Genomic DNA, 576,716 nt, shown 5'->3' on the forward strand with positions numbered 1-576,716 from the left:
CTCCCATAGTCATCAATGGCTTTTCTCAGTAAGTGCAGGGCAGACTACAGAAATGGACTGGAGCCAAAAGGTTTACATCCAGAGAGATGTATTTCCCTGAGTGAGGATTTAGTTGTTCACCAATCCTTAATGGAAAATGGCAATTTATCCTGACATTTATACTCTGTACTCTGCTCAATCACAACTGCCTGGGTAACTACTATGCAGAGGAAAAATTTGATATGCTTAGTTTTCAGTTAAAAAAATCACATAAAGGTGGAAAACTTCTTGAATAGAAAAGAAAACCCTGTATGTGTGATAGCTCTTGATAAAATAGGAAAAGTTTTACACAGATAAAATGATGACCCACATGAGAGAATCGTTACAGGTGATGAAAAACCATAACAGTCTTTCCAAGTTACTTCTCTGACAGATATTACAAGCCTGTCTCCTACACTGCAAGCATGGAAATTTAAAGGTGCTTATTATTACACCTTTTTCCTGACCATAATATATATATCTGTTGCATATATAGGTATAAATGTGTGCATGTGCTTTTATGCTCACAAGCAAATACACTAAAAAGTTCCCCTAACATGGAGAGCCTTGGACACACCTTATCACCAGGGAGCTGCCTGTGAAGAACACCATAAGAATCCATAAAAATCATTACACACTGGTAGACACTAAAATGCCCTCTAAAGGTTGACTACTGAAGATTTGTTTCTCTGCTGTTATTAGCAGTGCCTTTTGCAAAGCTTATTGAGGCAATGCAACTTCAAGAACAGTCTAATGCCTCTTGGTTCCTTGTGGCTATTCTGACTTTCATATGAAAGTAAATACATTCAAGAAATCAAACTAAGACTGCCGGTATTAATAACTAAAAAAAATCTATTCTTTTATTTAACATTCTGCTACTGAATATTTAAGCTTAAACCCTTTATTCAGGAACAGGCTGTATGACATTTTTTCTTGGAGGTGTAAGACTGGACTCTCAGATCTCTTTCCAAGTCTTACTCCCATAAAATTCACAGAAGACAAATATTAAATCTTTGTACTTAGTTTCTTAAATTTGAAGTTTACATTGTTCCTGAATCTTTTCAAACAGTCACCTGATGTGTTAACACTATGTTCGAGATTAACATTTACAGCAAGAATAAATTAAGCATTTAGAGTTTTGTAGCTTCCAATTAATTTGGAGCCAATTCACCTTAAATATAATCTTTAAAAGCTGTTGAAAGTATGAGCATCTTTATTTACAATGCACTAGCTGAAAACAGGGTCTGTTTTCCCACTGATATGTTAATTGTAAGTAGCGTTATACACTGAAGTCCCCATGTTTTCATGAAAGAATTATTAATTATTTTGCTTTGCATAATTCTGCATTAATTGCTAATTTCAAAAATAAAACTTGGTTCAATGTGAATTTGTTGTAAAAGATGTTCCCAACAGATTTCCAGTGTGGTGTATGAAGAATGAAGAAGGTCATTTGAATTATCCTGTTCAAACGTAGTTTCTGTCCCCAGAAATTCCCAAATCCCTTGGAGCTAGTCAGAAAGGTTCCCCTAAGGAAGGAGCATTCACAAACTGTTCACTGAATGCCACAACTCAGAGGAAAACTAGGGAGGGGGAAATCTCTTTCACTGGTAAGACCAAGGGGCAAATTTGAGGCTGAGGGAATGAAAATTTGGTTTCATATCTGATGAAAGGACCTTGGACTTCTGGCACCAATTTTCTGGTTGAGAGTTGAGTTTCTTACTTTGACTTTAATGTTTTCCAATCAGAGACCTTCTCAGACTCATAATTCAGAAATGTATTTTGAGAGCACCTGAGGCAGGTGAAGGGGGTTACCACAGGAACTGATGGTGCATCCTGGTGGAGTTTGCTTTGCTGTTGGCAGGACGTGCCCTGCTTTCCATGGATCCAAAGGCTGCAGCCAGCCTGAGGAAAACTCTCCTTCATTTGTGGAATGTCTTTAAGCCTGGTCTTTTAATTGGTTCAGCAGCCATACTTAGGTGTTTAAGCATTGTGCAGGCTTCAAAAACACCTCTGACCTTAGCAAGATCTTTGATACTGTTTTCTTTCTTAATGGAAAATATGATGAAAATAAAATCCTATGCTGAGATATTTAATCAGATATAATATTTTATTCTTTTTTTTAGATTTTAGACATACGAAGGTATTAATCCTTGCTACCTTTCCTCCTCATCAGTTATCTGGTGTTTTTCTGATTCAGCTATGTTTGAGGTAAGTATCTCCTGCAGCCTGCTTACCGTGATGCCAGTTGTGATACTTTGAGAGTGTTTGAAATATTTCACCTAAATCAAGAAGGAAACACTAAGGAAGCTGATATTTTAGAACAGGTATTCATTAACCCTCTCATAAACTAAGAAGGCATTTTAAGTCACTATCAGATAATTTCTTTTAAGACAAGAACAACTAAATACCTTATCTGAATACTCTAGTCAACACGTATGGCAAACATAAGAGAAGGGCATCCATCTGTTGATCTGAGTACCCATTTTCAGCACAGTGGCCTTGTTTATTGAGAGTGTAGCAGTAACTGAAATAAATTTTCCTGCTTTGTAAACCTCTTTGGGGTTTTGTGCTAATTATTTTAAGCAGTTATGCCCTTTTTCATGGGAACATACATTAAAAAATAGAAGAAAAGATGCTCCATGTTGTCACTCTAATTAAAAATGAAATTACCTAAAAGACTATAGATCAAAGAAAACCCACGTTCAGTAAGGCTGATGACAGGAAAACAGAACAAGAACAGCAATGGGGTGGAGGTTCTGGTGGGAGCCCTTGGCGTGGTGCTGCAGAGTGCCTGGAACTCCTGTCCCAGCCTGAGGAGGTGCTGGGATGGTGCTGCTGGCACAATTCACTCCTGCAGCAGTAGATGGAGCTCATTAACTGCTCTTCATCATCGAACCAGCAAACGTAAATGGCAAATGCTAGTTAAGGAGGACTCCAGGGAAAAGCTATTACAAGCTGACATTTGTACCGTGGTAACTAGGTCATGTTTGTAGTGACAGATTAATTAAAGTCTGGCAGGACAGCACTGTCAGGTGGACTATTTTTCACATTGAAGTTCTCTTCTCAGGCTTCTCAAACCCTGATTGCTGTTTCCACCATTTTAGCCACTGAAACAGAGCATAATCTGCCAGCCCACAAAGTAACTTCATAACTGCAATATCTATCTTTTAAGCATGAATTTTCTACCCTTTTGTCAAGGTTTTCTCCCGCAGGTTATGTTTCAAATCAAAGCATTACAGCACCTCAATATTTCAAGGCAGGCAAAACAGTGGCTCTAATAACTGTTTCTCTATAAGGATTTGTGAATCCTAAATAAATGTTCCCAGGTAATTCACTGGCATACTGCCAATAGTTGTCACAAAGATCAAGATAATTTTAAAATCCAGTTTCAATCAAGAAAATTTCCCTTGAAAGAGGGCTGGGTGATAAGGTGGGAAGATGAGCTGTGAGAGTCTTCTGGGCAGATTAACAGGTCACTGCAAGAACAAGCCATCTCAGCCTGAGAGCTGAAAACTGGAGTGGATTCTCCTTGAACAGCCATAGGTGCTTGACAGTGCTTAAAGCAACTAAGCTGGACATAATTTCAGACTCTGTAATGGACTTGCCATCACTTGTTCTCTAACTTTATAATTAAAACCAGAGGTCCACTTTAATAATATTGCCAAATTCAGCTTTTCATCATTTTCCATCTGGAGACATCTTTCGTCTCTAGTCCCATCTGACTGTCGAACTTTCCAGCCTCACAAAGAGAAGCATAAGAGGGTATTTGGGGGCATTTCAGTCTCATGATGTGAGTTTGCTCATATAATTTGGGTTCTGGGTTCTTTTCCAAATTGGAATGGACCCTATTTTCCTATTTCAGATCAAACACAGACAAAACTTCAGAAGACAAGAAACCCCAGAAGATTTTAGCATCATCACATGTGTGCACAAACCATGACCCTGATTCATTTTGAAATTCTGCTCTGAACTTTAATCCAGATTTAACCACTGGATAACTTCATCTGTAGAAACACAAAAATATCTCCACTACTGTTGCTTTCCTTGCTGTAGCAGGTAATTTTGGAACCTAGACAGTGAAAGGGTTTGATGCCAGGTTTATTTGATTTCTCCTAAGGGCAAGGAATTTAATCTTTCTGCTTTAAAATCATATCAGTAATGGATTTAGAATAGCAGCTCTGGGTTCTAGTCGGGGCTTGGTCACTTTGGAAGCAGAACAAGCTGACAAAATTAGAAAGAAAATAATATGAGAGTATCAAATGGAGTTCAAACCTGAATTACATACTGACATGCTCAGCTTGCCAGTGCCCCTGGTCCTCATGTTATTGATGTTGCATCTCAGAAACAGTAACAAACACTGAGATTGGTCACCATGGGCAAAGCTGGCATTGCATGGACTCATATATTCTTGGAAAAGAGAGAAGAAGGGATTGTCTGCTCCTTCTCTCTGTCCCAGTTTTGTTAGAAGCCAGTTCATTTTGTTGCATTTCCAGTCCTGGTTTATGGAGCACCTGCCCTGGATGAGTGCCAGGCACAAGGTGACCAGGAGCACTGCACCAGTCTCTTCTGCAGGAACCATCTGTTCATCACATGCATTTGAATGCTGATCCATTAGACTCAAAGGCTGGACTGTGCTGTGCATGTTGCTAGGTCAGTCCTAATCAAAGTGCTTCCCACTCACGGCAATATATTTTGGATGATACCTAACAAATACAACTGTAATTTTTGTGGAGGTTTATTCTTTGGTGGTATTTTCCATGCTTGTGAAAAAAAGATCTATAGGAAAAGCTTCTGCCCTATGCTCAATATATGAGTTGGCTGTAGGGATCCAGTTCAATCCTTGCTTAATTTGATAACCCTTAAGTGCATTTTGGAGAACAGAACTGACAGTGTTGACCTCAAAATAATAATATAGCAGATTAAGCCTGAAGGCATTTTTTAACTGGGTAAATATAAATCCAACCTTGCTCTCTGCTTCTTTACCAGGAAGATAAGATACTGAGCATTACTTTATCTTTCCCCCTTATCATCTTTGTGTAAGTATTGTGCTCAAGTATCATTACTTTTTGAGGTTCTTTCATAATGAAAGATTTTGATAGCCTTGTAATTTTTTTCATTAAAAGAAAGTGAGATGTGCAAATAACTAGAAACTTTGAAGTCTGAGGCTTCCTATGCCCCAGGATAATTTTAATTCTACTAAACAACCTTTTCATGTAGTGCTGGTCCACATTTTGTGAAGCCTGATAATAAGAACTGATAACTCTGGAGACTTCCATAATTTCCATACAGGACCCCTTAGGGATGCCAGCTACGTGGCTGACCCTGCACCATTTCAGACCCACATATTCTTACATATGCTACTGTTCTTATTTCAGGTGTTACAGATGGCCAGCCTCAAAAATTCAAATTCCTCATTCTGTTACTGTCCTTACCAGCTCATTCCTGCTGCTGGGTAATGGTAAAGGTTTTCTTTGGTTGATCATTCCTACTGTGCAGCTCCAACTGAATATTCTATCATCTTTAAGGCCTCCTTCATAAAAAACTGTTCTATGACTCTGTAAAAAGCCAAAAGGAAGGAGAGCCCAGTTCCTCTAATTCTACACTAATAACCTGAATTCACAGTTTCTAAATTACCACTCCTGGGCAAATAACTCAAAGTTGCATTTGCCTTGGCTTGCCACACATTACTTTTTCAGGAGATTTGGACAGTGCCTGACCATTTGTTTCCACAGCCCAGCTGTAGGTTAGTGTTTCTGTAAGCAAGTGCACACAATGGCCTGAGCTGGATTTCATTCCTGTCAGACACCTGGAATTACAACACAGCTCTTTGCCAGCAGGATTCAAAGCTGTTCCTGGGTGTTTTGCATCTCTGTATATGCCTTTCTTCCAGCTCCAGCATTTCCCTTCCCAGAAGGCTCCACATTGTTCTGTGATAATGTCAGGTCTCCAGATGCACTGCCATGCTGTACTAAAGATGACAGACGAACAAGCCAAAATCATCAATTTTAATGATATTTCAGCATCATCCTGGTTCTGTGTCATTCCTGTGTATACTTCAGCCATCAATCTATGTTTGTCTAAAGCGGTTCATGCCAGAACCTCAAATGTGGAGAAAGCTGAAGAGGCCAATTTATTGCATTTTGACAAGGACAAGCCTCATCTGGCAGTCCAGTGAGGCTGAGTGCATCTGGTTAATAGTGCATCCACTTTCTCAGATCCAAATTGCTGTGTTACTTTTCATGACCCTCCTATCTCTGTGCTGTCTCTATCCACCCCAGATTCCTTATCACATAATAGGATTGTGCCTGCATCTCCCAGTTTCATTTCCATTGGTTTCCAATCTGTGCCTGCTGTGTGTGTATGCTGCTCCTGCTGAGAGAGGGGATCACTCTCCCCAAAATGCCTCCTATGCACCACGGGAGGCTTGGCAGGGCTGATCACTCCCTTTGCCTCTCTGGGCTTCACTTCTCCTTTGAATCACTCCCTACACCAAGGGGAACCACTCCCCACACCTCTGCCTATCAAGGGCTCTCTAGTGGAAATCTTCAGAGAATTAATTAGAAGTTAGAGGTTTCAATATGTATCTGCCCACTGGTCCATGCTATCTAATTTTTTGAACCCATTGTTTTTTTATGAAATCTGATAAAAGAACAGAAATCTCAGTGACAGGATGTTCCTACAAGATTTATTTAAATAGATGTCCAGGTAAGAGGGACATTTGAGAGGTACCCACTGAGAAAAATATTACAGCATGAGCTGAAGTATTTTTAAATCCCAGAGAATATACACTGAAGAGGGCACATCAAAATGTCTCAAATGCAGAAGCTTCAGTCACAATTTACATCTTCCAGATATGAGAGTCAATCAACACTGAACCAAAAATCTGGAGAAAATCAAGCTTCATCAGCTCTAATATTCATGAGTTATTTCTCTTCTCCAGTCCTCAGAGACTGAAAGTGAGGTACAAGGTCAGAGGCACTGCTCTATTTAGACTTCTTTTCCTCTGAATTACAGTAGGATTTAAAATTTACGTCTCCAGCTTGGTCTCTTTGACAATACCATAAAAACAATGCTGGTATGGTTATAGAAAAAATATTTATATTATATAAATAATTATTTATATTTATACTCTTGCTCCTATTCCCCCATCCTCTGGTCCTTCTTTTATCTTTGTATATCTTTGGAAACACACTCTTTTAGAATCAGATTTTTTCTTTTACCCGAATTTAAATCTCTCTTGGCGGCATGAATTAAACAAAAAATCAGCCTCTCCTTTGCACCTCTGGCCCTGGGTGGCGTCATGGAAATCAAACTGGTACATACAATGGGGAAGAGTTACTGGAAGAACTGGCTTCATGTTTGCACAATAATAAAAAAAATGAACAGTTAAAGTGAAAATATTCATTTGTAACTGAAACAAATTTGTTATATTCATCTCTCAAGCAGATTATGTATTTGTGCAGGCCATTGGAATTTTACAACATGTGCAGAAGGTGTTTTACCTAGAACTTGAAGAACAAAAGAATGATCAGAAGAGGGTGCTCTCAGCTCATGTTCTTTTGGTTTTGTTTTGAACATTTGGTGGAATTCTGCAGAATTTTCTTCTCTCTTTGTAGAGATTAATAAAAGGTCTCTTTGTGATATATTTTCTGGGATATTTCACTAAACAGATCACTTTTCTTACTGCACCATGTGCAAAATACAGGCTCCAGTTTTTGATTCCAGATTTTTCTGTATGCTTCAGAAAGCTTTCTGTAATATTAGCTCAAGTCATTTCACAATGAACTTTGTGTCTGGGCTCCCACTATTTTATATGTTATGTTTTTGTTCTCATGCAGTCATACTCTGCTGAGATTAGCATTTACAGAACTGATTTCCCAGCACCCATGACTGAGTGCTGTGGAAAACTTTAAAAACAGCAATTAATTCCAATATCAGTTACATTTTTAACCCAGCATGAAAAAGAAACAATAATATATAACTTCAGTGATCAATTTCCAATGATTGAAACATCCTGCATATCTAAGTATTTACAAAAATTTTGATTAGTTGATCTTTAGAGAAGAATTTAATAAAAAATTTAGTGGTGCCAATGAGATTTTTAGCAAAGCATTTGATCACAGAGTTCACTTCAGGGAGCATGATATATCAGAAAATACCTGACATTTGTTAAGTTTTATTAAAGCAGTGCTGATGTCATGGATAAAAATAAGTTTAAAAGTTAGTTGATATATGGGTGCAGTTTTTCCATTTTTTGGATCACCAGTCTTTTAAGGTGATGAAACTGTGCTGAGCACACAGCCCTAGAACACAAGAATAAGTGATGGCTATAATCCTAGCTGTTTGCAGGCTCTCTTTCCTTGTCTGAAGTGGTGAAGCACAGGGTAAATTCAGGCAGAAGGAGGGCACTGTCTTTTAGTTGGTGCAATGCAGCATTTACCTCTGGTCCAGCCTGCTCATGGAAGAAATCTTTCTGACTCTGATTCCCCAGTTTTGCACTTTTTCTAGCAGTACCAGTACTTAAATAAAGTACTGTGTAGCCATCTTTTATAGGCACATACCAAAACTGCCTGGAGGGGGAGAGTCGTGCTTCTTGTATTGCACAGCAGTGATTGGAATGGATTGCAAAAGGATTCTCACTCTTTGTGCCTGGGTACATATATTTATCTATGTCTAGTGTGCCTGTGGACAGATATCTATATATGTCTATAAATCTCTACAAATGTGTCTTGAAAAGGCAGGGTTTTATTAATGGATTCTTTCTGCACTTTAGACACTGCTTTTCAATTATGTGCATCAATGGTCAGGTCAGACATCAAACCAAGTAATAAACAGGGCTCCTGCAAGTCCACGTGCATAGAGGGGCTCCTCATCAGAGTGGCCTTTTGGAAAAAATTAAGAAAGTGAGCAGAGGGAAAAACAGCATCCCTGCCTCACCAGGTCTGTTTACATTTGGGGGGAAATGTCTGATGTTTGTCTGATTAAGGAAAACCTGTCTTCCAGCATTTCAGACATAAGTTTACACTTCCATTTTCTTACAGAAGAAAGGGAAGAAATCAAAGTTAGAAAACACACACAAAAGATCAGTTTTCTCATGTACAGTTTATCTGAAAGCATCATATTACAAAGAGGTAAGCTGTCACTGCTATTCTAGCAATTTCCATCCAGGTCCCTGCTGTCCCTGCACTCCTCAGCATGACAGGTAAAAAATGAAGGAACCCTGTAGCTGGGCAGCACTGTCCCAGCTGGCAGGAGAGAAGCTCATTTCTGGCCTGGAATGGTTCAGTTACAAAGTGGGAACCAAAGGCATATCAGAGAATAAAACATGAATTATTTGATATCCACAACGTGCTGAAGAAGGGGAGTCAGAGACCACAGGTCACCCTTGCAGCTGCCTAGGCTGGGAGAGTGTCTGGAGGGTCAGCAATGAGTGTAAGGAGTCATAGGAAAAAGCAGGAACAGAGCCATCAGGTCAGCAATGAGCCAGCACAGACAGAAAGGCCACACACACCCTCTAATCACACTGATTGTGAAAGAGACACTAAAATGTGGAAAGAAATTGCAGAGGGATGTTCACAAAATCACAGCTGACCTCCCTGAGACTCGGACAGGGAGCACAGATATAAATGATCTGCAGTGCAGCTAAAACACTGCATTGCAGACAGGAGAACAGAGTTTTGCTCTTAAGATCTAGCAAGAATTGCAGATACAAATGTGTGTGTAGCATGACCTGAGAGCTGGTAACATGCTGCTTCCTTTGCTGCCTGGCATATTCAGTCAGATTTGGCTGAGGGAAAAAATGATGTGAGCAACAATCATTCTGTTTCTGAATGCCTGGAAGAAAAAGGGCAGAAGTGTAATGGGAGCCCCACAAAATGTCACTTTGGAAGGTATCAATCTATTTCACCTGTTTCCAAGAGAACTTTCTACCCAAAATGGGGCTACTCTAGTAAGAAAGGGGATAGACAATCCCATCCCAGAACACCACAATTTTCTTGTCTGATTGCCTTTGCATTTGTTGAGGTGTAAGCTGAATAAAAGAGGAGTCTGAAGGTTTGATTTTCAAAAGATTCTACTTCCCACTGACAAATCAGCATAAGGAGCACTGTAGTGTCACAGAGCCCTGGCTTGAGGTTTTGTGAGACTTTAGTGATAGTCCCAGCCCTATTGGTGTCATTTATAGCTGGAAACTTCTCTCTTACTAACATTTCACATGAAAGTGCTCTGTCCAACAAACCAAACTATTGTCAGCACTTACATATTACTCTTAAATAAAGAGAGCAGATTTTGAGCAGGACTTTGGGCATCCTACTCTTCTGGACTATGGAAAATGGAGGAGCGCTGGATTTTGGGATATCTTTTGGTTCTCATTTCTTTGCCTCTATGATGACCTTTATTGTCAGGGCAAGGGCAGGCACAAAGATGTGATAAGTCATATGGTGAAGAAAATTGCTTGGATTTGAAATCTTTCTTAATAAAAACCAGTGTTAATCAAAAGCAGACAGTTTATCCTTATGAGCTCTGAATCAGTTTTCTGGATGTGTAGGGCTAACAAATATGAGTATATAATACAAAAAACAATTACATGCAAACTATTTTGCAATGAAGAACTACCTTGTTTTTAAGGCAAATTTAAATAGAATGTTCCAAAAAACTCTAGTTTTTCTACTTCAGTGGAAAAACTGATTGCTTTTCACAAGAAGTCATCTTAGCATTTTCTCTGTTTGATGCCTCAGCTGTCAAAGAGGGATCTGAATTATTCCACTACTGAAAATATCAACAAACAAGGGGCTAGTTTTTTTTACACAACAACACAGAATTTATATTCAATATTTCTGCCTTGGTTTGTCTTTAACTTCACCAGCACATTCAGACCCAGGAAATGGACTGTGAATTTTTGCTCCTCTAGCTCCACTATCTGAGGGAGCAACAAGCTGTAAAGTGCTATGGATGTGCATATTTTTGAATAGTCTCTTTTTTTCTGTTTGTATTCTTATTTTGGCTGTCCCTGGAAACCTGACCTGATTACAGGTACAGTGTAGATCTTTTTTTGTTGGCAATTGCTATTCAGCTAATGACTTAACCTCCTGAAATTTTTCAATAGCTTTTATTGTTTACTGCTAAATATTTTTACAATTCATAAAGGCTCTGAAAGCTGTGGCTAAGCCAACTTGCCTCCACTGATTTGCAATGATTTGACATTAAAAAATGACCACTGGTGTATTTATTTCCTGGATTCTAGTTTTTGACCAATTCTTAATCACCTGCTTTTGAGTGACTACCACTTTACTGCAAGTGGGGTATCAACACAACAGCTAAAATGTCTCCTGCTTCTTTGGACAGCCAGCAGGAGGGCTTACCAGGGCAATTTTGGACCTCCGAGGAAAATGCAAGCAAGGAAAATACAGAAATCCTTGAATAGACTTGAGACTATCATGTATGTTAAAGAAAAAGATTAGGATGGATTTCTGCAATAAAACCAAAGCTGAGGATATATGGCTGGTTATGCACCCTTTACCCCTTGTTGGTAAAGCCTGTGGGGATTCATCTCAGATTTATTAAATTAGGGAAAACAAAACTAAAACCAGCAGCAGTCGGGTCTTGAGTTAAAACAGGCATTTGTAAAAGCTGATTTTCTTTTTCCAATGACAACAAAACAATGCAACGCATGTTTTACAGTTAAAGTTCATTTATGTATGAGGAACCACAAAGTTATTTCCTCGTTGCAATGACTGTAATTGTATTGCTTCAGATAACCCACAGACATTTCTGTAGGACAGAGAACTATTCAGTACCATGTGAATTCAATCCTTTTCGGAATTATCACAGCTGGAGGATAGGAAATAAATGACTGAATGAAGGTTTGCAAAATACTGCCCTACACTGACACAGAGATTTCAACTGTTCATGGGATTATTTGGGGGACCTCTTCATCAGTAAGTTATTTTGTCTATAAAACTTTCCAACAGTCCTGTACTTAACAATACATACATCCTTCTTTTTTTCACATTTGAGATCTGTTTAAGGTCTGTATCTTTAACACTGACTTCCCAAAGACTTAAAACCTTCTATGTGATGCACTTTGGGAAATTTTGTCTTAGTAGAAGGCTGATTCCTGTGCTTAGATGCTTTATTTGAAGATGAACAGTAATGTGAGTTTAAAATGTACTTTCTACCCACATGCAAATACTTCTCCTGAAATCCTTCCAGTGAGAAAACCGAGTCCGAGTCTATTGCCAGGTGAAAGAAGTAAAGTGCTACCTTGCTGATTTAATTTGCTAGTAAAACCAGTCTCTAATACTGATAATACCTCTGGAAGTACAAAGTTAAAATTTAAAGAGTTTGGAAAGAAGCAATTCAGCTGTTATAACTATTCAAAACCCTACAGAATTAAGATTATTGAGCTTTACTTAATCTTTGCACAAATGGCAAAGAGGTTTTTCCTTACATCTGTGTATTGGCTACCAACCTACAGTTCCTTCCTCTCCCTTTCTTCAGCACTGGTATATGAGTTGGATGTGAGTTAGATGCTTTGGAAAATGAACCATTAAAATAAAGGATTATTTTTTTACATTTTTATTTTTATCAAGGGAAAGAATTTCTGTAATCATTTGTGAAGCAGGACCTGAAACCTTCTAGCTAACATTTGAGAAAAGGCCTTTGGAAAGATATTGCAAGGATACTTGTGGTCTGTGACTGAATTGCATACTCCCTTTCTTTCCTTGCTTTTCCTAGCTGCAAAGTAAAGAAGCAGGGGGATGACACAAAATAAAGATGATTAGGAAATATTGAGCCAAGATATATATATATATATGTATCTGTGTTTGTACATATATGTATATACATACATATATGAGCAGTATTTTAGAAAGAAGAAAAACATATCTGAGCTTTTAGGTGGAATAACTGTATTTTGTTTATTTGTGTGGGAGCATTTGTACTTCTCTGGAACACATCTCACAATGGCAAGTCTTGGGAAAAGGCTGACAGAAAGATGATGCTGTGGGGATTTCAGTCTTACTGATTTATAATTTTGGTTATGCTGCTTGGTTAGTGGATCATGTATTATTTTATCCAAATGACAAGATGCAGAAGCAGGTGATATTTTTCTCTGAATTTCAATATTGATTCAGAATGCACGATGGTTTAATATTTTTTGTTGTTAATGATTTGACAGTATTAAAACATAAATAAACCCCCATCAACAGCAAAAAACTATGGATTGTATGCAATTGATCCCTTTTGGTAGGTTCCAGTTTGGAGATGGATGCATGTTGCAATGCAGCTGACTAATTGGTCAGGGAGAGAGCTGCACTAGACAACAAGCCCAGACATCCAGGACAGATGTTTCCCAAGAATGCTTCCTCTGCCTCTCTCTGTGCTGGTGTCCAGACTGCAAACAGCTCTGACAACCAGTGGTGTATTCCTCTTTGCTATGCAAGGTTTTCTTATGCAGACAAGCACAAGTTAAATTTTGCTCCTCTTGGGAAAGAAAGTAGTGTTGTTTTGCATTATACTTATGAATAACTTTATCTTCTTCTTCTGGGTATTTCTTGTTTCTCAGGATGGTATTATAGGCTCAGTTGTCCCTTAAACCTGAGCTCAGGCTGGCACTGCAGGGTGGGTAAGGATTGTATTGGCAGGGCTGTTTAAAGGACGTGTGGAGCACAGATTTGTTGAGGTAAACCTCAGATATCCACTCCTCTTCCCTCAGCCCTCCTGTGCCATTCATGGCTCAGGACATGATTCCACCAATACTTCATGAATGAAGTTTCTGAATACCAATACCAATGAGCTATTAAACATTAGAATTTAATTCTTTTTGTTGTGTTACTGCATGCAGGAGTTGTCTGGTTTTTTTGGGTGGAGGCAAAGGATAAAGCACCTGGCAGGGTACACAAGGAGCTGAGGAGGAGAAAGGATAGATTTGCAGCAGTATTTGCTTAAGGAAGAGTTTGGATCATTGATCTATGTCACTGTTCTTATTTGCTTCCGTGTATGTATTTGGTGTATCCTAAGACAGGCTCTTAAATCTTTGCATCCCATTTTGGTGTTGAGGACCTTTTCTATGGGGTGTTCACTGCATTCTACCTAAATAATCCCCTAATGTGGGTGACTCAGTGTATTTACTGAGCTAGTATAGATTATACTCTTAATTGAAAACCACTGAACTCAATAACATTCCAGAAAAAATGTCAATAGTCTGGCCTATTATATCATAACCTTTTCAAATATTGTTCTCAAGTAATTTAAAATTTAGTCACAGGACATGGTAAATAGCAATTTGAAGAAAAATATGATTGATTATGTCTAGATCCATGTTATTTGCAGACCAAGCACCTGATTAATTTTCCAGTGGAGGTAATGAAAAATTTTTGTTTGACTTCAATTGAAGTTTTGTCAGTCTCTCAAGCATCCAGGCATATTAACCAGTGTGGAAGGAGTGCGTTGATGTGAATGAGCAAACTCTTGCCTAAACTTTCTAAGATCTGAAATGTCTGCTACAAACAGATGTTACTAAATATGTCTAATAGACTGATCAGAATTTACTTGTTTTCCAGATGGATAACAGTGATTTGAGAAGATAAATCTGAACATCCTTCAGTACAAAGGGAGATATTTTTTCCACTATTTGTAATTTGCTTATTGAGTTACAAATTATGGCAATCAGGAGTGAGAATAGCAAAAGATTTTCCTGAGCTAAAACCTATTTACATAGTAACTAGGTTTGTAAAACAAGACTAGGCATGTGAGGATTACTTACTAATGGCATCTAAACACAACTGAGGAAGATGGGCTTAGCACTGTTTTTGCCCATGTGCAGAGACTGCCATGAGGTCAGCCACTGTAAACTATAAATCATTCTGCATTCCCTGAAGACTTCCATGCATGTCTTGCTCTGAATTTATTCCCCTGCACCACTGAAAGTGAAATGTTCTTAACAGAAAGCTTCATAGACCTTGGTTTATCACTTTTTAATTGCAGCACACAAATCTGTTGACACTGAGAGTGAGTGCTACACATCCCACTGGTTCTGAAACTCTTCTATCTCTTACCCAATTTTATTAGTAGTCGTTGAAATACTACTTACCATTCTTATGTACTCAGGTTCTGCAATTCTTTCCTTTGTGCCAAAAGAAATAGCTGGTTTTTGTCTCAATAGTGTGTTCCACTGCTAAATGTCTCCAAATGCTAATTAACTCACTGAGGAAATCAAACCTGTGAGGCATTTTTTCAATTTTGATAGACACTGAGAAGTAGCATTTGGGCAACTCTGCTATGTATAACTGAATATAAAGCAAAAGCTTTATAATTGAGCATCTAGAGGAGATGTGTATTCTTGCCTGCTTGAGCTTGAAACATATGAAATCTTTCCATTTCTTGGATCTGCTTAGGCTGGCAGAAATATCATTAAGGCAATGTTTCACATCAATTCCTTGGATTTAGCCTTGGGAACTTGCAAAGGATGAGCAATAATGCAGTGATGTTTGCTGATGGATTGGAAAATCCAGGTAGCCTTGCATCAAAAGATGAAGGGGCATGAGTTCAGGCACCCCTTCCAGAGTCTGCACATCCATAGGTTTAACACATTTTCTCTTCTGCAATTAGACATGAGCATCTAATTATAACATGTTTCATAGATATATGGACCTCATGAAATAATTCAGAGACTACCCAAATATTTGTTTTAGTATCTTGACATAATCAAAACTAAGGACACGAAAGTTCAGCAGAATTGACTAACTTCTGGTTTTCCTAAATGATCAGAATTTTGATGCCTTTAGGTGGTGTGGGTATTAATAATGTTTGTGATGCCTTTTAGTTTAATGGGACCCCATTGGTGTGTGGGTTTTCACATGGCACCACTGTTCAGCTTTCCTGCAAAGGAGCCCCCAATGGCTGCTCTGCGAGCAACACAAGATCACTGCTTACAAAGGCTTGAAGGAATTTAGCCCAAAGTTCCTCTTCAAGTAATTCACTGTTGTGTGAGTATAAGAAGGACTCAATGTACTATGTCACTTCTCCTTTAGCTGGACTATTTCAGCTGGAAACAAGATGTGGACCAAAAATACTCTTTGTAGTGTGCTTAAAGACCAGTTTGCAGGCTGTGGGTTCTCTTCAAGAGCAGGTACAGCTGGTTCACACTGAAAAGTGAGATTCTAGCTTATAAGGCTCATGATGAACTCATTACAGAATAATTGCAGACACGTTCTTTCCTTTTTGCTTTACTGAATCCCTAGCATGTTTGGTCATAAACTTTACTGAGAAGACACCAGAATCTTCTAAAGGTTTTCCCATTTTCAAGAAAGGCTATGATAGCACATCACAGGATGTCCCTGGGCTTCAGTGAGTAAATTCAGAATCCCTAAAATGATTACTTTTATCTCTACTTTAAAGGACAGAGTAAAAGTAAACTATGAAATCTCTTTTCTATTTACATAAACAACAGATTTTCATACATAGGAATATTCATACCAGTGCAGCCTAATGAATTTACAGAGCCACTTTGTTTTTAGGTATACCACTGATAAATTTCAAAGTTAAGGTTGATTTCAAGGACTTGTATAAATTTGTTTTAATTCTGAGATGTGACTTTAAATCCATAAATCTGGACAATTTTACCCAGCATTTGGTAACTATAATTTTCTACAAATCAGCTTACACAGGAGTATAGTTAATATGGGTGGAAAAAAGACCTCTCTGCTTCCTTGGTTTGCATTGCTTGATAGTGTTTTTTTGTCTTGTTATTTTTTTAACTCATAAAATATTCAGTAAAGGTTTGTCTTGCAAGTGTTCTGAGCCCAGGTATTTTCATGGAGCTCTTTTGGCCTGAGCATCCCCATGCTCAGTGTACATCACAGAGTCCCTGCTGAGAAGTGACTCATGCTATTTAGTTTAGCCTCAGCAGACTTTATTATGGTTTTACTTGCCTTGTTCACATACAAGTAGGTCTTTCCTCTGAATTACTATTACTACTCTTCACACTTTTATAGGTCCAATGTGGCCTGGGTACCTTGCACTACAGGTTAAGGGCAGATAGTAAAACCCCACAGCATAAAACTACCTTTATAGTCAGTGTAATAAGGATTTCCACAAAAATTCCCATCCCTAAAGAAAATAGAGACTAATTCTGATCAGAGTGCAGCAAAATGGGAAGTTAATGCATACAAAACTTCAAACAGATCTGAGCGGCCTAATTAAGATATTTATTGTTCATTTGCTCAGTCAATTATGGGAAATCTTGCAAAACAAATCTGCAATAAATCTGTTTTGTGAATTATGCTGATAAGGAATAAGAGCATGAGGGATAGGACAAAAATGGTATGTGCTTCACAGATGGAAGGCCAGAAAGCCACTTAAAAGTCCCTTGCTGGATTAAGTTTCCAATGGCTAACGTTTTTATATCTGGAGCCAGATTATCGAGTGAGATCTTAGCCCTGGGAGAGTTTCTGCCCACAAAGCCCACCCACTCACATGAGCTACTTCATATGCAGAAGTCAGCTGAAGTCTCTGTTGCTGGTCCACAGAGCAACCTGTAGGTCTTGCTGTCATCTGGGATTTTAATCTGCAATGCAAGATCAACCTCCCAGCTGAACCCGCACCCGGAGCATCGCTCAGTCCGAGTTAGAGCAGAAATTAAACAAGCCCCCAGGGTATTCCACTGCTCTCTCCATCTAGAAATAACAGAACATTATTTTGTTTTAAGTACAGAAACAGTACCCTGGACTTCATATTTACAATAAAATCAGAAATACGTTTCTGGAAAGAGCTTGAACAGAGTTTAACTTTAAGAGATTATAGGACAGCTCTGTTCTTCTTCAAAAGAAGACAGAATAATAAACAGACATAACTCCTCTTTCACAAACACACTCACTATAATTTCTAAGCTCTGTTGCTGGAACAATTCCTATTCTATTTCCAGCATCCCAAAGAGCAATGACACACAGCACTCACTACAATGCTCCTTACATCAGAAATAAAAGGAAAAAAAGCAAAATGAAAGTGAACATGGACAGACTTTCCATTACTCCCATTTTCTAAAGTAAACCATTTTTCTCTCTTATGATCTGCCCCTGCACATAGCTGGTAGATGAATGCTTCCCCTTACTTTAGATTAACCATCTGTGTCAGTAAGGCTTGCAAGAGGGAGCTCTCCTCAGCAACTAAAAACTACTGCTGGCTAAAAAATAGTATAGGCTTTTTACAAACTATTGTTTAAAAAAATTCTTTATTTTCATTATATTTTGGAGCCTTATATATTTTACTCCATACACTGTAAAAATTATTTTAAATCTTGTCAGCTCCAACAGTTATTGAAGTTGAATTGTCAAACATCTAGCTTTGAACAATGTGTTAGAGCGTCAACATTTTTGAATTTCCTGTACTCTGCAGGGGTCCTGGAAGAATTAGAAATTTTATGTTGGAATTCTAACTTTTCTGGTTTGGCCTAGGCATCACTGTTTTTTATACTACATGATTTCACTGTATCAGATCATTTGCTACGTTTTAATGTGCGTAGTTTTTTCAGAAGAATTTCAGACCCAAGCACTAAACTGATAATTAGATTGTTCCTTTTAGTGCACTAAACACATCTTCCTCTGGCATGCTTTACAGTCAGTCCACTATGTATGATATTGTCTCAGTACAAGACTCACCCTGTCTTGTCTTCCTGATTAATTAGAAACAGATTGTAGCCAGAGCTTTGACTGGTGGAAAGCGATTGTTACACAGCCAGGGACAAATTATTTTCCCACAGAGCCACTCCAGTATTCTAAAGCCAAGTTTAAAAATATCACAACATTTTAATATTTACATTCATTGCTCAAAAAATAACGAACACATGGAAGAATCTGTAAGATATGGTATTACAACTGTCATTGTTCATTTTATGGCACAGTACAGAAGTTGATCTAATTCTTCAGTTGTTACAACTGGCAAAAAATCTGGTTTTGGGGCCAAATTCTTGCAGCATCTGTGTATAACCATCCGGTACAAAATTGGCAGTGAAATGCAGTTATACAGGCAGGAAATGCTTATTCTCTGTTATTTTCTGTACTGTTTCCTATACCATGCTTGGGATCATATCTTGAGAAGATCCTTTCTGAGCCACAATGAGGGGAGTGTGAAAAATCCAGCATGCCCATTTCTGTCTCATGTTGTTTGTACACTCAGTGCCTTCCCAGAGGAAGAAAAGTTTGTAAGAGTGTTTCATTTTGGTTTTACTTCCTCATGTTGTTATTTTTTCTGTTTATGTTTATTTGTACTACAGAAGCAGACGCAAAAGAAATGTTCCAACCTGTCTCTGTTCTGTCCTTCCTTCCTGGGAGCAATTTTTATCCTGCAGCCCAGAGCAGCTCCTTTCCTGGTTTTTCTTCCCTGGAGAAGATTAAAATCTGAGCTTCAATGTACTGTGTTGCATGAAAGCAGAGGAGTGAAGCTGTGTATTAAATCTTTCTTCCTAGTTAATATCTAGATATTTCCTTCCAATAACTAAAGGAGGTTTCTAAGAAAGATGGGGACAGTATGTTTTAGTAGGGCCTGTTGAAATAGGACAAAGGATAATGGCTTTAAACTAAAAGAGATCCAGACTAGATAAAAGGAAGTCTTTTTTTTTTTTTTTTTTTTTTTTTTTTAATGAGAAGAGTGGTGAAACACTGGTAAAAGTTGCTCAGAGAGGTGGTGGATGCTCCATCCTTGGAAACAGTCAAGGCTGGCCTGGATGGTGCTCTGCACTGGACTCCTTTCCTTGCCTGGGAGTTCAAGCAGGGCATGCAGAGAGCAAAGCACACAGTGGGAGCATCACTGCACTAAAACAGAGACAAAGCAGCATGCAAAGGAAGAAAGTGCAATGGGATCATAAAGGTTACACACACCTATAGGGATCCTTGTTTACTTTTCCTCCACAAGAAAAAACACAGAAAAATTTTCCATCAGCTTCTTCAAACTAAACTCAAATAGGTGTCCTGGCTCCTGGGCAGAATGGGAATGGATCTTATGGTATAGATGTTCAGGGCAAATTTCTCCTTATTTGCTTAAACCAAAACAAACGTTGTCTATAGCTGAAGTTAGGTCTCTTAATTGCTAAGGTATGTTTTATTTAAAATATCGTTTATATGCTTATTGTGAATAGAATTCAGAATATAAGTCATATGAGAATCAGCACCATTTTTTGCTGCAGCTTCTTGCATTGAGTTTTTTTTGAACATCACTTCAGTTTCTGCCTGTCACCCAGATTACACATTTTATAGCAAAGGATAGAACTCTTCAGAGTCCTATAAAGAGATAATTTATTAAATGAATCTATAGTTGTCTCCTTTTTAACTCATTGTGTAACATCTATTTAGCAGAATGCTGAGGTGCAGACACTTTCTCATTCTGCTGCTGAGCAGCTCCCAAAGCCCTGACACCCACGGATCCTGTGACTCTGGGAACTGTGTATGGCTGTGTCTTCCGTGGATCAGTCACAAACCAGGCAGCACCACACAAACAGAACAGTGATATTTTGTACAGCAAGACATGAAATCCCGAATTTTCTTATACATGTCCAAAATATCAAGTGCAGTATTTCTGGGGCAGCACTGTTGGGGTTTTTTTTGGTGTTTATTTAAAGTAATGTTTTCCAGCGCAACTGAGAAATTTATTTCTACATATAAAAATAATTCAAAATGTGTGTATGGGGTACTAAACAGAGGTATGTTTTGTTCTCTGTGTGCTTTAAAACTGCTTTGTTTAAATATGTTACAGTGGTCTGGAGTGGATTCTCGTCAGCTGAATTAAACTTATTTTGTAGCTGGCACTCGTGTGCTACAGACAAGCAGCTACAAAGAATATTATGTTTGCATAGCAAATGCTTAAAGTATTTGGGAAAGGCTGTACCTTTCTCCATCAGGTGACAGAAATGTCAAGTGAATTTGGAAAAAGAAAGCCATGAAAGAAGGCGTATAAGGATATGTTTCTATGGTTAACACTTTTGTCAGGTTTTGGACCAAGTCCCTCAGCTGCACTCACGGTGCAAATTGTATCCTTTTATGTGATTTTCAGATCTCCAGTGCAGATGTGCCATTCCTTAGAAACATCACAAGTTGTTTTCTCAAAGAGAGAATCGAATCTCTGTGAATTCATTAAGCCAAGCACAGAACTGTAAGTATGTCTGATGAGCCATATGTTTGTCTAAAGAAATTCTGAATCAAATGAATGAATGTTTACACAAACAAATAGATATATACACAAGTGACATATCAGATATCATTAAGAGACATTACACATCCTTTCTTGAATCTAATCCTTTTCTTTAGTCATAAGCTGGGGACCTAAATTAATTAAACTCTAATAAGTTACTTTCCTCTGTGAAAATTATTTTTGAATTCTTCCTTCTGCTACAGCCACAGGTTTCCACAAAATGAGCACTGAACTGTCACATAACCCTTCGGTTAGGAAAAGTAAATACACATACCCACTGAAGCTAAAACAGACTTAGTTTTTTTATAAGCTTTTATAGTGTCATGTGAAATACAGAAGCAACAGCTGGGATTTTTAACATACATCCCACTCACAGCAGAAGCCTTCCACCCATCTGCAGAACAGCTATAATCATGTTCATTAGCTTCCGTGAGATTAAATTTATATTTATGTAACTCTTTGATATTCTCAGTTATAAATTTAGAGGAAGGTAACAGGTTTGAATTGCTTCATCCTCTCTCACAGGTAACTTTCCATCTCATTAAGGTATTTTCTCTCTGTTCTGATTAGGATTTGAAATAAAAAAGGTTGAGTTCCAGCACCTGCTCATCAGATACACTCTCAATTTTCATATTGTGATAGATATTACAAATCTATCACAAATCTGTCTTTCAGCTCATTAAGCTGAAAATACATCCAATTTTACTCTAAAAGAGCAGATGTTTAAGACTCGGGGCTTTCCAAGCTCCATCTGGCACTAGCCCAACAGTAAATTCCTTTTCTACAACTATGAAAGCATCATGTTCCTAGAAGAAGTTAGAGGACAATGGAAGTCTGTGGAAGCAAGCCTGGGATGGAAAGATGCAAAAATCTGCAAGAAAATCACATGTGTTTGCAAACTCTAAGTAACTATAACCACCACTTAGAGTCCCACAAAAACACACTTCTGGTTATACCTGCTGGTAGGACTTGCAGTCATATTTTGTACAACTGCCTGTGTTTTAGAAACTGGTGGGCCTTATTTTCAGGTTGTCACTGAATCCATGGACATGAGAGCCGTGGCATTAGGTCAGATCCGAGTTCCACAGTTGTCTCACACTGCCCAGGGAAAGCAGATGCCTAGAAAACCATGGCAAGCACACAGGATATCTCCCTCTAAGGATCTCCAGCTGCTTGCAGCTCAGGGCCTTTCTGAAGCAGGCATTGGGTCTGTTTAGAAATCCTCGATGGACTTCACAGCTTTCCCCCATTTTCTCTTTCATTAACTTGTGCAGTCCCTTTCAACCCAAATAAAATATTTCCTTCTACATCAGAGGCTGCAGAAAACAAAATACTGTCCCACGCTACCAATGGAACCCTGCATTACTTTGGTAGTAGAGAGAGGCTTTAAATTACTCTAGGAAAGCAATTATGTCTGTTTCTATATCAAAGGCCATAAAATAATTACCTCTTTGCATAATTTACTGATGTTAACAGGAAATGTGCAAATAGATTTACAGTGGGTTTTCATCCTTAGAATAGATGTTATTTTGATTAGTAGCCTCTGTCTTCTGTGTGAAATAGTGTATGCATGGAGGTATTACCATAACAGCAATGGATCATGTCAGCAATGTGCACATATTACATGAAGTAACGAAAGTGGCATGTCTTTAAAATTTGTCCATCAGTTATGCACCATCCCTGTGGACTGAAATTCCATACTGACAGACAAAAAGTATAATAGCAGTACTATATGACCCAGCTGGGAATGGTGACAAGGCAGCACATCTGCTGGAGATGTGGGAAGGGTGGCAAGGATTAATGAATGCAGGCATCTCATGTGGGCATAAAATAAATAAGTAGGAGGGAAAAAGACGTAAATTAATATTTTTGCATTGGTGCTTAGAAAAAAAGGAGCTTGAGGAAGTTCTGAATGCAGGAGTATTATGTGTGAGGAGCTAACAAATCCCAGTGTCCATAGGACTGCTTTGAGAAGAAAATGACAAGAGGAGTAGTAATAAATACTGACCTTCAGGGAGGCCTGATAAAATTGTCTGGCAGAAGACCCAAAATGGACAAAAGAGACTCTGTTTCTCATAACATGTGATTTAACTTTGGAACTCATTATAGCTGCACTTAGTAATTGCAAAATTTTTAATAGGTTCATAAGGTAATTAATACAGTGATGGAAGAAAACGCATTAAAGCTGTAAAACACAATGATAGTGATGCAACCTCAAACTCAGGAAGTCTCTAAACCATAGATAATGAAAGTTGAGAGTATGTATTGCAAGAATAATAACTGAAAAGTGGCACCATTTCCAAAGTATCTGTAGTGACCATGACCAAAGACATGACTGAGTGCTAGGTGATTCTTTAGAGTTTTGACCCATCTCAGCTGCTCTTGTGTTCCAGGCACTCCAGTTAGTGGAAGATATGTCCAGATTTGCAAAAATGATGGTGCCAAGTACTTTGTTAAAAAGCAAAAAAAGCTTTTTATACTTTTAAGTACAAGAAAAATCATTGGAAGTAAGATTCTTCACGCAATTAATAATAGAGGATGTACATTTTTACTCTGGTGGGCTTTCAGAGTGTCATCACCACTTTTAAAAATAAAGAATGTACTCTATGTATAGAAAGAAAAAGACAATTAAGAAGGAGATTATTTCTCTTTGTACAGTAGTTAAAAATTGCTGTACAAATATTATTTGTGCTCTTCACTCATACTGTGTTGGGAAGATACAGCTGTTTCAACAAACCAGACAAATATGTAGTGAAATAGAAAACAGACTTGCTGAGGAAAATGGTAAAAAATATATAGTATGTGAACTGTATGCTCTGAGGAGACAAACTTCTTTCTTCATTCTGCACTCTGTTTCACTCAACAGCTTTCTTCAGTATCTGCAGGAAAAGATGACTTTTCTGTGTGTTCCAGTATGGAAGATGCACAAATATTTGGCTGCTGTATATGAATACAGGAGATGAGAATTAATTCTGTGTTAATGTGCAGAATATTGAAATGTTTCTACTGAGACTTTGAAGGCAGAATTCAATTGTTGACAGGGTTTTCTCACATGTAGTTTGACAGAAAACACTGATTTAATTTTAACTCCTAAAAAGCAAAGATAGTTTGATTAAACTGACTTTTTGCTCAGCAGCAATGAACAAGAATAGGACAGAAAACCTGTAGATTCCTGGATTCCCCTTCTCTCTCTTCTCGAATGAGTGACATCTCCCTTTATCCCATCACCAGGGATCTCCCTGACTGCCACAAGCTATCAAAGATGACAGAAAGCCACTCTGTGACAATGAGAACCAGCTCCCTCAGCACCTTGGATGTGTCCTACCAGCTTCACAGACCTGTGTTCTGTTCAGTCGGATCCACAACTCAAGTTTTATTTTCTGTAGGAACTCTGCTGCAAGCCACTTAGGGCTGGAGGGTGCAAGAGACACAGAAGGTACTGAGCAGTTCAGGTTCTGCTGAAGTTTTCCTCAGCCTTCCTCTTGTTCCAGTGACTGTGCATGAGCCTTCCTTGCTGCCCTCCACATTCCTCACCAGTTTTGCTCCAGGTGGATATTTGGCATGCCTAGTTCTTGCCAAAGAACCAGGCACACCAAATTTTCTGTACTTCTGGGTAGCCTGTCTCCATGTTTGCTCCTTGTATGTTCCTGTTGTGCTGAAGCCTTTTCAGGAGATCCTCACCTTCCTTACCACACCCCCTTGGCTTCCTGCCTGTCTGCTCTAAAGAGATTGTTAAGATCAGTCAGATCTCCTGGGCCCTCTGCCCTTCAGGGTACCCTCCTGAGAGATCTTGTCTGCCAGTTCTGAGCGAATCCTAATTTCATCTTGCTTTAGGTTTTAGATATAAGGCTGTGTCTTTCCCTTACAGTACCATATCCCTCTGCTTTCAGCAATGCTGAGCTCTGTGGCCATGCACAGATTTCTAACCCCTGTTTGTCTCCCACACTGTGGGCATGCGTGTACTGGCGCTTCAAAATGAAATCAAACCCTAAAGTTCAAAGCCTCACTCATTAGGTTAAGTAATCCTCTTAGAAAAAATGGTCTTGCCCTGCTTTGCCAGATGGGTTTCAAATAATATATTTTCTTGTTTCAAGATGAATAAGTAAAAGTAGGAAAAGCAAAGAAAAAAAGAACAACTTTTCTTGCTCCCCTAAACCTGATCTTCAATTTTTCCATTTCAACCTCAGCCTGTCCATTTTATTCTCGATCCTTGCATCTATGATCTATGTTAAAAAAACCTGTGGTTTTGCCCTCTCTTTTTCAGTAACTCTGCAGTATATTGGTCAAACAGCCAGAAGTACATATTTGTTTTAGAATTGCTCATCTTGATATGTAGTCTACACTTTCCATAGCCTGTCGCAACCTGTTTAATTCTTCTCACATCCTTTTTCCTTTTCAAACACGACATGGATCCAAACAAATGGTTATTTAATCTTAAATGTTATACTTCACTATTCAAAATGTATCTCACTATTGAAGGTGGCCTTTTCATTTTCTGCTGGAGGGAAATATATTTACATAGTATTAATGTCATACTAGTGCTGTGGGTTTTATTTAAAAATTACTTAGGTTGGGTGAGGAAAAATTCTCTCTCAAAATAACCATAACACTTTTGTTTATTGTTAGAATCTGCCATTTACCACGAGGTTATCACTTTTTCCATCCTCCTGGGCATACATCATGGTACAAGTAAATTGCTGCAGCACATTGATTTTAAACTGCTGAATTACTGGTGTCTATCACAGTATTCAAACGGGTTTGAAGAAAAACATCTTTCCCGTTGCTGAGGGCTGTAAAGTAAAAGTGAATTAATAATTTATGTTTCAGACTTGCTTGTAGCACAGTCAGTGGCAAACCCCTCATTGCCTGCAGACAGCAGTGTCCTGCTTCCTACACAGACTTTGGGGAGATTCTGGTGTGGACACAGCTGAATGAATTAAAAGTTCCCATCAATATAACAATCCATGTGTGACAGCATTGTGAAGAATGCACTCCTTTATTCACTGGATGACAGTAACCAGACTTGTTCAGCTGAGAACATGTAACAAGAATGCAATTGGACAGATCTTCCGTCATTCTGACCATGGCTAAATTTAAGCAGAAGCACCAGAAAATATAGGTCACTGATTAATTCACTGAGATTCTGCATTCTTGCTCTGCAATAATCACTTAATGACAAGTTAAAGCAAATACTTCAATGTGATAATTAATTCTAGTTACACATTATTAAGGTCAGAGGAGCTAACAGATTCACTAATGATTTCTATTTTAGAACATGGGACATTTCAATCAAGTATGTATAAAATAGTAAATGTAAGGGAATTTAACAGTATTTACTGGCTTAATACATGATTAAACATTGACCACTGCTCAGCATGTAGAGGCATTAAATGCTGCCATTCTATCAGAGGGGAGATCCAATACTTTTGCTAAGATAAGCACTTTCAAAACTTTTATTAAATTGAGTTGTAACTTAACAAAAAATCCTGAACATAGTTAATATAGTGAATGACAGAAAAATAATTTTGGTCTCTCATACATCGGAATAATCTACACATGGAGAGACAAAAAAGTCTTTTATGGGATACATGAAGGTTCCAAATTCACTTAGGAAAGCCCTTTTCTCAGCTCCTCACACCCTCCTTGTTTGGCACCGGGGTGGACAGGGCTGTATTGCCAAGGCTAACTGAGGTACCTACCATACAAGGAGCTCCAGAGAAACCTGTATTCACACATCAAACCTCTGGGGAACTAACAGATCTTTATACATTATTAAACATCTTTTTTCCTCCCTAGGATTTACAGCAAACCTATCTGATTCTTTCTGGCTCTTGCTCTTCCTTATTAAAATATGCAGACATCACAGAGAAGGGTTTTCATAGATCCAGGAGAAACAAGAACACACTTCATTTCTTGAGTACCCCTTTCCTACAGATTTAGACATTCAGTAAGTAGGAGAAGGGAAACCTACATCTTCTTTGTACTTTATTCACTTCTTCCTTTATATTTACTGAAGATATTGGTAGCTTTTCTAAGCCAAAAGCTTAAACAACAGCCCCAAAAAACAACCATTTATTATGCATGTATTAGTACTACTACACCAATAGGTTGTCTATCTAATTAATCATAGCCTAGAGTGAAAAACTAGCATTAGTCCCATCTACATCTGTCACACTTAACTCTAAATGACAATATGAAATGTTTATTAGTCTCACTGAACTGCTTATCCATCTCACTGACACCACTTTCAAACCATATATTCTTATTTATCATCCTGATGCCAACGAGCTGAGCTCTCTCAATTTGGGGATATTCATGGGTGGTTGAAAACACTCCTAGCTTAGCATTCCCTCTCTCCTGCAGGTCCAGAATGAAGTTCAGAAACTTCATTCACTAATGATAGATGGAACAATGAGTTTCCAAAGAATATCCCTTTGGAATATTCTTTGCAAGGTTTTGACTACTTGCAACTCACCCCAGGAGAGTTGTCACAGGGAGGAAGAATTGAATTCTGGATCCTTTCTTTCATTTTTTTTTAGTTTTGTTTCTGGATAGGATGATGCCTTAGGTACTCCTTCTGTCTGTTTTTCTAAAAAACTTTTCAATGTGTTGTCTGATTTCAAACATGTTTATGGTACAAAGAAAATGTTCAGACATAAAAAAGTTTCGGTGAGTTTTGTGAAAACTGAATAGTCCCTGCATTAAAAGGACACTTGAGTTTGTACCTTCACATTGGAAAAGCATATAGTACAAGGCTCAGCACCATTCTGTTCTTTCTGGCACACACCAGTGAGGCAAAAATCTGGCTGATGACTCAGAAACAGCTGCAGCAGAAATTGCTGCTCGAGCACACAGGAGTCAAACAGAGAGCTGGGCACTCCCAGAGGGGTGGTGGACATTGGAGAGGGTGATGCAGAAGCAGAAATGAGAATGCAAGCTAGAGTTATTGGAAAGGTCTGGAAGTGTAAAACTAAAGGACAGAGAGTCCTAAGGAAGATGAGGTGCACTAAATTTACTACTTACAAAAAATCCTGGTAAAATCAAGACATTGTTGTGAATATTCATGGTCCTTAACCTCATCCTCATTCCTTGTCTGATCTTCTGGGCTGCATTCTGGTATTTGCAGGTTTGAGAGACTAAACACCTTTGGTTAAGACCCAAAAGAGCTTAAATCACTTAGGCAGCGATAATATAATTATAATTCACATAACTAAGGGTACTTTAGACAGTTCAAATAACAGGGCATTAAAAAAGAGCAAACTTTTTTTTGTTACTGGCTGGCAGAAAAACAATTTATTAAAATTCTGCATTCCTAAAGTTTGGCTTTCAAAATCTTGTATTAGCTAGAAGTTTTTGAATCCTATAGTCTTACCCTCTTCTCCATTTGCAATCTGGTGGGTTTGTATTACTAAATAAGTTACACAAATTGCCTGGTGTATAGTCTGCTCTGATGTTTAATCAGAAGGTAAGCTCAGATTTGTATGTGATCAATTAACTTTAAAAGGCAATAGAGAAAATATCACTTAAAGAGCTGTTTGGAAGTATCAGACTTTGCAGGTGTTTGGAAAGATCTGCCTTTCTTGCTGAATCCCACATAAACATCATGCTTCACCACCTTCCTCCCCTCTGACATCTGGTAACAAGATTTCATACGCGATGACTTATGCATGACCTGTTTTCAAGACTCATAGAAGATGTTAATGTGACCCCTTTTGTGGCTCACTTTTGAAAGCATTGGATCTGCTTGTGCTAAAGGATTGCTTAACTCTATGCCTGTACTCAGGAAGGACACAAGGACTGAGGCTAGGCTGGTATCTCTGCTTGCAGGTTATTGGGACTTTTTTTCCTTCAGCTTGTTGCCACTCGGTATAGTCATAAATATTTACTATCAGAGGCAAATGTGTCTCAGTTAATAAACCTCCATCTCTGCCATTCTCATTTAATGATTCATAAAATCCTCTCATTTCCTATGAGTGCATTATGCTACCTTTTGCTGCTAAAAATTTGATTTCAAAAGAGAAAGAACTGAGAAAAGGAGTTATCAACTAAAGTCTCATTAGGGAAATGAAGGCATCTTGGACATCCAGGCTGAAAGCTGCATTTGTGTCCTAACAACCAAATGAGCCTTGTAACTTATTGTTAAGTGAAAAAAGGAACTGCAAAGTTCCCCAGTGAGGGATAGGTACTAGACACAGCATCTTACCTGACAATTTACTTTTTCTCTGTTCTTCCTATTTCTGAGGAAGTGACATTTTAGCATTACTACATCTGTGCCATAGGTCCCTTAAAAATGAAGCGGTGGATGTTTAACATATAGACACAAGTTTCATACATCACCATGCAAGACCTCCAGAACATGCAGAGTAGGTATGTGCTGAGATTTATTACATTTTATCTCAATAACAGAAATCTAATCTGTGTTGATTAGGGGTAAACCCCATATATTTTTTTTTCAAGAGTATTGAAGACTGTATAAGGCAACAGACCATTTCTTGCGCTGTATAAGTTTTTATGTTCTTGATCACTCCATCTTTTAAGTCCTAGGGTAATCAGAACTAATCCAACTCGTGATTATGAGTCAACAATAGGTGTAGTCTAAGGTTATGATATTTTAACATATGTTTCACTATTTAATTTCATGATCCCAGTATCTAACTCAATCTTATCCCAGCACTGTCATTGTCCACAATGTCAAACATCTCTGTTCAGCTCAGGACTAGGCACTGGTCTGAGCAGAGACTCTCATGAGTTCACAGGACACCAGAGACCAAGCTCTCAAACAAAATTCCATACAATTACACAACAGTTAAACCACAGCTCGGAACTCTTGCAAAACATATTGTGCTGTATGGCTATTTTGGCATTCTCCTATATGAGATCCTGTCTTCAGACTTATTTTCATGCACAGAAGGGCATCCACAGTCTCTGTCATTTGGAAGTTTTTCCTCCGTAAATGTAAAATGGCTTTTGCCCTTCGTGAGGCATAGCCTTTTCTGACAGCATTTTAGGTGGGACTGTAAGAGCCCTGATATTTTGCAAATCAGTGATGATTCAAATTCATTAGAATTAATTTTACCCCTTGCTGTATCTAATTGCTTTGTTCATTTATGGAGATTGATTTTTCTCTTAAAACCTGGCAGTTTCCAAACATAAAGGGTACCCAGGCTATGTGTATGCAGGGAAAGCTTAGCTGTATCTAAAGGGATCCTGCTGCACCAGGGCTGTGCTGTGTTCAAGGCAAGCATTTCTTTCACACTCTGACAGAAAGCAACACCTAAGTTCATTTTCCAGCTGTCACTTCTCTGGTAACATGAAAAAGATTGTGGATAAATTATAGGAATAATCAGTAAATTCTTTACTCTGTCAAGTGTTTTTGCTACTTTTTCTTGAGAACCCACTTTTTTTTAAAATTTTTGCTCAACACAAAATTAGTGTTTGTGCTCAAAATTCCTATCTCTGTTACATGTTTCACATGGACATTACTGCTGGAAAAGGCTCCAAGGGCTGGTTGGAGGCTCTTTATCAGAGAGCAGGGACACAAGTGGCCTCTGCAAGCCTCTTTGCTATCAACACCCTTCCAGCCTCTCACTTGCTAATGGTGAGAATCTTATTAGAAGTTTCTCACTGAGTTTAGAAAAATGTCAGCAAATCACAGCATTAAAGTAATAAACTGTGTATGTCAGAGAGGGGTAAACACCACTTCCTGGACATAAAGACACAATTCCCTTGAGAATACTGCATAATTTCAGAAATCTTCCAAGAATGTCTCTTCATATATGACTTAGCTCTTACTTTTTTCTTTCTCTGCATTACATTCAGCTATGTTTAGTAGTATTACAAGCAGCTGGAGAGCTGGTACAGAGATCTCTCTCTGATGTAGAACAGCACCAGATGTCACGGGCACATCAATCATGTAACAAGTTTTGGACAAAGAAATTCATAATAAAACTACAGATGAAATGTTGGCATTCTTTAGAAAAACACTGAAATAACAGAAACTTAAAAGCCAAGTTTTGAAGTTTTAATTTTTTTTTTTTGAGCCACTGCACTTGGTCAATAATTCCATCAATCATATGCTGTGCCTTTTAAATGCAAAACTCAGAGGAAGGAAACATCCATTTTGTGTTCAGTTTATTACTCAGGCTGAGCCCTGCTCTCAAACTTCCTCTTCTGAATTTCAATCTGAAAAGTAAACTTCCAAGTGAAAAAGTAGCTAACAATCTACCCAGAAATAAAATATCTCTGTTAACAGAGGGCACCCTCAGAGAGGCTTCCCTAAGATGTACTATCCAATGTTTAATTTAAAGGCCATCCTCTGGAATTAATGAATTATCTTGGTCATAATCTGTAACAGAATTAACCCAAACCATGTCAAAAATAGCAGAGGTTATGAAAGCAGAAAGAGTATTAAACTAAAAGTTCTAATGTTTTGTGCACATTCCAGAAAGTGAAATCACTTTTCTTTAGAAGTTGATTCAGTCTGATAGAAGAACACATGGGTGAATTTCAGACATGAATCAACAGTCAAATAAGGAAGAATTAGTAATCATAAAAAACATCTTGGTTTGTCAACTCAAAAAATCCATTCACAGAAGCCTTGTAACAACACATGGGACCAGGGGACAAGCTGTCAGCTCTGATGCCATTTGGGTCACTGTCATTGTGTAGAGCTGAGAGTTCAGGATTAAAACATGACTTTTGAACACCACAGTGTCATAAATGTCAAACTAATGAAACCATTTAAGTCAGTGAGTGATGCAGGGAGCCAGCCTCCATTGCAGAAATGAACATGAGCCAGTAAACACCATCAATGATAAATCATTTGGTGTTTTCTTCAAAATATCCTCTTCTGCTCCATGCATCCTTTTTTTATTAGTTGTTTTTTTTTCTTCTCTGTAGCCACTTTCTTTTTCTCCTACAGTCATCAGAAAAACTTAGCTGCTTTAGCACAAATGAGTTGGGGTTCTGGGTAGGTGAATCATACAGAGCAAGAAATTTACTTCTCTATCTGATCATTAATAGAGCACAGACTCAAACCAAAACCAAAAAACAAAATACAACCACCTTCTGAACACAAGTAATTAATTTTGATCTGAAGAATCTCTCATATCTAAAAAATTATAAGAGTTTTTTAATCTCAGTCATTCATGTTCTGATAGAGTAATCATGAAAACCTTATTTCAAGTGATTAAAAGGAACAAGATTACTTCTGTACTGCTGGAAACATGAAGAAAGATTTACTTTATTGTTATCTGCAGCTTTGTTTTTTAGGTACCTACAGTTAATCATAAAATCAAAAGAAACAGAATAAGCAACTTGGGTAACCAAATTTTTTCATTTATGAATTTTTCAGAATTTGTTTAAAATAAAATTTTCATGGTAGAGGTATATAGTGTAATTCCTGAAATTCCATTCCTTATAGACTCCCAAAAAGTTAGGAGAACGTGTAAAAGCTGAGACATAAAAATTACATAGCAGAGAAAAAGCATTAACAAATGTGCTAAATGATAAACTTTCCTACTTGGAGGGCAAGGGTAAATATTTGTTCTTAAATTATTAAACCATTATATCAAGCTGAAAATTTATCCCTTATGACTTCACATCTTTTGAAGGTGGCTATAAACCTATTAGCAGTAATGAAGCACAAGATAAGTGATTGATTTTGTCAATCACTGGGACCTTGTGTTATGTAACAGGGATTGGGGGTCATCTGTAAACGCCATTAATCATATACAACCCATTCATTCACAAGAGAAATGATGAATTACTGTCTGTGGAATCCTAACATTAGCCTCAGTAATTCCATGGAAGTGCAGGATATATTGTAAGCTTTTTTTCCCCCCCATAAACATGTTGGAGACTGTAATCTGTAATCCTGAATGACATTTTAATCCATGTAAGCAGATATTTATTTCCCATGGAGCCACACTGATTTTAGTGGCTGATGCCTGCTTGTCTCTAATTACAATATAGTTTTCCTACTGTTCCTATGATGATAAAATTCTGTATACAGAGTAAGAAAAAGAGATTAGGGACTTCATTTCACCCAACCTCAGCCAACTAAAATTGGACCAATAAACAAACCACAAAAAGTGAAGGGAAGATACTTTGGATTATTATATATAGGCAACTAAACTGCTATAGAAGTCATGTTATATAAAATGGATTGAATGCAATCTTAAAAAGAATTAGTTCAGGCTCCAACAAAACTTCTTTTGGGAAGTTTTTGGGAAGTATTCCAGAATTTTTCTTCACTCATGGCTAGAGACCATCAATGTTGCAACTATTTATTTCTAACATTGTCTAGTATTGTAAAACTCTCCCCTCTCCTCGAGCATTTACCCACAATATATTGCAATTATAACCCCCCACATTTTCTTAGGCAAAACAAAAATCTAAATCTTTTAATCTGTTCTCATGAAATGGGATCTTTTCCCCTTGATTATCCTCAGGATAATCTTCAACACTGGTGACAAGAAACTTTTGCAAGTTCCAGAGGAGGTCTCACAAGAGGTAAATGCATCTCCATTTGTTCCCTGAAGTACGATAGGTGACAAGTCATTTGCTGCTTGTCTCTTGTCTTAAAAAAATGGGTACTTGAAAATAATTATGCTGGTGATGTCCTGAGACAAACACCTTGCAGTGCTGAGTTGTCTTGTCATCCTTGCATTTTATGTCTTTCTGCTTCACTGCCTTTAAATTTTTTCTTGATGCTTTTTCTTTCTACCTAAGATTGTTGCTGTTTTGCTAAAGATTTTTGTGTGTGTTTTGTACAATGATGAGCACAAAATGGTTATGGCTACTCAGCCCTAGAGTGATAGTTATGGTAATAATGACAGCAATCTGAACATATGCATGTTAATTCTCTCAAGATATGCTAGAGCATTATCAACTTTTTTTCTTCATCTAATGGCACTGTGCAGTTATCACCAGTAATAGCTGTGAGTCATTACAATTACATGCTCTCTGTGGTACTTAATACACACTTTAAAGGACATTTCATTTTCCATTCATCCCTAGATAACTAATGTAGCACAGCCTATGTCTGCAAAAATGTCTGCATTCTGAAACACAAGCACTTCCTTTTTTACTGAATTAAAGATCAGTGTGATTTCACTGGCATGTGCTGTAGGGTCATTTCTTGATGAGAACAAACCCAGCCTCACTGCAAGGACTGGAAAAGAGATTTCTCTTTGCTCTTCTGAAATGTACACACGTGCTGAGACCATTTGTTTCCCCGTGTAAATAAAAGAGAGCCCTGTATCCAGACCTACACGTGTAAGTATTAGCTTTATCTTATCACCACAACCATTTTTAGATTGATGGTGAAAGGCATTGCCTCCAGTGAGAGCTCATGCAGTAGAATGCACACTATATTGCCAACTGACATTTAGCAGCACCTAATATGCATTCAGCCACTGCTGGAAAATTTTTATGTAACACTTTCTAGATTTTGCTTTAATGTACCGATTGCAGAGGAGATATGCAGTGTTCTGAGCAGTAATCTCCACAGCACTTTGGAAAGGAAATGCTGACATCTGCTTACATTTCTTGAGCAGCAGAAATGATGGTAGCTAAGATAACAGCTGGACCTACAATGCTGTGAGTGTGTGTGAGTGTGTAAGAGTGTGTGTGTAAATGAATAACCGGCTGTTCGCAACTTATTTTTCTGAACGTGAGGTACTCTAAACAAAAATAGTCTTGCACACTGCAACTGCTTGAGTGCACATCATTGCTTCTCAGTTTAGTCTTGTTTTCAATACTAAATCTGATTTCCTTCCTCTCCCCCACCCACCCATTCACATTCCTTTCTACTTCAGTTCTGGAATGTGTGGTCTGTGGCCAGCTGACAACTCTTTTTTTAAAAAATAAATTAGAGGATATTTAAACAAGACATTTTAAAGATCTATGGGTCATGAGCAGGGAGAGTTGCTGGAATGAGCAGAAAGTAGTTTGAATGTTTGAATGGTTCCTCTTTCCCATCCTGCTTTTCCCACCTGTGTCTTTGTTATGAAAGTGACTGTTACTGACACTTCCAAGGGCTTTAGCCACGTCTGCAGTGCCACCAATGACTGTCAGGAGATACCTGCCCATCCTAGGACTCTAACAGCTCCAATAATTTAATTCTAGTCTAGATTATTTTTTTCAGATATTTTACATCTGCATCTCCAGGTTTTGTCCTTCTACTGCTTAACCAAAGAAAAACCAAACTAGTTTAGAGGCAGGATTTATTTCTTGGAAAGGTGTGGGGTTTGTCGCTGAGAAGCAGGACAGACCAACTGTGCCATACCACAGAAGGGAGCTGTGCTCCAGGCAGACACTGCCAATAAGGGAGGTGGGATTTTCACTGGAGTGTTATGCAAACACTGAAACAAAATTAAGTAATGTGTTGCCATTTTTGCAGTACAGGACAAGCTGTAGTTTGTACAACAAGTCTTGTAATCAATTACCAAGGATAGAATAAAATATCACTGCCTGCTTCTGATATTAGTTGATACACTTTAAAATAAATTTGGCTCAGCTGGCAGACAACATAAATATTAGTTCTCAGAATGCTAAAGGAGAGTGGGTTAAGTAGTTGCTGTCTCTACAGGTGGTTGACACTGGATAGGTACAAGTAAAACTGTGGATCTTCTATTCCAGTAGAGCAATGGGCTTAAAAAGAAAACAAACCACCATCAAAATGAATCCACCCCTCTGCTCCATCTGCTAGCCTCAATCTTACAACTCATGCAGTAAGAACCATTGACAAATATCCACCTGGCCTACCTCAGCTGTTCATTTTACCTGGTGTCAGAAACTTTTTTACCTGGGTGTCAGAAAAATCCTTAGCTTTCCAAAATTGTTACCAGAAGCCTTGATCCTGCTGCTGCTGTGATCAATGAGAACTTCATATGCAAACTGAAAGAAGGATTAGCATTAAAATCATGAAGTATGTAATGGAATTAACTATTTTATATATTTTCTCTAGTAGATTTCAAAGTGACTAATAGGAATTTGATCTCTAAGAGAACTGAGTAATAGATACAGAAGGCTCCGTGGCAAGGTTTCCTAGCAAGCCTGGGATAGGTTGCAGCTCTTTCAAGTCCTGTTGAAGTTCTTTAGTACATTTATCTATAAAACATCTGAATGTGCACCCCCCAAAGTGATTCCTGCAAAGAATTAACAAAGCAAAGCAATTTTATTTTTCATCCTTCATTTATTTAATTCCCTTAACCTATTTTGAGAATGGTTTACTGTAGAAGTTCACATGTCTAAATTGACTAGTTGTTTCTTGGTGAGTATTTTCATGATAATATCCTAAACATATGATACCATCTGTAATATCATATATAATATATAATAATAATATATATAATAATAATATAGTATTGTCTCTCTGAAGCTAGTGAATTTACAGAGTGTTATAATTCCTGGGTTTATGAAGTTTTATGTGCTAGTGTTATAATCTGGCCTGGAGAATGGACAGAGGTGTGATACATCCTCTGAGTGCTATGGAAAGTTAGGGGGCAAGTTGGAGAAAACAGCTTTGTTTGACCATTTGGATTTTCCAGTGATTCTGCAACTGCATAAACTCCAGTCCTAAATTTCTTTTGGAAAAAAATTAATAATTTGTTTTCTTACGCTAACAGTTCACTATTTTCAGCTGGTACCACAAAGCTTTCTCTTTTCATATCCTTCTCATATCCTATTTATTCACACAGATTCAAGGAAGCCTAGTGCTAGTAGATATGATAGTGAAGGGTAATGTGAACAGAAATTACAGTGGTGGGATTTTGGTCTTGCTGTTTTTCAAAAAATCTTGATTTGAGTTTCTTTAAAGGGTTGCCCTATTAAGAGAAAAATGGAAATTTGGATCCTCCAGAATAACTCTTTTTACTGTAACCTAATCTAAAAAGATGATCTCTGTGTAGCTAGTGGGTTTATGAAGCTATTTACCAGTAGAGTGAAAAAAGGGCAAGTTGTCTAATGTTGTTTGCATTCATGAATAAATGGGCTGGGGACAGGAATCTATCTTATCCTACCTGTCACAGCACTGATGAAGTCTCTGGATACTAGCAAGGGAGACCATGTGTGTCATAGTTACAGTGCATTTGTGATTTATATGTTTAAATATTCACTAATCCCACTTTATTATAAACACCCCATGTATTACATGTATTATAAATATTTTCGTTCTTCAGACCAATTTAGATACTCAGAAATCTTTCATTTTGGTGAGATGGAGCAAATAAGTATAAAGACAGGCAAAGGACAAGCTTTTCTTGCTGATTTACTTCCAGACTTTAAGTCCTTGTTTTAAGTGGAGTGACAAGGAGCATTTATTTTAATTCCCATTGAAGGCCCTGTGAGCACTGACTTCCATTTGCTTCTCTGGCTTCCACAATGTAGGTTTGTTTTTCTTCCCCTCTCTGAAAGAAATTTCTGGTAACCAGCAGAAATCCAGGCTGCCTTGAGACATTTCACAGACAGGGACTTCACACAGTTGCTGCCTCAATCTTAAACATGCCAGGGCTGCTTGGGCCTCTCTGAGCTGTTCCTGGGTAATCCTGGGAAGAAATTCTGACAAACAACAGCATCAGATGTCTCCAACTTGCATAATCAGCCTGCAGAATTTTGATAATTGACAGCAAAGCCTCCACTAGGCAGTTGTAAGCATTTGTTTGGTACACACATGTTGTACACAAGGCCACTATTTTAAAACAACATAAACCCAAATGTATTACAATCATATCAGTTAAAGTAAAACCTGATTGTTCAGGTTATGTAATTTAAAGCTTTTATTCTTCTGTGGACCCTGTCTATCAAATGATCACAAAAAACATAAAGGGGAGAAGAAAGGCTTAATTACTATCCTTGATGGTTTTAGTCTCCCTTTTGTAACTACTTCAAGAACACTGAGGAAAAATATGCAAGTTTTAAAACTTATTCCTCCCATTTTATTTCACTTAGTTCTAAATTTAGTGCCACATGAATTTTAAATTTTGCTCTTCAATTCTTAAGTGGGGAAATACACCTATGAACTTCTGTAAAAGTTTATTAAATTGCAAAAGTCTCTTGGTAGACCTAAGGAAAATTCTTGCATATACTTCATGTTGGGGAATAGGCTGAACAACCTAGGAGGAGAACCTTGTGCTGCCTTGTGCTCTGCATTTCAGGGCAACCCTGCTGAAGCACAGGGTGCCCAACACAGACCTTTGCCAGCCCAGGCCTTGCCCTTCTTTGAGGACATTTCTCAGGCTATTGGTATATCAATATATCAATCACCAATCATCAATCATCAATCTCAGGCTATTGGTATATCAGTCACCACTGACTTGATTTTCAGTACTTCAGAGAAGAAATAATACATTGAAGTTGTCCCCTTTAAAAGAGATAGTTTCTTTTTGGTTTTTTTAGAATGAAAATAAACCCAAGATATTTGGTTTCAAAACACATTACTAATGCTGAAACCATTCTCTGAAACATACAAGTACTTAGGCTGAGCGGGAAACGGACATGAGATGAAGAGATTATTAAAAAATGTATGATTGTTTAAGGTCAGCTGTTATTGTAGCAGAACTTACCCATACAACCATCAAAAAGTTTTATCAGCTATGACAATATTTGAACTTATTCATGATCAGTATTCACAGCCAACCATTAGTTTACTTAGGTATCCAATAATTATAAATGTCAAACAAAACTGTTTTCTAGCATGGCCTGATAAGGAAGTGCTCTTTACTGACTCCATTCGAATAAGTTTAGGTCACTTCACTTATTTTAAATCACACTTTACTGTACTGGACTGAAAGCCTGGACAGGAGAATAAACCACTGGGTGAGATTTGGTCCGAGTATTGATGGCAGTAAGATGCCTTTGAAGATGTGTTTGAAATGTGAAAGGTTAGACCTTTGCAAGCTGAGGAATGCAGAGAGGGTGTAATGCTGTGACTCAGTCGGGCACGTCCAGCTGAGGTGAGCTCATCTGACACCCCTGAAGTGGCAATGTGCTTGTTCCTGAAGCTGAGACTGTGAGGAAGCTGCTCTCTTGACTGACATGTTCCTGTATAATGACATTTTCAAACGTTCTATGAAGCTTGCAGATCAGGTCTCAGCTAAGCAATGTTGTCTTAATTTATTTTTCTGGCATCTGACTTACTGCAAATGATAATGCTGATTTTTTAATAGTTTGTGTTGTGTATTGTGGTATTTGTGGGTAAGGTTTGTTTGTGGTTTGCTGTTGGTTTTGTGTGGGGGAGTTGTATTTATTTTTTTTCTAGTTTTGTTTAAGAATGCTGCACATTTCCACAACTCCCATAAGCCTTGTTTTTCCATGTGCATGGATGGAGCTCACCAACATCCATGGCATTTATACAGTGGTACCCTTTGGAATGACCTAGTAAGAGGGTTTCTAAAAACCATCTGACACCATGTGCACAGCCTGTGCTGAAAAAGCAAGCAAGTGGGTGACCCCTCTAGTGAGCCCTAATACAGCTGTGCTTCTTCAGAAAAAGGTAGCTAGGAGGTTTTTTCCTGCAGTACAAGAAAACATTGACTACTACTATTATTTTGTTTTGCTTAAAGTGAGGGATTAGATCAATTTGGCAGCCATGCTAAGGATTTTCTGTGTGTTGTGGTAACAACTTAAAAAATTCAGGCTGTAAAATATCATTAAAATTTGGATTAATCAGGATTAACACACATTGGGGGGTGGGGAATGCATTATTAAGTCTCCTTGTCACCTTCACAGATTTCAGGGATTTGTTTCACGTGAAAATAAATACCTCATGGATTCCTGTAAGTTTCAATAAATACATTATTATTGATCCAATATAGACATCCTTTTTACAAAAACAACATTGAAAATAAATTTATATTTACCAAAGCAGTACATCCTTGGGTTATTTTGGGTTTGTTTTTAATTTGCTTGTCCCCTGACCCTCTTGCTTATTTCCTCTGGCAATAGCTATTCCTAGACTATAAATTGCTTCGAACACAGAGGAATTCTGCTGTTAACTATGATTTCAGAAGTGTAAATCTATGATAATAAATAGCCTAAAGTCAAGAAAGAATAGATGTTAAGCTTTTTTTTCTCATGGCCAGCAGTAATAGCAGTTTGATATAATATATACAAACTAGAGGAATATTTTTTGGTAAATATTCTTTTTTGATTTTCCTGTTTCCTAGTGACACAGTTGGAAGCAGGAAACTCTTTCTGAGTTTTGAGCTGCAGTAGTCCAAAGGATATCCTTGTCTCTCTCCACCTCTATAAATAAAGTGGGAGAACTTTTGCCCTGCCTCTAAAAATCACTATGTGTAGCTTTTAGGCTGTTTACAAGGAGAGTCAGAGCTGTTCATAACTAATTGATTTATTTGCAGCTAATGAGAATTGAAGTATTAAACCTCCAATGTTATTTTCTGAGGCATCTCACAAATATTAGGTCCCTCCCCAAACACACAAAAACAGAGTCTGGACATCTAATTCTTAACTTCATTTATGTAATTCTAAGTGCAGTGGAAGCATCATCTATTCTAATTTGGACACAATTCAGGAGACTCTTAGGGTTTCTCTTATGCAGAAGACCAGGTTGTCAGAACATCAGTGATGTCCTTGATTACTAATAAGTAATTGTTATGGCTGATTATTAATTTTGGCAAGATTTAGTGGGTGAAAGCCTGGCTATGCAAGTTCAGTGGAAATACTGTCACTAATTTAAATAATACCATAACTTAGAAATATTTTATTTGCCTGGGTGATTTAAATACTCAGTAGTAATTCTGGGTTATGAATTGGGACTGTAAATCATGATGGTATAGTCAGGAGATAAAAGCAGAGCTTTACTCCTCTGTGAGCAGGGAATCAGGAGGCTGCACTGAGCCTTGCTGGTTTACCAGCTGTGCATGATCCAGAACATCCCTTCAGTGCATTTGGGACAGGGAGTGTGGACAGTGGCATCAGCAGATGAAGATGCCTGGTTTTTGCAGTTTCTCTGGAAATCAAAAGCTTTTCTGTTACCTCATCATAGCAGCAGTTCCCAAGCACAGTGGAACTGAGCTTACCACAGGCTGGAAATTCCTGCAGTCAGATTTTCCACCACTCTTCCCTTTGAGGTGGGACTGTGACTTTCAGTCAGCATGGACAGGTCTCTGGGTCCATCAGCACAGTGCAGCTGCTGTGCCTGGGGGGATGAGGCTCACACTGGTAATTTGGCTGAACAGCAGGAGGTACAGGGGAACCTGTTCCTCCAGGATGGAGGAACACACCTCTGAATCACAGACCTCTCATTCAGGCCATGGGCTTTGAGTTTCCTACCTGCAAGGAAGGTTGATTTTACTTCTGTCCTCAAGATACAGCTGGAGACAGAGCAGGGATCAGAAATTTCACTTGCAGCCTGTTGAATGAAGGGACCTAACGCAGAGAGCAGCAAAGGATCAAAGAAATAAATAATTATATTCACAAGGAATTTGTGTTCACAGACCAGTAATCATCCTAACCAAACAAAAACTGGGCAAAGAAAGAACGTATAATCACTGTGTTTTTAACTGTTCCTTCCCTGTTTTCCACCTGTTTCCCAGACAGGCCAGGAGCAATGCAAAAACTTTCATTCATTACTTCTCTGGACACCTCCACTGCCCCAGACAGACACATACGCTCACTAATCCTTCTTTTCTACCAAGGCCTGGGAATATTTTTATGACCTGTTTGTCTGGGAAGAATAAGATTAATCTTTACAGAGAAAATAGATTTTAGTAGCCTCTTTTTATCAGAAATATACTGATTCACCATCTGACAGGATGTCCCTAAATATCCTTGTTGTATGTCTGTTTTTCCTTCACCTGGTACTTTTAGCTATGGAGACATTTTACCTTGTCATGACAATGAAAGGCAGGAGAAGGAAGAGCTGGGAACCCTCACAGGAACAGAGGATGAGGGTTACCTACATCCTTTGTCCTTTTAAAAGTTTTTTTCTTTCCCCAAAGGGTGAGAGAGCTCTTTGTTGTCATTTGTTTTCAGTTTCTGAGCATGTTCTGTTATGTGATGCTGCTCCTATTCTGCTGGGCAAAAACTGCTATCAACCCTTTTTGGGGTCCCTTGTGCCAGGCACACCTACTAAGAATGGTTTTGCCTAAGGAGATTTGATTTCAAACAAATCAAATGGAAAAAAGGAAAACTGTGACACATAGTCCCTTTTCAAACCAGGAAACTGATTCAGCTGAATCAGTTCTTGAATCAGTTTCTCTCAGACATTGGTCATTGCTGTTGACTGAGAAAGGAGAACACCCCAGAAAAAGAGGTATATCAGGTACCATAAAAAGAACTTAACTTCTGGTTTGTACACCTAGAATTGCAGATAATCCTGCAGGAGGGTTAGAAGCACCTTTACTACCTAGTGTGTTTCTATCCTTTTCCCAGCATCTCACCTAAGAGACTGAGGCTCTGCAATGCTGGTAAAGAGATGGACTCCGTGCAGTAAAATCCATGATGCTAGGAAGGTTCCCTGAACATGGCTTTCTACCCCCAAGACAGAAAAGATTGATCTGTGTAATGGAGCAGAAAAGCCAGCTGATCAGAAGGACTGGAAAAAGCTGTGGTTTAACTTTTCTCTGGTATTTTGTACCCCTTTGCACTAGGTCTGTGATGAAATGCTTAACACTGTGCAAAAAACCCCAAAACCCAAACAAACAAAACTGCAAATGGCAAAAAGCAAACAAACTCAAAAAGCTTGAAGTTGTTAAAGCAATTAATTTTCGATGCAGAAGGCTTTTCATATGCCTGTGGAAACAAAACCCCAGCTCTCAGTGAAGAGTCCAGCTATGTGCTTCCATGGGAAATGAAGATGGCCTCTCGCACTGAGCTGTGCTGCTGGGAAGAAAGAGCTCAGTCTGGCTGAGCTAAAGGCAGGAGAGAAGCTCAGTTCTCATTTCTGCACCTTCAGGTGAAGGCAGAGCCTGGGAATGGGGAGATTTATCTTAAAGAGGGCTGGGAGATGGCACTTGCTTTGTTTCCAGACTGTTGAATATATAACTACTCTGATAATATGTATACAACTTCCTTCTAGTCCTCTTTCTTGTTGCAGCAGAAGCAGCTATATCCCAAGCAAAAACAATGTTTCATCCTGTCAGATTTGGGTGGAAAGGGGAGGGGAGGATAAAACATGAAAACAATTAAAATGTTTATTTTTAATAGTGTCTGGCAGTAGTCAGAGGTTTTAAAACTATAAATAAACAAAGGTCACAGTTAACGATGAGAAACATATGTCATACACATGTTTTTTAAAATGTAGATAAAGAAAATAGATAATGAATATTATTATGTATTATGTAGATGACTCTTCACCAGAGTCACATCAAAACCGCCATTGCAACATAGAAGAATGTAAACTTCAGGTGTCTGTCCCTTGAGTTACCTCTGTTCTGAGGATTTATTGTCACCTTCCCCCTTTGTTTTGAACTGGGGAAGGGCTTGCTGTGCCTGGAGAAGACGTGTACCTGGTGGGGCCAGGTCTTTGCACCAACCTAAGCTGCTTTTAAAACAATTGCAGGATCTAAAAACCCACTTGTGTGTGGGCAGTGGGAAATTACACTGGGTGACAAATGCTGAAGCTCTGGCCCAGAGGACATCCCAGAGGTTCTGGTATTTGGTGGAAGATGAGGGCAGCCTGAGCACCAGCCCAGCCCAGGTGGCTAATCCAGCCATGGTGTGTGGTCAGCAGCCCTGCTCATAGCAGGATTGAGTGCAGGAATACGGCTCCAATTATCAGAGCTATTTATGTGCACTTGCTTTTGGCAGTTCTGCTTTGGAATGTTGCTTGTAAAAGGTTTCATACTTTTCTCTTAAGCTTCTTAAAGGGCCATTATGCATTCACAAAAATCCATATCCATCTGGTAAGGAATGTCTCCCAACTCAATTAACACGGCACACACACCAATTGCTGCCATTCCAGTGTGATTCAGTGTTCCAATTGTGCTTCCATACCAAGAGAGAGGTTAGGAAAGACTGGGAAAGCAGCACATATTACAAGAAAAGCATAAAGAATAGTAGTTTTAAAAGGATTTTTAAAATAATTGTTTTCACAATAGGCTTTTTGGACATTGGCATTTCCAAATTTTAAGGAAGCAGGAATATTCTCTGCTTTCAGGCCTGATACCATAAGAGTCAGAAGTAGGTGGGGCCCTTTAAAAGCACTAATATATCCTTGAATCATTTCTGCTACACTTAACAACAATTAAGATTTGCAAATACATATAATTTTTATTTTGTGTTCCTGTAATTCTACTGTTTTTAAATGATCTCTTTATTGACATTTGCTGCTGTTGCTGTACATGGAACTTTTAGTTACACAGCACTTCAATTTAACACTGAAGGTTTTTCTTTCCAAAGAAAGAACCCAGCCAGATGGCATAAACGGGCATGATATCTTAGAAAACATGATGGCCACTAGGAATGCATAGGAAGTATAAAAGCAAAGTCCAGAATTACGGGTAAATCTAAAGACAGAAACAGAGGGAAGAAGGCATCCACCTGGCAGAAGAGAAGGTCAGTTTCTAAAGCACTTTTGAGGAAGATATGAGCTCTCCAAAGGATATTTAAGGAAACAATACATAATGGTGAATGACACAATTTCAAGTGGTTTGAAGTGGGAAAAGAAATTAAAGTGGGAATAAAGGGACAGAAAATAATTGATGCAACTTTCTGCTTGTAAGGCAACAGGGACAGAAATTTGTTTTTACAGATAATAATCCTTCTACTGCAGGATTATTGACATTAGCAGAATGTTGCACAGCTGTTAGTGATAATTGAATTTGTTGGCTGTTCATGTCAGTATTTCCACCAATGGACTTTCTATCTTGCCCACAAAATATGACTTCACTTAAATCCTCTACAAAATTTGTTCAAGCCACAGTATAGTTTATTTTTTAAATCAGTGTTCATGTATGAAAAAACTCTCATTTAGTATTTGGATTTTTTTCCCCTGTCTTTTCAATTGGCCATTTAAATACAAGTTAGTAAGTAATTAGAATCACTAGCTATTCATGGAACCTTCTCTATCAGGCTACTGTTGGCATTCTGACTGGATTCCACATAAGTGAGTGATAGAAACGGAAAAGGCCATGCAACATTTGTCTACTTTAAGCATTTATTGTATAATGAGATTCTTATTTTAATCATTGTCTTTCAGATTATAAATCTCTATTTTTCTTTCTCTGCTACAAGAGAACAAACTCCAAGCAATGAAATATGGGTTAGGTTAATGTGTCCTTTTAATTCACGGCACGAATGATGGCACATAACCTGTCAGCTCGCTGGAAATCCTCACCATTAAGTTGATTAATAAGAGAAATAATGAAGCAATAACTACTTTTATTTTGCACCATTCATATATTGTCACAAGATGGTAGAGGCAGGCAGAAAAATATATTGATGAACTGGTTTTACCTCGTTGGAGCATCAGTAAGGTTGCTGGGGGCTGCAGCACCTGACTTGTAAAGGAGAGAGCAGGGTTTGTTCTGCCTGGAGAAGAGGAGGAAAAGGGAGGATCTTAATGCTGTCTTCAATTATCATCATCTGTTCTTCAATGGGTAGCTGAAGAGCAGATGGCAAAGATAAACTTTTTTTTCAGAGGTACACAGCAAAAGAAGAAGAGGGAATAGATACAATCTGCAGCAAGAGAAATATATTCTAAGAGTAAAGGAAAAAACAGTCTTTGCAGCAAGGATGGCCAAACTAAAGGGACTGCACTCTTCAGTGCAGTGATTCAAAATATCACTGGACAAGCCCTGGGCAACCAAATGTAGTTTTAAAGCTGCTTTATTTGGAACTTGGACCAAGTGATGTCCAGAGCTATTGTCAGACAGAAATCATCCTGGCATTATCTGACCACTTTACAAACCTAAGCTCCATTAATGACTACTTTAAAGTGTATTTAAAGTCCATTAATAAAGTAACAGAATCATACAATCATAGAAGGGCTAAAGTTGGAAGAGAGTTTAAAGATAATTTAGTTCTGACCCCTCTGTCATGGGCACAAGTACGTGTTGCTTTTGCTGTTTATATCTGACTTTTGCCTAAAGTCTTCTGACTTTAGAATGTCCACCCCCATATTGTCCCTTCTGCAGTGAAGAGAGTGGCTCATCTGACACCATAGAAGCATAAAGGAGGGTATTAAAAGATCTTCATTATTCAGGAAGGTGTGGAAAATACTCATTTGACCTTCTTAATGCAGGGAGATGACAGAGAGAAAAAATACTTTTCTATGATAGGAAAATAAAACTTGACATATCTCTCTACCTGAAAAAAATAGTCTGCTTTCAGGGTGCTACATTTTTCTTTTTTTCACCCTTTTTCTCTGATGCAAGGCATGCTGGTAAATCAGTCAGAATTTTCATGTGTCTTAGGAATGAAAAATATTGAGGAGCACTGGCATGTGCAGATCAACATCCAAAAATATGTCCTCCAAAAATATGTCCTATCTTGGAACCACGTGTGAGAGCGAGGGTGGCTCTCCCGAAAGCCCTGCATTCCTGCAGGAATAGATGCCTGGATCTGTGGGACAGAAGGCAGCTGCCATCCCTTCTGCACTTTCTGCTCTGACTCCTGCAGGACGGCGTTTCAGCTTTCAGCACGGTTTTGCAGTCTGAACCTTGCCCCTTGTAAGACCTCAGAAGGTACAAAGTTAAACAAAAAAGCTGCTTTTCCTTTGGCTGACCATTCAAAAGTGTTGTTATTCTGTTACTGCACAAGTAAATAAAACAGCATGAAGAGATGAAGGCTAGAACCTTAGAATACATGTGCCATCAACAGTATTCCTGAAGAATTTCAGTATGTTCTCTGACACAGCTGAGGGTCTCGGCAACAGCTGGAGTTGTATTTGGTGGCCATCAAAAATTTACACTGATGTACACTCCCTTGTAGGTATGACTTTTCTGTGGGAAGGGGACTTTGTATTATTTGACAATAACCCTGAAGTATTCATTGGAGGAAAACTTGGCTTTGTATTGAGAAATATTCAACACTTGAGTTTTTCCCCTTCAAATATCGTTTATTTCTCTGTTGATATTTTTGTGAAAATTATTCCACTCCCCACTGATAGCTAATTACTGTTTGTTTATGATTTCAGAGCAATAGTCTTCGTTTTGATCAGAATTTTACATTGGTCTCTGCTAAAGCAAATAAAGCCACGTTTTTTTAATGAGGTCTCTAACTTCAAGGACTTCCTTATTTCAATGATAGTTCAATGCAACATTTTGGAAACCTGGTGCCCTGTGAGGACTCAGTGCTCCCTTTTGATTTCAGATATTATATGAAAATGTGAATATGCTGGAGTAATATAAGCAGTAGGGAAGCAATGCAATGATATTTGAAGGTTTCTTATATTATAATTTGTTAATATAAAACCAGTACAGAGGTGTTTCTGACTGTGCTGATGCAGATTAGCAGATATGGAAATCCTGTTTTGTCAGTTCTTTCTAATACAGCATTGTTCCCCCATAGGATTCCCTGCTCTAATTACTCCAGCCCTGAATGACTCAGTTTCCACACTTCCTTAAAAGATTACTCAGTCTGTTAAATAACATCAGGATGGTTTTGCTGAGTCTGTTTCTGCACCCAGTTTTATCCAGTTATCCCAGTGGTTGGTAGCAAACCTGAACAACTTTGCTTCTGTTGTTTTATTCTCCGTGTTTTGATATCACCAGTGCCTTACCTGAGCCTGTTTATGGACCAGGATTATCTCACCTCTAATACTGATATATTATTAGTTAATTATGTGTGAAGGGAAAAATTCTTGGGTTCTTTCTACATGAATGTTTTACTGCATATTTTTATCCATTCTTCTTTCTTTCTTCTATCACCTTTTAAATAATATCTTTTTATAGGATTCCAAGCATCCCAGTGGAAACATGCTCTTTTCTGTCAGTTACTTTACCTATCTTTTTTCTGCATCAAATAATTTCTTGGTTTGTTTTTTTAATCATTCTATTGCAAAGGCTTACAGACATTTGTGCTATGCTGGTGTGATGAGTAGCACGAGATACAGTCATGGTGGAATAAAAGTGCTGGGACACTGAGGTGATGGAGGAAATGGAGTAAATGATGCATTGTTTCACTACTTTTAAAGAGACAATATTCAAGGAATTAGAGGGCTGATAGAATGCCAACTTCTGGATAAGAAATGAAATAAAAGCCAAGACCAAAACCTGTTTGTGGTTATTCAAGTTTCCATGGCTTTGGTCCAATACTAACATGCAATTTTGAAATCCTGACAAAATACAAATTCTCTTATTTACATTCTGCCTCCCCATATTTCCTATTATTGTATAACACATTCTTGTTACTTAATTGCTGTGCAATGTCCTGTGATGCTGAGCAGGTGCTGCTGCTGTTTTGTGCTTGGGAACATGATCTAAATGAAATGTAAACCTGTAGTTCAGTGAATCACCTGTATCTTGAACCTTTGATTCCTTCTTACGTTGTTCACATTCATTCCAGCTATTATTATTTTAGCAATATGTTCTGAAATTAATTTACATTCCCTTTAAAAAGTTACACTTCTAGCAGCAGGATAAAATTTGTCTCAAATACTGTAATATAACTGTATATAAATGTTAAAATTAGATTTTTTTTCATGTTTCAAGTGAATCTCTGGACTTGTTTCTGTCAGCCAGGATCTTCATGTAATCAGAACTTGGCATTTTAGGACTTCTCAAGTGTTTCTTAAGATCCTGTGTTTGGCTTTGTGTGAAAAAGTAGACCAGCACATATCACATTTTGATTTCAGACCAAACCAAGACGGAAAACTTTAAGGAGAGATATCCTAAAGTGTGTCCTTTCAATATACGTGGGCAATAACTTTGAGCTAGATTTAGAAAGATTTGGGGAAAATTGAAGGGTATAAGTTCAAATATGAATTAGAAAAATTTCTCAGTTCTATTTAACAGCACAGACACTGAAAATCTCCAAGTATCTCTGACTTGACAATAAACTTGTAATTCTCTCTGTGCACACACCAGCCCCCAGATAAGGAGCTCATGACCTATCCCATGCTGTCTGCTGTGTGAGTGTCCAAAGGTTCCAGAGCTGTGGGCACACAGCTTGTCTAAAACTGGCACTTTGGAACCCAAGCACACTGCAATGTTGGCTGCTTTTCAAATCAAAGTGCCACAAGTTTCTTTCTACCCTTCTTACAAAGGAGTCTGGGGTTGTAATGCTGCCCTAGGATATGAGAAATTGAGTTGTTTGTATAACAGGAGTGGGTGGAAGTTGTATCTTTCACAGCCTGTGAAAACAACTAGCTGCTGCCAGCAGTAAATGTTCTGAGCTGGTGACAACTGAAGCAGCTCTGAGCTCTCTAGGTGCTCAGGTCCTTTTTTAATTGACTGGGCAATTGTTTAGACTGTGAGATCTCGGGCCAGAAACCATCATCTGTGCTTTTAAATCATAATAAAAGTTTGACCTTCTTGATATTTGTAGATGTCAGTGAGGAAAAGTGAAGATGGCTGAACCTTTTGTCTTTATGTGTAACAAAGCAAGAAAAAAGATACATTAGGAAGTGGAGGGGAGTTTCCTCTTATTTTTTGGCTCTAATACTTTGAATAATTCCTTTTCTGCCTTTACCCTAGAATTTGATGGCAGGCTTCAATGTGACTGCAAACTTTCTTATTCCCTAATGGAATACTATTTAAAAAAAACTTTCAGCATCTGTGAGGTAGAAAAAACGTTAAAATTCTGCCAGCATATGTTTAAGGGCTGAGTTTACTGAAAACTTCCATTTCTTCTCTGCAAGGTTAACACTGAACAAAATCTATGCTACCATCTTAATAAATGCGTATTCTTCACTTGCACTTTCAAAAACAGTGTGGATGAGACAGAATTTTTCAAAGCTAAAAGAACATTTTCAAAATTAAATACATTGGGTTTCTTTATGATAAATAACATCATAGAAATGTTGAGTGGTCTCATGAAATACAATCCATTTTGCTGCCTGCCAGTAAGCCTTACACAACTTCGCTTTTAAAAATAAAAGAGCAGAGGTTGAAATATTTATGATTCTTTAAATCAACAACTGTGCAGAAAAAGATTGTTCCTGAAAAAATTCCTATTAGCCTTGAATTTCACAAGGGCACTACCCCTTCTATCTCTTATTAATACTATAGTGCCTAAAGGCTCCAATTAGATATTAGAACACAGCAGTAACAGGCACTGTAAATGGGCAAGACAAATCTTCCCTAAGGGGGTATAATACAATATTATTTTATAAACCCCAAGTAATTTCTTAAAATAGCTTTATAGTTAAGGCAGACTAATACTAACTTTGGCCTAGATCCTGCAATGAAAATGTGCATTGTGAGTCTCCGTCCAGGAAGTGAAGGCAAGGAACCTGCTCTTTTAGTAAAAGGCCATTAAAAATGGAAGTCGCTGTTACAATTCCACAACGTGGAATTTTTTTGTTCACTTCCAGCAAAAGAACCCCAACAGGATAGCTTGCAGTTGATGCTGAAAATCTACCCTAGAAGTTACTAGTCAGATCACAAAATAGTACTGAGAATGCTCCAAAGCCACTGAGTGCCATTAATGACAGAGAAGTACAAGTAGAAAAGAAACGTGCTCGTCGTCCTGGACGGTGAAGTGTCTTTGACTGCCCATCGAACCTTTGCTCTAGGTTATTTTCACAGCATTATCTGAGGTGTCCGAAGTCAGCTAACACGGACCCTTCCTGGTGGCAGTGGCTGGACCGTCCCTTCTCTTGGTCTACACTGACCTTTGCCCGTATCCTCAAGCCCCTTTCCCATAGCCATAGGTGCGAGCAGCACTTAGCACACACGCTTCTCAAGAGCGCTACCAAAGGTGGCTGTTCTCAAAACTACACCCCGGACCCACACAGCGTTTCCAGCTCCCGATTTCCTGCCCTGTGCCCGGGCTGGCCGCGCCTCTCCGTTCGGCGGCGCGTCCTTGGCGCATCCGTGCGGGCTCCCCGGGAGCGCGGAGCCCCAGCGGGCTCAGGGAGCGGGCACGGGCGCAGGGCACAGACCGGGGACAGCGGGCAGCGGGCAGCGGGCACGGGCGCAGGGCAGCGGGCACGGGGCAGCGGGCACCGGGAACGGGCGCAGGGCACGGAGCACAGGGCAGCGGGCACGGGGCAGCGGGGCAGCGGGCACAGGCAGCGGGCCAGGGGGCAGCGGGCACAGGGCAGCGGCGCTGCGGGGCTGCGGTGCCGGAGCGGGGGGCGCGCCCGGTGAGCGCGGCGGGAGGGGGGCCCTGAGCGCCGCGGGGTCCGCCCAGCGCCGCGGCCGCACGGGCTGCGGCAGGAAAGGAGCGGCGGCTCCTCGGAGAAAGGAGGAGGAGGAAGGGGGGGGTCCCTCGGAGCGGAGCCGGCCGCAGCGAGAGAGGCGGGGCGGGGTGGGGTGGGCGCAGGAGGCGTGGAGGGGCCCGCGGAGCGGCGCGGACGGGCGCGGGCCATGCGTGGCGCGGCAGCCGGCGGCTCCCGCTCGCTGGCTCAGCATGCGCGGGCTGTGCCCCCGCCTCTGCCTGCTGGCCGCCGCGCTGGGGCTCTGCGGGGGCAGCAGGAACTGCCCCGACCTCATCGTGGACCGCTGCCTGTGCGCCGCCGAGCGCGCCAAGGGGCCCGGCCGCCCGGCCCTGCGCATCAAAGTGGTCTGCACCGGCGGAGACTTGGTGGAAACTTTGCAGCCCGCCGTGCTGCCCAACCGCACCGTGTCCCTGTGAGTACGGCCCGCGGGCAGCGCGCACCTGGCGCGGGCAGGGGGTGCCGGGGGGACGCGCGGCTCCAGGGGACCCCGCGCCCGCCGCGCCGTGCACAGCCCTGACCCGGCTGGTAAAAAGTCCGGCTTGTTTTCCTTCTTTTTTTTTTCTTTTTTTTTCTTTTTTCGTGCTCAGTTGGGAAACTCCTCCTGGCGTTTGGGTCCGAGTGGGGGAGCTGGGCTTTCCCCGGTGTGAATTGCACGCTGCTGCGGTTTGGGAAATGTCAGTGGTGGCAGGAGTGATGGAGCTCTCGTGTATCCTCCAGCGACGGGACGGGCTCACACCGTCCGGGCAAGAAATGAATGGTATCGGTAGTGCTGAGCTGCCCTCTGGAGTGCCGTGTCATTAACTGAGTTCCCTTTCTCTCTCGTCTCCCCTAAATAAAGTTTGGAATTTGATGTGTCCTTTTTTAAAATGAGTTTCTGTACAGCCATATGACACTCCCAGATCTCCAATATCGTTCACAGATCTTCATTATCGTTGTCCGGTAATTTAAAGTGACTTCAGGGTATAGTGTTCAGTTTCGTTGTTGTTGTTTTTATCTAGGAATTAGGTTATGATACTTTGTTGCCTGTTGCATATAGCTAAACTTGAATAAATAGTATGTTGTAAGTAAGGTAGTGGAACTTTCTGTGGTTGTACTTTCAGCTCAAGTACAGCTGAAAGTAATGTCCCTGTAATGTACCCAAGCAGTAACAGCTCTGTGACATTTACCCTTTAGATCATACACGTATCAACAGATCTTTTACTGTTGAATTTAGTTCTGTTGACAATTCCTGCTATGAACATCTCCACTGTTCAGTGCATTTCCTTTAAGTCAACACTTTCAGGAGGCAACTGGTAAAGATAGTAATTTATAACATCTGGGGAGCTTGTGCTTGTAAATGTACAGATGTGCTGTGCATGCTCCAGTTCAGTTTTAGCTATAACTATAGCTATAACTGTTGAGTGACTTGATGTTGATTATCTGTATGCTGATTATTTATTTAGGAAACTTCTGCTTCTATACAAGATAGAATAATTGCACTTCCTCCTAAATTTTAATGGGCTGGTTTAGAGTGTTACATTACTTACCAATGTGAGTTTTAACCTCAGTGATAAATTCACTGTTCTATAGTTTGTACAACTGGCTATGTAGTTAGAGGCGGTACTCACCAGAATTATAAAATGTTGGTGTCTTGGGGAGGCAGGAACTATTTTTTCCTCTTGGTTAAAGAGCTGTAGAAACTCTCACACTCAGCATGTCTGCAAAGGTTTTTCCTCTTAAACATTGATTCGCAGAGTCTTATTTAGGTTTTTAAGAAACTTTTGCTGAGGTAAGTACCAGTCAATGAATCCAGCTGACCATGGGATCAACAGAAGTATGTATTCACTGCAGTGAAAAGAAATTGAATTGGAAACAGAAGTGAGGAAAGATGAACAGTGGAGGTGGTGTGTTTGAAGTGGTAGGTGGGAGGATTTGCTTGCTTATACATATGATTTAAGGCACAGTAGCAAACTTGATCCTATCACCCTAAACACATTCATTTCAGGTAACACTTGCTCAAAACTCATTAGAAAGGTACTGTGCTGGGTTTTTTAAACTTAATGGCAAATACCTCTTGACCTGAGAGCTGATTAATTTGCCCTAGTTGATATAAAAGATACAGTTTGTGTGTTTTTTGTGTATTTCACATGGACAAGTACAGTACCATGTATCATGTAAACTTATCCCTTTTCCTCTTACAGTCTCTCTCCTCATTTTTGAGAAGCGTTTGATGTTGGGTTGGGGTTTTTTTAAATTTTTTTCCCCTTTTTTTTCTTTCCCAGAAGTAAATTTAAGGCTAAATATTGTAGGAAAAAAATAAAATCTTTTTTCATAATTTTCAGTAGCTGGAACATACAGGTGACAATTTGATTGAATGTGTCAAAGATTTTCCAGGCGAAACTGGATTTTATGAATTAAGTTACACTGGTGGGATTTGCCAGCTGTAGAAAATAATGATAATGAGCTCAAGTATTAGGGCTCTTACATTTGTTTTTGTAGCTGCACAGGAGACGCAGGCAAAAGAGAATATTCTAGTAGATGCTGCCTGCTTCCATTCAGTTTTATGGGCCCACAGAGAGAAAGAGATCTTTAACATATGGAGCATAACCTTTTGGATTGCTTTAACAATTAAGAAATATAGAAGTGAATAAAAGAATATACTTTCAGATGCAGTAGCACTGTAATGAAACAACGTAATAAACGTTTTAGGGAGTTTGGGGCAGATTATTCATTATATAGGGTTGCTGGTTCCTTAGTGCTATGGTATTTTGGAAGGCAGGATCGAAGCCAAACTCTGGTAACTGCTCTGCGGAGATGGAAGGGAATTACCTCTGCTTTATCTCTTAAGCTATTAAGAGACAAAGCTGTAGATGTGTAACTTCTCACTTACATGCTCAGTAATGTTACCTATCAGCAAATTTGGAAGTTATGATTTGGTAGCTTGACTGAGGCTTGAGTTTGGTAGCTCAGGTTCTTTCACCTGAGTGACCGTGGGCCTTGTCTGAGCTTGATGGTTTGGGCTCCTTGCTGTAGATGTACTGAACTGACACGATCACACACAGTGACTACAAACTAGTGTGAAGTCATAGAAGAAATGCTTATTCCTGACATGTTTGGACCAATTATTTCCAGCTTATGAGGTGGGGAAGTCTGCAGAGTTTCTTTGAAATCATATGAACACTAGAGCTATTCAGTACGGTCTGAATGCTCCCGATGATAAACAATCACACTAGAAATAAAATAAAAGCTGATAAAGCACCTATTCTCTCCTTTTTATTTTATATTAAACCCCAAAACAAACAAAACCCCTCTTGTTCTGGACCCTGTTTCACTGTCTTTATTTAGTATTTTACTGCTTTGGAAACAGGATCCACGTGCTTGATGTGGATCAAAAGAAAAAACTTAGCTGTAACTTCACGAAGTATTTGCACATATCTTGTTAAAAGGGATTCTAGTCCTTATGGATTTGCAACATGCATCTCTTGCTTTATATTTGGGGATGGGGTAGAGAAAGGGAATTACTTTTTTTTTTTTAATGAAGAATACAGCTGTTGAATCACTAATTCATGGGATCTACTCTCATCATTTCACTCTCAGTAGGCATTGAAGTGTAGACCCAACAAGGACGAGTCATGTCACTTCAGGATAATGTAGTTTTCTCATTTTAGATTCTGTGGTTGAATACTTGGGAATTCTTGTATGAAACCAATATTTTACTTTTTTTTTCCATCGGTGTGATTGGGTTGTTAAAGTGTAACTTCAGGGAATAAGACGATTTGCAATCATTTGTTTCCTCTGTGTTGACAGAAAAATTAGTTATAAACTTTTTGACTGAGTTGCTGAAATTTGGGCCACGTGGAGAAGTTATTTTGCTACTTTTTACAATGTAAACTTATACAGTTTGAAATTTCAGGAATTAGCAGATTGGATTCTCTACTGGACAGTATATTGGTAGGTTACTTATGTACTTTGTTCTTTCATGTCAAGTGGTGTTAAAAACTTTATGCTTTTTATCCTGGAAGTTCTCAGTTCAATATGTCTCTTGGTATCCCTGGGCAGAATATACTTTGAAGTTATAAATGCCATCAGTTTCTGATAGTAGCATCGCTTCTTTTTTTTCCTCCATCAATTCAAAGGAAAGTCCAAGATGTACACTGATGATTGACATTTTTTACAAATTTTACCCACAGATACACCAGTTGAAAGGTAATTTTAAACTGTCGTAATAGAAATGAAGAAAATTTATGGTAGTGTGTAGCTTGTATCAATTCTTTATCATATAGGATTCTTCATACTTTTTATGTCTAAGCCTTTCTTCTGACTTTGAACTGGAGGTAGTTTCAAATTCCTCAGATTCTCAGTTTCAGGGTAAGGCTACATGACTCCAGTGGTGATCCATAGCCATAATACATATGAAGGGTGTTCATCTTCAAAGGACTTCACAAACATTAAATAGTCCCCTGAAAGCAGCATTGCCCCACTTTTCTCTGTCCCAAAATTACTTCTGTGTCACATTCATTTATATCATGTCCACTGGAATTTCTTCAGAGTTATTATATTACTGTGGTTTTTTTCACGTCCAGTCTGGTCTTTTTCATGCCTATATTCAGTTTAGGATATATCAATATTGTTTATTTGATGTAAGAGTCTTGTTTTAAAAACAGATCACAAAAATCTTATGTCCCAAAGAGTTTGGCATTTAAGCTAGCCAAATCAAACAAAGAGTTGAAGAAAGACTGAACAAAAGATATTTTTCAGTAGCTTTATTTCCATGTCTTAAAACTCACATATTCTTTATTGATTTGACATCTAACATAGCATTGCTAATTTGTAAATAAGAGCATTATTCAAGAAGGTAGGGTGATTCTTGTTATAAAGGTTTTTGGAAACCCTTTCGCCTTGGTTAGCTTACTGTGTTCACTCAAAGTGGCAGGAAAAAAAGAATAAGAAACAGGTTTCCTGCTCCATTATTTATATGTATATACATATTTATACATGCTTTCTCTGAAACTCTTAAATAAAGAAAAAGGAAAAAATAGTTAGTGGAAGAAACTCCTTAAGGGGAAGCCTACATAAAATGCACCAAAGGCTTGGAAGGTCTGGGACAGATGGCTGGGGAGAGCAAAGTATGGAGAAGATAAATGTTCTAGCAATGAAAAGTCTTCAAATATTTCTCAAATATTAGTCTAATTGTCCATGATAATACATGTTATATATTCATCTAGAGTGGCCATAACATTTTTTTTTGTTCCAAATGATAACTTCTTTGGATGAAACTGATGCATTGGCATAACTGGAAATTGTAACCCAAGAGGAGGGTGAAAAAAACCTGCTATGGAAAATAGAACTCTCATAGCAAATAATGTTCAAAATACAATAAATGCTACTTTAATAGTTACCATATACCATAACTTTTTAAAGGTATATGAGTAATCCTGAAGTTTCTTTCTCTATTATTATTAAGCTGGAAAGGCCATGAGTTAAAACAGTCCCATATATTGTCCTGATGCTTTTACATCCTCGAGTATAACTTCTTTTGAGGAAAGCAGTTTGTGTAAGAGAATGGGATAAGAATATCTGGAAACAGATAAAATTATTTCACAGTGTTGAACAGTTAATTAATTTGGTAATTTAATGTAGAAGTCAAGTCCTATTTTTGTTGCATACTAGGAAATTTGCATGTTTGTGATCTTTCACTTAGTTCCATTCCAGAGGTAAAAGTGAACTGGTGAGGATAGCCAGGGGGAGGGTGATGTATGTGAGAGTTTTATCATATATGTCTATATGATCTGATACCCATTGAGAAGTCCTAAATGAAGCTGGGGTTTTATAATACGATATAAATTTGTCAGTTATCTGGCTACTGCCTTTGTTTGCCTTAAACAGGAATAGATTTAATATATCTTGTTTGCTCTCTTACCTTTTTTTTTTTGGTACTTTGGCCTGATATTCATAAAATCTATTTAATTTTATCCATCTAAAGATACGTGCAACAGAAATTTGTTTCTGAAGTGTATGTATTTCCATCTCTTGCAGTGAGTTGGTGCCAGGGAGAAGGTGATTTATGTGTATGGAATCTGCCTTTGTATGAAGCTGCTGGCCCTTGGGACCAAAGTACAGTCATCCCTTAAAATGGATTGTTCTTAAAAGATTTGAAAATGTGATGCTTTTTTGGTTTTTTTAGTTTTTTTCTTAATGCATTCTGGAACATTTCTCAAAGGATATTTTTCTTTCCTTGTCGCCTTCTAAATATCGTGGCAGTATAATAAAATATGAGGTGAGGTGAAGAGTAGGGAGTGGTGGAGTGGTTAGGAGAGAGGTGAAGGGAGAGGACCAGAAAGAAGGGGTCCAAACAGTGTTATTAAAAGGAAACTCCAAAAGTTTTATACATGTTGTGCTTTTTCTCATTGTTTTAAAATCACAAATATTTAAATGTTAGGTGCTTTATAACAACAGAATCACATTAACCCCTGTGATGCTAGAAGCCCATTTATTACATTGCTGTTAAAACAGACCTAGAAACTTTCTGGGCAGAAATAGCCAAAGAAAATGCACATGTTTATGTGCCAAGTTTCTCCCTGTTTGAGACCCTCTGTCATCACAAATTTCGCCACTATTGGATTCAGCCATGTTCCAGCTTATCCATCCCTACTTTCCTCACTGATGTCTTTTACCTTGATTTTATAATACAGACTTGACATATGTCTGAGAGTTAAAGGGCAGAGTACCTTTACCAAGGCAGAACTTCTGCTCTAGCAGCCAACAGGAAATGCACATTTCTATATCTGCACCTTACACCCTTTGTTCATGCAAATCTGAGAGCCAGGGCTTTTGCCAGCTTGGTTTTCACTACTCAGTTGTATTCATGCATATTTTCAAGAATTGCTATTTATGACATTTGACTTAGATTTTTGTAGAAAAATAGCCTACTGATTCTAAACTTCCTCCCTTTCCATGTTTCTAATGGAATATCCAAACCCTCACAGCAATAAAAGCAAAGAAACCATGAAAAGGTTGGGGATGTACTTACCAGTCAACTCTGATTATTTTCTATCAGTTACAAGTTTGCTGTCTAGTTCTAGACTTGTCAAATATAATTTGGCTAAAACCTCTGTGTTATCTATAATATTAACATTTTTTCATCTACTTTAGCATTATGTAATACAGTGAACAGAGTTTAGGCTTTTTTCTTATTCTCGTGGCAACGTGCCATTCTTCACCCTTGTCTTAAAATCAGTTCCAACTGTGCTTTCATGTCTGGCACTGATTTGAGACTCTTCTGAAGGTATGGTTTGTCATGAAAGCTCTTCTTTTGCTATTTCTGTTACAGTCTTGCAGAGCTGTTGGCAGTTTCTTTTCTGTACTTAGTTGGATATCATCTTATCTGAACAGCAGTTTGTCAAATGCATAAACAGTTGTGCCACTAACACAGCACACAGGGGTTTATGGCTGTTATGCTCACAGACCTGTAAGTCTTTGCAAAAACCTGAGATTGATTCCTAGATCATAAGGAATCTGGATTTGCTGATAGGTGTGCATAAGTAAGCAAATTCTTTTAAACTTGTATTTTAAGCTTGCCTTTGCTGAGTGGCTATTCGTCAAAACTCGTGAGGATGGAAGGACACTGGGCAGTGTTTTCAGCATTTCTACTCTAGGCTTGGTACAACACACAATGAGGTTTAATGGATTTTCTATGTTATTAAGGTATCATTATGGCTATCAAGTAACCTGGTAAGTCAAGGTCTCTAAATTGTGAACATTTGTGATTCTCCTTGTTTATTGAAGAATTAATAGGAAGAGAGATGATCTCTCTTCATTAAACTTTTCTCTTTGTGTTATGAGATTGCCTGTCCCAGAGAACTCATGTTTTATAATCAAAAGTATTAATTGTGAGGGTAAAGTTTTTATGTGTACTGTGACTTGAGAAAAGAACAACCACCATCATAGAATGGAAAATAAGAAACTAGTAACAATAAAATAAAACTAGTACTAACAAAATCAAGCCTGGAAAATGTGAAGAAAAATGTAGTGGAAAAATTGAATTATTATATATTTGTAATTTCCTGGCAGCATTTATTTTTATATTTGCATTAGAAATTAATGTGCATGGTACCAGTTACTTTGAGAGAGGAAGAATGAAAGGAGATCATAATCTGTGTTCAACTTTATTACCAGATTAGGTTTTATAGAATTTTCACAGGAAGTATACTGAAATGTTAAGAAAGCTTTCTCTAATGGGGTGTGCTGGCACAATCTGGGACAACAGGAAACCTACAAGCATTTAAGAGAGAGGGAGAAGCAAAATAAAAGTATTATCAAATTTGAGGAATAAAATTTGCCAGCACTCCCAACTCCTGTAAACTCCTAACTCATGAATTTTTATACATTTACATGTGTTCTATCTGGGGAATTTTGCACTTTTAAGAAAAAGGCTTAGTTCTTTGTCTTCCATGGACCGTCCTCTTTACTTTGTCCCATCTGTCGCATTCCCAGAATCTTTCAATTCTACACTTTCCTTTTTAACTCCTACTATTGTTGATACTCCTGCCTGTTTTTCCTTTTCATCTGCATCTTGTTTTTGTTCACTGATGATATGAATTGCAGACTGCCAGTGCACTTCTAAAAAAGTAAAGAACCCTTCTCCCTCCCCACTTTCACTGCGGTGTGCTGCAGGTTCTGCTTTCAGCTCACAGTCTCCACCACTTCCTTAGTCTTGCATGACTTGCCAGTTTCTTTTGCTTTTCTGAAACCCTTATTGCATCTTCCCTCATCACCTTTGATCCTTGACTCATTTTCCCTTCTCTTCTGAACTTGCTGAGTGAAACTGAAATAAGCGAGAGGACACGGGTCCTTAGAGAGATCTGAATTAAGTCCTGGAGTTCAGCCGTGCCTGGAATTGGGGCCAGGCAGATGGAGTTGATCCTATTACACAACTTAGAAGCAAGAAAAATCGTTTGAATCTCTAACTCTCCCTCCTTAGAGCTTGTCATTAAACCTGCAGCTTGTGGAGTGGAGAGGTCTGAATGTGGTTGTGTCAAGCAGTGATTTTATATTGACCCACCAGACATGCCACTGATGATCAGAGGGAACAGACACAATGATCAAAGTTGTTTTCCATCCTCAGCATTGTGTGTTGTTTAGAAGGGAAAAGTCTAATTTCCAATTTTCTCTACACCTTTGTGGCAAGATTCAAACAGTATTGCAATTGCCCATGGAAAACTGTGAAATATGTGTAATGCAAATAATTACAGTGGTAAAAATGAAATCTTAATGTTTGCTGTTACTCTCCATGCAGTTCTTGAGCCATAAAACTAAGGTTTACATTAGCAAATCTAAGATTAAGGGGCTGTATCCATTTCTTCTGTGACACAGCTAGTATTAATCACATAATTATCATAAATCTTTAGCATAAATCAGATCAGGTTAATGAAATGTTCTCTGCTATGGCTGAGAAATATGGCTATTTGTCAACTGAGGTAACAGTTGACAAATATGTGCTAATTTTGGAAAAGAGACATTTTTCTATCCATACTACACAGGGGATACAGGAGAGGAAGCAGTCAAAATGCATAAATGGAAACCTGCTCCCAACTGGAAGAAAACAACGTGCTGATCTCTCAGTAATTGATGTCATCATTATAAAGCTTTTTAATTGGGAAAGCATTAAAGAATTCCTTTGTACCAACATTTTCATCATTAGAGTTTTGCTTTACTGGAGTCCCGGGTGCAGTCACACAGCATCTCACCTATGGCAAGGTGGTAAAGAGAGAACAGCAAAATTTGGTCACATTATGCTTCAAGCAACTCTTCAGAGTATGATATTACAACTTTTAAAGGAATTTGGATTACATGGTGCATGGAAAACAGAGCCAAGCTGTGGGAGGTAGGACAGCAGATACTCAGGTCGCTGTGAAACTGCTGGTGAGTGTGAGAATATCTGTGGATTGTTTCTTTATCCCTCCATGTCCGGTAAACAACAGGCTCTTGGAAAGTTCATCTGCTCTTCGCCTGGGCTGTATCATGTAAGGGTCTTGTGGAGGGAAGTTCAGTAATTCTTTCCTCTAATGTTGGGAGACTGGTAAGAATATTTAAAGTCTGTCCAGTGGGAGCAGTAAGACATCAGTTGTGGGTTATGTCAAAAGACAAAGAACCCATAAAATCTCTTGATTTTGTGAATCATGCTTTCCTTTGCTTTCCTTTCCTTCCTTTAGCACCAGTGCTGGTGGGGTCACATAAAGGTTTCTACAGTTTGAGGACCTGTTTGTTTGTGGACTCTGAGTATACCTGAGGAAGAGCAGAAGGGGACAATATTTGAGACATGAACACCAGAAAATGACTTGATGTCAATCGTAGATGTTTGGTATTTATTTTTATGACCTAATGTATACAAAATGAATGCCAACTGCTGTTCTTGTTAAATTGAAAGTTACCTAGCATATTCATATACTTTCTAGTCCTTATGGAACTCTAGCAGATATTCTGGTTCTGATGTCTTTGTTTCTTTTTCTGTTTAAAATAATGAGATTTTAAGCAGAAAAAGAGAAAGTAAATTTTCTAACACTTTTCTTTGTCTTTCCCTTCCGTAATAACAGGATGAAAAAGGAAATTTCTAAGATTTAAAATGTGAGGAAAAAAAATTAACAATCATTTTTTGCTGTACTGTTCATAATTCTCTTCCCTTTCTGTACAATTAAAAGTTATAAATAACAATATAAAGAGTCAGCAGTATAGACTGATGAAGCAAAACAATAACCCTGAGCTAAATAAATGTAATAAATTATAATATTCTGCATTTAGAGTAAATGAAGTTACTGCTGTAAAGTACTTCATGATTATTGATTATCATTATAAATTTGTTTCTAATAAACTATTATTTTTGAAACAATTCTAATTAATTCATTTGTGCCTATATTTAATAACAAGTCCATTAGTGAATTGATGTATGAAATGACTTTCATAACAACTTTACATAGTTGAACAGTACCTTGTTGACTAGGACAACATGTCTTTTTTAAATAAGAAATACAGCAGTATTGCTAATTGGATGAAATTATTTCATATGAAAATACCCTCCATATATTTTCATATATTTTTAATAAGACTCAGGGAGTCTGTTGCCTGACTCTCTGTATAATTAAATGCTGTTTGAGTTTTTGTTTTCTGTAGTTACCTTTGAAGAACTCAGGTCAACTATTTTGGTGTTGTTATTGTGACTACTTTACAAATGGAATACTTGGTTACTAAGCTATTTGGTAATGAAGAGGGATTAGATGCCAAGCTTCAGTTTGGAAAAGATTAGAGCAAATAATTTTTTAATGCTAGCTTTCCAAAGTACTTTAGCTGAAGCAGAGTGATTGTTTTAAACAAATAAAATCCCTCAAGTAATAATTTATTTAATAGCAGTAAAGTCACGTTGGTTTGGTTTTTTCCTCTAAAAGTTTCTGTCTATTTGGTGGTGCTGAATTACATGTTGGGCCAGTCATTCCATACAATTAGTTAGTCTATTAGTCTTTTTGGATGTCTGGCGTTTCCTTTTTGAAAGAGGAATAGGTAATAAAGCTTTGGAAGAAGCTTTAGGGGGAAGAACTGTGCCAGCTGGGTTTCCTGGATGTTTTTACTTGATGCTTTGCTCTTCCGTGTGAATTTTCATTTAATAAGACTGCTTGGGAGTGAGTGAAGATAAATGGACTTTCAAAATGTTTGTGGCTACACAGCTTTTCATTTTCTGCAGTCTGGACCATTAATGAAAATACATGTGACTGTCCTGGACCAGGCCAAAGAGCTGTGGAATATCCCAGTATCTTATCTTATCCAGAATAAAAATTTTTAAAGCAGGTGCCTACAGTAGAGTAACACTGTGATGTTTTCCACAAGGATCTTCTAGGTTGCATTGCAGCTCAGACTTGTAGTTCCTGTGCATTTGATTTACCACAATGGATTTGTTTTCCACAGCCTGATCCAGCTCCACTGCAGATCCCCTCTGGAGCATCCCATGGCAAGAAGTACCACAGCTCAACTGTCTGCTGGCAAGGAACCATCCTGCTTTTGTTTATTTCTGAATTCCAGTTTGTTTCAGTCAGAGCTGACCTGGTTCTCAAATTTGGGAGAATGGATCAGGTTTGGTCTTCAGTAAGGGGCTCTGTATCTCTCTGCTTTTCTCTTACTATCTGTTAGTCACTCTCAGTAAGCTGAAAGGTAAGGGGGTGATGAAATATCAGGAATTAAAAGTTTTTTTTTTTCTACTAGTAGTATGCTTTCTTCTGTTTTCAACACTGTGAAGGGAGAACAGTGATAAAACTTCTTTTCATAACAAAATCATTATATTTAACTCAATCCATGGGAAAATACTTTGGTATTCTAGGAAAAATAAAAGAAGCTCTATTCCTGCTTTTAACATTTTGGATTAATGAAAAATGAATAAAAGTTCAAAGTCAGCTTTCTCATTGGTTGGCCTAGTTTTCTTGTGTCAGATTGATAGATTTTCCTGTTTCCCTCTGTATTCCTGAACAATAAGAGCATCTTCAATTTTCCTTGTGTGTTGAGGCCAGTATTTTGTGCTTTGTTTAGTTGTTGGCACTGCAGAAAGCAGAAGGGGAGATGGTCTGACCAAGAAAAGAACTTGCTAAATTGCAATAACAGCATGCCAGTGAAAAATGGTTTTGGAGGAGGTAAATGGCTTCAGAAGGTATAGAGTGCTGGTCATTGGTCCTTTCTAATTTCATTTTTCAGCTGTTAAAAATAAATTTCATTGGTTATTGAGGCTGGCACTGTATTTTTTCAGAAACACTGCAGTATAACTCTGCTGATTGATAACACTGAGTTTCACTTCACTTTTGTCTTCCACTGTATTCTGTAGTTATTATATGCTGAAAGAAGTTGAGTAGATTTTGTTACTTACTGGATATGAGCCACAACACTATTTATCTGAGACTGGAAAAAATGAATTAAACTGGAAGTAGAAAAATTCTGACTTTGAGCCTGAATTTTGTGACTGGGGGGAAACAATGGGAGAAAAATTACCGATTTTATTTTATACAGGGTTGTACTTCTTAGCCAGTTGAGAAGTCTCTCTAGTGCTCCCTCCTTGGTAATAGTCTCTCCCCATTACTTCAGTGGGACATGCATGAGGCTGATCTTCACTGAACATCTGGCCACAAAACCTGTGATTCATCCCTGTCTCTGGGCTTTTACCTTTTATTTTTTACTTTGTTCTGCACAATTTTCTTGATTATGTGCTGCACTGCTGACTGGCTTGGGTATGCTTTTTTGGAGAGAGGGTATTTCAGTTTTGTTTTGTAACTTGTAAATTATGGGAGCCACCTTCCAGTAACGGAGGAGTAGGAGACTCCTCTCCCTGAAGCTTCAGCAGGAAAGCCTTTGCCAGTTTTGACCATTCAGGGTGCCATTGTCTGCCACATTAACCCTGAAAGAGAAGATGTTTAGGGATAGACTTGTCACATGCTTACACTCCATCAATTGGGTGCTTTTTATAGCAGGGCAAAATGCTTAAAATTTAGATTATTTCCTCCATGTATCCATCTTCCTGCATGATTTGGAGATTTACAGACTGCACAGAGTCCTGCCCAGTCATCAGAGACAGACCTGCTCTGCCAAGGTCTTTGTAGGGGTCTGGAGAAATCTGCCTGTTGTGGACAGTGAGTCAGAGTTGAAGGCTGTCCTGCAGCAGTGGGGGATGCTCTGGGGTCCTGATGGGTTCCCCAGCCCCGAGTGGTTATAGGGGATTGTGTGCTCACTTTGATCTTGCAAGTGTTGTGTAAAAGTAGGTTTTTTTCTTTTTCTGTTTTTGTGTTGTATTTAATAGCAGTTACTCTGCAGAAGAAGGCATATAGATCACTGAACAAGTAATATTTTATTAAGGTTAGTTTGCTAACGTTTAAAGGAACGAGGGTGAAAATATTAGTTGATGTCTTGAACATATGAATATTCCGTTAACTGTCCAAGTCTTCTCCTCCTCTGCTTTTCTGTGATTTTCTGTAAATTTAAGTGATCTGGAGGAAGAGTTCTATAAAATCCAGATTAAATTCAGCACTGATAAATGCCAAGTGAAAAGGAGTGTGTGGAACATTTTAACTTTGCTTACACATTGATTGGCTGTGAACAAGGCACTTGTTACCTGCAGGAGTGATGCTTTGGAATCAGCATACACCCTGTGAAAAGGAAAACTCAGAGCAGTCAACATGCATGACAGAATAAAACATCTTATTCCTGCTGTGTAAGCTCACAGTGGTGCACCTGCATCTTGGACAGTGATTCTGACACAGCTCTGATTCTTCCATGTCAGAATGGCATAACAGGACAAGGAAAGGTATGGAAATATGCAGCCTTGTCAGAAAGCTTGTGTGTGAGGAATGATGAATAGCTGAGGGGCTTTTACCCTGAAAACCTCTGAAGTGTGTTAAAAGTACATAGGGAACATTATTCACTGTTTTCCATGTTACAGGACTGAGGAGGCAACGAATTATTGACGTTTCATAAGAAATTAAAAGTAGGTTAGCTGCAGAGCTACCTGTGGTTTTGTACTCATGTATCTTCTCTCGACCACTGTTGGAGACAGGACAGAGTTGCAGGGATTCCTGTCTGACCTGCTCCTGATGGCTTGTTGCTGTATTTATGCACGATCCAGATGGAACACACCAAGTTCTCAGAAGACAGCCAGGTGAAATGATTACAGCTGGGGATTGCTCTGTACAGGGATCACTTGGCGAGCTGGACTCGATAGATCAGCATTCATTTTTGCGTGGCCAAGAATGTTGTCATACATCCAGAATAAAGAAAATAGTTTGCACTTGTGTATTCCAGGAAAGAGTTCCAAAATTGTGTCACTGAAAAGCAGTTAATTATAACAGTGCATAATCAGTTACACATCTGTTCCTGGAGTGATATTACTAAAAGTGCAGTGATAATATCATCTTGGATCCAAAAGTGAGGAATAAAAAGCAGAATTAAGGAGTGTTACTTTTGTTTGCTGCTACTGAGAAAAAGATGACCAGAAAAAGGTGTTACAGTTTAGTCTGAGGCATGATTTAAGAACTACAAAATCTGTGCGGTATCCTTGAATGTCTTCTCATAAATCTGTTTTACTTGTTTGAGGTTAGGAGGTTATTTGATCATGTCTCAGAAAAAAGAGATGTCTGATGTCGAAGATATTTTAATTTGGGAAATAATAAGATACAGCTATTGAGAACTCAAAACGAATTCAGAATAAGAATGCCAATGAAAATCTAAGTGAGAGTAATTAAGCTTTGGAAGACATAGGAACTGTAATGGAAACCTTTTACCTTCTTAAATTAAGACTGAATATTGTAAAACTTCAACAAGTTAGTGGCTTGACATGTTTATAACTGGGAGGGTTTCTTAACTTTGTGATCACATTGTCTCTTCTGGGCATAAAAATAAATGACCTGGTGAAAATCTACTTTCAGTATGTATTCACATGTACTTACATGAATACTTCCAAACCCTTGATTTCAGTGGTTTTGGGTATGGACATAGAAATACCAGGACAATCTATGCAATGTTTCTGTCTGTATGGCAGTAGCTGCCAGTCTAGTATAGCACTTGTAAACATGTGAGGCATTGTTTTTAATACAGAAGTAGAATCCTGCTAGTATCAAAACAGTGTTGTTGACTGTACAGTAGTACACTGTGTATTTGGAAGTACTCAACACTGGATAGTTTCCAAGTGTCTTTTGGCTTGACACTGGCAAACGTGTTCACCAGGTGTACTTCATCTGTGAATAGCTCTGCTTTGGATTCTGCCAAATACTCTGGCTCTAATTTAACTCTTAAGATGTCAAACCCAGTGATTTTAATGGTGTTTGTTTATTGTTTGATGGTGCACAACTAATTCAGTTTCTCCATCAAATTTAATCCTTGCCACTTTACCTAAAACATACTGACCACAAAAAAGGTATTAGCATAAGGAGTTGCAGTTTAAAGATAATCACTGTGTCTACGTTCTTCTGTAATGAACTGTATTTCTGCTCTCCCTGTCTATTGTTGCCATTAGTTTTTTTTATTGAGTGGTGGGTGTTGGTAAAGGGGATGCTACTAAAACCCAGTATAGCTCTAAGTCAGTGTATAGGAGCTTTATTGCAGAGATGAAAGTCATGAAGAGCTTTGTGATTTGAATGTTACCATCCTTTGATCTTTAGGTTACTCGTTAAGTTTAATGTTTCAGGAGCTACTGTTTTGAAGGTCTTCTTCTGTACCTTGTATTTTAAATTAAAAAAAAAATAGTTATTTCTGTTATTTGGCACTGTTTCTTTCCTGTACTAGGAAGTGCGACCTTTTAGCCATATTAAAGAGATTTCCTCTAGACTTTCTTAGTACTTTCAAAAATAATTTATGCAACAATGAAACTAGTATGTTATAATTTATAAACACAGGCTGAACAAGTTAAATGTCTGCTTTTTTATATCACTTTCAGTCAAGCTTATAGTTAGTTGGAGAATCTACAGCTACATCATGTGTGTGCAAAATTAGTGTATTTTACTTACTGAAATGACAACTGTTTAAAAGAACATATAAATCACCCTGAAGATTCACTGGTAAATTCTGATAAATTCTTAAGTAATCTAGGATTATTTCTGTATTATTGATGGATGATCTCTTGTGTAACAGGTATGAGTATATACATTATATTATAGCAAAATTCTAATGCCACAGGAGTAATCCAAGGTATTAGAGAAAAGGAGAAATCTTAATGCTGGCAGTTTTTTAATCGCAAATACTTTCTCTAGACAATTAAATTACTGCTGTTTGAATTTGTAAAGTAAAAATATAGGGAGAGAGTTTCATAATGCAGCTAGTCTTCAGTTTCCTGCTGTGTAAAACAGCCACCAATAATTTGGAATTAAACTGAGATAGGATGCATATGCTGGGGGAAAGGTTATATTTTAAAATGAAAAAAAATACTCCCCCAAACATTTATAACACTTGAAGCCAGCAAGCTTTTTTCTCCTTGGTAACTTAAAACTGGCTTTCTAAGACAATGTGCAAACCATTATAAAAGTATTCAAGAACAAAGTCCTTTGCCAGGATTCGGTAGCAGGATCTTGAAATGTTTTTATGGCGTCCATGCTGCAGGCATTAAAGGAAGCTGCTGTTCCCTTCCAGTATTCAGAGCTCTTCTCCTCATGTGTAGTCTCTCCGGATGCTATCCTGATTCTCTGGTGTTGGTAAAAATTATTGCTGCTGCCCATTTCTGCAAACAGGTACCATCCTCACAGGACAAACTTTTAAAAGTCCCATCAGTTTAATGGCACCATTAATGAGGTCTGTACAGAAAGTGCTTATGGTACAGCATGTGTGATCAAAGATGGCAAAACTTACTTAATACAGTATGTATTTGTACAGCATTTTGATGGAGTATGTGTCCAAATGTTATTCTCAATAAATCTTGACAATAGCCAAGCTGAGAAAATACAAACTGACAATAGGAGCTGTCACGTGAGTAGCAAAAGTTATACTTTGGCATTTTAATAAAATAAAAGGATATTGAATGACTTAAAACAAGCTTTTTCTGAGTTTAATTCTTCCCAGGACAGATCAATTGTATATTTAAGTACTTACATTATGAGCCTGGTGAGAGTGATAGTTGCAGTTTCTGGGATTTTTGTCAAGAACAGAGAATGCAGAACATGTTCTCTGTTCTTTCAAGGTGACTAAGATCTTACTTTAATGACTATAGAATGGGGAAACTTGCTCATACCACTCTGACAGAAGTACATCAATAGTTCCTTTTGTGCAAGATGATAGCATGGTACTTGATTCATTTTAATCATGTTTGTGAGAGAGATGAATTCCCATTTTCTATAGTGAGAAATCAGCTCTTTGTAATTGGTTCAGCATTCTGTGTCAGGATCCATTTCATAAGAGAATGTTCCTTGCTTTGCTTTTTTAAAGATCTGCAAAATACAATATTTAGGTTTACCATAAGAAATGTATAGTCTGTGACAGAAATGCAATATTACAGTATTTGCTTTCTGGTTTGAGTATTCTACACAATGTGCACATTGACTTGATTTTAGCATTTACCAAAATCTGTAGTTTTGTCTAAAGCTAAATTTATCTGTATCTTTTATCTGTAGTATTTGTCGTTCAAAAAGTGTAGTTGAAAGCAAGTGAAACTTTTGTTTTATTTATGATATGAATGATACATGTTGTACTTTGATAGCTAACTCTGATATTTTTGATTCTGTTAAGACACATGTTGATGGTGTTCATAAATGACATTCAGTATTTAGGAACAGTTAAAAATACTCACAAAACAAAGCACCTTAGGGAGTCAGACTGTTGGGCCTCTAGAAAAATATGTCTCTGAATTCTGTCATTTGAAAAGTATGAATTTAGGTTGCAGGATTATTATTTTTGAGATGATAGGAAGAAAACAAAAATTAGAGGGAGCAGTGGTGATGCATAGCTTGTAGGAATGCAGTAAACTGGTAAATAGGTACGTGTTGGTCAGCGGGAGGGCTGATGGTGAGCAGGTGCCTGGCTGACCAGGGCATTTGTTCAGGGCTCCAACACAGAGCCCTGTGGGTCTGTGGGGCGAAGGAGCTGGTGATGAGGAGTGGGTGTCCATCCCAAAGAGGTTTCTGGAGTATTAAATGCTGCTGTAGAACTCCTTTTAACATACTTAGGGGATGAAGGGGAATGTGTGTTTGTATTTAATTTCAGACTAGCTCTCGTCTGGTCTTGCAGACTGTGTGATCCTCTCCTTCTGAAAGGCATTAGATGCATTCCTGGAGCAGAGCTTGAACTTGATTTCACCCACAAGAAATCCCATCAACATGCTTGGAGACAGTGTTGTGCCACAAACTGAAGCACAGGAGGGGAAATGAACAGGTTTCCATTCAAAGCATGCTCATGTCCTGAACTCAATGACACTGGCATGGGCATTATGTGGTGGTGCCAAAAGACCAGAGGTGGTGGTGGAGGTTTTGATACAAATGAAACACCATGAATTTTCAAAAACCAATTGTCAAACAACAAGAAATACATCCATAAAATTCTCCCTCTAACTGTGTGAAAGCAAGGACATGGGGAGGTCTGGGTTAAGTCCTTCTTGCTCCTGGTTTGTCTTCCACAGTAGGAAGACTTTGGGTTCTGTCTGGAAGCAAAGGGCTAGACACATCTTCATAGCTCTGGCCAACTCACAGCCCTGTTTACATGTACTTAAAAATTACTCAACATATTTTTATATATTAGTTCAGAAATTGAGGGGGATTGTGTGTTACCTCTGTGTACAACACTCCTCAGTGTTCCTGTGTATTGGGTCTGGCTGAGATGGAGTTCATTTTCCCACGGCAGCCCTCCTAGTGCTGTGCTTCACATTGATATCTGGAAAGGTGTTGAGAACACCTTGGTGCTTTGGCAGGGCTGGCACATCATTGGTGCTCTCCTCCTGACATTCCCCCCATCATGGGGGTGGGAAGGATCCTGGGAGGGGACACAACTGGGACAGCTGACCCAAATTAACCAAAGGAATATTCTATACTATCTGACACCAGCACAGATATAAAATCTAAGGAAAGGATGAGAAAGGGGAGCATTTGTTATTGCATTATTTGCTTTGTGGAGCAACTGCTACCCTTGCTGAAGCCCTGCTTCCCAGGAAGTGGCTGAACATCTCTTGGTGGTGGGAAGTAGGGAATGAACTTTTTTCCCCCTCCTCTTTGCTTCTGCATGTACAGACTTTCACTTTTGCTTGAGTAAAGTGCCTTATCTCAACCCATGAGTTGTTTTCCCTCTTATTTTCTCTCCCCTGTCCAGCTGGAAAGAGGAGGGGTCAAGCACCTTGGTGAGCACCTGGTGTCCAGACAAGGTCAATGCACCACATCTTGTAGGCCTGTGCCCGTGTGTGCAGTATTTTTGTCTGTCTATGTCACAGCTGAGCTTGTGAAGGTGAACTAATTCTACATGGTGTAGTGCCAGGGTGGAATGAGTTTTCTAATTACTGGGATCACCTGTGAAACAGTCACTGAAAGTTTTCTTGAATATAATATGAAATAGAAGCAGTGAGAGGCATTCAGAAGTGTTAAAAAAAAAAACCAGCAAAGTAATTTTTGTTTGCCAGTATTATGAATAGTGCATTTTGAAGTCATTAAGGTATTTGATAAGGGAGGAAGAGGTTCTATTTTCAAATTGCTTTACTTTGTATCTTGCAATATTATTTCCTATTACTTCAGCTGATCATGAGTGTAGGAGAAGGGAATACAGGTGACCTCAGCCCTGATAAGTAACAGCTGTGTTAATTACCCAATACAGCCTTGCCCCGATGAGTCACAGCTACATCCAATAAAGATCAGTGTGATAAAAGAGGGTGGGTTAGCTGATGAGGGGTATCATTAACGAGGAGGAACCTTGAGAAGAGGGAACGAGAGGATTATGAGGAAGAGGGGTCCTGGAGAGAGAGAATGACTCCTGTGAGGTCAGACTGGGTCTGCAGTCAGAGCCTGTTGTTGGAACCTTCAGTCACAGTCTAGCTGGGTAAAGCCTGCAGTCACAGTCTGCAAACTGATACCTGCAGTCATAGTTTAGCAGGAAATAACCAGCAGGAGCTTGCTGCAGCCAGAGTCAGTGAATGGTTGGAGTCAGGATGGCTGAGGTGTAAAGAGGAATAAACCAGGACCTTTTCTAATGCCATGGTGAACAAGAAGTCTGTGTCTTGGCTCACTTCTACCCTCTAACAAGAGAGCTGCTGCAGCAGACTAGGACATGAATTAAAAAGCTCTGTGGGTAAAAAGGAACAGCAAAACAAGAAACAACTTTATCACAGCTGTTATTAAAGCCTTTGAAAACTTCTGACTTTGATTCTTAGGACAGATTAATTCACATTAGCTTGATTTACTACAGTGACTTTTAACATCATGTTATGTCTGATACAAGATATGTAATGCTTTTGAACTGAAAATACAGGTTAAAAATCTTTCTATTAAAAAAGAAATGATTGTGAGTAACATTATGTCATCAGATAATCCAGATAATGTTGTATTGCTCCAGGTCAGAATTCAGGGGATTTGATTTATCCTTGTTTGCTTAAGCCATGGGAACATGGGTCTCAGACTTGAGTTTCAAAAGTGAACTATTGCCTTTCAACAAGCCCTGTGGGGCTTGTTGAGGTAGGCCCTTTACCTTTAGGGTTAAACACTCTGAATGGATGAACTTTAAATAAAAATGTTAATTTTTACGTTATCACAGCTGCCTTCCTTGCAAGGTTTCCTTAGCTTGGAAGAAGAGCTAATGTATTTGTTTCTAGAAGAGTTATATTTCATGGAAGATGGTAGGAAAGGAAATTTTTCCTGTGTTTTTTGCTTTTCTGTAGGAGTGGTTTTAGCTGTAATCTATGTAACCCTTCTAGATGGATTTCTGGCTGTAGCTAGCACCAGCCACAGTAAGTCTGGCCTACTACTCACAACAAGGCAAGACTAAAAGTTAATCAGGCAGCCACAGGAGTGCTTAGTAATTGTACCTTTGAATATGTGTAACACACTTACGAAAAATACTTGTGCACTGCTTTGCTTTTCGGTAGTTTTTACCCAGTTCATGTGCTTGCTAGCTAGTGGTTCTCATCTTCTAAAGAACCTGGGATCACATCCCATTTCAGTAAGGTTTTGGGACCTTCTTATTCTGCTTTGATGTCCATTCCTGCCTGTCAGAATCCAGGCTGGAAGAAGTGGCTTCCTTCTCTGCACCAAAATGTTGATCTGGAGACAGAGGCTCTGATGAGGAAAATAAGCATAATGGAAATTACAGTGGTGTCTTCAGATGGTGAGTTATGAATTAACAATCACAGGTGCAGTCCTCAATGTCAGTTAAGGATAAGAATGTGATGGATGTGAACAAATATGCTCTGGTGATTCAACTGTTTCTGCATGAAAAGTTGTCATTATTGTTTATTTATGAAGTACCGTGAAGATGTGCTAGGTCTCATAAATGATCTGAGAAGTAGATGAGGAGGCCAAAGATGCTAAAATTATCAAGGATTTTTAAGTGCTGCTTCAGTTCTGCAGTTCTTACAGGAGAAATAAAATCATAACTTTTTAAGGTGGATTTGTATGTGATAGCTGGTGGATTGCTCTATTGGATCAACATGGTCTGAGTTTGCCTGTGTCATTTTATTCCGTGAATAAGTTGATTGGTACAAGGTATTCAGTAGACTCTGAAAGCAATGCAGTAATAGTAAGTCTTCAAATACATGTTAATTACAGTAATAATATTTTGCAAGTCTGGAGACCAGAAAAAATGATTCCCGAAGGAAACAAATAGTTCCAATGAACTAACCTTCAAAGAGAGATTCCGAGTATAAAGAAATAAGAAACCTCTTTGATGCTGATATATCAAAATTATCTTGAGTTTTATTTTCATGCAGTTGTAAGAACATGGATTTTAACTGTGTATGTTAGGAGAGAAGATAATTAAATGACAAACATATTTTGAAATAGTTTAGTGGCAGGGTGGTTTTTTTACACATAAGTAATTATATATTTTTTAATATTTTTATTAGATACTTATACATTGAACCCTGAAAAAGTAAAATTTTTACTTTATTTCTCAGGAGAGAAAGGGTAGGGCCAAATGTTATCCTTGGCACGCATAAAGATTGTCAAAGTTTAGTCCACACTTGGTATTTGCAAACTGTTCGCATTTTGCTTGTATCTACTGAGTTCTGATGAAAAGTCACTATTTGCCTGTTGGGTGCTCCTGGAATTAAAACCACAATTTTTACTTTCATTTCTTTTAGTACGCACATTTTGTAATGTGGCAATATTTCGCACTGTAAAAACAACAAAAACCATTTAAATATTTTTACTAAATCAGTTAATTAGGAAAGACCAAACTTCTGTTTTTTCTTTTCTGTGCTGCAATAATATATGAGTTTGAAGAAAAGAAGGTAATCTGTTAATTCTTACACTTGGACTGCTGAATGACTACTTATAGCCCTTCTTACCTGTATTTGATCCAAATGAACCTAGAAAAACTTAATATTCTGAACTTTAGTGACAGAATATAGATATCATCCCCAGTAAGCAAAGAGGGAGTAATTGGATAAATCGACATAAAGAGCAAAGAAATGCATTGACAGGGTATAATGAGCAGTAAACTTAGGAGGGGGTTTTTAGTGAAATTGGAACTCAGTTGAAGTAAAGGAAGTGAAATTTAAATGTGGCACAAATATAACATATGAAAGATATTATTTTTAAAAATGTTTACCACTGCAGTATAATAAACAAAACCAAGTTTTATACGCTGAGACAAAGTTTTTTGATTGAACTAGAAATGCCTAGATGAAGCAGTAAGTTTAGTTGATAGGAAAGACAAATTGGTGTACTTATATAAACTATATCTGAATGCAGGGAGTGACATGTCAGAGTAGGTGATATAATACTTTAAAAGGAAATTTGGGAAAAGAAATGTACAATGAGAAAATGTGTTTACACTGGAGTAGATTAAAAGGGCTGCAGGTACATTAATTAATGCTTTGGAGTAACAAGTTTACTGAGGACAGACTTCAGGCAATGTGGGGCTTTTTTAATGTCTTTAAAGTCTGCAGTTCTTCACGTGGTAGAAACAGATTGTACAATATTATCATTAATATTAACAATATAAATATTATCATTAAGATAATTCCTATATTTCTGCATTGTTTACTAGCAAAAGCAATCAGAAATGAATTTGAAATGTAGGGAAAATGCCTGAGAACCCTTATGAATCCTGATAGAATAGCTTATGCTTCTGGTTTTGTTTTGATAATTTGCTAAGTATAGACATATTAAACAAAGTTCATACCCTTTTTATTTATTGGTGCCTGCCAGCTGCTGTTTATAATGCAACATGTGCTTGGGACAATATATGCAGGGTAATACTTATTTTGATTTTTTTGGCACGTTCAGGTCAGCTGCACATTTTGTTATTTTACTTTTTCCTTCCCTCCACTTCCTTTAAGTCAGGAACCATAGCTTCCTGTAATGTGGCTTTCAGATATTCTCTAAGGAAATTGAATTTCTGGATTCAAAAGTTGCCCCTCACAAGTTCAAGAGCTCTTCTTTCTTCATGAAAACATATTTATGAAACAATATAGCTTAGGAAAATTTTAATCAGCCTTATGAAAGTTCTTTCTCTTTTAACATAGTAGGAAATCTGAAAGAATTTAAAGATAAAGGCACATTGTTGAAGTTAGCAAACTGTCTTAAAGGTTCATAATAACACTGCAGGATTTAGGAATTCAAATTCCTTTTATTATAGAATCAAAACCACCTGTAAATATATAAAATACTTCGCCTAGTTTACAGACTTAACATTCCAAAGCAGTATGGCCAAGAGTTCCACCTTTATTTTGAGCTTATGGAACTATTAGGAGCTTGATAGCCTTCTCTGGGAACAGAGGGCATGTTGAAAAGAACCAAGTCCACTTGGAATGCAAACTTAGTGGGATGGGTATTTTATGTGTGTGTGTGTGGGGGTTGTGGTGGTGTTTGCTTTTTTTTTTTCAAGTTATGCTGCATGTTAAAAAGTAAGATACTGGAATTTTCACTTCTATAAGTGATAATGCATTTGGGAATGAATGAGGGTAGTTGTGGTTTGTAGTTATTTTTGCTACTCTTTCTTCTCGAACTATGCAGCTGCAGAATTACGGAATATAAACTATGTGGCCAGAAATTTTACTTGTCTCATGAATGTTACATGCCTTGGGCTAATACAGCTTATAAAATCTGGTGGCAAACTTAAAGAAATATAAATAAACTAGTGTTACATGTACTGTATAATCTTGTTGATACTATGTCATGTAAGTTATATTCAAGCTAAATAAGAAATGTATTAATTTTATTCCTGCATCCCTCTTAAAGCCACAATAATTTTGTAAATATTTTTTTCAAAATTGTGAAATAAATTGCTACCTAAAGCATGTAACTGCTGATTATTCAGTGGTTAGCTGATGATTTACAGATGGGAGTGAGATGATCCAGATTGCAGGCCAAGAAGCTTTTTATAGTTCTGGTATATCATTTGGATGAAATTGCAGCCATGGATGCTTTAGAATAAGGGTGATCAAGTAATTAAATTGAGGTACCTCTTGTTAGGTTGCTACATCTGTTCTTTATTTGACTGTGGTGAGTATGGTGAAACTTGCTGGGACATTCATTAAAACATCTGTCTCTTGGGCATCTCTGCATGGAGTACCTAAATCTAAAAAGTGTGAGAAAGTGATAAAAAGTAAATTCACTTTTGTAATTTCAGTCTCATCCTGTTATTTGCCCAGTGCCTCTGTCCCTTGCCCTCTTCTGCCTGTAGTCCAGGACGTTGCTTCCACATTTCACATCTCTCTAGATGGTGAGAGACCTCCCTCAGGTGCTGAGCTCAGCTTATCCTGATGGTGGTTTCCAAAGCTTATATGTAGGTATTCTGTACTGGTAAAATGGGTACTCTGAGAACATTATGTCTCTTAGCAAAGGGTTTATTGTGATGAGCAGTTGCCTGGAAATGTGTAAAGAGATTTCTAAACTGATCTAGATTTCAGTGAGACTCTAGTATTGGATCAGTGTAATTGAACATGATTGAAAGTGTCAGGCTCAGATATGAAGAGAGGCTTATAGTTTTAAAACCTCTTTTAAAAGTACTCCTTTCAGTCTGCAAATGTATAAAAACATAAATAATACCTAATGTAAAAGAGGTGTCTCAAAAAAAAGTACAATGTACACAGCAGCCCTATGCTAGTTGCTCTATAGTCACATGCAAAAGAATGTTGTGGCTTGCTTTAACAATGTCACAAGCTTTGTAAACCTGTAAAATAGAGATAAATTGAAGAAAAAATAACTCCAGGTTTGGCATTCTGAAAAGCACTAATTTTTTTATAGAGAGAGTCAGTATTTGTAATGAAACATATCAAATGCTGAAGACATTTGTGTTCCTGGGTCAGGTGGTTTTAACTGCATCCTCAATGGTTTTTATATTCTGCTGACATTCTCCAAATGAGGTTGGTAGTTGACTCCTTTATTCAGTTCAGCTCCAAGTCATTTCAGGAAGTTGTTATGCATTAACTTTGCTATTTTATTAATATTAATCTCCTCCTCTCCTCTTTCTTCTCAGCTGAACTTAAACAGATGCTATAGCTGTGCAAGTATCCGATTTCAGGCTCTAGGGCCAGCAGTATGTCTTTAAAATTCTGAAATCGGCTCTAGAAATAGCCTTTAAAAGGTTTACAAGAGTAACCATCTTATTTTGTAGTACAAGCCATAACTGGAAATGTGATTTCATCTACTTGAAGATAAATTTGCAGTCACACAAACTGTAGTAACAGTGATTTATCACAGCTGTAAAAGATTGGTTCAAGCTCAAAAACTTACCCAACAATGAATGTTTTCATGAGACTTATTGCTGAGGCAGGTATAGGGGAGGTTTTGTTTTTAATATCTCAGATGATTTAGTTGATCAGAGTGAGAGCAGAGTGGCAATTTATAATTGACAGACTAAGTTAAGTCTTTCTGTCAGGCAGCATTAGGTGTGGAGGAACGGTCAATGAATGCCACCACAGTTTTTCATTGCCCTTGGAGCCAAGTATCTACATGAAAGTCAATGTCAGAATTTCACCAAGTGACAACTGATTTAACCCTTCCTTCACCAGTTTTGGATGCAGCTCTGTCACTGCTGTGAGCTGTGACACTTGTTAAATGGAATGGCTGGGTTCAGTTGTCATCTTAATCTACAAGAATGGCTGTAAATTTTCAAAACTTCTGCCCTTCGAATATGTATGGAGATTATACGTAAAGACATTTTGACAGTCGAAATCTTTCTTTCAAGCCCAGGTACTTGGAGCACTCTGTAAAGGTGCCAAGGAGTCCAGCAATCTTTTTGATTTATTCTTTACACTGTAGAGGGAGCTGAGCATACAGCAGACATCTGACATCTTGATGGAGTTCTGGAGATGTGTTCTGAGGCAGGAGTTGTTTGCTGATACCTTTAAGTTTATGATGAACTCTGTGGATGAGTAGCCAGACTTTCTTGTACTGTATTTTAAGTCTTGGTACACTGCATGTGTTAAATGCAAGTGATTTCAGGCTTCAAAGCTTGACTTTGCAAAGTCAATATTCTCTGTGCCATATTCTCATTCTTTTAATCTTGTCTGATCAAAACTTGCCAGGTTGTCCTTGAATTTCTGTCAAACCATACTGGTTACAAGTAGGATTGCCCCTTAAAGGCTTAATGTAATATTCCTTAGGATTTGGCAACATAAAGAAGATAGTGGTTTTCCAAAGAGACCTGCAAACCCCTTGTTCTCAGGCATTGACAGTGTTGTTCTCGGGGGTGTATCCTCTGAGAAAATTCCTAAGTGTATCTCACAAAGATGAGGGGTTATTTTCATGTTCAGTGGTGGCATGCAGTGAAAATGAACTCAGACTTTGCTTGGGGGTTTTCTGTCTCTGCTCAGAAGATCCCTTCCTGTCCATGCCTTGGGCACTGGGAGGAACCACTGCTTGCACTGCCCTTCTGCTCAGGTGGGTTTTGTAGCTGAACTTGGTGTTTTGCCTGTTTCACATTAACAGGAGAAGCACCCAGAGAGGTGAGGTAGTTGTGCTTCACTGAAACCCGGTTGCTTTAATGGAATTTGTAAAATGAATGTATGTTTGTGTGTTGGTTTTCAGACTCAGAGATTTAATAAGAAGCTCAGTCTTAAGGGTGAAATTAGCTTTGCCTGAACAATGCAGCTGGAGTTTTTTCTTAAGCTGTCTGAAGTTGACTCACGTATCTCAGCTAAATCTTGCTCACAGTTTTTGTTCTCCTGGTATTTCTCAGCAATGCAGTTCGTACTCATCCCAGTGCTCAGGTTGAAATCGGTGAAGTGGGAGGGAGAGTTGGAGCCTGAAACGCCGGAAATTTGATTTTGTTGCCAACTCACCCAGAAGTCCAAGGCCACATGAATAATTCTCTTTCTGGTACTTCAGTTCACTTTCTGTGGAATAATAATACTTGGAGAAATGGGCGTAATTTTAAGGGTAGAGAATACTCAGATGTGCTTTATAAAACACGGAACATTAGAGCTTTCAGTGGTAGGGATCTAATGAAGTTCATCTCATTTTTGCTTCTGCTAGATCACCCTGGATTTTGTCTTTGATCATAAAGCCTGTGTGAAAGTTTAAATATTTTTTTTCCATTATTCCTTTGCTTTTGCTCTAACTGTTCTCGATCCCTATTTTATTTTTCACTGGAAGCAAAGGAAGCTTGAAATTCTGTGTTTATTCATGTTCTGTGCTATTATCAAGAAAGATTATTGCAAAATAAATACAGTCCTGGTTCCATTCTGCTACAACCAGTGAGAGAAGGCTTAACAATGAAAAATAACCTTTGAAACTTAGCATAATTCATAAAATAGTTTGCCATTTCAAATATCTGAAGATCTGTTCCCTTAAAAAAGGTTAAGAAAATTCCGTTGGGCAAGGAAAATACCTTTCAGAGTAAGAAAGAGTATCTTTATATATCCTCTAGTATGTGTATTGTAGTCATAAAAAAGGACACAGAAGATACTGCCTTTTGCTTTTCTGCAGTTCCCTTTTGGTCATGGCTACATGAAACTGGTCTAGGTAGTTACTTTAGCATTTAAAGTTTTTTTTTCAGTACATACAGCATAATAATGATCTTCAGATGCACATGTATCACAGAAGATAGCTGTTGTGTCATTCATTGCTGTAGATGTAAGACACAAAAACAATTTAAAATCCCACTTAATCTTGGCTCTGCTGAGTCCTAAAATAATGTCTGAGTATCTAAACAGTAGTGTCTGAAAGGTAACACGTCCCCTCTCTAGGACTGGTTAGTCTGATGAAGGAAACATGTCTGAGTGGTAGATCTTCAGCATCCATAACTCTGAAATGAGGTAAATATATGGATAGAGTCTTTGTAGATAGAAATGTGAAAGTAACATCTAGAGAACAGATTCTCCTCTTTATTTGGTATAGGATTCTTAAGGCATACTTGAGTTGAGTATCAGATTATTCAGCAGCAACAACGTAGCTTTTAGTTAAGAGGTGCTTCCGGGCTGACAGCCTGAATATTCTGCTCTGAAAAGAGCCCTCAGGGAGCCATGGACACTCAAAATGAATCTGCTTGGTGAGATTCCCAGATTTTACTCTTCTTCTGACTCACTGGTACCTGGAAGGAGCTCTGGGGGAGCTGGAATGTCCTGTGGATGTGGGCTCAGTCATCAGCAGCCTTTCCCCAGTCCTGTGTGCTCGGGGGCTGTGCCGGGTCCTGCTGTGCCATATGGGGAGCATTGCACAAGTCATGACTCAAGGCTGGGGTTTTTTGGGGAAAAAAAAGTCTGTTTTTTTTTTTTGTTTTTTTTTTTTAAGGATTTCTCTAGTGTACCTGGATGGATACCCTTGGGTCAGATTTTTTCTTCATTTGTTGTTGGTTTTTGTGTCCACAGTGTCTGGAAACTTCTTGTTTTAAAGAAGGTTGATAACCAGACTTCTCAGATATGGAGACTTTAAAAAGTGGCAAATCCTTCAAAAACTAGTTCCAGAGTTGTCATCTTGTAATAAGATGCATTTTATAGGTATAAAACCATTTTTGAGATGAATGGAAAAGCAAATCAGAGCATGACACATTATATAATATTGCTGTAGGTAGACAACTGATGTGGATGTGTTAAGCTTCACTTCAGGTGCATTGTTCTTATGGGAGTGTGTGCTTATCTTGCCATGAAATGCTTTAAGGTAATCTATTATTCTGCATAAATATTCAAATTGGTTAAACCAGAATCATACATAATTAAGACATAGCGCCATTCTTATTAATATTTTCCCTAATGTATGCTGAGTATAATTGATTTTGCACAGGAGCAATCAGTTCAGATTGCTTGGCTTATGTGAAGGACTTGGAATGAAAATGTCTCTGTTTAGTCTAAAAGTACCTAATACAAAGATTACAGTGAAGAGATATATTTAAAGTATGTATTGGCGTTTGTGTTACCATCTTGAAATAGTTTATTTTTGCAAATAAAATTCCTGCTTTTACCCAATATTTAATACACAAAGCTTTCAAAGAACTTGGAAAAGGACTTCTGATACCTTCTAACTATTCTGTGGCATTTACTGGGGTTAATTTGTGGCATCAGTGTCTATATTTCTATGAGTGCCTTGCTAATATTCTATAAGAACTTGGAGTCTGGTGGAGGGTAAGTAAACAAATTTTAGTGAAAGGGACTTAACAAGCAAGGGATACCAAAATTAACTTCATTCAATACCAGAAACACAGCAGAAATAGATATTTTAAAAGTTTGAAGGAAAATTATATTTACTCTTTGTTTGGTCTTTGTAATAACATAATGTAAGGATGAAACTGATCAAAACACCATTGAAATATTCATGTTTAATGTTAGAAATCTTATTTGATAATCCAGAGAGTGTATGTTACAATATTTGTTTTCCAGTACAGGCTAAATTGGTTTTTTTTGGTTTTCTTTTGTTATCATCTGGCTGGCACTTGGTCTTCTTTAAGATATGTTACATGGTTTCATCCAGAATTCAGTAACAGTGTGAAATATTTGTACTAGCAACTTGCTGCCTTAAATTCTATACATTAATCATCTCCTATGTCAACTCAGTGAGCACAGAGTAATAGGTGTATGAGCAGCAAAGAAATAATAACTACGTGTATTGCATGCAGTGCAGTTATAAATGGGAAAGTGGCATTTCAATAGAAGAGAGATGGATGGGTGCTCATGCTGATTTTGGCTGTTACAAGAATTGTCTTGTGCTTTTTTGTGCTTTCTTGTCTTTAAAGGATGATGAATCTTCCACATTGGTACACCCAACTGCCCGTTACTCTAACAGGGGCTTGCCCAAAAATGAATGTCTAAGGCATTTATTTTGGGAATTATTTAAGGACAGAATCTTTTTTTGTCATTCTTCTTCAAGCAGGTTGTGCTGATTTCCTAAAGAACAAAAGTTCAGTATTGCTTTAATAAATAGCTTGTTAATTATATGTGTACCAGAAAAGACAATCTTTATCTTACTTTTCTTTACTTGTTTTTCTTCATTAGTACTCATAGCTATACTCTCCTCCCTAACCCAGCTTTTATTTCTTCAGTGCCTTTTATTTCTTCAGTTCTTTCTGAAGACAGTCTCTGTTTTTTAAAAAATAAGTGCAACTGGTCTTACTTATATTTTCATGTCATTTCAGGCACCCCTGAAAGTGCTATCACTCTCATTATTTATTCAAGGATCTGAAGACTTCTGAAAAAAAAGAATAAATTATTCTTCCATCATTAGTTTAGGAAAACTTTTAAAACCTCTGAAAGAGATGAATTGGGAAACCATTAGGAATAACTGAGCTTCATTTAACATAGCTGTGATCATTTCAGGGTGTGCTTCCCCCAAAGGCTTTGGAATTCCTTGAGGACATTGCTGCCAGAGTTTATTATTTTAAAAGCAATGCATTCAGCTATAGTTATACTAAATGTTTTAGGAGCCCTTTGGCAGAAATGCACTCTGTGAGGTAAAGCTGAACATTTGCAATCGAGTATCAAACAAAAGGTGGTTGAGTGAGCTGAACATTGAGTGATGTGAAAGAGGCAGGTACAAAGCAAGGTAGGAAGAGGTTGTGTAATGCAAGTTGAATCAAATGATAGGTGTCTTTGCATTATTTATACCAGTGTTTTGAACAGTTGAAAGCTTTATTTCAGAGATTGCTACTATAGCTAAAATGGAAAGAACATCAAATATTGAACAACACAGCCTTAGGAAGATAATTTTAAGTACCTGAGCTGATAGATGTAGCATTTGAGAATGAGATTAAAAAAAGACAAATCACAACTGAGACCGTCATTGACCACTTTAGCTTGGAAGCTGGGAAGTAGATAGACTCAGATAATTGCTGTTACATTCATCACATGGGGTGGAAACTGCCTTCCCAAATGGCCTAGGAGAATTTTCTTAAAGCCCATTTTCTTAAGGTAACCACATTTCCCTTCACCAGTGCAAAATCTGGGTGATAAGACACGAGGATATTGCTTAGGCTTAAAATTAGTACTTTTAACCAAGTAAGTGGAGTGTTCTGCTTACAGTAATTAATTATTAATTGTCTAGTTATGGACCCATGTTGGGAAAAGCAGAAGGAGATGTTGAAAAAGTTGAAGGTCTGTATCCTCATGTTTGGAGTTCCTCAGTCTGACATTTACTGTGACAATTCTCTTGCATAAATGTCTGGTCTGTGCAGTAAGTTTACAGCAGGTGACTTCTGTGCTGTCTAAATTTCAGATCTTTAGGTATTGTTCAGTCTATTGTAGTCCACTTTATAAATAGTGCCTGAGGCCAAAATAACCCACAACAGCAATTGTGGATTACCCAAAATTGTGTTATGGATCACACAATTACACAGAAGTGTCACTGTTTTACCACTCTGAGCAGTGCCCTGATGTGCCTGGGTCTGCTTGAGGCAGGAGATGGGCCTGGATAACCCCTGGAGGTCCCTTCCAATCCAGATGATTGGGACAATAAATTATCTGTCATCCTCCATTTTCTCCCTCAAACGGACACTAACCCAAATCTGTTTTTTAAACCATTTTGCAGACTTGAAGAACCTCCAAAAAGAACTATAAGCTTGTATGATGGACTGTATGCATTGTTTTGTGTTCACTTGTCCTTTGAATTAAGTAAGAATAATCACTAGCTGTTTAAAACTTTGGGCTGTCACTCTGGTAGAGTGTGTATCAGTAGCTGTCTGAAGTGCATTAGGAAAACTTTTGTCACTCCTTATTGGCAGCTAAAACTCTGTTCCTCTCAGTCTGACACCAAATGGAAGGCTGAGGAGCATCCTGATGTTCAGTCTTACTGGTTGAAGCAAAATAGAAAAAACAATTTAAACTTCCTAACCTACCTCTTTAAATACATCCTTATGAGAAGATTTTCTTTTCAAATTCAGCTAGGAATTATTTAATGATGCCAGACCAGATTTTTTTCAGGCTTTCAGTTTTCATATATATTACCCAAAGGATGCACGAGTTCTTTATTTCATTGAATTATTAGAAGGTGTGCATTGTCATTTAAAAAAAATATTACTGCAGATAGCTCTTTTGCAGGATACAATTACAGTCCCAGCAGAACTTGTAAGTTAAGCTGTAAACATAAAAACAACAAACCAATTTGGGGGAAAAACAAAATAAATTACTACAATGGAAACTTTTCAGTATTTTTCTGGATTTATAGTCAGCAATTGTTACTGCTGAAGTGTTTTAGTAACCAGGAGACATGAGCATTTTGAAGACAATTCTGAGCATAGTTTTCAGAAATAATGTGGAAACTTTATAATGCTCTTTTAGAAATACATAAAAGATTAGCAAAACTGGGGAAAGCTAAATGTTTCAGGGTTTAAAAGAAGAGCAGTGAGCTGAATAAGAAGTGCTGAAAAGATCTTACAAAGGAAACAAAAGGCAATATAAAAAGTGCCTTTTTATATAAAAATATAAAAAGGAATGGTGACTCAGAAAATTTTACTCTTTTTACAAAGTGACTTAGAAGTAAGTTGCAGTAAAACCGAATTAGCAAAGGTGAATTCTTTCTTATAAAATTTTAAATTAAATGTTAATCATTTATTTAGTAGCCTTGTTAAAGTACTTGAACTTAAAAATTCAAAATTTATTTGTAGAACAAAGCCTCCGGACTGTGTTTTATGTAGTGTGAAAACCAGGTTTGGCTCACCTGTGTAGCTGTAAGGCTTTTTGGCATGTTGGTGATCATTTGGCTGAGCTGTGGAGTGTAAGCCCCAGAGAGAGGAATGGTTATGCTGCCCTTGCTGTGAATCACCATGGTAAATCACTTGCAGAAACCATTTTGAAGTGGGGAACCTTAATGAACTTCTTATTGCCACTGCATTGAGTGTAAAAATTGATGTCCTGTAGGACAAAGATGTTTCTCAGCTCTTTCTGTCTCGTTGGTGCTGAGCACGCTGAAATGCTCAGTCTGCACATTTCTCCAGTGCATTGTTCCCTCAGCTGCTCTGCAGCTCCTGGTGGTGTTTGCACCATTGCTGGTGGTGAATTGTATAAAAGTGTGAATGAGAAAAACAAACATTAGAATGTAATCTTCCCACAATGTCAACTGACTTGAATGAAAAGTGTGTCAAAAGCTAATCCTCCTGTAAACAATCACTTCATTAAATCCATTTGCATATTGCACAGGCTTACTCAAGGGAGAACTTTGAATTTTTTTATTACTCGGTAGGAATCTCATTTTCCTGCTAAAAATGGATTTTAAATACATATTGATAGAAGGGTGTGCAGTGAGTCAAAGACAAAACCAAGAACACCATTGCATGGAGACCCATGCTGTCACCAGTTGGCTACATTTACTTTTAGAAATAGTGTTTTATTGCAAGTTCGGACATAAGGATTTCCTTTTCATTGTAGAGAGAGCTTTCAGCTATTCCTCTCTTTCTCCAAAGAAAACATTGGCAATAGAATCTTTGATCTTCAAAACCTAATGCACGTGACAAATTTAATTCATGTAAATAATTCTGCTAGATTCAGTAAGACCCATCACATGGAGTTAAACACGCATAACTCTCAGGTGAAGGCCATGCACTTCACGTGGTAGGTATAGTGTTATAGTGCGAAAGTTCACTTAGATGAAGTTCTCTCTTGAAAAGATGTAATGAAAATGCTGTCTTATCAAAAGATCGTGTGGGTTTTTTAACTAACATTTGGAAACATGACATGCACTCAAGTTCAAATCTTGTAAAAGCAAGATTTATCTAGACAGCTGAATGGTATTGTGTCCATGTTGTAGTAAAATAGTAATGATTTATCACATTTTTATATCCTAGTATATTATATTCAGTTCAATATTATGTGATTTTAGGAAATATCACTGCATAATTACAGTTTACTCTTCCAGTGCTGTATTGCTATTGTCAAACCTTTTTCTGCAATCATCCTCTCATGATGTAAGTTTTCCAGGTGCTGACTTTCTTGAATACAATTGATTTAAACTTAGAGCACAGGATCCTGTATGACCCTTTGGGTGTTCAGAGATCTTTAGAAATAACCTTTAGACCTCAAGTTCTTGTAGGGAAATAAGAGTTTTACTTAATAGGATCATCTAGTTTGGAATTTCTCTAGTGCTTGACAAAAGTCATAAAACAGACAAGCACATTTCTTTTCAGAAGTACTTGCAGTCCTATTAGTAATGCTTTGATTCCTACTGCTTCGTGTCCTGTTCAGTTAATGAATATCATTCTGTAGTAGATGGGCTTGTTGAAAAGCTGAAAACTCTTTAACTCCCCCACTGTTAGAAAGTCATATTAAAATTTCTATTTCAGAGTGACCTTGCTGCTTCCTTTTGTTGATACATTAATACCACTAAACCAGTAAAAGGGAGAGAATGAGTTGTGTGTCCTGCTAGTGATGATAATATTTTGTTTTACTGTTTGACTTGTGATGTTGCTTACAAAAAATTGCTCTTGAATATGATTTTACCTAATTAAATCAGTTGATATCGTAATTAATACGAGAACTCTCTGGGTTTGGTATTTTGAATGTGACCTAGCAGTCCCTTATATCATCCAAGAGGACTCTTGATGAAAAGCCACCAGTATGAAAACCAAAGACAAAAAAAAAGAGTTTTTCCTTCTACTTTAAATTACTGAAAATGGGGCTATTGAACAGTGGTTTTCCACAAAAACAATATTCTGTTTCCATACTACAGTTTTCCCGACATTCAGTTAAATTTATGACAGACTATTGTCATTAATTTGCACTTTTGTAAGGACTTTCATTTCAATAACTAATTACCTAAAGGGAAATTTCTTGATGCTTATGCTTTCTTTTGCTGTCATCAAACAGTGTCAAGATCTGGAAAGTGCCAAGTACTGCTGGTACTGTACAAACCAGAATGCCAATTAGCACACTGTTACTGCCTCTTTGGCTATAGCTGTTTGGGGCTTATTTCTGCCATAGGAACATGCTATGCACAGTAAAAGGCAGTTTTTGAGTATTTTTCTGCTTTCACTAATGCTTGGTATTGCTGCAAGTGAATGGGTTTAACAAAAGCTGGTATGTGTGAAAGATGATAAAACCAGCTGGAATTGGAGGTGCTGAGGTTTTATTGCTGTCTACAGGATTTTGGTATGATTATTTTTAAGAATGCTGACCACACGCTTTGTTTAGTTTGAAAAGACAATACAATGGGCCACAATCCCCTTCAGGAAGAGAGGTGTCCCTTTAGGCCATTATATGCATCTTTACTTTTCTGTTAATTTAGCTTTATGCTCTTTTAAGTTTCCATGTTCTCAGAGTCAGGAGGAGAGGCAGATACTATGAATTACTGTACACAGATACTGATATAAAATAAGTTAATAAATACTCCCGGTATCTACAATTTTTCCTTCCTTGTGTTTGGGTATCAGACTGTGTAGATGTCCACCACACCCCATTCATCTCATGAGCTGTCAGTAGTGTTTTCAGCCCTTTTTCTCTTTTCACTTGTTCAATCAGTTTTGTTATTGTTCTGTGACTTCCCTCTTAGTCTGTCTGTGAAGTTCTAACTTTATCTGTTGAAGTCCTAGGTAGTAGCTCAGCTGCGGTTTTCAGTTTGGAAACATGAAGAAAAAAGTGCAGTTAGTACCTGTGTTTTATGATAGCTCTATGTATCTCTCCATGTGTGGCACAAAAAGCAGGTATCCTTTTCTAAATTTATTTTCTGTTTCTGCCATGTTTGTGGGCAAACTCTTTAATTTGTTTCTCTGGTGCATCTCTGAATGAATTATGGATGTTGTGGGGAATAAGCAGTAGTCTTGTTTACCAAGAAGGATTTTAAAACATTAAAAAAAGTTTAGAAAAACTTAGTTTTTCATTTTACACTGTAGAATTTCAATACAAATTATTTCAGTCTTATTCTGATACTATAAAGAAACCAAATTCGTTTTTCCATACCAGCATTTCAGGGAATTTCACAGGATGTCTGCTCACACACCCTTTGTATCTAACCACATACTGCATGTAAAGAGAACAAACATCTTAAACTGCAATGTGCCAGCTGTTATCAGGTTTCCACAAAAAAAGATTAGCTACTATTTGTACTTAAATTATTATTTTGAAATAAAAGATACTTTGAGTTGCTTGATGTAAGTTAGTATGTAAGAGAAACTGCAAAACTCTAAGCACAGTTTCTGAACCCTAGCACAGTCATTCCAGATGTGCAATCTCAGTGGACCAGGTTTTCTGTCTTTTTTCAAATTCTCATGGTTTAGCACACCTTTCTGCTTGAGAAGTGGAAAACTGAACAGGGATTTAAGAGGAAGTGCACAGCAGGGGCAGGTGTGGTTGGAGGTCTGGTTGGTGTTTCCTGTAGCACTTGAGTGTCCCTTCAGTGAGTGGGACTTAAAGGAGGGATTCTGGAGATTTCAGTGTTCTGGACATGGTCTATCAGCCTAGGCACAGGCCTGGGCTTGAGTCTGATCTGTACCAGCTCCTGGGCTGCTCAGCAGAAAATCAGGTGAAAGTTGACATTTTACTAATTTTTCATGAAGTTTGGGTGGGAATTCTTTGCTTGTGGTTTTTGTGTATTTTCCCCTGTGAGCGTTATCAGAGGAAATACATATTTTCATTAATGGGTCACACTTCCTTCTGTGTTCACTGTGCATTTGGGAATAGCAGTTTTCATCTAAATGCCTTGTACTCCATGGATTTGGTTATCTGAGCTGTGCTCTCTCTGTGGATGCACTGCTGTGTGAGCTCACAGGCTTTACTGGGTGGGATGCAGCACCATCCCACTGAAGAAGCCTCAGCTGTGGAATTTGTTTACTCTGTAATGTCATTGACTTTGGAGGCTTACTGAAAAGATTCCTTCTCTCTGAGGGGTTATAGGAAGTTGAAGTTTGTTTGCATTTTAATTGAGAGCTCTTAATTTGATACCTTTTAAATACTACAGTGAGTTTTCTTATGCTGGGCATGTTTTATACTGGTTGTACAGGGGCACATCATGCTGTACTTTTAATGGTTTCAAAAAACCCAAAAGTCACAGCATCATTTTAAGCAAGCTGTGATTTGTGGCTTTTTAATTCAAATGGAGGAATCAGAAGGAAAATCAGAGGAATTACTTTTATCCATTAGAACAATTTATTCTTTTAGGTATGTCTGTACTGTAAAGGAAGGGCGTTCAGGAGAGTGGAAGCAGTGGCTCATTGACTGTCTGTGCTTCTCCACTGTTAGCATGTGCTTGGGATCATTTTGGTCCTGGTGTATGAGCGAGGTTGGTTAGTTGTTTTTTTTCCAGTGCAGGGTGAATGAAATCGTGTTCAGCCTGTGCTGCAGCCCACCAGGGAAGTACATCTGTGCCGTGACACCACGTGCGTGGATTAAACCTTTAGGATGTCAGTGCAAGTCAAGAGAGGGTGTTTGAATGATATCCCTTCAGAGCTGGAGCAGTGCTGGAGCGCTCCAGAGGGCCAGGAGAGAGCAGACCTGGTGCTGATATCTCCTGAACAGCCTCCCTGGGGTAAACTGTCCCCCAGAGTGCCTTGGGACAAGAAGAGACATGAGATTTCAGAGGGTCAGCTGCAGTAACCAGATGGTTTGTAACATGTCTGATCAGCAGAGTGGTACTGACAAGTAAAGTGCTCCCCTGCAGTATTTTAGTTGTATCCTGTCAGAGCTGGGACTTAAAGTACCTTGATTTGAATTTTCAGTTTCTTGGGCTTGAATCATTAATATATTGCACAAAGCTTGCAAACTGAACTTTAAAATAAATACTTATTAGCAGGCTTCTCTGGGAAAATTCTTCCTTAACAAACCAAAAAAAATAAACAAAGGAAAGAAAACCACTGCCACCACCAAAAAAACCAAACCCCAAACTGACCAAATCAACCAACCCCAAAACCCAAACCTAAAAACCCCAAAAAACCCAACAAAACCCCCCTACTTTAAGTGAATTTTGGTGGAAAACTGTTTTGATGGATTTTGGAAAATACATTCATTGAAAGAAAGTGTGCTCGTTTTCATAATGTTTCTTCTGCTGGAATAAAATATTTAAAATGTGAGATTTTTAGCACATGACTAGAAACTGATAATTATTTAAAACAGCTGCCTAGTTGCAGTGTATAGTGAGATTCATCACTGTGATTCACTAGCACATCAGAAAAAAACATCACAAAAAGCAACCAAGTGAAAATGCTGTGGATAGATAAAATGTGAGAAGTACTTATTCACAGTGGGTGCATGGTGCTGGTTTATTTTTAAAAAATGCAACCTCTATTTGAAGTTTGATTAGAATGAGTGAGTCAGTTTCTGTTGAATCTGACAGTTATAATTTTGTTATTAGTTTTCCAAAATAAAATACATGAATAACACTTTTTTTCATGTACTTATTCACTAAACCATTGCATCTCTAAGTACAAGAAAAGGATGCTCATGACTGTAAAATTTCTGCAGGTATTTAATTAGAACCATTTCCCTTTAAGCAGACAACTGTATTTGAGAGAAAAGAGAAACTTACCTATTTTGGCCATACTTAACACATTTCATGTCCATTCTGTGTACTCGTCTAAAGAAATAATGTACGAAAATTATTCAGTGTAATTTCAGCATCAAGAGTAAGAGCCACAATTTTTCCTGCCATTGATTATTTTAAAAGATTTTTTGTTGTCTGTAGTTAAGCCTCATTACTCTGTTAGGATTTCGAATGTTGTAACAGAAACTTTCCTCCCTTCCATTCTTATCCCCACAGCAAATATTCTCAGAAGGGAAGGATGCTATGAGTTGCATCAAAAGTTCAGTAAGTGATTCATTACTGTATGAAAAATAGTGAAGTTGTTCATTTTATTCACAGAATTCATCTTCAAACCAATTCCTTCTTGATAACAGCCTGTTGCAAGTTCTTGTACATCACTAAAATTACAAAATTAATTAAAAACAGGTGGATTCTTCCCATGTAGCAGTACCACTCAGCTGAATGAAAATACTTGGATGAATTGTTAGAGAGGATGTTGTTTTCCTTAGGGATCATAGTGGAATGTTAGGATTCTCTAAAGCTGCCTTTGTGAACAGAAAAAGAATCATACTTTAACTATGATACCCATATTACTTTGTTTATAAAACCTGAATTTAAGTTGGCACTCTAAAGAAGAGGAAACCCTGAAGGAAACTTAATTTTTGAAACCTGATCTCTGTGTGAAAGTCTCTGTGAAACTCTGGTATAAAGAGTTGAAGGGTTTCATTTAGAAACTCAAATCTACATAGCTGAGGTTTGTTAGTTTGCTGTTTGTTTGTTTTTGTATTTTGTGGTGTCACATTTTTCAAGACTCAGCTTATCTTTCACAAAAATGAATGAGATAGCAGTGTTGAAGAGTCATGAGCTATGTTTACTGAGTATTCAACTTATGAACTAAATTATCTGCTTAATTCTGTGATTTATTACTGGTTTGATAGCTCTCTTTAATTAATAGGAGTTTGTTTTTTGTAGGTTAATGATGGTGGTGTCAATCCAGGTGTGTAGGGCTGTAGAGAACGGGACATGGAGGAGGAGCTGGAGACCACCTGACTTGTGCTGCATTTTCATGGAGTGCCAGCAAAGTCCAGACTGCCCTCGTTTTCTGGAAAGAATGAACAGAAACCTGGAAAAACAAATTGGCACAATGAAATTGTTTTAAAGACAGAAGTACTTGTATCCAAGCCAGCTGTGAAATTTGTGCACGTATCTTTGCAAATCAGACTGTGCAGAGTGGTCCAAATATTATCTTTGTAGCTAATATAATTGTAACAGACCTCAAAGATGGTCCCTCTGTAATGCAGCATATTAAAAAAATGACCCAATATGAAGTGGAGTTTGTTAGTCTTTCCAAGCCTAGCCAATTTTAATTTTGGGTCTTCATTTTTTCTTGACTGACTCAAGTTCTGTGCAGCCTTAGAAGACAAGCTGAATAAAAGAATAAAGTAATGGGACATTATTGAAAATAAAACACTAGAGCATTTAATGTATTTACATTTTCTAGTTTAGATGTTTTGAATTTTAAACAAGTCTTTCATCATGTCACTGCTGAAATGTATTCCTAAAATGGTGAAGAAGAATTGCTAAATTAGATAAATCTTTATTGTCATACATACAATTTTTAATCTGAGAAGTATGAGGAGAAACTTGTGAGATGTGGAGTTTCTTAATTGATGGAAACAGGCTGTGTATATTGGAGGATATTTAATTTCTGTTGCAGACTAGGCTTCTGTTTGCTTTCAGAAGCGTGGGTGTATGGATCATGATTGATCCCAAATTGCCACGTGTGGGTGACCCTGCCTGGTTCTGGGTGGGGAGTGGTGCTGCTGCACAAGTGCATTGACAAGCAGCCAAGTGCAGTAAAGTATAGGTCAGGTCTCAGCACCTCTGTTCTCCTCTGATGGCCCAGAGTGGGCCAGAAACTCACATCAAAATACGCATTTATTTGTTAATTTTAGATCTGCAGAAATCTCTGGATCTTACTAACATGGCAATATTTTTACCTTGCTACATTAATAGTTATTTTTTGTTTTCCTGTGGGTCAGTGCTGTTACATTTGCACCTAGACTTGAGATTTTACGTGGTTGGTGTGTGTTGGGGCAAAAACATACTTTTCATATACAATGGCAAATGCTAAGAGCAAGATTATCTTGTCTTGTGTAACAGATTGTTCAAAAAGTCACAAAAATAAAAAATGGATCAAATAATCTCAAGTTTGCCAGTTAAGATATAAAATTTATTTTGAAATTTTTTGGTCTACTTTCTATCTTATTGCAAGCTGCATGACCTATTTACAAATGTATTTTGTGCACTACAGAAGTATAATTTATTGTAGATGTTGCATTAAAAGACTTTTCTGAGGCAGTTGGAATTAGACTTTTTCAGAGACAAATGTCTCTTATGCACATTGCATAATCATTAGATTGAAAACACAATTTCTCCAGCTTCTAAAACAAACCATTTCTTTTGCATATTGAAAAGCTTTTAAAAGGGAGCATCTTCAGAACAAGTGCATGTTCATAGTGTATTGCTTCTGAAATAGGTGGGAACATACAGTAATGGAAAATCACCAAACTAGAAAGGATCACTTGTGAAATGCCCAGTACATTAACATAAAGAGGAAGGATAAACAACTTTTTCAATGACCTGTGTGCAGGGCTAGTTTGCAAATGTGTGATGGTGGTGGTGCTTGATGGGTCACATAACTTATTTACTGAACTTCTGCTATGCAGGGGTTGCAATAGGAAAACATTTTTGGACTTGTCTGTTTTTGTTTGTCTCTCTTATAGAAAATTCAATACTTTGTCTGTATGTGTGAGCTATCCATGGTATGATGGCTTGTACCTCCCTGCTACAGCAGCCACTGCAAAGTGATTTTATTGTCCTCTAATCTACTGGAACAGTTTTTAACATGTCTTTTGTTTTACCAGCCTTTTTGCAGACTGGGAAGCCCAGCAAGTATCTTAGTGGTAATTTAGAATCTACTAGTCAAGTGTGGGCATTTAGCAGCATTAGATTTTCAAGCTGGAGTCAAAATTCATTTCTTGACATATTTCTTGACTGTGCTTTTATTTAATAAAGAAGAAACTATGCACTTCAGGAAATGGTAATCTTTATTTATGGCTATGATGGGAAAATGCAAATGAAGCAGTGAATTTTGTGATTAGTATTTTACTGAGCAGTCACTTACTATAATTACATGTTTTAGACCAGTGGAATTATCATGTTCTATTAACCAGACTATTTCCTGACTTCTTGTAGGATTCTGAGTAACAACAAGATCTTGTGGTTGAAGAATGGCTCCTTCTTCGGGCTGAGGTCCCTGGAGAGACTGTGAGTAACTGATCAGCCTTGCTCCACCCTCAATTAAAAGTCTTTGTGCTTTAAATAGAGAGACAAACATCTGATAACGAAGCTGAGATGTTCTGAACTGTATTGCACAGTAGAGTTTCTAGGCAGTCATCAGGTTTAGAAACAGCATAAAAATGAGTGCATGGGGATGGACGTGGAACATGCAGGAAAGCACTGCCATCAATTTGGAACTAAAATAAACATCCAGTCAAAGCCTTGTACTACACTATGTACACTATCACAGCAAAGACTGCTGTAAGTAATGGTAACACTAATATACCTGACATGTGGTTTGGGTTATTTAACTCGTTGGTCTCCAATACTTCCACTTAGATCTATACTAATTTTAATTTTTTTCTATATTTTAGTTATAATGTGAACAAATTGGACAGCATTTATCACAGGAGCAAACAATGACTTTGATAAAGCTCCATGGCTATGCATTTCTAGCCAGTATTTGAAAGGGGGAAGAGGAGCTCAGGAGCAGCTAATGAGTTAGGAAGAAAATATTTGGAAACTTCAGTGGAAATAAATAAGAAGTAACAGCTGTACTATAATAACATGACTTTCTGTATATATAGGTCAGCCATTTGAGAATAATTATGAACAGGCCTAAAAGGCTCTTTTCTGTATCTCTAGACAACTTATGGTACCAGTACATCTAAAATGAGTTATGTCATGCCTATCTTACAATATCTCCTGCATCTTAAGCTAAATTACTTTCATACTCTTTGTAAGAGTAGCTTTACTATGTAGAACTATTGATACAAAACTGTTGCTACATTCATGAATGCATGACTGTATTCTGTGTGGTGTGAATATTTCCATATGCAAAGAAATTATGTATTAAAATCAACTTTGGCTAATATTTTTACTATAAATGTGTGAGATATGTATGCTGTTTGTGGAATAAAGTGGGTAAGTATACCATGCTTAGATGTTTGAGTATCCTAAATGTGGTTTAAAAATAAACAGCTGATTTCAAGGTCTAAAGAAATCCCTTGAAGGATTTGGATAAAGTGACTGTCAGAACATTTATGCTAAGTAACATTAGGTTTTTCTCTGCATATAGTTATAGTTGTATCAAATACTTTCTTTAATGTTAAATATTAATGTATTAAATGCTATGGAATATTAAGTAGTATGGAATGGAGAGTGATGTATTATTTACTAACTGGTTTAATATTAGGATTAACAGTGATATGAGGTTTGTGAAGAAGTCTACAAACATTTTAGACAAAATTTAGAACACAGAAACAAATTTATTGCAAGAAGGGTAATTAGTAAATTAAATTCTCATGTAATGTAAGTAAATGTAAGTAATGTAGTGTTTGAAACTAAAGGAAAATATTTCCTCTGAGGTTGGTTTTAAGATTTAATTTGCATTAGGGAATTATACTGAGCATTTGCTTTCAAGAATTTTATTAGTGGGAGAAATACTTCAACCTGAAAAGATATTATGAACAAAACTAAGAACAGTGAGAAAACAGAAAAAGTGCCTTAGGTGTGTAGCCTCAAGTACCATCGAAGTCTAAACCATTTCATTTTCCTGTGCTGATTTTTCACAACAGTACAGATAAAACAAGTATCATCTCTTCTGTTTATAAATCTGTTTGGCTGTGGAGTTAACACAAAATCCATGAGTGGTCCATCAGTCGAAGGCTGGAATTCAAGTGATGACATTCTCCTGGTTCATTGTTCATTGCCCTGTTTCTGTTTCATTTGGGGCCACTCTGGCCCCATATGCTTCTTATCAATATCTGTGAAATCCCAGTTTCAGCTGGGGGGGTGAGAACAGCTGGAGCAGTCTGCGGAGGTGAGTGTGAATGAGTTACAGCTGGACAGTGCTCCTGGCTCTTGGACAAAGGCTTCCCCAGCTTTGCCTTTTTAACAGAATCTAATTCAGAGCAGTACTTCAGGTGCTCAAAATGGAGAATTATGGCAACATAGTTGATATTTGTGACTTATCAAAATGGACAAAACTTTGATTCCTTACCTGAAATGAAGTACTGTAGCAGGAAAATCCAGCTTCCTTTAAAATGATGGTAAGTTTACAAGGTTAGGTGCTTAGGAAAATGGGTGTGCTGGAGTTAAGAATTATTCTTTTAATTTGGCTTTGCACTCCTTGTGGTCCTGTTCAGATGAAAAAGTAATTTGAATGCTACAGAGGAAAGAACCATGTAAGTCAGTGATTTCTTTTTTTATGGTTACCATGAGATCATGAGCTAGAAGAGTGTGAGCTTACATGGAAAATTAAATCATTCAAACTGGATAAATCAGTCAAACTGGATAAAATTAGAGAAGTAAAATTTCATATAAAAGTTTTCAAAAACTTTTGTATTCTGGAGTGCTTAAACCCTCTTTTTGGGTAAAGAATGGTTTGAAGCCCTACTCCAATAAGTGAGTGACAACTTTCCCCCTATTATTATGTTTTTCAATGCATATCACAACAGGAATTAGATTACACAAGTGTCAGCCTTCTCAAGTTCTGGTGATTTCTCAAGAATTACACAAGTGAGGACCCTCACTGAGCAGTTGTCTCAATGTGGGACTCTCATTCTGTCAAGTAAATCAAGAAAAGTTATTTACCCTTTAACTGTCCATTTTAAGAGTAAGACAAAATTGATTTCTCTAAAACGAAGACTATTTTAGAATTCTAATATTTTACGTGATTTTTTTTTCAAAATGCTTTTCAGAAAATTGCAATTTTCTTCAACCATAACATAAGAATAACAAGGTTACCATTTCAGATTCTCTCAAACTGTGTTGCTGCTATAGGAAACTTGGTGCTAGGTTTTCAGGGGATAAAGCCAACAAACCAGGGAAAAACATGTTTGGGGATACAGTTACTTCTGTTTAGTAATTTAAAGATGATACTGTATTTAATAATAATCCATTAATATTAAAAAATGAAATGTAATAATGTTTAGTGAAAATAGTGATCAAAAGACATGTGAAATACTAATATTTTTACTGGCCATTTTGTAAAAGTGCTTTGAAAAACCCTGCCTCACAGAGGTGCACTTTCAGTTTTGTGTGTGTGTATGAACAGTGATTCATGAGTGGTCTGCAGAGGTGGCAGTCCCTCTCCACAGTTAAAGAATTGCTGCCATGTGCTGGTTTGGAAAGGTTGGCTCCCAAATGTGATGTGGCATCTGGATCAGGATGTGCCACTGAGCTTATGCTGTGGTACTAACAAGAGGCATTAGAGAGTGAAGATCATAACCTAAGTACTGTGAGAGAATAAAAGTTTTATGTAAACTTAGATATTATATCTTGTCCACTTATATGGTCCTTGATTTGGAATAAAATCAGTAGTGTAGGTAAGAATATCAATAAGCTTTTTTTGAAGCAAGTGTGGTAAATGCACTGTTTGTTAAAATATGAAGAGCTGTGTGGAATTTAACCAGACTGGCTGTAAATTCTGTAAATGAGAATGCACACCTTGAACCCATTTCTGTGATACACCCTGTGGAGATGGCTGGCTTCACATTCAGGAGGCTGAGAACTCAGTTTGGATCTGAAGCTCAGGGCAGACTTGACAGCTTGTAATGATTTCAGTTTCAGTGCCTTCCCTGTCTGCAGTCAGTGTTCTGCCTTCTCAGAACAGCAGGAGTTATCACAGACATTTCAATAAGTTTTTCCTATGCTCTGGGTACCATAAAAGAAAGGCACGCTGGGCTTTCCAAACCGTGAAAGGGTGAGGTAGCCCTTTCAAGTAAGTCTCAGCAATCAGAAAACTCTCATTTAGTAAAATATCTGGAGGGATCTGAACTGTAATTTGGTGGTGTAATTATTGTATAAATCAGAACCATGTATCACATAGATAAATCTGTGACAGATTCCTTCTTTAAGAATTATTTTTATTTATTTATTTTCATTTTCTGGGCACGGGGTTAAGCATGCTATTACCCAAAGTATCACAGGCTAGTGCAGGTTGCCAAGTTACTTGCAGATGCCTTGCCATGGCAGTATGTGGTGTGGATGCTGCCACGAAGCACTGCCACCCCCCTCAGTGTGCAGCAAAGTGACAGTGTCAGTGCCAGCTGTGGCAAGGCTTTTTGTGCCTGAGGATATTTGGGATGCTCCTGGGAACAAAGTCCGAGGCGACTGCGCCAGGTGCTCCAGCTGTGCTGGACCTAAAGCCAAGATCCAGACTAGGAAAAGAAACCTTTTGCCCTCATCCTGGTGCCAGCTGGCACAAAACAATATGTACTTGAGCTACAATCCACAGTTAATTTTCTTTGCAGAGCAGCCCCTGCCCTGAGCTTTCTCCCCATGTTACCCCTCCCTGGGGCAGCCTGTCCTGCTGTGGGATTGATCCTGTGCTTGGGGTTTGCAGAAGTGGCTGTATGAAGTCTCTCTCTCTGTCTTTCATAAGCAAATGCACTTTTTTGTTAGGTTTATAGGAGCATTATACCTCTGAGACTGTTGCTCCTTTGTCCCAGTGACTGAACCTCTAACGGGTTCAGAAGCTATTGGGAGGGAACCAGCAAATAAAAATAAAGAAACATACACAAACAGACCATGGTTGCATAAGCATTTTCCTTGGGAAATGAGGATGAAAGATCACTTAGCAAGATTACACATATTTTTCCCAGCTGAGCCAGAAGAAAAAGCATGCCAGGCACTAATAAGCAGCAGTGACTGTTTTAAAGAAACTTGCTTTGTTACATTTTCAAGAAAAAAAAAAAAAAAAAAAGAAAAAAAAGAAAAAAAAAAAGGTACTGAAGTATCTCAAAGAATTTAGCATTGAATTTAATTGTTTTATGTTTTTTTTTATTGCTGTAGGTGAGTCTTACTCAACCAGGCCTCACTTAGATTGTTTGTAGTTTTATTACGTGCTGCTGTGGCATCAAGATCCAGTCATGTGTCAGTGCTGCACAGCCACATGTTGTCCTCACTTATTATCAGACAAAACTGCCTAAAAGCTACTTCTGATAGATTTCAGTGGGACATTGTGCAACTGTATGTTGTGGTGTGCAATGGAAGTAGTAACACACTGAGCTGAGGGATGAAAAGGGCTGGAAAGACAAGTATAAAAAAATTAGACCGTAGGAAAATCATGCTGCTGTGCAGTTGTTACAAAAATACGATATTTAGAATTTCTTTAGCAGATTCAAGTGGTGAAAGTGTAAAATAGAAAGGTTTTACATTTTTAACATGCAGTTTACATTTTTTAAATTACTGTCCTCTTCATTTTTTCCCTGCCTGTACATTTGGAATGTGCATGTGCACACACACAAAGAAACAGATGTTCATCCTAGGTACTGTGAAGGATTGGAAATATGCTCAAAGAAACTGTTATCAATTTACTTTCAACACATTGCATATAACATCTTTAAAGTTAGACATTTCTTAGCTTAAATTTAGAATATGTGTTCTTTTTTTGGTTTTTTATAAAAATAGAAAAATGCTGGTTGTTATGAACTCATAATATTTCAGACTGACATCCAGGATCCAGCTGTGCAGTGTTTTTGGCTTTTTTTTTTTGCCTTTTTTTTTTTTCCCAATGAAGATCTTGCAGCTGAGGAGTGTGTGCCTAACTTTGTGCAAGCACTTTTAACATAAAATAAATTGGTAAGCTCGGAGACCTCAAATGCCACTGAGCTGTGTGTTTAGAGAAATGCTTTGATGGTACTCAAGGAAAGGGCAATCTAAAAATCTGTTTCTTAGGGCTGTTTGTTGTATAAATAGTCATAGTATGAATAAAACTATTCTGTTTTATCTAGATTTTGTAATTGGAGAAATATGGAGGAAGAAAACTCTCAAGCATCTGAAGTTTTCTTGCAACTGTTTCTTGCATTTGAAATTCTGCATGGATTTAGTAAATTCAGTAGGTCCAGCTGATAATGATAGCAAACAAGTTATTTCTTTATTCTCAAAGAACAAAGGTACAGGTCCTGCAACCATTATTTTTCTTCTTTAGTGATATGTCTAGGACACCTGAGGAAATCCAAGCTGTTCTCCATGTAAAATTTCTTACTGTCTTGGATTGTAATGTTTTCCAACAGCTCATTGTGCTGCATTACTGTTTGAAGGGATTGATGATGTTCTGGTAGATGCAGAAGGATGGGAATAGTCATGGGGAAGGGTTTTTCTCCAGGAGCAAGGCTGTGCTTTGTGCCTGTACTCTAAAGGAGACTGAGGACGATTCACGTTCCTCTTGGCACTCATTGAACTTTGAGTTGCCCTTTTGGTTTCAGTGTCAGATGAAGAGTTTCTCTTTTTAATTGTGATGATGCCAGGGTTTGCATGAGGCAGGAGGGGGTTCCCTGTGTCAGTTTTGAATGCAGCCAATGTAGCTGGCAGGTTCATATTAAGTGATAAGTGTTTTTTCTTGCAATATGATCTGTACAGAGACGCTTGCAAATACTGAGCTTAAAAAACAAAGTTCTGAAAATTAATGAATTATTTAAATTAAGGTACCTGTTGATTCAGAGACATGTCTATTGCAGATAATTGGTTTGGAGTGTTGGAGATACTCAGGAGATAAAGAGCTTTACAAATACTGGAAGGGAAAGCAAACCCAGTGACTGTAGGCAATGGGCAGATCAGAAAGAGGAAAGAAAATAGTTACACATATAATAATCATTTATCACCTAAAATTAGAATAGTTTTTTGTGAATTGAATGGTTTTTAAGGCTTATCCTGGAGCATGGAGAAAAGCAATTTCTACCAAGAAAATGCATGTTAAGCCAGTAAATGGGACTGTGTTCTTTAGAGCTTAGTACACACACCTCCTTAGCTGTCTCATTTTTTCATTGGTAATTAATGCCATGGTCAGCTGCTGTCAGATTTTTTTTTTTTAAATGAGGTTTTTATCATATCCCTGGGTTAGAACCAGATTCCTTACCCATCCTGGGACTCCTCCTGCATTTCCTCACTCCAGTCTGTCTTTGTGGTGGCTGCAGCCCAGGAATTTTGCCTCTCTTTGGTGCTTGGTTCTCTGTCATTGTGGTAACTTTGGTCATGTTACTCAATAATGCCAATGTCAGATATATTCTGGTACAGACAGAAGATAGAGATGATCACTTAAATGAATGTGCTCTTTAAATATCTGACTTCATGTACCTGTCAATTAAAATTGTAATGCGTTATTGAATTACTGAAAAAAAATAAATGCATGTCAAAAAAGGTATTTTTTCTATAAAATAATTTAGTTCTACGAAATACATTTTCTATAAAATCATTTTAATATTTAGTGGCATGGATTAGTGAGACTGGTATGAGCCTGATATGAGATTGAAAGGAGATATGAAAATGATCCTGGTAGCACTAGAGTACCCTCAGTTCTTCACTGCCAGGGTTTTTTTTTTTAGCATCAAATAAGAGTTCCTCATTAACATTTACAATATTTGAATTATATCTGTGAATCATGCAAACCCATAAATTTAGTAATTGCAAATAAAATTTAATGTTACAATGAGAAATCTCCCCTATCACTTAATTAGCTAGAATTATCTAATTATTTCTAACTGTTTAAGTTGAAGAAAGTTTTCACCCGACTGTATTTATTTATTGACAGATTTCTTTTGTCGTTATCTGATTCTGGAAGATGTTATATTTTAGGCATTGCATTCAATTAAAATATAGCTTTTTAGCTGTCATGTCATTAACTTGAAAGCAATCCTTCTTAATGATAAAGGACTTTGTCTAAATAGGGAATTTCATGCATGCTGTAGCAAATGCATAGTGGTTAGGTAATACAATATTTATATGTTGATGTTAACCAAGAGAGTCTTTTGAAAGAAGAAAATCTGTGAAAGAAAAGGCTTTTGAGACAAATGATTGGAAGTCAAGGACTGTCTTATTTTAGAGCTTTTCTTTAAATTTTCATTCAATTTTTGTCTCATGACTTGATCTCTCTCTATGATTCTGTTTTTTATCTGTATTGTTTATTTAATAATCTCCAAATTTAGTAATAGTGGGGGATCTCAGCTTATCAGGAGAGAAGAAACAAGAAAAAGAATGTTGATGTTTGTGTAATGCCAATTATTTTACATTTGTGCCTTATGTGGAGTCATTTATGTGCATTCCTGCCCTGACTGGGAATAAACCTTAATGGGCACAAACGCACAAGTGCAGGTAGAGGATACTGATGCTTGTTGAAAATACCTGCCTGGTTACATAAGCAGCAAGAAGCAATAGCAGACCTAGGGAACTTTGGAAAATACCACAGATCTGGGATTGGAAAAGGCCCTGTTGCTCCTCACTGTTGGTAGAGGAGCACAGGGTGAATTGCTTTTCAAAGTAAGGATCACTTTGCTGCAGGCAGTGCTTTAATGAATTGTACAAGAGGAGGGTATCCAGTTTGCTATCATTGCACAGAAACGTTGAGAAACCAGAGAAGGAGAAACAGAGGCAGGATCAATGTCTCAAGTCAAACTTGGCAAACTTAATTAAAAATTGCCTTTTCATTTTAATTTTGTGGTCCTTAATGGATTTTTTTGTTCTTTCCTGTGACTAAAAGTAAGTTACTCATTTAGTAGTGCAAAAGCTGAGTATTTTTTTTGACACTGCCCTCTCTAAAAGCAAAAAAAAACCCAACCAACCATAAAAAACCTCCCCAAATTCTCTGAATGCCCCAATCCATTATGTTCTAGTGTGCAGTAGCAAAGAGATTCAGCCTTCTATCAGGAATTGATAAAACTTTTGCTGTTCTTTATATGACTGTCAGAAACAGAGGAGTTAGAAATTAAAAGTAAAATTACATTACCCTTTTTCTAACACGCTGTATGTTCTGTAAGTCTTACAGCCATGAAGCATCTATCAAAGCACTTGTAATGCAGTGTGACAGAAAGGTAATGCATTTTTTTCCTCTATTCATTTGTTATTTACCAATACAAAGTCACAGTACAGACCATTAGACATCACATACATTATAGTTTAGAGGATGAGACAAGAGGAGAATACCCTGTATGTCTATTGCTGTAGAGTTGCTATGCTGTAATGTGGAAAAAAAAAAAAAAGGCAGTAATTCTAGAAAAAGAGGATGTTTCCTTTGGGATAATACAGTGCTGTTTAAAAATAGCAGTAATTAACTCTGAAAAACAGGTTAATAAACCAATCCCATGGTTCTAGAGCAAGGGTCCAGAACCAGGCGTGATTCCCATCTTTTCTTTATACCTTAAGCCTGGTTTTTGTTTGCCTCCTAAACTACCACATTCATCTGTCTGGTTCTGGGGTGTACTTGTTTCCCCCTGGAGGCAGCGTGGTCTTTGCTCTTAATCCCAGGGTTTACAGTGAGATCTCAGTGCTGCCTTCCCTCTGGGTGTGACAGGTGTTTGTCACTGCACTGCTGAGTGATGCCCCTCTGGCTCTGACACCAAGCTGTGGTTCCAGCCCGGGCACAGCATTGCCAGCTGCTGGCACAGCCAGGATGTAGCACCAGTGTTGGGGATGGCAGTGGTTTGCCAACCTCGATGGACTTCTGAGTGTGGCTATTTGCAAAACAGGTTTCCTTTGGAAATGTTAGCAAGGCAAAATAAAAGTGTTCAGTAGGGGACACAGCAGTTTCACAGGACCATCGTTATCATAGATACCAGTGTTTTATTTAACTGCTTTTAGACACAAAATATAGAATATTTTTTGATTGACAAAGCTGAACTAATACCACTAAGGTCTGATGCAAGCTGTGTTTCTATAAAGAAACGCAGGCTGGTTGAAACAGTGGGAAAAACTGGTTTAATGTGGTTTAATGCAGTTTGTATGAAGTCAGAGAGAAGCATGCTGGGAAGCCAAGCTGATAAAAATTAGTGTAAGTTCATCAGCAGCTGAGCTGATCTTGTGAAGGGAACTGTGAGGTGAATTGGTGTCTGAATCCTTTTATTCAGTTTGTGGTTTTGATTCCTCAGCTGCAGGCTATTGGTGGAATAACTCTCTCAAACTCCAGAAAATACATATTAGTTGTAGAAAATATAGATTAGATTATTAGAAAATATATATTAGTTGTATTCAGATGCAATGTGGTTTTTAACATGTTTACTGTCGAGAAGACTGAAAAGTTGCCTGACCTGGTAGTGTTGATACATAAAATGTGAGAGACGTCAAGTTCTGACTAGGGACATCTCAACATCATAGTGGTGTTGGGTAAAAGTGAGTATCCAAAGAGAAACTCCAAACTCAATCCTGCCCTCCCAGAGAGTTTTCTGGGCCCTACTGATCATTTTTCTTTCTGTGTCTCCACCTCTCACTTGATATCAATTGAGACATTTCTCAATTGCTTACTTATAAGGACAAACCCCCCTATGTATGTAAGTTATTGTCTGCCAAAAGTGCATGTCAGTAGACAAGGCTGGGAGATCTCTGATGAAAACGTGCTATTTCTCATTCATATCATGCTAGTCTGCAAATGCTCCAAGGGTACCAATGACCCTGGGAGCTTGCTGCCCTCAAAACTTCTGGGGATGCCTGCAGAAAGCACAGCTTGTTCTCTTGATGCTTGAGCTTCGCCAATAATCTCTGAGAAGGCAAAAAAAAAAAAAAAAGAATAGAATTGAAAAGGAATGGAAAGAAGGCCTATGGTTTATGCCAGTTTAGTTTAAAGAAAAAAAAAGTCCCCGAAATGAGATGTCTGAAGTAGTTAGGAAAGCTGATGTAATATAACAGCTGTGGGCAGTTTTTCTCCCCACTTCTTAATATAGACAGAATTGATTAGTTGGGTGTAGTACAGTGCTGCGTGTGTCAAGTAGGTACAAAATGGTTGTTCTCACGAGAAAATTGCATGCAGACTTAGCACATGATAAGCTGTCTTGTGTTAACACAAATTGCCTCGTTCTTGAAATGGAAAGTGACTGGGAGAGCTATAGAGGATGTTTGTGTAGTCTGAGCTATGCACATATTCTGTGGAAAAAAAAAGAATTACAAAATTCCTCTATGTGCTGCTTTAGAAAACGTTTTGCTGAGGAGAATACAGAGAGAAACATTGTGCTGAAATAAAATGCATGCTTTTATTTGCTTGTTAACATGAAAAATGAAATAAAATTGGTATATGCAATGGTAGTGAGATTCATCTGATTAAAAAAAAAGTGGTTTAAGTTAAAAATAAGCCACTTGAGTTAGCATAATGCAAGAAACTTCTTGAAGCATAAGTAAAATGTTTTTCTCATGCCTTTATAACCCAGGAAACTGCCAAAGGGGCAACTTGAACCTCTTAAAGTCAATTAATCTCTGTCTATGAAAAAATATGAAACATTCTAAATCAGGAAAAATATGTTAGCTATAGGTGCCTGTAAAAGCCAAATTTATTAAAAAGCATATCTTCAGCCATAACTGTAACACTTCAGCCACAATGCTGTAATTAATGGCTAATGAAAGAAAGTTTTACAGCTAATGTATGTATCAGACACATGGTACATTTATTACTTTCACCAAGTGTGTTTTACCTTTTTTTTACATTCAGTATTCCCATTTGTTTGTTCATGCAAAGTTAATACTTTTTTAAAGACCTTAAAGACATGCTTTTCAGCTGAAAGGGCACTTTAAAGTACATTGTGTTCAGAACAAAACAGTATTTTATGTACTATGTCAGCAGCTAAATTGAGAATTTGATGCTTTTTTCCCCTTTGTATCATTAATTGCTTTTAGGTATTGCTGAGAAGTGCAAGTGCCTCACCAGGGACAATTCTCCCATTTGAGTGGCATTTAAATACTGTATTAAGCTTTCCTACTGTACAGAGTTATGTGAATTTACAAAAATATTTGGGAATGTAAGACCAGAATGGGATGCAGCCAGCCTGAATTCCAGGGATAAAAAGAAAATCTGTTCAGCTCTCCCTCTCATCATATACACCCCAAATGAACCAGTCCATTAACAGCTTCCCAGCACTCCATTAAGAACACTGGAATTTTGGTTCAGTATCATGGCTCTAAAACTTTTAATGTGTCACCAACGAAGAAATTGCAATGTGCCAAAGGTTGGGTTTCTTAATTTTTTTTTACGTGTCTTTGCCACTGTAACCAGTAAATCCTTACCAGCCCTTCTGACAGTTTCTTTAGCCATGACTGTGGCAGAGAGGTCTGAAAAATCAGACAGGCACTGATTTTTCAGTACTGGACTAGTGCAGGTTACCAGTGTAAACTGTCCAATACACCCTCTCTTAGCCTTTTTTTTTTTTTTTTTTTTTGTGGAATGAGAGGAGCAGGGGAAACTCCTGAAGCCATGTTCTGCATATAACAAGAAATAAATAAATGTTGCTGGTCTTGGAAGATGCCTGGGGAGGAGCCAGCTCTGGATATGCAAAAATTCCTGTCACAAGCTGCAATTTCTAATTCTAGGAATCCATATTCATGCATAAACAGTATCAAACTGAACACATAATTTGATGGCTGTCACAAATCTTTATTTCTGCTTTTTCTTATCTATGATCTAATTGTACTCATAGCCTATTTTTATCCATGTGATTTTATGGTACTGTTATCCTTTAACTTAAACTCATCTTTTTTCTCTTTGTAGGGTTCACCATTCATAAACAGTGGTGTAATACTCACTTTCCTCATCTAAGCGAGCCAAAAATATGATAATCTCTTAATGACATCATGAAAATAACCATTAATTGTACATATCCTTAAAAAAATTATGGAGACAATGCCTGAAGTGTATCTAAAAGCAAGATTATTATCTGCAAAGATTTATTGTATACATAATGGCAATGCACTCTCTTTATGGTCTAAAAAATTGATTTTAATCCAGTTAATTGAATACTCAGATAAATACAATTTCAGCTTAGTTTCGCATTCAGAAGTGATGTTCATGTTGTGAAACTGATGCAGTTAAATATAGGGAAGACCCTCTGGACCTGCAGTAAATAAATATCCTTGGGAAATTCACCGTGACTTTGGGGCTTAGGAGGTCTGTACAAAGCTGCTTTCTCTGGTCTTGCATTACAAGCCAGTGCTGACCAAATGGTTACTTAAAGCAGCCCAGTGGAAATTGAAAGCTTCCTGCTGAGGACATTGAATCGATTCTTACTTTCCATCCTATTTTTATTTTTGTTGCCCCTATTTTCAGGTTGAGTGCTGGATAGGGTGGGGGGGGTGTTCCTTTTCTTTTTGCCCTCTGGAGAACTGAGAATTGAATTGAATTGAATATAAATTGAATATATATTTTTTCTTTTTTTCTAAGCTCAGTCATCTGCACAGAGGGTAAAATACAGACTTTTTGTTGCAGGTCTCCTCTCCTGACTGCCTTCCATTCAGGTGTTTGAGTAGCAGACTGTGATGATTACTTTGTAGTTTATTTGTGTAAGTCAAATTAAATATCTTTCACTCAGAACAGCAATGAGACATTTCACTCATTTTTTCCCTGTTGACTATGTTACTGCACAACAGCTGCTCCCTGTTTTCATAGAGCTATCTACTCATGTATTCAGACTCTATTACTAAGATGAGAAAATTCATCTTAGCTAATAGCTCTGACATAACTTCTCCTTCATTCATTCATTTCCTACCTTTCTACTTGCCTTGCTCAAATCTATGATAAGCAGTGACAATGAAAGGAAAAACATGGAACAAAAGTAGAAAAATGGTATTATAAAATAATAAGTATTGGCACAGAGGTGGAGGATCAAGTATTTGTAAGGGGTCACCAGTAGCATGTTGGATGGAAATGGTCTTTATGCAGAACTTCTTCTGTTGTTCATCCTTATATAAGGAAATTTCTGGTCTTCCCACCTCTGTCCTGAGTTACTGTGCTAATGGGTGCATGTCATAAAGTCTTGTTTTCTCATACCTTTTCCCTTTGAAAAGTCCTAGAAGTTCTCTATTTTTACATGAATTGCATCATAAAAATATATCTATATTTGTCCTCTGTTCTCGTATGTGTGCTCTTTCATTATTCTGTCTGCTTATTCTTATTCTTATTGTGTTGGAGTACCATACTACAACAACACAGGCACTTTGCTATTATGTCTAGCATTCTGTACCTAAATAATCATTTAAGTCGTTCCATAAGTGTGCATGAAGTCCTGTTTTCTTACTTACTTTTGGTCCATTTCCCCCACAGATCTGTAAAAGCTTTTTTCATATGACAATTCTCAATAAAGAACCAGGCTTTAATACTCACAAAGGTGAGCAAAGCCAAGTTTCATTTCTTCAGCCCAACTAATGCCTCTCAGGAGCACTTGTGGCTCTTCTGTGTCCCCATGTTGTTCTAGAGGTGCTGTTCCCCAATGCTCAACTCTTTTTCACAGGAGCCCAATGTTTCTTGAGAAAATACAGCATGCCACTGAGCAGCATTTTAGGAAAAAAATAGGTGCAGGCTGGGAAATGAAACTCTGCCTGAGACCTATGAAGAATGTAGAGCCATAATTTCTGAGGGCTGTGTGCAGGACACAGAGCTGAGCATGTGCCAGCAATGAGTGTGAACTCTGGGGCCCTGGGCTGGTGCCAACTTACACAAGAGCTGGTACAGATACGTCATTGTTGCTGCAGCTCATGGAGCCTGGGGTGTGCCAGGCTTTCTTTTGCTAAATGAATTCATTTCTTTAAATACTTGATGTTTCACTGTGAGGTTCAGACTCAGCTGGCTAAAACTCTAGCATTTTTAATGAACTGTAGAGCATTAGCTGTGTGGTTTCTATTTATTTATTTAAATGCTTACATGTTTTGGAGTTTTCGCATATGTTGCTGTAGTGTGCTATTTAAGCTGCTGGTGGTACACTGTGAAGTCCCATTGATTGCCCCATTTTCTTGCTATGTTGCATCTAAAAGCAGATGTGGATACTGTTTTCATTAACTGGGTTTAAGGAAAACTTACTATTTACAAAATTGCTGGGAAGTGTAAACAACATTTACACTATTTTGTGATCCATAGTCAGACTTCCATGAAATGCACATTTTCTGAAGCCAAAACTTTTCTAATGACCTATTAAGTCATTGTGTAGTTCAACATTTAAAAGATGATATATGAAAAGCAAACCCTAATGAAGTGTGGTGAGCCAGCAAAAAGCAGATGGGATCATGCACGGTATTACCAGTCTTGCAGAATGACTGAAAGAACCTTTTATACTGGTTACAGATTTTACTGTCAAACTTTAGTAACGGGCTAATGTTAAAAAAGTAAACTGTGAGAGCAGCTGCTGCTCACTTTCCTACTTCAGTCAGGCTGAAGTGAAACTGGAAATGGCACTTCTCTTGTTCCAATATTGAGATAGTAGTGGATTTCTAACTTAGAGCTACATGAGTGCACTGATTGTATCAGTTGCTAGGATAAATTCACTTAATTGTGAACTGATAGATGAGAACAATACTGACAGTTTGGCAATATTGGTTCTAGGTGCAATTACCTTTCATTTCACATTGAGTTTTCAAGCTCCCGTGTGAGACAGTGAGTATGGGTTCAAAGAAATTAAAAAAGAGAGTGTGTGTGCATGTATGTATAACACCAGTGCCAATATGCCAGCAGTGAGCCTGGAGGAAGGCAGCCTCCCTGCTCCACCACTCACCCAGAAAGTCAGCAAACACTCAATCAGCCAATTACCCAGCAAGCTATCTACATCCTCCAGTGCCAACAGGCAAAGCAGTTGGGTTTTGTTCTTTACTGACATTTCTCTTTTGCATGTCAGCTATTTTGTGTATTTTTGTATGTTAAATTTGGGTTTGCATAAGCTTCGTTTTCTGGCTTATTTGCTTGTTTCTTCCTAATCATATATTTATTTCAATTTATTCTATTGCTGAAAGCAAAAGATTTCTAGATGTTAGTACTATTATACTTAAGCGTACCAATTTAGTTTTATCCTACCTAACTTTATAGAAGACTTTATGCAATTAAGTTGAATGTGACTGCCTTCCTTCTTTCTTTTTCATCCTAATCACATCACAGAAAGGACTTCAGGGAACAGTGTAAGAAAGGACTGATAGGAACAGAACATGAGGCACTGCTGCAGGTCTTTATCCTCTGTCCCCTCTTTGCTCTCTGCTCTCAGAGATGGAGGCAGGGGAGGCGATTTGAGCTTTCCATGCCTTGCACAGGGAGGTTCCAGTTCTGCTAAGAAAAATATTCCTACACATACATATCTCACCCCCTGATGATTTGGGCTGCCTCTTTCCAGGTTATTTGCAGGTAACCTTTAATTAGTAATTGTCATAATGAAATTTATCAACTATTACTAGACCCAAAGAATTATCATTTATATTATCCCAAAGAAACTTCTCTGGAGTCGAGTCTATTGTTGATATAACACTATTTTTATCAGCAACAAATATATCAGGAATCATTTGAACTGCATGATTTTTGCTTGAAATAATGCCCAGCAGTTCAGTTTCTACACCTCTCCCATACTTTTGTACTTTTGGATTACTTTTCTTTCTTTTCTTTCTTTTTTTTAGATAATTTGAACGATTATAAATTTGAGTACCCACTTTTGGTTTTCTTGGTTGAAAGATTAGTACAGGTTATAAATTTGTTTTGAGAAAAAAAGATTTAATTTGCTGCACCATAGAACTCTTTCTAAATATGTTTTATGTCCTATTTTTATGGCTGTTAGATAGAATTGTATATTGTATTTACCTAGAATGGAATAGATATTGTCGTTAAAACAGTGTTGCCACTTCAGGCAAATATAGCATTATACAGATTATTTGTACAAAATTTTTCTTTAAAATCTTCTAAAATGTGGACTTATTTCTCTAATGAAACACTTAAAAGGTTGAAAGTTTAATTTTGAGATTTTTTTTTTCTCTTGCCAAAAGCAGCAGTCTCTTCTTAGAGCTTAGTACAGATTTGTTCTAATTCTGTATTTTTAATCTCTGGTGTGAATAGTTTCATCAGATCTTTTGGTTATTGTGTGGTTCATTTTAGGTTAAGCCAGGGGTTAACTTCTTACAGAGTTTTGTTAAAAAGCAGATGGGTTCTTTCTGAGGACAAATGTGCTTTGGCCAAGATTTAAAGAAATCACGCAAAATTGGGATTTGCATCCATTCCCCTCTCCTCCCTCAACACTTACGTTAAGATTTGAAATATTCAGACTTGAAATCTGGCAGAAATTTGTCCCTGTGTTTCAGATGGGGTCTTGCACAGTTTGGTAATCCATTTCCATTTGGCTGAGATGCAAGATTTTAAACAATATAAATCACATTTGTGCAAAGGTTATATTAAACAGTGAAATCAGTGATCTAACAAAGTGCCCTTGGTACATTGTTTGTGTGTGTATCAAATATAAATTCTGAAAATTCCCACTAAAAGTCACATTGCTTAAAAATAACATGCTTCAGGTACAAATTGCAGGGCACTGTTGGGGGAAACTGGCAGAGTGAATGGTCCGTGTTGGATTGGAAAAAATTACTTAAGGAGTGTCTTGGGGGCAAAAAACCAAGCTAAAAACTGTGATTCCTCTCCAGGACAATGCTTACACAATTTGCTGCTTCATTGCAAAACATTTCTTTTGCACAGCTATGCCAGAAGTATGTATTAAATACTGGTATGTGTAACTCAGTCCTCCCTCAGTGTGATACCAGCTTGGATGCTTTGCTGAGGGCTTGCTGATGGCTGCCTGGCTTCTGTATAAAATCTGTGATGTTGCCAGGCAAAGGGAGAAATATAGGAACCCCTGGAAAGTCAAATGGGTCTTTCTGACCTCAGAAGGAAATGGAAAGAGCAGCAAAAAGCTGTTCGCCTTTCTAGTGAAAATAAAGTAATAGAATGGGAGATGCCAATATCACCCAGTTTCTGAGACATCCACATTATGCCTGCTCTTAAAGAGATGTCTCCACCTTGGAAATATAACAGCCTCTAGCAGATCTGGAATATAACCTGCACCAGAAAAGCTGATCATAAAGGAAAAAATCAATTAATTCTTAAACAGTGAGTAGATCCTGCTGAAGTTGTGAGATCCTGGGCTGACCTACAGAAGTCCAAAGCTGAGTCTTCCGTGTCCAAGCCTTCAACTTAATACAGAGAGGGCTCTTCTTTCCCTTCCCTAATCTTTTTTTCAGTGTTTTTGCCTTATTATCCTTTGCAGCTAAGGAGCCATTCAAGGTGCTCCTCATTGACATCTTGCTGATTGTAAAAAAGGGACATGATTTCATCCCTTTTTGGGGCAAGAAAATGCAGAAATTCAGAATTAGGAAAAGGGCAGTGGAATATGGATTGCAACAGAAATATTGATTTGGTTTTCATTTGTTCAGACCTTTCTTAGAATGACAGGCTTTTGCAGTAACTGTGCTTTGGTGTTTAAAAAGGAGGTTTCTATCTCCCTTGAAAAGAAAGCCAGTTAAAAAACCAAAGTATTTTCTTTCCCTTTTTTTGTGTCCTTTTTTTGTTTGTTCCTTTTTAGGAGTTCTGCTATTAAAATGTAACACTGGCCACATGTGCATTAAAACTATAAAGTTCTTATGAATCTTTAATGAGGAAATGTTCATGTGTGTACAAAGTAGATGGTTTTAACAGAGGCACCTCAGTCACTTTTGATTTTGCTCCCTCACCATCCCCCAAATACCTCAAGGGCTCCGTTCTGCATTCCTTACACATTTTGCTTGATGTGGAAAGACTCGCATTAACTGAAAGACCATCACCTCCTTCTTCCTCCAAAAACCCACATAACCAAACCAAAACTCTGTTGCAAAATCATTTTGATCTCAGAAAAGAGGATGATTTTTTTTCCTTGATTGTTTTCAGAAGTTTTTAATATGGGCTGGGGAACAGAATTATTATGACTGCAAAGAGGGAAACCTTTTGGAAGTGCTCAGGTGCTGTGGTGGATCTGGTCAGTAATGTTATGTTCTGTTAGAGTTGCTGCTGTAATTAGGGCAGGGGGGAAGTGAGGCCAGTGTCAGAGCAGGCAGGAGGAGCTGGTTGGTCTCACCCTCAGGACTTGGTGGTGTGGCCGACGAGGATCCTCCACGTGGGACCCCATGCAGCAGCCACCTGGTTTTGTTGGACATAATAAAGGTCAGTGCCATTAAAAATGGTGTATGAGAAAAATGCTTATCTAGCAGGAGAATCTCAAGACCTACTTGTGAGTTTAGTAAAATATTGTTGAAGGATTTATCCTTTCAGAAGTGTCAGCAGTCAACAACACTAGGACTGTATAAAATCCCACCCTTTCTATTAATTTGCTTTCTCAGGAAGGTTGTCCTTGCTTCCTTGTCTACATTTTGAGAAGTTATTCACTTCAAAATATGTTTCTGCTTTTAAGAAAAGAAATCTGAATAGAGAAATTAATGTTTTGAAATGGAACAAGAAACATGTTTTAGTTTGTGGGTTTTTTTGTCCTAAATAAGGCTTCACAGTAATAAACCTAGTAGTGTTTGTGAAGATGGAGATATAATACAATAGAATGGGGAAAAAAAACAAACAACACTTAAGCTTTCTTTTGTCCAGAGAGGACAAGAAATGGTTATTTCACAAGTAAGTTGTTTGTTAGAGTACAACTGTGAATTATTCCCAGTGTCTCAAAACAAGGCTTGACAAAGAAATTTCTCCTCTACCACTGTTTTAGAAATCAGATCCTGAAATTTGAGGCCAGCTGTATACAATTTCAAACTTAAGTGTTTTAGGAGGAAATACAATACTAGGAGCAATACAGCTTATGAACACACTGGGTTTACAGGTCTCCCATTTCTGGCAGAGCAGATACTGATGATAATGGGGGAATGATAATGGGGGAAGCAGGCCAGTTTTGCTACTGACCAAGGGATGAGGAGATCTGCAGCCAGACCCCCTCTGCAGGGACCCACCTCAGCAGCCAGGACACCAGGGGTGGGTTCCTTGTGCCTGTGGGAGGTAAGCTGGGCACCCTGGCTTTAAAAGGGTGGGCACTGACAAAGTAACAAAATAACCTTTGTTATTTTTTATATATGCTCGCCTCTGATCATACTGTATTCTCTTTGGTATCCTGCAAATGCATGGTTGAGTAACAGTTAGAATGCAGGACACAGGGAGGCTGGATATGGGCAGGATTGTATGGCTTTGTGGATTTATGATTAGGTGGCATCTAAAATTTGCTCTCAGGAGGCTACCCTGAGTTTCTACTGATCTTCCAGGGATCATTTCAATTCTTGCTGCAATCTGAAAGCCAGGAAATATAGACTTGACACTTCATTTGCCCCCAAGGTGCCATTTAGCTGCATCTTTGGACCATCTTTTCTCCAAGTCTTGTCATGTACAGTACCACAGTATGAAGAGATGGGAGAATTTAATGGGTTTATTTTGATGAAATTTATGTAAAACTAGAATTGATAAGGCCTGGATTGACTGTGACTTAAAGAAATCAGTACTTAGCAGGAAGTTCCAGGATTTAAAAGAGGATAAACATGGAGCTCAGCATGTCACAACACTGACCATGGATAAGCAGCATGACTCCACAAAGTAATGTATCGTGCCAGCTGGAAGTGCTGGCAGATAACTTAATTCAGTCATCAAATTGTAACTGAGGCTAATCGTGGAAAAACCACCAGGCCATGCAGCTGCTGCTGTCTGTGGAAATTTGTCATATGTCAGTAGGTTGCCTTTTAACTGTTTTGAAATGCCAGAGTTTGGCATGTCACAAACTCTCTCAACTGTGTGTTGTGCCAGTTTGTATGCAGTGTTTTACAGCGTGTTGGAATATAACTCAGAATTCAGGAAAGATTTAATATTCCACATAGTCCTCCACAAAGGTCTGAGAAAGTTTCTTTTTTTATATAAATTCATTTTCTTTTGCTGGTGCATACTTGGCCACCCAGAAGATAGTCCTCCTGTATAAGTAATAAAAGTAGCTTCACTTACAATTTTAAGGGCTTTTGAGGAAAATATTTATTTTTGTTGCTATGCTAGACAGAAGGTTTTTGCTCAGACAGTGTCTTGTTTTTTCCCACATCATCAAATGTTTAATGTATGGAGCTGCCTGCAATAAGAGTATAAAGCTTGTGAAATCCTTCATTATAGCATGCTAAGGTTGTAATTCTGTATATTTCCAGCTTAATGGGTGGCTTTATATCCAAATTGGGTTTTTTGTTACTTATGGGCTATGTTGGTATTAACTGGCATGATATTGAACACTTTTGCATTGCCTCTGCAAAAAGGTATTTGAACAGTTAAGTGACCAAGAGCGTTTCTCATCTCATCATATGGTCTATTACAGTGCATTTTTATAAGGTGAAAATTTTAAAAAATACCCTGTCTTAACTAATTAGCTTTGGATTTTTTTTCTTTTAAAGTGTCGTGATGGTGCTCTGAATTCAAAACAACAAAATCAGGAATTTGTGAAGCACTGTAACAGGAAGTTACATGTTTTTCCATTCAAGCAGCTGTTTAACTGTTCAAAACATTGCAATCAAACACATCTTTAAAAGTTAATTGTGTAAGTTTTGATTATATGACCACTAAAACAGCCTGGCTGCAGCTTTCAGGTACACAAGTAGTAAAGTAATACAAAATTATTAATAGCATGCCTTGTATAAATAATAGAGAATGTAATATATAAAACACAACATGTTAATATTGTCTAACAATGTCTGTAAATACCTATGAGGATATGGTTTTATAGATAAAATACACCAGCCCACCATTTCCCTTTCCCTGCTTTCCCAACAGAAGCAAGATTTCCATTGACAAAGTCTGCTGTTCCTTATTAAACTTGCAAATACAATTCCCAGAAATACATACACTCAAAATGTTATAATTGGGCTATTTTTTTTCAGTTGAGCATTTTCTCACAAGTAAATTCACTAATCATAATGCAATAAAACTCCCTTTATTGGCACTCATGGGTAAATTTATAGCAGACATTAGGAGAGATGTTCCCTTACAAGCAAAACCAACCTCCTGCAAAATATTCCGAATGACAGAAGCAGCTGTGTACAGCTCAGGCAGGAATGCATTGTTGAAGTGGGGAATTTTAAATTAGTCCTGGCCAGCTATATGTACAGACCCACAAAAGAATGTAACTGGAGAAGCATATGGGAAGAGAGGGTGTGGCCAAGTGTGTACCACCTTTGTGCCCCAGCCACCCTCTTTTATCTCTTGCTGCATCCATGTTCTAATTGAAGGCCCAGGGGAGAAAAAGTCAAAGGTTTTGCAGCCTGAAAATGAGGAAAATCTGCTGGTATTACTTCACATAATAGCAAAATTACCACTTTGGATAGATTTTGCACTGCACAGTCTTTTGTTATGTTGTTTTACTGGTCAAATTTAATTTGGAAGTAATGGAAGAGATTCTGTCCTAAATTACGAGAGGAAAAGAAGGGAAAGTCTCTTGGCAGAACCTCAGAACTGAATCCGAGTGTGGCTGTTTTCCTGTAGTTGTCAATGGGGTGATGAATGTAACGCAGATTCAGTTTTAAAGTTAGTTGAAAGATCTGCTACTCCAGCCATACTCAAACCACAGGAAATCATTATTTACTGAAGCAATGTATATCATCTGTTCTTTGGCTGATTCTTTTTTGTTGCAGCCAACTCTCCTAGCATCAGGTATTCCGAATCAGATGTATACTTGCTATGTTAACAATTAAAAATTTGTCCTTTACTCTTCTTCTGCTTGATCTTTAAAGAAAACTAAACTTCTGGCATTAATAAGGGCTACTGTAATGCCAGCTTTATTCTAACTATTTTATTTTGCATTGCTGCTAAATATAGGTATTCCTTATTAATTCCCTTGGGGAATGTTCCTCTATTGATGCACTAAAGAACATTTTGGTATTCACATTAGTTTTCATTGGTATTAATGATGTCAATCTTAAAGAATACTTCCCACATATAATTGGGAAGTTTATTGAGATAGTCCTGGTTATGTAAGTTAGTATATCATTAATAGTATTTTATATGGGAGAACAGATTGAATTTTATGCTCATTTCCTCAATTTATGAGATCTGTCATGTTGTCTTGCAACTGGAGGGGGAACCTCCCACCTCCTGTTCTCTAAAGAAATAACTCTTCTGTGTCAGTGTACTTACATCCCTTGAGAAAGTTGTATGTTAAAAAAAACAAAGTAATTTTAGGGAAAAGGATTTGTGTTTTCAAAGGCCTACATAGAAAAAAAAAGCACCAAGTATTGCTTTAAGGTAGATTCTCCACTTCTATAAGGAAACAGTGTAACAATCACCCTGTTCACTGGGATGGTGTCTTATCTATAATGGAAATTCCTACTTTTAACATAGAAGATGTATTCTGCTTCCCATATTCCCAGAAAATACTACTTCAAATGCATACTACGAATGTTTAAGTAAATGAGAAAATAGTTGCTCCTGTCTTTCAGCCTTTTCTGTTTTCAGTATTTTTGTGAGACTTTTGTCAACTGAACTCTTTTTTCTTTCTTTGGGGCTCCTGTAGGGTTTGTTGATTCCTGAAAATGCTTCTCCCTTTGAATATGGACTTTGTTTATCTGTGACTAGAGAATCTGAGTTGCAGGTTTTTTCTGCAGTACCCAGTAGCTTGATCAGAGCAGTGTTCATGTGTGTGGCTTTGACAGCTGTGAAATCAGAAGCAGCATCAGTTTTGTGTGACACAATGCTGGAGTTCAAAATGTGTGCCGGGCCTACCTGTGCTTGACCTGGGAGCACTCAGAAATGTGAGACAATAAATATTTGGGTGAGTCACAACGAAGTAAATGCACGCAGGGATGGGTACAATACTGCACATAGGCTCCTCTGAAAACCTGTGTCCTGGGAAGGACAGTACAAGGACAATCCAATCTGTCTTGATGGAATTGGATTTCTTTGTATGAACTACACATTATCTCACTTATTAACCAAAATTTCCCATCACGTAGGCTCTGCTGTCCCCTTTGCCCTGGATTAGAGACTGCACTGGATTTGATGAGCCAAGGAGGTCAGATGGATATTTACAGGAGAGGGCCTGGGATGTGGCAGCCTATTCAAACTCATCCTTTCTTAGAGATGACTTTGCTTGATAGCAAGTCTTTCTGTTCTAGTGAATGTTTGCCCAGGAAATCTTCCAGTGAGGCCAAGCTGCAGTTTACTTTTAAAATATTTCACACATTCTGTTTTTCATGTGGCAGGGAATTTCTGGTGTTTTCCAAAAATGTATGTAAGGTTTTGCATATTTTACAGCCCATGAGTTGATACACAGTTTAGGATTGTAAGTATAAAAAATACAGGAGTATCCTGTATTTCCTGAAGTATTTCAGCTGATGAAAGTGATGTCATAGTTAGTATTCAGTACTCATAATGGCTTCAAATAGATTTTTTTCTCAGTTGACCCAAATGGAAGAAGAGCAAGTAGGTTATTAGTTAAGGTACAGGGTTGTTTTCTCTGTGGTGTGCATGCACAGTAGTAAAGCAGTGGAAATGCATGTTTAAGTAGTCCCTTAAAAAGCTTGTGTTGAAACATGCTCTTGAGAACAGTTGACAAGATTGCCTTAAAAAGAAGTAGTTGCATTCATATATAATTAGTATTTTAAAACTCTAGAAGTAGAGGAAGACAATGCAATGGTCAGATTATATGGTCTATTTTATGGTCATTATTGCTTTTACAAGTTAAAACAATGTCAACATAAAAAATAAAGATGTAATTTGTGGCTTTCCCCCCCAAATATGTAAAATTCAGCCAGTATTTTGTTTCATGCAAATTGATATATAGATAGTATAGTTGTATTGTATTTAGCATAACTTTATCCATTTTTATCTCCAATACCACTGCCACAGATGCCATAACTGGGGGTTGGGCAGCTGTATGGAAAACTTTAGAAGTGACCAAAGCCTTAGTGAGCACTTTGGAAAAGATGCACTACCAGGGCAACATTGCATGGTTCTGTCATTTTTTTCTGGTAGGGAGAAATCTGGATCCCTGGACTAGATGTGCTTTGGTTTTGGTCTGTGCCTGTGCAGTGGTTGCAGGTTCCTGCCACAGACTGAGCTCTGTGGCAGCCAAGCACGGCGGGGCTCAGCGTGTCCCTGCAGGATCAGCTCCCCCGGTGCACTCCAAGCACTGGAACCCTTGTGACAAAATAATATTATAGACAGTGACATGGTCAGGCTAAAATAATTGATGTGTTTCTTCTCCGCCTTCTGTTTTTCTCTTCTCTCATCTTTATGAAATTTCCAACAATTGTTTGTATTCCCTGATTAGCCAGGAAAAAGAAATTATAGAAGTAGACCTTAAATACAGTACTCAGTGTGGCAATCTGCTTCATCTTACATGCATTGAGAGCAGCTGTCATTGAGCCTAAAACAGAGCTATAAATTATGCTGGAGCTAAACTGTAAGAGATTGAAACATTTTATTTTTTTTACCATTCACTAGCTCTAATCTTATTGAGGTGTTGTAGATGCCAGGTTTTCCATTGTGTCAGGAAATCGTGTATACTTGGGTTGTTAAAGTAAAGAAGAAAATCTGTGTGGGAAATAATTCTTGATAGTGTGTAATATGGAAAGTATTACAAAAGTGCTCTTAGACTGATTTGTGCTTCCTGACCTTTATACAACTTTGTATCCCATTTCCTGCTAGTGACAGATATGAATTCATTGTGCTCTATGCTAATATAGAATATTTCAGGCTTTTGAATTTTCGTCTTTTGACTGTGGTTCAGACTTATTGTAACTCACTGATTTAACTCATTTAAAAGTGACAGCCTGATGCTAGCTGGGTAATGCTTATTTACCTTCTCCTTTTAAACCATTTTCTACTTAGAAAACTCTTCCTTTACTTCCAGTTCTACTCCTCTTTTGGGAAATTTGGATTCACCTCCTTTCACTTTAGATAATAATTTTATGCCTGCACATTTTCAGACAAACTGAAGGGCAGCTGCTACTTTCCCTATATGGATGCAGCCTTTCAATTGAGATTGTTTGTTTTCTGTGTCTTGGCTTTAATAACCTTCAGCACGCTGGTTTTCAGATAATGTGAGGAACTGCACAGCCCAGCCGTTCGTGCAACGTGCTTTGTGTTTCTTCCTTTTTAAAAACTTGACTAAACAGCAGTTTCCCTACCACTGTGATTTTTATCTGTACTTTCGATTTAAAATTTGCCTTCTATTTTTCTGAAGTAAAAAACTATTTATAATTGAATTTTTTTTCTCTTGTAAATACAGCAGAGATATAAAAGGTCAAGGGCAGTGTTGTTTTTTGCACTGAATGCCATGGGTATTGTGGCTTGTCTAAGTCATGTTCAGCCACATCTGAATGGGATGTGGCTAAACACTTTACCAGTGTTTTATTTTGATTAATAATAGTTATATTAGTTACAGTACAATCCTGGATGTCTCAACACTGTGCATGGTGGCTATTAAGAATGCCAGTGAAATATTAATTTTCTACTATGTAAAATTATAGTTTTCAGTGAGAAAATGGTGTACAAAAATCATTCTACTATGTAAGTGTACAAATTTAGAAACATAAATTCTAATAGAAACATAAATAAACAAAACCTTAAATTAAGTCCAAAAAAAAGCTGAGAAACACCATGGTGTTAGGAAATAGCAGTAACATCTGTAAATATCTGTGAATGAGAAGATAGATCTGTCACAATATCTGTGACAACAGCAGACATTGCACTAGATGTGTCATATATCACTCTGTTGCCTATTAGGTTTTGCATTTAACTTTGTACTGATTTAAGTGTGCTTATTAAAATTCTTTAGCGTAAGTGCTTTATAAATTATTAATTATTATTTATTAATTTTATTAATAAATGAATATTTTGATACAGATGATTGGATCACGTTGAAAAAGAAAGAGAAGCGAAACTGTGTTTCACAACAGGCCTGTGACTGAAAGTAATGCCTAAAGGTAGCAATTAATTTGGAACCCAGCTAATGTGATTAAGGCATGAAAATACTTTCTCTCAAATTATCTTTTCTGCTAAGTAATAGGCATGGCCTGATTAAATAAAAAGAAGTGAGAACATCTGTAAAAATTTCAGAGGTCTGCAGGGTGTAACCTTCTCTTTATGGGAGCCTACAAAAATGCCTGGAACCACAATACTTTAAATACTTTTGGTACTTAGTAGTGTAAGTGTGAGAACATTCACTAACCAGTCAACAGATACATGTCAAGCTTGCTATGCAAATTTTCAGCTTTCCATTGTAGAATAGCCTGGTTGGCTCCTTCAAATTAAGTAAAATTAAGAAGATGTGCATCATGTGCTGTTCTATTTGATAGTGTAGACTTTTGTTTTAGACTGTTGGTTCTTGAAAATGTTATGCAGCACTTAGATGTACTGCACTATTGTGTATCACTCTAGCAAAGAGATCCAAGCCTTAAATTGTGCCTCCCTAGGCAGAGCCACTACAGGGACCAGCTGTGTAAGTCACTTTCTGGACCTGATACGGTTCCAGTCTGCAGCTTGCTAAGGTTTTGGACACAGCAGAATTACTATTTATACGTGCATGACTTCAGATTGCTCAGCTCATAGAGATGAGGTGATGTCAATGAAAACATTTCAATTTAATAGCGTCTTGTCAGTCAGTATTTAACCTTTAGTCTCTCCTAACTAGCCTAAATTCTGAATCTGTTTTGATGTTACTGATCTTTGGGCAGAACAATTCTACTACTTTCACTATTTGCACAAAACTCAGAGGTGCATAAGGGTGTATCTGGTTTGTGCTCGTGGTGGTGAGGTCTGAGTGCAAGGGGCACAGAAAAGGCAATCACAGCTCTGTGTGCTGACACAAAAAGTGCTGGATTTCTTTTGGTCTCTGGCTGAGAAAAGTGTAGAAGGCTCTGCAGAGGGCAGCGTCAGTAAGGAGCACAGAGGATGCCATCTAAAGAGATTATTGATTAAAGTAGAAATAGCTCCCTTTCTCTCATGGCTGGCTGGAAAGAAGCAATGAATGTTGCCATTTATGCCAGTAGGTTTATTTTAATAGGATCAATTTTATCAATGTGAAATTGAATTCAGTTGATGATGACAGTCTCTTGCTCTCAGCTGAAAGCCCATAAATGGCTATGAAAGACAGCAATATAAAATTTAGATAATTTCTGCTGCTCTTCTATTATGATAAAGTATGCATAATTGATCATATTTTATATACTTGTATATAAATAGATTATTATTCAGTCTTTAGAAAAATAATTTTAAGTACTTGGAAAATAAAAGGTCATGTTGTCCCTTCATAGCTGTTTAATTAATTGGCCTCTAGCAGTTTATTCCCTAGACACTGCTGCTGCATGACTGAGGCACGGAAGCCTACTCCTTCCAATAAAACATCTGAATTAAACAAAGTTCATTTGCTGCCCTTCAATTACTGTGATGAACCTATTTACTTGTTTTTCTCTGTCACAGTGATAATTGTTACAGGTCTGTTGTATAAATACTTCATATTACAGATTTTTAAAATAGAGGCACAAGTCTCTGTACAAAAATAATGAACAGTGGTTTTAAGAACAAGGAGGAAATTTAAGTTCAAGGGAAACCATGAAGGCAGAGTTGCTGTGCTGGGGTCTCTGGTTGCTTTTGTTTCCTTATAATGTATTATATTAGGTAAAGGTTACATTTCCCAAGCCATGTACAAATTTGATGTGTACAAGCATCAACATCAAGATGTTAATTCAAAGAATTTCCTATCCTACCAATGTGTCTGTCTGAGATACAAAAACTTTTTGATTTTGTGAGATTTGTTTGAGCAGATGAATTTAAAGAGGTTCTTAGTGGAGGAAGGAAAAATAAAGAAATTGAAACCCTTGTTATCATCATGTGTTTATAGCTCCTGTGCCTGTGTGCCAAAATACTGTATTTTTGACTGTATTTTATATTGCATAAATATGCAGCTTATTTGAGAGTATCCATGAAATGTTTGCAATAATGTATTAACTGATGGATAACACCTATTATCTCCTTGCTGAGTTAGACTGGTTAGCTGTTTTGCATATTGAGAAAGTATCCATTTTTATAATTACATTTAGATGTAGATATGGTTAGATTTAATTTATAATTACATATATATGTGTGTGTACATATATATATACACACTGATTGTGTTTCCTTATTCATGCTGGATATGGGGGTATAGTTTGGATATATCTATCAACTTCTTGCTTATATTTTCAATTTTGTATTAACCACCAAAATGGAGCTAATCTGAATGCTAGTTTCAACTTTCTGCAATGAAATCTTTTCAGCTTACAAAAAAACCCACAAAAAACAAAACCCACCAAATTAAAAATTCTAATAACTTCCTTTAAAGACTGAAAATGAAAGCCTGGAAAAGAGAAGGCTCTGGGGAGTTCTTAGAAGATCTTTCAGTACCTAAAGGGGCATGCAAGAAAGCTGGAGAGGGAATTCTTACGAGGGCATGTAGTGATAGAACATAGGAAAATAGCTTTAAACTTAAAAGAGGGTAGGTTATATAAAAGTAGGAAATTATTCTTTATGTAGCTGGTGAGGCACTGGCATAGGTTGCCCAGAGAAGTTGTGGATGCCCCATCCCTGAAAGCGTTCAAGACCAGGTTGGATGGGGCTTTGAGCAACCTGGTCTAGTGATGGATGTCCCTGCTTGTGGTAGGGTGGTTGGAATGGGATAATCTTTAGGTCCCTTCCAACCCAACCCATTCTATGAAATATAGATTTATATTAATGAAATACAGAGCTGTTCAGCCAGTTGGAGGAGAATCTGCTATAAGATAAATGTGCATGTCAAGTACTTTGCAATACTGTAAAGCAGTTAAATATTAAAAATTATTTCTGAGCTTTTTTCTGATTTTAGAGATACTCTTTTGCACAATAGACGCAATTTATAACCTTAGGACTTCAGTTCGTACAAGTCAGGAAATGCTTTGAATACATCACAAATATAGGTGTCACTAATTAATTTTTAATTTGATGAAGAGTCGCTTAATTCTGGAGTGGATAACTTCAATGTCAGGGATTTAGGAAGTCCATAAGGAGGATAACAAATATCTGGCTGAGGAGAATATTTGGAAGAGTGGTGACAATTGAGCTCTTACATATCGGAAATAGGTGTCAGTTTCCTAAATGAGGATGAGAGTGCATCACTGTCTCCATCTTTCCTTTGGAAAAAGCTGTGCATTAAAGGCTACAAATGGAGGAAGTACCTTTCCTGTACAAAGGGAGAGTGTCATAATCGTAAATGGAATTATTTCTAAATAATCAAACTATTGTACTCTGTGCAAGCAGACTTTGGAAGAATCTTGTACAGATTGTGGGTACCAGCTAATTTGGATATTTCCTCCCTTTTCCCTGTGGTTGAAATCCAGATGTGATTGTCACCCAGATATGTCAACACCTGGATTTGATTTGCTAGTGTCAAACTACTGGATCAAATTTAGGTCAGTGTTTTTGGTAGCCCTTGCCAGTAGGTTGCAAAAAGTGCCTTCTTGAAAACTGATGAAGCCTCTCTTATCTGTGAGCCTGGTACCTGAGAGCTGGAGAAGCTCCTTTGGCAGTGCCATGCTTATGGGAGCTCTGAGGTGCTGCTGGCCATTGTGGTGGGGCTGTGTAGCTGCTGCCACATTTCCTACTCCCAGGACTCCTGACAAAAGTCAGAGCAGCCCTGCCCTGGCCCAGCCTGCTCCGTTCCACTGTGTCAGCATTCTGGCTGTGTGATGCCTGTGTCAGGCCACGCTGCTGTCTCCTCCCAGGGATTACACGATGACGAAACACCCGCGGCGCGTCCAGCTGGTGGGAGAACATCAGGGAGCTGTCACACTGTTCCTCATAAGCATTTATTACCAATTTCCACTACTGGCCACTCTTGGCTACAGGACTCTTGGCTGGATGGACTTTTAGTCTGGTGTGGTAGTTCTTGTGCTTCTGATGTGTAGGAAGCCAAAGAGCTCACTCGAGACTCTGGCTGCAGCCAGGCTTTTAAAGCCTCAGCTTTTGCCTTCGTAGATCAAACCCACAAGGTCCTGAAAAAGCAGCAGGACTCTTGCTGGCAAAGCTAATAATATCTTTCAGAAAACTGTGTCCAGCATGCCAAACGCTATAAATACGCTGTAAATACGAGGTTCCAACTCCTCTGTCCTTTTCTTTTGGTTTTTCAAATGTCACTGTTGCTCATGAAGAGAATGAAAATGAATGAGAGCACAATGAAACAAATTGCAGCTCTAGAGGAACACACTCATCTGGGACCAGCAGGCGGAATTTGCAAAATAGAAATACAGACAACTGATCTCTAATGAAAAATTGATGCAAAAATAATACTGTCACTTCAGAATTTTCTGTTTTTTGTGAGGAGTTGTATTTTTTAATATATATACTTTCTATTTTTTTTTTTAATGTGGAATGCCCAATTCTCGTATTTTGTTCAGTGTTTTAAATGCAGTTGACAATTTATGCCTGGCCCAGTTCATAGAAAACTCATGCATCAATAATGCGAGATTTTCATGCACTTGGAAGAATGCATTCTCTGCGCTTCCAACAGAAAGTAGCCTCTTTAGTATGTACAATATGTTCATTAAATACCTCTCCCTGTTTATACAAGTGCTCATGTCTCCATTATTCATTCAAGCAGAAACTAATACAAAATGTGGCACATCTGTTGTAGCACGTAAAAGTAACTCTAGAAAAGAAAAAGAAAAGACTTTTACTTGGGAGGAGGTAATTCTGCTCACTTAAGAGGAATTCTGCTGCAAGTTTTTTTCCATAGCTGGAATGTCATCTAATTTCTGATGGATATCAGGTGACATTAGAGTCCTACATTTGTTTTAAAAACAGGGGGAGGGGTATGTTCTCTAATTCAAAGCTGAAAATTTTTGTGTTAATGCATTGGTGATGCTTTCAGTGGGAGGGGTTGCTGGAACTCAGGGGCCTTCTGGGGCTCAGTGCTGTACCCTCCCTAAGGTACTTGGCAGTGTTTTCTGTTGGGCAAGGTAGTTTATTTTAGTTTTTTTTATACTTGAAAAAAAAAAAACAGTTTTGAGAATTAAAACTGACCAAGGTATTTGCCTAAATTCAAATGTTTGCTCCATATTGTGCAACAGTGGCTGTTCCCTGTCGCAAGACATCTGCTTGCTGGGCTCTCAGCTGCTCTCCATCTCTCCTATTTCCTTCAAAACCACTAAGAAACGGATTTCTTTTATTAGTGTTGAATGAAAAAAATAATATCAAGTATCCAGTTTTCATGAAACTGAAATGTTTTCTGGCCCTTCCTGTTATTACAATATTGGTTATCACCACTGAGAAGAGTTTCCCTAACACTGTGTCCACCCAGATACGCTCTGTATTAAAGTAGTAACATCTGGTTTCATACTCACAGAAACACTGGAGTATAATTTTGCAGATACTCTTTTAAGGTTTGAGAATGGGGACTTTGATCTTGCTGCATACTTAGAAAGATGGCTGCATTTCAGAGGAATACTTCTCCATCCTGGTTTTATGAAGTGGCATCTTGGTTTCTGTGTGCTGGAGAGATTTGAAAAGATCTGAGTGATTTGGAAATTGATGCTGGCTCCTTGACACTGGGGAAAGTGTTAAAATTCCCAGGGAGTTAATTTGGGAGGGCACTGGATACCAAAGGATGCAGGGATCATGTACAAGTAAGTGTATGTCCAACCTCTCAGCCAAAAGGCTCCTGTGCTTTTTAAAGAATATTTGCTGCAGGTATAGAGCAGAGAAAGAGCCTTCTTGCTGGAGTAGGCAGTTCTTTGCATTAACTCTTGCTGCAGCAGTTGCTATAGGGATTTAGATAAACCAGTGAAGTCTTGCAGAATCTTTGAGCCATGATTTTATTCTTTTCTTTTTGGGGGTTATAATTGGGTAAATTGAGAAACTCATTGTGTAAATGCAGCTTTAAAATAACACTTTGCTTTGCCATTCCATTATGTATATCTGCTGTCAACAGTTTATTTTTTTAATGGGAGTTTCTGAAAAGTTTGGAAGTTTTCTAAATCCTGATACTTTAATGGAGACTGTAGATGAAATATAATCTTCATCTATTCATAACCAGTCAAAAATAAACAATTTTTTCAAGCCATTAGAGCATACAGAAGAAAAGTTCATGAACCAATCATTTGGGGCTTTTGGCAGACCATACGGAACTTTTCTAACAGCTATTTATAAGGTCCTAATGTGTTTATTTTCACAATAAATCTGACTTATTGCTGAATGTGTTGGTTTCATAGTAAAATAAACACTGAAGATTACAAACACATCCTTTTGTGAAGTCTTCTGAAAGTCCCAGGCTTAATTTAATAAATGTGATATTCTCTAAATTGGCTGGGAAATGAGTGTCGACTCAGGAAAAAAAAAGGAGAGGAAAAAAGTACAGCCTAACCCTTTGCTTTAAATTACAAAATCAATTGTCATCAAGTTTACATTATAGCTGAGCCATTTGACATGTAAAAAGTATTGATAATTAACTAAGAATGAGCAAAAGAGGGAAGTGTTGTGCTTCAGTGCTGTTGTTGAAAGGTTGAATGGAAAAATACTGTCTAAATACACAAACTTAATTTACAGATTGTTTAAATTTGCTTAGCTTAATTCTCTAAATTAGTAACAAAGTTACATGAGTTAGGATGCTTTAAAGTGCTCTGAAAGTGTTTGTATTGTGGCTTTTCCTGGTTTAATTAAAAGAATTTGTCATCTTTCTTTAAATCAAAGTATTTGTGCAATTTTTCCAATATTCTGTCCCTTGCCTGTATCTGAGGTGAGCATCCTACTCTACTAAAGTTAGTGGCTCTGTTACCCATGTTGTTGAGTCATATTTTAGCTCAGATATGTAGTAAAATTATCAAATCTTCAGAAAAGAATAATCAGTCATCAGAAACTTCTTTTTTCTGAAAGCGTGTCTTCAGAAACGCTGCCGGATGTATATGTGAATATCCTCGTGAGGCATATAATTCCTAATTCTTTTAGTGAATCTTACTAAGCTCTTGACCTTAGTGATACGTTGCAGTAATGAGACTGTAGGTTAATTGCATATTGTGTTAGAGGACTTCCTTCTGACAGCTTTAAATGTATTGCCTTTGTACTTCATTAGATATTCCCATGTTCTCGTAAGATGAAAATGTATCCCTGCCAAACCATCAAGCAGACTTTTGTGTTGGTTTCATTATTTCTTTGTCGCTAAATGAACTTTATCTTTTCTTCGTGGTAAAGTTCCTTCAGACTTCAACCAAATGCTTTAGGTTCCACATAATGCAAAGCTGCTTTGTGTTAGTTTTGTTGTGCTTCATCCATGTCCAGTTGCAAGGGTGGGAATTGAACTTGGCCGTGGTTTGGTGTAATGCTGAGCATCCAGTGTCAGACCACTTTATGTAACATAGCATTGTTTCAATATATCATTTATTTTCAAAAGAACTTGAATCATGGCCACAGAATGTGCTTTATGTGCATGCTTTGTTCTCAGATAGAAGCCTGCAGGATCTCAAACAATTAAAAAGAAGTTGTCATTCCAGTTGCTGAAACGCTAATGCTTTGGGGAAAGTTTGGGAGCAGCTCCAAGGGACATGCCTGGGAGGGTGGACCTGGATAGCAGATTGTTTTTAAGAAAACATCCTTCTTCTGAGTGATTTTATGCAAAAGAAGAAAGAGACCATTGAAATCCATTAAAAATACTTTGTATTTTTTGAAATGTTTTTTAAACCTTAGAAAAAAATGGACCAGCTGGACTAAGGATCTTAATACACTGCACAGTAGTTATCTGTTTTCTGGGTGACACAGGGGACATTTATAAATGCCAGAAATGTTGGCCTATGCCAGGTTTTGGGTTGTTGAGGTTTTATTTTGGTGGGATTTTTTCAGCAATGGGACAGCCTTTTTCTGCTTCTCAGAAAGCTTCAGATTTCTGATATTTCAGTCAGGAATTACTGTCCTGTCGAGCTTTTATGAATGTTGTGTCTTCCTAGTGAATAATTTAAGCTGTGTTTGATTCGTTCAAAAGAGAAAAAGGCTATAACAATAAACATGGTCATCACATTCCACATTTTTCTGAAAGTAATCAAGACTCTGCTGGTGTGAGTTCACACTGTGGTAGCCTATAAATCTTGTGCAGATCCTTAGCACTGGTGTCACATATTTATTAGTTAAGTCAGAATGAACAGATTAGTTGGGAAGGAGGTTTTTGGTATAATCACTATCATAAAGAGACTGTGCCCAGAGAAATGCTCACAGTTTATAGAATTAGCTTAAAGTGAACTCCAACATCGGGGCAATCTGGGACACTTTCATTTATGTAAATCATGTTTCATCTAAGTTTTGTTTTAGCTTCTGCTTTGTATTTCTGTTGTGCTTGAAGTACTTGTAAGACAGGAATTTCTTTGACTTCATTCTGGTCTCTCAGAGATCAGTGACAAAACCTGGATGAATTTTTTTCTGGTCTCTTTAGGGCAGGGAGCATCTGTGGCTGATTCTGCAAATGACTGTATATGGGTGACCTTATGACCTGCCATTCTGTAAATATCCAGAGCAGGAAAAAGTGTATTTGCATGGCACAAAAGAGCTCCAGCCTTGACTGGGGCCTTCTGGAGTTTTCTGTGTTTTCTTTTGTTGTTGTCAATCCTGGAAACAAGTCATTCAGCCAAAAATATACAAAAGTACAAGAATACTTTTAGTTCTAGTTGATGCAACCCTGGATATCAGCTTTTGTATTTTATTTAACATGTGAACAGCCAGATTTATCACCTTAGTGCAATGTAGCAATGCTTGGTCATGGCTAGTGGTTCTAGAACCCTGTGGTTCTAGATAGTTAACATGTACAAGACTGTCCTACCCCAGCCTGTTAGTGAATCAAGAGTAACAACTTCTTCCAAATGTTGACCAAATTTCCAGATGAATTGCAGTACTAAAACTTGTGACAAACTCCAACACTGAAGATACAATCAAATTGCAAAAGTGGCAAATTAATCACAGATACAAATGTTTGAATTCTAATATCTTGCCATGAAACAGTTCAAATCCCCTACTGAAATGGATGCACAGTTCAGTACATAGTCTCACAGAATCTACTGGTATATGAAAATTACTTTTTTCAATTACCTAATTCTCTTTTGTTCTTTGCACTTCCAGGTACTGTGTCAGGAAAGAATTTTAATTGATGCCACCTATATAATGAGGCTTTGGATCAGACACCCACACATTGCATAGAGTCAGAGTGACAATATTTAGTTCAACTCTACACAAGAGGAGCTGTCATTCAAAACAAAGCCAAAAAACCCTACCTGTCAACTGTCAACATTTCCAACACTCACAATTTTTAATAGCAGCATTCGCCAAGCCAACACTTAAAACCAATAAAATTCATGGTTAAAAACACAATAAATTTTCTATTTCATACATAAACGTGTTGTCATCATCACTTTTGGAGAAATGCAAACACGATTGCAACTAAAACTTCTAAATTTGTCTAATGATGATGGGTTTTGCTGGATTTTTAACTTGTCGATTTTGACTTTATCTGTAAAATATTTTTGAAGCCTGCATAAAAAAAATCCATTATCACTTTCTTTGTTGACTATACATGTTTTGATAAATAATTTACATTTCAATTTCTTGAAAACCATATAGTATATTGTAAGTTATCAGGAGAGTGTCAATATAATGTTAAAATAATATTGAGCTTGTACTTGAGACTATTTTTATTAACACATGTTTGTAAATCTACTTGTATTAAAATTTTTCAGGATATATGGAGAATGTATTTTTTGAGGCTTGCAGTTAGGGAAATAAGTTTCTGATTTTGTGGTCCTCTCTACAATAGGTGGCTGCATATGCTTTTTTTTTCTTTAGTATGCTGACAATTTCAAAATCAGGAGATTTTTAACATACTTTTCTTGAGCTGAAAAACTTATTTTCAAATAAGTGAAAGAGTCTTAACTGCTCTCTAATCTTTTGATTATTGTATGAGTTCTATTTTTCTTGAGTTTAGGATGACTGAAATACTGTGTAATGTTTATCTTATTTCATACACTACTTGGCAGGAATGTGTTGGTGTAGCTACTTTCACAAAGTCAAAATCAGCCTCTTACCTTCTTTCCCTCGTGCCTGAACGTGCTCAAAACAGAGACAAGCGAGTGATGAAATTCAGGCCTATGTGCTTGCCTTAATATAGGTCTTTTCAAATCAAAAAACTGCTGAAAAAATTCACAGCAAGACTGTTTTCCTTTTAGGACAGTCCTCTTGTTAATGAGTCTGTGTCCAAACAATGGCAACATTTCTTTTCTTTGTGTTCTTAATTGCGTTGCTTAGGTAAGAGCTTAATTACTTGAGCATTGTGTTTGATTTTCACACAGCTTTTCGTAATTGACATTTTAAATTATCTTTAGTTTCTCAATGTGAAAAATACTATATATTGATGGACGAGCATGTAATCTGTGTGAAAAATGTTTTGTTAAATCATTAACACTAGGTTGTTTGTCTGTTGAATCAACGGCCTTTTGATGGCAACAGAGATTTCACTGTAATAGTTTTTAATATTCTTCTTTTCCCATTAGGGCAAGGAGCACCAGTTTTAAAGCAGCCTCTCTTTCACTTTGATATGAATAGATAAATTGTCAAAGCTGCCAACAAGAATGCTTCCTACTACAGGGTATGTTGTAAGCAACACTGCATACAGTGTTCTTGGTGGTAAACACAAACTGTGCACAGTTAGTGGTGCAGCTTCGTTCTCATCCTTCAGTTGAATTTAATGAGCTGAACACTGATGAGATTTTTGAGAATTGGGTTAGTGTGTGCTGAGTGGGAGACAGATATGGGATGACATTTTTTCTGAGTTGCCCTTTCCCACCACTTATCAGCAGAGAGGAAGGGATAAGAGTGGAATATGTCCATAGTGTATATTGTTCCAGAGGAAAACGCTGTTCTTCAGGATTAACCCTTTTAAAAATGCCCTGTATGGAAAAGAAATGCAAAATCATATTTAGCCTTACGTCCCATGTCTTTATGAAATTGTAAATTGTTTTTTGAAGTGTTGCCTGCAGTGTTTCTTATGGGTATTGCACTGTGCCATTACTTAGAACTCGGAGTTGCAGTCCCAAACAGGTACCTCAGCTCTCTGCGTTGGAAGGGAGCAAGTGTCACATTAATTATGCTCTCTGCTCGGCTTTCCCACTCCTGTCTTGCTTGGGTTTTCTTGATGGATTGAAGAGAAGGTAGATTCTTGTCTTGGCCTATTTCAAAGCCATCTGAAAACAGCTAAAAACAAACTAAACCCCAGCCAAATGGATAGTAAATAATACATACAGCCCTTAAACAGAAAACTTAGCAGCTTGCTAGATGAGGAACTTGCTAAGACTCCCATCAGCAACCAGATATAGTAGATTTAGTGCTTCTCACCACTGTCGTGTGTAGAACAGATACTTGGCTTTCAAAATTTAACTCTCAGCTATTCTTTGGAGGCCTGAGCTCTGTATACAGTGAACAAGGAGAACAAGTTCTGTAAGAAGAGAATCCAAACCTGCCATCATGGCTGAGGGACTGAACAGGCTTTGAGCATTTCAGAGGTGCTGAAGCCTGACATGTTTTTTTTTCCTGGGACTGGGATTTGGAACCTAATACTTCTACTGAAACCATTCCTCTTTATTGGTGTAACTGACTCCCTATTTTATTTGAATTGTGGTCATCAAAGAAAGTAACTGTTTTCTGTACTGGCCTGCTGGCTGGAGTATCTGCTTTGGAAGAGGAGGACTCAGGTTCAGCCTGAGCACATCACACATTCTCTTGCCTCTGTGGGAAAGGCCTTAACCAAGATGTAGATCTTATTGATGTGGAGCTGTGCCAATATGTATTCAAGGGTTCAAGATGTATGGGGCCAGAAAGAAAAGAACAGAAGCAGACAAGTGCCAAGGGTATTTCTTCAACAAGGAGATAATGGGTTTTGCTGTAAACAATTGTTAGATAAAATATAAAAATACTGTATTAGGGAACAGAGACCCCAGCCAGTTTGTTTAGCTCCTGTGTATTTCAAATGTAATTATCTATCCCTCTGGGGACAAGATGGTACCAAAACAGTGTCTTCTATTTGTCCAGCTGTAATTAGTTCTTGTAGGAATGATGGAAGGCAGTATTTCGCTGTTCCCTTGGATGCTGGGCTGTGCTTTGCTTTTGTGGCTCTGCTGATGGCATCCTCCTAGCCTGCCTGGCCCTGCAGAGAGCCTTGGTGTCTGCAGGTCCTGCCTGAGAATCCCAAAAGGGCTTCCGTGTGTCCCCAAGCTCTGAAGTTTGGGGAGTTGAGAAGTGGAGGCTGAAGTAGCCTCAGCCATTGGAACACGTAGGAGCTGAAGCAGGGGCTGGGAATTGCACTCTTAGTACCAATGCTGCACTCAGGTTTTACTTGAGCTGGTCTAAGTGCTTTTTTGGACTCAGGCCAACACTTTCCCTGCCGTGCTCCGGGTGGCCAGTGTATATTGTTGTGGCTCTGCCAGGCATTAAGTTCTTTCTGAGTTTGATATGCTTTGAGTACTTGAAAGTGTTGAAAATAATTTGTGCCATTCAGGGCAATTGATTTGAGGAAGAGATTACCCAGTCCTGCTTTTTGTTTCAGAAATGTTTGTGTGCCAGTTTGTGAATGCTTTACACGACCTGGCTGGCTGTGCCCCAGCGTTCTTTACAGATACTGCTTGTATAAATATAACAAGTATTTCATGTCTCCATATTGGCTAAGTGAAAATAACCTAGAAAAGGAAGAATCTCTAAATAACATGTACGGATCTCTGTGCCAACTGTTGCTAACCTGTTGAGGTGATTTATAGTAACAATTTTCTGGAAAAGGATGAATTCAAAATTTCAGAATAGAAATTAAATTCAAAATAGAGAAGTCAGAGTGACCTGCTCCCCAGCAATCCAGTTTTATATCAGGCCATCTCTTATGGAAATTTGCTGTAATCTTTTAATAAAACATTTGGATTCTGCTAATGTACAAATAGTTATAGAGGACTTAAATTCACAATTACCTAGAATTGAAATCAGCATCACAGAGCTAGTGTTCAGCTGAAAAGGTTTGAGATTACTTGAAAGAAATGACAGTTTAGAAAGAAACAGCATTGTTTCCCAACTGATAAATGTCTCCTAAAAGGAGAAATATTTTAGTGGTTTTGAATAAGAAGGAGACATGGCAGGGTCCCAGGATCAAGTTTAATTTTCTTGAAGTAAAATAGCCACAAGGAGAGATGCTTTTGCAGAAGAGCAGTTGAGAGGTTTATGTACCACAACACAAACTGCATACTGAGCAGTAAATATTGTTTCAAATAAAAGAACATAGTTTTGTTATTAGATCAACAGAGAGGAATAAAAGCTACAGTGCTTTGTAATTTTTCCATTGATGGATGTTGTTCTGTTGGCCATGCTATCAAAAACTTGGGAAGAATAGGAAAAGTGTAGCCCTACTGATGTTCAGTAATATAAAGCTTAGTTTATGGAGGACTAGTGAAGCCTCATCTGTGCAAGTTTCCCATGAAGAGATGCAAGAGATATTTGAAATATAAGATCTAATTTAACTTTATCATTATTTATTGTTTACATATTTACTACTACTACTACTATTATTATTGTGTCAAATCATTAAAATTGTATGTATTATGTAATTTAAATATTTTGAAGAGTTCTCTGTATTATTGTATCATGCTGGTACAATGGCCGTTATCTTTGTGCTCTATATGTCTCATATAATCAAGATATTTTTGCCTTTTTAAATATGATTTAATATATTATGACTTTAATAATAATATATATCTTTATATATCACATTAATTATCCTAATGTCTAAAAGTTTTGTAAGATGACTATATAAGAATTAAGATAATTACATTTTTTAGTAAGAATGGAGTTTGCAAGTGGTTGTCATAAATCATAATTCAGTAATTCATTTACTGGACAAAAAAGTTAAGCAGCTGTTTCTAATTTTTGTCTAAAAACATTTAGATCCCAGTCCAGTGCTGTGAAGCATTTTGTGAGTAGGTACTGGATCCATCACCTTTTAAAAGGGCAAAACACTGCATGTTTCTTTTCATGTGTAAAAGATTAAAATGTTTCAAAATGGGAGGAATGACTATAAAATACGTATTTTTGTTAAATATAATCCCAGGCAAACTATTTAGTGGAAATACATCTTGAAAATTATTACAGTGGTTGCATGAGCAGAAAAGAGTCAGAACATGACAAAAGCCAGGAATTTCTTCTTGAAATTGAGAGGATAGGAATGTAAGCAAAGGGAACGAAATGCAGGGGAAATTACTGGTGGTTAAAAGTGAGAGAATTGATTAAAAACAGAATGAAAGAAAGTTGTGTTAGACAACTGCAGGCTGGAATGAAAGGTTATAATTTGCAGATCACTTTTGCTGTCAATTTAGAATTAAAAGCATCTTTCCTGTTGTAAGTGCAAAGCACTTGTACAATTAAATAAAATGCCAGCTCCTCAGGGTCAACTGTAGCTGCATTCCTGACCCAGAGCAGTCTAATCCTCTCCTGGTTTAGATACATTTGTTTGATGTAAGAGTTGTTATTCCAAGGAATTATTTTTATATACCTCTTAAAATACAGGTATGTAAGACTACTGGCAGTGTTTCTTAGGAGTTTTGCTTGAACTCTTGTTGTTGGGTCATAGTTTCCTTGCAGTATAAATTTTGACTTTACAAAACAGTTGATTAGACACTAAAATTGTTCTTACCTTAGCACAAACTTTGAGTTTTATCAGGGCATTGTATATTAGAAAAAAATCAAAGATATTCTATATAAAAAATAAATAGTGATAAAGCACAGGTATATAAAATAAACTCACTTGTAAAGCTAGTTTATAGAGCAGCTTAAATCATGAATGATTTATTTTCCTTGGAATTTACGTAACATAGTTTATCTATATTTCAGCACATCACTGAACTGAATTTATGAATATCTAGGCTTCTGTTTCCCATTAGGACCACAAATAGTTCTCTTAGTCTGATGTGCAGTCAGCCAAGGTCAGCCCACAACAATGATATATTCATTCATGACGTTTTATACAGTGATGTCATTAAGAGAACGCATGATTTGTGTCAGATGCTGTCATCCTTTAAGAGGATGTAGCAAGTGCAGATTTATAAACCCATGTGTTAAAGGAGCCACCACAAAGTCCCCTTAGGACTGCCACCAGATTCTTGCTCAGTCATGTGGCTCTCCCAGAGCTGCAGCAGGGCTGTTCATACCTGACCACCACTGCTGTGTGCCCGCATGCCTGGAGGAGGCTTTGATGAGTAAACAGAATTATCCGTGGGAGAGAATAGCTGGATCCCAGGCCTGACCTAGGAGAACTGTGGAAATAAAGAACTATTTCTGAGGGCCTGAGGGAGAGGCAATGTGATGAAAGTGAAGAGATGCCATGAAATAAGGTGTGAGTAAATAAGCTGGGAAAAGTTCTGTTACTCTGTATGGTGAGAAGGATTGATAAGGAAGGGATGCGTAGCTGAACAAAACATGCCAACAGCTTTCAGCAATAATGTCTCCAACAATAACACACTCCTTCCTTCCCTGCATCCTTTTTTTGTGTTTCCTTTCCTGTTTCCTCCATCTTTTTTGTATTCTTTCCAGCTGTGAAGACCTGTGGGTGTTCCTGTGCCCCAGCTACTATTGTGTCTTGTTAAGTCTGTGCTGATTTTTAAGTTTTTCAATAATCTTTGCATATCCTAAGGCTGAATTACTGAAACTTTTATATAAGCAAAAGAAAATGTATTTTAAAGCCCTATAATTTTGCCTGAAACACTAGTGATGAAACAAGGCAGGAAAATAATTGAAAAAGAGCATTTCAAGTGGGACCAACAGCGACAGGTTGTTAAGTATGTGTCAGCCTGTTATTATTTATAATAGAATACATTTTTGCTTGAAATTAATATTGGCAGTTCTGAGATAGAAGAAATAAGATTTTTTTAGTTTCTTTAAAATAACTTTTACTTGAAAATCTCAACAAACACACCATATAAAGTATATGGCAATGAGTTGAAAGAATGGGTAGAAAGTACACATTAACATAGAACTTTTGGTCTAATTTTTCAGCCTTGTAGTTTGCTCATCTGTATGTTGCATTAAGTCTTAGCAAAAAGTACTTTAAACTTTCTGACATTTACCTGCAGGAAGGTGCGAATTTATAAACTATGCACTGAAAATACTCGAGGAGGTCCTGCAGAGGTGCTGCAAGGGGCTCACATTAACCCTCATTTCTGCAGAAGTTAATTCTGCATGCCTTCTTGTTAGCACACGTGGTTGGTATTTGAAAAACTAAAATTTGTCTAAGTTGTTACCAAAGACCCAATTTATATAAAATAGGGCCTTCTGGGGAAGGATTCTCAGACCAGTCTTCCAGCAAGATTTAATTCCTCTGAGTTAAACTGCTTATAGGCAATTTCCCCCCTGTTATCCTTAAACTCCTTACTGGCAGTTTAAATTGACAGGATTTCTATGCAATTAATGTTGCCTCTAACACTGACTGAATTAGGTGTTCAAATTCTCTATATTTGTTTCTTCCATCCTTTTCTGGACAGGACTTCCTTCTCTATATGGTGCTGGAATGTATCTGGGCATTGCCATATTCCCAGGTAAATAGGAAGAACAGCTTGGAGTATGATGGCTCCTGGAGAAGGGTGGAGATTACTGCAGTGTCCAGCTCCCATCTTGAGCTGGGAAATTCCTGCAGGTCCTTGGACTCAGGGTCTGTGTCAGTGTCTTGTTCTTTGTGATATTGTTAATTAAGATTCTTACTCTTTTAATGAAACTCTGTAGAAATAGTAAGCAGGAAGAAAGATGGAGTTGCTCCTTGACATTTTTTTTTAATTGATTCACCTTGGGTTTAGAAGTGTTCTACTTCTCTATTATGGAAACAGTACAGTGAAATACATGTTGTAGCAAAGATGATTCCTATTTTCTTCATCCACTCTGAGTAATAAACTATCTTGGTTTTGGCTCAAAAGTACTCCTAGGTCAATCTGTGTGCCATCTACAGGTTCTTATCTTTCCTTCATGCCTCAGGCTACCATTCATTCCTCTTTTCTTTGGATGTTTCAAGTCATGAAAGCTCAAATTGAAATTCAATAAGGAATCACTTGTGGTTTTCCAACTTGATCTTGATACAGTAACAGAAAAAGAATCAAATATTGCCTTAAAAAAAGCCCCACCCAAAACTCCATGATATGATGGATGTATATTTTAAGATTCTCATATCTAACAAAACACATTTTCATTATGCTGATACCTCTGATAATTTGGTATAAAAATTAAAATCTCCATATTTTATTTTTAAAGATGAATTCAGATGCACTTTTGAAAATTCTGGATGAATTTCCAGTATTTCATGTTATTTTTGTCCTATGATTCCAGAGTTTGAAATTTAACTTATGAATGTTGAATACACATTGCTGGAAATCTGTAACAGCCAAAGCAGTGCAGTCTTAGAATGTGCAATAACAACTCCTACAACTGGAGCTGAAATCTTTCTCAGTAGAAAGTATATTCTACCCACTGTCTACGTGTCTGTTTTACATTTTATTTGGTCTGTGTGTTTCGTTTAAGAGTTAAAAAGAAAAAAAAATTGAGGATGCTTTTCCCCCTACTTTTTCATTTTTTTACAGTTTTCTCACAGGCTGGAGTTAATCTCTGAACTCATTTCTTTTTCTTTTTCTTTTTTCCTTTCTGCCCCCACCGATTAGCCTTTTTTCAAGAGGAGAGGGGCAGTGTCAAGAAACATAACCCTTGCTGAACTGCCTTCCAGGCATGAATGCAGAGAGAAGTCCCAGTAGGTGCAGAGTTTAAGGAGGCCTCTGGCTCTTTGCAGCTACCAAAGGTTTCTGTGCTGCTCGTGTCTCTCCATAGCTGTGGTAGGCACAACCTCTGCCATTGTGATAAAAATAATGCCAGATCTGTCACTGTACACCAAGGCCTTGTTGCCAGCAGGGAGGCGTTTTCTGCTGGCACTGCAGGCCTGGGGACACTGAAACCCACTTTATCTGCCCTCAGCATTTATTTCTTTTGACCTTTCAGTCTTGTTTTAGCCCCATCCAGCTGATCCAGGGGACCCCTCCTTGGGGGCTGGGTGGCACAGCCACTCTGTCTTCAGTCCCCAGGTTACAAGTGCCAACCATCTGCCTCTCTGCCTAATGTGTCCTTACCACATACGTCTGGGTTTGTGGCACAGAAAAGAAAAGATATATAGGAACAGTTGCATATGTTTGGAATGCTGAATTTTTATTTCTTAAAAACATACCAAAGTGGAAGAATCTAGAAAATGATGAATAGATGAATTTTCTTTATTTGAAAACGCATTTAATTTTGAGCTATCAATAACAAAATACTGAAAGCAGAGGCTGCTGCCAAACATCTTTGCACCTGTATTCTGCTTGGTCAATGATATATTTAGAATGAAACTGCATTAATTAATATTTTAAAATGTTATTTTCTATCATATACGTTCATAAAAATATATCAGCAAATTTGTACTGCAAGTCTGTCTTGTTTTACCAAGCTTTTCAGTCATTTTTTTTCTTACTTGACATGCTGCTCCTTCAGTGAAAATACCCCGAGTCTTACATTTTTGCTCCATGACTATTACTGTGAAAATGAAATAACTTAAAACATTCTATGGCAATCTTTGAGCAAGCAAACTACCATAAGCCTCTCTCTGTTTTGTTCCATCTGCCATTATTAGTACTTTGTTTTACACTTTTAGACATGTTCCTAAATAATGAATAACTGCGAAATTACCACAGCACATTTGATGTGAATGAGTCATCAGCCTTAAATTAAAAACCAAAGTGCGATGACCTTTCTGTTGTTCTGCATGTCATAATTGCCATCAAGTGATGGGTCTGAAACCTCCAATCATTCATTAACACCTTGAGCAGACAGCAGTCATTTTTTGTCTAGTTCTTAGGGTCTATTGTTTTAGGGAATCCAACCAGTAATGGCTTGGATTAAAAAGAGGAAATTATAGGAAAATACATCATCAACATGCTAAGCAAACAAAAGACCTATAGCCTCTGTGTCTGGAAAAGCAGACCATTATTAGACAATTACTGTCCATATTTATGTGCATGCTTATGTTTATTATCTGATGTTTCTCACTGAAAACAGTTTTGTCTTTATCTCTTGGAACTTAACTGAGATGTGACTATAACTTTTCTGATTCTGGAAAGCAGGTTCAGTATCCACTCTCACTGTTAAAAAAAAAAAGAAAAAAAAAAAAAAGACAACAAATGAGTTCTGGAGTTCCATTGGAGCACTTTAGTTAATTCAGTTAATGATGATGGTACCAGGTAATTGATCTTACTTAACCTGCCTGTTTCATAAAATATGCTTGGCCAACAATGGAGATGAAAATAAGTTTTCATTATATCTATGCCACCAAAGTACAGCAGGTTACTGGCTCCTGTACAGATGGGTACCTTTGAAATATCTTCAAAACAAGTTTTACCAATGTCAGCTTAATTCCTGTTGAATTCAGGAGTGCCAGCCCTGACTGTCACTGTCATGATGGCAGAATAGGTGCTAACTCTTCTCTTTCATCACTGGCTATGCCTCTTTGCTACTGCTTCGACCATAATCTTTTCTTCAAACATCTCTAGTCTGCATTCATTTCTTGGGCAAAGGGGACATTTGGTTTAGCTGTAATATTTCACATGAGAAAGAAGTGGAAGATGTGACCTTAATTTTTTTTGGCTGTTGTTGTTGTTTCATAGTAGTATGCAAAATGTGGAAAGTCAGTCATGTTTCATTGGTATTTGGCATCTGCTCAACAACTGATTGCTCTTCTCAGAGCTTTTTTGGAAAGTTTGCAGCACCATAATGACAGCTTTCTAAACACAGATGTCCTCTTGGTACAACCTATAATTTTTTATGAAAGATGTATCGATGTCAGGAATTTGAACAAAGTGCTGGAATTAGTTGAATATTCTTGTTATGAATATGTATTCAAAATATCTACAGGGCTTATATTGTAAGTTGGAGGAAGAATATGCAATGTCTGAAGGCAAAGCTGTTGGTACAAAACAACAGAATATAGTTTAAGATAAATTGATTCTTTTATAATGGACTGTCTAGTGAACTATTCCCCAGTATGTATAAGGGCATACTGTGACCTTGAAGCATCAAGAATCTCAGGAATACATTTAGATAATCGGGGATTTGGCCACAGAAGGTGTCTAATAGCTGAGAGGCCTGGAGTAGTTATTAAATGTTCTTGTGAAGTCCCATTAGTAGCCTGTTCCTCTTGTTTCATTTACCTCTCAGCTAAGCCATCAGGAAGTGAATACTTCAAACACAAATTCTCCCTCCTCAAGTCAGCAATTTTTCTTAAGGTTTCTCTTAGATGTTTTCGGTCAGTTGAAAGCTTAATGTGTAAGATGATAAACTTCTAGCAGCTTGTAGTTCTTAGTAAAGGAATCCTTGATTGTATTTACCTGTGGGCCTGTTATTTGCAAATACCTGCAAATAAGAAGACAGCGCTTAATGGTTATTGTATGTAATTTATGTAAGTTCAGACTTGCAGGTGAAAAGGAAAGTCTCCTCTGTAACCATTTGAGATTGCTTTTTAATGAAAACACAGTTCATTCTATATTGTTCTTGTACCTATTTAGTTCAAGTTAAGATCAGAGTACCATGCAGGAAGTTTATCCAGCAACTCTAATGATATTAGGGGAAATCTGGTTCAAGAAATATTGTCCCATTTTGGTTTTGTGCAGCTCCACAGCCTGGATGTAAGTGCTGCAGTTTTTATGACTATAGCTGTAAAATGTAGATGTAGATTCTCTCTATCTGTACTTGTACATGGCACTTGGTTTTGATTTATTTTCAGGTCTGTACTCCCACACCACTAATGACACGTCATTCAGGTTCAGAATAGATACTTTAAGTTAGAATGCTGCATCAGAAATGATGGAAAACCATAAGTGTTAGTTAGAAAATGCTTTCTTTTTGGACTTCAACTGGGTCACACTGTGGTCATTCAATATTATGATGCTGGGGTTCTTTCCCTTCTCTCTTGCTTCTGGTTGATGATAAAATCACTTGTCTGGGATATGTGCATGTGTGTGGCCCAGCCTGGGCTGCAGTTTGGCTTGTCTTGGATCACAACCTTTTGCCAAACCTCAGCAGTAGCTCTTGGGAAAAAATGTAAATATACAACCAAATTTACCCTGGCTTCTTTATTTAGCTCAGTGCAAGTTAATTCTAGTTGCTATAAGGCTTCCATATGACAAGCTTTTTCCTAAATCAGAAAATGGGAAAAGCTAATTTAATATTTGAATTATAGTAATTTAGTCAAAAATATAAGCGTGTGGGAAGCAAATGGGATCTCCTAATGCAGCCGTAAGAATTGTAAGTGTTTAACAGTTTTGATAATTTTATTTATTAATTTTAATCACATTAAAAGATGTGTTCAAGGATGACAAGGAAGAAAACACCTATTTTATTAGGCCAGAATTATATGGAAAGATTATGCAATAATACAAATTACTAAGAAAGTGCCAGAATTGTGGTCGGTGTAATCATCTACAATTTTCTGAGAATATCCTTACTAAAATGACCTACCTAATTTAAGTGTAATTTCCAAAATAAGGAGACCAGATGTCTTGTTTGTGACAGTGTAAGTGATGGACACTTTTCCATGTAATGGCCTACCTTCTACTAACATTAAATGACCTTTTTTCTTCCTGTAGGTGATAGCTGAGGATTATGCTGGTTTTTCCTATGTGGTTACAAGTTATGGGGAAACAGGGCAGAGTTTCCATTACTAGAACATAGAAGATTTCAGTAAATGGAAGGCCTTTTGTCTGCCTGGTTATTTTGACTGTCATTAAAACTCACCTGTCAACAGTTTGCCACTTACCCTATTTTATGTGTGTTCTGAGCTGTTAGCACTGCTGGCTACAAGAGCTGATCACTTTGCCTGATTGCAGCTTGCAGAACATTTAGATGAGTTGTCAGTTAACACAGAATGTGTGTAATTTATACAAAAATTAATTATTAAAACTGGCAGTTTCCCCTGCCTAAAATGTGCATATTTGCATATTAACTATGCCTCTTAAGTTGTTTACAAATGTGCCCCAGTGTAAAGCTTGAGATAGGTTTTTACTTTGTCTTTTGAGTTATAAGAATACAGCTGTTCCATGATGAAAACAGTATTCTTCCAGGCTTTTTTATATGGATTGACTTCTGCAAGCCAAAGAACCTTGGCCTGGGTAGTTACATATTCAACATACTGTACAGGCAAAAGGAGTGGACACAAATGTTTAGTACTGAATATTTGAATGTTAATAAAAATGAGGCTTTGACTCACCCACACAGCAAAAATCCTAAATCATTAAAGAAGTAAACACCCGTGTAGATTAACTTTTGCCAGCAAAAGACTTGTCCTTGCAAGTTGACTCTTGAGAAGAGGGTGCAGAACTTTGATTTAAACGGTTTTATTTGTGATAAGGTGTGGAAAACTCACAGTTAAAGAAATGGTCAGAACTTCTTGAGCAAATGAAGACAAAGATAAATCTAGCAGCTGCTGTTGGTTCCAGGAAACTAAGATGAAAATGTTAGCTACAACGTATTTTAAAAAAACTCTGAAGCTTCTTCCAATTCTTTAAGACTTCTTAAAGACTGTTAGTGTTGCAGGCTGAAAGCTGAACTTGACTGCTAGAGTCCGACTCAGATCTCAGTTAGGGACAAATCACTCATCAACATCATTGTTACAATGAGAAGGGTGTGAGACACAAGTTTTTGAAACTGTATTCTGGAGATCTACAAGAGTGACTGGGAAAGGGTAGAAATACTTGTTTATGATACTGACTTTGAAAATAAAATATATTGTTCTGTGAAATAAACATGATGAAATCTTGCCCTATTCAGGCCAATCACAGGTAGTGGACTGAAGCTTTCAGCCAGTGTGCATTTTATCTGCGTTAAAATAAAAAGTCGTAAATAAGATTATTCCTGTGGCTGTTGATCCATCCATGCTTTGGCAGAGTCAAGCAGTGTTATGTGCTGGAATTTCTGGAAATGACCAGCCTAGAAACAGCACTGAAATTAGTGAGCACCAGTTGCTCCCTATGAATTGCAAATTATCAGAAGATGAACACTGCCCACAAGAATTTACAGCATTTGTCTCCTAGGCCTGCTTATCTAGTTGTACTGAAGGCACTTCCTCAGGGTTCACATCACAGAAGTCTTTGAGACAGTTCAGCAGTAAATCTCTGTGGGACTGAGCTGAGAGCAGTGTCATGGCCCCAAGCTCTGTGTCAAGAGCAGACGAGATTACTAATGCCAGTGAAATATTCTTTATCTGTGAAACCACCAATCCTCTGGATTGTCAGCAAGTGCAAAATGAAGCACTGCTCTGCCAAATATGAGGAACTGCCTGTATTTCAGAGCAAAAACCTGACCTGTCTGTCTCACTGCTTTGCCTGCATTAGGTGGAAACGAGAAATTTATTAAGTGTAAAGTGCATGGTACAATGAATAAGCAAGCTAAAAGGCACTAGCTTTGCTGACTAATTATTTCATTCACTCTTTGATTAAAACATTTTGTTCCTCGGGCGAGAATGGCTGGTAAGCTTCTTTTGAAAGGTATAAATAGGAAAAGAAGAATTAAAACAAGCAGATTTATTTAAACATCTCATCTTAACCATCTCACTTGGAAAAATATGTTTTTATAAACTGCAGATGATGTACTGTTTTGATGCTACTATTTAAAAGAAATTCTTAGTTTTAGCTAAGATAGATAAAGGTTGGAATTGCATTGAATTTCATACTCCACATGTATAACAGTGGTAAAGTAGGTAAAATGATAATTAACTGCTCCTCCTATTATGTCTCTCTAGAGATCTGAAGAATAATTTGATCAGCACAATTGAGCCAGGGGCCTTCTATGGGCTTTCAGAACTGAAGCGCCTGTAAGTATTGATTCCATTTGAATTATTCTGAAAATTGTGTTTGTATCGACGTTTCTATCCTTGGGCAACTCAAATATGCCACCAAGCAATAATCAAATAAGGGCACTGGGTGTAAAATAGAAAATCACACACTCTGCTTTTTACATTTACCATGCCTTTTTCCTCTCCTTTCCCTGCTTCCATTTCCTTTTCTTTTTTACCTTTTCCCATTTAAAATCATCAGTTTGCTCTCCAGTAAATGTCCTAACAAGTACACCTGCAAAGATAAAAACCATGCCTAATTAATGACTAAGCAGATGATATCACTATACACATTCATCAGAAATAACACTAAAGAGTTCAGATGTGTGTGAACAATGGTTTGTGCTACACTGGGGTGGGGTTTTTTGTTTGTTTTTTACTTTTATCATAAATCAGCCCTATAAAATGCATTATTAGAAAGGAAACTTTGCAGTTCTGTAGAATTTGTCATCTTCCATGCCATCAACCTTGACTTTGCTCAATTTTTTTTTTATTTCATCATGGTTTTCTAAGGAAACAGGATCTTACACAGTATATTCCCTGTCCATCATTCTTGCAATTCTGTCTTGGAAAAGGTTCTCATAGTACTTTCAGAAGCACTGGTTGATTTTTAAACTATATTTTAGAGGGTAAAAATACCTAAGTTACTAGAATTCTACAGCTGGGCATTTTTCTTTTATTAACAAAGACTAGAGACCCTTCTTAGTTGTACTCAGCCTAAGGAAAAGTGAGATGAACCCTTTCTTAATTATAATTTTCCGAATGACAGCTTCCAAATGTCCATACACTGCCTAACTAGGCCATCAGCACATGCAAGGCATTTTCCTAGCCATCATGTATGCTGTCTTATGAGAAAACCTATGAGAAAACAGGGATTATTTTAGTGGGATGGGAAGATTTAGATGAGAAGGAGAAGGAATGCAAATTCGCAGAAAAAGAATTTTACAGATCCTGTGCTTTTCTGCTGTGTGGTAGTCCTGAACTGCTGTGTGCTGGGAGCTCTGCACAGGGTTTCTCTCTGTACTGTGGCTGTGTTTTCTATCACCAGCCTCTCAGTTCTGGTGTGTTTGGGGAGAAAGCCAGTTGCATGATAATGATGAATTCAGAGCAGCATCTACGTCTTTAATACAAATAAGAGTATTAGGTTTGGAGCTTTCTTGCTGCCTCTGTGTTCAGGGATAACAGCAGAGTACAATAATAAAAATGAGCGCTAATTGTTGTTTTGGCCATGCACTCTAATGACACAACCCTGACCTCTTGTGGGAAAAGCAGGAAACCTGTGCAAGGCATGGGCTGCACATGCACAGCCTGCACAGGTGCAGCCCTGAGGTCAGCCAGGAGAAGGGAGGCACGGGAGGGGAACTCATCAGGCTTTGGAAAAGAGAAGAAAAGACTCTTCAGCACGGTAGAATTGGCAATGTTGAGTTTTGTCATGCCAGATCTCAAAAGACCCCATTGCTTATGTGAACAAGTAACACTGGGAGCAATCTAGAGACAGGGAATCATTTACTTGCTGGACTGCCACATTTGATACAAACCTGTGCAGTTCCATGGTAAAGAAGAAAATATCTTCCCACCTTCAGTGTGCAACTGTTGGGAAGGAGACACTAGAGCACAGGGAGTAAATAGTGTCAACTCCTGTACTGAATACAGTAATTAGTTTAAGACTATACATTCACATCCTTTTATTTCCTTTGTAAAATATAAATGGTGCTGAGAAAAGCAGAAGCTGATGTAATGTGGACAACTGCAAGAGCAAGGACTATGGCAAGTCAGACAGACAAGCCACAGGCTCAGCATGTTTTTGGTGAATGATTTGGAGAGTCGTTATAATTGGTATATGAATGACAGACCAAATTATTTCCAGGGTTTACTCTAAAAGGTACACACAAATTAATGGAAATTGATAATTTATGAATCGCTGAAATTATAGCATTTGTTTATTCAACACAGAAGAGTTTCTTGCTCTAACATCAACTTTGTAAATCAGCATTAGTAAGTTAAATGTTTTACTCATGAAAAGGAGCATCAGCTTTGTATGTTATGAACTGAATTCTGTTTTATGTAACAGATATTAATCTGGGGGAAAGTGTGGCAAGTTGCCTTTTCTTTTTGCTAATTTTTTTTTTAAAAACATGTTTTAAAATACAGAAATTTCAGCCATATAGCTTTTCTTAGGAGAACGTAAAGAATAATGTAATATGAAATTATTGTGCTGTATTGTAGCCTCAGTATTGTCTCAGCTGTTCCCTACTTAATATGCTTGACAAGCGTTTAAAAAATATTTTTTTTCTAATATGATTTTTCATCATATACTTGCACAACAATATATTCTTTGTCTGATAGAAGATGACTTCGTAGTGAACTCTAAAGAGATTGCCTTCATTTTCCAGCTAATTGGATGTGTTCCCATGAAAGCAGTAACTGGATTTGTCAAACTGCAACCTTTCGTCTTCCATTTGATTACTTTAGTGTTCTCATGTATCAGTAGAAAAACATGGAATCTGCACAAAGGAATCAGAAAACAAATTCTAAAACAAAAAATACATCCAGATCAATTTTAACATTTTTCTTGGCTGCATGATCACTTAAAATCCTTACCTAACTGCAATTATTTTAAAGTACGCACTCGGTGAGAAGGAATATTTGGGTCAAGGTTGAAAACCAAATACATAAAAATCAAACTCTCATTCAGAATCTACCAAGGGGCTTTATTCATGTTTTTACCACAATATAATTACTTCTACCTGTCTTCATTTTCTTCCTGTAAGCATCCTGTACACTGTGTTGCATGTATGGCTTAAACAGAAAACATTTCTTTGCTTTCTGCAGGCAAAAGTTCTGGAATGTGATGCCTTTTAACATTTGTACTCTCAGAAAGCCACAGTATTGCTCTTAAGAGAGCTTGCCAAATGCTTATCAAAACTGACCTCACTAGCTCAAAAATTAATTGCCTTCTGGCTTCTGTGATTTCAGCAAGAAAGGCTGTTTTTAATGAGATGAAACATGAGTAAACAGTAAAAAAAAGTCAATTTTGGCTTTTGCATGGAATATTGCTTGGAACAAAATGCATAGTATTCTTCCTAAGTAAAAAACCACAGGTGCTAATAACTCAGATCAATAAAATTCTGTATATTTGTAATATTATTTTGCTTTTATTTGCTACATATATATAAATCCCATTTTAATGCAATTAGAAATCACAGTATGATTTGTGGAATATTGCTCAATAATGTTAATATAAAAGTTATTTAATCTATTTAATTCAGTTATGTTACATTATGGGAAAGGTTTTATTTCTCATTTTTCTCTAACTCGTTAAGTACTAAAGATATAATAAATATAGATGCTTTGTGTGATTACATAGGGGTGTATATAAATAAGACAGAGTCAATGTTTCATGGAATTTTTGTTTGTTTCAGGGATCTTTCAAATAACAGAATCGGTTGCCTAACACCAGAAATGTTTGTTGGACTCAACAATCTTCACAAACTGTGAGTTTAACACCAGTTTTGTTTTAAACAGAAGAAATCTAAACTGTCACATGACTGACCTGAGTATAGTTGGCAAGAAAATTGCATTATAAGAAATTTGTAGATTTTGTACTAAAAGGCCCCTCTCCTCAGCCTTTGTGATGAGTTGGTATTTTAAATATGTTTTCTCTATTTCAATTCTAAAATCTATCAGAACTGCAAAGAATTAAATTTCATTTCTACATTAAAAAGAGGCTAAACATGAAATTTCTGTTTGCATGTTTAAGAAACAATTAAAGTAAGTTGGCTGTAAATTTCCTAGCTGGGAAAGAGACAATTCACAGGAAGAATACTGGGTTAAATGGACATTTGGCTGGGCCCAGGAGGGCTCTGGATCTTTATTCAGATCTGTCTTCATTGCTGAATGAGAAATAAATTCCTATACTGCATCAGAGTGTCTGACAAATCTTATACTTTGTTGTCATCCTCTCCAGCCAGTTATGGCATTTCCTTGGACAAACAGGGAAATCTTTCTAGGAAGATATGCCATGAGGTGAGGATAACACCAGGTAAAGGGCTGAAATCTGGCACACTTACAGATCCCTTAATGAGAGTAACTATGCCAAGTGTTCTCTGATGAAAACAAATGAGAACAGATGATGGGAAGAGGTTTGATAGCATGTGATGAACAGGTGCAAACCACCCCTCTTTTTATCATCTCAAATGATGTGCCAAATCAGGCAAACCCAACTCACCTCTTGAGGGTTTCTGTGTCTGCTTTTGTTGTGCACAGTGAACGTGACTGTGACTATAAAGCCAGATTACCTTGGAAGATAAATTTATTTCAAAATGGCGACATCATATTATTAAATGGAATGTGTTTCTAGATGCTAGGAGCAGACTCAGTAAAAACTGTTCAAATCCATGCTCTCTCAGAAAGATCTGAAATTTCCATTCACAAATCTGTAAGACCCCATCTTATGAATGGATTAGAAGTTCAGTACAGAACATCAGTCTCTTGGTGGGAAGGAGCAGGAATCCATTCCCAGAGAGTGCCCGGCAGCTGGTCTGTGACAGTGCTTGGCTGTACTGTCCCTTTTCTCTGAAGCCCAGGAAGGAATGTGGCAGTGGCTCTCCACACCCTTCACCAATGCTGGGAAAAGGCACAATGTGCAGGCTCAATGCCAATGGTTACTGGGCTGATCAAACCACACCACTACAGTTCCTTTTTGAACAGATTTGTACATCTCTGCTATTCCTGGTAGCCTGAGTATCTGTCCCATCATTGGCAAATTTTTTCTGAGCTGTAAGGATCAGAGAAAGACTCACCAGTTCCCTCTACGCAGTCAATTAACACTGTATTTTCTTTAATCCAGTCTTGTGAGTTTAACTTTCATTTTGAAATGGCTGTATATCCAGAGCTTGCTGTATTGGCTTCCTTCTGAGGCCCCTGTTTACAGCAGAAATTTGAATAAGACATTTATTAAGTGTAGCTCCCAAGTCTAGTAACACTTTTCACTTTGAATAATGTTATTTAATGAATTACAAGTCCTTTTATATTTAAGAAGGTTCATCTCTTTGTTCCTTTAACATTGATCAAACCCTAGTTTTATCATCACCAGATTTCGTGTTCATATTCTCTTAATTTTGTCAGAGTCGTTGTTGAAAGCTCTAAATGCAAGCACTCAAGACCATTTCTGCAGAGCATCAGGAATGTCTTACTCCTCTCCCTTCCATCTTGTCCTTTATCTTGCCTTGTTGTACAGTAAATGCACCTAACACCAAGTTCTTCAAGCTTTTGTGGATATGATGTCCATGCATCAGCGAAAAAATTATGATTCTGGTAACTGAAGACCTCTTAGTCTGGCCTCTTTATAGTTTATAAGCGAGTTTTGAAAGAAAGAAAAATGGGAAAAAAGTTGGCAAATCAGAAATTTGTAAAAATTAATATGAGGCTATAGATGGTATATCATGTATAAAGAGATGTTCACTTTTCTAGACAAGATAAATTATTTCTTTGTTTTCTAGCATGATGTATAAGGAGATGTAAGAGGAGATGATCATTAAAATTTATACTGGTGTTTTCACATGAGTGGAATTAACCTATTTGCCTGGCTATTCTTTCAATTTTAACTAACTCTGCATATCAGAAGTCATACTGGGGTTGGTCTTGGGAAATACAATTTCCAGGATTCAGTGGTATTCATGGGCTTCTCCCATGAATACTCATCAGCCAAATGACTGGCCTGACTGAACAGAAGAGAAAATCATATTAATATGACATGTTTAGGCTGTATATAATAACTACTCTTTATTAATCTCTTAGTTGTAATAGAGTAGTATTTTTGAAGTATCTTTTACACTATGTCTTAGCATACTTTCCAAATTTTAACTTAAGTTCTTCCTGTCACTTTGCTAAGTTTTTGCTGTTATCTTCTCTCTAGTTATTTGATCTTTTAAAATTTTGAATTATTGTTTTCAAGATTTAAGACTTGTCGGTTAATCTATTTAGTCTATCCTCCATTTTTCTTACGTGGGTTTTAAATTGCTTTTCTACCACTGACCTAATGAATGGGTCCATCCTGCATTGTAGTCTCTGTGGCCTAGTGCTGTATTAATTACTTTATTTGTTTTATTAGTAGTAGTATTTCAAAAGGCTGTGTTTTGGAAGTCAGAGGCTTAGTAACAGTTTAGTGGACCTTATGCATTCATCTGAAGTGAATCAGTTCATAACTGCAGTGTCAAAAGCTGCCTTGCAGGGATTGTCCTCCTTACCAAACCAGAGAGTGCCACCACTCTTGTTGGGTCACTGATTATTTTGTGAAGAAATACAGCCACAGTCCCAACCAAGAGGGACTGTTCCCTTCCACCCAGAGTATCACATGTTCCCGATCTCAGGAATCTCCTGTAATGTCCTAATGCTGATGGTAATTATCTGAACTGGGATCTCAATTTGCCTGTGGTGTAAGAGGTGGTCGTTGTTAGTGGACTGCAAGCTGATGCTGCCTGGTACTTTTCTAACACTCTGCAGCTTTTTTTCCCTTGGAAGTTTATTAATAACCATACTTTTTAAACATGTTTAAGAAGTGACAGTAGGTCACCTTTCTGTTGCCACTGATATCTCTGAACTGCCATTTGAGGGGTAGGAGAAAGCTGTTCTCTGGAAAGGTTATGGAGAAGCATTTACTCAGTGCAGCATCAGTGCTTGTAACACGGAAAAGATGACAAGTTCTTATACATGGAACTGGTTACATAGCCATTTACTGAAGGAGAAATATAAAGATGTTTACGTATGTGTTGATTTATGTAGTTGTTGATGTGGTAATTAGAGCTCTCCTGTGTTATGTTAGCAGAGATGAAGTACAGAAGCATCTTTGCAGACTGTTGTCAAAACCAGTAGGGAGAGCCATGAGTCCACTGGAAGGAGCAAAGGACATAAATCTTTTCATGTGGTGTCTGTGAAGTACAAATACAGAATTTTCTTGTACTGTTTACAAGCACAAATGACAGGTGAAACAAAATAACACAGTGTGTTTCATTCAATCTTGTAAATCTTATTCAATTTGATAATAAAGGTGGAGCTAGAGCTGAAAAATCAGCTCTGGGCATCAACTAACTCAGCGTGGTTTAGCCCAATGGTGTGATGAATAAATCTAAAGTGAGTACAGTAAAGGTGTGTTTAAATACTCCATTAAAAGGATGAGGATTGCCTGGGCTTTCCAGGATAATGCAGACACTCTTCAGAGGGCTCGGTGGTTTTGTGCAGTCTAGTTTAGAACAGGACAACCTACAGAATTCTTAATTAAAGAAAAAATGGATTAGTAGTATCATCTTTTTTAAACTTGCAGACACACAGAAACCACAAGAAATGATCAGCCTCTTGATAATGTAGAGAAGACTTTTATTCCATTGTAATCAGGATGTGTATGTCAGGGACCAGAAATTGAATTTGAAGTTACTAATGGAACCTAAAATTTCATGCAGGCCCTGAAATTACTGCAGCCATTGACTTCTGATAATGTTCCTTGAGATTGATCTAATTTTTACACCCTCTTGAATTTGATGATTTTTACTCTGCAAAATGGTTTCAAAATGCTTTCACGTCATGACATATGTAGCTGGCAGTGCCTCAGTATGAGAGTAGATTTATTACATCTCCTAAGATACTAGTTTAACTCTTTTGGCTAATATATTACCTTTTGGCTGTGTTTATGCTGTGATGAGGTGCATGTATTCTAAATAGGAGTGACATAATTGAATGCAACAAATCTTCCAAATCTCCTCTGGACCCAGTGTTTCAGTGCTTTGTTCCAGAATTATGTATGCAAATATATTTCTGCTTGGTAATGGAGATGCTATCTACATTAATTCTGTTTATATTTAATCTAAGTATGAAGAGCAGTGGAATACTGGGATGATGCCACTGTGCTGATATACCAGACTTCATTTATTTATTATAGTCCCTCATAATTCATCTTTTCAGGTTTCAAAATGTTGCAGCCTGAAATCTGTTTCAACAAGTAGCTACTGCTGGATCTTCCCTTTGGAGGTTCAAACCCAAACTTTATCATTGTTTGATTAAATTGTATCTGATTTACTCTTCATCCTGCCTCTGAATCATCACCAGCAGTTAGCTTTGTGATAATATTATACTGCAAATTCTTGTGTGACTTTCTTGATGTCATTGCAACAACTAATCACTTTGTATGGTGCCAGAAATCAAATAAAAGCCACTAGCACAGTTAATCAGACCCCATTTCAGCAAATAAGGAAATGCACAATGTAACCTGCCCTCTCTGTATTTTTATTGACATTTTTGATACCCCCTGTCCCACTTTTCTTTTTTTTTTTTTTTTTTTTTGCACAGCTCAATCTGTTACCATTGCATTCAACTTTTGCTTTTTAATGGTTCTCTTAAGATGGAAGTATTCTTTATATACATATACTTCTGCTTCTATCTGTATCCTGCCTCAGATGGTACTTTGGCACATGCAACTCTTTTTGACTGTTTTGTGCAATTTGTCGTTTATATTAAAAGTTTTGGCAAAAGTGCTTTACTAATTTCTGTAAAAGCACAAGTATATGAAAAAACAAATGTAAGGCTTGCTAAGTAAGAATGAAATGTTTTACCTCTGATAAAACTGAAAGCACATCTTTGGATTAATGGAGTGAGTTAATGGCATAGTAAGTGCTATCAGCTTTGGAGTGCACTAATTTGTTGTGTTTGAAATGTTTGCAAACTAGGTGTTACAGACTTTTTAGAACAAATGCCCTTTTAAATCAAGCTAGAGTGGAGTTTTAAGATATCTGAAATGGAGGAATTTTACAACATTATACATTTGACAATATTTTTATATATAGTGTAAACTATGTGCACTGAAGGACCAGGTATTTACAGAATGTTGCATCAGCTCAGAAATGCATGAGATATTTGGGTGATTTGAGATTTCTGAAATTTTTGTTAAACAATGAGCTATTTCCACTGTTGGATATCCAAATATTGTAGTTATATTTCTTGGACATAGAAATGTGTTGCTTTTAGACTTACACAGCCCTGTGAACATGATCCTAGTCTGCTAATTATTAGTAGTAATATGGAAGCTTCAAACCAGGTCATTGCCAGAAGACTATGAAAAGTGGAATAGCTGCCTTTTTGCTGATGTCACTATCAGGAACTCAATTATTCCAGTACTTGGTAAAAAGGAATTCTATAGGAATTACAATCATCTGTAAATGGAACACAGGTCAAGAATTTTCAGGTTACTGCATTGCAGGTCAGTTCTGGATCGATGTCTTGGTGAATTTGGTAGCACCTAAAAGCTCATGGATTCAGTCCACACAAAATGAGCACCTCTGGCTGGTGCTTCTGATTTATTTCAGTGTAAATGTCAGGGTTATCAGTTTCTGATTTAGTCCTTTTACTGTGTCAGTTCACTGAGCTGCTGTAGCATATGTCTTGTCAGGCCTAATATCCAAAATACACTTAGGTAGGTCCATATAATTTTAAGTAAAGAGGTTAAAAGAGTCTGTAAAATGCTCAATATTTTTAGCTTCCTGTTGACAAATCCAAAATATTAAAGGTAGAGAAATATCTATCTACAAGCAGAGATGCATTTCCACCTTCAGACATATCCACACTTGAAGAGGTATTTGAACGTTCATCCAAGAGCTTTGCCAACTTTATAAAGGTGCACTGTCTAATAAAATCTTAAAAATTAGTTCAGTTATATTAACATATCTCATTGTCACTCAAAAATTTCACTTTATGTTACTGAGCCAGTTTATTTTTACAGTCAATTACCAGAATTTTGTTTTAAACTGCTAAGAAATTTTGAAGTGTTCAGTTGTATACAAAAATGATATTTGTTACTGCTTCAAGAGTGTCCTAAACTAATATATAAATTAGCACTATTTTCTCTTCTTGCTTGAATTCATTGATGCATAGATTTCTGGACAGGTTTTAGTAGAAGGAAGGGTTGTTGAGTTTCAGTCTTCCTTTGGTTCTTTACCTGGTTCAGATCCCTTGCAGCTTGATGGATTCCTCACTGTGAGCACATCTGGATGTGATCTGGATGTCACTCTTCAGTTTAGCTTACGTTCTTTATTTGTAGACAAAAGAGAAGTAAAATCAATAATCATAACAACATCCTTTTTAAAGAAAAAGTAATAAAACCTTTTTCTTTGCCAGTCTACTTTTTTTTTTTTTTGCTATATCTGCAACATATCTCCAGTGAAGAGCTCTGAAATTTTCCTGATAACTGAATTTTTGTAACCAACCTTGAATTCAAATGTGTGGTGTTCGGGCACTGAACAGAAAGGAACATATTATCAATATTTCATAAGTAGGTAATTCATATGCTCTGAAATGTTAATCTTGGATATGCACTAATTTTTAAGTTTATGGGTATAGAAAAAGACATTATTACTTGACAATTAAGCATTTAATTTTCCTACTGCTAAGACACTGGCAGAGCAATACTGTTAAGCTGTGTAAAAGTGAATTGCCTCTGTTTGCACATATTCAGCCTGAGCCATTCAGCCATCAAGACAAGAAAGAGTAGAGCAGTAATTAAAATGGAAATGTCCTAATTTAAGGATGGGAAAAATTGGTGTGTTTAAAGTCCTTTGTAATACTGTTTGTGTAGTCACTTTGAAAACTCATTACTGTTCTAAGGAATTGCTTGAATTCTTTGGAACATTACTAAATTAAGACACTGCTTTTGTTTCTTTAACTTGAAGTGGCATTCTGTGTATACAATAAAAATACAATATAAGTCTCCCTGACTAATTATTTTATTAATATTGTCACTCAAATTCTAGAATATTCTCTTCTCAAATTCTGTTCTTTTAAATATGTAGAAGTGTTCCTCTTTATGAAACCAAGTAAATTGTATGTATTTCTGCTGGGAAAATAAAACAAGTGAGAGTGTGTGGATTGATTGAAATATTACTGTCAAATGTAACAAAAAGCAATGTACCAAATTTAAATGTATTTTTACTGTTGTCAAGAAAGCAAAACTTCTTAATTAGCATTGGGAAAATGATATTCTATAACAATTTTCTTTTCTCCTTGTATTTGTTATAACCAACAGTAATTTGCTTTTTTTTTCCTTAGGAATTTGTCAGGGAATATTTTTTCAAGTCTCATGAATGGACTTTTTTCTGAGCTGCTAGCTCTGAAAGCCCTGTGAGTATCATTCCTTTTGTCTGTAAATCTGAAATAATTCAGGAAGGCATTAGAATTAACATAGCAGAGGTGAATGTGAATTCAAACAGGATTGTTTCTAGAGATGCATTCCAAAAATGAAATCTGCATTGTTATCCATGTCTGACTCACTGTTGATGAGCTGCCATCTTTACCATTCCTGGCTAGCCCAGTCTAGTCCTCCTGACTAGCATCCCCTTTTTTTTTCTTTATACTTTATAATCTTATACTTTCCCATGGTTTCATGCATTACATCGTATTAGGCTCTAATTGCCAAAACCAGTAATGTTAAATATTTTTCCTGGAATTATACTAAAAGTGCCCAGTTATTGATATTACCTGCCTAAGATTTAAAAGTGTATACTGAATGTTTCTGCTTACAGGGGTTTTCAGTAAATGAAAGTATGTTATAGTATGATTCTCTGCAGTAACACAGACTCAAAATTATTTCAGTAGTCAGTGATGCTGTTCTGGAACCAAACCCAGAATTTTTGCATAAAGTTATGAAAGTAATTAACAGTGGGATGTGTATTGGTTGTCTCAGATAGATTAATACTATCTTTGTATTAATGTATTCATAATTATGCATTTATCTAGAAGTCTCTTTGGAATTAGATAATTTGAATCTAGCAGAAGAAAGTACGTTCATGGAAACTTCATGTGTACCAATTGTGGTCATTCTTTGCCTTTGTAGACATTTCAACACTGATTCACTGATTTGTGACTGTAACCTAAAGTGGGTCTTGCAGTGGGCCAGGAATGCTTCAGTCCGAATAGCAGAGGAAACAGTTTGTGCTTACCCCAGTGCTTTGCATGGACTGTCCCTTTACAACCTGAAGGAAAACCAGCTGATATGTGGTGAGTTGTACTCTGATTTAGCATTACAAATTGAACTGGAATCCAGAGAAAATATCAAAAAAACAGAAATGGTGCAGAAAACCAAAAAAATAAATAATAAAACTGACAGGTATGTGGCACAGAACATATACCTATGAATGAAGGAGAACAGAAAAAAATACAAATTTCTTATTTAATATCTCAAGAACACCACTGTTCTGCAATGCATTCAGTAATATGCGATTATGACATAAAACATTTAGCCATGTTGCTAGTTCTACATTGTATTCTTTATGAAACTGAGGATTCCTACAGGAGTTTATATAATGTCTCTTTCAACTTACACGTCTGACAATGTGATATTAATGTCAAATTTAATTCTTGTGTTTTTTGTTTTTATCAACCTGTAACTGTGCGTTTTAGCACTGCTTCCTGGGGGTGAATAGAATTCTTACAGTGAGCTTCACTTAGGTGAATTCTGTATTCCAAGATCTAGAAGTGAAATATTTTATGGATATTCTCCATCATAACGAGCATGGCAGATACTGTGCAAGGGAGAAAGCAAAAGAACATTAATAAGTCAAGAAAACTCATTTCACACTGGGCGTTGTCTAGCAATGAGCAGATGAAACCAGAGATTTTTAAAAGTATCACACTGCAGAGAAAAGATCACTGCCTGAGATGATGCCAGTGGCTTCCAGAATCAAGTTTAATTTCACACATAGTTGATTAATTTCAGAATCTTTCAATCTTTGACATGCTTGAATGACAGAAAATTGCTGAGACTGTGGCTTTGCTAATGTCTTCTGCAAACAAAGGGAGAGTTACACATTTCTCCTAATAACCAGAAGAATGAGGTGTGTTGCTAACAAACCTAACAGAAGGGAGATCAGAAGCTGACTGGAATGATATATAGAGAATTGGTTTTAACTACAAATACATATGTTTATAAATTGAGAAGAGATGTTTATATATAAGAGATGTGAATGGATGTGAATGTTACCTAGAGATGATCCCTCAGGTGAATTGTAAAGGAAACACAGACAGGTGTCTGGAGGAAAACATGGAATGAGCTCTTGTGAGCGAGAGACAGAGGCATTTCCAGTAGCCTGTGGTACCAAATATTTGAAATTCTGCAATTCACTTCAAATATCAAGCTCCCATTTTATAAGAGCCATCACGGGCATCTTCATAGAGAAAGTACTTCTTCTAAAAGTGCTGGAATGATCAGAAGAGTGATTAAAGACTGTTAATTGGTATTTCCGGGTAACAAGTGAATATAAATCTCTGAATTCTATAGAGGAAATGAAAGCAATTTTTCAGAATTTCATAATTTAATTCTTAATGGGACTCCCTATCAGACCTTGGATACAGAATTTATGATGCCCATCTAGTTCTCTCTCCTATTTACGATCTCCTCTTGACAAGGGTTGTAATGACTGCCAGTAGCTTGACATTGCATCCAATATCCACAGAGAGTTTTACAGTGCTTGTAATTGCTGAGCCTTCCCTCAGCTCTGCCATGGTGCTCAGAGTATCTGCTGGGTAGCTCACAGTGCCCAGAACATTTAGCAATTTCATTTTCAGTAAGTTAATTTGAGCTTGGGCATAATAGAAGGCTGTCTGGCACCAAAATAACAATAGCTACTGAGAATGATTTATAAATAATATGTGTTGAAATATGCACAGAGCTGCTCAAATTAAGCATATCTTAAAGAAAATATTGAGTGACTTAAAAATTAAAACCTTCTTCATGTGAACATTATCCATACTGTCAGACATTTTAATTTATAGTCACTGATCTTCCTTCTACATGCTAAGAGATGTTGTATCACAATCCCAAGATGAGCAAAAAATAGAAGAATGAAAGGGAAAAAAATGTGAGAGAAATGGGCAAAGAGTTTTGCAGGAGAGTTAGGCAATGAACCAAAAAGTCAAAATATGTGGATTCTGAATAGCTACAGGGAGCAGTTTGCCATCAGCTTTGTAGATTTATTTTATGTGTTGAGGTGTTGAGGTGAAAATCTTTCTCATGCATCTACTTACTCATGATAGCCAAAGTAGTAAGTTGCCTGTTGGAAACAGTCAAAAACCTGCTTTAGGGGTTTTTGAGAGCTAAGTAACTGCACAGTTTTAGAATTCCCAGGGTTCTGCTTGCATATTTCACTAACAGCTTTTAAGAGCTACTTAAATCTTCTTTAACAAAATTCTCCAACTGTCAGAAATGTTTGATTATAAAACAATTCTTCACAGTGTTGGAAATAAGGCTGAAAAGCTAGTTTGATGACAAAGCTTGGTTTTGCCCTTTTCTTGTGCCTTAATGATGAGGGACTGTGATGAATTCATAATGATATGGACTGAGGATCTTTCTGAAAAATGGCTGTGAAATTGGCCCCATGCAGTGCCTTGTTACTCTTTCTCCATGACCCCCAATACAACTTACTCAATTTCCAGGAGAAAAATTACATTTTCCTGAACACAAGTGCTATAAATTCCACCTGAGGTCTGATAGGGGTCCGTGATTTTCCCTGGCTCACATCATCAGCAAGGATGGATTCACTAGGCCAAATTCTTCACTCAAGAGAAACTCATATGAGTTTTTGTCTTATGGGGATTATGAAAGATTGCTCTTAAATCTGGGGTTTGATTATTTATACTGATGAATGAAGTATTAGAATTTAGTTTCTGAGTCTCAAAACTGTGTTAATGTTACTGAACAGCATGAAAAAGTAAAATTCCAGTTGTTCTGCAAATTACAATTGACATATAACCGAGATGGAGTGCTTTTCTGTTAGAAAACGTTGACTCATCAAAACAGATGTTTGGAAAAGTGCTGACTTTCTTTTTTCCTCCAATTAGATTTTATTTAAAAGTTAGAAAGTAGTTGACATAATATCAATAATATTTAGATAAATGTTTTAACTAAAATGCTGAAAATATTTACTAAATAATACCAAAAAATACTGCAAAGGTCAAAGTATAAAAATAATTTTATTTTGCTTTAAGATATTTATTTATTTATTTATTTATTTATTTATTTCTACCACAAAGAAAATTATCTAATTCTCCTGAGACAGAATGCTATCCCTCATATGAATTAAAATTTTGGGGTTTGAGTATACATATGCTCTATTGATGTTTATAAATAAGTAATTGAGAACATATGATTCCCTTCTGTTAATTAAAAAAGAAATTGCCTGAAAGAAAATGTAAAAGGATATTGAGAGATCCGAGTTTTTTGCTTAGAGTTTATTGCATTAATACATAATGAATTACATTTTTATTCCTTATCATTATGTATTTTTTCATGCAGTTAGTAAATAAGTTTTGTTCTTTTTTGGTGTCACTAGCTTCTCAGGTTTCTGTGGTCTGTTGTTGTAATTTTGGTCACGGTATGGTTGCATGGACCTATAAGGCAGACAGGTTCAAAGAACTAGAGGTAGGGTCTTGTTGGTTCTCAGGAAATCTAAATGCAGACTAGAGTCTACAGGGTTTTGAGGTGATTTTGCTCTACTCAGCCAGATGGTTTGCTGTACATACATCCACATCCCTGCATCCCAGCACTTGGAGCAGGCTCCTTCTGCTGCATGACCCCTTTCCTGTGCCTGTCCTTGCCTTTCCGAGCTGTGCTTTGGGACAGTCTGCCAGAAAGCCCCATAAAGCAGTCTTGCCCCATAAAGCAGTCTTGCCCCATAAAGCAGTCTTGCCCCATAACGCAGTCTTGCCCCATAAAACATTCTTAAACAGGCCTGGGTGGCTCTCAGGTCTCTTTGCATCTGACCCCATATGAGATGCTGGCTAAAGGTAATCCCCAAAACCTGCGTTTGCCCCTTTTTCTGTGTTGACGCAAAGCTATGCACAGGTCTTTTCCTTGGAAGAAACAAATTGATTGCTTCTCTTTTTATGATGCTTCTGTATTGAATGTTTGTTTCCCACTTCCTTATTATCTGTGTTGAATTGAAAGGGAGGAAATATTTTTGTGTGTTGAGCTGCTTGAACACAGGACTGTGGGACAAGAGTGACAAGAAGTTCTAAGATAGAACATTATTTCTTCACCTGTACTCTGCACATCTCTGAAAAACCCATGCTGTTGCAATAATTATAACCAGAAAATGGAGACTATTAGCAAAGCTGGTATTAATAAATGTTCTCCATATGCCATCCTCAGCACAGAAAGCTGAAAGGTAAAGGAAATACTTACAAGCACAAATGTTAGATACATTCATTGAAGACACAGTCTCAGGGGAAAATGTGGTAGAAATAGAATTTGCAAAGCACAGAGTAACAGCAAATTACAAGACAAGTATCTCAGCTGAGTCATTTTCCTTTCTTCTGTTAACATGGGTGAGATAGCATCTGGTTTTAGGTACCACCTCATCTCCCATAAATGCTCCCCGAGTCACAGGAGCCTGTTTTTCAGAGGTGGAGTACCCAGAGCTTCAATACCCAGAAGCTTGGTTTGAATTCTTGTGTTGCTCTGTGTGCTTCACATTCATGGAAATCAGCTGTAGGGTGTTTCACAGAGGGGTTATTACAGTAAATTATTTTGAAAGTACGTAATATCCCAGAATGTGTGTTCTGTTCATGAGTGGTGCACCTGTTGGTTGTGATCCATAGAATTGTAAGTATTTACATCAGAATTCTGGTGAGAAATTCTTTGGGTTGGTTCATAATTTACTAAAAGCTTTCATAGTCGATTTGGACTTTCACCAGGGATGGCAAGGAGTGAGCACTCAGAACTGGAGTTGTGTCTGTGTAGGATCTGTATGGGGAGGCTTCTGCTGTGCCTTAGGGGTCTACTGAGAAAAGAGTTAACACTGCAGTAGGATAAAAATCCACCCTACTGAAAACAGAGATGAGAAAAGAAAGTAATAGCTACACGTTGAGAGTGTCCAACAGTGTTTGAATTATTACTCAGTCTCTGGATTCTGTAAACTACCTTAGTTTAAAGTGTTAACTCATGAGTGAAATTAGCAAGTTCTGACTCATAAAATATTATTGAAATGTGGGGTTTGGGGTATGATCCACTCCCTACTTAAGAGGGACACTTCAAAGGGAGGAATAAAAATCAAAGAGATAAATCCTTTTCTGACTTCTGTATTCTGCAATAAAATTCTTTAAATGTTTCATGGAAAATGTAAATAATTTATTGGAAGGGAGGAGATAAAGTTGTTAGGGAATTGTTTGTACTTAACCAGCACCTTGTCTTTTGTAGTTTGCCTCACTTCACTGAGAATCAGAGTATCTGTTCCCCCAGAGGAGCAGAGTCAGGCTGAAATGTAGGGGCTTTTTACTCTGATGCTCTGTACCTGTTCAATTTGTGCAATGCTTAAAAAAAGAAAACACATTTATATTCTTTATGCATTCATTCTACTTGTGTTCTTAGAGATTTCTTGTCCATTTTAAGATTCAATTTCTTACAAAGGTAGGAAGTACTTTCATCGTTACTATTTACTGTCACATTTTCTAACCTGCATTTCTCATGCTTAAATATCAGGAGAACATTAGGGTATCTTTCTCTCAGGCCACATGCCACTCCCTAGTCTATTTTTATAAGTAATTTTTTTCTTTTTTTACAGTCTTACCTAAAATACAAAAAAAATTCAAAACATTCAGGATATTTTAAATCAGTTAGAGTAATTCCATTGGGAAAAAATAAATATTTCTTTTCTATACTTCCTCTATAAAGTACTTCCATTTTTTTTGAAGCCACTTTTTTTTTTTTTTTTTTGACATAGGTCCTTAAAACATAGTGGCTTTAAATTCTTTCTCAGCAATGATGAGTGTTGTTTTAGATGTTGTATTTTTAGACATTTCTTTATCATTTTACCTAATGTAATTGCACATTGTTTCCCATCATTCCTAGCAGAGTAAGTTAGTATCCACTGTCCAATAGTAAGAGCTCTGAGAGAAATACATACTTTTAAAATGCTGAAAAAGGAAAAAAATAGATACCGGGAAATTTTGTCTTTGAAAGAACTTTTTCAACATTTAAATTTAAGCTGAAATCAACTGAATGCATTCAGCCTCAATCTGTGTCAGTTTTTTACAATACTGTCAACTGTCCTCTGTTAGGGATATTGGTTAAGAAGTGAGACTTGAAAATCCTTTTTCCATGTGGTGCCAAAATTTAAGTATCTACATTGCCATTCACGTCTTAAAATTACAAGTATATATATTTGCACATAGATTGTTCTTAAAAGTTTCCTTTTCTGTCTAAAATATATAGCAAGAAAATACAATGGCTTAAAATTAACAAGGAGTATTTTTTCTTCATTTATATTTCTCAGTGTACACAAAGCATATTTTTGGTCTCATTTGTTACTTAAACTTAAGGGGACAGGTTTGAGATTATTGTTTCAACCATTTCTTTCTTAATTTACAAGTCATTCTTACTGCATTAGGGCAGTGTAAATATTGAACTGTCGGGGGCTTTCAGTATGTACTAACAGACTAAACTCAAAACCTCAAACAGGAGGAATGATGGATTAATTATCCAGATTTAGATTTCAGTCCTGCAGTTTCTTGGCAGTCCACAGGTTGCTCGCTGCATTCATGTGGAGCATCATTGTCTTCCAGAATATGCAGGATCAAGACTTCAGCTCTAATTCTGCAGGGAGTGCCTAATCACATGAGTAGGTCTAATTATGTTAAAATAGGAATATTCACACTAATAACCTTTCACAGGATTAGGTTTCGCAAGACATGGATACTGATAAAGTTAGCAGTATTTTAATCCTCTTCTAATTACTTTTGTTTTACAATGTTAGCGATTGAGGATTTTCTTTAATAAGAAAACATGCATAATAACAGAATTTATATAAATCAGATAATATAACTGTATATAGTGGCTCTTTCAAAGATAGATGGCGTAAATTCATTTTATGTCAGAGCTAAGTGGCCATTTTTATATCAAAGTTGGTTTCCATACTATCACTTGGTAGTATGAAATGAACAATGCTTTAACCTTTTATCTCCAAACTATACATTTCTTATCTAATAAGATCAGTCTCAAAATGGGGGGGAAAGGACTGTGATGCCCTAAATTTAATATTAAACATTATTATGCAATTTCTTTAGTGGCAGTTGAGAATACTTCTGCAAGGCTGGGGGCATAAAAGTAGTAACAGTTAAATCCTATATGTGAAATAGCAGAAATATTAAAACGTTCATTTGAGGATGAAATTTTACTACAACATATTTTCTTGCATCTGTGCCCATACATGAAAATCCAGTTCAACAGAAATTTTCATCCCTGAAATCTTGCTGATTTAGATGCTGGAAATGCACCCACTTGGGTTTTTTTTCTCCATAGCTTACTCTTCTATACTGCATTAGAGGTTTTTAATGTATACTTGTATCTTATTTTCTACATTATCTTTGACTACTGTTCCAAAAATCATGCAAAGTAGCTGAAGGAAAATTTAACCAAGGTGGAGTGAGAATAGAGATGAAATGAGGCCATTTTAATCTTCAAACTTCTGGCCTTGAACACTTAGCTGGCAATATTCAAAAGCTCATGAACAGCACAGTGTTAAAACAGACAGCTCTGACTATGAACCATTGAGTATCTCTGAATATATATTCCTTATTTATTATGGTAACATGAACATTAAAACACTAGGGTTAAATTTTATACTGGTGATTTCTGGATAAAATTATATTAGCTTTTTAACAAACCTGGATTAATATTGTCCAATAACAACGCTTATTAAAATTTGCTGTACTTCATCCTAATTGTTGTCATAGGGAAATTCCCTACAAAGCTTCCATTCTAACAGTCTCTCTTTTAATTAAGTGGAGTATACCACTGTGGCATTTCACATTTTTATAGCACATTTCAACATACAGCACTTCTTTAATGTTTTTATAAAAATGGCTGTTGAGAGCTCCTGACACTGTCAGCTGGGCTGAAAGGAGTTTGGAATGGAAAAATTTAATACTTCAACAGAACTGTCACTTGTTCAGCACTTCTTTTATGAACTTTTTTTTTTTACATTCTGGCATAGATGAGAATTCCTGCAGCCTACTGGACTCTGGGCAATTAGGGACAATCACTGACACTCTTGGGACCTTCCTGCCAGCATCTTTCCATGATCTGAGTGCACAGTTATGATTTGAAAATAGAATGGTGTAAGGTTTGGAAAGATGAGTGCTGCCACTTCACTTCCCAGTTAGAGAAAGCTAGTCAGAATATTTGATTATACCTGTGGCATCCACTGGAGTGGGTCCAGAGGAGAGCCACAAAAATGATTTGAGACATGGAACATCTTTCCTGTGAGGAAAGGCTGAGGGAGTCGTGGTTGCTCAGCTGCAGAGGTGAAGGCTCCAAGACCTCAGCGCATCCTTTCAGTACCTGGAGAGGGTTTATAAGAAAAATGGGGACAGACCTTTTAGTAGAGCCTGTAGCAATAGAATTAGGAGTCATCCAAAGCTATGACTGTAGCTAATCTTGGCATATTTGCACTGAATTTTAGCTTTTAGTTTTGTCTGTGAAATACCTCTATGAGATTAGCTAACCAAGGTAACTGCACCAGCAGCAATGGACTGTGACAGCCTGGGCTCACTATCCTTCTAACTCATGATAAATCCTGTTTACTTATCCTGCCGATCTCCTTGGATGGCTTTACAGAAGTTTGCAGGAGTAAAAACGCAATAAAGGACTTGTAGCTTTTCGTAAAACAGCCTGCAATGTCAGAAATCTTGCTCTTTATTTAGTGGCTACCATTCCAGTGTAGCACTTAGCATTACAAAAGAAACATAACTCCATAATTTAACTATAAGACGCTGGGAAGAAAAAACCAGCAACAACAACAACAAACTAACCAAAGCAAAAGCACTGCTCACTATTCCTATTTGAAAGCATGTATGAGAGTGAAAGGAACTGCTAAAATGAGGTGGAATATCTCTTGCCTTGCCAGCATTATGAAGCTGGTGGAAATAAGAAGCTATTACACGAACAAAAGCTCTGCTTTTTCTCCAGTGAGTGGTAAATGAATGTGATACAATGCTTTCTTGTCCCAAGCCCAAGAGACTTACCTTATTCTGCTGTGTTTAATACATGTTGGCATCTGTATTTTCTTGATATTATGTTGAAATTGGAGCCAGGCACAGCTTTGATTAAAACTGAAGCTTGGCCTCAGTTCTGTATTCATTCTTGACTTCCTTGGCACATAGCATGGTCTGTGACCTTCTACACCAAACGTTTTGTTACTGCCAGCAAATTTTGCAACACAGATACTGGCGCTGGTGTGCTGGCACCTCCCTTTTTGGCAGAGCTGGCTGTTGGAGCAGTTAAGATCACGCTCTTTTTTCCAGTTCCATTTGGTAAATATCATCAGATACAATTTGCACTGTCAGCAATTCAGATTTTTAACTAATGTTTTTCAATTTGTTTTTCCTCATTTTCATCTGTCCTTTTTCTTGGATTGGTTCCTTTGCTTTGTCCTCACTTCCAGCTTTCCCCCACTGTGCTTTCCATGCACATTTCTTTCCCGCTGAGACTGTATACAAATATTAGAGCTCTAACTCACACTTTTGTCAGCAGGATGTGCCGCACTCTGTAGGCACGCTCAGCTCAAATAAAAAGCCCATTGGCAAAGACAATAAATCAAGTGATTAACAAGAAGCAAAATGCCAACCTTTGCCTTTTTTTCTGTCCCAGACGCTTGTGGCACACTGCAGCAAACTGAATTTCCTACCAATAAACTGAAGTCAAAGGTGTATCCTGAGATGTGGGCACGGTAATGCTGAGCTGATGTGTGGGCAGGCTGGGGAAGCCTGTGGACTTTCCTGTTTCTGGTTGTGTGGAAACTGTTGATAACAAACAAAGCCATTTAATGAGGACCAGAAAAAGTACAGCAGAAAACTGTTTCTGGTAGACTGAACAGCAGAAGGTGCTGGTGTGGTGCAGGTTTATGGTCTTGGTAGCTGCTGAGCTGCCCAGATTAAAGGTTATGCAGCAGGAAATGCAACAAAGGTGGCTGCAGGTAGGACAGTTTCCAGTACCTTGTGCTGGTCGTGTTGGTTTATGACTAGCCAACTTTCTGTGTGGTGTTCAGACAAATCTTGCATGGGCCAGCTTTTGTGCTTACAGGTTTGCTTTTGGTCATTCCCCCAGAAGACAGTAGTGTGCACTCACTGGAAGTGGATATTATCTAAAGATAGTAATATGGTACTTAAAAATGTAACTAAAATGTGAGTAAAAATGTACTTTTATGTTATCTTTTTTACAAGCATTTTTGTTCCATGTATGTCAAGAAACAGCAGTATTTCCTTCGTACTCTTCTCCTTTCCAATTTTTTAAACAAAATAGAAGGCCAAAATTAGATGGGAAATTGAAATACTTTTGAAATCTCAAGAACTGAATTGTAAGGAGAAAATAGGAAATACATGATGTGTGTACGTGTGTGAGACAAATTCTTTTATAAAAATACTAAGGGCAGTTGCATTGGAACATTTCTGTAGAGCTTCAGTGCACTTTGCTGTTTTTCTGTTTTTGGTAATTGTTTTTAAAATAATTTCAATTTTTTTTTTCATCATCTTGGGACACTGCATGCATTAAAGTATGCAGAGGTATACTCCATTTGAAAAGTACACAAGTGATAATCTTAATTCAGTGGCTTTTGTGTAACCTGATTCCTTCTCTGTATGTCCTCAGTATTCTAGTCTAGCTCTAATCTGAAATACAAGACTGGATGGCATAGAGAGTCTGGCCTTCAGTCAACAAAACCCTTTTCTGCTGAGAAGTGAAAGATAACAAAAAAGATGTAATTACTGTAATGATGGGTTAGACCTTTAGATTCATGCTGCAATCAGTGATTCCTGTGGTGCCCTGCTGCAATCATGGTTTAGTGCTGACTGGAGAGACAAGACAGGTAAAGACTGTAAAACACTCCTTCAGCTCTTGATCTGAATGCCTTGAGAGGAGTCACAACTCTCATTTGCAGATAGGGGTGCTGGCTCCAAGCTCGAGGGCAGCACAGTGGATTGTCTTGGAAGGAGCATCTTGGAATATTTTTCAAGTGTGTAAAAAAGTGAATAAAATCCCTGGAAATTACTCCCTCGCTTCTCAATGCACAGTAGTAAACATTTTAATTTTATGAGGCTGTTGTGTCTGCCATACATGCACACACACACATAAATATGACCATCAGAGATTATATATATTTAGTAATTCCAGTGTAGTCTTTACTGCTCACATAATCAAAGAAAAAAAATCAGTTGTATAGGGCTATGCTTGCCAGAGCTGTTATATTTAAAGTTCTGTCAAATTAATGCCAAAATCATTCCAACTACTTTCAGAATTTCTTACTTCTTACTTTATTCTCAATGTCAAGCTTGGAAATGTGTGTACAGCATTAATAAGTACTTTTATTTTTGTTCTGAATTTTGAAAGATTGTTGGAGTATGGATTTAAAATAAGTATTTCCAGCTGATGTGACTCTACAATAATTTTATAGCCATTTGGGATAAAGGGTATTGGTCCTAATTCTGAACCTCTTATTGGTGCCATTAATCGTCATAACTGTGAGCTTTGTCACAGAAGTCAGCTGGAACTTCTGCATGAGTAATGGTTGCAGAACCAGCCTCAGATATTTAAGTCATTACTATCCCTGGAAAACAACTGAAGTTTAGCTCTGGTGTTAATATTTTTATGTGGATGTCACAGAGATTAAAAGCAGATGTTTTCCAGGAGTACTGATGTTTAGCTCCCATGGTCTGCAAATGTCATAAACCATAGAAATTTTATTATTTTTAATTTGAAAATTACTTTTCAACATTATTTGGCAATTTGGCCAAACCAAATAGGTACATTCTCAAAGTTGGTCAGGAGGATATCCTAGCATAATGGTATGTTTAATTCCGGGTGTATTTTTAGTTCATTTTGCACTTCATCTTAATTCATTGGCACTGAAAAGGATTTGAAAGAAAAAGAATTAATACACTGTTGATAGGACTGATCAGTCTTTGACATGCTTAAGTAAAGTTAAGTTTTCATTCATTTTGGATCATTAATTGACAAAACCTGTAGAGAACACCTCATTTCCATTGCATTTCTGGGTTTGGTGATTCCCAAGGCTGGACAACAGAAGGGGTTATGGGAGGGCCTCAGGTACCAATGCTCAAGACAGAGATAAATTCAGAGTGGTAGTGTTACACTTCATCCCTATGCTCAGCAAGTTATTTAACTTGACTTAAAGATTTTGGTGCTCTAGTACTGAAAGATATTGAGACTCTAGATACTTCTCCTACTTCATAGCCTCATGACACGACGTGTCACTCACTGCACATAACCATTTGACCAGATACAGCATCCTCAGTTAAAAACTACTATATCCACGAGAAATATTATATTTCTGTATTATCTATTGCTGTTGTACCTGTCACAGTATGCTTAATTTTTCTACATTTTGGTAGTCACTTCATAAATCTATGGCTAAATTAGCATTCCATATATTTCCTTATATTCCATAATTGACTTCATAATGCAACACAAAAATCACAACTTTTTTGAAGAGTCTCTGCATCTGCTAGTGAAAAACATTTAATATAAATGATTTAGACCAAACTGCAGCTATTAGGAATGAGGAATTAATCTGGTTTACCTTCTCTTGTCTTAATTAGAAGCCAAAGGTCATATAAAAATACTGTGTATGTTTCAAGGAATTTTTAAGAGTGCATCAATGTCTCCATATAACAGGAGCAATCAAAAGGTAAATTACAGGATGGGTAAGGAGGTCTTTCTGAAGGCTGCACCTTATGGTCAAAGCAGATTTAAAATATTCCAGTAGAAAGCAGCTAGTCCCTTAATCCTCTGTGTGCTTCTCCCCAACAGCAGTAGCACATCTTCACTTGTACCAATCTTGCATGCTGTGCTGGCCAGCATTCTTTTTTTGTATAAAAGTAGAAGTAATCCCTCTCACTGTTTACTTAAAACAGGTAATGAATGTACTATTTAACACTTAAATACTCAAATAGTAACAAGGCCCCAAGACTGGGTTTGTAAGTGCAACTTCTCACAATTTAAGGGTTCCAAAGACAGCACCTGAACGACCTACAGAAGGGTGTTAGGGTGGAATGCTGAGTAAGAGCAAATTCTAGCAGTTGTAGAACCAGTGATTATGGCTTGCAACCTGGATAGGCATGGCTAAGCTTATCTGTATTTGTTAGGGGCAATGGAAGATTTTGAGGAGCAAGTTTAAGGAAGATAAAGTGGCAAGCAGTGAAATGGAAAAAAAAAGGTACTTGTCAGAAAAATAGATGTTTGAGATAGTTACTAGTGGTGCAAATGGTGGAAGGGTGACCTTTCAGCTGACAACTCTGTAGAATGGATTGATATTAATGATGAGAGCCTTTAAATGAAAACAGAAAAAAAAGAAGGGATAAGATCTAGCCTCAATATTCTCTTTCCTCATCAAGGTAGAATGATAACCAAGGTGCAAGACTGTAGGCCTTTTGTCTGATGTGAGATTGCAGAGTGAGGTTAAAGAGTGGCCCAGGCTCAGTGAATTATTTTGGTGTTGAAGCCTGAGGAGGAAAGGCTGTATTGTAGGAACTGTTGTGCAGAATGTTGATGGTAATCTGCTTGTTAGTCATGTTTGTGAGTCTTTAGTATTTTCATTACCATTAGAATTTGTGCAATGATAACAAAGTATCAGTGGTAGTCATTTTCTTGTGCTTAAGAAGAGTTATATCAGAGAAAAGAAATGAAAGTTCTCCTTTATTTCTTATTATCCCAAAGATTATCATCTTTAGATGCAGAGCTTCTGTTTTTTCCTAAAATTCTCCCTTTCAATTTTCTGTTATGAATTTAAAGAAATAGCATTATTCTCATAACATAGAGAAAGTGTTTTGCAGAAGTTGTCTTAAGGTAGTTTTGAGATAAAAAGAGAAGAAAACAAATACTATCTACAGATGCAGTCTCTAGGGAGACTTTAGGATTGAGGAAAATAACCTTCAATCACTCCCAAATCTATGAAATAGCAGACTTCTATCGGGACAAAAAATGCACATACCTTCCAAATTTACAATTTAAAAAAAAAATTGGTTTAGGCATTTGGGTTTCTGATAGTTTGTTTTTTGTAATAGCCTGCTTAGAATGTGCTGTATTCTCATTATTGGGGTGTTTCTGGGAGAGAACTTTGATAGATAAAGTTCATTTAAAAATATGGTAAAGAATGTTCATCCTTAAATAGATAAGAAGAGCTACTTAGATAAATATTTAATGTTAAGTAATTATCTAGAGAGCAGAGATGACTTGTGGAATAGGCAGAAGGAATGGAAAATGAAAAGTCATGGGGACAGTTGAACTTACGGGAAAGTTTAACTATTATTAGTCTTGTTATTATCCAGATCCCTGGCACATGAAGTAGTTTAGGCTCTCTAGACAGTAAGTTTTGTTCTGGAGCACAATGGGCATTTCCTCTACTGACAATGAAGTGGTTTTATAAATATTAATTGAACCCATATATAAATACATCTATAAATACATCTATACCTACATAAATATATAAACATAATAATATAAATGCATATATAAATATAGCTGTTATAGCTGTATTTTTTCTCTAACTGGAAGACTTACTAATTTATTCTGTACACTCATATAGTAAAGCTTCCTGCCTTGAGACGGAGGCTGGGTTGGAGCATCTCAAAAGATCCCTTCCAGCCTCAACCATTCTGTGACCTGTTTTACAAAACTCATTTTCTCTTGATATTCTGGTAATCCTTTATTTATCTGGGCTCCCACCAGTGAGAAAAATGTGATCTCTAGAACTCACAACATGAGCAGACTGCAGTGGGGAGTTAGTGGTCCTATCTTTTATGCTAACGCTTTCATGAGAAGCTGGAATTGTATGCAATTAGCTCACTTTACCATATTCATACGAGAGGAATTAATTGTGACTTGGTTCTCCCGTTTTTGTTTCGTTTTCCCCGCAGCTGGGCCTCTGGAACTCCCTCTCTTCGAGCTGATCCCATCACAGAGACAGGTGGTTTTCCACGGGGACCGCTTGCCTTTCCAGTGCACCGCCACCTACGTGGACAACACCACGCAGGTGCAGTGGCTCCACGCGGGGCGCGCGGTGGAGACCGACGAGGAGCGCGGTGTCTTCGTGGAGGACAGCATCATCCACGACTGCTGCCTCATCACACGGTAACACACGCCTCTTGGGACAGCCAGGCTGGCAGGCCAGGGGGGCACACTCCACACTTGCAACAAACCCCGCTAAAACGTGCATCAGGAGTTGGTTGATTTGAAGCAATTCAATTGCACGCTTGAATCTGGGCACAGAGGTAGAGATTTTTCATGGCCATGGTTGGCCGTGGTCACAAATTGTACTTTTTCTGTCTAAGTATCCAGATTTGATCAGATATGGGTTTGAAACAGATAAACCAGTTTCTTATACCTCTTATGTCTCTTATAACCATGAGAAGAAACATGAAAAAACAAGAAAAGCTTCAGTTAGCATATGACAGTGACTTACAGCCAAACTGCTTCTTCATGACACTGTCTAGAAGTCTGAGTGGTGGGCCTATGAAGAACTATTAATTGAAAAGGCTTGGATTAGTTTTTGTAGGTTCCAATATACTAGATCCTGTATTTTTTGGTTAAGTAATCTCATTTTTGTTTCTCATTAAGTATTTCTCAATTTTCTGTGACTTTTACCATCTCTGTCCGTGTGTGCTTGAGAGATGAAGAGATCTACAGATGCATTTGCTGATGTGAAAAGTGCAGGAGGAATGAAGTAGAGTAGACTTATATAAAAGAAGCAAAACCTAATATTTGGCAGTGACTATAATGTTCCAGTTTTGCTTCAGTTTTCCTGTTAAACATTATTTAATAAATTATAAATTTCAGTGTTTATTTTTGGGTTTCATCATTGAGTATTGGCTTGTCACTAAAAGCTGCTAAGTTGTTGCACACATCCTTTTGTCCTCTGCCAGTTTCCATCATTGATCAAAAAGAGAGTCTGATTCTGTGTGCATGTTCTGCCTTTCTCTTTGTAGAAGATGGAGTGAAAATAGCTATGCTAATTAGCTCTGGATAATCATTAACATCTTTTCACTCAAACAGTTTCTATTAATATAATTGACCTGAAATGCTTCTTGAACTATCAAATAGACGTTATGAAGGGAGTCAAATTAAATCCTGTCCACTGAGGACTTTTGGCTTTATTAATTTCATCTACCCACTGGTTATTTGACCCCTTTTGGAGTCCTGTAGATCTGACCTATTCTCACAGCTACTGCCTTTCTTCTAATATCAATGAAAAGAACTATTAGACCAATTAGTACAGTAATGCCAAGTGCATGAGCTATTATATAACTGCCGAGTCACTTAAATTAAAATGTGTTCTTCCTATTTCCATTACACCAAAATTAAAAGACATGCTGTTAATCACCTCATTATGTTTTTCAACTGAATTATATTTTGTACTGTAAAAGCAATTTGTAAAGCATAATAATAAACTAAAATAAGTAGTCTCAAACTGTTTTCAAAATAGCTATCCCTCTTAAAAAGCTGTAAGTAGCTTGACTGATTTTTACCTTACATTACTTCTTTTTTGCCAGACTGTAAAATAAAAACCATTGTCTACCACAGCATTTTTAATAAGGATGGTTGATCTCCTGCCTACCTCGTTACTGTGCCATTCAGTAGGTGACCTTGATGCTGATGGTGCAGTATGCACTGGAATGTGCAGTATGCACATTCAGAAAAAATAGTCTTTAAATACATCATCATGTTTGCTGTTATAGACTGGAAAAATACTCTGACTTGCCCAAGTTGTGTGGTACAGACTGTTAAGATAAGAGAAAATATTTTTGAATAGAACTCCAAGTCCTTAAACAGCTTTTTAAAAGCATGCAACATTTTAATTCCTCATTTATTTGCACTATATATGGCACTTCATAAGATAGAAGGGCATCAACACTGCATTTACCATAGAGCATAGTCCCTATCCAGCCAAAAATGCTAATACTTGAGCAGCTGCGCCTCTGCCTTGATTTAGGTGCTGATCAGAATTAACTTATCGAAGGCATACTTTTAAACCTACTTTTAAACACTGTACTGTTTTGAAGTCAATGTTTTTTAAACATAAAGACATGCATTGTTGAAAATAAGAAAAGATTGGCCATGTCGTGACTGTTAAAATTATCTTCAGCATTTCTTAATTTTAATCCCATCTTTATGACCATATATACTATAGCCTAATTTATATAATTATTATCATAACAAATTAAAATAATATGTAATAGCATGCTTGTTACATGTTGCAACAGTATGTATGTTATGCTTGTTACATGCTGTTACACAGTGTGATAGTTCTTAAGGCTAAATCATGGTTGTACAAGGCACTGAAACATCAGAAAGACTGTGCCTCCCTGAGGCTATCAAATGTTAAGTATGTGATTTGGACTAAAAATAAAGGTAACTTGAAATTGGTTCTTACAGTATCGTATTTTGCCTTTGCATACCTAGTCTTTACAGCAAATGTCCACTCTCTGTGGCTTTCTGTAATTGCACTAAGGGACAGACTTTGGCCTCTGCTACTTAGCAATTTAAAGATTTCTATAGCTGGTTTTGAACAAAGAGGTGTAGTCATGTTCCAAAAGCTGCTTATTCAAACATTTTTAGGTGGTTATTTTATTGGGTCGTTCCAGATATTTCTGGACATGGATTTACAACACAAATATCATGCTAAACCCTTCTGTTTTATTAACTGTCACAGTAGAAGGATAAAATATCCAAATGTGTATTTTTTGTCTCCTATGATAAAGCAGAATAAACTAAAATAAATATTTTTGTTACAATAATTAAACTAAAGTTTTGAACTGTATTCCGGTCTGTGACATTTTTCTTGGCAAGGAGTATTCCCATACAGGAGATCTTGAAAAGGTGTTTTCAATTCTGCTGCAAGCTTGCATTTATCATTTCTTGCCAATGATAATAATATTTGATTTTGCTGGTGTTTAATTTTCTGTCATTATGCCTATGTATAAATGTCATAGTCATATATGAAAATATACATATGATGTGGGACTAATTTCCTATCATTTGTGAATGGATCTAGCTGAATTTGTTAATGGTACTTCCATGAAGACAGCCTAATTTCTTTAGCCTGGAATATTATATCAGTTTGATAATAAGCAGCAATTCTAACTCAACACATTCTGATTCTCTGATATCCCTGAAGCCACACAGAAGGAAGGTCATGTAGGATTCCCTGCAGCACAGCATCTTTCCCAGCTTCCCCACTGTTCCCTTTCAGTGTTTGGAGAAGCTAGCAGGACAGTTATTAGAATATTGAACTAGAAAAGGAAATTATTTTAGTTCTGTGAACCAAGAAACTCCACAGTGGCAGAGATACTTTAATTTTCAAGAAGTTTCATATTTACCACAAAGAATAAAATGACAATTTTGAATTCTTTTTTATTTCTACTCTGTAAATACTTGTGTAGAGTGTTTAACAGTGCTTATGCCCCGACAGCTGTAATAGCTGCTCTGGGACCATTACAGTTCACAAGTGCTCATTCTGAAAACATTAAACTGTGAAGAAAGTTAAGAACCCATAAAAAGGAGAGCTACAGCTGGAGAAACCAACATGCTCTCAAACTAAACCTAGGCTAACAGGTGCTAGGATCCAAAGTTTATTTCAAGTGTAATTTTTATTGTGATAGATTTGCCACAGACTCCTAGCACTGAATTTTGATCCCCCGAAAATTTTGTTTTAGCAGTCTGTCCTAACTATCTCAGTCTTCTGAAAACAGTTGACAAAGCCACTTTATTTTGTGGAGGTTTTTAATATTAAAAAAAAAAAAGCTTAAGAATCTAGGTTTTTTTAATCTTCTAAGTGCTTTACATGGTGAGAGTAGCCACTTCCAAATATGTAATGAAATAAATGATAATGTTCGAGATGAGAGGTGAAGATCTCAAAACTGTGCAAAAGAAAGGAAAAACTTCAAATCGTGATCCACTTGTAATACTGAAGGTACAAAAAAAAATCAAATTAAGTGGTGTGGTTTAAAACTTTTAATCGTAATTTATGTTATCTGAACAGGACGTTGAGTTCAATTAATACTTTTTTACTGTTTGAAATTATCACTGCAGATACCAGCAAAGAATTAGGATTTTGATTGAGACAGTTTCACTAGAAGAATAAAGGTTGTTTGAGATGTGATTAGAGAAAGGAAATTGATTCCAGGAGCAGACAGGTGGTGTCATGGCAAGTTTGAGATCCAGGTAACCCGTCCTATAAAAAAGAACAAAATGCTTCCAGAACTTCTGAGAGAAAAGCAGAAATTCAAGGCATGAAATGATCCAGGTGATCCCTAAACTTTGTTAATAGTTCAGGCAGGAATACATCTGGAAAAGACATGAAGCAAGCAATAGTGGTTTGAGCTGTTCCTAGGTAGAAAAACAGTCTGAAAACCCCTGATAAGGATGTTGGTAGGTTGGATTCTTGACTGAAAGTTTAGATCTGTACCAAATCATGGCAGAATATTGGAGATTGCACAAGATTAACAGGATTAGAGCAGATCCAAGTAACTTGATTCAGAAATGCAGGTATTGTATAATCACTCTGTGTTCTGCTGTCATGAGTATTTTGGAGATGAGCAGCTGTGGGTCATACTGAGAAATCCAGAGAGATAAGCAGAAATTGTTCAGTGCTGATATTTTTGGTTTACCTAACTGACCCTGTTTGACCTTTAGCTGTCAAGGAGTGAACCAAATGAAGCAAAATAACAGTTTAAATTGTAAATCAATATTTCTGTATTATTTTGAGGTCACTTTAAGCCCTGTAGGCAATGGTCTACAACTCATTTCAGGCACTGAAGTCAGAAAAGGGCCACTGACAGATGCTACTTCACCAGCAGTGTTCTCATATATCAGATAGGAAGATAATATTTTAAATTATTGCAGAATATTATGAAATGCCGAGGGTAAGGGTTTCATTATGTGAGATTAAGAGTACCTTCATGTGAATTAATTTGGAAGATTAATTAAACTTAGGTCTTTTATCTAAAAGAATTTCAATTACCTGAATAAAAGTCAATGACAGTTTTACTACTAATCAGTGTGGGGAATATTTTAAAATATAACCTGTGAAGAGACTAATACAATGAAAAGCAAAAGCAGCAACCACGACAGCCTCTGTCATTAAAGTAATAGACCATTACCTAAGAGTTGTGCTGTGCCACAAAACTGTAGGCTTGATTTGGGTAAGTGCTTATTTGAACATGATTGAAAAATAGGTATTTTCACCAAAAAGTATATATAAATATTTTGGCTGATAGAATTAAAATACCCTAAAAAAATAGTAAGTCAGAACTGTAAAAACATTTTGATGGAGTGCTTGAAGAATGTTACAAAAATCTTCTTTGGTGTTGAGACCAGATTAAGAAGATGCCTTGCACTAAATTTTGACCTCTCACTTCCATCTCTGCTTATATCCAGCAGCTATATATGGGTGAATTCAGCCACAGCAATGAAATGTTCAGTAGTAAGAACAAAAATTGATGCTTTAGCCCCCACAAGGGAGAATCAGAGGGTTTTGCTTTGACTTTTTAAGGCCAGAATGATTTTAATGTGGCCCTTCAAACAGCTGCAGCTACAGCTGAGGACATGCTGCACTGTAGCAGCAATTTGGAGTCAACATCTCAGGGCTGGCTTTTTCTAAAGTACTTTTCCTGTCAGCATCAATGTTAAGTATAATTCTACATTTTCTCTGGGTCCAGGCAGTAGTTTGTAAATCTGTGAACCAAATGTGAGCGTATCAGAGCATTTATGACATACATCCAGAATCTGGTGCCAGGTAAACCCCCCTAAATACTGGTGAAGCAAACCATTTCTACACTTGTTAGAAATATTGAAACAACAACTGAATTACTTTTGAATTTTCATGTATTTCAATCTTTTCAACACTGAGAATGTATTGTAGGGCATATTCCCATTGACATGCTGGAATTCCATGAAAATAGGTCCTTTCCCCTCTTCCTTCTCCCTGCAGGATTGAACACTCCCTATATTTAATTGTTTATGGTATTGTGATTGGGTGGCTCCTGGCCATTACAAAATAAATTTTACACTGCAGGAGATACACCAAATACTGAGAAAGAGATTGTTCCTGAAGTTCTTACATAGGGAAGTGCTATGTATTAACTTCTTTTTAGATCTTCCAAAATTTTGTGCAAGTGGGCAAATAAAATAGGTCAGTATTCTAACTCTAATATATCAACCAGCCCATAAAGTATTCATTAGATAATTAATTTCTGCATTTATATCATGTCAAAGTAATATATATTTGACAAATAATTTGAAATTGTAAAATTAATTTATTAGGGTTTTTGGTTTGTTTCCTTTTGTGTGTTGTTTGGGGGTTTTGTGATGATTGCTTGGGTTTTTTTTGCTCATCCCAGTGGCATGTAATCAAATAACCAAGAATTGTCATAAGCAGATTAACACTTCTGAGTCATCTGAGTAAATATTTAACTTTAAAAGCTTTTCACACAATTTTGGCTATTGGTGGCTTTTTTTTTTCTAAGAATCTCTGATAGTGTACAGATCATAGGAGTTATGCTAATGAAATAAAGCTCCCTCTGAATGTAACATTGCAGCATACAGAGTACCTCAGGGCAGCTGAAGGCATCCAGCAGGTGTAGCACCATTTCCCCAGAAGGCTGCAGTTGTATCCATCCTGCAATCCTTCAGCTTGCTGGTAGAACAAAACTAATAACAATAAACACACCTGAGCATCCCTAAACCTTTCACCGACTGACAGAGAGCTCAGTGACAGACAACTGATTCATGAAGTACTTTAAATGAGCCCTGGCCCAGGTGTGCTCTCTTCAGATGGCTTTGTGGCACTGTGCACCACAGACCTGCCAGCTGGCTGAGGGTTTATCCAGCAGGAGAGTGTTTTGGTCTCCAGAGCTGTTGGTCCTTTTCTTTTTCTCTCCCCACTTATATTCTCAGCTGGCTAGACTGGCATGTATTGACTCCAGGACTGTGGGAGTTTGAAGATAAATACAAAAATCTTTATGTACACCCTTCAGTGCACAACAGTTGCTGATTGTCTCTCCCTGACAAGCTCAGTGAGTGAGAACGAGCTCATACAACAAACCAAAGATGTGATATGATGTAGGGATGTTTAGGTTTCTGATGTAGTTTCTGAAGATGGTTTGGTAGAGTCACTCTAGTATTAATAGTGTTTATTTTCTCAATTTTATGAAAGAAATTAATGGCATATATGTAGGTCACAGGTACTTCAATATCCACCTATAGCAAATACATCTCACTGCTGACTGTTGGGCAGCAAATGGATATTAGCCTGTGACAGTATTTTTGAACATTTGCATTTCAATTGAAGTAATTTGAGGAGTACAAAGGAAATAAAATGAGATGGTTTTACTAACTGACATGCAGCTCTTTTCTCCTATTTTGGAAGTAGGTCTTTGGTTTGGTGTGGATTTTTTTTTTCAATATATTGTTATTAAATCTGGGTCCTTCCCAATTCTTGTCATAACTCTAGCATGTGAACAAATTAGCAGATAGATAAATTATAGAAAAAAAAATAGCGTGTGGCATCTCTTGGGTACCTACAGATGGTATTAAATTGTAAGTTAAGCTTTGTTTTTGTATGCAATCAAAAGAAAAAAAAAATGTGTATTGCATTACCTCTGTGTATGAGAAATTGATTACACCTGAAAATACTTGCTAGACATCTCACATAAAATGAGTACCAACTTTCATCTTCCTTTTTTCTTGCTGTTGCCTGGACACAAGTTTACTTCAAAGGCCATCAGCCTTCTAAAGCTGTTTCTTTCAAGGGTAAATAACTAATTTTGTCAGAGAGATCAGACTAGCAATTTGAGTTCAGACAAGTGCCTTGATTTACAGATTCTCTCTTCATTTTCCATATTTTAACCTTATGTCCCCTGTGAAAGGCTGTATTCCGAGCAGCAGGGTACTCTGGAGACCAACACTCATTTTTTAAATTGCATGTTAGTATTAATAATTTAAGGTGGTATGAGTTGGAGGCATGTTATGCAGACCTTCTGCCTGAACTGTGGGAACACAACAGCTATTTATCTGTCTGAGGAAGAGTATGAGAAATCCTAAATGTCTCCTGTGTTTAAGTAATTAATTTTTATTTTCCTGCCGGAAGACCAATTGGTTCTTCCTAAATCTTACAGAGACTCAAGTCAGACTTCTAAAGTATTTCTTGTGGAAAGCCAATCAAAATACGGTGTTAAAGTCTCTTCTTTATTTGTTACTTTGTTTCCTGGCATGCAAATGACTGCTGGGGCGTACAGTAAATGTCGCTGTAGTACTTCTTCAGGACATGGTTGAGTAACTTTGCATAATGAGACCTACTTCTGATTGTCTAATTAGTTATGCATAGCTGTAGCAATGCAAAACTATGCCTCAAATAGAACCCTATTGTCATAGGTTACTTGATTACATGACTGTGGCTTCCGCTGGTGTTATGGTTCCTTTCTTTATAATGGCAAATGCCACGGGCTTCTGTTGAATATTATAAGAACCTTTTCATGCAGTTGCATCAGCTGTACATTTTAATTAATTTTTCAATATGTCAGTCATTGCATTTGTAAAAAGGAATTCTACCATGCATGAAATTTCCCAGTACAAAAAAGAATGATGTATATTCTCTTTCTTCCTTTCAATGTTTTTACTGAGAAGGTCACTATAATCTCAAAGGGAAACTTGAGAAGAGCCTGCTAGTCATCCTTTTCTCATCAGGCAGCAATCTTCATGTTCAGTTAGCCTTGATACCATCTCATGAATGTCTGACTTCATTTTATCATCATAGAATATCACAGAGTTGTTAAGGTTTGAGAAAACCTCTAAGATCATCCAGTCCAAGTGTTCACCACTGAACCATATCCCCAAGTGCCACATCAATGTGGATTTTGAACACTTCTTGGAGGCAATTCCACAATTCCTGGACAGCCTGTCCCACTGCCGGACCACCCTTTTTGTAATATCTAATCCAAACCTTCCCTCTGCTGCCACTTGAAGCCATTTCTTCTCATCCTGGAAGTCAAAATTTCCATGAAAAGTGGCAACTGTCACACTGCTGAGGAGTAGGATGTGATTGCTAATGCAGAGGGCGTGGGAATGCGTGTTGACTCATACTCCATCCTTAGGAAAGCTCCATGGTAGGGGCAAGATTGCTGCATTTGTGGCCTGATGTTCATTAGCTCCTGTGAGATAGGATAGGCAAGAAAGGAACAAAGCCAAAGGAGGCATCCTCTCTTAATTATTTTGTCTTTTTTTGTCAAGCTCCTAAATCAGAGTCCTGCTGTGTTCTCAAGTTATGGGAGAGTTCTTGCCTTTACCCAAGACTTGTTGCCATTGCCAGGAGAGATCAAGAATGCCTTTCGACTACGAGTGAGAATCTCTGGGCGTGCTTATGTAACCATGCCAGGACTTAAAATATGTAATGACCTACTAGAAAACTTAGTGAAATAAAGTTTTAAAATTCCATACACAGGAAAGGCCCACTCTTTCCTTCTAGTCTGCCAGGACTGTGAAGTCAAAGTCTTCCAGGATTATAAGATGAGAAAATGCTAAAGGATCAAGTTGACTGCTTTTTTGGAGTGTTAAGACTTTTTTTTAAATTCAGTTCCCCAAATTCTCCAGAGGTATAAGATCAATTTATCATTTGTCATATCCAGATGGTAAGTAAATGAACAGTTTCACCATTGGGCTTGCTATCAAAATATTCCAAGAGGAATATAAATGAATGCATCATTTACAGTGGCCAGATGGCAATTCAGAAGACAATTTCATGATCTAGTCATTATATTGCATAAACCTATTCTGGCTTGTTTTTTATCACCATCTGAAGAAAGGGCAATAGAAGATTAAAAGTGTGAATATGAGGAGTTACTCATCTTTTGAGATCATTTGAACCAGTGCTCAAGTATTGCATTTCTATCAGAAACAAGGCTGATGTATCAGTAAATATTTGTCTCTGAGTCTGGGAATCTTCATCTACTGACAGGAGACCTGTTAAGCAGCAGATAAATTTACAACAGAACACATTGCAGCAGTTTAAATAAATGGAAAATGTACCCTTTATATTTATTTATCTGCATACTGATTATTTGTAAAATTTATAATAAGCTGAAATATGGTATTTACCTAACATCACCATGGTTTCCAATTTTATTAAATTTATATTGTTAACAGTGAATTTGGATATTTTCTAGAAAATATATCAAAATATCAGCACAACTATCATACATTCTGTTCATTTGTGAAGTCTCAATATCTTGATGCTACAGGTGAATATATCTGCTGCCTTTTCTTTCAGTGAAGAAGTTTTATGCATAATTATTTTATAAATTCTATGATCTTTCTATGAATATGATCTTTCTTAACTGTCTATAAAGATGATGTGAGATTGTTGTGACATATGAAATGTAACATTTAATTAAAACCTTGTTAAACTGGGTAATTTCACTGAAGTACTTCTACCTGAATGCAAAAAGATGTATTAAGAATTAGCTGAGAGGCTGCTGTTACTGGGCTATTCACCTGAGACTTCTTAAGAGAACAATTGCTTCTTTTGACATTGAAATACTAAGCTACTCTCTGAGAATGGCTATTAATGCTTTTTCTATATTTTTTACTATAAAAATGTGTTAGAATCCACTGTAAAAATGAAACAGGGGGTTACAAGGCACTTGGAGTTCAAAGCCATCATAAATAGGACTAATGTGAATTTTTTTAAGTTACTATTTAATAATAATTTTCACTGAATAGCTGGAGAACTATGCAAAAACTTGGAAACAACTAACTTAAAGACTATTTACTGTTGTTTACTTGTTTTCTAAGGACACAGGTAACAGTCCTGTAGTAGGTACTTGTGAAAATCATCTTTCAAAATGTCAGACTCTACCTAAAGCTGCTGAAGGTTACAAGTACAATTTTCAAGACTTTATTTTAAATACAGATTTGAAGTAAATTTATTAACTTTTAATTTAGTCCTTCAGGTTTTATAATGTACATTCTCTTTGTTTCCAACCCTACTGTGTTTCTTCCCACATAATTTCTAATTGTCTAAACCACAAGGCTTGTCAAAGACAAGCCATTTCTGTAAAGCAAAGTAAATATTTCAGATAAATGCTTCTTCTTTTCCTTTCCCAACTACTTTCAAAAGCTGTAATTTGTTTAAAACTGTACTAAAATTTATTTCTAGCCCAATGGCAGATTTAAGATATAATGTGTTACCTTCTGAAACTGTAGTAGCTATCATTATTTTTGGTTTACGTCAACTGTAGAGTTGTAGTAATTGAATAACGTTCTGCCCCTGATAGCAGAGTGCCAACTCTGCTGTTGAAATGCCACAGGAGCTGCAATCACAGCTGAAGGCAAACCCATTCCCTGTGGGTTGATTGTGTGGTCAACTTGAAATGCATTTCTGTGTTTGGTTAGGTAACAAACCAAACATTCTGTAATACCTGTAGAAAGGAGAATGGGCTTTGACAAATAGTTGATATTCTTTTGTGATGATTTGTGATTTTGTTATAGCCTGTTAGAAGCTGAGTAGTCAATACAAATTGGTGCTGCTAAGAGCTTACTACCACTGACATACTATCTGTCCCTCTGATATCATAGACCAAACCCCATTTTGATATGTTTATAAAAAACTCTGAAAATAAGTTAATATCAGAAAACCAATGACTTGATATCTGTATAATTAAGTGTATACAATGATGAATCTTTTACTTTTTAGTGAGCTTATCCTATCCAGTATTGACACTGATGCAACTGGAGAATGGGAGTGTCTAGTCAAGAATTCCTATGGAAATAGCTCTAAACAAGTAGAAATCGTGGTACTTGAAACAGCTGCACCCTACTGCCCTGCAGAAAGAATCATTAACAACAAGGGAGATTTCAGGTATGACTTTGAGGGTTTGGAGTGTGTTCCATGTATTAATGTAGCTACAGACCATATTCATGCTTTCATGATATTTCAGTTTTTGTTGAGCTGAGATTAGAAGTAACAAATTACATAAGACGGTTAATAGAATATTTCACTGAGGAGGATCAAAATAGAAAGTAAAACTATTTAGTAAAACAAATATATTACATGAGGTGAGCTTAAGGACACACAGTTCTACCAGTATATCACATGCTTACAAAATACACCTGTCTTGCTATCTGAATCTTAGGAATCTGCAAAATTTTGTAGATTAAATGTAGTTCTCTCTCCATCATTAATTTTATCTACAAAAGCTGGTGGAAATTTTAAAAATTTTAATCAGAAGAAAAGGTTTCTGTGGAATTTGTTGTTGTTTTCAGTCAGCTCTAAAATACAATGGTGATGTGCACAAAGCTCTTAAACAAAACCTGCTTGACAATAAGGCTGATGTATGATGGCAATCCCATTGAGAAATCAAGAAAGTAATTTGTTATCAAATGAATTATAATGAGAATTCAGCTTGAATAGTTAATGAAAGGAAAATAGATGAGGAAGGAAGCTTCTCCTGAATAGCAGAACTTTCTGCAAATATTTCTGACCTGAAAGCTTCTATTTATTTTTAGGTTACCTTTAAAACTTTCCCAAAGGTGCTTTGTACTATTTGTTGTGTTTGAATGAAAGTAAATGATTGTATTAGAAAGAAGTGGAAATAAAAACCTACTCAAATAATCTGTTTTCTCTTTACTACAAAGCGATTTTATTATGTGTTAACCTCAGTAGCAGTGAGTTTGCCTCTTTCACTGAGGCAAAATTGCTGAGGCAATACATATATATGGATTAAAATTCATTAGAGACCTTTGACAATCTTAGGTATAGATTTGTCATCACAAAAACTGGAATCGTGTCTTTTCATGGTGGATATACTTAAGTTTTAATTGGATCTTCAAGAAATGTATACATCCTATCAGAAAACTCATACTGAATCGTTTAGATGACAACTCCATGAAGTTCATGTTCTTGCCCTAAAATGACACCCTTTTCTCCATAAATAAATATATATAAATCTTCAAGCTGCACAAACTAACACCAGGGGCATTTTTGTCATTTTATATCAATCAAAAGAACAGGAATGGACATTTCTCAATCTATTGATCATCTTCCTAGAAATCCATATAAATTTATTTTTAAAATGTACATCAAAAGGATGCTGAGTCCATAGGTTCTTTTGGCATTTGAGTGAATGAACTGAAAATTGTAGAGAATTTATCAGGTTCAAATTCAGCATTAGTGCTTGAAATTGCTCCAAAGGTTTATCCTCAGAGATGAGGTATCACACCAGCAAGTGTTCTTACAAAGGTCTTTGAAATTTTGGTAACATAACACATATGGAAGTAGAAAGAATTGAGCCACAAAGGCAAAACTAGAAAGAGCAGTTCTTTTATTGGGCAAAAGAAAGGAAAGAAAGCATCAACTGTTAGGGGAATGTGGCTGTTTCAGTTGTCCAGCCTAGGTGGTATTTATAATTGCATAACTGCAGCAAGAATTAGGCACTGAGTGTCAGAATGAACTGGCCTTTTGTACTAAGAGGTTTTCTCTATTATGGCCATGTTCTACTGTTTTTTCCGTTGTTTTATAGAATTCTGTAAACTTATTCTGAAAAGCAAATTATAATGTTCTTACAGGCTATCATTCTTAGTCATAAAGGCCAGATTGTGCTCACTGTGAGAATGCTAGGTTCAGAATTCTCTTTAGTTTACTTGTGAAGTAACTTGCCAATAAGTGTGGCCCAGTTGCATTAATGCCAGTGTTTTACTAAAACCAATATTTCATAGAGGCAAAAGGCCTCTATGGTACTATATGCTCTTTATAATACTGTATATAATTTTTTTTCTTTGCTTCATGGACTTACTGCTCTGCTTTTTGCGGTCTGCAAACATTAATGTAGTAAAAGCACCAACCGTATCTTTTCCCTTAACACTAAACACCTTCCTGGAATTAAGGCAGAATGAGTGTGTGACCAGCCTGTCTGAACCTGTATAGTTCTGACATTTTCCAAGGAAACAAAGTAATTCATTATAAAACACTGTGAAGCACAAGTTAAAATAGCTTTCTTTCCTTGTATATCACGTTATGTTGTTGTGTATGGTTATATATCGTTACATGTATCTCTGTTGTAAGTTGGCTTTTGCATTTTGATTTTTGCTGTCATGCTGTTCATAGGTGGCCCAAGACTTTGGCTGGGATAACTGCTTACCACCCCTGTCTCCAGTACTCTTTTAACCCTGTTACATTTCACAAGGGCGCAGAAGAGGCCAAGGCGTGGCGTAAATGTAACCGGACCGGACGCTGGGATGAAGAAAACTACTCTGAATGCCCTTACTCACAAGAAATAACTCAGGTTCTTCATGCCTTTAGTCAGGTAATAATATTTTGAAAGCCAAGGCTCCCCTTTTCTAGAACTGGTCTGGTTGAGTAGCTTGCAAGAAATGTTGGTTCGGCCGCAGGTTTGGGATAGATGGACTTTAAAAAAATGCTTTACTTGAAAGACAACCTTTTGTTTCCTTGGTAATTGGAAGTTGTAGTAGGAACAAGTGCACAGCATTTATTACCTTTATCTTGATATTTCTTTCCATTATGTGCTCAGAGTCTCGATGATTATTAGTAATGCTGACAGGGTGATCAGGGCTTGACTTTCCTTCCCCTCATGGGTTTTTCCAGAAAGATGTTAATTTCTCCTAGAGTCCCATATCAGAGTTTTGTCAGCTGAAGTGCTTTTCCTCTTTAGAACGCCTTCTTGATGTCTTCAAGAAAAGCAGTACTTACATGGTTTCTTATGGATAAGTAAAAAGTAGATGGATAGAAATTAATGAGGAAAAAAAAAGCATAACAAGAAACACTGTGGATGATGGCCCAGATGTGTAACTGCCATACTAAATTTACAACTTTCAGTTTCCTTGACCCTTTCTTCCCTGCTGGTATCAGCAGTGGTAGATAAGACCACAGAAAGTTTGTTTTCAAAGAGGTTCATAAATAAGAGTAATTAGACTATTAAGAGAGCCATTGCAATTACAGGGTAATAAAATAATTGGGAGGTTGTCTAGAATCCAGTCTATTCTCCTGTAAGCAATGAGGTAAGGTTGAGTTTCTCAGGACTCAGGACTTTATAACCCCTGAGGATGGAGGCTGTACAATTTCTTGGGGTTAACCTGTTCAAATGCCTGACTACTCTTATAACAGGAAAGATTTTCTTCACAACCAGTCTGAAGTTCTCTTGTTCTCCTGCCTTGTTCCACTGTGTATAGGAACTCTTGCTGATGCTCTTGTTTTCATGATGGTCTAGAGACAAAGGCAAGGCAAGGTTAGCAGCTTGGTATATTTTATGAGGCCAGATAGTTATAGTCTAGAAAAAAGTAGTCAAAAATCTTAAAAATTTGTTGGTCTGTTGTGGTGGTGTCTTCAGGTAACAGCAATGAAATCCAAGACCTAAGGCTGAAGATACATTCAAATGCCCCTGAAATGTATATCCATGGCATATTGATGCACATAAATCCATGTGAAATTATGACAGGCATTATACCAATGGATGTGATCTCCAGATTTTACAGATAATGAAGCTAGCTGATTTATGAAGCCTAACAATTCTAATGTATTTTCAGATGCACATCAATTTGACAACCGTGCTCGAGTTCTCGCGCCAGCTGACAGCCTACACCAGAGGTGCTTCCCTCTTTGCGGATAAAATGGATGTAATATATTTGGCTTATATAATGGAAAAGTTAATTGTCTTCGTGGATGAAGTTGAAGATGTAAGATATCTTGTCTATGCTGAAAAAAGTTTCACTCAGAAGTGAAGTCCTCAGATATGGGCCTGTTCTTAATGTATGCGGGCAGACACCGAAGAGTAGCTTGTAAAACTGATTGCTGATTGCAAATGTTCTGCATAAACTGTGATGTGTCTCTTTGTGCCAAAAAGGAAACTCAGTCTTCTTCTCTGATGACAAGGGCATTGCTGCTTAGGAATAAAACCTGTTTTTTAATGAGCCACCTATTTAATTTTCTTTTTAAATTTGATTTCTACCCTGTCTGTTAGAATGGACTCTGTCTGGCCACTGGAGCTACACGTGCTTCTTTGTTTTCTTCCTTTCATCAGAAGGTTTTCCCTGAATTTTGAAAGGAGTTGTTACTTCTTGTAAAGAGAAGATATGTCTTTATGTGCCACTTCATACAGAAACTTTTAGCATTATGTATGCCATTTTTGCAGGAAAATCTAATCAGAATTATGCAAACCCTATGGGAAAAATAGGTTTTTACAGAGAACAGAAACAATCATAATTTTTTTTTACTGTTAATTTTCAGAGTAACTGCTTGCATTAAGATTTCATAAACTGTAATTTTTGACCACATGATGTTTTCTTTTGGTTTGGCAGTGTTCATTCCATTCTGGCTCTGGAAATTGTAACAGATAACATTTTAGTGCCAATTTGAGGATGTCTCCAACATCAATATCACCATTATACATTAGATCCAAAGTATATTATTAAGTGCTCTCCAAGAATCACGTTCAAAGCTGCAACTTTTTTTCAGCTCAGAATCCTGATAAGGTCTTATTGCTTTCTGGCAAAACAAAAATTTGACATTCAAAAGAAACAGCTGGATTTGCCATAAACCCCCTATTTTCTTAGCAGCTGATGCATTTTCCATTAAACTGAGCACCATCTCTAATCTTTTGACTTCTTCCTTTCAAACAGATTTTAGTTTCTGCTTCTTTTTCTGTATCAAAACATCTTTATCTCCATCACTTATTTCTACATCTCTGATTAAGTAATCCTTTATTTTCTTAATTTATACAATTTCTCCTAATTTTTCTCTCTTTTCCTTTCTCTCTCTCTCAAGTTTGCTAAATAGAGTCCTCATTCATTGAGCTCTCTAGTGGCACCCATTTCTTAACTCTTACAAGGTACAAAAACACCTATGAAATTTAAGTGTCAATAGCTTCACACATGAGGCTGCACTTGTAATTATAAATAGGACTGAGCTTTATTTAATATAAGGCAGTTAGTTTGGAATTGACTAGCAGCTGAAACTGCAATTACATAAATCCATCAGAAATCAATCAAAATGCAATTTTTCAAAAAATTTTCAAAAACATTCTTGCTAAACTAGAACAGTTTCTGTACTTCTTCTCTGGGATGTGCATCCCATTCCACATGGGATTGTTCATTTTTATACAAGGTAAAGATGCTTTGTCCCATCTGGTGGTTCACCTCTCAAACAAGAGGGATTCAACAGCTGCACAAGGGACATATTTGCAACACACCACAATTTTTGCCAGGAACACTCATAATAGCCTAAATTTTTGTAAATAACATGCTTTTACTCTTTATTAATGCATTTAATTATAGTATAAATTACTTCCTTTTCTTATTTATCTCCTTTTGTATATTTATAAACTATTGTTCTGTCCTCAGTAAGTTACTGCCAGCTGATTGGTGTTTGCTTTTATAATTTCTCATAAATCACTCTTAATGTGATTCATTATTATTCATTTTATCAATAACTATGTCACATTGTCAAAAGCCATCTAGAATTATCTAGTAATTATGTTCTCAAAAATAGATTAAATATTTCAGGAACAGTCACATAAAATTTCACATGTAGTCTCATTATTTGTTTTCTTTGCAAAGCACGTGAAATTTATGTATTTTTTAATTGAAAATGCAGAACTAGCTTTATAACCTCAGACATCCTTTAAATCTTTTTCACCATTGCTGATTTTCTATTTTCCTTTCCAGTGAATTATCTGTGTATTTGCTTTATTTTTCTGTTTCAATTACTGTCATTTTTTTGACTTCTTGAACTTTTCTTAAACAATATTTTTCAGTTGTTTTTCTCTTCTATATATCTTTTTATTCAGGTTTATTTGTGACAGCTTGGTATATCTTTTCCCTATCTTTGCCTTCAAGAACATTGGTAACGTGGTCATGTTAATTTCGAAATTTTACTCAAATTAAGGTTTTGAATTTCAAAAAGCAAACATTTTTATTCCAGCTTGAAATAATTACAAAAAATATTCACAGAGATATTTATTCTTTCTAAATGTAACTACTAATAAAATTTCAAACACACAGTTACCAGAATCTGTAAAATATCACCTGGTGCAACAAAGATCTGTTATTTTGGCTTAGGCACAAGCATGAATTAAAACTACGAAAGCTATGGCTAATTTGATAATCTAAATTTGTATCAGCAGCTGAGCTATATCTCAAATTTACTCCACTATGTCTGTAACAAAGATATCTTTCAAATATATTTTTCCTCTTTTTTTTCCTTCCCCCAACTCTCCCCTCAAGGTCCTTTGATTGAACATGAAGCAGTTCTTTAGAAGGACAGGGCCAATTTAATGAGTTTAGGAAAGAGGGTGATAATTCTGGGATTCTGTTTATTGAAAGGAGATCACTCAATTTGTCTGGTTTATCTAGAAGATAAGCTTTAAAGTTGTGAATTAGAAAGCTCTTCCTTGATATGAATTGCACTTGTCCTTTCTTGGTTTTTCTTTTCAGTCCATTTAAATTTTTTATAAAATCAAAGTTGTCTTTCAGTTATGGTTACCAAGAGAAATAAGGTGCCTGCCTTCATTTGTACTCTTATCTGTTCTTTTATTATTTTTTGAGTTTTACAGACAATACCTTTTTTTGTTTTATTTTTTCTTCTCTTCCAGATTGGGGATGCTCTCATTGAGATTGCCAGCAATATCATGTTGGCGGATGACCACGTGTTGTGGATGGCTCAGAAGGAGGACAAGGCCTGCACCAGGATTGTACGGTGTGTGGAACAAATTGCAAGTCGAGTACTGACCAGCAAGACTCAGGTTATATCAAAGGTATTTCAGAAAATTACAGAATGTTTTGTAAGATTTTTTTTCTCTTGAATTCTGTTTGCAAGACCAAAAAAAATTTTAAATATCACCAATGGTATTAAAAAGTGGTAGAGATGGTATTCTTTGATCAGTTGTATTTATTGTGACAATATAGTGTTCACAACAATATCTTCCTGATGTTTTTAATATTAATTCAGTTCCTATTTTAAAGCCACTATAGTATATGGTTTTATTTTGAACGGTCCAAGCTGAGTGAGTGTCTGACAGCAACATGTCAGACAATAAAAGACACCAAGATCCCTTGTAGCTGGAAGATTTTATGACACCTTACCAGGAGGCTTCTGGACAATTATTGATTAAAGTATTTAGAAGATTTTCAGCAAAGGTCTATCATGTCCTAAATGTTACTGATTTGGGATTAATTTTAGTTTTTTTAGAAGCAAGCTGTACCTGTTAGAAATCATTTCTTTACTCCTTGTCCTCCACCTACACAAGTGTGTCACTTGGATATGAGAGGTTGTCATTTCGAGACTGAGGTATTGTCTTCTTGTCAGCTTCAACATCTAAATAGCAGAAATACATCTAAATCAGAAACTTGAAAGTTATCCTTTTAGAGGTTTAGATAAATACTTCAAAGCCTTGCTGTTCCTTGGTTTAGTTTCCTTGCTTGCTTGCTTTTAAACAACCTTTATTCTTTTCTCAATTGTCCACTGCATTTTCAAAAAAAATACTATTTAAATCTGAGTTCAAGTACAGAGTCAATCATAGGAATAATGTATAAAAATAAAAGCAACAAAAAAAAAATTATAGACTGAGGTGAATTATAGAGGAAGCCAGATAGTATAATAGCCTTAGTTTGTTCACTGTATGTTTTTAGAAAAGCTGGCTTTCAACAGAGACAAAAATATATTGGACTGTTCTTAAAGGAAGTTTTTTATTTGATTCTCATTTGTGTGAAAGAATCAAATTTGCTAAAAGTCTTTATATAAAATTCGTAGTGACAATAAGATAACTTTTAGAAGTATTTTGCAATGTGACAGCTAGGAGGGCTCTGTTGTTTATATTTGCCGTTCTTTTAAATGTCAAGTGACAAAGGTTGAGTTCTTTCCCTGTCACTGCTTCAGGAATATGTTGACATTACTGAAAAGAGTAATTCTATGTACTCAGACTTAATATGTGGCACTAACTGTATTGCCATGCTTTATCTTTTAGCTTCTTGTGGCTTCCTGTAGGAGAAGTAGTTTACTGTTGAGTGCAATTTGTAAATAAACAAAAGCTGTGGAGTATTTCTGGTGTCATCTTATGCCATACCAAACATGTCTGTTCCTTTGGGAGGCCAGCCAGGAAAGTGCCTCACAGAAGTTGCATCTGTTGCATCTTTATTTCTGAAAACAGCAAATAAAACACCCACACCTTAGGTAGCCAATAGTTTCAATTCTGAAGTAAAAAAAAAGGAAAAATTCCATAAATTGTGTCAGCCATATAACACTGAATCATAGAATAATTTAGGTGGTCAAAGATCTTTAAGGTCATTGAGTCTAAGCAGTGATCCAGCACTGCCAGGTTTAGCTCACTAAACAATCTGTGCCTGGAGGCAGAAACCACATATTCCTATCAGTGTGGTGCCAGTCCAAGTCCACCTGTTACAACACGAGCTGTTTGTCTCATGCACAGGCCTGTGATGAAATGGCAATGCTGCTTTAAGGGTGGAGATGCATCTCTGCACTCTGCTGCAGTCTCCATCTCCCTACACTTCACGTTGCTGAAGGGTAGGTCACAGATGGACCTGTACCATGGTGTTGCACTGAACCATTTAGTCATGTTCAATGTTCTCATGGAACAAGATCTGAGAAAAGACTCAGCCACTTGAAATATTTCTTGAAATATTTACTATGACAAAAGGATGACTTTCTGAACAATAAATAGCTGAGAAGGTTCCTGTTTCATTTCTTAGGTACAAAGCACAGCCTTATTCATTTTTTAAATAGTTCTTAAGCCTGGCGTTGCTAGTTCACTTTATAACTCTGTTGCTTTAATTCCTGATTCCATTGAAGCTGATAATGATGGAATTGCAAAGCTGATATAATAATAACTAATGTAACTGATAGAAATAGATCTATCTATATCATCTATATCTATAACATCTCTATCTCTATATCTATATCTCAGAAAGAAAGATGGAAGCAAACCCACTATGGTGTTGTAGAATCCTGTATCGTATTTTTATAAAGTTCTGTTTTCTTTCTCACCCCAAGAATATATATATGTGTGTGTGTGTGTGCATACATGCACAACCCTTCACTGAGTATATGCAGTAAGTCCACAATGCACATACAATATTGCAAGAGTGGTTAATGAATTTGTGACCTAACTGTTCTCAATGCTTTCACAGGTATCTCGTAATATTGCTCTGGAGGCCTTTATGATCAAGCCCTCCAGTTTCACAGGAATGACTTGCACTGCCTACCAGAAAATATCTGCAAACTCAGACAAGTCAGTGACTCCTGACTTGGGAAGATGGGAAGCAAATCACAATCCTGATCTATATTTGAATTTCAAGTGCAACACTGGCAATCTGGATGGTTCTTTGGTGAATTCTTCTACAAGGGTAAGTCAAAACGATTATGAATGTAAGTTATCTGTTTTATTTATTTAGTGTTTTCAGTAGCATCTTTAGGCAGAATACTGATTTTTAAAATGCATATTTTATGTGTTGTTAGCACTGTAAACTTGTTAATAATTTCAGCATGTAAGTGGGCTTAAACTGGTGTATTTGGTGTAGCATATTTGGTTGTGCTAATGAATATTCCATTAATATAATCAGGCAGAATGCAGGATGTGAATAGAGATGAGTGGATGTCTTGTTCTTTCTGAGCCCAGTTCTGCAGACTTTTCTATGTGTAAACAATCTCTTTAAATTAATTTGGAAATACTGGCTTTAGTGAGGTACTCCTACAGGGTTTAACACTGCAGAGACGTATTTTTTTAGGGGAATTACCTTTACTTTCGTAAATAATATGGTGCTATTTCTGAACTTTATGCTGTGAGAGAGAGTCTATTGCTGGATTTTTGAGTAGTAGTGGAAGAAAATAGTAAATAAGCCTTTTAATAGACTACACTGTTGTTATCAAATAATGAAGTGTAACAATTAAATTTTGATTTAGCAGAAAATGGAATTTTGTATTTGGCTGAGCATGTTATTAAGTTTAAGTATTAGTGTTGAGTTTTTATTATCCTTCAACTGAATTTCAGCTTAATAAGCTTATTTCTTGAAATATTTACTATGACAAAAGGATGCTTTTCTGGACAATATTACTGGTTTATTGAACTTGAAAGTATTTTGATTGGATTTTGATGCATTTTCATCTGTATGGACTGTGCAGTCAGTTATATGGTACTTTGTGCTCCCAGGATCTTCTGCTAAAAGCAGTCATCTTAAAAAATGGAAGAATAGGTTAAATTTGTTCCTTTAATGGAGTTCAATTTTTTCTCTGAACAATTTTAACATGTCTGTCTATATGAAAAAGAAAGGTATCTCTGAAAAGAAATGAGTTTGCCATCCATAAGGTGAAAACCAAATGTCAGAGATCTAAAAGAAATAAGATTTCTTCAAGAAGAAACCCACCAACGTATTTTCTACTTCTTTAGAAACTGAGTACCAATGTTTTTAGTAAATGAATCTCTTTATTGTTGAATGGTCAAACACGGGTGTATGTCTCCTTTTATAAAAATCCTATCGTAACTGCAAATTTCTCATCTCTTCTATCAGCAAGTATTTGTCAAATATGTAGAGTAAGATAGACCAGTTATTTGAAGCCCTTTCCTGAAATGTTGTCAGAAAGTCTCTGTAATGATCTCAGTAAAACCTTTCCTGTTTTACTGTGAACCTACCTGACTTTACACAATATAGATAAGGGAAATTCTACTGATGATACAAAGAACCAGGAGAAAGTGAGCTTATTCCTATGCAAGCCATTTGATGTATGTCATATATATTCTGATGGAAGTGACTTTATTAGGTGGATCTCTAATTATCACCTGTTTTATGAATTTTTAAAGATTGTAAGAGCACGATACAGGAGATTATAGACTCAGCTAAATATTAGTTACATGGCTTTAGGTTTTAACATGAAGGTGTACTCAGGCTTTAAATGTGGTAGGGGAATAAGCAGACTTGATCTCTTCCTTTCACTTAATCCTGAAAACAGGAAGTTTTCATTCACTGCTCTCTGGAAGTTTTAGGCTAATCACTCCATTCCTTCAGAAATTGGTTACATTTGCTCACTGTTGAAGAGAATGATATATAGAATTGTAACTGATAACAGACAATGGGATTCTTTATCATCATCCACTAGCAAAATTATTTCTATATTTGCTCGTTGGAGGTAAAACTACTTGATTGTGCTATGCAAAGTTTAGGAAAACAGAGAATTTGTGATAGAGGTCAGAATTGCTTCTTTTATTATATCTGACCTTTAGAACTTCATCTTAGATGCTGAGATTACTCTTACAGTCTTCCTGTATTTAGCATAGGATTAATAATGAAGAAGAAAAAAACATCTAATTAAAATCACCCAGTAGACGTGGCAATCACAAATTTGATTAACTTCTAATAAAAATGTGAAAATATGCTTAGGAAGTGTATTGAAAGAGAATATTCATATGTTTTTGTGCTAGAAAGTGTAGCCTTCTTCAAATTTATAGTATTGTAAATCATCTCCTCACTAAGCAAAATAATTGTTTATGTTTTCTGTTGTTAAGAAATTGTGCTAATCAATTTAAAAAGTAAACCCTCACAAAGCAAAGTGTGGGCAGTAGAGGGAAGAACGCTGATATAGGTGAGCTCAAGCTTTCATGTGAATATCATCAAAGCTTTTGTACCTGTCCACAGTGATATTTCCTGGCAGTGGGAGGAAATTGATACATATTTAGACAGTGCTTTTCTGTTCATAAATTAGCCTGATCTGGTTATTATGGGATAGAATGTCCCAAAAAGGTTAAGAAATATCAAAATTTAAATAAATAAGTAAAAAAATAGTTTTAAAAGAATAGACTTTGAGAATTCAATAATTTAAAGGACACTGAAAGAAGTCCAACATTCAGAGAATTTTGGGAGACAGCTATTGAAATATATCTGTATCCACTTATGGTTCAAGTATATTTACATACCAACTTGCAGTGTTTTCAGATATCCTAAATTAAAATATTATTGCAGTTTGATACACAAATTTTCATCTTTAAATCTAGTTGTGACTCTGTAGCCAGCTGTAAGTTTGAAAAGAATCATTTGTCACTGTCGGAGAAGTTTTGTCAGGTAGGACTTAGACTCAAATGCCCTCCCTTAGATCCCATTTTTGCCATTAGTAGGGGGCTTCTGCTGCCTGACTGAACTCTAGGGTGGGAAGAAAAAAGGCTCAAATATATATTCTGATTTTTTGTTACAGTATTTTGACACACAGAGGTTGTTTTCCTCTCTAAGAAATTTTAATGGGATCCTCCCACCCTGGGTCTCCAGACTGGGATCCTCCCACAGGAATTCTCCTGAGGCACAATTCTGTCCCATGAACTGCCTGTGGTCTAAGGACATCACCATAATGATGTGATGGTCGTGCACCAACCAGGCTGCTGTAACACTTGAACTCAGATGATGCAAGAACAGTTTATGAAATTTTAGTGCCACTTAGTCTGAATCTGGTGTCTGGGTCTCGTTTGATACCACACCTGAACCATGCTTGGAACCTAATCTCTGTTCCAGCCTGGTTCTGGAAAATATCTCCAGTGTGCAAGGATAATCACTTGGACAGTTAACCCACGCTCTGACTCAGTAAAATTCCTTCAGTATAGAATGAACCTTTAAACTTCTGTACTGTGGTAACCAAATGTGCAGTTTGTGGTGGGCTGTAAGCTTGGTATTTGTGCTTTGACTTTAAAGAAAGTATTTTCTTAACACAATTTATAGTTTCAGCTTCATTGAAAATGCTTGTAAAACGAGAAATCCTTTTCTATCTTTAATTATTCTCCTGACACACAAATGAATTGGAAGAGAGGTTTTGAAATTTCAGCAATGTGTATTTTACATGTAATCCCTGACTTCTGAATTCTTCATGATAGTCTCCATGCAGTCCATTCAACTTTTCAGTTCTGTTTATTTCTTGTATGCCCTGAGCCAGACTGACCTTTGGGTTTGTCAGGTTGTATTACAGGTAGTGTCCATGTGATGAAATGGTAAAAGTTAAATTGGTACCAGACATGCTAACCACAAAAACTAATTCTAAAGTGCATTGGCAAACCCCTATGATTCCTTGCATGTACCATGCTGAGATATTATAATTTTAGAAATATTCTTGTCTCAGATACCTACTGGAAAATATACTGTCTATGTAAGAAAAGGTTTTATCTTGCATAAAATAAATTTTGACTCTCAGACCATAGATGTAATGTATACGTAATGGTAAATTCATAGGTAAAAGTTACCAGGAATGGAGAAAAGAACTTCAAGATTTCCACCAGGTGACAAGAGAGTAGGGTAAAGCACAGAATGAGAAAATCCAAAGAGGAAATGTGAAAAATTATTGTTGCTGATATCATGAGATTGCTCATCCATTTTAGGATACTTTTCCCAGTTTCAGAATGCATGTGTACAGAATTTTTTTGATGCATAAAGATCAGCTCAGGAAATTCAGAGTTCAAATAATGTATAGAATTTGTGAAAAATGTAATACAAAATGAATATATTTCCTGTAACTTGCACAGAAGATAGACTGAACCAGAAAAACCAATACTACCTATCAGACTAAATGTTCCCCACTCCAGATCTTCTTTCATTCCATGCTACATTAAAAACAAAAACTTTTCAGTCTTCTGTTGAGAACATTCACGTTGAAATATTCAATAACCACATGCATCATATTAAGAAAATACCATCCAACAAACATAGTCAACAAAAGAAAGTTATCCTACAGAATGTAGTATATTGTTAGGATAATTTTGGTTTTATTTTTGGGGTTTTTTTTCTAGCATGTAGTAACTAGTAGGTTGATAGACATAAATGTAGCATGAATTATGTTGACATCATTATTTCTGTTGTGATGGCCTCTAATTTCTAAGGACACATTGGTCTTTCGAGATTATTGCAGCACCTTCCTCATCAAATATGATGAACTTTGAGTATGTCTGTATCATGCATGTTAGTACAAGATTATAATTTTTCTTTTTTCCTCATTCTGTAGTTTTACAATTGCAGAAAACATATAATAAAGAAGAAATTGCCAAGTAAGCAGGACACTAGAAAACAAAAATTAGTTTCTCAGTTTTATATGTATGGCATGTTACAGAGAAACACTGGGCTGAATGCTGAAATACATAATATCAAAGTCTATTTTGTTTCAGAATATTTTACAAACATGTCAAAATTAAACATCCAGATTAAGGCATATTATGTTATACATCATGAATTTGTTCTCTTTCCTTCCCTTTGGGAAAAAGTTTTGCCCATTTTTTTCTTTTCTCAATTTTCTTTCCATGTCTTAGTGCCCAAAACATTTTGCTCTTCCCCTCTTGGATAATGATATTATTTGAAATTTTTTCCTAGTAACTTACAAGGGAATTTGCTTGGGTGTAAATTTATAAATTGATTTTACAGTAACTAATCTGGGACTGTTTCTCCTTTCTCTGTGAGTAGGTGGGTACTGTCACAAAGGTGTAGCTTAATGTGCTGTAAGCATTTTAAAGTTTGTTATATTTTACCTGCTTCCTTTTACATTTATTTTACATTTATCCTTTTACATTTATGCTACTTTTTAAAAAAATCTTTTATATTAGTTTTAATTTAATAGTTTTAGTTTAATCCTCTAGTGGTTTTAATAGTGATTTATAATATCTCCAGACATATAATATCTATTAATTCAATATTCTAAATAATCACCTTCATTCTAGTTTTTGTATTCAAAAAAGGCTTTTTTTATGTTCATCCTTATTCTTAGACATAATGTCTAAGAGGCATCGAAAAATAGCGGTTGGTATCTCATTACAGCCATGGAATCCTTGTTTTAAAATAAAATTAAAACTAAGTAAAAACATTTAGAAGTATGGTATATAAACTGGTATTTGCTGTGGAAGCATTAATTTCCTTGCAGGTGGGTTCAGATTAGACACTGAGTACTAGCTATGGAAAAAAGTTGAAATGTCTGTCATTCAGGTAATTAGAGTGTTTAATTTCAAAATCAAAACCAGACAAGACAAACTGCACCTCTCTTTCTCTTTCCAGTATGCTCAAATCACATTTTTTATATTGATACCATTTACTACTAGTCCTTCTCAAGTAAGGACTTAATATATTTATGCCTACTATGACACCTGCAACATCTGCAGTTTGGTGTTCTGTGCTCAATATACCTTTTTTCTTTTCTCTGTGCATGCTTCTGTAGCCTTGTATAATGTGGATGGTCATCCTGCACTTACAAATCTTTCTAAAGTTTGAGAAAAATGGAACAGTGCCCAAATGTTATTAATGCATGTGTGAAAAATGTCGATTATCTTAGGTATACAGAGGTATTTCTACAATTCTTGTATTGGTTTATTGTTATAAACCAATAAACCAATTGGTTATATGTTTCAACATACAAAAATTAGTGTACATTATGTTTTTGAAAGTGAGAAAAATTTATCATTTTTTCCCATTTCATGGGTGTTTAGAAGGAACAATGATATCTATAATGACAAACTCATGCCCTTTTGGTTAGGTTTTTTTTTTTTTCCTTTAGCACTTCTCTTTTAGCAGATAAAAAGCTTATTCTGCAAATACCACCAGCCATCTGTGTGTTTTCTGAATTTCATTGATGTTTCAGAAACTTGTCTTTTGTTTAAAACTTAAATTTATCTTAATGCTATGTACAGTTTGGAGTCCAAACTTGTTTGTCTGAAGAACTGAAAAGAAATATGCATAGCTTGAAGTGAATAAATACAAGGACAAAGACACTGGGAGAATTAGCAACTTGTATTTGATGTAAAATTGTATTTGGACTCATATTTGCTTTCTTTTGAAAGAAACTTTTCTTCCTGAGCACATGAATATTACTGATTTTATATACGCTCTCAATATATACCTGAGAGATGTGCTGCCACTCTCTAATCCACAATGGCTGAGTAAAAAAGTCTTCTGATTTTCAGCACCATTGCTCTTGTTACAGAAAAGTTCTCTTTGGGATTTCCCAAAGGGCATTATAAGATTAGTTTCCTTGTTATAAACCATCAGACTCCTTCATGTGCATTCTACTGTTAAATAGTAGTTTGTACACTAATTAAGATAAACCACTTCACAAAACCCCATTGACACCATAACAATTAATAACACAGAACATCAGTTGTTGGAACATATTTTACATTAACTCGATGGTACAAAGGTAATAATGACCACGTACAATACTGAGTGCAAGTGCAAATCCCAATTCTGTATTGACTTTTGGGGACTTTACCCCCAATTTTCTCATTATATAAAATAAAATGTCCATAATTCTCTTATAGTAAAATTTTATGGTCAATAGACTTTAAACGTTTTTATAGAACTCCCTCTGTAGGTATTTTCAACTATTCTTTTATAAACCCTTCTTTTTAATGTTTATTTTATTTTCTCAGAGAATGATTGATGCTACATAATAGAGCGTGCATCAGTATCCAATAAATAATTACTTTTTTTTCTCAAAATCTTTTTCACTGCACGGTTACTTAGGTAATTGATTGTTGCCTATTTTAGAGAATACATTTCCAGTTTCTAAACTGATAATTTTAGTAACTGTGGAAGTGCATTTAGAAGCTTTTTCTTTCTTCTTGTGTTGTTTTTTTTGTTGTTGTTGTTGTTTTTTGGGGGGGGGGGTGGTTTGTATCCTTTTTTTCTTTTCAGTGTTGGTTTGTTGGCTTACTTTGGACCACAAGTAAACTGAGTTCAGTCTATTCAGTTCAATCTGAAATAGATTGATTATTAGGAGGTGATATGGCTGGATATTTTTTCTGAATCTGGATTATTTTCCTCGAAATTCTTGATTGTTTCCTGACTTTTTTGTCTCCAACTGTACGCGATAACCTGAGCAAATGGTCAACAGCACACAGGTGAGGAGGCTGCTTTGGAAGAGTCAAACCTGTAGGTGGTATAAAGGTGCTCATGCAAGGGTAGAGCCTTTCTCATTCCAAAAGTGACCATAAGGCTGGAACTTCTCTTCAGGAAAATGCAGCAGGGTATGAGGCCATGTATCAAAGATTTTTGAGTGGGTTTTGTTTTTGTGTACACAGAGGAATTAATCTGTGTGATTTTCTGTGTAGTAGTTAGAGCACTGTAATTGCCATGTTGTAGGAACTTTCCAAAGGATATGAATAGATGTATCTCCAGACAGCTGCTCATTACTGAGTATGTAGTGGAAGTCAGCAGTGGAATGCAGGTTTTCCAGGAGGTGGATATGTCACCTCTATGTTTTATGCACAGTTTAGGCCTAGGGGTGCAATTGGATACAATACCTCTTGTAAAGTGATTTATGAAGAGATGACTGTACCAGCGAGTTGATTCATGGAAGGACCAGAATGGTTCAGAACTGTCTTTGCGACACAGGAACTGAAATTTCAGTTAAAATATTTCTGCCAATATTGCCTTGTTGTTTGCTGGAGAAATTATTTAATTGGGTGGTATTTCTGTGGTTTTGGTGGGAGAAAGGATTCACCCGTGATTTCTTTGTTCCAGAAAAAAAACACATTCTAGTAGAAATCTGTAACATTTCTTTTTTGGGTTGAAGGATTTAATGTTTCCTTACTTAATTGACTGTTACCACTTTGTAGAACTTGTGAGATGTGTTCTGTGTCACAGTGAATTCAGAAGTACTTTGCATAGTCTGACTTGTCTCTAAAAATAGACATAAAATTCTCTGAAGTAAAAAATCTTGCAGTAGTTGTTGTTGATATATTAAAGTGGTGTTCAGTAAAGATGTGCAGATTATTTCATCTATAAGAACTAATTTTTTTATACTATTTTAAAAACCAATGTAAAATTCTGCCATTTTCTACTGTATGAAAAGAATGATGAACTTGTAGTCATCTATGAGCATCCATGCACATACACAGATGTTTATAAAAAATGACCTGAAGGAATGGCCTGAAGTGTCAGGGGAGGTTTAGATTGGACATCAGGAAAGGGCTCTTCACCCAGGGGATGGTTGGGCACTGGAACAGCTCCCCAGGGAAGTGGCCACAGCCCCAAGCCTGACAGAGCTTAAGAGTTTAGAGAACTCTCCCAGGCACACGGTGTGACTCCTGGGGTGTCCTGTAAAGGGCTCGGATGATTCTTGTGGGTCCCTTCAAGCTCAGCATATTTTGTGAGTCTGGGAAATATCTTTATTATGGACTCATATCTGGCTGGTGTCAGAAGCAGTGCAGGCAGCAGGAGCAGAGCAGGAGTTGTCCTGTTGTGCTTGCCCTGGTGAGGCTCAGTGTGCAGCTCTGGGCCCCTGGACACAAAAAGACACCAAGGGGCTGGGCAAGTCCAGAGAAGGGCAAGGGGACTGCTGCAGGGTCAGGAGCACAAATCCTCTGAGGAGCAGCTGAGGAAGCTGGGGGTGCTGGGGGTGCTTACCCTGGAGAAAAGGAGGCTTGTGAGGACCTTACTGCTTTCCAGCACCTGAAAGAAGATTGCAGTAAGATTGTAGAAGGCTCAGCCTTCCTCTCAGGTAACGAGTGACAGAACAAGAGTAAACGGCCTCTTACACCAGGGGAGGTTTATATAAACATTAGGAAAATATTCTTCATGAAGAGGGTTATTAGGCATTGGAACAGGCTGCCCAGGGAAGTGGTGAAGTCACTCAAGTGACTCAAAAAGTGTGTTCAAGACATTCAAAAAAGTTCAAAAAACATGTGGACATCTTATTGAGGAAGTGGTTTAGCAGTGATCATGGCAGTGCTGGGTTAACTGTAGGGCTTGGTGATTTTCGAGGCCTTTTCCAAACTTGAAATTCCATGTTTCTGTGTTTGATGGTTTTGAGGACTGGAATCCTGCTTTCTGTGTGTATGGGGTTAGTTCTAGAAGGTTAGTGCACATGGACAGGTAATAATACATGTTAAAGGTGCCTGGTAGGTATTTGAGTTTAATCATTTTCTATTTTTGAAAATGCTTCATAAAAATAATACGGAGGGAAAATTAAGTAGAAGAGAATGAGGCAAGGAGGGGGGCAGGGGAGGGGGCAGAAACAGTGAACTTACTGGAATTAATTTCCTGATTTACAGTTCTCATGTGATCATTCTCTGCTATAACTGCTAGTGTTGGAGTGTGTGGGAAGAGGGAGAGATTTTCATGGTGAGGGAGGAGGAGAAAGTTGTTTACTTGGTTTTTTTTAACAAAAAAAGACTTTGACAGGACTTGTGATACTAGGAGAGTTGACTGTGTCTGTAATGATTCATTCTTGTCTGTCATTTTAGACTGAATATCATGTGCTACACTTTGAAAATAGGATGTAAAAGTGCATGACTACTGTCCCAGTGTGCATCTCACAAAGTTGTGCATAGTGTTTCTTGAGCCCATCTCAATGAAAAATTTATTTTTTAGCTAAATTAATATTGATATGCTGATTCATGTTTATGCTGTGAGCTCTTTCTGCATTATTGATTTATGTATATTTGGCATAATATATATCAAATACATCAAGGAAAGCTTGTAAATTTGTTGAACTGTAATTGAATATAGTACAGATGGGATCATACCATTATTTCCTGACAGTGAGTTATATGAACCCCATTTTTAAACTTCCATAGTTCTACATAAGAGATAGCTCGTTATTCTAAATTATTGTTATTGTGCTCCCATAATGTCCTAGAAAGTGAAGGAACTTGCAGGTTTTAAATGAGTTTCCAAATCATCAGTGAAGGAACTTACTGTTTTTAATGCCAGGTTAGTTTGTAATGAAGCATGTAAGCTCTGCTTTACAGAAAAAGGAATTCTAGACAGATATTCGTTGTTTGACTTGAGACATGGAAAGCCATTCTTTGTGAACTTAATTGGCTTCATAATCTTGTTTTAGTGAATGAAACTCATACACAGCTTTCTTTAGTTTCTGAGAAGACTTCATGATAAAATAAAAAGGGATTTCCTTAATGAATTAGATTTAAAAAAGGGTTTAAATGACTCTTCATCAAGGCGTTTTACTGCTTTCTTCTCTTGACATCAATGAGTAACTAAATCATAATTTAAAACAATACTAACCAAAAGTTACAATTGTACTTAAAATACCTAGAAATATTCAGTAATTCAGTAAGAATCTTGAATCTAATGTTTCAAGTGCTAGTAAAAAATGTTGAATTTAGGGATGTAAGAAAAGCTGCAAAGGGTCAATCCAAAATTCCATTTTGACTTGTTTCTTACCTCTGGTAGGAGTCTAGTAGGTTGGAGACTTTGGGAGAGAAGTATATGTAGAAATGGAAATGCAGTGGTACATCTCTCTCATGTGAACCTTGTATGCCTCATGGATTTCCTCACCAGCAGACTGTGTCCACAAGATGGTCAATACAGGAAATTGGTTCCTTTTTTTGGAAAAAAAAATCTCAATACATCTTAATGGTTTAGGTCTTATAGTACCACACTTGGATTTATGTTTTCACTGAGATATATTATGTTTGTTATTCTATGCAGAAATAGCTCTTTTTCTTAATGTGCCAAGAAGGCAAATATTCCAGCCTGAGAACAGGAGTGATGATTGCTAAATAGTCCACATCCTCTTTGTGTGCATGGGAATACATATTTATACAATATCCCACCACAGTCCTGGAGTTTTTCTGCCATTAATCCTTGTACTGATTTTTTTAATACACCCTGCATTGCTGCTAAGAGGAAAACAAGAGGAAAAAGAAACTGTCCAATTGTTTTAGCTCAAAACAGGCTGTGGGCTATGAATTTGGATAGACAAGATAACAATGAATTGCATTCTTCTCCTAAATGTAGGTTAAAGCCCTTCAGACTAGAACTCTGGTGAACCAGAATTGAAAACCACAGTGGCTAATTCGATATGTGCAGGTCATACAGGGGATGTAGCAGCTGTGTAGTGTATGCCTCACTGACCAGCATATGCTGCTGTTTTAAAGGAAAAGAGTAATCTTTGGGCTTGACACTTGAAGAAAAGAAATTGCAATTCTGCGACACTTTATTGCAGAAAGCCTCCTTCATAAGCTCTGTTTGATCAGTACTGTGTAAAGTGCCTTAACAGATTCAAAACTCTTACTAAATATAGTCTAGCAAAGTTGCATGTAATTATCAGAGTCATTGAACTGGAGAGTTATTTACAGCTATGTTGTGTTTCTTCAGCCTTTATCAGTGCACTTCTATCTTCAGCCACTTCACTGCACTATCTGATGATAGCAGCCATCTACAGAAATGCCACAGAATATCAAACATACTATTTAAGTGGTACTGATCATTTAAATATGTAAATTCCTAATTGCCACATAGAATTCCAAACTATGGAATATGTATTCCAAACTATTGTAATAGCTCCTTTTCACCAGAGCTATGGTTTTCACTCTTGTGCACTTTCAGGGTATTTGACTGTTTTGGTTGACTAAAATATGGATATATTTTAATCCTTACTTTTCAGAAATTTCATGTCTGATTTTAGTGAAGTCTGTAGTAAATAAATGTCTAACGTGTGTATATGTCAGAATGTATGTAGTGTATTTAAATAAGGTGCATCTTACCCTTAGAGCTTAGTTTAATTCTGTCAGATCAAATCAGATTGCAGCATCAAGCTTCAGCAATAGGTTTTCCTCCACGGTGTAACTGCAAGAATTTCTGTAAGGAAGGAACTTTCAAAGAGAATCAGACTCACTGGGTACCTTTTGCTACAGTGCTTTTCAGTGTCTTGGTTCTTGGGAATTCATTATTGTGTGGAAAATCACTCTAGACAGAGTTGAAAACTGGCAGTGAATGTTAAAATCTATTGATAACTGTCTGTAATAAATACTCAGAAAGCCTACTGCTCTACTATTTGGGCCTGATTTACCATTGTATAATCCCAATGAAATCACTGCACTGAAGTTTTTATTTATTTTGGCTAACAATATGTGTATTCCTGAAAATACCTTATCCAGTTTGTTAGCACTTAAACAAAACCAAACAGGCAAACATAAAGTGACTAGGGCACTATTTTCTATTCTCATTTAAAAAACTTTAATAGGTTATCTTTTTCATTTAGCATTAAACTCAGGGGATACTCTAATATAAATCAAACTTAAACCATCAGCAAAAGTAAGACAATTCAGACAATATAAGCATGAACTGGTAACCAGTTGCTTTTTGTAGTTATCTGCTAATCCTTCATATATGGTAATATATTTGTTCAGGTTTATGCCAGTACCAGTTGCTCTACCTAGTATATATCCTCTGGCAATTCTGTTTCTCCTAAAATACTATTGCCACTAGGAAGAGTAAGATACAGAGATGATGCTGATTTTCTTTCCAGTATGCTTTCTGTTTTCAGGACATTTGCACAGTCAATAAGAGCTACCATGTATTTGCTGATTTCTCAGTATCCTTGAAAGTGGTGCAACAGTAAATCTGGGTAGCCTTATATTTCAGTCCAATGGAAAATGGAAGTTTTTAATAATTGTTAGGATCTGAGAATAAGCTTCCTTTAAAATGAAATGGGTCTTCTGCAGCTGGGAAATGGGTAGGAGAATCAAAAATGAAATATACCTTCTGTAGGCAAAATGTGCAGACGTGTCATGTGAACTCGTTATATAACCTGAAGAGTCAGGGAGGAGATGTTTATTCAGCTCAGTGAGCAAGTACTGGAGTGAGGTTCAAAACTTTAGGACACTAAATTAAACATCATCAGTGCCAGAAAGGAACAGGCTACAGCTTTCACATACAGCTGGTGATGTCTTCATGCAACTATGAAGAAGAAAAAAGTGTAGGAAAATTCTTCCAGGACTAAAACTCTTTTTCTCCTGCTGTCATTAGCTTTGCTGGTAGGTTCTTTTGTGCTGCTGTGAAACCATACCATGCTAATTTGCAAAGAAGAACTAATGATACAAACTCCATTTTACTTAGCAGTTGAAAGGGTTTGAAAGAGCACAAGCCTCTCTCCTCTGTAGGTGTCAACATGTAGATATTGAAATAATGGCAAATAAGTGTTTAAAAGTAGTAAATTCTGAGCTGCTGAAGATATTATCTTCGAAATATCTATTTCGAGTGGCAGTCCATGTGTGATTTCTTCAGTTTCCTTTGTAATCAGTTTAGGGATTTTGCCTATGTGCAGACACAGAAAAAAATTAACCTGAATGCATTTTGAAAGTGTTTAAGTGAAACTCTAAGTAGGCACCCTTATCCAGAATCAAAGTAGTTTTTGACTCAGTTGAGCTGAATTGAATTAATTTAGAAATGAATTCAGCTAAATTGAATTAAGGCCATTAATTATGGAGAAAGGTGTCAACAGGAATGTCTAAGTACAGTTTATTAGCTTTAAGACTTTTAATAACTTGTTCTAACTTTTCTTGATCATCACTTACATATATTCTTAACACAGGTACACACTCTAGATTTTCCAAAAGATCTTCCTGTGGAGTGTCAGACACTCATTCTATAATAATTCTGCAATGTAGAACAACTTTGTCTTTCTTTGCTTAATCACTCTTGAAAAGATATTTTTGCTTTCCCTCTTTCTCCTTCTCATCTTGTTATTTCATTCTAGTCATGTTATTCCTCTTAATCCATGCAGGAAGGACTGACTGACCTGTCATTGTCCCAGTAAGAAATTAGTATGTAGTCAGTTTTCACTGTGGAACTTCATACTGAGAAGTGCTGTGTGCTTTTTCTCCCATGCCATCACTATAGCACAAAAAGCTCTGTAGCAACCTGAAGTGGACATTTGCAAAATGCAGTGTTCAGAAATTACTAGTGAGGCTTCAGAGCCTAAACACAAGCTCAGGGTGCTTTGCTTGACAGTAACATCTGAGGTGTCATTATCAACACTTTCATGCTGTTATGTAATAGTAGCTGTGTTAGCAGCTGATTTATAGTCCCTTGTTCCCTTATATTAACATTAATTTAAAGAAATACCATGAAAGGATAAAAGAAATTGTTCCAGGGTTGATGTTTTATGAGCTATGAATGGCAACAAAATGAACATGCAGTAAATTTAAATTTACTGCAGTTAGGTTACATAACAGGGTCATGCAGGCAACCCAGGCAAAGCACAATCTAAAATTTAGTAAATATACATATTAATTCCTCAGATTTGATCTCCATAAAGTAAACAAGCATGCAACTCTTGAATGAAGCTGATTGAAGGAAAACTTCTCTGTGAAGAACCTCAGGTACATAAGGTTTTCACAAGTCTGCTGACAGAGCATGTCAAGACAGCCAGCTGCTTTTGTCATCTTATATCTGTTTATATTTTCCTATAGGATTGACTCCTGAGCACTTATTTTGTAGTACAAGCACATTACAACCCTTAAGCAGCAAGATAAATGCTTAGAGCTGATTCAGTTAGACTATTGGAATAAATCCTGCTCCTTCCTGCCTCATCACAGGAAGCTTTGCAGGCTCTGTGACTCTTTTGTAACAAGGACTCACAAATCTCATACTCTTTGAAAGAAGTGTCTGCATTTTCGGGTTCGTAACACCTTAGTGTGCTCAGAAAAACTTGGAGTTTCTTTATTCTAATAGGTTGTGAGGCTTGTAGAATAGGAGGAGTTGGAGTAGTGGATCAATCATAGCTGTGCCTGTTACCAATCCATGGCACTACAGCAGTAAATCCTGCCCCAGTGATTATTGACATGACAGGTCCATTTCTTTCTGATTGACTTCCCAGAGTGTTAGATACACACAAATCCCTACTAAAAGGGTTCTCTGTGAAGGAGTTACACTTTAAGATCAGCTACTCTACAAATTTCATGTGCTCTAACATGGTCACAATGCCATCCTCTTTCTTTTCTATATGCTACATCTTTGAAAAATTAGGTTTTTAAGAAAATAATCAATGGCTTCTTTTTTTTTTTTTTTTTTTTTTTTTTTTTTTTTTTTTTTTTACGTCCTTGCCTTCTTAGAACTTAAGTCAGACCTTTTGAAGCCTTGGCCATGAGGAATTTGCTTATTCATTGAGCAAGTCTTGAGTAATCACTACAAATCAAGACAATCTGACCTATTTCTCATCCACTAATTTTTCAGTTTCTTCTGTGACATTTTTATTTCCCTTTCTTTTTACTATGGTGTTCTTCATGTCCTTTTTTTTTTTAGGATTTAGTTTTTCCATTGATTCAGATTCCTCTAGAGGAAGGCAGTACATGAGAAACTAATCAGGTAATTTGTTTCATTTTCCGATAATGTACTAATGCACTGCTTATCACTTCAGCTGGTATTTAGCTCTTTTGGGCTATTTTTGATTTTTTTTCCTCTGTCTTCTCTTGGCAAAAGGAGCTGTCAGACACATCTTGCCCTTTGGCTGCTTGTGATGCTTCTGCTCAGGCTCTGCAGATGAGGTGACTGCCATTCTGTAACAGGCAGAAAAACTCACTCGAGAGGAGGTCTGGGTAGGGACTGAATGCACAGGTCCACTTCTGCAGTGCAGAAATTTTCAAGAAATTGGTGGTTTATCATCATATAAAGGCAGAATGTCATTTATTAAGTGATATGCTCTCCCTTAGGTGGAGAAGGGTTTGAAAGCTCTGCTACTGGGGCTTTTTTTGGATATTTTTGGTAATCCTAACTGAATGTTTGATAGAGTAATTTTATTTTCAGTAACTGTAAAAATTAGTGTTATGATTGCCTGAAGTTAAAATTATTTTGAATGCTAGAGTCTTCAATTAAAATCTAAAAAAAAAAAAATCCACTGGGAATTTTGGACATGATAAATAATAAAACTTTTACTGAATTGTTCCAGTAAGCTTTAATTGTTTGAATAATCTTCCCATGATTCTCTGAGCAAAATATAATATAAATATAATATTGTATATCGTGATTGCATTTGATAAATTTAAAAATATGTCTGTCTGCTGGAGAAAAAGAAGGCAATTTAAGGTTTTTGTTTGCTTGTTTTTGTTTGTTACTTTGGGGGTTTTTTTGGGGGGGGAGATGGGGTTGGATATTTACTTAGCACATAATCAAAATAAAAAAGATACTACTGAGAAAATTTTGGTACTTAGACACAGTGGTTTGATATGGTCTCTGCTCTTGCAGCTGCTCTCCAATGCAGTGTAGCTCAGAAAAACTTTGTTAATGGTGATAAGTGACAGATGTGACTTCTCTCTGGGACTCTTCATCCAGATATACCTATAATTTCAAACTTTTATGGATATTGATGGTGATGCACACATACCTCGCTTTAGATAAGATTTCTTACAACTACTCCAAATTACATTTTTCACAGCAATAATCATGCCACTCTATGCACTTGCTTGATGAAATTATAAGCAAAGCAGTTGAGGAAAGCTTTTTAGGCAGATTTATTGGCTAAACATTTCCATGTTTTTCTTTTACTTCAAAGAAGCCAACAGAAGTTTTTCAGGTGGCAGAATATGTGGCACTGTCTCTGTTCTCAGTTTTCAAAGAACAGGAATTAGGGAAGCATATACTTAATGTTGATACTATTATTCTTTTCTTTTTTTGTAAATACAGTGAAAAACTAGGGACATTGCTAGGGACAAATTCTTGTCACGAGTTCCATTACAAAGGTAGCCCAATAGAAGACACTGACAAAGGTCATATAACATTGAAAATGGTACTAAAATGTTGAAAGTGGACAGGGTCAGGTATTACAATAAATGACCAGCAGCTTTGAAAAATAATGAATATTAGCTCTAAACACAACAATATCTTTATTAGCATTCTACTCACAAATATATGTATGCTTTTAAAATTGTACATGCACTGCATAATGCATGCAAAATAGAGAAAAGTGGTTTTGTCAAGTGAAATGAAAACAGATTAAAACTGAAATAAACATTACTTGAAGGACACAAGGGAAGTATTCTGCCTCAAGGGGATGGGTCCATTTTTACCCTGGTAAATCTCATGTAAGCTTGGAGTAATGGAGATGCAACTTAGTGGTTTCTTTACAAGTAACACAAAACATTGTGACAAAGGGAGGGGTATTTTATGGGGGGTATTCTGTCAAAAAGTTACTCATTGTTTGACAAGGTCTGTGAAAATACAGTCTTAGGTTAAAAGCTGGCTCCTAATGAAAGGCAAGAGTTCTCACAATTTTCAGGGGGGTAGGATGTCATTCTGATTTTAGAAGTTTGGGAAAAGAATAGTACAATTTCCTAGCAAAATAGTTAAGAATGTAACCTACTAACACCGCTCTAGAAATTTTATACAAATACTACAAATACTGACTTGTGGCCCCAGTATTATGAGAAATTATAATTCACAATATGTATGTGTAGCATAATGGAAAAGAATGATTGTGGGTGTTTACCAGAAATGCATCTTACCAGGAATTCATGGGAAGGATTTCAAGAGATAGAAAGTATTATTTCCACATGCTCAGAGAATCTGAGAGGTAAGAGCCATATGCATAGTAGTTTTGATAATAATAATTCAAAAAATAAAAACAGTTTGCTTTTGGGAAGGTTTTATTAACTTACATTTTTCTATGACCTTCTAATAGTTCAGCCGAGATAACAACGTGGAGATAAGACCTTCAGACTTTGCAGGTCTAGAAAATTCTTCATCTATTGAAATTTTTGCAGCAAACTGGAAAACCAGTCAAAATGTTACTCCTGTGTTATGTACAACATTAACCAAGCAGCCTTCAATTCGTGTATTTAGTATTCACCTGTTTGCCTTTACATCACTGATGTTTTTGTTGTGAAAGCACTAATTATTTTACTTCAAATTAAAGAAATTCAATGAATGATCATTAGGGAAACTCCTTGGAGACCATCCCTGTAACAGCTAGACAGATAATTAGAAAACAACTAAATTAGGTAATTGGAAAAAAGAGATACATAGTGCACATTGAGCTAGATGTTCTTTATATTGTTGATTTGCAATAGAATCTTTTTCCTTGGTAAAGTTTTTCTGTTATTTAAATATGTGCAGTAGAAACCACATAAAAATAGTTCAGCAATGACTCCATGAACTTTTATAAATACCTAAATTTAAATATTGACTACTACTGACATAGGTTTAGAGAAGTTGGATAAAACCTTACATGTTATATTTCAGTTTTTGATAACATGTTTCGGTCCTAAATATACAAATTGATCAAACTAAATGTGTGATTGTAATAAAACAGGATAATAGATGTGCACTTTCACAGTGCAGTCATTTTACTTGGCTTACTAGAAAATAATCCTAAAAGCAGTGCAGTCACTAACAAGAGCTGATCATCCATGCACAAAGAGTCACATACTGCACACCTATTGAAAAGTACCTGTTCAGTCATTCTGACAGTCCTGTCTTACAGAGTTGTATGTTTAAACAATAGAAGAGTTCTTCATTATTATGAGGTTTTAGTTTAATAGTCCTTCTGTGGGATCTATGATTATTTGCAATGATTCAGTCGAATTGTGGTAAACTATATTAATCAGCATTTGCATGGTTTTTCACTTTTCTTTAACAAAAGTTAGTTCATATCAGGTTAATAACTTCCAATTGTTAGACAGTCATGTGAGTCAGCCAAAGAGAAACTTTTATTTTCCCGATTACTGAGAGTGGTAGTATGTGGGGGGAAATGACTCATGTCGCCAGGATTATAGACCACAGACCCTTCCTGCAAAGGGCTGTGATTAGGGAAGGTGTGCCCACCTTTGCACTGTGGATTTTGGCATGAAGAGCAAGCAGTGACTCAGTGCAATTGCTTTCTGCTTTTCTTCTGCAGATTGTAGAAAATAGAGGTCTGCTGTGTCATTATTCTTGTTAGATGTAATCTTAGTTTGTTTTTTTTTTCTGAAATGTTTACTAGACTAAATTTAAATGGGGAGGCTGAAATAAATAATTATTTACTTGGTGTGACTTATGTATTTCATGTTGACCTTATGGGCATCAAAGAGATTTACTATGAGTAAGGCCAAGTGATGCACAAAATCATAAAGTCAAATAAAATTGTATTTTAATATTACCAATTCTTTTCAATATTACCAATTCTTATGAGAGAAATAAATCGATGCTTTTCTACATAAGAAGTGAGATATTTATTACTGCTGTCTGTCTCTAGAAATAGCTACCTTTCCATATTAAAAATTGATGGACTCGGGTGTGAACAGGTCTGTCACTGTGAAATCATTTATTTCTGCACTTGGCCTAGACCAGTCTGATGTCAGATGGCTGTTTTCAAGCCTACTTACAGAAAATTAGTCTACAATAACAGAAAATAGTTCAAACTTCAAAATATGCTTGCAATTGTTAGCCTGTAAATGATGCATCAAAAGTGTTAGTTTTGGAAGGTGTGAGTAATTAAAATGCAAATAAAATTGAAGTCTGTTTCCAGAAAAAAAGCATTACTATTTATCTTACATTTTATATAAATAATTTCTTTTCTGTCATAGTTGGCATAGGTTTGAGGTACAAGGTTTATATAATACTAATAAAAATATGCCCTAACTTCTTTCACATGGTGAGCAGCTAGAAGGTCAGAGAAGGAAATTTTACTGTTACTCTTTCTTCCACATGTGTAGATTAATTCCATGGCTTTTTCAAAAGCTTGAATTTTAATGCTTCAGCATTTGCCATAATCTATAAAGAACTTTTGAGAACGATACTGAGATAAGAGAAGAAGGAACCAGCAATTATTTTCTGTCTGAATATATAAAGTTTTGACCTAAAGAGAGACCTCTAAAGACTGATGTGGCAATTCAGTTTTCATATCCTTTTCATCTTTGTTCTTTTTTTTCTATCAAGAGGGACAGTATGGTTTCCAGATCCAGTTGTGGTACTGTATTATATTTGTGTGTACAAATGAACAGTAAGAACTAAATAAAAGCATGTAAATAATGCTGAGTAGAATGTTGATTGAAAGGCTGGGTAATTAAGATGTTTGACTACTACTTTTAAATCTAGATCCAGTCTGGTACTATAAACATGAGAATTCCTGAATAATTACATTTCTAGCAGACAAAGATGGAAAGAAATTCTTTTCTCTTGTGAAAGCCACAAAGGCTAAAGAGTTTGGGGTAATTAATTCCTGTGCTTGTCCTTCACTGTATCTACAGAACATAATGAAAAATGCACTGCACCTAATTTAGATCTTCAATCTTTCAATCTTTTTACTTGGCTTTCTGATCACTTATTACTTAAAGTTATTTATCAAACAATTTAAAGTTACAAGTCCCACCAGAGAGGGAGAAAACTTTCTTTCTGATTTGAAAATTGCCTCCTTGCCCATGGCAAAGGGGTTGGAATTTGATGATCTTTAAGGTGCAAGCTGCTTCCAGTCAAGACTAAATGAGAGATACTCAAGCAGAGAGGATGTTACACCTCCCCTTTTCCCTTCCCTCCTCAGTCTGTGGTACTAAGGTAAAGATCAAGGTGTTTGTTTGTTTGTTTTTTATTTCCTGCTTTGTAAATTTGAAGACATTTTAAACATGATCACATGTCATAGAAATACAAGATATATACAACAGAAATGTAAAATTCCTTCTAACCCAAACCATTCTACTATTCTAAATGTAAGTGTTGATGTCAGTTCTTAGGAGATAATTAATTTCAGTGATCTGAATTTGACCACTGAGTTACCCAATCTGAACCTTCTGGAGTGCGAGGGTTGAAAAATCTTTTAGAAGAAGAGTCTTCAGGAACACTGTTTATTTTTAGCTTTTCTTTAGAAAAATTATCTTCTCAAGTTTTTCTTCAGAAATCAGACCCTTCAAAACACTTCAGAATATCTTTAGTTTCTGACTGTTGACTCTTGTTTCCCAATTTATCTGTCTATAGTGAATTCCCTAAAGGCTGAGACCATCTGGTCCTTCAGTTTATTTAACTGTTTCTCAGTTTTTGTGGGCTTTGAATTAAAACTGTCAGGCTCAAGGTTTATAACCATAATGATTTTTCAGACGTCATTAATTTTAATGTTACCAGGATCTGTTCCATTTTTGCTCTTACACTTATCACCCATGGGAGTAAGAGGTTCCTTTTTTGTAGAATGTGCTTCAAAAGGGGATTAAAATGAAATAAGTAGGGAGAATCACTGACTTGCAATCCCAGTCTTTATTAGAGTTACTTCAAATTCTCATGAAATAGGTGCTTATGCATTTGCTTGGTTTCACATAACCTTCCACTAAAGATAGAAATAAATCTATTTTTCCAGTGGAAAAACCTCCTTTAATGTGTGTGATGATTATATATGTAAAGTGAACACATAATAGTAGATAAATTATTAATACATTCTATAAGGGTTATTCACCTATTCTCAAAATATGTATTTAAGTATTTAAAGAAATATTATTTATCCTTGGGGTTTTTTTAATTGACAAGATGTACTGACACTGATTCATAAACACTGATGTTACCTTTCACATCTTTTCTACAGGGATTGAATATTTTGTATACATTCAGTTAAACTTACACATCCTTTACTCTAATGATAGAACTAGTTACCATTTACTATCCCAGTGAAAGAGAGAGAAATCTTAAATATGTTTTTATGGATCTTTTGTGATATATATGTCAGTCTTCTTATTGATTTTTAAAAAGTATCTTAATAGTTCACTAAAAAATAATACTTTGGGGATCATTATCACTGCATAAAACCAGAAGTTTAATATTGATATAGACACAAAAGATAAAAACATATATTATATTGATCATGACTTTATTGCGGTTTTTTTAAATGCCCAGAGCAAGAACTTAAACAGTGTAGTAGATAAATCACAGAAATGTCTAGGGATCACTGCTGTGCTTGTGATCTTGTTTTATAGTACAGGAACCTTCAATATTATCCTCTTAAAAAGTGGGATTTTACCACAAGAGAAAGTAATTAAGAAAAATGCTACCACAGAATGTGAATCTTGGGTCACATCATTTACTCTTCAAGTCTGTATTTTTCCATTGCTGCCACCACAGCTCCTTTGATTACTTTTGCTGTGACCTGAATCACATTAATTCAAAGAATGATCAAGATTCCAAATGAAGAAGGTTTTACTAGATCTTAATAAGGGCTGCTTCAGTAAGCATAGCTGTATTTTTCCACATGATAGACTTGCAGTTTTTTGGTGGCTCTCCCATCTCAGGAGTCCCAGGGGCCTTGAGGAAAGGTGTAATGTTTTGGTTCAAACTTAGAAACTCATCTAAACTAGGACAAGAGTATTTTACTTTTAAAACTCAGTTCAACAGAACTTCACACTTTAATATTAATGGTTTTAGAAGCGATTTGCCTGGAGGAGAACAGCAAACACAATTGTAAAGATGTTATTATGTATGTAAGAGAGGAGAGAGTTTTTTTACTTGTTTTAAGACAGTCTCTCTTTGGTTTTTTTTTCCCTTTTTTTACTCAGATGAAGTACTGTTAGAATTTTAGCAGCCCATACTGTGTAGTAGTTGGTGCTGTCATTAGCTAGTCTCACTGCTTAGGAAATAAGGGAGGTGTTCTCCTTCTTTAGTTTGTCTTCTGTACATAAAGTTATACTTAAACCCAGTTAAAGAAGTCAAAGTTGAGATATCTGTTATAAAATGTTTCATATCCTGGAGCTGGATCAGCTTGGCACATCTTTGCTTAGATTTTTCTTACTAGTGCATTTAATCTAAAAGCCTAAGATATTCTTGGGAATAATGGCTAATTTTCCCTTCTTTAGCAGCATCACTAATTTTCAAGAACTACATTCTTCAGACTGTATATTGCTTTGCACTGTTGTAGCAATTGCTTCTTAGTTCCATGTGAAGCCTTTTGTGTGACCTTCCCACAAGCACCTGTTGTCTTTGTTGTGCTGTCCAAGAATAATTAATGGCACTGTCCTAGTGGCAAGTGTGGAATGATAATTTGTCATAGAAAGCTTGATAGAAGGGTTTTGCACTCCTTGTACTTTAACTGAGAGCCACTGTAGCAGTACATTTATGTTTAGAAGATACAGTTATTAATATTTCATCTTTAACATCCACTAAACAACATCCCCGATGGGTAAGACAGTGTAGACTCCTGCTTTGTCAGTTAGAAATTACCAGAACAGTAATATTTAACATTAATACTGTTGTACAGTTATCATGAAAATATATGAAAATGCTTGTCCTAGTGATGTTTAAATTAATACTTTTCATGTGAAGAGAATTTCCAGTGTAAGATATAGGTTCATTGTAGATTTTTAGAATCAAAACTCCAACCTGCATATCCTCGTATTAATCAGTTTATACCAGTGGTGGTCCTGTTGGCAAAGTATAAAACTGCCATCTCTGTGTTTATGCTGAATATTAAATTGAGATTTATTCTGAATTTGTTTCCTAATTCAAACAGTTTCCATTTCAGTCTCAAAAAGCTTTAACTGTAGCTTTCAATGCAGTGTAGTCCAGCTTTAAAACTCTGTGGGTGTGTGCTAAGGGCTGTGGTCCAGCTCACCTCTGTTGGGAGTTTCAAGCAGAGCCACGGCTGTTTGCAGTTACCTCAGTAAGTTGGCTTTGCTCATTCCTGTGCTTTGAAACAAAGAAAAAGTACAGGAATTCTCCTAACTGTTCCCAGAAAGGAACAAAAAGCATTCCCAGCTTTTCCAAATTCCAGCATCTGTGTTCTTTCAGATGAAGTGGCCAAAGACCAGGAAGATTGAGAGGATTGACAACAGGCTAAGCTGTGACCAGCCACCCTCTGATGGAGTCATTGTTTGGATGTCCCTTTAGTTAGGAATTTTCCTCTCTTTTCTACCTTGAATATTCACCCTTGGACAAAACCTAGGTCTCAGGTTTACTACAGTTCTTCTGCCACTTCACACATTGTCAAATGATTTGGGTACTAAAATAAAAATCTCAGTAGAGTTTTAAATTAAGGATAGAACATAGCTGTAAATTAACAGGAATGTGATTATCTGCAGCTATGCAGAGACAGTAAAAATTAATACTGATTGCTAAGAATGACTGGATAGGTATTTCTCTGTTTGCAGTTATTAACCAAATGCTGCTTGGTGGATATTTTCTCTGGTTTTCATTTACAGGTGATAAATTTTCCCTGGAATATATAATAGGCTTTGCCTTTTTCAGTATTAGGATATATTTAGTTCAATGCCATTGAATGCCACTGAAGGATATTTTACCACAAGAGGAGCAAATTTGACTATGTCTATCAGAAAAAGACATCCAAATGCAAATCTACAAATCTTAGGCTGCTGGAATGTTTGTATAACAAAATGCATTATAGCAGAGAAGATTGACAGAGTTAACTTGATTTGCCTGTGTTGAGCCTTATTAAGCACTCTATCTCAATATTACAGACTTAATTAGCTGGAATCATAGTTACATCACCTTCAATAGGGAGGATAATTGATGTCAGTTGAAGCAAGTCTAATAGGCTTGACCTTCAGTCACATATTTGAATGGTTAGGAACTTAAATGCATACTGTATTTACCTGGAGGTTCAGACTGATCAAGGCTTCAAAAGAACCTGCAGAAGTCAATGCTGAGAAAGTTAAGTGCAGGCACACACACTTGAAATGTAGCTAGAAGCTGGACTTTTTCCTGAACTTTAAGCACCTGTGTAAAAATACTTCTGAATGGAGCATGTGGTTCTATGTCTAGGGAAGGAAATTGCAATCAAAGCAGTAACAGGTTGTCAGTAAGAACAAAAGAAGAAAAGTAAGAGTTTCATGTTTAATGCCATAGTCTAAATATACCAACATTAGTTTTCTTCCAAAAAATTAAATCTACCTGCTATCTTCTTTGCAATTTTTACATATGGTTTCCATATCAATGTTTTGCTCAGAAATTATTTAACAGATAGGGTTTTTATATCTACATCCTTCCTCAAATGCAGTCCAGAGCACAATAATGATGTCTGTAAACTGGAAACGTGTCTGAATGTCACAGCCATGGTCTGGGCATGTTTCTCTTCACCGGACAGGGCTGACAGTGAAACCAGAACAGCCTGAAGGGAAAACAGCCTCAATGCCTTCACAACACAATAATCCTCCTGAATGCTGTGAAGACCATAACTTGTACATGTGCTGTGGGAGCAGATAGATCTTTGAAGTGTCCTGTTCTCATTTTTCCCTGTAGGTTTTAGCCCATGAATTTCCAAGGCCTCTGTAAAGATACTGTTGAAGTGTTTCAACTGAATAAATCTCATCCTTAACTAAGTGATGCTGAACCTAGGACACATCAGTGAAGGATGAAGAACATAGAGACTAAAGACTAATCAATTTGTGGTGTAGTCTTTGGCACTGGCCAAAAGCAGGGGCTTTGGAAAGGATGTTTGAACAGGGCAGGCGTGAAGAGAAAGTGTCCCAGAATGTTCCTCCACCCAGCAGCTCTGGATTTTCTTGTGCAGGCTTAACTAGAGGAACACCTTATAATGAGTTGTTATTAGGGACTTGCTTAAAGAAAAAGGCAGAATTGTAACTTAAACAAAACTTTAAACTGTGAATTTGATCTGTGACTGCCAGGCACACCATTGTACTTTTTTGTACTACTAACATCTCAACTAGAAAATATAGTAGAACACTGGACTTCTGTGAAATTCAGATGTCAAATGTGCTTTAGTACATGACAGCTGAGAAACTTTCCCTGAATAGACAATTAGGAGATTTCTAAGAGTCTTACTGTTGCTAATGAAAATTACAGCACTTTCAATATGGTATAGTGCATATTCTGCCAAAATAGTATACTTAAGATCTGATATTCACCATCTTTTGTGATACTTGACTGAAAGGCATGGTATGCATTGCCTTAGTTCTATCATGACTATTTACAAGCATGTCAAAGGAGCTGCCTGTCATATATATTTTGGTTTTCCTTATTTTAGGAATTACAGAAAGCTTATAGCGATCCTGTGTGAGAAATTAATCTTAAAATATCAGTAAAATATTAAATCGTAAATAACTGTGTAATGCTTGTTGGCTCCTGGAAATGAGTACTTAACATGAGTAGCTAAAAATAGTCTTTCAAATACTGCAAATAGCTGCACTAGATTTGAAGTTGCTACGCTTGCTCTCTGATACAGTATATGGTAAAGATTCCATGATACACGGTTTCATGAGTTCTGTAGAAATCATCTTGCTTTTGTGTAGCAGTCTCCAAGTTTTATTAAAGATCTTTTAAAATGTGTATATATATGTTTGTGTGTATATATATATATATGCATAAAACCCAGATATATACACACTTAAAAATCTATATATGTAAGCATGATGATAGGAAAAGTATAAAAATTTATGCTTGGTCTTAGCTATTGTTGAATATCTTCCTGAATAGCTTCATGGTTTAAGGAACGTTGCTGTCATGGTCTATTGTAAGTAAGAGTTATTGCTTACTCCACTGATATTTCATTATGATTTGTTTGCAGCTGAGGTCCTACTCTTTTGTATAATCTATGTGATTTTATTTGGGTAGCATGTTAGAGATACTTTTAGCATGCATTACAGCTCTCCTTCGACAGATCAGAAAATGAAAAACATAGGCTAACTTATTTACATTACTAGTCGTTAATTCAGAAATTAATTTTAATGTAATTTAATGTAGAAGCACCAATATACAATCCTGTGTGATCCTTCAGGTTCAAGTCAAAGTAGTAACAGTAGTAACCTGAACTGACTGTTCAGCTGTTCTTGCTCCTGGGACATTCGTATAGTTTCACTGGGGATAGAGACCAAATTAGAAACTTTCATTGATCACATTCAGCATCTATGATTAGGTTTTTCTTAACACTTTTTTATCGACCTCTTGAAATTAGTCCACAAATTCTCAGGATTCTAGAGTCCATGTGTTGAAATCTGTTGACTAAGTAGTGTTGACATAATTCATCAGTTAGCCAGGTGATGAAACTTAGGTTATTGGCTTTTTACTTGAGTAGCAGTCCCAGAGGGAAGAGACAAAATGAGATCTCTTCATATTTTATTTCTCTTGACTGGCAGCGCTAATATTGCTTTTGTAAAGGTGGAGGGCTTTTAGTTCTCTAGCTTGCCTTTTATGAAGGTGATACATTTTGTATCAAATACATGGTTGCTTCAACATTTTGTAAAACACAATTGCTATTCTATATAAATGGACTGAGTTTTTCTTTATACCCTGTGACAAATTCATTTTACAAGCAACTACAAAATACTGCATTTCACTCTGGTAGGCCATAAGTTGTGTATATGTGGTTAGAATACCCTGACAGAGGTCTTTTGTATCCAGGAAAAGTGTCCCAGTAAACAATATCTAAAACTCTTACCTAGAAATTCTTACTAGAAATTATGCTTCGTGTAGCAGTAGAGCCTTAATGTTCTCCAGTGGTCATCTGCTGAATCTTCTAAATTGTATCTAAAAGGAAAAAAGAAAATCACAATTGCTTCATTCTATAGCAATAATTATTTAATAACAGATACTTCAGTTATCTGAGTAAAATGTAGATTTTGATACTGGAAGACTGTACTTACTGACCATGTTGTCTTCCACCCTGTAATACTGACAAATTCTAAACCTCAAGTGTCCCATGCAGAGAAGACTGCTAACAAAAGGCATCCATTTGTTGTAAATAAAAATTCCCCTGATACTATTGGTGTTTATCTCATTTGCTTGAGAAGATAGCATAATCATTTCACAGAAAAAGGGAAAAATAAAAACACTGCAATGACCTCTGTGTTGACTTCTGTGTAGGCAGGTATTTCCTTCATGGTATTTTATTATGACAGGTAAATTTTTATCTCCATCTAGTTCATTCTAAATAGAAATGCCAAAGAAATAATTACTGTAGATTATTCACTGTATCTCACTGTTACATTTTACTTTCACATAATTAATGCAGTAAATAAAAATACTCTATTTAGAAATAATATTATTTCAGGCAAAATTCCCATATTTTCTCATAGTATGAGCCAATAAGCCATATTTTAATGAACAGATTGGCGAGATGGACTGTTTCTATCTTCTCTCACTTGGTCTCAAATCCATTCCCTTCCATCTGAGGCCACTAAACTGGTCAGAATGCTTTTTGTCTGCATGGCATGGGTGGGAGGGGACATTTATAAAGGACATTCCTGGATGTTTGCCAAAAAAGAGAGAAATCAGTGCTTTTTTTTTCAGCAGCCTGAATGTACCCCTCTTCAGAAAGATTTGTTGGAAAGGTTGAAAAGTTCAGATTCCCCTAATGTAATGTTAGTGTTTATGCAACAGTTTTGTTCCATTTAATCTTTCCCACAGAATCAAATACGGCTTAGGGAACTAAGGTTGTGCCACCACTGTACTTGATGATTTTGTGTTGTTTTTTTAATGGTGTTGCTAAATCCCCTTCTTTTTTTTTTCTGTTCCAAGAACTCTCATTTGGAGAGGATTTAATTTAGCTGTTGCATCTTCATTTCCCTGCCCTGTAATGGAAAATAACCAGACTTCATTTTTCATGTGGGCTTCAGAATATTTTCACAGTCTTTAGGGCAAGTGCAGGGAGAAGAGAGAAGGCTGACGAAGTCAGAAATTTTGGCATGTTTATACATTGATTTAAGTTAATACATACAATCCTTTCTAACTCTGTTACTTTGAAAGCTTTTTGACATCTGTTGGCACTGCTGGTGAATTTCCAGCTATGAGACCCATATGGCATGATGGGAACATCGTTTGAGTTCAAGATTTGTTAAAATGTACCCCAACTGCTAAATTGTGTGGATGTTGCAGAGTTTCTTCTCAATTATCTTTCCCTTACTTGTTATCTCAAGTTAAGGAACTTTTATTTCTGTATTCTGTTGCCTTTTTTGGTAATGTGAATTTCAGTCTGTCCAATGGATCTCTCCTAATCCCATAGACTTGTTTGCCAGCTGGAACAGAGACACGACGTTTTAGCAAGGTCTAGGTCTTGTGCTGCATTTTTCACAGGGATCTGTACCTTCAGAAGAATTTTTTGCTGCTTCTCTCTTATAGATATTAAACATAGATATGCAAACACAGTTTTCATTTAAATATATAAATAAAAATTGAATGAAGTTAGCACCAAAACTAAAAATGGTGTTACAAGGAGCCAGGGAATAAATATGGAGGTTTTTTCAGTTGAAAAAAATTTCTAATCTCAATCCAGTGAGGCAAGGACATGTCTTTGAACAACTCAGGATGCCTATAGGATGATTCCTATCAGAAATGTAATCAAAGAGCCAAGCAGCACTTTATAATGGTTAAGAACTGAAAATGTAGCTAGTGCACAGCTAATCCTATAAAGATATTCTCAAGAATTGACAAAGATCCTTTTTTAAAATTCCACATGTTAAATATAGCTACTTCCTTGAATTAAAACAATGTAAACGTATATGTTATCCTCTTGAAGGCTAGTATTTTAGCTTTTGATAAATATGGGGTTTGCAATAAAGGAATTATAAAGCTTCTGAAATAAAGTGTATTTACTAACTATTCAGAAATGATTGATTGGGGATAATGAGGGATAATGTTCCTCTCCCTGTTACCTCTTTCTTGAGCAGTGTGTACTCAGAAAGTGAAGTACAGACTAATTTGGGCTAAGTAACCATCTGAAAGATAGACCTGTAAGATTATAAAATGCAGCCAGGAAATACATAAAGTTGATGTGAATAAAAGGTCTTTATTAGAATTGTCTGTTTTGAAAGTAGTCCATTTTTTTGGCAAAGCAGTGATGTTGTATGAATCATTTTTCCATGTTCAGGCTATGCAACATTATGTGGAACACACCTCTTAAAACACTAAAATATTCTTTGGAGCTGTAACTAATTTATCATAATATTGAAACAAAATATGTAATATATATAAAATCTTTGCTTCTGATTCTGTTAGTTTTTTTGTTCTAGAGCAGACTTGTGCACAAGCTGCCATGAATTTGTAAACACACTGCAACTGGGATAAATTGAGCTTCTTTTTTTGAGCGGATGAATACTTTATGGTGAGAATACAGATAGTTTGTTCATGCAATAGAGGGATGGCTATAAAATGGTAGGTGTGTTTATGTTCGAAATTGGAGATCATTTTCTAAAATTAACAGAATAATGCTAAACACTTTTAATGAAGACCTGTGAGAGCTTTGGGTGAAGATGCTGAGATCTCTTGAGGTCATCAGATTATCTAATAAGCCTAAATACAATTAAAGACTTTTTAATGTTTGTCTGATACAGCCCCTCTGCAATTTCTTAAACAAAGACCTTCAAATATTTTAACACCAGTTACGCTTCTTTAAATTTTAGACATATGCTTTATTCAAAATTGTTCAATTTTCTGTCTCTGTTGAATTAACCACTTTAACACATCTCACTTTCATGTTTGAATGTTTTCTTTTAAACTCTGAAAGTGTTTCCTTTCCTGAAATATTTCACTAGTTGTTCCAGAACTTATCAAAATAATTTTGTATGTTTTTAGAATAAGCTACTCTTAATGATTTAAAATATCAATGTCTTTTATATCTTATTCATGACAATATGTAGTGATGACTGACCCAAACAAGCCTTCTGGAATACAAACAGAAATCTTCTCTGCTGTGATCTTCAGTCTAAAGCTGCTTTTTGCATTCCTTATTTTGAGCCCATGTGAGCCCATCTTTTAGCACGTTCAGCAAAATTGTATTTCTCTTATGTGTTTAGGGTAAGATAGATTGCAAATATTTCTTCATTCTTATCCAGTAGTCTAATTACTCTGACCAAAAAAAATTAAATTAGGATGGTTTAATATGATTTCTTCTTGGCACATCTGTGTTGTCTGTTTATTATCATGTTATCCCCAGGTGCTTGGAAATTGATTTTTGAATAATTTGTTTTTTAGTAAATTCTCAGATATCCTAGTTTATTCAACTATTCTGTGAATCCCAACATACATATTAAAAAGAGGGGGAAAAAGTGTAAATACTGTTTTTGCTGCCTTAATTCTGTCTCTCCTTCTTTTCCACATGTTGTTAGGCCCAACAGTTAAAATCTTGTTTCAGTTGATGACAACTCTATTAGATTGCTAAGACCTGCTGAAATGCAAATCTAAATATGGTTTTATTCTTTCCCTTCCACTCTTTTATTTCTCTACTCTGATGTTCATTTTATTAAAATTATCCACCGTGCTTGGTCACAAGTAGTTGCTTTCTGAAGCCAAAAGAAAAAATTTCCAAATTGTTTCAGACTTCTCTGAACTTCTCTGATTCCACTTTGTGCTAATCAAAGACTTTTGTGCTCCTTTTGTTTGCAACTTTTAGTATTTTCTTGATTTGCTTAATGTACCTGACTTGTCATTATTTATCATCTCCCTAAGGAATTGATAAAATTCCTTTATAGGTGACATTGTTCACACTCTTGGTACTATTCCTTTTTTAAATGTTAATCAGTCAAGAGGTCTCAATTTAGACTCTTAAGTCTCTTCACGCACTTTCTATCTTCCTGTTTGGAATGAGTTATTTTTCTGCCTCCAGAACTAAGTTTAAGTTTTGAGGGTTTTTTGAGTAGCAAAACCAAACCTTGGTTGTTAGCCCAGGAGATTCTATAGTTTGTTTCTTAAATTTGTTAAAGTCTGGTTTTGGAATATCATTGTTCTTAACGCACTGTGGCAATTCCTTCCTTTTGTACTATTTGAGAACTCTGTTTGAAACCAACTTCCACTCAAACTCTTGAGTCTTGACCAAGTTCTCTGTACAAGTAGGAACTGAAACAGCTGATCAGTACTTACCCACTTGTTCAGCTGTCTGAGGCTGGTTCCAGAAGAACTTCTCAGACAATCCACATCTTCCATTGCTTTCATATACAGCACTGGGGCAAGCTGGTTTGCCATCACCCTAGGAAGGAAGGCCTCATCCTCAGCTGGGTTTCCCAGCCTTTGACTGCCTTTGTTAATTGCTCTGGACGAGTCATTCACCTGCAGACTGCACTGGATGTATCACTGATCCCTACTGTGGCACTGGTTCATTTTTTCTTTGGTTTTATCCTTACCCAAGGGTAGTGGTCTCTGTTAGGTTTTAACTCTCACCTGCTCTAGAACAGCAGAAAAATATATTCATCACAGCTGCATCTCTGCCTCCATTTTTTACTTGTATGTCCTTTCTTAAGTAGTGTTTTATTGCTTGAGAAGAGGACACTCTATCACAGTACTATACATAATGGTAGATTGATAGTACCTTTTATTTAAAAGAATAAAATCTGAGCTCATAAACTAAACCTGGTGACTGGAGTGAACTGTGCTAAATGACTGGGAAGTATGTCATGATCGATGTATTGAGTACAGCGTTTATGACAGGAGGAAGAAAAAGTATAGAAGCCTGAATAAGAAAAAAGAACATTATTCTTCTAAGGGCATGCCCAGTACTGATAAAAGGGTGGCAACTGAAAATTTACCAAGATACTGCTTAGAAATTACAAGTTCAGCTAGAAAAAGTCTAAGTTTTTGAGTATGGGGTGTGAAATTATTGAAAACTCTTGGAATGAATAATTGAAAAATAAGATTGAAATCTGAAAGAGAACTGCTTTGTTGACAGAAATTTTGAATAGAATTGAGTATGAAGTGCTTGTGCAGATTAGCAATAAGATTAGTTAAATATTCCATTTATCAAGAGCACATTTCAAATACATGGCCAGAATATAGGAAAAAAAAGTATGTAGATATCAAAAACTACTTTCACTGATACAGAAAAATAAAGGGAAAATGAAGATGATAAGGACTAAAGATACTGCTTAAAAGGCAAATTTCCTCTGTGTGCACATGACAATATATGCAGAATTTTTTTTTACTAAGGAAAATGCCATTGCTTACATACAAGGAATTCTGCATTTCTTGTCCGCAAGAAATTTCTTCTTCTAAGTGTTCCCTCCCCCTGCCCCATGACAGCAAGGAGAAGGAGTTTATGAGTTCAGGGGGGAGGGAAGATGCCCATGACATCTTTGATGCCAGGAATCTCCTGTCCAAGGTGCCTATTCAGGGTAGTGTGTAACAGCTGTGGCTGCTCCTGCCCATGGACCACAGTAATGACTGCAGAATGCCCTGGAGCTGGGCAGCCTAGGGGAGGAACTTGCTCTCTGTTTTATTCTGCAGTATATAGAGCTGATTTACTTTGCATTGCAAGGTTATTGCAAGGTAGAGTTTACTTCCAAATGCTTACTTGAAAATGAATTTCTCAACAGAAAATTAACTCAAAACTTCTATGTGGTCATGTACATATCATACATTTGTTGTAGCCATTCAAAATTATTTATTTGGTTATATCAGTGGTAGTTTCTTTCCAGAAATGGTCTGTGGAGTGTAAACATCTGTTTTATAAGGTCATAAATGGGGTGGTTTTTTATAGTTTCTATATGGTTTTATTTAATCTCTCCGAAACCAATATGTAAGATTTTACTGTGGTGTAGAGACTGACTTTTTACTGCCTTCATAACTTTTTTTGTGAAGTGTCTCCGAAGAATTACCGGTCTCTGTAGCAACGAGAGTTTGGGGGGTTGTTACATAATAACAGGTGTGCTACTTTATATTGTTACTTAGTCTCTGAAAATCTCTCAACACAAAATGTATTATTCAAGAATAAAACCATATATGCTGCATCACATAATAAATATCTAGTGCATCTCATCAGATAAGAAACTATCTAGATTTTTTTTGTTACTGTTCTTTCTTTAGATAGTAAAAATAAAGCACACACTTCAATTTTATAGAGAACTTGAATGTCCTGAGTGCTACCATTCTCCACTTCCTTGGTTTTACATCTACAGGGACTTACTAAAAGTAATTTTCAGTCATGGGGAATTTTATGTTGTTTTGTTTGCATTAGAGGCTATCCTGCCATTACAAATCTGTACCACCTTCAGTAGGAGTCTTTATATTTATTTCTACATTAAAAAAGGTAGTTGTTGAATCAAAACACGGACTTCAACATCAGATATTTAGATAAATTCTGCCTTCCTTTGGACATTTTAGAGCCTTTTGGGGGAAAATGTCATATAATACAAATAATTATGAAAATGTATGTCAGAATTAACAAAATATCTGTGTATTAAAAATACCAAGTAAATATTTAGGTATTTTTCCATCTCATATGTTATGACGTCTTTTAGTTGTGCAGCTGTCATTTCATAACATTTTAACATTCTTGTTTAAGCAACACTAACCAATAGCCGTGAACTGGACAGCAAAGGGATAAGAGGGTATATGTTCCCAAACTTCCAGAACTGAGTGGAAGCTTGTAAAAGTATGCACATAATCATGCGTTTTTCTTCAGATATGCATGCATATTTGATAGTCCTTGCAGGTTCATTCCAAGCTGCCAGAGTATGGGGACTGAAGGTGGTCTTTGATCTGCGTTCATGTAGAAGATCAATGACAGAAATATCACTGAATCGCACTATGACAACTTAATTAAGAGAGTAGGAGTTTGCAGCCTTTCAAATAGAAACAGTCTTGAGGCCCATTCCCTGCTGTTCTGTGAAGAAGGTGTGATGTTTAGTGCTTGAATACTAGTGTTATTTTGTAACATTTTTTGCATTTGTCTTTAAAATTTTCCATTTTCTGGTCATCCATCTCCGTGAAGAGTCTTGTAGAAGCACGTTGTGTGCTCATCGCTCCAGGACTGGGATCATGGGCTGTGTGAGAGACCATGAATGCCTCAGGCTGGTCCTGCAGGCTGTCTGCCTCCCACAGCTACCCAGACCTGGTGGGAACACGGCTGGAATGCTGCTCCCAGGTGTGGCTCTCCAGGGCAGGGACAACAGGGACACTGCAAGTCAGCAAAGGGCCACCAAGGTGGGTCAGAGCCTGGATGTAGAGGAGATACAGAGCAACAGCACAGCAGTTCTGATGGGCCCTGTAGAGAGCTCTGTGGGTAGGTGGTTTTGGGGACCTCAGATGTTTAGTTAAGGCACAATATAAATACAAATGCGATCTTTTGCATAATGCTTGGGACTTGGACACAGGTGAGCCGGGTTTTATTTTTGCTTGCACACCATTTTCTGCATGATGATTCTTACTTAAATAATCTGATTTCTGTGACACTCAGTTCTACAACCTGAGCAATTAAGAGATAATCAGTATCTTTTATGTTTATGTAAAATGTTAATGAAGTGCTTTCAAATATTTGAATAGAAATGCTATAGGGGTTAGTGTTCTCTTATTAACAATAAATTTTTCTTTTGCTGAAGTTTACTACAATATTTAGTCCTTGCTGCATTTGATTCTAAATTAATTCATTGGGAAATGGAACAAATCCATGAATTCATGACAGATAAATATTTCTATAAAGCAATTTACATGGTCATGCTTGCTAATCTGGCAAAATTTTGTAAAACTATGTAAATAATTTAACTTCATTATATGTAATACAAACTTTCTGATTGTTGCTGTAAGAACAACTACAGTAATTAAAATAATTACATAAAGTTATGCTCTTTGACAAGTGCAAGATTTCAAGGGAAACCATTGTATTAAGCACGTAGAAATTCTGTAACATAAATTTTGCATTCCTATTTGATCACTTTTTATGTCAGGTGAGGAAGTGTTTTCTGTCTCTATTTATGCTACTCTTGTTTCCAGAGTATACAAACTACATTAAATTTAGTTTGTCCTGAACCAAATTTGTATGATTTTTTTTTTCTTTTGCTTAGATGCTGTTGCTAGTGGTTTTCTTTAGATAACATTGTATAGGGGTGTGCATTAGGTTGCCTGACTTTAGTTAAATCAGAGATTGGAAGTTGCAAATTCTCTCCAGTCAAAAGTGTGAATTGAAAGAGTATAAGCCTCACTCAGCAAAGTATAAACATTATTATTCTATAGTCATTCTGGAATTTTCTTTGCACATTCATGCATTAGAGTACCTACATCATTCTCAGTCTGAATCCCACAAAGAGCTTGTGATCTTCATTGACCTTTAGGATTATTTTTTTTCTAAACCTATGGGTTTGTGTCTTGAATACCAGGACCTATTTTGAGGATATTTCTGCTTGAAGTATCAATGGAATTCTGGTATTAAGTTCAAACCTCCTTATCCTGTGTTTTGTAAAAGCCGTGTTATTCTAACTGTGTCTGCTTTGACTGCCAGAGCCAGAATTAGTCTGTGACATTACTCTTGGAATGTAAGCAAAAAGACAGTCGGAATATTGTGAGGCAGGTAGGCACATTGCCTGGCCAAATGCCCAGGAGCTTGTCTGAGTCTCCCTATAATGCTTGCCTCAAAAATGCTCTAATGAATAAATGGTGTAGACAAACTGTGAATTCATTCTGAAATCCAACCTCATGACTACTTTTGCACAGTACTGTAGATGTGGCATCTTGAAATCACATTTAAGCTACACTTACCTTGAGTAAGTGTCATACCTTGTAAATGGGTCTTAAATTCCATTAAGGTCCCCTGGAAATCAATTGCATAAACTGTTCCTCTCACATTAAAATGTATACACTGCTAGTCCCCATTAAAGCACTATATCATGTCCTTGGGGAAAAAATGGTGGTGTTAATTTTCCTTATTTATGTATAGAAGTTGGAGGGGTTCTAATTAACTAATTTGGTTACTCTGAGCCTTCTACATTAAGTCATTTTTTTTTCTCAGCATTCTAATTTCATAATAGTTGTTCTACCTTTGAACAATAAAAATTAGGGGGGTTTAAGAGTTGCTAGGAGATTGAAGAAAAATTATTAATTTCCTGCCCCCAGGAAGGGTTGGACACTTTGTTCCCTTGTAGCTGTGACATGATATGACACAATGATGTAAATTCTGAAGTTTGGCTTTTGTCTTCTCCCTCTGTGCTTTCGGAATTGTTTGGGAGATTTCATCATGAAGTGCCTCATGTATTTCTTGAACAGCTACTCCATGAGAGCATTAAGGATCAGGAGCGGGATTAAAACTGCCACCACAAAGATCCATTTGTAGATTGGCTTTCTGGCCCTTCACAAACATATCATTTCTGTTGACTCCACATTTGAACTGTGCATTTGTTCCCACTTGAGCAGCCATTTCATCATAGCTTTTTCTGCATCTTGTCCTGAATCTTTTTTCTCTTTATACAATTTGTAGCTGCTCTGTCTACTGTTTAGTTTGGGTAATCCCTAAAAAAGGAAGAAAACATGACTCCTATGACAGAATTTTTGAAATGCCAAAATACCCAGTGAGCAGAACTTCCAAAATTTATCTGGCTTTGTTTTCCTGCTAGTAAAGAGAGCATGGCAAAATTGACAGCTTAAAATTGTTGCTCTGGTCCCTGACTTTCCCTTTGTCAACAGGCAAAGACCAGCATTGCTGGCCAAGCACATCACTTAGTTTCACCTGTCATTTCTCTTCTCTATTAACATTTTAAAAGAGCATAATTCCACAATTGTGACATTATCTGTAGTGTATGAATGCAGCTGCTTCTAATAAGATTAATTACTAGAGATGTTTTTGTTGTTTCTGTGGGAGTAATTAGGTACATCAACCTAACCATGCAAAAACTCGGCATAATATGCAAACAAATTGGCAAAACCATATTCTTTGCCATAAAACACACGAGCTTACAAAATATGAGATTTGGCATGTTCCCAGAGTGTGCTGTTGTCCTCCCAGCTTGAGGACTCGTCTGCAGAAAAACAATTTGTGTTTTTATGAAGCAGCAAGGAATTCCTATATCCATGTATCTGGACCCTCAGCTATGCCTTTTCACCTTTTGTTGATTTTCAGGAGGTTACTGAGTTTGACTGCATTGTTGAGAATAGTCTGGTAAATCAGCATGAAACTCATTGTTCTTCCATAAATATCATGTCTTTTCCAAAACTATATCATGTATGCATCTAAGCTAGTTTGCAGTTCTGAGTTAAAATCCAGTTCAAAGCATTGTTTAAGTGTATGTATATGAATATATATATGGAAAAAATGCTCCTACTAAGTCTTTCCTTCATTCCTTGTGTTATTGCATGGTGGTTCAAATTGGTTATGTGATTGATTTGTGGTTTTTTATTGGTAACATGGTTCTTTTTTTCAATCATACACCTATTCTTAAGGTATTTGAGTATTTTTATATATCTGATACCATATGATCCCAGTCATAAAAGCTGTTATTCACCATTATGCCCAACAAAATAATGATTTGACCATACTAATTAATAGAATACTTCTCATTCATAAAATCTGAAAAAAGCCCCAAGTAAGGCTTATTTTCCTTTTATTCAATATTTGTGTTCATTAGTGAATATCATAATGATCCAAATAGCAGGTGAAAAATATCTGCAGTAAGTTTGCATAAATTACAGCTCATCACTTGACTAAAACAGTGTGAGAAATGCTACTGGAGTATGTTGAAAGCCACAGTAATTTATATAGTATGCTTTTTCACAAAACCATACTGCATGAAGAGAAAGACCTGTCATTGTGTTCAATTAGGATCTTATCTGCCAGTCAGATATGAAGCAAAAAGGTTGTTTTAACACTAATGCCTCTGGATGCAGCTGGCTGTTACCAGTAGCTAAGAAACCAAGATCAGAAATTCCAATTATTGGTACTGTGCAGAGTGGAAAATTACTTTTTAAAACATCTATGTTTGCTGAATTTGTTTATCACAGCTAACGTTTGGTGAATGATGGCTGAATATTGATAATTAGGTTTGTAATGAAACATTCTCTAATTTGGTTATAAATTTATTATGTAAACTTAAAGTATTTATTCCTCAAAATGACATCTGATGTACAAACAGGGAAGTAACAATTATATTAATAATTTAAATATACCATAAGCAAATAAGATACTCTCTTGCTTGATGGAAGTGTGCTAGTGATGTTTTGAGGCACTTGTAATGCAACACATATTTATTCAACAAACACCACTATTATTATCAGGTCTATGCACTGAAATCCATTTTAAATACATACATTTTGACTGCTCAGGAATGAAAATAATTAGATTTTATATGCTTCAAGGCAGGTTTGGGTACTGATGATTTAACTATCTACAAAATCCAGTTCATCTTCAATTCCTCCTGATCCATAGCTTGCACACAGTGGATGTTGGAGTAGGTCTTTGCTTAACAAATGCTGACTGAAGTCGGTGGCACGTTTTTGCAGGAAATAAGCTAAAATAATTTTTATTAAATCAGTTGTTGGTCTTTTAAGGGAATATGTATGTGGGATATGAATTTTTTCAAAGTATGAAAGCCTTCATCTTTGCTTAAACCTGGGAAAGTTTGAGATTGCTGTTTATCCTGCACAACTTTTAAGGCCTCCAGCTCGCTTTTGCCTGCAGAAGTGCTGACAGTGTTGAACACCCGAGCTGTGCCCTGTACCTGGTATGGAGATTCAGTCACAAACCAGATCCTCTCTTCTGAGGTGGGCATAGGCAGAGGGTAACTGGTCAAGCACACAGCAGACTATCTGCTCTCCTGCCTGGTTAAAATATGATGTATGTGCCATATGCTGTTGTCTCTTAGACAATTGGGGTTGCTTTAGTTATGCTGCTTCATGAAAAGCACAAAGTATGCATAGATTTTGTGCTTTTATATGTGCAAGTACCAGTTCAAATAGGTACATATATGGAAACTATAACAAAAACTTAAAAAATCATATAACTAACAGCAGAAGTGACAGAAGCAAAAATGCTTGATGGCATCCAGTTTTCATATTAAAATTGCAAAAAAAGCCAGTTTTGAAAAGAATACCACATACAGGAAGACCTAAGACACATAGATGATGCTTTCTGACCCAGGCGTTGTAAATTTAGTACCCTTAAAAAGCACCAATTCTCAACACAACTTGCTGCTTATTTCATACAGCCTATTGGATAAATTCAAATCATAGCATAAATATAGGTTTAAATCTGCATCTGCAGAGCTTTGAATCCAGTCTGTGCCCATTAATTTGGCAGGTGTAAATGTGATGGGCAAACTTATGCAAAGTCAAACTGCATCTCATGTAGGCCTTAAATAGAATTTGGTTTAATAGAGCTTTGTATTTTTAAGCACCAGATATCTGGGTGGGTGTCAATTTAGATGTTCTTGAAAAAGAGTATACAGCTGCAGCTCAGAGTTTTGGTTTTGTCCAAAATTTTCCAGTTGAAATTCAAGCAATTGAACTTTTATGGATACCCATTCTATGCTTCAGTACAATTAAGAACTCTTGGATACCAAGTACTCACCAGATGTGTAGTAGAAAATATTTCTCTTAGTGATGGTTTGAGTCCCCTTTACAATTTCTCTTTAAAAATGCCATATTTATTTTATGGGCCTAATTACTAGATTTGATGGAAGGTTTGAGCATGATTTTTCACACTGTATTGTTTTCCTTGTCTCTCCTTGCTGTGTGTTTCATAAAATGCTTTTTAATTCTTCATAAATTCTAGAAAGGAAACACTTAAGCTGTTCATTTAATAAGAAAATTTTCAGTTGTACTGATAGGATAATTTTCCCCAATGCACAATATACTCATTTGGAGGTTCCAAAAAAATCTGCTTTGTCATGTGTATATCAGACCTAAAACCCCTATGTAGTCTGGAATAAATAGTGCAAGAGACTGAAACATTGTTGAGGTGCATATAGCTCAAGTTTACTATCAGCCTTAAAATATAAACAGAAGCATTCAGACATTTTCAGAAAAAATAAAGTCATTATTTTATGTGCACAGAAATAATTTTCCAGTACTTTCATATCAACTCATCATGGTACACAACAAAGATGTTTTGAGACAAGAATAATGTGTTTTGAACTCACATTAGAACAAAACTAACTATGAAATATCATTTTTAAACCTTGAGAAAAACGGATTAAATACTAGTCTTGGTGAAGTCAAAGTAAAATTCATGTGCACTTCAGTGTAGTCAGGATTTCTTCTTCTATGTTTCTTTTAATAACATCTGTCAAAATGTAAATTCATTAGACCTTAGATGCACCACACAAATACAAGAAAGGGTAAAAGCTGTAATGTTTGGTGTGCCGAAGTAGCATTATCCCAAAGCTGCAGACCTGTAAAAATATCTGCTGTAGCTAAAAAGAAAGAGAATAATGTAGTTAATATTTAAGGTAAAATTTAGTCATGCTAAATTTTGGATTTGAGATTTAAGATAATTGTGCACACTGTAATCAGCATCTTTACTGGGGGCTATAAAAGCATTATGCATTATCAGTTATAGAACACAGCACTGAATGCAGCAGACAGATAGAAGAGATATGGGGACAAGACCAAAATTAATGCAGCCAAAGAATGTAATTGAATACACTTGGTCTATTCTCAGCTCTTATTTTCTCTATGAATTTGCCTAGTCCAACTTCTGTCTGCTGGGTGAACTTTTTCCAGTTCTGTTGTTTTTAACTCATCCCAATTTTCAGGTATGTTACCTACTCCTTATAAAAATAGGGACAAGTTAACATGGTCTTGTGCAGCATTTTGAATCTATACCAATGAAAACAAGATTTTCTTCTGAATTAAGCCCTTACCAGTTATGATGTACTTTAAAGTATGAGTTTGTATGTTTAAATCAAGACCTAGTTTTTTTAGCAGCACAGATTAGACCACTTCTGACACTGCTGTCTTCAATGGGTTTGTTGTAGTTTGGACTGACTGGACACTGCTGTACAAGTCTGGTGATGCACAAGTAAAAGCAGAAGCCAGTTTGCTCTGTTTCTTGCTGTGTTACATCTGGGCTGAAGAAAATAAAAAAATCAGAAATAATGGTATCAAACAAAGAAATTGTATTATGAATAAACATGATTAAGGTTAGAGTTATCAATTAAAACAATGGCATTTTTAGCATAGCCCATTTTGGTTTGGGGTTTCTTGAATGTAATTTAATTTCAAAGATTCATGATTCAACTTAGCTGGTCAGTTACTAAGACTGTACTAGATTTGTGAAATTAATCTGTGAAAAATTATGCTATATCCCTTTAATTCTAGTTCTTGAAACAGTGTAGTGAAGGAACTTCAAGGACTTTCTGCACTGCAAGGCCAAAACAATTAAAGGTTTAATCACATCTCTGGTGGTTAAGGCTGGTAAAATCTCTCAGGCAGTATGTGTGAACCATTTTATGGTTTTTGGTTATGTAGGCACTAGTTCAAATAATTATATTACCGGACTGCCTTGTAACATTTGGATAGCTCATTTCTGTGCTATCCATTACTGATGATGTAGACCACACTGTTTCCATAGAGATGATCTCTCTCTTTTATCTCTTGTCATATAATTCTTGATGCAACACATTAAATACTTAAACAGAGCAGAGGGGAAAATTTTTCTCTGACATCTACCCCGTTGCTTTGAACTTCAGTATTGTTTATTCCTATGACAATGTTGATCCTTTTGATTCATGTTTTCAAAAAAGCAGAGAAGTATGAGACAACATATAAATATAGAATCAGTTTCCCTTTTTAACTGGTCCATTGTTAAATGGTGAACTGTAGTTTGCTGTTAGGATCACAGATTTTAAGAAAGGACTGAAAAATTGTGGGTTTGAACTTTCAATTTAAATTCAGAGTATGGGGGGGGAGTGTTGGGGATTAGGTTTCTTTTGTTTTGTTTCTTCTTACCTTTAGAATTTTTCCCATAAGTTGCTAAGAAACACTGACTACTGGGCACTTAGGAGTACTTAAGAAAACAAAGAGGTGGCCAAGCTCAGGAGGAAGAAGGGCATTTGATTGCGTTTCTCTCATTCTGGGGAGTTTCTCTCTCCTTTGCTGCTTGGGGAAAGGAATTCTCTGCCACTGCCATACCCAGCCCAGAACTTCTGCTTCTTCTGTCAGTGAGCCTCTGCTCGTGAGAGCAGCCACTGAAATGAGACCTCAGTCACATTTTCCTGCTTAGAGGGGGACCTTTCACCATCTGTTCGAGTGCCCGGGATCCTGGGCTGGTTTTTCTTTCCTGCCCTGCTGGAGCCAGGCCGCCGCTGTCCCTCCCCGGGCTGCCCTGGGTCTGTGCTGCGCTGTGGCAGCCCGGCATCCCTGCCCATCCCTGCCCATTCCTGCCCATTCCTGCCCATTCCTGCCCTCCCAGCCACCACCACAGAGCTTCTGGTGCATCCATCCCATCCACCAGCCCGGTATCCCTGCCCATCCCTGCCCTTCCAGTACCGCCACAGTGCTTCTGATGCATCCATCCCACCCACCAGCCCGGTATCCCTGCCCATCCCTGCCCATTCCTGCCCATTCCTGCCCTCCCAGCCACCACCATAGAGCTTCTGGTGTATCCATCCCATCCACCAGCCCGGTATCCCTGCCCATTCCTGCCCATTCCTGCCCTCCCAGCCACCACCACAGAGCTTCTGGTGCATCCATCCCACCCACCAGCCCGGTATCCCTGCCCATCCCTGCCCATTCCTGCCCATCCCTGCCCATCCCTCTTGGTGCTCCTCAGAGTCCTGCAGGCTCCGGGGTCAGGCTGCCCGGGGTTTGTGAGGCAAAACCTCTCCTCCATCCCGGCCCAGAAGGAGGTGGTTCCTGGTTCTGTTTGTTGTAAATGCTGTTGTTGTTGTTGTTTGTTTGCCTTATTTCACATACTGGTAAAGAACTGTTATTCCTATCCCTGTAACTTTGCCTGAGAGCCCCTTTAATTTTAAAATTACAGTAATTCGGAGGGAAGGGGTTTACGTTCTCCATTCCAAGGGAGGCTCCTGCCTTCCCCCCTAGCAGGAGCCTGTCTTTCAAATCAAGACAGGGTTTCTTGACGAACTGCAGTTGTTGGACCTGTGGAGCTAAAGGGAGGTGAGATTAGGAATTTACGGAAGGGGCTGAACCTCTGTCACACTGGACATAGGCTGGTGTGATCTGCAGTGAGTGGATGTAATGCCAGTGCGGAGGTTTGCAGAGTTAATGTTTATATCAAATACGACAGAGTGTAATTACATGAAAATGACCCTTTCAGATCAGTGGAAAAGCAATTTAAAAGGCAAGTTATATCGTATTAGAGACATTTTGTACCCGGTGCAGAAATGAAAGGAAGCCTGCACTCCTGATTTCTTTCAGCTTCTCATGGTGTGCCTCTGATTCCTGGTAGACACAAATAGCTGCACAAAACTGGGATGTTTTGGATGTCTGCCCTTACCTTGCCATGTTTATGAGGTTATTTACTGCTGAACAGAGACAAGAAAATCAATTGGTCATTTACCATGTGAGCTAAAGGATACATACTGGAGGTTCTTCTGGTTTGAAACAAATATAATAAATCTGTTCTCTAGCCTGTTGTGCTTTAGAGGATGTAGACATCCTCTCCATCACTGTTTTTTCAAAGTGAAGAAATCTGGTTTTCGGCAATAAATGATTCTATTTTAGACAACTTTGGCCTACACTCAGTGTGTTTCTGCCTCTCTCAATACCGATGTTAAGTTTTTCATTGATTAGCCAGGAAAGACCTTCAATGTTTAGGATAAGCAATCCTGCTTGTTGCTGAAAATTACAAGTGCAAACACAGAGTCTGGATTTGAAATCATGCAATATTTTTACTAACTCCCATATGTTCACTGAGATGCAGAGAAAAGACTGCAGCACGCCCTGAACTGCTGTAAATTAGCACAGCAGTTGAGTGGCTGGTGATCTGCTACATTCTGTCTTGAACTGTTGATATTATTTAGGTGCCATTTATCAATATCTCCTGCATGAAGAGTACATACTCTCTTTTTTTAGAAAAACAGGCAGATAGTGACTTGCACTCCTTCTGTTTGTTTTGTTATATGGGTTTGTTTCTGCAAGGTACATACAGCAAGTGATAATTAATGTTCACGGTGTGAAATTGCAAACTCTCCTACACATCCAAGAAAAAGGATGTGTGCTATACATCAAACTGCAAAATTAAAGGGTTTTTTTTTTGAAGTGGACTCTGCCAGGGCAAATCCAACTATATTATTGGACTAAGACTTATGATACATTTTCAGCAGGATATCTGGTTACTGCAAAATGCATATTGCACATGCAATTATATTTACAGCATCTTTCAAATTCTGGTATCTTTTCTTAAAATCATGAATGAAAAATGGATATAGAAGCCTAAGCAGTGAAAAAAAGAAATCACACACTCTTTGAAACCCCTGGTACCCTTATAACATTCTGTTTTAAACCATCTGTGAAATTCTCAAATATAATTAATTCAAAAGTTTTGCTTTAGATATTCAAATTGGTACATATAACAACTGTTACCTGCAGACTCAATTTTACTGTCTACTTCTCCCCACCTTACATAAGTATGGACTTCTCCCAGGAACTCTCAGTTCATTATGTACTCACCTATCTAAAACACAACCTTTCAATTGGCTTAATTGCTTCAGTCAGCCACATCTTAAAAATATCCTATTTGATTATATCCATAACAGAAAAATCTTATTTTCACTGTAAGACTGGAAATGCCAATCAAAATTGTATAAATTCCTTTATGTATATCTGAAAAGAGGTTAACTGCTCAGAAGAAAATAATCATTTTATTTTTTCAGTTCATTGATTCAATCCACTAACTAGTCAGACATCAAAATGTCTTTCAAAATGTTCATTTTTAAATTACTGCCTTTCCCTTGCTTCAGAGAAAAATATATTTCAGGATTAGATTAAAATGTGAACAAATACATACTTTGAAACATTAAAAAGGTTGGTGTTTCTAAGGAATATGGGAGTGATTGTAAAATTGAGTTGCTCTGTCTACCATCAGCAGTTAATCAGCAATGGGAATAGCAACATATTTGTTAGAATATTTATATTCAAAGAGGAAATACCAGCCTCTTGATAAAAAGTGTAATCCAAATCTCTGCTTGCCAAAACTGCTATAAAAATAGTGGTGGAAATAGAGTTATGACAAAAACTCAAGTCACCACAAATCTCTTCAGCTTTTGGGTTTAAAAAGGGTTGCTGAGGTGCCCTTAGGTCTCAGAAACAAATCCTAGGACTTTCCTACAAGGTGAGAAAATACTGGCATGCCAGGCATTAGGTTTCCTGTCCTTATCAACCAAATAAATTAATGGTGTTTCCTTCTTGTTGAGCTGTGTATTCTTGCTTTTTTCAGACCTGATTCAGGAGTTACAGGGGGAAGCTCCTTTTTCTGTTTTACTCCAGCTTTTAGCCTGGCCTTTTCAAATACTGTCCTGCAGATACCTTAGAGCCAGACCACGATGTTATTTCTGGAGAGTGGCAAGCTTGTTTTCCCTTCCCCATTTGAGTTCTTCCACATATGGATAAATGTAGCACATTTCAGTTCCCCAAAAATGGGAGCAGTTTTCTTAAACGAGCTGGTGTTGCATTAGTCACCTGAATATGTAAGGTGCAAGATTTTGTGCCAGTATGCCATTATTCTAATGAAATCATTTGCAAGGTCAGATCAGCTGTCCTTATAATGATCTGGGGGACCACAGGTTCCTTGTTTCCTGCTGCTCCCTGTTTCTTTCTCCTATCTTTTTCATTAGGTTTTAATTGCCTGATTGACATCTGTTTCAAGGGGATTTACTGATAAGTAATTAACATCTGAAGATGAAGATTCTCATCTCAGTTTAGGTTTGTGGACTGCCTTTAATTTGAAAAAGCCTTTCCATTCTGGTTCAGCTGGCTGTTGTTTGATGAGACAATGGGTGAGGTTGCCTGTTGTAAGCTGCAAAGATTAGACCACAGTCCAGTTGCTGTATGGGCAGGCTGAAATGATTGCAGCTATTGCAGAGCTATCCACTTTTATAAAGAAGGAGAAAAAGTGGGTTAGAGTGTAGGGAAGAGCTCCATTTTCGTTGTTTTTGAGGCTTAGGAATAGACAAATAAAAGCCACTCTTAAGAGGAAGAGAACCAGGAGAAGCCTGAGCCACAGAAGGGAGGAAGGAATTTGTGAGAAGTGAGAACGGTTTAGTCCCACTTTAACAGGCAATGCAATGCAATAGGTCCAAATCTGTGGAGCATAACTGAGAATTCAACAGCAATATCATGTATTTGAAGTTGTTTCAGATTAGGTCTTGTCCACTCCCGTGTAATTCATTGGTTACATTTTGTGACTGTTTCATTGGAATGGAATCCACCTTGTGCACTGTGAGGGAGAGGCTTTGTGGAATCCTGGCAGTGGAGATCTCATCAGAAGACTGGAAAATTGGCATTCAGATTTGAATGTAATAGAACGAAAAATAGTATCAGAATATCAGAGCAGTTTTCCCAATCTAAACTATAATTTTAATACAGACACACCCATAAATCAACTGTATTCAAGAAGCATATCTGACAAGTTTATTCAAAAATTTTGGTGAGACATATTTTAGAGGAATGCAGTTGTGAAACTGAATAATTTTTCCTGTTTTTTAAATTGCTATCTGAAAGATCTTTTGCCTGAGTTTATAATATAGAAACCTTTTTTTTTTAACTGTGATGTAAATACTTTTTTGAAAAATAACAAGAAAATATCCATTAATGTTAGGAATGCTACTTGAACCCTATTAAGGCATCTTTGACACAAGGGTATAGATGCGGCTTCGGGGCAGAATGATTCACATCTGCCTATATTATCATCTTGATTTACTTTTAATTTGTATTTTATTTTATGATATTACACTACAACTTAATCTAGGAGTTAATGGGTTATTACAAATATGTTGAAATTCAATAACAATTCAGTAAATTGTTTTCCTTCTGTCATTTACCTTTGCCTGTGCAGCCTTTTTGCTGGCAAAAAAATAATTGTTCCTGTCTGAGTTTGTGGATTTGGAGCCCCAGGTTACATTTTATTCCTTCTCTCGCTTTCCACCTCTTTTCTCCCTTGAAGTCTTCTGTTTTAGCATTTAAACTTTATGTGCTCCCATTGTTGAAGATCGAAGTGCTATATAGAAAATCCATTTCTTTTTCTTTCTTGCATGTAGTGTTCCTGTCAGTTCAGTTTAGTGTAACCTCAAAGAAGGGTTTGATTTCAGTGTGTGCTTGATTTCACATTGCCTGTCACTGATAACTAATGTGTCCACAGTGATCCAGAGCTGAATGAATTTCTGTGCTATTTCCTTCCTCAATCTCTTAGATATTAATCTATGATTATAGTTATTTTTCTGACTTTGTCCTCTGACCAGCATTCTCCCATAAATGAAATTAAAAACTGAAAACATTATATTAAAACTAAAACTTTTTATTGGGTGTATTTTCCTGAAGTTTAGGATTCAAAAATCATCAACCACAGATTAAAAATGTTTTTCATAACATCAGATTCCTCATAGCCTCTGAATGCATTACACTTATTTGATCACTTTTCTTTCCTGATGTGTTTGTAAGGTCTGTAATGCAACAAGTGCTATACCATATACCAAATGGGAAATCTGCAGTAATGTTTAGTTGTGGCACTTCCTCCCAGAAAAATGACTGAGTGTAGAATGTATCATTAATATGTGCCTCGTTCAGTGTGCAATATTTACAGTATCTTTAGTAAATACAGACCCTATTTGTTCTGCCTTCGATTTTTTTTATTTGCTTACATAAAGAGTAGTGTTATTAATTTGTTACCTTTAGTTTGACTATATGTTACATTTTTAATGTCTGTCCCCCCTGTCAGTGTACAAATGGACAATTGATATGTGTGTTTTATGTTGTTTTGGAGATCCTTGTTTTCTCTCAGAGCTATACATCCTGCTGTTCTGAAACAGATCTGTTCATCATTGCCATTGTTTATCCAATGATAATCATGGAAATATAGAATAATTAAGATTGGTTAAGAGCTCAAAAATCATTGAGTCGACCCATTAAGTAAGCACTGCCAATTCCATTACTAAACCACATCTTTAATTGCCACACCTAACATGTCTCTCAAGTACCTCCAGGGATGGTGACTCCACCACTTCCCTGGGCAGCCTGTTCCAGTGCTTGACAGCCCTTTCTGTGATGACATTTTTTCATATCCAATTTAAACCTCTCCTGATTGAGGCCATTTTGCCTTATCCTTGAACTTACTGCTTGGGGGAAGAGACCAACCCTCTTCAACCAAGCACCTGTCAGGTAGCTGCAGAAAGCAGTAAGGTCTCCCCAGAGCCTCCTTTTCTCCAGGCTAAACAACCACAGTCAGATCTGACCATTTACTGCAAGAACGCTTGGCAAACAAAAGGATCCGGAGTAGCCAGGTGGCCCCTTCATGCTGATGACCAGACAAGCAACTGCATGAGGTTGTACCAGACATTTGTAAATATGATGTATTCCTCTTACTTAGTGTTGCTTGGCTGTTTCAAAAGCAACCAAGGCTTCTCTTTCCATGTAAAATGATTATTGAAAATAAAAGCAAAACCAAACAACCAAACAACCAAAACCCAGCAAATCCAATAGTTTACTAAAAAAGGAATATATTTTAGAATTCCCCAGCACAGAAATGGTAGTCCAAGTTTCAGGTTGTTTTCACAGTGGAGAATTGCTGGTTGATCCTTTTGATGAACATGGGTTAAGCTTTCTTTTCTAGTAAGAATCTGTGAAGCGAGTGTGCACTGACGATGTTAGTGGTACTGCCCAAGGTAATCAACAGCGTCATTGAAATGTAAATTTTAGAAAATGATTAAATAAATATTCAAATGCATTTTCTTCACAAGCTCTTCTATGAATGTTACAGTGTCTCTTCTCCATATGCTTCCTGCATGTTCAGGGGATTAGGAATTTTAGTGGTCCTCAACTTTATATTGAGCAGAAGATTACTATTCACCTTTAATTTCTAAGAAAAGTCACTGCAGATCTCTGAAAATCTCCCAAGTCCTCCTTGGATTTAATGTAGTGAGCTAAGTAATATTATGAAACTGAAAATATTTATTTGTTCTTAAACCAGATTTTTACCTTAGGGTAATGCTGTATTTGTTGACTTAAATCATTGTTAGAAATGGTCTGCACAAATTCAAACTGATGCTGTATGTGGGAGACAGCTGGTTGTCATGGTAACTGTAGTGCAGTTTTTAATTCCACTTGGTGAGTAATGCTAACACAATGTTGCTGAATAGACCCCGGCTTAGCAAGTACAAGTGTCTTGAATTCTCCATGTCGGTGTTACAGACTAAGAAAATGCTTTGTTCAGGTATATATACTGCATCATTTTTGCCTTATTGGTTTTCAACAAAGACATTGAAAAAGTGTATCTAAAAAGCTAGAGGATATCAAAACTATGTGGAGAATATGCTTTTGGTGTGGTCCTCAAAGAGCCCCAACAAGATGATAAAATTGAGAGACAGACAGTAAGACATCTATGACCATTGAATATGATTTTGTTTTCATATGACTGTCACTGCATTTTTAATCTGCATTTATTGAAGAAATGCTGGAATACAAAAATTTAGGATAGCAAAAGAGCACAAAATAGCCAATCAATTTTTATTTTTATGTTTATCTGTGGAAGAAAGTAAGACATTAACTGAATTTATTTCATTTTGTTAAGGCTGAGACATTCATTTAATGCTTAAGAGAGGAGCTTTGTTTTTCAGGTGTGTCCTACATGAAAAGAACAAAAGACAATAACTCTAGGTGTAGTTGGGGAAATAGGACCAAAATCGATTTTTTAGTTTGCTAATTATTCTTTTCTAGACCCCCATAATTACTATAAAACCACTTTTTCTTTATGTTAGATACTAGAGAAGAATGAGAATACAGTAGAGTCTGTGCCCTTGGCAGCAGTGTTTTCATATCATTGTGGATATGCAGTTTGCAGGACTCAGAACTCCTGCTGATAATAGTATTTCTCATTGCTGAGATAGACAATTTGGGACTCTGCCAGTTTTTAAAAAATACACTGTCTTTCAGCTAATAATATTAGTTATTAATTTTGTACATGATGTTAGTCCTTGGCATGAGACTCAGCTTTTTTCTGTATCGATTTTTTTTTTCCCTTCCTTTTCCTACTTGAGCACATTTCTTTCAGATCCTCATTTTAAATAATTAATTCCTACTCTCAGGTACTCATGTCAGCATCTGGTATAGCAGTTGAGAAAGTCCAGAAGTGGATGTGTAGGATTCACCAAAGTACTCCCATCCAATTTAATGCAGAAAGTAAAACTGGGAAGTCCAGAAGGAAAAGCTGGTGAAATGGTGAACATATTAAGTTTTTATGTTAGAAAATGAACATTGCTACTGTCCAAAATAAAGGCATATCAGTTTAATAGGAGACTGGAAGTGATTCAGCAAGAATGATAACACACTTTAAAAAAAAAATCCATCAAATGTGGCAGTTGAAGTCCTTGAGAATCTCTGAATTATACACAGAGTGGATGTGCTTGACTGGTAAAATAAAGTCCTCTAAAATAAAGGCCTCTGGTACAAATTTTTGAACATATTAAATATACTGATGCCAGAGGAATTGACCTTTATGGAAAAAGATTAGAAAATCAGTAGAGCAAGAGGGAAAGACCAAGAATATTCAAACCATTGTGAATACTTGCAATATAACAATGTAAACCAATTCATTTTCCTACTGATTAAATTGCAAATTTGCTGCTTATATAATTAATTTACAAGACTTTAAAAGTGAACACTTCATGGAATATACACCATTACTTTTAATGAATATGTTGCTGTTGCTTTTTCAATATGCAGGCCCTGCAGCACTAATACTTGAAAACTTCTATTAATTCAAAAGCCATGAGCAAGACAAAAAGGCTGTTTTCCCATCCAGTCCTGTAATGCACTGAAAACTGAAAGCAGCTTTATATTTAGAAGAATTAAGATAGTTGTTTTTCTCTTTTGTTTGATCAAAGAAATGGGGAGAGAAGACTGAGCTGAGTTCTTAGTTATTACCATACAAGTCTCATCCCATGTAATTCTAGCTAAGTTAGCACCTATCTGAGTATTTGAAGGAATCTCTTATATCACAAATCCCTTGCATTATATGAGGAATCCTCATTCTCAACAGTCACTGAATGGGAATGAGGGGATTCTCCTCCAGGGCTTAGTTCAGACCTCACCTGGATTCAGGCACTGTGTAAGAAGCATCAAGTGACCTTTGGTGTCTGAAATCCAAGGGACTCGCTTGACTGAGAGGGGTAGAGTGCATACTGCCCCAAAATGTTACACCATCCTCACCCAACTTAAACTGGGTGTTTTCAAGTGATGAGAGGTGACAAGTACTGATAATGTGTGCAGTATTTTAAAGTCTTAATCAGGGGAGCATCATCAGTATTTCACAAGCAGTTGATCTACAAAACTTGATTTGACTAGCAGATTAAGATTTTAATTCAGTCAGCTTTTAGAACTAAAATTACAAAGACCATGTCAAGTGATTATTTCTGTGGTAACACAAAAGGAAATACAGATACCTAGGTGCTTTGTTAGCATCTGTAGAACATTAATAAATAAGAGGTAAGTTTCTTCCAGCCTTAAACTAACAGGGGTTTATAAAGTGATCAGTAGGTTGGTGGAGATCTGGTCTGATGGAGGGTTCACTCAGCCTTCACTTCCATTGTGATTGGATTTGGATTTTACTGTGGATAATGCTAGAAAATATTTTTGATTTTCCCATAATTGTGTGACAAAACTCTTAGAAAAACGTAGTAGAATCAATCAAGGTAGATAGTCCCTAAACTCTTATTAGAACAGAAGTGTGTCCAGATAAACAGTGGTCGGTGATGAGAACAATGAGAGTACACATGGTTCTCTTTGGCTCTGAATGTTTTCTGGCTGAACTGAGGACGGACACCACAGATTTTCAAATGAACTACAGACACAGTGTGCCTGTGGATTTATCAGCATGCATGGTATTGGGCCACAACTGAATTTCACAGGTGAAATTTTGACTAACATTTCATTGTCATTCTGAGCTCAATATTTTCTATATTGTGTCCACAAAATGTCTTGTATTTTGTGTGTCAGAGTCCTGAAGATGTGTGTGACACAGAGCAGGTACAGGATTCTGCATGGGAGCTTTGGGGAGTGGCAGCTACTGATAACTTCAGGCACTGGCAGTACTGGAGTGTGTCTTCTCCTTCATATTCTACATCTCAGTTACACAAATTCTCTGAAAATGTCACTTGCCATCACTGATACACATCCACTTTAGCTCCGTGCAGCTCAAGGCCCTTGAGTACTTTCATCCAAATGCAAATCCATCTGTGACACAGAGCCTCTCTCTTGCTGATGTAACTGCACTCACTCCACTTCTTTTTTTTTACATTTCTTTTTACGACACGTCCTTTCTGACTGTACTGATAAATTGACTACATGGCTGAAACTCAGAAAGCAAATTATTGTTTTGGCAAGCTGGAAATAAAAATATATCCGTTTTTCAAAATGAAAAAATTCCTTTTGGGACAGGAGGGAAGAAATCATATTTGCTCCTCTTGAGGAGGTGTAATTCCTTACTGCTGTGAGGACAGTGAACTTGTATCCTGCAGCAGAGGGAAGGGAGGGGTGACTGTGTATAAAAAGAACTGAAGGAAAAGGCATCTTCTGCTTTCTTTTTCACATACTTAACTGTCTCTGAAGCAAAGCAGAGGAATGTAGTGATCTTGCATCTGCTTCTAGAAATGTGTGCCTTGCCCAAGTTACAGCTTGTGAGAGTAATGCTGGGTCTGAATTGTTTAATTGCCTAATTAACAAGCAACAGAGATCATTCTGGAGGATAATATCTAAATGATTCAAAATCTGGATATTGAGTAATTTCATGGTCTGAAAATTTTAAATTCACTTCCTAAAGGATCAGAAATCCTCAAATTATTTTCAGCAGTTTCAGCTTTCCTCCAGTATCAGAGAGGGACAATGTTTCATTCAAGTCTTCAAGCAGCAATGTCAGCATTTCATTGCAGTCATCTTTATGAAAAGGCAGCTTCAGAAAAACACTTGGACTTCTGTACATCATAGGCAGTGTAGAAGCTCACTTTGCTCAGGAAAATTATATGAATATAACTTATTAATTTTTTTTTTAAAAAAGAAAGTTTTAAAAAAACTTTTTCACTACATTCCCACTTATGTTACTAGATGAATTTTATATTTATCTTAGTTAAGTGTTAATATCATATTAGTGAAATCAGCAGTCCTATCATCTTGTTTGATTAAATAATTGCAATGTTTAGTCATTGAATTCTGTTTTGAATTACTGTATTACCTAAAGGCTGCATCACTCTCTACTCCTAAAGGTATCTGTACAAATTGTCTATGTCTTTAGAAAAATTGTGATGTCTGTAATGGTATGTGCACTCTACTAAAATGTGTATGAATTTTGTTTAGTGCCAGGTAAATTTTCTCATGCACAGAAGCCACCAAGTAGCCCATCTCCTTTTAATCAAAATGTGCTTCTCCAACTTTAGAAATAACTTTATGTCTGACTGTTGGGAAATATTCTCTTTATTCTCATTCATAATATTTTGTTATAAATGATAATTACTAAGCTATGCTGAAATAGTGTTATGAGGCCTACATTAACACAATTCACCTAGTTAAAAAATAAATTAAAAGTTACCATGGCAAAAAACCTTATGTGTGCCAATTAAGTCAGAATTCATGATTCCTTTTTCTAAACTGGAAATATTTATGTGTAATTGAATCTGGAGGTCAATGAGCTGTAGAAGATATTTTGGTTAGTTAGGTATTGTGTATAATTATGATGTAGCTCCTAAGATCCATGGACATAGCTTTGCAATTATGTAGCTGAAAGTTCCAAATAGCTCATGAAATTTTTTTATCGTCCTTATATTTTAAAACTCTAACAGTTTAGAAGTCTATCCCATCCTCTGAGTGCATCTACAACTAAAACCACAGTACCAATGTAATAAACTTGAATATTCTTATGATCTTTCCAGAAAAAAATCATACATTTAATGCCTGAAGATTAATTTGGCTTCCAAATAAAAAGGAAAAATACTCCTTCATCACAGGCTGTTTGGAGCAAAATGCAGCATTTCTAGAAGCCAATGCACCCCTGAAAGGCCCAGTGAACCAAACTCCTGACAGGATGAGTTTTCCTGCAGAGTGCACTGCCAGAAGCCATCCTTTTTAAAAATGTAGCTGCAGTGAGTCTCTGTAGATCCACAGCTCATAGTGTGACTGTTGGAGTGCATCTAAAATCCTTTAAGACTTCAGTGATCTTCCCCCAAACCCCAATAAATTCCAGCTGAAAACTCAGAGGCCACCCTTCAGAACTCTTAAATTCCCAGGAAGGTGAATTTTCTGCATTCTGTGGCATAACTTTTTGCAATATGGTAAATCAGATGTGGACCCTGAATTGAAGCAGTCATGTAGTTCTGCCTGAAAAAGTTTGTTGCCTGCAGCTCTTACATGTGTCAAATATGTTTTCAAAAAACTTGTTTCTCAAAAAAAAAATAATATAATTTTCACTCTTTTTTATCACACTTTTTTCCTAGCATGTCTATATAGTGTTTTTAATTCTTTTTCTTCTTAGGTGAGATTTTTATGAACTCTATTAGCTATATATTGGAGATGTAAGTAGAAAGTTCAAAAATTCTTTTAATCAGGAAATTCATGAGTTCTCAGAAGGAATTTTAAACACTTCTTGTAAAACACAGAAATAAATCAAGCCTTTCTAACTTAATTTTGCAATTCTCTTGTAGGCTTTCAAACATTTCAAGAGTAGATCATTTTCTGTGTCCATAATGCCTGAGAAGTATCCCACCCTCTCAGTTATAAAGGCTAGAAAGTATTTGCATATTTTAAGGCTGCATTTTTGCTCTTGGCTAATGTCCTATTTGTCCTTGTGCTCATGCTGGACGTTTGCTTACATGACTTCCATTTTGCCAGGCTAACAAAGCTAAGCTCCTTTATTTTTCACTTGTGAAAGAAATTACTCATTCTGAGGGTGAGCCTAATAACCATCCTCTACATCCATTCTATTCTGGACTGACTTTACCTCCGCCTAGTTGATCAAAATTGTGTATTATATTTCTGATTAGGCCTTTAAAATCAGAATATTTGTATGGAAATGAGTCATCTTGTATGTTCTGGATTGCATTTGTTGTCTTTTTTTAATTGTTAAATCATAGTGGCTCTGAGTCATCCTGTGATCAACCAGTGCTTTCACATCCTTGTCCTTATCTTTTGCTTTCCAAAGTGGCCTGTTTCATCAGCTTATAATAGACAATCTCATTATAAATATGTAAAACATGATTTAGAACATTGTCTTAGATGACATTCCTCTTTGTTTCAAGGTCATCAAATAAAAATTGAAAGTCTTTAAGCTGATTTTCATGCAAACTCTGGATATATTCACTCCAGCCTGTCTTCTCCTTTCAAAGTAAATAATTGTATTATCAATTGTAGCTTGTTCCTTATTCACCTGAAACTAATTGCTACTAGTTCTTAATGTCTCAAAAGAAATCAGTTGAATTGTATTGCTCTGTCTGGAAAAATAGTTATTGAGAATTATCATTTGGGTCTGGCATTATTTAAATGTGGTAAACGTGCTTTGTCTCCCTTCATATTCTTTTTCTTTAATTTTTTTGGTCACTTTTCCTTCACAATAGCTCATTAACATGTCAGTTGTTGCTTGTAGATTTGCACATATTTTTGCTTTCTTAGATAGTTTGCAAGATGTTCAAATATGAAATATAAAATCCTAATGTGGAGACTTTTGGTTTTTACTTTTATTGGAAAAGGGCTACTGACAATCAGATTTCCAGGTTACTTTACATTATCAGCTTTTCTAAAATTTCTGTGCTGTTTGCTAAATCTATTTCTATAGGGTGACTCTAGAAAACTTTTTATTATTAATTAGAGACAACTTCAAAAATTAAGATTTTTTTGTATCTTTTGATGAAATTTGCATATATTTCTTATTGATGGCACATTTTCACTGTGCTTCAAACCACCTTTTATGCCTGGCTAGAACAAACATGTCTTGGACTCCGTGCTTAGTTTTCCAGATATTGAGATGGATGTGCACTGCAGAATTACTACATAATGACTCTATCACATAATAATCCCAACACGCTCAGCAATGTTGTCTCAGTAGCCAGGTGATTTTATGTTGCATTTTTGGAAGTGCTGCTTCATTTCGTCCTGGGAATCTGTATCAACTTTGCTTCTCACCTGCTAGTCATCCCTGAGCCTTTCCAGACTTGTGTTTGAACAGCACTCCAGAAAGTGCAGTAAATTATGACAAATTAGTAGCAAGGTGATGTAGGAAAGTTGGCCTGGCTGGGGAACTCCTGCTTTCCTTGCTTGGTATCATCCCATTAAAAAATAAAAAATACAATCCTGTTTCTCTAGCACCTGGCAAGTTTCTTGTCTTGTATAAGCATTTTCAAACTGGCATTGTTTTCATTATATTTACAAAACCTTTATTTGGTATTTTCCCATCTGGTCTAAATTTTGGGGGTCTTTTGTTGATACTTTTCATACCAGAAAAAGAGATCAGAACTCAAGCACAGACTGCCTAGAGCCTCACAGCACTGAGACAAATGCCTGTCCTTATCTCATATATTTTGTGCTTAAATAATTCCAAAGGAGTGTTGTTTAAATACCTGCCAGGAGAGACAGCTGAAAAAACCAATTGTGCCTCTTTTTTATTTGTTAACAACTAAACTTTTAACACAAACCACAAACTGAAGTCTTCCATTGCTTCTAAGGATCTGCTGTCTTATTTGAGGGACTAAACAAAATCTATTATACATTTATAAATACTTCATTAGCTTGATTTTATTATGATGCTCACACTGTTGACTCAGTGTGTACTTAATAATACAGCTATTACCTATAGAGCTTTGGTGGGTTTTTTACAGTAACTTTATATAGCTTGTGCTTATTTTGGCAGCACCCTCGTATCTTTAATAATTTAATGTATGGTGTCTTGCATCTGATTTCTACAACACCTTATCAGATTCTTTCAAACCTGGAGACAGTGAAGCTGCTTTCCTAGTTCTCCTCCAGGTTTTAGGTGAATTCATTTACTTTTTTTTTTTTTTTCCCTCCAGACTGCCTCTGACCTGTTGTTAAGGTGCTGGTTTTTAAGTTAAGGAAATTGCTGACTCGAAAAATATACCTTATGACTGTTCTTAAGAGTAAGAATTGGATTATTTCCTATGAAATATATTTTATCTTAAACACAAATACTGTGCCTGAACTCAAAAATCAATCTACTACCAAGGCATGCACAAGGAAGAGTTACTGAAAATAGTTTGATTTCTGTCGTTCCACAGTGGTTATCAAGGAGGGTTCTTGATAATGATTGTTTGATAATGAGTATGGTCTCTCAGTATTATGCTAAATTTTAGACAAGTGGAACACTGTAATGAGAAAGCAAAGCTTCAAGAGTAAATGGGAGCAGATCTCTTAAAGGAATTATGAAAGTAGAAGGGCCAACATATCACAGTCACCTAAGGCAAGAGGCTGTCTTTCCTAAACACTTAAAAACTCCTTGTAAATGCTAGCACTGATTATAAGGAATGAACTGCTACCAGAATAAAACTGCCTAGGGAACAACTTCACTTTAAATCTTTCATTTTTCCCTTAAAACATTTTTAATAAGGGTCACACATGCATGAGTTGCGAGAATGCCAAGCATCTGTAGCTCTCAATATCCTGAGGACCATTTCTGCTTTAGAATGAGATTTTCATTCAAGTTTAAAACTTTTAGAATGCAGTTGGATTTATTGGTTCTGTTTCTGTTTTGGTGCCTCAGATATTTTGAAAAATTGCACACACTTACATACACACACGCACACACACAAAAAAATAGGTCTAAAATGGAAACAAACCCCAAAACTTCAAAAGTACTTATAAAACTGTACCATTCAATTTATGGTTCAGAGTGTTTAAAACAACCTTTCATTCTGCTTTTTGGAAATTTGACCAGGTTCCAAGAAGTCCTAGGAGCCAGGAGTCCTAGGAGGCCTCCCAGAAAATCCTAAGAGCTGGTTTAGAGCTGATAAGCCCTCTTTCCCTGGCTGCAGGTCACACAGCAGATTTTCAGATATCTGAGCAGACGACATGGAAGATACTTCAGAGGGTTTGAAATTTGCATCGTTTCTGTCATATTTATGTGCAAATGGGTGAATGTCTGTGAATAGCTTTCATTTTAAAATACGGGCATTTTCCAGAAGAAAAATGCTCCTTAGAAGAATCTGCACTCTGTTCAGGATTTCCTTTTTCTAATCAATGCCAGTACAATCCAGTTAATAGGACTAAAAGTGAAATGGAGTCATGATGGGATTATTGGCATTCTGTTTTGAAAACACTCACAGAATGTCGAAATCCTGACTGGTGAATTGCTGACACAAACTGTAAGCTTTTCCAGGAAAATATGAGATGCCAGTGCTGACCTGTCATTGCAAAGCTGCGTCTCCCATGGTGGGTCTGTATTATTCTTTTTCTCTTCTCAGAGGTGCAGGCAGCTTTTTGCCGCTAGCATGCTCAGAAATTTTAGTTCATATGTGAAGTCGTGATATGGTGCCCAAATAAAAAAATATAAACGAGATTATTTATGATTTTTGAAGCATAATAATTCCCTCAGTACTTCATGTTGCTTTCATTGGTTTTGATAATACGTGTTCCCATATTGTATTTCATCTCTGAACTCTGGAGCATCTTACAGAGCAAAATAAAGGCCATTATTTTATCTCACATAAGTGAGTAGGGAACTGGCTTAGATTTCACCTCACACAAGATTAGCAGAATACAAGACTGAACCTTTAGTCAGGTTCCCTCCATCCTCTACCACAATAATAGGAACTACCTCAGTGCTCAGATCATCCCTCTTATGTGAATGATGAGTAATACTATTGAAAATTCTCACACCTCTTAGATGAAAATAATGTATTTATTCATAGCTTTAAACAGCATTGTGAATGTGTGGGCCTTCTCACTATGTGCATCTTTCATTAATATCCTACCACAGGATCTTGTTGGCAGGAGTGCTGCTGTAGCAGACAGTTGGATGTTTAATTTTGAGGAATTTCTAAGTAAATATTTGATGTGCAGCAAGGAGTTTGACTTTGTGTGTACATTTGTCCAGTTAAGGAATACCCTGTCCCTTTGCCCTTCACGCCACCAGACTGCCTGCACTCAAAAAAATTGAAGTGATAGCTAGTGTAAGTGGGCAGTATTCACAATAAAATTGTACTCCAGGAAGTGACTGTTGGCGATTATTTAGTGAAGTTTATTAAATAGTTTGTGTTGTGGGTATTCATATTCGTTTTGAGCAGATAGCAAGGGCAAAACGCTCTCCTGAAGTCTGATCAGGAAAACATTTTCTGTAAATGTGTCTTTTTGTCAAGTAAATAATTTGATGTTGCTGCACGTTTGGGATTTGCTCAGTCAGCCCGAGCGGTGCAGCCAGTCCACACTAATTCCATTTGTGGGCTGTGTGCAACTCTTCTTCCCTGCGTCCGACCTTGCCCTGTGATGTGAAGGTGTAATCTGTGGGAGAGGCTGGGGTACCGTGGTCCTGCCCTCCCTGCTGTGCTGCAGGGTCTGTGCAGGATGGGCTGGTGCAGCCTGGTCCTGCCTGAGCTTCCCTGGAGCAGCTTCTGCTCCGCACCTCCCCAGTCCCACGGGCCAGCTCTGTCTACACCATTACTTCTTCCTATTAATATCAGTAAATCCCAATGGAGAAGCAATTGGAGAACCACAATAAATTAGATGATTTCTCCTCTTAGCAAAAGTGCAATAAACCTGTTGTTTTCTCTGGTTTGTGTAGGGCTGCTTTTGTCAAGTCATAGCACATTGCTGCTTAACCCAGTGCCTTTAGCTGTTGGTTTCATTATCATAAGCTTATTCATATGCTTCTAGCTTTCTCTTTTTGTGTATAATGAGTAATTAGTGTAATTTAATATGTCATCATTGTTGCTTTTTCCAGCACAGAATAATAATAAAAATCCAGTGTAAATGTAAAGTTAATCACGCTGTAACCTCTCTTACACTTCTATATGTCTTCACAAAAGTCCTCAACAGTGATCTGGGGTTTGATAAATGACACTTCTAAGAAACTCTGTGCATAATTTTTGATAGTACTTTTAAGGCCAAAATGGTATCATCAGAGGTTCAGCATATGTAGATATCATAGAGTAAAATATGTCTTTTTCAGAAGCATGAGATAAAGCCAATTATAACAGCTTTAGTAAATTAGACAGTGGGAACAATCTCAGGATGAGTGCTGGATGTTTAGCTCAGTTAATACCGATTAAAGCCTTCATAATAATTTAAAATTCTAATGTAGAAATGTTTTGTTGCTCTTTGCTCTTTTTTTTCCTGAGAGCTTTTAATGAGCAGTGTTGCCTAGATTGAATACTTACTTTAAAAAGGATTTTTTTTGCCTTTTTACTGTTAAAATCTGAAAACCTTCCTAAAATATACATGGTATAAGGAAAATGGTATACAGAAGTCTTTATCTCTTTATTTAGGCATCCAGATGACATCACAGACTACCTGTGCCTTTCTCCCATATTTATTACGTGGTCATTAGATGCTTCTCATACTCATTTTAGTTTGCTGATCTCTGTTACACCTTCTGTCTCTCACATGTGTATTTCTCCTAGCACATGGATGGATATTAATGTCATGTTTGTTTATATGGTTGTGAGGATCATTGTTTTACTTCTGAAATAGGTAGTGCACATGTGCTATGAGCAAACTGTGGTAATCTATGTAAATTATGTGCACAGAGCCACTCTGCCCTTAGGGGAAATGCAAATTAGATCATTTTGTAGTTTGTTTGTTTTTAAATACATACACTTTTCACATCAAGGCTCAGGACAGACTCCCTGTTTATTTTCCCATTGCTCATCATTTGTTATTCCTTGTAAATATCTCAGTCTTTAATAATTAGTTTGCCACTTTGGCAGAAAAAAAATGCTTGATGAGTGAAGTCCTCAGAATACAATGTTTGGTGTATTTTATAGCTCTGCTGTAAGGGATTTATCTGCTTGTAAAAGGGTGTAGAACACACGACTCAAAGCCATTACAGTGATCTGACAGTCTTCATTCATTTTCTCCCAGTGTTGTCTTGTTTTCTTCTTTTACATTAGCGTTTGTAATATTTTTTAATCCTGCGTGACTAAAACATAGTTAACTGCTTTTCCTTATATGAAGCAAGGAAAAACATATTCCTAAACTGTGTTGTTTACTGCACTTGCAGTTCTCTGCAGATGTAATTTGTTTTAATAATAAAATTATTTTTATACTCTTTAAGTACCCTTTCGGAGAAATGTTTTAATGCAAGTTGTCTGATTCTATTTTAAGTGAAGGAGAAAACCTGGTAGAGGTTGTCTCTTTAAATCAGATCTGCAGTGTTGATGGACCCTCTAGCAGGCACGGTAAGAACCATTCTCACCTCTGCAGCAGGGAGCTTGACCATATAGACTCTCACATTCAATCAAAACGTTTTCCCTTTTAATATGCACTGTACCAATCCTATTCCCATGGTTACAGCCCGTGCTTCTTTGGTTGCTTCCAGTCTGTTGGAAAAGGAAGGCAGCATACATTTCTTGTACAGGAGTTTAAAACATCATGAAAGCAACCCTGTTGTGATTTGCATTTTAAATGTTTCTTTTTTTTTCTCATTGTACAGAATGCTGTAGCAGTAGCTTCAGTTCATTTGCCACAGTCTGTCTTCTCTCAGCCTTCAGCCTGGCAATCTGTTGATAACTCCACTTGCAAGCTACAGTTTATTGTCTTTCGGAATGGAAAACTCTTTCCTAGCACAGGAAACTCATCAAATCTCGCAGATGATGGGAAACGTAGGACGGTTGCCACACCAGCTGTTTTTGCTAAAATAGGTGAGAAGCTGTTATGCCTTATTTTCTTTAATCTAAAAGCTGCGGTATCCTTGCTTGTGTAGAGAATAGAGGGGCAGAGTATGCAGTGTGCTGAGAGGCTGGAAACAGTCTCTGTCCTTAGAACAATGTTTGCAATTGTTCCTGTCTGCACGATTTTATTCAGATTGTCCTGCAAATAAAGAAATGCCCTTGCACTACTATTAGAATGCAAATTCTGGGCTACTGTTTGTTGACTGTGTTGTTACAGATGCTTGCTTCTTAAAGCTGTCGGACAGAACCTTGTTTTACTCCTTACAATTGCAATGTTAATGTCCTAGACACTAGTAAAAATAAGGCTTTTGGAGTGGGAGTAGTGCCCTGTTGCATGTATCAATACTCAGCAGGATACTTTCAGATACGATGGATGTAAAGCAGGTGTTGTTAAAGACTTTTGTCTACATAACGTACATTGTATGTGCTAGTGAGTCACTATTTTGAATTAATGCTCAGCCGTGCAATTTTACTAATTTTGTCCGATCCTCAATAGTGCTCTCATTGCTATTAGCATTTTTAAATGTTTGAATGTGACTTTCAAAGTGCAGAATTGTCTCGGCTATTAATCATGCCATGAAACGGAGCCGTTTCTGCAGTTACATGGGCAATAGTGTAATACTGGTCGTAACTGGAGAATCTGAAACAATAAAAAAGGTCTCTTTTGTGAGGAGTGATCTAATCATTTTGACACAATATGTGATTGAAATGTTCAGATCTATTTATGCCATTGCAAACTTCTCTGATGTGAGCACTGCCTTTGATTTTGATCATTAAGATTTTATGTCCACTGGCTTTTTTCCCCGTAGTTTAGTGTATCTGATCTCTTCACGGAGCATTCATCACTAAAGCGTTTTCCACTCCGTCTCTCTGATTCAGTTTGTTCCTTTTGCAGATGAGTGCAGTTTTGGAAACCTCACCAGCCCTCTTACTATAGGATTGAGGCACTTTGCACGGGGTGTAGACCCCATTGCAGCCTTCTGGGATTTTGACCTTCTAGATGGACATGGAGGCTGGTGGGGAGAAGGGTGCCACATAATTAATTCTGCAGGCAATATTACCACCATTCAGAGTACACACTTCAGTAACTTTGCAGTGCTAATGGTAAGTATATGACTTAGCAAATATACCTCTGTTTTTCTCTCTCTCTCTTTTGCGATACATTTATGTTCTTTTTATGTGCATCTGTTTCATTCTGACTTGTCAGTAGCTGACCTTCTGGGTTTTTATAATGTTTAGTATAAAACAGTCTAAAAGAAAGTAAGTTACTTAACTGTTAGTAAGTGAATGAACCTGGTGGTCAGTTTTAATATCCCGAGACAGGCCTAATCAGAAATGACATTAACTTCAGTCTTATGAATGAAAGTCCCATCAAGGAATGATTAGTACATAATGGTTATAAATTATAGGGCAGGGTTTAAAAATGTATACTCCTGTGTGCTTTTACATCAGCACATCTCAGAGGCTGGTCTGCTTTTGTTCCTGCCCTGCACTGTGTTGATCATACTAATTAGTTGCAGGCATACCGCAATGTTGAATCATTTAATAAATGGAGAGGAGTAACATCTTCTGCTCTTTTAAGTATGGCCAGAGCTGTCCTTGCTGATTCTGTAGGAGTTTTGGTTTGTATGCCAATGCTAATAGCCTACTTAGGAAATTGCTGTTTGTGAAGAAAAATATTCCTGTGCAGTGCTAACACATCAGCTGCTTTGCTCTGTTCTCAGTCACACTTACAGTTCCCATTGCAGTTATTTAACTAACCTGCTTAACAGAAAGTTACCTTTGTGAAAGCAGAAATATTATGCATACAGTAATGAACTGTTATTATCAGGGACTAAAGGAAAGTGAACAAGAAACAGAAAGGTTTCTATGCTTTAGAAAATGTTTGCACCCTTAAAAATATCTATTATAAACCAGTTGTAAAAAGATTAGACCTGTGTCCTATTAATACTAGATTGTTCTTGAATGCTGATGCATGATTGCATTGTAGATGCTGCTTGTGTACATTACAGAAATGTTTATAGTTGAGTAAATAATGTATTGTGTGTGTGTGTAAGGGACAGCAAACACAGGCGACAGGAATTGCGAGGACGTGTGCAGAGAATACCAATCTGCTGCTGTCAGATGGAGCCCAGATGGCAGCCAATCATAGCACAAAGCTGTGGTGCCCACGAGTTAAATGCAGATATTATCGTCCACTTCCCAAGAACTGATTTCCCTGAGACTTAGTTGAACATTTTTTCACCCATTAGAGAATTGTTCAGAATTTAAGAGCTGTTCCTCAGATTAGGTGACATCAAATATACCTCGTTTTCTATAGCCTCTGTGAGTTCCCTTTTCCCACAGCCTCTTGTTTCCCAGAATGTGAATCATAATTTTGCTTTGAGGATGTTTTTCTAAATTAATTAAAGAAAGCACCTGTTGACTTTGCAGGTGCCACACCCAAAATGGCTTCCTCCTTCTTCAACTGCTTGAGTTCAGCCTGTTGTTCTTGAACTTTGAGAAGTTACTAAATGTTAATTAACTGTTTGCAAGCAGTTAATTAACTGCTTGCAATTCCATAATTTGTTTTTGATTGGGAAGTTGAATACTGGCACAAGGGCTGCAGTTAATTTTTGGTTTGTTGTAGTAGTTTTAAAAGCCCATTTATCTGATAAGATGTCGGAGATGGGTTTTTCTACAGCTGTAAAGGCAACTGAGGCACTTTTTACTGGACCTTTTGTAACTGATATGTAATTCTGCTTTAGGCCTTGAGTTTGGTTATGAGAATTTGATTTTGCTTTAATTCATGAGTGCATCTTCCAATTTTATTGGTGCAAGACAAGAAAGTAGACTCACCCTTGCTTGGCCATTTCTGTAGTAGCAAACAATGGGATATGTTTCTTAGTTCATGTCTCACAGTAACTTCTAAGGAAAAGGACGAAAAGTAATTTTAAAACATACAAATATGGACACACCCAAATTAGTTTTCCAACCATTATTTTTCCAAACAGATAGTGGAAAATTTTTGTAGCTTCATTATGTCCAAGCATTTTCATTCAAGTATTATTTCTTAGTCACTGTTTTGTGACAAAGTCAAGGATTATTTTATCTGATAGAAACTGCTCCTCTGGGCAGTTCAATTTTCGTACCATAATGACAAATACTTCATTGTTCTGCATCGTTACTATTTTATAAAATGAACAGTATAAAGTTCCTATTAGGATGCCTATGTGCATCTTAATAATTCACATCTAAATGCCCAATATATTTTAAAATGCCAACAAACGCTCAGCAAATTCAAAATACCTGGCATATGGTGTGTAGCTAATGAAATTAGCTACAATGTCATGATACATGTCATTAATCTGTAATTCTCTAATCTGTGAAACAACAAAATTTCATAATTGACTATTATGGCTTGGGGTAATTGCAGAAAACGAAAGTAGTATCTGTAAACTAAAAAAGCAGCACTAAAGCTTTACATTACCATCAGAATTGTGTACATTCTGCTGTAGATTGAGCTGAAACAGAAGCCTCAGTCAATCCTTCTGTCCATTTTGTAGTTAGTACAGCACATATTCTGATTTGTCACCTTTTTAAATAGTAAGACAAAGTTCCCTAAGGTGATTTCATAGAAGTTGTTTATATAACGTAAAAGGGTTAAAGTAAAGGTTCTCTAGAGTCCTTTTTTTAGAAAGGCAGCAATCAAGGATTTATCAACTACGATTGATAATTAATAAGCATGAGCATACTTCAAGTGAGAGGAGTCATGTAGAGCCATTTGATTTCTCTCTGTGACAGTTGTTCAAGTGATGTCAGGGAGAGAGAAAGTATAGTTTAGAGGTTGGGTTGCAGAGGAGGTAAAAGCTCCTTCCCTCACGTGGCCTCACACTTTCACTTTGCTCGGAGTTGGGCTGGCAAATAAAAGTAAAATAATAGAGTCAGACATAATAGGGCATTGTTTTTCTGATCGTGTTTTCAGTAGTATGTCTTAGACATGAGAGTAAAATACTGTGAACTACTTCAAACATCATATTCCTGCATTTTACTTCATGCACTGCGTGTTTAGACCAGTTCTCTATTTTGTCTTTTCTTGTGTTATCTATAGGAAGAAGAGAGTTGGTTATACTCTAGTTTCTTTTGGAGATGTCCAAAGCCTTCTAGGGTCCTGAACTCTGCAGTATGATTTTCTATTTTAAAGTAAAATAATGAATTTATATACTTTGAAGCTTTGTTATATCTAATGATAAGTATTTGCTTCTCAAATACTGTGTATTTATGCTCTTGTGTAAACAGAGTTATATATCAGTATTTTAATTTTTCAGGATGACGTGTGTGTATGTTATGACCAATCCAGAGACCTCTGTATCTGAGTAATAACTCTTCAGGAGATGACAAAATATCCAATAGCAACAATGAATTTCAAAATTTGCTAAATATGTTTTGGCATATATTGTCCTCTGTTCTTCCTTTCATTTTTCTTAGAACACAATAAGAACTCAGTAGTAATGGATATTACTGTAATTGTACACAGCATTTCCTTTCCCCTTTAGACTGCTTTGTCAATAGTAATTTCCTCAAATCTGCCAAATAAAATTCTTAAATCTAAGTATCATACTTCCCAATTAACATAAAATGGATTAATAAATATTCTTAGCACTTCTAATTGTAATCCTAAAAGTAGGTTAAATCAACATAAAATCATAAGCAGCTTCTTTTCTGTTTTGTCACAACTTGTTGTATTATTACAACCAACACAGGTGTGTGTTTTGTTGAATTTTTGGGTTTAGTTTATGTGTATAAAGAATAATTATTTTCAAAAGTAGCATACATTCAGCAGATGCTTATATAAGATAATTAGGGCTGAGGAGACTGAGCTGATAAAACCAGAACATATTTGAAACTGTTCTGGAAGCAAACCTTGGCAAACCACGTGAATGAGAAACTGAGAAGAGGTAGGATACTAGGAATGGATCACAGTAAGAGTTTAGGGCATTCTTCTCTTGTTGTTTTCCAAGCATTCCCCCAATCTTTGAAGTCTTTCCAATACGGTACGAAAAAAGCTACTTTTTCAACATTTTCATTGTTACTTGAGACGGCTGCAAGATTTCTTAAGCCTGTACATGAAGTTCAGTTCTGAAAACAGAATTCTAAACTTCCATCTTTCAGGTCTCCTCCAAATTAAGCAGCCTGTCTAAGCCTTTTGAGAAATTAATTCATGAGTCGGGGAAGTATTACAGAGATGTCATTTAGAAGGTTGGCATAATTACAGTATTTGACACTTTCCCCATAGAGAACACAGGGTTTTCTCATAACAGGCTGTGGAAACATTGTTCTGTACTTTGAAAAATCAGACTGCCTATAACAAGAGGTTCAAGAACGAACATTTCAAGTCTTTTTTCATGTCTAAACCAAGTTTAAACACCTACAGGATAGACCTTAGCTGAGTTTATGCACCAAAGATGGTGGAAGGGATCCAAAAAGTTTACTTGCTATATGTAAAATTAACTTTTGTTGTAGTGGGAACTGCAAAATTCCCTGGAATTAGATTCCTCTGCACTTGTGTAGATGTTTCCCAGTGTTAAGAGCCTGCAAGGATGCACATGCTCTTCCCTTCAGTCCTCAGCTGGCATGAGCTCCTCACTGCTCATGTGATGCTCATTCTCACCAGAGAATGCTTAGCCCATATGGACAGTATTGAGTCCAGCCCACAGAAAAGGCTGCTTTTTATAGAATATTCCTGTCATTCTTTTGCACAAAGCCTTGGAGTTAGAGTACTCTTAAGAGCAAGATCTGCTTTTTATTTCTTTTTCCTTCCATGTACATTTTATTAAATTGCATTTAATAATGTGTATTATTTGCTCTGTAAAAAGCATAAACTGGCTTGGTACTCGGCTGAAAAATCCAGGCTTGTCTCTTCCAAAAGGCTATGATTTTATCACAAATCAGGTCCTGGCTCAAGCTCTTTCTTTCTGTTTGTTTTCCTTTCTGTTGGCTTAATGGATCTTGCATTCATCATAGTACAGCTTCAGCCAGCAGGTAAATAGATTCAGATTGGAAAGCTCAGTAAAATATGCCAACTCTTGGAAGATAGATGGAAATTAAAGGCCTGGAATCCAGGCCTTGGGACATTTTATTGTCTTGGTGTCTTCTACTGGGCTCCTTTAAATTCAGCAATGTCGTTCTTGTACTGAAGTGCCCAAAACTGGACACCACAGTTGAGATTTGGGCTCATAAGTGGTGAATAGGAGGAAATAATAATTTCCCTCCCTCTGCTGTGTGCAGTCTTGGTAGTATGGCCCAATATGGGATTTACCTCACGTGCCACAAGTGCTCACCACTGTCCTGGTTTGTTTCACATCATCTTAAAATGTTGAATGTATGACAGTTCCTCATTAGACAACAACTAACAGGCCTTGTAGTTGTAGACACCAGTTTGTAATGGTCAAAGTCTTGTAAGTATTCATTTTCCTGGGCTAATTCCTGTGATTTTTCAATATCATCTTGATTTGAATCCCCTCTAGGAAATAAAATCAAACTTAACTTTTTAAAATGTAACATACAGTGCTGCTTTCCATACAGCATTTTAAAAAATGCTTTTTTTCTGCATATTGTCTTCCCCAGAAGATTACTCAAGGGAAGTTGATGGATCAATAAGGTTTAATTATCATCAGAGAGCAGACAAGATACATCTGTTATATACCTATAATGAAATCAGTTTTCAATATACAAAACTATTAAAAAGGATTTTCTAGTCTGGCATTAATGCGTTTTGTACTCAAAATTTTACAATTTATTTACTGTAAAAGACTAGATAAGAGATAAAACTTGTATTTAAAAATGGAATTAGCTTTAAGACGCCTATTGTTGTTCATTCTTCTGCAGGCAAAATGGTTGTATTCCTGTGGGACACATGGCATTTGCTTTTATACTGATGATCAAACATAGGGAGAGGTTGAACCTTGCATTTACACTACTAAAATCTAGTTCTTTAGTACACTGTGATGGTACTCAAGTAAAATTGCTTTCATTTTTTGCTACATAAATGTGTAGCTTCAGTGTGCTTGCATTTTCACAACTTTTAATTTTTCACAGTGATATCCAACTTATTTCTTAAAATAACTGTACTGTTACTACTGTATAGTTACAGTAACACATTTCTGAATGTAGAGAATTTAAATGTGTACCTAAAATTATGCCAAAGTGTACTATTAGTATATGAAAATATAATTACTTCAGTAAGAGCTAGAAGTAAGTGTTTTATCATTTTCATCAGAGTATTTCTGTTTAAATTGTCCGGTTGTTTGAATTGCTACTCATAATATAAGCTAAAATTTTACTGAACATCCCTGGTAAATACATATTCATCTACCCCAAGAGACTTACTCTATAAAAGAATTAATGGGGAAACCATGCAAATAAAAACATGTGAGAAAAAGATGATCAGGGTGAAAAAGGGTGTTTGAGTGGACATTCAGAGACAGTTGTGAACCAACTGACTTTTAAAGAATTATTTGATTGTTATGAAGTCAAGATATCCTGAGTGTTTATTCATGCACACTGAAAGAAAACAGAAATGAGAAGGCCTTTAGAACCCAGGTCTGTCAGGTTAAAAACCAGCACATCAAAAGACAGAGTTCTTTTCCTCCTTTTTCCCATTTGTGTTTGAGGGACGAGTAGCAAGAACTGACACCTCCAGATGAGACAGCTTAAGCTGAGTTCCTCCATGAGGGGTGACTCCACCTCTCACTCTGGGTCTTGGTGAGCTGGGCAGGGCAGAGAGAAAACTTGTGTGAGGGACAGGAGTGACAGTGCAGGTTTAACTGAGGTTTGATGTGCAAGCTGAGGAAGTACCCGAAGAGAAATAGGATGTGATAACATATAGTTGGCATTGTGTTCATAAGTTATTTTTTCATTTTAATGGTCCTTTTTATATATATGTAGTGAACTGCTCTGTTTAGAACTGATATTCATATGCACCTAGAGAAACTGGTACCATCAATCTTACAAACTTTAAAGCTAATGATGAAGGAAAATAATAACTACGAGGGCATCAGTTACTTGTGAGGATCATTTTAGAAGGCAAACTAAATTCTCCCAATTTAGTAATTGCATATACTCATGAACATTATCTGCTTGTACGTGGACAAGTTCATATTCATAAATAATGGTGCTAGAAATCAGCTCTCTGCATGCAAATGCAATTAAACAGAGGTATTAGCATTACAGTCCTAGTTTCCTAAGGGGAGATTTCACCTCTGGAAAATAACACATTGAATCTTCTTCTAAGGGAACCTAAAACTGACAAATAAGAAAAAACTCTTTTAAATGTTCCCCAATATTTTAAATGTTAGAGTTTTCTGGATTGTCATATTTGGTACTATTTCAGTTTTTAGCTTTTTCTGCTGGGATATATATTCATTTTTATGTGCAGAGTTAGTCTCACTGCACATGGGAACTGGCATGTAGATGACACTGTGTTTTCACACAGGTGACAGGTTTTGTGTATAATTTTTAGTACCTGTGTGCAGAAATGTAGTGCCACAAGCAAATGTGGCTTAATGCATTACAGGAAATGTAATGTTTGCTTTAATTCAGACAGTCTGAAGACATTCTGTTTTATGTAATGGCCTCCTTTTGCTTTCCATCTATCACACCTCCAGATTTAGCTCTCCTAAATGTGGAATTTATAATGGGAATTTGATAAGGGAAATTTTACAAAGTTATTGATAGTTCTTCATTAGTTTTTCTTCATTATGTTTTTTATGACGAATTGTGTCACTAAGATGTCCAAAAGGAACACATGGATCTTTACTCTGCTGTTAATGTAGCTGTCCAAGTTACTTTTGAATTACTATAGGGAGCAGATTATTTCCAACTAAGTGTGAAGGTCACTGGGTTACAGGATTTTTTATCACTGGTAATTATATTTCAGTCAGTTAATAATTTGGGTGTATTCTCATGTTTTTTTTTTCTTTGAGTAGTTCTTCTGCAGCCATATATATGCCATTTAGAGGCCTTTATGGTGATTTGAAATTTTCTGCTTAATATGTTAGTTAAATACACTCATAAAGTTCATGTTATCAGAAGGACCAGATATTGCTAATGCTGGAAAAATGTAATATTCTGTGTATTTTTTTAATTAGGATATGTCTGCTTGCACAAAAAGGTTAATTTCTGTCTAGCAAACTGTATGCAGATGAGGAAGGAGCAGTCTGTTATTGCAAATTCATGAACTGTAGCTACATTAAAAGTTTATCTTCTTTTTTTCCTGCCCTTGAAAGGGAACAGCTAGAAATGACAGGACATATTGGAATGAAGTCTCAGTTTCACACATGCCTAAAAATGTTAAATCATTTTGCTCTTTCCACAGGATTTTAAGACAGTGCTGTCTTTCCCCCAGTACCCAGGGGAGTTCCTGCACCCTGTGGTTTATGCATGTACTGCAGTTATGTTGCTGTGCCTCTTTGCTTCCATTATCACCTACATTGTCCATCACAGGTAAGAATTCCGTTTTAAGCATGTATTAAATGGTCAGCATGACACTGAGGCACTTGAAGTTTTATAACCCTTACTGTAAAGATAAATTAAAAATATTTGATTTACTGCTGGGTAATAATGGCAGCAATGTGATTTGCACCAGAGAAAATCAAAACAAAGTTTGTCAACCTTTCTGAAGCTGTTCCTGGGCTTTCCTGACACATATGTTTAAATTTTCTGCACACTTTTGCTGAGATTTCTAACTCAACAATTGAATATAAAACAATGAACATGATCAAATTACTTTCTGGCAAATTCCAGTTGAGCAGCACTTTGGTCAGCTACGCTTGCCATATTGGCTTTTAAGATCAAGTTTAGTTGTAAGACTGGTAACTATCACTGGATAGAAGAAAATTTCTTGGTCTTCTATATTCTAGGTTTAGAAAACTTGTGTTTTCTTTGATATGAAAAATTTATATAAATGCCATTTTAACTACATACTTGTGGTTAAAGACCATTAGCAATTTAAAAGAGTAGGAATGTATTGTACTGTAGAAACTGCTAAATATTAATTACGTGAAGTTAATGCAATGTCTTCTGATCTTCAGCTTCCATTTAATCCTTTAGAGAGGTCTTGTTAAGGTTCTGCATACATGAAGCTATTCAATAAACTTTTTGCTTTGAATACTCTACTTTAAATGCTTGATTTGGTGAAGGAAACTTTAAATCAGTAGACTTTTATTATTTTTACCATTTATTCTACCTTTTAAAATTTATTTCAATGTTATATAGGTCAGACTCTGTCCTATGGGTAGATTGTTACCTAGGTATTCAAGAATCTGAGAATCTTATTCCATCAAATGCAGTGTTTTTCCCAAATAGTAATTTTCATAATAAATATGTTGGGGTCCTAATTTTAAAATGTGATATTTTTTTTTGACAGCACAATCCGAATAAGCAGAAAAGGATGGCACATGCTTCTCAACTTTTGTTTCCATACTGCTCTCACATTTGCTGTTTTTGCTGGTGGAATCAATCGCATTAAATATCCAATTATATGTCAAGCTGTAAGTATCTGTCTTAGTAATTCTTACTAATAGAATTGAAACTTGCAAATGAGTTTTTAACATAATATTGGTGGTTCTCCTTCTTTTCTTATATTGTTCCTGGATCCTAAGTTTTTCAAAATGAACTACTGTAAGTGTATTTTTAAAGGCCAGCACTAGGAATGTGCAGTGTTTGGTTGTCACATAAGTTTCTCTAAGAGGGTGATTGTGGAATTGCATTTTATTGAAATGGTATGTGATCAGTGTATTAACTTCTCTGAGGCTCAGATTGCCTCATTCTTGTTGTTTTGTTTTTTAAAGAAAAGTCTTGAAAATCTTGATATTTCTCTGCTGTACAGGATAGATGCTGTACAGGAAAACTATATATCCAGAATACTTCTGTCCTTCCTGTACTTTGGATTGAATGTGTGGGACTAAAATTACTGCTTTGCTTTTGTAACACATACCTGTTTGCCTGAGGGTGGCCCTTGCTTCTCTGGATGATCCCTAAAGAGACACAACAGACCAGCATACTTGTGATTTATGGACCCTTGGTTGCACTGCTGGACAGTTTCACATCTGTTGCCACAGCATTTTTGGAGCAGTAGTGTGGCGAGATGCACAGACAGGGCTGGATTCAGCTGCTCTGAATATTAAGGCTGAGTCTGTCCAATGTTTAAAGAGAATAATTTCAGTCATCTTCTGTAATGTCTGATGAGGGCTTGTTGCAATTTGTTTGCTTTGAGTATTTCTTCCTCTCAGATTTTGTAGAAGTGCACCAGGTCTCATGAATGTTTTTGGTATTTTCCTGTAGTAAAGCACTTTGGCCAATGTTCTCCTGGATTTTTTGCCTGACGCTAATCCAGTTCTTCTGATTGGCTTGAATGGGTGTAAATAGCAAGAGTCAGGAGCCAAGAGCAGAGTCACTGCAAAGCTTGCATAATTAGTGTAAGAGTTATCACTCTAGTATTCAGTGAAGCGCTTGGGAAGCCTTTTGTGGATCCTTGTGCATGACCATGAGACCAACAGCACATGTGGGTCTGTAAGCACATTCTACATGACAAGTCTACCTAAGTGTATTACATGATACTCATTTAAATAACACAGTTTTCTGCCAGATCATTTTGAGAGAAATATCTCGCAATATCTAGTGTATTGTGTCATAATTAATTTGTAAGTTCTAGCAAACTGAAGTATCACTTGCCATTGTCTTTGCAGTTTGCAAGGGATAGTGGCAGATTAGTTTGTAGGGCAGCCATGGCCATGTAATTACATGGTCACAAATGACCATCTGTTGTTTCAGTCATTGTCTGATTATTTACTTTGCAGCTTGCATGGTAGCAACGTGGTATTAGCAGCTATAATGAAAAATTGATTGAGATAAATGTGTTATTAATAGCCTTTTATAAGGCTATTAATAAAGCTTACATAAACTACAGGGGTATCTTAATAAAATGCATTATCAGTGGCATCTGTCTCTTGCTATGGGATAGGGCCAGATCCTGAGCTGCTGAGAAACATGCACACTTGGAGAAACTGAATTGAACCATCCCATATGTCTGCAAAGCAGTTTCATAAAGTTATTTATTTACCTGATAATATGCTACATCAACAGACAATATCATCAGTAGTTACAATATAGGAAAGATACAAGTGACACAAGGCAAAGACTGTCCTCTGTTTCCTGATGTAATTAGACAGGGCTAATGGATGAAATAGTCCAAACAATTTAAGACAAGGCTCCAATAGCTGGTAATAGAGGCTGAAAAACTGTTCACTTTGAGGACATCGAACCCAGCCACAGATCCTTTCTTGCTTTCTGACACCAAGGTTTTCCAAATTCTGAGTCCCAGTGCCTGTGTCCTGTGATAACCCTGAGACGATTACTCTGTGATTTAATATCCAACATGCCAAAGCCCTGATATTGGGGCTTAAAATATATTTGTGAAAATTTTACTGCTTCAAGCAGTAAAATATTAGTTACACCACAAGTGTAACACTATCAGTTGCCATTCCACAGATATCCTTCATTCTGCTAAAATTCAAAGCCCAAAGCTTGTGCTAAATTTGCTAAAATTCAACCTGCTGCAATGCAATTTTCACTTCTTATTTCCCAAGTGCATAGGGAAAGACTCCAAGTGCAAGTATTTTTTGTCCTAATCACTGAAATGTTGTAGAAAAGCCAGTCAACCACCACCTTTCCTATTGTAATTATTCCTAAAACTTCCATGAAAAATTTACTGCAGCATAGGTATCAATGTGAAATAATAGACTAAGTTAACTTTTATTGTTCAAATTTAACTAAAAAGGATGATTCTAAATTAGCTTCATTTGGATCACCTTCTGTCTCTAAATGAGTAGTTACAGGTTAGTTTTAAATGTCAGGAACTAATGCTATGGAAATGGGCCCATTTTCTGTGATAGCTGGAAGAACCTTCAAATCCCCTTCAAGGCGTAACAGTCACACAAAAAAGTCTTTTCAGAAATGGTCAGACATTTATTTTTATGTGTAATCTAAAAACCTAAAATTCCCTTTTAAACCTGTATATCAATTTCAGAGAGGATTTTGTATAGACCTTTCACTTGTATATGTGCTCTGCAGTCTTTATGATTTACAAAAAACCCTTGTAAGAGTGCTAGTCTAGAAGAGCTGATTGCACCTTCGCACATTTCCTGAGTGAATGAATCTACAGATTCTTTAGATTACCTTTGAATCTTACTCTGGGTGTCACTGAATGTTGACTGTTGTAGAATCCAGACTCTTGAGTTTACTGGCAAAATCTTTCAAGCAAGTCAGAGGTTGTTTTAGGAGCAGCAGGGATAAATCAGAGGCAGTGCACTACCAGGAAGGTTCTTGAGCCAGCCAGCGAGCCCTCCCATCTCCCAGCTAGGGCCTCAGATTAGTTTTCTTCAAAAGGCAGAAAGAAGCTCACTCCTTTCATGTAAAGAATGAGAGAGGAGACACAGCTGCAGCTGGATCACTCCCCGTGTGTGGGAGGCATCAATTCTGTACTCTCAAAGATTTCTGTTTTGTGGCTCCTACTCCAGAGGAAAGCATGGTAGCCATGAGGGATGCTAGGGGATGAAGTCTTCAGTTAAACATGTTGAAGCATGAAGAATGGATTTATGGGCACAAGATTCAGGATGTAGAAAAGTTATGGAGAGAGACAGAATTTATTCTTTTATTGCATGATCACTCCAATCACATTCCAAGAACCTCTACATGGTTTATTTAAAAAAAGCTTCCATGTACACTTTGGCAAGGCTCAGATCTTCCTTCTCCTTGATGAATGTCATATGTGAAACAGCTTGTGAATTTATTTCTGTGAGGCAGTAAATCTTCAGCAAGAGAGACAAAGCCCTTTCCATACTAGCCAGCAGCCTACAAGTTCAACTCAGAAAGTTCAACTTCTTGCTCTAAATTTTCTACCTGTGAAGGGAGCATGGGGTTTTGCTAATGCTAAATGTTTAAACGTCATGAAATATTCACATCCAGTGGTGTTACAGACTGCAAAGAAATTCCTGAATCCCTTAATCTCACAGAAAAGAATTATTTTCATTGTAGGATTAATAGTTTAATCAGAATGTCCATGCATATCTGTGTCCTTTAAATAGAACTGAATTAAGAAGTACAATCTTATCTGAAATATGAATACAATTAGGAAAAAATTAATAATTTGGGGAAAACAAAGAAAAACACGTGCAACCTAAAGCTGATCGAGAAACCTTTTTGTGCCAAAGTGCTTTGCATAAATGTGTATTCTGGTCATTACCATGGTAACTGCATCATGTGGAACTTAACTTATCTCTAGGGTACTGAAATTTATTGAAGGAGCACAAACAGACAGCATCTTCTTACTGAAGAAAAGTATAATCTTCTATTCAAAAGACTAGTGCTTATTCCCAAAGATAAGAGTTCTAAGAACACAGGACATGTAAAAATTTAGGTACAATGCTGTTTTCAATGCATATATCCTGACAGTTTTTTCTGTACCATTTGGCCTGTGAGTGGAAAATTTACTTAAAAATAGAGGTCATGACTTCAATATTTCCAATCATAATGCTTTATTCTGTGTGGAAAACTCAACCCTTTTCATACAATTTTATGTGAAATACAAAATTTCTGCTAGTAATGAAAATAGTTTGAATTTATCACTTTGGTATTCAATTTATATATCGTTTTTGGCTTCTGAAGCTTTACAGAGGTAGAAATCCAGTAACAAGATACACACAGGTAAATTTGTGCCCTGGGCCCTTCATGCATAGCCTCAAGTTTGTATTTGCTAAGAGAGTCAAGAATGAATTTACTGAACAAAGCTACCTTAGGCTTTCTGTGGAGCCTCCTCCTTCCCTCCCATGGCAGGAGCTGCTCTCTCATGTACTCCTGCCATAGGGCCCAGGTGTCCTCCTAGCTTGAGAGGGTTAGAACGAGGTGATCCCACTGCAGGGGACAGAAGAACTTGCAGTCACAGTCCCTAAGCACAACAGTGAGGAGGATGCATCTCTGTGACATAACTGATGTCAGTGGGGAGACAAGAGCAAAACCCAGCACTCTGAAACACTCAATTTTCAATGTGAAGTGCAACCAGCATTTCTTTACTAATGATGAGTGGATGGATAATATCAAAAATTCTAGAATTTTCTGTAACAGCTCAGTGCACCCTTCCAGATTCCACACTTCGGCTGTGTCATGTCAAGTCTGTTGGTCATAAGGAGGTCCTGTATCTTCAGGATAAATCCTTTTTTCCTTCAATTGAGATATGCAGATGTTTGGGGGTTTGGGTGGTTTGGTTTGGTTGGTTTGTTTGTTGGTTTTGTTGGGGTTTTTATTTTGAGTGAGAAATGCAGATCATTAAAGAGTTAGTACAGAGGATGATAACATTTTTGCCTCCTCCATGTTTAGTTGGTTTCTCTACATATCAGAAGTAACTCAGTTGCTGAGACATGAGTACACTGTGAAAACAGCAATGTGATGCAGGTGTGGCATAGCCATGATGTTTTCAGTCAGTTCAGTTGCCTCCTTGAAAGTTCAGTAGAATTCTTTGTCTTCCATTCATTTGAGTGGCTGATGATTTCTGTCTATATGGTCATATATGTTTTCAAAATTTCACATGTAGGTGCCTTTTGACATGGAATTAATTTCAGCTGTTCCTATTATTGCACGTACTTGTGTGGGGAACAGACTATATAGCAGCAGCGCTGTGCTGAAACGAGAAAGAGGCTAGGAGCTAAATATCTAGATTTTTTTCCAGTTCTTTCTCATTATTTCTGCCTCCTTTTTCTTCCCCCTTTCTCACCCTCCTTCCCCCCTCCCTGCTCATGGTCCTGCTCAGAGCATCCCTACAGAAACTCTGCAAGCTGCCTGTGAACCAGGTCCAGACAGCACCAGTGCCTGAGCTGGCAGCGTCTGCCAGCTCATAATACACATTTGTCTCATTCTCTTATTTCTGCTTCTCTTACCTCAAGCAACAGCAGTGATGAAGGCTTTATCCTCCCTTGCACAATGTGACAGACAAGTACCAGAGGAAAAGAGGGTTTTCTGTTGCTGATATTTGCTGCTATCTTCAAGTTTTGAGCTATAATACTAAATATAAACAAAACACATGGAATTTTTCTTTTTCTTTACTCATCAATTATTTTGTTTTAAGTGGAGCAAAAATGAACACTGGTTCAAATAAATCATTATAATAGATTTATGTTAGTTTATTCGGCAATTCTCTGTATTCCTTTAACATTTATGTTCTTTCCAATTATAGCAATATTTTACTTGTCACTGCAAAATGTCAGGTTATTGCTTCAAAGGTAACCTCATTTTATATAATCAGATGCAGACTTAGCTGATGTAATAAAGCACTGGAGATTGGATAAAATTCCAATTACTGCTTCCATAGTAATGAATAACAATTACTAAAATAACAAAGATGTTAGCATTTTAGAGGTGTTTGTACTTTGTTTTCCTTTCAGTGATAAACACACCAGTTTCTTGCAGACAAAGTGATAATAACACTATTAGAGTTTATGATTCTTTTTAAAGAGGGGTGCCAAGAGTTGTCATTTATTTTTAAAATTCTATAGCCAAGTTTATAATTTTCTTAAAATATGTCTGAAAATAATCGGGGTTTGCTCTCTGCAGAGAGCACTGATGCCATTGCCAGGGGTCAGCCTTGCCTGTGTATAGCAGAGAGGGAACTACAGCAGGATATTCCTGAAGAGTTAAAGGAAGTAGCATAACAACAAGCAAAAATGCTCTCATTAAATTTTAAATTGCATTCTCATAATAGGCTAACAAAGAGTGCAACACAAACTAAGAGTCACATGACTTTAAATCCAGGTATAAAATGTTTTCAATAAACAGGTTCTTAGAAAACAAATATTTTTACGTCTCTGTCTCCTAACATAGCTTCTGGTATTACAGATAATAAATGTTATCTATGGTAGATTAAATAACTGGTTTTAAGTGCAACTGTTAGAGGCATTTATAAATTTAATTTAAAAAATCTGTTTGCTTGTGCCATTATGAAATAAGATTCTTGTAAAAGTTTGTTTTGCTGCTCCATTTATTGGGTTGTTTAATTGTTCACTCCTTTTTTTAGGTTGGCATAGTACTGCATTATTCTACACTCTCTACTATGCTATGGATTGGGGTAACTGCCAGGAATATTTATAAGCAAGTCACAAAGAAACCTCAGCCATGCCAAAACAGTGACCAACCTTCTTATCCAAAGCAGCCACTGCTCAGGTATGGAATATTAATTTTTCTAACATTTTCTAATGTCTTCCTAGAACATATCAGTTATAAACTCTCACTCTCGTTTCTGTATTGTTTACTTTTTGTAGACTATAAATAGCATCCATAAAGAATTGAGCAACTCAGGTGTGTATAAAAACCTGAGTATTTATTGTATGCTGATAGTCAACCCTACTCAGGAAATGGAAATATGCAGAGCTGGTATTGGCTAAGTTCAGATATCTTTATCTGGACAGGAAGAATTGAATGTTTCTGTTGGTTTCCTATGGAGGGAAAAAGATCCCCAAAACCAGAAACCAGCTTGGTCCTGAGCCTTATTTAATCATCAGAAACTGTGCTATGATGACCCTTTATCTCTTCTGCTGTACTTCTTGCCCACACTTGTATTGAAAGCCTGATAAGCTGATAGCAGCCTTCCTCCTTCCCCACCAGAGATGTAATGCAGTTACAGGAGCCACTGGAAGTCTGCACTCCCTGTCAGCTCTGGCTGAGCAGACTCACAAATGAGTCTCTGATGGCATCGCAGGTGTAAGACAGTAGGAGTTCTTGCCAGATGCCTCTGAGATGCTGAGACTCCAAGTCAAAATAGTCAGTCTGCATAAGAAAAATAAAATTAAACCCTAGCAAAACCTTACCACAAAACCAGAGGCTTGAGATTAATTCATCTTTTTTTGAGCTTAGCTATCAAAAAATTACATATTAGCCAGAGTTATACATATTGTCCCTATACAGATTTTGAAGGGAGATAGAAAGAGAACTTTCAGAGAGCAATTCCTCCTATCCATCTTGGGTGTTTGTGTGAGGACAGGATGAATTGCCTTATGGAGGTTGCTCTCTTTTCCCACAGGTCATGGACAAGTCTGAAAGGTCAATTTAGCCTAAAGACCTCAGTTTTATAGTGAAGGTCAGGAAATATGAATTCTACTTTTTATGTCTTTTCAGTGAAAAATCCACAGTGTATTCTTTGAAACAGATGCAGATTATTTTATTTTAAACACAATATTTTTAACAAGTAACATTTATAGATGCTTGTGTGCTGTCACAACTTGTTAAAAGTCTGTAGCAAGACGAATTGGGGTTTTCTGTCTGATCCTGCAGAGTCAAATTTTTATTAACATGATTTTAGTTAGAAAACTAGCTGGTTTTCTTCATTTTAAAATGTTTTCTTTCTAGAGATGAAACTGATTAAAGTTGACATAAAATGTGTATTGTGATGAGGAGTGCCATATTGATCCTTAGCTGTGTTAGGTGTTAGCTAGAGGATAGTCTCTCACGGAGAGTGCCTGACTTTGCTAATCCATGATTTACTATTCCATTCTTCAGAGATGAGAATTTCACTCCTTCAGTTACCAGCTCATGGCAAAATGAATAATTGCCAATTTTCAAATGCTGCAGTGTGACTATTAAGGTAGAAAATTGTTACAAGTTACATAGACCCAGCATAGTGTATGTTCTTCAAATTCAAATCTTGTTTGAGTTGGAAAACAATAGACAGGTTACAGGAAAGATTACTCTAATTAGAATCTTTGTTGTACCAGTCATGTTGAGGTTCCCAGACAGTAAAAATAAATAGTAGCTATTTTAAGTTTAGCAATAGAAATGATAAACCACCTTCTAGCTGTTAGAGAACATGGGTATAATTGTTTAATAGCTAAGTAAAAATATTCTAAGCTATTTTTCTCACAAAGTGCACCATGTATCTTTGAGACACAGGCACTGAAATGTCTAATACAATTTCAAAATGGTTAGCACTAGATTCAAAATAGTAAGAATCAGTTTCACTTCATGTAGAAAACAGGCATAGTATATGTAAATTAAGAATCACTTTAAGCAAGAAAATGCTAAACTCATAATTAGCAGTTGTTCATTCTTTTAGAATTTAGAATTTTAGATTCTTTAGAATTATAATGATAATTTTTGGGACCATTTTACCTTTCCTGATTTTAATAAAAGTAAAGTCTGAATCATTTGTTGTCATAATATTTCCATAAAATCCATTTAGGATGCTTACATTTCAATGCAGTCATTTGTAAGAAATGTTTTAACTAGTCAGTGTTCTTGTGTCTGTAAGCCAATGCCAGCCTTTTTACATATTGTTCCTCAGGGAAAACATCTGAGTTTGGGTGAGGGGGTGTTAATTTGTCTCCATTTGACATCCATCAGTAGATAGCTAAATATTATAAAGTTTATTCAAATGGAGATGGAGTTAGGCTTTTTTCTATGTCAGGACTGCCCGTGATAGGAAGCAAATGATACAGTCTGTGAGACACTTTTAAACAAGATGTAGTTTCTCAGTGATCTTTCTCTATAGTTTTGTTGAATACAAATATATGAATGTGTTTGGCAAGAACTCTACTCTTGGCTGTTGTCCTTCAGTCTTCTTTGGTAATGGTTGTATTTGATAGATGGTGTTTCCAGTTCACATGTGAGTGTTTTTGTGTTGCTTTTATATGCACTTGCTGTATGAGACATGAGCGTATCTTTTGTGAGTCAGTAAGGGGATGTAATGCCAAAAATCAGTACATAAATCTATCACGTGGAATTTACCAAGAAATCATAAAAACTGTCTCTCCACATTTGTTCCACAAAGCTTATTCCATTCTAAAAAATAGCTGAAATAATGAAAATAAATACCAGAATATCTAAAAGGAGACCTTATCTGTTAGTAGGAAAGGATGCAGGCTTGTAAGGGTTGTTTCTCTGCTTTCTGTTTGCATATTCATTTGCAGAAGCAAGACAAATGAGGTGCCCTTGATCTTTTTCTCCTACTTTTCTTTGAGCTGCAGCAGTAAGTACCCTGTTATGTAAAGCTGTGGTTCTTTATAAGTTTTCCCTCTTCTAGATAGAGTAATCAAATTTGAAACATTTTTGCAGTCCAATTTTACTTCATGGCAATGTGACTTTAAATATTACCTCTTTTTATATGTTAATCATGTATTATGAGATACATTATGTACACTGTACATTATCAAGTGTATATATTTTATTATATATATTATTCATGAAATATATATTATCTGTTAATTACTGAGTGAAAGCCCTGAGGGCCTATCACTTTGATGACTGGAACCAACTGTAACAATTTTGGCATTTTTCTCTAAATGTGCCTGGATGCTAATGAGGTGGATCAAATTAATGCATCATTGAGTTTTGTGTATTGAAATTCTGAACCTTAGCACTTCAACAGATAATGAAATTACTTCCTGTAAAATATACTCTCTGGTGTTCTTAATAGAAATAAATAATTCTCTCTGTTCATCCTCTGTGGACATTTGTTAAACCTGGCAGAGTTTAGCTTCTGACTCATCTGAAGGCAGATTTTGCCAGCAAAGGCAAAGGGGCATGCAAGATTCAGCTATTACTGCAATGTACAAAACTTCTTATCAGCCCTAAGCTGAGGCACAGGTAATGTTAGTTTTTGTGCCTGCTCTGTGCATGCATTTTTCATGCGATGCTCTGCACGCATACAGATTAAACAGAAGCACAGACCAGCAGAAAACACTTCTGAAAGATATTCTGTTAAAATCATTTTTCTAGAGTGACAGAAAAAAAAATCAGATTACTTTCATTTTTAATAAGATAACTAGCGAGCACAATTGCATTCTAAACATTTAAAATAAAAAATAAATAAGCTGCCAGCTGGGCCAGAGATTGGTGATAAGGAGACGGATAATTAAGTTTTATCTCAAGGTTAGGTACAAATATATCTCCTGATGTTCTCCCACCTCTTTCAGTCAATGAATGTCTTGCAAGATAACTAATATGGCAGTCTTCAGATTACAGAGTCCAATATCCCATATCTGTCATGAAAAAATATCAATGTGCATAAATAAGGTTGCAGAAGCAACAGCAAAATGGATAACAGTTGATGTCACTGTCTCTGTTGAACTTCATCTTATTTTTATGTAACATATTTTGATAAGCTTTTTAAAATGTTCATTCTAAAATTCTGGGACTGTTAGGAAATGTACCTCATGCAGTGCTTTAGAAAAACTGTATATCTAGCTGTAGAATGGATTGTGCCCTTTGCTTTGTATTCAAAGTAGTAGCTTTAGTGCTATGGCTAAAAAATCATAACTGAGACAAATTGAAACAGTTTTCAGCAGCACACACTACCTACCAGTTAATACCACTGGCTTTAATTCCCTTCTCTTACTTTATTATTCAACCTTAAATAATTTTAAGAGTTACGAATGAGTTTTAGAATGAGAAAGCTGCTTGCCTATTTCACATATTTTGAAGTGCCTTAACTGTCCTTTGAACCTGCACACAGAGCAGACCCAGAAGCGCAGCAGCTGAGAGTGAGAGTTTGGTGAAGCAGCACTAATCTGCTAATGGATGTTTACATGCCGGTGTGTGTTTGGGCACGTTTCTGTACATCATACATACACTTCCAGACTACAGAGCAATGTCTTGAAAGCAGCAATGAAAAGGGTCTTCCTAGTGAGCTGTGTTTGTAGTAGAGGTGACTGACAACCTTACACCCTGAGCTCCTGCAGGATGTGTGAGTGCTGCACTTGCATCCTCCCCCTCTCCTCGGGAATGTGGCAGCAGCTCTTCACCTTCATTCCCAAGCACATTATTCCTCTCAGGTACCTAAACATTAATCAGTAGCACCCAGCTAAACAGTAGCTAAGTATCTTTGAGACACTGAATTATGCTAAATCCTTTCACTGCAAAAAGGAGAAACCACACTAAACTTTCAAATACAAGAAAATCCTCTCCTTCTGTGATTGCAGACTAGTCCTGTGATGAGGCTCTTGCCTTGCAGTGAGGGGATTTTACAGACTTGCATGATACCACAGGGGTCATGGCATCCACTCAGTGCTTTGTTCACAGTGTTAACCCTGCTTGTCTCAGGATGAACATTTAGCTGCTTGATCTGAGTTCTGACAAGCTGGAAACCAACACATGGGCACAAATGGATCTATTGCTGCGTTTGCCTAACTGCTGCTCCTGGGAGAGCCTGGCAGGAAATGTTGTGACTTCCATCACAAATGGATTTTATGGAAATTTTTACTGAATAAGTTACCAATAAAGCAGGCTGTGTCTTGAATGTGAGTTGCAGACAGCAATATTCATTCTGTCATTAGAAAGTGTCACATGATATTTTTGCACCATAATGGAAATACTGAAAACATTCCAGTTATGAAGACCAAAGACTTCTTATATTTAGTTTTTAAAGAATGATTATGTCCAGAAAAAAAAACTTAGAATAAAAAAGCTAATGCTTTCTAATATTCCTGAGGCTGAAAGGGTCTTAAGAAAATGATCTTTGCTAATGTCCCCTATCATTTATAACAAGTTGGCTACAATTTATTGCAGCATGATAGCAGTGTAATGGAGGATCAACATTTGGCTAGGATAAGAAATACTTTATTAAACATCAAGTTTGGCAAATATGCTATTTTTTTGTCCATGCCCTTTTCTGAATCTTCAGACTGAATCATATGAAGCGACTTAATTTATATTCTGACAGACAGAGACATTACTTGTCCCCTTGACACCAGCAGCTCTGAAATGCAGTTAAGTTCTAGTGCATTTTTCATTAATGCTGGCTCTCATGAATTCATGTCTTCTAGTATGAAACAGTGATTGAGAGAGGGAGAGAGAAAGAGGTCAGATGAAAAATACCGCTTGCGATCCATTGTTTTCTTCTTGGTGATATGCTCTTAAATATTAACTCACAGAATTTTGATCCATGAAAGCCCATCCTTCCTTCCCACAGAGAACATATCAAACTTCCTCTATAAAGTATAAATTTAAACCTGATTATCCCAAGGGATCACCTGTCTTTTTCTTAAAAATTCTCTATGGTTTGGGTATGTTGAATTAACTGGGAAGTGCCACAGGGCAGAAATCTCAGGAGCCTTGAGGAGATCTCTGTAGTTCACTCTTTACTGTTCGCACAGACCCAATTGTGTCATTGCAGAGTGAGTGAAAATTATGTCTCCCTGCAAGCAAGGCATTCACCAGCTGGATGAACCATGGCATGGTGAGGCAAGAGTCTTTCTGGAAATCTGCTCCAGGAAGTTGGCTATAATTTAAGTACTTGATTGTATCCTTTGCTTAGAGGACAGAATATTTTGATGTGCGCAGGGTCAGTCATCAGGAAGCTTATCTCACATTTCTGGTATTATAATCAACATTTCTTATTTTACATATGGGAAGTTAAGACTAGAAATGTACATTATTAGATAATTTTAAAATTGTACTGTAATTTTTTGCAATCCTCATGTGTTCTCAAGGCTGCTTATTGCCTCCATACTGTAAGTTCCTAAAAAGAACAAAGTGTGTAACAGCTGTTTTTATCAAATGGCTTGGGTTGGGAAAGACCTTACAGATAATCTAGTGATATTTCTTAAATATTATCTGCAAAACACTATTCCCATGTTTCTTGTTTCAATATTTGTCATATTTCTCAGGAAGGAGAAAGGTCATGTTGCTGAAATAGCTTTTCTAAATTTTTTTGTGTTTGATAAAAACTGAATGTAAGAAAAGCCATGTTTCCCTTCCAGCTATTGTGTTCATTTTATTCACCAAAGTAAGGCTTATACATCACATTCACAACATCAAAATAAGTTATTATATTGGATATTAAAATAATCTAAGGATAACGGCCTTTTCAAGTTTTAGTTTGATTTAATTATGGAGCTAATATTTTGAACAATGCTGTGTTGCTTCTGAAGACAATTTTAATAACTGTCATTCAAAGATGATACAACATAGGTAATACAACAGTACCACCAGAACTGCTGATCACTGTAGACAGATTCTGCTTTATCTTATTAGGCAAGTTCTCAACAAAAAAAATCCCAAACCAACCAAACAATATCAACCAAAAACCCCACTCAAACAAAAAGAATTAAAATCCTGGAAGGAACCTTAGCCAGAACAAACAGAACAGTTCTGCATCTTGAGGTATAAAAGCTAAATAAAAGCTTAAAAACAAAACAGGAAGTTTAAGTCTGTATATCACAAATAAAAGAGAAAGACAGGATTGCAGAACCCCAGAAACTTGGAATTTGGTGTGATACTTCAAGGACATACTGATAATATGTGCTGTGTAACATGATGCCTCTTAAATAATGATACATGTTCAGATGGAGTCAAGGATGTAACTGAAAGGTCTGCAGTGGAAAAAGGGTATAAAACTGTGATAAGGGAAACATTTTCATTAATTCTTTTTACTCAATTTCAACTTGAAGCTAATTTTATTTCCATCAGATGGGGATAAAATTATCTTTGGTCAAACACAACATTTAGTTCAGGTTTGGATTCATTGTTCTACACAAGAAAATTTCCAGTAAAATGAAACTATTAAAATATTATGGAGGTCCACAGTAGCAATATCATTGGTATCCTGAGAAATGTTGCATTTTGCATAGGCCATGAAAACAAATATTCATTGCTGACAGCATTGGATTGCCAGGGTATAGTGTCATAGCATGGAGGTATTTTCTTAATCTAACAGGAGGAGTGATTAGGACTTTTCTTCTCCACCTTCAGTGTGAGCAATTGAATTGTGGAGTCACTAACAGGAAGGTGGTAACAGAGCCACCTGCTTTGCTTGTAGTTCCACTTCATCTGGCTTGTGACTCAAAATTCCAAAAGTTCATTTTCATGGAATAGTTGGCAATACTATTGTTCAAATCTGACCTGAATGCACTACCAAATACTTGAAGTGAATGATCCCCAGAGGATAGGGTCCTTCTTGATGTGAACTTACTGCAAGAGCATGTCAAAATCAAAGTAGAAAAAGAATTTTGTTGCTGTCATAATTTCATTAGCTAAAGTAAGGGTGAGGTACACACAATATTGACACTTTTTCGGACTAGAAATACAATATCAAATCTTTAAGAGATGTTGAGGTAGAAGGTGAAGTTTTATTCTCTTTCTTTAAAGAACAGTGTCTGAACTACTTAGTATAGGTGAAAGGAAATGGATTATGATTATTGCTAAAGAAACATATGTCATATACTACCTGTAAACAAGATATTAAACAGCATAGCAAGTCACTTAGATCCATTTAACTGAAACTCTCTCCAATGCTACAGCTATTGACAAACAGCCAAAACAAGAAAATGGCCACACCTGAGTGATGTCTGGGCATTTAATGAGGAAATGATGGGCTTGGGATAGAAATTTTAACTACATGAGTTACAGCATTTGCAAGCTTTCAAAACTGTGAGCTTCCTGAAGACTTAAAATGAATTCTATTGAAAGGCTTGAACTGCAACATGCTGATCTGCAGAACTGTGTATTAGATTGAATTTTCAGTTGCTTTTGTCGTGAGTTCACATCTAGGTATTTCCTGGAAATTCAGAATTCTTGTCACACTATCTTTTGCCTCAGTAGCTTCCAGCATTTGAGCTACTCATACACATAATTGTAGAGAGTAAGTTAGAGGGTGGGTAAGCTTGATAAAATGCTCTGTGCTTTGATATGCTGCTCCAGGCAAAATGTAAAATGCTGATTGGAAATTTTACAAGTTCAAGGATTTTTAGAAGATAATATATTCACACTCCAATGGGGGTTCTGTAGAAAACTTTATCAGATTTGAAAGAACTAAATATTTTCTCAGATGATTCTCTAGTGTCACATAGATTAAACTTGATTATGCAAAAATGCTATAAAGATAAATGCATAAGATCTTTTCAAGTGTGCTTATTGTAATTGTATGGACAAAGAACTAAGCATTCCCATCTGCATGAAATTATATTCACCACAATTACTGAAAAGAATATCTGACTTTTAATGGTAGATGATTGTACTCATTAATTAATGAGAAAAATTAGTCACATTAGATAAAAAAAATCTTTCTTACTAAAATTATTCTGTGAGAAAGATAGACCTTACAATTTGTTACAGACACCTGTCTGGAGCAGGCATCTATGTACATCCAGCTTAACTGTAATGAAAACCCTGATGCTGCAAGAAAACGTAAGTCATGGAGAATTATGAAGCATGTTGTGCAGACTGATAAACTGCAGTGTCACAGGGCTGAGAACGCTGCAGGCAGCCAACAAGTGTAGTATAGGATTGAGCAATATTCTGATAATAACTGCAGTACAGTACAGTCACTGTGCATTTAAATTATAGCGTGGCAGAGGACATTTGGACATACAGTAGATGTTGCATTTACCAATACATTGCCATTGCTTCATTCCATAAAGTAATTTTGGTTAAAAGATGTTATTAGATTTCAATAGTAAATGCTAAACAAAAAAAGTACATGGTTCATCTTAAACTAGCAAAAAAATGCAAATATATATATTTTGTGCACATATGTGTGTATATTAGCAGTGATAGTTTTAAATACATAATTTTAATGTTTCAGAATATTTTTCTTTATTAATCAGTAGTAAAATTCAAGGAAATTACATATATTCCTTGGACAAACAAAATTGATGAAATGCACAGATATGCATATTACATTAAATATGTTGGAGCATATTTATGTGTAACTGTTGCAAATTCAGTTTCAGATCTGGCTTATTCTATGCATACTTCCTGTCAAGTATGTGTGATAATCTCTGGTTTATGCCCGTTTGGAAGGAGGGTTTAAAAGTCTTGGGAGGAAAAGCGGCATTAGATTAATTCACTTGGTCTTGAGTTGAGACACCATGGAAAATGAAACATAAACTTCCACTGATCTCCCTGACATCTTAAGTAGTTGAAACCCATCACTGGAAATGTGGTTGATTCTTTTCAAGTTAGGGTTGTTTAAAAATTTCAAATGGGAGGGCATTAAAAAGAAAATCATACAGCAAACAGTAAGCTTAAATTGCAGCAAGGGGTTCATATTAGGAAAATATTTCAACCTATGAAAATATTTGGCAACTAAAACAAGTTACCTGGAAGGCTGTGGGAACTCTGTCCCAAGCAATTTGTCACTGTAAATTAGATAAGGCCAAGCCAGTCATGACAGGTGTTTAATGTGACCCTGCTCAGAGCTTTTGAGTGGACTAGATGATCTCCTGATGTTCATTCCTGCCCTACAATTCTGTTACGAGTAAACCAAGGATTTTTCCTAACAGGATTTTCATTTTTCAACTCGTATTTGCTGCTGAATTTCTACAGCCTCACTGGTCTCATAAGAAACTCTTGTGTTTCATTATGCAAGTGAATTCTGACAGAAGAGACTTTGAAACTAATGTGTTCCAAATATGCCTTCAGTGTTTGGAAATGTTATGAGTCTTGTGGAAACTGGCTGCTGATCCTGCAGGTATTTTTATTCAGGTACCACCTTACTATATAAAACAACAAAAAATTAGGCCACCTTCTGCTTTGAAACACATGCACTCACATTGGGTTTTCAGTGGGAGTTACACATATTTAATCACAAGATTTTGGTTCATAGATTGAATAGACTGCTGATTGCTACTTAAAAAATAAATTTTGGTGAATCTCATGTCATTTTTATGATGCAGATTAAAATAATTTCAGTATATAATACCTAATATACCTTAGTAAAATAGAGTGTCCAGATTAAAGTGTATTGCTGGTATTGATTGAGCACTCATTCAAAGGGGTAATGCCATTATTATTGAATTACACTTCATACTCAGAGAATCACTCAGGCTTTTAAGTTTATCAGAAAGTGAACCTTGGTGCGGTTTTCTGTGAACAAAAACTTGAGCACACAAGATACCTGACTTATTTATTTATTGATAATGAGAGATACCTAGTATTGTTTTAGCTATTGATTTTGAGGTAAGATAACTACAATTACAGAAGACCATTTGTGTTTACTTTTCAATATTTGTGAGTAATGTCAAGAAAAAGTCATGAGCGGTCAGTCACACGATCCTACTGCTTCTTCATATTGGACAAAATTGTAGACATCTCCAGAAAAAAATAAGTACCTCTACAGGGAGGGTTCATTCCCAAGAAATAGCATACCACTTTGGAATTTTATATCTGGAATTACTGATGCCTCTAAAATTCTTTCTCATGAATCCAAAAGATAAGGAGCAGGAATTGTGGGCAAATCACAGCCTCTGTTATTTGCAGAGTAGTTACTCCATGCTGGCTATTATTTATAGGTAAGGCTTTTTGGACTGTTTAATGTGAATTATCATAGTCATGTTACTGTCTTACATAAGAATGGCATTAAACTTCTCTACTTGTGTATCTCAGTATTCCTTTAGAGGTGTTGAAGAAGCAGCCAATTATCCATTTTTGCTCTTCGTGCTTTAAGAGAGTGTTTTCCAGCTAGAGACCATTTCCTTCTGAGGTTCTGGCATTGCTAAATCCAATAACAATTACTGTACCTAGGAAAGCTAGGCAGCCTTTTGACCTGGAAAGCTGAGCAATGAGATGCTCTTGCAGTTTTGTGAAGATGGCTGTTTATTCCTTTTCAAATCTCTTTTTTCCATGTTCATAACTTTCTGGAAATGACATACCATTTCTAGCTTTTAATTCATATTTTTCAATTAACATTTATAAAAATAACTCTGTCTCTGCTTTTCCTTTTCTTTCAAAGTTTTGTGATCATTTCTGGTTGAGTGCTTAAAAAAACCCTATGATTTTTTTTAAACTTACCTTTTGAGCTTTTTATAAATGATAGAAAACCTTTCTTTCTGTTTCTGGTTAAAGTCTGGGATAAGGGTCACCAGAAATAGATTTCTGTGTATGTCAGCTTTTAAACAATAGGAAAAAACAAATGTTCATGCCATCATCATACATAAAAGATTTTCCATAGCTCAGCTTAATAATACAAAGACTGACAACAGCAAAACCCCTCAACATTAAAGTTAAAAATCAGGGTTGACATTCATGAACTCATGCAATTGTACCTTTGTTTCTTACTTTTCAATAGGGTGACTTAAGGACAAAATGTCAACCTGTATTTTTGTCAATAAATCTAAATCTCCATGGCTTTGTGGAGTCAAGTCATTAATTGAACAGTACTTTCTATGGGTTAATAATCCATAATAATTTTTTCTGATATAACATTAAAAAAGAATACTATTTGCTGCCTCTAGATAAGCCGATTGAATTACATCCTATGGACTGTGAAAGAGAAAGTGTTCCAGAAAGTGGCCAAAAGTCTTAAAACCATCTAAAAAAATAAGTTATTTTCAGCATGTTTTATTGCTTCCCTGCTGCTTGTTACTTTAATAAAACCTTCTTGCTAAGTGTTAACTTCTTGGCTACCTGCATATCTGTCAAGATGAAAAATTTGAAGTTGTAGAAATGGATAGCATTGCATAAATCCTAATGTAATATTTTCGCCACAAAAAAACCCCCAAAAATAATCAGCTTTTTCCTTTTAGCAAATTTTAGGGATGAAACTTCACTAAGGTTCTTTACAGGGTAGATTAGGTTCTGAAAAAGAATAATGCAGGTCTGCATCTCACATGGAGTTTGATCAAAGCAAGTGGGGATAAGGCGCTTAGATAAGTAATGAGTGCACAACCTATTAAACACAACAATGGGGTTTATACATAACATTAATTTCTCCTTGGTTTCGACTGTTCTTGGCTGGCAAGATGAGGCAGGCATTGCTGATGAGATGTGAAGCAGGGTCTCTTTCTGAGTTTGTTTGTGTCTTATCTTGGTTGCATTTTGCTAATGCATTGTACTGCTCTAAAGAACTCAGACTTCAGAGACATTCATTTGAAAGTTTATATTGGAAGTATATTTGAGATATGAAAATATTTGAAATATATTTATATTGAGAAATATTCAGAATGAATTTGAAAATTTAGGAAGTTTCAAGCTATGCTCAATCACCTGTGAATCAGTCCACTCTGAGTAGTGCATCTCTTTCAATTTACATATTAATATGTACTAGAAGAGCAGTGGTTTAAAGAAGCCTTCTCTCAGCATTGACAGCTGGTATGGATGGACCCTCATAAGACTGAAAAGATAACAATGAATAATAAGTTAATCATAGTGTCATGAAAATAATGAGATTGGCAGAAACATCTGAAGTCATCTAGTTTAACTCTCCATTCCAAGCAGATCCAACTTAAAAGTGAGCTCAGGTTCTCACCTAGTCCAGTTCTGAAAATCTGCAAGGACTTTTTCCCCTTCTTCTGGCTCTGTATCCTTTTAGCTTCCATTTTGGATGGACCACAAACATGAGATGAAAGGCCTGAAATAAATCACAAAAAATCACCCAATCCCATCCAAATTCAGGGATATGTTACAAATTGAAATGCATGGAAACAAAACTGTCATTACTAAGGATTCCTGAGAGAAAAAAGATAGGAGGTAATGAAATGTGCTTAAAAATGTTGGCATACCACCAAAAAAAGTCAAGGAGAGAAGTTATTCACAATTAATCAAATTAATAGATTTTAGAATTCTACTATTTTCTTTTTGTATTAGTTCATTAAGGTGTAAGTAGTGGTTGCATGTATTATAGTTGCATGTTCCAAATGTTGCCAGCTGTAAAACTGGATTATCATTCATGGAAGATGACAACTTTTTTGCCACATTTTCTTATTCTGAAAAGGAAAATAAACTCAGTATTTAGGAGTGATTATGTAAGAGATATGCAGAAAAAAATCTGATTGAAAAAAATTGAAATGTTTTTTCTTTGTATTTTGAATTTTTTACCTGACCTATATTTTGCAGCTTCACATTTTAGATTTCTGGTGCATAAATTTTCAGAGTCTAGTCTTTGTGGACTGCAATTTAATTATTGAGGGAAGCATTCTATTCTGTCCTGCTGCTCTGTATAAGGACTGAGATTTTTTTTCTCAGCAAGTAATTGTGAACAAAGGCAATATGAGGGTAGAAGTAAAAACAACCCAAAACCAAAAAGGCACATGTTTAACTTATACAGGCACCTTGTACGTAATGGTTTATTTGCAATTTTTCATTGTAAAGTCTTGGTAAATAAAGCAAAAATGTAATGTCTTCAGGATCTCTATGCCAAAGCACTGAGCTTATATTTTAGGATTTTAACATCTGTGCCTTGCCCTGGCTTTATCTGACTCTTTCCAGATGGTTTTCTGTATGAAAGCAGCATCAGTGTGAATGAACATCATGTCTACTACTTTTTCTTAATTTTAAGAGATGCTCCCTCCTCCTCTCATGACCTGGGGCAAACCCTAAAAATACTAGATCTATTAAAAAAATCAAAATATTTTAAAATAGGAACCAAATTAAAACAAAGAGTCCCTTCCTTTACCACAGAGGTCTTTAGAGGAATTCAAAACCTGCATGTATGCTTTTCATGTCTGAAAAAATTCCTTTTGGGAAACTGTTTGATCTCTTCTCTAAAAATGTGGGTTTGATAGCTGAAAGCTTGGTAGCTGAAAAGATTCGACAGAAAGGGTTTTGTGGTTTCCATGGATCTTTTGTGTAAATGCTTTTCAATTTTAAATGGCCCTCTGGGTTTGCAACTGAATATTTCTCGTAGACCAGGAAGATTTAATAATCAAAATGATATTATTTTTATTTAGTATGTGGTTTCTTCATGTCTTAAACAAGACTGTTTGTGCTCTCACTTTGCCTGAGGATACATCTTGCTATATAGCTGTGTGATTAGATTTTAGATACATGCAGCTGAAAACAAACCAAATTATCTAAATAAATGGAAGGTAGTAGCAAATTGTGATTAGCACCTAATTGTAAACTTTACAAATGGAAATTGTAAAGAGATGCAGAAGTTTGAAACACTAAATGTTTAAATTTGGGGATGTAGCACCTAGTCATTAACAATACTTTGAAGATGAGGCATTTATTACCTTATTAGTAAAATTCTCAGAAACAGTAAGAATACTTTAATAATTTGAAGTGTTCATATTTAAAAGCCAATAGAGATACTTCATGTATTTTCTATACACAGTCTAAATATGTCTGGAGTGTGGTGTATGCGTGTCATTTAAGAATATGCATAGGATATGCTGAACAAATCTAGAGGGATGAAATTTATCCCTGTTCTGTACACTTCATAAGAAAACACTTTCTGAGGACACACCAGCCTATCAAATATGACTCTATCAAATATTAAAAGTCTGTATGTTGCACAGGCCATAGCGTGTATCATTTTGAAGTCTTTCTGAGAGGACTCGAGCAGTAACAACCCAGTCACTGCTCTGTGAGAGAAACCAGCTGATGCATTCAGCAGTTTTACATACAATCATGTCTGAAGCTGTGATTTTCATTTTCATTGAAGAAGGACAGTTTGGGGTTTTTTTGCAGAAATGGCAGATTTCATGTGGCAACATTAAATTTCCTAAACTGATTACTTTAATGGCTTATATCAATCAAACAGGCTGTAAAAGATACTTCAAATGTTTCAGAGCCAGCTGAAGAGAAAAATATGCTTTTTAGCTTTCTCACTACTTTCTCCCTGTAAGTAGTAACACTAACATTCATCATTCAGGAATCCATAAACCAAAGTAAAATTTGTGGTATTAGTGTAGAAAAGCAGGATATTTTTGAAGACTGAATTTAAGATTCCTTTTTGCTCAGCTTTGAACCATTAAAGTTCACATTTTCACATTTCACTTATAATTATCTGTAATGGAAAAACAGAAATTTATTTTTATTTTGATCTCCTTAAAGAAACAGTTTGTTGAAGGATGTGTCTGAGAGTCTTGAGACTTTTCATGTCTAATAACCCGGCTGTAGTTGGTCTGAGATCGATAGAGATCATTAAACTTCTCTGGGTTCCACATGACTGGCTGGGCAGGTGAATAACAAAGATAAATACCTTGATATAAGGGAGGGCTGAAGTTACAGAGTGATGGCACAGCTGTGGGAAAGCTCTCAAACCTTGTAATGTTTTAGACACCAAAGACAAATGTAAAATTTGTAGATTTTCCCATGCCCACATACAAATTCAGCTTAGAAAGCTAAGATTCTTTATCACCTGCCCTCTGGAACAGGGTCTTAATTTTGCATCAAAAGATATAAGGCTTTCCAAAAATGTGTAAATTAACAATGTAGTTTCTTTGGAAATGCACATCCTTGAAGTGTTTCTCATATTTTTCACTTTCTTCTAAAAAAATTTAGCTCCCTCTGGCGCTTTGGGCAAAATCTTGCCCTTCACATAAGATCATTGACTTATGTAAGAGAAAAAGGAAAAGAATACATGAATTTAGAAGAATAGAATTAGCGTGATCTCTCTAGAGCTATTTCTCACGAGTTCCTATATTCTCTTTTCATTGTCTGTTTGCACACATCTGTCTCAAATGCTCTGCTGAGCAAATCCAAGAACAAGGCAGCTGGGTCTACCATTGAAGTCCCCATCTTCGTGACATTGATTGCTTGGTCGTTTATATTTTCTGAATGATTCTCTGAGTGTACAGTGGAGGAGTTTAACAGAAAATACAGCTGAGAGTATATTACTCCTATTTTACCTGTGAATCTCATGCTATCGAAATTATTTAGCTCTAACTTGGCAGTGTAGCTCCTAATAAAAATTAATGCTTCAGAATATCTTTTTTTAATACAAAAAATATGCTTCATACCTAAGTTCAAAAATATATCAAGTATTGAATAAATAACCTCTGAATCAACTCTCAAAGTTTCTCATTCTGTGAAAGTTAAAAATACTGTATTTTCAGGTGATCTGAGAATTACAGAACTTCAAACAAGGACTTGAATGGTCTGCTTAAACTTTTTAAAAATTACTGCAGAAGAAATAACATTCTTCTTGAGAAAAATTGTTGCCTTAAAAGCAAGTGAGTGTCAAAAACTCAACAATGCCTGAAACACAGGGGAATTCAGGAAGTTATGGTGACTGCCATAGAAAACATAGAATTGACATAAATTCCTTTTTAAAAATATGATTTAAAAATTTAGTCGTAGGAGAACATAGACCAGAACCCCTTGTCAGTGACTTTCACAGTCAAACCATATTAAAATATATGTCCTCATGATAGTCATTTTATTTGGTTCCTTTGGCAGCCTTAATGAAATACTAGCTCAAGTAAAACCAAAGAAATCCATATTTTCTGTTTAAAATGCATGGTACTGACAGTCATAGGACATTGATACTAATATAAAGTGACCTGAGTATTAAATACATGACAATATAGGAGTACAGCACTTATTATCTTTACAGGCTTTACTTTTCATTTCACTTACATATTATATAAAATGCCATTGTCACATATAGGCTGCTATCAAATTCATTGTCTTGATGAGGGTTGATAGTTAATGGTTCTTTTCTCCCCTTTGAAAGGCAGAGGGACATCCTGGTGGTAATTGACTTTCTAGAGGTGTACTGCAATGCTCACTGAAGCAGTTGTGTTTGATTCAGTAGACTGGAACTGCAAAATGATTTCAGCTAACAGCTCTGCGCCAGAGTGGTCAAATGCCTGGAAAAATGAGGTAGCAGTGAACACCTCCAAACAAGGGTATCAGCCATTTTACTGCTTGAAATTAACTGGGGAAACAGAATTGAAAGGGCTGTTGTGTTCTCTAGGGATAAAATGATTGTGTAAATAAAGTATACTCAAAGCCTGAGTATTATTTCTCCTCCTCCCATGATTTCTCTCTGAGCATTACCATAAACAGTGTTCTCTCGATGAGCATCATATCTTTGAATGTTCTTAAATACTGAATCTTTATGAAATACAGATAAAGATATTTTCTTTCTCATCAACATGATGCTTAATATTTTACTTACTTCTTTCCTTCAGAAGTGCATTCAGGATGGGTTCCTACTTAACCTGACTTAAGTTATTTATTCATTAAATTAAGCAAAAATAGAAGTCAATAGAGCTAAACTGCAGCATGGAATACACTGTAAGAATCATCTGTCTGATTTCCAACAGCCCCCAAGACATTCTCCAATAAAATAGGGGAAAAAAAGTCAAGGTGTCTCTTGCTTCTTAGGTACAATAGCTCTCCCATTAGTCTAGCTCACCAAGAGACAATATAGTTATTTCTATGTAAATGAATCTCCTTTCTCATTCTTCTGAATTTTCTCTGAACATTTTTTGGAGTTCCTGAATTCATTTTTTATCTTTTTGCTACATGCATTTTCCTCTCTGCTGGCTTAGACTGTCCCACGTGGTCCTGGTAAAGCAAACTGCAGCTGTACTGTCCGCCTGTAAATTCCTTTTCATCTGCAGAATTCCGGATCACACGTAATGGCCACACTCTCCATGAAGGGTGTTAACCAAAGAAGGTGAATCTGAGTCACTTCTTGGCTACTTCCACCAGCAGGACCAAAACTCTGAGCCTGGCTGGCCGTGGTTGAGCCATTGCCTGCCGTGGGTGGGGAGGCAGAGCATGGAATGAACCCCAGGCCGTGGGCTCACAGCAGAGAAGCAAAGGGGTGTGAAGCTGATGGATGGGTGGGGGTTCAGATCTTCTGACACTGACTAAAATTGTCCCACTTTATTGCCCAGGTTCCCATGACTCTTTAAGGGCAGATGAAGAAGAGTATTTCAACTCCTTTCTCATGGCCAAAAAAAACAGAGACTAGTTTTGTCAAATAGAGGCCTGGACATCTTAAGCTGTGCAAAAAAATCTGCAGAGACTTTTCTTAATCAAATTTTTAATTCCTCTTTCTGTGGTTTAGTGTCTGCCTCTAAACGGAAAAGATTATACATATTCTTACAAGGACATTATGACGATTAATTAATAAATGTTTGCAAAGCTTTTAAGTTGCAATAAGATCTAGGAAGGAGAGGCGTATATAAAATAATAACTACCTGTCCAGTGACCTTTGTTTCTTCTGTGCTGAGTGCAATGTCTTATGGAAAAAAAAGTGGACTGTGAACAGGCAGTTAAAGAGGATAACAATATTGGCACATAGAAGGTGATAAATAGGGTTTTCACACAACCCTTACTTTTGCTGTTATTTACTATTTAAAGCTTGACTCACAAAAGTAGAATTTATTTTAACATTATTAGTAGATTATTATTATTTTTTTTTTTTAATCTGTATTCTCCATATTTAGATCTCTTTTGCAGACAGGAGAAAAGCACAGAAGGAAACACAGGTTATATATCTTCAAAAAGGTCATTGAAAAAACAAACATGGTATTTGTAAATATGTTTATAAGTCAAGACTATCTGGGAATAGGATTTAAAATCGTTGGGTTTTTTTCTTAAAGGAAAAGCATATTCTCAGAATCCCATAATTTTTAGAAGCCTTATTTTTATTTTATCAAAATTCCCAGCAAAAAGGACCACAAAATGAGGTGGTGCATGACAAATTCAGAGAGAATAATTTGAAAATCAGGCTCATAAATTCAGCTTTCTACAGAGCAGCTACTTATCAGTCTGTCTGCCTCCTGGGTACTTGAACTGTGGCATCTGGTTAGCTCTGAAGTTAATGACCATTTTCTATATGAATTATTTTCACAAAGATGTTAAAACCAAATCCCAGCTCAAGGAAAGGAAAAGGGAAAGTAATCTTGCTGTGATTCTTCTTTTGTTTTGATGTATATTTTGCAAGTGGCTAGTCTTCCTGCATGAACTCTGCCGTAAACATAAATAGAGCTAAACTGATAATTTTTTGTACTACCAGCAGAAAAGAAATTAGTGCTTCAGAGGTGTCTTTATATATAACATGTACCTTTCTCGATTTGTGCATGCAGAGAGGAATAAAGTTAAATATATGTACATTTTAATCAAGTAATATCTGCAATAAAAACTATTTGAAGCCTTTTAAATCACTTCCTGATACATTGCTATTTCGCCAGCCTCTGCAGAAGAAAACCTTATAGTCAGTCTGGCATTACACCCATAAAGCCAAGGTCTGGTCCCTTTCTGGAAAAATTCACAGTCAGGATTCTTAGTCTAGAAAAAATTGGGGTTAGAGAATAGCCAGACACTCAAGCAAGAAATTTGTCACTGAGTAGAACTCTCCTTTTACTTGCTGACTTACTGAGTAACATTTATGAAAATAAATTTAACAGAATATACGGCATGTTATCAGGATGGATGCTGCCTGCAGGCCATTGCAGTCATTCCTGCTGACATTATCCTGTTTCTATCAGATTGGCTATGTAGCTCCCAGTATTCTGTGGTAGAGTTCGCCTTACAAGAGGAGTTCTTGCCGAAAGGAAGCTGGAGAACAGTAAGGCAGGATGTCAACAGAGGGGCATCACCTCCAGCAGTGTCTGCTGCTCTGTTGGGGGGGCTGTGTTTGAGTCAGTGCATGTAATAAAAATGATTGTGCTTGCTGGTCTGAGGCAGTGTCTGCAGCAGAAACTTGGGGGTTCCCTGCACTGTTCAAGCAGTGTGGTTCCTGCCCTTCAGATTGCTGCCCATCGTTTGCTGGTGTCTGCACAGCCCAGCTCCAGGCTGGAGGTGTTGCTGCACTGCAGCTGAGGGGTGCAAGCGCATCCTGCTGAGGCCTACCAGGCCAGTTTTAATCTAATTAGCTTGGATAACAATGTTAGTGAAGATGTGATGGAATGAGCCTCAGTAAATAAATGTGTGCTGATGTAAAAGCCTGCTAGGGATCATCAGGACATCCCTGGGTGGCCAGCAACAATAATGTTCAAATTTGAAAACCTCTTCCCAAGGGCTGTTGAAGCAACGGCTTGGCAGTTGCTTCAAAGCCCTACATCATCCCACTGATGGTTTAGTTTTCCCTGTAAAACAATTTGAAAATATTATACAAGTTAACTGCTTGTCAAGATAAAATTTTAGCTGGAAAAAAAAATTTTAGTTTTCTCCCTGGTATTTCCTAGTCTTTAAAGATTTGCATGCATGGCTATCATGACTACAGCCAGTCTCTCTGTGTTTGCCTTCTTCAGAACAGTCACATCACTCGTCTCACTGCAGCATGCACAGTTCCAGAGCTGGTAGCCTGAGTATCACTTGTTTGTGTTCTTGGATGGTAGAAGAGTAACACAAGCAGATGAAATTTGGTCTGGGTTACTGTATGTTCTTTTCTGAAGAGGAGACAGCCCACTGGTGTAATGACAAAAATTAGAAAATTAACTCAGAAGTCGAAAAGGTAATTGGAAGACAAAAGCTGGTTACTGCACCAAAGGATATGGACCCTTAAAGCTTTAAAACTTTAAGATAGTCATAAGAGGAAATAGTTATTGAGAGGTAGACAAACTGTATTAGGAAAAGATTGATTTTTTTTTTTTTTTTTTTTTTTTTTTTTTTTTTTTTTTTTTTTTAATAAGATAATATTCTTGATGTGGCAGCAAAGATGGTTGAAATGCATGTATTTGCTCAGTCTGCAAGAGTGAGGCTTCTGGTACAGTTTTATTGCTCCTGTATTCTGTGAACAAGCATCGCTGGACAGGAGCAGCACCCTTTACTTTTCCTCTTTTATGGCTGAAAGACACCAAAAGTTGGCTGCTGCACCATAAGAATCAGAACCCAGCATCTCTCCAGTTGCAACCCTTCCACTTGGACCACTTTAACTGGGCTGGAAAACCTGTTCTGTGAGCAAGCCCAGGTGGTGCTGTTGCAAATATCAGTGAATATTTGTGTTAGGGCTGCACAGGGAACAGCGCACACAGGCTCCTCCACAAGTCAGGTGTTGGCAAGGCTTAGTGAGCACTGGGAAGACACCACCCCGATCAGGGCATGGTTCAGATAACATTAGATAACATTAGATTCATCTTGCTCCTGGGTTTCTTGGGCTTGGACACAAACCTCTAGATGCCATGGTTTGCTCAGTCCCTTTATGCACAGTGACTGAGAGGTGCCCTGTGTGTAAACATAGGGTGGAGTTAAGGAGTCTCAGTTCCTGCATGGCCTTGAACACCTAATCTCTCCTTGTTTTCTGATCTGTACAACAGGAACAGTATTGTTTATATACCACACAGGGAGCTATAAGGCTAAATTAATTAATGTTAAAAATCCTTTGATTCTCCTAGATAAAAGGTTTTCTAGAGGTATGAAAAATAGCTATTTATTATCTACATTTTTGTCACGTTTTATTTCTGCCCTATCAATTCTACTGCAGCTTTTTCTTCAGAATTATTTGCCTTATCTCATCTGGATGAAAAAGAAATTGATAGCAACTAATGATTGCATAGAAAGTAATGTTTGAAAAGTCTGGTCTAAATTTGTTAATTTAAAGTGTACTTCCTCACAACTAACATGTATATGAAACTTCTTGATCAATTTTTTTTCTTTGGTGACTTTGCAATATGGTCTTTTCCTCTTAATATACTGTTAAAGGTACCTACCAGTTCACACAAATGGACAAGAGTGTGCACTTCTGCTCTTACAATTAATTTAACTTCTGTATCTTTGTTTGTATTTTCTATTTGGTCTAGTTTAATTCTATTCCTCTCTTGCTGACTTTTCTTCTATTTGACAGCTTTTATTTCTCTTCACCCTTCAAGATTCCTGAACCCACCAATGAAGAATCATTTATTTGTATACACTGTCATTTCTGTTTGCTGTTTTCCTTTTTCCACCCCCAGAGTGAGGCAGGACAGGCAGTGTGATGTGCTGGATATCATACAGTGCACCTCAGGAACACTGAAACGTTTGACTTCACCCTGGGTCGTTTCTAGGATCTACTTTCTTGCCCTTAGCCCTGGGACACAGCAGGAATCTGGCTGGATTTTGCCACATTTCTGCAGCCCTGTGTAGCTAAAGTGCTTCCAGATCTGTTGCTAGTATTGTGTTCAGCAGCCTGCTGGAAGTGTGAGCTGTGAAGTAGGTTATCTAACACCCAAATACTGACTTGTCTGAAACTTTAGATAAGAATTGATTTATATGTACGTATCCAATCTGTAAAAAGTGGTGGCACTGCAAAAATGGAAATTATAGGTTGCATTTTAGGTAAATTCTATGGTGTAATCACTTCAGATGAGTTCGAAGTGCAGTTTCCTGTACTTGCTTCTGTATTCCTGTTTTTTCTGCTCCTTACTATTTCTTAGATAAATTAGGATTAACTTTTCTATGCCTCATTGCTGTACCCTAGTAATTTCCTGAATTTCAAAAAACCCATTGAAAATGTCTTTGTTAAAAATAATAATAAGCTATTAAGCTAGCTTATTCAACATGCTCAAGTCAAAAGATATTTACAATCATTAAACAGCAGTGAATGAATGGATTTTGGAGGAAGACAGCTTGTTCATTGGAATTTGTTGAGCTCTTCAGAACAAGCCAAGTTGAAGAAAAAATATATACTCAATGACTTTGAATTGATAAAAGCTGAAGGGCTTCCTGATGAGAGCAAAATATGATTTTCTCTGATCTGTTTACAGACCATTAGGACAAAGATTGACTGTAAATGGTAACATGAAATTTTCTGAGGCCTGACCCATAATTCTGCTTTGGAAAGAGGTGGGAAAAGAGGTTAAGGGATTCTGACACTAATTCTGGACTGGAATTAAATGCTGATTTATTTAATCTTACTATTGCTCTGTTTCTGTAAAAATCCTACCTTGCAATGACTGTGGAGTTTCCTTTTATAATCTGTTACCGAAAACTAGTGGCTAGACTGTGATCAGAATGTGTCCCACACGTTACCAGGTTCCTCTTACACCTGAGGGACATTGCGGCAGAGACTGGGACGTGTCTGTATCCCTGCATACTCTTTCCACACCAAAGGCTTGAAAAGAAACTAATTTTGTCTGCTGACAGAGGAGCATTGGCTAAGCAGGAAGTGAGTCAGGGTTTCAGAGAGGCAGCTGAGCTCCTGGGTGCAGTGGAACATTTTCTTTGCTGCTGAGCATCGCCGCTCGCAGCTGCAGGGATGGGGCTGCTGCTCTCACCTCAGAGCCCGCAGCGCTGGGAGGGCTCTGCCCCAGGCACAACCTGCTGTTCTGCTTGGAGAAATGCAAAATGTGATGAAGGCTCATTTTGCTGCATTTGGACAGAGGCATGAAGGATGCCAAATTCACTGAGATCCCCTGGGACTTCAAGGTAGCCCAGTGATCCTCCATTGGAGTGACTGCTGCATCCAAGCAGTTCAATGGTGTTTAACCAGTTAAAGGAGGGCAAAACTCTGTGCCCTCTGTCTTGTGAGTCTTTACAGTAAGACTAACACTTTTCAGATCTTGCTGAAGCCTTGGAAGCGCTCACATTTTAATGCATTTGCAAGGCTGGCTATTGAAAGAGTGAAGAAAAGTGAGGTATATGCAAAATCCTTCCCATTTATCCAGATTTTTCCCTGTGAAGGAATAAACCAAAACACCTTACCAAGTGGAATGCCCCCTTTCTCTTTGGCTAACTGAGCTTCCTTTTTTTGTCATGTGGGAAATCTGAATAAGTTTCTGCGATTTCACTGAATTTCCCTGGTAGCATTTGTATGTTAAAGTGAGTAAAGGTGCTTTGCCTGAATATTTTTAATTTATAATTATTGCATATTTGATAACTATTAAATATAAATATCCATTGGGAGATGAGGAGAATAACTTTATTTAGGATTTAGGTTCTGGCATTAAACAATGCTTTGTTTTTTCATATTATTTCAATAGTAGCTACATTTACTGAAATTATAAATCAAGTGTTTGTTAAAAGTGAGTCCATATAAATATTAAATATTCAGTTTTCTGCTCTTTGCTTCACAGAGTACAGTTCTTGTGACAATACTTTGTTCTTTTTTTTTCTGGTTTTAGGGACTTGTTTAATATTTCAACAATATTTTATTCCCAAAACACTTCAAGAAAGTGCAGTCATTTAAAAACTATTTTTGACTACAAGTCAGGCAAATTAAAATGTCGGTTATTATCTCTCAACAGATTTTACCTGATTAGTGGTGGAGTTCCATTCATTATATGTGGGATTACAGCAGCAACCAATATCAACAATTATGGGATTGAAGGCAATGCACCATAGTAAGTATAAACTACTATCATAAAACTTTTAAGGAAAAAAGATTCTCTTTCTTATCCAAATAAATGTGGCTGACTTCATAAAGGGTACAGGCATGCAATTTGGGATGATATCTGTGATGAAATTGTTAAATATTAGCTGTGAAAGAGCAATGTCAATCTGGAGCTTGCTGCTTCACCTCCACCAATTTGACTCCATCACTGGCAATACAATCACCTTTCATTTACAGAATTACTCTTCATTTACATCTGACTAAGTGAAAGGTATTAAAAATACCTAATGAATATAATATCTAATGCATCAATTAATTATTTAAATATTTTCATTTCATTATCTACCTTGATTTGATATCCTTCTGGCAACTTAGAGCAATTTAAAAATAATGATGCAAGAAAAGGACAAGTAAAAATCTCTTCCCCACTTCCTCCACTCCCGTCCCTCCATTAAAACCCAAATGTTTTGGATTTTCACCACCTTGAAATGTTCCAGTTGCCATGTCTAGCAATCCTGTCGTAATTCTTTTGTGTCCTTGTGTGTAGGCAGGTATTTCAGCAGACCTCCACAAGCTCACCAGGCATCACATTGTTAAAAATTCCTAATTCTTGGCATGAAGCATGAGGTATCCATAAGTACAGTAAATCTTTCCATAAAAGCACAGCAGAAGGTGAATTAGACTGCAAAGTCGAATACAGTGTGTGTAACGGATCAGCATGGCAGTGACTGGCACACTAATGGATATTTTAGTACTCTGGCAGCACTAATGCTCTAGAGGACATCACTCGTAGTTACTGCTTTGAGCATCTATTGTAACACATTTGAAACTGGTTATATTCTGGGCATGAGGAGTGGCAGCCAAGGAGAATGGTTCATAAGTGAGCATCTGGCTCCTTAAAGACATTTTTATAAGTAATTGAAATTTAAATTCCAGTAAAAAATCAGTGTATACCATGGCTAACTGTGTGCTCTGCCTAGGGCCCAACTCATATTTATTTATTCAAATTTATCCAATTAAAATGCCAGTGTGTAATCAACAGTGTATTATAAAGCTCTATTATTTATGTTCATAAATATGAGACATTTTTCATTTTGGTCCAGTTACTGGGGCTATACTTCTTTAATCATGTTAATGTAGCAAATCAATACCTGGTGCCACAGTGTGCACAGAAAACAAGGGACAGATGAGGAATGATTATAAGAGTGAGTAAAAAGCTTCTAATTCAATGGCAGTGAGTTATGTGCCTTATTCATTTTTTATGATATTAGGAAAGTAAATGTAGATGCACGAACTTGAACTTTTTTTTACAGAATAGATTTTGTAAGTGATCCACAATGAGATTCTACTTGAAATAACAGCATCCCATGAGACTGTTCCACTTGGGAGCATTCCACTCTCCACTTTGCATCAAATATGCAGCATTCAAATAGATTTCAAGTATTCACGTAGCTTTGTGTTCTCTGCTTACCCAGTTAAATATAGGTGGTAATTTACCAATGTTTTCACAAATATCTTTCAAGGAATCTTTTCTTGTGCCTGTCTAACAGTAAATTATATACTCTTTGGAGCGTTTCTAAGTTCATTAATACATGTGTGTATGTTTCTATTTAAGGTTCAGATTTTAAAAATTCAAAGTCATTATTCTGCAGTTTCTTGCTGTAAAACCCAGTGGGACTGCCTCTGTTAGCTGGGAGGTTCTCAGCCTGGGAGAAAAAGTCATTCTGCCCTTTTTATAGTAACTTGTAGATAATTCCTGGCTAGACTAGAATCTGATCTCAGAAGTTTCCTCACTGGAACTGGAGGAACAGCAACTAATCACACACGCCTAAATGAATATGAAGTGTCACACAGTGTCACTTTTAGAGGTGGAATCATCATGACAGATCACCTGGTATGTCTTTCTGACCCAGTGGGAAATTAGCTATATCCAAACCATTCCTGACAGTTATTTATCTGAGGTACTTTAAATGCTCCCATAATGGATAGACCACATTTCATTCCAACAGCTTATTATCCTAATTGTCCTAACAGCTAAGAAACTTTTTAAAAAATGTGATTTAGATCTTTCTTGCTGCAGTTTAAGCCCATTACTTCTTGTCCAAGCCCAAGAGATAAAGTAACTTTTCCTCTTTCCAGAAATCCATGCAATATTTAGGATATAAGAACCTAGCAGCAGCTCTACTAGGCTGTACTGCCAGCTCAGTTCTCTGTCTGTAACTATGACTAAAAGCAGATCATAGAGAAGAGTCAAAACTAGGCAAATATTCCTTCTTCCTCTAACCCATGTCCTGCCAGTTTCCATCTAGGATTTAATTAGTGTTTTCTTTTTCTGTGTTTGATCAGATCATTCATACTTAAGACAGTTCTCTCACACTCATGCTGGCCTGTGAGCTACTTTAAGCTGCTGTAAAACAGTTATGGTTATATTATCTAAAGCCTAGCAAACCATGATCATGATACAATGATATTATGCTACTAATATATCACGAAGAGACCATCGGTTTCCCTAATTTTTCTGAAGACATTCAAATTGACATGGCTGAGCTCCCAGGAACTCTAGAAACAGTGCAGAATTCAGAAATGGCATATATATTTGAGGCCTGCTCACTGCAGAAAGTGGTGACAGTTCAACTGGAAGTCTTATTTCAGCCTCTCTTGGTACTCAGGCTGTTCTCTTGCAAGAAAATTCCATAAGAACAATCTTCAGGCTTAAGAATTTGTAGCAATGTTGATTAATACAAACCACTGAAATCTGTACATTTCTACTGCTTGCACAGAGTATATAAACTCTGTCTCATTTGCTTTTAAATCAAGGTATTGGTGCTGACATTTTTAATAGTAGAAAAAAGGTTTGACATAAATGGTCTTATACTTCACTGTAATTACGGAGTCTAAACTGACCTACATTTCTTGGAAATTTTCAGTTTTAATAATGTTTAAATTATACCATTTATTCTATTCTATTAAAAAAACTAGAAAGTGATGCCTCAGCTTAATTAATATTAAAGACAGGCTCCCTCTCTCCACATGTTGAACTTCTCAGATACTGTTGTGTCTAGTCAGAGAACAGTCAGTTGTCCATCACATCTAATGCGGGCTCTGGAATGTTCTTGACTCTCTCTCTGTGTTGTTTTCAGCTGCTGGATGGCCTGGGAGCCCAGTCTCGGTGCCTTTTACGGGCCGGTGGCGTTCATTGTGCTGGTGACCTGTGTTTACTTTCTGTGCACGTATGTGCAGCTGAAGCGCCACCCTGAGCGCAAGTACGAGCTGAAGGAAAAGACAGAGGATCCGCAGAGAATGCCGAGTTCTGACATGGGCCACGCTCATATTACAGACCCTGTGTCCGTTCCCCAGGCAACCTGCCCCATGATTTCTTCTTCCTTATTGGAAAATGAGCATTCATTTAAGGCTCAGCTTCGAGCCGCAGCATTCACTTTGTTCCTGTTTACTGCCACTTGGACCTTTGGAGCGCTTGCAGTATCTCAAGGTCATTTCTTGGATATGATATTCAGCTGTCTTTATGGAGCCTTCTGTGTGACCTTGGGGCTTTTCATCCTGATCCATCACTGTGCAAAGCGGGATGATGTGTGGCACTGCTGGTGGTCCTGTTGCCCATCCAAAAGAAACACCTACTCTGTGCAAGTTAACGTGCGCCCAAAGGTCAACGTCAACGGCGACACGCAGGTGCACGCACCTTGTCTGCAGGAGTCCCCGTGTCCCAACAAGTCCGTGTTTAATCACCCAGCAGCGAGCCACTGCAAGCTCACTAACCTGCAGGCAGTCCAGAACCACGTGAACTGCCTGTCGCCCGTGACACCGTGCTGTGCCAAGATGCACTGCGATCAGCTGCTCGACGACGAAGCTCACATCCACGTCCACAACGAGGGGACCTTCAGACCCAACATGCACATTCACAGATGCCTGAAAAGCAGAACTAAGCCACGATACTTCAGTCGGCACAGGTCTGCGGGGGAGAGAGAGTACGCCTACCACATCCCCTCGAGCATTGACGGCAGCATCCACAGCTCCCACACAGACAGTCCCCACAGCACCCACGAGAGCCAGTCGGGCCACAGGCGGGCCTGCTGCTCCAAGAGCGATCCGTACCCCACCGTCAACCAGCCCGAGAGCAGCGAGGCCAGTACTGTAATATACAGCTGTGGTAAAATGGCAGACAGTGACACTGTGCACCACCCAGCGCACTTCGAAATGCACCCGCGGACACAGTCGCTGCCATTTAACACAACAAATCACAACGGAATTCTCAAGGGAAACATGCATGAAGCCATGATATACAGCTCAGATAGTACAGGAAATATCAAAACTGGCCCTTGGAAAAATGAAACTACTGTGTAGTTCGTGGGCCATCATCATGTGTTTTTTGCCCTAAACCATCGTTATCTTTGTTTTTATTCCAAAATAAGTATTGTGATATGTTTGCGTAGTTTATCAGTAAATTGTACAGCTTTTCATTTTCTTTGTAAGTGTCAAAAAAGAGGGATAGTGACAGTTTTAAAGTGAAATTATTTTTAAAAGAAAGTTATAAAATTATTCTGAAAGGTAATGAAAAAATGAAGTCTAGACAATTGAATAAGAGAGGCAATATCCTTTTGTTATACAGAATGACATTTCTTTAGAAACATCATTTTCATTCATTGTTTTCACTTTTTTTCTGTAGTAACTTCAGACACTTTTTATAAACATATCAGCATCTTAAACTTCTACTTATTTATTTTTGTAGAAAAATATTATTACTGTGCCATGGATTTTAATCAGAAGTGGCTATGGTAGAAATGTTAAACAGGATTTTATAAAATTGCAGCTTTTTAGATATACAAAAGTGATACTGCCTCTAAAAACCTTCTGTAGCATATGGCCTGTAAAGTCATGTAATGTACAGTCTCTGTTCTGTCCTTTTTCTTGTTGGAGAGAAGTACTAGGTAATGTCTCTGTTACATCTTTGGTGCTGTATTGGTTGTATTTTGCATGACATATGTCAGGATATACCATTTGCTGTTTTCTAGTGTTACATGTGTTTAAAAAAAAGAGCAAAAAAAAAGTGTGGTACAAGGCTGTGAAAAACCCTATTGATATTAATCTAGAGCATTATAAATCTACAGGAAAAAATCACTCTGCACTAGTTTAAGTGGCACAATCCTTTGTATAAGGTTATATGATAGCTTTGATAAGGGTCCACTCTAATGTCTTTACAGAGCATGCACTACTCATTGTATGTGGCACTGTGCGGTGTAATAGCAATTGTCTCAACAAGTTTTACACTTCTTTGTAAAGTATGCCTTTTAAACAAACCTGTAAGCTGTTCCACGGTAACCTTTCCACATCTGTTAAGGTAGAGCAGTTTTATCATTAACTCTTTGAGGACTACAGTTATTTTCTTAAAAGTAGCTTATTCTAGTTCAGAGATCCTGTATATATGATATTGTCTATTTAGTTACATGATCAATGTAGTCCAGAGTTGTCAGGAAAGAGGAAGTTCAGTAATTTTCTATAAACACACCTTCTTAGAATCCGTCTCTTAATTTCACCACTTGCTTTCTGAAAACCCATTTCCTCCCCTAGAAAATTTCAGATTGTCCTTATCCTTTAATGCAAATTTGAGCTTCAGAGAAGTTCTTTATGTTCATGATTTCTGCTGAATTGTAGGGCATTCCAGGGTCAGTAGCATTGTCTATTAACAAGGCTCTTGGCAAATTTTTTTTCGTGTTTCCATGAACATCTGGACACAAAGCATCAACTCACAGTACAGAACTGCATCAGAATGATCCCTATATGAAATAAAACTGCTTTTTACAAATAGGAAGGGTGCAGAATAATAATAGATTTCAAAAAGTGAATGGGAGCATAGAGCTGTGAGGAAAATGTCTACAGTGGAAAGTGAAAAGTGCATCCAGAAATGAGAGAAAAAGCACAATTCTGTATGTTCTGTATTCCCATTTGGAGGTTTCCTCCCAAATTTGCCCTAAACCAGGACAGCAACATGAGAAATTTGCTGTGATGTCTTCACACAGATTTATGTAATTGCTGCAGAGAGGAAATAGAAAATTCCATGGAGAGACCATCAGTCTGTGATTCTCTGTGTATATGTGGCAGAAATCATCTCCATACTTCAGCCCCATATTTTTCTCTTATTAGCAATTTATTAGACTCTACCTTCTTTATTTTTTTTCAGTATGTAGGAATAAATTTCCTAATAGTGTACATAAAGATGACAATTATAACTGTTAGAATGTTATAAAAACATGTAAGTCAGATGAATGTGTTCTGCAGTGTTGCAGGTGGGAATTAGTACTCAAAGGGTTAATGCTCAGTATCTGAGTGCAAGAAATCTTGTTTTTCTGTATTTTTGTAAATTTGAAATATATATTGTAAACTCCAGCAGTGCAATGTATCCATCTCAGATTGTGTATTTTTAAAAGGTGAGCAAGAAGAATGCACTAGGTGGTTGTCAAGTTTTAAGCCAATATTCAACAGTTTCATGACTGCTTCTTTAGCTAATACAAAAAAAAAAAGACAAAACACTGAGCTTTATTATGTATATGCTGTATATGCTTGAACTGTCTCTAAACAAAAATACAGTATTTTTCTTTGTTATGCATACTGAAATATTTTCTGTTTCATAATTGTTTTCTTTCAGTAATACTTTTACTCATTCCACATAGACAGCGAGCCCTAAATAAGCATAATGTGAAATCCCCTTCTCTGTGTCTCAGCACTATGTGTATGTATATTCTGTAACACTAAAATTGTAGGAAGTCTGTAGACCATTATGCAAAAATATCACACACACTCACACAGAGCCAAGATGAAATACTCACTCTGCAAGAATCCACTCAGTAAGCTCCTTTATTCAGCTTGTGTTTTAATCATCTCTGTTATTTTGTCTGAGAGGCCAATTCCATCTTCATAATGGATTACAAAAAAGTAAATAGGTGCTGCTTTCCACAGAATATCTTACAGGATAAAACTCTTTGGAATTCAAACGTAAAATATTAAAACACTTTTCTTATTGCGTTAAAAATTAATTTAGTGAATATTTCTGGGCTAATTTGGAAGAGATGTGTTATGCAATAATATGTTTGCATATTATTTTTTCAGAAAATATACAGTATATCTACAGAGTAGGAGACATGATATTAAATAAATATAAAAATGTTTTGTACCATCAAATTTGACCAAAATGCTTTTTATGCTTTTGACTTTTTTTTTCCTTAAGATAAATGAGATAATTTCAATGCTTTGGAAGTCTGGTTTTGATTTATTGTGGGGTTTTGGTCAATTATAGTCAGGAAACCATTACTATTTTACCTGATTTTCTTCCCTATAAAAATAAAGTCAATGAAATAACCAGAGTATAAGAGATATCTTGTCCTAGTAAATTCCTCACAGACACACGTAACATATTTTAAAATCAGTTTTAGTTTTGGTGATTCATTGATGATATAAAAATAGTTGAACAGATTTTACTGTTCACTTTCTGTCCAAGATTAAGCAAGAGGAATTTCATCCAAAAAAAGATAATTTTCAGAGAATGATGCAATCAAAAGAAATCTGAATAGCTGCTACCAGGATAAAAATATGCTCTTGCTGTAGTGTTGTTCTCTGCATATAGAAATTCCAGTTTTCATGACCAAATCTGAAGTCACATAGGCTGTTTATGAGAAGAATTCCTACCCAGCCTCATATAATGGATTTGAGTGTAAAAATAAAGCGTACATTTTTGCACATTTTGTCTGCTCATATGTGTTGTTCCCAAGGAGTGTGTTGGTTGTGTCTGTGCTGGTGTGACTGAGCTGTCAGTGGCCACAAACTGCTGTTCTCCTTCACCACAGCTGCCTGCCAGCGACCCTGTGAGCACCACATCCAGATGTCAGCCCACCACAGGAGCTTCAGCAGGGCTGTGAAGCATTCATCCTGTCTGAACCAAAGCAAAGTCTGTGCTTAAAGCAAAGTCAAGGCCACTTTGATGGACAACACAGGCAGTTGGGCAGCCCTCACGTGAACACTAAGCATTGAAGGCAGAAAAATGTAATGGAAGTGGATTTAAACAGTTTTAAATCCTCCTCCCTCCATCTCTCTAAAGCACCTGCCTAGCAAGTCTACTGCCTACAGATAACTACCAAATCCAGGCAAAATTAGACAGTTGGTAGTTAGCTGAAATGAACGAAACAGCACAACCTTGTTAACAATCAGAGAAGCCCAAGCTGGAGAAAACCTCTTTGGAAGCTCTGTCACAAAGATGCTTCAGGTCGGTTATAGTGGAGACATGGAACTAAGTGTCGTGGATGCCTGAAGATCTGAAATTGCTCTTGTGCAGACACTTTTAAGGCTTACAAAGCTGATTTCAAATCCACAAATTCAGAAGTAGCTTACACTGTAGATTATATGCCTTTTTACAATGAAAATATTATCTAACATTTCACTGTTTGGGAAGAGGAAAGTTGTCATCACGATCAGCCTAGTAACCTTTTTATCATAGGGTCTTCTTTGCATGGAAACAAGTAAAAGGAGACCACCTGTGCTCCCAGTGAGTTTTTGTTGCCTATGAAATGAAATGTCAGGCTGATGAAGACATTGGCAGCTCAGCAGCTTCCTTGCCAGAAAATAAATTCAAGTTCCTGTAGCAGCATCCTCCAATTCTGAAAGAAGCTGTAGAACGCAGCTGGATCAATCAGAATTCATTGGCTGAATTTAAGGGCTGGCTGGCTGTTTTCAGTTAAGCAGTTTCAGTGGTAAGTTGGTGCTCTAGGCAGCTTTTACTTGCTTAGTTAACTCCAGAAGGAAAGAAGCTTTTGGGTTGGTTGGTTGGGATTTTTTTGCTGTGCGCAGTTGACTATTTTCTAATTAGCAATTGAACAGCTAAGAAGAAACCTTACTCTACAAATTAGCTTGACTATAAGGCATGGCTTTTCATTCCCTGTTAGGGGGTCTGTGAAGATGCAAGTGAATCCCTGTTCCCTTACCTGACCAGCCTATTACCTGAGTTTTTTTCAGGAGCCAAACAAGTAAGCATCAGTGAATTCAGGACAATATTAGAGGGCTCGGTTCTCTGTAGGGAGGGTTGAAATTTGCAAACTCTAGAGCAATTCAACCTCAAATGAATATCCTGCCTGGAAGTGCAGCTGGCCAGCTCTGAGGTAAGGGGTTCTTTGTAAACATGGTGTCTGCATACCCCACAGGTACTGCTGTCTCTTCACATTTTGATCTGTTTGAATTGTGTAGTGCCTTGCAGTCTGAACAACAAAATGACTCACTGTGCCCATCAGCCCATCACTCTGCTCCAGCTGTTTGCCTTAACCTGCAGCACTCTGCCAGGCAAGGTTCTCCAGCATAGTCAGTGTTTTCAGTTATTCCTTGATTTGTTTCCCAGGTACTCAATAACACCTGAGGAAAGCAGCAGGAGGAGTTTATTTTGGGACTAGGGCAAATTTCTGGGAGAAGAGAAAGCAATAAAACACATTATTCATATTCTTCTCACACTACTTTCTTTTGTTAGCCCATTTGTTAGTGAGCTGTAAGCAGTTACAGTCACTTATTCCCTGATTCTTTCCATTGCAAGACCTTGTTCTCCACTAATTAGAACATAGCTGAAAGTTAAGCATTCAGCTTGATTTATGCCCTCAGCAATTACTGCCCTCAGATGGATGATTTTACAGAGTTCAGCCAAAACAGCTGCAATGTCTTCAACAAAGAGGCTTGATGAAAGGATGTCTGTCCACACTACCACCTTTCAGTGATTTTGTAATAGTTCTGTCTTCAAGGCCCATTATTTGAAAACTTTGAGAAGTATGGCTATTATAAGAAAAGGGCATCTCTTGCTGTTTCTGTAAAGTAAGTGGTTCACTACAGATAATTTAGCCACTAAAAATATCAAAATATATTACTGTGAGATGTCTCCCTTCTTAGGCTGTGTATGCCCCAGCTGGGACCACACTCACTGATCTTGTGCTGCTGCTGCAAGCCCTAGGGGCTCTCAATGACCAGCCCTGTAAATGATTCACTTCGTCTGCCTTCAGCTAGGATTAGGATTGAAAAAAGAGGCCTTGGTTCTCATCTCCTTTGCCAAATGCTCCAGTTTGTCTCCCCTTCAGAGGCACCATGATGGAATGGAGAGAACTGAGGGGTTTGTAGAGGGAGACAAATGCTGGGCTAGAAGAAATCAAAAAGAGACTGAGCTTTTAGCACTGGATCGAGTTCAATGGAGCAAGCTGATTGGAAGGAGAGAGGTTGGTGTGAGCAGGGAGCTGAAACATGACTTGGGGATGAATTTGAAGGAAAGGAACAAAATTTAAGAGGGACTTGGAGGCAGGAAACAAACTGGGACCAAATTGGTCATTGGGGGAGAGGAGGAGGAAGATGACACAATTATGTCCATGTGTCTTTCCAAGTTGAGTGTGAAAGCCAAGTTCTATGACTCCTCTGCCATCAGTAAATATCTGAAAACTACTAGTAAAATGGCTATTCACTTATAATACTGTCCTCATACAAAATGACTGTATTAGTGCTGTCAGCTTTTCCAGTAATGTGTCAGAAATCTGGGTATTGAATCACAAATGTTCAAAGCTGTTGATTAACCAGATATTTCATGTCCCACATGACAGAATATCTGTATTTTTAATGTCTTTTGAAATCCAGGAGCTATTGCAAAAAAGACAACCGATTTCAAACAGCGCGAGTGAAGCTGAAAGTCAAATACACCAAATTGAGGAACTGTTAGAATTAAGGCTGTCTTTGGAACCTTCATTCACAGCTTCAGTCTGTCTTTTGATGTTGTTTTTCAGTATTTGAGTTCATGCTGCTTTCTAACACTTTGGCTTTGATGCTGCACATTTAGTGTTCTTTAAATGTGTGTTTTTGTGTACGTCTAGAGCTAAGCCAGCCATTTCACTGTAAGCTTTCTTTTCTCTTTTTTCCAATGATTTTTTTTTTCCCTGGAACTTTTAGAGAGGGAGTTCTTAGAAGAATTTTGATGTTGAAACTTTCTGGTAATGCAAATTCTGCTTTTCTAACCTTCCCTGTGTTGAGTACTAAAATGGAAGATGTGGATTGGAAGACTTTCCATTGAAATTCTGCTTGTTTGTTTAGGTTTTTTTCCAAAGTAGTTGTATATCTGTCCCAAGTGTTGTCACTGCTATCAGGAGGAGGAGCAGGCTGAAGTCAGGAAGTGCCTGCCCGACTGTGCAGTCTGTAGGAAGCCTGTACCTTAATGATGATAGTCTGTGTTGACAAATGGGCTGCCTGTAAATCCCATCTTCCTGCAATGGAGCCCATGCTGGAAAGCCTCCTATGGAGGAGTTTCCTGGGGCTGCTGAGAAGGGCATCACATGCCCTGCCCCTCCAACCTGCAGGATGTGCCAGCTCTGGCCTCTGAGGGATGGACACACTTTTGTCTCTGGCACTGTGCAGTGACCTCCTCCAGCCAACAGCTAACCTTGCCCACCAGAAGAGCTTCACTGCAGGTTCAGGTCATTATACAAAGGTCATTCTGCTGCGAGCTCCAGGAAGGTCCCTTCCTTCAAACTCACAATCCCTTGCTAACCCTGAGCCCAATGCCCAAGATAGAAGCTGGAAAGTCCCAGGCCCTTTGACAAGATGGCATAAGAATGCAACACCAGCATGAAGGGGTGGTTCCTCTCCATCTGGAATAAAACATGTTGAAATCTTCCCTATCTTCCCTGTGACGAACAAAAAAGCAGGAAGGAGAGAGTTAAATGACCAGTTAATCTCTTCTAGGATAATAAGGGAAATAGTTTAAGTGCTGCAACAAACAAAACAAACCCCCAGCCTTTCTGAGTCAGTATGGAAGCCTTAATTCCAGCATTATAACAATGTTGTATTCCACCTGACAGCACAGCACAAGCAACGTGACACCCAGTCAAGGGCTATAGCACATTTAAAGTAACTACACTTCACCCACAATGCTTTTCCCCTAGATAAAAATAAGTTGTACACAATTGTACTGTGGAAAAATTTTCTGCATTTTTGATACACTGGTGGGCTGTCTTAGATTAAGGACCCACTTAGTGTGGACATGCACTGAAAATGTTTTTGTAATATTGGAGTGAAAAGAGGGAAAGTTACTTCTTTATTTTAATTGCACAGAAAGTCAATCATCAGAGTTACAGTGAGATGTTATTTTTCTGCAGTATGTGGATCACACAGAGCTAGACAGCTGCATAAGAGAGCACTACACCAAGAGTGAAAAACAACCACAGGAAGTGGGAAAAAAATCCTCTTACTATCAGTAGTTCTCAACTTTATCTGTAAGGAAATTATTTCAGATCATGCAATCTCCTTCATTAGCCTGTTCATCTTCTCAGTGTGTTATTAAGGTTCAACTTGCTTAACAAAACCAGGAAGATCAGAATATGCCAATCAAATCTGGAATGACTTAAACAGTCTGTGGTATAAGTGGCTTACATATTTCATTGTAGGTTGATGTGGGGAAACTGCTGATACAGAGAAAACATACAGGTTATAATTTCAAAGGCCCTGGAGCTGTAGGATGAAAAAATCTTTTGCTAAAGTCCTTTTACTCAGACAAAGTAAGAAGAAAATATCTTAGGTAGGAAATAGGAGTTTTGAATTTAAATCAGTGAAACAATGAAAAAGACTGACAAAGAGGTATTTTGAACAGCTCAGCACAGGCTTTCCTTCCTTGTGTAACCACTGCTGGATGTGAGGAAATGTTTAATTTATGCAGTCCTTAGTCAAACTTTTTTTCCTTTTAGATGTAGAGTTGAAATTATAGGCAGGAGCTTTTCCTTTGGCTGCCACGGGTCTTAGACTTAAATGCACAGTGAACAGCAAAGGCTCAGCATTTGGTTTAGAACCTTATCTGGAGACTGACAAACTGCAGATCTCATTGAATGGAAGCTTTCTGTCATAGCATGGGGCCACATGAATTCACAAACAGAAGGATCCAGAGGACTAGCAGGTGGAAATGAAGGAGAAACGGAGTATAAAGGGGAGGAGGGTGTTGTGATGGGTTATTGAAGGTGCCCAAGTGGCTGCTGAAATGGTGTGATTGTAAGAGTAAGCACAAGCCCTGGATGAGGACAGGAGGGTATTGAGCAGGACCAGTGAGCCTCCTTCTGTGGTGGTTGTCACTCAGGAAGGATGACAAAAGACTGGATGATATTTGGATAGTAGCCTCAAAGATGGGCTGAAAATTGGAAACGCTCTTCAAGGAATGTAATGTGCTCATGTTAGAGAGAGAGGGAAGAGAGGAAAGAAAAAAAAAATGGTTTAATCACTGTCCACTGGTAAGCAAACTAAATGGGTAGAAAATACTTTACAGGAGGGTCTTGAATCTAGCACCAAAGGTACGAAAAGATCAAGTGATAAGGAGTTGAAAGTAGCAGTTCCCCTTTAATCTGCAAAAGTAATTAACTTCATAAAAATTTCTTAGTGACATGGTTTATTGAAATTTTTACCTCGCGAGAGCATATCTTTTAGCAATGTATTTTTCCCTTCAAACAAAAATTTTTGACCTTGGTGCTGTAAGAACTACAGGGTAAAATTTTCCAGGCAGTTTATATTATATTTGATTAGATTTAGCCTCAGAAAAAAAAAATCATCCTTTCAGACAGGTATTGTAGAGGTAAGGTGGAATAGGAAGGACAATGTCCCAACCTGCCTATGGAGAACCTATGAAACTGGGTTTATTCCAACAACCTTGACCTTCATGGCACTGTTCAGTTCTAGTGTTATTATAATGTTTATTATTCCAGATTCTTTGTAAGCTGTACATTTGAATGGAAAATCTTATATTCTGCAACATAATAAAGTTCCTAGTCACTGTTTATATTGAAAAACTTCCTTAACTTCTGACAAAAAACACAATAGTGCTTGCTTAACTAGATGATATCACTATATCCTGTAACAGTCTGCATTAAATCAAACTCTTTCTTATCTCATCTCTAGCACATGATGACCAAACTTTGAGCTATATTCAGAATTTGATGTTTCAAATTTAATTCCTTTCTTACAAACTTCTCAGTATTGGTAATAGGAGAATACATTCGTTATAGTCTTCTATTTTTCAATCTTTCTAGTAACTGGTAAAATAATTCCATATTTCACATTTGTAGTAGTAGAGAAATTGAAGATCTCAAAAGTTTCCCCAAAATATTATTCCAATTTCTAAGTCCAAAGTTTCGTCTTCCTTATTCTATATATTTACTTGATCTTGATGTAAAATGATTGAGTCTTTAGTCTGCTGGGAACAAGGTAAAGCAACCCTGTGCCAGGATCCCAAAGTACTGCACAGAGATCTTCAGGCTACACAGCCCTGGTTTTGCACTTAACTGTTTGTACAAAGTCCCAGAATTTGTACCTGTGGGTATCTGTCCTCCTCAAACTGTGCTGAACAGGATTTCTGTTCCGGACTGCAGTAGTCCTTTTTTGTCCCTCTTTCCAGCCTCATGCACAATGTTTTTTCTCATATCCTCTTGGTTTTTGTTGCCTGACTTCGGTTTGTGCACTGACTGCTCACATTGCTCTTATTCCCCTCACTTCTTCTTGTCTTCCTAGAAAGGCAGCGTGGGATCAGTGCTGACCTCAGCTTACCTGACAGCCCCAGGTCTTCTGCTGACAGGGTAGGTCATAGCTGTGATCTGAAATGCTCTTTGCTGTCTTTTTCTTTTTCTCTCTCCTCTTAGATACAAATTTATCTGGGGAGATAATTAAGCTGCAGTCCCCACAGTCTCTCCATTTCTCCTGCCTGCTGTGCTGGGTTCTAAGACAGGATCACTTGTGTCCTTTCTCAGGGATGTTGTGTAATTTCAGTGCCAGGCATCCACAGTGTCCTCTTCTTCATGCTTCCTTTTTGAAAATGCTCTTGCTGTGCAGCATATAGCTCTGCTTGATTTTCTGTGTTGTTTTGAAATACACATATTGGAAAGGGTGCTCTGATTAAAGACCTGTGGCAAAGCAAATTGAAATGATTTCTGCTCCTTCTTTTAGTAATTATTTTATTTGCCCAGTCACCACTTGTTTATGAGTACTGCAACTTAAGCAGCACAGCCAGTTTGGAAATGTCCTCTGCTGACATTCCTCAAAAGCACCCCATCTACCAAGAAGCATCATTTCTCATTTTTGTGCTAAGCCATCTGAATTCTCCATTTTTCTCTCCTGTGTTGCCCCTAAAGCTCCTTGCTATATCTTGGATTTTGTCCCCCCTCTCACTCTTTGCTCTGTGTGGCTCAGACAGCATCCAGATGGTCTCTTCCTGAAGTGAGCCTTTTCTGGAAAAAGCCTCACCGCTGCCACTCACCAGAGGACAAAGCTGACCTGAAAACACTGCACAGCACAAAGGTTATTTTTCTTTCACTGGTATTAGCAGTTACACAGCTCCACACTGCATACATGTGTGTACATGTGTGTGCACGTGTGTGCAGCTTGTACACGTGGGGATTCACACACACACTCACACACATAAATTAACATTACAGAGGTGCCAGCTGAGTGCTTGTTACTGCCTCACTCTGTTTTGAGCAAGCAGATTGTGTTTTCAGACTATGCCTTCTAATCTGAAGTTTTCTGAGTATTTTTAGTATTTCATACTGATTTTAAATGGATCCTACGATTTTCTAAGTGTTAAAGGTAATCCAACTCTGCATAAAGGGATTGAACAATTTAAAACCTCTGAAGGTTTTTCAGTAGACCTAATTGCTCTTTCACTTCCAAGTATCTCCCCAGAGGTACAAGGAGTTGTAAAATTAGTGATATTTTTAGCACAATTTTGCATAGGCTAGACAAAATTAGACCTTTTATGTATTTCAGATATACATTAGCAACTTTAAATTCCTTTTAAAAAATTTCTCTTCCTTGAAAATGTCTTGATTTACAAGCAAAGAATACTACCATGTGATATTTTTAGAGAATTGAAGCCATGTGGCACTAATTCAAATTATTTCAGATGCATGTAGTTTGCAAATGGAAATTCCCCCATAAACCATTAGATATTGATGAGTTTCTCCAGTTAAGAGTTAAATGAGTCAGACTACAGTCTATCTAGTCATAACAATTAGAGGCAGAAATCATTAATAATTTAATTAAATTATAATCACACTTTTGACTGTGGCTGGTGTAGAAGATTGCAAATAGGAAACGCTCACATAATTATTATTCTAAAGATCATTCAGGACAAATAAAAGTCTGAAAAAGATGTTAAATCTCTTAAAGGACTTATTTTAATTATTTTAAAGTCATACATTAATTAAGGTGTTTACTTATTAATCCTTGGAAATTGAATTCTGTACTCAGAATTAAGTGCTGTAATTTTCTCGAGTAACTAAGTGCTGTGTTTCTCATACATGAGAGGTTGAACTGCTCAACCTTAACTTTAGAATGTTCTATAATAACTTGAGGGATGCTCACAATTAACTCACTCAACAACTTCTCTACGCCTCTAGCAAGTTCTGTAGCTGTAACATCTCTCTCTTTAGAAATCTTGTTGGCCTAGTTTTTTTGGGTCATTTACCAGTCATTGTCTGCTGCTTCATTTCTTACTGGCCTAAATTATCCATCTGGAATTGAAGCAGAGTGTAGACAGGATTGATTCTATGGCTGCTGCTGTATGCCAGCTATCATAACCATCTGAAGTTGAAGCACTTTGACATTTGTGGCTACTCTGGAGAATCCCCTTCTCACAGACATAAGGGATGGGGTGCTGACTGCTCTCATTGCTTTCTTTTCCTCATGTTGGCCCTCTGAAGGTCGTAAGGAAACTCTACACAGACCTCCTTACACATCCACACCTCTCCTTGGAATATCTTTATTGGTCAGAGTTTTAGTTATCATTATGAAAAACTTTTTAACAGCCTAAAATTCAATCTGCAGGTTCATGATTTTGTGCTTTACCTCTTGTGTGCATCACATTCCCCTTCCTACCCTCTCTTGGGTCACCCATATAAAAGCCCACACTAAGCACTTCGTCCTCAAGCAGAAGAGCAAAAAATACATGATTATGGTCCAAGCATTTTTTCCTAAAAAAGTTATGTTTTGAGGTACATGGAACAATGTAAGCATATAAGAGGCATGAAAGAAATCAGGCTGTTTAGATTAAGACAATGAATACTGCAATAAATTAAAAGGCTTTTTCAGGCTTTTTGATCCTTACAGGTCCCTTATAGCCAAAAGAACTTCACTTTGCCCTCTGGCAACCCTGCATCTTCAGCAGAAATGCAGCAATCTCCCTTCAGATGAAATAATGCAAAGCCACAGTTCAGCAGAATGCAGAGTGGCCTGGAAGGGCAGAATCTCGGGAAAAGGAGAGGAGCCTTCCACATTCAGCTGCAAGCATGCTTGGCTTGGATGGCTTTGCTTTGCTCCCTCCCTCCCACTCCTGACTGCCTGTGCAGGCTGTGAGAACTGTCACTGCACCAGCTGGAGCAGATTTAAATTTCACATGGGAAGTAAAGTGTTGGTTATGACGACGTGAATCATTTCACCATTGTGCTGTAGCATAACAATTATCATTCCCTCTGGCACGTGACTCCATCTCACAAACAAAGCCCTGCATTGTGGCTGGAACCAAGAAGCCTGAGTGTTGGCAGCTGGAGCCATTTGTCCCCTGCCTGGCTGGTATCTTCTCCCACACTGCTTTCTGTGGGTTATTTGAAGTTTCTCCTCAGAGCAGTGAGGTGTCTCTGGCCTTGATGGGTTGCCCCTTTTCAGCAGGGAGATGTTGTCCTCTGAACTACAAGCACAGCAGTCAAGAGACTGATGGGTGTTCCCTAGCTACTGCAGAGACTGGTGGATACACTCAGTTTGTTGTGGCCCTCCAATTCCAGTGGTGGTCTGGGCAGATGTTGGCTGTGAAAACAATTTACCTGTATTTGATTGACTCTCCTCTTTATTTGTCAAAGCCTTCTAGAAAAGTCTGGACAAGCGTTTAAGTGCTGAAGTCTGTTCAAGCCATTCTGAATTTCCTAAGCATACATATGTCATTGATTTAAAGTTAACAGATCTGTTGTCTGCAGCATCTTCTCAAACTGTCTCTATCATGAGGAGCAATCATGTGTTTGTGAAATTCAGTTGCCAACTAAAAGATTAAAGCTTCAGGCTTGACTGTGGCTGTTAGCACCCTTTCAAAGGCAGTAAGTCATTGGTCTAAGGTAATTTACCTTTTCATACTGTTGGACATAGAATACATAGAATTTCCCTGAAAGCCCATCTGAAATAGCTCTGCTTAGCTACAGAGTCACTTATTGCACCTGTGATTATTGGAGTAATTGAGAAGGTCTATTTTTCGCACATTAGACCAAAAATGAAACATTTATTTTGACACATTGGGCTACAGCCATCTGTGCCCCAGCATCAAAACATTTTTTTAATGTTCTATTTCAGCTGTTCCAGTTGGCCTCAAAAGAGCTTAAAACCTGGCAAAAATAGCAGCAATGTTTAACTGTGCACAGAAGGTATTATTTGTATGTCAGTAGCACATTGTTCGCTTTCTAGGTCTTTAACAGCTGTATAGAATGACATGATCCCTTGCACATGCTAGTTTTCATGGAATATGTCACATGGCTCTTCGGTACAAAGCTGGGGGCAGAAAATAATTTTGTACTTTTTTCTTGTATACAAGACAATACCCAGGTGCTGCATGGATTTTCATCATAAGCAAGATACTATATTATTTCATCAAAAGTAATAATGCACTTTCCTGGCACTTGTAGAAAAATTGATTTCTGTTAACCTGAGTCTTTTCTTCAGATATTGGGTGACCAGTTCCATTTAAATCTCTTTGTATAGATAGATAGGGTATGTAATATCCTCACGGGCAAGAACGAGGGCTTGGCTCTCAGATGACCTAATTTTGAGAGAGACAATAAGATTACTGAGCTGAGGTGCAGCTGATATCAGAGCCCAAGGCCACCCCTAAGCTTCATTGCAGTTCATGTGATGGAAGGTCACCTCACTTTAGTGTCTGTAAATTGTAAAACAAAAATATCAGCAGTGCAAAAGACCTCACAGGAACCTCAATTTTAAATAGAGGCCAGTTCTTTATTTCAAAGTTCTTTATAATACTTCTATTTTATTTTAATTTTTAATTTAACATAAAAGAGTACTGGACACAATATGTTTTTCTAAACTCTAAAAATAATTGTTACAGTCAGTAAATAAAAACACAGCAATCATTTTGGCTGAATAATAGAGGAATATGAGATAAGTCATCTGAGAATTAATGACAAAATTAATGTGACAGCCCAAACACTTAACTCTTTTTTTGGTCTCACATACTGATAAAATCCTCCAATTCATAAACAATAAATTCCAGATGCTGTCTGATATGACTTTTTCCATAAAACTAAGGATGCACATCAATCTGTAGACACATTGCTTATGAGTTACAGGGGAAAAATCTATCTTCAGCCTGATTTTTAAAGGAAAGCCATGAATTGTTCTCCCAAACAAATTGTGAAAGTTTATCCACAGTTGTTGGTGCTGAAATGAAATTATTAGATAAATAAATGTTGTTCAGTTCAAACTCCCTGCATTTCATTGGGAGTAGCATGAGGGGGAAATAGATGTTTCAGAGTTGCCCAGCTGCTGTGTCCTTCCAGAAGTTACTGCCTTGTAAGAGCCAGCAAATGTCCCTCTCTTCTCACTGGCCAATGCTGAAGCACCTCATTTCAGTTAGAAAAAAAATATTCAGGGAAAAAGACAAAATTTATTGAAGAGGTTTAAGATAAAAGAAAACATTCTGCATTTTTTAATGTATGTGAAATGGTCTAAATGAGAAATAAATACTGCAAAATTGAATTCGTATGATTCTATGAGCAGTGAGCTGGGCATCAAAATAGCAGCAGGCAGATTCAAAGGATGATCTGTTCAGCTACAAGCAGAAAGCCATAACTGGCTAAAAGAGACAGCTGAGCTCCTGGTTTTGACTGCAGTGTTTAGTTAAACTTTATTCCCTTCCCTGTTGTAATGTCTTATCCCATGGTCTCAGCACATAACACATATTATGACATTATTTTTTTCCCACAACTCAGTATTGTTCAGGAAGCTCGAGGTTAACAGAAGTGAGCAAAGAAGTCTATTTTTGAGGCTGTCTAGGAGTTCACTTTGGTTACTCATGGATGAATCAGCATGTCGTCATCTCTGTAGGTCTGGACGTAAGAAAGGTATAAAAGCCAGCCCCGTGCAGGTCACGACTGCAGAGTGAGCCTTTATCTGAGCCCTGTGAAAGCACAGTCACTCTGCAATCAGATGCAGGCTCACAAGCAGTCAAGCAAGAGCAGTTCAGCTAAAGCTCTGGGGAAGAAAAGAAAATCCTGGCCTGAAATATTGTGAAATATAAAAAACAAGACCAGTTTTGGTTGCATAAGTGTGTGCTGAATGACATGTGAAAAAAATAATATTCTGTGGAACAGAGAAATCTCTCTTTCCCCAAAGGTAAAGCTGCTCATGGCAATTGAAGGCTCTTCTTGTTCTTGTGACTCTGCCATATCTGCAAATGCCATCTGTACTGACGAATTTTCATTGCATCAATGTCATCGAGAGAAAGGTGCATGGGCATCTAGCTATATTTATTTAGTCAGCAGCTTCAGTGTTTTCCTTTCTCAGTAAAACTCATCTGACATAAATGCAAGACCTAAAGGCTCACTAGGGATTGTAGAGCAATGCAAATTTTATAGAGGAGATCAGATATTATCTAAAACTTACTTGTTAACAATTCTTTCAAGTCCTGCAGGGCAGCTGCTGCACATTAAAAGATGTTTCCTCAGAAATCTGGTGATTTATGAGCCCATCCTTCAGTGTTTTCCAGTGGAAAACCATGGTTTAGCTACTGCACCTCTAGTGGGGATCTCTGCAATGTTGCCTAACCTACAATCCTTGGTGAGATTAATATCTCAGGTGCAAACTTTTCTGATGTGAGTGAATGCAAGATAATGGGAAAATATGTGGAGAAAAAGCTTATATTATTTAAAAATAAAATAAATTTGTCCAAGAGACTAAAATATTGCTTCTGCCTAGAAAACAGCTACCTGGTATGTGTTACAAGATGTGAAGGCACAGGCAATGCTGATGAAGGCCAGGGAAAGACTGTGACTCTTGCAGTGGACTGTACAGAGCAGGGTGAACCATCTGATTTCTCACCAAACACCTACAGTGCACAATGACCCCACTGCCTTCTTACCCTGTGAAAAGTCCTCAGGTGCCTTGTATGAGGTCTCTTTCTTATTCAAGTAGGTTTAATGCATTGATTTGTGTGTGCCAGGTATGAAAACTGTTCTGTCTTTGGACTAAAAATCGTTGTCTATGATTACAAAGAGGTAAAACAGTCCATGACCCAGTACCTCCAAGCTGGCAGATGGAACTTGTCCATCTAAATAAAATTAATGTGATAATATCCATCCAATCTGGCCCCACATCAGCACAGGATGCCTGAAATATATAAACAGAGTGAGATATTGGTGAGTAAATGATAGTCAGTGTAGATATTTTTTAAATTTTCATGAAAACAGAGAGAGATGAGAGAATATCTGGAGAGGGACCAATTACAAATAACCCTGCACGCACATGCATAATTAACAGGATTCAAGAAGCAGTAATGATCATTCTTTTAACACAGTGTAAGTCTGCCTAGAGAGGTGAACACATCAAAAAATCTCAGCATGAAATTTTTAAAAAGTCTTTGACTAGTTGGGCTTTAGGGAGCTTGTCAGTTTATTAACATTACTTTAACCTAATTTTAATTTTGTTTAATGTGATTTCTTTTTCTGTGAAGCTCTTTGAAAAAACTGTTGTTTATGCAAATAAACTACATGGAAAATTGGTTTTGTAACTAAATGACAGCTGACAGAGTAGGCTGTAATAGTCAACTGGGAACTTCTAAAGCATGATTTGTTTACTCTAGTACAAATTGCATAGCTATGATTATTAGGGATAATAAATGCCTTAATAGTGGCTATTTTAATTAACAGAGTCCTACAGCTGGGTCTCAGTCCCTACTAAGACTGTTTTGTGCTGCTCCAGTGACAGTAAAAAATAGCCCTAATCCTTATTTCACTACTTGCCCTATTTAATATTTCAGAGGAGCTGGCGTAATGAAGGTCAGATTTGTCCCATTCATTTCCTACCAAAACAATGTTTCTTGCTTGACTGTTTGCACAAAGAATACATCCTACCATTTTTATCCTCTGGCAGCTCTGACTTCACTATTTGCCTTCATCTGACTCCATAGGGGTTCTTTTCTGCCTGGGATGCAAGCCCTTTAAGAAATCTCTCTTCTTCAAATAATTACATTCTATTCCAGTGTCAGATCTTTGTAATTTTTAGAATTTATTTCTCCATTTGAATGACAAGGTATTTTTGTCACAGAGTTCTACACAATTAAAAAGAAACATAATCAGCAGCAACAAAAATAAAATCTCCCAGTACCTACCTCTATATCTGGTGCATGATCTGTAAATAATATAAAAATTTTCTCACATTTTCAAATGTAGAAATATGGATGCTAAGTAGGCAAAAAGCTGTTGCACATGTTGCCACTTTCCTGCCAGAACAAGGTTTTGCCTGCTGACAACAATTTAAAATAGCATGATATTATGGAATTATGCAGCATCATAAGCAGCTGCTTCATTTCTGAGAGCTTGATAATCTCAGAGATATCTTTATTAACTGATCAATATTTTATCATTGTGTTAAAGACATTTTTCCAAACACCTCTGTTCTTCTTAACATCAAAGCCAGTCCTCTCTCAAACCCATATCATCCTAAAAACGCAGCTCCTCTATAAAGGAGGAAATCAATTCCAGAGACCATGGAAACCCTCAGCAGGTGAATTACCAGGAGGTAAAGGAAGCCACCAGCTCTCTCCTCACATGAGTGCTCTTATGAGTAGGTGACTTTCCTTTCAAAATACTGACTTTGAATTTCAACATAATTTCTTCTTGTCCTCCTTTCTTAGGGTCCTTTCACACCTGTGGATTTCCCCTTTTAGGAGGCACTGGGCATTTGCTTTCTAATCTGCTTTGCTCCACCCCTGGCTGCTCAGAATGCCACAGGAGGTGGCACAAATCAGTGAAGATGCTGCAGGGAAAGAGTAATTTGAGTAATTTGAAGGAGAAAAAGCTGGTCACAGCAGTAGTCAGGTGAGCAGTGCCTTAGATGAAATATTCCTAATCTAGCTAGGTGATCCCCTGAGACTGCTGAGAAGCAGTAGAAATGTTGGTATAGGAAGTAAAATTATCTGAACAACAAAAGAGGTGAAACTGAATTATGATGCAAGGTGCCAAACCAGATATAAATAGGGCAGCCCAGCTGAGGTACACTAATAATAATAATAGGGTGCAGCATAAATAAGAAGAGTACACATTGTTCAGGCAAGCTAGAAATAAAAGGCAGGGTGGTGAAAGAGTATTATAATGTATAATGTGTTAGGCTTAAAAAAAAAAGTGATAAAGTGGATAAGTTTGAGTAAAAAACAGTTTAGGGAAGGATCGGAAAAAGGTTTGGATAATGTCTGCTTTAGCCCCCTAGAGTTTAATTTGCAGTGGATAAAGATCTCCATACTGTTATTAGAAAGAGAAATATTAGCATTAGGGAAGATTTACTGTCTTTATGGAAGATTCTGACCTTCCAGAAACAGGCTTTAAAACAAATATTACTAATGATGGCACAGTGGAAGAATATCTGGCCATTGTAAGTAAAAGATTTTTTCACTGAACAAAGGAGGCACAAGAATGCATTTAGGAAGAAAGTAATAAGGATACATTTGGAGTCCAACATTTGAACAGTCAAAACATATTTGTGAGTCATTAATGTAATAGTGAAGAAAAATGTAAAAATTATTCTCAGATATATCAGGCAAACTGCAAAAACAGTACCAGAATACTAGACACTATTCAAAGTTTATCTGCAACACAATAAATAGTTCTGGTTAGCTGTATTTAAAAAAAAAATGCATTCTGATAGCAATTTGATGTTAGAGCTCTTCTATTATTTGACCTGAAGAGTACAGAAGGATAATATGTAACAACACTTGAAGGCAGAATAAAGTTTGATAAAAGATGATCTTGGCTTGTTTAGAGAAAATAAATCAGTGCTGCAGGGGGTAGTAACACAATGAAAGGAAAAGAATTATTGAAGCATAAATTATACCATTGGCTTAAAACCAACTAGACCTATGCTAATTCAAATATAGACAAAAAGATTGTTAAGCACTGAAAGATTTAATTTCTCAGATACACAAAGACAAAGAACATGGTGAAGTTATAAAGCTGTGATTTAATAATTGAGGTGGTCACTTCAGGTGACCCTTGCATTCAGGAGAGATGAGGTGATTTTGATTCTTGGCACCAATGAACAACTGAGATATTTTATCCTGAGATTTAGAATACCTTACAGATATGACTGGTATCCAATTTGGTTGTGAGGTGACTTTTTATTATTCCCTGATCTTATATCCCTTGTCACTTATTTGGATAGTGCCACAATATATGCTCTTAAAATGACTAGATTACAAGGCTTTCTTTATATGTGTATTTTAATACATTTAGAAGAAAAATGCAAAATGAGAAAAATTGTTGTGATATGTATATCTATTCTATACTATAATTCTATTTTAAATATATAATTTCACAAATTGAATGGTTTTATTGATATTGTGTTACTATGGGGATACAGTATGTTATATTGAGAGGAAAAAAGGTTAGATAGATGTTTAGTCTCATAATCATGTAATAAAAGGGAGTTAAAATTAATACACATTCCTCTTGAGGGAAAGTCATATGGGGAGGGGCTGAGGTCACTTGTTCTGTTCAGCCTGGAGGAGACTGAGGGGAGACCTCATCACAGGTAAAACTTCCTCAGGAGGGGAAAAGGAGGGGCAGGCACTGATCTCCCCTCTGTGGTGACTGTGACAGGACTTGAGGAAATGGCCTGAAGTTGTCTCAGGGGAGGTTTAGGATGGATATCAGGACAAGGTTTTTCACCCTTGAGTGGCTGGGCACTGGAACTGGCTCCCCAGGGAAGTGGACACAGCACCAGCCTGACAGAGCTCAAGAAGCCTTTGGACAAAGCACACGGGGTGTGTCCTCAGTCACAACTCCTGGGGATGTAGTTGGGCTCAGTGATCCTTGTGGGTTCCTTCCAACTCCAACTGTGGTTCTGCAATTTTATGATTTCCCTTTCAAGTTCAAGAAATGTGATTCTTGCTGGCTGCCAATTCAAGTGGACATCTCTGAATGATTTACTTTGTTAGCAATGGTAACTAAAGGTAGCTCTTCCTCTAGAAGCAGAAGTAGAATATTTTTTCATGAGAACTAAGCTACCGTGGCACAATTATCTGGCAAAATACAAAAGCCAGAAATAAAGGTACCAAACATATGGTATGGTTAGTATTTCAAACATCAAGTGCAAGAGTCTCAATGTTTCATAAAGCACTCTTGGACTTGTCACATAAATAATATGATACAAAAAATACCTTCCACTATAGTATATGATAAAGAGTCTAAAGCCATTGCCTTTTTAGATCATAGTAAACCTTAATGACCTGTGTGGTGGAGACTTGCTTATAGAACTGTTTATGTTGCAGATATATAATGAAATGGAGTCTCTGCTATTCAAGACTCTTGAGCTAATGTTAGAGATGAGGGAAACAACTTGAGCATCAAGATAACCAGCCTGCTTTTCCTCAGCTGGCTTTGTTTTATCTAAGAATAAGTCCCTTGTTATATAATGCAATGTCATACACTCTGTCTTCACTAAAATCCATCTCACACTGTTAGTGCCAGGTGTTCCCAGGCAGGATCAGGATTGATGACCTTACAGCGTGCTCTGGCTCATCAGCCCAGAAGCTCTGTGATACTTTTATTGAAGCCACCACCTTACTGCTAAAACTCGGGGCTAAATGCATCAGCTACAGCTGTCAGGGCCCTCTCAGCATCACCTTGCAGAAGTGAAGCACTCAGGCACATGAGGAGGGCTACAAAAATAAGTGAGTTGGTGACTAGAGAGAAGCAACAACCCATAGAGAGCCACCTGCAGACTGTCAATTAAAGCTGCCATCCCACAGCTGAACCTATTTTTGCACCACACCATGGCAGTCAGGACATGAGTCCCTAATTTTGTGCCCTGATAGCTTACAAAAACCTAGCTATGCATTGCTTTGGCTTGCCATGCAGTAGAAGAAGTAATTTTATGACTTTGGGAACTAAAGTCCTTACTCTGTCATTCACTAGGAATTAATTTGATTTGCCAAAAAGATCAATCTAGGCTGCTCTTGTAGCAAACAAAAAGCTAAGTTGCCCCAGATGAATCATAAAATATAAGTTAATAGGCACATGCATCTGTTTCGTGGAAACTACAGGGGAGAGAAAATTGTGTGAGTATTTTAAAGGTTCCTTAGTAATGATGAGTTCAATTGTATTTTGATGATGCAAAGTCGAAGTTATAAAGAGGAAGTTACACAAGAAATTAACTTCTTTTTCTCTTTTGATTCCTCTTCCTTTCTTATTTTGTGTGTATTTTAATAGGTTGCTATTATGAGAGAGATTTTTTTGTGTGTGTGTGTTTTGCCCCTGACATGCAGATATGTTTGTACTTATTTATGTCCTGAAGCTAAATTCAGAATTGCAGAAGCATTTCTGGCAGAATCTCTCCTTATGGTTGGTTCAAACCATAGACCAGGTAGAAATACTGTTGTGGTTTACAGGGATGATGCAAAGAGACAATTGACCTTTATTTTCTGCCCTCAGATACCTGACCTGCTCCAGGATTACAAAAGCTCACGGTCCTCTTACAAGACAGAGGTCAGAATTTACCAAGATGAGCATTAACTGCTACAGAGAACAAAGCACTAAGGTAAGAAATGTGATGAGTAAAGTATGGAAAAATATCATATATATCTGTTTTGTGGTACTGAAGGGTGAATATTGGCTTCTTTTGTGCTTTGCATTATCCAGACAAGATTTCTTCAGTCTGTCACCAACACAGCGTCTTGTCAGCTGTGCTTTCTGTCTTGCAGGCGCAAAAATGTCATTTTTGCTTTCATCCCTTTTTTCCTGGCAATACAGGGGGGGGAGAAAAAAGTTGTTAATGTTAAAGAGAACATTGCTGCAAAACTCAAAGGACAAAAGCAGGCATCTGAGAGCCGTAGAATGGTCTGGGCTGGAAGGGAGCTTCAAAGGCCATCTGGTCCAAACCCCAAACCCTGCAGGGAGCAGGGACAACTTCAACATCAGGTTGCTCAGGTTGTAGCCTGAATTTGACTCTTGACTCTTTGACTTCAAAACCACTGGCCCTTGTCTTACTGCAAGAGACCCTCCTCATACACCCCCTGAAAGCGCTGAAATGCTGCAATAACATCTCCCTGGAGCTTTCCCTTCTCCAGGCTGAACAAACTCAGCTCTCAGTCTGTTCTTATAGCAGAGGTGTCCCAGCCCTCTAATCATTTATCTGGCCCTCCTCTGGACTTGCTCCAACAAGTCCCTGTCTTTTCTGTGCCAAAAACCCCAGAGCTGGACACGGCACTCCAGGTGGGCTTTCATAAGAGTGGAGCAGAGGGACAGAATCTACTCCCCCCGCCCCACCCCACTGGCCACACTGTTTGTGGTGCAGCCCAGGACAGGTTTGGCTTTCTGGGCTTCAAGTGCACACTGCCAGCTCAGGCCCAGCCTCTCCAAGACATCCACCAGCACCCCCAAGTCCTTCTCTGTGGGGCTGCTCTTAATGATTTCTTCTCCCAGTCTGTACTCATGTCTGGGATTGGCCCGATCCAAATGCAGCACGTTGCACTTGGCTTTGTGGAGCCTCGTGAGGCTGAGGTCCCTCTGGGTGACATTCCATCCTTCAGGTGAGTCAAACCACCACTCAGCTTGGTGTCACCTGCAAATTTGCTGAGGGTGCACTGAATCCCACCCTCTTTGTCACTGATGAAGATTTTAAACAATTTTCACCCCAGTGTGGACCCCTGAGGGGCACCACTTGTCACTGGTGTCCATCAGGTCTCTGAGCCATTGACCACAACACTCTGGATGTGACTGTCCAACCAATTCCTCATCCACCAAACAATTCAGTTATCAAACCCATCTCTCTCCAGTTTGGAGAGAAGGATGTGGTGGGGGATTGTGTCTAAAGCTTTACAGAAACACAGATGTGATCTGGAGCCTTTCCTTTGCCCACTGATGTATCTCTGCATCGTGGAAGGCCCCTGGGTTGGGCAGGCAGGACTGGTCCTTGCTGAAGCCGTGCTGGCTGCCCCAAATCTCCTCCCTGTTCTCCATGAGCCTTAGCAGAGCTTCTGAGAGGATCTGTTCCATAATCTGCCCAGGCAGAGAGGGAAGGCTGACAGTTTCTGGGGTCCTCCTTTCTACTCTCTTTAATTATTGGTGCAGTGTTTGCCTTTTTTCTTGTCTGTATAGAGTGATGTATCTGCCCAGTAACATAAAGGAAGTTAGTCTCTTGTGAGGTCACATTGATGGCAATGCAGAAAAAGTCTGAAATTTGAATGTGAGGTTCCAGCAGGCTGGCTTTTTGGATATTCCTAACAAGGACAGATGTAGTGACCAGGAGGCTGAGTCGTTCAAAAGTTACTTGAATTTCATGAACATCACTGCACTGCAAGATACTCCATTCTACACAGGGAAAATTTCATTCCTAAATGCAATCAGTCTGTGTGGGGTTTTTTACGCTTAATCTTGATAGATGCCAGCATGAGGACAGACTGCAAAAATTTGATTTAAATAATAGAATTACTGTAAATGTGAAATTTGGGGCTTTCACCTGTTGTATTTTGTTACTGGTTTAGGAAATTTTCCAACAATAACAGTTAAAGCTCCTTGCTCTAGCCTTTCCCTGCTCTTTCCCCAGCGCACATCAATAGCACTGACAGTTGTCAGCATCCCCTTTGTCATCAGTGCTGCAAGGCAAGAGGATGGACAGAGAAATGTGTTTATTTCACCAAAATAAAAGCTTGTGATGATCATAACTCTAATGCCTCTGAACTGTAAGTCATTCCCCCTGAAATGTCAAATAATGTAAGCTGAACAGGGAGACAAACAACTTAGTCATAAAGAGAGGATATCTCTCCTTCAAAATAAAAGAAAACTAAGCCACCACAAACACTCACACAAAAGAACATGAGTTACAGGCATTGCTATTATAGCTAGAGCCTCCCAAAGGATTTCTTTTTCACAATTAAAAATTTTGAACAAGATAGACATTTTCCTAGCAAATACTGTGGCAAAGGAAATCTGGAAAACATTCCACTTCTGTTTTTATAAATGTGTGAGAAAAATCATCTTATATTGAGATGCAAATTTTCGCTGTCAGTCTTTCAAGGACAAAACCATTTTCTTACAGCTGTAGGTTGTAAACTTCGACAGTAGAATTAGCTCTTGGGAGGATGAAGGTTCTCTTGGACTGATGTTCAGGTACACTGATGGTTTCATACTTTCAAAGATCTTAGGAAGGCCCCATATTTGACATGTCATGTCTATAGAAAAATTTTACGGTTCTATATTAAAAATAATTCTGATGAGAAACATTGTCCCAAATGTCTCTGAAATTCCAGGTCTCTGGCTGCCTATTTTTATGTGAAGATCTCATTTTGTTTCACGGACAAAGTGAGTGTAATTTTTCATATTTTAGCCATGAGTAAAATTGTTTTGATAAACCAGAAAAAGCTTGGTAGAATAAAGGTCAATATAAATCTCTTTTATATAATAAAATTAATATAAACTAAGGTTAGAATTTATCTGTACAAACTTGCTAAAGAGATAGTGTAGCTATTTCTCCTCTTTGCTGCTCGTGGCATTTCAAAGTCTGCCCATTTTTAGGGAGGAGTGAAATACTGCTCTTGCTGCATTATGCACCCCTGAGACCACCACTTATAACTCATTTTCATGAGCCTTGGAGGCCAGAAGTGACCACCTACTCTGACTGATAAGTCAGAGCCCAGTGATCATTTTTGATTAACAAATATTCTCCAGAAAGCAAACTGACACTATTCAGTATTATTCATTTCAGTAGTTTATGTCAAAACCTGGGCTGTCTGTACAATGTAAACCTTGTCTCCCACTTCTAGTGGGTATTTTTGATCCCTGCCAAGACTGTTCTTAGTGATCATGTGTTCTTCTCTTTAGAGATAAACATATTACAATCCAAACTCTTGGATAAGCTAGGCAAATTTGTTTTGCTAAGTTGTTGTTTGGTATTTCTCAGGGTTCGACCATCATTGCTGTGATGCTGGTTTTGCAGTTTCTTGGCCTTTTCTTTTTTACACTGGGCACCAGGAGTGTAAAACATTTTCTGTCTCTTTCATATTGCAGTTATGGTTCAAAACCCCCACGTTTCTATATACTAATTAACTTGTAGTTATAGGGTCAGTTCCAGTCAATCTTCAAGACAATTTTAAACAGAACAGCAGAGACATCCTTTTTTTCTTTCCTTCTTTTTTTTTTTTTTTTTTTTTTTTTTTTTTTTTTTTTTTTTTTTTCCCTTGTGAAAGCTATTTAAGTTGAACAACAGCTCTGAAATGAGAAATTACATGGTCATGCATATGTCCACCCTGCATAAGCCCACAGAGTGAACTGCACAGTCTATTACCCCGGGCAAAGCAAATTGACAGCTTGTCTGGGGAGATTTCATTTGCTTCCCACTGGCTTGGCAAAGCCACCTGATGTCTGCCTGTAGCTGAGCGTGTGGATGTGTGCTGAGCACGGCCTGGGACCCCTGCAGGCTGCAATCACTTGTCTGTGACACCAGGAGAGGTTCTGGTAGCCAGAATTTCAGAAGAGCACTGTAGGGATGATACCCAGGGTGAAATGTGAGACTCTCTCTGCTTTACAGGTGAGAGTGTTAGAACATTCCTTACACAAGTGAACCTTACAATCAACAGACACAAATCCCAGCAGCTACATGCTGGAAAGTGTGGCTATGTAGGTGCAAATTGGAATGTGTGCCTGAGCCTGTATTGTTTTAAAATCTGCATAGATTACATGTTGTTTACTGTTGCTTTCAAACTTAAATATGGCCTGGATGATATTTGGTGGGGCTCTTTTCAATCTCTACTTTTATAATATTCAGACATAAAAGGAAAATTTCATCTTTTCCAAGATTTAACTTCGAATTTAACTTGGTCATTGAAGCATTTTGTCAATAGGATCCCTTTGTAGTTTTTTTTCTCCCAGAAGTAATCAGGCATAAATACATTATAATCTATTTTTAAAGTTCTTCTTAAGCAAATGCTGCAATCTATAATTTGATTTTGTATCTGAGGTACTGTATTTTGAGTTCAGGAACTTTTATACAAAAAATGCAGTGTTTCAGTCCATTAGTTGCTCATTTTAGTTTGACTCAGCTTTAACTGGATTGAACATTGTGCTAATGAGATAGATTGGAAATGGCCTTCAGTAGAATGAATGATTTGATGATCTCTGCTAATTTGCTATAGGACAATGACCACATTAAGGAGATGCATTTTTTCTGGCCTAGAAAAGACTCCAGGCTACATACTAATGGGGAAGGAAAAAAAAAAAAAAGGAACTGGCTCCTAGGCTTTTTTGATATCTCTTGTCCAAATATGTTTCTAACACACACAAAGAGAATTCTTTACAACTACAAAGAGCACTTAATGTCCAGATTTACATTACATATAGATGTCTCAGCTTTCTTTCCCCTGTCCAAACTGTTACTCTCATTATAGCAGAACCTGCAGCTTATATTTAATTTCAAACCACTGTTTGTAGAACTGAGTTTCAAATCATCTGAAGAGTCTTACCTCTCTGGCTCTGTAGTATTCAACAAGAAAAATTCTGCCTTGCCAGAAGGATGGATCAAATACATCCTTTTTTCCCTTTTCACCAGCAGTCAGATTAGAATGAAATGACCCTGATTAAAATGCCAGTAGTTCCCTATCAGCAATGAAGTTGCACCACCAATGAAAATAGCAAGCAGTAGGAGAAAACCTGGCAGGGACAGTGTTCAGCTATAACAAGAGAATTCCCAGTGGGTTTCCAGGCCATCTTCCCCAAAACAGGCGCTCAGCAGTGCACTCCCAAGCAGTGAAAGCTTCCAGCAAGCTCCTTCCCAGACAGATTGCACCAGCCAGCCAAGCACAGGGGTCCCTCCAACAAACTGTGTGGAGGTCAGCAGGGAGGCATGAGGAAGGGTGAGGCGTGGTCATCCTGTATTTAGAGCCAGTGCATTTGGAGATGTGACTTGCAAGAGCACTGAAAAACTCTCCTGTGTTTAAAACATACACGATTTCTGGTGGGAGTTGTTCACAGCCCAGAACATTATATTCAATAAAACCTGGCATGGGGCTGGAAGGAGAAGAAGATGCTGTGAAGAGGGTATTTCAAAGTTTCTATTGTTAACTAGTCTTTATTTGAACATCAATTTGATCATTTTAAATTGCATTTTCTGTGTGTGAATCGTGAAGTAGCTTTTAGGTCAAGCTAATCAGAACAGCTAAAACCACCTTCTTGCTGTCCTACAGGGTCTCATTAACCTACACAGAAGAGGAAACCTGCCACTTCGCACTGTGTTTCATTTAATTTCTGCTCAAGTAACCAGCCTATTTCCACTTGTCTAAGCTGTCAAAAGAAAAAAAATTGAGCCTGAAACATTAGGTTTATAAATATTCAATGTGACATGTTTCTTTTTTTTTCTTTTGATACATAAGGCTGTGTCACAAGGAAGTCCCATCTTATCTCCAGAACTGACCAATAGAGGAGGAGTCAGGATGCCACCACTTACCAGTATTTTGGAGCTCAACAACCCCTTGTGCCTAAACTGGGTCTCACATTGAACAGGCAGTGTTCAGTGTTGACCTTTTTTCACCATCAGCTGAAATCTGTACCTCTTACTTTCACTGACTAACCTGGCTTTCAGAAGAGGAGTTGCTATTTATTTATTTAAATGCTCCAACTGCTATTTCATTAAGCAGTTGGAGCATTTAAAGTTCTAATCTTTACTAATTACAGCTATTTAAATGTTAGCTATCTCAATCAAGTTTATCACAGAGAGACAACAACTGACCTTACAGGCAAAAGAGTTTAAATCAAACATTTGCCCATTCCTGAGACAGTCAGGACTTGTCACCTTCTTTGAAAGCCTTGTTCTCTGCACTGTCTCCAAACACAACCTAGCAAATGGCTCATACCATATCCCTGACTTCCAGATGGCTGAAGCAGATGAGACAAATCCCACCTTTAACAAGGTAGTGCCCACCTGGTCCCACCCCCGCTTATCAGATATTCCAAGAGTTTATTCAAAAGGCATTTCACTGGCTGTTCTCCTTTCTCCAATATTTTTCCAATGTTCCCACTGGCAAATCACAGTTTGAGTCATAACTGGACCCATCAAAAATGGGCTTCTGTGACCTCATTTTAGCTTGTCTCTTCTCAATTCAATATTAAATAAACAAGCAAGAAGGTCTTTTTTTCAGCTTGTCTTCACAGACTCTAAAAGCTCATCTGCAAGTTTGACTAAGGCTGAATGGATTATTAAAAGCAGGCATGTTTGCCACTTGGAAGGGGATTGTTTTGGTTCTATTCATCAGAACAATAGTGAGATGAGAATCCAAATGTGCTCACCGTGGGTGCCTGTAATGCCTTTATCCATATGCATTGCTTTGGTCATATTTTGTCACATGGACCCTTCATGTCAAGTGTGAATCATCTTGCACCCACTAGTTAGGGCATTGTAGGAACATTTTCTTATTTGATAACTTTTTCCTTTGTTATCAACTTAAACATTTAAAGGCAAATCATCTTTTGCCATCTTCTTGTAAATTCATAGTAGTATATAAACAACAGCATATTTGAAGTCTGTAAACATTAATATTTATTCAGTAATTTTGTCCAAGTAAATGACTCCACTGGCTGTTTTGAAAAAATGAGCTCTCTTGTGGCTAATTTCAGTTTACTGTTTCTCACCAGTTTTATGGAAGTTGGATTGTCATTTAAAAATAATGGGGTTTTTTCTTTTTTCTTTTTTTTTTTTTTTTTTTGGTAATAGATTAGTAATAGAAAGCACTTTGGGTACTAAAGCAAATGCATTCTTTTTTTTTTTTTTTAATAGCATCCCACATTAAAGTTCTTTATTGCTCCTGTATGTTCCCCCAGTTATGATATATAAAACAGGGTGACAGATACACAGGAGCAAGTGATTTAATTTCCATGGTTTCACGGAAGTTCTTGTGTGAATGGTTCAGAATTATTGCAAGGTAAATGGTGCAAGACAGAGAAAGGCTGGACAGTCTTGAGAGATCTCCAGAATCTCCCCTGTTTATTTTTAAGGAATAGCTGTGCAGTTTGTCCTTCTGAGGTGTGCTTAGTGGGTTCCTGGAGGGAGCAGGCACATCCCAGTTCCAAAGGCAACTGTGCTGCCACGGGCGTGTCTTTGTGCCACCTTCTCATCTGAAATGCACGAGGAATTCAGACACAGGCACAGGGAATATTTCCTGTGCTGAGGGCAAGCCCTGCGCTCTCAGCACCTTCTCCAGCAGGAGGACGCTGTAGCCTGGTGTGCACGCTTGGATCAAGGCCCAGCCTCAGATGGCAGTCTGGTATAAATTGTTTTAACCTTGACCAGGGAGCAGCAGACAGACTCTCAGGGTCACCCAGCTCCCCGTCCTGCTGGCACACAGCTGCTCTCCCTGCGCTGCCATCCAGACACACGTCCACTGTCTGGCTGCACAGCAAACCCCGGGGAGCACTTACACAGACTTTGAGCATTGAGTTTTGTCCCCGGGAGTTTCTTTTAAAGTAGGGGGAAATTAATGAGGATTAAAGTGTCATGCTTGAGTGGGAACACTTCCTGGTTCCATCACAGTCACACAGTGACTCAAGTTTGTCCATTCCTGTGTGTTTGAGAAGATGGGAAATGGTGTAAAAGGCAAGGGTGACCTCAGAGTGAAGCCAGAAAAAGGTGTTTAATATTCCTGCAGTCTGTCAAGCAAAATAATTTATCCTAAGACTGCCGTAAAATAAACTGAGAATAATGTGCCCAATAAAAATGATTTTATTTTCATGAAATACATTTCTGTGGTGAATAGGATCCCTTTTATTGGTTTGTTCATGTGGGGCTTTTTTTCTAGGTTTTGTTTTTTTTTTTTTTTTTTTTTTTTTTTTTTTTTTTTTGTAAAAATTTTGTCTGGATGGGAGAGAAGGGGGAGCTGTCTCCCTGCCTTATCCTGGCTGCTGCTGCTTTCTGGGTTGGGGAATGGTAGAGCCTAGGGTAAGACACTGTGACCCTTGGTATGACAGAGTCTTAAACCTGGAAAAGACCTTCGAGATCATCAAGTCCAGCTCTTAACCCAGCACCACCATACTGCCATCAAACCATGTCCTCAAGTGCACACATTTTTGAACCCTTCCAGCAATGGTGATTCCACCCCTGCCCTGAGCAGCCTGCTCCAATGCCTGGTCACCCTTTAAGTGAAGAAATATTTCCTAATCTCTCATCTAAACCTCCTCTGGTGCAACTGGAGGCCATTTCCTCTCATCCTATCACTTGTAACCTGCATGAAGGGCCCTTGCTACAACCTCCTCTTTCGAGAGTGATAAGACCTCAAAAGCACCAGATTCTCTAATTGCACCAAATTTTCACAGAGTACAATCTGGAGCTGGCACATATTTGCACGTTATGTTTGGGTAATTGTAACATTGTTTTAACATACTCAAGAATTATTTTTATGTCTACACAAGGGAAAAATATTCTGTGAAGGCAGTGAATTGAAAGAAACAAATAGGTATCTTCATGTGCCAAACCTTCATCATCCCTATAACTGAAAACATTTCTAGCGTGTTACAGTTAAAGAAACCAAATTTATCCTTCTGCAAAGGCTAGCTTAAGGTTCATGCATTATTTAAGTCATACTTACACCCTATTTTAAGGTTTTAGGTGAGATTTAAATGACTTATCCTCTTTAAGCTGATTTTTCCAGTTAGAGAAGCAATCTATATGCAAAGAGTAAATCATAAATACATTAATTTTTTTGGTGCACAACTTCAGTAAGAAACAAGGCATTTTATGTTTTATGGCTTGAACCACCTAGAAAGCATTGAAAAAAGCCCAGTGCATCATTGAGGTGCCATCTCTGCTCCTAAGGATGAAGGTAACGCTCTGTGACACTAATGTATCCTTGTGCCATCTGCTTTTTCAGTCAATAACACTCAAAGCTGTTCCTTTCAGAATTCATTCATTTTAAATGTTTAAATTTTCTGTGGAAACTGTATAGATCGTGGAGTTCTTTTTATATGTGTTTTCATTTATGTGTTTTAAAATCAAAAAGGACAAAACCGTATATTAACAAGCAAGAACTTAGTTATGCAAAGTTCTTAAAATAAGCTTTTCTGCTTTATGAGCTATTGCTGATACAGAGATACAAATCCTCTAGGAGGAATGTATTATATTCAGTAAGTTTTTCTGTACATTTAAAAGATCTGAAAGGGGGAAAGAAATGCTCAATATTTCTTCTTCAATAAACTTCATAATGAAGTAAAAACTCAGGATGGGCTGACAAACATAATGAGTTTCATGATTTTGAGGTCTGGGAAGCTGATGTGTAAACTGTGACCTAGCAGCGAATAGAGCTGTTCAAACACACAACCGTGGGTGTCAGCTCAAATCACATCCAAAAGTCGTCTGGGGAAAGAAGAGGAGCACTAAAGAGTTATCCAGGGATATGTAAACTTCTCAGTCACAAAACTTGAATGTCGTCATATCAAATCTTACCTGCCAATTCTCCCAGGAGATTAAGAGATCCACCAGCTCTTTATGGATGTAGCAATATAACCTGCAGTGCTAGGGGTACTGCTTTCTTTGTCTGCCCCTGCCTGAGGACAGGTATGGTCTTTTCTCACAAATCTGAATCTATTTCCTTAGCAAAGCCTTTGTCACCATCACTTTGTGTTGCTGGATGTTCCTCTGCTTGCTGCTACAAACACTGAAATGAGTTCAGCCATGGAAGAATTCAGTGGTCCTCCACTGGGAAATGTTGTGCTAGCACTCTATTAAGACCTATATGGTGAAAATCAGCTTTTGTAGATGCTCCTGATATTTTGGCCAGAAATTTATTAATCAGTATTTTTTTATTATTAAATATTTATTAATAAAGGTAGGTGTGCCAAAGCTACAGTGAGCCTAAGGAAATCTCCTCTGCACAAATTTTAATGTATGACAGGGAATGCATCTCATGGAAGAAATTGAAAGAGACACCAGAGGAGTTACTGTGTAATGTGAACAGACAGAGCAAAAGGGCTACATGACAATCCAGGGAGAGAAAGAGAACTGTCAGATAAAATATAAAGGTGGAGCAATCACAGCGCTTGGGACTGTGTTTAACTTCCTCAGTGCCATGCTGAGGTGAGTTCCAGGATTTATTATACAGTTTGCATTCATCTTCCTGTATGTGCCAAATTGCTGCATCCTAGATAATTGTGGTTAGAGGCAGATCTCCTCTCCAGGCTTTTTTAACATAGGCAATATAGTCATAAAACAGCCAAGGATTAAAGCAGATAAAGAGCAGGGAAAATTTGAGAATATGTATTGTGCCAGCTCCTTCAGAAGACAGATTAAGAATTCACGGGAAAGGACTGTTAGACATTGCACTCCATTTCTGCACTGGTCAGTACTCACAAGCTGTATGCAAAGGTCTCATGGAGATTCACCAATGCTAAGAGCAAGTTAATAAAAAATAGATCCTGGGTTTCTTGTTTTTGTGTGCAGCTGATGTTCTGGCAGATCTTTCTCAAAGTATGATGTGAACTGGCAAGTGGGCTGTCAAGAGTGAGATGAAAGAGCATGACAGAGACTCCAGAGTATGGTAATAGTATTCTAATCCCAGCCACACTCACACTGTTATTTTATGTATTATTTGTTACATTCCTGGGGTATGCTTAACATTGCAAGACTAAAGGAAAGATATTCCTCTTGTGCCTTAATTCACCTTGCAGTGAAACACACAGCTGTGTCTTTTGTAAAAGCAGGGAAGCAACTTTCCATATTTCTGAGACATGAACCCTCCAGAAGCAGGAATTCTAGTAATTCAAGAAATTCCACCTGCAGCTTCTGTGAGATTGACTGAATAAAATGTTTCAATTAGATTGTTATTCATGCAAAGCTGGGGTGTTTTCTTTTTATTTTCCCCAGAAAGGTCACTTTAGATTTTTCACACAAATCCCATTCATGAGAGATCCTTCAACATCTAACACCTCTGGAAATTTGTATCCCATGTCTGGCCTACAGAGATGGGATGCAATTGATGTCTCAGATATGCTTTATGACTTGTTTCTCTCTGATATGTCATAACCATAATGAAACCTGTTAAATCATGATTTTCAGATCTTAGCAGGCCCTTTCTTGAAAGAAATTGGGAGTTTTATTTATTTAGTAACATTCTTACTAATTAACAGAGGTAGGCCAGATGGATCGGATTCTAAAATAAGGCCATTTTATTACTCTAATTCTGCTATGGGTACTTAGAAAAGGAACACTTAATGTCTTCAAGGAGCTGTGTGCCTTGAATTGCAGCATTTTATAATCCTCTATATTATTGTTGCTCCAAAGCTGCAATTTTCCTGTGTATTTGCTGTGCAATAGACCTGTGAACTAATGCAAAAACAGTCCTCTGGTAAATCACACCTTTCCCAAGCGATGACCTGACTGGAATCATGCCCAAGGGCTGAACTAGCCACAGGCATGACACACCCATTCTCTGCCGAGGGACAAACCAAACTCAGACTTCAGAACTGACCTGGGGGATAGCATGTACAACCTGGTCCATTTAAATTACCAACAGATGTGTTTATAACTTTGTGTCTATGTATGAACAGATTATTTCTAACTTTTTACTCCCAGCAATTGGGTTTTTTATATAAATATAGATGGACAACTGCTACATGAGTAGTATAAATTGGCTGAAGTCAAGGGTGATAAAGGGTATATACTAATGGAATCATTTTGTTAGTTTCAACCTCCTGGATATCTTTTTACAGCTTTCAGGATAAAAAGCCTCTTCTTTTAGCTTCTCCAGACAGACTGAGAAGATTGATGTATTTACCATGAATAGTAAAGATTTCTGCAAGACAAGCCTGGAGGTTAAGGCAATGAAGAGAGTTTGCTGTCCTGCTGACCAAAGCCTAAATACTGCCCAGCCCAGAACTGCAAGGATTTCATAAGGTCTCTGGTCTCTTTAAAGTTTATCATTGCAAAAATAGCACAAAAATGTCTACCAATGCTTATTAACAAATCTGATTTGAGTTTAATAAAAAGGGAATCATCTAGTGGTGATGTAATTTGAGTGAAATGTATGCAACTACACATCATTTTATCTTGGTTCATTTGGACCATTCCTTGCACCTGAATGTGTGTTGTGGTTTTTACAGAAAACAGTAAAAGTAAGTAATACTATGGTATTTCATGGCAAGTTAGGCCTAAGAACAAGTTTGGTCTGTTGTTTTGTTTGAGCAACATCTTTGTGAATAGGTACAGATAAACAGGAAGGGAAGCAAAGATAAAGCACAAAATAATCCAAGATAAAGTAGCAAATATTCATATAACAAGACTTCAAAGAAAACTGAGGACACAGAACTTTTGGTACTGCCAGAAAGCATCTCAGAATTGGAAGAGGAGAATCCCAAATTTTGGTGTAACTTAATTACTGTCCTGTTCCAGGAAACATGACTTTTTCATTGTTTTTAATAAACAAACATAGCACAAAGCAACAATTTGATTGATGTTTCCTAATCAAATTTATATGAAGGTTCCAAATAATGACTGACTGGCTCAAAAGTGGATCATGATGAATATTTGTTCAACAAATCTTAATTTCTAGTTCTCCAGAATTTTATGCTGATTTTTTTTCCAAAAACAATTATAAATTAATTCCTTAGTGTCTTACTTGGAGGCAGGCAGGTCAATATTACATATTTATATTAAAGCCTCAGCTGAGAATATAGTTACATTTCCCAGTCCTGTTATAACATGCTAATAATTGGGATCTAATTAAATAGTTCCCTAGATGCACTAAGTTAAGCATTAAAACAACTAGCGTGACATAAATCATTTAACAACCTTTATAAATGCATTTTCCCCTTACATTTCCATGTGTCTGTGTCTCACTTTTACTCAGAATCATCTGATTAAGTTCCAGGAAATTCAGAGCCCTGCCCTGCACTCTGGGTTCAGAACGTACAGATGGCTGATCTTAGAGATTTGATGAGGATTGGGTGGAAATTTTCTTATTATCTCAGGTTGCAGCTGTGGTGGGCAGGTAAATGGCAGCAGGATGAGCAGGATGAGACTGCCTGTGCACAACAAAGCTCAGGTCAAACAATACATTCACGTCCCTTTAACACACAAATTCTATTTGATTCTTTTATTATCGTGGTGGTTGATATTACATCATTATGTCTTAGTAATTTGTCATCCTTGGCATTCATGGCACTTGATCCACTCTGTAATGCAACCCTCCTTCTGTATCTGGGGGACAGCCAGGGCTTGATGGAAGCGGGGCTGTCTTAGCACCTTTGGCCAGGGAGGTGATGATGTGTGAAATGGTGTCCTTTACTGCAGGAGATAATGCTCTGGCACTGGGCTGCACTGGGAGGGAGCGAGCCTGCAGTGGGAAAGCCTCTTCCCTTTTAGTGAAGGAATTAAACTGCGGCTTTTCTGCCCGGGTTGGTTGCTGGATGCCATCCAGGACTTCTGCTTCACCAGGGCTGAAATGTTAAGTTCTCCTCTTCTGGAGGGGATTTATTGTGAAAGGTTTTCCTTGCAAATGCTGTTCTATTGTCCTGCAATTCCTCACTTGTGATGTTCTCTAAATCTGGTCTAAAGGTAACATTTTACGTATCACTAGGAATATGATTTATCTTAAAATGTAAAAAGATTGAAAACACTTGAGGGGCAGTAGGGTCAGTTATAGAGTTCTCTGACAATTATTGATGTTGTTGCTCCATAAAGATGAAGGAGCAACTTCAAACACAGCACACACTGTTCTTTGATGGAAACACTACTGTATTCAAGTCACTCCTAAGCATAGCTGAACAGTATCAGAAAACTCAACTCTGACTTTAAGTAATCCACTGGGTATCTAAGGAGGCTGGTAGCCCTGATTTTCTGATTAATAACTCAACTTAGTTTCACTGACCACATTGTGGTTACACAACTCATGACAGCAGAGCATAGCACCCATCGCAATTAATTTAGTTAGATGTTAATGAAAGCTGTGTTTCAATGCTGTTGGCCATTTGCCATAGTATGAACAAATGTAATATATAATGTAATGACATAATTCAACCAGAGAGCACTTCTCCTGTCCTGTAGTCACTGAATCACAGAATCAGCTAGGCTGGAAAAGACCTTTGAGATCCAACCCAGTGTTCAGTTTCATTCCCACATACACAGACCTTTGCAGGTGAACAGTCATGTGCACAATAAAACAAGAATTATTTTTGGAACATTATTCAAAATTAAATGTAATATTTATCTGGCTTTTGCACTTCTTAGAGTGCTGTAGGAATGATGAGTAGGCATTCTTAATCCTTTACCACATACTGGAAGAAAGATAGTTTTTGGCATAAGCATAAGTGAGAAAAGTGTCCCTGTCAAACTCTCTCCAGTCTGCCTAGGTCTGTTCCTACTCTAAGTAAATTCATAGCTTTGGGAAGACAGGTTTAATTCGCAAAGTAAATTTAAGAAATTAATCTAGAATTGGGTTTGTTGGTTTTTCATTTGTTTGTTTTTGGGGGTTTGGGTTTTTAAATTAAAAAATTCAATGCTATTGATAGTCCACTATCAGTACAGATGTTGGCATGAAACAACTGGCAACTGCACTGAGTTTATGCAGCTATAGTATGTCAGACATTCCTGTTATGCCCTTCTAGATTTTTACCAGTTATGCTGATGTTGTGTTAAAGCATTCTTCTATTGCATTGGTTTTCTGCTTTTAGAAACCAAATAATAAAATGGCTTGCCTGACATAGCAGAATTTATTTTCTGAGTTTGGTTACTCGTGGTCTGCACCACTTTCCTGACAACCATAAGAACATTCTCTTTAACTTGACTGTTACTATTTCCCTTGCACAAGGCAAACTATAATGAAATTACACTTAGAGAATGGATTTGCAGGTGGAATTCCCTAGTTTCTAATAGATAACCAAAGGCATATGAGTCCATTGAGCTAAGAAACGATATTCTGGGAAGTATCTGTTATGACTATGCAATATGATGACTTAATGATTTACTGTGATTGGGGGTAGATCACATGCCACAGCTGCTTTTGGTCCCAGCCATTTTATTTAGGGACTGTTATACTGCTCTTAAAAGAATGAGGAAAAGAACAAATTTCCTGTTCTTTATAGAGAAATTCATGCAACAAAATTGATTGGAATGCATTCCCTCTGACACTGCACTCAGAAAGCAAACTATTACTTTGGAAAATAGCTTTTTAAGAAAATATATTTTGGAAAAGAACTTTTCTGGTCAGCTTTTCTGTACAGGCAAACCCATCTGATGAGGTTATTGCCATATAGTAACGCTCTGGTTTTGACGGGAAGCAGTTTCCTTGCTGCTGATCAAGCAATGTTTGGCAAAAAAAACCCTTGCCTATACCTTTATATGGCAGGTGATATTGAATGGGAACATTTATAAAAATAAATTTTTACTATTAATTGTTGCATTTTCTGAGCAAAAGCAAATGCAGTGGTTATGAGCTTTGATCATGACTCTTTAAAGAACAAGGGAAATATATCAGTCTACACGTATTAAGGGTTGTGTGACAATTTGTCACTAGATAAATTACAGTTTTATAATGAACAAAATACATTTTTCATAATATGAAAGATGCTTGGAAGATTTTAGAGGAAAATTTATCACCATATTAAGTAGCAGACAAGGCAGAAGAGGAGAGCCTATCAAATGAAGCAAGACAGAACTCCATTATGTAAGATACCTAAAATCTCTATCTGATGTAGTGAAGAAAATGATTCGACTTTTCTGAATTACCTTTTTCTCACTGAAATGGTAAGACTTTTTTAGGTATAAAAGGAAAATTCGATGAAACTCATGGAAAGCAGCCAACCTATTATTTAATATTCCACATGGCTGGATAATATTATTGATGGATAATATGCAATTTGTTGGAATATAGTAAGGAAACTCATGCATATTTTTTCCACTCATATGTGTAATTTGCTGCGTAAATTAGTTTTCTCCATTTTTATTATTTTTCCTGTAGATGGAAGAACAAATAGAAATTAAGAAAAATAGCATGAGGTACAGTTCTTTTCTGTAGGACTTTATTACTCTTTTCTAATTTTGTAAAACTCTTTCAAAAATATGTTGGGAAACTGCTGTTAAATGAGAGGGCATACGATGGATTCACAATAGCATCTTCAACATAGAAAAATGATAGAAAAATGATAAATCATGTTTCCAAAACCTAACCGTGTTATACCTTAGAGATTTCTGAAGTCAATTTTCAAATAAAGAAAAACTCATAAATCTTGTAATTTTTATAAGAAAGAATTTATAGCATGCTCCCTTTAGTTGTTGTAAAGACTTTTGGACATAACAAGTCCTGAGAAAAACCTTTGCCTTTCAAATGAAGCGAAACTAGTTTCTTTGTCTATGTTATGGAACCGTTAATTTTTGTTGAACATTTGCTTTATAGGTACTTATTCTATTGTTCTCTGCCCACTAAGTAACTTCTGTTACTTTTATTAAAATGTAAACAAAAGAAGTTACTTTAATATGACTACATAGCTCTAATTTGTCTTCGTCATTTCTAGTCTCTGCAAATTTCCCTGGATATAAGTTCATAACGTCATTTGTCTCTTTGATTTTCAATTTATGAGAGCATTTCTAAGGCACATTTTTCTCTTATTTGCCATAGCAGATTTTACAGCTGTTGTCTCACAAGTTTTGCTGCAGTGACACACAGCTTTAGAAGGGCACCGAGACCCTACCAACTTGCAGTGTCTGAGGAATATTTTCATACTGACTTGGTAAATGAGTCACAACCTTTGTGAATTGCCTGAGGGCACAAAGCAATTCAAGGGAAGAGTCATTCAGAGACCTCATCTTTCCAGACTCCTGTTCTCTCTTCAATAGTTAACAACGGTCTTTTTGTAATCATAGTAAAATGCTGATTTCTAAAAGTGAGGAAGGATCACTCTGGATATGCTGTGTTCATATAGTCTTGTTTAAGCATGTGCTATTGACCAGTGGCAGAGACAAAATAACTGAACTAACTGGATTTCTGATTTGAGATGGCCATCAGTTTTTATATTTAGGCAAGAGATCTCATATTTCTCTTCAAGCAGGTGGAGGTAAAATATTATTTCATTAATATAATTAATATGCATTCATTGGATATAGGGAGGATCTGCACTTAACCCAGTTCTGAGGAGGCCTGGCAAGATCTTGTTGTGCTGTATGAACAATCACCTCCTACATCCCTGACAAATGTCGCTGGGAAAAGAGGGTAGGAGAGTAAGGGAGGCTGGAGGAGTTCAATATTACTTTTTGAAACTTTCAAGAGCAAGCTACAAGAGCTCACTCAGTTTCAGTCTTGCATCTCTTCTGAAGTCTGAAGTCACACAGGTGTAACTTAGATTAGACTGGAAATGTGGAAACAATTTGGCCAGTGATGCATAAGGAACAGAAACCAGTTCTCCCTTTCTGATCCTCTTCTGTCAAGACAGAGAATAAAATGCAAATCATCTCTACTTCCCTTATTAAAATATGGTTCCTAATATTCAAAGGGAAGTAATCCATAGAATACAAAGGCACTGTTAAGACATAGGTAATTTAGAGGGTGGCAAAATGTCTCATGTAAGGCTAGTGGAAATGCAATACAACAAGAGATTTGTTGAAAAACAGGGAAGTTTTAAAGTAGACTTTTTTCAAATGTTCTTTCCACGCACTGCCTGTTGCAACTGTGTGTTGCAATAACAGAAAATTGCTGTCATTATTAGTATGGACCTATTCTGCCTGCAGAATTAGGCTCAGCAGGATGGATCGCTATTAAATTGCAGAAAACATTAAAATTGACTCTGGGTATTGAGGTAGCTAACCTGGATAAAGTTTTAGAACCATGATGCACACAACTGGACCTCACCCAGCCTATGGCAATAGCAAGGTGTTTTGTGCCATGCTGTGAGAATTCTCTGGTTGTCTTTAGCAACTGACAGCTCATGATGCCCCAAAAGAGGGCATTGCCATGGAAGTCACAATGATGGTTTCTTACTAGATTTGGTAAACCTCACGTGGACACAAAGAAATTGTACTGTTGTCATCACTTGAGTAAACAAATATGGAATTTCACTGAACTGAGAAATAGGTTCTGTATTTTTATTGGAATAAAAGAATGATAGATGATCAAAGCAGAGGCATCCAAGAGGAAGATATATATCAATGCAGAAGGCTCTAATAGAAGATTCTTCTGTGCTCAAGTTCATGGTAATTCTTTGTGAAAGGCAAATACTATTATTCTCAGGGTCAGAACATATTTTCCCAAACTGAACTTCGAGGGAATTTCATTCCTTTGATGTTACTGTTCATTTTTATTTCATGATTACCCAAAAAGCCATGATTAGACCCTAGGCGGAAGGAGGATAGGGGACAAAGAGATGGATTGAAAGCTGGTCAAATTAGGTAACATGTGGAGCAAGCTTGTTGAGTGAATATTTGTTTCACTCCAGCCTTGCTGTTGTTGATGGGGAACAGCGACGCTGCTTCTCTCCCAGGGCAGTCAGTGCATGTTCTGTAGCTGCAGCCAGAGCTGGCTCCCAAGGAGCTTTGTTAGCAGGATGGCACCAAGAGCAGCTATTACAAACTCTGCCAGGTTACAAATACTGCCTTCTCAGACAATGAGAAAAAAAGTTGTGAGAGATTTTCACAGATATTTCTTACCCACAAACTCACCTCCTCCCCTCCTTCAAGCAGAGAAGCAAGGTCCATTTTTCCTTAATGCATTGTATAGTGGGAGTTGAAACCTGCAGGTGGAAGGCATAGTGGTGTTATTATTACTTCCTCTTATAAAAGACAACAGAGGGATTGCCATCAGTGAATCTGCCTCTCAGAGTTAGGTTTGAAATTTACAGTCCTCAGCTATCTGGGTAGGTTTAAGGAACAATTTCAGTTATTTGGAATATATGAAGCAATAAAATGCTACTAAGAATGATTAATAGCCAAAGTGAAGCTCTGACATTTCATTGATCTCAAAAGCCATTTATTGCAAGTATATGAAAGCAAAAGAGATTATTGCTATTATACAACAAACTATAAAATCAGAAAGGAGAAAAATGCATCTTTTTCTTCTTGGAGATGATGAAAAGGTATTCTGCACTTTTCCTCTCTGCTGGATTTTCCATTGGAAACACATGCTGAAGGCACGAGTGGGATCAATAACATCACAGAGCTTTAAATACTGATTAAATGATCAAGGACAGATACATTTGAGGATAAGCTGAAAAACTGTTCACAGAAGCAGCTGGTGCAGAGCAGAAGTGACTGGACTGGACAATGAGGGTTTTGTGTGCAGATACTTTTGAATTTTTCTGCCTGGAATTCTGTGCTTGTTATATAATCTCTCTTGATTAATTGAGCCCCTGTGCCAGGTTGTCGGCTGCAGCTGAGGTATGTCTGGTACAGCCAAGGGGAACTGGCACACCAGCCTGCTGCTAGGTTTTACCCTGTTCCACCCCGAGCCTAGGACAGAATAAGCCACAGGAATGTTTGATGGACTGGATGTTCCTGTGTTGGTTCTGCACCACCTGAAGACTCTCCTTCACACCAGACAAAATGTCCAGTCCTTTGGCTTCACACTGGTCAGAGCAGTCCCACAGAAATTCTGTCTTCAAGAGAACATTCCTGGAGGCCACATCCTCTGGTCATGAGCAGAGAGCCTTTTGCACAAGGTAAGAAAAAACCCATTCCACTGGTCATGTGCCCCTCTGACAACTGCTGATGTCTGAGGAACCTGAATGACAATATGTGCATTAGGACAACTCGAATTTGTTACACTGATTCTAGTTTTGTATTTTCAGGTCCCAAGTGGAAGAGGACTTAAGAGAGAAGTCATGGTGAGAAGAGTTTTCCCTTTATTCCATGCAGTAGTAAGGAGTGACCAGAATTAGGGAAGTCTAACTAGGGAAGATTGCATGCAGGTGAACTTCTTTTTGTTTGTTTTAACCGTTTTTCCTGGCTATGCTCCTACAAATAGTCAGGGTTTATCTCATGAAGTTGAATTTAAATAATTTACTTGTCTTTATTAGGCAGATGAAAATTGGGGTGTATTGCTTGTAAGAGACAAGTGACTGGCTCCTTCCTGCCTCTTGAAAGGTGTGTTCATGCAGACACCAATGCAGAGACCAAAAATTTCATGAAATCAATGAAATCCTATGCAATACTGGATGGAAGCACTACCTTGTATGATTTCTGCTTCTTCCTGTGTGCTAAGAGACTTTCTTTATTGGATATTCTTCTACCTAACTGCATGCTATACACAATCTTTCCCTTTTTTTCTCCTTAATATAAATCAACTATCTTTACTAAGAATTCAACAACATGTTATAGATTCAGATGAATCAATAGCTCTAATGGTTTGGAAGAGAGTTCTGCCCAGTTGATTAATTTAGATTATCAAATTCTGGAGACATAGACTGCAGTTCATGGATTTTATGATGCCCAAGATGGCTTTGCCTTCATCGAGGAGGTAACTGACGATACCTAATTAATGACAAATGTTTCAAACACATACTTGCTGTAGCTACTATAGTCTTTTAGCTGAACTCAGCAATTTATCTTTCTTCCTGGCTCATTAAACACTATTTTGAGCTCCACTAATATACAGCTAATGATCATGTCTTTAAGAGTATTTGCAAATCAGTCACCTCTGCCCTGGAATTAGTTCTTAAAAAGTCTAAAAATCTACAACCATGTAAAACAGAGTGCATATCAATCCCTTCAGGGCCTGTATCATTTGAAGGTTGGGGGGATACTTTCTCCTTTATCCTGAGGAAATCTCTTGGTAAGAGGAGCTCTTCTGGTAAAATCTTCTCTCCTCCTACTAATCTGCATGTGCAATGTACAAAATTCAGTCTCAGCTATGTTTCCAGGTTGTATTTATAAATTTTATGGCTAGATTCTGGGTATCAACTGCTTTTCCTCAGAGGAGTGTTTCCCAGTATAAAGGAGTCCCCAGTGGGATAACCCATAGACATTACTAATGTATCCATGAGCAAGTTATCTAGGCAGCAGTCACAAAATTGAGATTTGGTAGTAAAAATAATTGGTTTTTTTCACTACAGTAGCTGAGTTGAGAAGTTAGAAAAGAGTCTTAATTTAGGGTGACTGGAAATAGAAGTGTTGGGTTTTTTTCTCAGAATGCAGAAAGGGCATTCAGCTGTGTGTGGCATCAGGGTTCAAACCCAAAGCAGGCCTGTATAAAGGACTATTTCTTCCATCTGCCAGAAGCATACCCTACTCACAGCATTTGAAAGCTATCTTAGCAGAGGTCACCCTTAGCAAATGCCCTTTTCCTCTTCAGTTGTGGCTATGTGAAAAATAAAAGTCTCTCTGGAACTATTTTGGAAATTAAATTTGCATTTTTAATAGCATCAGAATGGCTCCTGCTGTGTTCTTCAACAAACATTTTCTGATACCCTGTATGAGATTTGCCTCAGTTTGTATGTAAAAACTCTTCTTTTCTGAGGTCAAGTGACCTTATTGGACGATCTGTACCTTTCAAAGTTTCACTATCTTTGTTACCTATTGAAGGGCTCAGCAGAAATATTGCGTTCAGCATTGTGATCTGAAATTGATTGGGATCAGACTCACTCTAATCAGCTCTGGCACAAAGTAGCATAACACAGGGCTGTCTGCCAAGAACAGTCTGATCTCAGCTCCTGAGTGCTTCACAGTGAGGTACTGCAGCCCTGGGCTTCCATGGAGAGCAGGTTTTTTCCTAGGGTAAGAATGGAGAACAGGTTGCTGGATTGGCAATGCTTTTATTTTGGAAGGCCTGTAAGGAATATGGAGAACAGCACCTGGTATGCTCCCAGGAGATTTGTGTTGTTTTGTCTTGCACAGGTGGAATTTCTTAATCCCTTTCCAATTCAGCGTCAGAAAGAAAGAACTGCATTGACCCAAGTGTGAAACACAGTAGCTAAATCCTCACTGGAGACAAGTAGTCACAGCAAATCAAAAAGATTAAATTGTAAATATTGTATATTACCTCTGTCCCTAGTAGAAAGTGTCATCTATGTTCTAGTTTGTCTTTATGTTTTATTGAGAAATATTCCCAGGACAACCATGGTCATGTCTTTGCAGAAAGGAGTAGAACACAGACACTCATGGATTGCCTATCAGCTGCTGGGGACACCAAGTAACAGTTTTGGAGATATTAGGTCTTCAAGGTGGGCTTTTCCTGCTGGCTTATTAACTTCAAGAAGAATTTAAACAATTCTGTTTGATTCACTGCCCCATAGATGGGGAACTACTTTGTCCTGTTAATGTTCTCTTTTCCCTTGTGAGCAGCTGATAATGATCTCATAAATCTCTAGAGGAAAGCTTAAGGAAATAGCCAAATGTCAAAAATATAAGCAATCTCAGGGTTAGAATGTGGCATGCACTTCGTTAATTTTTGTGTTTCTTTCATATGAATTTAAGTCTTAGTTAATCATTATGAGATGTTTCTCTGAAGGATTGTTGGTACTACGCTGTATCTTATTTTCCAATGTGAAATTGCTGCAGGCACCATATTAGACTTTATTATGCACATTTTCTTTTAAAATTATCTTCTGTGCAACTTTTTCTTGTGTTTTCACATGAACACCACTAAAATGAATTAAAAGAGCAAGGGGACCAAGAGATGTTATAAAGGCAATATTGTGTTATGAAGACAATATCATGATGTCAAAACTAAAGCAGTTCAGAATCAGTTGCAGAATGTTTTGCAATTATTGTATAAATTTGGCTTTCCAGGTTTATGGTTTAAATTTCTATTTGGTATGAGACTCCTGAGTAATGCTGGAAGTTATTTTCATGATGTCTCACTTTACCATGTGGAACAAGCAAAGTGGACTCTGCGTTGCAATACAAGCTCATTGTAAGATACTGAGATAAAGGAAGTCATATAACACTTCAGACTGATAACAATAGGAAGAATTCCATTATCAGTCTTTCCATGTGTGTAAACACACACATGTATATTATATTTCTGTATAGGTATTGCCTATGGCAAACCTAATTGAATTAATGAGACAACAACTTGGAAATTCCCAAATTCCAGATTTAGCATCAGATTCACTTTGGACACTCCTAATTTTCCAGTGGGGAAAAGAAAGGAGTATTTGCATATGAGATGATTACTAGGTTATTTGCCCGTTTGCATACAAATAAAAACAATTCCAGTCTTTGATCTTGCATATCAATGAGTTCTCTTTGAAGGAAATTATGCCATGACAGCTTTGCTTTGACTTCAGTTTGGGCCAAATTATGTTCTTTACTTCTACTGTCTCTCTCTGCATTTCAGCTAGTAGAGGAGGGGAATATCCAACTGCAAAAGCAAAGGATATTTAAAGAATGACAAAGTGGAGGTGCCTTAATGCAAAGTACATTATTCTAAAGTAGCTCTTGATGGGAGCTATCTATGCCTGGAGTGCCACCTAGTAGAGTTCACGTGAAAAGAATACAGGAATTGTAGATGCTGCTGCAGTTCATTTGAAAATGTATTAGATGGCTGGAAGATGTCCTGAGGAGGAGAAAGGTCAAGAATCCTTTTATCATCTTTCAGATGTAAACAAATGAAACTGCTATTCAAAGATGCAGTGAAATCAAAGACTTTAGAGAGTGGACATGTGAGAAATTCTGAAGATGAAAAAAGGCACATATCTAAAGAAGTACATCAAGGGGAGAGATAGAAGAGGAAAAGATCAGATCTCCTAAGCACCTGAGGAAATGATGAAATTAAGTTTCATCAGTATTATAAATACAACAAAAGTGTAATAGAAAAGCAATCGTGACTAGAATGGGGATTTATGACAATGCACTGTTAGGAAAAGATGAAAACAAAGTCAAAGCAACAGATCAGATGTACAAGATGTATAAAGTGGTAATCGGTAAAGAAATAGAACTGAGATTACAAAATGAAAGAATGTTGGGGCAAAAATGAATCAATGTAAGCAAAGGCTGGAAATTAAAAAGTTCCTAACATGTAGGAGCAGGTGGAGTTTGATTATTTCTTTGAAAAGAATGATGTGACAGGTGTCTATAATGACTGAAAACTGCTTCATGACTCTGAAGTCAACTCTTCTACCATTCAACCCCGTGAAAAGAGTAGGCCTTCATATGGGTTTCTCCATACAGTAAGCAGTCTGTGCTTCTAATTTTCTGATCTTTTTCATGAATGCATGGCTAACTCAGCCCTATTGCCTTTGTAAGATTTGGAAGTACCTGGAATACAACTAACCTACCACTTCAGGCAAGTGGAGTTATGCTTCTCCATGAGTCATAGCAGTAATGGGGCTGATTTAAAAACTGTAGCTCCTTACCTTTGAATTCTTCCAGATTTTTCAGCAGCAGCAATACAATTTGCTTCTTATTGTAATGCTTTCTCCCTGCTGCCACAAAGGCAGCAGCAGCTGGCAACTGGCAGAAAGCTTGTCTCTGTCTTGAAATCCAAATAACTGCTAAAGGAAGAATGGTAATTTCATAGACTGTGAAAGTATTAAAACCCATGGCAATAAAGAGATCTCTGATTACCAAAAACCAAACAATTGAAAAGGATACAAATCACACACACAAAACCCCCAATTCTTTATACAGCAATCCTTCAGTTCTCTCAGTTTCACCCAAACTAAATTAAAATGAGAACCTTCAGGCAAATTGCCATTAAATGAAAACTCTTAAAAGGGGAATGTACAATCTAATTATAGTGTAACAAATGTGTACCTTTCATCTACAAGTCTGGTACTCCAAATTATAATAGTCAATTATGATTATATAATCTATTACAAAGAATAACCAAAGTGCTATAATGAAAAGGAAAAACCTACAAAAGAACATGAAAGACATCTCCAGCGGCTCAAAGTGGCATAACAGTAGTACCCTATACAATTTCCTTTCTCATGTAGCCTGTATTTAGACTATGTTGCAGAGACAGGGGTGCTGGCAGTCAGTTCCTGAATTCTCAGGAATGCATTCTCTATGGCCAGTGCCCATTGAATTATTTTTTATTATATTTCATGAATGCAGCTACTGGAAGTAAAAGGCATGCAGCTCATAACTGAATCAATAAATCACAGTTAAAAGAAGTACTTCCTCTTATGTTTCAGGTTATTCATATATTTACAAAAATTCCTTCCTTCCTCCCTCCCTCCCAAATTTTAATTACATAACGACACAATTAGAAAAAAATACTGCAAAGTGTTAAAGCATTATCGAGGTTATGGAATAGTTTCTATTCTACACAGATTAACAATTACACCAGGGCCTTTCAAGCTGAAAAGATGAAACTAGAGGAGATATGAAAACTCTACAGTATCATAAATGTTTGAAAGGTGACAAATAAAGACTCTATCCACCACCTTTTTAACTACAAGAAGTTCGGAGGCTCTAATGAAACAAAGAATTTACTTTATATGTGGTTCAGCGGAGGAATTTTGTAGTAGGATATGGTAGATAGTAAACCCATTCAGACTCAAAAAGTGAATGAACAAATTCATTAAAGAAAAATAATCCAGTGTCTCTTGAACCAGTAGACACTACCACTGCCTTCGGGACTCTCTGAACTGTGATGCTCTGGAGGCTCTGGGAACATCGTATGTTACTACCTCATCCCTGCACTCTTCTCTAGACATCTGCTATCAGCTGCTGTCAGAGACAGAAATCAAGGCAACTGCTTCTCTGCAAACGCTCCTTATATGAAAATCACAAACTTCCCTAACTCTAATGCATTTCCAATACACTTGATACAGCTTAAGGGGAGCATGCTAAAACTGGGAGGACTGAAATCAGGTGTATTTGATCTATTCCCTTCACACTGTCTGTAATCATACAGTCTAAACTACAAAGCTCCATGTTGATTTAATGATTTTTTGGTCAAGAGTTTTCTCATGTATAATATCTACACTATATCTGGAGTTTGCCTTTGCTTAGCTTTCCATCTCTAATCTAGCATTAAGAAGTCAGAATCTCTAATAATTGTGATTCCTGGTGTAATTGTTGCTGAAGAGATCTCAGTTCATATTCAAAACCTGATCACAGGTAAGTGAAACCTCTCTCTGGTACTTTCATAGTAAAATATGTCCCAAATATCCTTTAACAAAACAATTTTAATCACAGTATATTCATTTAATCTATGCTAAAATTTCTTATTTCTTTTCCATCTATAGACTATTATTAGGCAAAGTAATGTTTTTATTTCTGCCTTTTGAGAACTCTAACCTATGAGAACCTGATTTGTCTCCCATATATTTGTATTCAATGATACTCACCTGCATATTCAGTCAGCCTCAGATCCAGAAGTAAATTTCCGCAGACATATATCCATTAAAATGCCTTTCAAAAAATGCCTATCAATAAAGACTTCCTGGGAACTTACACTTCCTTAGGCAATATTGTGGAAAAAGGAATGGAAAATATGACTGCAGACAAACTGACAGCTTCACCTGCATGTGGGGTTTTTTATAATGCTGAACTGTGTAGTGTTGCATGTCCTCCAACAATTCCCCTGGGCCATGACTAATTGCAGAAGTTAATAAGAATGAATATTCTGGCCTGAGAATTGCCTCGTGAATGTATGAAACAAGTTGCAATGCTTTTTCTGACAGTTGCCTCAGCTGTGAGGAAACTAAAACAACACTATTATTGATGGGAGCAAAAGCTTAGCATAGCAATTCTTCTGGAAAAAATATACCAAACCATGTCAGTTGCAGGGACTGTTCTGTCCTACCCATCACAGCATTTGTAATAAGGCTAAGCCCACTACAAGCTTTTATCTACAGAGTTTCATATGTGTTTGTTTTATTTTAGTTTCCATTTGTACATATTCCACTTCATATCAATAGTTCTTCAGTAGCAAATAACCAGAGCAACCACGAGATAGGTCTGAAGCATCCTGAATCACTTGGGACAGTCAGTCAGGCACTTACTCTGACAAAATCTACCTAAGCTTAGATTCAGTAAATAAATAAAGAATGCAAGTCCAAATAACACAGAGTAGATGTCTGAACCTGAGCCTGCTAACCTCACAAGGAAATGCCCTATCACTTAATTACTAAAAAGGGAATTTCTTAGTCAACAAAAAATATTGATTCTTTCAAAAGTAGCATGTGAATTTCTGTGCAGCTTCCACAGGTTTACCTTAAACAACCCTTTTTTCAGAAATATTTTTGAATGCTCAAGCGGTGATTGCAGTGGGGTGCCGTTTAAGATATATTGATGGTGAGTGTAGATATTAGGCCTGATTTAGGCACCAGAGAAACTTTTCCTGGGTTTTGTTGTTTGTTTGTTTGTTTGTTTAATAATGCACTTGAGTCCAGCCCACAAATGTCCAGAATTCCGGGGTTTTTCTTGGGGAGGCTGTGCTGTCTGAGGAACGTATTTTGGCAAAAAATGCTCATAAAACACAGTTTAAGAAGCATTTTGTAATGACTGGTACTGGATTCATGCTGGCCTTTTTTTTTTTTTTCCAGAAGTATCATTGTTGAAGGCACTCATTGTTTCCCATTCTTCAACACTTGTTCACAAAAGCCTGGGTTACCAGATTGTAAGTATATATATTGTTCATATCAATTTAGTTCAAAAATGTTAGTAAGAAGACAGCATTTATGTGAAAGACTGCAATCTGTCTGAGTTTGGCTTTTTTCATGTGACTGAGGAATGAGTGTAGAATGTATCCAAATAACATTTAATTGGGAGAAATCTTAAAACTGCAGGATGACTTTTATGGGGCAGTTAATCAAAGCACCTTTGTTTGCTTCACAGTGTTTGTTAATGTATATTTTTATGGAGTATTAATCTTTTCCATAGAATACTACATACAAAAAACCCCACCAACTCTTGCTTTGCTTGATGTACTATGCATAGATTAATTAACATACTTCATTTTGACATAGAATTATAAAGGAAAACAGAATAATGAAATTGGCACCATTATTTTCCAGTAGCTCTAAAATTTAATTACAGGAGAGAAGAGTCTATTCTCTCCATCCACCATGTTGTTACAATGGAGATAAAAGATGGTGATGTGGCTTAAAGTTAAATCAAGGGACGACTGTCCAGGGGTGGTTACTTGTCCATTACAGAACGCCAATTCCCGTTCCCAGGCTACAGCCTGTTTACTCAAAACAATCTCAGCTTTCCGTTGGAGTTTACTTGAGTTAAAAACCGGCTTGTGCGGGTGGTGGATTTGAAGGAATCCTTGACGGAAGGAATCCTTCGATTTCAAGGGGAGTGCTAATGAAGTTATTGAGGCACCCTAAGCCCTGTGGATAGCAAAACTGGCCCGGGGCTAATGAACCTAGAGCTGGTGACAGCGCCTTGGTTTTGTTTGTGGTTGTTACGGTTCGAACCGAGCCAAGAGTTCTGCCATGAGTGTGCAAAGACCTGGCCACCTGTCTTTATTCTAAACACTGATTTATCCAGCAAACCCAGCGGTCTGGAGAGCCGCCGGCGGTAACGCGAGCCCGAGGGCTCGGGCAGGCAGGGCGGGATCATCGGCGGCGGCAGCAGCGCCCGGCACAGCGCCGGTCCCACCTCGGGCACCGGGCACGGTCTGGCCCGACACCGGCAGCCCCTCCCCGCCGCTCCCGTTCGCCCGCAGGGCGCAGCCGAGAGGGGCCCGGCCCCGGCTCCCGCGGGGCCCCGGCGGCCGCAGCTCGCACTGCGGCGGGCGCGCTCTCTCGGGGCGCAGGGCCGCAGCACCGCCACCCCACGGCGGCGAGCGGGGCCGCGGGGCACAGGCGCGGTGCGGGGCCGGCCCCGGTGGCTCCGGTGACTGCCGGGGCCGCCCGGGGCGGGCGGGGCGGGCGGCGCCGCAGGAGGGCGGGAGCCGCCGCAGTGAGGCCGCGCGGCGGGGCGGCGGCGGCCGTTGCCATGGCAGCGCTGCCCCGGGCCGCGGCCTGAGCCGAGGGGCGGGGGCGCCCCGGGCCGGGCCCGCCAGGGGAGGGCAGCGGAGGGGGTTAAGGCGGGCGGGCGGCGCCGCGGGGGTCGCCGGCGGGGGCAGCCCGCGGGCGGGTGCGGGGATGAGCCGCGGCGGGGGCCGAGGGCCGCGCTCCGAGCGCACAGGGAGGCTGCGGAGGTGAAACCTCTGCTCCCTCGCCGGGCGGGATGGAGACTCTTGGCGCTGCAGAGGACGTGTTTTATGAGGAAGAGGAGGAGGAGGTGAACTGCTACGACTTTGAGCCTCTGCCGACGCTGCTGGAGGATGAGGTGAGTGCGGCAGGTGCGGGGATGGAGCCGCCGCCCTTGCGCTCACCTGTAGTGTGGCGGCCGGGCCGGGGCGCAGCGGCCCCGGGAGCGGCCGGGCCGCGGCACCGCCGGCTCTCCGTGCCTGCTCCCCCGGCTCCTCGCTGCCTCCTCCCCCGCGGTTCCAGCCGCCAGCCTGGGCTCAGCCCGTTCCCGTGCACCCTCACACAACAGCAAAGTCATGGTCCTCGAGTGCGGGGTGTCTCGTCACTGCTGTCGTAGCCGTGGGTTAGTGCTGCAGTCGGCGAGTACGCGTCCTTGTGGCACCCCATCAAAGGAAATTTACATGGCCAGGACAGTTTCCCTAAGCTGCCAATCACTTTTTTGTACAGCCGTATATTGCTGCCCTGTGCTAAAAGGCCTTTGACACTGGGAAATGAAAACCAAAAATATCAAACTGTTAAATCTGTTTGTTCAGTTGTAATGCCAAATAACCTGTAGCTAAACCCAGTTCTTGTCATCACATTTGTCTGGCTCTATTATTGTTTTTGCCCTTGCTTTTTGTTGCTCTTGCTCATCTTTATCTTTTCACGTGAAGTGTGTTTCTTACCCTCATCAATGCTGGGGCAAAATGTATGGAGTTATTTTTTCCACTTTTTAAGTAAAGGTTTGGTGCTCATTCCCTGAACCAAATCTTGCGAACTTTCTAACTTGCTATGTCAAGAATCCATGCTGAGTCAGGACTTAAATGCAAGTCTGAAAATGCAAAGCTCCTTTCAGCTTTCCTAAGTCACCCAGTGGCTTGGCAGTTTGGCTCCTCTGCTGTCTGTAATGTTCACTGCTGTAGGCCCTCTCAGACTGGCCCATACAAAATCTAGGAGAAAGATGGTAATGACCTTGTTTTTACACGCTGTCTTAAATACTTAGAGTATTTTGTCAGAATGAAGAAGGCTAAGGGTCAACCTTTCTGTACAAGAAAGAACAGAGCCCATTTTTCATACCTGCTCAATGTTTGATTGTGGGTTCCCAGGAGTCCCATCTATTTAGTTATTACAGAAACACAAAGAGTTTCAGTATTTTTCTTGGGAGAATGAGCATGTCCTATCACCTGGTGATTAGATAAGTTAATAAAAAAGAGCTGCTTTGAAGAGTACTCAGCGCTTACTCAGGCAACCCAGTGTTTTTCTTCAGATGTGTTGAATGTATTGGATGGCATTTGCCACATTTTCTGTGATTCTGGAATAGATTGTTTTGAAGTTTGTGTGAATTATCACAGCAAAAAGGTGTCAGAAGGCTGCGAGTGCTGTTGTACTGAACTCTGAGCTGCTTAGTCATTTAGTGGAGCCTGCTCTTCTCATCATTGTACCAAGTATAAAGAATGATGCTAATGTCTGATGCAGGTGCTTTTTTGCCAGTACATGAAGCAGGAATCTGTCGGAGCTGAAGAGTAGAAAATGCTAAGGATAAGGGTGTGTTTCGATTTCCTCTCCTTACTTGAACTTTCTTCATTTCATACTCCTTAATATTTGACTTCAAAATTTTTAAGAAATTATCTGTGGCCAAATAATTTTTTTACCATACTCTCTCTTAATTATGTGCTACTGAACTGTTTTGTACTTGCTGAAGAGAATGTAAGGGAGAGCTGAAAAGTAAAGTGGGCAGTTAAGCATGGTTTATTTTTTGTAGTTCTTAACGTTAAAACCAGACACTTTCATATTAAAACCAGACACCGGTGTCTTTTGCTGAAAGAGACAAAAAAGAGGCATTAGCATCTCTGATATTTACCACATTTGAATTAAGCAAGTTCCAGTGGTCCAAAGTACTGAAGCAGTCACTCACCAGAAGTTCAGCCTGCCAGAACCTCCTGTGTTACCGTGTTACTGTGGTCGGTTTCAAAGCCTGATGCTTGTAGGAGAGCTTCTTGCCATATGTTTGTATTTGCAGATAGAGGAACCTCTGTGCTGCTCTTCATGCTTGGAATAGCTTCTCTACAGAGATGTGCAAAGCCTCCTTATCCACCCTCAAACTCTGAAAGCAGCATTACACAATTGTAGTGAGCACAGGACAGAGAAAATAAGATTTTGTGCTGAGATCTTTTGCTGTTCATTATTATGTAGGACTGAATTTGGTGAGAGTAGGAGCCATGATTAGTGCTAGAAGGCACTGTAGTAGTGCTGCCATTAGTAAATCAATCCATGTCTAGGCCGTGTCTATGAAAAATAAGACCATTGAAAAGAGAAGTTAAAGTTTGCCAAGTAGCAGTGAGTGTGCTTTATTTCCTGCCTCATATTTATTTATTAAGCATTATACTTTAGACTAAAAAGCACAATACATTTTTGGACTGAGGTTTGGTTCTTATTTGAAGGATATTATGAAAGGAATGCTTAATTATTAAAGGAATGCTCTGAGAGACCTGTTAATACACTGTTAACCCCTTCTGTATGTGGTAATCCAGATATCATTGACATTCTCCAGTGCTGGTATAGGTAAAGAAATTTATAACTGTTCTCCAAGGGATTAAAAGTTTAAACCACAGCTGTTTTCCGAGCTGTAAAATACATCATATCCTCTTTTGCTGATGAATGACATACTTTCTTTTTTCTCTATGCTAAGCAATGTGTATCTTCGTCTTCTATTCAAGGTATATTTAATATCACTATGTAATTAATAGTAATTATAGCTCTGATACAAAGTAACTTCTGTAGATTACCTTCCATTTCTGTTACTTTATTTTCCCTTAGAGATGGAATTGATGTTTTGTGTTTTGGGTTGTTTTTTTTTTTCCTCATTCCTTTAAGTCTGTGAAAACTTTACTTCTGTAGCTGTGAGTAATGTATTTGGTTTGTATTCCAAAAATATCCATAGAGAGGCTGGCTGCTTTGAGACAAGCAATGTTTCTGAATGTCTTGACCAGGAAAGCCACATTAGAAACACATTTGTTTGGGACTGGACTCATAGCTTTACTGTGATAATAGGCTCAATGCAAGTTGACTACAGTTTAGGACAGCAACTTAGAAACTTATGTCCTTGAGCTGTTTTGATCACTAAAACTCTGGATGTAATGGGGAGGCCTAGAGCAGCCAAAGTGTTTGGTTTTAGGTCCAAGTATAAAAACACTTTTCCTATGGCATGTTTGGCTTTCCAATGTTTATTAAATGGTCTACACCACTAAACTTCACAACAGCATCATTTTTAAGACAGGCAAATCTAAAGAGTACTTTTTTCCAGATCACAAATGGTAGGGAGAAGTACTGTGAAGAGAATTTTTAAGTCATTTATATAAAGACACCTGGGAGTGCTTGAAAGGCACTGATGGAACAAAATGTTTTCATTTAGTCTCTCTGCTTTTACCTCCAAGTGGTCTGTTTCTTTTGATGCAGTGTTTATGTAACTTACATATCTCCCATAGTACTTTTTTCTAAATGTTGGCATACTGTGATATCTTTGTTCAGGTTAACTGTGCTTCTTAAAACACCTCCGTGTTAAGAGCAAAGTCATGCACTTGGTGTTTCTTGGGCTGTTAATCAGTGTCCTAGAAAGTCTGAGAACTTGCTGGAAACTTCACTTGTAGCCAATTGTGTCAAATGTAATCTATGATACAGAACGTAGTGTCGTGAAATCCAGGGTAATTTATTAATTCGTATCTTGGCAGGAGAATGTGTCCCTTGCTGATATTTTGTCACTGCGGGATAGCTGTCTTACTGAGCAAGATATTTGGGCCATTTGCCTGGAGTGTTGCCACTCTTTGAAGAGCATTGCCCATTCTGCAATCTTCCAGACACTCTGCATCACTCCTGACACTTTGGCTTTTAATACCAATGGCAATGTATGCTTCATGGAGCAGCTCAGTGGTGAGTATTTGTGTTTCCAGGCCGTTTGTTTTACAACTGTGGAAACTCATAGTGAGAAACTGCAGTAAAACATTACATTCCATTTTTAAGACTTACAATTAAAATAAAGATAAAATAAAACTTTTTTTGAAGGGGTGTGTATATATGCATGTGAAACTATGTGTTCAGTTTTGTACTTGATGAACAAAGGCTGTTCTGAATTTGCTTTGAAAATTTCTCCTAGTTAAGACTTATCCAGGTAATAAGTCGTCTTTCTGTCCATTTTAAACACATTGATTGTAAACCTGTGTGCATAAATCTCTAGCTTTGTAAAACAGAGACTTCACCTCTTACAGATCTTCTGATTTCATGGGTATGTTCTATTTCTAGAGAAGTCTGATATTCAGTGTATCTTGGTGATTGTGGCTGTAAAAAATGGAGCAATTTATTGCATATTTGCTATTAAAAAGGAAAGTTCTCTCAAGTAAAGGCATTTTTTTTTAAAAGCTCCCTATTGAATAAAAAAATCATTATTAAGTAATGATTTGCAGACTTGCCAAGTATTGGGACTGATTGAGAAATGAATTTTAATATGTTGAAAACCAGTATGTACATTGAAGATGTTCAGGTATCATAGCAGATGAACAGGGAGATGCTTGACTTTCAAAAAACTTCCTGTTTCATCTTAGACAAAAACACATGTTATGGTTGCTGTTTTTTTCTCATGTAATGCATCTCAAGATGATAGGTCTTAAGCCTCTCAGTGATTTCACAGAAGAGTAAAAACCCAAACAGCTCTTACTCTGTGGTACTTTTAAAATTATGGTGGCTCATGACTAGGAGAACCATTCTAGTCTAGATACACGCTAGTCAGGTTTTTCTTGTGATGTCTTTAACCTAATTTATTTTTAAATCTCTATCAGGATAAGTGTTCGTTCTTTTAGGCAAAATCTAGATCACAGTATTGAGAAAAAATACTAGAATACAAATGAGCTAAGGTAACATTGCAACAAAGGAAGATTTGTCACCTCTTCAGAATTAAAGATAGGCTTTCATATAAATGGAACATCATAAAATATAATTAATAAAGATGAAAATGTATCTTCATAATTGTAGTCATGTTTGTTTTTTATTAAATTCCTTAAATAGACATGAGACAACTGGTAGTTCCATATTAATAGGGTAATGTGGAATCATTTTCGTTTATTTTAAGGAGCTTGTCATACCTTGAAATGAAAAAAAGAAAAAGAAGCTGGCTTTGTATAAGCCAAGGGTATATGAAAGACTTGTTGAAGTGCATAAATCTAGTGGATGAAAAATGCCCCTCAACTAAGATCTTTGCTTGTAGCTAGGAAAAAGAAAAATCAATTTCTTCTTAAATGTTTTAGTCTAATTGAATAGCTGGCAAACAATTGATCCAGGAATGCTGTATTCAAGTACTTAAAATGTGGGATAACAAATTCCTGTGCAAAGCAAATGTACAAAGATTTAGTTCCCCGAAGTCATGTTAGTCTCTAAGGAAAAGACTTTTCATTAGTTCTCTTTAAAGAAAGGTATGTTTTCCATAGGAATGCAAAAAAGTTATGCTCATGTTCTACTTCTCACGCTCCACTGTGTCTTTGGCTCTTTCTCTCAGATTTTGTTACTATTGGTTAAAATATAGTTTATTGGCTAGGCACTTGAAGAGGTTGGTCTTTTTGCTTCCCTGGAGTTGTTGCCTATGGATTTATTCTTCCAGAAGAAAATTATATCCTCTGGATTTGCTTTCCAGTGAGAGAAAACGAACAGCCTGTCACCTGTGCTTTAGCAGCAAGTTCTGCTTCCTGCAGGTTCTGTGGTGCTAAAGTGACAAACATTCACTAGGCTGTTCTGCCAAGGGATCTGATACCTTCTTGTCTCTTGAGGCCACACAATTTCCCTTTGTAAACATTATATTAAAAGAATACAGTGAGCTGTACCAGTGATAAGTTAAATACTTGTACAGCCTTTAAAGTGGTCCATGGAAAGAAAGGGGAAAGGTAGTGGGGAGATGAAAAGGAGTGGAAATCTGCAGGTCAGCGAGAGGGGAAAACAAAACATCTGCCCATTAGCTCCCTTCCCCTTCTGCCTCTCTGCCCACCTCCAAAATGAGGAAAAAATGTGGTGGTGGGTAAGGAATGCAAAATTAGTTGCATAACCCTCTTTTTCAGTGGGGAAGTACATTTGGGAATGTCTTAAGGAGCTGTAAATCAGTTACTGGCATCTGGCTAGTCAGCCATGCCATGTAGCTGCAATGTATGAATATGTAAAAAAGGTCCTTTCTAGCAGTCTGCTATATAACTGGTTTTAATAAAAACTTTGCATTTCACTTCAAAACTATAGGCACAAGAGTTCTATTAAAGCTGAAGTTATGATGATTATGCTGTGCCTCTGAACATACTATTTTTTTCTTCTTGTTGAGAAGGGAAACACACTTTTTGCATGTAAATCATTTCAATTATCCTGGCTTTCCATAAGGATAGATTAGGTGAGTTGGGTATGTATCTGGAAAGTCGGTTTTTAGTTGTGCTCTTGTTTAATTCCTTGATGTTCTTTACTGGGTTTAAGTGGCATAAGTGCAGTGTGATACTGTGTACCTGCTTGCATGCAGAAACAGCATCAATCTTTCCTAACATGTTCTTTTCTTCTTTCCACCTCCTTGCTCAGAGTTGGCTGCTGCAGTAGCTCAGTTCTCTGCTCAGCAGCACATGTGTGAGGAATTTACTTCCTCTGCTCTTTTATCAGAAGTCAAACAAACTAAGGAGAAAGGTCAGAGTTCTAAGCTGGTTTGTAGATGAGGAGGTAATTAGCTGTTCAGACTTTGCTGCTTGAACCGTTATCAGCCAGTTCTGTAGTGGAACATACTGAATGGAAGTGTCCAATTAATCAAATCAAACCTCTAAGCCACAGCTGAGCCACACCAGCTTAGGTGATAACTGGGTCCAAACATAAATGCCTGAAGGCAAGAAGTGATTAGACATGTTAAATGTATTTCTTTGTGGGTGTTTAATCTGTTTTGTTTCTTGATAGGGAAGTTATGATACCTTCTTGGAGAAAGTTTGAAAACAGCACTTTATTTTACTTCCAGAACTATAAACATGGATAACAAGTTCTTTGTATATCAGATTGGAGTGAACCAAAATAAGCTATACAGACTTTCTTTTGTATCAGATAGGAGTGTATAATTAAATTTGTATAATCAAGTTGGTTTGTGGGTTTTTTTTAAACAAGACTACTTATTTCTAATCTGGCATGTTTCCTTTTGTTTTCAAAGATGATCCAGAAGGTGCCTTTGTTCCACCAGAATTTGATATCACCGGTAACACTTTTGAGGCAAGTTCATAAATTTATCTGTGAAATAGAGGGGGAGGGTAATAGTTTTAGTACCTCTGGCAATACCAAATGCTCAACATTCTCAGTATATAATTCTAGAATTTCTAAAGATTGTGAGTAGTAAATGGTGCTGTTTAGATATGTTTTGTGAAAATGAAAAGTAAACTTTAAATGCCATATTAATTTTTGGCATAAACATTTGTTCACTAACTGTTAAAATGTGAGAATCTACTTTGCCTGAATAATGTGTTGCACTAAACCACAGCTGGCCCATATTATGTTCACTGGTACCCTTCACTGGTTACATTGGCTTGTTTGGGGACTAACCATGAACTTTTATGACTAAATATAAAATTTGTTTGCTATGCTCTTCAATAAAATAGTTCAGGGAAGGGTAATCAGCAATTTTATCTTTGATTTAATGAAGAAACAGATTACTATCTGTTGCTTTTCAATGCACAAATGCTCTACATTGTTAAATTAAATTAGATTTAAATTGTTTATACTAATTCATTAGCCTCCCAAGTCAACCATCTCATTGCATGCTACAGGAGCACTTGCTTGCTTAATATCCTTTTTCTTAATACACTATTTTTTCTGGCATGTATTCTTAGATAATTCAAATGCTTTAATTAGCAACATATTTAATTCAAGGTATATTAAAAATCTGGTTCTTTATAGTTTGATACAAATATCTTTTGTTTTTCATAATTATAGCCTTCATAGTCATGTTTATAGTTCTCTATGTTTCTTGATGGGGGGGAGGTGGGGAGGAGGAGAAGTGAGCTTTGGCAGTGTGAAATACCCCATGTTGAATGAGAATGATAAGGCAGAAAGGGTGGTAGAATAGAATATGAAATAGTGCAGCCTTTGAAGGTTAAAGAGGCAAAATTTCAATTATTGCTATGCTTTATTAATATATTTACACAGGTCAGCAGAGCTCTAGTGATTTTGTACTCACGCTTCTCATCTCTGTGATGGTTTGTGGGGAGTCTTTCTTTGTCAACAAGGATTGTTATGAGGTGGCCTGCATTGCCTGTAAACTTGGCCACTGCAGAAGCCCTTATATTCAGATGTGGTTGACCAAAAGATGACTGGTTTTTGTTTATTTCTTTTTGTTGTCCTTCTGAAGCTGGACTTAAGATTTTACATAAATATGTTCTTCGTCCCTTAACAAGCTTCCAAGACTTGACACAGAAACGCTCACAAGATTTGCAGAATTATTTGCTCCTATGACCAACTGATTTCCCCCAACCCTTTTTCCTTGTCTAGAAATTGCTGAACTTGTCTGCATAAAGTAAACAGAAACACTGACAGAGGTTCAAAGACCAAGGAGATGGAACAAGGTGAAATAGGAATTTGTGAAGACTGGGGTAATACTAAGTGACCTGAAATTTTAGTTCCATCTGATAGACAAAGCCATTGTATTCCTTTTGGATAAAACACATCTGTATACAGATTTGTTGTTTAACTCTTCTCTTTCAGCAGCATGTTAAACCCCAATGAATCCCAATATCAAGCACAACACACTCAATTAAACAGTCAATAAAAGCTGTTTGTGTCGGGAGTGGCTCTGAACATTGACCCTTTTACTCCTTTTGCAAAGGTCAGTGAAGATACATGAAGGTGCACATTTGTGTGGAAGGAAGTCGACGTGTTCTGCCTTGTCTCTTGTGATGTGGGCTGAGTGCACTGATTTCTGTATATTGTTGCAGTTTCATCATCTGGCAGGTTGGGAAACCTTCCAAAGCAGGGAAAGCAGTGCTATGACAGTGTCCTCTTGCCTCAGCTGTTTTTCACTGACCAACCTAGAGCAATACACAAGACTGAAAAGCAAGGGCTTTCCCCTGCATTAAGGTAGAAATGTTTTATTCTGAGATTTGTGTGCATTTGGTCAGACATCTATGGGATTCAGACTATTTGTGGAACTTTCAAAGCTTTTCCTCTTACCACGTGTAGAGTTTGGTTGAATTTTTAAGTGCTTCAGTACTAGACCAGCTTCTGCCAAGGATTCCATGCTGATCTCCTCTCGTTTTTACTTTTGCAGTTTCCAAGACCTGGAGTGGGTTAATGCTTATGTACTTGTTTCAAGGGTTTATCTTTCCAAGTTGGCCATCTCCTTCTTGTTATTAATACTTCAAGTTCTTCACTCTTCCAAACGTATTGAGACTTTTGCCTCTCCCCATACCCCTATTGTAACCTTTAACTATTGTAATAGCAGAGTAGTAGTGCTTTATATTCAACTCCTGGCCTGCTGTGTTTTCTCAGTATTATGAAGTTCTTTGATTACAATAAGCTGCCCTTTTTCCAGGGATGTCAAGTCTCTTGTATTACTGCTTGCTCCTTCCTTGGTGATGACCTGACTTGGTTTTTCTTTGTTGGAGTGTTTTTGCAGCTGCTTAGTCTGCTTTGTTTAGAACAATGGCAAGTGATATTTGTATTGAAACTGTCTGAGTTCAATATAAAGAGAGAAAATTCGTTTTGGAACTACTAATTATGTTCAGGATGATCTTTGGTAACTGTTACTCCAGTTCAAAGCTTGGCTGATTTAAAGTAGTTATGTCAGCCAGAGGTTTTGCTTGATTTGAGTGTGACCTGTTTTGTGGATTCTGAAATGGATGCACACAGTGAGGTTTGTATGGCTACTGGATGACTTTTCCTCTTTAAACTCTTTTTAAAAAATCCTTCAATTAAAGCTACAGTTATTTCAACAAGAGATGTTTTGTTTCCTGCTTGGTGAATTACTGATCCAGACCTCTAATGGTATTTTGACTCCAGCCTAATTAGTTGCTAAACTTAGCTGGCACTCACAAGGGTAATAGACACAGGAAACAGATTGAAATGCATTACTGTCCTGATGTCTGAAACAACACTATTAAAGATGTCAGTTTCTAGTTGGAATTTCAAATAGCAAGAGATCTAAAGCTTGGTCCAAATGACAATGCACAAGACTGAAAAGTAATTGATTTCATGTGGTTGGTTTTAGACTTGTGCCTTCTTTCTTGACCTGCTCTCCATTTGTTAAGTAAGAATAATAGCACCAGCTTCAGTTACTCTTGAGAGGTGCAAGGTGAAGACTGACCCTTCAGTTTCTGTGTCAGGTGTAAAGTAGACTTGTTAGAGAGAAACATGCTTAAGAAGGAATTAGCTGTGAAAGGGGCTTGTGGTACCAACAGTGAAATGCAGCTGAGCTTTCCATGGTGACATCTGTGCTGCCACAGTTCCATCCTTTGGGCTTGGAGGAAGGTTTGGAGTTTCTGAGGGTCTGAAGAGACCTTGGAGTCACTGTATTGCTAAGTGATTGGAGTGGCATTGGGTAGGCCAGTTCTGGTACATTCTCCTCTTCCAGGAGTTGGCATGGTTGCAGTACAAGGGCAGAAAGGCAGCCAAGCAGGACTGCTGGGCTCTAGGATAGCACTGAACTAAAACAGAGAATGTCCTGCCTATCTGTTCATGTTGATTTTTTTCCTCTAACTGTGCTGTCTCCTTAAGGACTTCCATTACGATTGTGCTCTAGTAAATGTACTGTTAAGAACTGGTGCTGAAAAGAGTGAGAATAGGAGTTACACTTTAGAGTTACGAACCATACTGTAACTGCCAAGAAAAGCTGAATTTCTATACAGGACAATTATTATCATTTGCACTTCTTTTCTTAATGCAGATGCAGGCATGTGATGTAACTGTGCTCAGTACGTTTTCAGATGACTGAAGCTGTGACTTGCCTGCATTGATGGAAAGATCTCAGTTTCTGCTTTTCCTCTAAGCTGGAAGTTGTCCCCGAATTTGCTATCGCAAGTATTAGCCACGTCTTTGTTCTCTCTGAATCTTGAGCTAGAAGTCAGTTAGAGACATCTGGACTATAGAGATTGGCATCTAATTTTATATTTTTTTTACTCATCACACTGTAGAGAACAGCAAAGAATGTGAATTTTTCTATTCTTGAAGAGACTGAGATGCAAAAATATGTATTTGAGGCTTCTTTTAAAATTTGCCCTGATTTTGCCTTCTAAATATGAAGAACTTTAGCCTTTTTCCCGATGGAGATGGTTCATATTTCATTTTCTTGCCCTGAGAAGTACAGTCTAAGACTTGTGAAATTTGACCAATGGGAGGCTCAACACGAATAGTTAAATATTGTTGAGTCCATTAATAGCCTTACTTCTATCACTACAATACAAGATTGCCTCAGGTTAAAAACATTAGCTGTCTCAAACCAGTTTCAAATAGCTATTTGTCTGCATCACAAAACTGCCATTGAGTCTCACACAGAGGTTCATTGATGTAGAACACCACATTTCTAAGATATGAGCTTTCAGTGAGATGAAGAACCAATGTCCACCATGTGTGAACTTGCATTTATAATCTTTTAATAATGTGGCTATTCAGTTTTGCTTGTTCTAGTGAACCTTTGTAATAGCAATCAGTGAATTTTCACCCTTGTCTATTTTTTTATCTAAAGAAGATTGGACAATACTTCTGTTAATGACTTATTTCATTATTAGAGGTGATAAGATGCAATACTTCAGAAGCCTCAGTATGCGGCAGGATTAAAACCTTCAGAAATTAAAAGAACTGAAAAGTGATACAGAGTTAAATACTACCTTGAAAAGAAGGAGGAAATATGGGTTAGTGAAGGGGAAGCACTGCCTCTTTTTCTCATCTAGAACTTGTTTTTGTCTGTCAGGACAGGAGTGAAGTGTGCTGATCTCTCACCTGTGAGAGAATCACATCTGGAAAAGGCTGAATGCTGTCCCTGTCTTTGTAAGAATGTCATGGCTCTCAACTTGCAGTTCTCAGTGGGCTGTTGTTGATTTATATTATATTAAAAAGTCCAAGTATTTCAGCAACTTAAAAATACACAAATGTATGTGAAGTGGTAGAACTGCTGCAAATACAAAAGATACAAAATAAAATGTTATTGCATTGTTTTTGAATACTAAATTATTACGATTCATATAACCTATTCCTATGAAATGTGACAAGGCAGTTGGAGTGATAAATCTAATATCAGTACAAATATTTTGTGTGCATATAAATGCATGGATTGAAGTGTCAAATGAAATGTGTTCTGCAGAATAGATAAAGAAAGGTTCAGAGTGGGGGTGTGTGTATATATATATATATATATATATATATATGTCAGGCCTACTGAAGAAAACTGAGCAGACAGTTTCATGCTGCAGTATTTCTCAATAGCTGATCATTACTAACCTGGTGCTCATGTCTCAGCTGTTGGTCCTTCTCTAAATGTGAAAGCCTTCATCTTTGTCCCAAATCCAAACAAGAGACAGTATAAAGAAAGTCTTGTCTTTGTGACTTTGCTAGTCTTTTAAAGCAGTAGCTTTGAATACTGTGAGATTATCTCTATTGTTCTATTCTTTCTTTTGCTCTCAGTGCAGGATTAAAAATGAAAACTTTTATATGTTCTCCTAGAGGGGTTTTTGGTTTTGTGTTTATCTGACTGGGGAAGCAAGTCTTTTGAAACACCTAGTGCCTTTTTTCTTCAGTTCTGTTTCCCTTAGTTTCATGTAGCCTCCCCTTGAGACTAATTCTATCTAACAGCAGCAAGGCTTATCATCAGCAAATGGTAACTTATCTCCTCCTGCAGTCTAAACCATTCGATCTTCTGAGCATTATTTAAAGCTGTCTTTTCCTTCAGTGACAAAAATAAATTACTTTCATTTGGTTACCTCTGCCTCTACTGTGCTATAGAAGAGAAAATGGAATCTTCCTGTTCTTGCTTTTACATCACCATCCCAGTTGAGGTTCCTTTCAGGAACTTAGGACTGAGCAAACACCCTTTAGTTGCTTTACACAAAGTTAACAAAAGGAAGAATTAGGCCAATGGAATTTTTTTACATCAGTCTTTTTTAATTTTAATGCCTAGGCTATCTTAAAGTTTATCATTTGGTTATCTCAAAAACCTACAGCTTGTTGCTAAGTCCTGAAGTTGGGCTTGCAAAGTTGTCATACTGGTCTTTGCTAGCAAACATTTTGAGCATATTGCCAGTATTTCTACAGTTTTGCCCCTAAATCTGAAACAACTTTTCAGACTGATTTATTTTTATTGGAAACAGTCTGTTTCCTAGGCAGAAAAATGTCTATAGAAGAAAAGTGACTGCACAGGTAACTGGTCAATGAAAACATGGAATTTTAGGTTTCTTCCTTATTTGGCTACAAGATTCCTATAAGAAAGCATTATCAAAGTTAAGATATATAATTTTTTCCCCTAAGATTTCTGAAGATTATGCCCTGATGTACAAAAGAAAGTTTTAATTATCTTATTTAAGTATTTTTGTTTGGAAAAGATCAGGAGTGAAGAGAGGCTTTCATGTTCTATCTTAAAACAGGTGGTTTTTGTAGTTGAAATTTACTTTTTTGAAGCCTGAAGGGTTGTACTGGATAAATTTGTGGATAGTCTCCATCATGTGCAAAAAAACATGGAAAAGAGAAGAGATTTTTTTCTCCTGTTACTCATGCACAGTGTCATAATCTCTTTGTATACACATAATCTAGGATTCTTGAACTTTTCAACCCTTTCACCAAGTTTAAAAATAAAACAAACAAAAACAGGAAAAAGCCAAACAACCCATCAAAATCACAAGCCAACAAACAAACAAATCCCCCCAAACAAACAAAAAAAGGCAAAAAAGTCCCACAAAACCACCAAAAACCGTAGGCAAACTTCTCTTTTCTCTCAACTGTAATAGTCCTTCTATGCTTGAGTAGAGATAGAGCAAAGTTTACTTCCGCAGAAAATATTCCCCTGTGAAACAATCAAACTAAAAACATAACCAATCTGAAATTGGCCCCCAACCCTCCCCCACCAAATGTTTACATTCATGTAATATACAGTGAGAGCTACCTACCTTGGCTGCTTCTGTCACCTCCAGCTGTTCTATGAAAATTGGTGGCTTGGATGTTGTCATAACAAGATAATTATGCAGAGAGGTCAATACAGAAGTGTCTGACCAGCTTTTTACATTTTGCAGTTCATCTTATATATGATCCTGATAGGAAAAAAATAGAAATCTACATAGATTATTTTGTTAAGGAAGAGTTAACTGGTTATTGTACAGCAATGAATACTTTATGTGAGACATCCAGACATCATTGAATCAATGACATCCAGAGTCTGGATGTCATTGATTCATGTCATGATAAAAGTACTGGGATGCTATTCTAGTGTATTGGCCCATAGTGTTTTTATCTGGAAGTGCTGCAATTCAGTTGTTATCCAAAATGTGTAATAAGTATCCCTCAATACAGAATGGTGTGAATGCATTACTCAGAGTGACAGACTTTACCAGTAGGCATCATCTCTTAGGTTTAAGATTAAAAGAATGTAGTTTTTTAAAATAACAAAGTCAGTATTGTGACTAAGATTGTATTTGCCATAAAATGAAAAAAAACCCTACACGATTGAAAGAAGACAGAGCCAGACCATTCAGCATGCATATAACTTTCGCAGGCTTCCTTGTTTCTATGCCTACAGGGAATACATTGTGTTACCTTAATTAAGTGATAAACGAATTACCTATGGCCAGTAACTTAAAAGTAAGAAGGTTAATGGCTGATGAATCATAAGGAGAGCTGTGACACATGAAACTCTTTTTCAAAGGGAGTTTTTGAAAATACTGTTGTTCAAGAAGCTTTAAGATAAATGTGAGTAACTTGTGCTATCTAAACCTCTGAGGTTTTATTTCTTTGCAGCATTCATCCTTGCCTGTCATAGTTATTCAGTCGTGCAGGAGAGGAGTCAATTGGTGTGCTACTCATCTGTGTTGGGCTGCCTGATCTTTGAGATTAAGGCAGCCTAAAAGTGGGATGGAAGTGTAAGAAACCTGTTCTTAATTTGTGTCTTCACTCTGCAAATGCATGAGTAATTTCCTGCAAATAGCATGGTTTAAATTTGCTCAAGATTCTGGGCATGTTCGTCTTCATGTGACTTTCAAGAGGGAAATGAATCTTTATCAAGGTAACAGTCAGTGGCTTAAGATACAAGAGTCTTTAGTACAGTAGTTAAGGTAACTACAGCTTTTTGAAACTGTATTGAGGTCCATTTGAACTTTTTTTCCTTCTTTTCTGGGTGTAGCTCTGAATTACGGTATTTTGTGATTACTACTATAGATGCTGGTAAATTACTCTATGGACAAAAATCAACAGAGCCATATGAAAGCCAAAATCCTTTTCTGTTAAGATAATGTTTGCAGGTAGCACAGAGACATGTAATGTATCCTATGATTTATTTTTTGAAAAACAGTATGTGTCTCCTGTCAAAGAAGACCTGAAAAGAAACCCCTGAGGTTAGTTTAAAAGTATGAAAAAAAAAACCTTACAAAAGAATGAAAACCTCATATTTTTCAAATCTCTCAAAACACAGAAATGCTACCCACAGTCTCCGATGTTTGCAAATGAATAAGATACAAAAGACTTTTTCAAAGAAAACCATAGCCAAAAATATATCATGTTTTGGAACGTGTTTTCATCTTGCAGGACCTTCAGTAAGTTCGTACATTGCAACTCTTCTTTATGTAGACTATCAAAAATTTGGCTCAACTGATATGTCAGAATAGACTAGTGACCAACCTGACAAAATTAGCAGTAACATGAATTTCAAGGACCAGATGGTGAAACAGCTTTCATAAAAGAAACAATTACTTCAAGTAGTACTCTTCAGCCTGGAAGACAATTCCCTGAGGGAGAAGCTCTGCTAGAAATCTGTGTGTTTCTAGCTGAGGTGTGCTGTGGGAGCAGCCATGGCATGTCAGCTCTCAGAAATGAAGAAGTAGGTGGCAACAATGAGATGTACATGGGTGGATTCAAACAAAATACTGCCTTTTTATGCTGTAAAATGTGGAAATTCTTGCTGCAAAACATAGATGCAAAAAGGTTGCATGTGGATAAAACTTAGACAAACTCATGGAAATAAAACAATTGGCATAAACTGTTACAGACAAGAAGCCTACAACTATAAAACTGAGATTAGGTTGATGTCTTAGGTAGAGTTTTTCAGTTCAACTGGAGTTGAAGGTCCCCAGAAGTAGAGGTCACCAGAAACCAAATGCAGGGACTAGGTAAGAAAGCCTTTCTTGTGTCTTGTGATATAAACTGATGACCTGGCATTTGCCTAACAGCGTATACAAACTTGTAAGTTTTCATTTACAAGTTAGGATAGTTAAAAGACAATTTGAGAGTTAATATACCTGCAAACTTTGCCTGTGAGAAAATCTGACCTGTAGATGCATTTTGAGCCCAATTCTTTTTAGAAGTCTTTTGGGGAATAAGTTTTTTCAGGCAAAGTTAACTGTAGTTAGAAGGAATAAACTGCACATTCCAGCATTTGTTAACCACTTCAGGCTAGACTGTGTTTTGTGAATAGTCTGCAGTGGCTGAGCACTTCTAGCATGCTCTGCAGACTCATTATCAAAGCATCCAGAGTGCCAAGTGAAGATAAAGCTAGTGTGTAATTCAGCACCTTCCAGTAATTACAATTATGCAGAAAGGCACTTAGTCCATTTGTAAGAAGGAAAGTATTGGAAATAATAGACCTATCCCTCTTTTGTTTTCTCACTGAGGAATATTACTTTCTTTCTTTTGCATAAAAATAGTGCTTTTTAGAGTGAATACATAGAAAAATGACAGGTAAATATTAAATGTTTTCTCCCAGTAGTAATTTTCTCAAGCATTACCTTGAATTTCTTTATAAAACTTTGAGGTTTAAAATCACACTGGAGCTTTCATTTATGGAACTCTTAAATGCTTTGAATTGTGAAAGGTTGGAAGTATCCATATCTGTGCAACCTCAATTGAAAAAAGATAAATACACAAAGTAAAATAAGGGTCAGATAAGAATGTCAAAACCAAGAATTGTTTTACACGATTTCTGTAACTTGTCTTTTAGTCATAAATATTTTTCAGGAAGTATTAGTTGTATTATGGTCTGTCTTTTTCACTTCTTCAGAAGACCTACAATTCTGAACTCAGTGAAATCTCAATACGAAATATAAATGGCCATTATTCATAATTGCTGCATGCTTGTGCAGTCACTATTCAAAAGCTCTTTTGTCAGCTTTTTCCTGTAGTAATTGTCTGCAAATATGAATTCCTGGAGAAGTTCAGTTCTTTAGCCCTGTCAAGAGTAATACAACAACGCCTCTGTCACACTCTTTGTGTAGACTTGGAGCTTTAACTTCCTCTCCCAATCTTTTGATTGACAGATTTTAAAACTAGAGCAGATCATTACTCTGATTTCACTTCCTGTAGTGTTAAATGATTATAAAATGGCACGCCAGCAAGGCAAGTAAATTTTGATTAAAACTTGCAGAAGCCTTTTGGAATGTATTTAAATCATGATATAAAATTATAACATGATGGCAGAAGCTTTCTTCTCCTTTGGTAAGTGCTTCCAGTACTTCACCTACTCATTTGAAAAAAAAAAGTAGTATCTTCACCTTTTGAGTTACCCTTTTGTGGGGTTTTTTTGTCTTGTCTTTTGTGTCTTGGAAGCCACAGTAGTATTAAAAGTTATTTTGATTTGAAACTACTTCTATGATTATGGCCTTTAAATCTTTCTCTGAAATACATGAGTTCCCTTGTTTCAGCATGTTGCTGAAAGAAGGACTTTTATTACCTCGAATCATACTTATTACACTCTTCAAACACACTTTTTTTAGTGTTGCCATTGTGATTCTTAAAGGGCACATTATGTCCATGATGGTCTTCCCAGTAATGCCTACCATAATGGTTTACCTACAATTCTTGTTATATTTGCTGGCTTTGGGCTAGGAGAATATGTTCTCTCTAGGAGCAAATCTGGAGAGCCGGTTTCCTAATGGGAATTCCTCCCTTTCATCCTGTCTTGAAACTGGCACTGTGGTGCAGTCTTGTTGGCATGGTCTATATATTTTTGTAACAAGTGACATTTTGTTTTTAACTCCTGAGCCTCCTTAGGAATTTTGAAGAGATTTCTTTGGGTTTGTTTGGTTTTTCTTTTGGATCTCTCTGGAAATGCATGCTATTTATCAGCTATTAAATTATTACCCTGTAATGCAAAATGCTTATAATTCAAAAAGCTTTTCTCCTTATCTACATTTAAAAGTGTGTGCGAGGGGAGGTTTGGGGCGGGGGGGGGGGTGGCGGTGTTTTGTTGGGTTTTTGGTTTTGTTTCTTTTTGTGGTGGTGGTTTTGTTTGGTTGGGGTTTTTTCAGAAATTAATGAAATGACCCCTCTTAATTATTTAATAAAATTCCTAATGGCCCCTTCAGTCCCAGTTCTAGCTGGCCAGAAGAAAAGGTTTTTTGCCACCCTTTCTTATTTGTTACTCTCTATGGAGCAGACTGAAAAGTTTTTAGCTTGCTTGTGAGATTGTTCTCATTGAGAGCAGTCAACTCTAGTAATCATTAGGTATTTTATACTTGAGAATTTACTGTATATACCCATCTTGCTCTTCTTTCCTAGGAACTGAAATTGTCTTCCTAAGCCCAGCTGTGCAGTCCAGTTAGAAGCATTTTGATGCATTAACTTGGGGAACGCCCCACCTAGTGGATGGTCGTAAACTCATTTTCTCATTGCTTTAGTTTGGACAGATTTAAGATTATGTTGGATTACCTCAAATATTACCCATGTTTACTGCCAGCTAGGGAATTTGGTTATATAGCTGGATTTTCTTTCCCCTTTTTCTTGTGTGGTGACACTGGTGGTGTTTGAGGAGCTGGGAGAGGGGAAAGATGAAAAAGGGATTTACATGAAAGAAAGTTTAAAGTTGAAAAAGGTGTCCCTATAAATGTTTTAACACAGAAATTAGTTTAAAGTGATGGTGCTTAAAATGGCCATATGCAAAACTAGTTTTTCTGCATGTCAGAGGAGAGGAAGTATCTTAACAAAGCAACTTTTTGTGTGTCGGGAAAAAAGATCTTCAGTCTGAGACTAGCCTTCCTCTTGTACAAGAAAAGACACAGCGAATTTCATTAAAATAGGACAATAAAATGGAGTTGAAGCCTGTCTGAAATCTACTGCATTAGCAACAGAATTTAAAAAGTTGCTGGTTCACCTAACCCTAACTCATGATGAGGTTGTGGACTTTAAGACAAGCAGAAGCGGAAAACATGGAGTATTTTTTAAAATTCTTTCATAAGTGTCTTCAGTGACAAGTGGTATTATGCTGTATTTTTTCTGCTTCTTTATGCTTGATAGCACTCATAAAATATTGCTGTATATAAAAGGGGTTTTTTTCAAATTAATATTTTGTTTCCCTGCTAAGAAGAATGTCACTTCAAATTCCCAACTTAATACATACAGAAACACAGAGTTCTTAGTTTTATATTTAATTGTAGTCTGGTGTAATACTTGTAATGTTGTTTATTGACGAGGGAAAAAAAGAGTTCTAATTGGACCTCACAAGATTTCTTTTTGTTTGCAGCAAGTATATCCTCCAAAGCAGGTCTGAAGCTGGTTTTGTTCATCATGTTTAAATTAAACCACCTTTCCAGTAAGCTGTTACCTTAAAATTGAAAATGGTGTGAGCTTGTGTGATCTTGAAGCTTTGGTGGCAGGAGGGAGAGAATTTGTAACATATTTAATATCTTTTTTAAAACTTCATGCAGGCACATGTCTATTCTTTGGGTGCAACACTGAAAGCAGCAATAGAATATGTTGTAGAACCCGAGACAGAATCAGAATTTGGACAAGATTTGCACACACTACTGGAACAAATGCAAGAAGAGAATCCTGAAAATAGGCCGGATATTGAGGTAAAACAGCCCTACACTAATTATTGTTTTAAAAAAAGTGATACTGATATTTCTGTATGTATGCTCATTAATCTCTATCTCATTAATCCCTGTAATTATCAAGATGGTCTTGATAAGCAGTATGTTCAAGTTTTGCAAGAAAGCTGAGGTCTTCACCAAGTGCAGAAATTCATCCTTTTTCCCACTCTAATGGATATATACAACCTAAAAAGTAGACATAGATGTTAGACAGTCCTTGGATTTTTAAGAAGGTTGGGTGAAAACACTGATGGATCTAAATTTTCTCATTTACTGTTTTCTTCCCATTTAATATTTGGTTTGCAGAGACAGTGCCATTAGAAATAAAAGCACGGGAATTATGCTGTGAAATTTGTGTGATAATTGGATTGCATTCAAGAAGGGGATGTAGGGACCCTGCCTCAGGAAATGTCTGTTCCTTGGCATGTTCAAAGCATTACTACTAACTACTTTTTCTGTAAATACATAAAGGCTTAGATATCATTATTGGATTTTGGATTTTATTCCATTTTGCCTCTATTTTACCTTTAGCTGTTAGAAAGAATTTGAAACTGTATAAGATTTTTCAAGCTGATGTTTTCAAAGAATTTACATTCTAAATATTGGTTACCCAATAGAGTTATTTGACATTAATGTGCAAAAGTTAAACTTCAATGTTTTTTCAGACTGTGAGAGACTGAGAGAATAATAGTTGTTCAATGTGACTTTGCTTGAGTACTGTTCTACTTCAGAACAGTGCTATCTGCTTTTCTTTGGTGGGGGAGAGGGGTGCTATTTTCCTGACCTGATAATGTATATTCTAAATTGTATAGCACCTATGGTCAATTCTTTGCATGGAGATGCTGCAACGGAAAAATTAACAGATTTGCTTTTATAAAGTAAAAAATATTGCCTCTCTAACTGAGGACTGCCCAGGCAGGGGACCATACCTAATATGGAGCCTGCTTGGTCAGCTGCTCTGTTTCTATTCATTTGCTGTTGTCAGAGGAGAACGTGCATAGCACTGTCCCATCTCCAAGTGGACCATAGAGCCTGAAAGCTGTTGCAGACTATTTAAATCATCCCCAAAATAATTTATCTTGGGTAATATATAAGGGTCACTTTGAATATGTTCTTTCTGTTCCTTTTCCACTGGACACTTTCTTGGGTGAACAGAGTTGTGGGAGCTATTTGGAAGGAACACCCCTAGACTTTTCTGGGCATTGTGCTGGACTTCAGCACAGCTGGATACCTGTCTCTCTTTTTCCTGTCCTTAATCATCCCCTATGTGAACCAACAGGGCCAATTTCTTCCTTCTATGCACAACAGCAGAGGAGCAGTTGAGTGGGCTAATGGGGAATTGAGAGCATCTCCTAAGAGCTGCATGAGGCCTTATCAGTGTTTATCTAGGAATAGTTACTGAGGAAAGGGTAGGATGTATTTGGAAAGGCAGCTCTCTTCTACATCTTGCCCAAAGGGAGAGGTTTTTAAATGTGTGAATATCTATAGTTAATTATGTGTGAGACCAATGCTAATGCCATCAAATGTTGCTCAGGCTGCAGATTAGAGATAGAAGTACTGTTACTTCTTATGAGCTGATAATGATTACTTTCTCTAACTGGGAATATTGCTTTTTAGATATCTGTATTTTGCAGTTTTTAAAAGATTCAGGGTTTAATTTTAATGTAACTTAAGTAATAAAAGCATTCATCAGCCTGCCTGTGTTACTGAATTCAAGCAGAGCATTGGCTGTTTAAAAAAGTAATCAACACTCTAGCTTTTTGCATTTTCACTCATAAAGGATAATATTTAAGATAATTTTTATCAGTTGTTCTTGAATTTCTAACTGTAGGCTAAAACTTGAATTGTATTAAATGACTTCATAATAGCCCATGGTAAAAACAAGAAATTAATTCAACCACACAATAGAAACATGCAGTATAAAGAACTGGAGAAGAAAGACCTCCAATGTAGCATCATATAAATTCAGATGTACTGTGGGAGTTAACATCATTCATGTTAGTCAAAATTTACAAGTCTATTCTTTATTAAACAAGTATTTAACATTCATTTTCTCTAGAGCATTTTGTCATTATGTGAAGAAAAAATGAAGATTGCTTCATCAAGTAATATTTGTCGAAGCTTGTCTGCTGTTGGAAGAAGAGTCCTTTCAATTGAATCATTTGGTGCTTCTCAAGGTAACCTTAAAATTTATTTAGTCTAAAACTTTAGATTGCCTGACATATCTAATGATTTTTCAAAGACTGTGTTTGTATGATCTCCTGTTATAAGTTCCTCTCCTAGATCAGAACAAATCATTCTTAAATATTTGTAGATTCGTGATGGGTAAAAAGGGACACGCAACTCTTAATTAACATAATATATTTAAAGTGTCCCTTATGATTCAAAGTGATTTGTTCAGAAATTGAGAATTTGTGTAGCGTATTAAAGATAAGTAACAGCAAATGCAGAAAAAGCAATATAAAGATTTACAAGGAGAGATTAGAAGATTTAAATGCAGATTTAATATAAGCATCTGTTTTTGTGTCTAGATGTCTGTGATAACATGTGGAAGGGAAGAATGTGTCAGAGAAGTTTGGGATCTAAATTATATTCAAATGAGAAAAACAGCATTGCTGGTGATTCGTCCACAGTGGAAGAGGTGACAACTGCCTGTCACAACAACTCTTCTGTAGTTACCATGGTGTCTGGCAGAGAAAGTGGTTTGAAGGAGATGCAAATTGATCTGCATAATGAGAAAACTCAACATTCTCAACTTGCAACTCAAACTGAAAAGAGCAAAGAAGAGGACAAACACACAGTGTATACTGACAGCTTTGCTAGTGTTGCTTTGGATATAAAATCATGTGTTATTGACCTGGAGAGAGATGGCCTTTTTAAGAAAGGCTCTTTGAGAAAAATGAAAACCTTTCCAAAGTTACCACTCGAACTTGCAGATACAAATAACTTTTTTACTTCTGTAACCAACAGTGGACCACTAGATAGGAAAAATCACTTCGTAACACAAGAGTCACTACCTCTAGACAATAATAATGAGGTTGCTTTTTCAAAGGGAAATCTCAATTCATTTGCTGTCAGTAGTCCCCCAGAAAGAGAATCTAAGAATCACCAAGTTGATGATTGTCGTTTAGAAGCACCATGTGTATGCACCCAAGTGTCTGGCTTGAATCTAGAAGAACATATGTTACTTGTCAATGGTAAAAAGATCGGTTTTTCTTCATCTGATCACAAAGACTCTTCAGGTGCTACCTCTGAAGTGCTAAAACCAGCTGATATGCTAAAAGGCCCAAATAAGTCAATGGCTGAAGCAAAAATGCTAGACAATTACATGGTGTTGGAAGACTGTTCTGGAACTTTTCAAGGGTCAAATGAAAATTATGTACCACATTTTAACAAGATGGATTCAGTATTAACAACAAAACCCAGTGGGAACAGACATGGATCAAACCTAATTAGGCCACCAGAATTAAACAACGGTGTGATGAGTGCAAACAATAATGAAGATAATCTTTGTGAAGGCAAAGGTTCAGAAATCAAAAGTAATGAGCAGGTAGTAAAAATAAAGTCTTCATTATATAGTTGCTGTAGTCACTTATGTGGAGATGAGATGACTTAAATCCTGTGTGATGTCTTCCCCCCTTGTCCCCTTTAGCATTCCAGAAAATGGAATTTTGCTAGTCTGCACACTTTGGGAGTTAATATTGGAAACATGGTGATCCTATTTTCCTCTTAAATTAAAAAGTAAAGTGCTACAGTGAAATTTATGCTGTTGCAAAGTCAACTTCCATATTAATTTTTTTCTTTTTTTTACAAATGGAGTCTACTTGCTAGTGTGCTAGAGCAGCATTCCTTAATAGCTGATTACATTTGTAAGAGAACATGACCAAAGCATACATGCCTTTTTAACTCTTTGTGTTACTGTCAATGCATAAATTTCACTACCTTGCAGTGAGCCTCCCAGGTGCTCATGAAAATTGCAGAATTCCTGACTATAAACCTGACCTCATTGAAATCAATGGCAATATCCCATCAGCTTCAGGAGGATAGAGTCCACATTTTTTTTAACCTTACATGTACATTTAAGTTTTTTTGGAAATTGTACCTATGCTATGTTCGTTCTGTGTTCTTAAATTGCTGTCTCTGTTTGTTATGTATGTTTCACTATAGAATTTAAATATGTGCACAATATGATGGATATGTTGTCTCATGCTTTAAGTCTTTATAAATAGCCAAATAAGAGAGGGAGACTCTACCAGAATTTGTTGATAGGTAATTGCAATATGGTCTCTTCTCTGCTCAAATTACATATCTCAGGGTGGACAAGTTTGGTCTCTGACTAGATGGTTTTCTCTTGTGCCACACTCAGAGGTGTAAACAATCCCTGTAGTAGGAGAGCTACTGTCTAAAACTGCAGGGTTGTTTATCCTTTTCCGGCTTTGTTATGGCAGGACAAAATTGAGCAGCACAAACTTCACACATTTTGTTTCCAGACATTATTCTTGGGTGAAGATGTTGGGTTTTTTCCTTGCTTGTCTGCTGGTAAGTCAGCCTTGTTCTCCTTGCCTACCAGCCCATCTTCCAGCCATCCCATACCGTGGCACTTAGGGTTACACTCAGTCTCTGTCCGTCCCTCTTTTCACCTAGCCCCAACACCTTTGCTGGAGCACTAACCTAGAATTATCAACTGTGTAAAGAGCCTTTGGTTCATCAAAGCTCAAAAGCTAGAGCAAACTGAAGAATCTGTCCCTTTTTCCCTTTCCTGTGTCTTCTCCCTTGACAGATGTGCTTATTAAATTCATAGTTCAGGAGGATAGTATGTGTGGCTAAGTACCACATGGCATGGTTTTGCCTTCCAAGGGGCTTAATCTTTGTATGCATTTGGAATCCTTTATTTAGTTTTTAAACCCCATAATTGCATTCTTCAGACTCTGAGAAATAATCCATTTATTGTACACACATCCTTTTCTTTTTTCTATTTCTGCCATCACTTATGAACATAAGTTGAGTGCAGTGATAGGGGTTCTTTTTTAAGGAGAAAAAAAAAAGTTGAAATAAGAACTATATTCTGTCCGTAGCTGATTACCTAGGCAAAAGTTTAAGTCTGGGTGCATGAAGGTAGTTTTAGGAAAATAATCTTCCCCAGAACTATTGTTTTCCAAAATTTTTCCATGAAATTAAAAGCTGTAACAAATCTTGTTTGCTTTTTTGCAGCAGCACTTAAGACTGACACAAGAAAAGTAAACCAAAACACATTTTCAGGTTACTCTGCCATTCTTCTGAAGTCTTCTTTTTCTTCAAATATTTCTTCATCAATTTAAATGAAGTGTCCTTTCAGCCTGAACAGAATTTCATTCTTGCAGACAAGTAGGGTAATATAAACAGTGAGGTCATCCTGTTCCCACTGAACTCACAGGACAATCACTGTGAATTAAAAAAGGTAACTCCTATTCCAGGTACCCTAATAAGCAGTGTTGTAATCCATAGCATCTGAAATGAAGACAGCAGGGTAGTGGTTCTTTGTTATATCAGAGGTTTATAAATGTCTTTTCAACTGAAGAAACATCTGATAGATTCATGCTCTATATTCTCTTTTTTAGTAAATGCTTCCAGCAAATGTTCAGGCTCTGCCACATAAAAATGTGCTATTTAGGAAAATCTTGTTGGTCTTAAAGAAAAAACCCCAAACATAATGAAATCTTCTTTGATTATTTAACTACTCTAGGGAGGAAAAAACCCTTTAAATATATTAACACCTAGGCTTCTGAAGTTACTTTCTGAAATGCTGAATTTCTAGCCTTATAATGGGGTTTTTTTTCCCGAAGGAAGATCATTCATAGTTAGTAGCCATTGAACTGTTTAGCAGACTTTATTGCAAGTCTTCTTTGAGAAATACAGTGGGTTAATGTTTTCAGCTTCTTTTTTTTCTTTTGGAAAAGAGATTTTATTCCTCAGGCTTCCAAAATATAGCAGGTTTTGCCTCTGTGTTACCTCCTGACAACTGGAAAAAAAAAGGCATACTGTGCTGTTCCTTACATGACAAAAAGTACAACTGCTGTCTTTCTCTCAAGTTCCCATTGCCCAGAATTTTACCTTTTTTTTTTTTTTTTTTTTAAGAAAGCATGAGTCTGAGTTTGTTCATTTACTGCAAAAGCACAAGTGTGAAGCCCCAGCTAATGTGATTTCTGCCTGGTGGGGCAAATAGAAAACCCCTCAGGGATTTGCAGTGCTGCTCTTTCCTGAGTTCTCTATAACAGATTGGCATGATTGCAGCAAGTAGAGCTTTTAGAATGGTATCTCCAGCATTCCTTTCAATATTTCATGTTGTCTAGAGAAGGTGCAATACCAGCTCCATCCGGTTGAAGATCAACCTTGTCTACTCTGGAGAACAGACAGTTTTTCTTGCCTGTCAGTACTTCTCCAGTGGACAATATTTTTCTAATACTCGAACACTGCTTCTTATTGTTGTGTGCTTTACTGCTAGTAAGCATTACTAAAAATACTTGCTTGCTTTTGTCTGGCTACTGCAATGTATCTTGTGAGGGTTTTCCTAGTAATTTTTATAGTTTTGCATGCCATAAATAAATATTTTTCACTTGAAGTTTGAGTGGGGACCTTTTATTTCTCTAACCAGTTTCATTCCAATCAGGTGTGTCTCATCTCTAACCCTTTTAAATGTTTCTCTATGATTTAAATGCTATGGCCTTTACTTGGGAAGGGTTAATGGGAACCTGACATATGCAAGTTTGTTTTCTGTTGGTCATTCATACCCTGTCAAGCATGAAAGAAGTGAAAAGCCACATAGCTAAAGGCTGACACTTTAACACTGGGGAAATAACATGAAGGAAAGAAAAGTTGTCAGTTCCCAGAATAATACTTGCTAAGAAAAGAATGATGAACATCTTGCTTTGGCTATTTAAAACATACCAGTGTTATGTTCATAAAATAGATTATGTTTGCATATTTGGAATGCTTTACTAAAATTGGGGGTTACAATTCTGGTACCAACAATTAAGTAGAAGATCTGTTAAACAATCTTTGCAGCACTGCAAAAAACCCATCGTTTTTCCAACAAGTAAGGTTTGAAACACAATCTTTGGGCATAAACCAAAATGGCACCAGGATATAGGCAGTAATGGCTCATTTGGCTTTTTAATACTTTCTGACAAAATTTCTATGCTGTGAAAATGATTTTCGTACTTTAAATGGGTAATATAATTTCTGTTGTGAAAAGGTCTGGTTTAGAAAATAAAATTATTGGAATGAGACATTAGATTATAACTTTGTTTCCTCTTTGGTGCAGTTTCACTGATGATAATATATTAATGACTGTTTAATAGCAATATTAAAATAATGTTAATAGCTTAAATTAAGTGGACTTATAAATGCTGAAGAGTAGTCTTGAGCTTGCTTTGCTAAAATATGTGAATGGATACATAAGTAACAATGCATGCTAAAGATGGTTTGACTAAAAGCATTTAATCATACATTTTCCAGTACTTCAGATTCTTTTTTCTTGGTGGTTGAGTAGGGATTTTAATCTTAAGTTTTAGGAAATAGTAATAGCAATGAATCAGAGACTCTGTGTTAAAAACCAAAACAGCCAAACCTGAGACATGCCTAAATAAGTAGTTTTACACTTATACATTTACTAAACCAAGGTTCAGTGAAGTTAGAACATACATTGTGTAAAAAATACCTCAGAGGTGAAGTACCAGGAGCATTGCGTTTGTTTAAGGACAACCTTTGTTTAGGGATTGAGGCTTAAATAGAAGTTGCCTCATAACCAAAGGTTGAGAAGGGTATTCTTTTTCCTTTGAAAACTCTTTGAACCAGATTGCATGCATTTTTCACCACAAATGCAGATGTGTGATGAAACATGTCTTGTCATGTACCTTTACACTTGATAACTTCTGCAAGGTGTTAGAAGCACAAGTCCCCAGCAGGTCTATTTATTAGCATGAGAGAAGACCAACTAGCTACAAATACTACCTAACAATATTATATTTGAGGTTTCTTATTTCTTTAGAATGATTGCCAGAGAAACAATGAGCGTATACATTTAAATAAAGTTCACCAACCTGTAACCAGGCTTCATCCTTTTTTTCCCTGACTCAGTTTGATTTGATGATTGATGGCCATTCTGTAGATGGCAATGATTCTCAATTATGCTAAGATTTGCTTTCCTTACCTACTTTCCCCTCCAAAATAGAGTTTTTCTGGTGCCTCTTCATCCTCTGTTTTCTAATCTATCATTGAAACTTCTGTCTCATAAACTTTTGCTGCTGCTCTTAGGATTTATTCCTACTCTCCTGCCAAGCCTAAATTTCTTTGTCATTCCTTTCTTATTATAGAGATTCTATTCTCATCCTAGAGGTGATGAGAAACACTTTGCAGCTTTCTGCTGTACAACAGACTTCAGTCTCCAGTTTACTGAGAGATTCTTCTTTCCCTGGCTAGCCATTCATCACCTCCTGAAGTGGAAGGTGATTTGTATATGCAGTAAAGGAAGTCCATCTTTCTTCACTGCAGCTCTTAGAGCCTCTAGAGATACAAACTTCAAGAGGAGGGATTCTCATACAGAAACACGTGGCACCAGTGTGTACTTACTAGAAGAAAATTACTAAATCCCAAAACCATCTTAATGTTTTAGTCTGAAATTTCTCTCATGGCTTTTCTTCACTCATGTCAGCTGTGCAGGGTTAATTTGAAGATTTGACTGCTCCTTTCTTTATAAAATGTCTGTGAGTGATGACACTTGAGGCACTTGAGAACCATGGTGCTCTGGAGGGGGAAACTGCTGCTCAGGGATAGTAATCTATCAACAGGATAGTATGAAACTCCATCCTATATGCTCTCTAGACTAATTCATTCTTTTGATTATCTGTCCTTTTCCTTCCTGCTGTGTGATTGATGGCTTTTTATCTGACAATTCAAGAGCTTAGTTTTCTAGATACAGTAAAAGAGTGCATGGATGAAAGCATTTTGCACTCCAGGGTGCTTGTGATAGCAAAATTGGAGAATGAAACTGAATCTTATCACCTGGCTTCAAATCTTCTATGCTGAAGTTACTAATTTTTGCAATGTGCCGCAATGTAGGACAGAATAATAGCACCAAGTTCATTTTTATCTGTTGGAGGTAGGAAGAATATGAAACATTTTCAGTAAATCAGAAGGTGCATTTCCTGACACATTTTGTTTAAAAAATAGAATTTATCTGGTTCACCTTCAAAGAATATTTAAACAATGTGAGCCTAAAGTATTGTGTTCTTTGAGAAGGTCTTCTGGTTAAAATTATGAACAAAGTTTCAGCTACAGAAATCAGTATCTTTCTTTTCTCCATAGATTGCACTGAAGCTGTATCTGTTTGTTAAGCTTTATGAAATTCAGTGCAGTAGTCAGCTCATTACGTATTTCATGATAAAATCCAAAGAGCATCTCAGTAAAAGGATGAAAAATTGACTTTAGTAAATGACAGTGCAGAGGCTGATTTGTCAAAGTTAATGATGTACTGCCGTTGTGTGTGGGAGAGACCCTTAGTCTATGTAGATTTTACAAATACTGATTGGGATATAAAGGTGCCTGTAAAAACAACAAAACTTTTCAGAGGGGGTTTTGTTTGTCTCCTGTGCTTCACTTTTGTGTTTGGGATTTTTTGGGTTGGCTTTTTATTTGATTGGTTTTTGTTTGTTTGGGGGATTTCTGAAGGTAGAATGTTTGTCTTTTTCCAGAGTTAATCCTGAATTACTTCTGGTAATTCTTTTCCCTAACATGGCCTGAAATTGACTCTCTTGGGACTACACGTGCAAGAAAAAATGTGCTGTGCTCTTTTTAAAAGTGTTCTTTGGGTCTGCTCTCACTCAGAGGTTTCTGCCTACAATGAATTTTTTAGTGCTCCTTTGGTAGATGAACAGAGATCATAAAGTGCAGCTGGTGTCAAGAGCCACTACTAGAGATGAGCTCTTCCATAGAGCACAATTTGATCAGGAAGGTGTGTGCACTACTATAAATCTCCATTTCTTAGATTCACACAAACACACACCACCTCCCAAAAATAAAAAATCATAAAATGTAAAGCATGTCTCTGAAGAACAGTAAGTTTCCATGGAGCAGTATCTATGTCACATTAAGGTATTATGCCAGATATCAAAAGCTAAACTGATAGTCGGAAAAACAAATGCTGTTACTAGAAATTGAGCAGCCGGTGATTAAAAACAAAACAACATACTGGGATTTCAAATAAACCTGTCATTAATTCTGTCAATATTGTTAACATCTTTCACAGAAGAATAAGAGATGTTGATGAAGTCTTTAAGGTAAGACGTGTAATGCAAGTGTCAGGGTAAATCAGGTTTTGAATGTAGGACTGTTTTGTTACTGGCAATCATTTCAATTTATGTTTTTCAGTCTAGGTGTTGTCCCTATAATTATGTAATTATGTTTCATCATAAAATATGTCTATTATGCAATGGACATTCAAAGAGTCTTTCCTTAGTATGGTAAGAAAGGCCTTCCAGACAGCTCACTTTTCCTGAAGCAATTAAGAAGCAATTCATTCATTTATACAGTTAGCTGACTGTGCCATGCTTTTTTTAATAAACAGTATTAATTCATTACTGGTAAGTGCAATAAATATATTTTCTTGTTACTTTTTGAGTATTTTTATTAGGATTTACTTTTTTATTGCATTAGTAGGTGTTTTTAATTTGTGATAATTTATATAACTTTCTGCATCATCACTGTTTTTTTCAGTGGATCTCTCTAAAACTCCTGTTGTCCTGGTATGGTAGGCCTCTGAAAGACTATGAGCTCTGGGCATTATGTCATGAGTGTTTATGTACACTGCAGACTTGCACAGATTATCCAGGTATAGTCTTAATTATCATAAAGTATTTTGCCTAGTTATTTGTGTTCACTGTGTTAATGTTTCCTTTATTCCATTGATGGAAAGGATCTTGACTTTCATTTTGTGTGCAGAAAATAATAGGCAATATTTCTATTTGACTCTTACATTGTGACAAAATTCAATTTGGAGTTTTCTTCCATATATAGATGAATTTTTTTTTTCTCTTTATTCTGAGTTTTGATGGCTTTTGCAGCAGAAATTAATCTTTGGCTTCAAGAAGTCAAATAAATTTTAGACCATTTGAGAATGGATAATCTGTACTTTGATTTTTAACAAAAACACTTGTGACTTGTATCAAGCAGAAAGAAATACATTTTGCATATATATATATAAACAAAAAACTTCCTCTTTTGCCTGGATTTCTTTGTGACAAATGATTCCTGACATGTTTTCTACAGTACAGGCCTTTGTCATTTTAAAGTACCCAGGATCTTGTAATGGAGTTACTCCTTCTACATCCCCTCTGCTTCAGTTTACAGACAAATTACCAGAAGTAAACTTTTGAGACAGGAAAAGGGAACTGTCCTTTGACAAAATTGGAATATATTGTGTGCAACTCAAAAGACCATCCTAGATTTCTGTGGATATTCTGAATGATGGTTTCGCTTATACTAATGATAAACAGAGCAGAGGTTTCCACCACCACCACCCCACCTTTCTTTTCCTTGATTTAAAACAAACTTGCTTTTGAGAGTATGGGCAGGGATGAATTTGAAGCCTGTAAGTGAATATAAACAACTAGATAGTAATGTACAGAAAACTTACTGCATCTCTTTGGATTTCAGCTTCAGTTATTTTATTTCTATGATATAAAACTTCTTAACAGGAAAGAAGCCATTCTGAGGCACTTTAAGAATTGTTCCCCATAAAACTAAGTATTTAATATACCTTGTAACAGAAGGATTATTTCAGCCTCATAGCATGTTGCTAATGTTTCTGAAGGTTTCAGAGGACTGCATATAATGGCTCAGATTCTAATGCAATATGCTTAGCCAGCCTCTGTTACTGTGCTCACATGCATCCGAATGCATGTCTTAAAAATATTAGAAGTTGTCATCTGAACTTTATGTAGCTTGTAGAAGGAAACCCAATGATACAAACCACCAAATGGAAGACACCTTACTTAAAAATTCTGTATTTGACGTATAAAGCTACCTGGAAGTTGAATATTGGTTTCAGATTTTGAATGTTTCTGCAAGAGGATTCTCCGCCTGTTCTGAGGGGAGTAGTGCATTTTGGAAAGGTTTATAGAGATGTTACTGCTTCAGTGCTCACACACATAAAGTTCTCTCAATGTCTGTTTTGAATAATGCTTACTAAAGATGAAGCCAACACATATTTTAAATTTATCTTGTAAAAATATCCTTTGTCTTGACAAAGGTAGAGTAAGACTGGTAGCTGATGAGTCATGGTTAAATGTATGAAGATGGATTATTTTGTATTTATTCACATAGAGAGCCTTTTCTTCCAAATCCTTCCTTGATTACACTGTTTTCATTATCCTAAGCAGGAATTACCTGGCTAAGAAAACATATCCCAAAGCTAAACTCTTCTTCACGTATTTGTTAATTCAGCCCCGCTACAGAAGTTGTTTGTAACCTCCATTGGGGCTTTACTTAATTCCTCTCCTCTTATCAGAGGATGTTGCTTACATGTTGCTCATGGGTGATTCAGGGAGCCCAGGTGAGGATTCTGACATTGCACTGAACAAGCTGAGATCTGGTTTGTGTGAGCAGGGCCAGGGGCATTTACTGCTGACAAACAAAGACAAGTGAGGGTGAAGATGCCTCTGCAGAAATAACCAGCAAAGGTTCCCATTTGGGAAAGCTTTGCTTTTCCAGGCACATACATCAGCTCCGGCTTAAATATTATTGAAGGTTATTATTGACAAGCCCTTATTTATGTTAAGCATAGCGAATAATTTAATTTTAGATGAGATTTGTACAGGTAACTAAAAAAAGCAAAAGAATTACTGCCTTTTTTCTTACTTTATTTTTTTCCTCTTAGACCTCTTCTATTAATTATGTATTAGCAAATTAATATTTGGGTGTCTCTTAGACATCTTTAAGATTTTATTTCATAGTTAATACTTTTAATGTTTTAATCTTTTATTCAATTTAAGAATATATTCTTTCAGTACTTTATTTTTAATAAGAAAACTGTGCATTTGATGGTAGTCTAGAAATAGAGGACTGCACTACTGGCCAGTTGGCTTAATATATTAAAACACATTAAATTAAAATGTGCTTTGAAGTTAGCAACCAGATAGACACAGTTTTGCCACAAGATTTTCAACACCAAATTTTTATGACATTATCTCATTACCTTAATGTTAAGTTCCTGAAGACCTCAGTTCATTTAAAATAGTTTTAGAAGTCCATTATGTCTTTTTTAACAATCAAAAATTTCATGGCCTTGTAAATACCGACCTATGTAACATTTCTTCACTGAGAAAGTGTGATTATAACTATTTGTGAAAAACTGGACTTTGTATCCTGTTGCACCTAGCAGAGTTTTGGATCTGGCCACATGTGTTTCTGCTTTCTCCAGATGATGACCTTCTGTTTTTGTGGGGTTGAAGGAGGAAAAGACAAAAGAGACTTAAATTCTTAAGATAAATTGACCATCTTTTACTGGTACCTTGTGAGAAGACTAGAGTGTATCCCTATTATATTTATTTCTTTTTGTTTTCTTTCTTGACCTTCCTTTTCAGTGCTTGGTATAAAGAGAATAAACTTCCAGTTTTTTGTCTTTGTTCTGCAGAAATTACTCTGGGTAGTTGCACAGATACTGTCCTCCTGTTTCTTTATTGGCTTGTATCTGTTCTAGAATATATGTTATTTAAAGCATCAGTAATTGTAGGGTAATTGCTGACGCTGTAAATTCTTTGTCAAAATAATTTCTTTTTATTAGTGCTAAATAGCTACAAAAGAGATACTTATTATGCCTTGCCCTTTTATGGGTTCTTTTTTTTTTTTTGCAGTGGTCTTGTGTTTGGACTCTGTGCTGATTGATTGCCATGGAAGGATCCTCTTTGCTCCTCCAAAAGCTGAAGGTAAAATAAGGCGCAGCATGTTCAGCTTTTGTTTCTTTTCAGGGGAAATGGAGAAGAAAGCAAACATCTTACCTTTTGTTTCTGATTTCTTTTCTCGTTTAGAATCTTGTGATGTATTTTATTTAGCTCCTGAAATTGAAGAAGATGATGTGGATACTGAGAAGGTAATGTGGTAGGTTATGTAGGTTAATTTGTATTTTATCTAAGGACTGTTTTATCCCGTTGCTAATTGAAGAAGAATGCTAAACTCTTCGAAGATTGTGTTAATATTTCTCATTTCCCCCAGTGTTTCTTAGTTATCTGTGGGGATTTCTTGTGATATATTGATCTCTCATAAAATTAGTAGCTTCTATAATTTTGCCTTCCAGAATTCTTGCAGTAACTGCCAAAAATCTGTTATTCAATGGTTTTCTTTAAGACTTAATTATTTTCAGTTTTTTAGCAGTAAGACAGACTTTGAAGTCATGTTTTCCCAGTCTGAAGGTCACAGTAAGATCAGTAATTTAGACTATCTGGGCAAAAGCCCAAACATTCACATTTAGAAGACTGTATAAAAATATCATTATCAGTACATTTTTACTTTGGGAACATTATGAATGATGTCTTTTTCCAATATAGCTTTCTTAGAGCTTTTTCCTATAGATAAAAACCATAAGAAGCTTTTAGAACAAAGATAATAAAAAATAAAAATGTCAAATAGCAAGTGAATGTGTCTCCACTGCAACTACTTTTGAATTGCAAACTATAGCACAGTAATCATAAAAGTCAGGGGAACAGAATTTACAGTACCTTTCTGTTATGTAACAAGAAAAGAGGTTAGCTAGTATGTGCCTTGTGTCACATGAGTTCTTTGGAATTAGACATAATAATCATGAATCATAAAATAAAAGTTCATTAAAATCTACTAAAAATATTCAATTTTCTATAAAGCCATCTAACTAGAAAATATTTTTGTATCTTTCCTAAAATTACTATCTCTTAAACTGCTTTAATCCAATGTGCAGGTTTTTCAAAGGCTTCAGAAGCTTAAACTAGCCCTGAAATATAATAGAGTAGTTTCACCAGACAGTAAAAATTAGTAATCCAAAAGCCTTTGTGCTTTGTTTGTTTTCCTTAGAATGTCTGAAGTAATCTATTTCCTTGTTTTTCTACAACATTATCTATAGAACAAACTGGTGGGGTTTTTTTCCTTTTTCCTGATGGCTGTATAACTTTCTAGTTATCAACATTATAGTTACAAATGTTCAGTTCAATTTATAGTATGGGAATAAAGACTGTGTAGTGTCAGTTACACTAACAGTAAAAAGAATTTTCTTTGAAGGATCAGATGGCTTGGACGGCAAGTTTTTCCTAAATAAATAAATCTAGCGTAATCTTGGAGTCATAAACCTATGAGGAAAAAATTTATTTTTGTTTTGATTGAGCTGCTTTTTCTATTTCTGGTGGTTTTGTACCTATTAGTAGCTTTTGTTCAATAGTTCAAATGGAACTATTAATGAGATTATTCTGTGTATAGTGAACTTCCGTGTTATGTTTTGTTCGTTGCTGTTCAGTTTGCTCAAAACAGTGCCAGAAAACATTGTTTTATGGGAACACATTATGTACTGCTGTGCTTAGGGTTCTGTCCATTGAGCTTTTGTAATATCTTTCAGAGGCAATGTAAAGTGTAGTGCGTTAAATTTTGTAAAATTGTATTTATAGTACATGCTAACATATGAAAGCTAAGCATTAAGTGGACTAATTCTGACTCAGAAAATTGTAATTCTTCAGACAAAACAAGAAAGGTGGTAAAGACCAAGTCCTTTTCAAGGTCCCTCATTGGGGCAATTCAATTGGTGTAGCTGCAGGTAGCACAATAATTGCTAAAAATGTGCAGTGCCTCATTTTACTGACAGGTGTAATCTTCTCTATAAAATAGGACTTGTGCTGGCCAGCTTGTAATTACTGTGTGCCACTTACTTGCTGAATTATCATGACCTTTTTTAAGTAAATTGCAGCTGGCCAGGTTTTATGGTAGAACTCTGATGCTTGCAGCAATCTTTTTACATAAGAAGGGAATTCCTCAAAATGCTTCTTAAATACTTTTTTCCCAAATAATATCCCTAAGTAAAGAATAAGAGAATTAATGTCTGTTGCTCCACCAGTAGGAGAACAGCTACTGTTATTGGCCCTGCATGAGTAACAACTAGATTTTGAAATGGGCTGGGATTTTCACCAGCACCCTCAAAAGCCAAATGTAATCTGTACTTTAAAAGCTCTAGTAATTTTTTTTCCTCTTTTTTTGGCAGGAAAGGGGGGGAATTTTTAGATAATTTGCTGGAATCGTTTGTGCAGTGGAGGCCTTTTTTAGTCTGTTTAAATCTTTCTTCTCTCTTATGTTGTACCAATAGGTCTGTGTTTATGGTGTTGCTGCCGTTCTGTGGATGGCTGCAAAATACAGTGTTCCACCAAGTCACAAACTAGTATTGCCAAGAAAACTAAAAAAACTGCTTCTACATATGGCAAGAAAAAACCCTGAAGAAAGACCTTCTCTAACTGCTGCAACTGAGGTTACTAAATTTAGTTGTGTCTACAGTGTCCTTTCAGTATTTTTAAAATCAAAATAATAACATAATACTTGTAATAGACTATATATATCTAATTAAATCATAACCAGTCATTTGGGTTTTGTTTTTAAAATTATCTCCTATGGGATACAGAGGGGTGTGTTTTTAATTTATATTGAAATTATCAAGATACTTGGACTTGCACAAGGTTCATAAGACTTCCTAAACTTAGATTACTTCTAATTGACTTTTTATCTTGACTTTGTCCTCGTCCAAGAATACCTCACTTGATTGAAAACTTATTTACTGACTGAAAATTATAATTTTTTTTTAGACATGCAATCATTATTTACTTGAACAAGGTATAAACAGCAAAAATATTTTGGTATTATTGGGTAAACCCATCTTTAAGGTAAGAGTGCCACCTTTCTTTAGTTTTGTATGTTTTTTCAATTAATTCTGTAAATGTATTCCAGTAAGATTTTGTCAACTGCAAGTGCAGCTAGATTTTGGCTTTGATTTTCTTGGTGTGAGCTTTGGATTATTTTGAGGTGTTTTTAATGTATTTTAAAGTAGTCTTTAAGTATTGCCTATTTTTACTTCTTGGTGTTGGAGTGATCACTCCACAGACTGTGATGCTCTGACTGCAGCATCACATGGGTGAAGAACAAGTAACTAATTTCATAATCTCTCTTTTGATTTACTACCCCACAGAAGAAATTAATATGTAGTTGTTGGGTTCTGTTTATGTTTCAAATGTGTATGTATAATGCACACAGGATTCTGTCAATCCATGGAACTGAGTTTGTTCAAAACTTAGATTACCCTAAGGTTCCGATTTAAAACACCAAGTTATCAAGATTTCTAAACAGTCCTACCAGTCCTTAGACTTCTGTATGTAATTTTTTAATTCCTCACCTTGCCATGACTAGGTTGTTGTTTTGCAATATTCAAGGTGTATATGAGGATTGGGGTTTTTTTAGAGTAATAAGCTGAGCAGAATTTGAAAAAAGAGAATGCTAATAACATCAGTTTGGGCTTCCATGTTTATCATTAGGCTATCGAGGAAGAAGTCTTGTCTCAAGATCGTGTCACTTTTGAACTTAAAAATGAGAAACATGAAATGGATCCTTCAGTGTCAAGTCTAGGTAAGCAGTCAAGCTCTGACTTGTTTGCTCTGGTTTAGCATTCTCTAGTTCAGTTCTCCACATAAGATTTTCTCAGTCCAGTATGCAATTGTTTTTCTATCTAAATAGATTGCTACTTACTTTGCATTTATATTTTACATACTGATCATCTTTCTGTTTCTGCTTTTAGGATTTGTGCCTTTTACCAGTGAAAGTAAACTTGTAGCAGTTAAAGGACCAGTACCATGCCAGGTTTCACTAAACTGTGAGAAAGCAACATTACCTGTTGCATTCACCTCTCCTGCAACTCACTTTAAGCCTATTATTTTGCAACAAGATGCAAATATAACAAAGTTAGTATATCCTGAAGCAGAGTAAGTTAAAGCTTAAATTTCATTGTTAAATCTGTTTGAATTTTCCTTAAAAAAATCTTGTTGATTTTTTTTTTCAGAGAGGTTCACACACCAATTTCTGACCAATTTGAGAAAGAGGAAAGGAAAGAAAAACATATGAACTGCAACAAATCAGGATATATAGAAGACTCCAAAAGCTGTGGTATTGAGGATACAGGTGGTGTTGAAACTACAACTGAAACACCTGAGTGTGATTTACAAGTTCCAAGCCACTCACTCCAGATGTCTTCAGAAGAGGAAAACTCAGACAATACGTTTACTTCTCCAGTTGGATTACCATCACCATCTGATTCCTCAGATATTCTACAAGAGAAGAGCATTTTATCTGAAGATCCCTCCAGTTCTTTAGCTTGTCCTACATCTCCTAATTTTCTTCATATAAATAACATAATTCTCAAACAGGACTCAGGGAAAAGAGTTCTGACGTTTGTACCAATACACTTGGCTGTATCAGAGCAAATACCAAATAAGCCTCTTCGCTCAAGGATTGCCTATGATTGCTATCACAGTTTGCCAGTGCTACTTTCAAGTACTATTGCAAGTTATAAAATGAGCATGCAAGCAGAGAATGATGCCTCCCTTTGCAATGTGCAAAGTCATGAGACTAGTAATACAGAGAACCAGCTTGGTAAAAGTAGCCCAGTTATTGAAATCAGCTGCCAAGAGACTGAGTGTGCAACCAGCACAGACAGGATTTTCACTGGACAAGAACACACACCATGTACTTCAGTGGATATAGACAGTTATAATTTCTTCAATGATCAAGTTCTGCCCCATCAGAACACAACAACTGACACTTTACTACAGGAAGTGATTCATCTTATACAAGAGGAATTTGCATTTGATGGCTATCTAGAGAATGGAGCTGAAGTATTTGATATGGGTATATGCATTTTCTTCTGTATGTTATTATCATTGATTTGTAAGAATATTGCTATTAATTTTTTCTCCCTCTTTTATTTGTTTGTGTTCTTTTTATTTTAAACAAGGTAACTTCATTTTAAACTTAAAGGAAATTAAGTTTGGTATGTTCTCTGATAGAATTTGTGAGAAGTTTTGTGACCTCTACTGGGATGAAAAGTTACTGGAAAATCTCTATCAGGTAGTAAATGGAGGAAGATCTTCACACTTATGGTAGGTGTTTTTCAACTTTTACCTGCTTACAGTTTAATTTAATGCTTTTATCCCTACTTCATAGAAGCAGGAAAGAATATACGTTTTCTCTTCAGGTATTTGTATTTGTTTCCTGTAAACTGTTAATTTCACAGTTTGAGGTTTTTCAAAGCTTTTCTCCATGGCAAATAGTGCTTAATGGTTCAATCAAGAATATTTTCTACCACACTTCTCTGTAACTCCATCTTAGGATACCTGAATAAAGGAAACCCAATTCTGATCAGTTACAACCATTGATGGAGAGCTTCATAGTCTTGTTAGAAGGAGACTGTTTAATCAAAAGTATATTGTTCTTACTGTTCAGTTTGTTTGTTCTGTTTGATATTAGTTCTTTGTACATCATGTGTTCTAATCACAACCAAGAAAAAGGAAATCAATTTAGCTTTCCTAGAAACATTCTGCTTAATTGGTTTAATTTGACTCAGTGTTCCTCCTGGCAGTGTTTTGTAAGTAGCCTGTTAAGTGACAAAAAACAGCTAAATTTATTTCTTATTTTCCTTATTTAATCTTCAATGACATATGTATCTACTTGAAAATAATTTTTAAATTCCGTTTAACTGCAGCTTCCAAATGTAGCACACTTTTATAAAAGCTTCCTGCTGAAGACTGCCGAAGACTTTTTGAAAAAAGTAATCAATTTGTGTCAAAGTTAATTTGGGGGTCTTTGGAACTACAAATTTGACAAAGGAGCTTAGTAGATACAGTTTAGAAAAACTTCAGTGTTGAAAGGTGTATAATCCTTACAGCAAATTTTAGAGATAATAGATTATGACCTCCAAATACAAGCCTCGGTATGCTGGCCTATGTCCCATTTGAATTGGGATTTTAAAGGAGATATTGAAAATTGGTTGGAAGTTAGGGCCTTAGTTCCCCAAAGTTCAGTGATATGGTAGGAGAAACCTGAGCTGTTGCAGCTGAATTACTGAGATGTATAAAGGGTTATCCTGTATATGAACTTCTGTTACAAAGCAGTTTTTGACTGTGAGAGATCATAATTTATTATCCAGAGAAAAACATAGGTCTAGCTTTTACAACACATGCAAAACCTGTCTTAAAATATCTCAGATGCTGCTTACTTGACATGAGTTTGACAAAGACTATAGCAGTTTCCTGTGTTAGCTTCTTTGACTTAAGATTATGATTATGATTCTAACTAGAGATGACTTGGAGTCAGTTTTATCCAGAGGTTGAATCCTGAGAGAAAACCTCACTACAGTAACTTGCAGTCTTAGTTATGCCCGGAGTAATGCCTTCTGTTTATGTGTGCTCTGATATTTCTGTTGGAGTTTTGCCAAATGCTGTACAGGAAAATCTCTATTTTATTGTGCTTGAATAGCCATTTGAACATTTTTTCTCATAAAATAACTGAAGCTGAACATGAAAACTTTAAGAATTAGATATATGCTATGAAGCCCTTTATGTGCATGATAGAGTCACTTGTAAGATCTCTCTTTACTGATGTGAATATAAAAATATAGGAAATACTGATTTTTCCTAGTCTCCTTGTATTTTCAGCATAACTGAGGCAGATAAAGCAAGATACAACAATATATTCCAAGATGTGAAGAAATCTGAAAGCTTTTTGGCAAGCAGTGATCAGACAGAGGGTGAGAAGGGACTCTGTGTTTCTAGATCTTTGTGTGTGCCTGGGAATCTATTGATGACAGAAGCTTTGAGACACTTTGCCTGTGTCTTTAGGAAAGCATTCGTATTAACAGACATTTTCACTGAATCTGAGCATTATCAATGCCTTAAGGACATAAATGTCTTTTATATGAAGCTTACGTATGACCCAATGTTATTTTGTGGGATGTCATTTACTTACTTTTATTTAAACAGATGTCTCTGTTGAAAGCCATAAAGATGGTAACTGCTGTATGTGGTTTTCTTGTGTTTGAGTAGATATTCTAGTGTCTGCTCTATTAGTGGATTGTTTATTTATACTTCTTCAGTTTGGGTTTTACATTTCTCCTGACACGCTTTGTGATTGAAAGTTTACAAAATATCTGTTTTAAAATAAAATATAATATAATTTTAAAATATCTATCTTTTAGTAACTGAACTCAAAACTGAGCTGGGACTGGTGAATCCTAATATTATAATGAAACCATTTACCCTTTCTAGTCTTGATGCATTGATGGGCAGCTTCTATTTGGTTGCTGCTTTACCAGTGTGAGGCTTTTTTTCAAATTAATTCATCCAAATTTCAACATTTAAACTTGATTACTTCTCTGTTTTGAGCAACATTAAAATATGTGTGCTTTACAGAAGGGCTTATACACTTATATTGTTCGTTTTTATAACAAAACATACATTTGTAATTTTTTACTTCGCTGCTGTTGTTCAATATTACAGTTTTCCAATTTTGGCTCAGAATGATTGCAAATGTAGAGCTAGACTTTACTGTGGAGTGTGTGATTTTTTTGCACCAGAAATGTAGGTTGGTTTGACTCCAAGGTGGCATGTCTAAGCCCTGGAGGGTTGCTCAAGTGAAAAGGGAGACTTCTGGCAGGTAGAAAAGCTCCTGTCAGCATTATACCAACCTTAGACTGTCGCCTCAGTCCCTGAAGGTTGCTTGTAGTTGTTATAACTGCAAAAAAGTCCCATCATAACTCAAGGGATTGAGTCCCGTAGGAGTAGAAAGTTTAACATCTATTGGTTATATCATATATTCTTGTCCTCTCTGTATGGAATAAAAGCTTCAAGACTTATGAATGGAAAAAAACTCAAAAGCTAAGCATTTTACTGATGTGTGCTTAGGTCTGACATATTCAACTTCTGTGTTAAAGTTTCTCTCTGTTGTTTAAATGCTTGTTGCATATACATGGAAAATATTTTTACTTTTCAGAAATGTATTGTTTGCCTATTGCTTGATAGTTCTGAATTGTTTTTAACCTTACCATTTTACAATATGTAGTTGAGAAAAAAAATATAAAGTCACAACAAGCATCTAAATGCACTGTTAGAGCACACAGGTAGTCTTATAATAGTGTTGTGTATGTCATGTTTAAGTTCAACAAAGCATGCATTACAGCACATGACCATTATTTCTTTTCCCTCACACACCTTCTTTAGGAAAAGGAGAAGCAAACTTTGATGTGAAGGCTGAGCCTATGATAAAAACATCATTAGTTGAAATGGATTCTGATGAGTCACCTTCGGATAATATCAAAAAAGAATTGACTCTGCCAAGTACAATCCCCACAGCAAAAGAGCAACAATATTTGCAAAGCAACGTCTGTGGTCCAGGCTTTGCAGAGGAAAGTACAAGTTCAGAGGAACAGGCCACGATAAAGGTGGCTGGAAACAGCTGCCTGGCATCTCCCAGTCTACCTGACTTTCGTGGCTGTAGTCCTGGTTGGAGCAGTGCATTTTATGGAGCTGAATGTTTTGACTCAGAAGTTCATAGTTACTTGAAAAACCTTGGAAAGCAGAAATCAAGTGAGTCACAAAATATAGATGCTAAAAAAGTGGTGAGTAATGATTTTAAATCATTAAGATACATCTTGCTGGTTAAAAGTGTAATAAAATTTATTCTCTTATAGTGAGTCAAAACACCATCTCTTCTTTTAAGTATTGACTCTTAAGCACTTGAAAATCCTCAAGATTTGTCATTTCATGATAAACCACAGTAGAGGTGTAGTATTCAAAAATAAAGCATGGTGACACAAAAGTACCATCACCAATCTACAGCCCATCTTCTGTGCTTAAAGCTGACTGGAACAGCACTGTCTGCCCTTTGCACCAGCCCCGTGGTGGTGATACCATAGAAAGAGCTAAGAATGGCTGTGACTGGAGCACATCACAGACACAGAGCCTCATCAAAAGTTTTTATACTCTAGACTGACCTGACTAGAAAATGTTGTGAATTTGCCTCTGACTTGGTTGCTACTCCCCCCAGATTCTTTAAGGGACAAACCACTTTGTGCACCAGATTCCAAATGGTCAGTCCTTCTGATTCCCTTTCTGTTTACATAGTCTCTTAATCACCTTGATTTTTGCTTGAATTGATGAAGCAAAAGCAGACCTTGAAGTAAAAGCAAGCAGCTTCCAATTAGAATCTGGATAATAGCTTTCCTGTGTTTTCCCTGTTCTCTGTGTAATGCCTCTGTAGGAGAACATCTTTTAAAAATCCAGGGGGCTTTTATGATTCTATGTTAATGAACAATGTTGTTAAACCTTTTGAGCTTTTCTGAAAAACAGTGACAGGTTTTTCTTAAGCTCAAATTAATTTCTACCAAGTCCATCCCATTAAAGCTAACCTATTTACCAATCTGTTGTTTGATTGTTAGCTCTGAGCTGTGTGTTTTCTGATCACTCTGCCTGTGGGAGTTGTCTGCTGCATTCCGTGAACTTACTGCATTTAAAATGCTGCTTCCTGTAACTGGGTCACTGGTAGTTAACTTAGGACCCAGGTGCAAAAGTCACTACTTTTATAAGGCACAACATACATCATGTTTGTTGTTTCATAATAAATCAGAAGCTGAACCCAAAGTGGATGGCCCATTTTTACTGGCTGGTAAAATATGAAACATTTGATATGCAAACAATTATAAATGTAAATGTTTACTTTTAAATTGACATATTTTGAGGGGCCTGATATACTTTCATTTCTATTTATTGCTTAAGTTACCTAATTCTATAGAAATTTAGTTTCACTTTTACAATATTTTGAAATACACAGATAGAAAATATGAAAGCTGAACTTTGAAATTTATATGTCCTTTATTTCTAGAGCAGCTCTCTTGTCTGCCTTCTGACCTGGTTGTGTAATAGCATGTAATTATACTTGTTTGGAAGCCATTGATTTCAGTCAGACTTTCAGTCCTTGCTGCAAATATAGGTCAGCTGTTTAAAGTGTTTCTGGGGCCTGCACTAAATTCAGAACATAGAAATTTTGGTTCTGGATGACTTCTGATTGTAAATTTTTAAAATGCTCTTGAAAACAACCAGATAAGTGCAATTATAACTGAAGGTATATTTATGTGAACAGATTCAGACAAACTTCCACACAGTCTCATCATACACAAACCTGCTCCAGTTCTTAATTTGTAAACTGTGACATCACTAATGCTTTTCTGGGAACAGGTAACTCCTGCTGTATCTTGCCTGTAAACTCAGATGTGAAAGGTAGTTTTTCATTGTTAATGCCATATTCTTGTCTGTTTGGATGTTCCTTTTTCTTCATAAAAAATAATTTTCTTCTAAAACTTCATTTTTTTACTAGAACCGCCTTCCACTTACAATTCTGATCAGAATCCTGTTTCTTTTTGAACAGGAACTAGAACAATTGCTAATGATGGAGACAAAAAATTACAGAAAGACCATAAAGTTTTACCAGAAACTATTGCAGAAAGAAAGAAGAAGCAAAGGTAAGATTACGGCAACTTGCCAGTAATAAAATGGCTGCATGGTAGTTTTAAAGACCTGTTGTGTAAATCTGAATATTTGATGTTCTTGTGCCATGTATTTTAAATCTAAAGGTCCTGAAACTAAATCTATGTTGCCCAAACTGAGAGGACAGCTACAAGAGATGAAATCAAAAGTGCAGTTTCTTGAACTGGTAAAGAAATACGTGCAGGCAAGTCAGACTTTATTTCACTTGTGCTTCATTTGTCATTTCATTACTGCATCAGTGTAACTGGCCATTCAGATCACTATATGAAATGTGAAATGTTTTGTGTCAAACTGATAAATTAAGTAAGATCCAAAAGAATTAGTAAAGGTAATTGCTACTAGTATTATTTTAAAAGGAAAAAAAATTGATTGTATGAAATGCAATTTGTCTTTAAATGGATTGCATTTTGTGTGAATTGTCCTCTTTTATTTCTTGTTTTATCATGGCCTTGCTTCTTTGAGCAGATGATGTATGCAGAGCAGTGGGGTGTGGAATCCTATGTGCTGCCCACAGTCATTCACAGTGGCAAAGCTGACACCATGGACATGGCACCTATGGATGAATCATCATTGCTTCTTTACTATAACACAGAGAAACACCAGTGTAACAATCAAAATGGAGTGAGAGTTCTGCAGGCTGGTACCCCACTTGGTTTAATGACTTATTTGTATTCTAGGTATAGTATATTTTACACATAAATTGGGACTGGGTTGAAGCATAGTTGCTAAATCAGGAAAAACTTGTCTCTGTGATAAATCCTATTTACTCAACATTTAATAAAGTCTCTTCTATTTAAGTCTGTGTTATTTCTTAGAACACTCATTTACAGAAATGGAAATGGAAATGACAAAAGATCAGCTGGCTTTCATTAAAAGTATTTGATAATAAATAAAAAAAACCAGCAACTTCAAACTTTTTATCTTTTACTTATTTGAGGTTTGCTCTGATAGTTGCCATGGAATCAAGACTTAATGTTACTGCCAGCAGTACAACAATTCTTCATATAATCATACAGTTTGGTAATTTTTATTAATAAGGTCTGGATATGAAATTGTTTAGGTTCGATTCTACAGATTATAGCCCCAAAAACCAGTCCTTGGCACTGATCAAGATGCAGACATGTATCAGGGTTTAAATGGGAACAGAGGTGTCCTTCCACTCTGCTGAGGGCAGAGTTGTTTTAAGGTACCTGTGCTGCAATAGTGTGAAGGGTAGAAATTGCCAGAGGCTCCATCAGACTTGTGCCACTGTAGAGGGAGCAAGTTCCTCCCAGCTGCTTCTCCCAGTTCATCCTGACTCTGAGACCCACTTACTTACACTGAGTGCTGCTTGTCCTGGTAGTTCATATTTTGCACAAAGTGAAGAAAATGTTTTGGAATTGGACTTCCCACATTACCAAACTCAAACTTTCATTATTAGCTGTAAGCCTACAGGGAGAATAGACAATTAAACTGTGTTAAGACCTTGAGAGTGTGTGTATATAAAAAAATAAAATTCCCTTCTTTTTAATGTGTGTATAATAATTGCATTCTGTTGTTAAAGTAACTACTCCTCTAATTAGAGCTGCAGGGAATATTTTCTTGTTTAATGTATCTACATGCTGTTATCATAATAAAAATGTTTCAAAGCAACATCAAGTTAGATGATAGAAAAAAGAGAAAATATATGTTCTTCCATACTATTTAGATTGCAACTTACCTTAATAATAGAAATGTCAAGGTAGTTATTCACAAAATTGAAAGTAGAGAAACTCTTTATAAAATAAATTATGCTTTCAGGGTTGGCAATCACAGTACTTGATGTGTAAAAATAATTTTAAAAAGAACCAAGGTTTTATGAAGAGCTTGAGAATCTGAAATGCCTGTTTTTGATATTTTGAGGATTTTTTGCTATTGCTATACTCAAATGCAAGTTGTAGATGTGTTCTGGCTTGTCTGAAGTTTTTCTTGTGCTTTACAGAAATGCCTTTTTAGAAGGTTATGTACAGCAGTTTCTTTACACATTTCGCTATTTCTGCACACAAGAAGAATTTTTGCAGTTTCTTCTTGATAGAATCAGCAGCACTTTATCCAGGTACAGTAAATTCCCATGAAAACATTATCAAAGCACAATTATGTTTCCTCCCAATCACAAATAGCTGTTTCTCAGAAGTCCTACTTAATTAAAATGAATTTTTATGTTTGTTTTTGTAAGATTCTCTTATCAAGAGAGAGACAAAATGAGAGCAAGAGCTGCATCTGACAATGTGCTTACTTCTCAGTTCTGCTTCTCACTTTTACCAGTTATCCACTAGTGGGTAGTAATTACAACCTCAGCTTTGTTTCCATAGAGCCATGGATTCTAAAGACATGAAATGCAGGAATTTAAGATACCACATTAAATACCAAATAAAGCTTGTGGGTTTTGTCAACGCTGATTTTTAAATTGGAATTAGATATTAATTTTCTCATAATAAGTTTCTTTTTTTTCTCACCAGTGCAAGCCTGGATCCTTCCACACCCCTTACCAAAATATGTAACCGCAGTTTCTACATCCTGCAGGCATGGATTGAAGACTGTTACAATGTAGACTTTGCAACAAACACTGATCTTCTGGGTACCCTAAAAGAATTTATTTCTTCCAAGGTAATTCAGAGTTTCAGTAGATCCTTTCGGGGGGAAAAAAGTCAATTATGGGGTATGTAACATAGTTATTACAAAAATCTGCCCTAAGTACAATTAAAATAAATAAAAGAAAAATAATGCTATGTTTAACAGCTATGTTCAGCGTGTCTGGTTTTGGGCAGGTAAGAATCTTACAACTGTATTGTAACTTGCTTATAATTTCTGGGAAATGGAGTTGTGTGTTCTGTTAGCCTGTTCTGCATTCCCAGGTTGCTTCATTAAATGGCTACGGGGAGCGCCTGTTGTCACTGCTCGAGGATGCCTCTGCCAGGAAAAGTGGCAGTGCTGATCTGTGCTCTGGTGTGGACAAATGTGAAGACAAGAGTGAGGAGGGCAGAAAAACATTACATTCCCTGTGTAAAAAGCTCTCAGAAGATGTTTCCAGAAAGGTGTGTCTTTTCTTCAGACTGCAGTGTATGGAGCACATTTCCATGTGTTATGTTTGGACAAAAACAGAAGTGTCCAATTTAGAGTGCAGACTTACCTAGTAAAAATTAGGTACCTGCATTGTAAATTTTCTTTTGAAAGTATCTAAGATCCAGACAGTTCTGTAACCGTGACAATAATCTTAACTCTTCACAGCTGTTTCAGTAATCACAGATTAGATAATCAAAATTTTGAGAGTAAAACTCTTCATTCTTGGCACTAGCATGTGACTCATAGTTATTAGGAAACCTTTGCCCCCTTGTCAACCATCAATGCTTTTTATTAGGCACCTTTGTAAGACTATAAATACAAGAAAACTGCAGGACCTATGAGGTTCCCTGCTAGAACATCAAAGCTTGTAGCAAGAACTTGTCTGACCTTTTGTCTGTATTTACTATTTTATTGTGTTCTATAGCCCCAGAAACCAGAACATACTGCAGGCTTTTCCCAAAAACCAGATCTCTTTACAGAGTGACCAAAATAACATGTGGAAGTCAAATGTATCAATAATGTGCAAGCTGAATTAAACATCAGCCTCGTGATAACAGTGCACAATTCCATGGGTATACTGGGGATTCAGCCAAGAAAGGGCAAACAGAATAGAGGAGCATGGACTTTTTTATTTTCACTGTACAATAATGATAATGGAAAATGGAAGAAGGGAAAACAATGAAAAACCAAGTATTTCTTGGAAAGAGATGTTTAAGCAAAAAGGAAAAGTAAAATATTTTATGGCAGCAAGCTTGAATACACAGAGGTTTGTTTTAAATACTGATTGTTGATTGAGATCTGGCAGCCTCCTGCTTAGACTCATCCACTGTGCATATTATATTAGCTTAAAATAGCAGTGTTGAGTAAACCAATTTGTTCTGGGCTAATCTTGAAGATGAGCTGAAGAGTTTTGCATGCACAAAGGTGTTTCTCTTAACAACACTTTCTTGAAAGTTACATCAAGGGGAGACTTAGTGTTTGTTTAAGAGAGGTTGTAACCTCACATTTATTTTTTCTACAGAACTTCTACTGGAAACTATCCAAAGGTATGGGACCAATTGCACAATATCAGAGGGAGCATCTGCACATAGGTTCAGCAGTTTTGCCAAAGCCCTGCTGTAGCAGTTTCACAGAAGAATCCTCAGTCTCCTTAGCTAGAGCAGATGAAGTGGGATCAGTTCTCCTGATGGAGTGCAGTGCCCAACAGCTTTGCTGGCAGCTGACACTACTGCAACAGGTACAAAAGTCTAGGTTTATTTGGAAGTACAAATAACGTCTATCTTCTTACTCTTTCTGTGCTTTCTTTACCAATCCCCAACCTTGTTTCAAGCTTATTTCACTCTATTTTATAAGACTTTGAATTAAAACTTCTCTCTTGAAATCTCTGCAATGAAATTTAGAATGTCTATGCTATTCTTAGGCTGTGATCCCTCTCATAATTCATACAGGTGGGGTGGGAGGATGACATACTTTGTCATTTTTATCCCGAGCATTTTAAAAGAACTGTTAGAATTAACTGCAGATATATCTTGCTCTTTTTTTGTTTAGGAAGTATTTAATAAATCTCATCCAGTACACTTCCTAAATTCCAGAGCACTTGGTGTTAAAGACAAATGTGTCGCTGTGCCAAAGTAAGTTGCTTGTTTTAACTGCCCTTCCATTCTGTTGATGCACAATAACTTAAGGTGATACACTTTTAATGCAGCCAGAAACAGAAGAACAATTTAAATATTTAGTATTTTTTTTTAAATAGACTAGGTAGCCTATTTATATGGGTTATTTAATTTCTGGAGATTTCATATGTGTATATGGGTATGTGCTTAAGCACACACGTGTATGTGGAAGGTGATTTGCTTCACATTTGCCAGGTGATTTCTTTGAAATCTGAAGTGAGTTGAGGTCAAAATATTTCAAAGATCTTGCACTGGGGGTTGCTTGAAAGGTTTAATTTTTAGCAGGAAAAAAATGTCATGGATTCTGAAGTAGATCCTTGGTCATGGATGTGTGTATGCATACAAAATCTCAAAGATATTTACAGTCTGACAGAATAGCTGAGGTTGGAAAGGACCTCTCAAGATATGTACTCCAACCACCCTGCTGAAAGCAAGGTCAGCTGTTCCACGTTGCTCAGGGCTGTGTGCAGCTGGGTTTTGAAGGTGGATGGAGATTCCACAGCTTCTCTGTACAATGTTCCTTCTGTATGTTAGGGAGATGAATTTTTGGTATTGAGAGATACACAGGAATTTTCCTATAGTTACTAGAGTGGTTACCAACCTGTTTAAATTATTTGCTCATCAGTAATTAATATTTTCATCCAACCACATAGACCTAATTATTTCTATGATCATCTACTTCTTACATACTCAGTGGATTCAATAAGCTTTTAATTAGTAGTTGTTAATTGCACTATATATGGTAGATTTTTGCTTCTAAGGATAGGGAATGAACATCTAAAGCAGCTCATTTTTACAGGTTGTTCAATGGCCAAGGCTAGATCACCTGGTTTATTTAGATTTTGAGGTTCAGTCATGGGAAATGACGTGTCTGGTGCCACTAGATATCAGGCTTGATTTCTTATGTGGCTGCAGTTGTTTGGGTTTCTGGCTGTTATTTTGTGTTAGATTGGCTGGGGTTTTATTTTGCACTAATGAGTGATGAAAGTGTTTTTATGTACAGAAATATATCCTGTATATGCTTATTTTTTGATCAGATATACTTACCTTGTAATTATAAGGAAGAAAAAGTAACATGGCTCACTATGTACATCATGAAGTATAAAATCAAGATGGCAAGAAATGCAAAATTATTTTAAATTATTAGAAGTTGACTTCTTCACAATCAAAGTTTCTTTTAAAAATCCAATATCAGCCAGAATTATTTTTGCCTTTTTTTTCTGTATTTTCCTTAGGGCAGTTTCTGCTGAGACAGTTTCACTTAAAGTCTGTAATCTGTTTCTGTCGAAATGCATACAAGACCAGTACCTGCTGCAATTATTAAAAAATGCAGACAGTATCAGCACCTGGGTTGCTGCTGAAATTGTAACATGTCACACAACTAAGGTTTGTCATTGTTTATTGTACTATTAACTACAAAACAGTTATTTATTTGTCATTATCTATGACTTGCTATGTAGCAAACCTGCAAGAAATATTCTGAAATACACCTGGGAGTGGGCAGTTCACAATTTGGTTTGTTGTCACAAGGAGGGTCTTGGATGCTTTTTAGTAGCAGGTTTTTTAGTAGCAGTTGTCAAAGCTCTACAGAATGTACGAAATGGATTGTCTGAGGGGAATATGGACACCTGAGTGACAGGAAGGGAAAAAGTGTATGAAGGGAAATGTTACTACAGTCAGCGATTTTGATAACAAATCGAAAAAGGAAATACCTCTTCTTCCTTCTCATATAATTTTATAATGTCATTTACTATGTATGTGTGTATATTATATATCTTAATTTTTTTTCCAGCGGCAGGTGAGCTTGTTATCAAAATTCCTTCTTATAGCAAAATGCTGCTATGAACAAAGAAATTTTGCCACTGCAATGCAAATCCTAGCAGGCTTGGAAAATCTTATTGTACGACAGTTGCCAGTAAGTTTGGAACTCTGTTGTCTAACCATTTTGCTTAATAGAATCTTGTTCCAATATAGACATTAATGTGAAAAACAAAAATATGTTCTGTTTCATTTCAAGGCCTGGAAAATTCTACCTGCAAAAGTAGCTGAGATAATGGAGGAGCTCAAGGCTGTTGAGGTATAGTATAAAGTCCTTAATGCAAAATGACATCTTTGGGGCTGGAGAAGGTGCAAGATCTGCTTAAATGGGGGTTTCCGTAGGATGCAAACCATAATTATTACTTTTAATTATGAGTTGAATTTGATTGAAGACTTTTTTCTCCTAATCCAAGAGTTTACATAAATTTTAATCTCAGTATTTCTTTAACATGTGTCCTGTGTGACAAATCAAAATTTCAAAAGCAAGCTAAAACATTAGGTATGCTACATTGCATTAGAAGATTTCTGCAGAAGCTTTGCAGCTGTAAGGTGTTCTGAAAAATCTTAAAAGCCTATTTTATTATAGGCATTCTTTTATTGATCTATACGATTTGGAAACACAGAGTGAGGTTTTAAAATGCAGTTTTGCCTGTGATTTAGAACAATTGAAATCATGTAGGAAATATCTTTTGATTAAAGTTAGGTTTCTGTGTACTTTAAGAAGTTTGCCACAAGATGAATTCATAGCGCTTCATTCAACCTCAGTGCCAAAAGTTAATATTCACGACAAATAAATAGGTAGTGTTAAGCACATGGAGAACTTGTAAAACCTTCCCCAAGACTTAATGTGAGTTTAATCTATGTGCATTTTTTAACTAGGTGTTTTTAAAAAGTGATAGCTTATGTCTGATGGAAGGAGACAGATTCAAAACTCTCCCAACAATTCCATCAGCCCATGTTTTGGCTATGCACGTCCAACAACTTGAAACTGGAGGATTCACAATGACAAATGGAGCTCACAAGTGGACTAAACTCAGGTAATTATTTTAATTATGTGTGTATATCACCTATATTTTTATTATACTATTGTCTAATGATATAATGAGAGCTAATGCAGCATTTCACAATTAACAGTTCGAATAGTTTCATTTATTTAGACATGTTTTTAGAGGTACGTATACAACAGAATAAAATGCTTGATGCCTTTACATTTCCTTAAAGGTTTATTTTTTGGTTTATGCTTTTGTTTTTATCATCAGCAAAACAAACTAATCTTTTTTACCATATTCTCTTACAAGAAATATTGCAAAAGTTGTGAGCCAAGTTCATGCCTTTCAAGAGAATCCTTATACATATGCACCAGATTTCAAGCTGCAGTCTTACCTCAGACAGAGAATAACTCGTTTTAAAGATGCAGACATTTCTGCCTTGGCAGCTGACAACTGTGCCAACTTCCATCAGATACCAGCAGAAAAACACTCTCGAAAAATTCAGGACACTCTGCGCAGGATGAAAGCAACATTTCAGTAATTATTTATGTTTCATCTGTTCTATTCTGGGTCTAGACTGTAAAACTGGATTAAGTTGACTTCACCTACTGGACCTATTTCCAAGCAAATACTGAAGTGAAGTGACATAGGATACTGTCTCAAGTTGAAATTGTTATATTTCTTAACATGGAATTATAAAATGCTGACTAATGAGATTTGAATCACTGGCAGCTGGATGGCAGATCAAAAGAATAAAAAGAGAGATAAAATTGGAGAATGAAAAGGCTTATTAATTTTGTTACTCTTCTGTAGCATAAATAATTAATTAGCCTGAAAACCAACATCTAAAAAATACTGTGGAAAAAAGTTAAAATTCCAGCTTCTGTTGCCAAGCTGGCCTAGGAGAGTTCAAAACAGAGTTCATTAAATGTTGAATCTATTTTTATATAAACACAGAACACTTATATCCTGTCGTATTATGCATATAATTCCGAAACACAGATACTCTGCTATTCATTGACTGTTGGTGTGTCTTGCTTTATGTTGTATATTAGGAAAACTGTAACTGGCATAAATAATTGGCTGTCTATTTCTCCTACCAAGGAAGGAGAGGAATGCTATCCTTCAGCTTTTTTTTTAGTTTGATTTTAAAGTCATCAGATTAACCTGTGTCCAAATGAAAGAAAGATCTGAATGTAAGTATTACCAATTTGTTGCTCTGCTTCTGCACTCCTGACATTGTGAAGACAGTAAATGTGAAATTGCTTTTATTATCTGTATTTGGCACCAGAGTCACTTTGCCAATTTATGTCTGTCTGTATGTGTGCACATTTGAGTATGGCTTTTGCTCCTGAGGTTGTTTTGTAGATCACAGTGCTTCAGCGGCATCTAATAGAAGATAACCATGTGAAATTTGGATCTGCAACTTGTAAAACTGTGGTGCTAGCCTATTCATAGACCTTATACTTACAGAACCTTCTAAATGGCCATGAAATGTGTTGGTAATGCTAGAAAATTTGTTGAGCTACCCAGGTTTATGCAAGGCCAGAATGTTAAGGCTACAAAATAGTTAAAAATACAAGTATTTCTACCAGAGGGAGCAGTGGTAGTGTTGAAGGAGAAGGAGGGAAGGGCAAGAAACACTTAAGCATTGTTCTGAAATTGATTAGCTTTGAAAAAAAAAAATTTGTGTTAAAAAAAACTTAAAAGAAAATGTTTTGAGAGAAGTGAAGGGCAGATGTGAACTAAGTATCTTGTCAAGTGCTAGTGATGGAGAAGGATAATGATGTAAGAACTGGGAGTGTGTACATGTCTGGCATTTTGCAGTTGTACTGTTGTATTTGGCAGAAGTGCATGTGCACATGCTAAACTGTAGCTTTCTCAATGCATAAGAGGAAGGCTTCTCCTTTTCTCTTATCAATAATAGCAATATTACATCTCAACCCTCTCTCATCTTCCTCAGTAAAAACAAGGTGTGTCCATACTTTCCTTTAAATACTCAGTTACTTTTTTCTACTAATACAATACTACTAACTTTTGGCTCTTATTGGTTTAAACACTGAAGAATTCAGTCTTCAACAGGATTTTCTTGCTTTTGTCCTACTTTTAATATGATTTATTTTATGTAGGTTTAATATGTCATTAATTTGTAGTATTCTGACTTACCCTTAAGGAAGAAAATCATGTTGCTATTGCTCTAAAAGTTGCCAAATGTGAAAACATTTAATATTTACCTCCTATCTTTATGATTTAAAAATGTTATTGATAACATTATCTTCAGAAATACATTTCACATATTTTATCTGTATGCATTTATTTTAAATATTTTGTTTTGTTAGTAGTTATTTGGGGTTTTGTTAATTAAAAATCACCATTCACTTAAACCCACACCTTGCCTTTGAACAACAGTAAAATTTTATGTAGCATAAGTTTTACTAATGTAAAGTAATCCACAAGACTTGCTAATCACATGATCTTAATAAATTCATTTTATACAGTTACCAGTCAGACTTTTGAAATTGCTTTTGTGAATTTTCTTATCATTTGTATTTTGCAATCATGAGAATTGGCTTATGTATTTCTTAGCTGTGTTACCGCATCTAGAAAATATTGCTTCTTCTGCGACAATAACTGGTACTATATGAGATTTTAAAAATCAGCTTATGTCTTCTGCAAGTGCTTCAGTGTATCAAACCTTATACTGGTATTAATGCACAGTGTTGAGTTATGGTACTACTTTGAGGTGTTTCCATCAATCAGACATTTCAGATTTTGTGTTTAGGTACCACCCCACAACAACAACAGCAACAACCATTAATAGCTAATGAAAAATAATCCATTCCTTTACAAAGAAACTGTTTTGATTTTGTCCATGAACACTGAGGTATGTGCATCTTATATGACACAGACCTCAGAAGAAAGTTACATCTAGCATATAACTGTGCTGCTTATTTATGACTAACAAGCAGTAAGGGTTTTTCAAATAGTGACCCATGGAATTCTGAAATGAAGTCTGCTCCTTGGGGGACTTTGCAGTTGTGCTGTGTATTGGTGCCCTTAGCAGATGTTTTCCCTCAGGATCCCTGGGGTTTTCCCTCCTCTTGAGAGAGAGCTGGGAAGTGTGTCCTTACACCAGCTCTGTTAGAAATCAGGTTTGCAGCTCCAACACCTCCAGAAGCCTGCCAGGAAACAGGGATGGAATTCAATTGGATCCTATGAACCATTCTGCAGAACCCCAAACCAAGGAGCTGGGACATGATTAATGAATCAACACTGATTCATGATTCTGGCAAATTCCTTTCCTTAGAAAACTTTCAGTCACTTCTAGACTTTGCTTTGTGTACTGGATTGGTTTCATAAGCATTACTGAGGCTCATCATCTCTGTAGGTACTTGAAAGGGGTAGAAGCTGTCAGTTTTTTCAGTGTTAAATATACAGTTGATTATTTCAATCCTTGATATTATGATGGTGGGAAGAGTGCAGATAAATTATTTTTCTTCCTTATACTTGCTTAAATACAATCCAAAGCATAACCTTGTTTAAATTCCAAGTGTTCTGTTTAAAACTAGCTTTTTTTTTTTTTTCAGAAAGTCTTTTTTTGTCAAAATATGTTTTAAAAATAATAAGTTTTAAATGTATGCTGAGCTTTGACAGACCCTCAAAGCATTGGAAATGCAGGTTTGAACAATATTTGAAAACTAAAGTCCTATAAATCAAGCTTAGTTGAGGGGTTATCTTTGGGATTTGACTGATTAGGAGGCATTCTTCACCTATAAATGTTTTTGCCTTCATTAGGTTATTAAAAATGTAAGACACTGTCCTCACTACAGTTTGGACTATAGAGGTGTTTGGAGTTTTTTTCCCCCCAAGAGGTCTTGTAATTATTCCATACCAACTAAATTGTACTTGAATATTCCACTGGAGATTTTTATGTGGTTTCATAGTCTGATAACCCTCTAAAATCCATGTGAGAATGAACAATTTCACCTTTTGAATTCCTATTTAAAAATTCCTGCAGCAAACAAGTTTGAAGAAACTTTTAATGTGCCTGTTTTTAATCTATCAATGAATGACAACTCTGCAAATAGATGCTTGTTTGCTGTCCTATGTGATAAAATTCATAAACAATAACGGTAGTAAATTACTCATCTAAGTAGCAAAATTGCAGGGTCATCAGCTGCACAGCCATAGACTAGGATTATTGGGTTTTCTGGGGAAAAGGGAAAATAAAGTCATTTCTGGGGAAGTGACTATCAAATGGCTATCTTGATATCCCTTCAAGATGTCTCCTAGTTCCCATTTGCTTGATGTAAGGAATTGAAAGGGCAAAAGACTTAAAAATAAAAGGTGGGAAAGAACAGATGACTCCTGGGATGAGAGTACAGATCCACAGACATGAGCAAAGTAACTTTTCTCCATGAAAGTAAACTATGGTTCAAAGGTTGGATAATTCTGTTAAAGACCATTATTGGGAATACAAAATCCCCCAAATTAGTTTATTTAAATTAAAGATAATGGACTGAAACCTAGAGAAAGATGTGGAGAACTCAATAGAGTGCCAAACAATTAAGTTTTGATGTTTAATCAACTAAGCTGATGAACTACTGAATATCCTAGGATGCATCTAAAAACTGTGAGGATGATGTGTTTTGAAATGTCACAAATAGTCTCTCATTTGTTGTTTCTCCAGACCAAGGGATGTATGGACGTACCTTGTGCTCACATCCCTACCCACACCACCTTCTTATCCCTCTGACAATAGCCAGGATATGATCTGCTCTGAGCCTGGTGTGAGCACACTTCAGATACAGCTTTGTGTATATAAGCTAGTGCTGGAACCATAGGGAATAATCTTACTGTTTAAGATTTCACAGTATTTAATAGGTAAACTGTTGAAAAACTGCGTGTGGAAAGCAATTAAGATGAAAGTTACCATGAGACAACAGAGTTCATGATTCAGAGGAAAGAAAAGAATGAAAGAAGCAGAATAGTAACACTGGGCTTCAAAAAAGCAAACTTCAACAAACTCAAGGAATTGGTACATGAGGTCCTGGGGAAGGAATTAAAACGCAAAGAAAAATTCAAGAGAGCTGAAAGTTTCTAAGATTTTCTAAGGCCATGTTTTAAGTATAACAACAGTCTATCCACATGCAAAGGAAAGAAAACTCAGAAAGCACTGTGGCTGCATTAGGGGCTCATCAATTATCTGAGAAAAATCAGACAAGAATACTGGAAAAAAGTAGAAACAAGACAGCTACATTATCAAGAACATATATAAAAGAACAGCACAGCAGGTTAGGAACAAAACTGGACAGACAAAAAAAATTTGTCAGCAAGGGAAAAGCAAAAGAATAAAAGTGGATTTTTCTATTTTTCTGTTATACAGTAAGAGCTCTCTGTTTCCCCAAAGAGGTAAGTATCAGATGGTGCAAAAGCCTGGGGTGCTTGCTGTTCCACTGCCTCCCCTCTAAAAAATGTGTGTCATGATCAAAGTTAACCAAGAATGCAGGTCAGAGGCTATCAAGCTAATTAGATATATCATAACATTAACTTCTGATTAAATCTGTTCTATAATAATGAGGAAAAATAAAATAATCTTGGAATTAGTGTATTTTTTGATGGAGGAAGGATGAGTGAGTTCCTAGAGAATCAGAAAATAATACTACTTTTTAAAAAAGGGCAAGACCACAGGAATGCATGGAAAGGCAAGGTAAAGAGAATGACAGAGAATCAGCCAGGAAGACTTCGACACTAGAAGAGTCACTGTCTGAAAGCTGAAATTCTGCAAGCTTGGAGATTAATTTAAAAGGCTGACAAAAAAGCTGCTTTTGTCCATGAAGTAACTTTCAAATGACCTAATGGTCAAGGTAACTGTCCCAAGAGATAAAAACAGCATGTTGTATGTTGAAGTCAGTAAATGCCTGGACAACAGATCCTCCTGGCCCAGTTATATATTTGGTAGCTCAGGTTCAGATGCTGGGCCTCTAGGGTGAATACACAACTGGTTAGTACATCATTTCAAGGGGAAATTAGCATGCTTGTTAAACTGTGAAAGTGAATTGAGTGGGGTTAGGACTATCCAGATGCTATGAGTGAAAAGCAGGTGCAGATCCCTCAGGGACAAGGCACAAAATAAGTGAGAGCTTTGGCTTTATCACAAGTGTAGCGTTCCCACAGTGGGAATCCTGGAGCACCACTCAGTGAGGACCCACTGCACTGAGCCCTGCTCAGGAGTGAAGCTCCAGGGAAATTGCTGTGGGGGTGAGTAAAGAAATCCATGCTAATTAACATTCCATACGTATGCAATGTCCTGTCTTGCTCATTAGCTGCCCCATGAAATGCAGGTGCTGCTGTTTGAATTCCAAGATCTGCAGATGGCCTTCACCTTGGCACCCGTGCAGATGGGGGGAGGAAACTGTTCTGGCTTACAGTAATGAGGTAAAACATGCTTGGTTCTCAACACACCCGGCTGGGAAGAGGGGAACTGTCACAGTAACAAAATAAGACCTGCTTGGGACTCTGCATGCTCCAATGAGGGAGGCAAACTCCCCAGGATTACCATAAGGCAGCCTTCTCACAGCCTACACTGTGTGGAACGTGCAGGAAGGTCTGTGGATTTTACTGCTGTAGTACAAGGTGGGATGGAAAGCACACTTATACAACATACAAGCTTAGAACTCACAATCATCATGATAACAGTTTAAATTTCAGCTTCAATTCTTATGGTTTTGAAGGATAAATATAAAATGAAAAATAACTACAGAGCTTCAGTAAAAAGCCCTGGGGACCATAACAGATCACAAGCTGAATATGAATCCATGTGTACAGTTTGCAAAAAGAGAAGAAGGTGGGGGGACAACACCTAAAGTGTACTACACGAGAGCTGCACATGACAGAAGGTAATTATTTTGCTCTGTTTAGCAATAGAGAAGCATCAGCAGGAACACTTTACCATTTAGGCACTGCAGCTAGGATACATACAGCCAAAATGAGAGACAGTATAGGGCCACAATAAGTACATATATTTAGAAACATAAACTGAGAAAGACTGAAAGAACTGGACTTACATACACAAGGTTGAATTGAGTAGACCTGTGAATGTGAAATGTTGCTGTAAAAAATGGTAGTAGCTGCAGGGTGAGGGGGTTTTTTTGTGTTCTGTGAAGTTTAAGCACTTGATTTTGAAACAAGGCTGATTTTGTTTCAGTTTTTACATTGGAAAGCTTCCTGTGAGGCACTGGAATAGGTTACTCATCTGTAACACCCCTCTAAGATCTGCTTTCCTATGAATTTTTAAGAACAAGTGAGATAAAACTCTGTCCTAAGTGCACAGTGTCCTTGTTCCTGTGAAGGGAGAGGGACTCAGTAGGGATCTTCAGTAAAGTAAATTGGACATAATTCAAATACTTACCTGCAATCAGGGGGTTATAGCAATTTGATTATTAATTTAATTGTATTCCAATCACTTCCATGTTCAGGGGTTTATTTGCATTCTTCCACTGATACATACCCAAAGTGGGTGATGCTGTGGGATGAGTTGCTAGAACTGATGTCAAAGACCTTATAGAGGGATGCTGAATTTCCATTCTATACATATGCTAATGCAGTGGAAAAGTGACTTGATGCTAAAAGCAGCAGCAGAGGGATGAGAGGCAGAGCCTGCCAGGAACTGAGTGCCCATCCCGGCAGTGTTCCTGTGTGCATGTGGCACTCAGGGACATGGTTTAGTGGTGAACGTGGAGTAAGGGCTGGATTCGATAATCTTAGAGGTTTTCTCCAACCTGAATGATTCCCTGACTCTATCGCTGCCTCAGCTGAACTTGTACTATTTCCCTTCCTCTCTGTAGCAGCTTTCCGGCTGTGGAGTCTCGGTAAAACCAGGAGATGGCACAAGAGACCCTCTGCAGCGTTTCACATGTTGGTGCTGCACCGGGAGCAAAGGGAGGGCGAAAAACGACCGGCCCTTCGGATGTCTGCCCAAACGTGGCCTGATAGAAATATACAGACACAAAATGGCAGGGGTTTTATATTCCACTTGTAAAATGAACATGTATTTATATTCAGCGTTCAGCTGCTCCCTTTAATCTTTTAAAGAACATGCACACACATCCTCACAGTCTTAAATCCTACTGACCTTCTATCCATGTGTAATGCACTAATTTCTGTAAAACCTGGCGAAAGAATTATACTGCACTGTCTGCAGGAAACATAGACTTGGAATTGCAGGTTACAGGGCCAGTGTTAAGCATCTTAACCTAACTACATTCCTGTCCTCACCCACGAAGCCCAGCTTTTCCCTCATCAGGAAACTAGGGGGATGTCAGGACATGTCTGTGCTCCCTGCTTGGGATAAGTGAAGGCAGAAATCCAGTGTCATTTATGCTCTGTTGCTGCAGTTATATATCCTACCAAAGTTATTCTCTTCTTCAGGCAATAGTAACATTTGCAGGAGACTTGATGGAAATGACTGGAATGAGGAAAATAGGAAGAAACAGTGTATAGTGAGGAATAAAAATGAAGGGGAGAAATAACTAAAAATGGAAAATGGAGAAGAGCCTTGAAGTCAGTTAAAAAAAAAAAAAAAAAAAAGGTAAAGATTCTTTCCATTTAATTTGAACAGATTTGTTTTGCAGCAATACAAATACCTTATTTATTTTAGGAGTGAGTTAGAGGGGAAGGAAGAGTCAGTAAAACATTTTCACTGCTGAGACCAATGCATTTCAAAGCAGCATTGTATGGCACAGACCAGGGTGGGCACGGAGGGTGATAGATGGCCCAGGGCTGCCAGCTGTGATAGCCCCTTCTCCTGCTGACTGACTCATCATCCTCAAATGCTAACTCTAAAATCAAGGGAGGAAATTATTCATTCTTGAATAGCCCAAAAGGAAAAGTTACTTTCACGAATAATAAATGTTTTGGTCAGTATAATTTCTTCCATTTCTTTCTAAATTTCTTTAGAAAGTATTTGTGGGGCATATGAATGTAATGGGAAAATTCTGATTAATGCATTCTTACTTCTGTATGTTCCATAAATGTAACTTTAGAAGTAATCATCATGAAAAAAAATATCTTTCAGCAAAGACTGAGAAACAAAAAGATCTTGATGTAAAATGTGAACTTAGCCTCTCTGTTAGGTTTTGAAAAGATTAAAAGGTATCAAAGTGTGTCTAACTGTTTTTAAAGTTAATTTCTAGTCTAAACAGAATTAAACCAACTACAGTCTTTTGAGCAGTTTCATTTCAGCAGTGTCCATAGAGATCTCCCTCTGACAGCATGATAGCAATGAGTGCTGAAGTAGGATGTACATTCCTGAAACTTGGACAGGTTTCCAACTATAATAGTTTGTTCAGTAATAAATAAACAAAAGACTCTGCTGCTGCTGTACCTTGCTTCTATAACAACAGCAGTACATGTTCTAAATGTGGTCCTGCTTCATACTGAATTTGACTTTTTTAAAATAACCTTAAATTTAGGTAGAGCCATTAAAATTAGTGTTTTCTTTGTTAATATTTGCAGCATGTCTCTGCAGAATATATATATATTTAAAACATTTCACTGATTCTTTTTAGCTGCTAGTGGCAGGCTTGTGTTAAAGAGCCATGGGACCTCTTGACATTTTGAGTGCTGTGTTGATTTAGATCAATTCAGAATTATGAGACATTTAATTTTCATCTGTGCATTGACACTGTTTATACCAGGCCCTCCTGGTATTTCTGCTCGTACAGTCTTTAAATGCCTCATGGAAAAGAAGCTCTTTTTCTGTCAAAGAGGGAAGATAATGATAATAATTGCTAATTAAGAGATTGGTTGGAAGCCATTTGTAATGCTTTTAAGTCCTAAATAGCGATTACTCAGAAACGGAGTGTTTGGATAAACACACCAGGACAAAGACCATGCAACTTGCAGAGCAGATGCCAGCAGCCCTTGCTTCCCTGGACAGACCTTCACGGGAAATCTGCGTGTCCGCAGGAGGACACAGCCCGTGTGTGGGATGAACTGCCTGGGTTTACTCTTTGAGTCGCATCACCACCTCGCTGCTCCTAAGAACCACCAATTCCCTCTGATCTGGTCTCACGGGACTCTCCGGTGCTATGGGAAGGGTCCCCTGCCGGTACAAAGGGACAGTCCCTTGCTTTGGTTGTGTGCCCACGGCAGCAGGGCCGGTTCTCCCCGGTGCCCGTGGGCAGCCCGAGGTTGTCGGCACCCTCAGCTGCTCCCTCTGCGGTTCCTCCACAGCTCCGGGAGCCAGGGGATGTCTCAGCACAGCCCTGCCCCTCTGCAGGGCTCTCAGCTGGCTCACTAGGGCACAGCTGAGCCTGGGGCTGGGAGATGTGGAGCCACAATTAATTCTCAAAAGCTGAGAGGTGTAATCCCAAAATATTTCTATTTATTATCTATTATCCAACATTTCTAAATATTATCAACTCTCTACTATGCAGCCAAGCAGGTAGTTCTGCAGAACCTCCTCAGCATGAGGCCAGTGTTGTGTGCGAAGATTTCTGCAAAGCTGAAGGGGAAGGTGCTGCCTCCCCAAAGAGGGCAGCTGTGTATTCTGCAAAGATCTGCATAGATCATTGCCATTATCTATGCTAATGGACCTCCAGACTCCTGCTAGTGGCGATCATGTTGGTATGTCTGAGCTCTTTGTCTCTGCCTCCCTGTAGCAGCAGAGTAAAAGGGACTATCTGTCGCTGCCCTACTCTGACAAATTTCATTAGCATGAGCAGGTTTTCATCCCGTTGGTAATATCACTTGATTTCAAACATGGTATTTCTCAATCACAGTTTAGCAGGAGATTTTCAAATAAGCATTAATGAATAATAGATAGAAACACAAAGTAGTCAGCTTAAGAATTTTAGATAAAATTAAACAAGCAGCTGTTAAATATTGTAGCAGTCATTACATACAGAAGTCATCTGCTACCTGTCCAGGAGACTTATACATTTCATGTGTAATGGAAATGAGATTTGGTTTAATCTTGTCACACCATGATCAATTTGTGTCTCTGGGAGCTCAGCATTTGACACCATCTTTCTACAGTGCCATTTACTTCAATACAATGCAATTAATAAACCAGCAGTGTATTAAGATGTAATTTGCAGCTCAGATGGTAAAAAGTCTTCAAATCAGTAAAGGTAGATGTATCGGTGGATGATAAAACTCATTATTTTCTATTTTTTTAGAGCTCCATCTTAGGTTATGTATTCTTTTTGTCCTATACAACAGCTTGCCAAGTGTCTTTATTGGTTGCCATAAAGCTGGAAAAAGTAATGTCATAGAAATAGACTCTTATCTTTTTTAAAATATATGTATAGAGATATATAAATATATATGTTTATATATATATTATACTTATACATCATATTCTGTAGAGACTAGGGCACATGGAACCTACTTATCTCACTGGGATGGGATTGTGCCCCATCTGTGGTGAGAATGCTGTTACAGTGATCAGAAATATTTAAATTGAGAAGGAAGCTTGCAGGAAAGTTACACTTTCTTTTTCTGCTGTTCATGAGAATTAGTCCTTGAGAATGGCATTTTGCCTGACTGCAGGGGAGGCTTGGCAGGATTTTGCAAGCAGGCAGTGGCACTGATATTCCCAGTTCTGACTGGAGAGGTTCCTGCCACACCAGATGTCAAATGCAGCTGAGCTGAGGGACTTGTCCTTCAGTAATTCAGTGAACAGAGCACATTCCTTTATGTCTCCCCTCCATCTCCTGCCTGCTTGGTCTGCTCTGTGAGATATGTTGCCCACAGGACTGTCTAATGCTCAGAAGTTGTGGCATTTTAAAATTTATCCTCAGTTTTGTGGTGGGGGAAGTCTTCACATTTACCTCAAGAAAAGAATCGTTAAGAACCTGAAATATTCGATGTGGAGTGGGGTAAGGGGGTGGGGGGGTTGGTAGGGGTGTGTGTTATATAACAGGAAATTTAAAAGCAATCTTGTACACTCTGGTCAAGCAAACTTTTTAAACTTCCCAATGTTAATCAGAAAATGCTTGGGAAGGATAAATGGATGGGGACTCAGATAATTACATGTCAAACAATTCCATTTGTTTGGTGAAAAATCACCACAAATATATATACATATGTATATATAGAAATATATATGTGTGTGTGTGTCCAACAGGCTTTGTCCATGCTAGAAGTGTTTGTGGACTTCTTTAGGTAGATAACATACATGGGAGGCATTAATGCTTGAATGTTTATTTGCACATTTTAATGCAATTTTTCCTCCAGGAAACTTGTCTAGAGGGCTCAGGCTGTAATGTCAATCCCTACCTACACAGGCCAGAAACAAAGGGCTCCAGGAGGGCTCTGGTCATTATGGTTGTGGTTCTAAATCAGTTATTAGATTTCAAATAAAGGTGACAATCATGTTTGTATTTCTGTTTGGTTAGAGACAAACTCTTGAACAGTGTCATCACTGGTAGAGCAAAGTAGGACTCACGCTATGCCATGAAAATGAGCAGTCAACAAAAGACAGAGCCTAAAAGGGGTTCACAAGTCAAACTTGAATATAGTTCAATGAAACAACTTTCTGGTGAACAAAAAAACTGTAGGATTTCTTGATGAATGGATATATTTGGAGTGGACAAGAAGTTGAAATGTTTGGTTTAGGAAAAGATTGACAAAGAGGATTTCAGTAGAACTTTTACTGGATTAATATAAAGAAAAATATATCTGTATAATATAAAAATTGAATACATTGGAGGATTTAGACAAATAATTAGGAGGGTTTTCAAACCCCTGCCTCATGGACAGTCTAAGAAACAGTTAGAACTGTGGTTAGAGTAATTGTTATCACAGAGAAAGTGAGTGCTGAGAAACGCAGCCAGAGTGGCAGAATGACAGGTTGGCCAAGTCACAGGGTAGAGAGGCAGCAGAGCCCTGGGTTTGTGGTGCTTGAGTGGAAAGCAGGAGGCAGTAACAAGGCCAGATGAGCAAGATGTGCAGTCATGATCTCTGGAGGCAGACTGATACCAGGCAGGGCTGTATAGGATTATCAATGCCGTGGAAGTCGCGCTCTGTTCTTGCACAGGAGGGGAGGGTGAAAAGGGGAACAACTCCTGGTTACCCTGCAGAGAAATACTGCCCACAAAGCACCAAGAGCCTTTTGTCAATGTACTACAGAGGCTTTACTGCAGCAGCTAAGTGTTCCTGTGGCACACAAAACCCGAAGATGAACAGGACAATTTCTGAATAGCACACTTAAGGTAGTAAGAAGAAAAAGAGGGATAGTAAGATAGCAGAGAAATCTGGATGACCTGCATAGCTGCAAGAGGTCTGGGAGGGAAGACAGGACATGAATTCCGTAAACTTCAGCAGAACTCTCAGCAGAATGGCAATTCTAAGGCAGTAATTGTCATTTTCTGATTCGTTAAGAAGCCATATTTTTATATAAACCACCAGAAGCCTGTCGATTCATAGAATCCAGTGACTTTCATATTTACTTTTTTCTGTTTCATAACCTTCTCCTCCAAAGCCCTCAGCCTGTGCCTGGTGCTTATTACCCGATGCTGCAGTCCCGGAGAACCCAATGAGTGAGTTTCTCCGCTTGCCTGCCGGAGGCTGTCTCGGGAACGCAGTGCTCAGCCCAGAGAGGAGCAGGCTTGAGAAGAACAGTGGGCCTGATGCTTGAAAAGCAATGGAAAAGCAGCTCCAGGGGAAGGGAGATCGGAAGCAGCAGCGTCCCCTGTCCCTGCAGCAGCCGGGGATGCTGCGCTCCCCCGGGGGTGCATTCCCCAGCGCCGTTCGAGGCTGCTCAGCTCCATAAATGCCATTTGCATGGGGGTAGGATGTAACAAGAGCTGTAAATCACTGACGGCGGAGTGAACTCCTCAGGGGCAGACACGGCGGAGCCGAGCCTCCGCGAGCTGGGGCAATGTGTGAACGGTATCTTTTGTTGGGGGGGAGGACTGATAGCAATTACATGATACTTATCTGTCCCTTTGATGTGTATTTACACAAACAACGTTTTCCTCCGGAGTTGCGGTATAAAGGAGAGGCCAGTGCTCCCCGACAACTCCTTGCCGGTATCTCCGAAACAAGACAGCATGACCAAGGCCCCTTTCTCCGTGGAGTGGTTGTCCCAGAGCAGCCAGGCTCTCAAGAGCCCCACCGCGAGCTCTCCACACCGAGCATCGTCCGCGGGCCCCCGGCCGGGCTCCGGCTCCCGGAGCGAGCGGGGCCAGGAGCAGCCCGCCGGCCCGCGGGACGGGAGGGGCGGCAGGAGCAGGGAGAGCAGAGAGGCTCCCGCCGCAGGTACCGGGACAGCCGCGGGCTCCCGGGCGGGGAAGGCACAACCGCGCGGTGGCTGCTCGGGGGCGGAGGGGGCGGGCTGCTCCCCACGCGGTTCCTGGCCCTGGCTGACCCTCTCCCCCTCGCCCCTGTCCCCAGGAGCAGGCGGGAGGCCCTCGGGAGCTGCGGAGGAGGGCGCCGAGAGCGCCGAGGAGCCGCGGGGCGGGCGGCGGCTGCGCACGGCGTTCAGCGCGGAGCAGATCAGCACGCTGGAGAGCTCCTTCCAGCGGCAGCAGTACCTGGGCGCGGCCGAGCGCCGGCAGCTGGCGGGCAGGATGCGCCTCTCCGAGGTGCAGGTGAGCGCGGCGCCGCGGCACGGCTCCCACAGCCAGGGAAACAACCCGAGTGCCCTTGTAACCGCGTCTGCTCTCCTTCCCCCAGATCAAGACCTGGTTCCAGAACCGCCGGATGAAGCTCAAGCGGCAGCTGCAGGAGCTGAGGACGGAGCCCTTCTGCAGCCCGGCTCTCCCTTACGGACCTCAGGGCGCTGTGGTGCCCTTGCCCCTCACATACGTGGCCCGGCCCCCTCCTCTGCCCCGGCATGGGGCTGCCCCTGAGGGCTTCGCTTTGGCGGCCCTGCCGGCGCCCGCCCTGGAGCTCAGCAGCACCTGCGGAGCACCGCCGCTCGGCTTTTGGGCAGCACCCTGCTTCGTGGGGTACCGGGACCCCAGGGCTTTCTTGCTCGGTGTCTGACCCTCTGATACGAACTATGACCAAAGAGGATTTGCACTACTGATCCATATCTGGGCTGCCCTCGTCTGTGACTGCCCGGTGGAGTGATGATGCAGCACCGATCTAAACTTTTACAAAGACGTGCTGGACAATCTGAATCATGGACTTCAGGCCCTTGCATTTATAGGCAGCTGTAAAATATAAAGGGGGTGGGACAAACGATAATATAAATGGAATCTTTTAATAAACCTAATTTTTTTTATCCGGCTTTCATGTGAATTCCTTTCTCAGGGATAGCAAAGGTATTCATACTGCCCCAAATGAAAGATCCTCTTCATTTAAAGAAGCATAGACTCCTTTTCTAGATTTGTTCTGCTCCCCTGAGGGTAAAGCCACTTTGAGGCTGGGTGCAAAGAAGCGTGAATTTCCCTCTGTATTCTAAAGCAGGTATTCAATCCCTTCGGCTACTTACTAGATGAGGTTTTCTGTCATGGAACTGCACTTTTAGCCAAATACGTGGATATACCTGTTACTTAAAGCTGGGCTTGCTATAGTAGGAGAATAAATGCTTTAAAGATTTTTTTAAATTACCTTCTTAAATAAGAATTATATATCTTCACGTTTTTATGAGCTGCCTCAGTGGATTACTAAGAACCTCTTACCTATACAGATCATGGAAAGGATCTTGAAATCTTGTCTTCCTACAAAACAGTATCTAGTCATCTCACATGGAGTTATCAGGGTACAAGGGTGATGATCAAAAGGATTTTAACATTCCAAAGCTGGTTTTCTGTAAGTGGCAGTAAAATTCCTACCACTGTGCTATGCACTTTTAAAATCTAGATAATGAGCTATTAAATTGATGATCAAAACGGCCCGATTTCAGGCCAGAAAAAAGGCCTCTGAGAAATGATCTTTGACTGTAAGTTGAGTAAATCTTTCAAAGTCAATTGTCAACTAACATGAAAAGAGCAATAAAAATTTCCATCACTTTAGGAGGGGATCTGGAGGGTTATTAGAAGATTTCCGGCACACTGGTGATTGAAACTCCTGTAATGAATGGTCTGAGGGTTCTCTGTCAGACTCCGAGAGTATCTTTTGTATACAGGGGCCAATCTGCCACTTTGCCTGTTTAACGGCAACATTATGTGCCAGTCACCTCTGGAAGTCTCCTTGATTATTTTGTAACCTATGCTGTATTTTTCTAGCCTTTTGATATACTAGTATTTATTTGCAATTGCACAATTATGTGATTCTAATGCAACAGTTTCAGCTAAATTTAAAAGGGTGCTATCAATCTTGCTGAGATCTCAGGAACATTATGCGATTAAGGAAATTTGTTGACACCTAAGTAAAACCCCCGTTCTATGGAGGCTTATTTCTTGAAGTCAGGTATCATTAAACGGTAAGATTGATTTGAAGAGATCCCTCTGACTTTTTCACGTCATTAGAGAACTGGGGTGTCTGCAGAAAGAGCTGCAACCATGAATATTTTCTTCTGCTCTAAAGCAGTCATGTTTAAAATAACAAAACTTTCAAGGCTAATAAATCTACAATTTACTGTAAAAAAAAAAAAAAAAAAAAAAAAAAAAAGGTGTTAAGCATTAGACTCCGCGTGCCTATTCTGTCTTCAGGGGTGTAATGGTTGAAGGGTTAGGTGTTTCATTCCCTTATAATCTTGTATGGCCACAGAGGAGAACTCCACTCCTCCAAAAGCTGTGCTCAGCCCTACAAAAGGAATAATGGTGATAACCCCTCCTGCTCTCAGAAGCCAGAGCGGCGGTACAGGGAGCTGGGGCTGAGGGGAGGAGGGCACCGGGAGTACCCGCAGCGTTCCGGGAGCGCCCCACCCCCGGACCGAACGGGAGGGTGAAAGGGCACGGGCAGCACGGCACTGGGCCCGGGGACAGTGGGAGACACATGGAGAAGCTCAGGTGGAGAGAGGGTGAACAAAGTGCTCCAGTCTGCGGAGGGGAACTGTGTCCTGGGAGGGGAACTGCGGGGACGGAGTCTGTGCAGGGGAGGGGGTGTGGTCGTCCCCCTGCCCCAAAGGTGAAAAATGAGAGACAGGAACACACACGGGTCCCCATGTCCCCGGTGAGAAGTGACCTGGGGCGGCTCTGAGTGAGCCCTCGTTCCCTGGGTGTGCCCTCCCGGGCCCCGGGCTCGTCCGGCGGGGCTGCGGCGGCCGAGCTGGGCTGTCCCGTCCGAGGGCGAGCGGCCCCGGGGCCCTGCCCGCCCCGAGAGTGGCCCCTCCGCGGCCAGCAGGGCTCGCAGCGGGCAGCGGCTCCCCCTCCGTGCCGAGGTTCAGAGCCGGGCAGAGACAAGGGGTGCTGCCGGGCCAACACACCGTGCTGCCATCCTTACCGGGATTTAAATCCGCGGGGTTTGCGGGGACCGCGCTGGGACAAGCGGGGCTGCGGGGCCGAGCGGCGCCAGCGGTGGGGCGGCCTCGGCGATGGAGGCTCGGCCTGCGGGTGGATGTGTGCGGGTGACAGGTGCGGGTGGCTGTGTGCGGGTGTCTGTGTGCGGGTGACAGGTGCGGGTGTCTGTGTGCGGGTGTCTGGGTGCGGGTGTCTGGGTGCGGGTGTCTGGGTGCGGGTGTCTGTGTGCGGGTGTCTGGGTGCGGGTGGCTGTGTGCGGGTGTCTGGGTGCGGGTGTCTGGGTGCGGATGGCTGGTGCTGGTGTCTGGGTGCGGGTGGCTGTGTGCGGGTGTCTGTGTGCGGGTGTCTGTGTGCGGGTGTCTGTGTGCGGGTGACAGGTGCGGGTGTCTGTGTGCGGGTGTCTGTGCGGGTGACAGGTGGGGGTGTCTGGGTGCGGGTGGCTGGTGCGGGTGACAGGTGCGGGTGGCTGGTGCTGGTCCCCGTGCTCGGGCTGAGGCTGCCGGGTTTCGTGCCAGGCGTGAGCGTTGCTTAGCGAGAGTAACGGGGCATCCCAGCTCTGGGCGTACGAGCTGCAGAGCGGCTGGCGAGGCAGAAGCCGATCTCTGTTCGAAAGGGTGCTAATGGTCACTTAACATAATGACTCCTTGGCCACAGGTATACTCAGCAAGCACATGAAATACCTCGCCAGGCTTTTGGCAGGGCTAGCTTGCAGATATTGTTCTGTTTCCCGGTAACTGCACAAATGAACGGGAGAGGTGATGCTCACTTGGCTGAGTCCCTAATGGTACCAGGTTCCTCCGAATGTCTACACGATAATTTCTCTCCTACCTGCAAAAATCGGCTTTCTCTGGAAGGTAACTACTACCTTCCAGTTGTTTAGAAAGCTTTACGTGAAGTAATTTGATTTTTGCAAAAGCTGTCCAACTTTGGCATTAAAATGTGAATGCTATCTTTTCCTTCAACCTGAGAGAAAGAAACTCGGACTTCATGCTTTATTCCTGCTTGTTTGAGTTTCTCCTTCCCTGTGTTTCAGCCCTGGCAGCAGTAAAGGGGCACTGGTGTCAGTGCAGGCGCCTGGACCGTACCAGCCCCTCGCAGGAGACCGGAGCGGTCCCGCTCCGACACCGCAGCCGCAGCCGAGCCCGGGCAGCCCCGGCGGGGAGCACCCCGCCTTTGTGTCTTCAATCGCACCAAAATAGCCCAGCCCCGGAACGCTCTCCGGCAGCACAAAGCGCTGTGGGCGAGTCAGCTGCAAAGGGGAAGAAAGAAAAAGAGAAAGAAAAGGGAAAAGGGAAAAAAAATTGTCGATTAGCTGGGGAGGAGTAGTTTAATGCTCGTGGGGTGAAATTGTCAGAACCCCCCGGCCCTGCGGCTCTGGAGGAAGAGGCTGTATAATCTGGAAACTGGGCTCCCCGGGGAGGAAAAGGGGATGGGAGGGGAGAATTGGCAGAGCGCTAACTTCAAAGCCCTTGTCACCCGCAGTGCGTGCGCGGAGGGGGAGGAACCTGATTGAATTTACACCGCGGGGCTGGGCAGCCGCCGGCAGCCGCGCTCCGAACCGCCCGTCCCAGTTTGGCTAAAGTAGCCGTCAGGGGACTGGCAATAGGATCGGGGTGTATCACCCCCTGCAGCTCCAGACATGGTGGAGCCACTCCAGGGACCTCTTTACAAACTAGGTGAAGTTTTTCGGCGTTGTGTGCTAATCGAGAGAGATCTTGCATTGTTAGGCCATTACATCTAATTGCTGCCCATTATCTCTTTCTTTGATACTCAATTAGATGACAATTAACTTGATAAATCCCACCGAAGTGGAGGGGAGAAGAAAGAGGAGAGATTTTTCGGTCTCGACGTGTTCCTTGTGAAGATTTTACTACCCTCCTTTATATTTGTGTGTTAAACTCCTAGGCTCCCAGTGTTATCCTCTAATAGTACCTCGTAGAGAGCTAATCCCAGCCTCTCTTCGATATTCAGGTACGCCATTTGCTTTAATTCTTATTTCAGCTCTTAGTTATTCTGCCTGGGCAATTCTGAACAGCTGTGGAGGTGTGGCAAGTCCGCAGGCAATGTGGCGATGGCGTGCATAGAAATAGAAGGACAAGTTTGTTTCGAGCTAACTTGTACTTATCTAGGTGCTTTGTCCAATAGTTCTGCAAAGCACACAAAAATATTTCCCCGATAAATCGTTTCTAATGCAAAGTGCGTGCTTGCTCCCACAGCCGCTGAAAGGGAATATCTGGGCTTGCAGAGTGTGAGGTGGGAGGGAAGAGGGTGCAGCGCTGCCGGCTGAGTCAGTAGCATTTGTCATTTATTGTGTGTTAGCCCGCATTGTTCCCGCGGGCAGAGGAGCGGCGGGGTGATGGCACTGTTAGTGTTCACGGGTACTTCAAACAGAAAAGCATCTATTCCCAAACAATCGATCTCGTTGATGCCTAATTGACTATCTAATAGCACCTATCAGGACATCAAAGGAGACGCTGAATAACCAAGTTAGCATTTCCAAAGGGGAGCAGCGGAGGGTACAAACAGCCATCAGCTGTCCCAGCGGCCAGGAGCCCAGCCCGGGCCCTGCGGCTGCCCGTGGGCCCCTTCTGCAGCAGGCTTGTCTCGCCTGCCCTTTCAGCCGTGTTAAAACCCCATTCCAGTGCGTTTACTTACCTCTCGGGGGCTGCTACACTTCCCCAGGCTCTCTCCTCCTCCCCATTGTGCAGCTAAACAAGTTTTTGGGGTTTTTTTTTTTGGGTTTTTTTTTTTTTTTTTTTTTTTTTTTTTTTTTTTTTGTGGGGTTCGAATGTTGGGGTCCTTTTGGCTTGGGTTTGTTGGGTTTTTCGCTCTCTCATAGTGGAGTCGGTGGCCTTGCAGTGGTTTTTATTGCACCCCCAATCATGTCCACTTCTCCCGTTTTGTCAAGAAGGTATTGGAAAATCTGTGCTTTTCATAAATATAATTGGGATCTGCCTATGATGGGGCCACTATCCCAGATCTGGTGGCCTAGTACATCAGCTCTCAATCTATGATAAGTGCTAGGATAGTTTGGTCTGTATGTTGTTTCAGGGTTTTGTTCAGGTTGGGTTTTTTTTTCCCATGATCTACTTACAAACATGGCTAGCAGATAGAAGGTTTGAAATACGAAGATTTGCCCAGCTATGCTAGCAATTATTTCCCTTGAGAAGGACTATTTTTGTGTCCACTTTTTCTTATATTTTCATGCCAAAACAGTGTGATGATCTGCCTCGGCACACCCACAGCATTCCTGGGCAACAAAAGCACTTCAACATGTGGCAAAGGATGAGTATCTAGTGTCTTGTGCAAGAGATGCTGCAGCCAGAAATATGGGCTGGACCTTCCTTAGGCAATACCTTCATGCTGTAGGGCTGCTGCAGTGCTGCCTGTTCCCATGGGTTTATGTTCCATGTGTGCACAAAGCCCCAGATGAAATATTCCCAGGCATACCAGTGGGAGAAATCTACCATTTGTCCTTAGAAGCCTTGTGGAGCTCACATGAGAAGAGCACTGTGTCCTGACAGCAGAATCTGTAATTGTCACATCCTGCTGCGAATCACTGCACTGACATTCAGGGTATCACAGCCAGTTACAAGAGTGAATAAGTTTTCAGTACATTTCTGGAAGCAGCAAGCATGTTTCTTATGGTTGTAAGGCTTACATACAAAGGCAGAACAATAAATATATTGAAATGTAATTTGGAGAAATGGGTCCATTATGTTCTTAATATAACACATGTAAGGAAAATCCATCCATTTTTCAATATAATACCATATTCAGAAGTTCTGAGTATGCAGAACTCTCTAGGAAAATATATCATTTTCCCTGAGAATTTAGATTTATTTTTCATCGTGTTTATATATCACATCAATTGAATGCTGTAAAAATTTCACGTGATAGAAAAGAATTGAATGGAAGTAAATTTGTGTCTCATAGGAGCCCCATGTTACTGCAAGGTGAGAGGAAGATTTAACTGCAGATGCAGCGCCTCTGCCCACCCAGAGTCATTAAAGTTTTCAAGTTTCTCAAGCTGCCACCTCTTTCTAATGGGAACTACAATAGCCACATAACACCTTCCACACTTTTCCCATCTGTTCCAGGGTTTTGTGGTTCACAGATGCAGCTACTTTCATCTGGAGAGGGGGGGAATCCTAATGTTGGGTTTAAATATCTCACTAAATAGGCAATTCAGATTGGAGTCTAATAAAAAAACAATCAGTTTTCATTGACTTTCAGCAAACAGTGGGACAGGTCAGTTGCTTCCCTGCATTCCCAGCCAAAGGAGAAGGAGGAAATGGCAGCAGCTCTTCAGGGTTAATAACAGTTCCCTTCTATAAGACACATACTGTATCACTGCAAATGCTGGTCACTTTGGGCACAGCACTGAGTGGTCATCTCATGTCTGGTTCAGTTTTGGCAGCTGGGGATGAAGTGTCTCTCCTAGAGGTGGTCCCTGGGTGTTTCTGTGTGCCCAGGTGAGGGGCCTGCAGGGTGGGGGGGACCCAAGGCTGCTGGGCTTGGCACAGGTTTCTTCTGCTGGAGAAAGGGTGGGGGAGGCTGCCCTGCTGGAAGCAGGGAGCATGCTGCTTGCTGGGATGTGCTCAGTTTAGGAGCTCCTGAACACCAGTGGTTTTCTTTTATTGACTCTAAACTTCTTTTTGGTGAGGTAGTCGGGCTCTGCAGATAGCTCACTGCTTTACCAAGGACAACTTGCTGGGAATGAGTTTCTATGTGGCAGAACGTGAGTTTTTCTGCTTGGATCTGTCCACATATCGGGTTATTCAGAGATTGCTGTTCTGAAATAAGATTGGAGATACCATAGTGATGTGTTTGCTTCAGAAATGGAGGGACTGAACACAAGTGGAACAGTTATTAAATCCTGAAGTTAATAAAATAAACGTGCAAGCTCTTAGTTCATTTGGGGAGCAGTGAGTGGCCTATCACTACTTGCCCGAGATGTGTCTAGGACTGAAATGTTCGTGTTACAGTGGTTTTGGTCGGCTACGTGGCACTCACAGGTATGCGGTTCTGCTCCAGGGTGGGATCCAGCTGTATTCAGCTGGGCATTTGCATTGGCTTGTGCATGTCAGCCAAAACGACAGTCTTGTGCCAGCAGTAAGTGAAACTGCTGCAGCGGCTGTGCCCAGCACCCCTCAAAGAGCAGGGCGATCTCTCTGCGGGGCTGTGCCGAGGCAGCAACACCAGCCTTTCCCATCCCTGCCCTGAGGGGATGGTGTTGCAAGAAAAGCTGCAGGAGGCAGGCAGCTCTTGGGCTCGGTAAGGTGTTTGCATTGCTCAGGTGCCTGGGTTTTATCCCTCCCCCGGGGCCGGTGTCGGGATAAGCCGACTTTGTGGGATCGGGAGGGGTCGATAACCTTCTCCTTCTATCCATTCCCGCGGCCACGGAGTTACGGGAACACCTGAGACAATGAAACGAATAGCGCGAGTATGAGGGGTTTTTCCAAATGATTTTCATAATAAACTGTGGAGGTGGTTTAGACCCAGGTTTATGTGTCCACTCCTTCCGGTGATGCCTCTGAGCAGGAACTCTGAGGATTTTGGAATCGTCATTGAAATGGAGGTCCTAGCAGCGCATTTACCCAGTTAGAGGGAGTGGTGCTCGCTTCCATTCTCCTTTGAGTGAGGGCTAGAATGTGAGTTATTCAAGCACGGCTGCTGCCGGTGTGCTGTGGTCGGTGTGATATTTTTTACTGGCGTGGGCAGAAGTCCGGTGAAGTTGAACAAAAGAACAACCTGGAGGCGGGCTGAGCTGCCGAGGTGCCCCTTTCCCCAGCCACGCTGTGCTGGGAGATGTCTCGGTATCCTCCCTGCATTACAAGGGCACCGTCCTTCTCGGGAAGCGGCCTATGGATCGGGCGGTGTGAGGCTGATGAGGTGCGAGCTCAGTGCTTTGATCACTAAGCGATTGGGGAGATGCGTTTTCTGGCTAGACAGACGGCGCCAAGTTCAAGCTGAGAGGGCCCGAGGCTCTGCTCACCCCCAGCCCGGCTCAGGCCCGGGCTGAGCCTGGTGGATAGGGACTTCTTGGCATTGGCCCCCCATGGCTTTTCCCAGGGAGGGAGAAGGACGGCGGCGCTGGCAGCCTCTACCCAAAGTTCCTCATCCCTCGCCCCTGCCCGGCCCCGTGGGTGCGGGTCTCGGGCTGGTTTCGGGTACCTGTGCACTGCGGGACCCCCCGACTGGCAAGGGAGCGGTGAAGCCGCGCTGCCACGGCAGCCACGCTGCGGGGCTGGGGCTGCCCGTGCCCTGCCCTCCAGGGGACAGGGACAGCTTTGCACTTCAAGGGGGTCTCCCCGGCCCCGCAGACACGCTGGAGCCAAGGGCTGTAGACATTTGCCAGACGTGTGAACTTTCCTCCTCGCTGGTAGCTGTTATCTCTGCTCGATTCCCACTTTGATGTGTGTTCGCACTTACAAACGACCCCTCCCGGGACGGAGCGCCCATATAAGAGCGGGCCGCGGCCGGGGCTCGCACAGCCCCTCTCCGCCATGCATCAGGCCCAGATCCCTTCGGCAGAGACCAAACCCCTCGGGGTCAGGCCCCACATCTGCTGTGCGCCCCCTCCCCGCGCCCCCACCTCGCTGGGCAGTCCCACCGTCCTGGTGAGAGCCAAGCCCCGACGGGGCAGCCCCCAGCCGGGCCAGCCCGCGGACAGCGAGCCCTGCGCGGCCGAGAGGAGCCGAGAGCATCCCCGGGACATCACCGACCCCTGCCCGTCGGAGCCAGGTGGGTGAGGAGGGAACAGGCCCAGAGGAGGGGGAGGGAGCGGGCTGGGGACACGCCGGGATCCAGGCTCCCGGCGGTGCAACAGCCTGGCAGGGCCGAGGGGCGGCGGAGGCGCTGCCCAGCCGGGGCAGGGGTCTCACCGCCGCTCCTTCTCCTCCTCCCGTGCAGCCCCCGAGGGCGGCTGGCTCAGCGCCGACGAGTCCTCGGGCTACGAGAGCGAGAGCGCGGGCGCGGAGCGCGGCGGGGCCGCGGCGGCGGGCGGGAGCCGCGGGCGGCAGCGGCGGGCGCGCACCGCCTTCACCTCGGAGCAGGTCTGCCGCCTGGAGAAGACCTTCCAGCGCCACAAGTACCTGGGCGCCACGGAGCGGAGGAAGCTGGCGGCTGCCTTGCAGCTCTCGGAGATCCAGGTTAGTCCCGCAGGAAGTGGGTCCTTTCCGGCCCCGTTTGGCAGGACTAGCCAGGGTCGGTGGTCCCGCGTTTGTCTTTCCTGCAACGAATAAACAGATGTAGCACCCTTGGGTTTAGTTAGAGTGGCTACTCTTATTAAAATGAGAGCTTTACTGTGGGAGTGGGATCCCTGGGGGATTAAAGAGTTACCACTCGACGAAATTTGCTGCACTTTCTATGGGGAAGCTATCAAGGTGGGGTTTTTTTATCTTAGTGAGGTAAACTCTCCTGGATGTACGGCGATCTGCATGTAGACCTTGCAGAGCTCATGCCTGGACTTAAAGACTCTAATTGATTGTTGTAAAATCCCTGAATGCAGCCACTCTTTCCTCTATATCCAGCAGGTCCTCTGCCTTCTGCTAAGTAGGAAAACGCATCAGTCCAGCTGTGTCAATTCCCTCTGAAGCAAAATGGCAAAAGCAGCTAAGATACGGCTTTTCATAGGTCTCACATTATCTGTAGGCAAAGTCCCTGATTCGTCTCATGCATCCTCCCCTTCTTCTTTTTGTTGCTTAGATTAAGACCTGGTTTCAGAACCGGAGGATGAAACTGAAGAGGCAGATTCAGGACCACCAGCACAGCCTCGTGTCCCCTGTTCCAGTCCACAGCTACGCCCCGGGGACCTCACCGGCTCTGTTTCAGGATGGTCTCCACTACCCCTTTGCTGCCCAGCACCAGAGACTGCTGCCTTTTACCCCGATGCCCGCTGTGCAGTTCAGCTTCTCCTTTCCCAGATACGACGCATCACAGAGCACCTACCACTTTATGGCAAATGAACTGCCCTACTACCACCAACACCTCCTTCCCCATCCTTCTTTCCATCCCGTTATTCAGAGCAAAATGGACCGGCAGTGCCACCCTGTATATGCATTATAGTGAAAAAGCAGTGGTTTATGTTGTAATGTATTTCATGCTCAGAATCTCTTGCCTGATTTTGAAGAATGTCTTTATTATTTTAAGTTAAATGTGAACATGAAAAAATTTATATTTGATAATTAATATTAAAATATTAATAAATCTAGTCTAAAGTGGTTCATGTAGATGGTTTTCATTGCTATCCCAGTTTGGGTTTTTTATATAAATGTGTATATATATAAATAAAATACCAGTGGAGTTATATGTGTCAACTCTATAAAAAGTTGCACTTGTGCAATGCAAACTTTGGTGGTCACTTGTCCTCCCGCAAAGGTAATGGATTTAAAGGTTAAATACATTTTATCTTGACTTTCCTACCCTCCCACAGAGATTTTTTGTCTGTTGTTGGGTGTTTGGTAGCCTAGACAGAGGCAACTGCACCCAGTTGCCATGCACTGTGGTTTGAGCTAAGTGCATCTTCCAGAGGAAGGAATAAACTGAAGTTTTATTTTGGTAATCCTAAAATGTGTTGTTTAGTTCTTCCTGGGATTGGTGGTCACGCCTAAATGTGCTTAGTTAACACTTATAATGACGCTTCATTAATTCATCTGTAAGGCCTTTTAAATACGTTACTTGATTACTTCATTATAGTCTAAATTTCCACCCTCCACCCTCTTAATTCATTGCGTCCTCAATAGTTTTGATGTAATAGCCTAGGGGCTTTTCACTTGTGGAAAAACAAAAACAAAAACCCCCCAAAAAAACCAAACCAAAAAAAACACCACCAAAAGAACCACCAAACACTTGGAAGGGGTAAAAGGGAATTTTCTGTAGAGTGAGTTCAAAGTGACTGAGAAATGCCAGGTTGTCCCTTCAGCTGCCTGGCTGTGTCACGGATCTGGGGCACAGAGAAGGGGTGTGGTGCGGGAAATTCCTTCGAGTGTCTCCCAACATCCCCCCCTCCCTATCGCCTACCAAACGGGATGGAGCGGGGAGCTGGGGAGGGTACACGGACAGGGAGGGGAAAGGGAACGCATGGCACAAAGCTGCAGCAGGCCTCTTTTTTTTTTTTTTTTTTTGGCTTGTGAGCAGAGGAAAGGAGGGATTTGGTTTCTTTCTTGGTGGTGGTGGCTTTTTTATTTTGTTTTGTGTTAATTTTTTCTCTTTACAACTGCTGAGTGGTCTAACCATCACCTAGCAGGCAAGTTAGATTGGCCTGGATTGGGGAGGGAGATGTAGTCACACTTTTTTTATACTGATGTGAGGTCTCTTGCTTCTCATTGTCCAAAGGCCCGGCTTCGCCACTTTCTATAGAACTTGCCTTGTGACTTTTAGGAACAGCCCTAAGTGCTCCTAAGATCAAGCCTAAACTAATTCTGCAGTTTAAAAATTAGGAAGGCTGTCAAGTTACAGCTGCAACTTTTGGAAGTAAAAAACAAAATATTTTCTTTTTGAGTGTCCCAAGAGACCTGAATTGGTGAACAATTCGTTTTCATAAGCAGATTTAAATTGCAAGGGTCCTTGATATTGGCATCAATATGCATGCCTGCCAGTTAATTCCTTAGAGCTTTATCTCTCTTTTAATGCATAAATGCAACATGTCCATCAAAAAACAGGTGAGACCACTTGAAGAATTGAGCAGTATTTAAAGAATACTGAGCAACTTGTTCAGTTTTGTTCATAGCGGTTTTACCTGTGGTAACATTTTAATTTAAATACACTTGGCTGTAACTCAAAAATGTTTCCTTAAAAACCCCCACTCAGGTAGAATGGACAAAGTTTTTAACAGCCTATTAAATGACATAGTAACTACGTAAATTTCAGTGTAAACAGTACTCCACTTTTTTAGTGATCTCCATATAAGGTTATTCTCTGAATACTTTTAGACAGGAAAATTTATATGGAAATTTCCGTACAGGATGGTGAAGACTAGGAATAGGTAGGAATAAAGAGAGATTTCATGTCCTCCACTTCCACTCTCAGTATAACTTCTCTAATATGGGTAAATTATTTTCTCCTCTAATCAAACTTTTTATGTTAAAGAAAATAATTCAAAGAATCTTTATTTAATATAACAAAATAAATTAAATAGTTACTCTTAGAGGTATTTGGCATGTTTTGAGATTAAAGATAATCATTGACATTTTTAACAGGAAGGAAGGTCTGGTTGGAACATCAGTCCTTTATGTTCGGTGGCTAGAGGCACTGCTGGAAGCCCAGAAGAGTAACAAGATAATCCTGGCCCGGCAGGCAATAGGAAAGCAGGACTTGGCAAAACTGGCTGAAGAGACTGAGCTGGAACAGAAGGCAACAACAAGGCAGGGTTTGGCATAGCTGGGTGAAGGGAGACAGCAGAGGTAGCAGAGACATTGATATCCACCCCACGAGGATAGCTGGATGTAGCCGTGTCTGGGTGACAATGACAGGGCAAAAACAAGCCCGAGAAAAGAGCTTCGATCCTGGCATCTTGAGTCTGGCGTTTGAACTTCATACGACGATTCTGAAACCATGTTTTTATCTGACGATAAGGAAAAGAGTCAAGAACCAAACCTCTTATCCCCTTTCCATACGGTAAAACACCCTGAAGGCAGATTTATTGTCAAAGTAACAGAATGCATGAACAGTAAAGGTGTAGGGCTAATAACGTTGTTCTATATTTAATGTAGAGTAACTGTCTTGGCACGATGAGGAATTAAACCACTCACGGTGCATGGCAAGCCAATAGTCAGGCATGGACCAGGGCTGTAACACAGCACTTGTGCAGTGGGGCTAAAGGGGCTGGGTAGGGGTAGTTCTGTTCAAAAATCCTGCAATGTACCCGTCAAATGAATAGATAACCGTAAGAAAGAATCAGCCTGAAAACTGAGCTTCTGGAGGTTGCAAAAGTACTTTTACCCCAGTGAAGTTTCAGCAGCTTTTGAGCTTGCACTCACGGTTTTCCATTCGCACCTTGTCCCTGACACTCGGGCACAGCAGGCAGCGCTGTCAGTTTGCTCAAGCCCGGTTTGCTGCCAGCGGGGCGAGGCTGACGGGCGGGCGGGCGGCCGCACCTGCGGGAGCTGTCCCTGTCCCTGTCCCCGGTGACCGTGAGGTGCTCCCACCCCCGCGGGGCCCGCGTCCCGCCCGGGCGGAGGGCCAGGCTCGCTCACCTGGCTCTGGGAGAGGTTCAGGGCGGCGGCCAAGCGGCGCTTCTCGCCGGCGCCGATGTAGCGCTGCTGGCGGAAGCTGCGCTCCAGCTCCTGCAGCTGCGCCGCCGAGAACTTGGTGCGGGAGCGCCCGGGCGCGGCGCCCGCCGGCAGCGCTGGGCTCCCGGGGCTGCGGCGCTCCGCCGCCTCCCGGGGCCGCGGCGAGCCTGCGGGGACAGATGGGGGCGTCTGAAGGGGGCACCCATCGGGGGATCCCTCCCTCTGCGGCCCCGAGTCCCGCGGGCGGTGTCCGAAAGCTCCGCGCCCGCCGCCGTCCCGGGGGACCCAGGGGCACGGCCGGGACTCACCGAGCATCTCCCGGGCTCCGCCGCGGCTGCTCTGGGCCAGCCACTCCACCGAGAAGGGGCCCTTCTCCATGTCCCCAGCCCTGCCCGCCCTCACTACAGCCGCCCCGACCGCCGGGGCAAACATTTAAAGCGCCTTCCCCGGCGTGGCTTGAAAAGACCCAAAGCATCAAATGAGGCCGGGGGACAAAGGACCTCCTTGAGAGGCGCTTTAATCTCCCCTTTCAGGTGATTGTTACATCCGCCTAATCTGCGAGCTCAGTAGTTTGCAGAACTCAAGGCTGCCTGACCTGGCGCCAAGTTCAGCGCGGAGCCGTCTCAGCCACGTAGGTGCGGGGAATCGGCCCGGGCTCCCTCACGCTGCCCGGGCTGCCCGCGCCCCCCGGCCTTTATCTCCTGCTATGAAGGACCAGGGTTCAGAAGGGACTGATAACAAGGAAGGACGGGGAGAAGCCTCTTTTAAGAGTCTCATACCCAAATTTTGAGCCACTCTTGCCTTTCTATCAGCAAAGGAAGTAGGGACGTGAGGTAGAAACAAGTAAGCAGCCCTCGTCCGATAGAAATCTTGAAGAAACACTGATACAGTATCTATCAATATTCCTGTGAGAAACTCAGTGCTCTTAGTAAGTCTGGGTGGGTAGAGGTTGTTTGAGTTTGGAGTTACTTGGAAAGGGCAGGGTTACATTTTTTTGGTGCTGTCCATGAGGCAGAGTGCTGCTGTCAGGACCCTCATCTTCCTCTGAAGCCTTAGGTACACTTGTTAACTCCAGTTTACGTAGTAGCAGTGATTTTAAGAAGTCTTCAGGGAGAGAATGGTTGAAACTAGAGGACAGTGACATTTGCATAGCAATTTGTTAGGTCATTTTCAGAAAACGGTGAGAAGTTTTGAATAATTTGAATTCATGCTTATGAATTTGAGAATAAGATTAGGCAATGAGCAGTTATGTGTCAGGATATTGGACAAGATAGGGAAAAAAATACTAGTTCGAAAAAAGAAATACTAGTTCTCTTGAATTTATCTGTTCATGTCTTAGAACGCCATCTCCTTTCCCTGCATCCCAAGAAAGAAAAGTGTGCATTTCAAAGTAAGCAGTTCTGATGTCCTTATGAAGTAGATCAAAGAAGAGGAGTGTAAACTCTGTTCAGAGGCAGTCTGTTCAAGGATGATTCAGATAAGGGTGAGAAAAGAACCACTTTTACGGTCTGAGGTGGGCCTGGGATGGCACAGTCCTTATCCTCTGCAAACACGGGCTAACACATTTACAGGTTGTTTCAGTAAACAGTCACCGCTGCTTGAGTTTATACAGTCAGAGATAATGAAGCAGCTTCCACACGGAGCGGAACATGTTTGAGACAACGTGCTAATTCTTAAACTTCAAAGAAATTCATGTCACCTTTTATGAAGGGTGATGTATTTATAGTGAGATGGCATAAGTAAGATAATGGTACACTCGCAGCTCTTTCTCTTCTTAGGTTTTTTATATTTCTCAGGTAGGATTATTATTTTCTCCCATAAAATGCAATGTATTTTTTTTAACTATGCTGAAGCATGACACACGTAAGGAATTTTTACACTCCGATTTTGAATATTCTTCATACATGGTTTCATCTGCTTTTATCAATTCTTTTTGTTTTCTTGTAGTAAAAAGAAAAGAAAAAGCTTTTAAATACCTACATGAGCAGTCTGGGTTTGGTGGGGTTTTTTGTTTGTTTGTGCTTTGTTTATTTTTTTGGTGGTGGTGTGGGGTTTTTTGTTTTGGGTTTTTTTTTTTTTTTAATTAACACGATACTTCTATTTGGTGACCACATACTCTTCGAGGTAAAGCAATGACTTGGCTGACCTGACACTGGGGTTTCAAAGAAAAGCTCTTCTGACTAAGCTAACAGAGACAGTGGTTGCATTGTCTCCATGTGCTTCTGATTCTACCCACAGCAATTTGCAGCTCTTGAAAGCAATTAAGATGCAAGTTGAAAGTTAGGGCTTTTCTTTTTAGTAAAAACCAATCCGAACCCACCACCACCGCCGCCCCACCCCCTTCTTAGTTTCCATAAGGTTGTGGTAAAAATTACTGGGAAATGATTCAGTGTTCAGGACTGATTTGTCTGAAATGAACCTTTCCAAATAATGGACCATTATTTTTTTAGTTAGCTTGTTTCCTAGTCCTATAACCGTGCAAAATAATTCTGTAGAAAGTGAAGTTCGGTCTGGAAAAATCAGTAAGTACTGGACAGTTTCTGAAGTGAATCATTGTGATTTTAGTGTTACATCTAACCACAATGATTAGCAAGATATGATTCCTTTGTTATATTAATGTTTCTAGCTGTTGATTATTATTGTGCTTATTTTAATAGATGAACAAAAGTCTTGAAACTACAAAGTTTTGCCGCTATGATGGCAGTTTTTTATTTGTATTTTAGTGTTAATGAAGCGTGTCAGTTTGCGGCTATTTGGGAATTGTTTTTATTCTGCGATCATTGATCATATTATTATCTGACATACTGGAATAATCAATTGCACAATTTCAGGAGAAAAAACTTAATTTCAAAACACACTGGAACCTAATGCAATATTTTATTTACCTCTAAGGAAAGCAGTCTTTCAGACTATGGTTTAGCTTATGAGTCTTCCTTCCTACATTTTTTATGCAGAAAACCATGTCCAGAATACAATGAAAGTGATTCTGGTGGTTGTTTTAGACACTGACTGTTTTATTGTAAACAGAAGTAGATGATATAATGACTAAAGTTTCCTGTGCTGGCATATGACTGCTCTGAAAAATATGTATAGTGTTTTATTATGTTAGAAAATTAATATGTGGTTTTTTTAATAGGTTTTTAAATATGGTTTTTGATAGGTTTAATAGGTTTTAATCTTGTTTGTGTGATTATTTTCTCCTTTAAGATCTTTCTGTTATTTTTCCTTTGGTTGATATTTAAAATTTAGGGACTTGGGGTATTGTGTGTGATTGATGGATTGATTTCGGGGAGGCAGTGTCCTAATTAACAACAAATTTTATTTCTGCCAGTTGTCATTTGACCTGCAATGTTAGAACTAAACAGGAACCTCAACAAAACTAAAAGTATCCATAGCTATGAAGGTGATAAACACCAGCAAAAATATACTTGAAATATATTATTTTTAAAACATGCTAGTGTTCATGCCGTTGAATGTTATTGTGATGATTTACATAAGATACAGATCATGGCTTGAGGCAACGCTCCCATTAAAAGGACTTTGATGGGGTGATTGGATCTCATAAGCGACCATGAGAGCAATTACAAGTCAAAAGGTATTTGTGTGTTTCTGGTTAGCAATTAACATTCGTCAGAACCCGTGTTGAAATTATCCCATTTTCCATTGATTATCAGCACTTTTTATGAACACGTGGACTACAAAATCCACGATGACTCGAACTTGGAATGTAAATGGTAAGCTGTAAGTGGGTGCAGTGGAGGTGCAACTGCCCACATTTTACTGCTGCGATTTAATGACAGTTTTTCTTGACAGAGCCCTCAGTGAGAGCGTCTGGTGACACCTACAGCTGTGCTTTCTGTTGTCTATTTAAGTGTCTTCTTGAAATAACTTTATGATGTGTCTCATAGTTGTTAATGTTTTTAAACATTGCATCGGTGTGCAAGATAATTTCCTGCAGAGCAGCAATTATTCTTCTGGTGTTGGTTTGAGTACAGAAAACATTACTGCATAGAAGATGTAGTAGGATTTGTCAGTATGCTAGCAATGCAAATCTCTGGAAACAGTTTATTCAGGTTTTTTTGACAAATATTAAGGACATTCATCAGATAAAAATGTTATAAAGTAAATTAATTTCTATCTCATACAACAGACATGCCTGTCTAAATGAAACATACTGGGTAGTAACTACAGCTCTGCTGTTGGAAGGAATTGATTCACACCTCCTGCCTCTGTCTTTCTGGCCATGCTTTTCCCCATATACTCTGAGTTTAGGTGGCCCTCTGATCTATTAGGGAGTCCATTTAGGTTTCTAAGCCAGCAGGAGGAGAACAAAATTACTTTTTTAACACCGTGGAGATATACCCACTCACTGAAAAGCAGGATGAGCTCTTTAACTTGCACAGAGCAATGCTTGAAGCATGGAAGAAAAGAGGAAGAACCAGGATGATTCATGGAGCAATGAGTAGATTTATTGCTTTATGTAAGTAAATGCAGGTGTCTGTACAGTCAGTGGGTCAATAGAATTCCTCACTTTCTCCAGATGGGGAGGCTAAGGTAGAACAAGGTGAAAACTGGATGGATGCACAGATGGAGTTGTAACTCACTGGTAAATAAATATCTATTTTTGAATACAACTTCTGCTTTCAGGATTTCCTTTCTGCCCTCTTTTCTCGCTGTATTTCCTCTGCCCCAGCGCTGCTGCAGGCGGGTGTGGCTCGCTGGGGCCGGGCTCGGGCACCGCGCCGGGGAGCGCCGCCTGTCCCCGGGCCGGGAAGAGACTTTCTTCCTGGAATTACCCATGCGATAATGGACACCATCCTTCTCCCTCCCTCCCTGCCTCCCTCCCTGCCTCCCTTACTTTTCATGCAAAATAATACTTATTTTTTAGAATTAAAGTTCAAATACTGCTTAATCTTAATTTAACCCCTTAATCTTTAATTTAACGGCTTAATCTTAATTATAATTTTAATATTATACAGCATAAAAAAAACCCTACGGAGATTTTGTTAAAAACTTCGACCCATCTCATGGAAAATTTATCCCTGTTTGCCTTTCTTCACTGTAAATATTTTTCTTTTATCTTTCCTTTCCTCACCTGATCTGTGAGTATTTGAAATAGGCAGAGATGAAGATTTTTCTCTAGGACAAATCTGTGGTGGGTATTTTGTGTTAGGCAAACTGGATACAAGGGAAGGGTAAAAAATTTTTTTCTCACACTGCAGTTCCAAAGAGGTTCCTAACTGTCCTGCCAGCATAAGCAACTTCTGCTTTTCCTGTTTCATTTCTTTCATTATACTGATGCAGCCATTTGTGCAGGTACAGAAGGAATTAGATCAGGGGAATTATTCCACTGGGAGGGGGGAAGCAGAATTTTTTGTCTGATACTTCTTTTTTTCTTTTTCCCCCAAGGTAGGTTGGTTCTTTGATCTAGTTTAAAGCCCAGATACAGTGAAGCAAAAGTAGGAATAGGGAGTCATGGGAACGGCAAGACAGTAGTCATGCACGCACAATGTTCTCAAATATGAGGGCATGACTACTGAAAAAAGACATCTTGTGTTCAATTTTTCTCGTTTCCCAGCAGTTACATGAGCAATGACAAACACAGTGAGAAGCAGGATTATATTTGTGCAAAGGAATATTGTTAGAGCTTTCACTGCTTGTTTAACTCAGTGATACAAGCTGTAATGCACTTGCTGGAGAGTACAACCCTTAATACTGACCTCCTTTGTATTGCAACGTTTTTTGCATTTTTCCAGCTTTTCATTTTACACTACTGAGTATTTACTATTCCATAACATGACACATTACCTTGGTACGTTATTTTCATCACCTTGTTCCATAGGTTCATCTTAGCCTGATGTTTTCAGGAGGTGAAAAAGATATTTATAGCTAAAATTCTGTCTTTCTATTTGAACCTTACAGAATGGGATCATCTTGTCCTTACCTCCTAGATTTATTATTCCCACTTAAAATAATTTTTGTTTAAATGATAATTAGAGTGTATCTTGCACTATACCAAAGAAAAAGGAGAGAAGGTCTCTCCACCCACACTTTACCACATCTTTTACTCTTCTTTCAGCTTTGTTTAGGAAGGTGTTTCAGCATAGGAATGTGGTTTGTGTTTGAAAGATTAGGTATAAGCTGGGTAGAGTTAAAAAACTGCAAATTATCTGTGCTTCACTGTCCCATTGCTGTCCCACCCCTCCTCCAGATTTCATAGCTCTGGTCCCAGTACCTGTTCAGAGTTTTATCACTTTATATTTCCTGTTGTTTCATCACTTTATGGATGAAGTTTACAGAGATGATGAAAGCTTACAGAGATGATGCTTGGAGTTTAAGAACAATGAGAGGTTATGTTATGTTATGGCTTGTGAAGTTTTCACTTCATCATGGAAGGTGGGATCAGGAAGCAGTGGTGTTAGGAGGGAGAATTAGATTTGCTCTCCTTAAATGATTTTAGAAGCATTACAAAACCTCCAAAAGCCCCAAATCATACAAAAATCCAAAATCATATAAAAGAGGTGTTTGTTTACCAGTTCATGCTGTTCAGTTCAATCTTGCTGCTTGCTTCTCTGTGATTGTTAAGGTTGATATTTGGCCTGCTGTTTTTATATATTTCACTAGTAACTTGAACACTTTTTCTGTTTATTTTGGCCAAGATGACATTATAATTCCTATTAGCTTTAAATTTAAGCTGTACACTCTGTATCATGAGAAAAAAGAATCAGTTGCAGTCCTGTTACATAGGAATTTCAGATTTTTTATAGGTTAAGTTTTAAAAGAGATATATTAAAGGTAAAATATACACTTTTCTAGTGTAATTGCTTTTTAAATTTTATATTAATGTGAAATTTCTGTGAAAAATGAGAAACAAAGTTATATGGGGGATCGTCTCTTGTTTAGTTATACTTTTGTTTGTTTCTATGTATTTTTCCACCTTTTGTGCAGTAATTCTGCGGGTTCCTTTTGACTTTAATAACTATTAATAGATTATAATAATATCTTCCCTTACAAGCTCTCTTTACCACAAGCTTTGATGTGAAACCGGTGAGTAAAGATATGGTTGTGGATGTAAGTTTTTTACTTGCCTTTTGAATTAAGAAAAAAGTGATATGTAAATAGAATAGTGCTTTGACACTCTTATATTAGACACAGATGAAAAGTAACTTCTAAAATATTCATTTAATACTGAATAGTGGAGCATAAAAATAACCATGGGTAAAATGACTTATAATGCACCTAGTTTTGCAATTTCTGAGCTCACAGCTTTCCCTGTTAGAAACTGTGATGCAGTGTAACACAAACTTTTGATCCGTGACTGAAACATTAGATATTTATTTGACATACATTATGTACAGTTACATTGTTTCATAACAGCAATATTTTCCCCCCAGAATTGATGTGACGCATTGCTATTTAAAGTAAATGAAAGTAATTGGACAGAAACATAAAAATTGTGTTTAATGACTGTTTTTCTACGAAATGAAATGAGCAAAGAGGACTTCTACTTCCACCTCCAAGACACCTGTGAGTGAAAGAAAGAGGAAAAGATGAGTATTATTTTTTAAATTTGATTTACTATTAACTGAGTTTTACAAGAGAAGACTTCGCAATTCCACACATGCATGCATCAAGTAAAAAGTACTTAGGATCTTAAAGGATAAAATCCTAAGAATAATTGAAATATTACAGACAACCCACTTAGGCAGCATTTGCAGGACTGGGTTTTACACAGGAGTCAGCATTACCTGGATTGAGTGGGGGCTGATCCCAGCGCCTGTGAGACAGGGAGGAAGAGCGGCACCTTTGGCTGTTTGTGTGACTGCATTTCCCTTCATTTCAACTGGAGACTTATGGGAATAAGGAATACAGGGGTAACCTCTTAGCAATGCACATGTTTTACATTAGAAAAAGTGATAGATTTAATAATGTACTTGGAGAAATGCTTAAAATATTACTTTTGTAATAAATCAGGTCTTAAGAAGAAACCAACATTTAGACATTAGATCAGAGTAAATAGTGCCAGTCTCTTTTTATGCAAGTCTTGAGGATTAATGGGGTGTTTCATAAATTTACTTTTCATTTCTCTGCCCATCTGTTTTCTCTAAACATTTCTGCCGTTGTCTTCATGATGTTGCTTGAGACGAGTGGTGAGTACCTCAGCTGCCCCATTTTCCCATGCCCTATACCTCTTTAGAAGCAACTCTCAAAGAAGTATATGCATAGGAAAAAGGAACAACGAGCCAGATCACGATTCACTCCACTTGCAGCAAGAGTAAACCTGGAATATATCAGGGAGAATAAAAACGGTTTATATTCTTTACACAGTACCATTTCTTTTGAATTACAAGGCTGTTAAAAACTACTGCAGACTAAAACAGAGGTTGAAATATGAGACACACAGCATTAATGCATAGGATTCAACAGTACTTAGTATATTAAAAATTCATCAGTGCATATTTTTGAAATACGTACAAGAAAGTTCAGAGTTCTTAGAAAAAATGAAGTGCAGCTCTGTAGACTTGACCTGAAAATGAATTACAAGTTAGTAACAATAACCCCTTTTCAATATGTTGCATTATTGTACAATATTTGACATTTTTGTATTTAAGACCTGAGAAAATACTTATTTGAATAACTGCACAAATGCAGGAGAGAAAGAAAGAAAAAGTCTATAAATGACAAAATACAGTAAGATCAGCACTACAAGGAGCAGTAAGGCTTACCTGGTTTGCTGTCTGACGCTGGAAGTGCAACAACTTCGTTTTCATGAGAATTTATGCTTTGCTCAAGACCTTGAGGAAGTATGAACTATACAGTGTTACTGTTTTCTTAAGTGATAATCGCTCTGCCCCTTGCCAAGGTATTTGCTGCACCTGCACATTGGGTACACAAAAAGTGCTGCTGAAAACATGGGAAATATTGCTCATGTGTTGGGGGAGTGCAACGGAACAACAGAAGTGATAGGAATAATTAAAGTGATGTCTTGAAATGTGCGCCGAGAATGAGAATTTATCGTCTGTGTTTTCTTTCACATACATCAATGGTGTTTGGAAAGTGTAAATCTGTGAGGGGACCTTTTGTTCTCAAAGCCTGTGCTGTGTTTTCAGTCTAACTCACCCCCCTCTTCCCCAGCTCACTATTTTGAGAATCTCTATCAATGTCCTTCACTTGCAAATGTGACTTTACTGGGGAGATAGCAAGGTCTGTGTCCAAGGCTTTCCTCTGCTTATCCAGGCACCAGCAAGGCTCTGTGCTGGATGCCAAGGCTGAGAAACATCTTTCAGCATGTTTAGTCCTATTTGCTAACAAATTCATTAACCATTTGCTTTCAAGCTGCTGTCTTTCTTTTAGGACATTACACTATAAAACTGCATCTCACCTCCTATGTAATCTGGTTTACATATTAGAAGTCTGAAGTGATCAGCTAAAATTGTTTGAAGTGGTTCAAATTAATTCAGAGATCAGCAGTGTCACAAGCAGTCACAATACTAATTGTTACATGCTGTTGTTTATTCATAAGTTTGGATACTCCTGAAATTCACTGTGTGTTCTTTCAGTGTCAGAAGATTTCAATGTTTCTTTAGTTTCCCAATTTTCCTTTTTTAATCTCAAGTTCAGTTTGTTCCTTTCCGTCATAAGAAACAGTCACTGCATTCTGATTTGAATACAGTACCTTGAATTTTTTTAAAAATCTGTTTTTCTGGTTAGGATGAATCTTTTCCTAGTTTTTTCCAATTGATTCTTTCTGCTTTTCTTCAGGTTCTGTGCTAGTGAAGCCATCCCAGTTGTGAAGCAAGTACTTAGTTTTGTGATTTTTAATATGCAATGCTTACTTCAGTTCTGCTGGGTTTGCTGCCTTCCATCAGACAGCTATACCACCTGGAAAGGGAAAAACTATACTGGACAAACCCAGAAAGTGTTCAGGGCTGTGAACACATTTCAGCAGTTTTTCATACAATAGCTGTGTTTAGGGAATTGTCAGTTTTGGTTTTGCTGTGTGGTGTTCTGAGGGAGAGAGAGAAGGCTGTTGGGTTTTGTTTGTTTTCCTGGGGGGTTGAACACTAAATTGCTGGATTGCCACCTGGGATCCAGGTGCTATTTAAGCTCTAGTCCTGAGTTCTAAGCAGGCCATCCTATGCCTGTAGACAGTGGGTGATGCTCAGGTTAAGGGCTCTGTCTACAGAAAACCATTATGAAATCTGGTGTGGGGTCTGAGGGCTCTGATATATGGTTGGTGCATCTACATTTTAATGGCTGTATCTGTGAGTTCATTATCTGTCTGCTAATTATACCCAGTCATAGTGCTTATAAGGAAGATATGTGTTAAATGCACATTCAGAAAATATCTTTAACAACATTCTGAGGAATGGATGTTGCTATATTCCACAAGGGCTTTGGCTTGCAGTGGCCTGCATTAGGGCTTTTCTCAGGACTAAGACATAAGCACCCTGTGGTGCAGGGATGTTTTTGCTTTCCAGGTCTTCCATACATGATCAGTACCTGTATCTGTCTCCTTTTATTCATTACTGAGAAGTTGATTTGTACCTCTGCTCAACCAAGGATCACAACATTCATTGTTACTTTTTCAAACGAGAATCTTTTTCTTTCCACGCTACAAAAAGTCTTTGCTCATACATATACAAAGCTTTTTTTGTTTGCTTTTGCCAGGTACCTACAAAAACTGTCTTGATAACCAGGCTGCTGTAGGACTGATCATATTGCTCATCATGCTGACTAATTTGTCAGCACTAATTAGTGAGGCTGATTCTCTCATTGTTTTAACCTCCTCCCCCCACCCCCCTTTGTTTTGTTCTTCAGTGTATGGAGTAAAAATTATGTATTTTTGTTCTGTGATGATTCAGGGCCCTTCTCTGATGATGAACTGCTCTCAAGGAAACTACAGCCCTACATTGCCCTGTGTGATTCACCAAACAAAAATCAACACACAGCCTCTTGATAGGTGCTTGGGGAAGCTGAAGGGCTTTGCAGAAAAAAGTGCTGAAATTAAATTAGCCAGGTTGTAAGTTTTTAATTTATTCTCTAATACAACATATTTACCTGGACAAACATATAGTTAAATTACTACTATTTGTAGCATTTGTGGTAAAAGCTATAAAGGAAAGCATTTCTAAATACATAATATTTATATATAATACAAGCATTGAATGGCAAATAAATACTGAATACATAATATTTACATATAATGCTTTGGAAGTTTCATAAAATAACCTGCCCAAGTTCAGTTTATTTTGTGGATGTAAAGTACTTCACTGTTTGGTGCTTCAAGCTTCGATGTTTACCTTAAAAGTATGAGTGCTGCAAATTAATTTCAGGAAAATGTAGTGAATGCACAAACTCATCAATGAGTGATCTTTGCAAAAAATGCCCATTTGCACAAAGAATATTATATAAACAAAAGAGAATGAAAATTCTTGTTTGCAAATGCTAAGATGTAGTTTTGTAACAAGATGCATTATTTTCTTTTCTTTTCTTTTTTTTTTTTTAATTAAATTGCCTTAAACTGAAGATGCATGAAATGTGAGCAGACAGTTGAGGCGTGAATTCTAAAAACTATGCTACTGTCAGGAATGGTAATGCTCAAAGCTGTTGGAAAGAGGGGATGCATATTTTGTCTGAAAGAATGAAACTGGCAAATATCTTAACTGCTAAAGGAACACAAGATACAGTATTTGGCCTTCAAAAGTGTTTTTCCTGGGCTAAGTCATGTGAAAAAAGTTGTTTTTTGCAAACTGCAGGAAGCAGCTTATGAAAATCAACTGGAAAAAACTCCTATTCAGAGATCTTATTCAGTGTCCACTGAAGGCAGCAAAAGATTCTTAGCAAAAACACTGGAACCTCAAAAACTTTGGGGTGTTTTTTCTTCTTCTGTTCTGAGGGATATATGAAGTGCCAGCATTTTACACATCAAAGCTGAAACCCTGCTTACCTGTACAGATGCAACAGAATTCCAACACAGCTAGTACATATTTCGTTTTTAAATGAAAATATTTGATCCGGTTATATTTCAGTTTCACTTGATATAAGTTAACCAACACAAACATATCTTGAAACTGCCCTAAAAGGATTTTCCTATCCTTCAATTGCCTCTTGCTGTTCTTTTAAAGGAGGAAAAGCTCCTATTCTTTCCAATATTTGATTTGAGATCGATTTTTTTTCTTCCCTCTGAGTGTGGCTTTTGCTCTTTTTTCTTCCTTTAAGGTACTGTTTAGCCTTGTGCTTGTATCCCCTGGTAGAACTTGACCACACCACATTTATACTTTTCACTTGTGTGGTACAGAGTTTTCTTAAACTGCAGATCACTCTGGGCTACCAAAAATACTTGGTTTCAATTTTACACATTAGGACAGGCTGATTTGAACTGTTTCTGGTGTGCTGATGCTGTCCACTCTCTCCCTTGCAGGAGGTGTTTCTGAACTGAAAGGTGATGCTCCATTATGCATCTGTTAATGATCCATCTCAGTGTGGGATAAAGGCCGCCAGATGCCTTTGCACAAAGGTGTTTTCCCCAGGTATCAGTGAGGAAACAAGCGGAGCAGCAGAGCAGCTGCCAGTGCCCTCCTGTCCTCAGCAGCACAAACAACCTGTTCCACAGCTCCCTGCAAAGGGCTTGAGCTTACAGCAATGTTATGGCTGCGGGATAAACTGCCCCAAGCCTTTTAATCTCTGCCAGATACTTGGAGGATAATGAAAGCGCCACAAAGTGGTTTTGCATTTCTGGCTTCTGATGTCTGAACTGTGTGTTCCTGTATGACCTGAGTGGATCACTCCAATTAATTCAGCAGTGTAGTGTACTCTAAATTAATTTGCATTTTAAGTCCCCTTAGACAGTGACTTTAAGGAAAAAAAAGTTGTGTTTAAATATGAGCATTGATATTTAAACCATTGTCACCTTGTTTTTCACTAGAAAGGAGCATGTAGAGAGCAGTTTTTAAAATTCTTCTCAATTTGTCAGTGCTTGCAGCTGACTTTGCTGTCTTCATTAATTTTGCTTCATTTGGACACTAATTGAAGTACTAATGCATTCAGTATAATACTGGGAATCCAGCAGGTACAAAGATAAACCTCTTGTTCGGCTTTGTGGAAATACAGAGGAAGATATAGATAGAAGGTAGGATAATGAAGGAAAATCCTTAATTGAGTCAGTTCTGAATCTTTGTAAAGATTCTGTTTCTTGACATCAGCAGAGAAAATCTTAATAGAACACTGCTACCTCTTTGCTTTTCCACTGAGTCCCAGCTACATCCTCTCTTGCTTATTCTGTGCTGATTCTGGCTGTTGGCGTTCCTCCTCGTAAACCAGTTCAAGTCACTAGTTAATTTGGAGTAGGAGATTAATTAAAAAAAAAAAGGAACTAGGCTCCCCATTTTCATAAGAGCAAGAAAGCAGGATTTGCAGGCCTGACCACACATTCAAAGTATAAAAAGCCAGAATTGCAGGAGTTTTCTGTGCCTTGTTTCAGAGCAGTGTTACTGCTGTGTGCCATTTCCACACAGCAGCTTTTGCCTCTAGTTTCAAATTGATAAAATTTTGTAAAAAGAATTCACTTAAGATGTGGAAAAATACCTACATTAATAAAATGTGAGGATTTCTTTCACCTGTAAATACATGTATTGGCTCATAAGACTTCAAGTATTTTCCTGACTGATCAGTAAATGGCAGCAGCACTTCTGAACAATCTGTTAGCCTCAAGTGCAAAATATGTCCTGCATCTCCTGTAGATTGATTCCCAGCTGATGTGAATGAGTAAAGATTTGTGGGGTAAAATTGTGTTGATTTATAGCAGCAGGCCTTAAAGCTTTTGGTGCTGTTAATTGAACAAAAGTTCATATTTTAGTATTTAGGAACTCGTTCTTTAGTTTAAATCTGAATCTATTGATTTTGTAAACAAATAACCGCAGCCAAAAGCTTGACAGACCCTAAATTAAACAATCTTACATATATAAACTTAGCAGAATGGTCTTATTTGAGTAGATTTACTAATGTGAGTAATATGAGGAATGGAACACTTTTTGAAGGCTATGATCTGAAAAACAAAACTTTAACATTTATACAGTTAATTTATATCTTTGTGACATTGTGACCAAGAGAGTTATATTTTCCCTCAATCTGTTATACAGCCTCAGGAGGAAATAATTTTGATCAGGTTCAAGCAAATCCTCTTCAGTTTTAATTAGTCTGAAGTAGAAAAGGAGACAATAAAGCAGCTTGCCCTACAGTGTTGTCACTGAAGGTATACAACATTCTCAGCAGTCTCACTAACAAGAAGCAGACAATGTTTTTTCTACATCCTTTGAAGTATCAGTATTACCTTTAGAAATATAAAAGACAAATTCAAGCAGCAGCCTTGGCAAAATACGAAAACTTCATTTAGCATGGGTACAAGTTACTGATATCAAAGAAACTGGGAAAGAAATTAGTGAGGAGACAGAATTATCTGCTTACCCTGCCAGAGGGAGTAACTGCAAAATTAACCTTGAAAACTGTTTGGAGAGCATTCTTGTGAAAACAGTATGACACAATGTTGAAGTTATGGATATGAAGAGGTCAACAGTTCTTAACTGACTGTGGGAAGTTACATTTTCTTTGCCATGGTTTTGAGGCAATGTTACAGCAGACTTGCTTGTTCTAAAATTTCTGAGTACAAATACAGTTTACTCATATTTTCTGTAGACTTGTTAGATTTGTTCAACTATTATATTGTTCACCCCTGCTCTAAAAACAAGGTTCCATTCAGGTATTTAATTAGAGCATGACAAAAATACAGCATCCCAATCTTAGGCAATACTTGCTTCAGGCTCAGTTTTGGATAATCAGCAAAATAACATAATTAAGTGCAGTAAGAATAAAATTCATACTTGTTCCATATATTTGAAGACCCTTTTTTCTACTTGTAGCTGAAACCTGCTGCAAACCTAGCAAATACATTATGTTTATGGTGACTAGAATTTATATTTCAGGACATGAATTTTTGTTAATATGTTTAGGCAATATTATGTTAGGTCATTAGAGAATACTAACTTTTATATATTTGCTGTAGATTTCTTGCTAATGTTTGGTGCTTGTGATAAACAGTCTTCTAGACTGCTTTTGAAGAACTTTTTTTTTAATGTCTGTTCTTTCAGAAAGAGTGTGCTCTAGGGCATAATTTGATGCCATCATGATATGTTTTCAGTTCTTAGTTTAAATATGGTTATGCAATAATTTACATATGCAGTATCATGGGATAATGGTTATATCAAAACTAATACTAAAACAAGCCAGGAAACATTGCTTTTCTGCTTTCAAAATATGGAATTTTAACAAGTGCTAGCTAAATTGCATCCCAGAATTTCCTCAGTCATCAGTGATAACCTCTCTTCCCACACCTCTAAAGCTGATGGACAGCACGATGGGGACTGTGGCAGAAAAGTGATCCCTGCTGCAAGTAAAGATCAAGTTCCTGACCACCTGAGGAATGAGGTGCATCCTGAAGTCCTGAGGGAATAAATTGGTGTAGTTGCCAATCCCCTCTCCATGACATTTGAAAGGTCCTGGCAGTCAAGTGAAGTCCCAGGTGATGGCAAAGGGGAAACATTGTACTCATCTTTAAAAGGGGTGGAAAGGAAGATCCTGGGAACAACTGCCCTGCCAGCCTTCCCTCTGTGCCTGGGGAGATCATGGAACAGATCCTCCCAGAAGCTCTGCTAAGGCTCATGGAGGACAGGGAGGAGATTTGGGGCAGCCAGCACGGCTTCAGCAAGGGCCAGTCCTGCCTGCCCAACCCAGGGGCCTTCCACGATGCAGAGATACATCAGTGGCCAGGGGAAGGGTTTTGTTTGTATTTCTGTAAAGCCCTTGACACAGTCCCCCATAACATCCTTCTCTCTACGTTGGAGAGAGATAGATTTGATTGTTGTTCTCTTTGGTGGATGAGGAATTGTCTGGACAGCTGCCCCCAGAGGGTAGTGGTTAATGTCTTGGCCTCCCAGTGGACATCAGTGACAAGTGGTGTTCCCCTGAGGTCTGTAGTGCACCAGTGCTATTTACCATCCTCATTGATGACATAGGTGAAGGGGCCGAGTGCACCCTCAGCAAACTTGCAGCAGACACCAAGCTGAGAGGTGTGGCTGACAGTCCTGAAGGAGGAGATGACATCCAGAGGGAGCTGGACAAGCTTGAGAAGTGGCCATGGGAATCTCATGGGTTTAATAAGACCAGCTGCCAGGTGCTGCATCTGTGTTGGAGCCACTCCCTGTATCAGTCTGGGCTGGGGATGGGCAGAGCGAGAGCAGCCCTGCCCAGAAGGACTTGAGAGTGCTGGCATGACCCAGCAATGTGCACTGGCAGCACAGAAAACCAGTTTTGTCCTGGGCTGCATGCAAAGCAGCGTGGCAGCATGTGAGGGAGGGGATTCTGCCCCTCTGCTCTGGTGAGACCCCTCCTGCAAGGCTGCACCAGCTCTGGGGTCCCAGCACAGGAAGGACATCAGCTGCTGGGTGAAGCCCAGAGGAGGCCACAAAGATGATGAGAGGAACACCTCTCTGGAATATCTCTTCTAGCAGGAATGACTGAGAAAGTTGGAATTGTTCAGCCTGGAGAGGAGAAGGTTCCAGGGGAATCTTGCAGGTTTTCAGTACTTGAAGTGGCACGTACAAGAAAGATAAGGACAAACTTCTTGGCAGGACCTGTTGTGATAGCAGAAGGGTGATGGTTCTAAATGGAAGGGTGTCATTTTTGGATCAGATATAAGAAGCATTTAATAATGAAGGTATTAGAACACTGGTCCAGTTTGCTCAGAGGTGACAGATGACCCATCTCTGGTAATATTCAAAGTCAGGTAGGATGGGGCTCTGAGCAACCTGACTTGTTGAAGATGTCACTACTCATTGCAGGGGACCTGGACTAGATGGCCTTTACAAGGTTTCTTCCAGCTCAAATTGTTCTATGATTCTATGATTTAAATAGCCTTTATTATTTAAAAATCATAGTAAAGAGTGTGCAAGTAGAAAGAGAAGAAAAAAAGGAAATATATAAAGCAAAGTGAAAACGTCTGGATTTTATATTTAACCAGGGGAGTATTAGATAAACTAGAAGGTACTTTATATTGTCATATTATAAGGATTTTAACTTTCTTGATGCTTCCTTAACTTGGAGACATATATTCTGTCCCTTTGTATCAATATGACCCCTACAGTGACATAAGGTCCAAAATTTAGTTTATTTAGGCTTTCAAGGTTTGGTTTTGATGTTATGAAAATTTACAGAAAATTATATTTCCACTTAAAGGTTTTCCTCACTTAACAAGAGAGTAATATGACAATTTTCCCTTTTGACAAGGTAGGAAGCTGGCTTTATACATGAGTAAATTTGATCATTTGATAAACAGGGTATGTGAAAGACAGTTATGTACTAATGAGAGATGGAAATGGATGGATGTCAGGAAAAGGTGTGGCTGTCTTGAAGGAAAACGTATATTTTTCTAATAGAGCTAATGAAGCCAAGGCTTTGCTACAGTCATCCAAATAGATTTGTTCAGCTCTGATTTTACTGTCTTTCCTGCACCTGAACCTAAGCTGATACTTCTGCAGCTATACACACAGACAATTTTTAATTTTGCTTTGAGTGACTCCTCTAAGTACTAGTGGGTAATGGCTCTTGAGTCTCAAAAGATTCATCCAGTGCAGGATTGTACAATGGTTTATTCTTCAATCAATAGGTGAATTGTAGCAGACTTCTACGCCTTTGTAGCAGAATCACGAGTTCCTAAAACAAAGAAAGAAAACAAGAAAACTCTTTCAGATTGCAAACAAACGTAATCCATGCCTAGCAGTATCTCTAGCTGAGATTGTCCCAGCAGCCTCTGTACCATCTGCAACAACTTTGTTTTGAGAGAGACTGATAAACAGCAAAAAGAAAAATATTTTCCTTTTGTGCAGTAAGCATTCACTCTTAAAAGTGGTTTCAAATCTTAACTCTTTGTGCCAAGTTCTGAAGTACGTCAGGAGATGCAAGTGTGTCATAAACATATCAGAAACCATCAAACACTATTTTGTCTAGTGAAAGTGAGGCAGAGAAACAATTAAAATGATTTCCTGAATACAAGATTTTTTCCAGTCTATTCAGGGTTTAAAGGCCTTTTAGTATTTTATATCTTCCTTTTTTAAATTTTTGTGTATATTTTCACCAAATTTACTTTGAAAATGGTTTATTCACAGAAAATTACATTTGTTTTTTAGTATGTGTGTGTCTCTTACACTAAGTACACTAATAAAAGTACGCTAATAAAAACAAGAATTTGAAGCTTGTATATAAACCAGAACTTCGGTAACTCTGGCTTTTTCTTTGTGGTGAAAAGTTAACTTTTTTTTTTCTTTTTTTTTTTTCTTTTTTTCTTTTTTTTTTTTTTTTTTTTTCTTTTCCAGAAAGAACTTAATACATGAAATGTATTCATAGAAAGAATATAAAAAGCATTTATTTTATGCCCTTCCTTCCTGGCAATTGCAAAACACTTATCAAATCAGGCTCTGAAACCAGGTGAAATCCAGGACTGCACAAAAATGACCAGAATTACCATCTAAAAATTTTTCATTTAAGTTGGACTATCAACATTTTCATTTTCCAATCTATAGGCAGAAAATCCATCCTACCAGACAATGTAGGGAATAGATTTGTATCTTCTTCTTAGAATGAATTTCCTGTGCAGATGTTAAGCCTTAGGGAAAAACACCCTTGGGATTAATATGCTTTTCTACCTCAGTTAAGATCTGGCTTAATACAGTTTACTTTCCCTTATTATGACTGCATTACAAAGTGTTTTGAAACTTATGAAGTATGGTTTTTGTTTTGAAGCAAAACATTGTAAATGAGAAGGAATTCATGGAACTCGAGGCAACAGGAAGTTTTAGGGTGTTTATTAGGAGGTGATCACTTAACAGTCTCTCATGTTGTACCTCATTACTTCTGCTGCTGTTCCCACTAAGTCTGGTTTACTGTAGTTTGTCTTTCAAAAGATTACCTCATTTTGATTGAAATGTCCAAAGATGGGACCCTCATTTTTCTTGGTAATCCCTCTTCTCTCCCCCACCATGTTTAATCACCTTGCTGTTCTTTTCCCACTTCTCATTGTTGGTTCTTGTTAGGCTATTCCTTAGGAATGAGGTAATTCTCTATTATCTAGTATTTTCTCCCCATAAAGATATTTTGTATCACTCTGTGGAATGGAACCCAAACAGCTCCTCTGCAGCTGAGTTACAGCAAAAACATGTGAAACTCTGTTGGTCTCTGGTAGCTGCAAAGTTGAAATGCAAACCTCTATCAATATTTACCATCAAACTTTTCAGTATAAAATGATTTTTATTTTCTTTTCACAGTAGATCACTTTTCATTGAAAACATAAAGATTTCAGTTTTTTATCCTGCTTCAATAATCAGAAGTTCAATTGTCTATTTCTGACATTGTCTTATGTAACATTTTCTAATAGAAATAAAATTCTGACTTCAGAAATGATTAAGGTATTAATTCTGAATATTCATTTCTTTTGACTACTGCCAAGGAGTGAAGAATGGACACTTATGTGTATGATAACGTATAGCTCTTTTTAAACAGTTATTTAGACAGGAACTTATTTAAATATAGAGAGAATATTCTCTGAGTGCTTTGGTCTTGATTTTAATTTGGGCCTTAGCCCAATTTCCAGTGTTGAGAGGGAGCGTTTGTGTGTAGTTAATTACAAAGGTAGTGATTTCATCATTCAGGTGGGTAGTGTTCTAAGATTTTGATCCAGCCTGTTCATTTTACATTTTTTTCAGATGTAGTTTGCCAGGTGACCTTGCTCAGTGAAATAATTATCACCTGCTCTTTTCAGCCTTGTTTCATTTAGATGTACAGCCACCTGAATTTTAAGAAAAAAACTCCTTTATGGATGTTAAATGAATGAGCAGCTGCCCAGAATTTCTCAGTTTAGTAGCTCACCTCTCATGAAGAAATAGCAGGTCAGAGGGGGAAAAAAAAAAAAAAAAAGGTAAGCAAGAAAAAACCCCTGCTTTTTGAGTGATTTTGCTCTTAGGAATATAGGCAGAGAAGTGATCAGTGTTTCAAAGAATATTTATAGGGGAGGGCTTCTCTTGTTGTATCCCTTATGGTCACTGTAAGAGAGGAGGAGGCTGCTCTGCTGAACACACAATAACTGTTTAATTTATTTCACTTTTGCTTCTGCTGGAAATCAGACTTTAAAATATCTGTTTTACACTAAAATTCTTCATAGTCCTTTAATGGTTTGGGCTGCCCAGTAGTGTCTGACTGTACAAAGGAAATATTTTAGTTGTCCTATTCCAGGACAAGTTTGTATTAACATTGGAGCAGGCTGCACAGAGAACTTGGACTACCTTCCTTCTGTCCTTCCGTCCTTCTGTCCCTGGATGTTTTTCAATAATTGACAGGATAAAACTCCAGGTAATTTCATCCATCCTCAAAGCTGACCTTGCTTTGGGCAGAGCCCTGGTTGCATCTGTTCCACCTGGACGCTGATCTTTGTTAGAGTGGGCTTGGTGCACTCCATGGACATGGCAGTGATTCTGAGCTGCATCTGGAGGAATAAAAGGGCCCATCTCAAGATTGTTCCACCACAGCAATCGTAGCTGAGTCTGCCAAATCATTTTCAACTGTGCAGTGAGAACTGGTGCAGGTTTGGAGGAGTGTGAGCTATGAACTGACCCAGAGGTGGTCCCTGCAGAGCTGATGTGTTTGGCCTGGCTTGATATCCGATTGCTGCATGTCCTCAGTTTGTAGTGAACAGTAAAACTACAGCTCAAAATATTTAACCCCTTTTCCTTCTGCAGTTGCTATGTAGATATTTGCTTTAAGAAATCATATTTATAAAAACAAAAGAATTTCCATATACCTTGTGATACTTCATATATGAAGATACATAGCCAACTGTCATAAGGCAAAATATTTATTGTGACTTAAATTCATTTTTATGGGATATTATAAAGACTGTGATTATAGTGGGTATGTTATTGCTGAATTTTGTAATTTCATATGCTGTTATTTTATAATTTCTGGCCTATTGTCTTTATAGGGGCACAGTTATAATAGATTTGCCTTTATTACAGCAAATAATGAATCAGTTTAATGAGATTATACTAATTTTAAACTTGACATTTAACTCAGTCTTAGTTTTTCAATTAATCTCACTATGGTAACCTTTTCCAGCAAGGTTTCTTCAATTATCATTAGAATGAAATAATTTTACATGCTGGTCTCATCTGCTATTGAAAAATTCAAGCTGTGAGCCTCAGATAATTTCCCAGTTGCAGGAAGGGTTAGGAGTAGGGTGGACCAATATTCCCCACTTACCTTCTAGTTGTCCTTCTACCAAATGATGGCCCACTTCTATCTTCCAGCTGCTCTGTTCTGTTATTCTCTCCATAAATGGAGAAAGAAATTGAATGAAAAATGAGAATACTGAGAGGAAAATATTTTTTTTTAATTCTGAGGGAGACTGCAATTTAGGGCAAGCTAAACCAGTATGATTGACCAGCCTGGCTTCTTGAAGTGCTGTGAATGAGCATCTCTGCCACTTTACTACATCAGGTTCAGCATGGCTTATTTGACTTTTTTTCTTTTTTTTTTTTTTTTTTTTTAAGCAATGTAACCCAGTAAAGTATGTCAGTGACAATGAAAACATTAGTGTATTTTACTCATGACAGCACTCTGGTTGAACAAGCACCAGAACTGAGACACAGCAGGGTGCAACACTGTCTAGGTGACATGGGATGGAGGATTTGGAAGAACAGATCCTTTATTTGAGGATAAAGTTGCACTGATGAAATGTAATGGCTCATTCTTGTGAGAATGGGTCAATTCCTCCTCAGCTGGGTCCAGCTGCCTGATCCCACCTTCCCCCAAAACCAGCTCTAACACTCTGCTGGATAAATTGTTACAAGTATTTAAATTACAGATAAAGTTTCTTTCTTTGTTAGGCTCATTTTCTTCTCTTTCAACAACTTGAATTGACTCAGCTCAGGGCATGATGTGTGGGAGAATGGGAATGGAGAAAGAGGAGTGTTTATAGTCTGAAGGAAGGGGGAGGAGGAAGATCCCCCCCCTCTTGGTCACGATGAATTTGTAGATTCAATTCAAGAGCTAATGTCAAACCATCCTATGCTGTTATTTTTTGCAACAGCCCAACAGTTGTTTTCAAAAAGAAAATTTGTTATCTATTATGCTTGTTTCATTTCAAAGCTAAATGCTGAGTGTCTGTATTCCCTGGACCAGCTCTGATCAAAAAGATCCATTTCAGCAGCTCTGACATGTCACAGAATTCTCTGCATGAGCAGAGCTCCTGCTTTCCATCCCAGCTTGCATTTCTGACACTGGCAGATTGCTTCTTTAAAAGTTAATTTGTAATGCACGCCTTTCCATCCCTTCAAGTCATGTCTTGCACTAGACCTGTTGTGACTCGTAAAAGAGTGTAAATTAGAATTGTTAGTAGTCCACCAGTTTAGTTAATTTACAATGACCCATGAATGCAAGAAGTCATACATTTTCTAAGGAGTATAAGCTCTGTATTGAATTAACAATGCTAAGACACCTCTGATTTCAGAAGAAGCATTTTCTTTCAGTTTACTCAAATATGTATTTTGAATATCTCACTGTAATAGAGTGTATATTTATTAATAGTATCTAAATCTGAAGAGATTCTAGGAAGAATGAAAATCCACTGTGCAGAATACAGTGTCTTACATTTTCTTCTTTCCAATTGGCACAGTTAATTATCAGAGGTGCATTTGCCTGTTTGTATTACTACAATGAGATTTATTCAGGTATCAAAAAGCTGAAAATCTTAGAATTAAATTTTCTGGGATTTTGGAGATGACTTTAATTAAGTAATCTAGAACTGAGGTTGCTGCTACATATGACAATAGGATTACATTTGTGCTAAATTTTCAGTTTTATTTTGTACAGAGTTAAGTCTAAAATCAGAATTAAACATGCATATTTGTTGCAGCACTGAGAATTGAAAAATACAGGAGCTTGTTTGGTATTTAGAAATATTAAAAGAGAATATTAATCAACTCACTCTGATAATGGTAGTCAAAGTGGTTTTAATACAATTTTCTGCTAGAATAAACGACTTAAGGGTTACTTAATTTAAAGAAGGTCAACATTCTTCAGAATGTCAAAGCTAGGGAAGATACCAGGGAAAGACATCTCAATGAGTATAAAAACATTGCCTAGAGGCCAGAGGAAGTCCTTGGAGAAACATCCTTCTGTGAAGAAAAAGCAAATAGAGCCCCTTTGCCTAAACCCCCCAGCCCGTGTTCAGTCTGTCATACCCACACCTCTAACAAGCCTGGAGAAAGTCTGAGCTGTCCCAGGGTAGAATTATGTGGGACAACTTTTCACACGCAGTTCAATTAACAATCAAAACCAAATTTGCATATGGTTGATGTGATAATGCTGAGAGTCAGATTTTCTTGTTAGTACCTGTTTGTTCTGTGTGTAACTTGATGAGCTCTGAAGCACTATTAATTGTCTGACCATGCAGGTGAGATAATCTGACTAAAAAAAATAAATGAAGTGCTCATAGCTACAGAAAATCACCAGGTAATTTGCTACTTAGGAAGGAAAACCAGATGGTCATAAACCCCATCTGCCAATTGGAGCTCCAGTGAATTGTTTAGAAAGATCAACCCCGATCTAAAGACCTCAAATCACAGACAGATAGTAAGTGTTTAAAATAGGCAATTTACCTTCACGATTAAGACTGTGATCTTCAGCCTCTGGTAATATCTGAGGAGTCAAGTTAGGTAGTAGGAGGTTTGGGAAGTGATTATTTTTAAAACAAGATGGGACACTTTCTGGTGTTTGAAAAGAGGAAAAGGTTAGCTCTCTTTACTTGATCCAAATTATTTTTATAACTTATATTCATATAAATAATTATGCAACATTTATTAACAACAAATCCAGTAATAAATGATATGACCATTTCAAGAGAAAATTGCCAGAAAAGAAGTTGAATGCATTATAAACTCCTATGGCTGTGAAAAGTTTTCTTCTTGGGCAAGCATCTGGGTCTTCAAGTGCATTCTTATAAGGAAGACAGAAAAACCATCAACCTTCAAAACAGAATATGTATAAAATTGCATGCCAACATGGGGCATTACATTAATAAGTAAATGAAGTATAGATTTTTGGAATATATCCTGCACATTTCCTAATACTTTTGATGAAATATAATTTCTAAGTGGGAAGTTTGGACTATTGCAAATTGTATCACTAGATGGCAGTAATAGCCAAGTGAAATGAAACCACCATGTAAAGAATCTCAGGGTTTTATTTTGAATTCCGTTTCTTAATATCAACTCTAGATGTAAGCCCTAGGCATAGTTCTATGTCCAAACCCAGGCCAGACGTAAATGATGGTAATTTGTCATATCCTTTTAACAGGATATAAGATACTACACAAGGTCATTTTCAATGCTTTCTAGAACTCTCAGGCTCCTAATAGGTTCTTCAAACTGTTCAGTTTTGTTGGTGTTTAAAAAACCACCACAAGAAAAATCCCCAGGACCCAGTGCCTGAAGTGTCTGTTTCTGAGGTATTACCACTCAGAGCCTAGAAGGCAGGAAAGGAACAAGTGAATATAAATTGTCGTGGGCAGGAGGCAGATGGAGTTCCAGAATCTTACTGGGAGATATGCAAATCAAAACATCTAAAATAGTGTCCATTTGTAGGATTTTGAGATTATTTTAGCTGTTCTCAGACAGCCAAGAAGACACGGAATCTAAACGAACAACCTGAGTTGTAACGAGTTTTTAATTGTGTAGCCTACAGGCTGGAATATTGATAAAACAAATGCTTCATTTCTCTTCTCCCATAGAACAGATCCTCTGTGTGCTCAGTCACACACAACATCTCAATTTTTGTATTATTCACGATGAATCAGCACTGACATAGAACCCTTTCTTCCCAGGTTCTATGCACAGTATCTCTGTGTGTGAGAGATGAAATTATATTACCACTATCTTTTCCTTATGTACTTCAATAGCAGCAAGATTAGACAAGACTTATCTTTGGCCTTTCTTACTTGTATCTGAGTAGGGCATTTTTCCACAAGCAGCAGTTTGAAAGGAGCCAACCAGCCTGGGTACAGGAGGTCAATCAGCCCTTGGATTTCAGAGAGCAGCCCTTCTGCTGCCTCTGGGACTGCACCAGGAGCTGTTAGAGCAGCCAGGCAGGACAGGGCTGAGATGCAGTCCAAAGTAAACCTGGAGTCACAAAAAATTCTGGGCTTTCCCCTAGGTTTTCTATTACAAAACATACAGAGCTGAGAGAGATATTTTGTTTTCCTTCTGCCCCACACTCCCTTAAAACAATCAGGTATATATATATATATATACACTAGCTGATTCTGCAGGAAGGTGTCATGCTGACATGAAACTAAATGTCAGGTTGCTCTACTCTCTCTTCATTTCAATAAGTTTACTGGGAGCATGCAATTACTGTTTATAATGACATTCATCAGTTTAGTTGTTCTCATTCTGAGAATTTTGTAATCAAACCAGATAGGTCTTTTGTATTTAGTGTCCATATTTAAAAATCATTATGGACATTAAAGTCAAAGAACATATGCTTCCTGGCATGTAGAAGAATCAGTTTATTTAGTCCACCCATCTGAGTAGCTTCAAAAGCATTCAAATGTTGTTATATTTATTACTCAAAAGAGAGTTTGATTGGATTTTGCTCTGAAACATATTTTACATTAATGTTATAGTGTGCAAAGTTTTTCTGTTTCTTGTAGGCTCTTTGGAACATTTGGCTAATCTTTTAAAAATGCTTGTGTTGTTAGATCTCTGCTTTACGTGTGTTTGCAGATCCAAGCTGAGCTTCTTGAGAAGAGCTGAACTCAGCCAAGGAGCTGCTTTTATAAAAGTTAACAAAATAGAAAGTGCAGCACAAATAAGCTATTGTTGAGTGGACTTTTAAAAACAGGGAGGCACTCTGCCAAGTTTAGGCAAGGAGGATCTACACAGATACTTCTCCCTCCCCATACAAAACCCAGTGTGTCATTACCAGCACTGAACTAGCAGCAGAAAGTAACATTTCAATTTCAAACTGCAACTTGATTAGACTTTCAGTGTTAAAATTATAGCTGTGAGAGCCCAAGAAGATCTGCCAGCTCAGCAAACTCCTAGTTTGTTTGCTTGAAATAAGGTTTTTGCCATTATTATGCAGATTTAGGTTATCTTGAGGTCCCTATAAAATAAAATCACAAGAGTGAAGTGAGAATAAAAAGCAGACAAGAGAGAGGGGATCATTTGCTTTAGATATTGAAAATACATAAATAAAACTTTTTACACAAGAAGCTGGATGTCTGAGCCCCAGAACCCGAACTGCAGTTATGATTTGTTTTGACATTGCAGTTTACTTTGAGGAAAGGACAATTTTGTCCACACTTAAATATTACAAACTTAAAATAATATAATGACATGAATGTGTCACCATAGGCTCTTAAATTATTTTGCTTTTTACCATTTGCTTTCTTATAAACTTGGAGAGTTTTACTTAAAGACCGATGGACTGTTTCATGTCTGCTCCAATTTGAGTTATACATTGCTTTCCTGTAACAAAGATATGAAGAGTTTAGTATTATTTATTCAATTGTTAAATTCTCCACTGGCATAGATCTCATACTGCAAGCAATAATTACTACTATGAAGCCAGTTTGCATTACCTCTTTTGTGGAAATTGTTGGTCTAGGTGTGTATTATTTCCAAAGAAGCTGTTGAAGAGATTGTGTCGTAATTTATTTTCGTTAATATTGCCACCATTAGCTCTTCATGAGTGGCTCAGATCTCAGAAGCAGAAGAGCTTTAGAAGAGTGTTCTTAGCTTGGTTGCTCTGCTGACAAAGCAAGGTAAGTTGCTCAAGGCAGAACAATGCAGTAATTCATCACTATCACATCTGGCACCTGATTTAGCATGGATGTATCAGGATAATCTTGTATTCTTTCATGTAAGACAACTCTCCTGATGTGGAAACCACTGACATTTTGCAGGTTATTGTGCCGTGAATGAGTGAAATCCTGGCAGCAAAGAAATCAGTACCAAAAATCTTGGAGGTCCTTCCTGTCGGGATTTTGAACTAGGTTAATTTTGTTAGTGAGCAAGCACAAAGTGATGTTGAGTGGATGCCTTGTGAACTAGAGACAGGGCCAAAGGCAGGGCAGCACAAAGGAGGTTAATGCTTGGGTGTTACAGTCCTGGGAACTTCAGTGTTTCTGCATTGAAACTTCTGAGTTTAGGCACCCAAATTAGGTGCTTCATAAAACTCCTGTTAGTGTGGACACTGAAAATTCATTTTATGTCTGTTTAGCTTTTTCCTGGCCTGATGATTACACACACCAGCTATTTGCTATCTATTCTGTTTCTTTATGCTGCCTTCTAGACTATGTAAAATGTTCTTTCCCTTCATGAACGACCTTCACTTTTTTTCTGAGGCTGAAATGCCTTCAAATCAATCTAGCTGAAGGTCAGCCTCTTAGCTCTGGTTCAGCATCCTGCAGGCTCTTCCTCCCAGCTTTTAAGTTTGCTGTCAAGTCCTTTATCACCCTGTTACCTTGGAATCTGCCTGCCGGGGCTCTACTCTTCTTGCAGTAAATTTGCATGACAACTCTTTTTCCCAGGGACTTTATAATTTCTTTCGGTACTTTGAGTAAGGCCAAAAATATTGAGAAGCGTTTTTAGTCTTCCCAGGAGAAAATTTCCTTGCTCCCTACAAATACTGGTGACTGGCTGTTCCTGCACCTCAAATCTCTTTTTGCTGTTATCTTCATTTGTTTTTGGTGTAGCTCATTTTCCTGGCCCAGGCTGCAGAAAGAAACCACTCTTGATGCCACACGTTTGCGTTTTCTGCCACCTGACGGAGGAAATTAGGATGAGCAGGACATAAGTCATGGGGAAAATAAAGAAAGTTGAAACTTTCAAGTGGGGGAATGTGTGAGTTTGGCCTGAGCTCAGCCTGAGTGAGGGGGAAGAAAGATATTTCCATAAGTGTTTGTTTAATTACTTATGTTTCCTTTTTCCCAATATTTGAACAAGTCATTGTAAGTTTGTGTTAACTGTGGCAGTAAGTTAAATTAAGTTAAAATAAATTCCCTGACTGTTAAGACTGGTTTGTCTGTGACAATATTTAAATTCTTTAGATCTGGAGTCAAATTCCACAAGGAAATGTGGGCTCATAAGTTGTGCTTTACTTTGTTTTTGCTGCCTAGTTTGCCTGGGATATCCCAGTAGTACAGAGCTGGAGACAGCTGGGAACAGCTATTCCTGGATGCTCATCTGTGAATAGCTCCTGTCTGGTTTACATCCTCGGGCTAACCCAAACCTCTGTTCTCTTGCCAGGTTACAGAACCAAGAGTTTCAAATAACTTTATGCATGCTTAGTTGTACTCTAGGAATTGTCTCAGATGACCTTCCATTCAGTGCATTATGAAATTCTAATCACCAGACAAAGTTTTCTGCCTTGAATCCTAATTCTCCACTGGTTTGCACCTCAGCTATTAATTTGCACATATGCAGAATGAAATTAGGTGTTAAATGAAACCACACCAGTTTGGCAACAGATTGCATACCTTCTGAATAGTTGTAAATTATTGTGATGAAATTTAAAGGAGTAGGGAATTGAACCCTTTGCGGCAATTTAAAGGGATTTTGTCTGATTGTTTGCACATGATGTGGAAATTATGAAACATTTGTTTTACCTGTCTCTAATAAAACATCTATGTATATTATCAGATGAGAGCAGCCAATAATTTAGGACCTGAAATTGTTGTCTTTCTTAAGATATTAATGAACAGTATTAGTTCTTCAAAGAAAATATTTATATTTAAATAATGGCAGTAGAGTACGAATTCCAAGGTTTATGTGAAAATAGCTTTTTTTTCCCCTGAGATAATGACCATTGATGGGAGCAGTATTCTGTGACTTCTAAAATTAATATTGACTGTGTTCTGATGAGTAAATTGCACTAAATGCTGAATTTTATATGTACTGTTATTAATGTAACTTTTAATATTGCTTTAGAAATCAATAGTTGTCAAAAAGCATTCACAGAATCATAGAAATATTGGTTAGAAAAGAACTTTGAGAATCAACTTGTCTAGCTTCTGTGATACTTGAAGAGACAAGACCCAGCAGCAGAGGGTGAATCTGAAATTTATTCAGAAGCACACAGTATGTATATCTTTACTCCTAAGCTTACAGACTCAGAGTATCTGTAGGTTACAGCTCACAGTCCTACAATAAATCTGTCCTCTTGACATTTTCCACTGTTGTCTCCAAAGCCGTGGTAAAGGAGTGTGAAGAGTGCACAGTTCTGTGTTGGTGCAGAAGTAGAAACTCCAGTTCTGTCTCAGGTGCAGGCTGTCCTGAGAGATGCTGCTGCTGTTACTCTCAGTTTACCTCTTTCCTTACACCAACACCTGTTACCCCAACAAGCTTCCTGCTGCCAGACTATTGCCAACTCTAAATAGTCAGCAATGGCTTCTAGTGCAAAAATAGAGTGCTGGGGTGCAAGCCCCTCTGGACCCCATTAGCACATGCTCAGAAATACTCAGAAATGTGAGGGCTGAATTAAAACCTTCAGAGAAACTAAAATACATAAATCCATGCAGACATGAGGTAGAAATGTAAGCTCTAGTTTTAATAAGTAGAGAGTATTTTAAGTGCCTTAAGCAGATAAAGAGCCTGTGTTAGTAAGAAAAGCCCTAAAGCCTAGTTTAAAGTTCAGTAGCAGAGTTAACCAAGGCCTAGACATAACGAAAACGTTCTGTAGCATTGCTGGCATTCCTAGATAGAACAGATATAGCTAAGTGCGTGGAGTCTGTGTAAGAAATTACCACCACTTTCGCACATCAACGTTAGGCCCAGATAGGCCCAAGAGGACAGTGATAGAATCGTGTTTGTAGCTGATTGGGTAAAAAGAGAATAAAAACACACTGCTTTGAGAATGCCAGAGATCAGGGGGCTGCTGCTGCTGATGAGGCTGCTGCTCTGCCTCTGCTTGGGATGAGGGGAATTTATGCCAAACAGAGCTGCACAATGGCACGGACTGTTATCCTCTGAATGCTTCACCTTCGAGACTGATCTTCCAGCCACACAATAAACAACTTTTACAACAACCCAGCTGCTCTAGTTTTCTTCGAAGACCCTAGCAAGCCCGATAAGAGAGCACATGGGAAGCAAGAGCAGGTGCCAAAGATGCTACAAAACCATTGCTTAGGGATGAGATCTCTAAAGCAAGGCTTAGCTGGAGCTAACACCAGGTAAGGACCTAATGGGAAGTCATAATTGATTCTACCACTCCAGCAGTAAGAAAAGGAAACTGTAGGTCTGTTGGTGAAAGGGTCCAGTCCTGTATTATGTTATTTCTCATTTGCCTGCTGTTGACTAAGCAACATCATAAGCATTCTCTATGGCTGGATTCACAATGCAGGGCTGCATTCATGAATCCAAGAACTGTGGGAATAGAGCTGGAGAGCAGAACTGAGAGCACTGCTCAGCTCATGGCAGAGGTGGACGTTCGCTTTGGCAGGCCGTAAGCCCTGGCAGCTTAGAGCAAACCCTGAAGAAAGAAGAAAGAGATAATGGTGTGCCTGTACATGTCTGTGCAGGTCTGTACTAGCTTATAGTTAAACAATGTTATTAAGAAAAATAGATATGGTTGTTATGGTTATTATTGTTTAAGCAAGGAGTTATTTTTAGCTACAGTTGAAAAGGTATAAATACTGAGCTCTGGAATCAATAAATCAGCTTCAAGCATTCAAACCATGGAGTCCAGGTCTCTTTATCAATCACCGTCAGAAAACTAAGTTATTTTATCTAATTGTTTTACAAGCTGCTTTTAATTTGTAATATCATGTTTCTTTAGGACAGTAGGACCGGAAATGGATTGATAAAGTTTTCTCTTTCCCTGGTCCTTTTTTGCAGCTAATTATACCTCAGGTTATAATTACACTCTACATCACAGAGAAAAAAAAATTGTCAGTTATAAATGCTGTATATTTTCTGTTGGTTCTAGGCAATAGCTCATGAAACTTCATCTGTTTACAGCCAATTCAGTGGGACTGAATTGCATTTTCAAATGCAAACTGTGCATTTTCATAAGGTAAGGATCTGACCCTCAAGAAAACAAACCTACAACAAGCCTCAATTTGCTAAGTGGTAATGCATTAACAGATCTTCATTTTCACTTTCAGATATTTTATCATTAAAACAATTAAATCAAAACAAAGTAGTTCTGCAAAGTGTTCAGCATTCAACATGAATCTCTTATCTACTATTATAGGTCCTTCCTCTTCCTTAGAAAGGAAGCTATGCAAACATCCTTTTTAGTGCTCAGACCACATTATCTTTCTCAGTGGTTTTTTGTGCCAAAAGAAGAGGCAAATTCTCTTGAAGTCTGGAAAGAAAGCCTTTCTCTTTAGCTTTATGCATGCTGCATTATCATTCCTTTGTTCCTTTGCTCCTGTTCTTGGAAATAGTTGAATTTTCCAGTAATGGAAACACATTGGCAAATATGTTGTATTATTGTTAAAACAGAACTCCAGTAGATATTTCTTTTTAAACAGCTACATTTTTTTATTGTGATATTGTTTCCATTGTTAGAGCTCAAGCCTGTGGGAAATTACTTTCAGCAGTTTTTGTGTGCACATTTGCTCTCTCTCTCTGTCCTTGTGCTTGCTCGTGCTCTCTCTCTGACACACACACTGTTAGCCTTAATTAGAGAAAAAAGCCTGAAAACTTTGAAAAATAAATTATGGAAACTGGAATGTGCATCAGCCAACAACAATAGCAGGCTTCTTAATTGATGATCAGGGGCTGGAGCACCTTTCCTACGATGGCTGAGAGAACTGGGGCTGCTCCCCCTGGAGAACACCAGCACCAGGTTTTGCACCCTCCACTGACTGAAGGGGATCTACAAGAAAGCTGGGGAGGCACTTTTGACAGGAGAGGGTAGTGATAAGACAAGGGGGAGCAGCTTCAAGGAGAATAGGTTTAGATTAGATGTTAGGAAGAAATTCTTTACTGTGAGGTTGGTGAGATGCTGTTATAGGATTCCCAGGGAAGCTGTGGCTGCTCCATCCCTGGGACTGTCCAAGGCCAGACTGGATGGGGCTCTGAGCAACCTGGTTCAGGGCAAGGGGTCCCTGCCCCTGGCAGGGGGGCTGGAACTAGACCATGCCTGGGTCACTTCCAAAGCAGTCTGTGATTGTATCTGCCCTTTGTTGATAGATAAGATTCCTGCCTATCTTTTAGGTTTTGTGATGAGACTATTTAATGTTTATACTATTTATCAAATGCTGTTTGGAATAATGGGTATAAAGTGCTCTAGACAAGTGCCACATGTTTCTATTCTCTGGCAGTATTCTACAGACAATGACTGAATGATCTTAGTTGGTTAGCACTTAATTCTATATTCTTTGTTTCAGTTTGTGACTGAAATACAAGCATAAATTCTTATCTGTGCATCAAGGAAATCAAAGTTCACTTCTAATTTGTCCTAAAAATGGAAGGCCAAAATTATTTGGAACAAAGAAAGTCAAATATGTAATAAATAAATGTCCTTTTGATCTTGCAGGGAGGAAAGAAAATTAATTGGTAGAGCTATCAAAGGTGGACATTACAAGGAAATGCCACTAGAAAAAATTTTCTGAACTACTTCATTTCAATGTGAGGCTCATTACTTGTAAGACTAAGTTGCTGGTAATAGTTTAAAGTCTTCAAATGGATAATGGCCTGAACTTAATAGATGCTTGAACTTGCAGGGTGCTACTGAAGGAAACACTTCAAAAATTCAAAGCTAAAGTATTAAAAATTTTAGGCCCACAGGTGTATTCCTGTTAAAATTCATGCATTTTGCTGTGACTTTCAGCAAAAACAGAATCAGGCATTTTTGTTTCTTCTGGTGATTATTAAGTTACTGGTGCTGTAACACTGGTTAAATGAATCCTGACACTGCAACCCTCATGCTTGTTGTTCTAAACCTACTTTCAATATGAATAAATGACTGAAAGAAAAAAAGATACACAGGTATTTAGAGGGCATATACTTTTGAAAAAGTGCATTATACCAAGCACCACAAAATCATGGACTCAGTGCAGCAAGTTTTCTGTCTGCCACTTAAAAGAAGTTTGTTAGTTCCAGAGTCTGCCATGACTAAGAGCTGTCATTCCTTATCAAGTCTATCTCTGAAACCCCAAAGCTCAGAAAAGACAAGGTGACTGTCTTGTTAGAAAAGTCCCTGGGGGTGTTTGGGTGAATATCAGGCTCTGAAGGGCAGCTTAGTAGTTTCTTTCAGGCCTGCTTTTCTAGGGGTTACATGGATCTGCTTACTGTGGGCATCACAGCAGACGAAAACATCCTTCCAACAGTCAATCAGAGATTTTAAATAAAAATGTGACAACATAACTTAGAGGAGCTCTTGGCAGAACTTGCAGCTTGGTGTCATTTGAGTATTTGAATGGTGATGTCACTTGACGTGCAAGCAGAGCAGAAACTGCTGCCAAGACAAGGCTTGGACAAATCTCCTGTAGGTGTGCTCTGCAAAACATCCTCAGGGTGGGTAATTGTGATACGTGAAGGCATGAGACTCACCAGCAGCAGAGGGTGAATCTGGGGTTTATTCAAAATCACTCAATATGTGTATCTTTACTCCTAAGAGCTTTTTTGGTTACAGCTTACAGCTCACAGTCCTACAGTAAATCTGTCATCTTGACATTTTCCATTGTTGTCTCCAAAGCAATGGTAAAGGAGTGTGAAGAGTGCACAGTTCTGTGCTGGTGCAGAAGTGGAAACTCCAGTTCTGTCTCAGGTGCAGGCTGTCCTGAGAGATGCTGCTGCTGTTGCTCTTTGTTCAACTCTTTCCTTACACCAACGCCTGTTACCCCAACAGTAACAGTAAGGTAATATTTCAAGTGCATTTAGACCTGGTGAAAAAGAAAGAAAAAAAAAAGCAATGTGGAAGAATTTTAGCCTACAATAAATTCATATAGAACATTGGGAGAGCAAGAGAAACAATGGAAACCGACACCTTACAAATTGATAGCTGTTCAGGGCAATAGTAGAGGGTTTGAGGTTTTTTTTTATTTTGTTTTGCTTTGTTTTGTGGTGGCTGTGGGGTTTTTCTGAGGGGGGGTATGTTTAATTTTTACTACCTTCTTCAAGAGCCAAGGCTTACATGGCAATGCTGTCCCTGCTTCTCTTCATCTGGTCATTGCACCCATAATAACTTTTGAAATTACAGCTATTTTCAAGCAAATTTGGAATACACTTCAATTCCTATGAGATCTGTGGCACTCACAGGCTGGAGAATTATTCAAAATAATGTTGCACTAAATGAAAAGCAGGCAGAATATACCTGGTTCTTTGAAATAAGGATGAGGTTCCTGAGGTGAGTAAAGCTTTGTAGGGGAGTGAAGGATAAAAACTCTTGGGAAGGTTTCATTACTTCTGCTATTTATAAATCAATTTAATTTTCTTTGAAGACTTCTTAAATTCTGTGCAGCATTTAGGAAGGAAATGTAAATTTGTAAGATCACATCCTTTATGTTGTAAAGAGATTGTCTTTTAAATACTAGGAAATATTTTATTTTCTGGAAATTAAATTTTGGATTATAATCCTTACTGCCATATTTTAAGATGAAAATTACTTGAAATAAAATTTTGAGAAATACAAACTGTAGAGAACCATATTATTATTAAAGTCAAAGGATCTTGAAATTTTAATTGATTAATTAGTTCAAACTTATCGTATTTTTATAGCCTCAATACAAGTTTATAGAAGCCACAGATATTTGTTGTCTAAAATGTAAAATCACAGAATAGTCTATGCAAGAAAGGACTTTGAAAGGTCATCTGGTCCAGCCTTTCACAGGAAAGGGAGCAGAGAGGAGATTATTTCCAACCTGTCCCCCCACATCTTGAAAACCTCCAGTGGTGGAGGCTCTCCCATGTCTCTGGTGAGGTGGGTTAGTGATTGCTCCCACTGGCCAAAAAAGTGAGATTACTTCCAATTATTAATCATGTGTTTTACATACCAAGAAGATCTTTCAAGGATTAATTTCTTCCCTCTAGTTAAAGAATGATTAGCTAAGTCTAATTATTCCAGTTATTATAAAGTTTAATAAATCTGTTAAATCCACAGAAGTCTGCATTTATTATTCCCTGAACTCAGAAGTATTATATGAAAAGTAATTTATGCCATGAGTTGGAAGGTTTATTATTTCTTTAGAAAGGCTTGAGGAAAGCACAGAGGATATGGAATAAAGACATGCAAAATTTGAATTTAAATTAGAGGCAGTTGTTAGCAATACAATTATGTTTACACAGTAGGAATAGCTTATTAAAGAGATATCATTACAACTGTTTCCAGCAAGTGTAGGGTAATTGGCTTGAATAGCCACTTGATGTCATCCTGGTGCAATAAAATTTGTCTAAAACTGTTTGATTCAAAGAGAATTATTGTTTTCATGAAAAGTTTTCTGTTAACCTCTGTTTTTCTTTTCTTAAAAATTTATTTGTTTTTATTTTCCTGTGATCAGGTAGAATCTATTTAAGAAGATTTGTGAAAAAATGCTCAGTATCTTCTTTTTTTTGACTTTAGATACCTGTACATTTTTCAAGAAAATATGACTCACTTGTCCCTCATGTAATTAGGTTGATATCAACAACTAGGTTGATTTGGCCCAGATACTCTATTGATGTTATATGAAAAATATGTGGGAAGTCTTTCAAGACTCTGAGTGATGGTTTTACCTCCAAAATCATTCAGCTGTGTTATGCCACCTCCGAGCTGTTTTTCTAAACATCAATAAACTTTACAAAGGCAGTTATATTTTTGTCCAGGAAGAGTTGCTCTTTAATGTTTTGTTCTTGGCATCCAGCTTGATTTAAAGGTGCAAAAGGTCCCATTTGATCATTGAGCAATTTTTTGGTGAGGAGGTGAGAGGGCAGAAGGGATAAACTTTAGATAAACTTCATACGATTCAGAACCAAATTTTATATGGACTTTGTAATTATTTTACATTAATTATTTTATATCATTTACATTTTAGAATTAATTTTCTCTGATACTTCTACCAGAATGAAATGTCCCTGATCTATCAGTGTCTTTCTCCTACCACTAATTCTCCTTCCACCTAGGCAGGAACATCAACTGATTTCTTACTACTTTTTCAGTTTTCTATGACTTGTTCTTTCCTTTTACCTCTTTGTGATCTTTATACTCTTGCTCAGCTCCGTGACTGCTCAGCCAGCATTTTCTATCATACTATTCACAGTATTTTCCCACACTACTCCCCCAGAGCTGTAAAATATAAGCTTTGACAGACTGCCCCTTTGTTCTTTTGATTATATTTTATTTACGAGAGTTTACAAGTTTGTGTTGCCATTTGAAACTTCCACAGATTCTACAGCCTATTGTGTAATCTAGAAGATTATTTACAGTCTATAAACTGACACAAGGACATCTTGTTTTTCAGGTTGGAGGAATGAACAAGTGAGTGCACAAGGTCTCTGGCAATCTGAGAAACCCTGTGTAAGAAACTTTATCTGTTATCCAGTTTCTGTGTTTGTGATCCCAGAGCCTCCTGTGGCAGCTGCCTCACGAAGATAAAGCTGAAAGCATCCAGGTAGGTGTAAAGAAGTTGATTAAGGATACAGTAGAACTTCTATAGGAACAAAGACATATTGAAAAGAGCAAGGATAATTCAGTGTGAATAAGGTGAATAATAGGGATTTGATTGAAGTGAGAAGATTAGTAAGAAATGACTACTGTCTTCCTTTAAGCTCTGTCTCAATGTGTGAAGTAAGGAGATAAAGTGAAATTAAAGGCCAAAGGAATTTTTTTTCCTGGAGTATAATCATGCATTGGCATTTGCTGTTTCAGGAGGTCATTGAGGCAAGACGGGAGCTGATCATAGCAGCTTTTAAGGGTTCATTAACAGCAATTAGTAATTTTTTTTTTTCCTTCGAGTAGTTTGAAGAATGGATTAAACAGATATAGGTTTAAAAGCAAGGACTCTGAGCACAATAGCAAATAAAAAATGGGCAGTATTTGAATTAAAGAGAATACAGTAATTTTACTTGAACTCCCACAATTATTTGTGGCTGCAACAATGTTTTTGGTTGCCAGAGTGGGACAATAAGGTTGTTTTCATCCAAGTTTATATATAAACACTCTTCATTTGCTCTTCTCATTGGTAACAATTTTGGTAAGATTCATCTGCTTGAACTTAAACACTTTCAGGGAATGTATTTGCAAATGTTAACTCTTATGTGTACTTCAGTGAATGGCAACAGATGCCTTTAGGGCATAATTTGTATTCTTTTGCATAGATGTCTAAAATAGGTCAAATGAACTGTGTTCTATAACTGAATATTTCTTCCCCTGCTGCATATTACTTCTAATTGAAAAAAGTCAGACAATACTTATATGTAGGTAGCTACAAGGCAAGCATGAAAATTTAGGTGGAATGAATGTTATATTGCTCACAGTTTCTCACAATTGTATTCCATAGTTTCAGTCTTGCAAAGTGTTAAGAGAAATTATCTACAGCCTCCTCTGTTTCTACTTGGTGTCTCCTTTCCAAAACTTCTTTTATATTCCCTCCTGAGAAGGTGCTATTACAAAATCATATACTTTTTATTATACTTGATGGGTTTTATCAGATATGTATGGACTCATTCCCCTGTTTATATTATAAAGTTTTAAAATGAGACTATTTTTGGCCTGCTAAGGTTGTTTTACACAAGGCTTTTTTGTGTTTTTCACAATTAGACAACAGTATGTTTAAATTATGTAAACTCTCTGTGACTTTCCAATTTCTGTTAATCCATATGGGGTTCTCATATAATGATATTCTGCATACTCTAACTGAATTCTATAAAATATACCTCTGCTCCTTCAAACAGTACTTGGTATCTTAAGACATTCATCTGTCAAGCACAAAAGTTTAAAAAGTTGGCATGTGTTAACTTAGTTAACTTAAGCATTTAGATGACTTTAAATAGTCAAAATTTGTATGTCCTGGAGGAATAGAAATCTGAAATTAGATAAGATTTCTTAGTCATAAAAGAGAATGAAAGCAGAAAATGACAAATTGATGTATGAGAAGCAATATATGAGATGTGGTTGATAAATTATCTTCTGATATGTTAATGAATTCCAGATAGAGAAGTTCACAATATGATGACTTATTGAGATTTTAATAAAGTAAATTAAAAATTGAAAGGTGATCTGAATGAAAGAAGCTCCAGGAATCTTTGAAAAAATAATTAGGAATTGGAGGGTTTTAAAAGGCTTTTTATAGACATTGACCTTTATAGTCACATATACACATATTTGCATTTTAAATAGATACATCTGAAAAATCTACAGATGCTACACTTCTACTTATACTTATGTGGAAAATAGCAAATTCTATAATACTTACTTAGAAATATGCTCTTTTTACTTGAATACACTAAAAAAAAATCCATATTTAGTGCCAGATTCTTTTTTACCCCACAGAAAACCCTGCAGATCTGTTTTACAATGATGACTAAAAATAACACACAGAAAGATGCAAAAAAATTTAAACAAATTTAAACAAATTTATGATTAAGACTTTATTTTAGTGAAAAAACCCAGTTAGATATGATTTGTTCAAGGAAAACCAGTTCTCTAGTGCTCTTTTTTCTGTTTTGCTTTCACACAAGAAACTACAAGCAACTATGTAGAAAAAGAAAAACTATTGCTGTGGCAGGAAAAAGTAATTGTAGTTGTCAGTTCAGCCTGCTAGTCAACCATGGTTTTATTCTTTCTGAAAAAATGTTCTTAATGTCTCAGCATCTGATTCAACATGTTTGGTTGTTGATGTTCATATTATCATTTTCTATTATTAAAGCATATTTTATAAAATAAATTTATTTTCTAGATGTTTCCTATAATGCAGGATATTTCCAAAACCATAAGTATTCTAATTACAGTAAAGTGAGTATTTAAGCACTGATTAATCTTGAGAGGTAAAAATCATCTGCTGTAGCTACAAACAATAATATAATGGATGAGATTGAAAACATTCAAATAAGATATTTACATCAAATACATGAGAAATAGTCCCCACTAAATTTAATCTAGCAAATGTTCTCATTATATATGTATTTTTTTCTTTACTGTTTAACTTATTTTTTCTTTTCTCTTTTAAAACTAAGATCTATTTAACATTTGTCGATTCCCGCAGCATCAAAGTAAATCTGCATCATTTTAATCTTTTCAATGTGAAATCTAAGAACCATTTTATATTCGCCATGTATGACAGGAATGCTCTAAATGTTGACTTTTACTGTGGGGTGTTGAAATTTCTCTCAGTACAGAACTGAGAGTGCTGTAGCAGTGGGTGCAGAATTCTGTACATAAGGTGTTTGGAAAGGTGAAAGTGTAACAAGAAAGTTTCACAGATATGTATGTTTAGCAGAAGGCTCTTTGAATGTAGAACTTTAGAGTAGAAATGAGAGCAAGTTTTGATATAGAAAGAATAAAGGATGTCTGAATTTAGAATTGCTGAGCCAGTTGTTACTGGACAACTAAGAAAGCAAAAGTTAAGTCGAGTTGGAAAGAGGTTTTATGGCTGGAGCAAAGGATAAGTTGACCACAGAGAAAGAATATGTTTTATACCAAGCAGAAATAGGTCTTAGAAAAGCAAAAGATACTATAGGCAAACAAAAACCATGCCTTTATCAAGTAGAAACAAAGTCTAAGAATTTTCTACTGCAAGAAAACAGAAAAACAACTTTAGGTTTAAATTGTAACATACTGACTTGAGGTGAATGGGTTGCACTAACCATAATATGGTGATGATATTACTTGTGATAGGCTATAGCTAAATATAAAGGTATTGTGTATGATGCTGATGGGGTTTTATGTATTAAGATGCTCAGTGAAGAAAACTATATAATGCATTGTAGCCAGAACTAAAGTGACTTCAGGCATGCCCATATGCTGTAGCTGGCAGCATTGGGCTGGCTCTGTCACCCCATGACCCACAATACAATAAAGAGCATTTCCAAAGAGCCACCTGGAGTCCCATATCTCTCATTTCAGGCTCTTACAATAAGGGATGTCAATGGTCATTCACATCAATAGAGGCATTGCCTGCAAAATGATTGTGGCTTTTTAAATTTTATTTAAAATTCTGTAGCATCGTGTAAAGAAACTGTTCCAGCAGCGCTTGTCTTTGTTTTTACAATATTTTCCCCAGTTAAACATGCATCCGATTTAAGTACTAGGGAAGGAAGTCACAGTAAATTAACAGCTAAGCCTGGAGCTTTGGAGAGAACTGCTCTTTCCTCTTTACAAAAAGCTTGGAGGAAAAAGCAGTTTCTTTTCTTTGAGAAACTTCTCTTCTTTGAGTTATTTGGTTGCAGTGATTGAGGTCAGGGTAAACAGAAATACATGAGAATTGGATGAAGGAGAGATTAGGATCTACAAGCAAACACTGCCAACTTCCAAAGAATAGAAGGAAATCTCAGACTGTCATATTTTATAAAGTGTCAGAGTACAGGTATTTGGCTGAGGATAAACTAAACAATTATGACGAAATTGTTGCTTCTCAGATCTTTAAAATAATTGATCTCTCATTTATTGATGGGCTTCAGTACAAACTCAAAGTCATTCCCATCCATAATAGAACTGCTGACTTCTAGGTATTATTCATCAGGAAACACAATCATGATGGCTATCAAATAATTTATTTAATTATGCAGTTGATACTTCATTCTTGAATGTAGAATACCTGAAAGTATTGTAACAATAATACAGCCCTAATCTGGTTTAACTCCTTTATTGCATAAACATGTAACAGAGCTTCAGGACTGAGTAACAGCAAAATCCACATGAAATGTGCATAATCTAAAGAGCTCTGTAGGGCAGAGTTTGAAAATTTGGAGTTTCTGTTTAAGTGTGTTGACCATATCTTTTTAAAGAACAACATGGTTCATTGGAAGAAAGAAAAAAGAATGTAAGGAGTATGTGTCACTGATTATTATCAACAAAAGGGTGTATTTTCCAGATAATAAAAAAATTTTCTGTTCACAGAGTTTGAACTAAATGTTGAGCTAAATTCCTACCATGACCCAAATTCAGATTAAAGTAGCAGAAGAATCTGCCTTTGAATTGTCATATAACATAAAATAAAACAAGGATCTGATGAGTAGATGATGGCCCCTGTGGTTTATAGCTGTTTACCTGACCACCTTTTGCATTATCTCTTTCTGATTCTGCAGATCCAGCTAATTCTCCAGCTGATAAACTAGAAATAAGAAGTGTGTGAGCTTTGCCAGCTCCCATGTTTGAAGCTCAGGTGTCAAAGTAATTGCTCTTTTTTCCAGCTACTAGAAATTTGGGACTATATTAGTGTAAGTACCTTGCCTTTCTCTTTTTTAATTAAAGCATGAGTTTATCTTTTTTGGTTGTAGAGAGAGAAAAGCACGGAAATATGACACTGGAACACCCTGAAGGCTTAAACAATAGAGGGTTGTATCAAACTGATGAACCTATGATTTTTCTTTCAGTCTTGCATTTCTTTGGGACTGGTTTATTTTCCTCAGCTACCTGGGATGACAAGTGATGCCAGAACACTTCTGAACCTAGTTATTTTCTTGCCTATTTTTGCATTGCATCTTACAGGGCTCTGGTTTGGTTCCTGTACTTATTTGAATGCACAATCTGACTTATTGAGAGTTTGAGTGGAAGATGGCCTGAGTTAAATTAGTATAATTTATACCCAGTTGCAGCTATACAAGACTTGCAATTGCTTTCCTTTTATATGACTGGAGTATGATATCAAAAGGTGAGATTAGCTAAGACAAACCCCTGCAGATCTATTTTATCGTGGTGGGTTTGGGCAGGAGCTCTGAAGGTGTTGTGGGGTGCTGTTCCTCAGCAGGCTGTGGGGCTCTGTGCAGCTCCTGACCAGAGGCTGCAGCACAAGGACCTGAAGTCAGCTGGTAACGCCACTGCGATGGAAATGAGACCATGCTGTGCTTCCATCCCCTGATGAGAACCACCATGCATATATTTGTGAGATGTCAGACAGATTAATGAAATACATGTGGCACGTGGGGCAACTTGCATAAATGATCTGTTGCCTGCAGCTGGTTCACAGTGTAATTTTGTGTTATTGTTGCAAGAGGAGATAGCAGAGGGAGTGTGACTCCTCACAATGTTTTGCTGTCTGTCTCAGCTGTCTGGTAGCCCAAGGTTTAAGATTTTTTGTGTTAATATTTAAAGTCCCAAGAGGATTGCATCCCAAGTGCACTTTTGAGTTTCTGATGCCCTGTATTCCATTTCAATCTTGATGGTTAGGAGGGAGAGATCTGGGGCCTGAGGGCTTTCTGAAATGAGCCAGCTGAGAGAATACAGTATCTTTTCCTCTGGACTACTGGCTGTGTGGAATTTTTCCCTCCAGAGCCCAAATGTGTGATAAATTTAGTGTACTTAAAAATATGTTTTCCACCTAAGCTTTGCATGGCAATACTATCAGTTGTACTTATTCAGTTGTTAGTAGTTATGATTTAAAGTAGCAGACTAAGGAAGAAAGACTGTGGGAACACCCTAGTCTTATTAAAGTCATCATTCTTTGCCTTGGACATTGGTTATGAACTATTATTAATTTGACATTTTCAGCTTACTTTCTAGTACTTTTAAGAATCTCTAAGAGGCTTTTATGATTGCTTATTTTAAATCATAAGCCATTAAGTACTTCAGACAAATAAGGTTTTTATGCTCTTCACTTGTAAAATGCACAAAGGTCAGCTACTAAGCATGCTGAGACTCTTTTGCTGGAGGTAACTTTATTGCTCCATCTGTATTTCATCTGCCTGTCATAACTACAAGAGGAATAAATCCAAATTCATCCCCAGATGTGGGGCAAGAAAACAAAGAATGCTTAGTAATAAGAGAACAAAACCTGCTTGGTTAAGAAGAACAAGGACTATTCAGTCGAGGCAGGAGAGATGTAACGAGGTTTCTAAAATGTAGCAGGTAGTAGAACCACTGTAGTTTGCAGAAAAATTTCATATATGAGCACTTGTTTTAAAGAAAAAAAGCTGATGTGAATATTAGGAGTGTGATCTCTCATATTATTGGTTAGCAGACACATGAACAGTTATATTTATTGGCTATCTGAGCGCATGTCATTCTAATCTGATAGTGAAAATATTATAGAAGCCATATGCACTTTTAATAAATGTTTTCTAGTTATACTGTGACTGGGGACCGTGCATCATTCACACACCAGCACAAATGGCTTCCTGAGCAGGAAAACACGAGCTCCTGGGCCATCCCAGACCTGCGGCGTGTCCCGGCTGTACCAAGCGTGGGCATCAAGGACTGCCGAGGACGTCCTTTCATCGCTGGCTGAGGAACAGGTTAGCCTTGCAACCAGAATTTCCCCATAAAAATGGGCAATAATATAAGTAAACTGGAAACTCTCCATAAAGACTGTTTATTGCATATTACAAAGGAACAAGGCTATAAAATACAAGAAAGAAAGCTTATACAGCTCCTTATGTGGGTGAAAGCTTATTGTCCTTGGTACCCCCCTGATGGCTCCTACGACCTCGGCCACTGGAAGCGAGTGGGGGAGTCTCTAAAGTGTCATCAATTAGACAGTCATGAGCTTTATCCCGATGAATTCATCACGTGGCAGATTGTTTATTCTGCACTACAAGCTTTTCGCGATTCAGAAGAGGTATTACACCCAGCCATAAATTCATCCGCAGACACCTCCCATGCGCTCACAGCACCACTGTCACATCTTGATTCAGTTGTTTTGCAAGTGGAGGAGGGAATTAATGGGGAGGAACCAGGGGTGGACCTTCTCAACCTAAGAGCTATTGATCTGAGGCAGGAATGTGATTTATACCCTGCTGTAGAGCCGCAGCCGCTGAAAGCTATGGCTGCATCACCATCTAGTGACACAAAGGTGCTAAAACAGCAGTCGTGTCCCCCACCCTATGAGCCCTTAAGACATATGACTGATGATGAACTTCTGCTGTCCCCTGAGCCAAAACACTTTTTAGACACCTGCCGAAGACAAGCTTTAGATCAAGGGGATGTTGAATTGCTCCGTGCTATGCCCACAGTCTACCAAGGCAATCAGCTCCATCATGAGCAAATTTCTTATGAAATGGTTAAGGAATTAAGAAAATCTGTGAAAGAAAATGGTTTGCAATCTTCCTATACAATGGGACTTGTAGAAGCTATAGCAAAAAACTATGTTATGCTACCTGCTGACTGGAAAGATTTATTTAAATTGATTATGACTGCAAGACAATATTTGATATGGTGGGCAGAGTATGAAGACTTATGTGAAAATCAAGCACTGGCTAACATGAACACTGGTAATGCTGGAATAACAAAGGATCATTTGGCAGGGACTAGAGCTCCAACAACCATAAGAGATCAGTTAAGGGTGCCCCCAGAGATATATAACCAAGTGAGGGAGCTGGCTATAAGAGCTCTGAAAAGGATGCCGGACATTACCAGAACTGAACCTGGCTTCTCCACCATAAGGCAAGGACCCCAAGAACCCTATATTACTTTTATTGATCGCTTGCAAACAGCTGTGACCAGGCAAATTGATTTACCGGATGCAGCAGAAGTTTTATTGAAATCCTTAGCCTATGAAAATGCTAATACTGACTGTCGTAAAGCACTTGATCAAATAAAAAATAAACCTGGTATTTCCTTAACTGACTTTATCAAAACTTGTTCACATATTGGTACAGAACAATACAAGGCAGATTTACTAGCAACTGCCTTAGCTCAACAGCTACGAGTGGCTCAGGCAGCAATTAAATGCTTTGCCTGTGGAGAGGAAGGTCATGTGAGAAAGCAGTGCTCAAAGAATAAGCAAGGGAATAAAAAACCTAGTAAGCTGTGCCCCAGATGCAAGAAAGGTTACCACTGGAGTAATGATTGCCGTTCTAAGTATGACAAAGACGGCCAACCTCTGCCTCAACGGCAGAAATTGAAGGGTGGCATAAAATCTGCTGCCCCACGACAAAACAGGATCCAGCCACAGCAAACCCACACAGCTCAAGTTACATCAGAACCTCAGGCAGTGCCAGCTTGGACTTGGCAGTTTCCACCACAACCACAATAAGTGACACGTCAGTTCACTTTACACCTACAGGCTTGAATGGACTCCTTCCACTTACATGCTGTGCATTGCTACTCGGGAAATCATCATCATCCAAAACTGAATTTTTATTTTACTAGGAATCATCAACTCTGATCCTAGGGTTGAAATAAAAATCATAGCATGGACTCCTAACCCACCTTGTACTATCCCAGCAGGATCATGCATTGCTCAACTAATACCACTCCCTGTTTTGCTGGACATGCAATCAATACCATCTGTCAGTGCTGACAGCGACACTGGAGGTTTTGGTACTCCTAACAGCTGTTGGTCTAAACTTATTTCAGTACAACAGCCTTTTCTAACCTGTATTATAGATGGCAAGTCTCTTTCAGGATTAACAGATACTGGAGCAGGCATAACCATCATCAGCAAAGGTGAATGCCACCCAAATGGGCCTTAACGACTCCAGCAGGGATCGTCGGAGGTCAGCAGATGCCAGAGCAGCCAGCTAAAGGACTCACGGTATATGGGCTAGAAGGGGAGCAAGAGCATCTCAAACCATATGTACTTTCTACTGCACGTAGACTGTGGGGAAGAGATCTGTTATCACAGTGGGAACTGGCATGGACAACAAATTTTTAAAAGCCGTCACTGATGTGCAGGCAAGACTTAAACTCACATGGAACACATGCACCTATGTGGATTGATCAATGGCCCCTCAGAGGGGAATGGCTGCAGCAAGCACAAAAACTGGTCAAAGAACAGTTGGATCTGGAAAATATAGTTCCTTCCACTAGCTCATGGAACACCCCAATATTTGTGACTCCATAAAAGACTGGCAAATGGAGACTCTTACAAGATCTGAGAGCTATCACTGCAGTAATAGCCCCGATGGGTGCACAGCAACCTGGAATTCCTGATCCAACAATGATACCTGAAACTTGAAAATTGTTAATTATTGACTTAAAAGATTGTTTTCTTACAATGCATTACACACTGATGATGCACCTCATTTTGCTTTTTCATTACCATCCTTGAAAAACAGTTCAAGGTATCACTGGGTTATGTTATCACACGGAATGAAAACAGTCCTACAGTACACCAGTTTGTGGTCATAAGTATTTTACAATAGATGCAGCAGCAATTTTCAGTGGTTCTATTGTATCATTACATGGATGATATACTGCTAGCAGCAGATGACTCTGTTGTATTGCAAAACTGTGTTGACTTTTTGGATCTTTCTCTTGACAAATTTGGTCTTTGTATTGCAGCAGACAAAGTTCAAACTGTCCTGCCTTGGAAATACCTAGGGTTTCTATTATTTGAACAGAAAATTGTGTTGCAGACCTCTGTTAAAACATTAAATGATTTGCAAAAATTATTAGGAACTATTAATTGGCTCAGACCTACCCTTGGTAACTCCACTGAGGAATGATCACCCTTATTTAATTTACTTAAGGGAGATACAGATTTAACATCTCCTTGTGAACTCAGTCCAGAAGCCTGTGAAGCATTGCAGGTTGTGACAGATAAAATTCAGACATCATTTGTATCCAAACAACAAGCAGAGGTACCAGTGAGAGTTTTTGTTATCATAGCTGAGTTCCAATCATATGCATTAAAAGCACAGTGGCGTGATGATAACAATTGTGGAAGCTAGAGTGAACTTTCAAGAACAGTAACCATATTACTTGACATAATTGTTAGACTTTTTTTCACAGGACAAAAATTATAGCAAACCCTAAGTGGGGAAGATTCTTCTCATATCCACAGTCCTTTGCCTGCAGATGCTTTTCAGAATATCTTCCAGGAATCATCATCTTCACAGGCTTCCCCAACAAATTTTCTTGGAAACATTGTTAATTCTTTGCCAAAAGTAAACTTTTGCAATCTTTAAAAGATCTTTCTCTATAGCTGCATTTTCTAACATTATCACAACCCCTGCCTGAAGCAAAGACAGTCTTCGTTGATGGCTCTGGGAAAACTCAGAAAGCAGTTGTTGCCTTGAAAAATTCCACAGGGAACTGGGAAAACACTGTGATTTTTCAGCCAGGGTTGACACAGCCAGTAGAATTAGCAGCTGCTCTAGAGGTTCTTCAGTTGTTTCAAAATGAGCCTTTCAACTGTAAATAAAAGGAGGAGAGGTCTGGGGCAAGAAAACAACACTTAGGAATAAGGGAATAAAGACTGCTTGGTTAAGAAGAGCAAGGACTATTCAGTCAAGGCAGGAGAGGTGTAACAAAGTTTCTATCATGTAATAGGTAGCAGAACCACTGTAGTTTGCAGAAAAAAACTTTAACAAAAAAAGTCTGAATTGACTATTAGGAGTGCGATAATTTACATTACTGGCTAGCAGACACGTGAACAGTTATGGCTGTCCAGGCACTTGTTACTCTAACCTGATAGTGAAAAATATTATAAAAGCTATACACACTTTTAATAAATGTTTTCTGGTTATACCACAACTGGGACTGTGCATCACACATAGTGCCACACCCACATCCAGTGAAATTCTGACAGGTTTACTTAACTTGAGCAGAATATAACTGTACCTGAGCTCCTACTGCAGACACGGGTAGTGTGAATAAAATACCAGAATAGAGGCACATCCAAACAAAGGGGCCAGATCTGCAACTTCAGGTCAGGTGCTGTGTCTGTAACAGGTAAGATTTTTTTTCTGCTCAAAGGCACAGGATCAGGCTCCCATTTGTTTTGTTTATTTTGGTCTTCCTATCAATAGGGTAGTGGAAAAGCTGAAACATTTATTCAGACTTTTCAATTGCTCTTATTTTTGGCATTGTATTTTACTATATGTAAACTGTTAGCTATAGTCTTAAAAAATGTTTCAAGCAATACTTCATTTAAGGCAATAATGTAAAGTTTGACAGTTTTCCTTGCCCGGATTGTTACCACTAAAAGAGTGCCTGCAAGTACAAGAGAACTGCTGCACTGTACTTCTTGATGTTTGAAGATATCTAAATGACCATCAGTGAAGAGTAAAGAAATAGTAACTGAACACAACTTTGAATCAACAGCAATAAGAAAAAGATCTTTTAGTAATTCATATATAACATTTTCTAAAGTAAAACAACACTGTTCAAAATAATGTCTTTCTCTTACTGTTAGCATTCAAAATACTAGATTTATTTTAAGAACTGGTGGCTTAATCAGAATTGAAGGCATGTTGTGAAGTGTTAGAATATATTCTGTCATTTGGCTCAGCTTTAGGCAATTATACATGTAAATATAATTACTATGGTATTCTTTTTTTAAACATATTAGTCTCGAGTTTGTGATGAATGAATCTGCAACGTATTTTCTTGACACCTTTTTGAAGGGAATTAATCCAATGTTAATTTATTTTAGATGTGCCAGAAGCTTCATCCTATTACTAATAAGTTAAAATAGACAGCAGGAAGTGCAGGTCCCTTCCTAGCATTGCCAGAATGCATCTCTGTGTGTATCCAGCAATCTGGGTGATACGTTGACAGAATGAGGCCAGCGATGCAAATAGGGGAATTCTCCCTCCTCCTCTCCTGGCAGTTTATTGCTTGTCATTGACTAACTCACTGACTAGAAATTCTACAGGAAAATCAAACTAGTGGAGAAGCAGCTTCTCTATTAGCATTACTATCAAATGTTTAATATGTGTATTAGGCGATAAGAGTATTCATGTTTCCAAAATTACAGCTATTTAATTTGGTTTATCAGCTGCCTAAGACTGAAGTAGGATTCTCTAGGTATATAAATTTCAGGCTGGATTCTTAACACAAATTAGAGTAGTTTTACTGCAGTTGCTGTAGTGGACTGTCATCAGTGTCACTTTACATTAGTGGAAGACATGAATCCAAATACTTCTGTTAACTACCAAATAAATTCTTCTTTTTCAAAATGGAAGGTGATTTTTTTTAACCTATGTCCCCACTATATCTTTAATTATGCTTTCAATATTTATTAGGATTTGTTATTTTGTCTCAATCACTTGCAAGTTTTTGATTCCCTGACATACTAACACAGCAGAGATACAAAATATATTTATTTTTTCAAACCATAGCATATGTTTTAGCTTTTACTGTCCTCAGATCAGGAAAGATCAATTTAAAATCAAAACTATTTATTCCATAAAAGAGAAAACCCATAATTCATTAATAAATGAAAAAAATACACCACCACCAACAAAATCATACACAGAATTTATAGGCAGAGAAAATCAAAGATAGTGGGTGACTGGAAGGAAAGTTACCTTTATGTGAAATAAATATTCTGGGGTTTAGTATTAAAGTGAGGTAATATAATCCTATTCCCTCTGATTATAACACACAGATGATCAGGATAGAAACAAGCAAATACAACTGTACCCTATTCTTATTTGATTAAAAGGAGTCATGGATAAAGGACCCTAAGAAGACAACAGGTTCTGTATTTTCTGGCTCATTGTATCCAGTCAGTACAGAAATCCAGATTAGTATATTTTATTCATGTTTACTTCAGTAGCTTTATTTATCTAGCATAGTTACCATCTGTGATATCCAGTGCTTTGCACAACAATAATGGAGAACATAGTAAAAAAAGAAAAAAGAAAAAAGAAAAAAAAAGGAAAAAAAGCAGATTCCAAATTTAGTTTGCTGTTACCAATGGAAGTCTGTCTTGTGGGTGGTTTGTGGGGTAAAAAGGTACCTGATCACTCATTTCCACACAGGCACTCTACCAATTGGAAAAAGATTTTTCTCATATTGAAGCCTGAACCTCTGTTTGATGGAAGGGGGAAACCACTCTTCCCAAGCTTTGAAAAACTGCTGCAAGCAGGCATCTGACTGCTGAAGCAGTCCTGCTCTCTCTGATCTGGGCACACAGCTGAGTACGATTCAGCAGGTGCCCATTTTAAGGGATCATGGTTATATTTTATAGGCCATTTTCCCCGCTCATGTGGAAGTGTAAGACTTGGCTATCCCCATGCCTAATCTTTCTATTTTTAATGCAAGTGATGCATATTGTGAACTGTACCCATATAACATTGAAATCAGCTGGCAAAAATAGGTATTTCCTATGAAAGAATATTTTCAAGAGAGAGATGAGAGGGAGCAGTGCAAGGCATAAAAGAACTAAATGGGAAGTGAATGGTGTCATAATGCTGCTGAAGATGTAGAAACTTTTGAATGGTAATACCTTAATTCAGGACACTGAAACCAAAGTATTTTTATATTCTTGTAGGCATTTGAACTTTAAATTCCACATTTCTTATTAAAAAAATGTAGAGGAGGATTTTACACTCAAACACACATGCACACACACAGTTAGAAGAAACCAAAACTAGAGAAAGTTTGTTTTTTAAAAGTATGAAAGGCAGTTTGCTCAAACCCTGTTCTGGTGCTTTCTGTGCATAAGCAGGCCCTATGTGTATGATCCACTGGCTCGTTTTCCCCCAGACAATCTGTGCATCTGTTTTACTCATTTTGACTTTTGTACACCTGACAAAGAATCTCAATCACATAAACATCGGTTGTCTGGCAAACACATAATTAGTACAACAAATAACAAGTCACAGATAGCTCATATATAACTGTTACCTCTCGCTTGGTATGCCTTCAACAGCATCACTTTAGTGCCCAGCTGTAGATTCTGCCTGTTTTTGTTGGAGGCTCGGTGTATTTTGTAAGCTGTGTGTGATGCATGCCTGTAACTACAGCATATGTTGTTTGTGAGCCCTTAATCTTTCTTCACTTGAGGCAGCACTACCCCCACAGTTTGCAGAGTTCCATCTGCATCACTTGTCTTGAATTGTAGAATTGCATCATGGCAGAGTATAGAAAAGGTATCTTAAATCTTCTTATGACAGCTGCACAGCATTTTTCTAGGCTGACAGTCCTTGTCAAATCAACAACAAACCTGCTGCATCCAGTGCTGCCGATTTTCCATAAGGCATTTTAACATGGCCAACATTTAGTGAGGACAGTTTTTACTTCCCGTCCAATTTACGAGGGTATCACTGCACAGTTTCACCTAAGGATAGGCATAATATACTCAACCTGTCCTACAGCACTGCAGGACTCTCCAATAAGGTGAAATACAGTGTTTGGAACATGTATATTCATGTATATTCCTAATAGCCCAATGATTACAAAATTCATTCAGACACGTAGAAGACCTAGCTAAATCCCTGAAACACATCTTAGTCCTGTGCATTGTCTTACCAGGCCAATCATCATTTTCATTGGTAACTGTGCCATGTTGGGTTAACAAATATTTCATGGAAGAGGGACTTCAGCTCAGGTTTTATCATGTTCTAGTTGCCCTTACTTTTTCCTATTGCGACTTTGGCTGGCACATCCCTAAAAGAAAGTTTATGATGGATCAAAAAGGAAACCTTATCCAGTCCGAGTAGCAAAGGGAATGGCTCCTTAATTACCTGTGCTTCACTTTAATTACTGCCACTTGATTTAAATCTGTAAGGCGGTGCTTTAGGGTGACAATGTGTTTAGTCTGACATTCGTCAGAATAAGAAAAACTGGAATATGGTTGTATTCCAGTTGTATGGTTGTAATGAAGAGAGAGAAAATACTGAGATTGTTAGGCTATTATCTGTCCCTATATAGAAGTGTTTTTTACTCAGAACTGTAACAAATTGAAGTAATATTAATTCTGGCATGATAATTCTCTACTTTTACTGCAGGGTGAGTCAAACCACCTTTTTATCTCAGAGGAAACAGTATAATACTAGAGAAATGGCCTTTGGGAGAAAAACTGTACCCCTGGTTGAGAATTTACATGAAGGTATTTTTTTAACACTTACTGAGAGGTTTTTGTAATGGCACTGAAAGAATACACAATGTAAAAATGTAAAAATATATTGAATCAGAAAATAGAACAGTACTCACAGTACTTGTTACATGGACTAATACAGGAGAGTCTGCATTTTTCATCACATCTATTTTCACAGAAAACTGTTATTTTTATCAGTCTGTTTTAATCTGTTGTATTTTCCCTGAGTAGCAGATTCACCTTCAAGGACTAATTTATACATGGTAGTTCTGTTAGTGTCTTGGCCTCCAAAATGTTTTCAGGAATTGTGGTAAGCTCATGTCACTGTTAATTAACCTTGGAGGCAAGACAATACATCTCCTCTGTAATCACAGAATGGTGCTACAGAGTCTTTTTAGCCACTGTTGGTTCTAACTTCTAAATTAGTTTTAGAAAATAGCAAAACGATTAGTCACACTGAAACCTGAAATAATCAAACTGGAAACTATTTGGCCAGTAATTGAATATTGTTCATTAACTGCTGGTAATTATTAGTGTGCTGGGCAAATTATTACTGATTCTTTTTCCAATGTGTCTGCATACTTTTGACAAAATTCAAGCTTTTGAAGGAAATTAAGACCAAATCCACAAGTACAGAAAATAATACAATACAATGAAAAAATCCAACTCTTTTCTGGTAGAATAATGTATTGGAGTGCAATGGAGGAACTCCTTCTTTTCTTTCCTATTAGTTAAATACTGCGAGTTTTGGGGGCAAAATCCCAGCTTTTAAGTTTCCCAGTGATTTCCTTTATATACTACAGATAATATATACAGTCCAAAAAGAGGGGAAAAGGAGGTGATATTAGACTCATCTAGACATTAAATATGTGCTGCTTATTGTGGCTAAACTGATCTAGTTACAGCTGCTTGATATGGTGAATTCTCTGTAATATTAGATCAAAGCAACTATAACTATGTCATTTTTACTAAAAAAGGAAAAGAACAATATTTAAAGTGAAAGCTTAGTATTTCTGGAATGTAAAACAACATCAAAAGCTGTTCAAACCATTGTAAATTCTGCAGTATTCTTGCACATGTAATTATATCATCTGTTCCTGATGCCCCCAAAAACCTTTGAAACAACTGCATGACTTCAAGTGACCTTCCCACATGAAATTTACTTTTGCAAACATTACTTGAGTATCAGATAATGAGATTAAAGTTCTTTGATGACCAGTTAAGACAAAGTAATTTCTGGCTTACTATCAGTTGTGTAAATTCATGATATATATACATAATTTCTTCAATTGGGAACTGTCTCGTTACTAACATCTGCATATGGATTGTAAGACTACAAGTCTTCCCAAAAAATGGAATAGTTTTGAATTCCAAGAGTTAAAAACTGAGTACTTTTTATTTTACTGTTACTCAAGTATGGCTCAGTGGATTGTCTCTTAAGTTGATCTGATTCCCTTTCTAAGCACGTGGGAAGGAGGGTTTTCTTAAAAATTGTACGAGTGGAAAAGGCCAGGATGGCATGAAAGAGTATTTTTCAGACCACAAAAGGAGAAACAGAAAGTTTGCAATGTAAAATTACTGTCTAATCTCTGTTTTGCAGAGGTTAAGGTTCGTAGTTTTTGACCATTTACCAAAACAAAATTTCTCATGAGAATCTTGGTTTACATAAAACCAAACCAAGCCAACTAACTCCTCACCCAGATTATAGTCATATACTTATTAATGCTTAATATACTTCTCATGATATCAGTAAACCCTAAAATAATCATTAAATTCATTCCATCAACTCTGTTCTTCCCCAAAATGCTGAACAGGAATGAGAAGTGATAACAAATCAAATAGATATATGCATCACTAATCCATACAGCTCAGCTCCCCTTGAAATGTAAATTCCAGAAAGGGACTTGCATTTTCAAAGATGCATACAGCTTCTGCTAACTGGTGCTCCTGCATTCAGCTCATTTAAAGATTAGCTGTAAACTTCAGAGAAGAAAGACTTGATGCCTGGAAGCATAAATATAGAAAGACATTAGAATTTTCTCCCTTCCTTTTTCTTGGAAGACTATGAAATTTAATGTGGCATATAGACATCTGAGTTTTTCAATTACTAGCATCTACCTGAAACTTTTGTTAAAGTATATATTGTTTACAAATTTGCTTCTTGCAAGAAAAAAAATAAAAAAGAGGAAAAATAGATTTTTAGAATGCATAAAGAACAGAAAATAATGTATTTTTGTCCGATATAAGCTGCATTCACGTTGCTCCCTTTGATTTCTGAAATGAGTGGACTGGAAGGAATTTTGTTTACCACTGAGATTGCATTGGCCAGAAAGAACCAGCCATGTTAGACAATATTGGGAATCTGGATTTGGATGTTCTCTTATCAGACAAAAGTGCTGTGCCCACAAAATAGAAAGAGTTATTCTGATATAGAATCACACTGTTAATTCAGAGTTGAGAAATTTTCTGCTTTAGCTTTTACCTGATAAAAGACAAAGAACGTACTGTTAGACTGCACAATTGTAATTATTACAGTTTGCCTAGCCAGTGTCCTTGTAGAGATGGTAGAAGACAAGCATAAACATTCTGCTCTTTGAATAATTTGAAACCAATATTTTTGTATTGCCACAGATTCTTATTTGACATTGTGTTTCTTAATGCCAACATCTGATCAATATTAATGATTAAGAAGGCATAATCTCAGAAAAGTGGCTGAAGTAAAAGAAAATTTGCACCATCCGTAGAAATCAGGGATGTAGTAAATATACTTAAAAAATGTAATTTCAGGGATTAAATATATGCTAATGAAAATAATTTGGTCTCATATAACAGCATATTTTTTCTCATACATACATACACAAGTAGTATACAAGTACACATAATATATATACAAGTACACATAATCTGAGTCTGATTCTAAGCAGCTTAAGAGGAATACTGCTATCTGCCTAAGCAGCCCACTCATAAAGCATTAAAAGCCTAAAAACCAGCCCTGCATTACATACCTTTAGCCTGGAAAGTGGAAGGATCCCACGGTAGGAACACACACTCCTTTAGGCTGAGCAGTGATTTAGGTAGAAGGACACAGATGCAGGACCCTTGTCAGGGTTCTGTTGGGTTTGATTTGAGTTGATTTTCTTCTTTGGTATTGATATGTAATAAAATGTTTACATGAAAAAGCAGAGAAATCAGCACAATACTGTTAAGAAAATAAAATCCTGATGCAGGGTTAAAAGTGGTTGTGATTCTTACCTATAAGCTGAGTATGTCATACTGAATACTGTGTCTGAGATATGTAACACAAGAGGTTATTTTAATGGTGAGATTATCTCATCGTCTGCATCAGAAATAGCAAACTAAAACTACACCATGCTTCAGAGGGCAAGCAAATAGGGTTTTTTTAACAAGAATCCTTGTGCCAGTGGAGATATATAAACCAAAATCAGGAGAACAATAGAATAACTAGTCACAGAGTACAAACATAATTCATATGGTAGTACTGAGAGCTTTTCCATTCAAGAGCAAAGTGACATAATTTATGCAATCAAATATTTGTACAGTTGCTCATTACTCATTAATAATTTTTTGGCATTGACTTTTTTATTGTATAGAGTATCAGTATTCCTGTGATATTTTAATTTTTTTACATTCAGAACTCTTACTTTAACCTTCTTCAAACAGTTCATATTCTTTCTTTGGAGATTTTTTTTGCAAACCCAAGATAGTAAGAGTGTGGTTTAATACTCATGTTATACAGACAGGTAGCTTCTAGTTCACCTACTCAAAATTACAGGTGAAATAGATTCCTTCTATTATTAATTAAGTACTTCAGCATATTAAAGATGATGATTTATTTATTGGAGCTACTATGTATGCCCCTATTTATACATATAATTTAAACTTATTTCATGAAAAATTCTATAAATCAACACCACTGTCATGTGGGATATAAAAAATACTAACAACAAAAAATACAGAACAGTTAGAATAATACTATTTCCAATATTTACATTTTTTACAGTTAGATGCCTTTTTCCAAAACAGCAGAAATCTTCTAGAGATTTGCTAAGTCTGCTGAAGTTTATGTATTTGCATGTGAAGAAAGAAGGTCAGAATATGACTCTCAGTAATCATACAAATACATAAAAGTTATTTTTCCCAACATAAAGAGCACCATTTCAAAGAGTCAACAGATGTGTTATTCCAATGAAGCATATAACCAGTATGTTAACTCTCATAATATGAGTCTTTACAGTTTAGAAAGATATGTCTGAAAGTTTGTCTCAGGCCCTTTTTGAGAAGCACTGACTCCCAGTGTGTTAATGCCAGTCAAAGGAGTGATTAACCATCCTGTAAAATTTTGCATTGTGCTCTCTGAAGTAAGAATACAGTTGCTCTAAAACAGTGCTGTTAACAAGAGGATGGGGACGCCCTTTGGACTCGTGTAAACATCTCTCCCTCCCGTCACTTCTGATGCAGTAGAATCCCTTGGTTTGGTTAAAATAAAAATTAGAAGCCATAATTCGAGAGGGAAGATTTAGAAACCTTTCAACTTTTTGTAATTCTGGAAGAGGGTCCTTGATCAAAGTATTGCCATCCACTATGTGAATCTGATCCAAACTGAAATGCTTAAGCCACTTTTCCATATGGACATCATACAGGCTTCTCTGAATAGCTTTGTATTTGGTATTAAGCACTCCATTCTTAATAACAATATCTTCAAAGGGTTGAACAGGCTTGTGACTTTCTACTCTGTTGTAGTATACTTGGGTATAGTCAGATATAACTCTCTCAGTGGGATCTCTCAGAATAAGCAGCAGTTTAATGGAGCTATTCATGTCATGAATTCTTCCTGGGGCCTGTGGTGATGTAAAATAGCCTGGTGTTTTCTCAATTGTAATTTGATTTCCATAAGAAAATGGCATCAGATTTCTATACCACTCTATTCCTTTCACATAATTTTCATCCCAGTCAAAGAAGTGGACTTCTGTAGCTGCCACCACGATGTTAGGATGAATATCCAACATTTCCAGCAAAGCCCTGGTCCCTCCTTTACGAACTCCTATGATGATTGTCTGAGGTATTTGTCTGCTCGTGCCAGGAGGTCTCACCTGTGCTGAGTAGTGTTCACTCTTATTGCTGAATAATCCCACTTGTGACTTCAGTGTTTCCAGCAGTGCCCCATTCTCAGCAGGAACACCCCGAGCGTGAGTCAGCAGAAGATAAGCTGACACAAGTAGGAAGGCCATGTGGAGAGGAATAATTATTTTAAGATAATGTTTTGCTCAATTAATGAAAGAATAGGTGAGTCCCCTCTTGAGATGGTTGGCAGAACCCGTGGTAAGCACACAGCAAGCTTCTGAAGCATCTGCAAAATAAAATAAGACAAGTCAGTGTTTCTAAACTCATCATCAGTTAAAAAATTCAACTCACAATTCGATTCACAAAGCTAGTCTGTGATCCCAATAGGAAATTTATAGGGAAGTTATTTGTGTCCCTTGACTTTATTTCAGAAGGACAGAAAAGTCCCATGTGTTGGGGTTTGTTCTCTTTACCATGACTGACTAATGATGGATACTAACTTTTCAACAACTTTTATTTCCTCTAATAGTATTGTTTACCTGTTTTGAACTCCTGACCATTAGTTGCTTGCTTTGATTTTTCTAATTGTCTTCCACATACCACATACTTCTCTTGTTTTAAATACCATACTCTGTATGATAATAATTCCAAAGAATATTTGAATGTCAACACCTTTCCTCAAATTTCCTGCTAGAATAGTATATTCTCATGTAAATAACAGACCTGGGTGATGGTGCCACCATCTGGGTTCTAGTGAGCTATGAATCATACAAAAATAATCCTGTTTAATTACACACAGAAAACAAAACACAGATATAGGCAAAGTTTTGAGAGGTTTCTGCAGGGAAGCAAGTCTGCTTGAGGCTGAATAGCTTCTTTTACTTAATCCACATTGCATATGGCCATTTTAGGCAGTGACAAATGTTAAATATCTTCAAAATTTGCAAAAACTCCAGGCTTGCAGATATGTGCATGGGCAGATGTAAGTGAAAGAAAACATCTATGTAACTGTGTTACTGACATTTGAAATCTCCTGGTAGCTCTCTTATATAATATTTGAAACAGATTGCTTACAGATCTGCCATCACAACAGTCATAAAAAAAATCAGATCAAAGCAACACCTGCACTTGAACCATTGTGCTTGGATTTTCTGTTTTTAACTTCGAAAATCCTACAGGACAAATTCCCATTTGAGAGCACTCCTGAGTTTCACTCCATTTCTGAGCAATTATAGGATTTTAAGATTTCTGGGATATATCTACATTCTTGCTTTGTTTTCAGTGTAGCATGCAGAAACAAGCTTTTTTGTACAGTGAAGTAGCAGTAATTTAAAACAAAATAAACATTTTGGGAATAATTTTGAATTATTTGGCTCATATTTTAAAGTAGTCTCAGAAATGTTACAACCTTAGCTCCTCCTCTAGTGCTCACTGTCTCTCTTTTTGTGAATATATTGGTCACAGTACTTCATCCCTTAGAAAACACGGCCAATTCCATTTGTCATGGCACCGAGGAACTGTCAATATTTGTATTTAAAATTTGTTTACTTTGAGTCTTATTTTACAGGCTTAAATATTTAAATTTTTTGATAATAACAGTCTAGGCAATGCAGCAGATTCATTAAATCTATTTTCTAAATTTTATTGAAACCTTCACCAGCTTCTTGGATATCTAAGGAATTACTCCAGTCAGCCTCAGTGAGCACTAAACTCACAGTTATACAGCAAATAGTATCCCTAAAATGGCCATTTAAAAAATAAACTAGGACCTTTAGTGAGGAAATCTGGGGAGAGCATTCCTTGTTATGTCCAAGCAAGACTTAAAGGGCAACAGCTTCTTCAAAAAGAGCACAGTTTGAACTAGGAGCAGTGACTATACAATTAATAAATACTGGAAAAGTCTAAGTACGAGTTGGCCTTGTAATGGAATGCTGTTCTTTGAAAACTTGAAAGGAGGTTTCATTTTAAAGATCACAAATTTTTTTACTAGGAACTTCACACAAATAGAAGTTCTATTTGAAGCTGCCAAGAGCAAAGAACGTGAGAATTTCTACGGCAATCACAGGAGAGAAGAATAAGTAAGTTTATACCAAAATCATTTATAGTTACTACTCCTCTGGATGGCAGGTTTGGAAAAGGTAACCATGTTGTTTAGTGTTGCTGAGGGACTAAAATGCATTTTACAATAATGTCAGCTAATGTTGGGTTTGGAAATCTCCCTAGGATGCACAGCACAAAATCTGAAGTGTCACACCCCAGACGATTCCTGGAATGCCAGCTTTCAGAGAAGGGACTCTGCTCTCATCATTTCAAGCCAAATTTTTCACGATTCACAAGGTTCCTGAACAGTTCAACCTGAGGAAAGGCACAGCTATGCATAAGATGGTTTCAGAAGTAGCACCATATGACAGTGTGGCATCTTTCCAGACCTGTGATGCCAGCAGGCTGGGATTTGGGAGCGGGGGCCAAGGCAGCAGTCAGTCATTCTTTTAACCTGTTCTCAAATCCCAGTGTCAGTTTACATTCTATTAATCTTCATTGTTAAATTAAAATTCCTTCAGGAAGACTGAGGAATTGTTTTTATAAAAATTTTACCATTTTTCTCAATTTACGTCTTTCACGATAATACAGCACATGATACATTATAAATACACATGCACACCTATACACTAGATTACAAGTTCTTTGAACTAAGGGAAGACCAGCCTGAATGTCTGCCAAGCAAGAGATTACTTACAAATACCAAGGTGGAGACATACAGCTCATTATCTGATTTAAATTCTGGAACTATCCCAAATTGAAACCATTTCATGAACTGATTCCTGACAGGTTTTTAGGCAATTTTACTTGAAAGAAAACTATTTTTAGATGTCTTGAGATTTAGTATTCTTGAGACTAAGTAGGTTAATAGCTTAAATTGAAAAATAGAAAGGAAGAGGGAAAAACCAGGAATTTCTCTGAAATAAACTAAAACCAGAGTAAAAAAGAAAGTATTTGATACAGGGACTCTGCAGTAGTATAGAGAGATGTGCTCTTCCTAGATCTGGTGACAGTGCAAAAGTTCTCAATTTCACTTTTTAATTTTGTTTAAAGAATTCAAACACATTAACATTATTTCATCCCAATCTAACTGAGTTTTCTCGTTTCAAGCACCTAAGAATCAGGTGCAAATACTGAAATCCCAAGAAGACTGTAAGCTGAATCACTGAGGAAAGATTGGTTGTCCAAAATATTCTCAGGTTCATTTCTGATGTGAGTGAGAGTCTGCTTAATTGACCATCTGAAATCAGCAGTTCTCTGAAAAATATATTCAGACAGCAAGTGGCAAAAGGGATTCTGCATATCCTGAAGTACTGTTTGAAAAATAATTTAAAATAGTTATTAAAGAATTAATTTTTCAAATTAATTAGTTGTTTTAAAAAATTTTTAGAATCATTGCTATGAAAAAACCTTGCCCAGGAATTAGTACAGAAAAAAAATCAAATTCAAAATTCACTGTAAATCTGGATCCTAAATAGATCAAAATTGCCTTTGGGAGTACTTCTATCAGAACAACATTTCAGCTTTGGCTCAAGATATTTGATTGATTTCAGTGCAGGTCTAAGATGTTAGATCCTGTGGTTACATTATAATCGCTACATAAATGTAAAGGTTTTAACAAAGACTTATCATATATAATTGGAATGTTATTTGAATAATTTTTGTGTTGTTGCTTTTATGCCTTTATGCAATTTCATGTTTAGAAGATATTAACTGCTTTTTATAATGAAAACAATATATTTTACATTGGTGCACTGCACCAATGAAGAATTTGAAAGTATTCTTATGAAACTAACCCCATGACACATGATCAAAATTAAAATGCCTTATTACGATTTTCCCTATTGTTTGGTAGTGTTGGAGCTGTTTAGTAACATAAAGAACATCAACAGATATGATACTTATTAAGCAGAAATGTAGTTCAGAAATAAATTCATTCCTTGCAGAAAGGACTAATTAGGTAAATAATACCTTGGGCTGCTGTTTGTTTTATTTTTTTAAAACCATAGAATAGGCTTGAGAACTGCTATGCTGGCTGAAAAATCATTTTAATATTACAGAAATGTACTAAAAACCCTTAACTGCTGCACTCCACTCTGAAAAATCTTCTAAACATCTTATGACTTATCTTGCTTTGGGGTAAAGTACAAAACCATATGTTAAAACTAAATATATTATTATTACTAATTTATAACATTATTATTTCCTAATAATACTTCCTGTATTACACTGCCTGTAATGCTTTTCATTGGAGAATTCTGCAGCACTCTCTGTTAATGAACCACCTGCACCTTATTAAGGCACCATTCTCACCTCACAGGAAATTACAACTGACTATTGTATAGATCCAGTTCAGGAGTGCAAATGCTTTGGAAAGTCAGGTTAATCTGATCTGCTCAAGGTCATATAGCAGGTTTATAGTCCAACCTGGAATAAAAACTCCAGGGCTTCTAATTCTCCATCCAATTCCCCTTCCAATTTCAACTTTGTGCCATTCCACAGCAACCTCTCACAACCCTTATGATAACTTATAGCTGGATTACATGCTGAGCTGAAAAGCAAAGATCTTCCTCAATGTTTCAGCATCAAACTCAAGTTTGGGTTTTTTTTGGAATAAAGCTGCTTCTTTCCACTTGCTACTCAAAAAAAAAAAAAAAAAAAAAAAAAAAAAAAAAAAAAAAAAAAAAAAAAAAAAAAATTAGAATCAAGTACAAACTCAGGATTTTGTTTTTTCAAGGCACTTGTGCAGAAATACTTCTGTTAGTGACTGTAAACTGCAGCAAGGGGACGTACGTGGTCAGAGCAAACATAACAAACCATCAAGTTTTGTCTTGATTTTTAAAACTATAATGGGATTCAAAAAGGGTACTTCTTTTCCTGTAAATTTCTGTTAGATATGAACTCATCCCAACACAAAGATCAATCACTGAGAAGGGTACAATGCAAACATGTTGAGGCTTACTGGGACACAAACTTGTAACAGCTCAATTATATCTCTATAATTAAGAACATCTCTAATGCTGACAATATAAAAAACAATTCCAGCCTAACTATATTCAGAACTAAAGGTCACATAAAGTGAGCAGTTTCAGAAATTTTTTGCAGGACAATCATACTGTGGTGTCAGTTAGACCTGTGTAAAGAATCCCTACAAAGACTGGCTTATGTAATAAATAATTCTAAACAACAGCAATATAATTCTAAGAGTTTTGGAATATCTGAAATTAAGCTGGTGATTTTCCTTCAGTAAAACTAGAATTAGTTACACAACATAATAAATGCAAATCTGCACTCAGTATGGCTTATACATTTTTTAAAAACAGGCAAATGAATCATCTAGTGCATATAGGACACATTGCTTAATAGAATCCAGGATCAATGTATTCAAATCCAATAACGTAATGACTAATTCTATTAATTCTAAGCATTAAGTATTAGAAGTAATACTATCATCAAAAGTCTTCTTCATAATACCTTAATTCTGATTATAATATGGCTTGTGAAATAATGGACATTTGAAAATACTTGGCACATATCCAATAGTTGAACAGAAAGGTATCCTCTTTAATATTAATTGGAAGGAAACACAGTTCAGCTACTTCCATGCACACATGTGAGATATGCCTAGGCAGAGTTCAGGAGACAATGAGAGCACATTTCTGAGTGTGAAAGATATTAAAAAATTTGGAAAAGCTTCCTGTGTAAAAACAATTGTGAGTCTTAATTTTATTTCAAGCAGAGCAATTACTTTAGGTTTTTGCTAAAATGAGATCAATCAGGTGAAATTGAATAATTTCAGAGCTGTGACCTAGAAGTGAGATTTGATTGAGAAGAATCCCAAATTAGCTTTTCCGTGAGACTAAAGACTATGTGAGAAAGGACAGTTAACCCAAAGAGATAGGGCACAAAACTTTCCTGCTACACTTTTATGCTATGCTCCATTCCCGGACTAACTGTAGAACAAAATAACATTTGCATTGTCCTTACTGGGCTTTATCAGAATCAGGGAGGAGAGGTCAGTCAGATCCCAGGAATATACAAAATTGGACATGAAGGACACCTCCCACCTGTAACCATGGAAAAAGTCAGCAAGAAAGGTTAAGAGAGAGTAAAATATGACACTGGAATTTTGTAACAGAGCTGCAAGTTGAGCTCAGTGATCTCTTTTCAGCAAGGAACAGAGGACTAAGTCAGAAAGGACCACAGACCCAAAGTCAAATAAACATTGCAGCTGTTCACATTGCTGGTAAAGAACCTTAAGAGCCTTGTAGGCACCTAAGAATTTTGTTCACTTTCATTTTACTCAAACTATGGATGTATTTTTGTTAGGAGATGCTCTAAGAATTCCTAAATGAGGTAGTACCTAAAAACCCATGATCCCACAGACTGTTCAGAAATGCTGCCTTCCTGTCCTAACACCTCTTTGGGTAATTAAAAAGTTAAAAGGGTTCTCTTTAAGCATCAGTACAAAAAATATATGTTAGCACAAAGAAAGACAAAGACATTAACATTTTAAAGTCCTAATCTCAGCCGTGAATTTATTTGTGTGAGCCTTTTCCAATGAGATTGCAGTTTTACAACAGCCAACATTTACTACCTTACAGGAATAAATAAAAGGAATAAAAAAGGAAATAGCTATTTGGTGAGTAAAGGCAGGAGCTACAAAGTAATAGTAATTGGCTGCAGGCTTCTACCAGGTACCCAGACTATAATGGATAAAAATGAATGCTACAAAATGTTAGCAGAAACTATAAACACTAATAAATCATTGGCAGGTGATATTAGCAGATAGGAGTTTTGGAAAAAGTTTGCTTCCCTAAGGCTAGCATTACATTTCGTAATTCCTTTTTCTGATAACTCAGGATAGAAAATTGCCTAATGTTAATATGACTGCAAATATGTAGCAGTACAGTAATATATACAGTATAAAAACACTAATAAATTTCTGAACTAAATAAACCTTCTACATCTGTAGTTTACATACTTATATTTTATGGTACCTTTGAAAAATATCATACTAAAACCATCCACATAAAAGTCACTGAATTACAATTTCATAAAGATCTTTAATAAGTTTAGCCCATAAAGCCTGGTACATTGTAAGGATATTTCTAAATAGACATAAATAAAATTTCTGTTTCTATTAAGATGCAAAGAGTGGATAGTGGTTAGATTAGCACAGATGAGAAGGCCAATTTTACTTATCACATTGGTATATTTGAAATGGAATTGCATTACCATTTTGTTGAATTAAACTCACACCTCTAATTGTTAATTAAGCATCTGAGTTAATGTAAATTGAAGTTCCAAAGATGCTATGCCTATTTTTCAGCCAAACAAGCAGCAGTCTTGTAATTATAAAGGTGCAAGGTGTAACAATGTGTGGCTGATAAATAGCTTTTGTTTATATTTCTACAGTACAGCAAAAAGGTTAAACTTCAGTCTCACTGCCTCTGGCAGAATTAATTGAATATTATTAATTTTCCCACACTCATTGTCACAAAGAACACCTTAATACTCACAGATGTTTTGGGAATAAAATTAGAATTTGATGCAGAGGATTTATGAGCGACTTTTCTTTTAAAGGACAACTTCCCTGTGCAAAAACATCCTCTGCATCTACAGATTTAAGGTGTCCTCACAAAACCCCTTTCTATTGGTACACTGCTGCATTATCTAGCATGGTTAATTCAAGCAGAACCTGCTCCTCACACACAGCTCAGTGCCATGGTGCACCCAAACAAGCCTTCCACACTTCCCCTTTAATGCTGCTTCACTTCAAATCAGTTACAGCTCCTCAGAAAGGCTCTTTGATGGCTGAGGGTGCCTACAGCAATTTTTTGGCACATTTAAGCTCTGTCAATTTTCACCTAAGTCTTTAAGGTCAAATCATATTTAGGAGCTATCACATACATTCAGGATGTGGACTTTAAGACTTCAGAGTTGTGAGACTTGTGACAAATGGTGAGGGTTTGTCACATTAGAAACTCCAATTAGAAAGAGCTACAGTAGATGGGGTTGGAGACCAAATAAGAGCATGGTAAGATTAACTCTCAGATTCAAATACTGTGTTTCCTGTTTATGATAACAGAATTTATCAGTAGCATCTTTTTTTATTTGAAACTGTAGTATCCATTTGGAAAACATCTGTTGCACCTAGGTATCTTATAATGACCTTTTCATATTTTTCTCCTTAAATCTGAATGGTCTTATCAGCATTTGCAGTTTGACAAGGTGTTAGGAACACTTTTAGCAAAGAAAGAGGCAGAGGAAGGGAAGGGCTCTGATATCTTCTCATAATTAACTGTATATTAATTAGAGCAATAAAGAGTTAGAATGTTCAAAGCCATTCTCTTAAGACTGGGTAGGCTGTACAACACATGTACTTTAATTGAGTCTAAATCCCCTGATTTCAGCTACTCAAGCAGACACACCACGACAGCAGACTGGTCTCATAGTGCCACAACCGGACATTCCCCCAAGGACTGGCATAGAGGAGAAAGGTACCCCCATTATCTTACATTTTCTCTCTCAGTCTCCTTCCTCCCCAAATAAAAGACAAAAACCCTCAAAGAACAAAATCTTGTTATTTTAGTTCCGAACTGGCAAAAAGACTTTGCATTTTCTGTAGGAGGAGGTGATCAATTTTGTGATCCTAGATCCATGTTTTAGCTGCAATTAATTTTTTCTTCTTACTATATAGGTTATGATCCACATATTCTGTACTGTTCTAGTCCACCTAATCTTTTTCTCAGGAAATTTTAAAAAAGAAAAGTTGATGATCAGTGCTCATTTCTCTTTTTGCTGTTCCCCATCACCAGTAAAACACTGTTACATAATGCAAAGACGTGGGCGTTAGTATGTGGTGGTTTTAAACAAAAAATACACATCTTGTGCATCCTGATCCTTGCTTCTTTGCCCCATGAATACCCTTAGCAGTCCCTATGGATGGTGCAATTTTAAAGAAGATCATTATCTCCCTGTACCTTTTACTTCTGACTACATTTTTCTCCTTGTGAATGCATTCAAAGTTTTTGCAGTGTTAATGGGGTATTATTAGTGGTTTTTCTGCAGCATCCTTCTTAGGATGTGTCTTAGCAGTTACTTTAAACATTTTGAAGAACAAATGTCAGCATCTGAATACCAGTTAATTTACAAGTCCAGTGGGATTCATAGATAAAAAACAGAAAGTAAAACACCAAACGAGCACTTTCAAATCAGACTGTCTAAAACCACGTAAAATCAGAACAATGTTCTGCTGCCATTTACCACAGAGAACAGGAGTTTACTGCTTTAATAAAATGGAGATGGAGTTGGATAGTGCAGAAGCTGACTAGAGAATCTTAATTCACTACATAAATTGTGGTGCAATTTTTAAAGATTTTGAGCACCTGAGGCTTTTTATCATTTTAGGATGGCTGAGAACTCCATTGAAGGTTGCCTGTTTTCAGGCACTGGTATAACAATTTTCCAACTCAGCATCATGGAAGAATCATATGTCAGTGCGTGTAAGGATTCTCTAGCAGACATTTGCAGCCTCCCTCTTTGCAGCTGCTGATGTGTCCAAACCTTGTCCCATTTCATAAAGACTTTAATATTTTGAAAAAGCCTCACATTCACACAGTATTTCAGAAATATTAATATGAAATTTAGCCAGGGAAAGAGGATCTCTGGTGGAATCTCCAATTTATTTACACAACATATCCAACCTCCTGCTCTCAGGGTTCAGTTTCTCAGTATTTGGACATTGCCACATATAGTGGTTTGAAAATAAAGTCATAATACTATTTTCCCTGAGCCCAGTTTGTGAGAAATGTGTATTCTATTTAAAGCAATATCATGTTTAATTTCATAACAAAAAGGATTTCTTTTTCTGCATTCTGATTATGAGTGTTCATTCCTCTTACCTTAAAATATATGCTCACAAGGGAAAATAAATCTGGATTTGAAATTTAATTTGTAACTATAAAATATGGAATAGTTATTTCTGTTTATAGCATCTTAAAAAAGGGAGTGTAAATACACAGTGTAAGCTACTGTTTATTGATGCCAGATCTGTTTTAAAGCAATGATAATAACTTTTCCTCTCAAGGGAGGACACTATTTCTTCTACAAACGATAAAGTGTATATATTATTTCACATTTTTAATGCTGAATTTTCATCTTAGATTTGCAGTTTGACATTTCTTAGCTAAAATATTTTCACATTCATGTCTCACTTATTGTCAATAACATCTATCAATTTCAAGCAAAAAGAATATTAATATTAAGAGAAGGTTAAATTTCTTCTGGAAGGTTTTTTGTCCAGGAGGTGGTATGGAAAATTATGCATTTGGAAAATTATTACAATTACTGATACCTTAAAGAGGAATTATAGTCAACAGAAAAAGTGACTTTGAGTTTATAAACAGCTCAGAGCAAATTTTTGAGATCACAATCAAGCTGCTGGGATCAAACAGTGTGTGTCTGTGTGTGATAAACAAGGGATTCAATTACTGAATGTGAAAGAATCATGATTCCTCTACTATGGAACTTACCAAAATTATATAAGACATTAGGCCACAGCATGTCAAAAAAGTAATAAAATAAAGCTATTTCCTCTGACATTAAAAAATGTAGCTGATAAAACTGTCATTGAGAATCTGGAAATATTTCAGTCAAATATAAAAGTATGAGGAGAAATAAATCATGAAGTCCAGCCTATTTCATAAAACATCATGATCTGCTGTGTATGTATGAGAATGCAAGAAAAATTGAATGTGAAGTACTTTAAATTATAACACATAACCATCTTCTACCAAATGCACCACAAAGCCAGCAGTGAAAGAGAAAAGGATGGCAGAAAGCAAGGGAAGTGATGAAAAGCAAACCGGTTGTGAATAATTTGAGTGAGCACAGTTAGATTCTATATCTGTGCAAATACACACACACACACATATATAGAACACAGAGAAATATAGAACAGACAGTAATAGAAAATAATATAGGCAGATAAAAGAATTTAAACTGTGTGGGTTTATAAACAATGCAGTTAATGCTGCCAACTGTAGATTATAAAAGTGGATTGGAAATAGATAAATGTGTGTACACTGGAAATATGTTCAGGATACACTGGATAAATGCTCAAGTGCAGAAGAATTTAAATTTGTTACATCAAACCTTAAGAAAATTTCGATTCCACTACAGTGCAGGTACAAAGGGAGGCAAAAGTGGTTAAGGATGGTCTTGTGGTAGATTTGAGTGGAAATTGAATTAATTGGAGTTCAAGTTTCATATTTTCTTGTGGGGACCAGATCAAACATACCTTGTGCAGTTATGCCATAACAAAGTGAGACAGAGTTTGAATTTACAGTTGATTGCAACAAATAGAGCAACTTATTCAAACTCTGTTTATTCACATGAGGAGTTAATGTTCAGCAGCTAATGTGTTTTATAATTTACACCTCAGATTTCTCACAGTAATTTCCCCTTGAAGACAAGCCTTGAGAGTGAAATTTTTCAGAACCATTTATGCTGATCTCATTCTATTCACAGAGAAGTCAGTCATAGCATTTTTTACTTAGTAGCAAAGTTATGAAAATTTTGAAATTCTCCTCTCTTCCTCATCTTGTGCTTTTCAGAATTGTATTTCTTGCCTTGCAGTGATATTACAAAGGCAAATTCAAACACCTTGAGTGTCCAGGTGATAGAAGAATGGAAGAAACCATTAAATGAATTCCTTAAGATTGAAATGCTGAGTTGCATTGCTACAGCTGAACAATAAAGGAAACATTCCATTACTGTGCATGCTTAGAAATACATCCAGGTGTTCTGGAGAGATTTTAAATCACAGAGCTGAAAAACTACCAAGCAATATCAGCCCATATGTTGAAAGATATTTTAAACTTATAAACAATACTAAAAACATCACAGTCATTGAGGTAAATTGAGAGAAATTACACTGAAATTAGTAAGAAAATGAAAAGGAGCAATGATATGCTAAAATTAAATCAATTTGCGTAGATTATGCCTCCCTCCCATGTGAACAAACACATATCTTACTTTGCTGAGCAAAATTTTTGCACTGCTTTTGGATTCCATTGGTGATGCAAGCTAAATAGCATGGGGTGAAAAACAGGTCAACAAAGTTTCTTTGGCCTTCTGACAAAGTACTTCACTATTAATTTCAGGATAAAAAAGTAAAGATTCAATGTGAATTTAAAAAGTAGTTCAGAAAAGAAAGCGTAGGAATGCACAGGAAATCCTCAGCATCCAGTCAATTCACAACCTTGCACCAAATATCTCTTTAGGAAAAGGTGCTGGCTGAGAGTTTCAGAGTACCAAGAGCTTCAGGTACTGATGCATTTGAAATTTGAATTTCAAATTAGAGATGGACACCTAGATCCCTTAGACTTCCTGGAAAGCCCTACCCTTAGGATTCTTTATGAAGCACTCGAAAATCTCAGTGAAAACTTCACTGGATGCACAGCCGTGGATCAAGGCCAGCACATTATTAGCATGCAAAAGCAGTATGAGAAAATGACAGTACAGTTTTAGTGCATTTTGGTAAACTAATGGTTCAGAGTGACTGGAATAGCGTGCTTCATTCTGGTCAATCACTCCCAAAAGGAAGAGGGAGTTCAGAGGTGGCTGTCAACAAAAGATTGCAAGCATAAATAATTTGTCAATATAAGGAAATAGTAAAAAAATGCAGAGTCTGTGCTTTGACTGCTGCATTAGATAAATGAACTGACATAACCCTTGCTCATTCCCTGACAAGTTCACAAAACATATTTCAGAGAAACAAAAAGGCAACAAAATTAAAACTGACAAAGTTATGTGCTCTGAACAATGCACAATTAATCTAGGAGTGTCACTGTCACTAAATATTACTGCAGATGTATATAATGCAAACAAAAAATAGCAACCACCAACAAAGATAAAGGACAGTTTAAATTATATTTCAAAATAGAGTATCAGATTTCTTATAGAAAAAATCTACTATAAAAGTAGATTTTACAAGAGCTCCAGGTGAAACAGATCAGTTTGAGAAAACTTCATTTCTAGCTTCATAATAACTAGGAGGTATGTCATACAGAAATATGTGGTAACTTACTAAAGATACTTTTCAAAAAAATTTCATATAAAGAAAGTCGAAATAATTTTATGCATTTGGATGTGCTTGTTTATTGAGTTCTGTGGAAAGAGGGAGTGAAAAAAAAATCTCCATTTCTGACTAAATGATCATAGTTTCTACTCTTATTTCTCAAAGCCCAACTTTTGCCTTTCATTAATTTAGTAAAGGCTAGGAAATACACAATTAGAGCATACAGTCTGACATTGATATTGAAAGTACAAGCAAATTTGGATGCACAGAAGACAAGGAAAACTGGAGCAGCATGCCAGATTGGAGTCACATTCCAGAGGGCAAAAGGCTGTAAATATAAAGAAAGCCAGCTAACAGAAAGTTAGGAACCCAGATGCTTCTATGTTTCATAGATGCCAGGGCACAAAGTAACATGATTAAATTATTGAATTTAAGAGGATGTGTGATAACAATCACAGTTCATTTAATGTCAGATTGTGAGTCATGTGTTCCAGACTCTGGACATTCTCATTGATCTCTGAATTTTCTGTTGCTTCATATTCAATCAAGACACCAAATTTTAGGCCTCTTTATTCAGATCACACCTCACACTAACACAGAGAATAATAAGATTATGGTCCATGTGAATAATCCTTACATTCTTCCTGCTTTTTTGCTTGGAGATGGCCTTAATTCTTGGACAGTTTCTAATCCACCAAATCACATGAAATGCTGCAGGGCAGAACTCTTATCTAGCCAAAAACTCCACACTTGGGATTTCAACAGTTAAACATCTCTTTTCTACTTATACTTGTTTCTATTAAACTGCAGCTTATTTTATGCAAACCTTTTCTTGGAAATAGCAACAGCATTTTGACACCCAATCCTGTTCTCCAATATGCTTGAACCCTCCCTATCTCAAAGTCACCCTTGTCTCCCCCATAATCCAAGTAATTAATAAAAAATACCACCAACTGGGTTTTTTATGTCTTAAAATTGTGCAGTTAGATGTGACTTTCTGCCAATAAACGCTGAACTGCTCAGCACAACTTTAATTCAATACATATTAAAAAGAAAGTATAGGAATCAAATACAAGGCAATATGTGATTAAAGGAAGAAAAAGAGATATGAATATATGCAGCGAGCAAATTAAAATATAATTAGCCATGAAAGGAACATAATTTCATGTGACAAACAACAAACATCTAAAAATCCTATCCCATTTGTCTCAATGGAGATGTTAATTTCAGATTAAGTAAAATTAAAACAAACATAGAAGAGACAATGCCAGCTCTCGATCTCTGAAACTACAAGCAAACTGAAGCATTCTTGCATCTTGGCAGTGTTTTTAACTGAAACGTTGGTTAAGCTGCATCTAAGAAAGGCCATCCTTGACTGAACCAAGCATTTACTTGTCTTGTATCCCCTCCCTAGCAGTGACCCACCTGGGACTCCTGAGGGAGTGTACAAACCCAAGGCAAACATGCAGTGACTTTTCTAAGCACACTTTCCTAGGCCCTAGCCAGTCTGAGCTTCAGTGGCTCTCTCTGAAACAGAATTATGAGTTTTATAGTCCTTAACGGACAATATCAGTAATTCTATAAATCTTACTACTTTTTGAATCATTGTTAGCACAGCTTGTGTCAAGGAGTTCCATGGTGTAACTCTGTGAAACTGAAAAAATACTTCCTCTGGTTGAACTTAATCACACCACCTACTGGTTTCACCTAAGGCCCAGTGTTCTCCCAGCAAAGAGCCAGGGAACAGTCACTCATTATCTATTTACTCACCACTCATGAGTTAATAAGCTTGTCATAGCCTCCTTCAATTTTCTTCTTCCCAGACTGAAAGCTTTGTAGTTCTAACTATTCCTTTTTTAAAAGATTTATTTAATCATCCTTTACTCATCCTACCTCTTCTTCTCTTTACCTATTCAAGATGCAGGTGACACTGCCTGTAACCATGATGTTCTCTAATTTATTCTATTTCTTCCTAAAAATCTGTAATATTAAATTTGCTTCTTTTTTTTTTTTTCTGCTACTATTCTCATAGCTTACAGTGAATACATTGTGAATAGATAATCTCACAATGAAGTTCTTAAACAATAATTCTCAGTTTGAACTCCATTGTTATGCACAAATTTATATTTTTTTACCATTTGAGAACCAATTTTTATTTATTTACAGTGAATTTCACTTGTCACTTTATCACTCAGTATCACTGAGGTACTTCTTTGCAGTTGAGTTTCTTTTTTCCTATTCTAAATAATTTACTATCAGCTGCAAATTTTCCTGTATAAATTTTCCTATTCTAATGCATTTGAAATAATGCTGGTTTTACATCTTTAACAAGTTGCTTTGTAAGCTCTTTTGTAGTCTACACTATTGTGGTTTAATATTGTACTTTTGGGCTTTATGTTTCTGTTATTCTTGGATAATGGAGCAACAGACCTGCCTTAATTTCTTATAAACTGATTTGTTGGTGCCTTCTTGTAAGAAGACTTAGCCAAAATCTGATTTTTAGAACAGAATAAATGAACCTCTAAGATATAGCAAAAGCAGCTGAAAAGAACCATTTAATATATAATCAAATTAGAATAAGTCAATTGAAATTTTTGCATTGTAGAGGATCTTAATTTGTTACTGAAGCCCAAGACTAAAACCAACCACACATTTCAAAATGCCAATACTCTGCTTTGGAAGTGGCCCTGATGAAAACATGAGTTCATCTGCTGAGATCTGCTGATGTTTTTGCAATAAACTTCCTCTACAATAAGTATAGAATACAAACCCCACCTGCCAGTGGGAATTATTTGTGCTCAGTTTCATAACTTTGGAACAGTTCATAAGAATAAGTTAAATGTTAATAAACCAACAATGTTTTTACATCTGACATTTGATTATTTGGTTAAGGCCATGCAGCCTCTCTGACACTGAGTAATTATTTCTTGAAGATAGCTGTCAGTATCTCAGCTAAATTTAAGAACTATATTTTCATTTTTCTCTCTATTCAAGACATGACTGAACAGAGATATCCAATAAAGCTCTCAGTCATGTTCTTGAATTTAGGCACACATTAGAATTCCTTGGGGTAAAAAAAGACATATTTCAGTCTAAAAGTGTTTGCTTATACTATTTTATAATCAAAGAAAACCAGACTATCTATCTCTCTGTCTGTCTATCTATCCATCCATCTATCTATCTATCTATCTATCTGTCTGTCTGTCTATCTATCTTTCCAATATCATGCTGCAATTATAGCAACATCTCCTTCAGCTGGCAGATCTTCCACATCATGTCCTGGGATGTTTTAACTAGACTGTTGTATCTGGTACTTGAATTTCACTTCAGAAAGGGTAGATCTAAAGGTTCATGTAAATAGCTCCCTTTCAAAATCCATTGGAATTGCTCACACATTCTTAAATACTTGATTAGCTGTGACAAATGAGCAGGAGAACAAAAACAACAAACTAGGAAAGAAATGCTCAAACTAGCAATTTTCTGTAAAAATAGATTCTGACACACAACAGTTCAAGAATCCATAGACATGAAAACATAGGGCAGGTTTTTTAGAAGTTTCCAGTAAATTTTAATGCAACCCTTCTAAATTAATATTAAAATGCATCCCTACTAAATAAACAGCCTTTAATATACAAGATTTCCAAATACACGACTTCTACAAATACAGCCCATATTAACAAGGACAGACAGGTACATATCACCCGATAATAACTACACCAAACAGCTAAGAATAGAAGCATATATAATTAATAACGACTTCAAAATATGTATGTTAAATATTTTTCAAGGCAAGAGAAAATATTTTCTCACTGTTTTCTTTGAAAGTGGACATCTGCACATGTGCTTACATTATCAGCACTTATTATTTTAATATGTCTACTCAGAATAAGAAAATTAAAAGTGCATGTCCATCTGAGGTAAATAACAGCTTATGTTACCTTCATGTTACCAGTTTTTAATCTTACTGAAGAAAAATTTTAAATATTATGGCAAATAAAGGCAATGCTCTAGTCCCAGGCTGCAGGGACTTTCACTGACCTCTTAACTATTCCTGTTCTAAATTACTACTTCATTTTTAATGAGTGTTCTATAATTGGAGTAGCTGTTTGTGTTCTGAATCTGCAAATGTTGCAAAAATTTCTAAAAATGGGTCAGTTTCAAAACCCTAAAAACTTACAGTCTATTATTATATAGTAGTATTTAAGAATATTCTCAAGACCTGATGTTTAATAGTCGACATGTATTTTAATGACAGAAATATTAAATAACAATATCAAATAATGTTGACTTTAAAAAATAAGAACTCAGCAATATTAAGCCCAAAATAAAACCAATTAAATAAATTAAAACAAATGTCTTCAACTGAACAACAAAGAGCAAACACTGATATGCATATGCACAGATAAAAATTGTTATTAAGCTCAAAAGATTAGTCACTGTTCAAGACTCAAGAAACTTCAACTCTGCTCTATCAGTGAAACTACTGCTTCCCTTCTGTAAGAGATTTAATTTCAGTTAATTCTAGCAAGCTTAGCTTGATTTGTAATAAAAAAGCCACATTGTGTTTCTCAAAATATCTAAGATGTATTAATTGTACCTACAACACGTCCTGGAGATCACTACTGCAAGGCCATTTGCATTCCCAAGTTTCCTAATTGATGTTCCTTCTGCAGAATACCAGAACTGAAGCAGTTCAATATTTTTAAAAGTGGTATGTCATTAAGATGTGTTTGAAGGGCTGTTGTCAGGACACTAGTCTGGGCTCTGGGAGAACAGCCAAGTGATTGACTAGCCTGAATGAGATCTAATTTGCCATTGTTGGACCAGACCACTTCAAGACTAACACTTGTGTCCTGTCCTCCTTACCCAGCTTTTCTCTCCAGTGTACTTTTTCAACTCCACTTTAATGAACACTTCGCTTGAGATTTCAGTTTTTGAGATTGGGAAGTTGATGATAAATTGCAGGCATAGCTGCAGAGACACAAACATTGTTGTTGCCATCTGTTGGCCTCTATAGTTTTGAAGAGTTCTGAAGGTATCTCTACCCTCATTCCATCAACAGGATGATTTCAGTCCTGTTGACAGCAGTGAGAGGCTACAAATGCACATTTTGAACAGCACAGAACAGTCTGAACTAGCATGGGATTTGTATCACCTGTTAGTAAAGGCTAACAACTCTGCTAAACATACCATCATTTAAAGGTTGCTTTAGCCAATTCCAAGTCTTGATCTGTGCTGCTTTGCTCTTGTCTTCCTTTCATTCAACCTCAACATAGATCTCAAAATGAATAATCCAATTAAATTGCAAAAATTTCCGTAATTAATTAGGAACCATTCTCCTTTCTTTTCTACTTATCTGCATAAATCCCTGAACCTTAAGAAATAGGAGTGGGATGAAAGAGTAGAAATAAACTTTTCTAAGTAGGTAACTTCTATACACATATCTGCAATATAGGACATCAAATTGCCACAGAGTCACAGAACACTGAGGTGGAAGGGACCTCAAGGTCACTTAGTTTGCCACTCTGCCCCAAGGCTCGATCACCTACACTGAAACCATTCTTGACAGATGCTTGTATAGCCTGATCTTATAAAACTTCCAGTGACGGAAAACCCATCGCTTCCTTAGGCAATCTACAAAAATACTGTTAAAAACTGCAGATATTATTCAAGATAGCAAAAGTCCTTACTGACACTGGTCTGCAAGGTTAATTCTTTCCAGTTTTAATCCACAATATGGCACTCTTGAATTCATGCAGATAATGACTATGCATTTATATCTCCATGACTAGGCATTCAAAATTAACATTGGTTTCCAATTATATAAAAAGAGAAATTCTGTGTAACTGATCACAAGTGCTCTTAAATTAATAAATTACAGAGAATTTCACAACTAATCAAGGTACAAATACATTGAATTCTCCAATCCTCCAACAGTGTATTTCAAATAAATTTGTCTTACTTTCATATTATTTTGATATGGAAGGACACACATTTTCATGTAAATATATATTAATATACAAACACATCCCCTGTGAGTAGACTGTGGTTTAATACAAATTTCTAATGCAAAGTATTCCCAGGTGTCTAGGTCTGTTGAAGCCAAAGGCTCTAATGATGAAGAAATTAGCAACTTCACAAATGAAGACTCTATGGTCAGGCCAAGTCAGGCTCTTGACACCTGTCTGCATCCTGACTTGCACTGAAGGGTCAATATTACAGTTTATTCACAAGCAGGAGCTGGGACTCCCTGTTGGTTGCAATAAGGATGAATTACTTTTCCCTAACAACGTAAAACCCAGCAGGATTTTACTTGCAAAGGCAACAATTCTTTCCAGAATTTAATACATATTAAATAAAGCTTCTTACTTTTCCACCCCCAACTTTGTATTTTTTTCTCCTTTACGAGAATAATTTTACTAGACAAATTAAAATTTTCATGGTGGTAGAGAGCAAAAGATCTTGCAGTTATGGGAAAAGGACAGCTTTAAGGCTTTAGTCCCAATATCTGGAAGAAAAAGAGTAACAAAAATAGATCAAGAACAATTTTGAAAAGGACAATCTCTTTTTTGATTTTATATCCCCTAAAAGAAAAGTTTTGAACTTACCGAGTTAAATATTGACAACATTCTACCAATAAGTGCGTGGGGACCTTTTCAAACAGCTGGAACATTATAGATTTTTGCAAGTTCACAAGCCCTGTGCTCACATTTCCAGTAAAAGCTACTAATACAAAGCTAAAATGCCCCAGGGACATTGAAGCGAACATATTTTTCTGCTGGTTTAAGCACACCAGCAGTCATTTGTAGAGTTTACATGGTTTTCTTGTCAATACCTGCTGGTCACAGTTGGTGAAGAAGCAGTTTCATTTATGATCTGCTTGCTAATTAAGCACGGCAGCCGCCATTCAGAGTGAAATTTTCAACAACCTGACACACAAAAGGAAAGAATCAGATGTATTCTGAGAAGACTTCAATCTTTGAATCATTTGGATTCTGTAGTTACTGGAACTGAAAGATAACAGAAATTACTTTTTCAGATTAACATGTAACACTTCTGATAAACTATAACATGCTGTATGCAGCATGAATGCTTTAACCCTGATATTCTACAACATAATTCTTTAAGAGAAGGAACATTAAAAGGATTTGAAGCTATCCCAATATAGGCCAAAAGTCTGTATAGTCTTCTGCTTCTCTTCATTTTCTTCAGTGGTTCATAACCTATCCCTTTCTGTTGACATCCTTCATCTTCTAGCTGTATTTTATGTCTGTTGTCCATTGCTTTACTTGCAGGAGGATTGCAAAGTTGGTGCTCTTCTGCACACAAAACATCCTAGAAAGGATCAGCAAAGCCACTTCATTGCTCTGTTTCAAATTCTTTGCTTCCTTGGCCTTCAAAAGCCAGTTGTTTCTTTGCTGAATGATTATCACTTAACATCTTACTGCTGCCTTATATTACTGCTCCTTCTTGGTTTATATCCATGTGTTGCCTCTTAGTTCATGCTTGTATTACAACTCGTAGCCAGAATAATTTGACATTTGTACAGCCCCACCCAGTGGTCCCAGGCTTGAATTCCAAGACACATTGCAATACAGTAAATAACCCCTAAAACACTAATTTCCTTGAGATCTCATTATTTTGTTATGCCCCTTGTGTGCAGGGAGGACAAATCTGGAGGGGCTGGTAACCAAATCTTGTAATGAAATAGAACACACCAGTAAAAATGAACCTTTTCTGAGAGAAACCTTAAGATGGCAAAAGCATTAGTGACTGAAAGGCTTCTTCCCACAGAGCAAAAACCCACTCCACGAGGAACACTATCACATCCAAACACATTTTTGAGCATTTATGAGCCATGCCCAGATTCTTTAAATAAAAGACAATAAATGTTTATTTATATCTAGTTTGCAATCCCAACTTTTCAGTACTTGTCCACCTATGCTTTATATTCACCTTCTCTAAAAAGAGACATTTGACGTGATTGAATAAAAATGCCTTTTGCAATTTTGTTGTGTTCCAAAAGGAATGTTCCTGGAGAGGAGCCAAGGCAGGCAGAGAAGCCCCCAGGCTGGAGCAGGCAGTTTTTGGTGGTGACTGGGGTGCCCTGTCCCTGTGAGCAGGGATGTCCCTGTGGGTATTGCAGGGGGGCAGAGCTTTCCTGCCTGGACACTGCAGTGCTCTTCACGTCTGCTCTGCTCAGCATAAGTTCTGTAATAAACTTCTGCAAGGAAAAACGTCCGAGAGTGTTATTGCAAACCTGCTTTTGAGGAAAATACTTTGAAAACTACACAGACTTTATTTTGAAGCCCTTTTTTATTTTATTAGAGATGAGCTAAAGATCCTCTGGATAGATTAAAAAAAGGCTTCAGGAATATATATAAAAATTTTCATTTTAAAGATTGATATTTTTTCCCTGACCTTTTGGCCATTTTTCTTTTAGTTTCTTAATAGCAAATGAGGTTGAGGTATTAAACTCTGTGGAGGTAATTCACAAAAGAGCTAAATAAAGAATCAAAACTGAGACACAGTGAAAAATACATCAGAAAAACAAACTACCAACACTTTTAAGTAAAGTAGTCCAAAGAGTTAGAAAGCCTTTAAACTTCAATTTCATGATGATGTACTGAAAAGTCATCCCCTGGTCCTGATAATTTTGCTGGTTTTCTTGTTGGTCATGGTGGTTTTGGTTTTTCGTTTGTTTATTGTGGTTTGTTTATCACTTCATTGGTATCTGTTCTTCGAAATGCAGCTCTTGACTGAGATTTTGGCTGCACTTATAATGAAACATTTTCTGCTGTGGAATACTTGGAAAATGCTGCCAATAATCACTAATAATCAGAAAATGTCGCAGCAAGCAGTGCTGTCAGTGTTGTCAGTGCATGAGTAGCCTCACACATGAAATTCTGCATTGGAGAGCAAAGAATAAAAAGTTTTTGAGCTTCTTTCAACATCAACTGCTACTTATTAAATACCAGGATTTTACTAAGCATGATTTTAGGAAATACTTCAGTGGAAAAAAGGTCATAAGAAAGCCACCAGTGCCATTTTTTTCCAGTTGGAGACTTTTGCACAAATGTTACTCCTGTGCAAAAATCCAGTTCTGTTTATCATGATGCAAGGATGACACAGTATTGTCTGTGAAGCTAGTTTTGCCCTGAGTAAGAACTTTCTGGCATCAAACTAGATTAAAAAGAACAGATGGTTGCAGAAATATAATTAAGAAAAAGAAAAGGAAGAAGAAACAGATATCAAAGCACCACTATCTCTTTCCCTGAATTTTCCCTGAAAGAAGTAGAAAGGAATTTTTTAAAAGGTTGGATCATCTAATCCACATAAGATTCAATCCAAAAATTAATATATTCAACACTTGAATCATGAAGAAGAGCCAGATGCTAAACATGAACTTGGACACTGCTAAATAGACATTCTCAATAAATGAATATAATTAAACAGAAAAAGGCTTCACAGGTTGGTATAAATTATCATATTCTTATTCATTAGCATAGAATTAATCAAACACAGGTTAGCTTTAGGTCTCACCTTGTTCTGCATCTGCCCTGAAGACATGGCATTCCTTGTGTTTGATTAAATATGGAACTTTTCTGGAGAAGTAAAAAAACCCAAACCGACTCCTCCCAACAAGCCTCAAACAAAACAAAATCCAAAACCAACTGCTAGGTAAAAGACAAAAAGTAGTAATAATGGGCATAAAAACAAAAGTATTTTTTAAAAATACAAAATACCTCAATTTTAGTTACTCAAGAGATGTTTTTGTGTAGCTGTCAGGCAGCAGTGCCTCTGGGGAGAGCTTGGGATTACACTTCCCTTCTACATCTTTGCTTGTTGAAAGCTGACATCTTCTGCTAGTGTAAGACACAGCTTTAAAAAAAAACCTTCTAAGAGTTCCAATCACAGCAACACAGGCAGATACACGAGTTGCCACGTCTTCTCACAACGAGCTGCAAAGAGCAGCAGCATCAGCTTCAATGCATCCCACACATGAATCTCTGTGTGTGCGGGTTCTTTCCTGCAGTTTAATAATGAGTTTTTCCATATGCACACTCTGATCATGAAGGTTATGCTTAGTATTCTGCAGTAAGAGAATATTTTAATTAAGTTGTAAGAATATAAATTTCATTCTGGTCTTTGATGCTCTTAGAAACAATTATAAAGCAGCAAGAATTTCAGAAAACAACTGTTAGTATTATTTAAATTTAATCAGAGATCAAAGTTGTGAGAGTAGGTAAGAGCATCAGAAGTTTCTCAGAACAGCTGAAAAACCTCTACATTTGATTCATTAAAAGTACAATACTCTACAACTCTAACAATGTGCAATATGGATGACTCCAGTAAAAATGGCTATAGCATATAATCGATTCTATGGCACATATTCAGGAGTTCTAAACAACAAACAAGTACAGGTGTAAGTGAAGATGCTAATAAATAAAAATATTGACTCTTGTTGCTTTATAATAACAAGAGTCAATATTTTAAATTATTGTTGCTTTATAAATTTATTATAATCAATAGTAACTACTTTTAAAGTCCACTTGTGCCACAGTAGTATCTGTACAGTCAATATAGATGGGAGGACATGAAGTAAAAGAAATCTTGTAGATTGGGATTGAAGAATGTGCAGTTAAAGCACATGTAACCTTTTAGCTAGGCCTGCTCTGAGCCATTGCAAAATACCTCAGTCTGTAGTAACACCAATATATTCATCAAGTTCTATCAACTAGATTTGAATTTGAAAGTTGAAGGTGTATATATAAATATAAATAAAAGATTAGTGTATACTGTCTAAAGGGTAGCCTTGTATATTGAAACAATAAGCACTGCTCTTTAACATCACTAATATTAAATATTTTTAGCAGTAATGTTTTTATTCAAAATTATCTACATGGCAATGTTACAAAGCAGATCACCTAATGACACAGCTCAGAAAACTGATGTGCTTGTGACGCCTTTAATGTAGGTCATTTTTCTGGAGAATAAAGAATAAATCCCAAAATTTCAGAACATTTTTAACATTCTATTTATCAGACAAGGAAAAAGTGCCTAAGTACATTACATTTAAGCTGTTAAATGTGTTCATTATAGGAAGCTTATATTTATTTACTTGTGGAACTGGTAGGGATCATTGTCTGTCACAATTACAGCCACAACACTTGATTCCTGACAAGAGTTTACCGCGTCTCTGTTAGCCCACAGCATGTCTGTGAGACTCGTGGTTATCAACCTGATAAATCTCAATGTTCTGTGTCAGTTTTAAGCACTGCCAACTGCTCAGGCACATAAACATCAGCAGCCACCAGGTGCTCTGTAGTACTTTATATCCCTGCCCTACAGTGTCCTTCCTGATTTTCATTTTTAGGAAACCATTTTCAGTTTCATTGCTTGGGTACAAAATAAAGTCCTCCTAAAACCGTGCCATCCAACCTACAGGAGACATATTTTCTAATGTAAAAATAGAAGCCTGACAATCTTTGCTTGAAAACTTCCATGATAGACAGGAAATGATAGGAAAATCTCAGTGTATGGTTTTCTCTCTGTTGCTGATGCATTTATACTGAATTATTGAGATTCCCTAGAACCACTTCACAGGTGGAAAGGTGATGTCCAAGCAGAGGAAAGCTGGTCTAGAGGAGTATTTTGTAAACAGAGCTTTGCCTTAGGACAAATTGCTAGGGACACACAACGTATTTTCTACGTACTTTAATTAGACAATAATATGGAAAAGCTGAAGAAAAAACTTAAAATATTCATGTAGATTCCCTTTTAATGCTTCATGACAAGAGCTAAGAACACCACTTTGGGTGGCACAGGGATCAATTTTCAATGAAACAATTTTCAACCTTACACTCAGATGTTCTATCTACTAATACAAGAGACAGTAACAGCTGATCTGTGAGATTTAAAAGAATCATGTTTTAAAAACCCCAATCAAACACCAAAACAAGGCGCACAGTCTACTGGAAACTGTTTTCCTTTCCAAGTTATGTGAGGGAGGAGTCAGGTAAAGATGGGGATAGAATAAATCCCCATCCCTAAAGACATAATTTCCCTTTCCCCTAAAGACATAATTTAATTAAATAGTTGTTCTTTAGGTTTGCATGAAATGAGGATCCTTTGTGAAATCAATGCAGATTGTATTCCTAACTTAGACAGTTGAATTAGTCTCTGAATCCACCACTGACTTTGGAGAGCCTAGAATCCTAATTTTAGCTTTATTACGTGCCAAAATTATAGGGCATGAAGAGGGAGGTGTGCATAATCACATGATGCAAACAGCTTTGTCTGACATTCTGAATTAGGGAGCAGCATTAGCCAAATATGGCCTTTGGCATCATCAGTTCCAAAAGATTCTGGAGAGATACAAGAGATTATTGCATAATAAGTTTACTTGTCCTAATAAGCAAAGAATGCTGATACTTCAGTATAGATACTTATCAGCAAATAAAAGTCATAAATACCATCTCAGAAGTGTTTGGCACTCCCTCAATATACACTATTTTTCAATTTAGCTAATAATCTGTAATTCTGAATATCTCCAGTTACAAGCCATAAATCTTAAAATGCCTCTACAAATTTTCAAGTTTGTCCTCTGGAAAATTTATCAGATTCATATTAAACATTTATTAACAACGTTAATACAAACATTAACATTAAACAACAAGTTTGTTCTGGTTTCTGCACCTAGCAGAACAAATTTCTATTAATGTTACTTGCTTTATAAAATGTGAGATATAAAAATCAAAAACTTTTTTTTTGTTATACAGTGAGTCAGAATACTTTGCGCTTTTTTCCTATTGGAACAATAGGAATTGATTGGAGACATAACCCACAACTTTTACTAAAATGCTAAACATAATAGAAGCAAATAGACCCAGTGGCTTCACAGATGGAAAAAAAAATCATGGTATTTTATTCTCATTTGAGCAGATATATGCCTCTGAATAAAAGGCAATTAAGAACACAGCATTAAAAAAATTGTTTCTTAAAAAGGTATTTTAGGTGTTGTTCAGTTGGCTCCCTTTAACTTGCATCTCATTTCATCTTTCCATCATCATGTAAAACTTACTTCTACATGAGATTATTTTTATTATTTCCAGATAACAATAAATAAACCAAACCTAAATCCAAACACTTTCACTCCAAACCTCCCTTAAAGTAAAACCCCTTTTCTTATGTTCATATGGAATTCATGTGCTTCAGTTTATGTCCATTATCTCTTGTTCTGCCACTGGGCACCACTGAGAAGAGCAGGGGTTCATCTCTGCAGTCCTCACTTAGATTTTTATAAACACTGGTAAAGTCTGTCTGAGCCTTCTCTTTAAGCAACCACATCTTTGACAAAGCAGATAAGAAACAAAGCACAAATTGCTTCCAGTACCTTTTTGATATCAGAACCACAAAAAAGGAAGCTAATCTCCTAAGTGAGGCAAAGTACTCTAACATCTATAGAACTATTGTTAACCAAAGAACTTGCCTGCAAGGACATCACCCCAAGAGTAGAGCCAGGCTCTTCAGGGTGTTGCTTGGTGGCAGGACACAAGACAACAGATGTAAGCTGGGACACAAGATTCCAACGCCTATGAAGAAAAGCAGTTCTGGTCCAAGGACAGCCAGGCATGGGAAGAGGTTGCCCCAGGAGGTGGTGCTGTCTCTGTCCTTAGACGTTTTCCACACGAAACTGGGAAAATCCTGAGTAACCCAGCCTGACTTCAGCACTATTTGAGCAGAGGGCTGGACCAAGATGCCTCCTGAGGTATTTTCCAACCTGAATTTATTGTATGAGCCTATAATCTATGAGAGAGGTATTCACAATTCATTTTAAAGGAACAGAATAAGGTCGGAGCTTGTTCTGTTATTATTCGGTAAAGCTCTACCGCTGCTTTACCACTGTTACACCGATATAAGATTCCAGCCAAAACACCATCTATATTCTAAAAATACACACAGCATGACCACAAATAACATACTGCATGGGAATAAGAAAAAGGGTCTTAAAGTAGAGGTAGGTAAGAGAAAGAGATGTTAAATGCTCATTCCTTAACAAGTTTTACACATACAGCAAGAGACAAAATGGTGCAGGAACAAACACTTTTGGTAGACTCTAGCATCTTGCACACTGCATATGCTGCAGATTATAGGTTCTCATACTTTTAAGCAAGCATGGAAAAAAACCCTGTATTATCCACAACATTAAAAAAATCAATATTCCATTCTGGAAGAATTAATCTTTTCCCAGTTTCAACATGACTAGGTTTGGTTTCATCAATTATAGTCCTTGTTGCTCAGCAGTTGTTTAACAAGTCAAGGGCAAGAAGTGTGCTCAGACCTCTCCTCATCCAATCCCCTGTCTGGCTTCTCAGACATTTCTGTGGAAGCAGGTGCAAGTCTTTCAAAAGTGAGTTAGTGTACACTGTGCAGATTTAATAACTGCAACCCCAGCTAGAAGACTAAAATGCTCCAAAAAAATAAATGAGAAAACTGAAGTTCTCTAGTAGTCCCTTGGGCCAGTTACACGGATCAGAGATGGAATGGTTCAAAGCATGATGGACCTGTCTTTTCCATTCTTATCTTAATTATTTTAGCATGAAAAGAGTTGGTTCTTGCTAAAGGTGGAATTAGCTCAACTACAGCCTATTTAGACAGCTACATAAAATTACATAATTCTCCAAGTTTTTTCCAACTGACAAAAGAAACAAATGATGGAACTTGGTGTCTAGTGCAATCTTGCTTATTTACAGAGTTAAATTTCTGCTTTTCTTAGCATAACAAACCAAGCAAGGAAGTTTTCTGTTTCTTACTATTCTCTTTCATCTACCATTCCATCTAAAAGCTCTCACAAAGCAGTGTCTGAATTCACACCTTCAAGTAGTCATTTACAGAAGGTCATGAGCATTTGGTTCATTTTTCACTTTTGTGCCATTTTCTCATTTCTTCTAAGATTTATTTCAGCAAAACCCCTCAGCTACTTGTATTGCTGTTTTACTGAGTGACATACCTTTGCACTGATGCTTCTTAAATTAGAGACAGTGGCTAACCATCTTGTTAGCATTGTTACAGATAGAGTTTAAATTATTCTGTCATCCTACCTAAGTGTGAAAAATAGTGACCCCATGCTTCTTCAGTGACTATTTAAAATATAACTTTAAATACTAAACGTGTTTTCCCTATTTTCCTGTCCACTTATCCAACTACTCTAAACTACTGTGACTGTAGTATCCAAGAATTGCACTAAATGACTGGACCCATTTCTACTTTTTACTCTGAAAGGTGAAAGCAATGAAAATTACGACCACTCTTCTCTGACACTTCCGTTACACAAAATTGTTCCTTTGTTAGCTTTCCAAAGAGATAAATTTATCCTCCAGTAGGATCCTACTCTCATGTCAAATTCAAACACACTATACAATAAAGGAATAGAGGTCCTTCCTAGAGTGACAAGAACTAGCTCACACAATCCTGTGCAGCCCTATGTTAATACTCTCACATTAATCTTTCTGACAGATAGAGGGGAAAGACAGCATATACACCAAGATTATATAGAAAAACATAAAACTAAAGGTTTCAATTTAAGTATTAGAATGGCAGGGTGATATTTAAGGCTTGCAGACTGTCTTCCTTGAAAAAACATTCACAATGCTTGGGGGAAAAAAATTCAAAGCTAAAAGAGAACGAGAGGGATAGAAGTGAACTGGTTACTTTACAAAAGCAAATAGCAAGAAATTCAAACTGAACAAATGTTATTTCTGAACAGTAACCTCAGAAATCACTGAACACAGAATTCATATCAGGATAGCAAAGGAGGTGCAGGGAAAAAGATGAGCATTTGCCACAACTAAGACCCTCTAGTTTCTAAAGTTAAAGAACGGAGTATGATAAGCATGCAAGATTAACTTCAAGGTTAAATTCAGGTACCTTATATTTTATAATGCCAGAGATAGAATTTCTCCTTTGCACTGTGGACATTTTTCAATTTCTTTTCTTCAGCCTACACTGTTGTCAAAATAACACAGTCATGGTAGTTAGACAACATCTACTTAAACTATCATTTGGCCCAGGTTATGGGACTAAAACCTTGGCTTAAGGCTCTGTCCTTCCCTCTGACTTCTAGTGCTGGTTCAACATCAACCCTACAGCATTATCACATGCCTATAGCATCTGTGGTTTTCTCCAGGAATTAGCTATCACTGCTAGAGATTGTTAATTTCTAACCTGAGTGATCTGTTAACACATGGCTGCAGATGGATTTCAGACACCAATTATATGGATGATAAAACACTGGTTTTTCACAAGGCTCTACAGTCCAGCCCTTTCCACATACAGCTGCTGGCCAACTGTTGATTATTCACAACAGAAAGCTCAGCTTTTCCACTGACAGCCAATCTGAGCCCCATCTATAAAGTCGAGCCCAGCAGATCAAAACAGACCCAATTCTTGAGTTTTCTGTGCCAAATAAAGAATGCGATGAAGGGCAAAGAAAGCTGTGCTTAGAAATGCAGTGCAGTGTACAATCACCTCGTGGTCTATGAAAGAGACGAGCAGGAAAATAGATGGCACTGGCCTCTGCAGGCAAAGACAGTTCCTTTTTACACTGGTGTCATATGGAGAAATTAGATTACCACACAGTAACAAGTCAAATAAACACAGATTATGAGTGTAGGATAGAAAGTAATTTACCACTAGATTAATCCCAGGCACTCTTACCTAGACTGCATTAAAACAGGAGCATCTATCTTTCCACCCTATTATTCAACGTGTTTCATATTCTTTGCTCCCCTCAGAAGGAACAGAACATGAATTTTTAAATTATACTCTATTTACTCTCTACTAGCCTCTCAAAAAGAACAGTTTCACATGCAACAGATTAAATCCATTTGGCGAGAAGGTACAACAGTATTTTTAACTCATCTGCATTTCACTGGAGATAACACGGATCTATGACTTGAGCACATGAAGTAGCTGCTCTCAGACAATCACACAGGTTACACCTTACTTTGCCAGCCAGGATCTGAGGTTACATCAATATAAAAAAACTCTGGAAAATTAGGCCAAATTAAATCTAAAATATTGGTCTATGTGTACAGATATTTGTTAAGAAATCTAATGGCCATTCAGTGAAATATACTGAATGGAGAGAAGAAAGAAGTGTTATATATGTATTGAATTAATAAGATTAAAATAAAAATTATTAGTTCAGTTTAACTTTGAAAGGATTGTCTAGTTACCTTGTAGTAAAATTATTTATAGCTCCTCCCATTGCACTCAGCCTTTGTAAACTCATTCTCTTGACATTAAATAAGAAGAAATTAATGTATGAAACTTCAAATAAGGAAAATGTTTTCCTTATTATCGTAACAATTAGATGGTAATATTCACTTTTCAGAGCCATTCCACATTAAACAGGAATGTATTAAAGCTAAGTAGGTATTTACTTAGAAGTAAAATTCAAATAAGTTAGATATTAAAAGGTCAAAATGAAATTATTTCATACTTGGATACATATCTAACTAACTGGAAGGTAGAATTTGTAATCTGAGGAATCCTGATGGTCCAGCAGTACAATAAATTAGTTCATTTAAGAAGTAAAATTCCTCAGATAATTTGTAGAAGGAGAAAGAATTTTTCCGTTAGCTCTTTGTTTAAAAAAAAAAAAAAAGAAAAAATCCATTAAGTTAGGTGAAACAAACTCCACTACTTACACAGATTTCCTGCTCCCAGCATGGCAAGTTCTGCCCTACAACTCAGATCCTGAAACCTGTAGCTCTCCTAAAGTTAATTAGGAGCAGGAAGACAGTAATTCTATTAAACATAACATTTTCTCAGGTAATATTATGATAAAATAGTGTGTGGACAGGTACATTCTTTCCAAAAGTTTCTCACCAATCATATGCTGACACCTAAAATTTCTTCATGCCTTACATAAGTACATTTTAAAGTGCTAAGTACAAATTCACCTTAATTACACACTACAATGTATTTAAACCACTGTACATGAGGCACATTCTCCTACTGAAAGTGTCTCATTCAATAGCTACAGACCCAAAACTTAATTCTGAATTTTATCCAAAGCTTCCTGTATAACAACTCACAGTATATGTTTGGTTGTTCCACTTGTTTAATAAAAAAGATTATAACAAGACTGAAAAAATAAATTTAATCTTACTTACAACAACAAAAAAATCAGTAAATAAAATTTTAAAAGTAAATATTGCTATTAATAGCTATGCACAATTAACACATTTTGTGGGACCAGGATCAACAGCACATGGCTAAACAGACAGAGAATGTGTCAAAATACCAGTGCACATATAATACACCCTATGCAGAGATAATGGATATTTTTGATTCATGATTTTTAAAAATTACTCTGTAATTTTAACATTCTTCTTTTTCTGAACCTTTTTAGCAAGGAATCAGCTATAGATAAAGTAAATAATCTTGACTGAAACAATACTTACAATTTAAGGCCTATCTAATTACTTCCTTCCTCATATATATATATATAAACAATTATTAAAAATTATTATATACATATATATGTAAATGATTATTTCCATTTAATAAATGAGAATACCCCAAGATCACAAAAAGTAAAGTAGAAACAATAGAGTAGCCCATATTATTTACTTATAGTATAAAGTAATATGATCAGCTTATACAGGAATAAACATGTTAAAACAGGTATAGTATTATTCCACAATTGGCTGAACGGGTAATTGCCCTAATCACTATACATGATATTATCTGATTTCTTTTTTTAATGGCAATTTTACACACTGAATATTAGAGTTTTTACAGGAACAAAACAAAATGCTTTAACAGCATTTCCTTCTAGTGCAAGCTAGCACAAATTCAAATATCTCCCAGCAGGCAACAGAGAGCCCTGTTCAATGCTCATGTGTTTCCATTGGCTTCCATTTGATTAAAGGAAACTGCTTCACTACAGAAGCAAAGTAGAACAATTCCCTGGAGTATTACAGCACCATGCTCTGTGCCTGTGACCACACAAGGATTCAAAAGAAGAATCATACAGTGCTCTTTTCAGAACAGAAGATTATCTAACTTTGAGTAATGACTATTTAGTGAGGATTTATATTATTTCCATTTTGTAAAGCTCTATGCATAATTATCATAACAGTTCTCTTTGCAAGATAAATTTAGTTTTGAAACTTTGGTTTTCTATCACTGGCATTATTTATGCTCTCAGGACACAGGAGATGAAGTGCAAGCAGAAAAAGCCACCCATTAACCATTTAAATAACTGTCTTAAACTTCCATAATTTTATAGAGGAAGGATTTTAAAAAGAGTGAAAACAGCAACACAAGTGTTCAGCTCTCTAACTAAGCTCTCAGGAGTGTCTGCAGTGTACAGGCATGAATCTTACTTTAGATCAGAAACTTGGAGCTAAGATAAGAATGCAGCAGAGTATGAAAATAACGAGCCTTTTGTTCTTCATTCTCCAGTGCACATATCAGATTTTGAATTTAGAAAACCCTAAAAGCACAAAAAAGTCTAGGCATAGTAAGGATATTTCTTTACCCTACTATAGAACAAGAGAGAAAACACCATAGACTGGAAATCAGTGATACAAAGGTTGCCAAAACTACTGGAAGACTTCACATTGTATAGTACAGAACAAAATCAAAGCCATAAAATGAAATTCTGTAAAATAGGTAGAGTTTAAAAGTCAAAAAAACCCCACCATCTAAGTAAATTGAACTATTTATTTACAGAATAAACTGAAGGTAGCATGTGGTGCAAAGGAAGCAGTGCATAATTCGTGAGACTGAAATAGCCCAATGTTTAGGGATTAGGTCTAAAAGATTTCTGACTATGGCAATCTAGAAAAATAAAGTCCTTAAATGTTTATTTTCATATTACATCTCAAGAATCTAGCACTAGAAAGTGTCAAAGATGACAACTGCTAATTACTTTCCATCTTAAACTTGATGGTACTTACCTTTAGAAATGGTGCAATGGAAAACACAGTGCTGTGAGAATTAATGTGAGCCAGGTCTGGAAGATGCTCAAGAATCTGGCTGTTACAAGAGATGAACTTCTTTCATGCTGAGAATTACCTACGTGTCCTTCACATATGACAAGGTCACAAAATTAAATATTTCATTATAATATCTGTGTAAGGCTTAAAGAATTAATGTATCTAGAAACAATAAATAACACATTCTGAAGTTCCAGTAAAAATTTAATTTTTTAAAATGTTGTGCTACAAACTATGGTTTGTAAGGCTTGACTCCCTTTATTTAATAAGGTCTGCTTACTGTATAAAATGCAGTGAACAGCTTAGCTGAGTAATATGGCATTTTTGTGGCTATGATTTTAACTAGTTAAGCCATGGAAATAGATGACAGCTACTTTATTTTTAATCTTACTGTTGGAGAAAAGCTGTAAACTTTTTCCTTCCAGAAATAATCCTCAAACTGATTGCTGTCAACTGCTTGCTGGAGGGAAAGTCTGTCAACCAAGCAGGGTGGAGACAGGAAAGACAAGCTCCCTCTTTCCTTGTGTAAATACCTTTTTACAAAAAATGGAAGCTAAATCTTACAGAATCTTTGTAAATTAAAGATCTATTCTGCGTGAACCTTTAAAAAAATCTTTACAGTATCCAATGCTTTTATTCAGGAAAAACTATGTCTGACTAAGACTTTGTTATCAAAGAGACATGATGTTATTCAAGTGTTCTGAATGAAAACCTGTACCTTTGTTCCTTAAAAATGAAAGCATATCTTGTAAGAGCCAATTTTGGATTCTGGGAGATATAGTCTGCCCTTTATAAACTTCAAACACATTTATATCAGAATTCAAACTCTTAGCAGATTTCTAGGTCTAAAATATATTTGCCCTATACAATTAATTTGCAGAACACCTACCTGCCTTCAGAGGATGTAATAAAAAACCAGAAAACTCCTTCTCTTCAAGCAATATTGAATAAATTTTCCTGCAGCAAAACAGCTTGATCCTAGACCAAACTTAAATAATTTGAGCTTAAACACAGCACTGAGTCTCAGCCAGGAAATCTCAAGCATTCCTTGCAATGAGGGTAGTTCAGGGTTTTCTCACTGCTGCTGGCAAAGCAGGTGAGTGTGAATAGTAAGAGAAAATATGGAATACAGAAGCAATTTTTCTCACAAAATTTTTTGTCATTTGAAGGAAGCATTTAAAAAATCCTTGAATTTTAACGTAAGGTACACAATTTCTTCACCTAAACAAAAGGCCATTTGGCTTCAAAAACTCCAGGTACAGAACAATTAATACACCTCTATTTCACAATCAATTTCAAGATTATATATTCCAAATTCCCCATAACTGTAATAAGCCCAGAGGTTCATTCACCCTATAAAATGAGGTGGGGAAATAAATTTAATGCAAAATATGCAGTGCCTGTATGACATGTAAAATAGTATCTTCCCTGTGTCAAATATGTGTTATGAGTAATTCAAAGTCATATGCTCAAACATAGACAAAAAGACAACTGTCAGTTGGTGTCATGTGTACACACACGTGCCAGTGCTATTAAACCACACGGAAAGATGTTGAAGAGATATTTTTATCTGTTAATTTTCTTGGTCACACAGCAGTAGTAAAATTATTATTGATGTTACTAACTATTATTACCAAGAATTACATTATTATTAATGAAGCGTGAAAGTGAGGTGAAACGGAAAGTGGTGGAATTGCTGGGCTCAGAGGACTGTGATCAGTGCCACAAAATTCAGCTGGGAATGTTACTAATTGCACACCCCTGTTGATACTGGGGCCATTTTCCTTAAAGACCAGAATTATGGGACTGAGGGCACCCTCAGTGAGTTGGCAGAAATAAGGAGTAGTTGTGCTGCCACTAAGTGGGAACTCAAGAGGCGGGAGAAATAAAGTTCAGCAAATGGAAACACATGATCTTCATCCAAAGAGAAATAACTTTGTGCACTGGCAAAAGTCCTGGGACCAACCAGGGGGAAAGAATTGGGCATTAAAGTATGGGGAGGATCCTGGTGGGCAGGAAGATGAACATGACTCTGCAAAGTGCCCATGTGGCAATGAAAGCCAACACTTTCTGTGTTAGGAAAAACAGTGCCAGCAGGCTGAGAGATAAACATTCCCCTCAGCACCAGTGAGGTCACATCTGGAACTCCTGTTCTGGGCTCCCCAGTACAGAAAGGACATGGACATACTGGTGTACATCCAGTATGAACATCCAGGACACAGAGAAGATGTGGGTCTTGGAGCATCAGTATATGAAGAAAGGCAGGAAGAGCTGAATTACTTTATCCTGGAGAAGGCTCAGGAAGGATCTTAATCAGTATTTATAAATGCTTGGTGGGAGAGAGAAGCCAATCCTTAAAATTATGAGAAAGGAAATTTAGAATCCACTCTCTCCAGATTTCAGTAAAGAATTTGATATGGTATCATCCAGCAGTTATTTATTGAGTTGGAAATATAAGCATAACACAAAAATAAAGTTGATATAAAAGTGACTAATGGTAACGTACTGAATAGACTTCTTTAAAATAGTTCCTCATACTCATCTTATTACACATCTGTAAACGTGGTGAAAAGCAGAGATGTTTTGATAAAAACTGGTTCCAGGAAGCCCTCTTGATACATGGGAGGTTCTTGCTAACTTATGGAAGAAATTGGAGGAGCATTTGCACAAGTGTATTAGAAATAGCAAAACCTTTAGCAGCTCTTCAAAGCAACATGGTTACGAATAGTAGAATTTCTGTGATTATTTCTGTGATGGTCTCTTATCATTTGAGAGCAAGACAAAAAGATAAATCTCACACCCATGTTTACTACTAACAGATTAAACCAACCTGGCCTATCTGTAAAACAAACTTGATATTCACCAGTGTCTGACAAAGTATTTTCAAAAGACGGAGTGGAGCATCAGCACTCTTATGACTGAGCAAACACTTCAAGTACAAGGTTCAGAATTCAGAAGAATCAAGTTACTAGCCTCTATATCTTCCTATTTATTCTGTTTTGCCAGACAGACTAAAAGATGCTTGCTCTGTGTGTTTGATCCTAGAACATAAAAGCTGAGGAAGATACATGATCAATGTTTATAATTTATTGAGGGCTACACACCGAGGAAGGAGTTGGTTTTAAATAACAATATTGAGAGATTAAAAAAAGGCATCAAAAATATATTAAGGCTGAAAGTTCAAAGTGAGAAATCTCTAAGCATTAGGAGAAAGGTTTTGAAACATCTTTCCACAAAGAGCAACAGGGCAATGCACTTAAAAGTAGAATGTGATGACTTTATGACTGAAATTAGATAAGATTGTTATCTAACTCAGAAAGGTCTTTTCTTCAGTCCTGATTTACTATGGTGATCAACTACTCCCTGTTCTGCTGCCCTCCTTCCCAGACTCTTTGTTCACACTATTCCCTCTGAAGTTCAATTAAGGCTATGAGAGAATTTCATGCAATTTTTTATCCTTAAGAGAAAACCATCTTAAGATTTAAGCTCCTACCCCTCTAGCTTAAATGGTTTTATAGAATGTTGCATCAAAGCAGATGTCTAGAAGATCTCCTTGAGATCAGAAGATTTAATCAGCAGCTAAACAGAGCAGTGCACTGCAAACATACTGAAATGATATTGCCTCTTTGGGTCTTCATTAAATATTTGTCCTCCTTGCTAGTTTAATGGATTCCTGCTTACTATATAAACAGTCAAAGAGGGAATTTGATGCTACTCAAAGCAAATACATCCCAAACACTGTCACTATTCAGAATCAAGTAATTTACCCTGTGTGTTAAGACATACAACTATCCCCACCCTTCATAGCATGGTACTTTTACATTAATCATTGAACAACCCATTCAGAAGTTTTCCATGGCAGTGGGTAAAGCAAAAACAGCTACAGAAAAGAGAGGGCATATTCACATGACTACAGCTACTGGCCAGTTGTCACGTAGTTATTTGTATAGCAGGGAGTGAATATTGAGCAATGTTGCAGACAACCAACCCTTCTCCTTTCAGCTCCTTTCAAAGCTGTGGCCATCAATAAACCAGCAGCACTGTGGTTTCTCAACCCAAAAAGCGTGCTCAACCTGTTGCAAAGGTTGAACGGGTAGGCAAGTCTGTCCTTCACCAACTCCACAATCCCTTGTATCAAACACAAGTCACTGTTGTAAGGCAAATAAAGTCTGGTGAGTGTGAACACATTTCCCCACCTCCCTGTGTCTGACAAATGGCTTTTTAAATTTTGTTTTAGAAAAGAAGCAAATGTTTTTCCAGTATAAGTCAATACAACAATTGACAGCCAAACAAAAATGTACAGTGGACTGACATTTATGCAAAGACATATATTGTTTGAACCCCAAATCAGAACTCCCACGTTTCATTTATGACTTACAGAGCCAAAGCACTGGCCAGAAGAATGCCAGTTACATAGAAAAAAGTATTTCTATTATAATGGTATCTCAGAACAATAAATGTTTACTAATTAATAAATTTTGGCCACTTTGTGGGCTGGTGTCTGTGACAGCATTTCCAGTTAGAGACAGAAGATTTGGAAGAACAAAGTTTTCTCCTATTACAATTTCAAAGATGAACTCCACTTTTATTGACTGTCATTTGACCTCTACCATCTCTTATTTGGTGACAAACCAAATTTCCAACAACTGAATCTCTTTTAATAGGTTGGTTATAGCCTAGACCAAGGCTTCCACATTAAATATCATAAAAATGCTGTATATGTGAGTATGATTTCATTTAACAATGACCACAGTCTTGGATTTCACAGAAAGACTTGATTTCCTAATGTTTTTCCCCACCTGATTAGTCTCCTTTAAAATTTTTGTCTTTTTATTTCTGGCTTGTGCTTATTTTTGTCTCCTTTATTTTGTTGCTGTGGAATAGTGATATGAAAACTACTGCAGCCAGGCTTGCTTTCAAAGTAAGCATATTGAGTGGTTTGCCTGGCTCATATGTTCTTGCTTACCTCACAGATTTCTGTGTTATTGTTAGTTTCTTCTACTAGCATAGCAGTCTTTTGCCACACACATACGCATATTTTACAATAAGCTCACAACTTATGGAACTTGCAAATCACACGTGCTGTCAAATCACACAAACTCCTTAATTCCCTCATTCTGATGCAATGCATGGGATACATCTATAACCCATAACATCTTTTTAATCAAAAAGCAATATTTTTACATAAGTGAAACAAAAGAACTTAATATTTGCCATTTACTGCTTTGTCAAAAATATGCTATGCTACTAAATCAATTAATCTCAATCTAAATTAGTTCCATTTGAAATGACTAAACCTCCGTCCAGTTTTGCCAGCAACAAACCTAGTGAAATATATGAAAATTCACAAAACTAAAGTATGAATAATTTCTACAGTATGAAACCATTATCTCATCAGACTAAAGCTGTCATTTTGTATTTTATGATGAAATACCTGTCACACAAATAACACAAACATCTTACTGAACACAAACATCTTACTGGGGTCTCCCCAGATCAGCTCATTTAGCAGGCAAGTGTCAAGAACTATTACAGTACTGCCTTAGAGGTAGTAAGTTAAATTCTTGGAAGTAGCTTATGACATTTTTAAAGCTTTTTTTCAAAGGGTGGAAATAATCAAAGCAGACATCACACAGATTATAGTTGCTGTAGTTGAGAAAGTCAGCATTTTCAATGGAAGTCGTGCTGTCCCTTGTCGAAGTTTTCCTCATCCTGTATCTCAGGAAATATGTGTTTGTACACAGTAAAAACAGACGGTAAAACAGCCTGGTTATTCTCAGTCTTTTCACATGTGGCAAAAATAAGAGGACATATGTGATTCCTAAAGCACCATCCTTACACTCCACCACCTCCAACTCTGCAAGAGATTTCAGGCTGTAATGTGTAAATCACTACTGCATGCTCTAATAGTACCTTCTATTTAATCAGGAGAGAAGAAAAAACCCCTCTAGAATTACAATAAATAACTACAGTTTTGTTTTAAATGAAATGATGTAGTTTATATCTGACCTGAGTTTCAGTCTTTTCCTAGTGGGAAATACAAATTCAGCATTTGGATACATAATCCTACAGCTCTCAGAAGAAGCCGACTCCACCGCGAACACTTTACATGATTTATAGCTCTCCTCCAGATTCAGATGACAAGTCTCGGCGGAGCAGGTGCAACGGGGTGTTTTTTCCTTCCTTCAGACATCATTCCCTCGTATGTAAATTAATTAGCAAGTCTTCCTCACTTTCGCGTGAGCGGGGAAGATGAAGCGAATGCAATACCGGCGCTTGGTTTCTCACGAGGAGCGGGTGACCCGCGGAGGGAGGGAGGGAAGGAGGGATGCAGGGAGGGGGCTCGCTGTTGTTACTGCTGGAGCCACAGCGATTTTGACAGCGTCAGCGGCGGTGAAGTGAGCCCGGCTCCCGCGCACTTATGCCAAGAGAGCGATTTTTAAACCAAGGGCAGGATTTGGGGGAACCTCTGGGACGCGAAGGGAGCACACCCCGCACTCCTCCCGCGGCAGCCCGCGCCTTCCCGTCCCCCCTGCCGGCAAGCTGGGGCTGCCCCCTCCTCTCGCCCCGCCTGCCCTGCCCTGCCCTGGCTGCCGGGGCGGCGGGGAGCGGTCCCGACTCCCGTTACCTCCTCCGGAGCCATGGAGAGCGCCGCGGCCGCGGCTCGCCCGGCGGAGCGGAGCAGAGCTCTCCGCGCTCCTCACCCGCCGCTGGCACAGCCCGCTCCACATAAATGCATTAACAGCAGCCACATCATGATTAATTCATCAGTCCCGGTGACCAGGGGAGGAGGCAGCGCGGGGCTGGGCAGAGCAGGGGCACGGGACGGTCCCTTCTGGCGGGCTGGCCCGCGGCAGGGGCTCCGCGGGCGCGGAGGGAGCCAGGGGCGGATGCGGCGCCAGCGCCCGGCCCCCCGCGGGTGCCCGTGCCTGCCCGGTGTGAGGGACGCAGGGCGGGCCGGGGCTCCCCGGACGGGTCACCGGGCAGCGGCCCCGCTCCCGGCCGGCCGGACCGCGCTGGAGCCGGCGGGGAAGAGCCAGGGAACCGCGGGGAGCCGGCAGAGCTCCGAGCCGGGAAGCGGCTGCAGCCGCCGCTGAGCTGCACACGGGAGCACCCTCAGCTCCGAGGGAGCTGCAGCCCCTCCTTGTCCCCGGGCTGCCTTGGCTGTGGAGCAGGGCCCCGAGCCCCGAGCTGCCGGCACGGAGCGGCCAGCCGGCCCGTACGAGCGTCCCGGGCATCCGTGGGGCCGTGACCGCGGTAGCAGGACTAAGCTCATTTGCACAAACGTGTCCGAAACCCCTCCTCAGCCCTGGTGAAAACAAGTGCTCGGCCACGCGTGGCTGCTGGAGCCAGGTTTTTCCATGCAACACCTCATGGGTGTCCATGTGAGCTCGCCGCGGTCTGCTGAGGCAGCAGCCCCCGCTCCTTGCCCAGTCCTCCGGCACTGAGCTCTGCTGCCCTCTCCTCGGAGGGCAGCGCCCATTCCTTCAAATACCGCCTGTTAAACCAGCGGTACCAGGGACTCGGAGTTTCTTCACAGAAGGGGCAGAAGACCACTGTGACATTAAGGGTTTCAGAATAGCTGATAAATGCAGGAGACCCTTTGCATTTCTCTGCCTTCATTTTCCACTCCAAGTATCGGTAGAAGCCCTCTAAGTCCACCATCCTCCTCTAATATTTAATACAAGATGTACTTTACAACACCAAGCAGAACGCCACCTTATCTTCCTAGTCAGGTAGGTCCCTGGTCAGGTGATGAAACTTGTGTAGAACAGATGATTTATCACCTACTTATTACTGCCTCACTTCATCTATAAAACCAGCTTTGCCTACCTACTGTCATACTCCAAGGGAAAGTATTTGAATAAGATATTATCATGGTTTAACAATTCCTTATTGATCACGTGCCAGGAGCAAAAATCACCTCTTGTGGATTTTAGTTTAGCAAAGAATCTTCAAGCTGACACAGCTATATATAGAGATTTCCAAGAATCAGACAGAGTTCATAAGCTTTATATAGAGAGATCCCCAAATTGTCACAAGCCCTAAGATAGGTAACCATAGGTAAAGAGATTTAAAGCTGCATAAGGAGGAAGTAGACAAAAAATGAAAAAGTAGAGCGGTTTTGTGGGGAAAATTCATTTACACGACACATCAATTTTCCTTTTGTGTTATGCTGTAGATTTATGTTACTCATACACAAAAGAGTAATTAACTCCAAAGTTAAGGCTGTATTGTGGTTTGTACCTATAGTGGGACTAAAAATCTTTAGGTTCAATACTTGAATGCCGCATTTAGACTGCACAATAGCAGATAAGAATTACAGTTGAACTTTATTTTAAAAAAATAATACTTGCCTACTACAGAGAAAAATCTTAGTCGTCCTTTTTTCCCAGATTTTCCCATTTTCATCTGTGAATTCTGAAGGTTGCTGTGCATATTAGAAGGCATTTGTACTGTAGGAAAAGAATACAAATAAAGCCGATTTTGAACTTTCAAAATTAAGCAGAAATAGGGTAACACAGGATATATCTACCATACTACTTAACTGCACTTGGTATTGGTGTTCCAAGATAATCATATAATAGTAGATTGTTTTATCTACTCTTTTTGGGGAAAGAAAAAAAAAAGGATTTAATCAGAATCAAGTGTTTCATTCCAAAACTGGTGTACTCATCTGAAAAAGTAAAAAAATGGAACTTGATTAAAACCTCTGAATCAGCAGCCCCAAACTTGGCTTTTTAGCAGACATTATCTAACATCTTCTGTAATCCAGTGCTTCAACTTAAAATTATTTCATTCTTTTTAGTGAAGGGAGTGCCTGAACATGCCCTGGCTCCCCTGATTAGAAATTGTCCCATTTGTATCTCTCCCCAGAATATTTTAAGTATTATTCTCTTCTGTTCATCTATTGATTTATTTATATTCAACACTCACGTTTTTCTTCAATTTAAACATATCCTCTTGCAATGTCTTTCCATAAATCAAGTTCTGGATTTCCCTGATGATATGTATGACCTATTACAGTTTGAATTAGTAATTTTTAAACACTGACATGGACAGAGTTTTATACATGGCATTCCAGTAAACTTTTACTAGTAATGCCCACAATGGTCTCTTCACCCCCATTTAAACACTGATGCAGGTAGGCTTTGCCTCTCCTTCTTGACTTTCCTACATAGATAGCTTTTGGTTTTTCCCATGCTCAATACCAAAAAGTCTTTCTCGTGCCAACTTTTGACTCATAAATTATAGGATTATTACAGGATTATACCAAAAGTTTTTACTGGGCTCTGGTGCATAATCTTGAATTTTGTTATCTTATAATACAGTGCCTTTTCCTGGCTCTGGTATTTTGTGTGTGGTATTGACAAGCTGTGAATCAACAGCAAATTATGCATTTTCTTATTTTCTAAGATTATTAATGAATTTATTAAGGGATACAGAAATGATAAAAACTGAGTCTTAACAAACCTAGCAAATTCCGCTTACGTATTGATCTCTTTTCAGCATAAACTCTCTTCCTTTGCAAGTCCTTACCCACGTCACATTTTTTACACAGGCTTTCTTGTTACCCATTTCAATAGTTGCCCACACACAGGTGACTGCTTCCAGGACACTAACATTCAACTCTGGAGAAGGCAAAGGTGTTAAATGAGATAGTGCATGAGGTGTCAACTGTTGCAGAGTTTGGGATAAAGATGTAGTATGACTAAAAACAAAGGAGAAAAACAGTCGTGAGTAGCCTGGTAAAAGTCCAGTCTGTCTGCTGTGCTACATTTCCAACTTACAAATGGCCTAGTACTACAGCTCAAAGAAAAATCACCATGGCAAGAGGAGAGGAGAGTGGACCTATTTTCTATGCTTTTCACTAGTTTCTTCTAATTTTGGAAATTTTCCAGTTTCCTTATTACAGATCTCAATTGTCTGGGCAATTTTATTCATGTGTCATCTCAGTAAGAGTGGTAGAATTACGTACCTATCAAAGTATGCAAAACTTCAAAGCGTGGATTTCTTATATTTTTGTTATTTATTGAACTACAACTTCATCTTTCTACAAAATTATTAATCTCCTTGCTGATACCTTATCGGTATGAAAAGATGGATGCATAGTTCCACTACCACAACATCTGACATTCATTTTAAAAAATTCAAGTAATATAATTGTTTTTATATTGGGAATAAAGTTTCAGTGCTGCCCACCTAGATGTTTGGTCTTGGTGTCTCTCTGTCTAAGACTTGGGATGAAATCTCAATCACACAAAAATCAAAGAAACTCTGCTAGTTAATTCATCAGAGCTAGGATTGCATTCACTGAATTTTCTCTGAGGGTTCACTTCATTTGACATGAAATCACTAATTACAGTAGCTTATATTAAATATAAACATACATGTGTCTAGGTTTATTTCTAGAAAATAAATTGTTTTGAAGCAAGAATACTGCATGATAGAATCAATCCTGATTTAGTAAAACTAAAAGCAAACAATAATAGTACATCTATAAGAAATATCCCTGGCCTGAAGGCCGTATGACATTTTCTTGATTCAAGGCTTAATATTCAAAGCTTGGTCACAGTTATTCATCTGTTAAGGTTCATGAAGTTGGTCAGATTTATGACTAATTCTGGCTACTACATGGAAACTGTGGTTTCAGATGAATTATGAATTTTTTTTCAGTGTGTGGCACAGATTAAAACTCAAGGCATAAAAAGTGTCTTTTGCCTCGATTTCCAAATAATTTTTCAGTGAATTAAGTATCTGACAAGTAAGGGGGCAGGTCTACCTTTTGCTACTCAAAGTACTAGTGTTACTTAAGAGTGAGTTTGACCCAACTTTCCTCATTCTCCAAAGAGCTTTTCCTCTCAGCTTTATAAAAGTCAGATTATCTAGACAAATGTGGATTTCAATCTGTGTAAAACTTATGGGAACTCTATAATATAAAATCTCAGAGCTTGACATAGGCTACTTCTGTTATTCAATACAGTAACAACCTCTGAAATATTCCAGAGAAGTGCATCTTCTCTCATGTTTATCTGGTCATTGAATATTGCAATTTCTGACATCTCAATTTTCATGAAATGACCTCTTCTTACTGAAGCCAGAAAAACTGTTAGAAATCCTTATTAACAGTAAAGCAATAGACACAAATTACTCATAGGACATCAGTGATGTTGAAAGATGACAGACTTATTTTCCAAAAGGGGGGCAATTCTGTCATTCCTAAAGGGTTACTGAGGTATTCCAACAAGTGTAGATAATTTTTGAAACTGAAACACTTCACCAAATACATTATCTGTGATTTTTAAAATTGTCCTCAGTTTTAAATACCCTCACTCATATGTCAATTGTGTCACCTTAAATTGTGTCACCAGAGGCAGTGAACTGAAGAAAGAGAGAAAATAGGAAGGTGACTGAAAAATCACAGCAAGAAATAAGATGATCCAAAAAACCATATTACTCCAAATTGCTATTCCAGCTGAGCTGTACCTTCTGCAGACTCAGAGCAGACTGAACCTAAAGTGAATTGCTTTTGTAGTCCTCTCACCCTGAAAACAGCCCAAAACAATCTATACAAAGCTGAGGCAAGCTGCAGGCAAGGCTGGTGTCTACAGCACACAATCTCTGAGCATCCTGCTGAAGCTGTGCAATTTGCTAAAGAGTAAAGCATGTTGCAGGCTTGCTCTTCAGAACCTCAATGCATTTCCTGCTTCTGGAGGAACAGACATGAGATCACTGGAAGGAAAACTCACTACACCACAATACTAAACCAAGATCATTTTTGTTTTGCTAGCCCTGATGTTTCAGCTGAAATGTGGTTTATAGGGCTGTAAAATTATGGGTCAGGTAAACCTCATTGCAGCTCTTGGGTATAGCTGTCCCTCTTCATTTAAGATAGATGTAAGAAGTCATTATGTTCCTCTGCTGAAACAAGTAACTGAAATGGCTGTAGTCTCTAAACCCCAAACACAATTACACATCTCTGTACAAAACAAAAGCTAGAAAAAGCCAGGTCAGAATGTGAATGAAGCTGTTTTTTAGTAAGGATACAAATAAAAGTGACACAATGTATGTAGACTATGAATAAATACAGAGAAAGAGGAAATATGTAGAAGCTCATGTCAAATTAATGCCAAAGAACAGGTACCAATGAGTAAACCTAGACAGATTTTGGGCTGCTGGCACAAACTGAGATGGGTCAAATCTCTGAAAAATAAAAAGCTTTTTCAATATGTATAATTCCTGCTGTGCTCAAAGAAAGAAGATTTTTTTTAATGTTGCTCCTTTGAAATAGGACTGCACTGATAAAAGATCAGTCTCTGTTAACAGCTCCCCCATCTAAAGGGGATCAACAAACCTCCAAATTTTACCAGCCGTTGGACACAAAGCTGTGTGACCGTGTGATGCATCCCAGATGTAAATATACATGTTATTATTAAAGATACAATTCTCAGCTAGAAATATACATATCATTATTAATTGATTTACAGAATTCCCACCCCATGTTTTCAGAGATGTGCCTTCCCTTGAGTTCCCTAAGAATCATTTACACTTTGGGAGCTGTAACTGTTATATCTAGCTATCTTTCAAATACCCCAAGGACCTGCTAAATCAAAAAGACATTCCTATTCAGGAGAAAAAGATTTTAATTCTCAGCTTTTATATGAAAATGTAGGTGTCTGTAACCTCCCCATCCTACATCCCCTCTCCAGCAGGTCCAGGAATAAAATAACAAGAATGTAGGCATGTATCTTTTGACTTTGCCCCCAGGTGCTCTTGAAAGAAGCTTAGAAAAGGAGAGAGTCTTTTGGGGTAGTGGGCTGAAGGCGGCTTGCAGCAAGGAGTGAAGAAATATTCCAGTGCCTTGTTCAAGGAAATAGTATTTTGTAGTTTCTTGTAAACAAACAGAAGCATCTCAAAGAAACAGCCATACAAGAGGACCTAGCTTTATAAAAGCTATCAAGCTTTGAGCTACTGTTAAACTCTTCAAAGTGTAAGTACATTCCTGACTTATATAGACCAGGAAATGTTTACCTCAAATTATCATTCCCAAAGGAAACTCTGAGAGTAATGCAGATAGTGCAAGTGGTTAATTTTCTCAGTGCACGCATAACTGCTGACTTCATTATTAATCAGTGGCTTTTTTTCTATATCAGTCAACCAATGAAAAAACTTAGGTGGAATATGTAACACACTCATGAATGAAGCAAAAATATTTAAAATGTCCACCTCTGAGCTTTTTAAATCTTACAGTATCAGTCAGGACCTCACAAAATCCTTAAGGTTAACACCCAAGAACGGAATGCATTTTTTTCACTTTGCTAAATAAATGCACAGCGCAGTGTGGAATGGTCACATAAGGACAGTTTAAAATAAACACACTCATACATATCATATGCAACAGCAGAAAGAGACATCTTGCAGAAGACAACAGTGATTGCTCAAGTGCTCAATACACAAAAATGGAATACTTCACATGCTGGAACTGATCAAAGGTCCAGTACTCTGTCTCTGGTGTATAGTACATCTACTTTCCTATCCTTGGCCAGATGGCTAAAGGCTGTAAGTGAGTGTGTGTACAAAGTGGTCCTTTCAGAACATCCTCCTACCTTCTGGCAGTATTAAAGTATTATTTTCTGGAACAGATTTTCTGCACAGACCTGTCATGTTTCATAGCCACTCATGGGTTCAATGAAGGGAGAGCAACACAAGCAATGATTTACCCTTTCTGAAGAGGAACCACCACAGCTCCTGAAACTTCTGTGCACTACATACAGCACCCTGGGCTTTCCTGAGAGGTCTCCCATCTAATTACTCACTGCTAAGTTCAACCTGCTTAGCTCATGAGATCTGACAAAATCACAGCCTGATGTGGAGCAGCTGGGATTTAAGTTTCATTTATAAAACCTAATTAGGAGATTTTTTTCTTTCTTTCCATTTTTTCCACTTCTTCACTCTTAAAATCACACAACATCCACATATGCACATACAAACACACAAAACAAAGAGTAAAAGCAGACCATAACATTCAGAGAAGTTACTAGTTATAGAAATAGCAGTACTGGTATTAGCACTTCAAAGGGAAAAGCTATTTTAAAATTTAACTGCCTGGCAGAGGCAGCAGATATAGAACAGGGACCAAAGAGAGGTAAGGAGGGAGGGAGAGTAGGAAGAGGAGAAAGTAAGTGGGGAAGGGTAGGAAAACAGATGAAAGGTACATTAATTAAAGGTAAAAATAGCCAAACTCTGTACTGACAGTGAAATTTTGGCAATGTGGAATCCAGTAGCAAAATTCCAATTGACTTCAGGAAAATCTGTTTTTTACTCTGGAACAATAGTTTTATTGCCATATTCTGCAATGTGTCAAGGCAATTCCTCAATGTATTTATTTCCTTTTAGTTCATTCTTGCCAATAATTTACTCTGCAGTGATTCTACTAATCTTTTAAAGGCAAGAAGGAAACTAACCCTGACTATTGAGTTTTCAGTATTGCATTGGAAAATCAGGATAGTTAGAAACCTGTTTGTTTTATGGCACAAATTGCTATTCACACAGATGATATTATATAAACCATAAATAGTCATTCATCATATATTATACTCCTGTATTTTGAAGCAACAGCTACAAAGTTTCATCCCCCTTATTCCTGGGATTTTTTATCATCCTCTACACTGCTGAACTCCAGAGGCCTTAATGATTTCCAAGGGAGGGATTTAAAACCATCTGTTTAGTCTGTAATGTAAGATATATGGGATGGTTAGTCAGTCTACATTGATGCATAACTGATTATTCTTGAGGCTCAAAAAATATAAATGGAGAAGTGTTTTATATACAGTCAGTCTGATTGCTGTGGTAACACTGAATAACCTGAGCTGCCTCATTAAATCCATCCATGATCTAATTTTTTCTGTTTCAGTTCTTTGACAACAGTAACAATAATCACATAAATAAGTTATTAGTTTGCTACAACCCTTTAATTTGCTCTTAGATCTGTTCTGAACAGAGTTCAGGCAGCATGGTTAAAAAGTTACTATCCCTTATTCCAGGAGATTTTTCTGATAAAGGGCATTACAGCAAATATGAAGAAATACACCCACATCAAAATAATTTACAGGACCACCTTTGCCTTGATATCAGCAGTCCATTGTGTAAGCACTGTGTGACACCACAGCAAGCTTTGAAGGAAAGGAGATGGAGCTTTTCTCAGGGCTCCTAAACGAACTGAGGCACATGCAAACACTTTGCAATGAGGTATGAGACTCCACAAATCAGTGTAAAATATTCTTGGCATATAGGATCAGAAATAAGTTCATAACTCCAAATGTATGACCTTGTGGAGAAGCTCTGAATATAGGGAATAGCAAAGGTTAACTCATAAACTTGGGGTTAGTTGAAGGACTGTACTTAGCACTTTACAAGGACTGTGAAAACATGATGGGCACAGTTAAGTTACGTTTTTGGAGATGATTCTGTGTCTTTTTGATAGATAGAAAAATGCAAACATAGTAATCTCTTGAGAAATAAGAACTTCTTTACCAAATTATTGTGTGTGTTTCTCTGCAAGTTGCTTTGAACTCAGTTTTCTTCCTGTAGGCGCACAAGAAATGTTACAAGGAGGTTTTATTTATCCAAACATTATGGAATGGTCAGTATCTTTTTATCAGGATAAAAACTGACTTTAGACACTAAAAGATACAGAAGGGATAAATACAAAGAACTGAGTAAATCTACAGGTTTGAAGTGTGTAGTCTTACCAATCAGCCACATGAAATAGATGATCAAGTGAAGAATAATCATAGTATCATACCTTTATCTTATTTTCTCCATCCTTTATGCATTTTTCTCTTACTTACTTCTCCATGCTTGTAAAATTCAGACCATTTAAAGTTCCTTTATCCATATGGTTGGGTTAAGAGCTCTTCAAATGAATTTTTTAAAAATACTGGTTTTGCTTCATGGCCTCAAATGTTGAATTCCTTGGCTGAAAAAAAGGCTTTGTAGCAGATAAGTTTGAGGGAAAAACATTTAAATTAAAATGTTCATGGCTAAAATAAAGATATTTCTCTAAATAATCAGTTATTTAATGTATAAAATCATTTAGCCTTCTTTTTCACATTCTTTTTCACAGCTGTAAGTATTCTGGATTAAATCTGAATGAATGGAGAAGGTATTAAACATAAAATTATGAAAAAATAATATTTGCAATACTTCTAAGTGAGGTACTTACACTTTGTTCAGCTCTCAAACTACTTTAGAGGCTTAGTCCATTTTATGGTAGCCCAGAGACTGAATCTGTCACATCTCCTTAAACATCCATCTTCAAAGTTAAGAGTTCTCAACTCTTGATGTTCTGCTTTCCCATGGAAACCATTTTCATTTGTTTACATGTATATCACATCTCTTGTCTACATTTGTAGAAGTCAACTGAGACTTTTTCATTGAAACTGTTGGACTCTAGAGGTGAACAAGGAAATACACACATTTTATATTGAGGAAATGACAGTAATTTAAAAAGTGTGGCCCTTGCCTTCATTTAGGTTTTGATATTTAGTCTCTTTGCAATAGTTTTTATGTAGTTTTGAAATTTCAGTTCAATTTTTTTCTTGGTAAATACGTACAGTAATTGGCTCATTTTAACACTTCAGAGCACTATGGAATATTTTAACGAAATAGAATCCACCTCTCTTGAACTCTAAACCTCCAAAGAAGTTTACTCAGTGATGATTTTAGCCTTTAAAGGAACAGGTTAACCTTAAAAGAACAACTTACCATACTTGTCAAATGAAAAGAAATCCTTGAAAGGAGAAAATAATGGTCCCTGTTATTATATGCTTTGTTGTTATAATAATAAACATAATCCTCTATAGAGCAACCTGGCCTTCAGTTTGGGATACATAACTCATGTCACAGTCAATTCTTTCACAGCTGTGCCTGTAACAGTGGAAACCTGCTTAATTAGACCCCCCTCCAAAAACCACAAAGAATAATTGCATTCCCAGGGTTTTAGGTACCACTCAGTGTTCTGAACAAAAACTAAAAGCATAGGAGCTAATAAACCTTCCACTAATAATATTTCACAGGCAAAGGCTACCATGCAGGTTAACACAGAAAATAATGGATCTCTTTGCCTCAGATTATTTTGCAGACAGACTTAATTGCTAATTAACTCTAGAGGTAGAGATAATTACAAAGATTTAAGCATATACCTTCATTTTTGACATATCCAACCTATGCAAAACTGAGGTCTGATTTTTCAGAGTGGTTTGTGCTTCAAAACCCAGTTGAAGTTGTGAATGTAGGTACTCATCCCCTAAAAATGACATTATGATACAAAATATAAGTATATAATAAATACGTGAACTAACGCTAAGAATAATATTCTTATACTACAATATTTTAACTGTGTTAAGCACACTTAAAAACCCTAAACATAAGCAGTAACATTTTAATTTTATTTTGCTTTTTTGTTTGTGTTTCTTTTTTTCTCTGGGCTTTGAATATGCAAGGTTGTTCTATGGATCAAGAGGAGCCTATATGAAAATTCTCCAAGAAAAGAAGTAGAAATCTGATTTGAACTAACTAAAAGACTGAGTCCAGGCCTAATGAAAGACACACTAAATCAGATTATATTGACAGAGGATATATCAACACTGTGTTTTACCAACAGACACCATGTGAGTCTCATACATTTTGAGCTGAATGGGAAAGCATCATCCAAGCAGGAGCCATGGACTGCTGTGGTGCAGGGTGTTGGAGCTATGCCTAGTGCTGTGCCACTGAAGCTCTGTAGCTACCTGATGGCTCAAATTTGGCTCATGTAGCTCCAGAGAAAGGGCAGACAAAAATCACATTTGCCTTTAAAGGCTCACATTAATTGACCTAACAGTGGAAACACCAGCGTCAGAATTTTTGCTGAATATGAATGACCCAAGCTTATTTTTCTCATTATGGTTTTTAAATAAATTATTATGTACCTTATTTTTCTGTCTGCTGGGGAAGCTGATGTTTTGTTCAAGCTGGAATGTGGGTGATTTAACTCATGTTAACACAGAAGTTTATTTCATGACGTATGCAAAATCATGATCTCAGACACTGAAAATAGAAAATTTTTAAAAGTAGATTCCTACTCTACCCCAAAATTAGCCAAGTTAGCAAAGGATAAACTTACTATTTCTCTTTGAGATGATATATAATTTACAATGCCAAGCACATATGCCCCTGGGTTGACAATGACTCGTAATATGATATTTCCAGGAATAACAGCAGTTAGACTATTACCAAGATGCATTGAATGCAATGAGCAATTATGGTAATTATGTAGCTAATCACAGAAAACAAGGTGTACTGAAGATGCATTGGTTATTTCATTTTGGATATAGAATCTGAACAATTTAGAAGAACTTTTGTCTATTTAGAAAATGGGAAAACATTCTATCACTGTGATTTTCAATGCATATTTTAGAGCAGTGTTTCAAATGTGTTTGAACATGAAGGAAAAAGGGAAGTACTTCCAAATATTTGCACACCACATTCTATAAACAAGAGTCTCTAAATTTTCATTGTTTCTCCATAAGTGCAATATCTTTCAAGAGAATAGAATATGATGTATTGGACTGCAATTCACATAATAAGACGTAAGGAACCAAGACAGAAGATGTATCTAAGTAAAGCATCTGAGCTAAATACACAAGGCCACTGAAGTCATGATAAAAATTACTTCTTGTACATGGAAGCATCAAGGCTGCTTCTGGACCTAGGGGCCTATCAATAACAAATTACAGCTCTTCAGTTTCCACATGCATATGTATTCCATATATTTTTCATAGCACTTTTGCTTTTTAAATTTTCCATAACCTTGAAATAATTCCTTCTGACGCATATTTGATGTGAAAGGAAACCTCTAATAGAATAGTTGACAAAAATTAGTAAGTCTCTTTTAGGTATTTTTTGATTTTGCGGTGTCTAGAACTTGCAAAGTACAAATTAGGTGCATTTAGAAAAGACAGGTGTATATCTTAAAGCAATAATTAACATTCCTAAAGTTTAGGGGGAAGAAGGAGAGATTTTTTTACTTATTTATTTATATTTCTATGGTTTAGCTAATGAAAGAATTCAAGTTCCAAGGCTGAAGTCTTTTTCTGTTGTTTGGGTTTTCTGGGTTTTTGGGGTTTTTTTGTTTGGTTGGGGTTTTTTGAAGACTCCTGGGGTCTCTGGGAGGGATCTGCACAAAGAAACCCTCATTGCTCAAGGACAGCTTTAAGAAGTCAAAGTTCTCAAATACTAGTAACACTATTCTGTGCTCAAAAAACACAGGAAAAAGCCCTGTTTGGGGGACAAGATCCTCCTTTTGATGGCCTAACCCTGTGGCAAGACCTCATTGTCATCCACCTTCTCTGGAGCACGTGGTGTCACAAAGAAATTCCTCTGTCTTCCCTTTTTTCACCTGGCTTGAGTATCTTGTCCAAACTAGTTATTACAGCTAGGTTATTAGGGTAGCACTTTGGGCCTGATGATGATGAAGGAAGAGAGAAAAAGTTCATGAGGAAGGCCAAGAAAACACCAAATACCTTCTATGATATACCGTGTCAAAGCTCTGTTCATAGGATGTTTCAGGAACCTGTCACAAAGCACTCAACCTCCACAGGTTTTGAGGTACATTCAGGTACTGTCCTGGCACAAAAGCTTAGAGTAAAATAGAATTTTTGCAGCAATTGTTTTCTGCTTTGTAGAAACAAAGAAACCTCAGAAGGACTCCCAAGAGTGAGCTCCCAAGGTTGTGTGGCCTTTTTTTGTCAAAGTCAGTCTCAATATTTTAAAGTTTTTAATAAGCATTTTAGCATAGGTTGCTAGCATGGAAGCTGCTCATTATGAGCTAATTGTTTCAAAGAGTTGCTGAAAGTGCTTAAATGTTAAATATATGCTACTGTAAGCAAATATTCACCAGTCTTTCAAAACAGATGTTTGAAAAATAGTAGGCTGTCTGCTCACGGTAGCAGTACACAGAGGACATGAAGAAGTGGGATTTAATAATAAATATGCTCACAGCTACATGCATGCTAATCCACAGTGGGATTTTTTTAAAAGAAATTCAATTAATGTATAAGCTAGCAGTAACCCAAATACTTTCTGTTAACAAGTTTACTGCAAACACCAGTAATCCTTGGCTTTTCTCTGTCCTTCCATTCACTTCCCTCCACTGCTTTCCTACCTACCCTGTCTGTGCACGGCCCTCCCTGCCCCGACACCCACCCACAGCTCTTGTTCTCTTCTGTCAGCTGGGCTCTGCCTGTTGTCAGTCTGTGCACACACCCTTTGTCTTTCCTTCTTCCTTTCCCTTCCCTCTTTCCATTTTCCTCCTTCCTCTTTCTTCCTTTTTTTCTCTCTGTCTTCCTCTGTCTCTTTCTCTCTTTCCTTCTTTCTTTCTTTGATAATAATTTTGGTGTCAAGAGTCTAAAATTCTACAACACTAAGTGCCAAGGTTGGCTAGGAAGGCATTTAGTGTGCCATTCATTATAAACTACAGAAATACTAAAACTAGCAAAATACGCATGGCACATTCTGCAAAACACACGGCAAAAGCTCCATTTTCCTCGCTTTTGCCTTTTGTTCTTGTTTTACCTCATATGTCCCCAAATCCATAGCAGTCTGCTGACTGATTCTTAGAATATTCCCTGGTATTGACTGGCACAGGACATTCAGCAGATGCTACATAAAAAACAAAAAAACCCAAAACAAAACCAAAAAAAAAAAGAAAATCCCCCCACCAAAACCAACAACAACAGAAAGAAGATGTTATTAAATTGTTAAACTGGCTTTACAAACTTTAAGAACTGGTATTTATACTTTCCTGGTTTTGCTTTTTATTCCTATGATTTTCAGTTGTTTTCATGTTTTATCTTGCATACAGACGGTTTTGTTCAGCAATCTGATATCTGAGTAACATTTGGTTTTATGTTATTTTATGTTTTTTATGGTGGATACATTTGCTGATATTGAGCATATCATAGTACTGGGTTGTCACTAAAGCATCTTGGGGAGAGATCTCTGCACTACCAAGCCCAAAATTGCCTTCATGAGTGTCACATTTTACTCATCAAACAGAGGGGATTTCTGATCTTAAAGAACTGAACCCAGATTGAAACAGAACTAATTTTGTACTTCAGATCTATGACTAAGTCATGTTACAAAATTCAAATAAAATACATTACTAAATAAATACATTACTACAACATTATACTTATCCTGAACTTATTTTTCTACTTGCTGAACCTGGAGTAGTTTGGTTGGTTGAGGCTTGTTTTGATTATTTTGTTTGTGTTTGTGGATTTTGTTTTTGTTGTTTGTTCGGAAGGGTTTTTTTAATTTCATTTTTTACAGGTAATTTCTTACTTTTTCTTTCTCTTTCCTCAGAATGTTTCTCAGCCTTTTATTATATTGATTTGGAGCTAAGATGATCCTTCTGATCTTATTCCAAGAGTGAATTGGGAGGGCAGCTCTGCATGGACAAGCAAAACCTGACCTCCAGTCTCCCTTAGCTATGTTTTTCTGCATTTCTACATTTTAACCAGAATCACTCATTTATTATAACCTCCTATAGCTTTTGATGCACCCTAAGCTTTTTAGCTTGTCTTCACAAATTCTTCCTGACTCTCTACTTCTGTTCACCAGCGTGCCACTATCATTTTTCTGTTATTATGCCTCTTCTCATAGTGAATCACCTACACATTGTGTCAGAAGCTCAAAAGAGGAAGGCGAATTTGCTGAATCAGCAAGTGCCTTGAGAAATATTATTGAAAAACACTTTGCTGCCTGGGCAACAAAAGAGAAAAGAGTTTCTTCCTTGCCCGAATGTCCAAATTATACTCCTTTGGTTCCTTTTAATATGAGGGCATTCACACACTACTTATCTCTGTTTAACACTTATATTAAAGTACACTTTGATTAAATATGCCTTCATTTAACTCTTCCTGGTATGTTTAGAAGATAGGATTGAACTGTTACAACTTAATCCTATATTTGATGATTTGTCTGCTGTAAGCTGCAGAAAATATGAGTCATCTTTTGCAGGCAGAACTTTACCCATCATCACGGCATAGGGACTCCTTTTTTTCTTAAATTTGAAAATACCACTCTTCAAAGCACGGTTTGAATAGCAGAGATGAATCAGAAACCCCAGTCACTCTCTCCCTATGGACCTGATTCCATTAGGAATTAGGCCAAGATTTCTGCATCTGCAGAGCTGAAGCCTTAAAACTTTTTATCCTTTTATAGAGACACCATGGAAAAGAGACACCATTGAAGAAAATATCTCAAATCAGTGCTTACTTCATCAGCCTGATCTGCCACAAGAGGGCAGAGGCTTATGTCACTCAGCTTCATCTACTGTCACACGAGAATGTCAGGGATCTTTAACGGGAAAATTTATCATGTTTAAATACCAGGGTGAGAAATGGAATTCCATAAGCTATTTTTAAATGGCTTTAGGCCAAAAAGCTAAATGCAGCAACAGAACTCTGTAATCTCTGTTGCAATGATTACAACTACTATAGCTTGTTTATAAGGCATTAATTACTCTGCATTAATTAATTATGCAAAAAAAATTACCCATGCACATAAGTATAGAAAAACATGTCTATGGAGCAAGGCTTTGGTAGTATGAAAAATGTGTCAAACCAAGATCCTAAAACCTTTGCATAATTGCTCATTGTAATAAATGGGTTGATTTTGAAGTGGGAAAGTGTTAGAAATCCAAAACTATTATGCCAGTCTTAGAATAGTTTAAACTCTCTGTATTTGCTGAGTAACAGTGAGTGAATCTGCTACAAAGGGCATAAATAAGCCTTTTTTAGGAGAGACAGTAGAAGAAACAATGGACACATCATGCTCTGACCTGCCATCATTACAGCACACTGCTGGCTTGGTGCTGAATGGGTAGCAGAGAAACTCAAATCAATAATGTGTTATACTCTGCTCTGGTACAATGGTTTTGATGGAAAAGTGAAGAAATTAAAAAATCCAGCTCAGTTTTGACACTGGGGTAATTTACATTGCATCCACTGACTTCCACCGCCTTAAAATTTCTTACAAATTGAAGTTGATGGAACTACAGCTTAACAATTTGTGGGCCTAGATTCTGGCAAATCCCACTCCTCTTTCCTACTGCTCAGAATCGCTTACGATTATATTTGTATTTTAAAAAAGTTTCCATAGTTTATCAGCTGATTCAACTACTGAAATGAAATCTTCAATGCCACTCATTGACGTATTTGTCATTAACAGAAACTGCCTAAAAAGTACAGGAATTTCTTTTTCTTCTTGCTAATCTTGCAGCTGTAAAACAAGAGCAGTTCTTGCCCTTGTCAGGTTTTTCCTGAGCACCAGCTTGGTAAAAAACTACATTACAGAGGCAAGAGAGGAAAAGGAAATGCTCTGTTCAATTTCTGTTAAAACATATTTTAACAAAATGCAGACTTCTGTACAGTGAGACTGCTGCCATGCTCTTTGTTCAATGCCTTCTTAAGGATACTGTTAGACACAATTGGTGGGAGGAGATGCTGCAAAAATCCCTGCACATTTTCAAGCTCACGAAGCTGATGGTGATGATTGTAATTATAAAGGACAGCATGAAGGAGGTAGTTACAAAATTCTGATAAGATAACTTGGCTAGCATAGTGCTCTGTCAAAAATTAAAACCTATCTATTGCAGGAGTAAAAAAACCCAACAGTCTTTTCTCTGTGCTCAAGAATTTTGGGCAAAAAGAAAAGAAAACAAACAAACAAAACCGCTGCAGAAAGCCCCCCCACAATTCTCCTCTAGACAGAGATTTCATATTCCAAAATCTGAAATATATTCATTTTAAAAGATTTTAGGTTGCAAAAAGTACTCCCATTTAGAAATGCTGGGGACTTAAAAAAAAAAAAAAAAGGGAATTTTTGCTTTTATGATTGGAAAACTAAATATAGTCTGTTATCTGGGAATCCAGATAACTCACAGCCCCTGGGTCTGCAATTTCCCATGGGCTGCCACAGACACAATGAGGTCAGGTGAACCACTGGGAAACTACACAGGATTTACCAGAAACTTGTCTGGTTTCATTTAAAAACTGAACACAATTACTACATTTCCACTTTTTCCTGACGAACGAATACTGTCTAATAGAAATGTTCTGCTAGAATTTTCCCAACCAGGCTCAGTCTCAATGAACTTGTGACAGCACTAACGCCATTAATGCAGCAGGGACAAAAATCAAAGGACTGATTCCAGCTTATTCTTCTAATTTTAGACCAAGCCTTGGACAGCTACTGCTATTACATCAGTTGTGATTATCAAGTTCATCTGACCTCCAGCCCCTGCAAGAATTATAGTATATATATATGTGTGTGTGTGTTTCTTGGTTGGTTTTTGTTTTGTTTTGTTGGGTGTTTTGTTTTGTTTTTAAGAAAAAAACAAATGTAGCAATAGACTGTGAGAAAATAATTTCCTGGAAATCAAGTGTATTAACTTAGGATGAAAACAAAGGGGCAAAGTATATCCAGTTTAAGCAGCAGCAAAAACTGATTCTGATTCTACTAGGTTGATCAAAGGAGTTACAAAATGATCCAGGAAAGTTAGGTACCCAGGTTCCTCTCAGAAGCAAATAAAGGCAGGAAAAAACATCAGTAGACAAGGTGAAAAAAAACCACTTAGTGAGGCAGGGGTGGGGGTGAAGATGTCCAATTCTAGCCAATAAACCACTGTGAGCACAGCAATGAGCCAAACATGCCACCAAATGTACCAGTGACAGTGTAGCATATAAAGAACCTTCACACATGCAGCCTCTGCAGACTGGAATAAATTATCTGAAGACAGGCACTTAATTAGTTGGGACTCCCTTCTTCTGAAGATTAGCTGGCTGATGATACCTGCCTTTTTCAAAACAACTCATAAATTAGGCTAATCTGTTCAAAATCATAAAAATTGTATGTTTGTTCTCCTTAGCCACTGCAAATTCAAATCTCTGCCTCCCACTTCCCAAGCACACATCCTTGGAACGCAGTGTGGGAAAGCTGCTTACAGCAGTAACAAAAATCAGGCCCAGTGTACATTAGTTTTGTTAGAATTCATCAGGAAGTCTATTTGCATACTGTCCAAAAATAAAACTGCAGAGACACCTTAAGCTCTTCAGTCAGTCTTTTTCCCATGTCAGGAGATGGCACGTTTTGCTGAGTTAAAATCGATTGTAAATTCCCACAGATTTCAACTGAGACAGGTTATCACTGCAAAACAGTAATACCAAAGACAAAGAAGCGATATAATGTGTTTTTCTTTTATAACTGGATTAATCTGTACTTTTTAATATTTTTAAATGTCATTCCTATATCCAGAAGGTCAGCTATCATTCTCGTACCCTTTAGAATAAGACAGCTGTGAAGGGGACTGATTAAAAAAAGCTGTCATTTTAATGAAGTTTCCATTCTCAATTGGTTTTCTTAAAGAAACTTGCACATGCATAAAACCTTACAGCCAGGCCTGACTCATAGCCATTAGTTCTGCCAAGTATAAAAGACATCCATAATCCTTCCCAACAGTGTATAAGACACATTTCTGCTGAATAAACCTTGCCCATGTTATTAATCTTTTTGCTACTTAATATGCCTTTATGTTAGATACCTACTTCTCACACTATTCTCTTCAGAACTTTTCATTTCTTTGGACCATTTTCAAAAATCTAAATTGGAATATTCTTCCCCAAATATTTAGTATCAGTGAATCTGATCAGTGATCCAGAAAAGGATCTGAAAGGACTCACCTGATAAAAATTTAGGACACTACCACAGCAACTAGATCATTACAATGAATTATGAAAGTGCTGAAAAAAATAATTGTTATAAAGCAGTGACTTAAATGAGAGTCAAGTGAAATTCACAAAAGGACCTTGGTCTTGTTGGGAAAGGAGAAAAATGTGATTAGTAAAGAGATATCTGTGATTAGCCTACATCCACATTTTCAAAAATTTATGCGACATTGCCAATTAATGGTTTGATAAGAAAATCAGGAGTCATTTGTTGAAAGAAACTGATGACAGAACATTGTTACCCTTTCACAGGTAATGCAGGACTCGTGATAGGAGCAGTGTGACTGATCCTCACCAGGTTTCAATGCAAAGTGCTACAGGTTCCCTGGAACTTAAGCAAAGAAAGAACGTGGAAAATGCAGACTTCTTTGGTGAATCTCAGCTGAGCCACCAATAATTCCCAGCAAAGGGAGTGAGAGGTAGTAAAATTGTAAGACTTTTACCACTCCATTCATCAAGCAATACCCTAAATTCATGTTTTAAAAAAGACCTGAAGATGTCTATATCACACAGTGAAAAATGATGTTAAAATGTCTGAAACAGCCCTTAACAGCCTGTTTTACTGGAAGCTGTGTGTTCCTGCAGTGGCCTGATGGCTACAGACGTGTGTTTGCACTGATCTTCCCCAGCACTAGACTCTGAAATCTCACAAGTAAGCTGGGTCTGCAGTAGCTGTGATCTTCCTTTTGCAGGGGACTCTGCAGTTGACCAATTTGAGCTAAAGACTGGCCAGAACTGATTGAGACCAGAGAACATTCTCCAGACTACTTTTGGATATCAGCCTCCATTTGCTGCTTCTTCTGCAGTCCTGGACTGCAATACAGAAATCCTCCCCTTTAAGACACAACCTAAAAACCAAAAAAATTCTGATACCAGTTACACCCTGTATTCCATGGGGTTTGCACGAGGCAGGTGGTATTCCTTCAGTCTTAGTACCATGTGCTTCCAAACTGATATAAAAGATGTCCAATTATCAGATTCTACTGTGAGAAAACAGATCGTGTCATAGCTGTCTCTGTCTCACTAAAACTAACTACAGCAATATTACAATATGGCTCATTTGAAAATATGTAGCTTAAGTAGGTTTGAGAACTCAAATCTGATACATATAGATGTAAACAGGTAATAAACTGCATGCATAAAATGTCTAATATTATCCAATACAGAGCTTCTCTCTAAGGGAAGTGATGATTTTATACAGTCTTTTCTATTTCACAGTAAACTGAACCAGTTGAAATAATTTAATTTTGAGAAAGTTCTTTTCAAAGTTGCAAGGTCTGTACACTTGCAAGTTCTGACCTGGTATAATTGTCATCCTTTCTTGTCATGCTTTTATACTTCTGTATTGGATGAATTTTAAAAATTATTTAAAAATTATTTGTTGTCTTGACTCTTCCATAGCTTCAAAACAAAAATATTTCAAACTGTTTTACTAACCCTTTGTATCTGATACACTGATTTCAATATTTGCTCACGTGTAAGGCACTATAAAAACTATACCTTAATTAGCATAGCTCATGTATTTCACTAAGGACATTGTTTTTTCCATTTGTGGTAGTATGTCCTTAGGTAAAACACACTTAATTGCAAAATAAAATTAAAACAAACCCAACTATTTTAATATGTATTGTTTCATGTAGAAACCCATACAACGAGAGCAATAATTGAGAAGTGTTTTTAATATTTTTCAGACTTGATCTAACCTAACTTGTGAAAACAGTTTCAAAGGAAAGTATATCTGGTGTGTTAATTTAAGTGCAATAAGGCAAAAGAATTTACTTTTTGTAGACAGAATTATTTAATTTCAGAAGATACAGTGAGAAATAACACTGTAAGCACAGCATATTAATGACTACCAGACTGAACATTTTAGAGAGCACTGAGAGTATTCCAAGTATTTTCACCTCTTAATAATTTTTACAACTAAGAATTAACCAGAAATGCAATAAATATTCTTCAAACATACATAAACAAAGGTTCTTGATTCAGAATAATAAGAAATCATTGATGTTCAGACTACTACCCTTTCAAACCATCTGATGAAGGGACCAAATTGAGACTGCAATACAACTTCAGTGATAAATCCTTAATTTACAGGACTTTTTCTTGGAAACCTGGAAAATGCTTACCTGTTACAGCTCTGAGTTTTGGGCATTAGGAGTCTGTGCTACAATAGTAAGGTGATCTAATTTTTTTAGAGAATCGATCATAATGCTATAGACCAACAGCAAAAATGATTTTACCAAGAACTAAAAATAGTTGGGAGATGCTGTGAAACATAAAAAGATGATAATTATATGGCAAACGTCACAAAGAGACAATAAAAGCAAGACACAGGAGATTTCACACATCACTGAATTAATTAAAAACCCCACAAACCCAATGAATCATTACAACAACTTCTATGCAGGTCAGTTCAGAGGGTCATGTTTCAGCAGCATGTGTACTTGTCACCCTCATTATAAATCTCCTTGTGAGGATATGACCTTCATTTAAGGTTACTATGCTCATGTTCCTAATTACATAAATTCACATTTCCATCAACACACTGAGCTTTTAGCTTTCTAGCTGTCATTTCCAGTAAAGACACAAATTTGGTTTTATTACCTGAACTCTGACACTAGCTGAAGCCACAGTATCCCCGATATTACAAATAAAGTCATAACCAGAGTGATTTTATCAAAACAAAATTCACCATGAAAGAAAAAACTCAATCTATATTCTTCTGCAAGATTTAAGAATAATTTATCTTTGTATGCAGCGTAATACATCATCAAAAGACAAGTTTAAATATTTCACAAGGCATCTCTGAATGCCTGACAGTAGAGATTTAGGCCCAGTGAACTGTGTTACTGCATTTAGAATATATTTAAGTATACAGACAGTGGCTTGTGTTTTAAGAACAGCATAATCACAATTGTGTGTTGAGGCTGAGGACAGCATATTACACTGCTGCTTTCTTCGTGGAATAGAAATGATATTGAAGGGACTTCTGTCACCCATGATGGCTGGTTCAGAACAAGCACAGATATAATGAGCCTTGCATTGTGCTGTGTGACTCATCCAAAATTACTCAGTCACCTACACATTGCCAAGAAGGAAGCTTTCAACTGACGAGCAGAAATGCCAATGTGGGATGCTGCTTTACAGAATGAAAAGACAATTGAATGGAAATGGTAAGAACTCACAGAGAAACCACCACCATCACCACAAAACCCAGAACATGACAGGACATCATATTTTTGAGGAGAAAGTGATAGGGAAACCAAAGTTCATATATTACCTTACACCTGGGCTTTCAGCACATCCTCCTAACTATGACTTCTGCTATATTGTTATATATATTATAGGATCTGTAATATCCTGACAACTCAATCTCTATTTAAAATTTTCTAGCCTCTTTTTCTAAGAACTGTAAAAATTTTTTTGAATAAAGTTCAGTTCACTTACAGAAAACAAAAGTTACTGGTTTATCCCAGCTACTTTGACTGTAATTTATCAGCCCAGGCTTATTACCAGAAGTCCCCAGACCTGGTGCAGAAACCCAGGAAGGCTTCATGACAGGAGCCCTAGGTCTGCCCTGGACTCCAAATAGGAAAAAACCTCAGCCCCTCTTCTGATCTGCTGCTGTACCAGCCTCTAGCACAAAGTTGCTTCATAATTTATTCCTAATGTCACCAGAAGCTGGGGAATGCCAGAAGAATTGTATCTACAACATCTCTTGGCAAAACTTTGGTCAGCTAAGGATATGGCCAGTTGGTTCAGCTCTCCATTTCTTTGCTGCTGCTGGAACAGTGACAAAGGTACAGTACCAAACATATTTCTTCTAGGAATGCTTCCAGGAATGATCAGAAAACTGGTAATTCAGGAGATTACCCCAATGGGAGATAGAAATGCGTATTTAGTCCTGTAACTTCCATACAGCCTGTAGCCCTCTCTTTGTGCCCCTCTTTCATCATCTCAACTTCCTGTTTCATCTTCTTTGACTCAGTTAAAAGTGGTGACAGAACAAAGCCCCAGTGAACTCTACTCTCTCCCTCCAACATAGTTTTTCTTATTTCACAGGATGAACACACAGTTTCAGCAAATAAAGTAGAATTTATTATTGTTATGCTCTCATAAATGCTTCCCAATGAAAGTGCAAGTGTGATTTTAAAAAGCAGTTCAGATTAAAGATAACAATCATAAAAAATCTAAACCCAGCTCTATATGAAATACTGTCACATTCCTTTTACCACTCATGTAACAATCACCATTGTTTAGATTCATAAAGTTTAACAGCATTTGCAAGATGAGATTTAATTCTCAAAATAATGATGAATTATCTTGATTGTAAATGAATACAATAGCCAATGTTGAGATAAGAGTGCTCGTCTCTGCATTTCTCCACTTTAACCCAAGCATTTACAATCACAAATTCTACATTTTCCCTCACCTTGTTTAGGATTCTTCTATAATTATACCTGTATAGATAAAGGTAACCTTTCAGTGTGAAACCATGTTTACAGCAGTTACAGAATGGAATTTACTAGAAACATGAGCTCATATTAGAAAATACAAACAAATAAATTTATTTGCATTTTCCTTATGGAAAAACAAGTCTTCTATCAATATCTACAACAGAGTTCTCAGGGTTTTCTCAGTTGTGTTAGATACCTAATTGCAATTCCTACCTTTGAAACTCTTCCTGTAAATCCGTAAGTAATCTGCCTAGAGAGCAGGTATCATATGTAAACAGGTGCAGGAAGTAATTTAGTTATCATCTCTCCATCTCTGTATGGAAAACAAAGCACACTGACATCTCTGGAGAAAGAAAGAAAGAAACTAAGGATGTTGGAATTAAATCCAGCTTAGTTTACAAAAATATAGGACACTCAGTGAAATATGAACAGCTCTACCAAATGTTTAAATCCTAATATTTTATTACAAATATTTATACTTGGCTGATTTAACTAAACAGGCAATGATAATTTACAAAAACTTGAATCTCATTCCATATGGTTTTCAAATACAGATATGTACTTAGATGGAAGTAATCATCTTAACAGAGACTTTTTGAGGTTGTGTGCAGCAGTTGCCTTTCTCTGAATTCACATCAAAATCCAAACTTGTCTGAATCAAATAGACAGAAAGTCACATCTCTCTTACCTCATGCAGCTGAACATCACATGGCTCCCTCATGTCTTTACTCAGAACTCAGAAGGAAAGAGCAAAGAAGGGAAAAGGATCAGCATGCAGAAGCACTGGACAGAGGGACAGAGTATTTAGCTCTGTATAACTTTGGACTGCTGCTAAGCAGTAGAAGAGAAACGTTCTCCTAATGAAACTCCCATTGAAGGTACTTCCTTCCAGCTTCCTGACTTAAAAACCCTCAACACCTTGGATATTTGCCTAGTGCTGGGAAAAATCTTCGCTGATTTCAAGGGTTTATCAGACATAAATAATTTATAATCTGAAACTTAAAACTTAATTACCTAAATACTGCCCCCTTTACACCAGTGTCTAGGGCCAAACTAATGGAATAACACAAGCATGACTGTTGCTTTATTAACCATTTAAATTTTAAAATTTTTGTTTGTCCAAGGTGAATTATTGTAGACTAGAGCTCTTTATCCTTGATGTATCATTAAGGAACCTTGGGACAAATGTTAAATTTCCTCTAGCTGTATCAATTGTCTATATGTATGCGTGATTGACAACACAAAGAAAAAAATACATTAAAAATTGGCATATCAGGTCAGATGTTATTCATGTAGCTATAAAAATGTATCAATCAGTAATTATTTATTAGACATTTCTTGTTTCCCTACTATTGAACAATGGACATGCAGACCATTATTTCTGACATTTCATGCAAGACTGTATATACACACACAGGAGATACATCCCATCTATCCATCGTTTTATCTGTCTATCTATCACAAAGAAAATTTCAGTAATGAAATAATCAATAATGTATCCATTGTGTGGTCCAGCACCAAAATTCCTCTTCAGAAGGGGACAAGGGAGGCTTGGTTTGTTTCCTGTTGCAGTAAGGTCTAGCACACAGTGCTGTGCATGGCAGTGAATGCTGCAGGGTGCTTCATTCCTCATAATGCTTATGCTTATTCATAATTGTCAGGGCTGCCCAGGGCTCCTCACAGGCTTAGCATAAGCACCTCTTCATCTATTTGTATGAATCTAAATAATGCAGAGCCCTCACAAGTCTGTGTTTTTGCACTATCCCAAAAATATCTCCCTGTTGTCCTTCATGAAATGTGAATTCTTGTAAGCATAACTCTGGATTATTTTGCCTGTGTGCATTTGTTTGCATTCTGCAGCAGTCTGTCAATTTAATTTAGTTCTGAAGATGTCTCTCTTTAAGAGAACATGGGGTATTATAATGAGTATTATCTACACAATGTCTCCACGGCTTATTTTGGCCTATATCCTCTGAGGTAAGATGAGAATCTATGAGGAACATTAAAGAGAATGGAATAAGAAGGTGGTGTCTCTGATTTTCCCTATATACATGTCATTTCCTATGGTGGAACTATTGAGAACAGGTTACTCAGAGCTTCTTGTGCCTCTACAGAAATGCAGGAAAACTAAGGACATGTTCTTTTCCTGAGCAAAACCAGTATTTTTTTTCTTTCAATCAATATTGAAATAGTTGCATAGATGTTCAAATTATGAAAAAGATCCTGATAACTTGCTGCTTGTTGCTCTGAGAAGCAAAGTCCTGTTGCAAACCATAACTGATCACATCCCAGAAGAGAGTTCTCTATCCTATGGAACTATCCAATATGAAAAAGTAAAAAACCTTCTTGTAATGAACATTTTGGAAGGAGTAGTTCAGTGTTGAAACTGAGAGTGGTGGGGAAGTCTGCAGACATTTCTTTTCTTTCACTGACATTTCCTTTTTATTCAACTCTGAGTCATCACATTTACTGGTTCCAAAGTTTCAGACTAGCTGAGTGCAATGGGCTTATTGCACACCTACCATGTTTTTGAAAAAGGAGAACAGACCTCTACAATGAGTGAGTAGAATGAGTGAAGAATCAGATCACTCTCTGTAGGATTATACCATAATAAGAAGAGCTTATATAGAAGTATAAAAAAATAAAAGTGTAAGTATAAAAGCTTAGGACATCACTCAATCAAAATTAAAATCTGTTAGCGGCTTAGATGATGGAAGTTTTTTCTCTTCAATTTTAGTATAGATCAAGTAAATTAGGTATAAAGGATAATTAGTGTGTCTGTTTACTTTAAAAAAAACCCCACAAAAATTAAAATTCACACAGTCTGTTGTTTTGAAGTTGGGTATTCAACGATTGCCTTTCTTTTGGGGGCATATGCCCATGAGTATCACCTCAGAGATCTGCAGTAAGGCCTCAAGCAATAAATGAAAAGAAAAATCAGTGCAGGAAGAGACTGCAACTAATAAATATTTGATCAGATACACAAATTCACACAGTTTGATAATGCCTTGAGGAATTTGCCATAATTTATTAACTCCTGCAATGTAAATGTGTGGTATTTTGTTCCTTAAGAAACAGCAAGCCAGTAAAGAGCTATTAATTTTTTCAATCCATTTTTTTTCAGGAGTACATACATCTGAAATATTATAGGCTTATATTTGTGTGAATAAAAAATGAAAACAATAAAATATAAAGAACGGTGCCCCTGAAGTATAGAAGCTGTAGAGTCATTCCCAATTTTCTGAGGAATGATATAATTTTAATATGGGAATTAAAGGTGATTTCAACAATTAAATTACCTTGGGGAAAAATCAGTCTTAAAGTAAAAAATATCTGGAACAGAAACATCTCGTGACACTTATGATGGCTATTTAAATGCTAAATGTTACTTCAGAAAACACATTTGGGGTAGGTTTTACATTTAACTCAGGGATAGCTGCAAGAGTAACATCACAGAATTGGACCCTACAGCACAAAATATGCTTTTCATAGCTACTTTTACAATGCAAAGATACTCCTGTAGTGACAGAATCTTTGCACAGTGTCTGTTGCTGTGGGCCAGGCAGTGCTCCTGCACTTCTCCCCTTGCTGCAAAGGCAGCGATCACATTGGAATACACGGACCTGCTAAAGAGGCAAAAGTGCCCCTCACTGCTCTTAGAGGAGGAGCAGCTCGGTGTTTGTGGTGCAGACACATCACTGCAGGGCCACCGGCAGATGGTGAAAAATGTGCCAGCTGTTAGGCAGCAGGGTGAGCTTCAAGAAAGAAAAGGATTTTCCATTACTGTTTCTTTGGAAATGGAAGGAAAAGCCTTCAATTGCTCTCAGGATGGATTAGAACTTCAGAGTTCTCACTACTAAATACAGCAACTGGGAGAATCTAGGTGGTGTTGGTCTTTCATGTGGATTTTTCTGTATGCCTTTGAAGATGTTCAGCAGTCACACATGCAGGGATATTTATTCACCATATCATGTCACCCTTTGCCCTTGCAATTATTCCTTTAGGAGAGCCTTTAAAAAGGAAAGATCTTTCTTTTTCATCACTCTAAAATGAAATCATGAACTGAAATGCATTTCAGTCTGAATAAAATAATCTGAAACCAAGCATGAACAGCACATAAAAAACATTCATCATCTTCACATTTCTGCACAGTATATTTTCCTGCCTATGAACTCTGAATAGTTCATGTCTGCAGGAAGAACATGGAAAATGTTCTGCTTCTGCAAAACTAAAAATGCTGTACATAGATGGACTTTTTACAAATCAGATACCACTGGGAAATCCTAAATCTGATAGGAAGAGCTGACTATATGAACTGGTGTATGTACTAGGGAGTTTTCATGCATTTCAAATTAAAGTTTGTGCTAATTGATCCTAGTGAATTACATAACATTCTTTAGGAAAAAAGAAGGGCTAACATTTTCCCCACAGTGTCACTGAAGCTGTTAGGGAGAGCATTGTAGTCTGTTAATTTATCATCTATGTATTTACAGGAATACACTGAGTCTCACAATGAATTACCCGCAGGTTTTTTCTCCACATTGCATCTTTATAAAAAAAATTTAGCACAGGAAACCTTAAAATTATTCTTTAACTAATTAATAATAACAAAAGTAAATTGTAAACACTTGAAATGTTTCTATTCCCATTAAACTTGCAATTAGAAAAAGAAATCTGTGTATCCATGATGGAAGAAAAACCCTATAAATCTGGTCTGATTGATTGTCATGCCTAAAGCTAAGGAAGCACTAATGCAGATAAAACATTCTTACTCGAGCCATACGAGTCTTTTAGACACTAACTCTCACAGATATTTACTTCGAGCTGTTTGGGGTGCAAGCAACCCTAATGATTCATCCATTTTTCCTTTGTTTAAAATAAGTCTTCATATTGTGTCACATGACCTTGTCACATGTTGATATTTAATTCCTAATTTTATCAAAAGCACAGGAAAGACACTAACAGAGACCTTTACAGATAATTCTGTGAATGAAGAACTCAGCTGTCATTGAATTTCAGTATCTTTTGTAGGAATTGACCACAGACCTTTCTCTGTTTTGTTTCCAAGGTATTTCTTTCTATTAGAATAACCTGGTGAAAAGCACATAGTGACAGGAGACTGGCTGGACAATGAAAACCCACCAAAGATGATTTCAACCCTTCTACTGACCTTAATGGGCTTTGGATCAGACACCTAGGGAGAGAAAAACGTGATGGCACTGTCTGAAAATATGATAGCAAATTGAAAATATGATACCTTAAATCAGAACACTGCAGACAAAGCCAGAGCAATTGCAGCTGAGACTCCTGACTGTACCTGGGACAGGCTGTGAGCCCTGCTGAGTAGGGCTGGAGGATTGGCAGGAAGATATTGAAGTTTTCAGAACAGTGAGGTGCTAATGAAATAGTTACATAGAGGAATATCAGGTGAGGAAGTCAGTTTCCACTTGTTATCCTGACTGGTCTTAACTGCACAACAAAGTAAACAGAACATACCACACATGATTTTTTATGTCAGAATATGATTTTTTCACTGTTACAATATGAGTTCCTTATGTGGGGCTGGCCTTTTCTTTAGGCAACTAATGACAGGAGAGAGAAAATGGCCTCAAGCTGTGCCAGGGGTGGTTCAGGTTGGACAGTAGGAGGAATTTCATCACAGAAAGGGTGAATAACATCAGGATGGACAGCCCGGGAGGTGCAAAGTCACCGCCCTTGGAGGTGTCTATGGCTGGACATTGACACAGTGCCATGGTCTGATTGACAAGGTGCCATTCAGTCAGAGGTGCGACTTGATGATCTCAGAGGTCTTCTGCAACATAATTGATTCTGAATTTCTTTTTTTTTTTTTTTTTTTTTTTTTTTTTTTTTTTTTTTTTTTTTTTTTTTTTTTTTGGCAGCAGCAGGTTGATAATTATTTCAACTACACTGAGAAAACAAATTCACTGCCTTTTCTACCCTACTAATGAGATGTGAAGGAACAGTGAAAAGGATTGCCATGAGATGGGCACATTGATCATCACCCTACAGATAAAGAAAGTGAAAAGCAAAGGGTAAATTAGAGGAATTGAGCTTCGGAAAATGCATTAACACCTTTGCTGCTGCTTTGGAAAAGATATCATTCTCTTAAAAGGCACATTAAAACCAGGGAAGTGACAAGACATAGAAGGTACGTTCGGCCTCAGGGCAAATACCATCTGGCACTTTTGTTTAAAATGAGGGTGAAGCAGTTAGAGAGCTTTGGAAGTGAATGTTGTAACAGGAGAAAATGTGATACATTGCAAGAGAAGGTCTAAGAGTGAGAGACTTTAGAATATTTTGCTTGTTTTGTTTTAAAGCCGGTGTACATTTTTTAAAAGGTTACTGCATGATTTCCAAATATCACTGCACATCCATGCATCAGTGCATTGTTTCATAAGCCCTGGACTTTTCCACTGTTTTAGTGACCTATCAGTGCTGGGAATCTCCACCTTCAGAGGTTTCTGAACTGATCTGATCTATAAGTAATTGAAATATCTTTGAAAATTACATTATGAAGGGGAGAGGATATGTGTTCAACATAGAAAGATTTTCTAGCAGTGAAAGTATGGAAATTTTATTGCTAATTGGGAAACTAGTGTGGAGCAGAAAGCTTAAGTTCATGGGTCACATTCTTGTGACGTGATTCAACCAGTTGAGAGGGAACTAAATGAACAATGTTATGAAGTAAAGAAGCAAACAGAATAAAATCCCAGTTTCAGGTGAGCTCAGATAATATCTGAGTATATTAGCCTAAGCTGAATTTTATGCTGTAGCAACCTGACAGATGTTGACACCCAAGATAGCTTGTTTAGAGCTAGCTTGGTTATCACTGTACCAGGTTTAAATCTGCACCCTCATGAATAAACTGAACTGATACAGAAAAACCAAAACCCGCAAAGTAAAAGATGACATTTTTCTGTCACTAATCTAAAAATTCTATGAGACTCCATAATAACTCCACAATAAAAGGAATAAGAAATTCTTATTGTGGAAAAGAAATCGACCATAACTGGCACTCCTGAGACTTGATGTGACGATTCATGACTTGAGTGCTAATACAGCTGGTTATTGCATATTGAAAAAAGATAGGCCACGTTAAAGATGTGGCACATATTCAGCACTCTACATCTTTCTCTCTTAGAGCTCCTGGTAAATTAGGAGTACAGGCTTTAAATGCATCTAGAGGAAAATGTTAACAATGCCAAAGTAGAAATCTGTTACAGACTATCAAATCAGAAAGCCAGATGAGTTTCTTTTAAAATGCATGCCAAGAATGTGTTTAATAAAGAAGGAAAACTATTTTTACATCAGATAGGAGCTTAGGAGCTATCTATTTGAGTTTTTGTGTAAGTGGTGATAAAGAAATATTTACTGAATAAAACAAACAACAACAACAACAACAAAAAAAACCACCACTACAACCCACACCCCAAACAAAAAAACCCCAGCAAATTCCCAAGACAAACACCCCAGGACAGATACTGACTGATAAAAGCATATATTAGTGCTCAAGTATTCTCTGTTTGTGTGTGTGTATATATATATAAATATATATATATTCTGATAACATAATAACCTCCAAAGCTGATCCAGTCACATAAACGCATAAGACTGTTACTATGCAGACATTAAAAAAATCCATAATCTATGAATTCTGGGAAAAACTGATGAAAATATTTGCATTTTTATCCTTCCCCAAATGTGCTCTTTTCAGAGACAAAAAAGCCATTTGATTTTGCTATACATAATGTTAAAATACTCAGCTGTTTTTACTGATACTACTGGGTTTTGTTGAATTGATAATTCAAAGTATAAAATGCAAAAGTGTGGATATAAAATCTGAAGCATTTTGCATAAGAAGAATCCAACAGTATAATTTTTTTTTAAAGAGCACTTATAGAACACCTATTTTACTTTCCACAAAATGCTCTAAAGTTTTCTAATATTGTACAGCTAAAAAACTGCAAACGTCGAAGTTCAAGATTGTAACTTACAGTGTTTCTGTTTCACACAAGACTGTTTGAGGACCATTAGTGCTGCCTGGGATTTTTGCCTTCTGTTGTTATTCATTTCTTGTCAGCAAACTCTGTTCTCACTCTGGCTGCTGCTCAGCAGTGTATCTGCATTGTCAGATGTGTGACTTCATTTGGTTTCCTTCAGAGTGAAGGATGGAAGCTCATGCAACTGCTGCTCCAAAGTTTCCAGAGTCCTTTCCACTTGGGGAGAAGCATCATTTATCTTTAAATTTATGTGCACAACATACAAATCAGCTTCTGCATGCAATACATCTTTCAAAACCTGCAGACATTTTGTATTTTGATGGTGCTCATGGATAACTTTAATAAGCCTTATCCTTGGTGTGGCATCCAGAGGTGCCAGATTTCCCCTCCTAGGAACTGCCAAATAGAAAAGGCAGAGGGGAGCAGCAAGTGCCTTTCTGCTTCTCTCTACCTAATGACTTCCTAGTAAACTGTGAGGATACCTGAGGAAATACAGACAATACCTACCTGCAACTCCACCTTCTGTGGCCTGTACCATTGCTCCTGGTATACATCACATCTGTCTCTGTGGCGTTATAGAAAGGCACAGCTGGTAAGGAAATGCTTCCTTTTGAGATTTGTCATCTGAGTTCTCATGATTTGCAGTACTCTACCATCTGGAGATGAAGAATCAGTAGCATTATACAGGTTTTCCTCATTCTTTTTTCTCTTTCTAAACATTTTTTTTTTACTAATGTATGTAAAGGCACAGAGGTAAAAATCACCATTCTTCACTGAAGAGAACTCTGTACTTCCTGTCATAAAAATAAACATAGGTCTTGCCCTCGTATTTATATGAAGCAGAGAGGTCAGAAGGGCAAAGATTAAGTATTAAAAAAAAAAAAATCACAAAAACCTTAAGCAGAGAGGATTGCCCTTGTAAAAAACTGATGTGAAAATAAGTTAGAGAGACTTTTTTTTCTCTTGTTTATAAAAAAAACTATCAGAAGTGCATTCTTAAAGATACTGGGAAACCCCACAAAATTACTTTAATATCCTGGGTCCTGATATGTGATCAAAAGATGCAGTGAAGGTGCTGGTCATCTGCCTAATGCCAAAAGCTGACTGAGAGCTTTGGAACAGAAAACAAATTCACAGAAAACCTCTCACATTAGCCAATAGTCTTACATACAAGATTAATCATATGAGATCTTATAATTTTACCAGTCTGTACAGAATTCCAGCCCACTTTGCACCTTCCTTGATCTTCTCATCTATTTCTGTCTTCAGCCTTTCTTTTATCCAGCAATACAGAAAACTCTGTGAAGAAAAAGAAAACTATAGGGGTTTTTTTAAATAAAAATCCTCCATATTTCTTATGTATTTGCAGATAAAGGACTGTTCATGGCTGACCATGACAATATTATCTAGCTGGACTTGCATACTTCAAAGTAGTTTTGTGGGAAATAATAAGTGGTCTGAGAGCTAGCAGAGGATGTCACACTAACAGCTACTAAGGGCCATTGTCACCCCTTGTCACCTGAGCTATGCAGGATGGAAAATCTACTAAAGAGCAACCAACTTGAAACACAAATAATAAGAATTCAATTTACATTACACCATGATCTCCTTTAATTTTCATCCATTGAGGTAATTATGCATTCACTTAATACCAGGGCAGCCTAAGTTGACCAGGATTAAGTGACAGGAGAACTTTGCAGATTAAATTCCTTTAAGCAGATTCACATGGTGCTAATAATGTAGACATCAACAACAAATGGTGGTGAATAATGAAATGGAGAGAGGTAAATAACATACAGTTAGGTGAGGCTAATTTTACCAGCAGGTGCTGAATATTGTCCAGAGCTATTACAGTGCTGAAAATAAAAAAGCCTACAGTAAATGTTTCTAATGCTATAAGTTACAGTCTGCATGTTACTACTCAAATTGTATGCAGTCACCCTGTATTCTGAGGTGTCAACAACAACCTAATTGCTAGCCATTTGTTCTTTTAATGTTTATTTTGAGAGGTGTTTCTGGGAAAAAAAAGTTTAGAAAGTGAAAAAAGTTTTAAAAGCACAAGGAATTATGCTGGAATGCACAACTGAGAGGTCACAGATACTTGGGAGCATTTACCATTTGTGGATTTTAGTTTCCACCTGTGTGGCTTATTAGGATTAAAATCCTTGAACTGCTGTGATGAAATTGATAAAACATATACAGATATGTATAATATTATTATATGAAACCATTATGTCATCTGGTGGTAGCTAAATTCTATATATTCTATAGAATCTATAGAATATATATTCTATATATAGAGAATATATATCCAATATATATTCTAGATATTCTATATAAATTCTATATATTCCACATAGTGATATTTTGACTCTGCATGTAGGCAGGGCCAGCTCAGCCTCTGAGAATACTTGGCTTGAATCCCCTTAGGCAGCAGAGAACCTCAGTTTTAGGTCTTTAACGTTTTTGAGAAGGGTTCTCACTGCTAGGTGTCATATTTACAGAGGAATTTAGGTATATAAGTTCTTCTGGATTTCAGTAGGAGTTAACATATATAAAATTCAGATAGATGAGTTAAGATAAAAGATAACTGAAGAATTGATCAAAAGCTTATTTTATAAAAGGGACATTGTTACCACCAGGTTGTCTTTTTTTCTATTCCAGCAGTTAAAGTTTAAAAAGAGTAAACCTACCTGAAATAGTCAAAGAAAGATTAAAATGCTATTTATGGGAGAGGCATACTGGATGTCCACAAAATCTCAATATCCTGCATATTTTTGATGCCATTAGCACTCTGTAAGATTTTTTGTAATAATGCCAGTTAACTAGTGATAGTGGCAACAAAATTTATCAAATATGAATTCACAATTTCAGTTGTCATGTGTAATCCAGTAAAGAAAAATCCGCTGCTTTAAAGGCATTTTTTTATTCTCATTGCAATTAATTGAAAACTAGGTCAACAGCCACTCCAGACAGACAGTGATATCAATTGTGGGGAAATGCTGCGCAGAAATAATTAAGTGCTTGCTATATTAAATCCAACATTAAGCACTGACATATAAATTTGAGAGCAGGTTCTCTTGCTTCATGTTATATGCAGTTTCAGGACTGCAACACAATGAAAACGTCACTTTTCTTTTGTGCCTCAGTAATTGCTATGAGATAAACATGCACAAGAAAGATGCACACATTCCACATGGTAATGAGTGGATTTATATATAGAAACTAGTAATTACATTTTCCTCTTTTTTTTTTGTATTACATTAATTGGTAGTTAATTTATGCACCTGATTTCTCAGGTGCTTGTACATAGTCATTAAAAATGACCTCCAAGAAAAGCAGGAATGCTGAAAAATGAGGCAGGATGGCTGTTACTAAGTATAGCCCTTTTCTGTGTAGGGAAATGCTCTTGTAAATACAGTAATTATACATGATGGAAACTTTCATAAACTTTTTCAATTCAACAGTATTAAAATGTTAGTAAGAGACCTCTCACTATTTTTCTTCTAAATCCCTGTTTACTACTTTGTTACAAAATTCACCAGAGGGTGAAATCTGATGTTTACCGTATTAATCTGAAATTTGAAACATTTGTATTGTTTTGTTATATAAAATCTGCCCTTTTTCTCTCAGAATATGAAGAAATTCTTTGTTATGTTCCAGTTTGAAGAACGAAGCAAGAAAATGAAAAAAAAAATTGTTTTACTCTGAGCTGAATGAGTGGACTAAAAATTTAGCCTTAACATAAAACGCTGAGGCTGCATAAAAGTACACATTGTACACAGGACGTGTACAATGACATCAACTCTAACACAAATGTCCTCAAAGCTGCCAAGTTGTGAAACACTGGCTGCCTCCTTCTATTAATAAACACCTTACAGGGGGGAGCAGTGCATAAATAGAGGTATTCATTTTCTGGAATAAATTAATCAATAATATTTGAGATTCAGACATACCAGTGTACATAGTACCCACAGCAGCTTTACAGATGCAGGAATCCAAGGCTACATGTATTGTCTTTAGGGACTAAGTCTGCCTCTCCCAGTACTTTTACAGAAGCATTAACTTTTTCATGTGTATCTGGTGTCAGGGAAAACCACTTTCCTCACCAGTAGCCCACCTAAAATTACAAAAATGCATAAAAAGATTTTTCACCTGCATCCTTTGGTCAAGCCAGAATAAATTCAGGGTTGTCAAAGTTTTAAATTACCTTCTCCTGTCATTGATCCACTGTTGCTTTACCTCTGATACACTTTGGAATACACTTGTCACGTCAAGGATGTCTGTGGAGGTAGATTCACTGCTCTGTAGAAGAGAGACCAACAAGGGGTTTTTGAGTTTTCCTCTTGCCATGCCTGAATTCCTCACTTCTAAAGGGAAGGGCTGAACTCTGCAGTGTTAGGAAGACAATTTTCCAAAGCTGTGTAATGTCCAGTTCGCTATTGTGCAATGTCAAAGGTCTCTAAAATCACTTTAAAAACTCCATTAATTCCAATAGGAGGATTTCTTGAGTATCCTAAGGTTTAGTATCTTGCTATATGAACTGATACAAAAATGTGAAGATGGTGGACTGAAGTCTGTGTCTGAATGCTTGAGATAACATTTGAGTAACAAGTAATAACCAGTCCCCTCTGTTGTGCTTTACCTGTCTTTTTCTAAGCTTACCAAAGCTTCATAACTCAAACAGAAATGCTTTTGATTGGGGGCCACATTTTCCTTGGTACTTGCATGGTAGCTAATACAATGGACTATAATCAAGGCTTTATTGAAAACTAAATATTAAATAGCAATAGAAACTCATATAATACCAACATCTCTCTTGAGCACAGCACATTGATTACCTTATACCTTTCATAGGAGAATTTTAAAAGCAAAATAAAATGTGGATTGATTGTATTTCAAATATGGAATGGCATTAGGTATTGTACAAGCATGGCAAAATTTTCTCAAAAGGAAAATGCATACTAATAGCTCTCAGGCCAACTTTGTTCTGCTTCCTTTTTCATTATAGCTGATGTTTCATTTTAACATGTACATTTGAAACTCACTTTGTGTTTTAATGGAATGCTCTGGGCCAAATAGATCCCTGGTGTAATGTTGCTTGTGCGTGTCAGACAACTATTACAATTTTTAATGGCATGAGTTTGGGGTGGCTGCATTATTCATGTGGGGTATATTGATAAAAAGGTCATACAGGTCAATGCATGAATTTAAAATACTTCTACAGGTCAGAAATGTATTCTTTACATACATTTAAAATGTGTGCCGATAGATTTTGCTTTTTTAATTGATGAGTAATGATATTTATTTTACTCTCCATCTATGAGGTCAAATTTCATTAGCTAGACTTTGCAGGCTCCAAATGAAATGAAGACTACAATAAGCTTTAAATTAGAAAGTACCAAAACAAAATTCCAATGTTGTAGCAGATTCTCATTCTCTTAAAAGATTAATGGAGGAGACTTGTAGAACAATTTCTGTATCCTGTGGCTATTCATTTAGCATACTCATTATGCTGGACATCATGTTCTGTTTGAGCATTTGCAAGAACTTGCTCTATTTTTTAGCAGTAAATCTCCTGATTTTTCTTCATTATGAAAATAACATTAGCTTCTACAGGACTGTCTATAAGAAATACTTGAAAGAGATCATTATATTTCTATATCATCATAATAATATCCTGGAGTTGTATTTTATGTGTTGTGGTGACTCTATGCCCTTTCTTCTTGCAGTTCCTGCAACAGGAGATGCAGCCAAAGAAAAATTACATCCTCTCTTTATTGCTTATACATTATTCCTGTTCTCCCTGGAGCTGTGGTTTCAGATGTGAACTGGAGGAACCCAAACAGGTCTTGTAATTTACATCATGAACTAGACCATCCACAGGCAGCTCCAGCATTTAGTATGCAGAAACACGAACTGGAAAACCACCCCAGGGTTTCACAAACTATCATCTGACAGGAATAAGTGCTTACTTTGAGTGGAGGGTCATGGACAGTGTCCTTCGTTTCACATGGCAACTCATGGCTTTGCCTTAACCAAGGACTGCGTGACCCATTTTAATGAGCCATGGCCAAGAGGACACTGCAAACAAGGCCTGAGCATAATGAGCCACATCTGACCCACAAGGAGGAGCTGAGCCTTGGTGTGGACCATGGATCAAACCTGGCAGGGAATGGTACCTGAAACTGCTGGAAAGGGGGCTGTGATCTGACTGCATCGATGTTTGGCTATAAAGATACTTGGTACTAGAGCCTGGGGTTGGAGAGAATGTTGTGTGGACATCCAACAAGAGTGGAAACAGAGTGCCTGAGGTGGAACTGCTCGTGAATTGATGCTGAGCCTCTGCCCAAGGGCTTGACACAGAGACTGGCCAGAGGGAGAGTCACAGTCCCTGGACTTCACTGTTCTGGCTCACTGGGCTGGTAATTAGGGTTGGTTAACAGTGCATATGTGTGTGAAATTTTTCTGACACAGCTTATTTGTCACTCTACTTACATTGAACTCAGCAAAGTCATAATGTTTAGTGTGACATCATTCCATTCCTTTTTGCAGTGTTTGAGAGTAGAACAGAAAATTCAGGTTTTGATCACTTTTTGGAAGCCATTGACTATCACTTGCCTTCAATCTCTCCAATCATATTTATCAAAAACTCCATAGCCAACTGAATTGGAGAAACCTGAGCAATTTCCACATATTGGGAGCATCTTACAGTCAGTAAAAGGAAGGTTTAAAAGATCCTAGTGACAGATACAAGGTTAGGGTTTAGAGAACTGAAGCAACTAGTGGTAAAAGTCTACTGCCAAAGAGCAAATGTCACTTAGACACTACTTTGAAAATTCTCCTTGTTTTGAGCATATCCAAAAGTAGCTAACAAAAATTCTTTGTAATCATAATAAAAAACCCTGCTGATCTTGTTTTTCAAGAAATTATCCTGTGTTAATTATTGAAAAGATGACTCACTATTTCCACAATTTCCTGTAAACATACACATATTTCATGAGATCCTGTAGGAGAGGAATATTTTAGAAGCATAAAGCCATAAACTTATAATTACCTCTGCACTTTGGAAATGTCTGACATACTTGGGCCAAACACCCTTTTTTAACTGAAGATTCACATTCTTTCTATAAAGATCAATTAATTTTTTATTCCATAGCATTGTGTTTTAACCATAATTTCTTTAGCTGTGCTTCACGTCATCCAATTAGCGTATGTTTGCAAACAGAAAGCAATTTATTAATCAAATCTCTTCTCTCTCTTTTATTCTTTCCTCTAGTAATCCCTATATGTTGGTATTAATCACAAAAAACCTAAAAGTTGCCCTTGCTAAAAATTCAGCTCAAGAATTCAGTACGACCTTTTACATCTAGACCCTGATTTAAGAGCCAACACAGCTAAAATCATAAGATCATATGCTGCTGTAGCACATTAAAAGGTCAAATTTAAATGAGTTCAGGTTGACATACTGTTCTTTGTCTTAGCGAGGAATCAATTGTGAAGTTCAGTTAAATATATAACTCTCATGACTTTTTCTCAAATGGCATATATTGATAAATGTAGGCCATAATTATGCAAGTATTAAGAAATACTTAACATCTAAGTCTTAATCAACCATATCAGAATCAAGAGATGTAATACTTGCAAAATTAAATACATGCATTGGTGTTTGGGGGACTGATGTCTTCTATAGTAAAGATTTGGTTGTGTGCAACAGTTTGTATCCTTAAGACTACCTAGTTGGGACATTTCTGTCCTCAGCAGAGAGTAACATTTACCTTACACTAATTACTTATGGTAGTTTTAACAGCTAAGACTGAAGGAATTAAGCAGCTTTAACAGCTAAGACTGAATAGGACTAATAATTACCTTCAATCACTCTGTCATGGACAAGGGCTGACTCTGAATGTTGAGTTCAAAAGCTCTTTCCTTCTTCTCCATTTCTTTATATGAGGTACCTGTGTCAGCTGTGAGGGGTCCAGAGAGCAGGCGCCTGGTGGAAATTTCTTAATACTTTCCTATCCCTGTTACAAAAGAATCTTTTGTGTTAAGGTCTTGCAGTGGGATCCATTTTGCCCATAGAAGGTCACAGCAAGGTCAGCGTGTCCCTCTAAAAATTTCTATTCACGAGGACATTAATCCCACCTGCTTGAAGTCCCAAATTAAAAAAATCTCCCTCACTTGTCCTCAAACCACTGTGTGTCCCCACACCTATGTGTGCACACGTGAGTGTATGTATGAATCCATACATACACATATATACACACTGAGACAAAAATGTAAATAATGTGAGTAGGGGCTCTAACCAGTGCTTCAACTTTTGTATTCTGAACAGCTACATTATGCTGTAGTGGACTTTTTTTCAGTGTTGGACTTTTGCCATTGACTTCAAAGGAATCAGATTCAGGTCACTGGAAAAAAAAGCAAATTTGGAAACCAATAAGATTTAAAAAGCCTGGCTTTGAAAGTCATGATATGAAGCTCAGAGTTTACTCTCCCCTATGTAGAAATAACCTGTAGGGGGGAGAATGGGACCTTTAGATAATTAACTATTCAGTAAGTCTTCAGTAGCTCAATAGTGCTTTTTATCTTCAAAGTGCTTTTTAAACATTAACTAAGTAATCCTCTCAATCCTCTGAAGTAAATAATTTGGTATTTATTATCCTGGTGAAGAATTGCTATAAATTAAAAGGAAATGCTGAAAATAGTAATTTTCATGTACATTTTTTAAAATAAAAAAAGACAAAAAAAAAAAAAAAAAGGCAAAAAAAAATCAGAATCTCTGCTCTCCATCTGCATTCCCGTGGTACTTACTCCATTTCAAATGTTACTGCTCTAAAGGAAATATAAAATCTGTATGATTGCCCATCATCAGAGATTGAAAAACTACTGCAGGAAGTAGCTGCCTCTGAACTCTGCTACTCTCCCAAACAATTGTACTCCCAAGCAAACTTTTATGCTTCAAATAGCCTTCACTGTCATGAACTGCCCTGGTTTGTGGAAGAATGATTTGACTGCAAATTCTCATGGTGGAAGAAATTTTCTATAGATAAATATAAAATACTGCACCTGGGGAAAAAACAACAACAACAACAACCAAAAAAAAAAAAAAAAAAAAACAAAAAAAAAAACAAAAAAAAAAAAACCCAAAAAAAACCCCAAACAAACAAACAAAAAAAAACCCACCACCAAAACCAAAAAACTCCACCAAAAACAAACAAACAAAATCAACCACACAGGAGATAGCTAGAAGAAAAAATATTACCAAAAAGGAGTAAGAACCCATGGTTGTGACACACAATTCTATAAAAATATTGACTTGATAGCCAATAACTAGAAAAGTAAAGCAGATGCTAAGTATTTTTAGTAAATGTTCAATGGGGTTTCCTTTCAAGCACATATTTCACTGCATAATTTCACCATTGCTGTGTATTTATAATTACACACACAAACGACTGGAGAATAAGCATTTTATATAGGATTTTGGGTTTTGGTGTTATTTCTTAGCAAAGGAATTAGCACATTTCCCACATTGTCTTCCAGGCAAAGGGTGTTTCTCTAACTGGAGTATCATGCATGCTTGAGCCTCTCAGATTCACAGTTCTATCAAAAAGACTGAGAAATAAGATAAGCTTAGCTTTCATCAACCAGCAAGTATATTGGTATAGTTAAACTTTGAATATTTCAAACTCATACAATTTTTCCATCTCTATGGCCACACAGAGATACATGTAAGGGTTTTCAGGGTCTACACTCGAATGCTACCCCGTCACCACCGCTCCACCTTCCACCCAAGTAATTAAAACTGCCCATGTTTCCAGTAGTTTCTGTTAGGTATACAGTTTTCCTTAATAGTCTTATTTTTAATTCAACATTTATTTCTATTTCCACGAAAATATTTCTACCAAGACCTCTATCCCCCAACATTTTAGTGTATGAACATATTTTGGTTAAAATGTCAAAACGGGTAGACATTTTAGGAAAAATAAGAAGCACCCCACTCTCTAAAATCCTGTAAAGTGAAAGCAGTTTCAATATTGGAGGCAGGAAAATGATGTTTTCCTCCCCACTGAGGTTCAAGTGTTAGCCATTTAACTGATAACAAAAAAGACACTAATGAAGTGTTAGCCATTAAAAGGAAACCACAGGCTCCACCTCACATCTAAAGTTTATTTACAGTTTACTTTCTACTTGACAATCACTTTACAAGCTAAATTTTCCTTCAAATCCAAACATTCTAAAAGAAGGACCAGAATAAATAATTTTTTAGAAATGTTTTTTTCTCTGTCTGCTGGTCCAAATTCTACCACAGAGCCAAGGTACCATGATGTTAAAGGTTTTACTATCTGAAAGCCTTGGCTACTAAATTTTTCATCCCCAATGCACATTTAGAAATGTTTGCCATTTGATAGAAATGTTAGAAGTACATACAACCTAAAACCTCAAAGAACCAAGGTTTTGAAATTATTCAGCTGTAGAGAAGAGAATAAAGAGAATTAAATCCACTACAATTTTAAATAACTGGATTTTTCAGTAATAAAAAAATCAGTAAAAAATCATCAAAAATTCCTCATGTTGTATACAATAATTAGGTACTGGGAGAGAGGTATACTTGCTTAATTGTTGGAGACAGGAAATACTTTTAATATACTTGGGTTTGAGGTGTGCAAGTCAGTTCATACCTTCTACACAAACTTCAAAGACTAACCCAATTAATGAAATACTCTTTTCTAAAAAGCATCAGGAAAAGAAGAGAATGACCCAAAAATCAAAAAGACAAATATTAATTTATAGACAGTAGATATGCTTCATGTCAAAAAGTAAGTCATGCCGGACATTTTTTTAAAAAATTCCCTTTTGAACAACTGTTTCACTCTTCAATCAAATTTCTGACACTGCCTACTATTAAAGTTGTAGTACTGAATTAAAAGGACTCACTAGTTCAGTCACTCTTGGAAAATTTAACTACTCATACTAGAAGTGCCACTGTACTTCATAAAGTTCAGATCCAGACCAGAACAGTGACAATGAGACTCCCTTTTTCGGGCAACTCTCACAAAAAGGAAAAGGGTGCAGAATTACTTATGCTGTAGTGTTGAGACTTGAGGCTTAGCTCTAAGAGAACCAACACTAATACTTAAAAAGGACTTCCTTAACAATGGGACAACTGAATCACCATGTAACTAATCTATAAAAGACACTTTAGTATAATCTTCCATGAGCAGAGTTATAAAATATTCATGTGGTGCATCTACAGCCAGTGTGTAAGCAGGATACTGTTTCTGGAGATACCATTACAGAAATACGATATTCAAAATGTGAACATCTGGTAATCAAATGCATGGCAGTGTAGTACTTACATGAGAAACATGATTTATTCCCAAGAAGGAATATTAATTCTAAACACAGAGCTTCCAGACTTTCTGGAAGACAAAAACATGAAAGAGACTGGGGGGAAAGTAGAGCTGTGTGTATCAGGAGAAAAATCAGATCTGAAAAACTGCCATAGTGAGCCTTGGAGAAATATAATGAATCAATTTGGGATTAAGCTACTAGATAGGAAAAAGAATAAGGACAGAAGCACAAGGGATGTTATAGAGACCTCCAGGGCAAGAAGAGAGGTGAGAATAAAATTCCGCTTAAAGATGAGGCAAGAAAAAGGAGGTAAAAATCCCCCATAAGACTATGTGAATTCGTAATTCCAACCCTCTAATTACCAAAAACCTCAGAGATACAGAGGAGGAGAAAAATGGGAATGAAGATGTAGTGAAGGATTAGATCTGAATTAATTAGAGGCACAAAAACATGTTGAGAGCAAAGACCCTACTGCTGAGCATATTTGTTTGGCATCAGATAGTGATGAGGATAGCATTAATACTTTCAGAAAATTGAAATATTCTTGAAAAATAAATTCAATGTCAGGAGTTGATAGCGATCTGTGTTTCAATACAGTAATACATGGAATAAAAGCTTCAAAGGAAAACCATTTCTACAATCTACTTATATAGGCCAGTTGAAAAAAATAGGAAAAAAATGTGCCAAGTAATGGACATGAAAGATAGATTCTTCATCTCTGTAAAATGCTTCAGCTCCATTAACTTTTCCATATAGATGAAGGCAGGAAGGATCCATTAGATCATCTGTTCTTGTTAGCGTAGGAAAACATATAACCACACAGAGGCGATCATATGCGGTTCTTTATTCTAGCGCGCGGGACACCGGGGTGATAATACACCTAAATCTGATGTCTAAAGCATACAGAGTCGATTCGTGATTTTTATAGTTTAAATTATACACATGTTAACTAACCCCCACCCCTAGATACTGATTATCCTATTCCTTAGTTACTATCTTAAATCATACCTACGCTTCTACCCTGATCCACACTTGGTTTGGTTAAAACAATAGCATGGAGCTGTTTACTGAAGCTGACGCTTGTTCCCAGCTAGCTGCGTCAAGTTCCAGTTGTACGTTCTCTACTTTCTTCCCCCTACACATTGCTCAATCTAGAAATTATATTTTTTAACCCTCCACCAACATTCCCCCCTTTGAAAGTATTTTCACTCTAATATACTAAGTGTAAATGCTTTCACTTAATACAGTCTATTAGGCTTCAGAGTTCATACTGGATGTTCATCTTCAAATCCTCTGTTGTTATAGGCTTTGTCCGGGATGTTGTTGCGGATTGAAGGTGCTGGGTTCCGTGT

General features: G+C 37.4%; 6 protein-coding genes and 3 long non-coding RNA genes across 12 annotated transcripts; 5 read left to right on the forward strand and 4 right to left on the reverse strand.

The window, feature by feature from the left end:
• Window positions 1–51,564: 51,564 nt before the first annotated feature.
• LOC134554726 (adhesion G protein-coupled receptor A3-like) lies at window positions 51,565–305,011 on the forward strand. Its single transcript, XM_063405559.1, has 19 exons — window positions 51,565–51,899; window positions 94,228–94,299; window positions 144,909–144,980; window positions 148,424–148,495; window positions 156,090–156,161; window positions 156,874–157,037; window positions 171,960–172,173; window positions 183,788–183,952; window positions 186,197–186,395; window positions 187,633–187,782; window positions 190,695–190,856; window positions 193,246–193,461; window positions 256,211–256,418; window positions 257,344–257,552; window positions 265,804–265,931; window positions 266,854–266,977; window positions 273,550–273,695; window positions 298,307–298,402; window positions 301,533–305,011. The coding sequence occupies exons 1-19, from the start codon at window positions 51,679–51,681 to the stop codon at window positions 302,749–302,751; spliced, it is 3,909 nt and encodes a 1,302-aa protein (XP_063261629.1). The 5' UTR covers window positions 51,565–51,678; the 3' UTR covers window positions 302,752–305,011.
• Window positions 139,291–167,001, reverse strand: LOC134554727 (uncharacterized). 2 transcript variants are annotated; one of them, XR_010081306.1, is made up of 7 exons: window positions 166,056–167,001; window positions 165,224–165,372; window positions 154,984–155,073; window positions 149,804–149,924; window positions 145,131–145,236; window positions 141,325–141,526; window positions 139,291–140,259 (listed from the first exon to the last, which is right to left on the reverse strand). It is a non-coding gene; the product is annotated as an uncharacterized LOC134554727 (long non-coding RNA). The 2 variants fall into 2 exon arrangements; XR_010081305.1 differs by having other exon boundaries at window positions 139,291–141,526; window positions 166,056–166,999.
• Window positions 305,012–354,577: 49,566 nt separating the features above from the next.
• Window positions 354,578–409,447, forward strand: KNDC1 (kinase non-catalytic C-lobe domain containing 1). Of its 3 annotated transcripts, XM_063405560.1 has the most exons (30): window positions 354,578–354,822; window positions 358,451–358,649; window positions 361,921–361,979; window positions 374,585–374,731; window positions 376,809–376,926; window positions 377,281–378,299; window positions 385,499–385,613; window positions 388,636–388,707; window positions 388,810–388,871; window positions 391,098–391,256; window positions 391,588–391,665; window positions 392,311–392,401; window positions 392,571–392,733; window positions 392,832–393,676; window positions 393,783–393,927; window positions 395,482–395,573; window positions 397,042–397,439; window positions 399,245–399,338; window positions 399,450–399,547; window positions 399,829–400,040; window positions 401,324–401,437; window positions 401,841–401,988; window positions 402,237–402,416; window positions 403,466–403,681; window positions 403,993–404,075; window positions 405,353–405,503; window positions 405,910–406,032; window positions 406,135–406,194; window positions 406,815–406,972; window positions 407,234–409,447. In XM_063405560.1, the coding sequence occupies exons 1-30, from the start codon at window positions 354,721–354,723 to the stop codon at window positions 407,463–407,465; spliced, it is 5,733 nt and encodes a 1,910-aa protein (XP_063261630.1). In that variant the 5' UTR covers window positions 354,578–354,720; the 3' UTR covers window positions 407,466–409,447. The 3 variants fall into 3 exon arrangements, 1 of the variants encoding a protein (XP_063261630.1); XR_010081307.1 differs by lacking the exons at window positions 401,324–401,437; window positions 401,841–401,988; window positions 402,237–402,416; ... (5 more) ...; window positions 406,815–406,972; window positions 407,234–409,447 and having other exon boundaries at window positions 397,042–397,407; window positions 399,829–399,866; XR_010081308.1 differs by lacking the exons at window positions 399,245–399,338; window positions 399,450–399,547; window positions 399,829–400,040; ... (8 more) ...; window positions 406,815–406,972; window positions 407,234–409,447 and having other exon boundaries at window positions 393,835–393,927; window positions 397,042–397,088.
• Window positions 409,448–418,861: 9,414 nt separating this feature from the next.
• Window positions 418,862–422,114, forward strand: LOC134555105 (homeobox protein MSX-2-like). Its single transcript, XM_063406458.1, is given in 3 exon segments — window positions 418,862–421,207; window positions 421,209–421,524; window positions 421,610–422,114. Coding segments are annotated over 3 exon segments (1,023 nt in total). The 5' UTR covers window positions 418,862–420,812; the 3' UTR covers window positions 421,922–422,114.
• Window positions 422,115–430,701: 8,587 nt separating this feature from the next.
• Window positions 430,702–432,354, forward strand: LOC134554492 (homeobox protein vent1-like). Its single transcript, XM_063404995.1, is given in 4 exon segments — window positions 430,702–430,726; window positions 430,729–431,031; window positions 431,200–431,438; window positions 431,995–432,354. Coding segments are annotated over 4 exon segments (927 nt in total).
• Window positions 432,355–434,479: 2,125 nt separating this feature from the next.
• On the reverse strand, window positions 434,480–436,366 carry LOC134555082 (homeobox protein vex1-like). Its single transcript, XM_063406436.1, has 2 exons — window positions 435,483–436,366; window positions 434,480–434,851 (listed from the first exon to the last, which is right to left on the reverse strand). Exons 1-2 carry the CDS (start codon window positions 435,948–435,950, stop codon window positions 434,480–434,482), a joined length of 840 nt encoding a protein of 279 aa, XP_063262506.1. The 5' UTR covers window positions 435,951–436,366.
• A 16,367-nt stretch (window positions 436,367–452,733) lies between these two features.
• LOC134555106 (uncharacterized) lies at window positions 452,734–457,998 on the reverse strand. Its single transcript, XR_010081372.1, has 3 exons — window positions 456,879–457,998; window positions 456,000–456,105; window positions 452,734–453,284 (listed from the first exon to the last, which is right to left on the reverse strand). It is a non-coding gene; the product is annotated as an uncharacterized LOC134555106 (long non-coding RNA).
• Window positions 457,999–469,619: 11,621 nt separating this feature from the next.
• On the forward strand, window positions 469,620–503,314 carry LOC134554730 (uncharacterized). The gene is made up of 6 exons (XR_010081309.1): window positions 469,620–469,979; window positions 472,069–472,218; window positions 476,852–476,983; window positions 478,827–478,996; window positions 494,546–494,633; window positions 501,012–503,314. It is a non-coding gene; the product is annotated as an uncharacterized LOC134554730 (long non-coding RNA).
• LOC134554729 (heparan sulfate glucosamine 3-O-sulfotransferase 1-like) lies at window positions 484,729–499,920 on the reverse strand. The gene has a single exon (XM_063405561.1). It carries the CDS (start codon window positions 492,720–492,722, stop codon window positions 491,793–491,795), a length of 930 nt encoding a protein of 309 aa, XP_063261631.1. The 5' UTR covers window positions 492,723–499,920; the 3' UTR covers window positions 484,729–491,792.
• Window positions 503,315–576,716: the final 73,402 nt, after the last annotated feature.

The sequence above is a fragment of the Prinia subflava genome, chromosome 9, assembly GCF_021018805.1.
Source record: "Prinia subflava isolate CZ2003 ecotype Zambia chromosome 9, Cam_Psub_1.2, whole genome shotgun sequence".
NCBI classification, from domain to species: Eukaryota; Metazoa; Chordata; class Aves; order Passeriformes; family Cisticolidae; genus Prinia; species Prinia subflava.

What these genes read in the sequence shown, in the direction of transcription:
- LOC134554726 (XM_063405559.1), top strand. Translation starts at nt 51,679, where the DNA reads ATGCGCGGGCTGTGCCCCCGCCTCTGCCTGCTGGCCGCCGCGCTGGGG. An exon ending in GACTGCTGCCTCATCACACG is followed by an intron (nt 172,174 to 183,787) that starts GTAACACACGCC and finishes TTTACTTTTTAG; the next exon opens with TGAGCTTATCCTATCCAGTA. An exon ending in AACAACAAGGGAGATTTCAG is followed by an intron (nt 183,953 to 186,196) that starts GTATGACTTTGA and finishes TGCTGTTCATAG; the next exon opens with GTGGCCCAAGACTTTGGCTG.
- LOC134555082 (XM_063406436.1), bottom strand. Translation starts at nt 435,950, where the DNA reads ATGTTTGCCCCGGCGGTCGGGGCGGCTGTAGTGAGGGCGGGCAGGGCT. An exon ending in TGAACCTCTCCCAGAGCCAG is followed by an intron (nt 434,852 to 435,482) that starts GTGAGCGAGCCT and finishes CCTTATCGTCAG; the next exon opens with ATAAAAACATGGTTTCAGAA.
- LOC134554729 (XM_063405561.1), bottom strand. Translation starts at nt 492,722, where the DNA reads ATGGCCTTCCTACTTGTGTCAGCTTATCTTCTGCTGACTCACGCTCGG.
- KNDC1 (XM_063405560.1), top strand. Translation starts at nt 354,721, where the DNA reads ATGGAGACTCTTGGCGCTGCAGAGGACGTGTTTTATGAGGAAGAGGAG. An exon ending in AAAATAGGCCGGATATTGAG is followed by an intron (nt 374,732 to 376,808) that starts GTAAAACAGCCC and finishes CATTTTCTCTAG; the next exon opens with AGCATTTTGTCATTATGTGA. An exon ending in ATGACTTATTTGTATTCTAG is followed by an intron (nt 400,041 to 401,323) that starts GTATAGTATATT and finishes TGTGCTTTACAG; the next exon opens with AAATGCCTTTTTAGAAGGTT.